The sequence below is a fragment of the Mustela erminea genome, chromosome 4 (assembly GCF_009829155.1).
Source record: "Mustela erminea isolate mMusErm1 chromosome 4, mMusErm1.Pri, whole genome shotgun sequence".
Classification (NCBI taxonomy): Eukaryota; Metazoa; Chordata; class Mammalia; order Carnivora; family Mustelidae; genus Mustela; species Mustela erminea.
Window position 1 is genome coordinate 67489671 of NC_045617.1, and position 576716 is coordinate 68066386.

The 576716-nt window shown below is 37.3% G+C and overlaps 1 protein-coding gene and 1 long non-coding RNA gene across 10 annotated transcripts; both read right to left on the minus strand.

Annotated features, from left to right (window-relative positions):
- Nucleotides 1-158908: 158908 nt before the first annotated feature.
- On the minus strand, nucleotides 158909-432323 carry EYA4 (EYA transcriptional coactivator and phosphatase 4). 9 transcript variants are annotated; one of them, XM_032339474.1, is made up of 20 exons: nucleotides 432215-432323; nucleotides 403672-403771; nucleotides 290465-290514; nucleotides 228498-228622; nucleotides 227034-227102; nucleotides 218454-218531; nucleotides 213951-214017; nucleotides 212677-212819; nucleotides 212387-212530; nucleotides 210478-210557; nucleotides 206719-206884; nucleotides 197750-197886; nucleotides 196215-196298; nucleotides 180935-181024; nucleotides 174972-175030; nucleotides 174704-174864; nucleotides 172039-172153; nucleotides 168061-168182; nucleotides 165957-166057; nucleotides 158909-162391 (listed from the first exon to the last, which is right to left on the minus strand). In XM_032339474.1, exons 2-20 carry the CDS (start codon nucleotides 403702-403704, stop codon nucleotides 162311-162313), a joined length of 1905 nt encoding a protein of 634 aa, XP_032195365.1. In that variant the 5' UTR covers nucleotides 403705-403771; nucleotides 432215-432323; the 3' UTR covers nucleotides 158909-162310. The 9 variants fall into 9 exon arrangements, with proteins under 9 accessions (XP_032195365.1, XP_032195363.1, XP_032195364.1 ...); XM_032339472.1 differs by having other exon boundaries at nucleotides 218454-218546; XM_032339473.1 differs by lacking the exon at nucleotides 165957-166057 and adding an exon at nucleotides 166096-166196 and having other exon boundaries at nucleotides 218454-218546.
- Nucleotides 432324-555966: 123643 nt separating this feature from the next.
- On the minus strand, nucleotides 555967-569032 carry LOC116587773. Its single transcript, XR_004284636.1, has 3 exons — nucleotides 568944-569032; nucleotides 557878-557969; nucleotides 555967-556131 (listed from the first exon to the last, which is right to left on the minus strand). It is a non-coding gene; the product is annotated as an uncharacterized LOC116587773 (long non-coding RNA).
- Nucleotides 569033-576716: the final 7684 nt, after the last annotated feature.

Here is a 576716-nt window from a genome sequence, read left to right on the forward strand (position 1 = left end):
CATTTTTAGAAAGGTGACAGGTTATACATATCACTATATATTTTTAATTTCATAATTCAGAATTACTTGACTCCTTAGAAAATAGACTGAGAGTTTTTCCTTTAAAAAAACATGTGAGGTTAGTAGAGCTTTTAGCCATTTGCCCTGTCTATTACATCTTTGTGCCATTTTGTAATAATAAACTGCCTCAGCCTGTGTGAGGGTCCTAGACTCATGTTTAGATTTGTAAGGTAATAAGTTCAAGGAAAACTTAGCTGAGGTCTTTATACTCAAACCACTCTTCCTCGATGTTTATACTTTATGCTAAACATGTCTATAATATTATACATTTTATACTTTTACATTTTTACAAAGTTTTGATGACAAGGAATGTCACATCTGTACATCTGAAAGTGGCCCTTACTTCCTCACATATAGATAAGAAGTCTTTTTATGACCTCTTCATGTATTTAATTAGTTTTGCCACATCAGAATTCATCCTTCTTAATTGAACATGTAAATATTTGTAGACTATGGGTTGAATAGTGATTCTAATTCTAGTATCTTTGTGATAAAAACCCTTCCAACAGGAATAAGTGAATGTCAAATTCAGTTTATAAGCCAGGTAAATATTAACTGCTATCGGTCTGTAATGTTTCAAAACATTATGGTTATATTAGAAAGAGCAATATTGCATACTGCATATTTATTTTAAATTTAAAGTTCTCCATATCAGCATTGGCTTTCTTCTTTACCTTATTCTTATGTAACTTAAGTAGAGATTACGTCAACATTTCATGCTTTTATGAACAAAATATTTCTGCTTACCTATAAGAATATGGTTCCTTTCCTAGAATATTTCTTTCTAAATAAACTAGGACAAATCCCATTCTGGGCTTATTGTCATAAATGAGTCCTTATGAAGGTAGCCTCCACTTAAGGCTAAAACTCCGTGAAGAGTTTGCCAGGGCACTGCCTCTCAGTTTCTCAATGCTGGACCCTTCAAGTTCTTCTGTGCTGCCCTACTTGTCACCTGCCATGCCATCAGACCTTGGGAGATTCTTTTTTTGCTAGATAGAACTGTCTTGCACAGGTGACCATTGTTGTTACCAACACTTATGGGGGAGTATGGGACAAAAAATGGCTCTTTTTTTTTTTTTAAAGAGTATTGTATAGTTCATTATCTCAGGTATCTATGTTTAGTGTGGCTGAGTGAGTTCCTAATGAGTGAGTTCCTAATGGATCCTGTCCTCCTACAGGTAACAATTATAAACTCTGAATAAACTACATTTAACAATGAGAATAACTTTTATCTCCCACAGGCTTCCAGTTAAGGAATGATGTCATGAGGATAAAAGCTACAGCATAGGGAATATAGTCAATGATATTGTAATAGCTTTGTTTGTAACAGCTATGTGCTACACCTGCTTTTGTGGTGAGCAGACCTTAATGTATAGACTTGTAGAATCACCATGCTGTATACCTGAAACTAATGTAGCATTGTGCGTCAATTATATCTCAATTAGAAAGTAAGAAAGGAAGGAAGAAAGAAAGAAAGAAAGAAAGAAAGAAAGAAAGAAAGAAACAACAAGAAAGAAAGAAAGAAAGAACAGCAACCCAAAGACACTGATGATTGAAAGAAAGCAAGCTGATTTGGGGTAGGAGTGGATACCAGGAAGGAGGGAAAAACATGGGGTAAGTTGCCCACTCTGTATGGCTTTTAGCCTGAAAGCAGACCAAAGTTAGTGTTGTACTGGATGGCTAAAATTCCAATAGATATATAAAACCAAAATTTTTTTTAATTTTTTATTTTTTATAAACATATATTTTTATCCCCAGGGGTACAAGTCTGTGAATCGCCAGGTAAAACCAAATTTTTTTTGCAGAAGAAAGAAAACTAACAGAGTGAAAAGGCAATCTATAGAATATGGATTCTATATCTATACTAGATGGAGAGAAAATATTTGCAAACCATGTATCTGATAAAGTGTTAATTTCCAAAATATAGATGGAACCCCTACAACTCAATAGTACAAAAAACAAAAAACAAAAAAAAAAGCAAAAAACTTGATTTAAGAAGGGACAATAAAACTTGAATAGAGAAAAAAATGGACAAAAGGTATATAAAAAGGTGTTGAATATCACTAATCATCATGGAAATGGAAATCAAAACTACAGTGAGATACTATCACATACCTGTTAGGATAACTGTCATTAAAAAAAAAATGTTGGGGAGAATGGGGAGAAACTGGAATTCCTGTACACTGTAGTAGGAATGAAAAATGGTGCAATCACTACAAAAGCAGTATAGTAGTTCTTGTTCATTGGTTTTTCTTTCCTTTTCCAAAGTGGTCAACACAATGTTTTTTAAAGATCTATCCAAATGTCATATATACATGTAGTGATGTAATTTCTAATTGCTGTATATCATCACACAGTATGTGTGCAGTTACCATATTTACTTCCAATTTTCCTTGTTATAAACACTTAGGATGCCCCTAAACAGCCCTATGATGAATATTCTTGTTCCTTAGACATATACCCAAGAGTGGGATTCTTGGGTCATCAAAGGAATAGAAATTGGTCCCTAAGTAGGTTCTCACCAGAAGTGTATGAAATGTCTCATTTACAAGTTTCTATGTTTTATAGTCAGTTAACATAAAGTGGTGTCTCATTATTATTTTGACTTATTTTTCTCTGATATCAAGAGAAGCTAAGAAGCTAAGAATTTCTACATATTATTGAATGTTTATATTTTCCCTTTTGTGACTTGCCAATTTATATCATTTATTTATTTTTCTTGTGCATATCTTGCTTTTTCCTTTTTTTTTTTTTTTTGGTAGCTGTTCCTTGCATATCCTGGATACTAATCTCTTGTTAGTTTTAGATATTTGCAAATATTTTCTACTAATCTGTCATTCACATATTAAAACTTTGTATGTGATAGGTTGCTGAATTAAAAACTTAATTACCATGAGTTTGATAAATATATTTTTTTTCAACCTACAGTCTATGCTTTTGGGTTTTTTTTAAAGTTCTTCCCAATACAGAGGTTACAAGGATATTCATTTTTTTTTTTAAAGTTAAATAGATTTGGCTTTCACATTTAGGTAGTCAATTTATCTTGAATTCCTATTTGCAATATGGTATGAGATTAAAATCTCACTTTCCTTTTGCTCCAAAAAGCAAAGCTAACTTCCCAACTCCTTAACTATGCAACCCATTTTTCCTCACTGATTTATAGTACAGTCTTTAATATAGAAAGAGTGTTCATAAATATGAGTCTGTTAGTGAGCATTTTGTTCTTTCCCACTGATCTGTTTATCAATTCCTATACTGTTTTTATTATTATGGCTTTCTAGTGCATACAAACTTCTCACAGGCGGAGTCCCTCCTATTTGCTATTCTTATTCAAGTTCACTCAGCTCTTTCTGGATTGTCATTCTTAAATAATTATTAGTACATATATGACAGATTCCTCATAATATTAAGATCAAATTTTGATTGGGATTGTAAAGAACTTATAGATTGGTTTTGGGTGTAAAATCAATATTTTAAAGGTTTAAGTCACACCAACCATAAACAAAATATCTTTTCTTCATTTATTGACACTTTCTTCTATGGCCTCAAGTTAAGTTGTAAACATTCTCTATAAAATTCTTGCACATTCTTTTCAGATTCGTTTCTGAAGTCTTTTGGTTTGTTTTTAGTATTATAGTGAATGGTTTCTGCAGTAGCTTGCAGTGTCAACTTAGTCAAATTCAAACTGTTTCTGATAATTATTTTCCCTGCGTATTTCTAGGTTGGCTCACATTGGTAAAATATGTATATGATTTGGAAGGCTGATGTGAGGAGCAGACATTACTTTCTAAAGATAATTGTGGTTACATGCAGTGACAGACAGAGTTGTTGGGTTCAGGCTTAGTTTCAGTCTTGTCTGCTTTAAGTCTAGCTCTTCACAACTGCTGACCCTGTTGACTAAATGAAATCTCCTGTCCATGACTGGATTTTTGACAACAGATAGACAGACATGGGAGCAACACACAGACATAGCTTCTCATAGACCTCAGGGATCTTTCCTTCACAGTCTGATTTAGGAACATGCTAGGCTTTTCACACAGATTGGTTGGTGACTCCTTTGGTCTTCCAACTTCCCTCTCAGACCCTTGCTTCCCTATCTCCTCCCATAATGGTGTAAGATCTAATTCCTATAATAATAGATCCTTGCAATTTCATCATACAGAGACAATAAACATAAATAATTGGACAAATTTAGACAATAATATAATCATTAGGAATTGAATTTTGTGTAACTATTATCTTTTAAATAAGCATAACTGATTTAATTATATTATCTAATTTAATTTTTAATGATGGTGTATTGACAGTACACCTGGGTGGCTCAGTTGGTTAAGTGTCTGCCTTTGGCTCAGGTTATGATCCTGGGGTCCTGGGATCAAGTCCCCACATCAGGCTCCCTGCTTGTTGGGAAGTCTGCTTCTCCCTTCTCCTCTGCCTGCTGCTCTACTTGTGTTCTCTATCTTGCTGTCATATAAATAAGTAAAATCTTCTAAAAAATGGTGTATCAAAATTTTTTTTGTGCAAAATTCCTGAAAATTTAAAAATCAGCCCTTATGAGCTTGTAACCATACACTACCGGATAGACCCATCCAGTCATGGATCTATTATCCTTGCGAAGAAATGGGCAGATGTGACTAGATATTTTTCCAAAGACATCCAGATGGCTAACAGACACATGAGAAGATGCTCAATATCACTCATCATCAGGGAAATACAAATGAAAACCATAATGAGGTGCCACCTCTCACCTGTCACAATGGCTAAGATTAACACAAGAAACAACAGGTACTGGCAAGGATGTGAAGAAAGGTGAACTCTATTCCACTGTTGGTGGGAATGCAAGCTGGTGCAGCCACTCTGGAAAACAGTATGGAGGGTCCTCAAAAAGTTAAAAATAGAACTACCTATGACCCAGCAATTGCACTACTCGGTAATTTCCCAAGGATACAAAAATACAGATTCAAAAAGATACATGTTTGTAGTAGCAGTATTATCAATAATAGCCAAATTATGGAAAGGGCCCAAGGTCCATTGAATGATGAATGGATGAAGAAAATGTGGGGGGTGTGTGTGTGTGTGTGTATGTGTGTGTATTACTCAGCCATCAAAAAGAATGAAATCTTGTCATTTGCAAAGATGTGGATAGAACTAGAGTATATTATGCTAAGCAAAATAAGTCAGGCAGAGAAAGACAAATACCATATGATTTTACTCATGTGGAATTTAGTAAACAAAACAGATGAACATATGTGAAGGGAAAAAACAAAAGAGAGAACAAACTGAGGGTTGGAGAGAAATGGGTTGGGGATGGGCTAAATGGGTGATAGGTATTAAGGAGGGCATGTGATGAGCACTGGGTGTTGTATGTAAGTGATGAATCGTGAAATTCTACTCCTGAAACCAATACTACACTATATGTTAACTAACTAGAATTTAAATGAAAATTTGGAGGAAAAAACCTTTATTATTAAAACTTAAAAAAAATAAAACCTGCTAAAAAAGAATAAAGTATTGTTGGATTCACTTTTCTGTTTTGTTAAGAATTTTTTATCTAAATTTATGGGAAATACTCATTTGGAGTTTTATATAGTTTTGATTGGGGTTATAAAGAATAGTTTTATATAGGTATAATTTGTTTTATAGTTTTCTTTTTATTTTGATGAATTTATATAGTCTTCTTCTTAGAGTAACACCTCACAAAGTGAGTTTGGAAGTGTGTTCTCCTCTATATTTTGACGGAGTTTGTGAAGTTTGTATTTAATAAAATTAGGGAGTGAAGCTATTTATGATCCAGGATTTTCTTTGTGGGAAGCTATTTTTTATTATGAAATCAATTTATATAATGGTACAGAAATAATCAGGTAATTTGTATATTTCAAGAAATTTGTCCATCTTATCTAAGCTGCCAAATTGATGGGCATGAATTTTATTATTATTTTAATATCTTCAGGGTATCATTATTGTTTTAATTATTATTTTAATATCTTATTGTTTTAATATATTCAGGGCAAAAGTGAATGTCTCATGAAACAAATGAGGGTTGCTCAGGTGTGGGGATGTAGGGATAGGGTGGCTGGGTTATGGACATTGGAGAGAGTATGGGCTATCGTGAGTGTTGTGAAATGTGTAAACCTGATGATTTACACACTTGTACCCCTGGGGCAAATAAGACATTACATGTTACTTTAAAAAAAAAAGTGAATCTCTTTTTAAATTGTTTATATTGGTAATTTGTGTTTTTATTCTTCTTTCTGGATTTAGCTAGAGCAATTTTATTGATTTTCTTCAGAGAGCCAGATTTCTATTTCTCTGGATTACCCTATTTTTGTTTATTTTCTGATTTCTGATTTTATCTTTAGTATTTCCTTCATACTATCACTTTAATTTCCTTGTTTTTTTCTTGTTTCCTTTTTTTTTTTGTTTTGTTCTGTTTTTTTTTGTTTGTTTGATTTTTTTTTCTTTTTCTTATTTCTTAATGTGTAAGTGTAGATTACTGATTTTAGGCCTTTTTAATATAATATAAGCATACTTAAATTTATAATATGCAATATAAAAACTACTTAGCCATATCCCACAATTTTGGTATGTGTGTAAGATATATTTTCTAATGTATCTTGTGATTTATTTTTTGACCTCTGGATAATTTAGTATGATTTAATTTTCCTTTTTTTGGTATTTTTCTAGATATCATTCTCTTATTGATTTCTAGTTTAATTCCCTTGTGGTCAGAGAAGATATTCTGTATAATTTCCCTTTTCTAAGTTTATTGAGAGTAGTTTTATGGCCCAGAATGTCGTCTATTTTAGATGAATTTTCCATGTGTGTCTTTTTTTTTTTTTAATTTTACTTGTAGAAGACTGAATCATAACCCCAGAGATATTACATCCTAATTTCTAGGACCAGCAAGTTACCTTATTTGGCATAAAGATATTAAGATGGAGAGATTATCTTGGATTATGCTGATGGACGTAATGTAATCATAAGAGTCCTCATAAAGGAAAGAGAGAGGCAGGAGAATCAGAGAAGCATATGTGACTACAGAAGCAGAGATTAGAAGGATCTGCTTGATAGTTTTAAAGATGGAAGAGGGCCATCAGTAGAGGAATGTAGGCAGGCTTTAGGAGCTGGAAAAAGCAGGAAATAGATTCTTTTGATCCTCCAGAAGGAGTAATGCTTTGTTAGTATCTTGATCTTGGTTCAGTGAGAATTTTGACCTCCGGAACTGTAAGGTAATAAATTTGTCTTTATATATGTAATATGGAAGTATATAAAAGTTTGTGGCAATTTGTTACAACAGCAATCAGAAACTGATACATTGGTTATGTGATTGGTTTTTTAACAAGTTATCATTCTCACTCCCTCTTTCTGAATTACCAAAAAGAGGTTAATAATCTTGAGAATTAAGGGGAATAATAAATAAATTTAAATCCACAGCTCAATTCCTGCTGCAAAGTAAGCATTCTGCAAATATTAATCCCTTTTGCTTTCTTCACTTGTTGGAAAGTACAGCATCATTATGGAGTTTTAATCAGGGTGAATGACACAATTGAACAACACTTAACAATGATAAAACTTGCAGAGCCACAAAGGATGAGCAACCAGAGGCTGCTTCAATGATCTCTGTATGATTAATGAGATCCTGGACTAGAGGGCTGAACAATGAGAACAGAAAGGAAAGAAAAAGTCCAAGAGATATTTCAGAAAAGATAATAAAATATTTAGTATGGAGACAAGGAGAGGCAAGAACCAAAGATAAGCTAGCAATTGTGTTTCTGCTGAGTGAAATTCAAAAGGATTCTAAACCTTTGGGATCTCAGAAGTATATTAGTATCAGTAAAGCGCATTGTTATGTCTGATTCTGAGCTAATGTGAGAAGGCCCTTCACCTGGTGCTCTGGACTACAATCTTCTAAATTGCTCCATTCTTCTCTGATAAACTCTTGACTGTGTCAAAGAATGTTAGATATAGCCTGAAGCAGTAAATACCAAATTGTAGTCCATAACCCATTAGTTGTCATGAAATCAATTTGGTCATAGAGACACAGCATTTTAAAAAATGTAATCGGACAAGATAGAATGGAGAAAACATGTACACTTCATATATAGTAATGGTAGAAATTCTTTTCTCCCTTGTGTGTGTGCATGTGTGTGCTGGATTTCGATGCAAAGTGTATTTCTTGTAGATCACTGTCAAAAATATTTGAAAAATATAGTATAAAAGGTATCAACATATCCATGCCCTTTTTAAACCAGGGAGTTCAGACTCCTGGGAATGTGGAGACCAGAGGTTCCTTCCATTCTTTAGTGCCAGGGTTTGATTTCAGGCTAGAAAAATAATAATAATCATTTGAATTCTCTATTGATGGATCTTTATAAGGCAAATCCACGAAGACTATGTGCTTATGAGGTATGTCCTCAGATAACCTATAAATCACTTCAATAACAAGCATTTATTTAATACATATATGAGAGATGCACACTTTCATGGGAAATTTGGTTAGTTCTTTGTTGGTACTGTCCTAAGACTTTCTTGTACCTCTTTATATTACTATAACTTCCCAAATTAACTAATTTTACTAGCATCCAAACTTCAGACATAGCTTTAAGATGGGTAGTTTAGAATTTTACAATAAATTTCGAAAAGACCCCCGTAGACAAAATCACATGAATTTTGGTAAGACTTTTACTTCATCAAAGGGTGGAAAATTTATTTAAGCCTTTAGGAATTAACCCCCAAAGTAGGTATTGCAAATATAAGATATTGGGGTGCCTGGATGGTGCAGACATTCAGCATCTACCTATGGCTCAGGTCATGATTCCAGGGTCCTCAGATCAAGCTCAGTGTTGGGCTCCCTGCTCAGCAGGAAGCCTGCTTCTCTCTCTCCCACCCACCCTGCTTGTTTTCCCACTCTTGCTATCTATCTCTGTCAAATAAATAAAATCTTAAAAAAAATTTTAAAAATAAAAGTAAAAAAAAAACAAATATAAAATATTTATAAAATATGCTAAATTTCAGGCTGCTTATTATCTTTTCATAAATCTTTGATTCTTTATGGAAAAATGAAAAGTTTGAAATTAACAATTTAGGATAAATTTGAAATCAACAATTTAGGATACTAGTCACAATCACTTGAGAAATTAGTAATAGCATAAATCTTTCCTTTATAAATGGAGGCAAAATAATATAATAAAATTGAAATTGAAATGAATACCTGATAAAATGCTATTTAAATAAGGATTGGAATACTCTGGGGACTCTCACAAACAAAATGATTGATGTAGTGTTAAATTCAGTTTTTAAAACAGCAAGATAAATCTTAATGAGATAAAATAAGAGCTCAATTTTAAAATTAGTCATTACTTTTTCAACAAACTATCAGCAATCTTGGCATTAAAGCAATGCTAGGTGATCCCCTAATCAACTTTTATTTATTTCACATTCATATTCCTAAATAGGATGTAAGAGGTAATTTGTTACTTTATAAATTACATTTACCCAGAGGGAATTTTTCTATGGAAGACAGGGGTAGATTATTGGTCATGCATGTTGTGGGTTTGCTCTCATTTCGTGGGAGTTAGAGTTACCAGTCTCTTACTTTTTAGTTTTGAACAGATTTCAAAATAAATCTACAGACACATTGAGACATTGGTTATTTTGGGCTAGTGTGGGGTAAATGAATATTCTAGGAGATTCTGACACTGTGCCAAATATCTTTTAGTCTAAGTTATAGAATCATTTTTTTTATGAAACTTTGAGATTTGCCAACAAATCCTTTTTTTATTGTTACTCTACATTCAAAAGACTTGTCTACAGAGAGGTTGATAGAGGGCAGTCAAGTCTTTTGCACTGCATAAATTATATCATTAGGTGTCTGAATATGGATTGACTTGTTCTCAAGACCTAAAAACTAAACACAGCTGAGAGCTAAATCCCTTGACAAATGAAAGTTCTGTGCAAAGATAACAGACAGCATATTGCAAATGGAATTTCTAAAAACCACACTATCCTCTAATATACACCTGACAAATGGTCATCTAAAACTGTAATTTGGAAAAAAGGTAATTTAATGTTGCTGCTTCGGGATAGCAAGGGTCAAAGAAAAAATGTAGCATACACATTAGAAGCAGAAAAGATTAATGCATTCAATTTAGTGTTCAATGTAAAGAAATTGGAGGGAGGGGAATAAATGTAAAGCTAGATTAAAGTTAATGCATTAGGCTGTTGCTCCTGAGATTCTTGTTGAAAAAAAATTTGTAGTATATGAGATTACATATTTAATGCTGCCTTTAAGGTAAGAGTAAGTATTTATGGATTAAAAGTGGCAAAGTCCAGTTGTAGTGTTCCTTTAGTTACCCCCCCCGAAAGGTTCTTGTAATTAATTATATTTTAAAAATAACTTACATTATTATAAATAATAATGTATATTATTGAATAATAATAATTTGTATTATACAAATAGTATATTAATTAAGATTTATATTTTGTTTGTAGTTTTTGCTATTGTTATTTGCTTTTTTAGTTTTATTACAGTCGGGATGACATAGTCATTTTCCATGGAATTAAGAACCTGCTAAATCGTATAATGGCATGACAAAATTTATATTTAATCTGAATTATGTATTCTTTTAAAAATAAATTTGATATACAGCACTGTTTAAGTTTAGAGTGTATAGTGTATTACTTTGATATATTTATACATTGTAATATAATTGCCAATGTAGCCATATTTATCACATTACATGAATACAGTGTAATATTATTGTCTATATTCATTATACTGTGCATTAGGTCTTCATGGATTATTTACTACGTGTTATAAAATTCTATCCTTAAATACCATTATCCACTCCCCAGATCCTGTGATAACACCACTTACTCTCTGTCTTTTTTGTAGGTTTAATTTTTTTTTTCTTTTTTTTTTTTTTTGAGAGAGGGAGGGAGAGAGAGAGAGAGACAGGGAGCCTGCGAGCTTGGGGGAGGAGTAGAGAATTTCAAGCAGGCTTCACACTGAGCAGGGCTCAATCTCACAATGCTGAGATCATGACCTGAGCCAAAATCAAGAATGGGATGCTTAACTGACTGAGTATCCCAGGTGCCCCAGATTTAACTTTTTTAGATTCCACATATAAGTGAAATCATACAGGACTTGTCTTTCTCTGACTTTTGTCTCTCTAAACATATTGCCCCCAAGGTCCATCCATGCTGTAGCAAATAGGAGGATATCTTCCCTCCGCATGGCTAAATAATATGTACTACATCTTTTTAATCCATTCATTCATTGTTGGATACTTGAGTTGGTTCCATATCTTGGTTATTGTGAATAAAACTATGATAAACATAGAGGTGCATATATTTCATTGAAATCCTGTTTTCATTTCCTTTGGGTATATACCTAGAACTGGAATTGGTGAATTGTATGTAGATCTATTTTTAATTTTTTGAGGAATCTCCATATTGTTTTCCATAGCTGTTGGACCAATTTATATTTTCATCAACACTGTATAAATGTATCTTTTTCACCACAATCTCACCAGCACCTGTTGTCTCTAACTCCTGGATTATAGTCATTCTCACAGACGTGAGGTGATATATTTTGTGGTATGGGTTTGCATTTTCCTGGTGATTAGAGATGTGGGACATCTTTTCATGTATCTTTTGATGTCTTTTTTGGGAAAATGTCTATTTAATACTTCTGCCAATTTTTAAATCAAATTGTTTGGTTTTTGTTATTGAATTGACTGAGTTATTTATAATATTTTAGATATTAATCCTTTCTCTGACATGTGGTTTGAAAAATTGTTTTTTTTTTTGGTAAAGATTTTATTTATTTATTCGACAGAGAGAGACACAGTGAGAGAGGGAATAAAAGCAGGGGGAGTGGGAAAGGGAGAAGCAGGTTTCCTGTTGAGCAGGGAACCCAACAAGGAGCTTGATCCTAGGACCCTGGGATCATGACCTGAGCTGAGCCTTGCCCAATCTCTCTAGCTAGGACTTTCAACAGTGTATTGTACAGATGTGATGAGGGTGGGCATTCTTGTCTAGTTCCTGATCTTGGGGGAAACTCTTTTAATTTCTTTCCACTAAGTATAATGTTAGCTGTGGATTGTCATATATGACCTTTATTATGTTGAGGTACGTTCCTCCTATACCCTATCTGTGGAGGGTTTTTCTTATCAAAAGATGTATGTTGTCAAATGTTTTTTATCTGTCTGTTATGATCATGGGGTTTTAATCCTTCATTTTATTGAGGTAAAATATTACATTTACTGAAACATTACATTCATTGTGTTAAATCATCTTTGCATTACAAGGATAAATCCTACTTGATCGTGGTATAAAATACATGAATTCAGTTTGCTAGCATTTTGTTGAGAATTTTTGAATGTATATTCATCATGGATATGGCCTGTGGCAATTCTTTTCCTATGATATCTTTATCTGGTTTTGGTATAAGTAATGGTAGCCTTGTAAAATGAGTTTGGATGTACTCTTTCCTCTTCAACATTTTGGAAGAGTTTGAGGAGGATTGGTATTAATTCTTCTATAAAGATTTGGAAGAATTTTCCAGTGAAACTGTCTGGTCCTGGAGTTTTCTATTTTGGGAGTTTTTTGATTACTGAATTAATCTCTTTACTCCTTATGTTTGTTCAGATTTTCTGTTTCTCCCTGAGCTAGTCTTAGGAGGCTGTGCATGTCTAGAAACATATTTATTTCTTCTAGGCTATGGAATTTGTTGGCATGTAATTGTTCAAAGTAGTCTCAGGATTTTATATATTTTTGTAATATTATTTGTGATGTTTCCTCTTTCATTTCTAATTTTATTTATATGAGTCTCTCTTTTTTGCAATTGACAAACCTTCATCTAATTAATTTAATTTAGCTGAAGGTTTGTCAATTGTGTTTCTTTTTGAAGAACAAGTTCTTAGATTTCTTCACCCTTTCTATTGATTTCCTTGTCTCTATTTCATTTATTTTCATTCTGATTCTTTAAAGTTCCTTTCTTCTGCTAACTTTGAGCTTAATTTCTTCTTCTTCGGTTTTTTTTTTTTTTTTAAGATTTTTATTTATTTATTTATTTATTTTGACAGACAAAGATCACAAGTAGGCAGAGAGGCAGGCAGAGAGAGAGGAGGAAACAGGCTCCCTGCTGAGCCGAGAGCCCCATGCAATGCAGGGCTCCATCCCAGGACCCTGAGATCATGACCTGAGCCAATGGCAGAGACCTTAACCCACTGAGCCACACAGGCGCCCCTAAATTTATTATTCTTTTTCTAGTTTCTTGAGAAAGGATGGGTTGGGTTGTTTATTTGAAGTCTTTATAATTTCTTAATATATGTATTTGTTGCAATAAACTTTCCTCTCAGAATACTTTCGCTGCATAACACAATATTTGATATGTTGTATTTTCATTTTCATTTGTTTTGAAATACTTTTTAAATTTCCCCTTTGATTTCCCCTTTGTCCCAAAGGCTGTTTGAAAGTGTGTATATAGTTTCCATGTATTTGTGGATCTTCACACTTTCCTCATGTTGTAGATTTCGAGTTTCACACATTGTGGTCAGAGAAAATAGATTTCAATTCTAAATTTGCTAAAATTTATTTTGTGGCCTATGATATGTATCCTGGAGAATGTCCTATGTGCACTTGAGAAGAAGGTTATTCTGTTGCTGTTGGTTAGAATCTTCTGTATACATCTATTAAGTCTATTTGTTCTAAAGGGGTTCAATTCCCAACTTTCCTTGTTGATTTTTCTGTCTGGACAATCTATCCATTGCTGAAGGTGGAATATTGAAGTCTCCTACAATTATTATATTGTTGTCGATAGCTCCCTTAAAATCTGTTATTAATGGCTCAGTATACATATATGCTCACACTCTGGGAGTATATATATTCATGATTATTGTATCTCATAGATGATTGACTCCTTTTGTATTATATAATTATCTTTTTTATCTCTTGTCACATTTTTTGGCTTAAAGTTTATTTTGTCTGATATAGGTATGACTATGCTTACTTTTTTTCTTCATTTCTGTTTCCTGGAAATATCTTCTCCCGTCTTTTTTATTTTGAGCCTATATATGCCTGTAAAGCTGAAATGAGTCCCTGTAGGCAGCGTAGAGTTAAGTCTTATTTTTGTAATCCATCCAGCCATGGTGTGCTTTTGACTGGTGAGCTTGATCCATTTACATTTAGGGTGGTTATTGGTATGCAGGGATTTACTCGTGCCACATTATCTTTTGACTTCTGGTTCCTTTGACTCTCCATTGTTTCTTTTTCCTTCTGTTTCTGTCTCTGTTTATAAGAGACATTGTGATCTCCTCAGTCTCCTCCTTTTTGTTATGTTTTGTGTCTCTGGTTTAGATTTTATTTTGTGGTTACCATAAGGCATATATAAAATATCTCACAGATAAAATAGTCCTTTTTGCTGATAGCTAATTATCTTCACTCACCAATAAAGTTTCCAATTTTTATTCTTCCCCTTTTATATTTTAGTGTCAAAAGTTATCTTTTTTTTTACTGTGATTTTGTTGCCAAGTTGTAATAACAATATTTATTTTTAATGTTTTCTTTCCTTTAACTTTTATGCTATAGTTAAGTGTTTCATATACTATTCTAAAAGGGAGTTACTGAATTTTAATTCTGATAGACTACTTACCACCTTAATTAGAGTTTGTGTACTTTTGTCTTTTGGTTTCAGCTTGAAGAGCTCCTTTCAACATTTCCTGTAAGCAAGTCAAGCAGTAGCGAATTCCCTAAGATTTTGTTTGTCTAGGAAAGCTTTTATTTTTTCCTTCATATATTCATACCCATGTCTTTGGGTTTGGCTGCTGGAAAATTGTAATTTCCTCTTTGTGATATTGTATTACCATGATTTTTCATGGCGTTCCATGGGAAATGCTTCTGCCAGTGCTTGTAATTGCATTTGAAAGGGCAAACGTCTTTCTTATTTAAGCAAGGCTATGTTTATTTTGATACTAACAGTTCAACAGGTTGGTATCCAGGCACCTTCCTTTTTTTGTTTTTGTTTTTGTTTTTTTGTTTTCTTTTCTTCTAGAAGCTGGTGCTATAGTACAAGTTTTTGATCTCCCTTACCAGACCTGATTTCACTGCTAAGGTTGGGAACATATGCATAGAAAACAAACAAACGAAAAAGCAAAGGGTGGTGGTGGCGGGGGTGCAGTGGGGGTGTTGTGTAGTTAGCTCCTGGGGCTTTGGTGTGCCCACACAGGTAGGGGGATTTTGTAGGCTGTTCCAGAGGTTTGTGATTGACCTTCTTACTTCTGGTGCAGGCAAGAGACACTTTCAGTTAGTTCTCTTCACTTACCTACTTTTCTTCCCCTAAATGATTGTAATCTCTTCATAGAGAAACTGGTCCTTCCAGCTGCAGCACATATGCCTGGGCAGTGCCCCTCTCACCACGTTCAGATCCTACATCCTCTGCCAGAAAGGCAGTGCTGGCTCATTGCCTGACTGATCACTGCTTTCTTTGTCAGCACTGCCTCTGCTGGCCCTGGCTCCCCTGATACTTTCCTTTCTCTGCTGCCTCCTCTATAGTCCAATCCACTGACTTCTGGGCACAGAGATGGTGGATCTTTCAGGCTTCCTCATATGCTGTGCAGAGGCCCCCTTTTTTTCCTCTTTGGTTATGGATATCCAATTGTAAATCAAAAGGGACAGAATGAAAAGTGTCTCATGCTGCCATGATGCTGACATCACTCTCCTCTTTTCAGACACTGGTTGCTGATGGTGGCACAAATCAGCATAATTGGAGAAAACATCTAAGATTTATATTTTTGAGAAGTAATTTAAATCAGACTTACTGGTCAAATTTTAAAGAATTATCATTATTACTAATTTCTTTTTTTTTCATTATGACTAATTTCTAAAAATAATTTACATCAAATCGGTACTCCGCCTGACTTGGTATTATCAGTATTATTAGGCAGTCCATTAGTATACTGTATATTTCACTCTAATTCTTTCTCAGATCTTTCAGTGCTTAGACATGTTTTCAATTTCTGGTGGAGAAAACATACAAATTAATTTGGAATCATGGTATAAGGTAACTGAATTGAGATTAAAGACCAAATATGTGCCCAGAATTTGGATTATATTTTATATCATTAAATAAAATTTTAGTTATATATGTAAAAATTGTTACTCTATTATGCCTTCTTATTTTATACTTTATACTGATTGACTTATTTGTCTTGATCAGTTCATTTAATAGATATTCATTATCACTCTATGCCAGACTTTGTACAAACTACTACAGATACAATAAAGAACAAGAGTGAAGAAGCTTCTTCCCTTTTTCCCCTTTCATCTATTTTTTTACATTATTCTATTTCCCATTCTAGTGTGTAAGCTTTATAATAGGCTATGCATCTTTTACTTAAAAAAAATCTTATCATAATGCTTAGTATAGAATCTGTATAGTAGATGCTCAATGAATCTGTAAGTAAGAAAAGTAAAAAATAAATTGACAATTAAAAGCAGTTTGGAAATATGCAGTCTAATGTACTTCTATAGATGACAAGGCAGGTAGCCTTACTCAAGATCCACAGTTTTGACATAAGCAGCCCTAGACTTCAAGTGTCAAATTCAGTTTCAGGGCTCTTTTCACTGCCATGCTCTGCCACTTCTAGGAAGATGATTATCATAGAAAATGTCAAGGTGTAAATGAAATCCATGAATTAAATCAGAAATAATATTATAAATAGATTAAAATATGTACATTTCACATAACTAATTAGAAAAGAATACAGTGAGCAAACTATAGCGGTGGTGAGTTAAGGAAAGTAGGATGATGCTGAAGATAATGAAAAAGTCTGATTATGTGTAAAATATTTCAAAGATTAAGGTAGTTTTGTTATAAATCTTATAGAGAATCAATGAAAAAATTAGTATAGAAATTTGAGAAAATCATAAAGAAGAGATGGATAATGTATGGATTATATGCCTCAGATAGAAATGGAATAGTTGAGAAAGGAGAAAGGTTTGAAATGGACTTTTTGGGTTTATATCTACATTACAGAATTTAAATTGGAAGCTGGAAGATATTGTAAATTTTTTTTTGTAAACAGAAATCAGTGGTATATTTAAATCTATAGAATTTTGATTATGGTAACTGTAATTGAATTTTATCAGAGCAATATTTCTCCAGAAGATGATATTAATTTTATTAAGGAATTGAATTAGAATAAGAGATGACTATAATACTTAAAATGAAGGAAAATAAGAGAAATAGTTATTCTAAACTCACAAATGTAGGAGGTCAATATGGAAAGAATTTGAGCCTTTAGTCTTTTTATCATTTTTCTCAGTTTTATGGTTTTAATCCTCATTATGTGGAATGACTGCTTAATGAACCTTAAGGACTGCATTGTGTATCTCCAAAATTCGTATGTTGAAACCTTAACTCCCAATGTGACTATATTTGGAGATAGGGTTTCAGGAGACAATTAAGCTTAAAAGAGGTCATAAGGGTAGTGTCCTAATATGTTAGGACTGCTGGTCTTATAAGAAGAGAGAGATCTTATTCTCTCCTTCCCTTTTTCTTCCTTCCCTCCTCCATGTGTGCACAAAGAAGAGGTCCTATGAGCACAGAGTAGAATGGTGGCAGACAAAAACCAGGAGAAGGGATCGCACAGTAAAACCTAACTTGCTGGCATCTTGATCTTGGCCTTCCCAGCCTTCAGAACTATGAGAAATAAATTTCTGTTGTTTAAGCCACCCAGCCTATTGCATTTTGTATGGCAACCTAAACAGAATAAGAATGAATTAAGTGAGGGGCGCCTGGGTGGCTCAGTGGGTTAAAGCCTCTGCCTTCAGTTCAGGTCATGATTTCAGGGTCCTGGGATCGAGCTCCACATCAGGCTCTCTGCTCTGTGGGGAGCCTCCTTCCTCCTCTCTCTTCCTGCCTCTCTGCCTACTTGTGATCTCTCTCTCTCTGTCAAATAAATAAAATCTTAAAAAAAAAAAGAATGAATTAAGTGAGAATTTTGCTATTATCTACATTTAACAGCTAAGATACATGATGTGAAGAGTGGTGTTTTTGACTCATGCTTTTATAATTGCAAGTTTGACACATGCAATCAGCTTGCCTTATTTTATGTCCATTTTTCATTTTCTTGGTTTATCCCTAATTAATCATATTGAAGTAATCTCATTCGGTTACTTTACTCAATATTTTAAGTCAGAGATTGATCAGTAATACAGATACCACTTCAGTACTGCCAGCAGTAATCAACGTAATATAATATTAGTTGCTTGGGAGTGTCATAGTAGAAATCGCAGGAAACCACAGCTAAGATTTCAACTCCGCACACCATCAGGGAGTAAATAATAAACTGACAAAGCTAGAATGTTGAGGCGCCTGGGTGGCTGAGTGGGTTAAAGCCTCTGCCTTCAGCTCAGGTCATGATCCCAGGGTCCTGGGATCGATCCCCGCATCGGGATCTCTGCTCAGCAGGGAGCCTGCTTCCCTCCTTTCTCTCTCTGTCTACTTCTGAGCTCTCTCTGTCAAATAAATAAATAAAATCTATAGTATCACCTCCTCATAAGAAGACTCATTCTAAAACAGGTCTTTGCAAAAGAAAAATGATTAGAGTATATAAATCTCTTTCAAATTCCACTCTGACTAGATTTTCTTGTTCCGTTATTTACATGTGTTTTCTTTAGGAACATCTTTTCTGAAAGATGTCTTTTCTGAAAGTGTCTTAAATATTAACATAAGTATTATGAATACGTTTAAATACTCTTATCATTTTGGTATCTATACCAGCTATTCGCATAACTCAATGAAAATCAGGCTAGATCAAAGATTAAAATCACAATTCACTTTAAACGTCAAACATTACTGAGATGCCTGGGTGGCTCAGTCAGTTAAGTATCTGCTTTCAGCTCAGGTCATGATCGTTGGGTCCTGGGATTGAGTCCCACATCAGGCTCCCTGCTCAGTGGGGAGTCTGATTCTCCCTCTGCCTGCTGATTCCTCTGCTTGTGCTCTGTCTCTTCCTTCCTCCGATTAATAAATAAAGTCTTAAAAAAATAAACTTCAGACATTATTACTGAATTTATATATAACTTGGTTCCACTTTACATATCTCTAGAATATTAATTCTCAATAGGGTCACAAATTGTCCTTCAAATAATATTTTGAAAACAGGAAGATAATTATTTTATTTCTACCTCATGGTAAGGCGTATTTCCCCAAAATGGCCCTGGCATCATCCCTCAATCTATATTTCTTCTTACAATGTGACTATGGCACTCATCCCATCAAGAGGTGGAATCTAGGTTCTCTCCCCTTGGACCTAAGTGAGCTTGTGCCTTATGTGACTTCAAAGGTTGGGTTGTAAAAGGTGATGCAGTGTCTACTTAGCTCTTTTGTAATGGTCTATGGTCTAATGAACCTAGCCACCATGCCATGAGGAAGTGCAAGCAGTCACATGGAGAGGACACTTGCATGTGGTCTGCCCAGTAGTTCCAACTGAAGTCTCACCTTATAACCAAAATCCAGAGTTGGATGTGTGTACATGAACATTTGGATGATTCTAGTCCCAGTTACTGAGTCACCCTTAGCTCTCAAGTCTTTCTAATTGAGGCTTCAGATGTTGTGGTGCTGAGATACATTGTCACAGCTTTGCTCTTTCTGAATTCTTAATACCCAGAATTTTTGAGTCTAATAAAATTGTTTTTATTTTTATGTTACTAAACTTTGTGTTGTTTGTTATGCAGCAATAGTGACTGGGATGCTTCTTGAACATTTATATATTGAATTTGACATAATTTTAATATAAATTGCTTTGTTTTAATTTACTTTATTGATATAAAATATTATGTATCTAGGTATCCATATTAGTCAGCATTCTCCAGAAAAACAGAAGAAATAAGATACACATCTATATAAAATTTCTATCTATATCTGCTTCTGTATCTGTATAGGAAATGGCTCACATGATTATGAGGGCTAGCAAGTCTGATATCCACAGGCAGACCCAAGGAAGAGCACTTATTGTAGTCTTGAGCTCAAAGAGACAGAAATCCTTCTTCTGAAGACCTCACTCTTTTGGCTTAAGGCTTTCAACTATTTAGAAAAGGTCCACCACATTATGGAGAGAACTCTGCTTTATTCAACATCTACTTATTTAAATGTCATCACATCTGAAAAGGAATAAAGTCCCTGCAAGCTGGAGAGGATCAGGAAGATCTCTATTTTTCTTTCTTTTTTCATTCTGGGATCTGCCTCAAGGCCAGTCACAGGTGTTGACTATACAGTCTCAGTACCAGGCATGTGAATCTCCAACAGAAAATCTTTTCCTGAATAAAAATACCTTCCAAAGAGTCCTTTGTTCTCATCCTAAAATTTACATGGAAAGGGGAAGGAACTAGAAGAGCCAAAATAATTTTGAAGAAGAAAGAAATGAGAGAACTCCGAATCCCTGCTTTTAAGATTTACTGTTAAGTAACAGGAAGCAAGGCAGTATGGTATTTGTGAAAGAATATCCACATGACTCAGTGGAGCAGAATAAAAGAGTCAGAAATAACCTACATAAATATTTTCCCTGCATTTAAAATAAAAAATAAATTATAAAGCCAAGAAGTTACAGAATACAGCAATTTTTTTATACGGTGTAATCTGATATATTAAATGCTGATTCAGCCAAATATTGTGATATGACTATATTGGAAGAATAAAAGAAAGGGGCATGTCTATGTGGCAGTAAGGGTTAAATGTTGGCCATCTACTGTAGGTAGTCAGTAGATGGTTCCCAATGTTAAAACATTAAGAAACATGTTACAGGAAAGAAATAGTTAGGAGTTGAAAGTGGTTAAAAAAAGCAAAACAAAACAAACCAAAAAAAAAAGAGTTGAAAGTGGTTGTTTCTGTGTGATGGGGCTCTGAGGTAGGGAGCCGGGCAAGAACTCTTGTTTGATAATGTACTACATGGATAACTTGGGCATAGTTACGTCTCTTTGTTCTTAATATATAGTAGAAAATAAATGGGATAAATGGGATTTTAAAGGGTAGGAACCATTCTGGGTGAGGGAAAGAGTGAGAGCAAAGATTAGCTCTTTCAAACCAGGAGTTCTTAACCTGTAGATAATCATGAGTCTGCTGGGTTCAGGGGACTATAAAAGAAATGAGCTGTCTAGAGTAAGGGGGTGTGTTCAAGAACAGTAGAACAAGGGGCGCCTGGGTGGTTAAGTGTCTGCTTTCAGGTCAGGTCATGCTCTTAGGGTCCTGGGATCAAGCCCTGTGTGATCGCCTGGCTCCCTGTTCAGCAGGAAGTCTGCTCATCCCTCTAATTATCCCTCTTTCAACTACCCACCCCCACTTGTGTGCTCTCTCTCTCTCTCTCTCTCTCTCTCTCTTCTCTTAAATGAATAAATAAAATCTAAAAAAACAAAGAGTAGGACAAGTGATTGGGTCAATCTTGAATGCCAGGCTGGGAGGCATGGACTTGCAAGTCTGGAGGTTTTGAGTCCAGATTAGAACTGACTTGACCATGTGATATAGATATAGAATATATAGGTATAGAATATCAACTGTAATAGAATAAAACATGAATGTACACAAGCCTACACAACTTTCCATTCCATTTCAGAGGACCCCTGGGCTTCCCTTGCAGCACATTTATGGATTACAGGTTGAAAACCTCTAATAGACTAAAGTTTGATGTTAGAGTAAATGTGTAAGGCAAATATGATTTTGCCAGAATAATTTAGATTGGTTCTAGAACACGAGCTATACAACTTTGGTTTCATGTTGCCAAGTGAAAAAATTCTTTGGTGGAAATCATATTCCTGGACTAGATGACCTTTAAGAATCCCTTCAAACCTAACTTTGTGTTATTCTATGAATCATTCTTATTGGCTAGTTAGACAGTTCTGATTTCATTGCTCTGTTGCACCACCCTTACTTCACAGGAATTATATCCAACTGGCCTCGTGTTTATTCCCCAGAAACTATAGTCATAAATTTATCTTCCAGTTTCCTTTGCTTAATTTGGAAAATGTCTAGTGAATTAAAAAGTCTATTTCCAGGGACTAAAAAGCAGTGGCAAATAGCCTATTTATTATACACATGCATACTTCTGATGACAAGGAACAAGAGAGGAAGTGTTTTTTGGCTAAAGCCTTGCATTTTTACAATTCAGAATTTTTTTAAGCTAGTAAATTTCATCATTCTTTATTGCACCATTTTTCCATTTGAAGAAGATTTTCATTAGGAAGAAGAAGGAGAGGAAGAGGGAGAAGGAGGAGGAGAATGAGAAGGAGAGGGAGAAGGTCGAGGAAAAGAAGCAGCAGGAGGAGGAGGAGGAAGAGGACAAAGAAGAGGAAGAGGAGGAGGAGGAAGGAAAGAAGAGAGAGAAGGGGAAGCGGGACAGCAAAGGAAGGGGAAAGAAGTAGAAGATGACGACATCCAAGTGTACATCCCAGATGAACAAGGTCTTCTCTGTTTGGGAAGGGTTACCATGCCAGAAACCAGCACACACAGACATTTTCAGAAATGGCAAGAACAAATTGTGACTTTGAACATATAATGTATTTTCCAAAACTTTAGGAAAAACTCGGAGGCAGATGATTCACCAAACGTCAGATTTGTATTTATGTAACATGAAACAGCCAGCTGATCACTATGAAATGCAGTCCTAAATGTGGATTTCTTAAATATAGAAATGTTCAATATTAGAAAAGAAAAAGTTCAGACTTTTTTTTTTTTTTTTATTATTTCAGGGTTTGTTGTAGAGAGAGAACTCAAATCTCTGGAGAGGGTAAGACGTAGAATTCCTAGGTTTGCCGGGAGGAAAACTGAATTCATATAAATAAATAATAATCATGATTCTCTCCCTAAATTCTCTTGGAGTGAAATTTGGTTTAGCCCTTATCTGAAATTTAAGCCAACTAACTGGCATGCCGTTATCTTTCCAGTTGTCTTTCTGCCTTGTCCTCTTCCTTACCTAGCTTAAAATTCTTGCCAATGTGAAATTCCTGGTGAAATGCTTCTGTGTAACCTAGATTAGAATGCTAGCCCTCTCCTGTTAGTGCAGAATAGATATAGTCTATACTCATTAATAGTGCATTAGCGAGTTCACCTTGTTTCTGAGGGTAATGCATACATTAACATTAATAAGAAGGGGCAATGAAGTCTATATCCTTGCCTCTCCCTTTCCACACACACCCAATCCTCTTCCTGCAAAAAGCAAACCTGAATGCTTCCAAATTGTGGGATTAGGTGCATCCAGCCCAGAGCTACTTTCAAAACCTGAGCAGTGGGGATGCCCAGGATAGACTGGTGATGCCTTAAGTCTTTTCTGTCAGTGGTGTAAGAATGAGGGGCCCCCAAAATTGCTGTCTTTCTTCCACAAGGTAGGGAGCGCTGGGATGGTACACGAGAGAAGTACATGTTTTCTCTCTGGTGGTCTCTGAAGGTTGTTGCCAGGCCCTACTCCTAAGCAATGAATGAATAAAATACTTAAAAAAAAAAAAAAAAAGGAGTCATGTACTCAAAAGTGCAAGCATGGTAGAGAGGAGCATCTTTCTCAATCTGAATGGGATTAATTAGCCTATCCTCTCAAATTAGGGAAAATTCCCTCTCCCTCACAAATCTTCTGCAAAATCAACTCTACCAAATATTAAGAGAATGTGGATCAATGGGAACTCATAGATGCTGATAAAGTAGAACAATTGTTTGGGAAAACAATTTGACCTAACATGTGGTGTGAAACAACCAAACAACCAGCAAATCCCTTCCAAGGCGATCACACTAGATGAGGAGTGGCAGGAGTGCTCTGGGAGCCACGGGCAAGGAAGTTCAGAGGAGCCCCATTCAGACTTCTAAAAGCCAGAAACAGACTTCTAAAAGCCAGAAACAACCCAAATATCAACAAGGAAGACAAATAATTGCACTCTAGGCTAGTATACCATATATGATCTCTACTCTACAGAATAGAATGGATGAACTTTAGAAACATGTCAGTAAGTGGGGAAAAAAGCAAGTTCTGGAAATCTGTAATAGTATGGTATTCTATCTATAAAATTCAGAGACTAAACCCTATGTTGTTTAGGCTTACAGACATAGGTGATTGGTAGGATCATTTTTAAAAACAAGGGAATGATAAACATAAAATTCCAGATACTGCATAACTCAAAATGGGGTCCAGAAAGCAGAGGTGTAGGGCTAGGAGAGAGTAATCTCAATAGAGGCCAATTATTGGAAGAGTTGCTTTTCCTAGATTGCAGACACTATAAATTACAGAGACAAAGAAGAAAGGAAGAACTAAAGGACTATCCACTTTCATTTATTTCTGCCCCTAACCAAGGAAAAATAAATAAATTGCTGAGACTTCCAGAGAAAGTCTGGTTGTGGGAGAAGTTGTAGTTGAGTCCCTCCTAGAACCTCTTTTCTGTCTTCAACATATAGGAAGGATCCAGGGCAACGCTCACTATCAACTCCAAATATGAAACCTGCGTCCAAAGGCACATGGGAGGCTTTTTGGCTGCTAGAAGCTGCCCCCGGAGAATCCACTCATTCTATGTGCTTGTCGACTGTGTCATAGCTCAGTTTGAGTCTCAACAAGATAAGCTCAACAAGGCAGAACATTTCCAGCTGTTGTGGTCAGACAGCAGCAGGTTCTTATCTGAGGACAGCAGGGCCATGTGGCACACCGCAGCCGGGGCAGTGTCAGGGGAAGCATGTGGTCTCTGTACACAGTAGCAGGTCCAATAGACAGCAATTAGCACCAGGAGAATGAAGATGAACGGGACATATACATAACCTTCATAAAAATGTCACAGGGAAAAGACTCACAAACCATATGGATCCGTGCCGGGGCTCTCCCAAGGATGACCTTTTATATTACGCTAGTCCAAGTGATGGCTTTTTAAAAGAGATGTCTGTTCATTGCTGCATCTTTCTGGCTAGACCTACGGAGAGAAGTAAAGGAATAGCCTGCCTCTGTGGGGTTTGTGGAAACATGAAGAACCCTTGGGCTTTGACATGTTTTGGCTTTCTCAGCTCCGAGTTTTTGGGCTAGGTTGTCTAATCTGCATATGTTGATGGTTAATGAACTGGGTCCCCTCACCTTGTAGTATTTTTCTCCTTTACTTTTAATGATATTTTTCTGAATCTATAAGTATTTCAAATATATCCTTATCTGTTTTCAAAAGCACCCATGTTGTGTCTTCTTTCTTCATGAACAAAAATTGTTTTTCAAAAGGACTTTATCCCCCTTACAAGATCACTGACCGAGATGGCTGCAGAATCAGTCCATGAAACAAGCAGGCACCAAGGAAAAAGACTGAGCAGAAACCGTAGCCAAAATCCACCCACAGCTGATGGCTGTGAGGTCAAGGCTGACACTGCCAGAGACCACAGGACCACAGGGTTTTTTTGTTGTTCCGGATTTTTTAAGATTTATTTATTTAGTTAAGAGAGAGAGAGAGAAAGTGTGAGTGAGTGGGAGGAGGGGCAGAGGGAGAGGGAGAGAGGGAATCCTTAAGCAGACTCCCCATTGAACACAGAGTCCAATGATGATGTGAGTCTCAATCCCAGAATTCGAGATCATGACCTGAGCTGAAACCAAGAGTCAGCTGCCTACCTAGCTGAGCCACCCAGGCATTCCTGGATGTGCTGATTTTACTGCTCCTGGATGCTCCTCCTGGGAAGGTAAGGGTAGGGTCATCACAGCCAGAATGAAAAATCATTTTGACTTTTCTTCTTTGAGATTTCAATTCCTGATTCAAAATCCAGAGATCATCATTCAATTAATATATACTGAGCTCCTAAAATATGTGTGGCTCTAATCTTGGAGCTTAAGATACATCACTGAAGGAACAAATGAATGCTTCTATCCTCTTGGAATTTATATTCTAGTGGGCTAAGGGGCAAGCAGGGCTTTAGGAGATAGGCCATAAACAAAAAGAGTAAGTTATATAAAGTGATGGTAGGTGATAAGTGCTTTAGGAAAAAAGAAAGCAGAGTAATGAGGATAAGGAAGGTGGATGTATGGGCAGGTGTTGATTACAGGTAAAATTTTTAAATGGAGTGGCCTGGGAGTTCTCATGGGAAGAGTGACATTCCAGCAAAGATTACCGAAACATAGGGATGGGAGATCTTGTGGCCACTGTAGAAAATACAATCAGGCACTTGAACCATGAATTTCAGAGGACACAGGGAAATAGCTTGTGGGATTGGCGATGGTAGGAGAGCAGCAGTGTAGGAAGTGTGTTGAACCTTATGGGGAATCAAGGGAGATAAAAGGTTTACTTGGGAGCCAGGGCTTTTTGTGATGATTTATAAAAACAGGAATAACAAGCTAAATGTGAGTATTTCCTGGAAGAATTTAAGGCAGAGAATGTGTTAGGGGATTGGGAAGGCAGTGGTATTTGCTGTTCTCTATTAATAGGGGTAAGGAAATATGGGGTAGTTGGTTGTAGGCCTTTTCTGACCCTTAAAAGTGGTGTTGAAAAGGATGGGGGGAGCAGTGGCCACAGACCCAGTACATTTCCTGAAGGAGATTGAGGCTTATATTAGGTGTTTGGGTTCTGTCTTGAGACCTGCTACTGGAGTTGTTATGAACTGAATGTTTGTATACCCCTGATATTTTCAAGTTAAATCTTAATGCCCAATGTGATGATAATCTGAAGGTGGTACCTTTGGGAGGTGACTAAGTTATGAAGATAGGGTCCTCATGAATGGGTTTAGTGCCCTAATGAAAGAAGCCTTAGAGAGATGGTTGTCTATGGGCCAGGAGACAAGCTCTCATCAGACACTGAATCTGTCAGTACCCTGATCTTGGACTTCCGGCCTCCAAAATTATGAAAAGTATTTATAGTTTATAAGCCATGGCATTTTGTTAAAGCAGCCTAAGTAGACTAAGACAGGAATTGAGATTTTTGGAGAAGTCAGTAGTGGGGACCCTTTCTTGGCTCTTGATGATGGGGTAGAAAGTCTAGGTAATCTCTGTGGGGTCATCTGATTGGCTGCAGCTAGGATGGGTGCCTAGCCCTAGTCACAAAGGAGGCTGGTGAAGAGAATATCTGACCATATCTGACCCAGATGATGGGAAATCCTCAGATATTACACAAGGATTTCAATGCTGGACCATCAAAAAAGAGAAGGAAGATATTCACATTTTTTAGTCTTGCTTTAAAATATATATATAATGAAATTTTGATGTTCTTTAACGTATACACTCCTCTTGCATCACTTTCTTTTCTTTACAATTTATTTGCTGAAGAGCCCAGGACATTTGCCCTGTAATTAATAGTCTGGGGTTTGCTGATTGCACACTCTTAATGCTGTTCAACGAGTTCCTCCAGGCTCTGTATTTCCTGAAAATTGGAGCTGAATCCAGAGCTGTGATCTGACTTCACTTCTTTCCTTTATGCAAGATTGCATGGAGCATTTTTCATTAGGAAGTACATGATGCCTAGTTATCTCCTTATTTGGGACTTACTGGCTACTACTAATGCTAAATGACCTAGCTCAATTAATTCATTCAGGTTGAAAAGTTATTTTTAAAATTCCACAAATTATTTTTACTTTATTAGTTTTGAACTACTTTTTTTTTTTAAGGAAACTTCAGATTTTAGTATAGTGTTAGATTTACAAAAAAAAAATGAGCAGTTAGTACTTAGTGTAATATGTATGGTACATTTGTTATAATTAATAGACCAATATTAGAGTCCATACTTTATTCAGGTTTCCTGAGTTTGTACTTGATATTCTTCATGAATGCCCCTCCCCTAACCAGATCCCATATAGGATACTATAGTACATTAACTCATCATGTCTCCTTAGGCTCCTTTTTGGCCATGACAATTTCTTATTTTCCTTGTTTTTGATGATCCTGAGAGCTTTATTTTTTTTAAGGATTTTATTTATTTATTTGACAGACAGAGATCACAAGTAGGCAGAGAGGCAGGCAGAGAGAGAGAGAGGAGGAAGCAGGCTCCCTGGTGAGAAGAGAGCTTGATGTGGACCTCGATCCCAAGACCCTGGGATCATGACCTGAGCTGAAGGCAGAGGCTTTAACCCGCTGAGCCACTCAGGCACCCATCCTGACAGCTTTAAAGAGCATTGGTCAGGTATTTTATAAAGTGTCCACCTACTGGGATGGCTCTAAGGTATTTCTTATGATTAAGCTGGGGTTATAGGTTTGGGGGAGAAGATCACTTTTCCCCTCTACCTGCCAGAGTGTGGACAAAACATTACCTCACAGCTTCACCATGAGAACATATCAGGCTTTCTGGAGGTAGGACCCATGAAAGTGTAGAGCCCCCCAGTGTTGTGGTCCCAGGAGTTTCTGCCTTTTGATCTAATCCAAACTCAGCTACCAGCAACCTGTCAAAATTACCATGTAAGTGTTCCCACTAGTTTGCAGCTGTAGTGGATCCACCACCCGGTAAATAGAATTTGGCTATGACAGTGTAAATTCGCTTATCTCCCCAGATTTCTTATGACTTCATTTCCAAAAACTAATAAATAGGAATTACCCAAGACTTCTAACTTCATCCCTGATATATAAGGAGCTTGGAAATTATCATGCTTGTTTTTACAACAAGAAAAAAGCTAAAGAAAAATCAATTTGATTTTCAGCTTCTTTAGTTTTTTCTTTTATAGAAACAAGTTCCTTATACATCAGGGATGAAATGAGAAGTCTTGGGTAATTCCCATTTATTAGTTTTTACCTTTTAAGGAGATTTGATTACCCTACAGTAGTATAGTTCATAAAAATGGAAGGTAAATACTTTATTCTTTCTACTTACTTTTACTAAAGTTAATGAATTGGTCACCTCTTTCTCTGAAAGTGACCAGTTAGCTTCTTTATACCTACAAACTCATAGACTAAATAAAATACAGTTGATAGATTTCAATCCTTTGCAATTATTATCCTTATTAAAGCTCAAGTTCCACTTTTGGATGATAAGATCCTCTTCAGCTTAGCTCCTCAGTCCTTTTGACATGACCCTAGTGTTTCCTAGCTATTGGTTATTATAGGATGATTCTGTGTCATGTTGAACATTTTCTGCCCTAGACCTGAATCAGCCATGGATTCTTTCAATGGGAAATGGTATTTAAAGACCGTAATCTGAGCACTAGAGATTTTTATTCTTACCGTGTTAACCAGTGCTTTTAAGAGTTTTCAGTGTAGGGGCGCCTGGGTGGCTCAGTGGGTTAAGTCACTGCCTTCGGCTCAGGTCATGATCTCAGGGTCCTGGGATCGAGTCCCGCATCGGGTTCTCTGCTCCGCGGGGAGCCTGCTTCCTCCTCTCTCTCTCTCTGCCTGCCTCTCTGCCTACTTGTGATCTCTCTGTGTCAAATGAATAAATAAAATCTTTAAAAAAAAAAAAAAAAGAGTTTTCAGTGTAGAAGGGTCCATACACATATATGCATACAAATATTATAAGTCATAATTTCATAATGCTATTTCCAATTAAAATTCAGTATTACAAGGATTACATTTAGCCCTTTAATAATACATGTGCATGTCCTTTCTTTTATACCACATATCGCAGTGCTTAAGCTGTCCTATCAAGTTTATAGAGAAATGGTTTTAACATAAAAATCTAGGAGATTCTGGATTTGTTGGCTCTTTTTGAGGAATTTAATATAGTGATGACTTGGGAAATCAAGGCAAAACAATGGATGGTGAGTATTTTCAAGTAATTAATGTATAGCTAAGATGGAAACAAAAGCAAAGATGACAGTGGGAGACTAAGGATATTGTGATATGAATAGATGACTCACAAGAAAGATATAAGAATGGCTCTCAAACATATTTTCAAATGTTCTACCTCACTCACAGAGAAGTGGAAATTGAAACAACATTAAGATACCATTTGTCACCTATGAGGCTGACAAAAATAAAAACATGATGACACATTCTGTTGGTGAGGCTATGCAGAAGCTGGCACTCCCACACTGCTGGTGGGAATGCAAGATACAACCCCTTTACAAGGAAATTTGGCAACACCTAACAAAATTATACATTCACCTACCTTTTGACCTAGCGGTCATACCTCTAAAAGGAGGCAACTACCTATACCTATGTTGTTCGCTGCAGAGTTGTTTGCACTTGCAACATACTGAAAAGAAACTAATGCCTACACATAGGAAGTGGTTGAATAAATAATGATGAATCTGGAAAATGAAGACCTTTGAGAAGAGGGAGAAATGACAGCAGGTTAGTAGGGTGAGAGGGAGCAACACTCCTCCAAATACACTTTTTTGTATATTTTTGCCTCTTAGAAACATAGTAACAGTTTTTAAATGTGACCTCCCCCCAATAAATAAATAATTCAAAGCAATCAGGATGTGGAGAGATTCAAAATGGAATAGAAACACCAACAGTCCAACTTAACTGCATTACAAATGATGAACATAATCACACCACAGAAGATGGAGAAGAAAAGAATATACCTAACTTTGGATAACAGTATTTTGACTAGCTACTGTAAAGCTAAAGATGAAAATAATTGTTCAAAAACACTATGCTTTAGATAGTACACTGTTCCTTACAGGGGTTTGGGTGAGCAACTTTGTAACTATTTTATATATAGAATAAGTAACTAGATAATGAGAGCCAGGATTCTCAGTATGGGAGAAATAAGCTTAAAAATAAAATGAAAGGGAAATCTGGAATGAAACTTCAGGTTTGGGGTTGTAATCAGAGGTACTCATGAATTTGGGGCTTTTAACATATACACAGATAAATATAGAATTAACTATAGATGTGTGTTCATGAATGGGTCCATGCACACCCATATATTCCCCAGGAGCAGTGACATCTCAGCAGGGTGAGCACATCTTACACCAAGTTATTGTTTTCTAAATACTATTCTCCAAAAGCAATGACCCAGTGCCTGATTCCAGGAGTGAGACAGCAAAAATACAAGATAAACCTGGGGCTAAAAAGTAGAGAAGTACTCAAAAAGGACGGGGACATGTCAAAGGGCACAGGAAGGAGTTTCCCACCACCAAAGGGAAACAATTTGAGCAACAAGCAAATGATTGTATTGATAATAGCTTATGGACTAAAATATTCATGAGAACATGCAGACACAAATAATTGAATAAATAAATAGATTGAGAAAAAGTGATCTAGCCACCTTACACTATAAACCTATTTAAAAATACAGAAAGAAAGAGGGAAAAATACTCACCATTTGGCAATCACCGCAGTAATAATTTTTGCATGCAAGATGCACTGATGGAACACCGGGAAGTTTGAGGAGAAATGGGATATTTACATAGGTTTCAAGTATCTCTCCCAAGATATTTATCAATCAAAAAGGGGAAAATAGTAACTACAGTGGAGAATCTCAGCAGATGCCACTTAACCAAACATTGAAGCTTAACATTGCCAGTAGAAGGACATACTGACAACATGTGCCCCTTTGTAAGATGCATTGAGGACAAAGCATTATTTCTGCAGTATTCTAGCCAAAAGCTGCATAACTTCAGTATAATTATTAGAAAACATTGAACAAGCCAAACAAGAGATATTCTTCAAAATAACTCACCAGTGCTCATCAAAATTGTCAAGGTCATGAAAGAAAAGAGAAAAAAAATGTGGAGCTTCCACAGATTGGAGATTAAGAACACACAATAACTAAATGCAATGTGGTATCCAGAACGAAATCTCAAAACAAGCAAACAAAATGTCAGAAAAAAGCTGATGAAATTAGAATAAGGTTTGTAGTTTGGTTAGTAGTGTTGTACCAACATTAATTTCCTGGCATTGATAATTGTATTTTGGTTATATGAGCTATTAACATAAGAAATTGTACATGAATTATCTGTACTATTTGTGCAATTTTTCTCTAGGGTTCAAAATTGTTTCCAAATAAAAATTTGGAAAAAAGAAGAAAATACATAATGAAAAGGCATGACACAATGTAATAGAAAATAATTGCAACACATATGAAGATCAAAAGACTTGTATCCAGAGTAAACCACAAATCAATGAGAAAAAGACAGATAACCCAATGAAAAAGTAGGCAAGAGACCTGCAGATACTTTACAAAAGAGGACGCCAAAAATTCCAATGAACTTGCTCAGTTTATGAATCATCAAAGCAATACAAATTAATATCACAATGGACAATATATTAGTTCGCCAGAATGACTAATATTAAAAAGATAATAAAGTCAAGTATTGGTTAGAATGCAGAGCAACTGGGACTCTGAATAGGCAGAATATAAATAGGAACAATCACCGAAAAACTATTTGACCTTATTTGCTAGAGTTTAACATACATATAAACTTTGATCCAGCAATTCCACTTCTAGATATATAGCCATTAGAAATGAGACCATGTGTTCACCAGAAGGTATGCCATAGCCAAAAACTAGGATTTATTTAAATGTTTATCAACAGTAGGATGGATAAAGTATGGCAATCATAAAATAGGTTATTATAAAGCCATGAAAGTTAATAGTACACAGAATAACCTGAATGAATCTCACAAGCATAAAATTGAACAAAAAAGGCCAGACCCACAAAAAAGTATATTATGGGGGTGCCTGGGTGGCTCAGATGGTTAAGCATCTGCCTTCAGCTCAGGTCATGAACCCAGGGTCCTGGGGTTGAGCCCTGATTTGGGCTCCCTGCTCAGCAGGGAGTCTGCTTCTTCCTCTCCTTCTGCCTTTTTGCCCTACTCATGCTCTCTCTTTCTCAAATGAATAAATTAAAAAAATATGATTTTAAAAAAGTATACCCTGAGGTTATTCATGTGGAAGTAAAAACAGGCAAAACTAAACTATGATTTTAAAATTCACAATAGTGATTAATGTTTGGAGAGGAGAGTAGGAGTAGTAATTGGAATGTATGGGTTGAAGATCTGGGGGATTTGGTTACATTCTGTTTCTTGATTATAGCATCAAGTTGTACGTTCAGTATTTTTACACTTTGATGTACATTTTGTGGACATCAATACAAATATTTTTAAGCCTCTGATAGAAAAGATTGCTAGTGAGCCTCTGGGTTGTTCAGTTGGCTGGGTGTCTGCCTTCAGCTCAGGTCATGATACCAGGGTCCTAGGATCAAGTCTGTATCAGGCTCCCTGCTCAGCGGAGAGTCTGTTTCTCACTCTACTCCTCCTCTTGCTCATGCTTGTTTCTCTCTCTCTCTGAAAAATAAATAAAATCTTAAAAAAAAAGACTCTTAGCTATTCAGGAATAGATATAAGGTTATATGTAGATATCCTTTATTCCTTTCTGTGTAGGATGAGATTATACGTATTCTTTCCAATTTCTATCCACTTCTGTCTCTGATTTTTATTTAGAAGAAATTCTGTGACTCTTTTTTATTTCCTTTCTTCTGATTATTTTCTTTCGTATGCTTCAAACTGATACTAATGTGGAGCATAGGTTAACTTCCTTGATTTCTCTCCAAAATACTCACAGTGTGGGTCCCAGATTTTACTTATGAAATTTGGGACAAATGGGGCCAAGTAAGAGACTCTTGCACAAGATCATATGGTTTAAATATAAAGTTCTAAACTTAAAGGTCTTTCTTGTTATCCTTATCCTCTCCCCCTACACAATCTCCTGCAGGAAAAATGTCAGTTTATCTCCTTTTCTTGGATTCCCAAACCCCATCATGTTTCTTTTCTTCACCAATGGCATGGTTTTTCTTCTCCTCCCTAGCTAGCTTGTTGAAATCTCTCATATACTTTTTTAAAAACCACTTTATTTCATGCATAGGTTATACTGGCCATACTCTGAAAGCTAATTTTCCATATCAAAGATGTCTCATTAGTTAATTAACCCCAAATAGTCCTCCCCACTAAGATAAGGGTTTTCTACTCTCCTCTAGTAGAATTCCGCTTCTGGTCTTAATCTGACAGTCTATCCACTCTCTTTGAGCTCTACACTGTATTTATTCACACATGTTTTTCTTGGTGAAAACCAAATGAATTTCTAAAAGTTTTAGAAGCTTATCGTATTGATGAAAATTTTATGGCTCAGCTGTCGGATGTACTGGAACAACCCTTCTGAGGCAAAAGACAACTTCCTATTCATTGCAGCTCTTCTCACTAAAAAGGAAGCTCAATGCTTTGTGAACCTCTGAATTTTGAAGCAGTATATACATTCTTGGGAATTATGCTCTGAATCAGGGTTAGGTGGCTCAAAGGGCTACCAGTTTTGAGTGGTAGACAGACTAAAGAATTGTGCACCAGATTCAGACTCAGTGAGAACAGCCTGAAACTTGGACTATTAGTTTCAACATGAGAGTGCTAGAAGTTTCCATAGTGGTTAAGTATACAGGATAGAATGTCTACTAAGCTCTACCAAAAGAATCACAGTTCAGACTCCCAGAATTCTAGGGCAAGATCATTCTTGTTTTCACAGAGAACCAACTCCTTGCTCTTCAAAAATAGTTCCTAGTGGGTGCTTATATGCCTATAGATACTGAGGGTCTGACCTTGGGACTCCAGTAACTATTATCCAAAGAAGAGCTAGTTGAAACTCTGGATGTGGCACATTCCCTTGAGAAACCAGACAGTTATCTGGTGACAGATCTGGTGACATTACACCAGACCCCTTCAACCCTATAAGGGACTTGGGGCTGAATTTGACTTAACGGGATCAATGAATGGAGGGCACAAGAAGATCCAAAAGGCACAGAAGGTAGACTATATCATATACTACTTTTTACTATTTCATATCCTCTGAAGATCTCCACTAGCTTTGCTCAGTTGCTTTTTGACACGACCTCATTCTGAACTGTGTCACATAGTTCTCACTTCCTACCCCAGAATATCTCTGATGTTGAAATATAAGATGTTTGCATGAACACACTTGGCCTTCATAGATGCACAAACCAGGACTGCAGAGAAGTTAGTATCTCTGAGGCCATCTTTGACTAATGGGGAAATGGAGCCAATTAATAAATACCCCTCTCTTTGTGTCCTGTGGTTGGACAATCTTAGACATATTCCATGAGGCTCCTGAGAAGTTCCTTGCGTGATGTAGTACCAGCCCACATCATGATGGCCAATTGAGTATGCACCCTTAGATTAACTTTCCCTTCCTCCCTCTCTTACTCCTCATGTCCTTCTTCCTTTATCCCTGAGGTCAATCCCCAAATAAACTATCTTCATGCAAGGCTTTGTCATAGAGGCTCCTTTTTGAGAAAACTAGATTAAAATAGGTTAGAGAAGCGATTAAAGCTGGAGAATAAAGCTGATTAAAATTTTATTTCATTGACTCTGAAGGGATTGTAATAAAGAATTTTCATGGGCTTTGCTATCACACACTTCTTATTGTGAAACCCTAGAAATGAAGCTAGAGAAGCTTAGCCATCTGAAGAAAATGACACCATTATTATTCTCCAGTTTATTAAGAATACAGTGAGGTTCCAGTGGCCTGTATCAATTCAGCTCACCCCTCAGATAACCCTCAAGAAACTGTCTATAGCCAAATTAAATTCTATGCTCACCTTATCAACATTATAAAACAGTTTCCCCTGTATTTGACAAGTATAGTAGCAATAAATCAATTTTAGTGTTTTAACATTAAAACCTTATCTTTTTTTTTGATTGGGTCTGAAAATGATAACACTTCATTTGTAATGAGTCTGAACCAAGAATGCCCTCTTATAAAAGTCCTCAGTTTGTTTTTTCTCCATAGAACAATATCCATATAAACTGCAGGGAATCCATTGTTAAAACATAGAAACTCTCTTTGATGATTTTAACTATACTATGTAATAAGTTAATTTTGATTCAAATGCAAAAGAAAACTCTACACCCTTATTTTATTTCTGTCTTATTAAAGAAAGGTCTAAGTATTAATTTAGGATATTGTCAACTTTAAATGATAAAGGAAATGGTTGTTTAGGTACCAATAATTCACAAATTTATCTTGAATATGTCAGCATTTGATAAGAAAAAGAATAATGAAGCTCATAATAATTCTGTTTTGCTGTTACCAAAAATTGTTTTCAACTGGGGCAGTGTGTCTGGGTTTAATTTAAATCAGTCTAAGAGAAAGAGAGACTATTACAAATAATTAGAAAATACAATTGAATAATCTTGATTCTGTTATCTCTCTACAGCACATCTAGGTCGGCCCTTCAAAACTGTAAAGGTGCTTTTCTGGTTCACTTTCCTTTTCCCAAGTTCACCTAGAAAAGATGTGAAGACCCAAGCAAGACCTCAGTTTTACCATATGCATTCAATTCCAAGAACTTGCTTCACTTAAAAATTCAACCTAGTCTAATGTGATGAGATTGTTATTTTTTTTCCAGTTACAAAAATGTGACTCACATTTTCTAACTGATAACTGATTATGGTAGAGCAATTAGAATTAGTCCAAAACATTTTTGGATGAAATGGGAAGAAGTTTTGAAAGTATAGGAGGATAAGAACCATGAAAATTATGTAATATGATTGTTGCAAAGATTGATTGTTCAAAGATGCAAGCTTTGAATCCTGCATTAATTAAGTGACAACACATAAGCCAACTACATTGTCTCTATGAAAAATCAAGATGATGATTTTTATATCAGTTCTATATATGAGAGGTAGTCCAAAAGACATTAGTATCCTTTAAACACATTAATAATTCAGAGAGAATAGGAAGAGTAATTTATATTAAAACTATCTAAAAAATCCACACCAAATGGTCATTGCACTTAAAAAGAAAGTTTTAGTCACCATTAGTAACTTTTTAAAATATACAAAAAACACAAACACTAAAATAATGACATCTAAAACTAAGTATTTATTAATATTTTGCCATATTTGATATATCTGTATAATTTCCATGCATATGCTGTATTTTCACTACCTGTGTATTTAGTCACAATAATACATCTTATTATTTGTTTTTAAAATGTTAAACAAGAGACATTGTGTATGTTTTCTTTCTGCAATGTTTTTTCAGCATTAAGTTCTTAAGATTTTTCCATTTTGAAATCTACTGTTAATGGCTGTGAAGTTTCTACGGACTGTTGTTTTTACTTTTGTTTAGTTTAGTTTGTTTGGTTTTTGTTTTAACAACCAGTGCTGCAATAAGCCTCCCAGGATATGTTTCTTTTTGCATGTGTGCTAGAGTAGCTGGTTATAGATTATACATTTTTCATCTTATTAGGTGTAGAGAAGCAGTGCATGATACAGTAGGTATGTGGTTTATGTGAGCTCAGGGCTTGACTTCGTCATTCACTCTGTGGGTAACTTTACCTCTTTGACTCTGTTTTCAGATCTCTAAAATAATGATAGTAGTAATTGCCTATGGCAGAGTGCTCGTTGTACTCCAACATCCTTTCTCCCTTCTGTCCATTTGAGAGTTTCAGGTGCATTCATGGCTCTCCAGATACAGGTTACATTTCTCAACACACTCTCAGCAGGATGTGGCCATGTGGCCACATTATGGTTAATGGGATTTATGTGGAAGTGATATACATCCCTGTGCATGTTTGTCTGCCTTTTGCCCCTTCCTGCTCTCTAGGTAATGCTGAAAGACAGAACAGCTGTTCCTAGAGATGGAATCTCCATATTGAACCTGATGGAGTTGCCTTGTTAGCCATCTACTGCTGGACTATTATAGGAAAAATAAATAGACTTCTTTCTTACTTAACTATTGGATTTTGACTAGTCTCTCATTTCACATAGCCTATTTGCCACATACATAGCCACATATATAGCCCTTTCACACCCTAAAAAAATACAACTTGTAATATTGTCAAATGAAATGACAACTCTTGGAAGAGTGCTTAATAAGTATCAATTATTTTTTATCATTACAACAATCGTGAAATTGCTTTTGAAGATGGTTCACTATAAACTTCCCAGCAATCCCCAAATCTTCCACTTCATTGCATTTTTTGTATTTTGGCCATCTGATGGGTGTAAATTTATTTTTATTAACTCATATTTTCTTATTAAGTGTTTCAAAAATGAAGAACAAACATTTAGAAAAGTACACAAATCATCAGTATATAGCTTAATGAGTATTTACTAAGTGATAATACTAACTGTTTTATCAGAAGCCAGAACTCTAGAGCTCCTCATGCCTGTTTGCAGTCATTATTACCACCACCCTCCCTAAAGGTAAGCATTGTACTGAATTTAAGTGATAGATATGGTTATGGGCTGAACCAAAGTCCCAAGACACATCACCTAAGAATACGACCGTATTTGGATATGGGGTCTTAGCGATGTAATTAAGTTAAAGTGAAGTCATATGGGTGAGCCCTAATTCAATGCAAGTGGTATTCTTATAAGAGGAGATTAGGACACAGACACATATAGAGGGAAGACCACGTGAAGACACAGAGCATCTAGAGCCAAGAAGAGAAGCCTCAGGAGGAACTAATCCTTCTGACACCTTGGTCTTACATTCTTAGCCTTCAGAAATGTGAGAAAATAACTATCCATTGTCTAAGCCACCCAATGTATGATACTTTGTTATGGCAGTCTGCCAAAATGAATACAGTAGTTAAGTTTTAGCAAGAATGATTAGTGTTAAAATCAATATCAGATTCAGAATCTTTTGTGTTAGATCTGTTCGCTCAACATTATGTTTTGAGATTTACTATATTCTTGAACATGGTTGTAGTTAGCCCATCTTGTTGCTTCACAAAATTCTTTTTTTTTTTTTAAGATTTTATTTATTTATTTGACAGAGAGATCACAAGTAGGCAGGGAGGCAGGCAGAGAGAGAGGGGAAGCAGTCTCCCAAAGAACCCAATGTGCGGCTCAATCCCAGGACCCTGAGATCATGACCTGAGCCAAAGGCAGAGGCTTAACCCACTGAGCCACCTAGGGGGCCCTGCTTCACAACATTCTATTATGTGTGTATATGAAAATTTAGTTATCCATTTAATGTGGATAAACATTTGAGTCATTTTCAGTGTGTGGTTCTGAAGATTCTCATATATCTTTTGGAGAACATATATTTTCATTTCTCTTGGGTATTGACATAGGAATGGAATTGCTGTATCATAGTATGTATATATATACATATATATACTTATATTTTATACATATATACATATTTGTATATTATATCATGTATATTATATATATTATATTTTATACATATATATGTATATATATATGTTCCATTACAGGAGGTTCAGCCAAAAATTTTCTAAAGTAGTCATACCAACCTACACTTCTAAGGGTAGTATATTCCAGTTGCTCCACATTCCTTTCAGCAAGAGATATATTCTTTTATTTTTCATTTTGGCCATTCTGATGTGTAACAATGGAATTTCAAAGTGACTTTAAAGATTTATTTATTTATTTAAAGAGGAAGAGAGAGAGAGAGTACACCAGCAAGAGGAGGGGCAGGCAGACTCCACCTGCGTGTGGGGCCCCTAGCAGAGTTTCATCCCAAGACCCTGAGAGCATGACCTGAGCTGAAATCAAGAATTGGAGGATTGACCAACTAAGCCACCCAGTGGCTTTTAATTTGTATTTTTGTAATTTGTCATTTTAATTTGTATATTCCTAATTACTGACAAGACTGAACACTTGCTATATGAACTAGCATATGGTGATTTTTCACAAATATTTCAAGTATACTTGAAAAGAATGTGTATTCTATTACAGTTTGTGTATTTCAAGTATACCTAAAAAGAATGTGTGTTCTATTACAGTTTGTGTAGTGTTGTATATTATTTCCATTCAGCCAAACTGGTTATGTTTCTGAAATTCTCTATATCCCTACAAATTTTCATAATATAATTTCCCAATGATTCTGCATCTGTCCATTTCTTCTTAAGATTCTGTCATTTATTAGTTTATACATTTTAATACTTTATAAATTGTTATAAATGCCTAGGAGATTAGAACATTTTTTTTAGATTAGAAGTTTTTTTTTATTATTCTATTCTTAACCTCCTAGTACTTTGTAATTCATTATTTTACTACTCTTTTACTGGTTATCCTAAAGATTAAAACATGAACCCCTGATTTATTATATTTAAATATAAGCTATTACTTTTACTACTTTTCAACAATACATATACTCCTTTCTTACCTATTGTTATTTTGTATTTTACTTCTTCAAATATTTTAATATTTTATTTTTTAAAGATTTGTTTATTCATTTGAGAGAGAGAGAGAGCACAAGCATGGGGGGAGGGCAGAGGGAGAAGAAGAGAATTCTCAAGCAGACACCCCACTGAGCATAGAGCCTGACATGGGGCTTGATCCCAGGACCCCAAGATCATGACTCGATCCAAAATCAAGAGTCATTCTCCCAACCAACTGAGCCACACAGGTTCCCCAACTTTTTCCAGTATTTTAAAACACACAGTGTATTGAGCAATTTATTAGGCATTCATTCAGGTGTATTTAAATATTTATCCTTTTCTGTATTCTTTATTTCTTCCCATATTTCTATGCAGGCTTACTTTTTTTCTGCTTAAAGAATGTAATAATTTTTAATTAGTAAATCTGCAGGTGACCAACTCTGTTTTTATATATCTGAAAATGTTTATATTATGTTAAATTTTGATAGATATTGTTGTTGTATGTGTAAAATCCTAGACTATTGGTTATTTTCTTTCAGCATTTAAAAAAAAAGTGCCATGCCATTTTCTTCTGGTTTCTTAATGTTTGTGTTGAGGGGTTAACCATTAGTCTTTTCCTTGCTTTTTGAAAATAACTTATTTTCTTTCTGGATGCATTTGCTATTTTCTTTGTATCTGTATCTTTGGATCTTTGTTGTGTCAGTAGTTTTATTGTGATGTATATCTTTGCAGACTTTCTTCATATTTATCTCTCTAAATTGTGGTTCATAAAGGTTTTTAAGTCTGCAATTTGATATATTTTATAAATTCATGGAAGTTCATAGTCATATTTCTTCAAATATTGTTTCTGTCCCATTTTATCTCTTTTCTCCTTTTACACACATTACAATTAATATACACATTCATCTTCTTTATACATGCAAAACATTTTCATTATGTCCAATATACTTTTCTTTTTTTTTTTTTAAGATTTTATTTATTTATTTGACAGAGATCACAAGTATGCAGAGAGGCAGGCAGAAAGAGAGGAGGAAGCAGGCTCCTGGCTGAGCAGAGAGCCCGATGCGGGGCTCAATCCCAGGGCCCTGGGATAGTGACCTGAGCCAAAGGCAAAAGCTTTAACCCACTGAGCCACCCAGGTGCCCCAATGCCCAATATACTTTTTACAATACATTCTGTGCTCTCTTTCTTTATTTTCTTCCTGTACTTCATTCAAGCTCTTTCCTATCAATCTATCTTTCAGTTTACTGAGTCTCTATTTAGCAGTGTCCAATATCCTGATACATCAACTCATTGAGTTCTTAATATTTGTTACCATTTATTTTAAAACTGGAATTTTTATTTAATTCTTTTCTATGGATTCTGATTCTCTACTAAAAGTCTCTGTCTTGCTATGTATTTTTCTGGAACATATTAATCACAACTCTTTTAAAATCTTCTTTGAGACCTTTAATATTTGAATTTTCTATTGATCTGTTTCTATTTTCCCACCTTTTTTTCTCTTTGTTTTAAATAATTTGATTCTGTTTCTGGTATAACCAGTCATTTTCACTGGATGTCAGGCACTGTATATGAAAGGTTTAAAGAAAATCTGAGACTCATTATAATGTTAATTTCCTGCAGAAAGAACTAACTTTTGCTTCTAATAGGCAGAAATTAGAATAGATGTAGGTCATCTTAACCTACCTTGTGTTAAACTAATTCCAGATGTTTTTCAGTAATAGTGATAAATAAACTTATTTGCAACCTCCCTAGTCTCAAGGTATAACTCTTTTGGGGTCTCAATTGAATGCCCAGAGGACTTTACCAGGATCTTCTCCTGATGAGGCCTCTTTGTCCCTCCAGACCTTGTGACTATTGAAAATTTTGAAAAGTTTCTTAATCTCATAGTCACTAGTTTTTGTTTGGCTTTTATCTCTTTGTTGAAAATAGCAAATTGGCAACTATTTTATAAGGCAGGCAAGAGTGAATGTTGAACTTACATCTTTATTCTTCCTTTTACTTTGGAATTGGCTCCTCGAGTCTTAACTATTTTGATTACTCTTTGAAGTCTAAAACAGATTTTTAAATTTTTCCAGATTTGTTTTGTTTCGTGTTAAAAGATTTACTCTCATGCAAAGTTAGTCAGCTGTAGCTGGAAGTACACATCCTTGGATTCCTATTTTAATTTGCATGTCCATTTATTGTCATGAAGTTGAGGATACTTTTATATATATTTACTGATGATTCTGTTTTCTTGTCTGTGAATCCTTTGCTCACATTTTATTGGGTTGTCTTTTGGTTTATAATGCATAAAGAATTCCAGATATTATTTTGGGGAAAGGAGAATTTAATATGTCTGCAAATATCTTCCTCTACTTTGTGATTTGTCTTAATTTTTTAATGTTATATTTTATCACACAGGAATTTTAAATTTTAATAGATACATTTCAAACATTTTTTCCTTTATAGTTTGTGCATTTTGTGTCTGATTTAATAAATTCTTCTGTTTCCTGGTGTCAAAAAGATATCTTCCTAGATTTTCTCCCAATAGTTTTGCAATTTTAATTTTCATTTGAGGTATTTAATTTACCAGGAATTTACCTTTTCTGGATTGTATGATGTAGGGATAACCAAATGTTCTAGCATCATGTATCAAAATGACAAATATTTCCTAACTGTTTGGTAACGCCATTGTCAATGTTTTCTCTTTAAAACTTTAGTGTTTTTATGTGTTAACATTATTAATAACATTTTTATGTTTACATAACATTTTAAGAACTGTGATCACATCTTATTGTTTTTTGACTCCATCAAACTCCTTAATGTTCATAAAAATTAAGTTCAAGAAAATATTTTTAATAGGTATATTGACCTAGATGGATTGATTCTGTGTATTGGCAAAAAAACAGCACTTTCTACTTATCACAAATTCACATTCATGATTTCTATCAGGTCTTGCAAAAATTTTTGGACATGTGCAACAAAATATTCACTTCTGGTTGTCCTAAAATGAAGCTCTAAAAAACAATATTATTAGTACTAAGATTTATTGATTACCTATTATGTGCTTGGGAATGCTCTAGAATCTTTGTGTATGTGTTAACTCATTTATTAAAAAAACTACTATATGGTGACTAACATAACATAACAAAAAAGCAAAAAAAAAGTCAAATTATTACTAATGTCAACATATTTCATATGAAAACTCCACATTGAAGTTTTACTTATGTTTATAAGATAAGCAATGCAGAGCCACTTTATTTAAATCCACTTCATTTTAATTAATATAAAAAATGAAGTTATAATACAACTTTCAGGTGAACATTGAAATATAAATATATCTGTAAATAAATTTATAATTTTTTTGTTGTATGTCCACATTTATATTTCAGTTTACAAATACTGTTATCATAATCATCAATAATAATTTATTGGAAGCTAAACAGGTTTGTGGTATCGAAAAGGTGTTAAAATTAACTATAATTTTCTTGAATCTATGGAAAACATTTGTTAGTCTGACTTTCACTAGTCTTTCCTTGATAATGACTGCATTTCAAGGAATAATGCACTTTACATGCTTCTCTGGTGCTTAAAAACACATTTCACATAAATGGAGTAAAGGGCATTTAATGAACTGAGCTCTATGCATGTGAAAGCCAACAGCAATATTAGAAATGGTGTTTATTTTATGGCCCAGAAACTGCATTTTAAATGCTAGTATATGTTTATATGACAGTTCTATTAAATATAAAAGAGTCCCATTACAAGGGAAGTCCTTTACACGGGCCTTTTATATGGTCTAAATAGCATACCCAGCCCTGCAACTCCTCATATGAGACATTTTTAGAACCTTATTTATGTTAAAGCCATAACAAACTAGCAACTAGAAAACTATAATGGGCACAAACGGCTAATAAAAATGAGATTGTTGAAAATACTTCTTAATAGCAACTAAGGAAGAATCCTGATAAAACAAAGTCAAGCCTTGGTGTCTCTGGAAGCCTGCCACCCCAGTAACAACAGACCACAGGTACTCCCCCTTTTCCATCTTTGTTGCTTTCTTGGCTGGAAACTAAACAGCCAATGCACTTTAAGATTGGTATTTGCCCTATTTTTCATTCTAGTGCCTACTAAACTGATGTGCTCTGGGAAAAATCCTAGGATTGTTCCTTCTCTCTCTACTGATGATTTACTGAGTAGATCAGGAGAGTTATGGCAAATGTTGCAAAACTGGTCAAAGGGGAAAGAACGCCAGGATGGGTATGTAGACGAGTCTGCATATGTGTGTAAATGTGTGCATGTGTATTATATAGGTAAGGCCCAGACATGTGAAATCTGGATCACTTCTCAGCTGAACTGCTATGTTTAGACAAGCTAGCTAAAATGAACAGGTCAAATCCTTTATTTATAGAGTAAAAACTATTTGATCTGGGGTAGATATCAGCCCTACAGTCAAACATGTGGGCCAAAGTCATTTTTATTGCTACATCTTGCAGAATTCTGAAATGGTTCATGTGGCCATCCATGTGAGCAGAGGAAAAATTCCCACAGAAGAGTAAGCCATTCAAGTATGAAATGTTGCTCGAATCACCAAAAAAAAAAAAAAAAAAAACCCAAAACCAAACCAAACCAAAACCAAAACAAAAACCGTACATGTTTGTATAATTCAGAGTGAAAAACAATGGAGAAAGGAATGACTTTACGTTCTGAACTAGAAGAATTCTCCTAATTCTCCTTACCCAGGCCCTGGTAGCACTTTACTAAGGTGGCAGCTGAGACAGACACCAAAATAATCTCTTTCTATGCTTGGGGATACTAGAACCCTGTGAAATATAGTTTGAAAATGACATATAATGTAGTTATTTATGCTATGACAAATGGTTCAAAACCCATACATTTTTGGAGTTGAATGTCAACTTTAAAATCAGTGATATTTGCCTCTCACCTAATGTGGAAATTTGCTCCTCCACATCCATGATGAAGGTCCTCCAGTCCGCTTGTGAGCTCAGTGTTGGGAAGCTCGTGACCTTAAAATTGTCCATATTTACATGTTAGAAAATTCTTTACAAGACCGTTCCCAACACATAGATGGTTAATTTATAAAAGACTGTCATTTGAAATAAAAATGACGACCCCAAAATAGTTGGCTCATCTCATATGCTTGCCACTGCCATTTTTGGAATCTCCTTTTATGACAGAGAAAAATATTTAGTCTAAATCTATATCTATGTGTGTGTGTGTGTGTGTAATGTATTTTCAGCCTGTGTCATCCTGTTGATCTCCTGAGACCGTTGTGTTGAGTAAAAAAGAGAACCGGGAGAAGTAAGGTCTCCCAGGAGGCTGTAGATTTGTTTACATTGGAAAGGCAAGAAAGCCTTGGTGGTAAACTGGAAAAGATCTAGAAACCAAGAGACAGTAGCAAGAAAGAGCTATCATAAGCAGAATTTTAGGGAAAAGTTTTGTAAGAAATTTCTAGCACATAGCTCTGTTTTTACACAAATATATATATAAACAAGTTTTTAAATGATATCATATTAACTCATTAATCTATAATCTGTATTTTCCCATTTTACATATTATGGACAGCTCCCCATGTTTTCCCTTGAAGTCATTTTTTAATAAATCAAGTATTCCATTTTATCGATTTTCTATTATTTATTTAATTAGCAATTAAGGAACTTTCATATTATTACCATTAGTTTTCCCCTATAAACAATGCTTCCACATTCTTGTATAATAATCTTTTTTCTTCTATAGGAAAAATCCCAAATGTGGGGTTATTGGATCAAAGGTTATATACTGTTTATATTTTAATGATATTTTCAGATTCTTTTCTTGAAATACTTCCTAAACCAACCCGCAAATGTACTAACTTCTTATCATTGCAATCAAACTGAATGTTATCTATCATTTTTAAAAAACGATTAATTTTAGAGAAAGAGAATAAACACTGGGGGTGGGATGTGGGAGGGGCAAAGTGAGAGGGAAAGGGAGTCCCAGGCAGACTCTGAGCTGAGTACAGAGCCTGAGGCTGGGCTGCAAGCCATGAGTCCACGATCATGATCCTGAGATCACGACCCCAGCTGAAACCAAGAGTGGGATGCTCAACTGACTGCATCATGTAGGCACCCCATATTATTATCTTTTAAATTTTCTTTATAATGACACTTTAAGTTACATTTTCTTCAACTGCAGTAAATCCCTTGCCCATTTTTCTATTGGATAATTTTATTTTTTATTCATTTGTAGATTTTTAAAAATATTTTTGTATTTGTTGTAGTTTCCTCTCCCTTTCCTTCCTCCATCCTCCCTTCCCCTCTGTCTCTTTCTCTTCTTTTTTCTTTTCTTTCTTTCCTTTTTACCCCCAGTCTATTTTTTTCATCTGATCTTGTTCATGGTATTTTTTTTTAATCATATCTCAAAGTTTTTGAGTGGCAAAACAAATACACCTGTCTATTCTCACATTTCTCCTGAGTCTCCATCTTGTTTAAAAAAAGTCTTCACTTTATCACAATTTGGGGAATTCATTAATCCAATGTTCACAATTTTAGTCTTCTATCATACTCTACTATGATGAAGGCACGCAGCTGGAGATATAGCAGAAGGCTTGTCCTCTGGTTTATTGCTACTCCAACATAGCATGTGGAGAAAGTTATTTCTAAAAAATATACAAAATATAAAAAAAATTTTTAAAATATAAAGAATTATTTAATGTTACAGTCTGGAGTATTTCTAACAATTGGTTGACTAATTGTTTCTTTTAATTTTAATTTCAGTAGAGTAAACATACAATATTATATTAGTTTTAGGTGTACAGTATGATTCAATAATTCTATACACTACTCAGTATTCATTGTGATAAGCGTACTCTTAACCCCCATCACTTATTTCATCCATTTCCCCCATCTACCTCCCCTCTGGTAACCATCAGTTCTTTATAGTTAAGAGTCTGTTTTTTAGTTTGTCTCTTTTTTCCTTCTTCATTGTTTTGTTTCTCAAATTCCAAATATAAGTGAATTCATATATTATTTCTCTGACTGACTTATTTCATTTAACATTAGTCTCTCTAGATCTATCCATGCTGTTGCAAAAGGCAAGATTTCATTCCTTTTTATGGCTGAATAATATTCTGTTGCATAGGTAAACACACCACATATTCTTTATCCATTCATCAATCTATGGGCACTTGGGCTGCTTCCATATCTTGGCTGTGGTAAACAATGCTAGTGTAAACATCAGGGTGCATGTATCCTCAGTTGTTGGAACATAGGGTAGATATATTTTTAACTTTTGAAGAAACTTTGTAATGTCTTCCACAGTTGGCTGCACCAGTTTGCATTCCCACCAACAGTGCACAAGGGTTCCTCTTTTCCACATCCTCACCAATAACTGTTGCTTCTTCTGTTGTTTTTAGCAATTCTGACAGGTGTGGAATGATCTCTTTGTCGTTTTTGATTTGCATTTCCTTGATGGTTAGTGATTGTTATGCATCTTTTCATGTGAATTGACTATCTTAACCTTTGACATCTTTTTCTATCTGCACAATAATACATTTTGGGTTAAGCTCTGATACTTTGTTTTCTTTCTACACTTTCATGACTTTTAAAATTGTACTACCTGTGCCTTAAACACAACATCTCCAAGTTATTTTAAGACTCTGAATATAATACTTTGAACTTGGAATACGAAAAAAAAATTAAAATGTTCTCTATTTTCTTATTCTCCATCTTAAGTTTTCATTCCCTTCTAACCAAGCTGATTCTTCCTGTTTAGAGACTTTCTCCCTGGTTCTTACAACAATATAGTTTCTAATTATGGAATAGAAAGACTCTGAAATATCAATAATATCAATTTGTATTATTTTAGTTCCTTTTAAATCTGATTTCTGATTAAGGGTGCTAGCATCATGATTTGGGGAAGAAATGTTAGTTTTTAACATCTATAAGTTTTAAGATCCCCGAGCGTACTAAAAGAGTTAAAACAACTTTGAAAATAAAAGGTGAAGTTAGAGGACTAACATTTATGATTTTAAGACATATGATAAGCTACAGAAATCAAGACAGTGTGATACAAGTGCTAAGACAGAGAAATGGAAAACCGGAACAAAATAGTTTAAAAAGTGATTTATATGTAATGAACAACTGATTTTTAACAAGGGTGTGAAGGTAATTCAAATGGGTAAAAAGATCATCTTTTCAACAAAAGGTGCTGCAACAACTGAACATCCATTTGCCAAATGAAAGAATAAATAAACAAATTTTTTATCCATACTTCACACTATATGTAAAAACTAATTCAAAATAAGTCATAAGCTTAAGTGCAAGACCAAAACCTACGCAATGTCTAGAAGAAAACATAGGAGAAGACCTTTATGACCTTGAGTTAGGCAAAGATTTCTTAGAGGCAATCCCAAGAGCATAATTCATAAAAGAAAAAAATTAATCAGTTGGACCTTATTAAAAATAAAAATTGTTCCTCTTTGAAACCACTGTTAAAGAAAGAAAAGGCAAACCAAAACTGGGAGAAAATCTTTGCCAAGTATACATTTGATAAAAAACTAGTATCTAGAACATATAAAAAGCTCTCATAACTCAATAATATGAAAACAAAGAATCCACTTTTTTAAAATGAATGAAAGTTTTGAACATGTAATTCACCTGAGAAATTAAGTGAATAACTAATAAGCACCAGAATAGATCTTCAATATTAGATAAATGCAAATTAAGACTACAATGCTAGGAAAGAGATTCATCATAACATCTTATTTCAATAGTCCCACAATCCCAGTTCTAGCCTAGCTAGCCAACCCCTCAAAGCTAGTGTTCCAACACTTCCTCACAGATCCTTTGGACAGTCTCCAGGCCCCTGATGTCTGCTGTGATGACCAGCCTCCCTCGCATGTGTATCTGAACTACCACCAGGACTCAGAGGTCACCATCAATCACCAAAATGACCCAGAGATCTACATCACCTGTATCTACCTGTCCATGTCTTACTACTTTGACTGTGATGATGTGATTTTGAAGAACCAAAGAAAACTCTTCACTAATTCCATGAGAAGAGGGAGAAGAGGGAACATGTTAAAAATTGATGAAGCTGTAGAACTTGGATGACCACTGTAACCAACTTGTGTAAGATGGGAGCCCTGGGTCCTGACATTTCAGAGACTATCTTTGACAAGCACATCCTGGGAGAGAGTGACACTGATAGGTAAGTCTTAGGTTGGCTTCTCCATAGCCATGTGGATAACTTCTGTCACCAAAAGGCTGTACATGCATTTGGGTTTATCTTTTCCTTCCCTGTAAGTTGTACCAAAATATCAACGTAAGTTCTTTCATTTGTACAATTCTTTCAAATAAAGCAATATTGTTATGCTCCTCCAAAAAGAAAAAAAAAAACCTACAATGAAATAATACTTCACTGCATACCTATTAGAATAGCTAAAAATTTAAAGAGCTGACCATACCAAGTGTTAGCAAGGAACTAGAGCTCTATACATTACTGGTGGGGATGTAAAATGGTGCAGCCACTTTGGAAAAAAGTTGGTTTCTTAAAAAGTTAAACATATACGTATCATATGACCTAGCACTTCCCAGCAGATACTTTCCTAAAAGAAATGAAAGTATATGTCCATATAAAGACCTATACACAAATGCTCATTTATTTATAATAGCTTAAAAGTGGAAACAATTTCAAATTCCCATAAAAAAGGGAATGTGGGGGCGCCAGGGTGGCTCAGTGGGTTAAAGCCTCTGCCTTCGGCTCAGGTCATGATCCCAGGTCTTGGGATCAAGCCCCACATCAGGCTCTCTATTCAGCAGGGATCCTGCTTCCCCCTTTCTCTCTTCCTGCCTCTCTGCCTACTTGTGATTCTCTCTCTCTGTCAAACAAACAAATAAATAAATAAATCTTTTTAAAAAAGTGAATGTGTACATTAAGTATGATACATCCATTCAATGGACTCAGTAGTAAAAATGGATGAAATATTTGTGAATGCTACAACATGAATGAATCTCAGAATAATTATACCAACTGAAAAAAGCAAGGAAATAAAAGAACACATCCTGTATGATTTCATTTTCATAAAGTTCTAAAAATGCTAGCTAATGTATTCTGACAGAAAGCAGATCAGAAGTTGCTTAGAGGAAGCAGGTGAGGATGTACTATAGGTAAGGATTACAGAGTGGTGCAAAGAAACTTTTAAGGGTAATGAATATATTTATTATCTTGCAGGAGTGGCTCAAATATGCATTCTAAATATGTGCAGTTTATATGTGTCAACTGAGCCTAGATAAAGCTGTTCAAAAAAAAATCTCTGTGTGGCATAAGCTTATGCCACATACACTCATAGGTTTATCTTAAATACATCTTTTAAATGCTACTTTGGAAATGACTTTGAAATGTTGGGTCTAGCACAGGGGTGAGAGCACAGGGAGCAGCAGTGACTGCTCCTTTCATTTGCTTGGGTTCTAGCCACCATCTCTCTGGCATCTTGCTGCTCTCTCTGGCTTTCAGGTCCAAGTTCATGCAGGGTCACTGCTGTTACTGCTTGCTCTTTTCCTGCTTATCTTTTTCTCCCTGACATTTTTCTAGGGGCTTAGATTCTCAGTGAGGTCTTTTAGAAAAAGATATGTGCAAAACTTAGAAACACCCCTCTTCCCTTTCGTCCTGAAAAAAACATACTGGTTCTTAATATAAGTGACACTGTTTGGGGGGGTTCGTTTTTGGTTTATTTTTGGTTAAAGTATTAACTTTAGCCTTCTATCTGACATGTTAAAGTGAGAGAATTAGGGGTGCCTGAGAGGCTTGGTCATTAAGCATTTGCCTTCAGCTTGGGTTATGATCCCATCCCAAGCCCCACATAGGGCTCCTTGCTCAGCAGGAATCCTGTTTCTCCCTCTCCCACTCCCCCTGCTTGTATTCCCTCTCTTGCTGTCGCTCTGTGTCAAATAAATAAAATCTTTTTAAAAAATTAAAAAAAAAAAATGAATTAGGATAAGCTATCCTTTTTCTTGTTTCCCTTTGTAATTAATTAATTAATTATCTTATGGAAGTATTGTTGGTATACAATATTATATTAGTTTCAGGTGTACAACATAGTGATTTGACAATTCTATATCTTCTATATTGCTCACCATAGAAAGTGTAGTATTATTGACTATATTCCCTATGCTGTACGTTTCATCTCTGTGACTTATTTTATAGCTAAACCTTTGTGCCTCTTAATGCCCGTCACCCATTTCACCCATCCCTCCGTCCACCTCCCCTCTAGTCTGTTCTCCATATCTATGAGTCTGTTCCTCTTTTTGGTTTGTTTAGTTTTTATATCCCTCACTTAGCGTAATACCCTCTAGATCCATGTTGTCATGAGTGACAAGATTTCGTTCTTTTTTTACAGCTGAGTAATAGTCCATTGTACGTGTATACCACATTTTCTTTATCCATTCGTCTATCAGTGGACACTCAGGTTGCTTCCATATCTTTTCTATGGTAAATAATGTTGCACTAAACTTAAGGGGGCATATATCTTTTCAAATTAGTGTTCTGGGCTTTTTTTTTTTGGATAAATATCAACAGTGTAATTACTGGACTGCGTAGTACTTCTATTTTTAATTTTTTAGAGGAACCTCCATTGGTTGGCATAGTTTCTAGTGAAAACTGGTATAAGTAGATCTATTTTTTATTAATTTGGCTAAGAAAATTAAAAAGTGTGAGGGCTGTCTCCTAGATCTTATCTTGTTCTTGACTTAATTTCAACCTACCATTAAGCAGCTTATGTGACAAGCTGTTTTTTCCTTCTGTGGAAAGCATTCACTATCTTCATGGGTTTCAAGCAACAAAAACTCACAGACCACAGGATTAAGGTACTGCTCTGTGAAAATCTGTCCTGCCTGTTGCTGTGTTAAAGGCTGTGTCTCTCCCTTCCTAGGGCCCCTTCCTTTATCTCTTTCTACGTAACTGTGTGTGGTCTCCTTGCATGTCTATTTTTCCTCCCTCTTCTTTAGCTCTCTTAACTATATCTTAAAGTTAGAATTGTTTCATTGTTTTATTTATTGAATGGAATGTTTGAATTGTCTTCCTTAAACATAGATAGGTGGCATATTTTATTTCTTTCAAAAAACCACTCCAATTAGAACGAAACAAATTAAATCTAGTTGCTGTATACTTTTACATGTATGGCCTTTAGTTTGCTTTTCTCTGGGCTAATGATGCTGCTCTCCTCACCTCTCTCCCTGCCAGCTCCAATTAACATGTAACAATGTAGCGAATTATGATAGTTCATAGGCTTACTTATAGATGGTGTCATAAAGTGCATTACCATGGAGTTGACAGTGTATGTATTTGTTATTTTTCTCTTTGAGACTTTTTTTTTTGCCTATTTTAATTGCTAATAAAAATAGGATTAAAGTAAATCTACTTAGGTATATGTATTTCTAAAAACTTGCTTATTTTACAAAATTGTCATCCTCCAAGAAAGGACTTGGTAAATTCATTTTGATTATGAAATCAGTAGCGGTCAATGAGAAATGTCAATTATTTTATATTGGCATTGGCTACTTTTCTTATCTTTGGATAAGAAGGCAATTGTGACCATACCATTTATACTCACAGAATATCAAGGACACTGGTTTTAGATATTCAGTTTCCACAGTATAAGACCCTTGAACTTCTCAGAAAATTTACTTCCTAAACTATTGCTAATCATCTGTGAGTCTGGTATTCTATCAAATAAAACATAAAGCCATGGACTACCAACAAGTAAAGTGCAATATGCAATAATAATAGAGCGAGGCAAATGAGACAGCTTATAAAAAAGTTTTGGAAACTTTAAGCAAAAATTATTATGAATTGATTCAGTCAATTCTGCAAGGAGCTTTGGGGAAAAAAAAAAAAAACAACCTGCTTAAAAATCCAGTACCTCTGATTTTGTATTACATTTTAGTATTTTAATCACAGAGAATAAACAGCACAAGACAGGCGAATTTTTTTTTAAATACAAGCTGAAGAGAACTTCTTTTGCAGCTTCTTTATTATATTACCATCTCTTTCCACTCCTGCTCTTACTCTGTGACTTCCTGATAAAGAACCGTTATAAAATTTCCAGAATTGCCCCCACCTGCAGCAGCAAGATGGTAAGATGGGAGTATTTCCAGAAGGAGAGTTCAACCACATTCCCACTGACCTCCGGGGGTATAAAGCAGCCTCAGAGTGACAAGGAGAAGTGAGGCTCTTTGACAATAGATACCTATTTAGAAGATGCTCTTCCCTGCAACCCCCACCCTGGCCCATGGGCTTTCTGTCCTTTGAGAAAACAATGATGTCTGAGCAATTAATGCTCCCGTATGGACAGCCCAAGAGGCTGATAGAATGTTACACTGAATCTGGAATAAGAAGTGACTATCACCAAGACAAGAAGAAATCACAAGAGCCGCTCAAATTAGAACAGATGTCAGCCTTGGGTATTTCCATACTGCAAAGAACACATACTCTTCTTGGAAAAGAGCAGCCAGCAGGCCTAGCAAGCTTTACCCAAAAGGCTGAGGGTCTCAGGGTGAGACTGATTCCTCAATCCTGCCTGGGAAGGAGAATTGGAGGCTGCAGCTTTCCCTGATTTTTTTTTTTTAATATTTTACTTATTTATTTGACAGAGATACACAGCAAAAGAGGGAACGCAATCGGGAGGAGTGGGAAAGGGAGAAGGAGGCTTCCTGCCAAGTAGGCAGCCCAGTGCAGGGCTCGATCCCAGAACCCTGGGATCACAACCTGAGCCAAGGCCGACACTTCATGACTCAGCCACCCAGGTGCCCCTTTCCCTGGGATTCTTAAAAGACAACGAACTTCTGGTAGCAAGGGCTGATGTTTATCTCCTCTTTTGCTGCCTAAAGTCAACACTAGACTGAGACCAGGGCAGCAGTATCCAGACCTTGGTTTCTTGAGTTGAGATCAGTCCCAGAATTCCTTACTCTGTGGCCTCATTTGCCTTCTTAAAAAAAGGGAATATTCTTGCCAACCCTATGCCCTGGGGATGGTCTGAGCTCAGAGATATTTGCCATGTCAAATGGGCACCAATCTAGGAAGAGGCAGATTTCAGATTACCTGGGAGGAAGAGCTGGTATTAGGAGTAATAATTGATTTAAATGAGGTGGATCAAGTTGGGGATAAAGATGACTAGGTTCAAGGCTGTTGTGACATCACTGAGTGATCAAGAATTCATCAGCGCCTGCTCAGGCTTAAAGGATTATCCAAGACTAAAGCAAGGAGGACTCAAAGCTAGGGACCTCTAATATTATATTAGTAATAGTTATTAGTTGGAGTTTTTCTATATTCCATATTAGCTAAATAGTTGGTAGATATCTGTTTATCCTCAATAACTATTGAGAACCATTTTAGGTGGATGTCAACAAATATTTATAAAGAACTTATTTTGTGCTGGATTAAATGCTTAATTATGTGGACACTCAGATTGCTTCCATATCTTGTCTATGGTAAATAATGCTGCACTAAACTTAAGGGGGCATATATCTTTTCAAATTAGTGTTCCGGGCTTTTTTTGGATAAATACCAGCAGTGTAATTACTGGACAGTATAGTACTTCTATTTTTAATTTTTTAGAGGAACCTCCATTGGTTGGCATACTTTCTAGTGAAAATTGGTATAAGTAGATGTATTTTTTATTAATTTGGCTAAGAAAATTCTAGAACTCATTTGGCTTGTTCCTCATTGATGTGCACTGGAGAACTTCCATTCTCTAACTGAGGAGGACTCTTCAATGTAGCTTCTTTATTTAGTTCAGTTGTGTTCAGTTGTGTTCAGTTGTGGCCTTTCTGTTTCAGTTTCTATCTGAGTCATAAAGGCCTCTTCTGATGGACACAGCAGTCTTGAGCACAGAGATACAGGTACAGGATTCACAGCATTCTTACCTTATATGATAAAATTGGATATTTGAGGTGTGTTTACATTTGCTTGGAAAGACACTTAAAAACTAATCTTTTTTCTAGAGTCATAGTTCTCTCTCACCTAAACAGAACTTTAAAGATATATATATTAGAAATATATATTTATATAAATATATGTAATATATATAGAAAATATATATATATATATATATCTTTCTCCAAATGTGATTTGGTATAGAGAAAGTCCCTTCTTACATAACAAAGAAGAGGAGGAAACTGTTACATATGCACTTATTGGTTCATATTCTAACAGAAGTGGTCACAGTGTTAACAAAACCATGTTGAAATGTTTTTAGGTAGGACAACACTGCATCAGTCAGGTTTTGGTAAAGGATTAAGAAACCAGTGTAGGCAGTTCAAATACATGGTATCGGACACAGGGAGCTAGATGTCTTTAAAAATCAATGGAAAAACTAGAGGAGCAGAAGTGGAGGCTGCAAACTGGACATTTACATTCAAGGTCACACCATTGCAACAAGGATCTACAGGCCAGGAGACTGCTGCCACCCCACCCACCCCACACCCAGAATCTGGAGAGAGACCAGGGAACACTGAGTCTGGCTGCTGTATACCCACGGTCTATCCAGCACGACCACAGGAAGATGGCCTGTCCCACCCTTCCGCCTTCTAAATCTCTTGGGAGTGCTTCTCACTGGTGGAAACTAAATCATGTCCAAGATGCAAAATCAATCCCTGGTTGCAAAAAAAGCTTCAGAAATGTAGTGTTTGCCTTTCTACATCTAAAGGAGGTAGGGGAGGTTGTAGAGGGCAAAAACTATCTAGTCTACATCTGCTGTCATGTTATACTAAAAATATAGGAAACGTTGCTATTATCTTCCATGAGCATAGAATCTCTGGCAAAGTTAATGTGTTACCAACAGATTGGAGACTTCAAGGGTCCAAAACTACAGGCAATACTTACCGGGATAATTAAGTTATATAACAATTTTTTTTTGGTAAATTCAAGTATGCTCTTCATAAGAAATGATATGATTGTGCCATTTTAAATTCTCACCTCTATGATGCTTATGGATTAAGTATTTTTGACATTTTTGCATATAAATAGCTTGAAATTTTTGAGTAAAATGAACCACTAATTGAACAAAATAATTTAGATTTTCATTAACAAGAAATCTTAGAGTTGTAATCAACCTAATAAAGATCACATTGATAATTATGTTTGTGTTGATTTTTACTTTTTTATGAATAAAATGAACAATGCTAATAATGCTAATTTTAGTGTATTAAATTTTCCTGTGGTTCAGTTTTCTTTTCCTTCTTCTGTGACTAGATTTGGGACCTAACATATATCAGAATGTTATTTTCTGGTATGAAACACACAAAAGAATATTAAAGTGTTGAATAATATTAACTGAAAAATGGAGAAATTTTTCTAGTCTTCAACTCGTTCAGGAAACAGACTGTGAGGCAGGAATTTGCCTGTAGGCGGTTAATTGGTGAGTGTTCTTGAAAGAAACATCCATGAGGGCTGAGGGACACAAGCTTGGGCAGAGAGAGTAGCTGAGCTAATCAGAGGCCTCAGAGGATCCTTCGGAGTTGTGATAACCCTTTAGACTTGTCCTGAGTCAAGGCAAGAAGGCTGACTCTTTGTATACCTGTCTTGACCATCCTGGATGTGGACAATGTCCAGGGAATAGGTGTCACCTTGGGTGAGAGAGTATCTTTCTAAAAAAGGAAATGTGTAGAGAGGAACTCATCTATTAGTAGTCAACACCCTTGCATCTGGAAGTGTCCTAGCTCTTAAGGAGGATCTGGCTGGCAAACCACAACATAGACCACACCTCTGATATACACCACATTAAAGACACTCTAAAAGAGCCTTAATTTTCAATGCTGCCTTATTTAAGGAAAGCATTATTTACTTGGACATGTTGATGCATTATGTATCAAAAATATAGTGTATGTCCTGTTAAGTTTTAAATTCTGGAAAACATTGAGCTTAGCCTGTACCTAGATGCACAGACTATAGTATCTTTCTATGTCAGAAGACAGTTTCAGTTTATTTTATAACTACTTTGAGAAAGTCAACTTTGATTCTGTGTTGTATGAATTATAACTACTGTGAATGTTCTCTTATTAATCTAGCCTAATGGATACAGGTATATGGGTAGCCTATTTTCCAGACAACTTTAGATATCTTGCATGAGAAAATATTTTGTTTTTAATCTGATGTATCATGTTATAAAAAAATGAATCTTGAACCTTTAAGAATCAATCCAGTTTTATTTCCATTATTAAACTAATACTTCAGATCCTTCAATGAATAAGTTTCAATTTTATGAATTATAGGGTACAATACTGTCTGGCTAGTTAAAATTAAAGGAAAGGATACATAATTTCTAGTTATATTTGTTTTACACTATCTTATATTGGAAGTCAAGTAATCTATAAAGCTGTACAAACAAGAAGGCATGTAACAGAGACATGAAGTTGATCTTGTGGAACATCCAACAGATATCATGTACTTAATTAAAGGAAGTTACTTCAGAACGATAATATATGTGGGGTGGCTCAGTTGGTTGAGTGACTGACTTTTGATTTTGGCTCAGGTCATGATCTCAGGGTTGTGGGATTGAGTCCAATGTTGGGTTCCAGGCTCAGCATGGAGTCTGCTTGGAATTCTCTCTCCCCCTCTCCCTGTGCCCTTCCCCATGCTAGCCTCACTCCAAATAAATAAATAAATAAATAAAATATTTTTAAAAATGATAATGTATGTGACATATATAATTATAGAAACATAGACATGCAAAAGTTGTTACTGAGTTTGGCTCAGGAGCCAGGTGATCACTCTGTGTTACAGAAAAGAAAAATTTTACTATTAATCAGCAGTGATCAGCAAAGAAAGAAAATTAGAGGGAGTTTTAAAAAGAGAAAAATAAGGAGAAACTTTCAAGTGAAGAAATTGGAAGCAAACCTTGGGAAATACAATTGATACAAAAAATCAGTCATGGTTGAAGATAAATCATATTATGATTGCTGTATTAACCACCATAGGAATGACAACTATTTTTCTAGAGAATATTAATATTCTAGTATTTTCTGGTATTCACTAGACCTTGCTTCTTCTGCCAAATTTATTTTCTTAAAATATATCTTTTCTTCAGAGAGATTGCTATTACTGATCTTTCAAAAGCTCATGGGAATAGTTTTCTCCTTTCTTTTAGTTGCATTTAAATCATTCTGAGACTTTTCTAATCAGACACACATTTGGCTGCTGAACAAAGAACTGGCTCACCAGTCACTTAATTACCTGAGGCTGTAACAATGATTCATTTACACTAAGATGATTAAGGAATGCTTATGTTCTAGCTGAAAGCCAAGAATCCAATGGTGAACATCAATGACTTTTTATGAATCTGGGGGATATTCTACCCCAAATTTCTCTTATCATCAAGTAAAAAACAAACAAAACAAAATACAAAAAAAAAAAAACTCAAAAAACAAAAAAATAAGAACACTGGAATTACCTTGCAAAATTAACTTTGGAAGTTGGAATATCCATTATATAGATCAATTTTATGTATTATAGCCTCTTTCTTGGCTGTCAGTTGTTTTGTAGTGACCGAATGAGACTCACCACATAAAACCAAGGTATCATAACAAGGGACAAGAGAGAAATAGCATTATCACTAAAGACACCTATCTTCCAAAACACCATGATTTCTCCAGACTGAGCACTGAATCTATTTGACCTGATATGCTCAGTGTTTCCCAGCACACCATGGACCTCTGGTTTCCCGTATCAGCATCCCCACAGTCAACCTGACTTTAGCTGCACTACACAGTTCCAGGCAACCTTGGGCTCACCTTAGCTGACAGCATCCTACCTCCAGGCCCATGTTCTCTGCGATGGCCTTCCTGCACTTAAAAGTAGCCCACATGTTGGAGCAAGTTTTAATGTCCTGATGTAATCCTCACGGAGGAGGGATAGAAACTGCTAGTTAAATACCCCATCTTCCTCCCCTTCTTCAGAGGACAGTTCTAATTGGCATTCTGTACATTTCCCAAGCAGTCCCAGAGGAACTGAGCCCGTTGTGCAAAGCAGCAACCTCAGTGATGCACCTAGAGGCTGGATGTTCCTCCTTCCTTGCCTCACTTCTCTCCCCATCACTTCTCCCAGGGACCGCCTCCCAAATAAGAAGCCTTAATCTAAAAACCAAGTTCTTAAAAAAATAAATAAATAATAAAAACCAAGTTCTTCTCTTGGCTTGCCTTTTAGGGGAGCCCTGATTAACACACTTCTGATTATTGTTATCATCATCATCATTAATAATTATCATTTCATCTCAAAAATGAATAATATCAAATCCTCCCTGATTAAATTTGGTAAATGTTAAGTTTATGTATGTACTTGGGTCTCTCTTTTTGGACTGTTTCGTTCCATTGATAAATTTATATATGGCTTGGAATTATGTCTACATTATAATACATTAGTATATATTAACTTATGCTTGCCTTTAATTTTTTCTCCTTTTCAAGATATTTGCAGCTTTTCTCAGTGATTTATTTTCATAAGAATTTTAATATAACTTTATCCATTTCCAAGATTATTCATATTCATAATTACAGTAAATGATTTCTGAAATTGCATCAAACTTATATGTGAATTTGGAAAAATTGCATTTTCAATATTATGTTGCTTCATTCAGAGAGAAGATGTATTTTCCCAAGCATCTTAGTCCTTTTGAGCTACTTATAAAAAAAATACCACAGACTGGGTGGCTTATAAACTGCAGATATTTTTTCTTCACAGTTTTGGAGGCTGGGAATTCCAAGATCAAGGAGGCAGCAGGTTCTGTTTGGTGAGGGCCCACTTTTTGGTTCAGAAGTGGTCATCTTCCTCTTGTAACCTTACCTTGTGCAAGGAGCAAGAGGGCTCTCTAGGGCTTCTTTTATAAGGGCACTAATTTTCTTCATGAAGTCTTCACCCTCATGATGTAATCACCTCCCAATGGCCCTACCTCCTAATACCATCACATTAGGGGGTAGTTTTCAATACAATTTTGGGGGAATACAAACATTCAATCTATAGCACTGAGCATTCAGATATTACTATTATATTTTCTTTAAGTCCTGTGTTTTTCTTACAAAACTCTTCCTAAGGATTTTTTGTTTGTTTGTTTGGTTTGCTATTATTGACTGATTCTTGTTTTTCAGTTTGGATCTTTAACTGGTGGCTAATACAAAGAAAGTCTTTTTTTGTTATTTTTTTTTTCTTTTATCTGGTAACTTCACTAAATTTCTTTATCATCGGTTTTGTATTCATCTCATAAGGATGTATGAGCAACTTTTCCTCCTCTTCTTTAATATGGGTTAATTGTATTTGTTTTCTCATGGCATTTATTAAAGCCTCCCAAGTGTTGCTGAATTATAGGAGTGTTCGCAGGTATCTTTCACATTGTTATGGTTTTTAGCTGAAATTATCTCAGTGGGTTATCTGCGTGGAAATATCTAACTATTTCATACACTAGAGTTTAGGTTACTAGGGTTTATCAACTTAAATAGTTTTCCTCTGCTTCCATTTTATGTAGAGATTTTATTATGAGGTTTAACATAATTTTAGGAATTGAGGGGGTGGAATGGATTGAGAGGAGAATGTCTCATGATTATGTACGGAGAGAAAGAAGCCAGTAAGTCCAAGAGTTTGATGAAAATAAAAGAAACAAATTATTTAGCAAGGTTGTGAATGGGGAGGGTTTCATCGGAAGTTTATAGGTGGAGAGAGATGGGCGTGAGAAGGAGGGGGAACCCTTCTCTGGCAAAGGGGGGAAAAGGGAAGACAAGGTGCTTGGAGCCCCAGAGAAACTCTGACTTGAAGAAGGGAACTGTTTCTTTCTTTGCGAATGACCTCATCTCCTTTCATGAAAGAGACTGGTTGTAAAATGGACAGAAAAACAGGACTTATCTGAGGTTTGAGATTGACCGGTGTGAATGACAGATTGTGTCACAAGGCTATAGGACTCAGATTGGTCAACATGAACTGGGGCACAGGAAAACTTAAGGAATTTAAACAAGTGTTGATTGGTGATAGTGAATTCAAGGGGGCTGACGGATGTAAAGAGGCTACTATGGTCAGAGGGGGTGATGTCAAGATTCCACATGAAAGAGTGTCCCACATGCTGAAGGTGGATGTAATGGTTTAGCAGAGTAGTGATGAGTGCACTTAAAATCAGAGCACTCCAAGGCAAGAGTTTTGAAAGTGCCATGAGCATGGAGGCTGAAGGAAATTTAAATTGATAGTAGAGTTTGGAAAGAAAGAACAAAAACAAACCAGGGCTGAGCCACTGAAAAAGCTCAGATCTGACGATGGCATTAATGAGGTGAGATTCTGGGGGTTAGAAGGAGAATTTAATCGGCTGACAGATGTACACCTAGATGGGAAGGTATGCTGGGCAAGAGAGGAACATGTGTTCATGAGTCTGTAGATGGGCGAGGCAAGTGAGCATAAAAAGGCATATGAAGCAGGAAATCACAAATTAGTTTGGAATCTATGTGCTATTTGCATCTGAGTTTGGTGATTATGCTGTATCTTATTAATGGAGAGCTATGTAAAACATCCAGATCCAAAGATTCAACTAGAACTTGATGGTGGGTGGCTTTGCAAAACCTTGTTTTACAGGAGCTCAGAGAAGTTAAGAGATGTGTCCAAGAATATGTAGCTAATAAATGATGGAAGAAGAATCCAAATAAGGGGGCGCCTGGGTGGCTCAGTGGGTTAAAGCCTCTGCCTTCAGCTCAGGTCATGATCCCGGTGTCCTGGGGTCAAGCCCCGCATCGGGCTCTCTGCTCAGTGGGGAGCCTGCTTCCTCCTGAGCCTGCTTCCTCCTCTCTCTCTGCCTGCCTCTCTGCCTACTTGTGATCTCTCTCTGTTAAATGAATGAAGTGAATCTTTGGGGAAAAAAAAAAAAAAGAAAAAAGAAAAGTTAAAAAAAAAAAAAAGAATCCAAATAAGTTCTCAGCTCCAAAGCCCATTTTTGCCCCACTTCACAATGGTTCTATTTGAAGTTTGGTTAGCTTTACAAGTTTACGCAGCTAGGAAATGAGAGATGGAGGATTCAAACTTAGGTCTGACTTCTAAGTTCATGAAAATTAGCATTTAATAAGACTAATTAGACCATTTAAAAAACTTTTATGTCCATAGCAGGTCCAAAAAAGCACCACATATCTTTCATTCATAAATTTCAATAATTCGTGTGTATGTGTGCTTGATTTGGTGAATGCATGTAGCAAGTTGCCTTAAGAAAGATGTTAAGAAGGGCTCTCTGCTCCGCAGGGAGCCTGCTTCCTCCTCTCTGTCTGCCTGCCTCTCTGCCTACTTATAATCTCTATCTGTCAAATAAATAAATAAAATCTTTAAAAAAGAAAGAAAGAAAGAAAGAAAGATGTTAAGAAGACTTGAAGTGTGACCTACCACTAGCTTGCTCCTTTCCCCAAGCCTTAGTGCTAAAATTGGGTGAACCTAGGTGTTTGACTATAACTACTTTATTCACACAGCAATGGGGATTATGCTGATGCCATCCCTCCAATGACAGATGTCATGCAACTAGAGCTCAGACAGAATCCTGGTGCATTTCTTGAGCAGCGGAAAGCATCAGAATTCAGATATACAGAAGAAGTATTGGATACTTTCCTTAGAAGATAGAACAGGGGGTAGGTGGGAGTCTTTTACGGGTATGAAAGATTAGAAAACACTTAACTCCTAGTTTTATCTTCGCAGCTAATTCTCTGTGGGACTTTGGAAAGACTGCTTAACCTCTGTCTAGATGGGGCTGGCCATACCTTACCATCTAGCTGTGCATCCATCAGCTCATTAGATTCTCGTTCTAACCCCCCAGAATCCCCAAAGTATTCCACTGTCTTTGTGTTCATTTACCTCTTGCATTTCCTAATATTGTGACTTATTTTTCTGTATTTTGTTTTCATCTGTTAAAAAGTAAATTCCCTTGTAATGGACTGATGGCTAGGATAGAATTCCTCTCGATAGCACAATCAGGGTAGACGTGGAAAAATGATATAGCAGGTAAACTGACCTTTTAAAAAGTGTTAATTAATTAACATACAGTATATTATTAGTTTCAGATGACAGTTTAGTGTTCCCTACTTCTTATATGTCCTCCAAACTTGTCTCTTCTGGACCTCATCCTGGATCTCACACAGAGACAATGCACACTATGATTCTACCCCTGGGCCAAGATCATCTGGGTTTTAATCTTGGGTTCATCATCTCTCAGCTGTGTGACACAGGGAAAAATACTTCACAGTTCTGTGCTCCAGTTTTCTCATCTGGGGAGATGATGGTTCCCACCTTATTAACACATTGTGCTCATTAAATGTTTTAATGTAGAAAAGTTTAGCATAGTGCATGGCATACAGTAAATGAACAATACATGTTGTATAAAAGATAGGGTTAGATGTTTCTGGGTGACTTATGTAACCAATTAGTTGTACATATGAACTCATGGATGGCTATGATTATGACTATACATTTTTTTCTATCCTTGAACATGAATGTGCATTTTCCCATTTTTGTATATTAATGATATGAATGGAATTCCCAGCAATGGCTTACTATGGAGGCAGACATTTTGGGTAAGAACCCTTCCCGGGTTCTCAGATCACACCATATAATCTCCCTTTGAATCATGGAGCTGGTTCTGTGAATGCGCAGTTTGACAGCATTGTGCCGAAGGCTGTCTACACTTGCTAACACCCCTGACAAGAGTGAACAAAACTTACTGCAAGAATCACCAGAGTCGCATTTCTTATTGCTCCCCTTAAATGGTGTTGCTGTAGCAACTATATGTGTTTACAGTTCCCGCTAGGCTCCTGTCTAAAAGAACCATGAAAGCATCATAGGGCATCTCTAAATGCAATTATTTCCCTCTGTGCCAATCTTCAATATCTCTCTACCTATGGGATCCTATGCTGCAGGTCCTGCTTCTATTGACTTCGAATGGGAGAGAAAAGACTATGGATTGGTATAATCTCTTGTCTTGAAATAATAGTCTATATTTTAGAAGTTGGTAACTATTCAATGTGTGAGCAGAAAGCCTTTTTCAATTGTTATACACTTCCTTTTAGTAAAATTTTAGGACCATTTTTTCTCCTTTTCTGGTTAGGACCAGAAAATCATAGAGAATGTAAGTAAACTAAACAGAAAAACAAATCAGAAGGAATCTCTCTTTTACCAATGTCATGCTTTGCTTCATTAGTTGAGTTTGACATTTAGAAATTTATGAAAGGTTTGCCAATATGGGTATGAGGACTTTTCCACATGGCATAGGCATTTTCTATTGAGTCCATTTGGCAATTTTAAGTGTCAAGTGCTAAAGTAATTAAACTCAGGCATCTAAGTGGTTTGCTTGAATAACCAATGGGGCTCTTTATTATAAAACCCAACCTGGTCAGGGATTGGTTTAAAAAAAAAAAAAAAAGAAACCATGTAATTTGTTAATTAGTATTTTTTTAATAAAAAAGTTACAGTAAGTATTTTGGAAAGCAAAATGAAAAGGACATATGAAATATTTCTGTCTGAACCAGAAGAATATTCAGAATCTAGAGCAGAGCTCCAAAAGCTAAATATCCAACTGAAATTATCAAGAACAGCTGCAATGTGTAATGGCTTGGGAATAATGATGGGAGCTATCTGGGATTGTTTTCCTTTATAAGATTGGTATTTTTGTCTTCTATTCTTTACCATACTCCAAAGTGTCCTGACTAATAAAGATTATTCTGTGAATGAAATGAATGACTAAAACAACCTCTATAAACCTCCAAGGGGCTACTAATCGTGTCCATGGCCATGTGTCTTCTACTAGAGGAAAAAGTCTCACATTATTTAGACATATTCACGAGGTACTTCTCCATTCAGTTTTCAAACATATTTTGTTTTGCACTTTTTACTTACAATAACTATCTCTTTCATTGAAGGAACATTTAAACAACTTCAGGGGAGAAGAAGCACAAGGTAAGATATCTATATTTGAAAAGAGATATTAAAATATCAAAAAGCATGGGGGAGAAAACACTCATGTTTCCCATTTCTTTTCCAAAACAAAGGAAGTAAGAAATTCTTTCATGGTTTTTATTTGTTTTTCAAATCACATCGTCCTCAACTTTTAAAATAATAATCTTCCTTGACAGTCATTTAATAATTGTGAGTGATCTATGACTTCATTATAAAGTATTCATCTAATGATCTATTTCCTCTACCCCAGGGGCCAAGTACAAAGCTAGGGAATTATCTTGGTGATACTTTTAATAACTTCCTGTGGGATTGCGAACCTCAACCGAAGCTGACTCTGCAAAGGAGTTAATCATGTAATTTCACAGATTAGACACCACAGGGTTACTAATGAGAAACTTCAGTTTGGTGATAAACTTTTTTTTTCCAGGAATATTTTGAGAGGCCCGTAACCTTTGGCTGACACCCAGCAAGGCTATTAGTTTAACCATGGGATGCACTACCAAATGCATGAGAGTCAGCGGAACTTCTTTTCTGAAAGTTGATTTGTAAGAAAAGTTTGGTTAAAGAGACCACAGAAACAGATGGAATGGTTGAAAGGGGACAAAAAGACAAGCATCAAGAAACTTGACTTCCGTTGGTTGGCATAACTGCAGCTTCTAGTGTCTTTTCAACCATATGTTCAAGATGGAAACTGCAGCTCACATTTAAATGTCACGCTGCCCTTGGTTCCATAAACATGTATCATCCATCACTAAATATTTAGATCTGAATTGTTGAAGCTGAGTTCTGTGCCAGGGGTAGGGGGATTAATTCCTCTCAAGGTCCTCACATGATGGATTTTCCACTGAAGTAAACATCCGAGAAGAGCTCACACTAAAGCCATAAAATATATAAATAAAGTTTAAAGTTTAATTAAGTCAACATTATTTAAAGTGGTTGTCATATTTTACGGTGAACTTTCCATGTTTATTTTGTATAACTCCTAATAAATAGCCCCTCCTGATCAGACAAAAGGCACAGCTAGGTTAAAGTCAAGGGCTCTAAACTTAGGACCGGAAGAAGAATATTCCTGAGTTGGGGATAAGACAACTTTTTTCCATTCTGTTTTTGTTTCAGAAACTAGCCTGTTAGCCAGACACTGAGTCAGTATCTTGAACAGACAAAATGTTTGAAAATCCTTCAAGGATTTATCAGTTGGATTATGGGAAAACATACCCACACAGATCAGAAATAAAGAATAAAAAAGAATAAAGAAGAATAGCCCAAGTGATAGAATGAATTTCATTTTTAAAAATTTCTTATAAAAATAGAAAGCATAAGAAGAAAAATAGCTGGTTCAAGTTAAATTCATACTGGGTTATTGACTTTTTGAAATGTTTTCTTAAAAGCTGGATCATTTTAATGCACATAGCCCTCTCTCCCCTAAAAATAAAACGGTAATCTAGGGTACTTGGTTTTCTCCCTTAATCAATAATCACATACTTTTTCTTGTTTGATGGATATAGTATTGAAGGAGAGAGAAAGCAGAGGACACAGATCCTCTAAAGTGAATGTTTTTCTCCTTAGTGTTCAATCAGAGCTGCCGCCCAGTATGGACTTTCTCTTTAAAGCAAAAACTCCGTCAGTGTGATGGTGAGAGCCTTAGTTCTTCCTACAGAAGAAATTTCTGTCCAGAGAAGTATTTAAACTGGTAAGGAAACTTTCGGAGTTGGACTCACCCTCTAGCTATCTTGTCCAACCCTGATGTTTTGTGAGAAAACCAAAGCTGGGAGAAGTTAATTGTCATAGTTCACATAGCTAACTGGTGGCAAAGTCATCCAATGCCCATCTTACTGGTTTCTCTGCAGAGTACTGATATCACAATGTGGATATCTGCTGAGGAGATGCACGGTAGGTATAGTTGATGGTCTTGGAGAAGATGAAAAGTATAATACCTTCATTGGTTCTTAGGTTACATATGTTCAGAAACCAGGTGATTTGATGCAAAAGGCTAATTACTAAGATTCTGTTGCCTTGTGTGTAAAACACAGCTACTGTGAGATACTGATTAGAGATACTATTTGTCACGTGTATCCTCCATATACTCAGTAAACACCGTATCAATGGTATCAGTTACCATCGGTTTCGTGTCCACATTTTAGAAGCTACATATGAAGGGCAGTGTGTCTTTTCAAATTACCAAGTTCCAGGTATGACTGAGGAAGATCTCACTTCTTTTCATAGGTTGGGGCTTACATTTAATTTAGACAAGCTCTGATCTTTTTTTATTAAAAAAAAAAAAAAGAATCTAGTTGTATTTGTTTTCTGGAGTAAAATATGTATCAAATGAAAGGATACATGCTATCAAAATGGTTTATTATCACTTGGACTAGAGTTTGAGGTTTTAATGAACTGAAAAAAATTTTAAAACATGATGGAAATTTGACAAGAAAAACACAAAATTCATTTCATTCTTTTCTCCTGAGAAAATGTCTCTTTACGTCCTCACACTTAGCATTTTGAAATGTGACAATTAATCATACAGCAAATGATTAGGAAATAAGCAATATTCAGTAATATCTGTATATTTTAGCCCAATCCTCAAAGAAGATTACAGGGGAAAAAACACTACCTACAGAAAATAACAAAACTATGATCATTTCAAGGACTTATATTACTACCTACAAACTCTCTATCATTTTAATTTTATTAGTTTTTCTCAACTCCTTACATCATTCTTATGTGAATTTTGGTTCCAGCTTATTTTCTCTCCTTACTTCTACATAGTTCTCTTTGTCACAGTGAAACAACTGTATTTTCTACATGAATATATCACAGTCTGCTAAATCTCTCCATATTTATATAAATCATGGACTTATGATTTATATGTAGCTTCTAAAATGTGGACATGAAACCAATGGTAACTGATACCATTGATGTGTTTATGGAGTGTATGCGGGACATACCTGACAAATAGTAATCCTCTGCAGATTACATGTTTCATGAAATAAACATGTGATTAAAGGGAAAATAAATGGAAATGAAAGTATCCTTTTACACTAAAAGAGAATTGATTAAGATTGTTATTACAGAACACAAAAACATTATGCCAAATACAGTCCATTTTGCGCAAACTTACAAGGAAGTAATAACTCTAATTAAATAGCTCATGGTTTCAACATCTAACAGATCTATTAAAAGATCTCTAAAGTTTACTAAAGCAAAAACAGGGAAGCATAACCTCTACATGCCTGATGGTTGCCATGATGCTTATCTCATATAAAATTATATCACTGGATAATTCTAATGGTTAAAAGTTCTTTATTATTTTGCATATTCCAAAATCACATTTTAATTTTTCTATAATAGACATGTCCAGACTTATACCTACATATATCCAGGCTGAGGAAACTTTTATTATTTATTTCCTATAGATGTGTTAAAGAAATCAGCTCGGATAAGAGAAATTTGCATTTATTTATTTATTTATTTAGTATTTTCTGTACATGGTTGTCCAAACTAATAGATCTTTTAATGAATATTTATAAAATGTCATCCACAAAATTCTGCTTCCTTTTCTAGTATGTTGCTTGCCGAGAAAACCTCTTCTCTTGATTCACACCTAACCTCATCCAACTAGCCTTTCAGGAGAGCAGTTTTTGATGCTCATAAACCAGCGACCTGGAAGGTTCCCTGGGGCACAAGTTAATTTCATTAATGCACTCTCAGGGTAAGCACATGGGCAGCTAGGATTTCCAAATTATTTATTTTGTCTAAACATTTTCCCTCCCTGAGTTATTTATATATTATGCAATAGAAGTGGAGTGGGTGCTAAAGGTGGGCCAGATGAAAATCTTTCTAGGTTTAGCTCACTGGTAGTAAATCTGGGGCTTTTCTCAAGGGAACTTCGGCAAATAGAAATGTTCATGCAGAAGCACAGGCTTTTAGACAGAACAAGTTAGGTAATGAAGACATAGACACTTTTTAAAAAATTTTATTTATTTTTATTATTTTCAGTTAGCCAAATACAGTACATCATTAGTTTTTGGTGTAGTGTTCAATGATTCATTAGTTGTGTATGATACTCTTAAGCTTTAGCTATTTATTTTCCCAAATATTTATTATGAATACATCAGTTTGTTCCACTGTATTTGCTGAGAGCCTTTTCTACGTTGTTGACTATCTCCTGATATCTCAGTTAATGAGATTTAATGAAAAGTAAGCTTTCTCCACCGTCACCTTGGGATGAAAAATTCCTTTAGATTCTGCACACACACTCAAAAATATAGGACTGTGTAAATATATATGTACATATTTGGTTTTAATATTTTATGTTAATTATGTATTTTTAAAAATTCAATTTAATTTTATTTTTTTCAGTGTTCCAAAATTCGTTGTTTAAGTACCACACCCAGTGCTCCAGGCAACACGTGTCCTCCTTAATACCCACCACCAGACTGGCCCATCCCCTCACCCCCCTCCTCTCCAAAACCCTCAGTTTGTTTCTCAGAGTCCATATGCTATCTGCATAAACACATTATCATTCCATACTTTTTGGCATTATTCTATCTGCTGACAAAAAAGGGGGGAGTGAAATTAAATTCATTAAACCTAATCAGTCCAGAAATGTCATTGACTTTCCAAGTTTCCAAATTCTAAGTAAATACAGGGTTTTCATTGTAAATCAGGCTGCATAAATGAGGGTACTAACTGGCTACCTTTCTTTAACTGGAATGACAAGATATAAGGTAGTGATATGAAGGTAGAAATTTTGTCTTTTAGGAAACTTGAAAGAGGAAGTAAGTCCTTTATTTAAAATATGAAACCATAAGATGAAAACGTTAGAAAATAACTTGAGGTAATAAGTCATTAATATTATTAAACAAACTGTGGTCAGACATATGAATGGGAGAAATAAAACTTTAAATTATGATAGTATGACATTACGGTGTGATTGGTTAGCTTTGATTATAAAACCTTCCAATAAAGCTATATTAGTTCTTGGAAGACATCCCCATCCTACTTCAGAGCTGGCTGCACATGACCAATGGAAGTAACATAACCAGGATATATACGATCATTACATACATAAAATTCAAGAAAGCACATGAAAAACAAAGATAAAGTTAAACAGTGGAAAGTTTATTTGTGCACAGAACTGACTTCACAGTTATTTGTTGATTTTATTTCAATTAGCAATTTACCAGACGTAACCAGTGTTATCCCAATGGTAAGAACCATTAGATACCTACCCATGCTTGGTAAACTCCATACCTCTTGCTCATTCTCCAATGGCCATGTGTAGGAGGCTCATTATCTCTATTGCGAAGAGGAGGTAAGCAATGCTCAGAATGAACAACCGACTTCCACAGGGTACACAGAAAGTGACAAAGCTGTGGTATAAACCCAGACTGGTCTGGTATATAATCATTCTTGTTTATTACACTATGCTGTAAACACTGAAAATATAATATAAAATGTGATTTTTAAAGGAAATATGGGGCTTGTTTCAAATGTCTCTTCATTCCTTCTCCTCTCCTGAAGCCGGACTAAACTTTGGCTTAAACTGTAAAAACAGTCATGTGAACACAAGAAAATTCAAAATTTCTTGTGAACACAAGAAAATTCAAAAACAAGTCATGTGAACACAAGAAAATTAAAGCCTCTGCCTTCAACTCAGGTCATGATCCCAGGGTCTTGGAATCAAGCCCCGCATCGGGCTTTCTGCTCAGCAGGGAGCCTGCTTCCTCCTCTCTCTCTGCCTGCCTCTCTGCCTACTTGTGATTTCTGCCTGTCAAATAAATAAACAAAATCTTAAAAAAAAAAATTCAAGAAGGAGGTGACATGGCAGAAGGATTGGTATGAAGATTTGGAAGAAAGAGGAATGGGAGACTGCAAAAGATGACCATAGATTATTCCCATCCCTGTATGCTAAGGGACTTTGCAGTTACTCCCATCTAAAAGTAAAGTCTGTTTCTCTATCTTTTGAAGCTTGTCTTGAATACACGTCTTGCTTTGGCCCATGGACTTGGTAAGTGTGACAGAAGCAGAGTTTGCTTCTATCAGGACATGAGACCAGTCTACCCAGCAGAAGAGGCCACGTTGGGCAGGACCCAGGTGCCCTGACCAGAAGCCTATCAACTGCCAGCCTGTGAGTGAAGCTTCCTGTCCCAGGCAAGGTGCCAGATGACCGCAAGGAACCCGGAGGAGAACTGTCCTGTCGTTGTTCAATTCCTGACCCACAGAATTTCAAACCACAGAATTCCATTGTGGTTTGTTAGCATTGTAAACATTGCAATAAGTTAATTTTTTAAAGCACCTGTGGGCGCCTTGGTGGCTCAGTAAGTTGAACCTCTGCCTTCAGCTCAGGTCATGATCCTGGGGTCCTGGGATCAAGTCCTACACTGGACTCTCTACTCAGCCAGGAGCCTGCTTCTCCTTCTGCCTGCCTGCTACTCCCCCTGCTTATACTCTATCTCTCTGTCACATAAATAAATAAAATCTTTAAAAGAAATAATAAAGTACAGGGAATTTCTAGTCATTCTCCCCAGTAGTGACAGAGTTTGCATTGAGCCATGTAATTTTTGCTATATCCAATCTCACTTTGTGATCAAGTAATGCATTTGGTAGACGGCTTGGTTGCTATGGAATATTTTTTCTCTGAAGCAACTAAATTTCTTAGGAATTCTCTGAAGTAACTGAATTCTTTAGGAATGAAACCCAAGATCTTGGCTTCATGAGCATCCTGCTTCTGGAACTGAGAGTCTTGGCTCACTTACTGTCTTCAGATGGGTCTCTACAACCATCTGAATGGAGCACAGACATGCTGGCCACCATATGACTTTTAGGAGCCTTTATCCCATTTGCCTTTGTGGGCGGCATCCCTCATAAAAAATATTAATGACTCTAATTTGTAACTGCATGGATATAAAAATGAATATATTAATATTACATATTAAAATATTTCCTACAAGTCAAAGGTTCTTCTTTTTTTTTTTTTTTTTTTTTTTGCTTCTAATTTTAAAAGAAATTTAAACACTTTTGTGGGCTCCTCAAAGTATTGTAAGCCTGGGCCCTGACCCTATCTTGTCTAATGAATATGTTAGCCTAGCTAGACATTATAAATAATAAACTAACTGGCTTTCTTCTTCCTTCTAGCTCTTCAGAACTGCATTTATTTATTTATTTTTGTTAGAGATTTTATTTATTGATTTATTGAGAGAGAGACAGTGAGAGATCACAAATGAAGGAAGGGGCAGAAGGAAAGTGAGAAGCAGACTCCTTTCCAAGAAGGGAGCCCAGTAGGGATCTCGATCCCAGGACCCCAAGATCATGACCCGCGCTGAAGGCAGGCATTCGACTGACTGAGCCACATAGGCACCCCTAGAACTGCTTTTATAACCAGGATCACAAAGTCGTGTGTGTGTGTGTGTGCGCACGCGTGTGTGTGTGCGTGGGCACACACGTATGTGTGAACATTTAACCTCCTTTCGTAACTGCTATAGGAAGCTACCCCTCCACCCTCTCCCGTGTCCTGTGTCCCAAGACAGGGGCAGCCTTCGAAGAGGAAACTACATAGGGATTACAGAGGCTATAGCCATTCATATCCTGCAGTGACCAAAAAAGAAAAAAAAGGGGGGGGAAAGAAAGAAAACCAACACTAGGGAATCTTCAATATAAACATTAATAGTTTCCCACATCTTTGTTTAGAGAATAGCCTGAGGATTTCTAAACTTTTAGATCTTATTCATTCCAGAAGAACTGTTTCGCTTATGGCCACATAAATCTTGGCCCTTCAGAAAGTTCCAAGATTAAGACTGCGGAAAGTAGAGTCACAGAGGACTCACAGGTGACCTATGTAGAGCAAATCTGATTCGGGCCAGTCAGAAGACATAACATTTGCTGAGATATTTGACATCAGTTACAGAGACAAGAGACTTGGTAAGAGAACACAGACAGGAAAGTTGGGTAGCAATTACTGTATTGTTTTTTAAACAGATTGTACTTTTTTTTTTTTTTTTGAGTACAAAAGACAGACAAATTCAATAAAGAAGAATCTAAAGAATTTTTTTTTTAAATAAAAAATAAACACCATGAAAAGCTGTAGTAAGGGTTGTCAGGTCAGATGTGACTGAGAATTTAGGGGTTTATATATATTTTTACCTCTAGCTACAAGCATGTTTCACTGATACTTCATTTTTTTAAATTTATGTCATTTTGAATTTAGTCATGTGAAAGGCTCTGCCCACCACCAGGTTCCAAAGAAGTAAATGTTCTGAAGAGAGTTAAAATGAGAGTCCAGGAGCCCATGGCCTACATTCCCTCTGTAAGGTTTAGATCCTCATATCCTCTCCCGTTCCCACAGTGTTTCCCGTCACCTCACCTTCCCCCAAACAAGGGTTGCTGGGGGAGGGGTGCATAAATGTGGCTCTGACATGCAAGCTGAGAGGCTAGAACGAGAGTTGAGGCCAGGACCACTTTTGACCTTCTTTCTTCCCTCTCTCCTTCTCTGGAGTCCTTGGGAAAATCCCATAAACACACAAAAGCAGGGGAGGCCTAATTTCCTATATTGTGTCCTGTTGCCCCTAAAGCTACAAAAATGTCCTAGAAATTAAATACATATTTATAGTCAAACTCTATCTTCGAGGCTTCCCCTTCCGCTCTGGAGTGGCTCAAGCTCCAACTTTGGGTTCGGAAGTGTCACTGAAGTCTGAGACACAGACAGGCATTCATGTGGTCTTCAGGAACAGAGGCGTTCTTCCTGGCTGCTTTGGAAGTGCTTTCCAGCTGCCATAGCATGGCAGGACCAAATGGATAATAGGGAGAACAGCGTCACTGTAATGCTCACAGCTCATGCTCAAGAATTTCACTTACTTCATTCCATTGTCTTCACATCTTCTGAGGTCTCCTATGTAGGTCACCTCAAGAGCTGATAAAAGGCATCCATCCTCATTTTTTTCCAGGCAGGTGCTGCTGGCTTGGCAGTTAGACAAGGTGAAGCAGCAAGAAAGGACGGCTTGTGGCTGTGGTTCTCAGTTTTGGATAATGCTGTGAACTTGGTTCTGAGCCCGAGGTAGTGTTCGTCCCCTGAGTCCCTGACTCTCTGTCCCCACAGCACTTTACACTCTGTTGGAACTGACTTACCAGACTTATTAGCAGTTTTATTTCTCATTCCCAGATTCAGACTGAATTCTGGTAGCCATGTTAATTTTACACTCCTCACAACATAATTCATTAAAACTCTATTTCCTTAACCATCCTTGATTGCCTGCCTTCTTTTTTACTAATACTGATAGTTGCGAGGAATTCATTATTTCTCATCTAGATCACAGCAATGACCTCCCAACTGCTTCTCCTGTCACTAGTCTCAGTTTCCCAAACCATAAGACATATTGTTTCCAGGCTATTTTTCTAAATAAAAAAAAAAAAATCCCATTATGCAACAGTCTTGCTTAAATTAATGCAATGATTTCTTACTTACCTATAACAAACATTTACAGATGGGAAGATCCTGGAGGAGCATGATTGTCTTGAATTTATTTGAAGGTAAAAAAATTCAAGGAATATTAAAATTAGAATGGGTTATAAAATTCACACTTGTTTTTAAACATGGGACCTCAAAGAATCTTAACACAAGCAACACCCATTTTAGGCTATACTACTACATCATTGGAGGTAAACAATTCTTGTTTGCTTTTGGGGTTATTTGTAAGAACGATAGAAGTAAAAAGGAGAATTAATGCATAAAATTCAAATATCTTAGTATAGTCCATAAAGCTTGCTATGAGCTGGCCCTCTTTATCTCTTTAGCCCTACCATGTGTCTCTTTTGGCCTCATTCAGGCACTGCGCCTAACTTTCCAACTTGTCCTCAGGTTTCAGGCATGGCCACATCAGAAAATCTTCCTTGTGTCTCCTCCTACCCAGTCTGAGTTTGGATTTGTATGCTTTACAATTTCCCAATATCTTGTGCATGCCTGTATCATAGTGTCTTACTACACTGCCTTTGCTGTTTTCATGTGTGACTCCTTTGTTAGACTCTAAGTACCTTAAGTGTAGGATACATTTAGTTTGGAATGTTGGGTGCCTAATAGAGTGCCAAGCACGTCATAAGTGCTCAATGAATGCTTGTGATTGGTTGAATAGTAATTTTCTTCAGAGCACAGAATAGGTAGTCAATAAATGTTTAATTTAACAAATAATCAGAAAATGGACATTTCTCATTGATTATTTCCCTTTACATGTGAGCATTCATAATGTTCCACCTCTGAATTCTTAAAATCCAATATCCCGTCCTCTGATCACAACTTTCTGTGTTCCTGCTGGGCTGGGAGCAGGGGGCTGCTGAGGGCAGTCAGAATGCAGGTTTGTAGCTGGAAATTGATCCTTCTCGGTCCCAGCTGGGACAACTTTGTCACTTAGCAACCTTTTAAATTGTTCTTTTCCGTCGGTGGATGTTTCAAATATTGCCTACTATTATGGATTCCATGATCGTCTCAGCATCAAATCCCATGTCCTAATTCACAGGCTAGCCATAAATGTCTGCCCCCCTTTAAAACACTGGCAACTGCATCTTCATCCATATCTTCTCTCTTCTTCTTCTCCCTTGAGAAAAATGTTATCCCTTCTCTTCAAAAGCCTTCCTCCTGGGCTCTAGGTCCTGATAATCTAACAGTTAAATTTTATAAATGCTTTTCATTACGTTATCTGTGGGGTCACTCTGTGGCACTTGACAAGATGAGTGATTTCTTCTTACTGGAAACTCTTCTCCCTTGGTTTGGGTGGTTGATCTTTCCTCTCCTTCTGACTGCTCTCCTTTGTGTACCTCCACTATCTGTGTTTTCTAGGGTTCCTTCTTCCACTAATCTTCTCTCATTAAGCACATTCCGTCAACATCTAAAGGATGTAAGTGCCACAATGTACTCAGATCTATATACTCTGACATATAGCTCCCTAGGCATCTTAACCTGGAAGTGTCACAGAGATTTTGAACTCAACAAGACACAACTTACTATCTTTATAGCATCTCCTCTCCTCTAATTCCTCTAAGTTGCCCCTTTTCCTGTGTTTCCTCTCTGGGTTCACTGGTGGCATCATTGATTTGCCCAAGTCAGGAAAGGGGACATCAACTCATGATGTCCCTTCTCCTTAATGGCAACTGGTTAGTAAAAAGGTCTTGAAAACTCTTCCTCCAAGCCTAATCTCAGTTCATCCCTCCCTCTCTAACACAACTGTCAATGCTCTTATTCTGGCCTTCATCAATTTGCACATGCTCTGTTACAACAGGCCCTGAATGTTCTCCTTTTGGACCTCTCTTTCTCCCAACCTACCTTTCTCACAGCTGCCAGAGCTGGTTCTTTGAGCCAGCCAGACATCACTTCCTGGAGAACCAATGACCCCATCAGATAGAGATGGCTGACTTGTCATGTGTGTACCTATAGCCTTGCACAGCATGAAGTCCTGCTATGGTTCTTGTACTCTAGGGCACTCATTCATTTTCTGTTTTCCTCCCTTTTTCTCTCTTCTGCCAAATTGTAATTTCTTTGATTATAGGAGCTGTGTCTTCTTGAACAACTCAGTAAATATTGTCTTTCCAGCTCAATAAATATTTATTGGATAAAATGTTTATTGAATAAATTCTTCTAATTCTTTACCCTTTTCCACTTCATTTTGCTGTTATTGGTTTTTATTTAGAGGTAGCAGAGCACAGTGTTTAAAAGTGCAGGTTCTGAACTAAAACGGCTCGAGTTCAAATCCCAGATTTACCACTAAGAAACTGTACTAATTTTGCAAGCTGTTTCACTTTTCTGTGCCCAGATTCCTGATCTAAAAATGGAGAATGTAATAGTACCTATTTCTAGGATAATATGAAGACTAAATGAGTTAATCTGCAAATATTTAGATCTACACTATTACCTGACATGCACTAAGCACTTAATAAATGTCAGCCTTGTTCTGTCATTTTTGTTTTTCTTTCCTTCTCTTTCTTTCTTTTCTTTTTTATTCTTTGTTGTTTGTTTGTTTGGGATCCAATTTTCTCCTTTCCTTCTCTATTAGTTTTATATTTACTAACAACTCATAATGTTTCAGCCACAGAGAAGGCCTTGCTCTGAGAAGTCACACAAACAAATACCTCCTCTCTAAGGTCATGTTGATGTGACATTTCAAGAAGGAGTAAACAGTTGCATTGTGGCTCTGGAATTTGGCTGCAACACAGCCCTCTATAGCATGGAATGCAGAATAATGATTTCAAGAATCCTACCCAAAGAGGTTAGAACATTTCTAGGGTATCATTTGTGTTATGGTTTTGAGCATGACACTGTGGCAGGCTTCAGGATAGTTTCTTCAGGGTCAGTATCATCTGATGGAGAGACCTATTTCTGAACCTGGTTCAGAATCTGACCTACTCTTTCCGCTGGAGCAAAGACCACTCCAGGTTAGGTTTGGGTACTATGCGATTTTAACTCTCAAAGTTAGGTTTCTCTGGAAATTTGCTACCCTTTCTTCCAATACTTTGAGAAGGATAAAAGTGGGAAGACTAAACCACTAGCTGTCATGCAAATGTTTGACTACTTATGGTATCGTTCTGATCTACCATTCAGAGTAGAGGCTAACAGAGGTCAGATGATCATTGGAGTTTTAGCTGGAGGTGGTCTCATGCTGGATCCCTGAACCTGTCTTGTGGTTATTTGGTGGGTTCCAGAATAGATAACTGGAATGGACATACTCAGCAACTGGCAGAGTCCCCACATTTGTTCTGTGACTGTGGAGAGATCAGGAAAGGTAGGAGGAAATGCATGGTAGAAGCCACTAGAACTGCTTCTATGTAAAAAAATTGTAAACCAAAAGCATTACTGCATTCTTGGAGGGATTGTAGAGTTCAGTGGCACTATCAAGGATTTGAAAATTGCAGGGATGGTGATTTCCACCACATTCCCTTTCAGCTCATTTATTAGGCCTGTGCAGAAAACAGATGAATTTGGAGATAACAGTGAATTATCATACACCTAATCAGAATCACTCATCATACTAAATGTGTATCAGTCAGAGTTCAGCTGGAGAAACAGAACTAGACAGTCCTCACAGCATACCGTCATCATACCACATCATTGCCACATGACACCATTACCTCCTGACATGTGTGGCTCCATTATGACACCACATTATCATCACACCAAACCATCATCATGCTATACCCTCATCATACTAAACTGTGACAAACCCACACTGCGTTCACACCACAGCCTCATCTTCCCACATCATCATCGCTGTACACCAACTTCACCGAGAGCAGCAGCATCCTCATCACCACAGTTTTTGCTACCAAATTAGATTAATAGATTCACATGAAAGCATAATCAATCATGTGTTTGCCTGTGTTTGCCTGAAACAGTAAATTTCTGGATGAGAAAGTAAAAATCAATTCATATGGATATATGATCACCAGTCCCACATAGCTCTTATCATTCCCATTAGTACTACCATCATCTATTGAAGTACTACAGGCTCTCAATATTTCATATATATCATCTAATGCGATCTTTGCAACAATCTTCCAAGATATTTATTATTACCTCCATGTAGTAAGTGAGGAAACTGTGCCTTACCTATCTGGTAAATTGCAGATCTAAGACTTGAAATGATGCCTGCCTATTTCTAAATCTTGTGCTTCTTACCTTCCACCATGCTGTCAACTCTGGAAATACACATTATTTACAACAGCTTTGAACAAATACATATCTTTTATTTTTATTTTTTTATATCTACGTAACCTATTGACACAGATAGGAAAAATCATACATCAAATAAGTTTATCTCTATAGCTAAATTATGTGAGACAAAACTAAAAGTGCTAATTCTAGTATACAAATAGTTTAAAATGTTCTCCAAAATATTAGAATAGTTGAATGATACAGTCCCTTGTTTGATTTTCTTTGGCATAGGACAAAATGTCACATAATAACTGCATCTTGATAAGGTAAGTTTGTTTCTCTCAACATGCATATAACAACACAGTCCATGAAAACAAGTGGCATAGAGCTCATCAGAAATTCTGAGAATAGTATTGTCCAGAACACCATAATGATCTAGAAGGCAAATGACAAATGACATCATATTTTAATTGAACTTTCAGTAGGAAAGTAATGGAAACAAAAATTAAACCAGTCAGTTCACCAGAGAAAAAGAATTTTAAATGAGGGTAAGTAAAGTGCAATGAAATAATCTGGAAAATAACTACAGAACTTTTAAAACTAATAATAAATAAATGTTATCTGAATTGAACTGACAGTTTTTAATGGGCCATATGTAATTCATTTGTGTCCTGATGAGGCTGTAATTTTCTCCAAAGATCATCTCCATTTTTTTCTTCTTTATAATGAAGAAAAAGTAACACACATACCAAAAATCATTTGAAAGATGTTATAATTTAATCCAAAAAGATAGTGAAGGCCCATGTCAGTTTGGGGGGAGCTTGTATTTTATTGCATAACATGGTTTACAGCATAAAGTTGGCTCTGGAATTGCGGTTTATTCCATAAGCAGCCAATGCATTTGCTAAAACCTTAGTTCTTTCTGTCTTAATCATATTGCAATCTTTTGGGACTATTTCAATAATAATAATTTCAACAATAAATAATATGTAAATTTAAAAAACTTATGACAGAGCTGCACAGTTATGTTTTATAGAAATTTTATGAGCTATGTGTTCTACATTTTGATCTTTTTCATGCAAAAGGGTTTACTTTCTTGATATGCTGCCTAAACAATTTGTGGGTGGTATTTGAAGACTCTGGTCAAAAGGGGATAATATTTAAGTTTCAAATACAAATCTTGCCAAATGCAGAGGAAAGGAAAATCATAGAAGATGAGGGAACAGTTTAATTCCTACAATATACACTTCACCAGAATGGACCCATTTGTGACTACACAAGCTGTTAATAGATGAGCTAAACTCCCATTACAATGTGTTACATCTCTAGATGATTTGTGGCATCTTATTTTTATAAATAGACTTTGGTCTTTTAGTCTTAAGATTCTATACACTGAAGAATCTAATGTATGAATCCTGGAACCTTTAGGCAAATGGTATTTCTTTTGCCTTTTTGTTGGACGAATGTTAGCGTGCTAATAAAATTAATGTCATTATTTCATTAAACAAGTATTCATATAAGAGGCTTTTTCAGACACTTAAACATTAAAGATCAATCAGACACAGATCTTGGAATCAAGGAACTTGTTATATTGTAGAAAAGATAGATGTTTAAATAAATAAACATAACATAGTGTGAACAGTGCTAAAATTGAGGTTCATGCAGTGTAACGTTACTGAACAAGAGAATGATAAACTCCAGAGGGAGAATGGAAATGAAGAGTTCTCTGTGGAGAGCTTCCTTGAACTGGGACTAAAAGGATGTGTGTGGTCCCCAGATAAATTAGAGAGAACAAGTATTTCCAGGCAAAGGAAAAAGTTGGAGCTAAGAAGGGAAACTTCTTATTTTATGGCATCCTTTCATCCCTCTTACAAATGGTTTGGTCTATAATGGGAGAGAGAGAGAGTGTGTGTGAGCAAGGGGGGAGGGAGAGGGGGAGAGGAAGAGAGATAATCTTAAGCAGGTTCCATGCCCAGTGTGGAGCCTGACATGGGGTTGGATCTCACAACCCTGAGATCATGATCTGAGCCCAAATCAAGAGTTGGGCGCTTAACCAACTGACCCAACCAGGTGCCCCAGGAAACCTTGTTTCTATATTCTCCAATACTGTCCATAGCTAATAATTCGTATAACATTCTACAACACTATTCATGTCTGTTTATGATACCAGATAGTCAAATAAATAAATGATAAAACTAAGTGGAAGTTCAACAATGAAAATATCTTCAAAATAAAGACAAAGCCCAGAGGAGGGAGAATGATTACTTTTGGTTTAAGGGGTCCAAAGAAAGATTTCTTGGAAGAGATGATATTAAAGCTGTGTTTCACTAGATGAGAGACTAGACACAGCTACCTAGGGGAGAGGGAAACAGTGGATAAGGTGGCACAGCAGAGGATATACAAAGGCATGAGGTTCATGAAAAACTATAGTATGCTAGATGAAATATAAGCACTTTGGCACTGTTGGGGCATAAAGTTTCATAAAAAGGACAAAGGTGGAAGATGGGTATGTAGGTTAGGTTACATTCTACAACAATAGTAGAGAACCCAAATTAACCTAACAAATAGGGGTTCATTTCTCTCATATAAATCTGGAAGTTTTGTTTTATCCTCATGGTCATAGGGTAGCTGCTATAGCTCTAGGCATCTTGTCTTTGTGAAGGGCAGGAAAATAAACGAAGGGAAAAGTGGAAGGCACTAGGATATCTGTTCCCTCTTTCTAAGAAGAACAAAACCTTCTGAGAAGTTTCTTCACTGATTTTATGTGCAACCCTCTCTTTGGCAGTCTGTGACATATGACAATCCAAAAGGAGTTTGGGAAATTGATAGTTTAGCTTTTCAGGTTCTACCAAATTGGGTTAAGGGAGAACAGTGGAGAATGAATATTAGATTGGCTAACAAATGTATCTGTTACAATGAGTTTGAGAGGGAAATTAACTATATCGTTAGTTTCCCTCTCAAACTCATTGTAGCAGATGAAGATTATTTTTAAATGAAGGGTTAAGGAGCTTTAATTTTACCCTATAGGAAAAAGAGTTTTGGTGAACAATTTTTGAAAGGTGCAATCAAACTTGTATATTAGAATAAATAGTTGCTTAATGGCTTGATAGCAGAGGTATATTATCTCTTCCTTTTAAATGTGAATATAGATTGAAAAAAAGTTAATATTAACAAACCATTGTTCAAAATTTGGTTTTTCTGACTCTAGACACACATAGCATCAAAAATACTATATTTGAATATGAAGGATATAATCACAGGCACATGTGATCACAGACAGACACGTCACATACATACACTTCTTGTGCCTGTTACATAGGTAGATCTTCAAATTACTTTTGTTCAACATGATAACTAGATTACTATGCTCCTTCATTTTTTCTAAATAGTTAATTTGATCAATTTCCAAGTGGGCAAACACCATGCTTTACAGTGGCTGAGTCCATTTTTATTCGATTCCTTTGGAAGAAACCTTTGATTATTGTATGATTTAGAAATAAACTCTTAAAAACACTCAAAACCTCCTCAGTTCTCTGGTTCGAGATAGTACAAACTAATCGCTATCTTTTTCCATTCCTATGTTTATAATAGGATAAGAATATCCATAACAATCACATACAGGCCTCCTGAAATGAGTAGTATTTCCTTCATCCCATGACCAGTGAGGAAACTGGTAAGAATAAAAAGTATTCTGGCATAAAGTCTGAGAAAAATGAATTTTCTGAGAACACTCCCATTTTTTAAAAATAGCCATTTCTCGGACTTGGTCTCCGAAGTGAAAATAGTCATTCCACTTTCTAAAATATGGAGGCGCACCGATGAGTTTAAATAGCAGAGCTGAACATTGCTACACTTATTAATTAAGTGTAGAGGAAGAATAACAGAAAGAAAGAAAAAAAAAAGATAAATGTAATTGCTTCGATTTCAAATAGAGTTGAAGAGTCTTTGGAAAGTCAGGAGAATGCCAAAAAGGGAGAACTGAGTACTGGGAGCTGGGCAAATTAACTGGCCACTTCTCCTTCCCAGTGGGTGTTTCCAGAAGCAGCCCTGCAGTGGGAGGAGCCTGGCATCTCCACAGGCAGACTCTTTCCACAAAAAGTATAAGCAGAATGTGAAGCAAACTGCCAAACTGAACAATGGGTCAAGAGGGAGCTGGACTGAGCTTTGGAAACAGAAAATGCACAGCTGCTCTCAAGATTTTTAAGTTGAGGATGAGGAGTTACTGTGCAAATGAACTGGTATTTCCTGGGCACATCTGTACTGAGTTTCTGTCTTCTTCAGGTTCCAAGTGCTTTACTATTTTTTCTTGAACTCTCAAGTCTGCATAAATCTCATGTCTTCATCTCTTGTATCTAGCAGCTGGTGAGAGCAAATCTTGATATTATTCAAATTTCCACTTCATTTCTTGGCTTTGTTTTCTGTCCTCCTGGCCCTGGTCAACCCTTGTAGGATTCTGAATTATAGTCTAGAAATGGAGGGGAAAGGAAATTTACTTTTACTGATAGCATAGACCTATATCTATATCTGAATCTGTATTTTACTCTCAAAACAAGAACCATCATCATCATCATTTGCATTTAAAATGATGAAATGGGATGCGGAGAGGTTAAGTAACCTCACCAAAGTCAGGGGCAAGTCTGCATAAGAATAGATATTCCTGCTTAGGAGCCAGGCTCTGTGCTAAGGGGGCATGACTGAGAACTGCCACTCTTTATCATTCTGTAATCAGGAAAATCCTGCATATGGATCTCTAATAACTTGGAAAGGGTACATGGGACTTCATTAAACCAGTGTTTACGAGTTCTTACTGTATGTGCTGGACATCGTTATCAAAAGCTGAGGGAAGAATCAAAAGTAAAAAGATCGTGGAGCCCCTTCCACCTAATAGCTTAAATTATAAATAATGTATATAAATATATTTCAATAACAAAAGACAAAAGATGCAGTATTATTTGCTGTAATGCTAAAGGACTGCCTGTGCCTCTGGGTGCTGAGGAAAGATCATCGACTGATGCTATGTTGTCAAATTCATCAGATTATGTCCTTTTGGAGAACTGACCCCTTTGTCATTATGTAATGCCTCTCTATCTTTGATCTCTTTCCTTGGTCTAAAGTCTGTTGTGTCTGAAATTAATATCATTTCTGCTTTTTTTTTTTTTTGTCTAGTGGTCAGATAGCATATCTACCTCCATACTTCACCACCTTGAAAATACATTTGACCAGCAATACGCTTAAGATCACATTGATTTCATAAGGTATCTGTTTTTTATTTAGAGAAGTTTTTCTAGACATTTCTAAAATCATCTAGGCAGCTTGGCATCCAGTTTTGGACATTTGTTTATTAATTCATTCTGCAAATATTTATGATACATCTCTTTTCCCATACATGCTTAATACTAGTCCCAGTGATATAATAGTAGATAAGATAGACATTTGTCCTGGGGTCATTTTTCAAAAAGACTAAAATATAAACAATTTTCTTTCCATTCTCAATCATTACAAGATATTTAACTTTTAATAACTTAGCTAATTTGTGGTTCAGTATATATGAAAAAAATGTTGTGGATGGGGTTAATTCTGTGATTGGATACTTACTCCATCTTTTTAGTACTTCAGGAGACATATAAAAACAAAAACAAAGGAAACCACAATGCTTGCTCTCTAACTTGTGAATGCCCATTAAAAACAAAATCTCTCTTTACCGAAGTGTATTTGAGAAGCCTAAAAGGATCTTGACTCAGTCCTAAGTAGAACTCAGACAGAAAAAACAGAGTTCGATCTGTAATTAAAAATAAACAGCAATAAACCTTTGTAAAGCTAATGAAGAAGGAATGGGCCTACAAGGCAATCTGCTAACCATGTGGGTTGAAAAGTAATAGGTAATAGGTATAACTTCTAAGACCATTTTTGAAGCTGTGCCACAGATGGAATTATCATAGAGAAGCAATGTACTATTGCTTTTACAAGGAGTACTGAGACAAGAACATAAAAGTACATTGAAGAAACATTTTCAGAATTAGAAATGAGGGTAAAAAGATAAAGCATGTGGTTTTCTCACTGCACTCCAGTAAGGGGCCTTTTGCATACAACAAAAAGCTATAGCCCTCCTCTATTTCTGGATAAAACTTTTGTACTCTATAATGTTTTGTCTTACAATCACCAATGCCTGCCCTCCAGCTGTATGGTTCATAAGCCATAATTACCACTTATTCCAGACAAGTTCCCTGTGAATTGGTAGGGTAAAGCTTAATCTTTGGGTGTTTCAAATGTTCACTGTGGTTTTCTTATCCTTCATTTCAGAAATGTGAGACAAATCAATTCCTACATGTATTTTTTTCCAAATTTTTATTTAAATTCTAGTTAGTTAACATACAGTGCAATATTGGTTTCAGGAGTAGAATTTAATGACCCATCACTTACATACAGCACTCAGTGCTCGTCATAACAAGTACCCTCCTTAATACCTATCCCCCATCCCCCACCCACTTCACTCCATCAACTCTCTGTGTTCTCTATTGTTAAGAGTCTCTTCCAGTTTCTTTCCCTCTTTTTTCTTTCTCCCTCCACCCATATGTTCATCGGTTTTCTTTCTCCTTGTGGTTTTGATTTGTATTTCCCTGATGATGAGTGATGTTGAGCATCTTTTCATGGGTCTGTTAGGTATCTGGACGTCTTCCTTAGAAAAGTGTCTATTCATGTCTATTCCCCAGTTCTTAACTTGAATATTTGTTTTTTGGGTGTTGAGATTGATAAATTCTTTATAGATTTGGGATACTCGTCCTTTATCAGATATGTTATTTGCAAATATCTTTTCCCATTCTGTATGTTGCCTTTTAGTTTTGTTGACTGCTTCCTCTGTTGCACAGACGCTTTTATCTTGATGAAGTCCCAATAGTTAATATTTGTTTCTGTTTCCCTTGCCTCTGGAGACATGGATGATAAGAAGCTGCTGTGGCCAAGGTTGCTGTCTGTGTTCTCCTCTAGGATTTCCGTGGTTTCCTGTCTCACATTTAGGTCTTTCATCCATTTTGAGTTTATTTTTGTGTATTGTGTAAGAAAGTGGTCCACTTTCATTCTTCTGCATATTGCTGTCCCATTTCCCAATACCATTTGTTGAAGCATCTTACATGTATTCTTAAGCTTATGCTGGGAGATACCTTTTATCCTTTCAAAGTGTAAGGACTCAAGCTAAGTACAAATGGATAAAATTCCCATAATGTCATATGCGATTTATGGGAACCAAACTCTATCTATTTCAAGTGGGGAAAAAATAAAACTTCTGTCATGTATCTACCCCAATGCCTTAAATGACAATTTTTTAAAAAATATTTTATTTATTTGACACACAGAGATCACAAGTAGGCAGAGAAGCAGGCAGAGAGAGAGGGAGAAGCAGGCTCCCCGCTGAGCAGAGAGCCCGACTCCGGGCTCGATCCCAGAACCCTGAGATCACGACCTGAGCCAGACAGAGGCTTAACCCACTGAGCCACCCAGGCTCCCCTGCATTAAATGACAATTTTATATTATTAGATATGACACAGATATACTTTCCAGCAAAAGCTGCCTGCCATTTCTGGGACTAGATAATATATTTTTATTTGTTTCTATCTTTCCCCTTTCCTTTCTTTTCACCTTACAGAATATCAGCTCAGGGGGAGACTTGTGACCTGGTACAAGGAAGAACCATTTTCTGGCTTGTGTTTCCAAGAGCCTAAGAGCATCAAAACACGTTCAGGGCTTGCAGAGGAGGGAGAGGGTTGCAGTAGAGAGAATAATGGTTAGGACCATGTGGTGAAGTGGGGCTCCAGCATGGGACAGAACAGAACCCTTGCCTCAGGAAAGTGCATCAGCAGAATCCAGCCATCTCCATGAGAACAGGACACAGAATACACCTGTAGTTCAGATGCCTGCTCATCTGTAGTCAGAGAAAAGGGAAAACAATCTAAGGCTCCCTAAAGGCATACTTAATTGGTGCTGCTGCTGTTGTTGTTGTTTTAAAGATTTATTTATTTGAGGGAGAGTGAGTGCAAGTGGAGTGAGGGGCAGAGAGGGAGGATGTGGGTGAGAGAGTCCTCAAGCAGACTTCTGGGCTCCATCTCAGAACCCTGAGATCATAACCTGATCCAAAGTCAAGAGTCAGACTCTCAACTGACTAAGCCACCCAGGAGTCCCTTTATTGTTTTTCATCCAAAGGCGATTAGAAGCTGGTATGAACAAAAGCATAGAGGCAAGAGAAAAAATCTTGTTGGAGATGTCAAAATACACCCAAACTTACTGGACAGGAGAGAGAATGAGGTTGCTGAGCAAAGAGATTAGCATGAAGGGGAGGAGCTAGTCGTTAATTAGGCTGGAAATCATGGGAAGGGTTGGGTAAAAACTGAGGCAATGGAAACTCTTCCAAGCCAAGGACTACATCTGCTGCATTTGGATGAAATCAAAGGAGAAGGTTGTGGAGAGGAAATAACCACAGTAATTCAGGTGCGGGCAGAGGGCCCTGGGTCATGGCGAACAGAGTGGGATTTTGTATATGAGATGGCAGCCTTCCCTGATGATGGACTGGGGGTGTGGACAAAAGAGTAAAAAATGTTTAAAATGCCTCAACAACCGGGATTCTGGTGCCTGGGGTAATCTCAGTGCTACAGAAAGTAACAGAACATTTGTAAGAGAGGGAGGGGGAGAGGGTGATAAGATATTGAAGGAGGGAACAAACTAGGGTGAAAAATGAAGACTTAATTCTACCGCTTATCTTATAAACAAAATAATTAGGTACAATATTTTTATAATGGGAACATCCCGTGCCTTAATAATCATTTAAACCTTATCTCATTGATGAAGAAATGAGACCCAGGGAGAATATGGCTGCTTGGCCCAAGACTGTCCAGCTGGCTTTTGGACAATGGGCAAGAGAAGTGGGTGTCCTGACTCTGTCCATTAGGACCTTTGCTTTTGGCAGCACTGTAGCTCCTGGCTCCACCCTACTGCCCATGCTGCCTTTCCTTCCTGCTTTTATTGAACACATTCTTTTCCCTACAGAACCAAACTTTGTGTTATGGTTCTCTAGTGCATGCAAGAAAGGCCAGCTCTAAGATCCTACAGTATTTAGGCCCCTTCCTTCCTGCCTCCTTTAAACTATTTATTTATTTATTTATTTGAGAGAGAGAGAGAGAGAGAGAGAGAGTTCATGATGGTGGGAGAGGGAGTTGCAGAGGGAGAGGCAGAAACAGACTCCCCACTGGACAGGGAGCCCCACCTGTGGCTCAGTCTCAGGGCCCTGGGATGATGACCTGAGCCGAAGGCAGACACTTGACCAACTGAGCCACCCAGGCACTCCAATTTAGGCCTTTTTCTAAACTCTACGTTCACTATTTCCTCATTTCCAAAATATTCTTTGAGCATCTACTTTGTGCCAGGCAGTGCTTTAGGAGACCAGAGAACACGATAGTCCCAAACCAGTGGAGCTCACTTCTAGTGGGAAGAGGGAGACAGGAAACAGTAAACCAAATTTGTCAGGTGATGATGAGTGCTATGGCAAAAAGAAGCAGGCAAATGAATAAAGAATGACTAGGGGGTGATCAGGGAAAGCATTCTAATAAGGTGATGTGAATAAGAAGCTTAAATGAAGAAGAGACAGCCTTGTGCAGGTAGCTGGGAGAACATGGGAGCAGCTAGTAGCGCAAATGCAAAGGTCCTGAAGGGCAGATGTGCTCAGTGCATTTGAGGAGCAGAAGGAGGCTGGCAGGACTGTAGCAGGTTGAGCAAGAGGGGAGCGGAAATGAGGTCTGAGGATTGGCATGGATGCAGACCACCTAAGGCTTGGAGGCCGTGGCCTCTGGCATCCATGATGAGTGAAAAGAGAAGCCCTTGAAAGGTTTAAAGTAGAAGAGTAACATAATCTACTTTGCACTTTGGTTCACTCTGCTTACCATGTGGGGAGGAGGCCATAAGTCTGTGTGAGTGAAAGCAGGGAGACCAACAAGAAAGGCCTTTGCAGTAGTCTAAGTGAGAACTTTCTGGAGCTTGATCTAGGATAATGGGCATGAGAAATGGTCAGGATTGAGACATAGATTGAAGAAAGCCTCAGCAGAATTTGCTGAAGAATTCGATGGCAAGCAGGGGAATCATGAAGGACTTTAGCAGGATAATTTATGTCATTGCTTACTGTTGAAGAAGACTTAGGAGGCCCAGATTTAGTAGGAAGCAGGAAGGGGGATAAATCCTGAATTGTGTTTTATATAATTCAAGTCTGAGTTGCCCATAAGAAAAGAGAAAAGCAGCCCCTGGCATTTGGGGAGCTGGCCGGGAACTACACAGCTAGGCCTTGGGGTGTGTTGCTGGTGATCTTTGGCTGGAGGGCTTTGACCCTGTAGACACCCAGGTTGGAAAGTTGAGAAGGTAAGGGTAGACCATAGAGGAGGCCGGGGCTAGAGACGTAAATTCAGTGTTCATCCTTATAGTGTCTTCAAAGCTGTGACACTGTGTAAAATCCACTGGCGGAAGGTAAAGATAAAAAGGGGTTGAAGGACTAATTCTCTGTTTGGAGGCTGGGGGGAAGATGAGAAAGGTCAAGCAAAGGTAACTAACAAACAATGGTGACTGAAGGAGGAAGAAAACAGAGAGAAAACAGAATCTAAGAGAAGCCAAGTGAAGAAAAGCACTTTGAGATGGAGAAAGCGAGGAACTGTGTCAAAGGTGGGAGTTTAAGTAGTCTAAGGATGGGGACATGACCATTTTACTTGAAATGTGGAGGTCCCTGGTGACTGTAGGAGCACTGTGTTGGTTGTGTAGTTGACAGGAAAGCCGGATTAGGGTGGCTTCAATAAGGAGACGGTGAGCATGCGAACTGTGTGGTAAAAGGAAGTGGGGAGAAATGGGGCAATCTCTAGAGAAATTACAAGGATTTGAGGTAAAAGAACCTTTTTTTTTTTTTTTTTTTTGGATGGTGACTCTAACACATTTGTGTGCTAATGGAAGTGACACAATAGAGTGATTAATTAGTGAAGCAGGAGAAAAGACACACCTGAGTGTCTCATTCAGGCACAAATTCATCTGCCACAGAGGGAAAAACGGAGTGTGAGGTACAGCCAAGAAGCCTGATGGATGTGCTGGTCTGAGCATGTGGGTGTTCACTTCTAATCCTCTGGCAGCTGCTAGGAGTCTTTCTGAAGGAAATAAAGAAGGTCATCTGCTAAATGAGGACAAGAAGGACAGTACTGGAGGTTTGAGAAGGGAGAGGAGGTTGCAAAATACACTGTGGGGGAGTGGAAGAGTACTCAGTAATCTTCCTGCTCTTTGTGTTCCCCATTTTAACAAGGACCTCAGAATAGACACAGTCTTATAATCTGTCTTTATAACAAAATTCCATGTGCCTATATACATAGGTATAATTTTGTAACATTTTAATCATATGTTGTATGTATACGTACAGAAATATAAAACTTGGTCTATTCAACATGGTACTAATTAATTGAAAAAAAAATGTTGAGCATGGTACTAATTAATTGAAAAAAAATATAAAATACCCGCTCCCGCCCAATTTTTGGAAACTCATGATCTTTTTTGGTGGTACGGTATCTTTACATATCGATTTTCAGATTAAAAATCACTGACAACTTTTTTTTCTTTTATCAAGAGAACTCTGAAAAGTGCATCATCTAGAAGAGTGGCTCTTAAACTTGAGCATGCCTCAGAATCAGACAGCTTGTTAAAGCACAGATTGCTGGGTTGCACTCCCAGAAGTCATGACTTAGTCTGACTGAGGTTGGACTTGAGCATGTGCATTTCTAAGATGTTTTCAGGTGATACTGATTGCTGCTGGCCTAGGGACCACCCTTTATGAAATGCTGTGTTAGAGTCACAAGGTCTTGGTCTTCTTGTAAGGACCAAAAGGGATCTGGGGAGAGAGATTAAGTAGATGGATTGGTCCAAGCAGGAGACAGGAGAGAAAAGAATATTATCTGGCTGGAGACCCAGATTTGAATAGCCTTCCATCTTGCTTTGTTCTTGTCACTTCACTTTCAATCCTTCTTGGAAGAAATCCCTAATTAGAGTAGACCCTGAAGACAACATAGGATTTCATTCTTCTAGAAAGTTCTAAACTCCCATCATAATCATGACCGACTTTTCTTTTGCTATTTCCAAGAGAGTTGCTAGCATTTGTGAATGTACAGACTAAAATAGAAAATGCTGTACTGAGAGAGGAGTGAGCCATCGTCTTAGCAGCTCACACCAGCTGCCACCTTGCATATGACCCCAATTCCAGCTTGCTTATAGGGACGCAGGCTGTGGCCTTAAATTCCCTCACTACCTACTCTTCTCTCCTTGCTCCTGCTTGCCAACTGAGGCTTAAGAGGTCCCTCAGGGCTGTCCAGATCCATTTGTCAGGAGTCCATGTGGTAAACCTGCCACTGATCGCAGCCATTAGGGGAGCCCCTGCCAAAAAGCCATCATCCAGGCAGTTCCTCAGTCTTCTCCTTTCATTTCGGCTCCCTCTGCAGCTTTATGCTTTGTTTAGTTAAGTATACAGTTCTCACATAATAAATGTTGATGAATAACTTGACCAATGTCTGCAGTAACACAAAGAGGAATGTTTCGTAATTTCAACAGAGAAAGTAGGAACGGAGCAAGGTAAACTATTTTGTAAACATCAGGTGTCTATAATGTAGACTGAATCATATGGTAGCTTATTTGGTACGTATCTTACGTGACAAAAATTCTTAAAGATAACAAATGTTCATTGTTCTTATCAGAGCAAAAAGACAAAGGTTGAAGTTCCTGTAATGCCATCACCCATAAATAACCTCAGCTATGATTCTGGTGACTACATTTTCCAATACAGGCCCACGTGTGTATGCTTACATATCCTTGCACACATATGCACACAGGTACATACCTGTGTGATAAAACTAGACCTGCTTTTTGTTACCTTCTATTTTTCCTTTATTTTACTTAATGTATTTTGGTTTTGTCCTTTACTTAATTTATTGTGAACCACTTTCCACATTTTAAAGAAAACAGCTTTATTTTCAATTACTGTTTAGGTATTCTTTCCCCTGGATACGCTATAGTTTGTCTATTACTTAACTGGTCCCTCTGTTGCTGGTCATTGCCCCTGATCCCTCATTTTTATAATCATGTCACACTTAACCATATTGGGTAAACTGTTAAGTCCATCTTTAGTAATTGCTTTAAGATAAATTCCTAGAATGATCGTGTTAAAGATACTAATGCATATTACCAGGTTGCCTCCCAGGAATCCTATACACAATTTATTTCCTACAGCAATGAAATCACCCATTTCTCTAATGCTTTTGTAAACTATAGGTATCATCAATTTTCCAACACTTTGGTTTTAATTTTCATTTCCTTTTTAGCTAAGTGACACTAAGGTGTTTTTTTTTCCTTTACCAAATATTTGTCAGTCATTCATATATTTTCTTGTGTAATTTCTTACTGTCATTCTTTATTTTTTTACTTTTTTTTCTTATTTTGGAAGCATAGTTCTAATATATTAATATCTCTTTGCTGTACATGTTACCATGTTTTTCTGGTTTTCCCTTTGCATTTCAGTTCTGTTTATGGATTGTTTTAAACCTTCAGATGTTTAAAATATTTAGATCTGTACTTAGATCTATCAATATTTTCCTTTATTGTTTTTATTTGTGGGGCATAATGCCAAAAAAATATTTCATAACATAAGATTTTTCCCAAAATAAAAATCTAAAAATATTTTGATTATTCTAAATAGACTTCTGTTATGTTTTGCCCTTTACTAATTAGATGATTCTCACTTCACAATAGAATTCCTCCTCAGCTATGGATTGTTCTTTGAGATGACCCCAATCCTTCCAATGGACATGTGGGAACCTTAAAAAAATAGGTTTCCTTTATCAGAGATTATATAAAATAGAGATTAACAATTCAAATTTTGAAGCCAGACAGACTAATTTCAAAAGCTGATTCCTATTGCTAACTGACATTGGGTGAATTAACAATATTGCTTATTTCACAGGATTGTGGTTAATATTAAAATAAAGATTCAGATAAAACACTTTACATGTTTGGTGTGTAGTAAATGGGAAGTAAATTATTCCAGAAGTTATTCCCAAATTTCAGGTGTCTTAAACATAGATGGATCAATCAACTGTTGCCATGGTATTACACAGAATGTTGAACAAAGTGGTGGTCATTTCCAACATTTGAGTCCGAACTCTGAAAACAGGTACTTGGCATGTCATTAGTATCTGTTTTGCCAGCACCTCTTACAGGGACTAACACATATAATTTAAGTTTTAAGTTCAACTATCTAAAATATTCATTTATGTTTTCTTCATGAATCATGAATGAAATATTCTGACTAAACATATATCATCTTACCATTAAGAAGGCTGTAACAGTTTGAATGGAATAACTGAACCTATTATTTTGGTAATGAGTTGTGAGATCATGGAGCATTCCATAAAGAAAAATTGAGCTGAGATCACTTCACTCACCTACCACTGGGGAGTACAAGCAGACTGAATAAGAGCACATTTTGGGGAACTCTGTCTTGTGGATAGTATATATTGGAGATAAACTGATTGCAGCATGGATTAATAACTTTTTTGGTGACAAAATGTGCAGCTTTAAGAATACCATGATTTTATTTTTATAAGCTTCCGTCTCCTTCGTAAGAATTTCATCTATGGTAAAATGGATTTCTGTATCACCTAATATTTCAAAATCTCTCTCGATTTACAATTGCTTCGTATTAGTGCCTTTATGTTATATAGAGACACAAGTTAATAGATATTTCTCCTTCCACTGTGTGTCCAAAGTGATCGATATACAATTTATATGACTCAACAGAATAGACAGATCAAAGTAAATGAACTTAGATGAGAACAGTTGGTAAGAATGGAGCAAATATGAAGTTACACAAGACTAGGAGCCCAAAAAGGTCTGCCATGCTGAATAATAATAGGAAGTCAGGATAGGGACAAAGATTAATTACTTCCCTGCTCAACACTCATCAAAACAAGACTGAGGTCAAGGCACTCAACTGAACCCTGTTGTAACATAATGTAAATGTTACCAAAAATAGGCTTCTGCACCCAAAGGACTTACAAGCCAGTAGACAATAAAACCTTTGTATTAGATCGTGAAGCATTTTGTCATAAAATTTGTCTATCGATCCTTACAATACCCTTGTAACTTGAGTATGGTAGGTACTATTAGGTACACAATGCAGAAAGATAAAAATGAACTGAAGTTCAGAGAGGATTTTCTTAAATCACATAACTTATTTCCAAGTTTCAAAACTAGGATGTTTTAATTAAATTCTTGTTCAACTGTGCTTTGCTGATCTCTTATGGTTGTAGGTGTTTGGGTTAAAAACAAATTAGTGTGCATGAAAATTGAATTAATTCCTCTGCCACAGATATTTTAAGTAAGATCATGGTGACAGGGGCGCCTGGGTGGCTCAGTGGGTTAAGCTGCTGCCTTCGGCTCGGGTCATGATCTCAGTCAGGGTCCTGGGATAAAGTCCTGCATCGGGCTCTCTGCTCAGCAGGGAGCCTGCTTCCCTCTCTCTCTCTCTCTGCCTGCCTCTCTGTCTACTTGTGATTTCTCTCTGTCAAATAAATAAATAAAACCTTTAAAAAAAAAAAGATCATGGTGACAGGGAGGCACGGTGGGGCAGATTTTTCTGTATCTTTTAACACCTTCATTTATGTTTTGGGATGAAAACTGCATTTGCCTTTGGAAATCACTGTCATTGGAGGCTCCCCCTTAATACTTTTTTCAATAACTCCTGTACTTGCAGTGGAATCCTTGAGAAGTTATAAGAGTAAAGCATTGTGGGACAGTCAGCTTCAGCAGAAGAGAATGCTTGGTTTGGCTTCTATCTGCTACCCTCTAAACACAGCAAGGACCCAAGACAATGGAACCTGAGAGAACCAATACTTAAGAAGCCATGAGACATAGGATATTCTTGCTGGATGCAGAGGCTTATGGCAGGATGGAGCTAGGATCCTGGGGTGGGGTGGGGGGAATGAAATAGTAAACTAGAGACATAATCCAATAGGGAGAAGAGTTCTGGTACCCAAAGGAAAAAGTTTCCTTTGGATCAAAAAGGACCATAGAAAAAGAGTAACTGGATGTTTGCAAAACCCTTCTGTCATGTTTGCAAAACCCTCTTGCCTCGAGGTATATTTGTAATGGGTGGCAAGTAAGATTTTGTTTTCTGTGGGGTGGATTAATGGAGCCTGCTCAGCTTTTCTTGTGTAGTAAGTATATTCTCAGTGTTAATTCACCAAAAGTTACTTAAATGTTTTTATCTAAACATTAAACATTTAGGTACTTTTAAAGATTTTTTTTAAATTAAAACGTTGATAAAATGAATTAAAAATTACAGAAAATACCATTTTAGCTCTCTGCCTAGCTTATGTTGACCCTTTTTTAAAGAAACCTTCTCTATAGTCAAGGGTAGGCTCCCTATAACCATGTTTTTGTGTGTGTTTGTGTTCCCCTGGCTAGAATTACTAGACATGGGTATACACCCGTTTCTCAGTGTGGGCCAGAGAATCTTCACCATCTGCCTTTTGGTGAAATTTGGGATTGTGATTCAGTGATAGATGCTTTTTCTCAGGATATGAATAAACTGAGGGTTTTCAAATGAGAGTTTATTCAGCTATCATCTTCTACCTACCCAAGTGTAGATAAAGATTTCAGAGAGGAGCAGAAAATAACAGAGGGGACAGCCTGTTACCATTCTTGTATTCAGAGTCATAATACTACATCAAACAACTATAGGAATGGGTAGAAATAATACAGTAATAATACATGTTAAATGCAATTAAATAGAACACGAGATGTAAAAGTCAGAGAAAGCTGAAAAGAATAAGAGATGATTGGCTAACTAAGAGCCACAGTTAAATCATGAAAGCATCTTTTGGACATAAAACCAGCTATTTCTGGTCCACTGCTCCTTCCTCCCAGGTTCCTGGACTTCTCTAGTCTCTTTCATCCCAAGTTACTTACTTCTGGAATAATCTAGAAATTACCTATGTATATAAAAGCATTTTTATTCATTCACTAAATATTGTTAAATATCTACTATGTGCTAAAGAGGATGAAGTCAGAAAAAAAAAATTCTCAAATAATTTACTACCTAAAAACAGGAGAAGGAAAATAAAGTGCTGAAAATAACCAAGAAAATCAGGAGATAGTGGTAAACACTGTGGAGAATTAAAATAGGAAGATGTGATATTGATGAGATATTGATGCTTTATTGTGGCTGGCCTGGGGAAGGTTGCTCTGAGAAGTTCACTTTTTAGCTAAGCCCTGGCTCAGCTGGTGGAAGACAAAAATTGGTGGAAGAGAATATTCCTGTTTAGTAGCGAATTTGAGTCTAGTACAGTGGTTTTCAAATGTGGTTTTAAGACTTCCAAGACATTTTACAAGGTTCACAAAGTCAAAACTATTATCATAGTAGATCAAAAATAATAAGATTATTTATCTTTGTCAGTGTGTTGACAATGACACTGATGTTGCAAAAACAAAATTGGGCAAAACTGTGAAACCCTAGCGGGGATCAACTCAGTGGTAAAAATTGTACTAGTAATCATAGTATTTTTTTTTAAACATTAAATACACACAATTTTTGAAACATTAATTTCATTTAACAATCTCTTCATTGAAACAGGACAATGATTAATTTTATTGTATTATATCCCTACAGTACACATCTTTTAATATTCTGTGTGATAAAATGGGATAAACAAATGAATCATTTCTGCTGCATACCAATGTCAAATAATTGTCTTAAGGCAAAGCCCCTAACTGACTATAATTTTAAAAGATATATTTTTATGAAAAAACTACAGCTACCAAATAAATCAGTAATGATAAAATCAGAAAAACACTACTTTACCGTTACTGATAAATCAATGGATTTAGGCATTGATCATTATTGGCTACTAACCACCTCCCCCGCACACACAAAAAATCAAACAGATCTTTTATGCATCCTGAGGGACGGACACACCTCAACCTACAAGGCAGCTTTGCCAAAAAAATAAAATAAAATAAACCTTAATCTGATCAAGTATCTAGTTCAAACAACCAAAATACAGGAACTACAGGCAACAGGGGACACATTAAATGATACCATGGAGATGTAATTACCAAAACCCAGGCTGGGGGATACTCTGTAAGACAAATAATCTAATTTCTTTGATAAAAAATTTGCAACAACAACAACAAAAAAATAGAAAGAAAGAAAGGTGAAGGATGAACCTATAAATTAAAAGAGGCAAGAAATATTAGCTGAGAGGTTCCTGGGTGGCTCAGCCAGTTAAGTGTCTGCCTTTGACTCAGGTCATGATCTCAGGCTCCTGGGATCTAGCCCTGCATGGGGCCCCCTGCTTGTGGGGAGCCTGCTTCCCCTCTCCCTCTGATGCTTCCCCTGCTTGTGCTCTCTCTGTGTCAAATAAATAGATAAAATCTTAAAAAAAATCAGACATATAACATTAAAAAAAGAAATATCAACTGATTGCAATATGTGGATCCTTTTGGATACTGATTTAAAAATTGTTTATGATGTTTATAAGACAAGTGGAATCAGTTTACTGGATAGTAATATTATTAAGGAATTATTATTTCATTATTAAATGTGCTTAGTATTATGGGTGGTTAGATCTTTGAAAAATATCCTTTTAATAGGTACATACTAAAACTTCTTTGAATTGAACAAAACAAAAAATAAATAAATAAATGATTAAATAAATAAATAAAACTTGCATCAGGCTTAATGGTGAGAATCTCTACTTAATCAGGAAAAAAGCAAATATGCCCACAATCGCATCATCATTTAATATTATTTTGGAAGTGCTAGATACTCACTTTAAGCAAGAGAACTAAGAGGAAGTGAATAGTCACAGCAGAGAAAGCAGCGTGATCATATACTACCAAAAATATTTATAGAGCTGGAACTAGAAACTTATTAGATATATTTTTAAAAATCAGCAAAAGTACTGGTTATAATATGAATGCAAAAAGCATTAACTTTCCCTAATGCAAACATCGCAAAGCTATGATATATAATATTGGGCAAGATCTCAGTCAAAATGGCAAAAGAAATGCAAGATAACTGAAGCACCTGTGTAACAAGAAGTATGAGAGACTGTATGAAGAAATTTCTGAAAATTTTATGAAACACATGAAGAGTACAAAGAGAAATGGACTTTAAAAGGATATCCAATGGTGGGTGGGGGAATGGGGTAACTGGGTGATGGGCATTAAGGAGGGCACGTGATGTGATAAGCAAAGGGTGTTCAATGCAACTGATGAATTATTGAACACTACATCTAAAACTAATGATGTACTATGTGTCGGTTAATTGGATTTAAAAAAAATGAAAGGATATCCGCTGTCTGCATATTCTATGCATTCCCAAAACAGGACCCATTGTGATTTGGGGTGGAGAACATGTTTGAAAAAATATGCTAACTTTCTTTTCACCAATCAACAGGTAAGTATCAGTAGGGAAATGTTGATTTTTGAGTCCCCTTTTGCCACTCTTTTATTTTTTGAAAAGGAAGGAAAGCAAAAGACATCCCCGGATGACCGTCTGCGCTGGGCTCTCTGGTAGGGGCTTTGTATACGGCAGCCCCATGGGACCCATCTGAGCAGGAGAGGACGACGTCAGCAGCTGTGAGCCCTCACACAACATCTCACTTAAAATGTCATGTGTGCTACTTGGTTTAAATTGTCACCCCTCCAGCAACCACAAACAATGCAGACACAGCAGATGTATTTTCTATTTAGAATTAAACAGTTTATCTCAACCACTGTCATTGTTATAGGGAAAAAATAAATAAATATCCATCTTAATGTAAACTTCAAAAGGTACTTTCTGGCAACAGGAGATATTTTCAAATCCAAATCCTCTGAGAAAACTAGGATTTGACTACAGATTTTTTTTTCAAATCGGGATGCTGGCAGCTCCAAGAGTAGTAAAACGCAGCCTGGTCAAAAGATTTTTGGCCAGATATTACATACAATAACTCACGTCATTGATGCTTAATGGTCCAAAGCATTAAGTAAACATCATAAATGTCTTTTGTTATTAAACGTTCCATTCAAACATTTTGTTTAACACTTGTGTAATAGATAGAAAATAAGAAAGCTGTAGTAGAAATTGGCCCTCAAGACTATGGTTGATTCACCTTTCAGAGATTGTTTTTTTCTTTTAATGCCATCCTTGAAATTACAGAAAGGAAATAGCATTTCTGTCCTGTGGTGTATGCATTCTAACTCTGGAAGTTAGGCTACTTGTGAGTGTGACTTTGTTAGGTCAAGTTCAATTTACCACCCATGTATTCAGAAGACTGTTCCTTTGTTCTCTCTAAAGTCAGGAAGTCAGCCTTCCTCTCTGGTAACTAAAGAAATATGGGTGTTTTCTTAATGCGAAGTTACCAAGACCAGGAAAATGCTATTTTTCAAAGATTATTTTGTAAAAATAATAATTGCTATAGTAAAAAAAAAAATTGTCTTGTAAAACTGGCTTATCAAGACAGTGATCACCTTGTGTAGTCTACCCCACCCCAACATATCTTGACATAAATGCATTTCTGTTGCATTTTGAAGGTTCCATTTCATCATCAAAACCTGACTCCTATTATCCTGCATCTAATCTCAGCTTTTCTCTTGCAGTGTTTGTTGTTTTGTTTTGTTTCAAGTTTTTATTTAAATTCCAGATAGTTAGCGTATAGTGTAATACTAGTTTCAGGAGTAGAATTTAGTGATTCTTCACTTACATATCACATCCAGGGCTCATCACAAGTGTCCTCCTTACTACCCATCACCCATTTAACCTGTCCCCCTGCCAGCTTCCCTTTTGAATCCATCACTAAAACATCCGTGAAAAGCCCTGCAGTTACATTATGTTAGTATTTTTCCATGGAGCTGCTTTTAGTCTAATTTAAGTAAAACTCAGCTACTCTATTGACCCAAAATGCCAAAGAATTATTAGGATACTTTATAGTTCTATTAGGGAGGAAAATACCCAAACAACACAAACCAAACGACCATTCAATTATATTTTATAATTCTTATGTAAAGAAAAATCTAAAATTACATTTGTTACAGTGTATCCCATTTCGGTTGATTCTGTCTGTGTTGCATCACATGCAGGAAACCTTACACTCTTTGGAAAGAAGGGAACAAGTACTGTTCTTTGCCATAGGATTCTCTAACTGAAACTACTAAAACTGCATTTTCATAGTATACCTATGATTTGTTTGCTTATTCATTCATTCACTCAGTGTTTTATCTGACAATTATTTATTAAGCTTCTACTATGCTATCAATGAACAAACCCTGTCCTTTCTCCTTCATGAAATTGCTAGTTAAACTCTAGCTTGTTTGCATATTTCATAGTTGCCAGAACTAACAGACTTTTCTCTTATATAAAATCCATTCAGAATTCTTTACAACAATCATCCTCTGCAACTATTGTGGAATGACTGAAGTCAATACGTTACCTTCTGAACTATACTTATATAGCATCTAGAACCATAAATTTTTTCAAATGAATGATGTGAAAAATAGCGGGGCTGCCTATTTTATAATAAGAGCAGTAACAGGAAAGGAAATGTAACAACAAAGATGCTTCTGTTTCTCCTGAGCTTAGAAAAAAATGAATAGTCAATTATTACAAAGTATTTGTATTCCAACTGGCTCCAAGGTCTAATACCTGGACAAGTAATTATAGAGATATTTTTGAAATAAGCAAACATATAATGAAGGAAATTAATGAGTTTTTTTCTTTATCAAAACACCCTTAAAATTTTGACTATCAATCTTTTACCTGAGAAAAGTGATACTTCACAGCTCAACTGTCTACACCTTGCTATATTCTGGAGGCATCAACAAGTGTGGCTGGACTGACATTTGAAATCAAATGATGGAAAACTATTTCAGATGCCACTCATCCTGATACATATTTCTCTCTGAGGGGAATGGAAAGAAAATGGTATGTAAATAACAAAAATGGACTTCTTGACTCTTTCTTTTCTGTTTTTATCACAACAAAAGCTTCACTGGAGTTTTTGGAAAAGAAAAGATTTTAGTAAATGAAGCTCATCAACCAATACCTTAAAAAAATTACTTTTCAATTAAAAAATTAGAAAGCTGGATGGGGGGGAAAAACTGTGAACTTTGTCTAAAGAGATCAGTAAATTTGATCAGATATATCACCATTTTATTCTTCCTTTTTCACTGCATTAAATGAGATCACAGATTGAGTGAAATTTATGCATCAGCTTTATTAAAACACCAAAGAACATTTCTGTATTTTCTTTGGTTAAGGAAAATTTAAAAATAGTATTATCCTGAAAAATCCCTCTAATGTTAATGGCTATAAAGCCATTAAAGCCTAAAGTACTCCTTTAGTGACTTTCTCAAGGCAGTTATAAAGCCTGGGACTCCTTAATGTTGTATGAAATTCTCCAATCTACGTCTATTAAAAAAGTACAAGGCCTTTCTCTGACTGACTTATTTTCGCATAACATTACCCTCTCTAGCTCCATCCATGTCATTGCAAATGGCAAGATTTCATTCTTTTTTATGGCAGAGTAATATTCCATTCCAATACTCATGTATACACACACACACACGCACGCACGCACGCATGTCTTCTATTTTATTTTTATTTTTTCCAGATATTTTATTTTTTCTGGATCAGGACCAATAAGCCAGAGAAAGACAAATCCCATACAATTTAAATTATATGTGTCCTTCAAGAAACAAAAAATGAACAAAGAGAATAGAAAAAGAGGCAAACCAAGAAATACACTCTTAACTATGGAGAATGAACTGATGGTTACCAGAGAGGAGGCAGGTGGGGAGATAGGTGAAACAGGTGATGGGGATGAAGGAGGGAACTTGCTGTGATGAACACTGGGTGATGGATGGAAGTGTGGAATCACTACATTGCACAACTGAAGCCAATATTACACTGTATATTAACTAACGGAAACTTAAATAAGAACTTTAAAAAAAATAGAAAAATTAAAAAATAAAAAAGCACAAGATTACTCCTTTTTAGGCTTGTTAATCATAGTTGCTTCATTCACTTAGCTGGATATATGCTTTGAAACAAACTCTGAGAAATTTTTGTGTTTATGTAAAAATGTTCTTCAAAAACAGGAAAGCAATACAGAAGAGAATAAGAACTATGAGTTAGAAACAAGGCTGCATATATTCAAGCCTTCAGCTGGAGGCAGCATGGTGATCAAGGTCCAGGGATGACTTGTTCTACTTTCGTTTCCTTCTTTGAGGACTTAAGAGCTTCCCTCACTTAAGAAGGATGGTTGGCACTTAGAAAATGTGAAATACGTGAAAAATTTTCATTACATTCTAGAAAGGAAAAGTATAATTAAAGAAGTCCTAAGTGATGAGACTAATTATTATTTCTTCTTAGTAGCACAAAGGAATCAAACATAATGGGATTCAAGAGCAATGCAATATTGAGACTTGTTTTGAAATATTGATAAACATATCATTAAACTAATAATGAAACATAGCATTTAAGACTCAGTAGAACACAAGGAGCCCAAGCAGTACTTTCATTTTAAATGGAAAGAGTAGTGGCTATCTTAAGAGTAGTTGGTTCATAAATTGACTAAAGGTATTTCTTCTAGCTTTTAGTGAACAATTTTTTTAGGTATTCAGAGATAGGAAATTCTCCCTGGCTCAAGTGGTCCTGTGATTACAGGAGAATTTTACTGTTTACATATTATGAAGGATGGGAAGAGCATGAGGTGGTGGAGAATACTAAACCCTCATCCTCATTACCATTTTCTTTCTTTCTTTCTTTCTTTCTTTCTTTCTTTCTTTCTTTCTTTCTTTCTTTCTTTCTTTTTTTTTTCTCAAGAAATCTCTCTCAATAGTTTTAATGGCTAAATCTTTGTAGATAGTGGATTGCCTAGAGCTGTTTTGGTTTGCAAGTGACATAAATCTGAATGAATTTGAGTTCATGTACCCAAACCAGGAAGGGTAGGGGTGGAGTTGAGCACTCTGACAACTCACCCTAGGTTCTGAATTTTATCAGTTAATATCTCTGTCTCTGTCTCCTCTGTGTGTGTATGTGCCTATCTCTGCATGTGTGTTTCTCTCTCCATCTCTCCCTTTGCGTCTCTCTCCCCATTTCTCCCTGTGATCTCATCTCTATCTTTATATCTCTGTCTTCATCTCTATCTCTCTAATGTTCTAACCACTGTCTTAGACATTGTGGATAGAGAAGTGAAGAAACACAGAAAGCAGGGGCGCCGGGGTGGCTCAGTGGGTTAAGCCGCTGCCTTCGGCTCAGGTCATGATCTCAGGGTCCTGGGATCGAGTCCCGCATCGGGCTCTCTGCTGAGAGGGGAGCCTGCTTCCCTCTCTCTCTCTGCCTGCCTCTCCATCTACTTGTGATTTCTCTCTGTCAAATAAATACATAAAATCTTAAAAAAAAAAAAGAAACACAGAAAGCAGAGTTTTCTACCTTTATGAGCTTGTATCACTTCATAATCCTTTATGCATGAGTTGGATATAATCACACAGAGATGGGGGAAAGGCATCCTTGGAATAAAAGAAAGCATGAGCAAATGTATTAAGTCGGGGGTGGGGGGGTTCATGTGATGGAACATGCCAGTAATAGCCAAAGATGGCTGAAGCACAGATTACACACAGGTGTGAATAAGGAGATGCATGCTAAGATAGAGCCAAATGCCACAAAGTTAACTGTTTGGAAACAGATAATAGGTGAGAAAAAGAAAGAATTGTCAAAGTGGAGTGTAAAATTTCTAATTCTAGAAATATGAAAGTCCATTCCTATCCCCTTCACTCACTTTCATATACAGCCATACCAAGTTACAATCTGTCAGTGTATTAGTCAGGGTTCTCCAGAGAAACCAGATCAACAGGATGTATATTTATATAGGAAGAGATGTATTATAAGAAATTGGTTCATGGGATCATGGTGGCCAAGAAGTCCCAAGATCTGTAGTAGGCAAATTGGAGGCCTACGAGAGCTGATGGTGGAGTTCCACTCTGAGTTCAAAGACCGGAGAACCAGGAGAGGGGATGCCATAAATTGTGGTCCATAAGCCTGCAGGCTCAAGAAGAGCCGATGTTTCAGTCTGAGTTTAAAGGCAGGAGAACACTGACATCCCAGCTCAGCCGCCATGCAGGAGAAGTTTCCTCCTACTTGCAGGAAGGTGAGGCTTTTTCTTTTATATAGACCTTCAGCAGATTGAATGATGTCCACCCTAGTGGAAAGTTGAATCTGCTTTACTCAGCCTACAGATTCAGGTGTTAATCACATCAAAAATTTCCATCACAGGGGCACTTGGGTGGCTCAGTGGGTTAAGCCACTGCCTTCGGCTCAGGTCATGATCTCACTGGGATCGAGTCCCGCGTCAGGCTCTCTGCTCGGCAGGGAGCCTGCTTCCTCCTCTCTATCTCTCTCTGCCTGTCTCTCTGCCTACTTGTGATCTCTCTCTGTCAAATAAATAAATAAAATCTTTAAAAAAAAAAAATTTCCATCACAGATACTCCCAAAACAGTGTTTGAAGAAATACCTGGGCACCTTGTAGTACATTCAATTTGACACAAAATTAACCAACACATTTTGGATCAGGCACATTTTCAAGCCTTTATTCATGGAAATTCCTCTGTTTGCAATGCTTTTCCCACCCTTCTGACCCTCTTCACCCTCATTCCTATTAGTCACCACCATTAGCCTTGAGAATATCTCATCATCCTTTAAAAATTTTCCCAAATGTCATTTTTGAAGTCTTCCTTAAAGCCCTGCATCCCGCTTTAAGGAATATCAGAAATACTGTAGTTCACATAGCACCTTGCACATGCTACCAATATAGCATATATCCTATTACTTTATCAGTTCAAATCCCTGTCATTTCATATTAACATCCGGGTCCCCCAAAGACACATACAATTTTTTTAATGACTATTCTATTGTGTTAAAAATATAAGTAAACATACTTGTGTTCCAGTATTCACAGCAGCTTTATTCACAATAGCCTAAAGATGAAAACTACTCAAGGGCCTATCAAAAGATGAATGAATAAACAAAATGTGGTCTTTTGATATAATGGAATATTATTCAGCCATAGAAAAGACAAGTTCTGATATGTATATAACAAGGAGGACCCTTGAAAACATGGGAACTGAAACAAGTGTGTCATGTTTTACTCACTCTTGGACATTCACCACTTCACATGGCTCCTGGCACATGCCTAACAAGTGATTTCTGAGGCCAGAAATAGGTTTGGGGCCAGAGTTCCTAAGCTGAAATCTTGGAAACTTCATTTTCTAGTTGTTTGGTTTGGACAAGTTATTTCACCTCTTATGCCTCATTGTCCTTATTTGAAAAGTGGGGGTAGTAATGGTCCATCTTTCGTAGGGTCACTCTGAGGATTAAGTGAGTTAATTTGCAGGGATCTTAAAAAACATCTGAAACACTGTAAGCACTAACAAGTGTTCATTCCTATCATCATTATTATTTATGTTATCATTTAATGGATTTATGGATAATGTGCAAGTTGGGGAAAGAGTTCTTAATATTTGAGGGATACAGTCTTTAGGAAAGAACTGTTAAAACTAAGAAGACTGATATTGCTTTAAAGGTATTTTTTGTGCCATTATCACAGAGAGTAGAAAGAAATGGGCACTGAAATTGAGCTGTCCAAACATGAATCATGGCTTAACCATGTACTATCTGTGTGGCCTTGGGCAAATTGCTAACTGTTGAGCCTCAACTTTTGTTTTCTAAAATGGGGTTAGTAAGGGTTGTTATGAAAACTAAATGAAATAATGCATGTAAAGTGCTAAGCATTGTCCTGGGCACAAATGAAGTACTTAATAAGTGCAAGTTACTATTAACTGTGTTAAATGAGATAGTGCTCATTGGTTTCTTGGATTTCTTTGACCAAAAACATTAGTCTGTGATTTAAAATATTCTATCCAGTTGACCTCACCCACAACCTCAAGTCAAAGACAGCCTACTTAACATTGGCAGTGGGTTTTAACGAGTTTACCAGAATGCCTACATATGCAATAATAAACATGACATTCCTCTGAAATTGACCTCAATCATTCACTACTGCCTAGACAGTGAGGAGCAAAATTCTTCAGCTTTGTGTAATGTCAAGTTCAGTGCATGTCCTGGTTTTTAAAATAAGACAATTATGCAGATGGAGAGAACAGATGGATTAGATCGGTGAGTGTTTATCATTTTTTAATATTTTGAAACCAGATGTGCTACGTACACATTGCTGGTTGCCTTCTAAAGAAGCTTCATTGGTGGGTTACTAATCTTTAATAAGAAGTACAACATTTTCATCCAGCTTAAATCAACTATTTTTAATATACAATTGGACAACCACTGCAGCAATCCTTAAGAAAATAGAAAACAGATGCTTAATACAAGGAATACTATCAGCCAAGAAATTCCTGGTGATCTTTTTATAGAATGTAAACTTACATATTTTATGGGTCTTTTAATGAACTGCTATAGAACAACTTCAGCAGTCAAAACATTTCGTGAAAATAGACGTGAACAATTTGTCACTTGTTACCATATTCACAGAAGATCCTTCAGTGGCACTCCTGGGGAAATGGGCATGTTAGTGGCTCTACTATGTTATTAACGACATCTGTTATTTACCACAGATCTGATTGGATACATTGGAGAAAGACGAAGTTAGAATAAACAAACAGAAATGTTTCTACTTTTCTTTGTGTTTCTGGGAGACCAGACTTAAGATCCCTTGCTAGGTATGAATACTTCTATGTTAATTGTGCTCACTGGGGAATGGCGCAACAGAGTAAGGCCAGAATAGTGTATTGTTTCAGGGATGTCTTTCAGAGAAAAGTCCGGTAGAAATTTGGACCTTTGAGAAGGATTATGGATTAGGAGAACCTAAAGGGGCCTACCATTTGCCCATTAGGACAACATACTAACCAAACTCTGACTGGCTCAGTCCAACTGTGACACTGGAAAGGAGGTAGTAAGCGATGGTCACCCAGTTCTATTTCTGGATTCACTTCTGTTGGATGGTCCCTGAACCTCCGTAAGTTGGGACACAGAAGCCATGGTTAAGAGAGTGGGACTTTACCTCTCCTATATCTCTACCCCATCATCTATGCTTATCGCATACACCCTTCATCATCCTTTGTGATGTTTAATGTTGGTTTAGAGTATGAAAGAGTGGGGTGAAGAAAGGGAAAAGTAGGAGAAGAGACGTAGAAAATTTTAATAGTATTTATTTATTCTTATATTTTCTAAAGATTTGATTTATTTATTTGACAGAGAGAGAGAGCACAAGCAGGGGGAAGAGGGAGAAGCAGGCTCCCCACTGAGCAGGGACCTTGACATGGAACTTGATCTTAGGACACTGGGATCATGACCTGAACTGAAGGCAGACGCTTAACCAACTGAGCCACCCAGGTATCCCTTAAGAAGCATTTAAATGATGTACATGGCATCTTCCCAAAAGAAGAGGATAGCTTTTTTTTTTAACAAAACAAAATATAATGATGTAGCATCTTATCCACACCATCTCACCAGTATCCACAGGAAAAGATAAAGGCTGGGTGTGTGATGGTGCTGAAGTCATCCAATTTAGAACAGAAAGATATGGAGATATGGTCTTCTCCCCTGCAATTATACAATACTATTTGACCCTTGTAAGAAAATACAGCAATCTTAAGAAAATACAGCATAAAATACAACATTTAGAACATAAGGACAGTGTTACTATGAAAAGACACTTACAGTGCCCTGCAGGTAGCAGGAAATGGGTAAGCTTTATCTACTACCCCCATGGTCCTCATGTACAGTTCAAATGAGTTAATATTGATTAGTTCATTCATTTAACAAATATTTTTGAGTGTCCTATAGGTGAAAATTTCAGTACTATATACTATTCATGATGCAAAGTATAATTAACATGCTCTTAAGGAACTTAAAGTCTTCAAGAGGTGATAAAAACGAATATAAAGAGTGGCAAAGACTGCTATTTTCTATTCGATATCTCTTTACCCTTCAACCAAATGGCTACATACCCCTTATAAGGAAGTGTTACTTACAATTAGATTCTGGGTAATAAAATGTAAACAGAATGCTGTTTGGGGTTTCTGGGAATGCTTCCTACATGCAGCTGAGAGATGGACCCTTTGCCCCTTCCCTTGTGAAACTTCCACCATCCTGTTTCTTGGAATACATACAGCTTGAGCTTTAGCGGTTATCTTGAGCAATCAGATGACCTCAGGATGGAAGTAGCAGACTGGACAAATTAGAAGTTCAAACAAGACCGGGTCTTTTTGGACAAAGAGTCTTCCTACTAGATCCAAACTGGGTATACCATATTGCTTTTATATTAGAAAACAGTTAACTTCTGTCTTAAGCCTAACATTAACTGATACATTAAATTACTATAATTAATTCTAGGAAGTGGTCTATATAGGCATAAATAAAATGCCATGAGACTAGAGGAGGGGAATGGTGATGATCAGAGGGGATTTGATCATAGGAAGAAATGTTTGTTAGTGCCTTGTACTGCCACACTGAGTGGCTTAAACAACAGAAACTTATTTTATTACAGATCAGGAGGCAAAAACTCCATGATCAAGATGTTATCAGAATTGATATCTGGTGAAAGCCCTCTTCCTGGCTGTATCCTCATATGGCTTTTCCTCTGGGTTTGCTGAGAAAAAGAGACATCTCTGGTGTCTCTTCCTGTATGAGGCCACCACTCCTATAGGATTAGTGTCTCACCCTTATAACCTCATTTAATCTTAATGACCTCCTTAAAGGCCCTTTCTCCAAAGGAAGTCACTCTCTAGACTCAGCCTTTGAAAGGGGACACAGTTCAATCTATAACAGGTACTATGTAAACTAGGCCTATAAAGTTAGCTAGAACTTAAATATACGAAGACGTCCAGTGTTGGGAACAAGGAGGGTAAATACATAGAGGTAGGAATATCCAAGATACACATATAAAGAAGTAATAGTTCCAGCTGACCAGACACTAATGGCCATAAAGAACTATCAGGACCATAAAATGGAAGGCAGAATGTGAAAGCTAGTTTGGAAATTAAATGCCCCACTCAAGTTTGGACTTTTGTTCAAAGAATGAGGAGTCTGAAGGTTTATGAGCTGAGGAATGACACAATCAGAATTGAGCTTCAGAAAGATAATTTGAGAGTTGAGTGTATGAGAGATTGCAGTGAGTGAAAACTGGAAGCGAAAGAACAGTAAAAACGCTATTGCAATAGTTCGAGGAAAAGATAATAGCTTGGAAAATTATATCTAATTAAAAATGACCATTGTTTTGCTTTTAAAGTGGAATTCTTCAGAGGGGGAGACAAACCATGAGAGACTGTGGACTCTGAGAAACAAACTGAGGGGTTTGGAGGAGATGGGTGGTAGGGTTGGGTAAGCCTGGCGGTGGGTATTAAGGAGGGCACATATTGCATGGAACACTGGGTGTGGTGCATAAACAATGAATCTTGGAACACTGAAAAAAATAAAATAAAATTAGCAAAAAAAAAAAAAAGTGGAATTCTTAATATGTTTCTTATCTCTATTTTTCCATTTGGTTTTTGGCCTTCGCATCCTGCAGCTTTTGTCTTGGCATTTTGTGTTGTGAAGACTTAATCCCACTATTGAGAAAGTCTTACAGGCAAGTACATAGAATTGACACCCAGTGATTAAAGAATTCTGGGGAAATTTTAAGAGCAGAATAAATCACCTATCAGAGACCCATAATACCCACAACACAATTGGATCCACCTGCACATAGGAGACTTTACGGTTTTGCTTGTCAACATTTTAAGTATTTCACAGCTAAAAGCATAAACTGTCTATGGAAAATGCTAAACGGTATATTTACATTTTATCTTCTATTTAATATGCAGATGGACTACTAAGTGAGCATTCACCATGTTATCCATACCATTCAAAATAAACTTCAGTGTTTATTATGTGAATGGGCACTGAAAAGAAATTCTCAGCAAAACCTCTTGTGTAGCAAAAACAGCATATTTTGCTTGCATTCTAGCTACCAAGTTGTTTAGCTTTTCATGTTGTTTTTTCAAAACAACCTCATTTCTTCTCATGGAATTCAGCCCATAGTTCTATTCACGATAACCAGAATCCTAGCCCATTTGGCATTGACCCAGCTGATTTTTAGCCAAAATAATTCAGTTATTGTTTCCAAATAGACCCTCTAATTTAGTCATTATTTTCTTTCCCAGCCTGGAGGCTCAGAGGTTTACAGCACATTCTTGCAGCTGTTCCCCAATGCCAGGATCAGAGTCCACTCCCTTAGTTGGTAGAGCAAGAAAGTAGATCATTCATCAATAAATGGCTACTGACTTACCATCGTCAGCAAGGCAGCCGGCTAGGCACTGTTGGTAATACAAATGGAATCCCTGTTCACTGACTCATAAGCTTTAGTTCCAAATTTATAAAAACATCTTTCCAGACTCTCTCCAACTAGAGAAGTGCAGGAGCATTGGTCCATTTGAAATTTCTCTGGGGTAGCCTGGGCTGCCCTAGCCAAGAGGTCATGCAGTGAAGCATGCACAGAATCAGACACAGACACAGAGGTATCTGTGTTTAAGTATTAAAATGAATAGTATAATGATCCTACATTTCTAGAATAAACTTCACTTGGCTATTATGCATTATCCTTTCAGATATTATTGGATTTAACTTGTTAATTTTTGTTTCTTATGAGGTTCTTATTGGGTTTTGATATTAGAATGATGCTGACATCATAAACTGAGTTATGAAAGGTTTTTTCCTACTCTAGCTTTTGAAAAGGTTTTGTGTAACATGAGGATTTCTCAAATGTTTCAATGAACTAACCAGAAAATCCAGCTTAGTGTAGAATTTTCTTTGTGGAAAAGTTTTTGATTATAATTAAAGCTTTTAAGAAATAGAGGCCTATTTAGATTTTCTGTAGATACAGGTATGGAAATTTTGTCTTTCTAAGAATTTGTTCATTATATCTAATTAAACTGATAGATGTAAAATTGCTCATAATATTATTTTATTGCATTTAAAATTAACATTTTATTAGATACAATACCTTGTTTTTTCAATTAATGTGTTTATTTTCAGATAATTAAACTCACATGTTATTATAAGAAATTATACAGAGAGCCCCAGAACGCTCTATCTAATTTCCCCCAATGGTAGAATCTTGGATAATATCACAACCAGGATATTGATATTGATAGAGTCAAGACACAGAGCATTTCCATCGCCTCAAGGATCGCTCATGTTGCTCTTCAGTACACACACCTACCTAGCTCTTCCCAAGCACTCTCCCTCTGTCAACCACTAAACTGTTCTCCATTTCAATAGTTTTGTCATTTCAAGAATGTTAGATAAATGGAATTATACCTATGTAATCTTTTGGGATTGATTTTTCCACTGTATTTTTTATTTTTAAAATTTCCATAGGGGTCTTCCTTATATTTTCTATTTCTCTGCTTACACCTTTGATTTCTTTGCTGATACTTTGTTTTTTTTCACTTGTTTCAAGCACGTTTATAATTGCTCACTGGAGCATTTTTATGATGGCTGTTTTAGTCTTTGCCAGATAACTTTAGTTGGCATATACAGATTGTATTTTTCATTCTACTTGAGATTCTCCTTGTCATACCAAGAGCTAGTTCTTGGTATAACAAGGAGCTTTTTATTGAAAATCTCTAAGGGAGATTTTAGTTATTATATTACGAGACTGAACCTTATTTAAATTTCCTCTGACACCTCTCAGGGGATAAGGCAGTGGATATCCCCTAATTACTGCCAGGTGGGATAGACTTTCAGGTTCCCTACTCAGCCTCTCTTGACACTCAACATGTGTGTGTTGGGGGGAGGGGGTTCTTGTTACTGCTAAGTGGGATCAGAGTTCCTGCTCCCCTCTAGGATTCTATGATCCCTTCGATCTTGAGTGCGTTGTCACTGCCCCTCACAAGGCTGACACACCAGGAGGTGGAGGGTTTCATCTGGATGCAGTCACTTCTCCATTAGGTCCCCTCTGTCACCACCATAGTGGGACATAATGGGCACTTTATGACTGCCTTTGAGAGATGGAAGTTCCTGCTCCTCAAGCAGTCTCCAGTGACATGGCAGTGAGGGGAGGCTTTATTACTGCCCAGCAAGGATAAAACTTCCAGCTCCCTACTCAGCCTCTGATGCCACATCAGTGGGGAGTTGGGATGCGTTGTTGCAGCTGGCAAGGGTGGGAAATACGGATTCACCCCTCAGCCATGGCTGTCACATATATGTGTTTAGATAAAGTAGGACAGTTACTTTCTAAAATACTTTTGTCTTGCTAGGCAGTCCCTTACCTGGACCTTGGACTAAGGAGAGTTGGCTACATTAGAGCTTTATTTGAATTTGTATCCATTGGCATCTCCAGCTTCTCCGGCACCCAGTCTGGGGACTAACAGGCAAAAAGAAGGTCAGCAAAAGCACCCACAGGTCATTCTTCAAAGTCCTGAGGTCTGTAACTGATCTATACCTTCTTCTTTCGGAATATTCTAATGTTTACTTTATATATAACTTTCAGGGTTTTTAGTTCTACTTAGTGGGAGAAATCGGGAAATGTACAACTACTCCACCTTCCTGGAAGGGAAAGTCTTAACCTCTCAATTTTTAGTGGGTCCACACAGATGTCTGTTCTTTCATTCCTAATAGAGGTCATTTTCTTGCTAGGACTTAATTTATTTTACTCATTTTTCAAAAACATACTTTTGGTTTCGTTAATTTTCTCTGTTGCTTGTTTTCTATTTCATTGATTTCTGCTCTTTATTATTCCCTTCCTCTACTAACTTTGGGTTTCATTTTTCTTCTTTTTTCTAGGTTCTTGAGGTAAAAGCTTAGATAATTGATTTTAGACTTTTTTCCCTCTAGTGTAAGCCTGTAACATAAACATCACATTTTATATATATTACAAATTTTCATACATTATCCTTTTGTTATTTAATATATCCTTTTGTTATTTAATTTTTAATATAAAAATATAATATATAATATAAAATATAAAATATATATATTTGTTAATATATAAACAAATATATATGTTATTAAATATAAATATAAAAATTAAAATATATTTAATTTCCTAATTTTTCTGTAATTTTTTTCCCCTCAAGTTATTTTAGAAGGGTGTTGCTTTGCTGGCAAGTAGTTCACTCTTTCCTCCTGTTCACTCACAGAGAATCTTTTCATCCCTAACCTGTGGTCTTGAAAGTGTGACTCAGAGCATCATTTTCAGAGTTCTCAGAAATTTCCTTTTAGGAATGAAGTAGTGATGAAGTCTGGCTTTGACAAAACTCTCGTGCCCCATTCCCCATCATTCCCACCGCTTTCCCACTCACACTGCATTGTCTGGTTACTGACCTAGTGTTCTGATGATTTGCTCTGTGGTTCTATTCATAACCAAAGGAGAGGTATTCTAAATACTCTAAGGTTATTGTTTTAAACAATAACAACCTATACTCATGACTTAGACTTGTATATTTCACTGACTTATCAAATTTACTTCACATTTCTTCACTATATCCTTTAAACAAGATTCTCTTGTTACCTCAACAAACTACAGCTTTCTAGACTCTTAGGAATAAATTTCTGTACTACTATGACTCCTTCTTTAAATCTACAAAAGAACAAGTTCTAAAAACATAGATCATAGTATTAAATCTGGCACACAACAATAAAAATCCCTTTATGAGAGCACACTAACCAGGGCATACATAACCATAATAAAATATAGAAGAAAATAAATTTGATTTTATTAAACACAAGCTCAGAACAATTTGCTCTGAACACATAGAGTTATTTATTAAACTTAATTTAATAATCTAGATCTGGCAGCTTGCTTTCTCCGAATTGTGATATTTCTTGAGAACTTTATCTGATTGATGGATATTATCTGATTAAAGATTAGGGAATAATATTATAGAATAATAATTATAGTTTGAAGAATGATAATAATGATAATAATATTTGCAACAATTTTCTGGGTACTGATTTAAAAGATACTAGTCTTCTAATTTACAAAGAGATGGGTTCAAAGAGAAGTGACTTTCAAGAAAGAACTTCCAGTAATGGCCAAGTGAGGACTAAAACTAAAGTTTTATCGTTTCTTGTTTTATATTAGATCTATGATTCATTGGGGCACCTGTGTGGCTCAGTCGGTTAAGCTCACCTTGATCTCAGCTCAGCTCTTGATCTCATGGTTGTGAGTTCAAGCCCTACATGGGGCTCTATGCTGGGTGTGCAGACTACTTTAAAAAAAAGAAAGATAAATATTGATGTTTGAGTCATTATGCATTATTTTGTGCATAAATGTGAAGCTAAGTTACAAATCCTGGAAGGGATTGTGAAAAATTGATGTATTTTTTTTTTCATAAATGAAAGAATCTACCAATCAAACCATCCAGGTCAGAAGATGTCTTTTTCAGAAAGGTTTTGACTTTAGTTCAATTTAATAGTAGTAGGGTTATCCAAGTGATAAGTGGGTTGAGTTTTGGTAGTTACTATGAAATTGGTGTCCTTTCTCTAAGTTGTTGAATTTACGTATTGTTAAAAGAAGATTTAGAGAATTTTGTTTTTGTTATTAATAATTTATTAAGCAAAAAATAAATTATTTATAGACACCTTGGTGGCTCAGATGGTTAAATGTCTGCCTTCAGCTCAGTTCATCATCCCAGGGTCCTGGGATCAAGTCCTCCATTGGGCTCCCCACTCAGTGGGGAACCTGCTGTTCCCCCTGCTTGTGGTCTCTCTCCCCCTGATAAATAAATAAATAAAATCTTAAAAAAAAGAAAGGAAGAAAGAAAGAAAGAAATCATTTGTGATCAGAGATACTTCAAATCCAAAACTGTCATAAATCTTAGAAGCTTGATTATATACGTGGTGGTTTGTAAAGTGAAAAATGAGGAAGGTGTTTAAACTTTACAGTGTTTGGTTATTATGATGGGGGTTTCCAGATGTCAGGGGATTGCTTAATAGTCATTATTTTATATCATTTTAGTATCATGACTTAAGTTTCTTTTATAATTATCAGAGACAGTACAAGAAATAATCTAAAGTAAATTGCTCTTATGTTCATGAAATATGCTAGATTCAGTTTTGCTTATATGGCTTATATGGTTTTGTGTGCTCCAGGGATTTTCAAGCCTGGTTTCTATTTTATTTTATTTTAATGGTACATAGGGTTGTTGGTAACATATCTTTTTAATCCCTTTATTAACCACAGTGTCTGTAGGGACACATCCTTTTTCACTGTGGATGTGGGAAATTTGTGTTTTCTATTTTTCCCCCTTGTCAGTTTAGTGAGATGTTTATCAATCTTGTTGATCTTTTGAAGGAAAAAATTTTTACTTCACTGATTTTCTTAATTGATTTCTTGTCATATCTACTGAATAGAGAGCGTATATAGGAATAACATCTATTCGTATTTCATGCAATATTAATATATTTGGATTTATACCTATCATTTAATTATTTGGATTTATATCTAGTATTTTATTATTTGAAAATCACATATCTACAAATGACTTAACCAGTGTATTAAAAAATTCTCAAAATTAAAAAAAAAAAAAAGAAACAAACCAACTGAATAGTCAGCAAAGACAGGAATGATACTTTGTAAAAAGAAGCAATTAAAGGGGCCCCTGGGTGGTTCAGTGGGTTAAGCCTCTGCCTTCGGCTCAGGTCATGATCTCAAAGTCCTTCTCTCTTCTCAGCAGAGAACATGCTTCCCCCTCTCTCTCTGCCTGCTGATCTGTCGACTTGTGATCTCTCTCTCTGTCAAATAAATAAATAAAATCTTTTTAAAAAGAGGCAATTAAAATGGCAGTGGGCTTATGAAAATACGTTATATACATCATTAACCATTAGGGAAATACAAATTAAAGCACAATGAAATAACATTACACATCTATTGGAATGACTAAAATAAGAAATATGGACACTATCAAGCTCTGGTGAGTTAGCCTTGCATATGAGTGGACAAACGATGATCATTCCAGAAGTGTTGTAGAAGGGAAATGTAGAAATGTTGTAAAAGGGAAATAAACTAAAATCATCTCTCTCTTTCTCTTTCTCTCTCTCTCTCTCTTTCACACACAATTGCAGGCATATTAAAGATCTAATGGTAAAGGAAAAAAATGAAGCTTTCAAAGCAAATACATGAGAGTTAGATGAGAATGTGTTTACAATTATCAGATGTAAATGTTTTTCTAGATAAAACACAATAAACACAAACTATAACAAAAAGGTAAAATTAATTGTATCAACATTTAATTTTTTGTTATTATACCAGACCCTATAAATAGAGAAAAAAGAAACTGCAAGAAGAAAAATGATTTGCTTTTAATTAACATATAATGTACTATTTGTCCCAGGGGTACAGGTCTGTGAATCATCAGGCTTACACATTTCACAACACTCACCATAACACATACCCTTCCTAATGTCCATAACCCAGCAAATATATCCCTACTCCCCACCTCCCAGCAACCCTCAGTTTGTTTCAAAAGATTAAGAGTCTCTTATGATTTGTCTCCCTCCTGATCCCATCTTACTTCATTTTTCCCTCCCAACCCCCACAACCCTCCACCCTCCTCTCATACCAGATAGATCATATAATTGTCTTTCTCTGATTGACTTATTTCACTTAACATAATACCATCTAGTTCTATCCACATCATTGCAAATGGCAAGATTTCATTTCTTTTGATGGTTGTATAGTATTCCATTGTGTGTGTGTGTGTGTGTGTGTGTGTGTGTGTGTGTGTGTGTGTGTGTACTCTGCATCTTCTCTATCCATTCATCTGTTGATGGACATCTAGGTTCTTTCCATAGTTTGGCTATTGTGGATATTGTTGCTATAAACATTCGGGTGCACATGCTCCTTCAGAGCACCACATTTGTATCTTTTTTTTTTTTTAAGATTTATTTATTTATTTATTCGACAGACAGATATTACAAGTAGGCAGAGAGGCAGGCAGAGAGGGAGAGAGGAAGAAGAAGTTTCGCCACCGAGCAGAGAGCCAGATGTGGGGCTTGATCCCAGGACCCTGAGCTCATGACCTAAGCTGAAGGCAAAGGCTTTAAATCACTGAGCCACCCAGGCACCCCACTACATTTGTATCTTTAAGGTAAATACCTAGTAGTGTGATTGCTGGATCATAGGGCAGCTCTATTTTCAACTTTTTGAGGAACCTCCATATTGTTTTCCAGAGTGGCTGTACCAGTTTGCATTCCCACCAACAGTATAGGAGTGTTCCCCTTTCTCTGCATCCTCACCAACATCTGTCCTTTCCTGACTTGTTAATTTTAGCCATTCTGACTGGTGTTAGGTAATATCTCTTTGTGGGTTTGATTTGTAATTCCCTGATGCTAAGTGATGTGGAGCACTTTTTTTCATGTGTCTGTTGGCTTTCTAGATGTCTTCTGTTCATGTCCTCTGTCCATTTCTTGATTGGATTATTTGTTCTTTGGGTGTTGCATTTGATAAGTTCTTTATAGATTTTGGATACTAGCCCTTTATCAGATATGTCATTTGTGAATATCTTCTCCCATTCTGTCAGTTGTCTTTTGGTTTTGTTTACTGTTTCCTTTGCTGTGCAAAAGCTTTTGATCTTAATGAAGTCCCAATAGTTCATTTTTGCCCTTGCTTTTCTTGCCTTTGATGATGTTTCTTGGAAGAAGTTGTTGTGGCTGAAGTTGAAAGGTTGCTGCCTGTGTTCTCCTCAAGGATTTTGAGGGATTCCTATCTCACATTGAGGTCTTTCATCCATTTTGAGTCTATTTTCTTGTGTGGTGTTAGGAAATGGTCCAATTTCATTATTCTGCAGGTGACTGTCCAGTTTTCCCAACACCATTTGTTGAAGAGACTGTCTTTTCCATTGGACATTCTTTCTTGCTTTGTCGAAGATTAATTGACCATAGAGTTGAGGGTCTATTTCTGGGCTCTCTTTTCTGTTCCATTGATCTACATGTCTGTTAAAAAGATATTTTTAATGCATTTATACAACAAGGGATTTGTAAACAAAACACATAAGTAACTCTTAAAAATCGACCAACAAAAGACAATCTGATAGACAAGTGAAATACATCTATTTATGATAGACAACATAAATATGACCTGGAACATTGAAAGAAGAGGGCAGTAAATGGCTAATAAACCAATGAAAAGATATTCACTGGGAAACCGGGATACATTAAAAAAAAAAATCAACAGGATATACAATTGCATAGTCATTAGATTGGGAAAAACACCTGAATACTTATTGTCATGAAATATCCAGAACAACAGATAAAACTTTTTGGTAGAGATTTGGCAAAATACATGTACTTTAGGACTCAGAAACCCCATGTGTACCTATGATCTCAGAAAAACTCTGATTCATGTACATATAGAAAATACAAATTTCAAGACAGTGATGTTTGTATTAAAAGGAAATGGGAAACATATTATGAACACCTTATGAACAACATAAGAATGAATAAAAATTGAGATATACATTTAATGGTTTACCATATAGCAGTGAAAATGAATGAATGAATGAACTTCAAAAATATAATGTTAAGTGAAAATCATGAGTCGCAGAGGAATACGTCTAACATAGTACTACTATAAAGTGTAAAAACACACAAAACCTGTATCATGTAGGTGTATATACTCTAGTTAGTAAAAGTTTTAGGAAATGGTTGGAAATGATAAACCTCAAATTAAGGGTAGCAATTATCATTGAGAAACAGGAAAATTCAATCAAGTAGAGGTATATGAGGGCTTCATTTCTAATGTCAAATTTGTATCCTTATGCTAGGTGGTAGCCACATATTTTTATATTTGTTTATATGCCTGAAATATTACAGAAATTCTTTGAAATTGAAAATAATTTACATATTAACAGATTAAAAAGACAAAGTATCACACAATGGTTTCAGAAGCTAGAAAAACTCTTGTTATAACACAAACTTCATCCATTACCAAACATCTCATGAAAAAGGAGTGAAAGGCAACTTCCATATGATCTTATCATAACAGAAAGCTCAGCAAACAGCACACAACTTGGTAAAATATTTAAAGTGTCCACTTTAAATTTACATGAAGGCAAAAAATTGCCTATTTCTCTTCAACGTTATATGGTGGATCCAACAAGTCAAGGACAAGACATAAAAATATGATCGGAAAGGGGGAATCCAACTGCTTCCTGCATTCTTGGTTCTCCTTTTCCCTCTTCCAGGTGTATGTCTCAGCCTGCTTATCTCTCCTTTTTAGTGCTGTGCTGGGGGTTCCTCTCCCTGCCAGCCCAGCTGCCTAGTGGGACACAACTCTCCACTTCCTTGGTAAAATTTACAGCCTAAATTGGTTACTGCCATTTTCACAGAGAAAAAGAAGTAACAAAACAAACAAAATATAGGGGGGGGAAAAAAACTTTTATCATCTCTTGAATTGAAATGCCCATCTCCCTTTCTCAAATGATGGCAATTGGGGTGGGCAGCTCCAACATGTCCCCCCCTTGCATACGCCCTTCTAATTTCAGATGTTCTGTCTTGGCAGGAGCACTATCTGCAAATGGCTTCCTTGTGTGTCTCGGTTCGCATGTTGTACTATGTGTGATGTGTGTGGATCATCCTGGGCCACCATCTCCCACTGCTTACCCTTCCCATGATGTAAGGGCTTGCTTTATCAGTTATTCCTTAAGTCTGTTTTGAAAACAATAAACCAATGGCATCTACACATTCTTTTGGGGAAGTCAATCTTTTTTTTTCTTTTTTTATTAACATATAATGTATTGTTTGTTTCAGGGGCAGGGGTCTGTGATTCATCAGTCTTACAGAATTCACAGCACTCACCGTAGCACATACCCTCCCCAATGCCCATAACCCAGCCACGCTAGCCCTCCCCCGCCACCCCCTAGCAACCCTCAGTTTGTTTCCTGAGATTAGAGTGTTTTATGGTTGAAGTCAATCTTTCTTACTCATAAAGAGAAAGAACAGAAGGAAGAGTTTCCCAAATTAAAAATCTTATTCAACCAATCTGCTCAGTGTAAACAAGGAGGAAAAAAAGGTAATTCAAGGAACTGTGCATTATAATAATAAAATCCTGTATTTACAAAGTAATTACAGGTGTCAAAGTATTTTTACATCTATTAACTTGGATTTTCAAATTCATTTTACCCCAGAATATTAAGTACAGGTATAATAGAAAAATACGAGATATAAAGTATGCTTAGATAAACATAAGTAGCAAAAAAAATGATCTCATAGCTTTAATCATTTCCAAAAAATAATTAAAATATAAATTTTTAAAAACTATACAGAACTCTTATGAAATATAGTTTGGGAAACATGAGATTTTTAGAAGAGTCGTGTGAGACAGGTATAGAAAGTTCCATGATGTCAAGATATTATTTATCTCAGTTATTAATGCTTTCAAATTACTATATAAAAGCATTATAATAAAAATGATGGAGAATACAATATAAAACACTGAATTCATCTAATTCTCTCATTCTAATGTTTCTTTCTAGACTTTATCCAGAAATACTTATTTTTATACGCATGGCATATTATCAATTCCTATTTTTTTATTATTTTTATTTTATTTTTAAAAATATTTTTGTTTATTTATTTGACAGACAGAGATCACAAGTAGGCAGAGCGGCAGGCAGAGAGAGAGGAGGAAGCTCTCAGCAGAGAGCCCGATCCAGGGCTTGATCCCAGGACCCTGGGATCATGACCTGAGCTGAAAGCAGAGGCTTTAATCCACTGAGCCACCCAGGCACGCCCAATTCTTATTTTTTATTCACAATATTATGTCAAGTGTTTATGTAATTGCTTTTATCTATAATTCTCATTTTAGTGGTGATATAGTTTTACAAGATATTGGTAAGCTGAAGTTTATTATCCACTTTTTATTTTTTGGACATTTAGATTATGTTTAGAGAATATGTATGTGCATACAGTGTTTCCTTCAATTTAAAATAATATCAGACAGCAAGCAACATGAGGACAAGTCTAGTGTGTAACGGTAGGCTGGCCATTGACTTCCAGCCAGCTCCTGGACCAGGGTTTTGGAAGTACTTAGTATTTACATTTTTAATTTTTTGAATGAACAAATTGACTTTTGAAACATATTGCCAAATTGCTTTTCAAAATTACCACCTTAACATTTACTAAAGTAGCAATACGTGAATACACTGGTTTCATCACGTTCTAATTAAAACTGGGTATTTCATTGATTTTAAAATACTCCAATATTTTGAATGTTTTCTACATGATTATGTAGTCATTTACATTTCTCTGGTTGAAGTTGAATATATCTTCATGTTGGTTATTAAATAATATTTGCTTTTTCTAATTGTTGGTTCAGATTTGGAAAATGAGGTTCAGGGAAACAGAACAATAAGCAAGAAATATGGGGGCTCCTGGGTGGTTCAGTGGGTTAAGCCTCCGCCTTTGGCTCAAGTCATCATCTCAGGATCCTGGAATCAAACCCCACATCGGGCTCTCTGCTCAGCGGGGAGCCTGCTTCCCCCTCCCTCTCTGCCTGCCTCTCTGCCTACTTGTCATGACTCTCTTTCTGTCAAATAAGTAAATAAATAAATACATAAATAAATAAAAATCTTAAAAAAAATAAGCAAGAAATATCTCCTGGAATAGAAATTAGGCAAGTATGAAATATTTCTAATCTAAACTTTCTTTTTTTATTTAATTTTTTTCAGTGTTCCAAAATTCATTGTTTATGCTTATCAAAACTTTCTGATTAAAACTTTCTGTTACATTAAAATATAGTCTCTACCATAACACCCCAAATGCAGTTAATTTTTGAAGCTGAAATTTTGATTTATTTAGCTTGCAGAGTATTATATAGGCATACCTCATTTTATTATGCTTCGCTTTATTGAAGTCTTTTTATTCCTTTTTTCTTTTTTTTACAAGTTGAAGGTTTGTAGCAATCCCGTTATCAACTAAGTCTATTGAAGCCATTTTTCCAAGAGCTTTTGGTCAGTTTGTGTCTCTGTATCACATTTTGGTGATTCTCACAATTTTTCAGCCATTATTATTATTATTATATTTTTATGGTAATCTGTAATCAATGATCTTTGATGTTACTATAGTTGTGGGGCACCACGAACTGTGCCTACATAGAGAAACAAACTTGATCAATAGATCTTATGTGTGTCTGACTGCTTCACCCCAATCTCTCTCCTCATGCCACCCTATTCCCTGAGACACAACAATATTGAAATTAAGTCAATTAATAGCCCTGCAAGAGCCTCTAAGTGTTCAGGTGAAAGGAAGAGTCACACATCTCACTTTAACTCAAAAGCTAGAAGTGATTAAGATTAGTGAGGAAGGTGTGTCAAAAGCCAAAATAGTCTGACTTCTTGCATCAAACAGCCAAGTTGTGAATGCAAAGGGAAAGTATTTTTTTTTTTAATTTTATTTATTTATGTGACAGAGAGAAAGAAAGAGAACAAGCAGGGGGAGCAGCAGGCAGAAGGAAAGGGAGAAGCAGGCGTCCCACTGGGCAGGGAGCCAGATATTGGATCCAATCCTAGGACTCTGGGATCAGGACCTGAACCAAAGGTAGATGCTTAACTGACTGAGCCACCCAGGCGCCCCACAAAGGGAAAGTTCTTGAATGAAATTGAAAGTGTTACACCAGTGAACACACTGGTGATGAGAAAGTGAAACAGCCTTAATGCTCATACAGAGAAAGTCTGAGTGGTCTGGTTAGAAGATCAAAGCAGCCACAAGATTCCCTTCAGCCAAAGCCAAATCCAGAGCAAGGCCCTAAGTCTCTTCAATTTACAAAGGCTGAAAGAGGTGAGGAAGCTGCAGAAGGAAGTCTGAAGCTTGTAGAGGTCAGTGCATGGGGTCTAAGGGAAGACACCGTCTCCATGACAGAGAAGTGCAGGGTGAAGCAGCAGGTGCTGGTGGAGAAGCTCAAAGTGCTCCCCGGAAGATCCGGCTGACCTCACTCATGAGGCTGGCCGCACTGTACAACAGATTTTAAATATAGATAAAACAGCTTTCGATTGAAGAAAATGCCATCTAAGGCTTTCATAACTAGAGAGAAGTCCATGGCTGGCTCCAAAGCTTCAAGGGGCAGGCTGGCTCTCTAGTTAGGGGCCAGCACAGCTGGTGACATACATTTGAAGCCAATGTCCATTTACCATTTGGAAAATCGTCAGGCCCTTAAGAATGATGCTAAATCTACTCTGTCCATGGAACTACAGTCTGGGTGACAGCACAGCTGTTGTCGACATGATTCCCTGAGCATGTAAGGCCCACCATTGACACCTACTGCTCAGAAAAAGAAAATCAGAAAAAAGATTCCTTTCAAAGTATTACTGCTCACTTGACGATGTCCCTTACTTGACGAAGAGCTCTGATGGAGACGTCCGATGAGAATAACGTTTTCCTGCCTGCTAACAGCCCTTCTGCAGCCCATGGATCAAGGAGTCATTTTAACTTTCATGTCTTATTATTTATTTAAGAAATATGTTTCATAAGGCTAGAGCTGCCATAAATAGTGATTCCTCTAATGGATCTGGGAAAAATACATCAAAAGTCTTCTAGAAAGAATTTACCATTCACGATGCCATTAAGAACATCTGTGATTGGTGGGAAAAGGTCAAAATATCCACATGAACAGGAGTTGGGAAGATGTTGATTCCAACCTTCATGGATGACGGTGAGGGTTCAGGATTTCACTGAAGGAAATAATTGCAGACGTGGTGGGAATAGCCCGGGAACTAGAATTAGCCATGGAGCCCAAAGGTGGGACGGAATTGCTGCAACCTCCTGATCAAACCGGAATGGGTGAGGAGTCGCTTCTTATGGATGAGCAAAGAAAGTGATTTTTTGAGATGGTAGCTACCCATGGTGAAGATGTAAAGATTGTTGAAATGACAACAAAGGATTTGGAATATGACATACACTTAGTTGATAAAGCAGCAGTAGGATTTGAGAAGATCGACTCCAATTTTGAATGAAGTTCTCCTGTGGGTACGATGCTATCAAAAAGGATCACACGCCACATAGAATTTGTCTATGAAAGCATGAGTCAAACAATATGACCAACTTTATTGTTGTTTTATTTTTTAAAATTACCACAGCCACCCACCCTCCAGCAACCATAGGCATGGGGGCAAAACCCTCCACCAGCAAAAAGATTGTAACTCACTGATAGCTCATATTATGCCAACCTTTTCCTTAGCAATAAAGTATTTTTTACATAAGTGTGCACATTTTTAGACATATTTTTATCACACTTAATAGACTATGGTATAGCATAAACATAACTTTTGTATGCACTGGGAAACCAAAAAATTATTATTGCATTACTTTATTGAGGTGATCTGGAACCAAATTCACAGTGCATCTGATGGATACCTGAATATTGATGTGATTATCTCTAGGTATCACACCTGTGTCTTGGCATCTGTAGAAAGAATACAGTATTCCCAGCCCCAGATTTTTGTAGGTTTGATTTAGTTGAACTTCCAATGATTTTGCTAATATTCCTAATAACCGAATCACTGGCTATTTGAATTTAATAAGTTATTTTCTGAATTTTTAAAATGTTTTAAAATTACTTAAAATGTTTTGGGGATTAACAGGACTTTAATCACACATTAAAAATCCCTTCAACTACTTGTGTATATTGAGTCCGTTTTATTTTGCACATTCCCTTGACATTATTATATGACAAGCCACAGAATAATTTCTGAATATTAAATGTGACTTCACAGAAAATAGAACTTTGGCATCTGGTGAGGAAGATAACCGTCTTAGCTTATCTTTCAGAGAGGTTTTAAGGAATTCAGGGTGTTACCTTCTGTAAGGAGATTAAAAGAGGTCTAGGTTTGAAAATAAATAAATAAGTAAATTAATACTCCATTAATCTAATCAGTCTTTTTTTTCTTAAATAGATCACTGTTGAGATATTAGAGGGAAATATATACTCTCAGTAACTAACTGGGTGTTTGCCTTCAACGACTCTATTCCTGGTACTTTTGGACAAAATTTCATTTATATGAGGCATCCATAAATCAGATGTGCAGGACTTAGGCCCATCCGGCCAGGTTTTACAGCTGAAGGGAAAGCTGAGATTGCCACTTGAAAAGGGTGGGTCTGAGGTACTTTGCTCGGGACAGCCAGGGCCCCACGACGCACGTGACACACGCTGCAGGTGCAGCGAGAAGAGGCTAAGATTTCAGTCGCCAAAACTCTCATCCTCACTTCCCAGCACAACTGCTATAAATCAGTAGTCAAGGAATGATGAAATAGTACCTATAACATCAATATTCGAGTTTTTGAAGAGCTCAAAACGTGTATAAATAGACACACGTGTACACATACCCATATATACATACGTATGGGGGCAGATATATACATATGTACACTTGTTTTGTGTTTGTTTGTTTTTTTTTTAAGATTTTATTTATTTATTTGACAGAGATCACAAGTAGGTAGAGAGGCAGGCAGAGAGAGAAAGGAGGAAGCAGGCTCCCTGCCAAGCAGAGAGCCTGATGCGGGGCTCTATCCCAAGACCCTGAGATCATGACCTGAGCGGAAGGCAGAGGCTTAACCCACTGAGCCACCCAGGCGCCCTGTACACTTGTTTTTATGTGGCAACATACATGCTTCCTGTAATTTCTTTCCCCGAGACTTATCGCTTCTGCTAGATGTCTGTAAGGATACCACGCTTCTCAGGTCGGAAGTTGCAGAAAAGAAGCCTATCCCCAGCAGGGAGCTACCACAGTGTGAAGCAAACCACTGTTTTCTACAGCTTTAAACGCTCTTCAGGATGTTGTGTTTTACTTCGATTTAGAATAATCCTCGTATTTGTGCACTTTGCACAAATTCATTGTAAAAAGATATAATCACGTTGAAGGGTGTAATTCATTACCCTTCAAGGTATGCTCCTAACTTTGTTTCCTTGGACTAGGTCTTAGATGAACCCATCTGTGAGATTTGGTACTCTTGAGAGATGGGATTTTAAAGGGATTCCAAACAGTTGAGATGGAGCGCCCTCTCGTGTTCATTACAAGTATTGCCAGTTGGAAGTTTGTTGTTTTGTTTTGTTTTAAGCTTCAGTATTACTGAAGAGGAGGAAAAGTAAAGTTATTCAGTTTTCTCCTTTGACTGAATCAATTTTCATAATAATTGGGGTACGTCTGGGGAAGTACCTGGTGAGTTATTCTTGTGAACCCATCAAGGAACCTCTTTATTTTTATCTCACTCCTTAGGCTTGCAGATAAACATAGAATCAGTTTCCTCTTTCTCCTTGGGGATTCCAGTCACTCTCAAATTCTTCTCCCACATTTCTGGGAATCTTCGAAGTGGTCTCAAACGTACTTGAGAATTATTCTTTTAGAGATGACTGAACTTTCTCAGAAGAAATTGACTTTTGGGAGGATGAGTCATTCATTTGTATGGGGATAAAAAATTGTGAGCTCCTGGCTGGCTCAGTCTGGGGAGCATGTGACACTTGATCTCAGGATCGTGGGTTCAAGCTCCATGTTGGATGTAAGGATTACTTAAATAAATAAAGTTTTAAAAATAGGGAAGGAAGTTGAAAAGCTGTGGAACATTGGGCACTGCTAAGAAAATGTTGGTTTTAAAGAATGATTAATTGGGTGAGGCAGGGAGCAAGGAAGCATCCTGAGGACAGTGGACGCTTGTAACAGGAATGAGCCCATGCGAAATGTAGACCGAGAAATGCACTGGAAAAGGTGTATTAAGGCCAAAGGTAAACTCTGACTATAATTCAGTCTGTGGCCTAGAGAGAGGAGACAGTGACACTGCCATACCTTCGTGTGTCCCTGTTCTTCCACAAGTGATAGAAGACCAGTGGAGTCTGGCGAGCAGCTTCCCCAGGCCTGCTCTTGGCTAACAGTTGGAGTAGAGATCCTAGAGGTAATTATCAGACGCGGCATCCTGGGGGTTTAGCTAGCCCTAAAGAAGGTAGTCCAGGACTGGACTGGATTATAAAATCCCCAAACAGAAAAACAAAGTAGGGTCAGGGACTGAAAGAGAGGCTGAGAAATGCAGATATGGAAGAAATTTGTGGGGCCAAGGTTCTACATCTCCCATGTTTTATGTTTGTTTATGTTTTGTCTTCTCAGAATCCTATGCCAGAGTCTTTGGGAACCGATGTGCAGCAAACCAAAATCCTATCACTAATTCAAGTTCAAAGCCTGAAAATGCCCAGGATTTTGGGTTGGATGATGGAGTAAAGTCCTTTGAAAATTAGTTTGCTTTTTTTCACTTATATATCCTCTCCCTCTTTGTACCCTGCTTATTGATAAGCAGGACCATACAATTTCAGTCCTGAAATTGTTGTTTTAATTAATTTGAGATGAAGTGAGGTCACAAAGCATTCTCATCATGTTCTCTGAAACCACATCTTTTCCTATCTCTGCTGTAGCACTTGGCCGTTGGAGTTGTGTTTATTGTTTTCATGTCTACATATACCATTTGTATTAGAGTGCCTGAAAAGCAGAGACTATAACTTATTCCCCTTTGTATTTTTAGCATCTAGCATAAGAAGGGCTTGTTGAAAAAGAAAAAGGGGGGCGCCTGGGTGGCTCAGTGGGTTAAGCCGCTGCCTTCGGCTCAGGTCATGATCTCAGGGTCCTGGGATCGAGTCCCGCATCGGGCTCTCTGCTCAGCGGGGAGCCTGCTTCCTCCTCTCTCTCTCTGCCTGCCTCTCTGCCTACTGTGATCTCTGTCTGTCAAATAAATAAATAAAATCTTTAAAAAAAAAAAAAAAGAAAAAGGGACGTGATTTATAAGTACTTTTCCGAAGAAATGAATGAAGGAAGGAAGGAAGGAATTGTAGAGGTACATTCTAATAAATGGAATATAAATAAACTGAGACCAGGTCAGCCATTTATATTTGGATAGTCATCTATCACGCCTTTAAGTTTCTGTTTTATATTGGGCTGTCAGAAGGTTGAACAAATGAAAATAAGAAATAAAAAAGAAAAAGCGTAATAGAATGTTCCATATTGTTTATTATATAAAGTGGAATTCAAAAGAGGCCCCATAGCATCTTATAAAATTTCAATCATACTATAAATCTATTTTCTCCATAAATCTCAAATGTGGCCCATTTTGTGAGAGGATTTGTGTTTGGTGGTCAGCGCTGAGGATGATGGCTGATTTCTAGTGGTGGGTTACCTGCGTTAATAATGGGGTAAATGAAATGGAAAATCAAAAACCCTACTTTATTTCTTTCTGAGAGACTCATCTTTCTCATCTTTATTAAAATACTAATTGTCCTGAAATTTGTAGACCTCAGGATATCTTTCTGAGTGAGCACAAGTAATAATTGTAATCTAGTCAAGTTCAATTTTAAAAAGCTGCTGGGTTTTTTTTTTTCTTTTCCTTTTTGACCTCCAGCAAAGTCGTATAAACATTTTTAATTGCTTGACCATGAGATGGCCTCCCATCTTGGCAAATCTGTGGATCCTGCTGATCAGTGGCTCTGATAATTTAAGCGTCAATGTCAGTTTGTCAAATGGGCAATATGTAACTTCCAGAGATTTTAGACCATTTGCTTATTGGCAATTTGTTATCATTTGAAGCTGGTTTTCTTCTTTAAAAAATTATAATCCTGGGTTTCTGAGATTAATATTCTACCTGAGGAATAAAAGAGATTCCCATTCAGCTCTTCCACAATGATGGTTTTTATCATTCATGATATTCTTTAGGGAAAAGGTCACCTTTTTGCAATGTTTGACTCTATGCCTGGACATCGACTGTGGGCAAGGTATAGGAGTGAAATACAGATTCTTGGTACGTTGACTACTGGGCGGTGGACCTGGTATTACTCCGGAAGTCACCAACAGGTGAAAAAGGCATCCTGAGACCTGAGATTAGGCTTTTAAAAAACATAAAATTAAATGTTTTTCTCCTTTCATGAGTTTCTTAAAAAAGTATTTATTCTATTGTTATCTAGTTTAATAGTTATTAGGATTTGAGTATGACTCAGTTAATTTTTTTAATATCAGTGAAAAATTGCAAATATTCACTGAAGTAGAGTAGATAATAGTACAAGGGAACTGCTATATAACCTCACTCAGATTTGACAATTATCAATATTTTGCTACTTTTGCTTGATTATTCCTTTTCCTTTCCTTTTTTCTTTGCTGAAATATTCTAAAGCAAATCCTACATTTTAGCAATAGATGTGTGTATCTCAAAAAGAACCTTTTTTTAAAAAGCTAATGAATTTAAATTAAAAAAAATATTTTAACCAAAATGCCATTATCAGATCTAACAAAATTAAAAATGTTTCTTGGTATCAAATGATATTCAGCTCATAATTAATTTCCCAGATTGTATCAAAGCATGTTTTTACTGTTGTTTCCTTGAGGATGCAACACTCAATGTTTAAAATGTACTTGAATCCCCACATGAGACCCATTATTAAGAACATAATGACAAATCACCTACATGCACTTGGAAACACTTTTGAACGGGGCTATATTTTATTAGTCTCCATATTGTCTACATATTCTTGGAAAATGATAGTGCATATGTGTGAGACATTTTCAGGCTACAGAAAATGCTTGATGATCACAAATATTTGTAGCATTTGTAATAATTTGTAATTCCTCCTCAGGCTCTGAATCCTTAGTCTAGACTACATTCGTTAAATGGTAAAAGATAATTTTAACTTAGACCAAAGTTTTTATTTTATTATTGTAATTATTATGTTTATTTTATTTAATTTGTTTTGTTTTGTTGCTGTTGTTGTTATCAAAAAATTATGATCTGATCTCCATTGTAGGAATTTTTCTTGTAATCCTGGATTATTATTCTAATGGTTTTCTAGGCCTTCATACCAGGGAGTACTTAATAAGTGAGATAATTTTAGACCCTTTTGATTTGCTAAAATCTGAGCTTCCTTATTTGATTCCTTACTTGATTCTGGTGTACTCCATTTTAATACTATTTATCATTTATTCATATATTTCCCAATATGAATTCTGTATCATTTAAAGTTATTTTTAATTGAAATGATATGAATTAAATTCTAAAAATGATCATGTCAGAGAAGTGAAATATATTCATTGTAAGAAATTATAGAGCTATAAAAAAATGAAAGGAAAAAAATAACTCATAATCTGTGACCTAGAGAGAACCTCTGGTAGGTAATATTTTGACATATAGTCTTCCAATTTTTTCTATAAAAAGTTGGCTCTTTCTGCATGTATAATTTAGTATTCTACTTCTCCACATTGTGTTGTGAATATTTCCGTTTTTCATCATGCTTATAAATGTGGTTTTTACAAGTTTCCATAATATATCACAATATGGATATACCATAACTCACTTAAACATTGTGTGTTTGCTGAGCCTAGAAATATAGATGAATATACATGTACATACACATATACATATACACAAAACATTGTTCTAGATTTCTTCTGATGATTTCTTTTTAAAGTAATTTAAAACTATTTAGTAATTAATTAGTGATAGACCCTTTAAACTAATTGTTCCATGAAACACCGGAGACAATGTCCTTGTTTGCTTTGATCCTCAAATCTCTAGGTTGTGCTTTGTATTTCTCAAGTTCCCCAACACTTGGCATCTGCTGGCTCCTTGGCACCACCCCTTCCATCCTGTTGATTACTTCCTGCCATATTACTCAAAGAAGCCCTAAATTCCTCTCATTCAATCACAAAAAGATTTCCAAATCTTAGTCTCTAACAGAAATGCAGGCCCACCATTGGTGTATCTTGAACACAGCAAAGCTCTGAGCAAAACACAATGGGCCTTCAATAATGACAATCTAAACTTAAAGAGTAGTTAGGGTTATGGAGGCAAATTTTCTTCCATTAAGGAACCAATCTTTTGCTTTGAAATTTTTCCAAGAATAGTTGGGGCAGTAGCTAAGAGGTAAGGCCAGGAAATATGTGTCAAGTACTTAGCACAATGCTTGGCACCTGGGAAATGTTTAATAAAAGTTAATTGTTGATGATAAAGACAATGGATACATCTCTTTATGAATACATTTGTTTACACCTTGTGAAACTGGCATTTTCATTGGCCAATGGTACACAGACTGGTATTCTATATAAGGTGTTAATATACGTTTAACACATTTTGGAAAAGCTTTTGGGTTGAAGAAATGAAATTTGAAAAAATACATTCCAATGAGAAAGCACTGCGGGTGATAGCGATAATTCTACTACTAACATTACTACTACTAATTGTTGGTAGTATTATATTTGTATTCCTTTTCTCCACCTGCAAATCTTGAGTCTAGGATACATAAATCTCCCCCACTGTGGATAATTTGGAAAAACAACAACAACAACAACAACAACAACCAGGAACTGAATGATTAACATTTTTTAAAGAGGGGAAATAAAATAAAAGACAAAGCAGGAACAGAAAAAAAAAAAAGTATGACAAGATAAACCCAGTTCTTTTTCAGAATGACAACTGAGCAGCTTTCAAAGCAACTAAAGGTTTTGACATAAAGTTTATGGGCTGAAACAAGGCTATATAATTACATACATTGGGGGAAGGATTTGAGAAATGCCTAAGAGCTATACAGAATAATCTCAAGAGAGGTTAACAATGTATATTCTTTCTTCAGCATTCTCTTTTTTTGCATCTCTTTGAATACAATAGGATCTGAAGGCATGAATCTATGGGGTCTACATGACAAAAATCCTAAAATATTGTTTGTTTATAGGGGTGCTCCCTAGTATTCAATGATCTACATAAAAGCAAAATTAGTTAAAACATGTGTCATTTAAATCTCAGAGGAGGGATGGCCTAAGAATGTTCTAGCAAGTAAAAGATGGTAATTGTGCCCTGGGACACTCTGCATTTTAGTAGAGTAATATATATAAAATGTAATTTGATGGGAGAGACTTTTGCCTTCATTTTAAAGTTTATAACAAACCTATAAGAGTTTGCTCAAGTTCACCTAAGATACCGGATATCACTCTTTCTCTCAAATCTGAAGTTAAGTAGAAATTGCTTTACCACAGACCGTTTCAGCAGCTTCATCTTCCTGGTTGGACATGACATAAGTTCCCTTTTATTAAATTAACAACCACCCTAAAAGTTAGTGACTTTAAACAATGACCACTGATGTATCGCACACGTCCTCAGATTGGCCGTCTCTGCTGGTCTAAGCTGGGCAATCTCTCTGGTCCGGGCCAGCTCTGGCTGGTGTGCCTGGAGCTTCTCCACACACGAATGCTCATTCCTCACAGGCAGTCTTGGGCTTGTTCACATGGCAGCGTCATTCCAAGAGTATCAAGCCAGCAGGTCCCATCGCCTCAGTACTTTCCAAGTTTTTGCTTGAGTTACACTGGTGACTGTCTCTTTGGTCAAAGCAAGTTGTAGGATCAGTTCAAATAAAAGAGCTGAAGAAAAATTTTGACTGGAGGAGTTTCAAAGTTACTATGGATCTGGGGCAGGAAAGAATTTGTGACCATTTAAAAAATTTACCATAGAGATGAATCTACTATAGATTTATAGACTGCCTAATTTATTTGCTACATATTCCCATTTTATAAATGAAGACCTAATTTTCAAAAAAAATTAAAGTGTCCAAGTTCTCAAAAGATGACAAATAATGGCATGAAAATTTGAACCCTTTCAACCTGACCTTGCTGGTCCTACCATTAGACCATGCTAATTACCGAGGGGCTCTGGAGGACTAACACATTTGCATTAGATTACAAAAATCCATAAGAAATAACAGTATACAACAGAGTCAGAAGTTTGCCTTTATTATTGAAGAGGTGTGTAGGTGTGTATATGTGTTTGTGTGTGACATTTTTAGCAGTTTTTCCTCTAAGGCTTTGGATTATTTGCAACAGGTTTCTGTAGTCTCAGAGTAAATCCATACACAATTTTTTTAAAAATTCTTTTTTTGTAAAGATTTTATTTATTTATTTGACAGAGAGAGAGATCACAAGTAGGCAGAGAGGCAGGCAGAGAGTGAGGGAGAAGCAGACTCCCCTCTGAGCAGAGAGCCCAATGCGGGGCTTGATCCCAGGACCCTGAGATCATGACCTGAGCCAAAGGCAGAGGCTTAACCCACTAAGCCACCCAAGTACCCCTTTTATTTATTTATTTTTTTCAATCCATACACAATGAGGATTTCAAATTGGGGAATATAGTGCTGTAGAATAAAATGTAGTTAAAACTTCAAATGTTATAATGACTTGAATCTGTCCCAAAGTCAGATGAGATTCCACACTGGTTCACTTATAACTATAAACGTAGATGATTCCTGCAACAATCAGAGCAGAATTAGAACCAACAAAATTTGCATTTCCTTTTCCTCAAAAGAACAGCGTGAGAGTATGCAAGCAACTGTATAAGACAGCAAGAAATGGAGAAAGGCGAGAACTAGAAGAAAAGTGAAAAGGAAAACCATGGGGAACAAGAACCAGGGGAAGCAAGAGATTCATTCACCTGCAGTGGGAGGCACGGTTGCTTAAACTGTTAGAAAGTATAGTTGACCCTTGAATGATGGAAGGGTTTGGAGCACTGACCTCCCGCATAGTTGAAAATCCAAGTGTAACTTCTGACTTCCCCAAAGCTTTACTAATATCCTACTGTTGACTGGAAACCTTACCAATAACATAAACATCTGATTAGCACATATTTTGTATGTTATGTTATGTTATATTATATCTATATATATAATATATATATAGAAATAATATAACATAACATGTTAGATAACATAACATACATATATATATATGTATGTTATGTTATATTATTTCTTCTTTTAAAATATTTTATTTATTTATTTATTTAAGAGATATGCAAGTGTGAGCACGGTGAGGCGGGGAGGAACAGAAGAGGAGGGAGAGGGAGGGGAAAGAATCTCAAGCAGTCTCCACATTGAGTGCAGAGCTGGGCAGGCCAAAAACAAGAGTTAGATGTTTAACCAACTGAGCCACACAGGCACCCTCCCATATACTGTATTCTTAAAGTAAGCTCAAGGAAAGAAAATGTCATTAGAAAAATCCTAAGAAAGAGGGATGCCTGGGTAGCTCAGTTAAGTGTCTTCCTTTGGCTCAGATCATGGTCTCAGGGTCCTGGGATCAAACCCCTCACCAGGCTCCCTGCTCAGGGGGTGTCTGCTTCTCCCTCTCCCACTCCTCCTGCTTGTGCACTCTCTCTGTCTCTCTCTCTCTGTCAAACAAATAAATAAAATCTTCAAAAAAAAGAAAAGAAAACCTTAAGAAAGACAAAAACACACTTACAGTACTATACATATATTTATTGAAAAAACAATCCTCAAATAAATGGACCCACACAGTTCAAACCTATGTCGTTCAAGGGTCAGCTAGGGCAATATTTTTGCTGACTTAGAAGAATGGCAATTATTTTGTTTTTCCCAGACACAATGGGATCTCATTGAATGTGCTCTGATTTAATAGTATGTATTTGAGGTCATTTGTTAAAACAATGTTTTATTTTGAGATCACTACAGACTCAGAGGCAGTTGTTAGGAATAATACAGAAAAATACAATTATTCTTTACCCACTTTCTCCAATCATTATATTTGTCAGGTCATTTTGAAGGGAAAAAAGTAACTAAAGCATTTCAGTTAAAAAATTATTAAAGCCCTGGAGTCAAAGAATTTTCACCATAATTAAAATTACTCAAGGTAATACCTCACATTAACAGAATGAAGCACAAAACCACACAACATCTCAATTAATTCAGAAAAAGCATTTGACAAATTTAACATTGTTTTATGATAAAAACTCATAATAAATTAGGAATAAAAAGCATACACCTTAACATAATACATATCATATATGAAAAGCCCACAGATAACATCTACATAAGTGTAGAAAACTCCAAAGATTACATTAAAAAAAAATACTGTTAAAAACTAATAAAGTTAGAAAAGTTGTATGATTCTCACCTAATCCAAGAGATGAAAGATTATACATTGAAAACTATTAAATATTGTTGCAAGAAATTTTAGAATATACAAATAAATGGAAAGACATTTCATGTTCATGGACTGGAAGACAATATTGGTAAGATGTCCATCCTACCCAAAGCAATCTACAGAATCAGTGTAATCAAAATTCCAATGTTATTTTTGCAGAAAAAGAAAAATCTGTCGTATAGAAAAAAAGTTCGTATAGAATCTTAAGGGACCCAGAATAGCTAAAACAACTTTGAAAAAGATTAAAGTGGGAGGGCTCACATTTTCTGATTTCAAAATATATTGTAAAGCTACAATACTCAAAACATTGTGGTACTGGTATAAAGACAAACACTGGCATAGAAAAGAATAAGAATAGAGAACAAAGAATAGAATAGGAAGTCCATAAATAAACTTTCACATATATGATCAAATGATTTCTTAAAATATTTTATTTATTTGAGAAAGAGAAGGAGAGAAAGAATGGGGGAGGGGCACGAGGAGAGGGAGAGAATCTCAAGCAGACTCCCTGCTGGGTGTGCAGCCCCATCCCAGGACCCCAAGATCATGACCTGCACAGAAACCAAGAGTTGGGTGCATAACTGACTGAGCGACCCAGGCACCCTGATCAAACGATTTTTAACAAAAGTGCTGAGACCATTCAATGGGGAGAAGACAGTCTCTTTAACAAATGGTATTGAGGAAATTAAGTATCCACGTGCAAAAAATGAAGCTGGACCCTTATCTCATTTTCTACAAGAATTAAATTGAAATGGATTAAGGACATAAAAGAAAGACCTCAAATGATGGAACACTCAGAAGAAAATATAGGGGAAACAATTAATGACATTGGATCTGGCAATGATTTCTTGAATATGACACAAACTATGGAAGCAAAAATACACAAATGACACTACATCAAACTTAAAAACTTGCATCAAAGGATACAATCAACTAAGTGAAAGTGCAACCTATAGACGGGGAGAAAATATTTGCAAATTATATATCTGATAAGGGTTAACATCCAGAATATATAAAGAACTACATGTCAACAACAAAAAATCAAATAACTCAATTTTAAAAAGGCTAAAGAACTTGAGTAAACATTTCTCCAAATGGCCAACAAGCATACAAGAAGCTCATCAATCACTTATCATAAGAGGAAATCAAATAAAAGCCTCAATGAATATCACCTCATATGCATTAGCATGACTGCTACAAAGTAACCAGAAAAGAAAACAAAACAAAAGTTATTGGCAACAAATGGTATCAGTGATGATGTAGAGAAATTGAAATCCCTCTACATTGTTAGTGGAAATGTAAAAGGGTATAACCATATGAAAAACAGTATGGAGTCTCCTCTAAAAATCATTTAAATTATCTTATGGTTCACCAATCCCACTTCTGGGTACATACCCAAAAGAATTTAAAGCAGAGTCCTAAAGAGATATTTGTACATCCATATTCATTGTGAAATTATTCACAATAACAAAGAGGTCGAAGAAACAAATCTGTCTATCATCAGATGAAGAAGTAAAGAAAATATGGATATACCTATAATGAATGTTATGCAGCCTTAACAAAGGAGGAAATGTCCAATGCTATGACATGTGATAGGTAGAGGTACATGGGTAAACCTCAAGGGAATTATACTAAGTGAAATAAGCCAGTCACAGAAAGACATATGATGTACTCATATGAAATAACAAAAGTAGTCAAAATCATAGAAAAAGAAATTAGAAAAGTGGTTGCCAAAAGTCGAAGGGATGATGGGGGGGAATTAGCGTTCGATGGGTCACATTTTCAGTTTTACAAGATGAAAAAGTTCTAGAGAGCTGGTGTACAACAGTATGACTATGCTTAGCACAGCTGAGCCATACACTTAAAAATGGTTAAGATGGTAAATTTAATGTGACTTTTTTTTTTTTAACCACAGTTAAAAAAAAAAAAAATAGTTGTTAAGACACATTCCTCCTCTTCTCATCAGTTTCCAAAGTTCAAAAGCAGAGCTTTGCTCAGTGAGTTATTTAATCAATGAAATCTCCCGTTTTACTGAAAACATTGGTGATGACAAAAAGGAGAGCACTTAATACCACCAAAATTTCACACTCCTGGCCATCTGCTCTTTGGGGTGAGGGAATCTTGAAGACAAATTAACATGTGGCATATGAAAGAAAGGCAGAGAAGTTGGGACTCTGCCCAGACTTTCAAAGACCAGCACTATCCATTTGGTTTGAAAGCAGTTTTCTTACATATGGGTGGGTCCTTTGCATTCCCCGCCAAGCTATTTCTTTATATAAACAATCGCCTGTAGTCCAGTTCATCCCACGATCTTCTGTTGTAATCATTCAACTTCAAGCACAGCTATCCACACACCTGGTTAATTGCACCTCTGATCACACTCCTTCAGATCCAGCTTTCACACCCAAATTAGCCTTCCTATGTGGGGTATAGAATAAGGTCAAACAAGCAGTAAAATGCAAATCTTTGCAAAGCCCTAGAAGTGGACTTCTTTTGTCAGGAAACCTTTAGGCAAGCAACCAAGGGCAATTTTGATATTTTTAAATAGACCCGCAGCTGGACGGGCAGTGGCAGCAGCGGCCCCTGGAAACTTGTCAGAAATGCAGACTTTCCAGCCCCACCCAGACCTACTGAATCAAAACCCCCTGGGGATGGGTTTCAAAACCCTCTGGGTGATTCTGATGCCAGCTGAAATTTGGGAGCCACTGCTCCAGATTGTCTACCTCAATGTGACCAGGCCAAATCCGCTCCATTTCAGAGCGAATGTGGGAAAAGTGACAGCAGGGGGCAGTGTTTGACTATTTCTGCCTTTTTCATTAACTTGTACTCACCATAGACAACCAAGTTGCCCAGCCTGAATATTTAGCTCACTTAGTAAAAAATAAATTTCATGGTTATTTTTCTTTCCAAAAAGAAGACAAAACTATTTCCTTGAAAATATAGAACCAACATCTAAAAATAAAATAGGTGGGTTTTTTTCATTATTGTTTTTGTTGTTGTTTTTTGTTTTTTTTTCCTTTTGGGAACTTAGGGAAATTTAACTTGGAGAAAGCTTTTAAATTGTATTACATCAAGATACAAATGTGGCTGTGCTGGAAACTATTAAGTATATTCTCATAAGTCAACAGAATGTTCATTCCTGCTCCTCAGCAACCCTGTACTGTACTGTTTTGTTTTGTTTTCTATTCTATGCAGCCATGACTTTGGACTGTCCAATCTACATACGTGTCTCTGGTGTGAACAGTAAGCTTTAGGCTAGTTTATATTTTGAAAAGGGTTCACTGCAGTACAAGTCAGAGTTTTAATCATAGCAAATGGGATGAAGTTGGAAAAGAGTTATCACTGCCCTAAAAGATGGTGCGACATATATGTGATTTCATGGTGAGAGAGTCAGGCTTTGCCAAGGGAAATGATTCGTTTTCCCATTACAGGATCCAACACTGCCCGCTTTCTGATCACCAGTGGCTACAGGAATTCAGCCCTGATTTGCTTGGAGCCTTCTAGAAGCCTGCCCTCTCAGTGACCCTTCCTAGATCACAGCGATTCTGGCCCACAGCACGGGGCTTGCTCATGAGAAGGAGCACAGAGAAGGCGTTGAGGTCTAGCTGTAGCCTAGTCCCATTCACCACACCCTGGAAGCACAAATGGTTTTTAGTTTTAACACTATTGTACCCTGAAGGGCTTTGCTTGATAAATGGCCCTTGAATGGTGTGTGTAAGAGCACACAGTGCCTTCTCCAAATGGCTGCTGCCAATGATGGTAAGCATGGTCAGAGCTACTGCTTGCTGCATGCTACTGAAGCTTTGTTTTCTGATGTTCTTTAATCTGGAACATATATTTGTTCCTGTCAGCAATCATAAGCTATGGCGGTGGGATTCCATACATAGAAGATGAGGCTTGATCTCCTCTACCAACGACCGGTTAGCTAGATCTTCACGATGCCCTATTACATTGACCGCTGTGCTGCGCCGGTGGGGGTCGGGGGAGAAATACATCAGTGCCTCTCCAGGTCAGTATCCCATCTTGTCTTGAGATCACGTTTCATTGTTCCCCAAGCCAAGAACGCATGGGGTCTGATCCCCGGCCAGATAATGTGATTCTGGGACATAGATCGGGATTACTGAAGATAAAGTGGCCTGGCCATGAGGCATACTGTAAGAACACATGTGCTTATCGGATTGCATCCCGTGTCTGTGGCGGCGGCCCTCCTGCCAAGTCGGAGCGCCACTAAGCTCATCCCTCCCTCCGCTCCCACGCGAGTCACAGGTTTGCTTTCACTCCAAAAGCAAAACATAACAGTGAGAGAGGCCCAGTCCGGCTCAAGATCTACAAGCTGTCAGTTCGTGTGGGGACAGAGGCTGCCTTCCAGCTGAGGCAGCACCCCAATAATGCCAAGAGGCTCCTTTGGCACCCTCCCGGGTGCAAGCTGTTTCTTCCTGAATGAATCGCTGATTCTCTGGGTTCTTCATGTGGCACTGTTGCTTGCATCGTAAATGCACCCAGGCTGTAAAGCCTCACTTTGGTTCAAGCACCTAAAAGCAGGTTTTTAGCCTCTGCTTGTCTCGCTCCTTACATGGTAACAGCTGAGCTCTGAATCACGGACAGAGCAGGGCCCTATCGTTGAAAGGAACTTGGAAATCAAAGGCAGTATCAATAATTGAAGACGTCGAGTTGCTTTTTTTATGTACCTGATAAAAACATATTTTAGTTGGGATACCTGGGTGGCTCATTTGGTTAAGCATCTGCCTTTGGCTCAAGTCATGATCCCAGGGTCCTGGGATCAAGTCCCATGTCCAGCTCTCTGCTCAGAAGGAAGTCTGCTTCTCTCTTTTCATCTGTCTCCTTCCCCACTGCTCATGCTCTGTCTCTGTCTTTCTCTCAAATAAATAAAATATTTTTAAAAAATAAAATCAAATAAAAAACATATTTAAGTCAACTACTATTTGAATGGAGTTACATGTCTGGACCCCCAAGGAGGAAGTCATTAGCCTAGAAGCATTTCAACATTTGTGATGGAAAACCACTGGGTTATAAGTGAAAAATAAAGGAGGTAGAAGTAGTTCTTTTGTAATTATATTCTTCCATTTATAATCTCCCTTATATAAAGGGTGGGGGAGAATCTCCTTGTTTCTTAAGGCGTAGGGGACAGACCATCTCTACCAATGATGTCTGGAGTGCTTCCTACATATGTATTCCCAGCCCCACCAAAGATCAGAATCACTGAGTTTGGGGAATCAGGGAATCCGTATTTTTTTTTTTTTAAAGATTTTATTTATTTATTTATTTGACAGGTAGAGATCACAAGTAGGCAGAGAGGCAGGCAGAGAGAGAGAGAGAGAGGGAAGCAGGCTCCCCACTGAGCAGAGAGCCCGATGTGGGGCTCGATCCCAGGACCCCAAGATCATGACCCGAGCCAAAGGCAGCGGCCTAACCCACTGAGCCACCCAGGCGCCCTGGGAATCCGTATTTTAATGAGATTTCCGGATACCTCTTTTTGGACACTGAAATTTGAGAACCATTTATCCAGCATCTTAAGAGACTCTCGGATTTCTAATAACGATGGAATCCTCTAAAGCGTGCTATGGGCTCCTGTGGTGCCTTCGACTAACCCCCCTTGCAGAACTGCCCAAAGCTAGGTGCTTGTTCTTACTATGTACGTATCATCCCCCACCATGCAGATCTCTCAAGGGCAATAATCAGGCCTTGCATGCCTCCATTTTCAGCAGTGACAATGACCCTGGTGCTCTAAGTAGACAAGATGGTCACGAATGACTAGATAAGATGCAAAATAAAAAAAAAAGGCAGAAAAAGTATTTGCATTTATTGCATTATATTTAAAGGAACATCCCACTGGGATTCAGTCAAGATAAGTCTTCCCTGACTGTCTAATTCCATGAAGCCCACAGGACATAGCAAGGTTGGGGAGAAGGCTTCACTGGTCATTGGCAAAATTATGTTAAGAGGATGGTGCTTACAAACTGGGTTGAAACCTGGGGTGACCCCAAAGAGATCCTAGTGCTCGATAAGTTCCTGGCATACAGTGGGTGGGTGGTCAATAAATATTTGTGGCATGGAAATAAACATTGTGATTACAGCACTTCTCCTGTTGCTCTGATTCACAGCCTCCTCTACTTCCTGTCCCGTGATTTTATTCTCCCTACCCTACATATCTGCCCTATCGAGCAGAGGCTACTAAATAGTAATAATACTTAATTTGAAAACATCCAGTGGTCTCAGTGAAGAGGAGTGGTCTCGGACATTCCATCAGACATTATTTACTACCATTTGGACAACTTCAAGCATTAGATACAAGCAGAAACTCTTAAGGTGATTCAGGTTTGGCAGCAATCAAAATGCCCTAGTTTCTAGGAAGTTGTGTCCTGAGTGTCTTTGTCATTTCATTTTTCTACTCGTGAAAACTGCCTTAAACATGTTACTTGGAAAAGAATGTTTCACACGTGTTATTACACGCAGGTCTAATGCCTCCCTCTAGATGAAAGCTTAGAGAAGACAGGAACTAAAAATATACTTAACACTCCTTATAGGCACAAAGAGGTTCCAGAGTTTCAGCAGCTTGCTGGCAGTTCATAAATACTGTCATAGCAGAATGAATGGCCACCAGGATCCTGGCAAAAACAAGGAGTCACAAAAAAGGACTCAAGCCAAGAAGGGGCTGCTGGGTGGTAAGGGGGATGCCTGAGGGAGAAACCAATGGTAAGTTCTTGCTCAAAAAAGAGATTCCAAGCCAAATGCTTACTTACTCTCAAGGAGTAGCCTGACTCTGGACATGCTGTTGTTGGTTGGAGAGCCAGGAGGGAAGAGGAAAGAGAAAGAAAGAAAGAGAAGAAAAAAAAAAAAAAAAAAAGCAAAATTCGAAATGGAAGCAAACAAACTTGAGGTAAAAGTATTTGCACACGTTCATCTAGCCTCTTAGCCTCTCCACTGTGCCTGCTGCCGGTGAATGACCCCCTCCCATCCTTCCCATTGGGAAACAGGTGTCTCCTGCCAATTAGGCTTTAAAAATCAACAGGGGCTTCTTGAGAGAATGATGACAAGTCTAATTGCAAGGAGCAGCTGTAGAGCCCTGGGCTGCACTGGGGCGGAGTCTATTAATCCCCGTTTTGCTGGGTGCCTGGCACAGAGCTGGGTTCAGCTCCCCTGTCACAGGGCTGAGGCTGTAAAATGTAGGGCGAGTATTTAATGGCCTGAGCTCAGCAGGAGGGATTAGAGCTCTCTGCACTGATACTGTGAGTCCAGCGTGTAAAAGTCAAGTGGACATAAAGGCACTGTCAGCAAGCGACATCAGCCCAAAGGGCTGCCACCACGGGAGAACGTGCCCAGCATGTTTACCCAAGGCGGTGGGACTCATTCAGTCTCACCATGTTTACCGCCTATTGTCAGGACCCCACCCCTCATCCAGGCTAAGAACCTGGAGGTTCTCAGAAGCGTGGCCTTGGTGTGGTTCCTGACGTTGGCCTCTGCAATGTGCTTAGATTAATTACATAAGCGTTCATTGGAAGAAACCAAGGGGAGTATGCTAGCGTAGTACTTTGTAGGTATGAGACTGGCAAAGCCAAGCCACCAATAAGCAAACGAAAAAGTGTGCGTCTGAAGGGCCCGTGTAAACACATTTTTTAAATAAATTACGATTATTAACTTGAAAGAGCTTTCTAAGATTTCCTACCAGGGGAGCATCATTAGATTCTCCAGGGCCCTTCTCTGGGTGTGTTTTCCAGACAGCACGTATGTGGACACAGGCTCATACGCACATGCTTATAGGCTCAGACATCACCTCTTAGGGAAGTCCCTCTCAGTTCTTCTCTGTGCTTCCTCTACACATTCTTCAGGCCTGCACACCAGCTCTTCTTTGAAAGTGACTTTACACTCTAAGTGAGTATGCATTCATTAGTATAGCGCAAACTTCTTTTCAGGGGAGGTTGTGTTTTCGTTGACTTTGTATCCTTATCATCCAGCCTTGTACCTCTGCTGTAGTAAGAGCTCCATAAATGTTTCTTTAAACTCCCACCTCCCAAACGAGGAGGTGTGGAATCTATCTGCCAAAACATTGGTAGCAATTGCCAAGGCAAACATTCTGCAATCGTGCTGTTCTGTTGCCATCTAAGAAGTCATTCCTTTAAAATGCCAGCGAAGACAGGAAAGTCCAAGAAACATTCCTCCGGAAACACATGCAAACATTCATTCTGGAATGCCTTGGCATTCTCTCATAAGAATAGCTCAGGGAGAGTCCAGCAGAGAGAAAAATGAAACCAGAGAATAACATTTGCTCACAGAAACTTATAGACCTTAACATAGGCAGTGCTGAGAGGTCAAGGTCAAATGCACTAACAGGATGCAGAGTTTTCAGTAGGAAAATTCTGCAAGTCCCATAAACACATTAAAGTTTGCAGTAGAAACTAGCCCATATAGCAATGAAATCCTTTTTAACTAACATTTCCTGGAATCTTACTCGATACTACCTTTTGTTCTGACTAATAGAACCCAAAGAGCAATACAATTTTGGCATTGTCTTAAGCTGCTTCTGGAAGGGGAGTGAAGTACTATACCATGAGTGTGAACAAATGGATTGTAACACAGAGAAGTGGTCTCAGTCTGAGCAGAATTTATCAACCTGAGATACAGGATATCATCATGTTCAGAAGACAAAAAGGGGTTTTAAAAAGAGGAATTAATTAGTATGAGCAATGAGAGTACAAGGTGTGTAAGAAGAGTGAATGAGATCCATGTGAAACCCAGGACGAGAATGGGCTGAGAGGAGAGAGAATGGAGTAGTGTTGATGCCCCAGCTCCGGGATGTGGAGTCTCCCCTTGGTCTCTCAAGAGATCCTAGAGTCTAGCAAAGAATCTGCTCTTTGAAAGAGCAGAGAGACAAGCTGAGTTCTCCTCTTTATTACCCACAGTGAGCTGGCTCACAGGGGATGTATTAGAATGGTGGGAAGCAGCCAGATGATTAATGCTGTTAATCATCTTGGCAAAAAGGAGTTGAAATCTTCGGTTAGGGATGGGGCCAAAGGGATGGGGTGAGGACAGAGATTTAAAGAACATTTCAGAAATGGTATGGATAAGACCAGAGAGGGAAGGCAGAGCAGGGGGTCAATATAAAGCCCAAGGTTTGTAGTTTGGGGAACAAGGTAGATAGTTGTGGCATCTAAGATGCCATTCTCCAAAGATGGAGAATCCAAGCTGAGTTATGGGAAGATTAAATGCAGAATTTGTAAGTAAAAGACAAACTTGTAAAGAAGCAGAGAGAATTTACATAGGGGTCTGAATCAATACTTAATAAAGAGTGTTTCATAAAGAAGATGTTCTAACATAAACAGTCAGTATGTAGGAAAATAAGTCTGCATGAACTGATACATAAATTTAAAGATTCATCTTATAATCTCAAATAATGTGTATATAGTATAGAAAAATGAAAGTGGCCAAAACATTAGATCCCCAAAACACAAAGTTGAATTAATTGTTTGCCTAAGTAAGGGAGAATTTATCTAGTTTTACTGACAAGATCTTACAAAGGGTTTGGGGAAGAACATGGTTTGGGTGGTGATGGTCACCAAGGCAAGAGGTCATGGCCACTGTCTTGGAAGCAGGGTTTTGCCTTGGTGACAGAGGCAGGAGTGGATGGATTTCAGCCTTACAAGCTTGTTTACTAGTATGTGTATGACACCCAATGACTGGCCTTGAAAATGTAAGGCTGCCACTGATCGGTTGGTTTTCAGTCATATGCTCCTGGAAAAACCAGCTTTAACTAATTAGGCAAGTTGAAAATCAGCTTTGGTGTTTGCTTGCATTTGCCTTTTAACTGAAATTTATTGATTAAAGGGTTCAAAACTAGTTTCTCTGCTTAGTGGTTAGCAAAGCTCTAGAACTTTCAAGCTCTTCTTTTCATTTTTCTTTAATTATTCTCAATAGGTAGGAAACCTATGCAGTAAGGGCCAAATCATCCATTTCACTGTGTTGCTATTCTGGAAATCTAAAAGTAAAAAGCATCTTCATTTTCGAACTTCTCATAACAATAGAAGAATACGACAACCAAAGATTTCCAATATTGCCAAGTATTTTGAATTTGTGTGATCTTAACAATGAATCTTCCCCAATTTGGCTAATGCCTAATGGATCTTTTCATCTTGCTTATTTTCATGGTGTGACGCATGGTCTCTCATTCTATGAAGAAGATTTCAAATCCAGTACTGAATTGAGATAGCTGAAATCCAGAATGGTTCCTTACTGAACTTAGGAGCTATGAATGTGTGCTGTGGCGTTTCTTTTGTAAATTATTGGTTGCGCCTGTCAAACTGTTTAGATACTTTGAATTCTAAGGTAATTTTTGGTAAGGCACCATTTGGTTCCCTTACAGCTGATGTCTGCGGCTATATGTGCTTCAGCTGTGGTGCTGGTCCTGACAGGCTGACAGAATGCTTACTAAGTGGTTGTCTAAACAGATGTCTTAGTACATATGCCTTCTCTGCACCGAATTGACAGAAGGCCTGCATTTTTGGGAATCCACTACATTGTTTATATTGTGATGTAAGATTTGGAAGCTGTTTTAATTTTTTTGTTTAAAGCATCTGAAAAGGGGTTCTGCTTCAAAAATTATTAAAATGAAAATAGTATTCAACTCCAAATACCATGCCATAGAGCCCCCATTATAGCACTTATCCCAGGCAATGTAGTTGTCTGTGTGGCTAACCATGTCCTTCCCCAGTCTCTGAACACCCTGGGGGATCAGGCCTCCTTCCTTTGCTATTTTGGCCCAGTGCCTACTGGAGGGCTTGACACATAATAGGTACTCAGTAAATTTTCACTGAATAAATAAATCAGTAAGATTTTAATGTCAAATGCCAAAATATTTCTAAAACACGAACAGAAGTAACATATTCATTTTATTATGCTCATTTCTAAGTTCCATTCAACTATAAATACTCAGAATCCCCAAACAGGAAGAAATGTTGGAACCAATAATTTCCAATCCCTTTATTTTACTTTATAAGGGTTCCTGAAAATACTTTTTGGTGAAACTTGAGGGGATTATGGCAAGTGAAATAAGTCAGACAGAGAAAGACAAACACTATAACTTCACTTATATGTGAAATCTAAAGTAAAACCAACAAAAACCCGAAATCACAGTTACAGAGAACAATTAATTGGTGGTTGCCAGAGGCAAGGAGTGAGGGGTGGGCAAAACAGGTGAAAGTGGTCAAAAGATACAAATTTCCAGGTATGAAATTACAAGTCCTGGGGATGTAATGTATAGCATAATGACTATAGTGAACAATACTGTCTTGAAAATTTGGAAGTTGCTAAGAGAGTAGGTCTTAAAAGTTCTTATCACAGGGAAAAAAAAAATTGTAACTCTGTGGTGCTGAACGTTAACTAGAATTATTGTCATGATTATTTCACAATATATACAAATCACAAATCATTACCCTGTGCACCTGAAACTAACATAATACTATATGTCAGTGACATCTCAATAAAAAAGAACCAGGGGTGCCTGGGTGGTTCAGTCGGTCAAGCTCCTGACTCTTGATTTTGGCTCAGGTCATGATCTCCGGGTCATTACAAGAAGTCGTGACAACAAGTATTGGGCTCCGCACTGGGCATGGAGCCTTCTTAAGATTCTCTCCCTCTGCCCCTTCCCATAGTCCCCTCTCTCCCTCTCTAAAAAGCAAAAACAAAAACAAAACCAAAAACACCTAAAAACCAAGATCAGGAAATAGGTCTCTTGATTCGTAATCCAGTGCTTTTCCTATCATCCAATACTGGTTTTTCTAAACATATATTTTTAAATTTTTCTTATCAGTGCAAAACAGTTTCTAAACATCATTTTTATTGACTTCATCAGACTATTTTACTTTCTTATTTTCACTAAATCAGATTGAGAGAGCAGAGATCTTGTAATCAGTTCTTTGCCAGTACTAAACCACTAAGATGTTTTCACAATGATTTTCACTTCATTTTCAAGCTACTACCCTCAGCCTTCTTCTTACGTGGATATCACAGGAAAAAAATGTCTGCAAAGAAAGACAAAGGGAAGAAGAAGACAAAAGATAAATCTAATTTAAATTAGATTTCAGGCTTGATTAAATATCAAAACATGTGGTCAACCCTTGGTCTGATATGCAAACTTCTGGTTTTCCTTGACTAGTTACAATCTTGTGTGTTCAAATCATTCATTCCTTTCTTATTCAGGCCTTTCTTATTCTTGATCTTAGGGAACTCATGTCTTGAGGGGCAAAGAAAGGAAGCATACCTTGAGTGAGAAGGAAGTAAGCTAGAATACACTGACATACATGGCTTTTGTGAGGTCATTTGTGAACTGAACCACACTTTATAGAAACTGAAGTTTCTGGGGCACCTGGGTGGCTCAGTGGGCTAAGCCTCTGCCTTTGGCTCAGGTCATGGTCCCAGAGTGCTGCGATGGAGCCTTGCGTAGGGCTCTCTACTCAGCGGGGAGCCTGCTTCCCCCTCCCACTCTGCCTGCCTCTCTGCCTACTAATGATTTCTCTCTCTCTTGTCAAATAAAAAAATAAAATCTTTTAAAAAAGAAAGAAAGAAAGAAACAAAGAAACAAAGAAACAAAGAGAGAAAGAAAGAAAGAGAGAGAGAAACTGAAGTTTCTGCTGTAAGGAATCTTGGGAAAAGTCTTCTGTTAAGTGGAAAAAAAACCCCAAAACATTTCAAGTACAAATACAAAAATGCCCACAATGTCTCTGTCAAAGGCAAACACTTGACTGCCAATATAAAACCAAACAACAGGCCCATGACCTCTATTTTTCTCTGGATATGAGACACCCACCTGATTGGGAAGATCTATAGGACATCCATATTCCATTGATCTAAAAAAAAATCCAAATAACTGAAAGTTGGTCGTAGTACTTATGTGTAGACACTAGAAAAAAACCAAGATGCCTTTAGTGAAAATCAGGGAGGTCTTCTGAAAGATATTTAATGAACTGTGTAAATGCAAACATTTCATCATGTGTTCTCCAGAGAGCAATCTCTAGGCAGAAACTTAGCATGTTTCCTATAGTCAGATGTCTGAGATTTCTGGGTCAAATGGCAATAGCCCAAGGAGAGTAAAGGAGGTGTTCATACACGTGGGTATTTAAATGGGGCCCAAGTGTATCCTTTGACAATGTTCTTTCCTGCTTTTCAACCACAGAATGAGATAATCTATCTAGAAAAATGATTGATTACAATAGTCCCTTAATATTCCTGGGCAGGAACAGCCAGTTTTTCACCCTGGAAGCATGTAGAAGTGACAGACATTGGTTCTATGAAGGAGGGTGTGGCAAGCTACCTGAAGTTGATAATGTGCTCTTGCTCAGATGGACCTCTTACAGAAAATCAGGCATTCCTTGGAAATATAAAAGATAGGATTTGATAGGATTTGTTGACCCTGACTATACAGAAATACCTAGAGAAGTAAAAAACAAAAACAAAAACAAAACAAAAAAAAAGAAACAAACAAAAAACAATTGTCTAGGTCCTGCATCAAATCATTTCAATTAGAATCGATGGGAGAGAGAATTTAGTCTTTTTTTAAAAACCTGTGTAGTTCAAATGTACAGCTAAGGGTTTCAAAAATTTCTTACACCCTTTAAAATATGTGTCCTAAAGACTAGATGCTCCACCACCAACTCCTGCCCTCAGAAACGATGACACTGCCTCTCTTGCTTTTGTCTCAGTCTCTGGTCCCTATCATGCCCTTCTATTTCAGCACAGCCACCAGCATGATCTTACCTACAATTAAATCTGATCATGTTATTCCCTAGCTGAAAACCCACTAGCTCTCCAGCACATGTCTAATATTGGTGAAGTTCAAACTCCTCAACTTGGGCTCCAAAATCTTCCCTATTCTTACTGTTGCCTTCTTCTACTGCTCCATGCAAATTCATTGTTCTTTTCAGGATATGGCTGCTAGATAAAGAATATAGGACATTCAGCTAAACTGGAATTTTAGAGAAACAATAAATAATGAAATATTTAGAATACGTTTATATTAAAACATTATTTTTTTTTCTCTGAAATTCAAAATTAGCTGAGTGTTCTCCTGCATTTCTTTTTGCCAAGTCTGGCAACTCACTCCAGGAGGAATCCTGGGGAACTGTATCACCCCCTTCTCTGCCCCGGCTGTGCATGCGGCTCTGGTCTTCTCCAGCTGGCACTCGTTTGCTTGATTGCCAAGAGCGGGTTGAGGATCTGCCTGTTCTTTCCCAGGCAGTCAGGTCCTCTTCCTCTGAACACAATGCTTTCTTCGAACTTACAGCTAAAGGTTAGAATTGTCTTGTTGCCTGTCTCCAATTTGATGTCAGGAACTGAGTCTTAATTGTTTTTGTAAGCCTAGCTCCAAGCTGTGCCTAGAGCATGGGTGCTTAATAAATGTTTGGAAAATGACCGAACAGCACTCCTGGGAAACCCTGGCCAATATAGTGATAAGAAGCTCTACCTTAGTTTTGAATACTATAAGCTTTACTCTTTCTGGAACATTATCAGCACTCTCAAATCACCTGTGGTATACCATGCCTGAGGACACTGAACCTTCCAGATACTGTGGCATGCCTTCTTTGAGTTTCTTTCTCTACCTTACGGAAAAAAATTTTTTTTTGTTTTTGTTTTTCGTTGTTAATTTCCTTTAGAGGAAGCTCCACAGGAAAGCTCTTTAAATATCTATATCATTTAATTGTCACAACAACTGTATGATATGGGTTAAGGATTAGAGATGGGAAGGTGAAGGCTCAGTGAGGTATGTAATTACTATAAAGTAGCAAGAAGCACTCTAGGATCTGTAACCAGGTATGTCTTACTCTTAACTGTTCTCTTTTGAATTGCCTATGCTGATGTACTTCACTTTGTAGCTTGTTCTTAAATATCATTGACATCTCATCCAAGAGTGAGGTAGCCAGGATTCAAGATGGCTGCCCAGTGATCCCCACTTCCTGGTGTTGATACCATATGTAGGGTCTTCTCACATTTTCTCATGGTTGATCTGTGTGTCTAATAGCACAATGTATGCCACTTCTGAGATCAGTATAAAATACTGCAGCTTCCACTTGGGGCACAGTCTTGCTAGCTCAATCAATCTCTTCCTCTTGGATCTCTCATTATGAGGCAAGCAAGCTGCCATGTTGTGACTAGTCTTACAGTGAGGTCCATGTGGCAAGGAACCGAAGACTGAAGCCAGCACTCAGGAAAGAACTGATTCTGGCTAATGATCATTTAAGTGAGCTTGAAAGAAGATTCTCCAACCAGTCAAGCTTTGAGATGACTAGTCCTGGCTGACAACTTCACTGTAATCTTGTGAGAGACTCTGAGCCAGAACCACTCAGCTCTGCTGCTCTTAGATTACTGATACTCCAACACTATATGAGGTAATAAATCCTGAATGTTTTAATCTGCTGAGTTTTAGAGTAATTTGTTACAGAGCAACACCGAACTAATACACAGGGTATATGAGTCCTTCTTTCTTTATCAGATTTTCTGTTAGAGTTGAGTAAAGGAAGGCTTGGTGCCCAATATCACACCATTTAATCTACTGTCTGCCTCAGTTTACACAACGGAAGATAAAGACCTTCTTTTAGGTGAGAGTGCAAGTGTCCAAGCTTCTAGGATATCAAATATGAAGAGAAAGTAGACCAACAGGTCTCTTTTTCATAATTTAGCAACTGGGGAGCAAACAATCCCCCTTAAGCTCTTGACTCTTCCCAAGATTCTGGTGGGTGATTATTTATAGCTGATTCTGAGTTATTGCTGCATAACAGTTTGCACAGTATTTATTGAGCAGCCTTTAATGATGAATAGAGTGAGAAACACCAGGCAAAGAATATGGTAATAACAGCACATAAATTTTATTTTCATTTAGCATGAAAACACCTGATTTCCTTCAACATTGTAAACACGTCACACTATTAGGCAGTGAAAGGCTGATGAATTTAGACGTTTATTTAGACATTGTTTTGAATGGAAAATGTACTTTAATTCCACTTGCCTCCACTATTACAGACCATTTTACATTTATTTATTTTATTTCACTTTGGTTAGTTTTAATTAAAATAAAAATCCCAAGGAGAGAAAGCAACTGGGAAGTTTTCTCAGAATAGGATTTTTTTTTTTAAAGACATTTCTCTTCTTATTCTCCTGTGAACAGAGAGGCAGCCTCAGGATAGAACATCTTATGGTCAGATTTGGGAAATAGTTCATGTTTTATAGTTAATAAACACAATTAGAATTAAGTGATTAGAAAGAAACTCTGCTAGACCATTTTTTTAACAAAATGCAAAAAGTATATTCATTAATTATATACAATTCTGTCGTTAGCTAAAGAAGGAGATTTCAGGGGCACCTGGGTGGCTCAGTTGGTTAAAGTCTCTGCCTTTGGTTCAGGTCATGATCTCAGGGTCCTGGGATTGAGCCCTGCGCTGGGCTTTCTGCTCGCAGGAAGCCTGCTTCCCTCTCTCTTTCTGCCTGCCTCTCTGCCTACTTGTGTTCTCTCTCTTCTCTGTCAAATAAATAAATAAAATCTTAAAAATAAACAAACAAATAAAAAAGAAGGAGATTTCAGGCTAGGAAGGCATCTTATCCCTTCCCTTCATGTTAAGGGAGTAAGTACCTGCAAACTTCAATTATTGCCCAGTAAAACAATGGCCTCATTACTGTCAAACCAATGATTTGCTGTTTCACTATCATGATGTGTTTTGTGGCACTGAGATTCTGTCAGTAGGTGTAATAGAAACTCCTATGTCTAGGGTTTATCATTCAACTGTTAAAAAAAAAAAAAAAGGTCTGGTTGGCCAAAAAATTAAGTAAGGCTGCTTTGGAGCTATATGAGAAATAAGAAAAAAGAAGAAACCTAACTACCTCCTAACTACCAGGCTAATTTTGGTCATACAGAGTGTTGAAGCTTGGAGCCATTATGTGACTCAGCGGTGCTCTTTCTACTGACCATATTGTATGACTAAGGGTGGGATAGTAATGAGCGTGATAGGCCAAATTTTTTTTCCAAAGGAAAAAAAGTTAAAGAGTCACAAATCTAGCATCCGATGGGCTAAATGGGCTAAATGCCATTTTATAGATAATTAGGTGATGTGGTCCCAGTTGTGGGGAGAGGAGGGCAAAGCAGATGGAACACTGAGATTCTAGGCCTAGAAATTGAGGTTCCCAGGGTGTATGGGCAATTTGTAGGGCGACATAAAGTAAAGTGTAGCGTTTATCTAGAGCACTGTAATTTAGAGGGAGTAATAATTGAAAGTAACAATAAGCACAGGATAAGATGTTTGACATCACTAATCATTAAGGAAATGCAAAGCAAAACCACAGTGAGGTACCACCTCAAAACATTAGAATGGCAACAGTCCAAACACATCATGATGACAATAATGGAGATGTGGAGAAACTGGAAGCCCTGCGTGTTATTAGTGAGAAAATAAAATGGTGCCACTGTTATGGAAAAGTGTGTCAGTTCCTCAAAGATTTAAAAATAAAATTACTACATGATCTAGCTATTTCACTTCTGGGCATATACTCCAAAGAATTGAAAGCAGGGACTCAAGGAGGTATTTGTAGATCCATGTTCATCACACTGTTAGTTGCAGGAGCTAAAAGGTGGACCCAAACCAAGTGTTTATCTGTAGATGAAAGGATAAACGAAATGTGGTGTCTCCATACAAGGGAATATCGTTCAGCCTCAGAAAGGAAGGAAATTCTGACACACGCTATGGCATGGATGAACCTTGAGGACCAGAAACTACATGAAATACCCCTGCTATTAAAGGATGATTACTGTGTAGTTAGTCTATATGCTTATAGGAGGTACATAAAGTAGTCAAATTCATTGACAGAAAGTGGAACAGTGGTTGCCAGGGGCTGGAGGGACAGGGAAGAGGGGATAATTGTTCAGTGGGAACAGTTTTGCAAAGCAAGCAGTTCTGTGGTGGGTGGGTAGACAGTAGCACAATAGAGTGGATGTACTTTGTACCATTGACTCTACCCTTAAAAACATGGTTAAGATAGTAAATTTTGAATGTGTTTTACTGCAATTTAAAAAAAGGCATGTCCACTATAGAATTTTTTTTTTTTAAAGATTTTATTTATTTATTTGACAGAGAACACAAGTAGCAGAGAGGCAGGCAGAGAGAGAGAGAAGCAGGGGCTGCACTGAGCAGACAGCCCGATGCGGGGCTCGATCCCAGGACCCTGGGATCATGACCTGGGCCGAAGGCAGAGGCTTTAACCCGCTGAGCCACCCAGGCGCCCCCCACTATAGAATTTTTAAAAGAGAAGCAAAGTTGGCCCAATTGTTTCTAAAAACTTTTCTCCATTTATCCCTTAGAGACTTTCTTCTGGACATTTGTTATGCAGATACTCCTGAAATCCTGCTGAATCCTTCCTGCTCCCCCCCGATTTGTTTTCCTGATACTTAGTAGCTCTAGAAACTCCGTAATTCCCCACTCTTGTCAGAAGCCTCCTCAGGCCCATGCTTTAGTTCACGATGTGTGTAAGTCAGTTGTGCCAAAAGCTGTTGATATATGCGTTATCTCCAGGAAAGGTGTTTTGAAGAGGGAGCATCTGGAGAATGTGTTTTTGCTTAAATGTAAACCAATTCAGCAGCTTCCATTGGGTAGTTATCTCTTGGGTTTCCATACAGAACTGCATATAATTGTAATCCCTAAGCCAGACCTGTTGAGGGCCCTTTGTACCTCTTCTCTGCAGAAGTACTATTTTTACCGCACAAGGATCATTTGTCACATAGGCAACACAGGATGGTATGTGCAATGGCATTTATGCCCCCAGGAAGAGAAAAGAATTATGGTAATTCCATTGCTTGCAATATCACATGCTCTGGGTTGCACTTTTCCTCAGATCATAATTCTATAAGTTCTGAGCAACTCGACTGCAGTAAGTGGATAGCCAGATACAATGGAACAAACCTAACATTGTAGTCCAGACAGTCCACTTGCTGGACCCAAGTTCAAATTCTATTTGTGTCACCCACCATCACAGGACTTTAGGGGTCACTTGAACTATATAACGGAACTAATGATACCATTTCTCAGGGATGTGATAACTAAATGAGGTAAGATACCATAAGTTCATTAAGTCTCTTCAAATGTTAGTTTCCTTCCTTTTTCTCCTTCTGCATGCTCACTTCAGAGCTGCCTCCAAAACTACTCATTAAATCAAAGCCTGCCTCCCCCACCCCCAGCATAATCCCACTCCTCACCTTCCTTCAATGGTACCAGCTGTCTCCATGTGGGTCTGTCCCTGCTGAAGTCGGAAGAGTAAAACCACAACAACAATAATACAGACTTCAAAGAGATAGAAGGAGGTGCATGAATGAATATCCCTGTTTTGGATAGACAGAACAATGTTTTGCTTTCTTAAGAACCAGTTTAGTTCTTGAGCCAAGCATGCTGACAACGTATACTGCTAGAAGTGATCATAATCTGTGATAGCAGATTTTATTTAGGAAAGCAGCCTGTCCTCAACATTTGGAAAATACACTGGTCATTTGTAAAACTTTAAATGCAAGTTTAAAAAATGATGTGTTATACCACCTTTTTTCTTGAGCCTCTCTAATGTTTCCTCCACCTCACCCCCTGCCGTTTCCATAATTGATGTAGATGTAATTTCACAAGCTAAATAAGATGGTTTTATAGCTGTGCGTTTGGCATTAATTTTAATTTCTATTCACATACACATAATTACTGGCCACTTCCATGCGAATAGTTTATCCCACCATAACATATAATTTAATGAAAGCCGTATTTTGTTGGAGTTACATGAATCTGTCGAAGAAGGACTCAATCATTTGTCTTTCTGGTGTAGAGCTCCTTCTCTATCAGGTCTTCATTGTTTGGCAAATAAATTAAAATGTCATGTTTGTTTCCAAGTAGACATTAGCTGGTGATGACTTGTACAAGAGACTGATGAAAAGTTCACAGAGGCATTTGAATTACTTCAGGGTTGTAAATCCAGATACAGTATTACTTTATCTTCGTAGAAAACTGGGGTAAGGCATGAGATAGGAAAGCAAGATGATAAGTCAAGTGGTAACCCCAAATAATTTTCCATGGTGTACACTGTACATACACATTCTATATTTCTGCCATCATTTCTAGTTTTCACTAATGCTATCTCAAGGTAGCACAAATGACAAAATCTTGTTTAAATAACGAATTGATTTGAAATGATGAAATGATTTAGGATTTCACCGAATGCTTGCAAATTCTGTTATGATGCAACAAGGTGTTTAATGACCAACCAGGAAGTCACTACAAGTTCACCATCCCACTGGACAACTCTACTTTGTGGTCCATGACCATCTCCCAAGTAACACTTCCAATCACTGCACTCAGTATCTTTTTCTAATAACTAACATCACGAACAGCAATGGAAATGGCTAGGAGAATCCTTTTTTCTTTTATGTTTCTGATCTCTGTGAATGGCCCTACATCTACATCTTGGGCACTGGATCTACCAAATTTCCCAAACCAGAAACCCAAAGGTAAGGCTAGATTTGCTTGAGGGCATGAGGAGAAGCAGGAACAATTGCTAAAAGCTAATTATTCTTAGCATCTTAATCTCTTTAAATCTGTGTCCTTGTCTCCACATTCATGACCATCACCTAACTGAGGAATCTATCAGTAACTCTCTGGGACCCTGTACTAGCCTCACAGATCTTCCATTCTCCACTGTGGGGGTGGAGTAACTGTTACCCCGTGCAAATCTGGACACCTGCATCCTCTGTTTACTAGCCTTTCATTCGACACCTACTGATCCCATGATAAAATCAAAACTTGTATTGAAAATAAAATCAAATGGTATATTGAAATCCTTATGATCTGACCCTTGCGTATTTTCCAGTCTCACTTCTTACTATACCTTCTCTTGACCCTGTGTTTCAGATATAGTAATTATTTTCAGTGGTTCCCTGGTCATTTTTCTCTCTTACCTTTACTTTCTTTACTCTCTTACATACTTTTTATTTTACAGGTCTTACATACTTTTTTTTTACATGTCATTACTCTCTTACATACTTTCTACTTTGTCTAGATGGTTTTTTTTTTTTTTTTTTACATGTCTTACATACTTTTTTTTATATGTCTTTACTCTCTTACATACTTTCTACTTTGTCTAGATGGTTCCAATCCCTGGCCTTCTCCATTTTGTCCTTAAATTTCTAGCTTGGGAATCATTTTCTCCAGGAATCTTTCCTTCGAGGGTGGGCTAAGTGCCTGTGCAAACTACTCACCATGCCCCATGTGATGCCCATGGTAGCCGCCTTCACACACTCTCTTCAGAGTCACCCTATCTAATGCCCAAGAGCTTGAAGTTCAAGAGTGTGATGAGTTCAGAATCAGCGGTAACAGTGGTTCTATGGAGACTGATTTACTTGATGGCTCCTTGACACCCTCCAACACACACTTTCATTCAATTCTGTGTATTTTCACTGAAGGCTTCACAGAGAACTAGACTGACATCATCACTGCAGCCAATGGACACAGAAATCTAAGATTTTATGAAAACAAAACAACACGGTATCCTTTAGGCACTGAGACAGTGTTCTGACAAACCCCAATGAAAAAGTATTTAATTGGGGTGGGGAACCTGGGTAGCTCAGTCACTTCAGCATCCAGTACTTGATTTCAGCTCAGGTTATGATCTCAGGGTCATGAGATGGAGCCTTGTGTCAGGCATAGAACCTGCCTAAGGCTTTTTCTCTCTTCCTCTCCCTCTCCATCTGCCCCTCCCCTTGGCATAGTCTCTCTCTCTCTCTCAAAAAAAGCATTTTATGGGGGGAGAAGATAATATTCTGGCTTGTATAGAGTTACCTGCTTTGTCAGATATTAATTATGTTTGGACATTTTTCAAATTGTGGCTAACACAATTCTGGAAGGTTCTCTGGATGAGGGACAGGCATTTAAAATCAGAACTTGGAAAGTTTTCCCCTTGGTGCTGTGAGAAAGCATCTAGTTTACTAGAGTAGATCCGCAGAATTGACTTTGGCCCAATCAGATTTGAGAGGTTGTTGAGTAGTGACCCATGAGTGAGAATATATGTTCTTTTATACTGCAATATTCAATAACTAATTTTTTTTAAAAATGAATATTATGAACAGATGTGAAACAGCAGTTATCTTTTGATAGCTAAGGGAAATTACACATTCCCCTTTCTTTTTTTTGTCCCTGGATCTCAGAATCACAAACCACAGACTTTGCAGATAGATCTAATTTTTAAGTGATATTTTGTGGCTTTAAGTAATTTAAATAAAAGAAAGCTACTGATGTTGCATTTTATTATTATTTAATAAAAGTACTGGGGGCCGAGGAAGCAATTACTAATTTATCACAAACTTATTTTTTCTTTTCATATTATTCTCAGTTCACATGTAACTCTTTTCTCAAATATGTCTTTACTTAGGGCCAGCCTTGTTCTTTATTTTTATACATTTTTAGGCAAGCAGACACTCCAGCTAAGTTGTAAAAATTTACATTAATTCTATCCAACTTACTCTCACATTTTCTTTTTAAAAAAAAATCTAGTGCTACCTTTTAAAATCTCTTTAATTCCAGACCATAATCATACAAATGTTTTCCTATGGTTTTTACATTCCTTCAGCAAATATTTTTTGGGGTGTCCATTACATGACAGATATTTTCCTAGATAGTAGTTAAATAGAAGTGAACAGAACAAAATAAGACAAAAATCCCTGCCCTCACAGAGCACACATTCTAATGGGGAGTCATCCAATACAAAGGATAAACAAAATTTTGTGCCATGTTGGGTAAGTTGAGGGAGTATTATTTAATAGTAAAGCAGTGAAATGATAGAAGTCCTGGGCGAACTTGTGGGACATACTTGATTTAGAGGTGAACCTTTTAAAAAGTTGTGAATGAGGATGTCTGAAATCTCCTTTTGGTTTGCATTTGAAGAGCAGATTTGCAAATAAATCAATACCATACACAAGGTGATAAAGCTGTTAAAAGCTATTTAAGACAATGGACTATTACTCAGCCGTCAAAAACAATGAAATCTTGCCATTTGCAACAACATGGATGGAACTAGAGAGTTTTATGCTAAGTAAAATAAGTCAGAGAAACACACATACCAGAGGATTTCACTCTATGTGCAATTTAAGAAACAAAACAAATGAACATAAGGGAAGGGAAGGAAAAATAAGATGAAAATAGAGAGGGAGACAAACCATAAGAGACCCTGAACTCTATAAACAAACTGGGGGCGGCTGGAGGGGAGGGGCGTGGGGAGATGGGGTAACTGTGATGGGCATGAAGGTGGGCACATGATGGAATGAGCACTGGGTGTTACGTGCAACTGGTGAATGACTAAATTCTACCCTAAAGTGAGTAATGCACTATGTGTTAACTAACTTGAATTTCGATAAGTAAAAAAGCTATTTAAGAACAACTCTGGGGGCACCTGGGTGGCTCAGTGGGTTAAAGCCTCTGCCTTCAGCTCAGGTCATGATCCCAAGGTCCTGGGATCAAGCCCCACATCGGGCTCTCTGCTCTGCGGAGGGCCTGCTTCCTCCTCTCTCTCTCTCTCTAACTCTCTGCCTACTTGTGAACTTTGTCTGTCAAATGAATAAATAAAATCTTAAAAAAAAAAAAAAAAGAACAACTCTGCTGGGCACCTGGGTGGCTCAGTTGGTTAAGCAACTGCCTTCGGCTCTGTTGGAGTCCCAGGATCCTGGAGTCCCAGGATCAAGTCCCACATCAGGCCCTCTGCTCCTCAGGAAGCCGGCTTCTCCCTCTGCCCCTCGTCCCTTTCATGTTTGCTCTCTCTCTCTCTCATTCTCTCTCAAATAAATAAAATCTTAAAAAAAAAAAAAAAAAAAAAGAACAACTCTACTTTTATCATTCTTGGAGCTACTTAGAAACTGGGTCCCATATTCATTTAAAAAACCCTGCTTTCAATATTCTAAAAGGTGTTATGTTGTCATTAATGAACTGCAACTCCTTTCTGCATTACACTTGAATGTGACTGCTTCTATGTAAAACAAACAAGCAAAAAACAAACAAACAAACAAACAAAAAACAAAGCAACTTGCATCCTTTTGGCACACCAGCCTGCTTTTTAGTCTTGATGAGTGACATTCTGTCATGTTACCTCTCAGCTTGCCTTAACTGCAAAAGACATCACAGAGACGTAAGCAAGGGAAGAAAAAAATACATCAGAAAGCCTAAATATACATTTCACATTATTTAGAATTGAGCTAAGTCCACACAACAAAAACTCTACAACATAGGAGGGTGAAGAAAATGAAAACATTTCCAAAGGTATTTATTGAGAAATAGTAAAGATGTACATATTTTTACAAGCTTTTAATATTAATTTACATTTCTTTAAATTATGTCGGCCCCGATAATCTATACTTTACTAATACATAACAGAAACCCTTGACTTTGACTGTGAGATTTCCAAAATGCTACCATAGTTGGGAGTCAAAATGCAACTTTGGCTCATGATGCTTTAATTTGTATTTGAAAGAAATACTAAATGCCATATTCACTGAGAACATAGGCTCGTCATAAACAAATCCACTTAAAAGAAAAAACCTTCAAACTGGAGTATGCTGTTGACATTATCTTGAATCTTTACTCACAAGACTAAGGAAAAAATATTTTTAGAGTTATTCACTTTTTTGTGCACCAACTGCATGATTCTAATTTTTTTTTTTTTTTTGGTCTCTGAATTTGACTTACAAACTTTTGTAGGGATATAGTGACTTTATCTTGTAAGCTATAAAATTGTAGCCAGGCCACCTGCTTCGATATTTCTCAAGTGTGACACGAGGTGGTTACCTTTCCTAGTGATGGACCATGTTCGTATGTGTATTAGTCGAAAACTCAGTGACAGAACGTTTTCTGAACTGGTTAATAACAAGGCACAACAGTCGATGTCAAAAGCAAGTGGGAGTTGCCAAAGAGGTTGTTCCTTTTGCTTGTTGGCTTATTTTTGTTTGTTTGTTTGTTTGTTTTTGTTTTTGTTTTGTTTTTGATCAGAAAGGAAGAGGACCTCTGTTCCTAGCACAGGAAAGGCAGAGTTCTAGTCTGAGCATGCTCCAAGCTGCATGACAGGCTGCGAGGTGAGCCATATTGCGCCGTTGTTTTGGATGAGCTCTTTGTGAACAGCTTGGGCTTTATGCCAGCAGCCTCTTCTGAACACACAAACAGGGGAGAAAATGGATGTGAGAAACAGCACTGGGTGATGTCATCGGTGACCCTTCCTTTGCCTGTGAACCACTGTTCCTTTATGGCCCTGCAGGGTTAGCAGCATTAAAATCCTTGCTTGTTTGATATGAAAAATAATTAAGAGTCTAGATGCAGTGCCACAATTCTATCATTTAAAGAAACTGGCTAGAAAGAGAATATTGTTTCATTCACAGTAATAAATATATAAGGTTTTAGTGCACAAAACAGAATTGATAATCAGCGCAGCTCTTTGATTTTTTTTAAACTGCCATTTTCAAGCTATGTGCCAATAGAAGTGTGAGATGATGATGATCATCATCATTATTATTAAAATTATTGCAAGCTTAATTTGTCTGCAGCAGTGCTTGGGGCAGAAAGAGCCAAAAGTTACAAAATTTAAAGAATAAGTTTAAAGTTTGTGTGATGAAATCGGAGTCTTAAAATCTACAAACTTGGATCTCTAGCTGTTTCTGCCTGGTGTAAATATGGCCTTAGCATTCAGTAAAGAAATATAGGTTTACAACCTAGGAAATTAAACCTCACTTCCATAGTGAATGTTGGGATCAGTGTCCAAAAGCACTGATCTCACAGGAGCCACCGAAGCCTCAGATGATGAGCTATCACAGACCACCCTCTGATTAGGGGGGCTGCCTATTAGCTGGACTCCTGCTTCCACATTAGGACAGTTTAAACACAGAGCTGCAGGTGCAGACACCATTAAAACACTCCTAGATCTTGAGGTCTTAAATTTCCACAAGGGAAATCATGTCATGCAAAATGACAGGAGAACTTGTATCGTGTTCTTAACATGGGCTACACACCGAGAAAAAAAAAACACACATGCACACACACCGATGACAGGTTCTCCTTGAGATGAATGCAAGCCATTGTGCAGGAACAGGGCAGGCAGAAATGAAGGTGCATGGGTCTCTAAGGGAAAGAAACTGGACTGACGCATTCAGACAGAGAACCAGATACTATTTCGCTGTTGTAATTTTAGTATTGCTGCCAAGATCTGGCTCGCTTGCCAATTTATTTTAGGATGATACATTCTAGGTGAAATTTTCATTGACTCACCCTTTCTTCAGAGGGCATTTGGGCATTCGCCTTCCAACACTGATGACATTTCGTTTTTGCAAAGGCATTGGGAATGAACGCACTTAGCTTTTATTTTAAGCCATGTTCACTCGATGTGAATTTCAAGCCATGTTCATGGCGTAGCCAAAGAAAGTTTGGGTGATATTTGTTCATGAATTTAATGAGACTATTTTTCTCTACACAATTTACACATATCAAAAAGTCAAACTCAAAATAGTGTAAGTAGTCTTGAATATGGCTCTTAGTTTTCTCCAGAAGAACTGTAAAAAGGGGTACTCGAGACTTCAACATACATTTCACTTTCTAAGTAAAGGTCCCACAGTCTTTCCTAAACCTTCTGCTTATGGTTGGATGCATAAATAGTTGCCTCATATAATTATTGGAATTATTAAGAACCCAAATAAAATACAAGCTTTCCTTTATTATCATTGTTTTCTTATTGCAACAAATACTCAGTTTCTTGGTGATGCAGTATTAAACTTTGATAGCTTGAATTTTAAATTTGGTCATCTTAAGAATGATCACAAAGGTTTTTTTTTTGTTGTTGTTTTTGTTTTTCATTATCTACAGAGATTTTAACCAAAGTTACACCGTAACACACAAACGCTGTCTTGTCTTTAAGGCACAACACATCAGTATGAACATTCTGTTTGCCAAACTTTTAAAAAAGAGACATTATTAGACTCCCATTGCCCACCCCCTTCCCTCCCCCAAAAATGAAAGAAAAATTGCATCCACTTGCAAAGTCAGCTGCTAATAAAGTCACAGTAAATTATTTTCATCAATAATTTACACAAATTACAGGTCTAGATAGGATTGTCCTTATACAGTCTGAGTGCATTCCAATTCAGATTTTCTGGGCTAGGTAGGCTAAAGTCAGATTCAAACCTCAGGACTGAGAGTAACTCCCATTTTGAGGAATGTTGTTGAACACCACCTTGTCGGACGGAGCCTGTGTTGGCGTTCTGCCAGGGTCAGCGTTCTTTGCTAAAGCTGTTAATTCCAGTGAGGACTCACTCGGTGTGTACCAGCAACCTCCACAGATTTTTTTTTTTTTTTAAACCATTAAAGTGTTGTAAATATAAGACCATAGAGCTTCCTTTCTGTAGCGCTAAAGTTTAATTCCATTCAGCAATCTGAATTCTTCATTCTGGAATTTTCTTTCCAAATATGATTTCATCCTTTAAGACAATTTATATGTGTAAAGCCAGAGGCATTGAATCACACATAAAAATTCAGTGTACTTTGAAATTAAAAAAAAAAAAATGGATCTCCAGCTAGAGAACACAGTTACAAATACTCTAATTCCAGTGCTTGATGAAGAGCCAAGAGGTCTGAGTGACTTGATATCCTCCAAAAGGGCATGTTGTGCTGTGTTTTGACAGAGGCAGGGACAGAGGAGAGAAGGGGAAGGAATGGAGAGAAATCATGACTATCGTCTCAATAAAGCAGCAATAAACACCAAGACGTGTGGTTCACCCATATTCAAGGGAGGGAACTCAAAGGAGGCAGGATCGTATTTGAAGCCTTGGTAGCATCCATATTATAGTGTCAAAATACTAGAGAAATAGATCTGAACTGGATTTTAGTGTTTATAAAAGCAAATACTCAGATTTCTTAGGTAGTTTAGTATTTATTCTGGAAAAGCATGACCAACATCAGCATCTGGGGAAGCAAGTTGAGCATGAAAAGCCTCCATGACTGATAGAAAGCAATTTTTAACCACAACACTCCTTAGAGTTAGAAACAATATTTTTTAAAAATGATAAACTTCCTATGTCTAAGGCTTTTTTGTCTATATGAGAGGAAGAAGGTGAATTTCTATGTAAAAAATAATTTGAAGCTGGACTGTAGAAGGTAGAAAACAATGTAGGGATGATCGACCTTGTTCCTTGTCTGGCGTAAGTAATAAGCCAGTAGCATTGACTTATTTCACTGGTATGGGACTCAAAGGAAGCACTCCAGCATCCATTCACCATAGGGATGATATATATTAAAGGGGACAGAAACGACCTCTTGTGGGGAAATATTCTTAGACATTACAATGGTTTGAGCCCCTCCAAAGATATACCAGGATATAGTATTTGTGTGTAAGTTTCGTGAAAAATTGTGATTCCAAAAAACTGTCTAAAACTACTCCATTATGGACAATAATGAAAAAAAGAAATAATGCATGGTAGCAATTAAAACCAAAGCATTATTTGTAATTTTTGCTGATGGTATCTTGTAGAATATATATGTATAGAATACATATACATATAAATGTATTATACATATATATAATGGAGATATATATATATATGTATGTATAACATGGAAAATGTATTATAAAGGTTAAACATTAAAATAATAATCACTATTGTTATGATTCTTTGCTGTCCAATATGGTAGCCAGTAGCCCCATATATCTGTTGAGTACTTGAACTGTGACAAGTCCTGTTCTAAATGCATACTGAAGTTCAGAGACTTAGAATGTAAACATCACATTAGTAACTAGTGTATTTATTAGGTGTTGAGACAGTAACATTTTAACATACTGGGTTAAAGTATATTACTAAAATCAATTCTCCCTCTTATTTTTTTTAATGCAACTTCCAGAAAACTTGCAATTATAATAATGGCTCACATTATATATTTCTATAGGGGGCTGTGGTTATACATTAGTTCTTAACCTTTGAAATCTCTTCTTAAATTTGCAAGAGAAAACATGTTTCTAGGTCCATTTAAAACACAGAAATTCACCTAGAAGTAACCTTTTTTTTTCTCATTCAGCTCAGATCTATTTATAATAACAAAATAGTACATTGTATTTCTGCGCATGCGATTATAGCCACATCCAAAGGAAAGCATGCATTCTGGATACCAGAGGAACCAGCCACCTGTGTTTCCAAACAGAACCCATAAGCTTTCACCATCACCAAAACTGTACCTACATAAACAACCATTTGGAAATAGCATTCTAACAAGGTTCTCTTCCAATTGGAGTCATGACTTTTTCTCCTGAAGTTTCAGGTATAAAGCAGAGGGTGTAACAACTGAAGAGCCAAGTCCTGTTTTCACATGGTGGATAAGTGGTGTAGACTTTATAGACTTTATAGATTTTCAGTTTCAGGCATATAATGTTTCTGGTTTGGAAAAGTGAATTTATATTGCCCTGACCTAGGTATGTGTGAATTTCACATAGTCTACAAGACATGCAAAATGTTTTGCTGCGTTTGTGCTTTGACTACTTGTTGTGGGTCATGATGGTGCCAATATGAAAAACAGCAGGACTCTAGACATGGACAAACTCCAAAAGATACTTCGACTGTGTGCCACTGGAAGGCTTTTTAGAAGCAGTTGGCAATGAAAGTTGGGTTTCTTGAGGCTGCATCTCTGGCCTTATACAGAATGTCCTAGGGGTCAGTGTGCTGTCTTGTGTCACTGATGCTGCCAACAATTACAACCAAGAGCTCTATGGGAGTCAAAGCCTATGCCAGTTCTCTTAGTGTTAATGGAAAAGCATGGAATTTTTCAATTATGGCTTCCAATACTTCACTAAACCTTCTAAAACAGAAGCTCATTCTCTTTCTTCACTTTGCTTGATTTGAATGATCTAGAAACCAAAGTCATTTCTTTCAGCTTTCTAGTATAGCTAAACTTTTCTTATAATTTCTTTATTTATTTAGGAAAACAGAAATCAGGTAAACCCTTGAGCACACTGCAAGTGGTTAGTGAAGGCTTCATTGGATGATTTGAGATCTCCTTAGGATAAGGACAACATTCTTTCTATGTATGACAATATAAGCTGATATGTCTCTGTTTAAAAATAGCAAGCATCAGGGCGCCTGGGTGGCTCAGTGGGTTAAGCCTCTGCCTTCCGCTCAGGTCATGATCTCGGGGTCCTGGGATCGAGCCCTGCATTGGGCTCTCTGCTCAGCAGGCAGCCTGCTTCCCCCTCTCTCTCTGCCTGCCTCTCTGCCTACTTGTGATCTCTGTCCGTCAAATAAATAAATAAAATCTTTAAAAAAATAGCAATCATTGTTTTGCTTTATTTTACAAATTATATGATTTTTTATCCTGGCTGGATGATATTTTGGGACCATTCAGTAAAGGAAGCATTCGATCTCAGTGTTGTGTCAACTGATAGTTTGGTTCCTAGGACCAATCCCCGGTATCATTCCTCTTTTGATCTTGGGCCAACCATTTAACGGTTTTTAACTACCTTAATTTCTTCTTCAGAAATATGGACCAGATGAAAAGCCTTATTTAAATACCTAGGGCCTACGAGATTTTCTGAATAGGTTCAATGCCAGCTGCTTGGCTTCAGTCAAATGCTAGCAGCTAGCTGAAACAGACAACACCCTTCTAGAAGACATAAGGCGTACTGCCTCTAAGTCTCTATGACAAGTTGGCACCAAAGGACCTGGATAATACGTCATTCCGATAGCATTTACTAAATTCTCTAGCAACAGTGTTTTCCTTCAGCTACTAAATCTTTCCTTATCATTGATCACCATGGAACACACTTACTACAAGGCACTCACAAGGACCATTGGCATAAAGATGGGTGAGCAAGAGGCTAAGAACAGAGCCACTTATATGATTTCTATGGAGCTCATTAAAGCTATCAGGTTAAGCTTCATGTGTTTAAAAATGGTTATTTTCCCCCACCTTTCTCAAAAATCACCATATCTGTGTGCATTATACTTACACACACACGCACGCACAAATAAATCTGACTAAATTTTTGTACATTTCCTTTCAAATTTCAGGCAAAAAGTGCTAGACTCCAAATGGTTTCTTTGAATGTAAGTATTAACCTTCTCATGCTCTTACAGCTTTGCAGCTACACATTTAAGTCATTTGTCAAGCTGCCATTGGGCCAAACTACAGGAATGCAAACACAAAAGCTTGCATCAGAAGTATCACACCAACATTGTTTGAGACAGGTTACCTTTTTTGCTGCCTGTTCTTCTTCTACACCATCCCCAATTACAACATATACTACTTTTCTGCCAAACCTTTGCATTATTCGTTCAAAGCAACTTTCTTTTCCTGGAAGATAAACAAGATAAAGTTCAGAGTGAAGTTACCTGGTTAGCGGCATGCTCCTCATCTCGGCCATCTCCAATCACAACATAAGTTATGTTAGTGCCAAATCTGGACACTATACGCTCAAAACAGCTTTCCTTGCCTGAAAAACAATGCACTGCTTATTCTTCCAGCCATTGCATTCATTAACCTAAAGATTCATAAAGTGTTAGGTTAATTTTTCTTGAACATCCATCACTTAGACTAGCTTGTAACCTCTGGCTTTATGAAATCAACAAATAGGTTTGAAAAATATAAGTCTTTACTTGAGACAGAGTATTAGGCAAACGTGCTTCACACTCCAAAAAAGCCAGTAGGGTTAAACATTGACCCAGAGAAAATGTTAGCATCTTTTACACCACCAAAAGAATGCTGGAACAACTTTACAAGCAACCGTGAGTTTTAACATTTTTTTGTTTAATTCTGTGTATCCATTTTATCTAGTTGAAGTAGTATAGACAAGTCAGCTAGCAATATTATTGTAAAAAAACTGAAGGTTCGTCCGTAAGGAAAGAGGAAATACTAAGATGTGTATTTACCTTGATAAACAACTCCTTTCTTCAAGTGGCTGGGAGCTAGTCTGCTCAGATTAATTGTACTAAGGGAGTTGTTTGGCTCACAGAACTGCTGGCACCTGTCTCCTCTGACTGCACTACGGAAATAACATGGTGGAATTTCTACATGTTCTTTGTTTTAGAATACTGGCATAATTCTCTGAATTTCACTCCCACAATGTTCATGCGGTCATGGCTATTTTTGCATTTTTTTTTTCTAATCTGATAGTTCAGAACTCCAAAAAAAAAAAAAATACTAGCTTAAAGGGAAAAATAAAAATGATTGTTTTTTCAGATTAAATATAAGGAACAATTTGGCCAGTAAAAAAAAAAAATAATCTCGTCCCAGCTAGAAGAAACATTTATGCTGGTGTGAAATGATTTGACCTGTCAAAATGCAAAATAAAGTGAGCTAGGTTAAGCCTGCTAGCATGAATACATACATTTCTGTAACGAATGAGTGGGCCTGGCATCAGGGCTCTGAGCTGCGGTGCGTATGACAATGTGGAATTTACATTACGAAAGCTTATAAAGGCTCTCTTTAACTCTACTCCTCAAACAGCTGCAACCAGGGGCTCTTTTTAGCTGGTGCCAATACAGAAACTCTGCGAGACCCAGCACAAGTTATTTTTGGTTGGGGATTTTGGGATTCTGAGCTCTTGTCAAGGTGCCAGCACCTAAGTTTGCTGACCTGCGGGGTACATTATACAACCTACTTCCCCAGGCATTTCCTTGACAAGACAGTGCCATACGGACACTGTTTTCTTTTAACTCTTTCAGGACGGCGGAGGTTAGGAAGCTCAGCTTTTGAAAGATGATTAGAGACATAGTCTCTTTAAATCAAAGATGGCTCCAAAGACAGATAGTAAGCAAATAAACAAGGCCGTAGTTCTCTGATTACTGTGGAACATTGTTGAAAATGTGGATTTCCAGCCATTCGTGAGTTATAATTTGTGAGATATTTTTTTCCTGGAATTAAGGATGTTATTTCCATCCACCTGGCACTTCCCTGTAATGCCAGCATCGTATTTTTATCTTAGATCTAGATTACTGTATCTGCAAAGATGAAATACCATATACCATCCTAACTAAGATATTCAGTACCAAGGCCAAAGACACTCTGTTATTTAGAAAACAGGGGCTGCAATGAAAGACAAATATAAAGACATAAATAAGTATACAGAACTGTCCTAATATTGACTTCAGAATTTCACTAGGGAACAGTTTTCATACAATTTGCACGTGTACAATGGGTCACAGGCTGCTTTATTATCTGAGCTCTGCTCAAATTTGCTTGATATTTTTGTAGCAAAACCGATAAAAGAGGGAATCATGCAGAGAGACATACCGAGAACAGCCTCCAAGACACAGAAGTGAACACATTTCATACAGAGTTAGAAAGGATTTTCTTACCTATTTTAGTTGCACTGTAAATATTCTCAATGGGGAAAGCACCTCCTAAACTATAGAGGAGAACCTTCGCAAGTGCTGGGATCAGTTGGGTTGTCGTGACCAAGACATTTACGCAGTTACTCCTAAGACAGGGAGGAAATAGGCAGACTTGTTTTCTAATTCTAAATAATTTCTAATGGTGCAGGTTGTAAATGGTCACTGTTGTCTTTCAATTCCATGATAAATGAGCCCTGATAACCTAACCTTTAAACGTCAACAGTTACTTACAGACTGTCTGCTACCCGGCAGGCACCATGACAGGGGCTAGGAATACATCCCAAAATGGAGGACGTGGAGGAAGACAGGCAAAAAGGGGTCACGCGTGGATGACATTTTGTCCCCGCCCCCCCTCCAGATCACAAGAGAGATAGGAGAGAGGGAAGGAAATAAGACACCTGCAATATGAAATGTGTTCTATAATAATGATCTCCTCCGGCTTCTGTGGGACCTCAGAGAAGTACACCTGCCTCAGCCAGTGGCAATTACGGGAAGGTTAACAGAGGGAGAGTATAGCTCTAAGCTTCACAGGTACCAGACGAAGTGTTTTTTAGGGTAAGAGTCTATGTCCCGGGCTTAGAAGAAAAGTAGTAGACATGGGCAGAAAGAAGGGGATAGGATGGGTAAAAGGTGTTTTTGGATTTTGTGCGAGAAACAGTCCAGCGTTCTAAATCAAGGGGCTGAGAGATGGGGATCCTGAATAAGTAAGAATGGAGAGGACCCTTATTTAATCCAGAAAAGGTGAATCCCCGAATCTCCTTCTTAACAACAACAAAGAGCAAACTGCATTTAATGGGCCCAGTTTTAATCCATCTACAAAGGCTCTACTCTCTGAGAGTGACAGTGTCCCAATTTGTAACTTACAGCTGTTTCTTTCATGGTAATATTTCAGGGAGATAAAGGAAACATTAAGAGAGTAGGAACTGTGAGGCAGAGATCTGAAAAGAATGGATTGTGGTCCTTCCTTCTGGATTATGTAGAAATTGAGCCTTCCTGCCTTGAGGGGCTCAAACCACACACATCAAATTGGGACTCAGGAGGCATGCAGGGGTGGGGCTTTCTCTTTTGGTATTTTGTAGCATGAGCCTTTAATACAGATTAGTGAGAACCCCCAAAATATTCTCGAGAAGTCTCTAGATTGATTTTCAGAAGCTTGGTTAGAATTTAGAAGACAGAAGACCAAGTTGGGTGCCAACATTTCATGGTATGTATATGCTTATCCCCCAGTACACTTAATATTATGTTTATATTCTTTAGACATATCCTGTGTAAAGAAAAACTGCAATTTGTCCCAAGAACAATTATAAAACCTGTATAATTACAGGTTTTTAAAACATTTTCATTTCTAAATTATTTCCATAGATAACCTGATTTTATAATGGGAGCTCTGACTTCTGGAAGCATGTGATGAGGTTCTCACTTATATGGGATGAAGAAACAAAGCCTTCCAGAGGTAGAAGTTTAATAAGTATCACCAATGGAAACCTTAATGCTGCCAATAAGGCATTAGAGACCTAGAAAGTGATTTGCCTGTTATTGGACAGAAACTATCCAAATAATAGCAGATTATTTAGCATAATACATAAACACATAACTGTACTGAAGTAATGTTTTGGAATCTAGCTTTGCCACTGAGACAGTGATATTTGGAGTTATTTCTTTTCCAAGTTACAAACCTCATATATACTTGTAAATTATAGACTTTAAAATTGCAAACATTGCATTTATCTAATATTCAATTTATAATGCAATTGTAACTTTTAATTACAAACATTGCATATATTTATAGGTTGCATGTATATACATTTGTGAAATATGGGAAAACATCAAGAACATGAAACGCATCAATTATTTAGCTATCCAGAGAGCAGAGGGTAACTGCTCTCACCATTTTGTGTATTTACTTTCAAGATTTGTTTGCATATAGAGTTTCTCATTAGTACCATACTATATATATAATTTCTTCTACATTTTTTGCTTATTTGTATCATGAGCCTATTTACTTATGTCATACTCTCTATTAGTCCTCCTTTCCCAACAAAATATAATGTGTGAAAACCACTTGTAGTTGTGGGGTCATTTTTTTTTTTTAAGTTAGCTCACTGAAGATGATTTGCTTTCTAAACATTATATTAAAATGTCTTACATAGAAAAACTTCCTACACATTTGGTTATGACCTTTGACTATATTCACAGGAGAAGAATTAGAGCTGGAAGATGCACACTTAGCTAAAGGCTCAGAAACGTAATTCAGCCATGTTTTCTATAAGCTTCCGTTCTGACATCTTGGACATTTTATAAGGACCAGTAGGGTCCTACATGTGGATGACTTTGCAAATTTCACAGCACTTAAGTCTCTAATGTGTAATGACTTATTTTTCCCCTTCTTCTCTTTGTTATATTTTTATTTCTTAAAAGTCACATACCCATGTAGTTGCTTTAAAACCATGTGTATAATAATAATAATCTCTTTCTATTATGGGTAACACATATATGATCTACATAACACTGTAAGAACCTTTGGTTTTTAAGCATCTAAGAGAACTCTTTTAAAAAGAGTGAAGCTGCTGACTTCCTCCTCAGAGAAATGCACATTCTACTACATTTTATGCACAATTTCAGACACTCAGGAGTCCTCTCATCCTAGCTTCCTTGACCTTTTGTCTCCATATCCCTAGTTACAGATCACAAGCCAGCAAGTCCCATTTTAAAACAGCTTCAGTTGTGAGACAGTTCTTCCTCCCATAGAGCCAGAACATTCCTTCCTAGGCTTCCCACTCATCCATCCTAATTTTCTCCTTTACAGATCAGAGGGAAACATAATTTATTTTCAGTCTAACATCTCAAACAATTGAAATTGGTCATCTTGTCCCACATGGGACACTCCTTCAGATGAAACTCCTTGGTTCCTCCCTCCAACTGCCCCTTTCATGTGGTATCCTCAGCCTGAAACCCTTCTGGCCACTTTGTTGGACAAAAGATGTGTCAAATATGCCACAGCCCCCATTGGAATGTGGTGCCCAGAACAAGCCAAGTACTCTGGTCTGGCTTCCCCATCCTGACCCAGGAAACCTGCCACTTCCTACCCACCTCCATCCACCCACTCACAGTTTTTGACATCAGTGTAGTTGCTGGTCACGTGGCAGCTGGACGTCACATGCAGGATGGGACATATACATGCTAACTTCCATATTCTATTCCTGGATTCTCCTTTTACCCCACCAAGATTTCTGTAGCCCAGTTCAATCAGTCCAAATATGACCTCTTCTTCTGAATTTGTGCTACCACAGCTTGGCTATGCATGCTTTATCCGCCCTAACTAGCGATTGCTTTCTGGATTTATATTACTTCATGAACTAGCATTTAGGCACATGGCGTTCAACTAATTGTAAGTCTATTCAGTTCTATTATCTATGCTACTAAGGCATTATTTCACTATTTAGTTCAAATGGTGCAAAGATTACAAGTTTTTCTAAGAGCTTCCACTAGCAACTTTCTTGCATTTAAATTATTCATATTATCTATAGTGGGTCCAAACACTTTAAACATGCAGTCTGTATGTAAACTACTGTTTTATTTTTTTTTCATCATCTCCTGTACTTTGCCACCAACAGGGTGCTGTCTTTTTTGTTGTTTTTCTTTCTTTCTTTTTTTTTTTTTTTATTACTAGTCCCATGACCTTCCTGTGGAGATTATCAGTAGTTATGTAGAATGGAGGGTAAAGACAAGGGATCTCCTGGTTATTCTGGGAAGCAGCAACTCCCATCTTCTGCCCCCCAAACACCTCCCCCAACACACATTGAAAATCACTTGCTTCAGTGAATTGTTAGGTCCCTAGAAATTCCAAAATACTCTAGTAATTAATCAATCTGTATATGTGTTGTACTATTACAACCACATATTCAATACAATAAATACAGAAACTGAAATAATACCACTTACCTAGTACTAATAATTGATAAAGATTTAAGTGCGTTTGTTAGCCAGGAGTCTGTGAGACCTTCGATCTCTGCCCTTAACTGTAACCATGCATCTCTCTTGGCAGGGCCAAGGAGTCCTGCAACCAAAAACCAAGGCAGAATCAAGAGATGAAAAACTTTAGGAATACCTAGTTTGCTCCTCCTTCTGTCTAGTAGAGATCATATCAGAAACAGGGAGAGACTGATTTGTATCAATAGTGATCTTTCACTTAGGAACTGGTGATCCATTCATTCATTCAAACATTCACTGAACAGCTTCTAGATTTCTGGTCCTGGGCCAAACAGTGGGGATGTAACAGTGAAAGAATGGGTCCTAGCCTCTGCTCTCACTGAACCCAGAATGTGGCACCGTGGACACGATCACCTGAGGGGCTTCGACCACACCTGTGCCGGGGTCCCACCTGGAAAGATGGGATATAGATAGGTCTGAGGAAGAAACCGGGGTCGACCTGCCGAGGGATACGAACCTCAAACACTCTGGCTGTGTCTGAAAATGTTTTACTTCTTAACAACCACAATCTTTACCACTTTCCATGGGCGTTATCATACGTAGCTACGAGCACCAAAGCTATCACTAATACTGTGCGTTTGAAAAAGAATTGTGTTTAAAATTCTGAAGCATGTGATACAAGTTATAAACAATGGTTAAAACTGCACTGATGTTGGGCTAAGAAAACAAGAAGGCATACTAATTGTTTTATTTAAAAAGCCCTTGCTTATGGGGCGTCTGGGTGGCTTAGTCCGTTGAGCGTCCGACTCTTGAACCCAGCTCAGATCCTTATCTCAGGGTTGTGAGATTGAGCCCCACGTCAGGCTCCACACTTGACATGGAGCTTAGTGAATAATAAGTAAATAAATAAATAACCCTTGTTTTATGATAGAACAAGATCATGCAAATCTGCTAAAAAGAAGTTTCTGATTTAAGTCGTATTTTAGAAAATTAGGAGCACATATACAGATGGATGATTTATCATAATGTATAATTTCTGGCAACTCTCATTTGTCCTTACTTCAAAAAAGGGATGCTAACAGAGCATAGAAAATGGACTTGCATGTCAGCACTTCAACTTTTAAAGCTATAATATTATTTATTAGTAATCTTAGTTTTTACATAACTTTAATACCCTTCATGAGGGAAACAATGCCTATCTAAATAAAAATTACTTCAGATTTCTCAAGGGGACATTTATTGTAAAATTAAACGTGTTACCCACAATGGAATTTAAACAGAATATCCGTTTGTCTGATTTTTGTGACGTCTCATCTACAGCAGTAGAGTGTATTTGGAAACTGGAGTTGTCTGTCCTGCAGGAGCCTATTTCTCCTTTGGAAATGAAGATTTCTCAGATCCCTTTTTGGTTCTAACAACCATAGTAATAACATTGCTATTGTTATGGTTCTACATTGTTTTCAATGATTTTATTTATTCATTTGAGAGAGAAAGAGTGTGTGTGCACACAAGAAGAGGGAGAAGAAGGAGACTTCCCACTGAGCAGTGAGTGCAACTCGGGGCTTGATGCCAGGACCCTGGGGTCATGACCTGAGCGGAAGGCAGACACTTAACTGACTGAGCCACCCATGTACCCCTTTATGTTTTTTGTTCTTTTGAGCTACAGAGTGTCTACTGAGTATCTATGATGTGCCTTAAGGGTTATTAGACACTGAGAATACAAGATGAACAGACACACAGCCCCCCCATATGTAATATATATATACCATAGATGAAAACATTACTTACTATACTATGTTCTATGTATATTTATGTACATATGTATTGTATGCATAAGTATATTTAACTTATCATTCAATTTTAGATTCTGATTTTAAGCTCCTCATTCCTCCTTTAAAAAGAGAGAGAGAGAGAGAAACAAACAGAAAACCCTGAGAGAAAAATGTTATGTGACTTCATAGCTAATTTTAGGATCTTGCTGACCTAAAACTGATCCTAATAATAGAAACAGCCAAGGTTTATTTTATCAAGAAACGTATCCAGGATTTTAGTTTTGATGTCACAGGTTATGATACCACCTGTAACAAATGGATGAAGGTAAAACAGCTTAGATAAAACCTACAGAGTATCCGAACATTTGAAAACCATGATAATCACAGTTAATACTCTACATGGCAAAGACATATTGCCAGATAACCTGCAATTTTTAAAAAAATAAAATAGACTTAAGTCATTGAAATAACATAAATCACTGCTTATGTTTATTTTGGAAAGTGTTCCAGAAAGGTAATGAGGACTAACCACTTCACTTTAATGACTGGGATCTTTGCTTTCAGACAGGTTTCCCCGCTGCCTCAAGGAGCTCCCCTGTCAGGTTTACATGAATAGTGTCTGTACAAGAGGGGTACACTTTCCATGTCCTGCTGTGAATCTTGACCAAACATTTGGGTACAAAAAATTCCCAACTCCTTTGGCCAGAGCCGCCTGTTTTATTTTGTGATTACGTGTTTTCCCCCCACCAACGAAGACACTTAAAATTCCGACTCAGTGTAGTTCAGCAGGGGCTCTTGCTAATTTCTTTTCTAGTAGAGTAGTCTCTAACATGGAACACGGAACTACAGTTCAGTGTCTACCTCTCTCTGCAGTATCTTTATTAGATTTAACGAGCCACACATACCTCCAACATTGTTCTTGTAGGTGTTATATAATTCTTTTACTCTTCTGTAACGAAAAGCCAACTTCCTCATCCAGTCAACCCCTCCTCTTACACCTGTTGGCAAACAAAGGTTTGCACTACTTGCAGCTGCATGGAAGCCATCAGTTGCAAAACTGTAGGTACTGCAACACCCAAAATACATTAAAAAGAAATAAAAGAAATAATTACAGGTGCAAAACTCCATAGCTGAATTTCTGTAGGAAAGAGCATACTGAAAGGCCTGGCTTACCTTAAGTCCTGCCCATTATCATCAGACGAAACATCATCTATATGAACTTGATCACATTCCTGTTAAAAACATTGGAAAAGTTATTTGTTTTTCAAACGATGCCTGTGTGATATTTGGTTTTTCTGTCTTTCCATTTGATCAGGTCATGGCCAGAAGGTGGCAGCATTTGCCCATCTATCCTATTGCCAAGCGGGGGACAAGGCAGCATTTCTGTTTTAAATCCAGGAGAGTACCATAAAAAGGGGTCTGAAAACATATGGCATGTGGATTTCTTTAGAGCAGCTTAAAATTGTTTATTCTGAAAATTACGGATAATAAATGATTTTCTGAATTTTTATAAGAATGACTGGTGTTCACTTTCAGCCCTTTCTGTTGTGTATACAGTATAGAAACCAAGCTAATCTGAAGACATACAGAACTGTGTGGTTGAACCTCAGGTGATTACTCTTATTTGCCATTTGTTGAGCAACTATGGATGGACCCGATGATTATGGTGTCCTTTGAGATCTCTGGACTTCCTGCATTTTGCTGGGCCAGGGGTACCATGAAAAGACCATGCTGATGTTATTCTAAAAGTCCTGTTCTTTTAACACAGAAAAAAGCTAGATAACCATGGGAGTTGGTATCTTTTATTCCTTTTGTTCAAGTTTTGGAATCCTGACGCTGGAAAAGATACTTATGAATAAAAGGGAAATAATGAAGGTTTACTGTCTCCAATGTGCTACAAACTCAGAGGAGAATAAACTTTAGGTACATATACACATACATTTGCCCTGACGGAAGTCACAGTGTTCTCAAATGGTCACTTTTCTAGATAAAAAGTAAACTCTTCTTTGTTGTTCTAAGGATCTTGTTACATCTTCAAATAATCTGTAAAGTTCTAGGAAATCGTATGTGATCTGAAGGGGGAATTTGGCTAGGGCATTTAAAATACCTAGTACTTCATAACTTCAGGATAAGTATGTTTTAGCCTTTTGGACCTCGTTTTCTCTCCTCAAATTATTTCAGATACTCACAGATCCTGACTGTGTAACATAATGCTTACTTTTCAAAATCACTTTTTAAAAAATTATTAACTTTGACATGAAGGTGCCTTACTAAACAAGGGCTCTTCAGCTACTGTTTATATTCATTATAGGACCTGGAAAGTATCTGGTGGTGAAGTATTTCATATCTCATTTCCAGCTTTCCGCGTCGAGTATATTACACCCTCTAATAGTCTGAGGGTGAACTAGCTGAGTTGGGCTTCTTTCAAAATGTAAAATAAAAAAGTAGCCCAGTCAATATAATTTTGAAACTTGAAAATCCAAGTAAATTAAAGGTTCATATGATTTACATAAATCACACATAAATTAGTGATTTTTTTTTTCAGATTTTATTTATTTATTTGACAGAGAGAGATCACAAGTAGACAGAGAGGCAGGCAGAGAGAGAGAGGGAAGCAGGCTCCCTGCCGAGCAGAGAGCCCGATGTGGGACTCCATCCCAGGACCCCGAGATCATGACCTGAGCTGAAGGCAGTGGCTCAGCCCACTGAGCCAACCACGCGCCCCTAAATTAGTGATTTTAACATAAATGTCTACCAACACTCATAGGTAAGGAAGGGCTCCAAAAAGTTGATTTGACTGAAAGCTCCCTGAAGGGGGTGTTGGGCCACCTCCATATTACTCCCCACTCCCAGCCAAGGCACAATCTGGCACATGGTAATCTCTCATCAATTCTTTGTTGACTAAATGGCAGCTATCTAAACAAATGACAGTTCTTGACAAAATTACCACAATCATTTAAATTTTCTAATAAAAGTTGCAATTATATTAAAAATAGTACTCTACATGGTAAGAACCATAAGAAGTTATTTTCATCAAGAGTGGAGGGGAGTTGGGGGAGAATGGGGTATCGGCCAAGGCTACAGGAGTCCGGGCGGGGCATGCATTTGGAAAGGGTTTACCCCATTTTTGACTAAGCATGGGTGGAATGGAGTCCAGCCTGAACTTTAACCAAAGGAAGCACTAGGCTTCCAGAAAAAATCTCAGGGAAAAGTACGGCAAGCAACGGTAGTGGCTACTGGATTGGGCTCTAAAGGAAAGGGTGGAGAGATTTAATCATTAGCATGAAAACTGGAAATAAACTTCTCCCAGAATAGGGAGGCAGCAAAGGGGTTCTAGACAAAAAGACTTATATCTTATTTAGAGATGGTGACCTTCTCAGTAAGCATGAAGATGGAAGTAAATCACTATCAAAATGGCATCATGTGGGGGCACCCGGGTGGCTCAGTCATTAAGTGTCTGCCTTCAGCTCAGGTCATGATCCTGGAGTACTGGGATCTAGTCCCACATCAGTTCCCTGCTTGTCAGCGAGTCCGCTTCTCCTGCTGACCTCTCTCCTCACATGCTCTCACTCTCTCATTCTCTCTCTCAAATAATAAAGGGGAAAAAAATGGCATCATGTGAAGTTGTTCATTCCACTGAAGTTCTGAAATCTTTCATTATGTAAATAGTTTCCATCTCTCTTTTATTATAAACTACAATAAATAAAGAAATATCCAAAAAAAGTGGGGAGAAATTCCTACAAACGACTCTGGTAATTAGAAGTTATTTCTAGATTTCATACCTTCTCATTCTAATTTGTAGAGAAATTCCTCTGACAGTTCAAGTATTAACTCACATGATTAATTTGTACGTTTTGCCCCTAAATTTATTTTTTACTCCTGAGGACATCAGTATATCAAACTTACTGGAGCATGAGCTCCATATTTGAAGTTATGTTTGAGATTTTTCCAAATGGAACTTCTCTTTAAATTTATGCCTAGTTAACTATGCTTGTTGACTCTGGACTCTGGCCTGAGGATTACAGTCCAGTGAAAGAAACCTGAACTTCAATCACTTACATTTTTAGAAGATTCAAAATAATTGTTCTTCAATTAGTTTTCACTCAGAGGAATTCTGCAAGTATTATTTTTGACCAAAACCTGAACTACTAAAAACAGTGTGATGCTTGGCTTCAACAAATTTCAGTATAAGGACTCAAATATTTGGACTAATTCTGTTACTAATCTTAAATTCTTTAATTTTGTCTTGCAAGGTGACCATAAAGTTGTCACTGATCTTTATCAGTTATAATCCACACAGCAGTCTTCTCTCACTTTCGTGAACCTGAACTCCCCAGTGCCTCCTTTTCTGGAAGTTATTCTAACTGAAACAACATTTTATTTCAACAGAGAGCATTCTCTTCTTCCGAGGAGTAGTGTCAGCATTTGCTTTCTCTGCAGTTGGGCAGGATGGGGGGAAGTGTCTATCAGGATTTAAATTTGTATCTTTTAAGGAATTATGTGAGAGCAGCTGCTACTACATATGTTACAGTATCTATTGAAGGATTTGAGTCTCAAATTAGATTTCTGGGTTAAGAAAAGGAACCCTGAGTGATTAAATACAGAAGAAAAAAATAGTAATAGGCTAACGCTGGAGTTACTCTCTTGAGGAATTTGCCTCTTTGTTTGCAGAAGCAGAAATAGCTCAATACCAGTTCTGCAGCCCATGAAAATCTGCTTACCAGAGGTTTACTGAAATAAAAAATGGGGAGAAAGTCAAGTTGACTTTCAAAATCAGATGTAGCAGGATCGTGGATATAGACGTAACAGCACTGAATGACCCTGGAAGCTACTGTTTAGATTTTATTTTCATGCCTGTTTATCTCACTGAAGGCAATAATAAGACTTTGAGTTTCCTTGGGCACTTCATCTGGACTTAACGTGTGCCTATGTCTTAACGTCTATGGATTTAACGTGCACATGCGTGTGCCGCACAGACGAGCATTCAGTCAATTTATAAGCAGATACTCAATCATTTCATTGATAAGATACTGTTGGATACTAAGTTGTAGTGCTTGAGTCAAATGGAATTTTTAATCACATTTTAAAACATAACTAAAAAGCTATAATCAGAAGAGAAAGTCAATACCAATATTTTCTCAGTTACTATTTTTACCAGAGACCCTGTTGGGCATTTTAAAAATATATTTTATATAGTACATAATCGAAGATAAAAATTCTTAAAGCCTCATAACTGACCACATGCTTCTGATATGCCAATATTCATGCCAAACTTGCTAAATGTATTTGCAAATTCACCATACGCTACTTTCACTTCCTCACTTTACCATTCTGTAAAAAGTTGGGTGGTAAATTTATTCCATCTGGCTTCTAATGTGCCACTATAAAGATAAAAGGTCATTTATTCCATTTATTTCTAGTAAAAAATAATTAATGAAATGAAATAAAGCCTCTAAAATCTAAATAAAACCACTTAAGTTTTTTTTTTTTTTTTGGTCCTTTACAGGTTTAAAAGGATGAGTGATCTTATTATTTTCTTTAGAAAAATGAGACTCTTCCATTTTAACCAACAGAAAAACCAACCTAAAAGTTATTGCCATATATAAAAATTCAAGCTCCAAAAAAGATTAAAATGTGTTTTCTATTATAATGTATATACAAAGTCATTCTGTATGCTACACTACTAATAAGTAGCAGGATTAATTTAAATCAGGTTTTAGAGAGGTGATTATTTTTTCTTATTATCTGAAACTGGAAAACTTGCTGAGGAATACTGATCTTTCATATTGGCCATTAAAGAAAACAAATAAAACCTCTTTAAGCAGACAGTAATTTTATTATCCAGTAAAAACAGTGACTCACTGCAGAGAAAACACCACTACCAAAAAAAAAAAAAAGACATTACCCAGATTTCCAGCACATACATTTATGGGATATACTAAAAAAACAGAATTTTTACTCATGTCTCAAGTGCAGCTGAAACTGGTTTTAAGACCTTGTCAATTTTTAAAACTTATTCAAGACACTGACTAATTTGGCTTTTCTTGCTCACACCCTTCTGTTAATTTCAGCATGGTCTGGGGGCGAAGTATGAGCTCTGGAGCCAGAGAGACTCCAGAGTTTCAAATCCCAGTGTTGCCACTTAGCTACCAGGTAACCTTAGACACGATTTTTATGCTTGTGGACCCTACAGTTTCTCCTCTACAAAAATAATGTGATAAATAAATTTATTTCAAAGGTTAGTATTCAATTAATGGGAAATCCAATATAAAATGTTCTGCACAAGGTGGGATTTCTGCAATAATAATCTCCCTCTCCATTTATAATATGATTACAGATAAACACTTTTATTTCATTGTGAAACCATTGGGTAAAAGATAAATGTAAACATATCACTTAAAAAGTATTTCACTACAGCGGCTCTGGATTGAGAAGTACGTCTGCTCAGTGCCTAGCTACTCAATTACTTCAAACTTAACCATCTGAATGCCTGATCACCCAGATCATTAGAAGCCAGATCATATATACCTTATTACAGTATTTATTCAGTGGTCTTGAGACTATTGGGGGAGGGGGAGTTCTTTCATTTTGTTACTGTTTTTAACTTTCCCTTTGAGGTTAGAAATGAAATGATAAATGATTATAAAAGAAAATAAATGCAATGCAACCAGTCAGATATGCTATGTCAAATGGCTCTAACAAGGTGCAGAGGAAATAAGGAATGATAATGTTGTTTAAAATGAGGCTTCAGATTATCTACAAACCTTAAGGACCCATGCCAGCACCATGAATAGTACCCAGTGATTTAACCTAAATAATACCCTGATTAGTAACCTGGAAAAGCTAATGTTGATTCCAAAGATGCCAAAGGGGTTATCCAGTATGGGACAGCAAAGCAGACCTTCTCCTCTTCTGAGGTACTTCTGTTTCAAACAGGTGCCTGTATACAGGCAGACTTTATTATCTCAAGTTAGCTTTCGTTTGTATTTGCATATACACTTTTCCCCTTGACAGAAACTTTCCTATCCTCTTGAGCGAAATATTTTTCAGATTCTTGAGGTTATCTGTCTAGTTAGAAACCATCTAAGCATTGTAATATTTGGGATACGACTATTCCTTTCTTTTTCAATTCTTACCTCTAAATCATTAAAAAATAAATGTGTATCAGCAAGATTAAAAATCATTTCTTCCATTCGGAGTCCCAGGGTTACAGCCATGGGGGGATCCTGAAATGAAAATACACAAGGAAAGAGGTAAAATTTCAGTAACCACTTATTAAGAATATTTTAAGTGCCTATTGTTATGGGAAGTGGGGGTGGGTAGACTGTATGGATTTTTACCTAGGATCCAAAAGATTTCCCAATCATCTAAAAAGCTGCCTTTCCAAAAAGTAATCTAAACCATCTAAATATAGGGCTACATCTTTGAATGTATAGGAATTTATACACACATCAAGACAACTTAGAACACATTTCCACATCATCTGTATGTTCCTGAGGAGGAAGAAGGAAGCAAGCTAGTTCACAGAACCCCGTTTATGCATACCCCATGGAAAGTCCTTTGGAGAAATATATTTGGTTGGGCTACTGAAGAATGGAGCAGACTTAAGAGATGGCGGAACACAGTAAAACCACCACTCAATTATTAATTGCATTTTGATCAACAGGCAGTATTTATTTGAATATGCATATAAGTTGGTCTAACCTACGTTTGACTAGAGCTTTGACTAGAGAGGGTAGGGTTGAGGATAACTGAAGGAACATTAGTTCAGTAAAAGTAATCTGAGTAGAAAATATATACGTTTGAAGTTTAATGAATGTAAGGGAATTAGTAAGGAGGCAAGTGATTGATTCTTGTCTACAGAAACCAAGATATTATCTAGCAGCAATGAGCTGAGAACCAAGACCAAAGCTGGTACTTGACCATGATTATCCAGAGCTGAAAACCTGACAACAGAGGTGTAAGACTTTGACAAGTAGGGATAGTTTAGGGATAGGGCTGGGGAAGTAATTCAGGCACAAATATTGTGCTTGAAATGATGGGAGATTGAAATGATCTTGAAAGAAGAATGCAATAGGTATACCTCTGGAGATACAGAAACTAGAAAACCTGGAAGGGACAAAGCCTCATAATTTGAGACCAGAATGGGTATTAGCAGGGAGAAGAATATGGTTTTGAATAAAGCTGACAAGTCTAGAAGGATACTGTTGGTTTTGGCTGAGAAGTTATTTTGGAAGACTTTAGAGGGTGATTTGGGTTGAGTGGCTGGGCCAGGAGCCAGACTGTAGGGATTTGAGGAGAGAGAACCAAACTTGTGTTTTCAATGTTCTAAAAAATGGCATTTCAAAAAAACGTATTTAAACTTGGAGAAATTAATGTTAACTTTACTTCAGTTCATGATAAGGATATGCAACCCAACAGGCCAATCTATGTCAGTATATAACCCTGACCTCATTCCACTTAGCAGGAGAAGCCCTTCCTTTTCTCATTCCCACACAGCAACAACAGATTTTCTGCCTATACTCCCTTCCATAATGCTTTAAGGAGGAAACCCTAGAGTAAACATATTTGCAGTGAGTGTCAGTTTCATAGTCCATAGTGATTAAAACCTAGAGAGTAGGAATTGAGTGCTAAGAAAGAAAGAGGTCACTGAGGTGTGCTGAGCCCAGTGAAGACCTGATGTGGGAGAAGATGAAGACAGGGCAGTAACAACACGCTGGATGTCGACACGGTTTTCTAATTGTTTGCATCACTTCCTTAGAGATTTCTGTGGATTTCATAGTCAGAGACTCTCTTTCCAAAAACAGATGTCCACTGTTCACATACTTGATGGCATCCTGGTATCCTGTCCTGCAGTCGCTCAGACATGTCTGCTGGATTCGTTTGTCTTGCACTGACAGGATCACTTGGAGCAACACATGCAAAGACCAGATAAATTCCATTTTCTCCAACAAATATTCAAGAACCAAACAGAAACAGGGAGTGCCTCATTTGTGTCTCAGAGGGATCTCATGCTGTTACCTTCAAGTATGAAATTCTTTTTCCTTACTTCTTTTGTTGTTGTTCATATTTTCATTGCTGTTGAAAGAATATCCCTGAAGGCTGAATAATTTTGTCTCAAACTCTACATTTGTCTTTTTCTGTTCAGGAATTCCTATTTCTAGTCTCTGTCTCTCTTTTTTGGGGTGGGGTGCTGAGGCTGAGGATGGAAAACTTGTAAATATTCTGTCTAGTCATGGGGCCATGAACAAAAAGTCTATAGAAATATCAGGAAAAATCAAATGTAATTATAGCATGAAAACATATAATTCCATTAGTGACGCTCTCTGCTTTTGAGGAATGTTCACTGATGCAAGACAATAAAACCGAGCTCTACACTACTCCGTTATGTTTCTGATGATTACTGCCCTAAAGATATATATTTCAGATGGGGATTCAGAAACGTCCTATTTAAAAGGTTTTCCTTCTGGAGACTTTCCTTCAGTTGGTTGAGTTCTCCTATAATGTGCCAAATTTTCTTTTTTAAGTTTTAAATAAAATTACTGAATTTCTTATATTCATGTCTCACATTCTTTGCATTTATAGATCAGATTTACGAGGCTGGGAGAAAACATACTGTTCCTCTTTGATTGTTACTTTCATTGATTCCACGCTTCTGAAGTCCATAACTCTCTATGCTACCCATGATAGGCAAATCCATGAAGAATGCATTTTGTGTATCTGATAAGCATGCAAATACAATTTAAAAAAATGTATTTTTTTAACATGAATTCTCTAACAAGTAAGTACAACGTATGGTATGATGAAAACTGTATTCGAGTGCTCCACAGGAATGCAAACCCATGGCACTAGAAGGGGTCGTTTGTTGGTTTTTCAGGCAATGGCGATTCCACATCACCCTCTCCTCAGAGCCAGGACTTAGTAAGCATTCTGGCAAAATATCATTTGTTAACCGGGAAAGTTTAGGTTTGAGGTTTGTCAGAGTGTGAACTAGCTGTATTTTACTGAGGTTTCCAGAGAACAAGGCCTGTTGAAAGGGAGGGGTTGCATCAGCCATGCCAAAGGCTTGGCACAGATGGGCTAGGGATAGTCATGTCCAAGCCAAGGAAAACCATGTCTGTAAGAAGTGGTGATCCTGTTTCTAAGAGAATGTTTAGTGAGGGCTTACTTTCAAATACTGAGTTCCCCCTTTTCCCCCAGCAGCTTACTAAGTCACTGGGACAGCTAAATCTAAGTGGGTTACAATACCACATTTTTCTAGCTGAAGAACCCACAGATGTTAAGACTCCAAGAAAGGTGACCAGCAAATTGGTGGAGGTGGCCTTTGTGAGGATCTGTAATGGTGGGTACCCTTTGCTTGGCCAGACTCCTACGAAGGAGCTACCAGAGCCAGCAACCCCATGGTTTTATCAGGCATCTGAGAGTTAAACATACTTCTGGATTGAACCCAAGTTTTATACAGAGATGTTTGCTCATTTTCATGAGATGTTTGTAGAATTATGGGCACCTTATGAATCAAGAGTAACTGCCCTTTTTAAGTTTAACTGTAGTGCGTGTTGAGTTTAGGGTCTGAAATGAAGTGATGGTGAAATCTTGGATGGGGGTGAGTTGGATACTAAGGGCACCAACGGGGTTTTGTGGAAGCTCTGATACATATTATACATATATAACAGTACCAGTAGGTTCCAAGTGTCTACAGCAGAGTTTAACATAGCGCAAACTGAACTTCTGCCAATTTGCTCTGTGTACCGCTCTATTAAAATACTTCAACTATTCCCAAGACATTTTAAGGGAGGGAGCGGGAGACAGAGAGAGAAGGGAAGAGAGAGAGAGAGAGAGAGAGAGAGGATGGATGAAGAAAATGAATAAGTCTTGGCCATTAAATGTGTGATTCTAAGCCAGATGTTACCAGTTTTTAACCAAGTTAGAATCAAGTACGGCACTTCTCTATATCAAAATACTAACGCCTATTAGCCATGTTAGCACAGAACGTAAATTGGAGCCAGACTGTCTGTCTATGGGCCTCTGGCCTGCACTGGGCCATCAGCTGGAATTCCTCCTCTAGAGACACAATGTAAAAATATCTCAGGAGAGGCAGCAGTTACAGATTTTAAAAGAAAGAAGGAACTTTTTTTCCCCGGAAAAAGAACTAAAGCTCTTGGAACAGTTACTCCTTTGGGACCGGAAGCACATTTGTTGACTTGTGGGCACAGACTCAGAAGATGTGCAAATTTATTACAGAAGGAGGAAGACAACAGCATTATGAACTCGGGTGGGAAGAGCTAGCGGGTTTGTGAGAGTACATGAACTGTTCTCATCAGTGATGGCGGGTGAAGCGAAACTCAGTCAGGAATCAGAGGGGCAATTTTACAACTGATGTGTTTCTTTGTGATGGACAGGCAAAGGGCTTCAGGCTTCTTGGGGAAACTGGAGAAGGTCTCAGGAATACCCATTCCATTAGTGTGTAGTCAGTGAGTATCTATGATGTGTTAGACGTGTTCAAATTCTAGGCAGAGAGCAGAGAATCCAATAAGCAAAGTCTTTCCCCTATGGGATTAATATTATTACCAGATGAGATACCTGATACATAAGTGGACAAAAATCCATGTAAATATATAGTATGTCAGGGAGAGGAAAAAAAAATCAGAGTTGACAGATACAGAAGACCATGGGAATAGGTGGTGATGGCTCATTTAAACAAAGTTCAGGGAAGGCCTTTCTCAGGAGGTGACAGTTGAGCTAAGAGCCTGAACAGGGTAAGGACATAGCCATGCAGAGAAGAGGGGGCAGAGAGCACGTGTAGAGGCAAGAGGGAGTCCATGTGTGTGGACTGGTGTGAGGCATGCGTGACCCCAGTCAGAGAAGGGCAGCGGAGCGAGAACTTAGAGAAAGATGGAGTGCGCAGCTGGTTCAGACACACGTGAGAGGCCCCAGCAAAATAAGGCAGGCATTTGGCAAGCAGGTCATTCCTCAGACTTGAAGGCACAGGCAGAGAATGAGAGCTACAATGGGAAAACGGGCTCCAGAGGCTTTTCTGGTGATTGGGCCATTATAGCATGAAATATGGCCTAAAGAATAATCCAGGAGAGTGGGGAGCCAGGGATGTAGGCAAGAAAAAGGTCATTTCCAGAGTCAGTTTATTGGGTAAGTACAAGGGCCTAGATACAGGACATGGATGGAGGTGCAAAGCACAGGCAGAGAACATGGTTATGTTGTGAAGATAAAGGATTTTTTTCAGTTTTTCAGTTTGGGTTTTTGTTTGTTTGTTTTTTCTTCTAGTGAAGAGGAGTTTTGTGCAAAATTGAGAAGAAGCTATGAAGGTCTGAGGGGAGAGAAGGTTTCAAATAGTCAGCTGAAGAATGAATGAACTCAAACATGCTGTACCCACTGGGCCCAATCAGCTGTTGAGAAACAGGTAGAGAGTCAGGTGGGGTTTTCTGCAATATGAGTCTGATGCCAAAAGAGCAGGATAAGGACAGTGAGGCTTTATGGGAAAGTGGGGCTGCAGGGACATCCAGGGCTTCAGGGATGATGTCTAATGCAGAGCCTGTCAAACCTGACCACACATGAGAAACTGGAGAGTGTTTAAAAATCCCACTGCTTACCCCCACCCCACACCAGTGACCTCAGATTTTCTGAGGCAGGAGCTATGCATCAATAATTTCAAAGCTCTCCAGTGATTCCAATGTATAAGTAAGACAAAATCGACAGATCAGTGCCTTGCTACTCAGTGTGGTTCACAGACCAGCAGCCTTGACATCACTGGCAGACCCTACCCCAGACCTACCCAAGCAGAATATGCAGGTTAATAAGATCATCAGGTGATTCATAGGCATGTTGATATTTGCAAAGTATTAGTGAAGAGCTCTCATGAAGTTCTGGGACAGTAGGGAACAGCGGAGCTGGTATGACCTTCTGGTTTCCCAAGAGGTAAGCCTCTAGGTTGCTTCCGAAGGACTCTAAGACTTGATCCATCTGATCACTGAGCAGAATCCTGGTTCAGTAGAATTCCTTAGGAACTAGGATTCCCTAATAATAGTTTAAAGTTGTGAGTAAGCATGCACTGCCCCATCTTCACCTCCATAAAGACTACCTGTGGACTTAACTTCAGTGACCAAATGACCCACACAGATACCTGCTGGAGAGCTGGCAAAGGTGGAAAACTAGCTAATTTTTGCTCAAGATTAAGAGCATTCATCCCAAATCTAAGTGTTCAGTGTAAGCCACATATTTGCAATTAAATAGTAGTCAGTATTGAGTAATCAGAAACCTTGATGGAGGCATCATACAACTTACCACACCAACTTCTGTTTCAATCAGAAGAGAGTCCAATGAATACAACTCATCCAAATTTATTAAACTAAGGACAGAACATATATAATTCAAGGGGAATTACAGTAGTAGTAATAAGCTAGACTTACAGTTGCTATGCTGTACCACTGCTAGTGTGGAGACTCCAGATCCATGAGACTTGTTCAATTTTTATTATTTTTTGGTCCTTCTAACCTATCATATGCCATATATATTTTTAAACTTAAAAAACAAAATAATATGGAGGACATGGGGACTTAGAGTGGAGAAGGGAGTTGGGGGAAATTGGAAGGGGAGGTGAACCATGAGAGACTATGGACTCTGAAAAACAATCTGAGGGTTTTGAAGGGACGGGGGGTGGGAGGTTGGGGTACCAGGTGGTGGGTATTATAGAGGACACGGATTGCATGGAGCACGGGGTGTGGTGCAAAAATAATGAATACTGTTATGCTGGAAAAAAAAAAAAAAACAAAAACAAAATAACACTATGTTTACACTATAGCTTTGCAACTGGTTGTGAAGGACAGTTTGGGGAGAACAGCCATGGACTAATGAGCTGGAAAGCCCAAGACTGAGAGAGGAGAGATGGGGCAGAGACCACTGAACACACCTATTGGGTTGGCCATGGGACTTGGTGGAGGGGGGGAGCATGAGATGAGTGGTACATGAGAGGAAAGCTGTGGAAAAGAGAGGTGAGACATTACCGAGAAAATGGACAGTTGATGATTTAAGGAAATTTAAGGGACATTGATAATCAAATCTGTCCTGTTCGCCTGCTCAAGATGGGAGATGGAACAAGTTTATAAACTGAGATCATAAACAGGGACTGAAATTTCAAGGGAGGTCATAGAGGTCTCCTCTAGAAGTTCATGTTTTTAAGAAATGGATTACCACTCACCTTTCTGGTATATTAGCTTCAAGCTAATAAATGTGAGATCCCTTCAAGATCTTTCCCTTTTCTCATCTACTCCCAGCAATAATTTGGTGAGGCTGGGCTTCAATAAAAGTGAGCACGATGTTTGGTTATTTATGGTATCACCTAGCGCCACTCAATCTCTGAAAGGAACAGATACTCAACAGAAAAGGAACACAGAGCTCTGCAAGAGGAGTCCCTATGACAGAGTTTGAGAAACGTTACTGTCTTTGACTTAGCTTTACTCATACATACCTACGCACTGTAATTATGTAAACACCATTCATGTACACATATGTGCACACAAACACACATATTATACACAACAACTTAACACCACAACATTTGTGAAGCCTACAAATTCTGCTCTCACTCGTTTGTATGGACCACACACTGTCTTGTCACCCTCTAATTCCCTACAACAGTGAGCCGAGTATCTGACATCTGAGATAAAACAGCAGATATAAACATATGCACATTTCTTTAGGAAGCATTTGGTTTTCCCAAAATTCAGTTTCCCAACATTCAGATTTCCTTGAAACCGCATAAAGTACGTTAAACTTACTGAATGTTTATTCTGTGGTAAGTAATGTGTCGAATTTTAATGCCTTAGCTCATTTAACCCTCCTAATCATGTGATTAATTTTATCATCCCTCCTTTTTTTTATACAGAAGGTAACTGAGGCTCACAAAGTTTAAAGATTTATTTATTTATTTGACAGAGAGAGATCACAAGTAGGCAGAGAGGCAGGCAGAGAGAGAGAGGAGGAAGCAGGCTCCCCGCTGAGCAGAGAGCACTACCGAGGTCAGAGGTAGAGCTAGAATTTAAACTCAGGTCTATTCTCCCTTCAATGCCAGAATGCTTTATTCATTATGCTTAGAGGGGAGGTGACCTGCACTGGTGTTAACGTTGCCACTGGGGTGGCCTCTCGTCCATGGTTCTAACCCTTAATTAATTCTAATCACTTCCTTTTAAACCATATTGCTTTTCCTTAGTTGGCCAGCCCCTAAGTCAGTACTTATCTTCATAACTAACCCAAAACTTAAAATCTAGCTGGTGCCATTTCAGAAATCTTTCTATGTAAGCGTGTATACACTTTTAATATAAAAGTAATCAATGGGCTTATGCTGATGGACATCTATTTCTCCAGCTCCGCTCTTACATAAGATGTTGTCTAAAACGAGTAAGTAGTTTGGGGAGCTTGAAGTTCAATTTCTCAGTACAAAGTAACTAACCCACTGTTCACTTTTCCTTCAATCTTTTCCCTGACTCGGGCTATCTCCTTAGCTTCCTCACCCATACTATGGAATAACTTTAGAGAATCACGGCTTCACAGCACATGGCATATTAATGCTCCCAAATGGATCAAATCCCTAAAGCACAATTTATTTAGTTCCTTTCATCCCTCCTTCAAAAAAGAGGAATTACTACAACTTATCAAATATAATAATACATATACATAATCAGGGGATAGGAAGAGTCTTCACAAACTCTAACTGATGATGGTTGAGGTGATTCCTCATCTATGTCCTGCCCAATTTACAAACTCCTATTCTGGAGTTCTACACGGCTGAAAACTATACGTGCCCACAGGTGCTCTGCTGTAAAGCGCATCATCAGCTTCATAAGCCTCAAGGCTCAAACACCCACAGAGCTCACTTGCCATTATGGTAAACATTCAGAAACTGTTCTGCTTGGGAAAAGAGCATGTTGTGTGGACAACAGAACAGAGTGTAAGAGTTTTAAGCTTATAGGAAGATTCTTGGAATATTCACAGTATCATTTACTTGTAAGCGGAGCTAGGGTTTTCCAGAAGTTTCTTTTCTAAATTAAAATGAAAAAGTTGGGCACCTGGGTGGCTCAGTTGGTTGAGCGACTGCCTTCAGCTCAGGTCATGATCCCAGAGTCCTGGGATCGGGTCCCGCATCAGGCTCCCTGCTCTGTGGGGAGTCTGCTTCTACCTCTGATCTTCTCCCTTCTCATGCTCTCTCTCACTGTCTCTGTATCAAATAAATAAATAAATAAATAAATAAATAAATAGAAATAAATAAATAAAATGAAATGAAAAAGTTTGTTACACAGGGCTATTTATGACTGATGTGGCATCCCTAAATTATTATGTTCCATGCATTTTATTTTTATAGAAACCACGAGACCAAAAGAATGCAGAGATTAAGAGCATGTCAAAGAAATGTGGGTTCTGACTGACCATAGCACTTACGAGCTGTGTGAGATACTACCAACCACACAGGGCGGTGATTAAAGTTATGGAGATAATGCCTTGAACAGGACACTGGGCAAAATGTCAGGCCCATAGCAAGAACTCCAAATGGTGCTTATTTTTTCTCAGTGAGAGAAAGGAAGATAAATAGAGAGGTAAGTAGGCATGGTTCTCAGGACATGACTTTGTATCTCTGGTACTTATATTTCTGTCTCCCAGCTCATTAAATATCAGGCCACTATGATACCACTTCATACAAACACTGACCTTCTATGGGTCCAGAAATAACTGCCATTAGCCATTTCTCATTTAGGGAAAATAATGTGTATTTTTGTAAGCTTCTCTGGCCTGGGATGTGGATGATAGTTTTCAGAGCAGAGTGCTACTTTTTATACATCTACATTACCTCATTTAATCCATCCAGTAACCCCAAGTAGGAAACTGATTATACCCATTTTTTTTTAATTTTTTATTTTGATTATACCCATTTTGAGATGAGACAGGCTCAGAGATTAAAAGAGTTGCCTGAGGCACATCCAGGCACAGGATTTCCCTCTACCTTCTAGCTCAGTGCTCCTTCAGCTGGGTAACTGCTTTAAAAACTGTGCTCTGAGCAGCACCCAGGACTCAAGAAACCCTCTTAGGGTGACTGAGAACTGTGGGAAGAGATCGCTACATGAGGGAGGGAAGTGTGTTATCTCTAGTCCCTTAGCATCTCCATTTCACCCAGAGTACCTCCACGCTTGGATGTTTTACATAAAGAGCCTCAGCGTGACAGAGTAAATGTGCACGAGCGTTCTCGGGCTAGAAGGAAAGAACTGAAAAAATCACTATGTTACACAAAAATGTTAGGCTTTAAAAACGCATGTGGTACAACCAAGACTCACTGAACAAATGAAAACAACTGAAGACATTAACAATTGCACACTGAGGCGAACTTTAAGTAGCGTAAGAGTTGTCTTTTCCTCTGGATAGAATGGCCCTGGTCACTTTTGTTATTAGCAAAGTCCTTCTAAATTGTCAACTAGACACCAGAATGACCTCACTTCAAGCAGTCCTCAAGGTCATTACTGAAGACACTAAGGAACTGAGTAATTAAACATGGTTACAAAGGATTCTCAGCTGTTAAAACCTCTCAAGACCTCTAACATGATAATGTGCACTGAATGGCCATAAAATATAAGTAGTCTCTAAGTCTCTTTGGCCATGAGCCTTTCCACAAAGACTATCAACTAACATGTTCCAGAACTCATTTTTTTCAAGAAGAAAACATTGGGGAACTACTCTATTCTAGTGGTTCTTAAAGCATGTTTCATCAGCTTAATTGGGTTTTATTCCAAATACAAAATCTCAGGCCCCACCCAGACCTACAGAATCTGAAACTCTGCAGTTGGGACGCAGCATCTGTGTTTCATAAGCCCTGCAGGTTATGGTGACTCACGTGGGAGTTCGAGAAACACTGTTCCAGTCTAAACTGCTATCGCTTCTTCCTTACTGCATAGCAGCCTGCGAGTCTCCACAGAGCACCCGATTATAAACCATCATGACCCCACTTAGCCAAAACCCCTACAACACACTGCAGCTTGAATAAACCCCAAGTGCCTTATGGGAGATACCCTAGTGGATGTGGCCCCCCACTCACCACTCCATTCTTACCCTGAATTATTCTCTCCCTTGTTTACAAGCTTCCAGAGACACTACTCCTTTATATTCCTGGAACACAGGAAGGCTGTTCCTGGTCCAGGGGCCTCCTGTGCCCTCGGCCCAGAACAGTCCTCCATGCTCTCCCCTTCCCCCCACATCAGCATGGCTAGCTCCTTCTGTAATCCAGGTCTCAGTATCAATGTCACCTCCACGCTCAGTCCCCTGTGATGCTCTACAGGATGTACTTTCACTGTCTTCACAGGGGTTACGACTATCTGCTCTGATTTTGTTTGCTTGTAAGCTCCATGAGAGCAAGAAACGGGTCTTGCATTAAAAAATAGTTGCCAGATGAATATAGTCTGTCTACAGAGCTCTGTTTCACCATTTTTACTTGGGGTTTGTGGTCAAGTGAAAGCTGCACAACGCCCTCTTGGCCCCACTGAATGACCTCTGAGCTGCATGTGGTCTCCAGCTTCAAAAGATGGGGACATAGCATCCCTTATTTAGCTCTTTCCCAATATGCCAAATAGTAATGTCTTACTGGAGAAAAGACTATGCCAACTTCCTTTTGGACATTAAGAAACTTGTCAAGAATCAAATGACTTTTAGAAAAATGTAAGTAATAATTCAATAAATTGTCATCTTAGGTGTTTTTCATGGATTTCAAGAAGGGTGTTTTCATTCTGATTAGAAAAAAAAGGAGCCTAAACAAATTTTTTACTTTAATTTCCTTAAACTGCCCCAAGTAAAACATTATTCAATATGGTGAATTCCAACAGGCTTCCCTCCTGTTAGAATCGTATCAAGTACAAGGAATTGTTATGAGATGGGTCAAATGTACCAGCATTTAGCATTTTTGTGACCTTGGTCATGTTTCTCAGCTTCTCATAACCCTGGGCTTCTGCATCTACCGAACTTGGATCACCAGAAGTTATAGCAGAGTAATTAAGAGAATTAAGGGGGATGACATTTGTGAAAGTTTTTTGAATGTTAATTCATGCCAGCTGTTCTGAAAAGCCCGTTATCCCTTTCATTCTTATTTACTACAGGTACTATTATTTCCATTTTACAGAAATTGAAGCCCAGAGATTAAGGACTTTGCCCGAGGTCACAGAGCGGCAAACACTGGCTCAGTGGCTGGGTTTTCAAAGTGAAGTTTTTCTAACTGAAAGCTTCTTGTCCTTAATCATCATCCCTACTGCTTGTGAAAAGGCAAACGCCGGCTCCATCTGCCCCCCAGCAGGTGTTCTACAGATGTCAGTTTACCTTCCCCAGACTATCAGCCGTGCCCCTGGTTCTCTTCCCGTGCTAGACCGCCATGAGGCAGTAACATCTGTCTGCCACAATCCATTTCACAAGGTTTATCTCTTGATGGAAAAGTATTCCAGTCTTCTGAGAGAAGACCATTCAAATCCTTTCAGCCCACAGAGGACTCCCATAATGGCCTACACAGTTCCTCACTGCCTGTCTACTCTTTCTAGGCTAGGTCCCATACTGTGCTCATGGCGCATTGAAGGTCTATGCTGTGTGATGCGCTGTAGCAGAGACGAGACGGGCTCTGGGGTCCGAGTCCAAGGCTCCATGACTCATCTCTGCCATGGACTAGCCTGATGACTCTGCACACATTTTATTCCCTGAGTATGTTTCCTCCGCTAGAGATGGAGAGAAAATCCTGTCTTACAACCGCTGCGACACTTCACGCCTGGCACGCTGCGGGCACTCAGCAACATTAGTTCCCTCCTTCCCCTCAGTTTGCCCCACTCTTTTGATAAGCTCTCCTGTTTTAGGCATTGACAATGGCTCTTTTGTATTCCAAAAAAGCTTTCTGACAGTACTTTAAGAGAATGGGACTTGTCTGTGAAATGAATGCTGCATGTCCAGGTGGCCATCTGGGGAGGTGACAGGTCCCTTTTGATGATACATCACTGTTGAGGGAAGCATGAGAACTTTGCTATTAAATCACTCTTGGAACCAGTCTGAGTCACTCAAGAAAGATGACTTGTTATTCAGGTTTTTTTATAGTTCACCACCCACGCCCCCTGACTCCTTAACACTTTACTGGTGCCCCTTGTTATCACAAAAGGTCTATGCTCAGTTCTGGGAAGAGTGCAACTTTATGGTATTTTTGCCAAAAAGAAAAATATATATATATATATATATGACAACCATGCTCCTTATTTATCACCTTGGGTTCAAATGATCTTACTATTTCTAACAATTAAAACCACCACAAAAAGATGAAGTTCTGAAGTGAGGAAACACTCCAAAAATCTAAAGGTAATTCCAAAAGATGACTTCCACCACTGATCTGACACAATGGAAACCACATGGATATTTAGGTATAGCCTCTGATGGAGCCTATTTTGAAGGGAACTTCATTTCGATTCATATGTTCAAGTTAGATTATCTTAAATAGTGAAGTAATATGAAACTTAGCTGTATAAAAATACTGCGGTCAGCTCAAGCAGGATTTATTGTGTATTCCTCATCAGCCAAAACTATTCCAGAAGAAATGCTTTAGATTGTTATCTGGAAAGTTTTTAGACTGTATACTCCACCAGTCATTGAATTTTGAATGTGCACCCCAAAATTATGTATGGTTACTTAATTTATATGTTATATGCATATTCTTTATATTATAACAATATGCATGTATTTGTAAAGTAAGTGCATTATAAAACATAAAAAATACAAATTGTAGGACAAAATGTGTGTGTATATGTGTGTATGTGCACAAGTGTGTATACACATTATCTTTTTTCCTTATCTCTGTGGAGCATTTTGTATATCTGCACATAGTCATATATCCTACTTTGGAGACTGTGGTCTTAAATGACAATGACTGTGATAAAGGGGCAAAGGCCCATTTTTTCTAAATAGCTGTTTTTTATGCTTTTTTTTTTTTTAAACATTGTATTTATTTATTTAACAGACAGAGATCACAAGTAGGCAGAACAGCAGGCAGAGAGAGAGGGGGGAAGCAGGCTCCCTGCTAAGCAGAGAGCCTGATGTGGGGCTCCATCCTAGGACTCTGGAAATCATGACCTGAGCTGAAGGCAGAGGCTTTAACCCACTGAGCCACCCAGGCGCCCCAAAATAGCTATTAAGCAAATCTGTTACCTTCCATATTTGTTTAGTTACGTATATTACTTAAACCAAAAATCAAATACAGGGCAGATTCACCAAGAGCACATCCCATGAATATTTCAAGGAGGAAATACTTGAGTGCAACTCATCATTTCTGGTCTAGAAGACAAAACTTAACAAAACTGCTAAACACGGCATGCTGGGCTGTCATGAGACCCTCATAAATAATGAAACACTATAGAAACACAGGGAAGGCACTTCTATCAGCGTAATATGTAAAGGAGCCAAGTCAGATGTAACTCTGAATACGGTAATTGAAGGCAGACCAAACATATTCTGAGTTGACTCTAGTCAGATTATGAATCCTACAGAGTCAAAGATTCAGACAGGAATGGCCTACACACTGTGGACCTGACAACTGCTTTCCCTGACAAGGAGTTTGGCACTTACACACTGTACACCAACACAGTCATAAGAAGCTAGCTAACCACAAAGAAGATGGCAAGAAAGAAAGGAAGAGGAGTCACCAGACCATCGGTCTCTGAATTTGTGTGTGTGCGGGGGTGTTATCCCCACTTGCTGCTCAAATTCTTATTCGAAGTTATATAAAAAAAAAAAATACTTAGTTTCATAAATCCAAAGGATCTCTCAGACAAAAGATTATCTCCTTATTTCAACTGGCATTCAATAGCAACACTTGGTGCAATAAGTGATTTCAAACAATTTCTTAAAATTTCCTTATTAGAGGATAACATAGATTTTATAATGTTGCAAGTCCATTTTGATTTACCAAATAATTTTTTCTAAAGTGATTATATCATAGTAATAATCTTGCTTTTGAGACAGAAAATTCAAAGGCATTCTGAAAAAAGAATTCAATGTCGAATTATTTTGGTAAAATTTGCTGGTTCTCATTAAAGAACAATGAGCCACTGAAAATTAATTACAAACAGATCTGACAGCCTACGATAAAAACACTTAAATGTATTTAAATTGCTCTGGATTTTTTAAAAAAGATTTATTTATTTGAGAGAGAGAGAGCGCGAGCACATGAGAGTGTGCGCTGGGGGAGGGGCAGCAGGAGAGAGAGAATTTCAAGCAGACTCCCTGCTGAGCGCAGAGCCCAACACAGGGCTCAATCTCTTGACCCTGGGATCATGACTTGAAATTGCTCTGGATTTTTGAACAAAATAAAATTCCAACAAGGTGCCTTGCGGTAAAATGTCTTGATCTTCTTACCTTGCCATACTTCTGGGCATAAGACCCTGTGAGCAGGGAGTGGAAAACAATGATGGTTTCATCCAAGTCCCAGACAAACACACGCTGAAGAAAAATACAAGTATCAAAGAATTATCAAGTTCTAAGGAAACAGAAATTTCTTTGTTGAAAACATCTGACTTTGTCGTTGGGCATAATCTCAATACCATTTTATAGAAAACTACTCTACTCCATTCATTTTTTTTTCCAAGTTTGCCAGATGTCACTGTGATAAAACCAGAGGGGGAAGAGTGATTAAAAAATAAAGTCATAATAAGCTTAAATATCAGATGTCCTAATTTGAATGAATTTCTCTAAATATTTACTTACAGTTAATACCCAAAAAGACACATCTGAACTTAGGATATAAGTGTGCTTAAAAGCTTATTTTAAAATCTCTCACCTCATGGATTCATGAGGTTTTGCAATTTGTGTAAAAATATTTTTAAAAAATCATTGAGCAATCCCTAGACAGAAATTGCAAACTGTAGAACTTTGGGTTAGATTAGGCCTTCAGAGGGGTTGTTTAGTTTGCACAGTGTTTAGAAAGATTTCAAATTATTGATCAACATTTCAGGATTAGAAGATTTCACACAAACATCAGGGTTCTGAGCACAGCAGGGAAACAGGAAGATATAACAATGCTCACTGACATTCCATGTGGCAGTGATTTGTGGGCCCTCTTCAACTAGGCCAATCGTCCCTGCTCCCCACATTCTGCTGCTGGCTCCCTGGCCCTGTTCACTCATTTCTGTCACCTTCTGGGTTCCTGAAGGCGCTGGAATGTGCTACTGTCCTTCAGATGAAAGGAATGATGTTTTACAAAGAGGCACAATGACTATCATTTGATTTTATCAAGTCTGGAAACTTGGGTATTTTTCTTAATTGAAGGATGCAGTTGTGTAAGAAGTAACATAGTATGGTTAAGATAGTTTCCCTGATGTTTTAGAATAAAAATCAACCTGCTTGGCATGAACATATCTCAAAAGAGCTTTCAACCAGAGGAATGGGATGCATAGAAGTTTTTATACAGATAAAAATGTTACCATGTTATCAAATGATCGGAATTTTTCCCATTTTCAGAAGACAACTTTTCTTTTCCATACAGATTAATTTCACCTTTTTTTCAAATTTTGACTCCCCCAAATTTTATTCACCCATATAAACATTCTTCATTACCTTACTACGACCAAACAGAGTGTCTCTCAGAAGATTATCCCACTAACAGTGACTTTATTTTGTAAATTTCTGTTTGTGTCAATTAGGACCAAAAGATGCAATTATCTCAGACCTGGAATTTATAAAGTTCCATCGTTTTGAAGTTTTTAATTTTGCCATTACAATGGATGAAATCTCAAATTTTAGAGTTATGAAGTCCCTACACGATGAGATCCACTCATTTCATGATACTTCCTTCTTTTTTTTTAAGGTTGAAACCTTATGGAACCATAAGGTGTAGAATATCATTCAGTAAAATAAAACATCAGATTCCACTCCTTACGGATAAGTCAGCATACCTCCAGGTCACTGTCAGGAGGCGGGGAGGGATTGTTTTTCCGGCCTCTTCCTCGGGATTTTGACCCAGAACTCCTGCACGTTCTCTCATCAAGATCTTTGATAGGTGTGGAAGGGCTCTGCACGGTATCAAACTCTCCTAGAAACAACGTGATGTGTGTCAAGAAAAGCTCTTCATTTTTAGATCAGGTATGAGTCTTTGTTGTGAATTATCTTAACAAATCTTTATACAATAGAAAGCTCCTCCTGACAAAAAAGATTTATCATCCCAAATACACAAAATCCCCATTCAATTAAAAATTTTGCAGGTCACACAAATTCCCCATAGTTTCAACCTACATGATCTATTAAACCTGAATGTGTTTTAGACTCTATGTGTCTTCACCTTCCTTGTCTCTACTGTCCCCTATACATCGATCCAGATTTAGCTCTGTTCCCCTCTTTTTTTTTTTAAAGATTTTATTTATTTATTTGACAGAGAGAGATCACAAGTAGGCAGAGAGAGAGGAGGAAGCAGGCTCCCTGCTGAGCAGAGAGCCCGATGCAGGACTCGATCCCAGGACCCTGAGATCATGACCTGAGCCGAAGGCAGCAGCTTAAGCCACTGAGCCACCCAGGCGCCCTGTTCCCCTCTTTTTAGGTCAGAGCTCAAAGGAGGGGATGTCTTCTTCTGGATCAATCCCATCCCTCACCTATAAACTTGACTCCCAACCTCACCCTCTAAGGGAATCGTGCTCCATTAGTTAAACCCTTTCTTAACTTTCTTCCCACCTCTTGCTTTTCTGTGGGCCACAAACAAGTTTAAAAGTCCTTCCCTTGACCTTGCATTTTCACTGAGAAGTTATCTGCTTGCTATCTTCTCTTTTTTAAGGGATACTCCTTAAAAGAGTAGTACATTACATGACAGCGTTGTCCAAAAGAAATATGATGTGAGCCACAAATATAACCACATATATAATTTAAAATTTTCTAAAAGCCACAATAAAAAATGTAAAGAAACATGTAGAATTAATTTTACTTGTATATACTCATTGAGCCAATATAAACACAATATTATCATTTCAGCATGTAACCAACGTGAAAATTTTCAACAACATGTTTTCATCTCCTTTTCATTCTAAGTCTTTGAACTCCTGTGTGTATTTTACACTTACAGCAGACCTCCAACTGTACTAGCCCCGCTACAGGTGCTCGACGGCCACTCGTGGCCAATGACGACAGCAGTGGACAGCCCATGTGTCTCCACTTCCGGACATCTGATTTGTCATGATCGCTTCACCAAAATCCTAATAAAACTATTCTTACTCAGAGTCCTGTTAACCACCTAACCAACAGATGTAATAAACAGACGCAGTCCTTATCCTTATCCTAGATGCCTGAGCTGTGTTTGATCCTCTTAAACACCACATCCTTAGAGCCATTATTTGGCTTGTGGTCTCCTAGCTCTGGAAGTTCTCTCACCAGGCCTTCTCTGTCTAGGAGACACGCACTCCTTTTCCTCCTCCCACTCCTTGTATGCTAGTATTTAAGAGTTCCAACCCTCCGTCACTGTCTTCCTTATTCCACACCATCTGGACGATCTAACCCTCTCATGGGTTAATCACCTTCTCGGAGATGACCCATACATAAACCCATACTTCCAATGAGGCCGCATCCTACAGAAGATTCAGACTTTGTATCTAACTGACCTCTGCATGTTCCCTAGGTACCTGAATGCCTGACATGTCTACAGCTGAGGGTGGGGTAACTTATAAGGAAAGTGTACTGAGCTGTGGCAAATCTGTGGGAGTGGGTTGGCACAAACCAAAATGACAGTGAGGTCCTCACAAGTAACAAGGGTCAGACGCACTGTAGGACTTGAAGCATTTCACTCAATCTCTCTGAATCTCTTTCTTTGTATATTAAAGCACGGGCAAGAACAGCTGCTTTCTGAATTACTGAGGTAAAAATGATTTATGTTTAATTTGATGTGAATTATATATGTAAACATTTCTAGGAGAGTCTGAGGGTAAGCTACATTTAAAATTAAATTTAAATTACTACGTTTAATTTAAATATAAAGAATTTAACGATTATGCTTTGTCATAAAATTAAGGAAAAATAATTATGAGGACAGCCAAGTAGTTATTAATCTAATTAAACAAATCTGAACAGGCTAGACAGTATCTAGGTCATATTTCTTCCTAGATGTTCTAAATGAACAGTCATTTTTACATACCTCACTTGTAATTATTTCCAATGGTTATAACATTTTCTTTGGGAAACACTGTGCATGTCAGGACGGCATCAAAAGAAACCACGTGTCTGTGTTTCAAATATCATTTGCTCTTAAAACACTGTTAGCGTTGTTCCTATGATAGGTCTCTGCTAGTGACTGTGTTAGAGAGGTCAGTGTAATAAAGGCTTCATAGTTTTCAGCTGAATATTGATTGTCCCATCTTAGAGTAAATTGTGTTTCAGCTTGCACAAGTATTAAATGAGAGCTTTAGGTATTTAAATACATGCCAACTTAAAAAAAAATCACACAAAAATTCTCTATTTTTAGTAATTTTTTTAAACAGAATTTTCATAAGGTTACTATGCCCTCCAAGCCAAATGTTCTCGTTCTGATAAAATGCTGATTCAAATTAAGCCCCATTTATTAAGTAAGCTTATAATTTTTTGGATGGCCTTCCTCAAAAACTTATCTTTCTACTCATGATAGATCGATTTTCAGCTGTTAACTATCATGAGGCACCTTTGCTCTTGCAAAAATGCAAGAGCTGAAAGGTTGAAAACTTGCAAAATTGCAAAGCCATTGTGATCAGTTATGGGTGGCTGATTGTCAGCTGGATCCAGAAAGAAAGAGTTTGGCAGAACAACTCAGCTATTAAATGAGCTGGAGAGCTGGCTGCTGAAGAGCAGGAGGAGGAAGAAGGGAAAAGACTGGTCATAGGCAGTGTCCGCGTTTCAGTAAAAGTAGGATTTGGTATCACTGATTCTGGCCAAGTTCCGGAAAGATCTTAAAAGGGCTCTAAGAATCCGTGGACAAAAATAGACCCACGTGGGGCGCCTGGGTGGCTCAGTGGGTTAAGCCTCTGCTGTCAGCTCAGGTCATGATCTCAGGGTCCTGGGATCGAGCCCCGCATCGGGCTCTCTACTCAGCAGGGAGCCTGCTTCCCCCTCTCTCTCTGCCTGCCTCTCTGCCTACCTGTGATCTTTCTGTCAAATGAATAAATAAATAAATAAATCTTAAAAAAAAAAATGGACCCACGTATTTTGAGGAAAGTAAAGGCATATCCTTTTAAGAAAACGATGAAGAGTAGCTCCACATTTATCCTTAGTATGTGTAACCCGCTGCCTTCTTTCTTAAAAAATGTACTGAAATATGTGTTTGGCTCCATTCATTCATTCTGAGTCTCCTCATGTCTGTGAGATTCTTGCATTTTGTAACCTGGAGCAGTTTCTTGCTTTTTCCTTCATGTGGCTAGAACTTCCTTAAATATGTATACTATGCTTTATTTGACTTTTGTGAATGAACATTAGGTTATTTACAGTTTTAGGCAATTACAAATAAAGCTGCTATAAACATGCTTGTTCAGCTCTTGTGGACATAAGCTCCTATTCCACCAGGGTAGATTTTTAGCGGTGGGACTGCTGGGTCAGAGGAAGATGTATATTCATCTTCAGTAGACACTGACCACCGTTTTCTAGTGTGGTTGTATTAATTCACTCTCTGATTAGCAATGAGATTTTTAGTTGCTCTGCATCCTTGCCAATACTTGGCTTTGCTAGCCTTTTATGAGCTATTGTGGGGCTATGTTGGTCCCACTGTAGTTTTAATTAGCATCTTCTTGTTGAATAATGATGTAAAACACTTTTTTTCTTTTTTTTTTTTTTTTTGCCCATTTGGTATCTTTATGACATAACTGTTTAAATCTTTTGCCCATTAAAAAAAAAAAAATGGTCTGGTCCCTAGGTGGCTCAGTTGGTTAAGCTTCTGCCTCCATCTCAGGTAAAATCCCAGGATTCTGGGATAAAAGTCCTGCATCGGACTCCTTGCTTGTCTCCTTGCTTCTTCCTCTGCCCCTCCTCCCACTGGTTCTTTCAATCCCTCTCTCTCTCTCTCTCTTCTCTCAAAAAAAAAAAAAATTGTTATCTTTTTCTTATTGATTTGTCAGAGCTCTTTATTGTAAAACATTCTTTACATATATATGTCTGACTTAAACTTTAACCCAGTGAATTTGGTCCTTCATTATCCTCTTTTAATAATGGGAGAACCAGAGGCACATGAGATTTTAAATTAACTTACCAAGATGAAATAGCTTGTATGCAGAATGCTGGTATGATTGCAAAATTCCTGCTTTAACTACTTGGTTATCCTTTCTCTCCCAAACAGCAACAGATCCTTCAGGTTTCCAGGTAACAAAGAGGTCAAACTTAAATCTGTTTCTACCCATCAAAAGAGTCTACAGACCTCTTATAATTTTGTGAGGGCCAGTGAATTCTCAAAAGATCTCCACAGCACAAGAGTAGGTCCTGATGAGTGCACGCGTGGCATCTGGGTCCCTAGAGCATCCACCCAGGGGAACGGCTCTGTCCTCTGTATCTTTGCATGGTGCTATATTTTCTTCTGATAAACAGCAAAACCAGGAACTTAAACTCAGCTGGTCATTAAATATTTGTTGACTTTTTTTTTTTTTTTAAGAGAAAGCTGTTAATTCCAGTGTCTCTGCCAAATTTCACTAGGGTACATTAATGCTGCAGGTAGGAGGAAAGTAAATTGGCAGAGAAGTTAAATGTGGTCAGTCCTTTCTATCTAAATCCCCTTATTAGCTTCACTTAAATGAAGGAGCACTTTGCCTGCCTTCCTGTCCTTGTGTGAAATGCCATGAAGCTACGGAAATTCTACTGAGTTCTGCCAAAGAAACCGGTTTCTTTTCAAAGAGTGAAGTGATCTTATTATATCCTTTACATTTCTGAAGTATCTGTAAAGTTTAATTAGGTAATGTATTGTAATGCTTGCCAAGGTCTCAGAGTAGAGGATGATACGGTTACAAATTACTGATTATTTTTCATTTTCAAGATGTTTAAAATACTGAAAGAGCGGGAGCTACAAAAATTTGTAATGTTCATCAAACTTTTTCAACGCAAATCAAAAATATAATATGCCTGAGATAATCTTTGTTAAAGGCAAAAAGAGATCTTTATAAAGGTAATATAAACTCAAATATCTGTTCTTAATCAGTATGCTAATGTTTCTTTAAATATATTGTCAAATTGCCTAATAAGGTAAAGTCAAGAACTGAATGCTATTTGCAATTTCCAAATAACATAAGTCATTACCAATTGCCCTAGGCTTTTCTTGGGCCAACATTATATGTGATTGAATAATTCTCCTTTAATTAGTACAGTAATGAATAAGTATACCTTCTAAGCTTTGGCTATTTAGATGCAACTTAATTTCCAAGTCTAAGTCAGAAGAACCCCCAGCTGTCTCTTATAGAACATAAAGTATGTTTCTATTTTAAAAACGAAAGCTATGAATAGTTAATGATTTATGAAGAACTAAGAATTTAATTGTTAAGTCTCTGTGTTCAGTCCAAAAGGCAGAGCTGGTCAATGGGAAATACTTTTCATACCCTTGAACTAAGTACCTCAAAATTCATCAATAACAAAGAAAAACCCCACAGTTATAAACTAGTTGGTTTAGATACATGCCAGATCTAGAAAAACAAAATCAAACTTAAAACTACCTTGCCTGAAGTGCTGGGGTCACAGAATTCCCTAAAAATCCAGATATGTTACTGTTATAATATATAACAGTTACAAGTAATATATAAAATATATAACAGTTATAAGTAAAAATGGTTTCTTCTTTAAAATTCAACATAAAGTCTGATAAGACCTGAAAATTTTATAAAACTCTATTTGTTGGCATTAGGAATCAATGGAAAGCTAAAGAAATTGCATTCTAATAGTACTATGAGAATGTTACACATGGATGTGTCACATCCAAAGTCATACATTCAGAATACCTACGTGCCTGCATTTAGTATTTTTAATGTAAGCAAAATAGCTATTCTGAATATTTATTATTCTTTAATTAATGGAAAGTGCCCATCTGTGTCTTTCCGGCAGAGAAACTTTTGTGATCACACTGAAATTAGAGCAAAATACACAACAGCAAATTCCAAGTGTTATCCAACGGGTATTATATTTGAAAACCAAGTGGTTTTCACTCATGGTAGTTCTACTCTAGTGCACTCAAATACTATCTGCTGCTCCTGGTCCTGTTACTCAGTCTCCAGTACCTTGGTGATCAAATACTTGTGTGATTTTGTTTTTAATACAGTCATCCTACCCTGTTTCCCTTTGCATTTACTACGGAGAAAAATCTTTCACAGTGTGATAAGACATCCCCTTATCTAAAGTATCTCTAGTATCCATTAAGCAAGTATTCTAAAATCATATTTTCTTCTTTCGTCTTTCTTTCTCACCTTCTTTCTCTCTTTCTCTCTCTCTCTTTCCCTTCCTTCCTTTCCCTCCCCCATCCTTGCCTCCTTCTAGATTCATGCACAGCGTCGCGGGGAGCGGCAGCAGGAGAGGGAGAAAATCTACAGCAGACTTCCTGCTGAGCTAGGAGACCAATATGGGGCTTGATCCCATGACCCTGAGATCATAATTTGAGCCAAAACCAAGAGCCTGACCCTTAATCAACTGAGCCACCTAGGCACCCCATACATTCTTTCACTTAAGATAATATTTTTGATGAAATGTAACTACTGGCTCAAAGAGGATCAGGACAGATTTAGCACATGTGATTTAAGCTGAAATGAGGTTAAGGCAAGTGAGGTACAAAGGGTGTGAAATTTAAGGGCCTTGAGAATGAATGCCTCCCTCAATTTTGTACCCTGTCCTTCCCTGGCCTTACTTAGTCCCAGCCCTGCTATGATACAACCACTCAGAGAGGATGGGGCTAGATGAAAAGACTTAACAGAAGCCTTAAGGAGACAAGGACCGGAAACTCAAGAGGGCTGTGTGGTCATAGAAGGGAGGCTCTAAAGGGAAGATAAGGAGAAAGAAACTGAAATGTAGGACCACCAAAGACAAAGTCTAGTAGAATACTAGACAGTTTTTCCTTGGAGCCACAATTAGAAACCATATTCTGAAGAGGGAACCAAAAAGAAATACCATTATTTCATCAATTAATGATCTGAGCATATTTTGGCTATTACTTGAAGTGTTAGCTTCATTTTACTTCTTTAGGTTCAAATTAGTTTCTTGCTAACATTCTTGTGTTATCTAGCATTTTCCCTTTCCAACACTCATACAGTTCTAATTATTTGCTTGAGATTTGTCTTGTTTGTCAAATGGAAGCTAAATGTATGCAGAGATCTTATTCACTACTGGAATATTGGCAGTACCTGCGACCTATTAGGTACTCATAAATAATAGTTAAATGGCCTTAAATCTTCTTGGAATCACTGGTCCACTTAGAATTTATAGTGTTGTTACCATGTTTCTTCATCTTCTTGTCCTTCCAACTGGACAAAAAAAGATAAGTTTGGATCTTGCAAATAACTGAAGTCAGAAAAAAAGAGCTTGAACATACTAATGGTGACTATGAAAATTCTTAACTTCATTTTTCTTATTGAATCTTGGTAATACTTTATATAGTCTAGATGCAAGCCCTTTATCAGATATATGTTTTCCAACTATTTCCTCCAAATCTGTGGCTTGTGTTTTTATTCTTGTGACAGTGTCCTTCAAGGAACAGAAGTTCTTGATTTTACGAAGGCTTATTTCCTTTCTTTTAGAGATTGTGTTTTTTAATGTCATACTATGAAATCTTTATGTAACCACAGCTGCAAAAATTTCCACCATGTTTTCTTCTAGAAGGTTTATAGTTTTAGTTTTTATTCATATGGTATGTGGTGTGAGTTATAAGTCAAGATTCTGTCTCAGGATTTGTTTTTTGTTTGTGCTATTATTGTTGTTATTTTTGCATATGGATGTCTAATTGTTCCAGTACCATTAAAAAAACAAACAAACAAAAAACCCTTTATTCTCCAACGATTTCACACCTTTGTCAAAGTTCCATTTTTGAGTGTATGCTTACAGGTCTATTTCTGGACTTTCTATTCTACTCCATTGTTCTATGTATCTATCCTTTTGTCAATACCACACATTTTTGATAACTGGACTTCATAATAAGCCTTGAAATCAGGCAATGTCAGTCACCAAACTTTGTTCTTATTTTTCAAAATTATTTCAGCTAATCTAGTTCCTTTGCTTTTCCGTTTAATTTTAGGATCATCTTGATGACTTCTCCAAAAAGTCCTGCTGGAATTTTAAATAAGATCACAATGAATCTTTATTAAATTTGCATTTAGCTTGAAATACTTCAGCTGTGTCAGCAAATTCAAGTCCAGTGGCACTGCAGATAAGCTTCTGACAACAAAGAATACAACGGGTCTTAAGTAAGTGCTAATCAGAGAAAGATATTAAACTACCTACCAATGATCCTACACATCCTAGGAGTGTAGGAAATGTTCACTGCCCAGAGCTACTGAGGATTCACAAAGATGAAAGAGCTACACAGGCTCTCAAGCTTAAAGGAAATACTATCAGTTATACCCAAAGAAAATAATATTACTACAGCCTTTCCATATTGTCATGATCTTTACAAAAGAAAGGATTAGTCAGGCAAAAGTTCCACTGACCTTTTTATACCCATATGCATGCATGCATGCATATATATATATATATATATAATCACTTGAAATTAAAATCTCTTAACCATCCACATCTAAAAGAAGGGTTTTTTGAAATGCTGAAGAAAAGCCTCATCTTACATGGCGGTATTGGCCCAGATGAAATATCAGCATCATTAGATGAGAACTTTGAGCCTGGTCTCCAAAATGTCTTTTCCCCCATGTAGTAGACCCAGCAAAACATCAAAGTATTTCATCTGGATGAAGATCTGTACCTGGTTGGCTGGTCAGTCCTGGGAGAGATTCCTGCAACTGATAAGTTGAGGTGGACGACGATGTGCCATCAGCCGTGTTATTTGATGTCATATATGCCCCGTACGTGGAGGCTGAGTAATACTGTGCATACTGGTTTTGGCCAAAGGCTGTGTAGGATGGGTAATCCTGAAAGAAGAATTGAGATGTATGTGTTCTTGGAAAAGGAATTACTTCTGGTCCAAAGAAATCACTATGGTAACTGAAAGGTTAGTATTTGGTTCCATTTGTTTTAGAGTCCTCAGTTTTGAGGTGATCCTAGCGAGTTCACACAATTATGAACTACCCTGCTGGCTTCACCAACCAGGTCCAGCACATAACTCTCCAACTGCCTAAAGGCTGCACATGCCTCACGTAACCACAATTACTTATCTGGGGATGTACGTCCTAAGGTCTTAGGTGAGAGAGTAAATAAAAGAAAATAGAATAATAGAGTTTTTTACCCACACTTCCATAGGCCATGTGTCATCTAAAGTCTTGACTTAAAGTGCCTAGTGAGGTTTTTAAATATTGAGTTTGCCTCATTTGCTAGAGAAAGAAGAAAGCATTGAGTCAACTCCTCTGTCCTGCCTTTTATTAAAAAATTCTAAGAACCTTAAAATAATCTAAGTAATCCTTCAAAATCCTCTACATATTAAGATAACAAAAAATAATTTGTTGTAATAATTTGTGTTTAATGTATCTAGCATGTTTTAGCCCAAATTATTATCAGTGATGATAAAACTTAGTCAGGATTAAGATTCCCCAATACATGTTCCTAAGGAAACAAAGATACACATTTGATGTGGTTTTCAAAAAAGGAAAATCTTTATGTTAAGTAAATATCTGTATAAGCAAATATGTGTATTATCAGAAAGGATTAAGTAGAGATGACCCTTGACTAACATGGGTTTGATTGCATGGGTCCACTTATATGCAGATTTTTTTCAATAAATATAGAATATAGTACGGTAATGTATTTTCTCTTCCTTATGATTTTCTTAATAACATTTTTTTCTAGCTAACTTTATTGTAAGAATACAATATATAACACCTATAACATATAAAGTCTATGTTAATTGGCTGTTTAAGTCATCAGTAAGGCTCCCTGTCAACAGTGGGCTATTTCAGTTAACTTTTAGAAGAGTCAAATGTTATACCTGGCATTTTGACTGCATGGGACAACACCCATGTTGTCTAGTTCAACTCTAGTATGGCAGGAAATGAAAATTCTGTTTGTCTGCTAATTTCAAGATCTGATATTCCCCATCACCACCTGTAAGCTAAGGAAAACACCTCTCAGCAATACTTGGACAAAGGTCCTAGCAACCTATCTTTGTCAGAGTAAGACACTTACACAGGCAGTGTTCAAAGGTGTTAAGTGGATTCACCCATTTAATCCTCACACCCTCCTATGTGCTATTGTTACCCCATTTTTCACTGACGGGGACAAAGGCACAGTGTGATGAAGTGATCTGTGTGCTCGAGGTCAGACAGCTAGCAAGTTTCAGGCTGGAACTGGTCCCCAGAGAGGCTGACTCCGACGTCTGTGTGCTGAAGCTCTCCCTGAGGCTACTAACGTCCTTACGGGAAGTTGAAGTGACTTAGAGGAAAGGTCCACACTACTAGCTACTGGTGACTAAAACATCTTTTGGTACTCAAACATAGCTCAGAGATCTTCCTCCCACTACTATCACCCTAGTCCAAGCTACCTTCACTTCCTGTTGGAGCCAGTGGACCAGTTTTCCAATTTGTCTCATTTCCAGGTTTAGTTTTCTCCAGAATGATATTTTCAAAACAGAGACTGTATGACACCATGCTCCTGCTTTGAATCCCCTAATAGCTTCCCACTGGGCTTGTGTAACCCTCACAGAGGGATACACATACAGAGCCCTGCCTATCTTTATAAATATGCTTCCCCCTCTGCCCTCCTGCACAAACTAAACCCTCCCCTTCTTGGAATTCACTGGTGTACCAAGGGTTTCACTTCTCAGAGGTGAACCCTTTCTATGCCCGAAACACCCTGGCCCTCCTTCTTCACCAGTCTTAGGAGACGTCCCAAATGTCACTTCTACAGACAAGCCTTCCACAAAATCTTCCCTACTCAAAATTAGATGTCTATTAATATTTTTAATAGACTCCATTCTGACTCTTCGTGCTTTCCAATTCTATATTTATTCATGCATTTACTGGTTCATTGTCTGCTTCTCTTGGCAGTTGGTGATATCCAGGAGGCCAGAACCAGGTCCTATCCACTCCAGTCCTCACTTACATGTCCCCAGCATACAGACCAGGTCCTAATACATAATAACTACTCAATAAGTGTTAGCTAAACTAATAGACTGACATTCCGACCATGGTCCAAGACACAGGTTGTGAGTCATATTGGAGCCACTCTATTTAAATGTTTAGATAGTATTAGATCTGTTTTATGCTATAAATCTTTCTTCTACTTTATGAATCTTTTATAAATCCTCCCAAGTAGAACAAAGTAGTCTTTCTTTTATGCTATACACCACTCTGCCTAGTGTTTATTTCTACTATTATATTCATTATATCCTACCCTCTATTCATATTATTTTCCTATCTGTTTCGTTAGAATTGCTTCCTTCCAGACAGCAGAAAATAATGACATTATTTTTGAATTTCAATGCCTGGTCAAAAGTCTAATGAATAATAAGAGCTCAATAAATGTTTCCTGTATCAACAAAAAAGTAAGTAAAATGAAGCTACCTGGATTATCAAAAATTCTCAATATTTTTCAATATAAAATAGACATACCAGCTTTGAGGTTTAATATTTTAAGAAACCATTTTTTCTAACTAATGCCAAATTACACGATTTAATTCTATGAAAAATGGTATTTTTCCACACTAATAATCACAATTTCTTTTTTGCCTTTTGTTACATTAATAAACATTAAAAGAAGGCAATTTATATAATCCCTTCAATAAATCCAAAGAGCGTACTTGTGCAAAAACTTAGATTTTAGAGTATATAAAGTCTAACAACTATGTTAAAGTAAAATAGTGTATTTTCCAGCAAGGAAATCAACTACCCTTCTATCTCAATGACTCTGAACTTGACAGAACTAGGAAATAAGCAAAAAAGATTCTGAAGTGTTAGTATATTCACCCATCGCTAACGTTCATTCTCGCTCCACACACAATTCTAACAAACTAGATTTTAGAACTCACAAAAATACTAAGAAAGCATAATTAAGAGGAGGACTAAGGACTACTAGAGGCAAGCACCCTGACAAAAGCAAAAATTACAGCTATCAGGAAAGTAGGAATCAAACATTTATTAAAATGAACCACAGAACTAAAAGAAAAAAAAAATCCAGGAGGCATTTGGTTTAGTAGGAAATATTCTGTACTATCAATGTCATAACCTACTTATTGGTTGTAGTTCAATTTCTTAATTAATTTTCATAATAACTTGTCAAAAATGAAATTATATTTAGTAAACAGTTTAAAATAATATGAAAGTACACAATATATTTTGTAGTTCTGTGCCAAATGATTAAAATAAAAATCATGCCTTAAATGTTTAAAGGACAAACAACCAGAAAACCTAAAATGCCCAGAATAACACAGATCCCAAGAATTGTGGAAAGCTAATTTTTTACCACCTGAAAAAACCTTTTTCTAGGAGAGTATACACTTACATGATAACCCAAAACTATTCTTCAAAGATCTGAAATAGACACAAAAAGCCTAAATACAAAAAAGCTACTTTACCTGTTGTGAACCGCTAAAATTTGTTGAATTGGAGACTGAATTATTTGCATAAATAGTAGATGATGGTGCAAAACTAGAACCTAGAAATAAAGAAAAAAAATTGCACTTAAAAAGTATTTTTTTGCAAAATTATAAAAACATTTCACTTTGCAGAATCCAACGAGAGAAGTATATTTTTAATTTTGTTAAGGCAACAAAACATGAAATTTGAAGTTGAGAGATTTATAAGGAAATGAGTGCTTATCTCTGTCCTTGTGACAACAGATAAAGTCTTTGCTGTAGATGTCTGTTGGACTAAACAGGAGCACAGAGGAACAGTCTTAAGGACAGCAGTTAACCTTTGAAGGTTAAATGCCTAGAAGAGCAGGGGTTTTCAAAGAATAAAATGTTATGCAGACAGAGTACTCCTAGGAAGCTACTGGAACTTTCAAATGGTCATACAAGCTGCATATGCACACAGAAACCATTTGAGCTAAACACGTGGATGGGGTTAGCTTAGGAAACACAGAACCAACTTAGAACTGATGCTTGCAGCACCCTGTCTTTTCTTTCCTCCTCTGTCCTTTCCTTGGAGCCAAGAAAGATGTGAAGTGGGAGTCAGACTAAGTATAGTACAGTCACCTAGGGCTTGAGAGCCTTCAAAGATCTGACTACAAAGTTAGAAATTTAATCAGTTTTTAAATTATTTTTTCAATTAAAAACAAGTGAGATATCAATGTAAAGATCATTTTTAAACATATCTTCCATGGAATGGACTTATGAAGAAGTAAAATGAAAAACTACTGACACAGCTGATTACTTGTTTTATCAATGTGTTTAGAATTGCAATAATATTATATAGTTAACACAAACTGATCTGGCCCAGAATATCCAACATGAAGTATTGCGGGGGAATCAATGAAAATGTACTCATGGTTGCTTTCATACTCCTAACTGATGATGTGTGGCCCACTGTGACTTTAACATTTATGTAACTATATTTCTATATATACTACTATATATCTACAGTTTAGATAAAAAGAGACCTGACCTTTCAGCCAAAAAGGTCTAGGTAATTATTTCACTTTAGTTGATAGACTACAATTTCAACACTGGGTTGATTAAAGAAGTATGATTTACATAACCCCAAATGTATGACAGAACAGACAGAATGACAGAAAGCTTTTAATGCATTTACTATGTCACTAAAATTCTTTCTGCAACTACTACCTAATGACCAAATGTAGAAGCAAAATTAAATACTCAGATGCAGAGGATTGTTGCGGGGGGGAGTACAAATTCTATAAATATTTCTAGTATTAGAAATATTTGTATTTCTAATTATATATTAGAATTATATATTGAATTGATTATATAATGACTATATTGAATATATAGAATTTTATTAGTAATTATATAAATATTTCTAGTAAGAAATAAAGTATTAATAGAGGAGAGGTATTTGAGGAATGAACAGAAAATCCAAAATAGTTAAATGGTAAACAGGACTTAGAAAGGTATTAACTCAATTTTAAATATAATTAAAGCAGCATTATACACTTAAGGAATATGGACAAGAAAACGCACATGAATCTTTGAACCTCACTTAAACAGATGCCTGTGTATGACTGACATGGCTCAGAGGTTATCTTGTTTGGACTTAGTGTCCTGCCAATTTCATACAACTTCAACTTAAGTACTGAAATTTGGTATAGGTTACCACGTTTCCTGATGTATATTCAATTCTTTCCACCATGTTTTTTTCTGTTTTGTTTTTGTTTTTCCTCTTCTCTAGCTATTTGTCTTTCCGAATGCAAACAGCAGTAACAATTAAAACCATTTTCGTGAAGGCATATCCCTATTCTGAAGCCAAGGAGTCTCATCCAGAGAATTCCTCCTTGCGTAACATGCTTCCTGTGCGGTGGCTTACCTGGCATCTGGTAAGAATATGGCGTCTGGCCTGGCTGTGGGGTGGAAAACCCTGGGCTGTAACTGAGGCACCCGCTCTGTAATGGGGATGGGGTCTGTGAAAGTCCACTCTCCGTCTTGATGCCTGGCAACATCACGCCCAGATCTGTTTGGGAAATGCAGAGCGCAGACCCTCGCATTAGTAGAATGACCTTGCTCCTGAATTGTCACTTGTGCTAGAATATCTAAGCACTAGGCATCAGGATTACCCGCTCATAAGCAAAGAAGCAGAGAAAAAAAGAAAAGCAATACCGTAAGTGGGCAGGCTGTAGGGCTGTCCTGTCTGTGAGTAGGCTGTGTAGACCGCTGGCTGCTGCATCCCCGAATACTGAGTCTGGCCTGCGTAGGCAGACATCGTTTGAGCTGCTGGTGTAGAAAGAATGTGTGGATAGGGCCTAAATATCAGAAAAATAGCATTACTGTGGCAACAAAGACTGCACATTACTTCAGACAGCTTAGATTCATCGAAACCTTATCATAGCCAGGAAGTAACCCTCTTCTTCATCCACAATACAATTCTAACAACAGGGAAAGGACAAGAGTCCAAACGTCCCAGGCTCTGCTACCAGTCAGTATAGCAACTTGGGACAAATGGTTTAAACTCCTTAAAGACTTACATCTCACCTATATCATGAGACATCTGGATCAGAAAGTCTTCTGTTTACAGTACTTGTTGACCTCTGAAATAGTATCTCAATTAATGTGCAGACCAGGGAAGTGGAGCCCAGGCCAGTTAGCATAATCATGAGCTTACCTGCAGTTTCTACCTACAGTCTCCCCTGCTGCTATACCACAGATACACAAGTCATGAAAAGTCCTACCAATTCTCTGCCAAGAACAGGACATTTAAAAAAAAAAGAAAAGAAAGGAAAAAGGTAGGCAGCTGCTTCCTGAAAAGAAATGGAATGCCACCCCTTTTATTGTGCCACATTTTACAGAATGTTCCCGAATGGATATCCAAATCTGTCTGTACTTAAGGGCAGAGACTGTAGCTGCTCCAGAGAATAACATTTAAATGTGTGTGGATCATGACTCCAAAACCTTAACACATCTGGCTGCTTGTAACCAAATTCAGATATATACCTAATATTGTTAAATTTGAAATTTCTACCTCTGCCTTCAATAAGTTGACTTTGTTTGTTATAAAAACAATGGAGCACATTATTCTAAAATATGTGCCTGAGAACTTGAAATCCCATGAAAATGATGTTATATGGAACAAATTATGAAGGGTTAACATTTGAATAAGATGTAATCTTTTCAGATTTTCCTTAAGCTAGTCAGCATTTTTGAATTTCCATTCAGAAATCAGTGTTTTCTGGTTTGAGCTTGACGCCTTCCTCGAGGTATACAAAAATCCAGAATTAAAGGGACAGTCTGGACAAACAGGAGTCTATCTCTGTTCCTGGATTTGTATAGGGTATTTGTCCGTACGTCTAACCCACCCAACTGCTCTGTGCAAGCATCCATCTATTCAACTATCTATGACACACTTACATACACAAAGGAATCTACGGAGCACTTACTTGGAAGGATATAGCTGTGGGGAATATTGATGTGCTGATCTGGGGCTGTAGCCACTACTTGTTATTACTGTAAGACACAAAAAAACCAGTGCAAAAAAAGTTGCTTCATGAATATGTTTCACTAGAATGACAAAGCCAGTTTGAAGAAATTATCATGTTCAAGAGATGTTTCTACAAATTCACTCATTTTCTAAACAGAAAAAAAAAATCATTTTCTAAACAGAAACAGATGCCTAAATATTTTTTTCTAATGGTACTGCGTCAAGTTTGGCCTAAGAGCATAAAATAAAATCCCCTCACAATCCTTTCTCTCTGTCGTTCTTTCGCGTTCTCACATCAGTAGCATATTCTGACGTACGATTAAGTAGGAATAAATATCCTTGATTCCAGACCATTATGATTTCATGACAAAGTAAATTTTTAAATATTTTCAGACTTTAGGTTTTATGTTTTAAATTCCAACTAGGACAGCAACATACTGCTCTTCCTCTGTATCTATTCTACTAAAAATACAACAAACTTTCAAGAAAAATGCGAGTTTCCAACTGCACTTTGAAATTGTAAAATGCTATCATTTATGGCCTCTAATTTTTACCAATCAGATGAGCAGTTAAAAATGCAGAGTCCAAGATATCTGAGTACTAAGTAGAGTATACATAGAAAGCAGGAGTGGTAACACACCATGTCTTATGAAACACCATTGCATAATGCCCTAGCGATCATATTTATAAATATATTCTGAACTATCAGAGACAGCGCTTTCTTGAGGAGAACTCAAAGGTGAAAGTCAGGTCCTGTTAACATTTTGTCCTAACATGCAGCCCCAAACTGGACTACATTCAGAAGTCTGGAAGTTTCTCTTAACCAACTGCCTTGACTAAGACAGATGTATTGCATGTACATGGACTCCATAGTGTTGAGGCAGTCCCTTCAGAGCCAATCCATACTGGGCAAGCACACAGAGTGTCTTTATTAGGCCATCTGCTGTTCATTCACTTTTCAAAAAGATTAAAGTAGTACACAATGCAGTGCTGGAATTAGTTTAGTCTAATCAATCATAGTTATACTTCAAAGTACTGTGTCCTTCCTAAGTTGTTCATAATAATTCTTGAGCTAAACTTTGAGAATTGTAAAAGTGACAAATAGGTTTAGGTTGCTAACTATTTTATGAAACATGATATATTCCTACATCCAAATGCTATTAAGTACCCTTGTGATCTGTCATTTTGTAAACACATAGAATTTAGTGTATTTAAAATGCTATTTGGCCTGTAAGCTCTGAGTATGGAAAGTATATTATGGTTTTTCATAGCAATAGTGCAGAAAGTATGTTTTCAAAGATATTATGAATCAGTTTTGAGAATCACTGAATATGACGAGAGGTGTCAGGTTCTAAATGTTTTAACTAAACAAAATTGAAGTGAAATTGCTATTTAAATTTGCAAATCAATTGACCAATGAACCATTAGTTTTCTACTGATTTATTAAAAGCTTAATGTTAAAACTTTCAAATCACTTTAACGAGAATATGCTTTTCCTACCACACCACAGATGCTAAGCGTATATTACATAACAGCAATAGTGTTATTCCCCAGGAAATTAAGTCTGTTTCATTAACTCACAATAGTGAGCAAAAATATAGTTAAATGAGGCATAACTCCATGTGTTGTCACTTATTTATAAAATGTCATTTTATAGTAATCAATTCTTCTCAAGATTGCAAATCACAAAACTGTTCCAAAGTGACATCAGAAAATGAAAAGAACCATCCACCAGAGCAACTTTTATTTAAAAAAAAAAAAAAAAAAAAAGCCAAAGAGCAAAATTACTTCAGAGAAAAAGCCCCATATACCTGAATGGAAATCTGAATATAGGATTTTCCTCCCGCTAATGAATTAATCTAGACAATATTAAAATAATGTATCCATAACAGTACCAAGGCTCAACATTTAAAATTTTTATTAATGTCTGAATGTTCACTTGCTAAATAGAATGCAAATCCTCTAGCTCGGAAAACTAAGATGTTCATACAAAACTTGCTTCTACACTAAAATGTATGTATTTATTCTAATTCATGAGTCTTTAGGTAAGAGAAAACAACAAAATTTCACTAAGGTGGGTTGAGATTCCGCCGACCAGAGTGAAGTCTGTTTCTACACAGGGCAGCCTAATCTTCGGTATGGTTTCTGGACTACTGTGTACAGATTTCAGAGACGTTCCTCTCATTCCCCATTGTCATTTCAGTAAACAAGAGTTATTACCCAACATGCTCAACTCATTCTATTCCATCATCTCTGCAAATAAAAGTAAACAAACTGCTTGTTTTCAAAATGTCCTGAAAGTTAATTAAAGCAAATGTCTATATAGTATTACAAGATTCTCAGAGGGTGATGCAAACGATTTTAAGGTTTTAGTCTAATTACTGGGACACCTTAGATCAGAGATTCTCAGTGGGGCAGGAGATGGGAAGTGAGGGAGCTGGGCAGGTAGGATTTTTACCTACAAGGGGACATTTAAAATGTCTGGAGGCATTTTGGGTTATCATGACTGGGGAGTATTACTGTCCTGCTAGGACAGACAATAGGGATGCTGCTAAACCCCTTCCAATGCAGAGGACAGATCCTCCACTACAAACAAAAAAAGAAAAAAGTTAGCCAAATTTTTAATAGTGCTACTGTTGGGAATCCCTGACTTTGAACACTTTGTCTAAAGGAACCTGGTCCATGGTACTAGAAATGTTCTATATCTGAGCTGTTCAACACCATAGTCACAAAAAGACCACAGGCAGCTCTTAAACACTTGAAATGTGACTGCTGTGATGAGAGACAACATTTTTACTTTTACCCAATTTTAAATAATTTAGACTTAAATAGCCACATATGTCTAGTGACTATGGGACAGCACAGCCTTAGATAATTCATAAAAGAAAACTGGTTAACTATTTATAAAGATAAAGATAATATGCATGAATTTTAGAGAGGATGACTGCTCACAACTATTTCTTTTTCCAATTTTGTATTTTCCAATGGACTATTATAGAAGGGACTGCCAGACTTATCAGAACACGACTCTGTACTCATTCATACCAGTGACCAGCTGTGAGACCTGGACCGTCTGGCCTTCACCACCTTTAACTTATCTGCACCTCTGTGCTCCTGCCTATAAATCAGATCAGAGACCTCTGAAATTCCTTGTGGGACTAACGTTCTACAATGCTGTCATTTAGTTTTCAGTGAACTTGTAGTATGGTATTTAAGTATGCCAGCAATTACTGAGTATTTCCACTTCTTTCCCTAAAAATGTGTTCCCTAAGCATTTACTCTGCAGAAAGTTTTACAAGAGTAATGGTAGACGAGCAGTAAAGACTGCTCGAGTAAGTTGGTACCTATTTATCTCGCGGGAGGCAAGTGAATTGCTAGAAAGGATATGAATTAGCACATGGGAGTCTCAAGGCAGAGTGTATGAATTATTACCTCTTTCTGTCTGAAATACCAATATTTATGTGAATATACAACAACTGCTCCCAATCAGTGTGAATTAACGAGGGGGGATCATCTATCTCTATGAAAATGCAATGTATGCTTCAATATTATATTCAAGGACGTACTTCTGTTCTTTATACCAGAGGCATACACACGTAAAACCTTTGTGTGTGAGAATATGGATGAAACGTAAGAAATATCGTAGTAGACCAACAGAACTACAATGTAAATTACCACAAAAATTTCTCTAGATTTACTGTTCATCTTTGTGCTATTCAAATTCCTTCTCAGGTTAAAAAAAAAAAAAAAAAAAAAAAGCCTTTCACCAGATAATAAACTAAAAACTGTAGCTTAAATTCTTTAACGAAGTCAACTTAATGCGTGTCCTTTGTGCCCACCTGGGAGTTATCAGGTATTTATATTTAAAAGGATTGCTGTTTAAAGATACGCTATTGTTCTCTTTGAAGCACTAGGTGAAAGTAGTGCTCTCAGGCTGGGTCCTAATGCAACCAGCATGTGTCCTCCAGCAGCCCATTAACCTTTAATACTTGTCACTCAGCTGCTTACACAGGAGGATTTTTTTAAACCCAGAGAGGAAACAAGGTTATTTAGAAGGAATCAAATGGATAGTTTTACATCTCGAATGTTGGGAGAGAAGGGAGTTTTTTATGCCATTTAAATGGACAAGTTAAGGGAACAAAGCCAACGATTACGACCTAATGATTAAATTAAACACTGTATAAAATCATTACAAAGGAAGCCAGCCCCGCTTCTTTCTAACAAGGAGGTCAGAGGACAGTTTTGCTGTCAACTGCAAATCCAGTAAAAATGATTCCAAATACAATTTTAAAAAAATACACACTTCTGTCACCATTAGTTCTCAAAAAAACCCACGTCAGACGCTAAAGTGATAAAAACCCGCATTCTCGAAACTTCGTTTTGGTATTTATGCTGCTTATTCGTCAGGAAGATGATGTGTACCCCAATACGTAGGTAGCAACGCATGAGCTTGAGGCTTTACCTGACCCAGTAAAAGTGTCAAGGGCTCCATCTCCAGTGGTGGTTGCCGCTTCACTGCTGTTCAAAGGCTCTGTTTTGACTGCAAGGAGAGACACTATGTAGAAGAATAAGGACATGTGAGTTTTATTTCTAAATGTTTATCAAAGATGCTGACTGTTCCACTAGTGGCTTTTCCAACTACCATGGGCATGCAAGAGAACACTTGAGAGATCCATGAGGAAAGTTGTGTTAATGGAGTTTCTAAAAAATGGACATGCACTTCTAGAGGATTTAAAATAAAAACCCTCTGATTAAGCTAGTTCTCTCAGATCTGGTTTTAAAGGCAGTGTCAACCTTATAAGGAAAAGAGCAGTACACATGTTTGCATTTGTAACTCACCTAAGCACCCTCTGACATTAGAGTCAAAAGACAGAAAAAAGGAATCACAGTTGGTCCTTAGCCCATTTAATACAAATCATAACAAAGAGATTTACTAGTTTATATTTTATTCTTCCCAAGGAGACAATTTAAAAAAAAACACATGATAGATTGCATAAAAGTACAATGGAAGCATATGCAAATACAGAAACCATGGGCCTGTTCCTGAGATGGATGGACAAAGAGGCACACAATAAATTTCTGTTTTTAAATATACTAAACAGTATATTTTAAATATTTATATTAATGTATTTAATGGTATAACAATTTTTAATGCATTATAGAGATAAGCAGAGAGAAAGATCATTTCTACAGTAGTTCTGAAAACTCTTTAAAAGGTTATTTCTACTCTGAAGTTCTATATTTTGCTAAAATTCTCACTTGGGAATGATGTCGGCAGGCACACATCATTATTGTCATTATTAGATGCAGTGAGTGGGGGAAGGGGGCCGTGGAAAAGCCTCGACCTGTTTTTGTCACACCATATTTTCCCTTTGTGGGCAAAACTCTGCTACATACATCACAGCAGCAAGGGGATTAACTAAATTATTTTCTACTGAACACCTCTTGTGTTTCCTGGTTATGAATGGAATGATACAGTTAAATAACTTAGAAGCAAGCAGAAAACTATGAAGAAGGAAGCTGAAGACTAGCCAACCATGAGCAAACATGGCAAAAAGAATCGTGCGGTCAGAGTGTCCCCATCAACCAAGCAAGTCAGTAATGTTACTCTGTTAGAAGGGCAATTAACTAGCTGATAGAGAACCATGCAGTAATGATTATGCTCCCTTTCCACACAAACAGAATTGACCAGAACCACCCCCCCCAACCCTCCTCCTGCCCCGCAGTGAGCCCTAGAGTTAAGTTAGCATTCATGACTTAAGAATGTCCTGAAGAGGGGCACCTGGGTGGCTCAGTGGGTTAAGCCTCTGCCTTTGGCTCAGGTCGTGATCTCAGGGTCCTGGGATGAAGCCCCGCATCAGGCTCTCTGCTAAGCAGGGAGCCTGCTTCCCCTCTCTCTCTGTCTGCCTCTCTGCCTACTTGTGATCTCTGTCTCTGTCAAATAGATAAATAAAATCTTAAAAAAAAAAAAAAGAATGTCGTGAAGATTTGCCCAAAGATTCAGAGGAGTACTGTAAATGTTGGAAAGCAGTAGTGAAGAAATTTGGATTACTTACCCTAGCAAAAGGGAAGTTTGAGCTTGCCCTATTTTTCAATAACAACAATAATCTGAGGCATAGGGTCTAGTTATTATATAATGATAAATAATGACTTGGTGGTGAAAACTTTACGGTAGTAATTTATATAGTAGTCTATTACATAGTGATGCATTTATAGTTATACCTGACTGCTAATTACATTTCCCACTACAAAATTATTAACTACTACAAAACTATTTATCAGGAGCTTACTATGTGATAGACCACTGACATGGAACTGATCGTTAAAACAACTCTGATATATAGGAACCACTGTCTCCATTTTATATAACAGAAAGCTGAAGGGTGGGCTAAGGAGTTTGCATTCGTTCCTTTGCAGAAGATGAAGAAACTATGATCAGAACTCAGGTCTTTAGCTCTCCATCCACAATCTCTCCATCATCATAGCCTGCCTTCGGGTATAAAAATGGCTATGTTCACCACAGGGACTCCTCACAAAGGCTCAGAGATGGATAAGAATGGCCTTATCCTCCAGAGAGTGTATTTAAGAAAAAAAAAGTCAGAAATGAGAACTGCAAATATGAGAACAGGCTACTACAGTACATTTTCCATGTCTTCTCATGAAATTTCTTAAAAGGAGCAAGTGTGAAAGCAGATAATAACAACACACACTTAAAAGATATTTAATATGTGCCAGGGGCTGCTGCCGTGCTTTCCAAATATGAACTCATTTCCTCCTCATGACGATCTTATGAGGTAGATAATATTATCATCTTACTCTTCAAATGACTAAGCTGAAGCACAAAGTAGCTAAATAACTTGCCTGTAGTCACATAGCTAGGAAGAACTAGAATTTGAGACCAGGTGGTATGGGTTCAGAATCCAAATTCTAAACCACACTGCCTCTCAGGAAGCACGAATTATTCAAGAATTCCTTTCATCTATATGAAGATGATCCAGAGTGTGGCCAGGACGGATGTAAAGCTCTCTCTCTGATGTAATGTCCACGTTCGACTTCTGACAAAAAAGCACCGCCCAAAGCCTTCGGCAACACTACTACAGTGTACGGTCTCTTGAAACTGCCAAATTCTAATGCTGGCTAAATTCTTATGTACATGGGCCTAAATCTATAAACAATACTTGTAAAATCGTTGTAAAAAAAATTCCATATTTTGCTTGTGAATTGAGGAGGAAGGATCAGAATGTGAACTGGGTCTAAAAAACTAGTCTAGAAGCCAGACATGAGGATTAGTTTTGTTACTTTGGATCCCAACTTTGTATTGATGTTGATTATAATCTCAATTTTCATGTTTCAGGTGGTCAAAAGGAGGAGGAAGAAAAGGGAGACAAAGAGTCTGTCGTTGCATTCACTATACTGGAAACGGTGCTCATTAAAATTTTAAAGGTCTGAATTCAGTCAACGACAGAAAAAGAAGTTTCATTTTACCAAGAAGAGGCATCTGTAAAAAGCATATGAAGAGAATCATAGATGTCAAGAAGCGTTCAGTGTACTAACATGCATGGATTTTAAAGTAATTCAACAAATGGATTTGGGGAAAAACTGCACATTAATGCTAATTTATTTTTCACATGCAGGTAAGAACAAAAAGGAAAAGAGGGAAATTTGATTATGTTGCTACAGAAAGTAAATTATTCTCACATTAGGTCAACATCAAGAAACATCTCTTGAGCTCCAAGTAAAATGCAAAATAATTTGGTTTGATTTTGTGAACAACAAAACAAAAATAACATTAGCTAATAGTAAATAATTTGATCCTCCAGGGGCAGAAAACCAAGAGAAGTGAAATGGACATTCCATATATGATTAGTTGATTAAAAAGACAGAATACAAATGAGTATCTTAATATTTATAAAACAGGTTACTAGGACAAAGGAAATACTATTTTAATTATAAAGTTTTGAAAAATGTTAAGTCATTTTCAATAAAGGCCCACATATATTTGAAATGTATTCTGATTTCTTTTGTCTTGGTTTTGCTTCTGTACTTTAAATTAAATATGCCATATACTTTTCTAGTGGCAGGCAACTTTGTTTTTAGTTAAATATGTGCAGGGCATTACTGGAAAGATATTCGCCAATGAAACATCTTACTATTTTCTAAAACTTATAAAAATCTTCATTCCAAATGATTATCAGTGTATATTCATGGTCACATTCAAATGTATTTTTTTCTCACTTTTCTTGAATTAACACAGGTTCAGCAGGGTTTTTAACCTAATTAGGACAGTGTCCAGAATCATTACATGCTATAAAATGGAAAGGACAATCTTCTATAAAAGAGAAACATCATATTTTTCAACAAAATGAAACTTATAGACAAATGTTTGGATTTCAAAAGTAACAATCATATTTTAAAATCCAAAGAGTATTGTGGTTTTACTCCTCTATATATTCAAAATAAGTAATTCAGAGTTCAGGGTTAATTCAGTAATTCAGGGTTTCTCTAAAAGTGAGAAGAGAAACTATATATAGTACTTTGTACAGAACTTACTATTTAAGAAATATAAGCATTTCTTGTTATATAGTTGTAATTTGGATGTTTTTCACAGAGAAAGATGAAAAAAGAAGTAAAAATATTTTTAATATATTGATTATAATATATTGGTATAATTGGATTTTTTTTTTACCTTTAAAAATAATTGATACCTATGGGCTAAATCAAAATTGTACAGGATTATTGTCCGGGGTCAGCTGTGCCTCAACCTTCATCCATACCTCCTACACATATTTTCAGAGCAAATTTAATCTTGTCTGTTCAGATTATCTTTGGAACTCAAGTACAAAGTTAATGGATATTAATGATTTGTGAAGAAAGTCTGTTTATTGTAATAATTCCAAGCTCATGTTCATTAGTTGCACTAGCAAAGTTAATCCTTGAAAGAGAAGGTGACCCAAGTAATTTACATTTTACATTTCATCCTCCAAAATCTGTGATTAAACTGTTATACACTTAAAAGACATACATATGCTAATTCTAAATATACTTCTTTCTGAACCACAAAATCACCCGTAGCTCCTTCTGACAGCACAGGTGTTGCAAAGCATTTCAGGAGGAGTTAGATCAGGAAGGACACAATTTATAACACTGCAGGGGAGCATGCGGTATGGCCTACCGCTTTTTAATAATTAGTATAGTCTATGATTTAGTTTCTCTGAATCAATATGTTCACTCTATCTATGAGCATCAAGTGTCTTTCACTCCTAAATATCCAGAAATAAAATAATTTTATAAAGCAGCTACGGCTTTCATTTAAAAAAGAAAAAGACTCTAAAAAGAATAGAGGCATGATAGTAGATGGTTCTACTTCATGAACATGTAACATTCAGAAATAAACCCCTTGCATAAGAAAAATCATGTGTATAATAAACATAATAAAAATTCTGGAAGACTCTTTTCTATGATATATAGATTTTAAATACAGAAAATATTGTAAATCTGATCAGAATGTCTGATTTAGGTTCCCTCAAACCTTCTCTCTAAAGCATTTTCTTAATCTCCATGTAGAATCAAATATTCCCTCCCTCTGCTATGCACTCACCTTGAACACATTATGCACTCATTACTTTCTTGTCTGTTTCCCTCTGCTAGACTTTTGGTCCCTTGATGGCCAGTATCATATTCTATAGGTCACTGGGTTCCCATTTCCTAGCACAGAGCCTGGCATATAACAGGAACTTGATACATTTTAATTGAGAAAGTGAAAATCCACTTTTAGATCCTATCCTAAGCAATTCCAACAGATGTCTTTCTGTAAAGTACAGCTAATCGTGAATCTTGACACCATTAAGCAAATAAAAAGCTTATGTATTTCTGCAACTTTTCATATGATTGGCATGCATTTATATGCATAAGTATGCATATACATGAAGGAAACAAAGCATACATATAGCTCATCTCGGGGGTCAGCAAATTACATCCCACAAGCCAAATCTTCCCCATGGCCTGTTTCTGGATAGCCTGTGAGCTATGAATGACTTTTAAATTTTTCAACAGTTGAAGAATATCTAAAGAAGGATATTTGTGACATGTGAAAATTCTGTTAATTTCAAATTTCAGTGTTCGCAGATCCAGTTTTATTTGAACACAGCCAAGCTCATTGTCTATTGTTGCTTTTGTGGAACAACAGCAGAGCTGAATACCTAAAACAGAGACCTTATAATCTGCAAAGCCTAAAATATTTATTATCTCACTCTTTGCAGAAAAAATTTGTTAACCACTGATCTATATTCTCGGGTATGATTGAATATATTCTACTTTTATTGACAGTTCTACATTTTAACAATTTTACAAGCAATAAAAATTTGAAAGAAAAATTAGTTTCCAATATAAATCTGCAGTTGTAATTATATAATTAGCTCTAAGGTGTTGAAACAGTTTAAATCACTTCAAAGAATAATGTAATATATTTAAGAGTACCAATGTAATATGGTAAGATATTAAGGGGACACTATCAACTTATTCATATTAGTAAAAACTATATAATTCAAGTCCTTTTTAAAAATCTCAAAGCTAAAGGAAAGGTTTTCAAAAGCCACTTAATTAGCTTTTGCTTTATTTCTTTTATTATAATAATTTTATAAAGGGATCCAATTCCCACAATAAAACCCAAGATTAAAGATAAAACAGTTTATTGTCAATGGGAGAGATATGCACCAAATCCTTGTTTGTGCTATAATACCCAACATACACTCATACAATAAACTCTCCAAAGTCATTAAAATTCATAAATTCATGAATTTCATGTCAGTAAGCCACCAAGACTACATCGTTAACAATTAAAGTATACCTACCATTTTATTACTAAAAGCTTGCCTTCTTCTTTGGCCAGTTTACGCATTTTAAATGCAGAAAAATATATTTTATGACCAAATATTAGAAAACCTTTTAACAATGCTAAAATTGTTTTCATTTTCTTTTATAAGAAATGTATGTTGTCGTTTTCTTTTAAAACTATTGCCTAGTCATTATTGAATTGTTAATTCAATAAGAAAGAAAGAGAAACATACTGGTTTTTACTGGCAAGCAATGTGTATACACTAGTATACAATTTAACACAAAAGCTTTGGCAGGGAAATATTATTTTCCTCCTTTTATAGAAAGAGATTAAAGCTCAGAGAGGTTAAGTGACTTGTCCAAGGTAACACAGCTAGTAAGTGTGCTCCTCCTGACAGACAATTCTTAGTTCTTCCCACATGGCCACACAACTCTTAACATTAACACTAAAAACTAGGAAAATCTGATACTTAACACTTAGAAAAATGTATCTGGTTGAGATTCATCTAAATTACTAAACACTGTACATATTCACTATGGTAAAGCTGCCCATGTTACATGAATATCTGAAAACAGAACAATAGCCAGCGAGGTAAGAATGTTTTTCACAAATGAAATATTTTTTTAAAAAAAGATCAAAACTAGAATTTTTCGTGTTGTGATAACTATGAAATTTAAATACTGGGTTTTATTGGAACCTGATGAATCTCATTCATTTATGCATTGACTATGGCTGCTTTTGAGTTAAGGTGGCAGGGTGGAGTAGATGAGACAGACATGGTATGTTCTATAAAGACTAAAACACTTACTAGCCAGCTCTCTATAGAAAAAGACCCCCGAGTTAGAATTAAGAGAAACTAAATTCTTGCAACAGATTTTTAAGTATAAAATGTGTATTTCAAGGTGGAACTGGAAAACATTTCAAGTTAAAATTATTTTTAAAAAATAAATAATGGATATAATGGAATTATTTTTCACTCACTGGTCATATATTTTAATTTAATCAGATACAGCGAGATCTGGCCAAACTGCCTATCCTAACTACTCTATTGTAATGCACATTTCCAACAGGCAGGGAGGTCTTCTTTTTAATTTTACTATTGGGTGATTCCATGTTAGTGTTATAGTCTTGTTCTTATTTTTGATTTTGGTAGTATATTAGCTTTTGATTTAGAATAAGAAAAATATTATGGGTACCTGGGTGGCTCATTCATTGAGTGTGTGCCTCTTGGTTTCAGCTCAGGTCACGATTTAAGGGTCCTGGGATTGAGCCTCATGTCAGGCTCTGTGCTTAACAAAGAGTCTTCTTGAAGAATCTCTCTTTCCCTCTCCTGCCCCTCCCCACACTCTCTTTCTAATAAATATATAGCTCTTTTAAAAAAAGAAAGTTTGGGGGCACCTGAGTGGCTCGGTGGGTTAAAGTCTCTGCCTTCGGCTCAGGTCATGATCTCAGGGTCCTGGGATCGAGCCCCACGTCTGGCTCTCTGCTCAGTGGGGAGCCTGCTTCCCTTTCTCTCTCTGTGCCTGCCTCTCTGCCTACTTGTGATCTCTCTCTCTGTCAAATAAATAAAAATCTTAAAAAAAAAAAGTTTGTTTACACTTCTATATATTTTATGTATATGAATGCAGTAATTATAGTTCAAAGTATTTTAAGGGTTAATACTGATTTATAATTTTAAATGTGTAGCTTTCACACGGATAATTCTTTAAATGATGGAATTTCAAGTGTTTATGTTACTTTAGACACTTTAACTGGATTATTTATTGATGTCCTTAAAACCATAGATATCTTTTTGCCATGTTAAGAATTTTAATGAAGACAGTCTGTAGTCACAGGGATGACCAAGTTTGTATGTCTGTGCAATCTGGTTCACCCGCTCTTAGAGCCAGGCCTGCTGTGCTCTATTAGGCACTTAGATGATACGTAGTTAGAAAAACAAAAGATGCATCTGTTGGCGCAACATTATAAACCAATGTAAGAAAAAATACCATTGGTTTAAGGAATCTAAGATTAGAATGCTAGTTGGTAAGGAAAAAAACATAGTCAACTATTATCTATAAGCAGCAAAAAGTCATGTTTATTTCTCCTTTTTTGTTACAAGTACTTTACACAGAAAAGGAAATGCAAACAGAAAGAGCCACAGAAAGCAAACCAGAAGGGCAATACCAGCACACCCAAACACATGCAGTGTACCATCATCTCTCATACTTGTTGCGGAAGAGGGGGTGTTGCAACTCAGCAACCAGTCTGCAGTGTTTAAAACAGTCATGTTGTCCCCTGAGAACAGGAACAGTATAAGGGTTCATTGTCCGAATGCCTGCTCAGTGTGCAGGAATAGTCTTCAATGCCCGCACTGGTGCCTGACCTTTTAGCTAAAATCATAACTGCACTGTATGATTTTTACCCTTTATTTTATCAGATCTGTTTTAGTTCTGTTAAATACATATACATGATGATTAGTGAAACTCCAAGGCTTGATTCCAAAGGTTTTAAAAATCTTATTACATGTATCTAAGTTAAAGTTTACATCTAAATGTCCTTGCACCAGAAATCATCACTAAACAATCTTATAAATTTGCACTCCCATAATTAAACAGCTAAAATTATAGATGCATGTTTAGAGACAAATAAACATCATAAACAAGGAAATGTTAATCTACAGAGGGTTTGGTATAAAACATTATTAAATACAGGCAAATTGCAATGCACACAATTTTACAGAAAAAAGTTTAGACTGCACAGTTATTTTAAAATAAATGGGAAGAGGTGTGTCAATTTCATAAATACTTACTGAAATTTTAAAAGAAAATATGATGTGGCAAATGCTGTTATCTAGTAATATGATTAGTTTATAAATTAAAACAAATGCATATAATTTTTCTCTAATGACTAAAATAGATAAAACTTCAAAATGATGAATAATTTAAAAAGTAGTTTACACATGTGTATATACATATCATATATATAGATATGTGATACATATATATATTCTGATGCAAAAATCAGACCATATCTTTTGATGGCTGAATACATATTATAAAATCAGTACGGCAGAATATTTGAAATAACTGTTATTGTTACCATATGTTATGGCATGATTATAGGCTAATCAAATGAGAAAATATCTGAAAAAACTTAAATTCCCACCTTAAATACATCAGGTATTAATCTCCTTGAAAAGAGAGTGCAGCAGACATAAATATTTTTCTATTCTCAAACCTCTTAAGAAAAAAGGTTTTTAAGAAAAATTTGGGGTACCTTTCTCCTGCAATTCAAAATAAAACCAAAAACTAGCATAATCTCTCTCTCTCTCTCTCTCTCTCTCTCTCTCAGACATACACACAAGATCAGAGTATAAATCATTTTGGCCACATTTTCTACATTTTTGTTTTGAAATATTTCCTAGGGCAAATACAAAAAGGAAGCTTTGCTAAAAGTCTTTAAAATATTGTTCAGGGATATCTACTTTTTCTGATTTTTTCCAGCTACAAAGGAGGTGCAAAAGTCTCAAGAAAATCAGCAGAATAACAGTCTATTAGCCATATCGTCCCCAGACATAATGCTGATTATGTTATTGCTGATAAGGATTTATTTATTAGTAGATTCCTAACATATGAAATTATAGAAAACATTGAAATGTGATTCTGGGTGCCTCTGGGGTGGTACACTTACCTCCTGTTCCATTTGTGGTGACAGATGTGCTGCTGAGATTAGCCTTCTCCAGTTTGGAGCTACCAGGAGTATCACCACTTCCAACAAGAGGATGAGGACTTGCAAGGTCCTGCATTTCCATAGACCTGTTAGAGCAGGAATAGCAGAGCAAAAGCTGAAATCTCAGCAATGATTTCTTAAAAAACGACATATTTTTTTTTACTGAGCACACATGTGATCTCACAGTAAGAATGGAGACCAAAAGCTAAGACTTCTTCATTAGCTAGATGAACACGACAGTCCATTAAAGATTAATAAATAAATACAGCTTCCATGGTAGTTGAGCTTCATAATTTATTTGTAATCCTATAAATATTCTGTATAATAAAGTACAGAAGAAATATTCTGTCATCTTAGCTGTTTAAGTTGACAGGGATACCCTCCCTCCTACATTGACCATCTCTATTATAAACATGTAGAAATGCTGGAAATATTTAACCCCTAAAATTTGATGTCCTCAGCCACCAGTGACAAAGAAATCAACAGCTAGAAGTAAAGTACAAACAAAGTCAGAACAGAAACTTCCAGCTAACCTTGTGGATCCAGGGCTGAAAACTGACTTTAAGGGCTGAGGGCTAGAGTTGTTACACCTTTAATGTCTACTTAGGAATAGACAGTTTGACATAAGGGAATGTGCTGGAATTGAGACCCTAAATAAAACTGAGACTCTTGAAAGATTGACCGTCTTTGGAAACAGAAACTTAAAAAAGCAGAATTTTACAGTAGTCCAAAGAAGTCATACATGCTTCAGTGAAAGAAGGAAAACACATGAAATAAATAAAAATAGAGAGAACTTATCACCAATAAGCTATCCTATAAAAATAATACTGAAAGAAGACCTTCTGTTAAAAGTAAGGTTACCAGATAAAAACTCGGAACTAGGGGGAGGAATGAAGAATGACAGAAATGTAAATATATAGGTATATACAAAGATTACCTCTCTCTTTCTTCATGAAAGACTGCCAAATGAAGAAAAAAAAAAAAAAGCAAGCAAACAAACAAACAAAAATCCCACAACATTGCATTATGTGATTTATAATATAACACAGGAGCAAAATATATATCAATATCACAAAGATAGTGGGATAAAATTATATTCTTTTAATGTTGTTCATTTGGCATGTGATGTTATGTTATGCTTGGAGAAGACATTTAGGATTCTTCAAGTAATAACTAACTTTAAATATTAATAAGAAAAAATATTGACTAGATATAATAAAAAGTCAATAGAAAAATTAAAGTAAAACATTTAAAAGGATTGATTAACCCCAAAAACCAGGAATAGAGAAAGTAAGGAAGAACATATGTGAAAAACAGAAAACATGTAGCAAGATAGCACACTCAAACCTAACCATATCAATGTTTACACTAAATATCAATGGACTAAACACTTCAATGAAGAGACAGAGATTGCCAGATTGTATTAAAAAAACACAGCCCAACGATTAGGGATCTACAAGAGAGTATTTTAAATACAGACACACTGTGATACTATGGCATACTGCTCAGAAAAATTCATTCCTATAGCTGCTGGTAGTGCTACCAACTAGCAGTTCTCAACTAAATTCCTTTCCAAGAAATGTCTCAACTAAAGAGGGTCATTTTGCCCTAAATCACACCCTTTCTGGACGTACCCTCACCTACTGACTGACCATGAAGGGGTATAAATGTATTACCCTCACCCAGGATGTCACTTGAGCCTAGAGCCACCATAAGATCAGCTAGGAACTTTGTTGCAATTGCACTGAAGATCAAAATCTCTCAGTCTAATCATGTTTCCATCATTCCCCTCAACATATTACCACTGGAAGCACAGCCCAATAAACTCCTGGTACATAAATCCCTATGTTAGAGTTTGCTTTCTGGGAACTTGAGCAGTGATAAGGCACAACTAGGTTCAGAATAAAGCATGGAAAATAATATGACATGTAAATAATAAATGTTAGATAAATGTCTGGGCTATTATAATATCACAAAATGGTCCTCAAAATGAAGAATATTACCAGATACAAAGAGATTAATTAAGAAAATGAAAGAAATGATAAATTCTTCACAACCTTAGATGTGCATGTACTTACTAACTGAGCTTAAAAATATATAAAGGAAAAACTAAGCAGAATTAAAGGAAAAAACTGACTAGCAGTCCATGGTCATATTTGGAGATTTTATAACATTCCTTACACAATAACCAATTGCAAAAGGAGACACTGTGATCAATATGCTGTAGTTGACAGAGTATACTAACACCAAATAATTATAGATTACACATTATTTTCAAGTGTACATGGAATGGCTACCAGGATGACTGTAAGGTAGGGGATAAAGTAAGTATCATTTTATTTTAAATTAAACCTACAGAGTATAGTATCTGGCCATAATTAATTAAATTAGAAAGCAAAGATAGTAAAATATATGAAATAATCATTAATACTTGAAAATTAAACAACACAATTCTAAATAACCTATGAGTCAAAGTAGAAATCACCAATGAATTTAGAAAGTACTTAGGACAAAATACTAATGGAAACACTTCAAATCACCCCACATGTAGTCAACTGATCTTTGGCAAAGTAACAAACAGTATACAGTACAGCAAAGGCAGTTTCTCTAACAAATGGTGCTGGAAAAACTAGTCACACACAAACACACAAAATATAAGTCTAGACACAGACCCTATACCCTTCACAAAAACTAATTCAAAATTGATCATAGATTGACATAAAATGCAAAACTGTAAGTTTTGAATACAACACCAAAGACTGAACCCTTGAAAAATAAATACTGGTAAGCCGGGCTTCATTAAAATTAAAAACTTCTCTTCAAAATTCAATGTCAAAAGAATTCAAAGACAAACCACAGACTGAAAGAAAATGTCTGCAAAAGACACATCTGATTAAGGACTGTTATCCAAAATACATAAAGAACTCTTAAAATTCAACAAGAGAAAAACAACCTGCTTAAAAATGGCCAAACACTTCAACAGACACCTCATCAAAGAAGATGTATAGATGACAAAATAAATAAATAAATAAATAAATAAAAAGATAGTCCACATCACATGTTATCAAGGAAATGCAAGTTAAAACAATAAGATAACACTTTACTATTTACTAGAATGGCCCAAAGCTGGAATACTGACAACAGCAAATTCTGGCAAGGATATGGAGCAACAGGAACTCCCATACACTGCTGCAATTCTGGTGGGAACGCAAAAGAACACAACCACTTTGGAAGACATTCTGGCAGTTACATATAAAACTAAACATAATCTTACCATATGATCCAGTAGTCACATTCCTTGATATTTATGTAAAGGAGTTGAAAATATATGTCCACACAAAAATCTACACACAGATGTTTATTGTAGCTTCATTCATAATCATCAAAACTTGGAAACAATTAAGATGTTTTTCACTAGGTGAATGGATAAATTCTAATATAGAGAGTCAATGGGTCATTATTCAGTATTAAAAGAAAACGAGCTTTCCAGCCATGAAAAGACATGAAGGAATCTTCACTGCATATTACTAAGTGAATATCCAATCTGAAAAGCCATATGTACTGTATGATTCCAATTATATGATATTCTAGAAAAGCAAAACTATCTAGGGTAGAGAGGAGGGAGGGATAAATCAGAGTAAACAAAATTTTTAGGGCTGTGAACATATTCTGTATGATATTATAATTAAAGTTATGTGTCATTATAAACTGTTCAAACCCATTGCATATACAATACCAAGATTTAACCCTAAAGTAAACTATGGACTTACAGATAGGATGATGAGTCAGTGTAGGTTCATTCTTGGTAACAAGTGCACCATTCTGGTGAGTAATAATAATAGAAGAGTCTATACATGCACTGAAACAGAGGGTATATAGGAAATCTCTGTACCTTCCTCTCAGCTGTGTTATGAACTTTAACTGACCAAAATATAAAGCCCTTAAAACAATAAAAAAAAATGACTTCAAATCAGAATTTGTGATATACGAATAAAGCAGTGGCTAATGAGAATTTATATCTTAAAAAGATTATTTTAGAAAAGGAGAGGGTTTGAAATCTGTGATCTAAATTTCTACCCTAATAAACTAAAGAGAAAAATTTTAAATCCCAAGTAAATAAAAGGAAGAAAACAAAAAAGAGCCTAAATCATTGAAAGAGAAAAATCTATCATAAAGACAATTTACAAATCCAAAAGATTAACCATTAGAGACACTAAAAATATTTAAAAAGATAATAAGAAAATATTATGAACAACCTTATGACAAAGCATTCACTAATTTATTTATTTATTAAAATATTTTATTTATTTATTTGACAGACAGAGATCACAAGTAGGCAGAGAGGCAGGCAGAGACAGAGAGAGGGAAGCAGGGTCCCTGCTGAGCAGAGAGCACGATGCAGGGCTCGATCCTAGGACCCTGGGATCATGACCTGAGCCGAACGCAGAGGCTTAACCCACTGAGCCACCCAGGCACCCCAGCATTCACTAATTTAGATAAAATCAGCAAAATTCTTAAAAGACACAACCTATAAAACCAATCCAATAAAAAATAGGAAATCTCAAGAGTTCTATATCAAATTAAAGAAACTGAATTAGTAATTAAACACTCCCCTCTCAAAAAAAAACCACAACAAACAAACAAACAACAACAACAACAATTCCAGGATCATATAGTTTTCTTAGTGAATTCTAATAAAAAAAGAAAAAGAAAGTTTTTATGAATTTTTTTTAAAAAGTAGGAGGAAACACATTTTACTCCATTGTATGAGAAAAGGATTACTCTCATCTAAAACCTGACAAAGACAATTAAAAAAAAAAAAGCTCTGGATCTATACTTCTCATGAGCATAGATGAAAAATTTAACAAAATATTATTAAGTGAAATGCAGCAATAAAATAACCACTGTATCATGACGAAGTGTGCTTTATCCCAAAAATGCAAAGTTTATTTAACATTTGAAAATTTTTTTAAAAATTTGAAAATCAAACAGTGCAATTCAATATATTAACAGAATATTATTTCAATGAGAAAAAAAAAATTAATAATATTCATCATCCATTCATGATGGAAACTCTCAGCCAGTTAGAAAAGCAGTATATCCCTCATATCTGATAAAGATCATTCTCAAAAAATATATAGCTTATACCATATTTAATGATGAAATGCTGAATTACTTCTCCCTAAGATCAGAACCAAGGTAAGGATATCTGTTTTTCCCATTTTAATATATTTTACTGGTAATCTTAGCCAATACAAGAGGACGAAAATAAATAAATAAATAAAAGGGGTAAGTTTAGAAAGAAAAAATTCTGTTAATTCACAGGTAACATAATTATTTACACAGAAAAAAAACAGAGAAATCCATAAAAACAAAACAACAAGAAATACTAGAATGAATGAGTGAATTTACCAAGTTATATGTACAAGAGCCTTGCCAGTACTAAATCAAAACATGGACCAAAAATATCTGAAACTTCAGTCCATACTGTTCCAATTCAAAAACTGAAATATAAAAATGATTGTTGTTCAGTAATTGGAAGTTCCCCTCTTGCTCAACTCTTAAGAGGAATCTGAATGCTCAGACCCTCACCTTAACTGCTAGGCAGAGAAAAGGATTTAGACTTTTCAGGAAATAAACACAACAAAACAAATAGTGTGCTTCAGGCTCTACTGATTTTTTTGTATGTAACACGTTCAAAATATCATAAATATTTTGATTCCTAATAAAAAGCTCCAGTAAAGAGAAAACACAGTAAACAGAAGCAGACCTGTATATGACCCAGGTTTGAGAATTATTAGACAAGGATTTAAAAATTATTGTGAATATATGAAATAACTTAAAGGAAAAGATATATGCCCACAGAAGTTGTGTTTGTGTGTGTCACATATATACATACATATGTGTCATATATATTTATATATATATGTGTACATATTATATACATAAGTGTATATAATATATACATACATATAATACACATATGTATATAATACATATATTATTTATATGTATTACATATAGAAAAGAAACAGAAACAAAAAATGAAAATTCTAGAACAAAAATTACAATATATTAAATAAAAATGTTCTTTGTATGGATTTAGCAGCAGATTAAACACTGCAAAAGACAGAATCAGTAAGTCTGAAGCTGGGCCATTAGAAACTACTCAAACTGAGTGGTGATGCAACATGGGGGCTTAAGTAGGTAGGAGAAGAATAAATGAAACAAGATGGGATTGGGAGGGAGACAAACCATAAGTGACTCTTAATCTCACAAAACAAACTGAGGGTTGCTGGGGGGAGGGGGTTTGGGACAAGGGGGTGGGATTATGGACATTGGGGAGGGTATGTGCTTTGGTGAGTGCTGTGAAGTGTGTAAACCTGGTGATTCACAGACCTGTACCCCTGGGGATAAAAACATATGTTTATAAAAAATAAAAAATTAAAAAAAAAAATACTGTAAAAAAAAAAAAAGAAACTACTCAAACTGGAAGAGCAAGACAAAAACAGGAGGTGGGGAAATTAAATTGAGTATAAGTAACTTGTGTAATATTATCAGGAAGCAAAAGAGTAAGACAGAATAATATTGAAATAAGTAATAGCACATATTTTTCCAAATGTGATGAAACACCAACACACAGATCTTGAAATACAATGAACAACAAATGAGAAAAGGGAAAAGAAAATCATACCTAGGCACATTTTAGCCAAATTCCAAAAATAGCAAAAAGTAGAAAAACTTTATAGCAACCAGAATAAAAAAGATGGAAATAGTAGTATCCCCCCCGCAAAACAAAACAAAACAAAAAAACGAACAAACGATTATCTGTAGCACACTCCTGGTAACAAGCTGAATTATAGTAAGTAATGAATGCTCATAACTTTATTATCTCCCACTGGACCTGCCCAAAATATTTTTAATGTAATCGATCAAAGAATAATGATTGCTTATTACATGCAAAGTACTGTCACAGTTGCTAGGATTCCTGAGTGAAGAAAACATGGTCCTACTCTCCAGGAGTTTAGGATCCAAATGAGAAGGCAGATCTTGGGCAAAGAAAATTAAAAGTACATTAGATGTTCACTGAATGAAACAGACAGAAATCAGTGTGAACTCAGAATATGGCAACTTTTCTCAGAAACTATTAACTGGATTTTGATGATTTCAAAGGAATTCTGGAGGAAGCATTTAGTAGTAATACCACTAAAGCTGCAAGGTAGTATATGGGCTCAGTCAGTTTAAACCACCTACAAGATGAAGAAGCAAGGAAAATTAGTCAGGAATGAAAACATGGAGCATACGCTGAAGAAAGGAGTGAAACCATGTTCCTCATGCAAAACAAAACAAAAACAGCCTTGGTATTTTACATTCCAATTTCCAGGAAACCAAAATGTAATGATCTGAATCTTTACTGTAAGTCCCCTTTGCTTGAATTCACTTCAGTGGGCTGATCTTTCTTAAAATTTTAAAAGAGCCTTTTGAGAATAGACACGCATTACTACCACAAAGTATTCAGCAAGAATATTCCTGTAATTCCTTCTGACATGTTCTGTAATTAATTGAATTCTGAAACTTCAGATTCTTTTTAAGTCTACTTTATACAAGAAAGAATATACGAGATACAAAATTTACCATAGAATTCAACAGCAGAAAATGATTAATGGTACCAGTTTTCACTGCGAACACATAGTCTGACACATTCTATACCTGGTACTTCATACAGATTCTATGAATATGTTACTGAATATAATTCATATATTCAGTAACACACTTATATGCATATTACTTTTTATAGTTTATAGGTGAAGTGACTGAGGCTTACAGAGGATACACAGCATGCCCAAGACCACATGGGTAGAAAGAAGCAGCAGCAGAATTTGAACTCATGTCTTTCTGAGGGCAGAGTCCAGGTTCTTTCTGTCGCACATTGTATGTTTCCCATTTTTTAAAGTGACTTTAATTCTGTCACACTGTGAAAACACAATCAGGAACGCAGAATCCTGCAATAAAACATTTTGTATAGTATTCAAAAAATTCCTAAAGTCAGTATAAGCATCTACTCTGCCAAATCTATACTAGTTATTACCATACTTAAAGGTGACCCCCTTTTTTACCCAAGAATCCCGTTTCAACCCCCTTTTAATGCTCCTTATGTCAAAAGACCACATGAATACTAGCATTAGTTGGGGAAATATAAAAAATGAACTCACCCATAAGCACAAAAACTCACTTAAAAATTAAGAATTGCAGGCCACATGCAACTAGTTTCTTGGTTCTTTTCTGGAAATCTTCTGTAGCATAGATGGGAGTTTATTTCTAACTGACTAAAAAAAATCCTCTTGAAACCCAAGAGCAAAGTTTGTATCTGTGTATTTCAAAGTCTTCTCTAACTCAGAAAGCATAATTCCTTCTGCACGGATCCTGGTAATGGGTCACAGCTTTTGCACGTACTGGCTGAGATTCCATCAATCCTTCATGACCCAAAAATGCAAAAGCATCCAATACTTTCCAGGACATTCACTCTCACAGCAGCTTCTTCTCTTTGCAGAAAGTGGACAGCATGTGCATATGGCTCTATGTCTCTCGCTGTCAGAGTCAATCTTCATTTTAGCCCCCAGAAAGAGTTTAAGGAAAGAGTTTAGGTTTTGCTTTACGTATCACTCCTTTTCCTAATACAAGTCTTAATTCCCCTTTGCTGCAAAGTAGGAATAACAACATTAGCTTCCACTTCAATAATGAGTCTCAGCTCTGTTAGGACAGGGATTATGTTCATTATTCATTGTTTTTAGTCACTATACTTACAACTGTGCAGGCTACTTGGTAAGCGCTAATGAATTAACAATAAATAGGAACAGGAAAAATGTAGATGAAGGGATCTGAGGTAATCAAGTGTAGTCTAGTTCAGAAGACACTGCTTGAACATCTATTATGTTCTGGAGATAGTTCTAGGAACACACATGGTATCTTCAGCGAGCTTGCAGGCTAGCGGAGAGCAAGAGGACAGGTGAAGCGTAACAGGGATCAGTTCTCTGATGTGAGTGTGTGTGCAAGTTTTCACATCTGTATGTGCAGTGTTAGATCTCCCAAATGAGTAGAAGGTTTTGTGTGTGTGTGTACATGCATATGTTGGGGGTGAAGGGAAGGACGTGTGCCTGTGTACAGAAAGCCACTGTGGAAGAAAGAAGAAAATAAAGCAACTTGGTCAACCTAGATCAGAGGAAAGTCATGGCATGTCACTATAGAGTACCAGTTCCCACGGTCTGGAAAAAGCCAGCAGGTAACAATGACAGGCCATCTTAAACATTTCAGTTTAGAATCCAAGAAATCACTGTCATAGCTGTAAATCTAAGCCAGTTTCTCCTCTGGGTGTAAGGCTGGGAGGTACGGATCACTCCAGTGGTTCTAGATCCATTATATCCCTGAACAGACGGTCTTAAAAAGGAGACCCTCCTTCACCCATTTTACCAGACATGGTCAGAACCAGGTTCCACCAGAGAGAAGTGGAAATGGAGGAGGAAGAAGACCCCTAGCAACCAGTATCAAGAAAATGGGCCATGCATAATGGGAGGTGTTCTTGCACTTTGCCAGTGACCTCATGCCTGTCCCTGGGGCCAGCATGAATGCTTGCAGTACAAGTGACCTGTCTGCCAGGGTGACCTCAGGCCCCGGAGTAACAGCAAATAAAGCCATGAACACACTGTTCTCTGGACACTTCCACAGTCTTCCCTTTCCAGGTCTTGTAGCTCTACACTTGAGATCTGCAACTCTGGCCCCTTCTTCACTATGATCATAACAAATTATCCAGATAAAACATGGTTCCCCCACCAAAGAAGTTCGAGTAAGTATTTTTCAAAAAACAACAGAAGCATATCTTTAAATGCCAATTTTCAAAGCCCCACCCCCCGACTTAATCTGTCAACAAAGAAAAAAAAATTCCCAAGCATTATTTGAATGGTACAGGACTCAAATTTCTGTTAGATCAGTTAAAAACCATGGTTAATGAAGCAGGAAATTATTTCCCTCCAGTAAGCGGTAAAGCCGAAGACCACAATCAAAACAGCCAATGCCATCAATTATACCCAGAAACACATCAACTCCTTTTTCTGAGAAAGACTGGATGAATGAATGTATAAAATAAAGATGACCCCCCTGGAAAAAAAAGATGGTCCCCTACTAAAATCATGGAATTTCAGGGTCCAAAGGACATTCAATGTCCTCAGATGGAAAAATATCATTTTATGCTCGAGGCTGTGAATGCAGTGTTAAAAGCCTACACAGTAGATTCAGACCTGGGTTTTAAACCCTGTCTTACCCATTTACCAGTCACGGGACCTCGGGCTCAAAAATGAAGATAATAATATCCATTGGAAGGCTACTGTGTAAATTAAATAAGATGATACACACGCACACACGCATGCGCGCGTGCACACACACACACACACACTCTGCATGGAATCTGGCAAACAGGAGATCTTAATAAATGTTAGCTATTACTACAATCAATTTCATGACACTGTCAATAAATGCCTGATTTGTCTGTTTGAAAACTTGAGTTGACACGAAAATTATTTTCTTAAGAGGCAGCTCAGTTCATTTTCAGATCACTCTTACTATTAGAAAGTTTTCCATACATGGTTTCCATGGAATTTTGGTCTTAGAAGAAATTGAACCCACTGACATGGGTCAAGCTGAAAACTTCTTCTCCATAACTGCTCTTCAAACTCCAAAGAGGGCTACCCTGAACTAGAGCCTTTACAGGCACAAAATACAGCAGAGGCAGTGCAACTCACCATGGACCATCACCCTAGCCTAAGAGTACATGAGTTTTGCTACCACACTTCAAAGTACTAATACATGCTGAAACCAACAAACAAAACCCTTAAGCCTTTGTCCCATGTCAGGATTTACAGTCCTGTTTTCGCTCAGTCACTACACATGCAGTTGGCATTTGGAACCCAAGTAAAAAGCTTTTCGTGTGTTCCTCCTAAATGCCATCTTGTTGGAGCAAGTCCATTGTTTCAGCTTGTCCCGTTACATTCTGATTCTGCCGCTCAACCTACTTTTCAGTTGTGTGATGTTCTTAGCATGCCTTCAATACCGAATCACAGTAAAAATGTTAAAGGGCCAATGTCAAACAGATCTTGAAGAGGACACTAGAGGTGGAACTCCAGATTTATATGAGGTCCTCGGGAATAATTATTGAGCTACTGGTAGTCCTCACCTTCTGTCTGTATTTTTCTATCATTACCCCACCTTCATAAATATATCAACAGCCTCTGACACACCCCTTGTTGAATTCCATACATACTTTGTATAACGCATTTCTTTGTTCCTCTTTTCTGGTACTGCTGTCACAAAAGACTGAGGTTATCCCGCCTGCCTTCTGCTTAGAGAAGTCCTAGTAGATACCTGTGACCACAGCTCTTACTAATTATTTACAGTTAATTACTTAAGAATGTAATTTTAGAGTCAACAGTTCACAAGAATTTTACTGTCCATAGTTTATGTCCTAGGAAGAAACAATGAAAAATGATTTCTCGTAGGCAATGTGATGATAAAATACACATAAGGTATGCATTGTATTAGATAAAAATACGGACTGGGAATCAGGAACATGAATATAAGTCTATGATCTACTACTTAGGAAAAGTTAATGGGTGTATGTGTAGACGGTTTTCTGAATATCTTCTCAGGTTTATAGGACTCTCTAAATAACCCCGAAATAGACAGGCATTCCGTACTCTCTTGCTTTTTACGCCAAGACATTCTGTATCTTTATGAGGTTACTCAACCCATTCACTTTGAACGCAAGGAAGTTAGCACCTGCCACGAAGGATCAGAATGTGAAAGATGATGAGGGAGCCCTGTGATAAGTGCCTGACCTTTGCAAACAAAAATAAAACCCCCAAGAAAAAGAAGAAAATACAGCAATACGCAAATCAGAGGACTGTGTGGCCCTGAAGAGAAGCAATTAAAGTGCCACTTCGTAGTAAACAGTAGTTGAGTGTCTGATTCAAGGAACAGGAATGCCAGGAGACGTCAGGGAACTCCCTCACTGCCCCATCCTTATGACACTATAACATGATAGTCTCCATTAAAAAAAAAAAAAAAAAAAAGTCAACCAGCCATCTTAGTGATAGGAACCGGGGCCCATTTCTCATCTGACATAATACTTCACGGAGCAGGTCCAAAAACAATGCAGGGCCCTTGAAATCAGCAGGAGCTCAGCACTCTGACCCATGCCAAAGAGCAAGATGAGAAATGGGGCTGGTATAAATATTCATTGGGAAGTTACGGCCAACCTCCTTGCGCTGTGTGTTTAGTGCAACTCAAAACTGTTCCACCTGGTCCCTTCTGGCTCCCTCATGTCTACCAAGGGCTGGCAGCTGGAAAGCAGGCTGAGCCTTAGAGATCTTTTAATTTGTAAAGCACCAGAGGGGCAGGCAGGAGAGATGACAATGCATATGCTAGGTTTCAATTACAGGGCTGTCTTTTTCCCAGGTGGAAGGCAACACTGACAGCAGGGAATTCAATGTCTCCTCTATTAAGGTCCCTCAGGAAATGTTGGGTCCTTTGCAAATGCTGGGGGTGGGGAATAATGCTCTTGACAAAAATCTTGGCAGAATGTATCAAGCATATTGAATATTTTGTTGAGCTCACGTGCCATCTTGACTCTTGTCTCATTTTCCAAGGTAAAATCTTTCTGTAATGTCTGCCTGGAAAAAAATGGATGGCTGCCTCCAAGTTCAGAAATAAGTTGCTGTTTAGCCTATAAAATGTAGGATGAGAGAGGCTTTGAGATCGCTATCCCCTGAATCTCACTGCCAAAACGGTTTTTAAATATTGCATAAACTTAGATATGTTCCAACCATTCACATTTAAGGGGAGCACACAATGTTCTAAATTTGAAGCACTTGCCCAGTTCCTAAAAGTTTGACAAAAATACACTACGATGTAATTATTTCTTTACAATAAAAGTGTCTTAATGCCATTAATTTCTAGGACACTCACCTCAGTAATCTGTTGCAATCTGTCAGCGATGGGGGGAGGGTGTGCCTCCTATTCTACTTGCTATGAAGCAAGGTTTACCAAATACAAACAAATACACGAAGAAGGGTTAATTACGGTTTACCAGGTTGTTTCTACCAAAGGGTTAACGAGGGTCTACTTGGTTGTTTCTATATGAGTACTTACTGTGCTCATAATTACAAATTGATCTTTAAAAAAAAAAAGATTTTATTTATTTATTTGATGGAGAGAGAGAGATCACAAGTAGGCAGGGAGGCAGGCAGATGGAGAGGGGGAAGCAGGCTCCCTGCTGAGCAGAGAGCCCGATGCAGGGCTTGATCCCAGGACCCTCAGATCCTGTCCTGAGCCGAAGGCAGAGGCTTTAACTCACTGAGCCACCCAGGCGCCCCTACAAATTGATCTTGCCTATTTGCAAGAGTAGATCTGTCAGTTCTATTACTTGCATAAATTTCCAAGGTGCATCAGTTTATTTTTATTATGTATTAAAAAGGAAAAAAAAAAAGTTACCTTTGTTTTTAACTCTCTCAGTTTCATATTTGCCCCAGAATAGCTTGATTTCCCATGGCAGTTAGGGCTTTGCAATAACCACCTCAAACTTTTTAAAACCTTCTAATTACCACCCCACAGTTCATTTTTTTTTTTTTTTAACATTTTAAAAATTTACTCATGTGAGAGAAAGAGCAGGTGATGGGGCAGAAGGAGAGGGAGAGAGAAAGAATCTCAAGTAGATTACCTACTGAGTGCAGAGCCCAGTCCCAGGGCTCGATCTCACCACCCCAAGATCATGACCAGAGCCAAAATCAACAATCAGATGATCCACGGACGGAGCCACCCAGGTGTCCCATATACTTCATCCCTCTTAGAGGGTTCACAAATTCCTCACCTGGCCCTAAGGCCTCCTTCCTCACATGACAGATACTCCAATTCCCCATCTCTCTGACCTTGGCTCCCAATGATTCCCCTCACTCACGAAGCTCCTCTGGCCCATCTACCCAACCCAGACCGCTGACCTTCAAACATGCCCAACAGGTCTCACAGAGCAGGGCCTCAGCACTGGATATTTCCTTTACCTAGAATAGAGCTCCCCAGCCATCCTCCTTGTCCTGTTTCTCTGCTCAAACTTTTCCTGTTCAGAGAGGATTTCCTGTTCTCCTTAGAAAACAGCAACACCACCGCACCCAATGTTGCCTACTACCCCGTGAATGTTGCTTTATTCTACTTCAAGGCAATTACCTCCCCTGACACAGAATATATTAATTTATCTGTTTGGTTGTTTTTTTTTTTTTAAGATTTTATTTACTTATTTGAGAGACAGAAAGTGAGAACAGGAGCAGGATGAAGGGCAGAGGGAGAAGCAGGCTGCCCGCTGAGCAGGCAGCCCGACTCAGGGCTCCATCCCAGGACTGGGGGATCATAACCTGAGCCGAAGGCAGATGCTTAACGAACTGAGCCTCCCAGATGCTCCTGTCTGTTAATTCTCTCTCCGTTTGCAGTGTATGCTCCATGAGAGCAGAGAGATTTTGTTCATTGCTGTATCTACAGCATGAGAAATGTATAAGGTACATAGGGATGGTTCAGTTAATCACTGCATGTGAATGTGTGACTAAATCACTCACTAATTTCACCTGACTGACCTAGTTAATCCTAGTTACTTAGGTTTTATTGTACTGTTCAATATTATTAGTTTTCTGTGGCATCGTTTTAGTGGTTTTTGAGAATCATGTATCTAATAATTTAAAAATATGTTTCAAGTATAAAGAATTTGATAGTTTGACAGAATCTCCCAATTTTTGTCCTTAAATTTGAAGTATAGATAATTAATAATTACTTAATGAGTACATAGCATGCAAGAGGCATTACTTTCTATAATTTTAATAAAGAATAGAATTTTCCCAGACATTAAACATTTTCTTGCATTCTTTGCAAAATACAAATTTTAGCTTAAAACCAAGTGTCTTGGTATGTTCAGGCTGCTATAACAAAATACTACAGGCTGGGTTGCTGATAAACAACAGAAATTTATTGCTCACAGTTTTGGAGGCTGGGAAGTCCAAGATCAAGATGCCAGCAGGCTTGAGTTCCCTGGTGAAGACTCTCTTCTTGGCTCATAGCTAACAGTTTTCCACTGTGCCCTTTCATGGTAGAAGGGCCAGGGATCTCTCGGGAGCCTCTTTTTTAAGGACACTAACCCCATTCATAAGGACTCTACCCTCATGACTTAAGAACCTTTCAAAGGCACCGCACCCTAAGACTTTAATCTTTGGGCATTAGGATTTCAACATGTGCATTTTAGGGGGACACCAACATTGAGACCACAGCACCAAGCATGGAGGTAAAAAGTAAAAATATTCCATTTTTAGACTCCAAATAAAACCTTTTGATGCCTCATTGCAGTATAACGTTTATAATCTCTCCTAAACATAAGCATTTCCGCAAAATAGAAATAACACTCTTTCTTTAAATCATTTCTGAAATTCACCAACTCTGGGATTCAAAAAACAAAAGAGCTTTCTTTTTCTCTCTCTAAAGTGATGAGAGCTCTAGGACTTGACAAATTAACAAAATTCATGCAACTGGCACTGGAAGAGAGCATCAGAACCTCATCAGGAGCCATGGACTAGACTTTATCAGATTTAATTGATGATTCGGAAAAAAAAAAAGCAAACAAAACAAACAAACAAAACAAACCCAAAACATTCCTGTTACTATTTTTCCCCTCCGGTTGCTTTCTTATCCTTACTCTTCCTTGCAAAACCCAGAGTCTTCACACTAGCCTCAGTGCTTCCTATCCCCTCCTCACCTCAATGGCCCTCTGTCTACTTCAGCCAGTATCCATAGTCTATGTAGTCATTAGTGTCACCTCCTAATTACTAATCCAACGGGCTTTTGTGTTTTTTTTTTTTTCCATCAACTCTCACTTTGATCCTTCTTGGCTTTTCATGATGTTCAAAACTTCTCCTCAAACTTTCTTCCTCCTAGGCTTCCTTCATACTTGCAGCGTGGTCCTGTTGCCTGGTTATGGCTTCTCCATTTGCCATTTCCTTTTACCTAAAAAAAAATTCTCCATTTGTGTTCTGGTATCCATTCCTCACCAACAAAGAGTAGTGCCTTGGAGAAAGCTAAAACCACACTCAGCTCCAGGAGATGGCAGTCTAATTCTTTTCCCAAGTTAATGGCTCTTTTAGGAATCCTAAGTCAGGTAACCATATTTGTGCTGTCAAGAGTTCAGAAGGAGCCAAAGTAAAAGCCAATGAATCACTGAAGTAGTAAACTAAGACGCACAAGAAAGACAGTCTGCAAACTGGGAGCACCCAAACCAATACCTGAAGTAAGGCTGAGGGGTGTATTGTTACAAAGAAGCGTATCTAGTGAGAAAGCAGCGACTGTGTGTTCTTCACAGTGATTGGTGACAATATTAGAATTCTCTTCAATGGTAGGGAATTGATCGGCAGTCACCTCACTTCAACCTTGGGAAACGGTTCAAGTGTTGCTTATGATTTCCAGAGGCATAATCAAGAAATGACCCAGGTCAAGTTAGCCTTGCAGAATAAGCTAAATTAAGCTTTGTTGTATGAATAAACTGGTTTTGTCTGCTCAGGGAACTTTCAAGGCGGGTCTCCATTTGTTTTTGATTTTAACAGTGCCCAGGGGATACACGGAGCACATTTGCTGGAGACTTGCGGGAAGATCCTCTTCACTCTTTTAGGAGAGCTTCCAGATGCAAACTGCTTCTTCAGCTGGGTGTGAATGAGGGACACGTAGCCCTGATGTCTACAACCCATCATTCTATCACCAGAGGAGAAACAGACAGAGCAAATCCAAGACTGGATGGTGGAGTGAAAGAAGACAAAAGAAACTGGTTTCTTGATGAAATTATTGAGTGCCTGGATCAACCGCGCCCAAGGCCGTTTTACCTTTGGAATTCTAGTTATGTGATCCAATAAATTACCTTATTGTTTCGAGCTAGGTGAGTCAGCTTCTCTATTACCTGCACTTGAAACCATTTTCACTGAGACAACTACCCTTTCCTGGTTTCTTGACGTCAGTTCTGGCCATGAGTTTCCAGTCTTCTTTGTGGGTCATTTTTGTGTCCTCTTAACCTTTTGATGTCCATAATCGTCCAGCCTCAGCCCACATCTCATCGCACTCAGGCAAAGCCCCTTCTGGGAATTTTCACATGTATTTGTGTCTTCAACAACTTTTTGTTGTTGTTGATTAATTCAAAATCCATCCAGCCTCAGCCCACATATCCCTTCTAAGCACCAGATCTTCTTTTCAATTTTAAACTCTTTTCTCCACAGGGATTTACAAAGACTTTCCTAATAGAATATGACCACAGCTCAACTCATCATTTCCTTTACACCTACTTAAATTCTTACCTCAAACTATACTATTAGACTAGTCCTTCAAGTCAGAAACCCAAGGTGAGAGACTCGAGCCTTCGGTCTTTATAGAGTTCACCAAACACCCTCAGGGTTTCTGTCTAAATAGATACAAAGATATTTACTCCTTTTTATCCTAATCACTTCTTAAGTTAGGTTTTCATAATTCTTCATCTAAACTTTTTCTATAAGCTATACTTATCACACAGAATCTTGGCATTTCACTCATTCTTTGGTGCATACCAAGTAGTAGGAGTTCTATGACCTTTCCTTCATTAGTGAATGAACAAACAGCTGCCCGGTTTTTCTGTTCTATTTTTTTGTTTCTCCAAATCATCCTCCAGACAATCATCAGATTATTTTTTTCAAATACAAAATACAACTATAACTATGTCAGTTCCCTTCTTAAATACCCTTCCCACTGGCAAAAACAAAATAAAACAAAATCTCCAGTGGCTTGAATTCAAATATTTAAAAAATGTCTACTATATGTTAGATTTTGGGTTAAGGAGTTTGAAAGAGTGAGTTATGCTTTTCTTATTTTAAAGATCTTTTTATTTATTTATTTGCAAGAGAGAGAGAGGGAACACAATCAGAAGGAGTGGGAGACGGAGAAATAGGCACCTCACTGAGCAGGTAGCCTGATGCAGGGCTGGATCCCAGGACCCTGGGATCATGACCTGAGCCGAAGGCAGATGCTCAGCGGCTGAGCCACCCAGGCACCCCTACTTTTCTTATTTTAAAAAATCACATACAATTCAGGAAAAATCGGTAAATGACCTTAGCCATGGCAAAACCTAGGTGTCCTCACACTACTCTCTGAATCAAGAACCAGCATCTATTTTTATTCCAGTGGACTATTTTCATACCATTTTTATGCTCCATCTATCCAGATCTGAACTAGAATTATCCTGAGTTAATTTCAACTTGTATTGAGGCATAAAAATTCTAGAAAATATGATTGACTAATCGAACTCTAGTGTACAGAAATCAGTACTTTTTAGAAGCTGCCTTAAAATTCAGAATTTCAATACTACATTTTATATAAATGAATATAGTGATTTGCTGGTTTGTGATTTCACTCAAGAAATTAGTTCTAAAGTATCACATTCTTTAAAATTCAGAAATCACTCAAATTTGTTCATATTTTCTTCAAAGTTTTTTTTTTTTCTGAAGAAAGATTATTTAAATTCCACCATTTGGCACACAATTTCATACCTTCATTTATTTATTTGACAAATACTTGGGTGCCTAGGCCCTCTGTTTTCCTTTATGAACAAACTTGACTTTTGTGGAGCTCCCATTCTGGAGTGGGGTAGGGGAGAAGAGTAAACACTCCCTTATGTAGCAATTGCTAGTCACTTGGAAATCTTTGCAATGGGTTATTTCATCTATTTATGAGACTCTCTATCATCCAGTGAGAGTGTCAGTGGGCTATACAGCAGAAATACCTAGAGAGTCCATAGGAGATGTGGCTTGGTCACAAAGGTTCAACTTCAGTAGGACAGATTATTAACAGAATTCTGACCGATGGAGGCATGGGGACAGGGTATTCTGGCCAGAAGATAGAGTTGAGCTCTAGAGCACAAGCTGGCACAGGGCAGTGGGGAGAATAGACTAAATAAAATGGGGAATGAATGTTGGAGAATAAAGAGGAGTTAGATTACTGGATTCGCTAAGGCTGCGGAAGGTCAGGCACAGGCTTCTGACCAGAGAGTGCTGTGACCGGGGCAGTCACCGCAGGAGATGAGTCTGGTTCACATGCATGAGTGAGGTACAGACAAGAGGTAGAACTTAAACTGACACAGGCTGGAAACTAACGCAACAATTCAGGTAGGAATTTAAACAATTTTTGACTGAACTGGTGAAAACAGGATTGAAAATGATGTAAAAGACCTTAAGAATATTTTGGCTGGGAAAATACAACTTGATAATCAGACATGTAAATCCGACATTCATCTATTCGTATGTATTAAGCACCACAATGTGAGTCACTCACATGGATCTAGCATCCCACATATTTATTGAGCATCTACTAGACATCCGCCATCGTACCAGTTAGAAGATTCAACAGTGGTAAAAATGCCACAGTCTCCACACTCTATGACGACAGTCACAGTCTAGGAAGGGAGATAGAGCAACAGAACAGTTCAGGGCAGTCCTGTGGACACGGGCAGTCTGGATGAGACAGGATTCACTTCCTGGGCTTTGTGGGAAGGCACACGCACGTGCACGTAGAGATAAAAGAAGGCGTCAAAACGGAGTTCTGAGGTTATTCAAAGTTAGTGAGGGATTCCGGAAGGTGGGAGGATAGGCTGACTCAAAGGTATGGAGGTGGGAAAAGGCATAGCGTGTACAGGGAAAAGGCATAGTGTGTGCTGCAAGGCAGTAAAATGTTTCTGCATCACCGTGATCAGGGGGCGGGTGGCAAAAAGCACAGAGCTCCCTGAGGTTACTGTTGAGGACTGAAGTGCAGTCTGCAGGCGGAGAAGAGCAGCTTGCGGGTGGGGAGGCAACAAGGCAGCATGGACAAAATAACACATTAGAGAGACGTAAGGACCACGTGGAGGCTGACTCTGGGAGGCAAAAACAAGTCCAGGAGACAAGAGGGGAGCCTGCAGGCGTGCTGAGGTGGGAGATGGGTAGACACTACACAAAAGAGCAGGACAGGACAATGCACTGATGGTTATTTAAAGGTCTGATTATCAGGCGCCTGGGTGGCTCAGTGGGTTAAAGCCTCTGACTTCAGCTCAGAGTCCTGGGATGGAGCCCCGCAAAAGGCTCTCTGCTCAGCAGGGAGCCTGCTTCTCTGTCTCTCTCTGCCTGCATCTCTGCCTACTTGTGATCTCTGTCTGTCAAATAAATAAAATCTTGAAAAAAAAAAAAAAAGGTCTGATTATCAAGTGGTAAACAAAAGAAGGAAACCTGAGTGGGAAGCTAAATTCCTAGAACCTGGACACGAATCAGCCACGAAGAGAGGGACACAGAGGTAACGAAGGTTTTGAACTCAGAGGCTGGGAAAAGGATGGAACAAAATCGGAACAAAAGGAAGAGACTGTTTGCAACAAAGAAGGAGTGATGGAAGGCTTTGAGGGAAAGGAAAGACTTCTAAGTAGCAGGGCAGGACCCCTGGCATTTGGGTAAAAGAGGCATATGACGGGTTTCAGTTTAGTTCAATTACTCCATGCACTCTCACTTCTGAAGTTTGCTTGCTTTGTTTTCCCAATTAGCATTTAGATTTGCCTAAAGATATCTACTTCTTTTACCACATGATTACTGAATACCATACATGCCAGACACTGTCCCAGACTCTGATTAATCACAGGTATTATTTCGTGTTTAATGTTTAGCTTATGAGAAAATATATGGGTGTATATATATGTATACATACATACATATACATAGTAGAGTTTTAAATATATATATATTTATATTATATTTTAAATATACATTAAATATATTAAATATATACATATATATTTAAAACTCTACAAAATATAAAATGGCTAATCGATTTAATAACTGGAAACAACACAAATATCCACTAAGAGGTGAACGGATGGACAAGCTGTGGTATCAGCCCCCAGGAGAATACTGCTCAGTAATACAAAGGAACGACCTGACCCAGGGACAGATGCTCACGACATGGAGGAATCTGAAAATATTATGAAAGGACATCTGTGGTTGCCAGGAGATGGGAGGTAAGGGAGAAGGAGAATAGGAGAAAAAATAAATGAAGAGGCAGGACTAGACTTTTGGGATGATGGGTACATTAATGATCTTGGCTGTGGTGATGAATTCACTGGCATGTGTGTATGTGAAAACATCAAGCTGAACACCTTACATGTACCTGTTAAATGTACCTCAGTAAAGCTGTTTTTGTTTTGTTTTTTAAAGATTTTATTTATTTATTGACAGAGAGAGAGATCGCAAGTCGGCAGAGAGGGAGGCAGAGAGAGAGGGGGAAGCAGGCTCCCTGCTGAGCAGAGAGCCCAATGCGGGAGGGTGGGGGGTAGATCCCAGGACCTGAGCCAAAGGCAGAGGCTTAACCCACTAAACCACCCAGGCACCCCAATAAAGCTGTTTTTTAAAAATAAAATAATAGGTATATTTGTGTGGTGGGTTATGGGTTAATTTTAGTTTTCTTCTTTTTTTTTTTTTTTACATTTTATACACGAATATAAAACCCTATGACCTTTATAATAAAATTCATTTTAAAAATTACAGAAAGTGCACTGGCCAGGTACTCAACTAATCCTAGTAATCAGGGAACTGCAACTTAAAACAACAGTGAAATACCGTATTAAGCCCATCAGACTAGCAAAATTACAAAATCAGATGAGGTCAAATGTCAGCTAGAATGTGGTAAAGTAGGTCATTCTCATACTTCCGGTGGGAATACAAATTGGTACAGCTAATTTGGAAAGAAATGCTGCAATATCTAGCACAGTTGAAGCTGTGTTTAGACTAATGGCCGCAGAACCAGTTTCCAATTTTCCATGATTCTAATAACCGGTACAATTGTGAAGTATGGATACACATTTGTTGCGTGTATTCTGTGTGAGTATTGAGATTTCAGAATGTCACAGTTTAGATCACTCCTCTCTACAGCATCTCTCCTTCTCCTTTCCCTGGTAGCTCTCCATCCTGTCAGCTGGGGGCAAACCCTCCAGTCACTTTACCCACCCCAACACCTGCTGAAATCCCTTACCTTTTAAAAGCGACTTTCTCTTCCCCATCCCAACCCCCGCCCCACCCCATGCCCTGTATTCCCCTCTCGCTTCCCCCCCCCCCAAAAAAAAAATACTGAGCAGGGATCAGAAGTTCCATGGGAAGAAGACACATCTGTCCTCTGAAATGTGGACAGTCCAACAGTGGACAAGATAGGCAGGGAAAAGCCATGGCATCAAGTAAAAATAGCAGAAAGGTACTGAAGCCTTTATAGGGCCAGTCATGGCAGGAAACTCAATCCTATGGGCTTTCTGACTAGAGGTAACGAAACACCCAGAAAGTAGCAGAGCAAGAAGGGTGGTATTATAACTTTATAATTTGTAGCTATTATTTTTTATGGAGATGTTTAAGGTATTCATGAATGTCACAAAATGTTTTCATTGATGTGTATGCTGATATTCTAAAATTCTGTTATTAATGTTTGTATTAGAAGATAAATACTGAAGTGCTTAGCTGTCAGTGGCTGTGGTACAGTCAACACTATGTACTAAGTCCCCTAATTCCTCTATTTCGACTCCAGAAAAATTATCCCATAACATTGTTTGTTTGTAAGAGTAAACGATTAGAAACAACTTAAATGTCTATCTAGAAAGGAATGCATAGGGGCGCCTGGCTGGCTCGTGGGTTAAGCCTCTGCCTTGGGTCATGATCTCAGGGTTCTGGGATCAAGCCTGGCATCCTGCTCTCTGCTCAGTAGGGAGACTGCCCCCTGCCCACCGCCCCCCCCACCTGCTGCTCTACTTGTGATCTCTCTGTCAAATAAAAAAAATAAAGTCTTAAAAAAAAAGAAAACAAAGCATAATTTGGATTATATAAGTACTATAGAATAGTACACAATGTTTACAATAAATGAGACAGAGCTACATTCATTAATATGGATAAAGAATACAAGCTTAGGGAAAAAAATAAGCCACAGAACTGTGTGTATTGTTTTATATTCATAGGGATTTTACCACTTGACCAACATAAACATATTGTCTCTAAATTTATAAATATGTAGTGAGACACAATGCATTCATGATAGTGAAAGCTTCTACATTCAGGACAGTCCTTTCTCAAGGACAGAGAATACACAAGAATCTTCAGCACTGTCTTGTGTTTATTTTTAAGATCCAAAGTGAATGTAAACAGATGTTAAAATCTCCTAGAGATAGGGGGTGGGGACAGATGTTTACATGTGGGTAAAAAAAATAGTTTTATTCCCTTTCACACCAAAAGGATTTGTACCAAAACATTACTTTAAAAAAAAAAAGTGTAAAGACAAAAAAAAGAGCTTGGAGACAAAGGATACCTTTAAAATGCTAATATCCGGTTGCTTGGGGGAGGTGGGTTGGGAGAAGGGGGGTGGGGTTATGGACATTGGGGAGGGTATGTGCTATGGTGAGTGCTGTGAATTGTGTAAACCTGGTGATTCACAGACCTGTACCCCTGGGGATAAAAATATATGTTTATAAAAAATAAAAAATTTAAAAAATAATAAATTTTAAAAAATATGTTAAAAAAAATAAAATAAAATGCCATTATCATGCAAACAGTGAACTGTTCAGTTGTAACAGTAATTCCAGCTGACAAGATTTCTGAATTCACACCCATCTATGAATTTCTGAACACGAGGAAAGAGTCCTGGTTAAACTGATTATTTACCTGGTTCAGCTCTTGACAATGTGGATGTTCTCGAAGGAAAACATCTACAACCAAGCTGCTCTTGCTCGAATATAGCTTTAAGCAAAACAACAGATAAGCACGGTTCCGATCCCTTCCCACAATGCCCTGCCCCATGTCAGAAATCTCCGCATTTTGCAGTTCCATTTCTCTGTGTCCCCTCTCAAAGTGAGGGAGAGCTTCGCGGACACCCAGGGAAATAGTGCCTAAATACAGAGACATTAAAATGAAGACCTTGGAGGTCACTCTTGAGAACCCATGCTAAATAAAACCTATTGTAACCAAATTTTAGGCATGTGGAGTAAATTCCAAACATTGTGGCTTGCCACAAGCTCAGTATATTAAACCTTATCCCAAATGAGATGTTACTTGATTTATTTAGACTCCTTGGCATGTTTGGATTAATGTGCTGGCAGTCTGAGCAGCTCTGCTTCCTGGGTTCTTTCAAGAATTCTTGGATAGACGAGCTAAGCTAATTTGAACGACATTTATATGGGAATACGACTCCAGGTGCAATTATCATCAGCGTGCGGTAGGAACAGCGGTGGATCTTTCTGCTGAGTGCATCTGCCCAGAGGAAAAAGTAGAGGCTCCCTCTGACCTGCCTCTTGCAGGGCTGCCCTGGATGGAGCCTTGGGTTCACCGTAGAGGAGGACCAGTCTACCTACCAGTGAGCCAAATGGAGGGAAGAAGCAGGGAAGGGGGATTTATTATTATTTTTTATTATTTTATTTTTTTCCCCCCTAAAGCATCTCCATCTGGTTTCTACAGGGAAACTTGACTTGGGGGACAGGCTGCAGTAACAAGTGATAGGTGAGAAGAAAAGCGAGCCAGAGGAAAGGCCATACAGAGCAGCCTATTCGGTATAAAGTTTGCAGCTACTTCTAACACTACAGCAGGCCCTGCTCAGTCTGCATCAAATGGGGCGTCGGGAGTCAGAGACCTGCTGGTCAGGTTTCACAGGCTCACAACACCACTAGCCTTATCCCCGGCAGCCCTTTGCACACAACTCAACACGCAGTCCTGCCACACGGATAGCCTCCCGGCATGCAGTCACCTTGGCACACTGCCAGCTTGGCCCAGCTCGTTTCTCTCATGCTTACAGAAGTGCTGAAGTTCTCAATGTCGTCAAGGTCGTCCCTTCTTCAAACATTGTTTCGGTGGGGCACCTGGGTGGCTCAGTGGGTTAAGTCTCTGCCTGAGGCCCAGGTCATGATCCTCCCAGGGTCCTGGGATGGAGCCCTCCATTGGGCTCTCTGCTCAGCAGGGAGACTACTCCCCCATCCCCGCACCTGCCTCTCTGCCTACTTGTGATCTCTGTCAAATAAACAAATAAAATCTTAAAAAAAAACAAATCAAACCATTGTTTCAGTGAATTATAAAGTCAAGCCCCTACTTGTGGGGTTCTATTTTAAAAGTCTAAGTGGCCTGGGACGTCTGCAGGGCTGGAACTCTAGTCCCGCACCACTCTCTCCTCAAGGAGTGCCATTCCTTAGGTTCTTAACACCTCCATTTCCTATTGTATGGAACCAGGAGAACAGCCTTTGTCTTGCCTCCCAAGGAAGATGGAATACAAACAGTAGGGCCCCTGTTGGGGAAGATGCTTTTAAAACCCTAAGTTGGGGGTGCCTGGGTGGCTCAGTGGGTTAAGCTTCTGCCTTCGGACCAGGTCATGATCTCAGGGTCCTGTGATTGAGCCCCACATCAGGCTCTCTGCTTGGCAGGGAGCCTGCTTCCCCCTTTCTCTCTGCCTGCCTCTCTGACTACTTGTGAGCTTTCTGTCAAATAAATAAATAAAATCTTATAAAACCCTTAGTTCTACAAAGCTGGAGGTATCACAACTTCAGGTTTTAAATTATACAACCAACCTGTACTCATCAAAACAGTATGGTACTGGCATAAAAACAGACACGTAGGTCAACAGAACAGAATAGAGTTCTGTTGCTGAAACAAACCCAGGATTATATGGTCAGTTAATCTTTGACTAAAGAGGCAAGAATATGTAGTGAGAAAAAGACAGTCTTTTCAGCAAATGGAATTGGGAAAACTGGATAGCTATGAAACTGGACCACTTTCTTATATAACTGACAAAAACATACTCAAAATGGATTAAAGACTTAATTGTGAGACCTGAAACCATAAAAATCCTAAAAGAGAGAATAGGCAGTAATTTTTCTGACACTGGTCAAGGCAACATTTTTCTAGATGGGTCTTTTGAGGCAACGGAAATCAAAGCAAAAGTAAACTACTGGGACTACATAAAAATAAAAACTTCTTCACAGCAAAGGTAACAATCAACAAAACTAAAAGCCTCTGAATGGGAGAAGATATTTGCAAATGATATATCTAATAAAGGATTAGTATTCAAAATATGTAAAGAATTTACACAACTCAACACACACAAAAAACAAATAATCCAATTAAAAAATAGGCAGAAGACATGAACAAACATTTCTCCAAAGAAGACATCCAGACGGCCAATAGATACATGAAAAGATGGCCAGTTTCACTCATCATCAGGGAAATGCAAATCAAAACCACAATGAGATAGCCCCTGACACCTGACTTGGAGGACAGGCTGCAGTAACAAGTGATAGGATGGCTGGAATCAAAAACACAAGAAATAACAGTGTTGGAGAAGATATGGGAAGACAGGAACTACTGTGCCCTGTTGGGGGGAATTTAAATTGTTACAGCCACTGTGGAAACAGTATGGAGGTTCCTCAAAAAATAGAACTATCCTATGATCCAGAAATGGCACTACTGGGCATTTACCCCAAAGAATACAAAAATACTAAACACATACACACACACACACATACACACACACACACACACACACACACAAATATTACTCAGCCATAAAAAAAGTGAAATCTTGCCATTTGCAACAAGACAAAGGAGAGTAGAGAATAATGCTAAGCGGGGAAAGACAAATACCATATGATCTCATTCCGATGTAGAATTTAAGAAACAAAACAAATGAACAAAGATTCTTTAAAGAGAGAGAGAGAGAGAGATAAACCAAGAAACAGACTCTTAACTACAGAGCACAAACAGACAGTTGCCAGTGTGGGGGGGGTGGGGAATGGATGAAATAGGTGATGAGGATTAAAGAGTACACTTACTATGACGAGCACTGAATAATCCACAGAATGGTTGAGTCACTACATTGCACACCTGAAACTAATAACACTGTATGTTAACTATGCTGGAATTAAAATAAAAATCTTAATAAAATTAAAAAACTAAGTTGTAAGCAAATGCAAGATATTATTTGAAATAATGGCAAAAATAATAATCAGAAAAGATACCTCATAATTGTAAAGTACCCCTTCTTTCTGCAGTCTTTACCTGATGCTGGGATGTTTATCAATATGCTATCGGCTCTTCCCACTATGGCTGTTGAATGGGCTTTATTACTGAAAATGAAAGATGCACGAAGTTATGGCTTTCCCCCAAAAGAATGCTTCTTAAATTATGAGAAATTCCTACATCCTAAGTTATGAGGTTTTCTTCTTTTATTTTTGTTGTTGTTGCTGTTTTAGTGATTCTCCAGAGACTAAAACTGCAGATGTCATCAGAACCCTCATGAGCAGAGTCATTTGCCTAAGTATATGCCCACGGCTCCTTTACTGTGGCGGGTCACCTCAGAAATGCTCTTTCCACATTTACCCCACATACATACTCAACAGACGGAGCATCTCTTCTGATTTTTCAGATATGAGACATTTCAGTCAGTCATTCAGGGGTGCCTGCATGGACCAGTCAGTTAAGTGTCTGCCTTCAGCTCAGGTCCTAAGACCAGGGTCCTGGGATCAAGGTCCGCTTCAGGCTCCCTGCTCAGCTGGAAGCCTGCTTCATCCTCTCCCTCTGCAGCTCCCCCTACTTGTGCTCTCTCTCTCTCGTTCTGTCAAATAAATAAGTAAATAAATAAAATCTTAAAAAAAAAAAAAAAAAAGTCTGTCTTTGGGACGCCTGAGTGGCTCGGTGGGTTAAAGCCTCTGCCTTCAGCTCGGGTCATGATCCTAGGGTCCTGGGATCAAGCCCCACATCGGGCTCTCTGCTCAGGGGGGAGCCTGCTTCCTTCTTTTCTTTCTGCCTGTCTCTCTGCCTACTTATGATCTCTGTCTGTCATATAAATAAATAAAATCTTAAAAAAAAAAAAAGTCTGTCTTTGACACCCACCGTGTTCCTGGCACTATGTGAGGCATTGTACACACAAGATGAAGAAGCTGGTGTTTGTACTGCATAAGGAGATCACACCCACTCAGACTGTCATGGCTGGTATACTGTTAGACCGAACTGCACTACTTTTTAAATTCAGGGAAGGAAATAGTATTTGTGGTGTATGTGCATGATTATTTTTATACAGGACAAAATCATCTCATTCATTCACAAATACATACCTGAAATCTACTTCCTCTGAAATCTACTTCCACGTTGACAGGTTATTAAGTTTTGTAAACTAGAATTCACTTTCTGTAAGAATTCATAGTTTGATCATGAAGACACACCCTACCAATCACACACGAGAAGAGGTTTCTAAGCGGTATCTATCAAGAAGGCCTAATGATGATGCAAAGATGTGTTCTGAGGAGCCCGAAGACACAGGACCACTGCCGTCTCGTAAAGGAAAGGGCTATATCCAAAAGGAGGAACTTCGATGGAACACAAATGATGGACAATGGGAGGATTATCTGTGTGCAAACCAGCTATTCCATTTTGATATAAGACCAACAATGTTGGTCCCTATCACAGTGTAGACCTGGCTGGCACACTGATTCACGAGTTTACGGAAGTGGAAACCATGCTACTGGGTGTTTCTCTCTGACTCTATCCCTTCTCTCTTATTTGTCAGGTTGTCAAAGTCTGCACTCATTGAAACCACATTAGGAATTAAAGAATTGGAGGAAGCACAAAGGAATATTGAAATACTATTGCACAATTCCGCCCTCTATACCAAGAAGAAAAGGCCATCCCATGTTCTCATGAGTGCATACAGTCTGACAGTGTGACAGTGGCCAAGGGACAAGAGAGAGAAAGCAGAAAATTACTCTATTTGCACATACCCACAAAAGGAGCTGTATGTCATGGCAGTATGTCTTCAGCAATTTAGAAATTATTGTTCTCACTCAGCTCCTTTCTCTATCTTTGTACAACAAAGAAAGAAGTACTCAAAATTCTAAGTTGAAAATGTCAAAATTGTAAACTTTATAAAATCACAATTTATCTTTAGATCCCTGGTTATATTTATTTGGTTAATCTGTTTATAGTTATCTTGGTTATTGTATTAATATTTCTCCAACTAATTTAAAATAGAAAGTCCTCATTTTTTAAAAGATTTTCTTTATTTGAGAGAGAGCATAAGCAGGGTAAGCAAAGGGAGAAGCAGACTCGAGAGGGGTCAGGGGCAGAGAGAGAGGGAGACGCAGACTCCCCACTGAGCAGGGAGCCTGCCAGTCTTGGGTCTCGATCCCAGGACTCTGGGTTCACGACCCGAGATGAAGACAGATGCTTAACTGACTGAGCCACCCAGGTGCCCCAGAAAGTACTCATTTTGAAAAGCCTTAAGTTCACGTGTCATACTTCATACAATTCATCAGTGTACTGTCTTACCCATTATGTGTTTCAAATATACTGAAAGTAAGCATGTGTGTTTATACATATCCCATATATGTATATGCATGTTAAAGGTCTCTGAATCATTCTAATTTCAGTATATGTGCTGCTGAAGCAAGCTCAATATGTTAAATATCATAGACAAAGTCCACAGAATAATGACAATAATAACTTTTATTATATATGCATCCAACAAGTATCCTTGAGCAACTAGTATCTGTAAGGTACTGTGCTGGGCACTGTATGGAGAAAAATTCAGAAGACATCTAAGAGTCAAGCATCTAAGGAGAAAAATTCATAAGACATCTAAGAGTTGAGCATCTAGGGAGAAAAATTCACGAGACATCTAACAGTCAGCCATCTAGGTAACGCAATCCAAAGACCCGCCACAGCGATTCTCTCCATACTGTGAAAAGTGCAAGCACGTGTTCAGACAGCAGCCCAAAGAGTCAGGCCATCGTGAACACACCCCAGAATGCAGTCAACCAGTGCACAGACTTCCCGGGTTTTTGCTAGGTGGTACTCAGATTAGGAATGCATGTTGTTTTCCCCCAACTGTTAAAGGAGAAAAGGCTCAAGTGGGAAAGCTCCTGGTCACCAGCAAAATGAATGTCACAATGCACGAGTACATCCTCAAGCAACATAGAGTTAGCTGTCAAACATGGGGGAAAGCCAGAAAGGTGAAACAAAACTGGAAAATCAGAGAAGAGGGGTGGGGTATTTATTTTCGGAACAGGAATACTGTGCACTGAATACAATAAAGGGACAGAATGACACATTGGATTTAAGAATCAGCCATGACGGGAAAACAATAAAAACAACAACAACAGAAATATTCTCTATATGATTTGGATAATTAAAAAGCCTCCTGTGGAGGGCACATATTGCATGGAGCTCTGAGTATGGTACATAAAAAATGAATTTTGGAACATTGAAAAAAAATTAAATTAAATTAAAAATTAAAAAAAAAAAGACTCCTGTAGAAAGAATCAGATTTTAAAATTAAGAAATATGTCCTCAAATCCCAGCTAAGCTCCTCATACTAATTTGTGATTTTAGGCAAACCTTGAACCTCCCAGAGCCTTATTCCTATCTATATAGTGGGGACAGTAACTTAGGGTGCTATTATATGGATTAAAGAAATAAATCATTTTAGAAGTTTTTTAAATACTAATAACATGCCTGGTTATGAACGTCCAGTATAGAATGCACCTGTGAAATGCATGAGGGCTGTGTATATGTGTATGTATACGTAAGTATCACACAAAGACATACTCCTTCACTCATTCAACATTCCACAAACTATATATTCTATCCCATGCAAAGCCTACAGATTAACCAACTCATCACAAGTCCTGTGAATTACCCTGACAACAGGTCTCATATTCATCTTTTTAGTTCTTGTTCCCACTTACTCCAGCCTAGTCCAGCGCCCCTCTGTTTTATGTCTGAATCACCACACTCCTATCCAGACCTTCTTGCTTCAGCATGTATTCCTGTTTTACCAATAGACGCACCTTCCTAAAAGATGATTTTCCTTCCCCTGTGTAGGTACTGCACAGTTTGCACAGTGAAGTGGAAAGGGAGTAAATTATGAGCCAAGAAATTAAAGGTCTATTCTTGCTTCTGCTTCAAGCTTAACCCAATTATGGGGCAAGTTCCTTAACCTCTCTGATCTTCAGTTTCCCCTCTATAAACTGAGTACACTTAATCTAAATGATTCCTGGGTTTCCAACCAAATATTCTTAATTTTAAATTTAATTTCAAATGACACATCAAAAATATCATTGTAAAAACCGATAGTCAAGACAACAGTCCTAAAGGAAACAATGATCAAGAGACAAATAACTGCAACATATTGTTGTGCACTGGACCCCACTGCACACAAGCTGGATGTATTAAGCAAGCCACCAAGCCCACCTGTGTGCCCATATGGCATAGCTACCGAGGGCTGTGGACCACCCCAATTTCCACTCATTTCTGTGAATTTAGGTTGGAAGCTATATGGAGGTGGCGTTTACCCTACTCTCCCATTCATGTGTGACCCATGGTATGTAAGCTGTTGAGGAACCCAGAGAGAAAATACAATTTCACCTCAGGGAATGTGGTTCTACTACTTTTTTTTTTTTCTTTTTTTTTTTTAACCAAGAAGCTAGAGTAGTCAGATTTGGGGTATTGATTCTCAATGCAAAAATCCAAGTTCTTAATGCAAAAATACAGTTGTATAAATACTTACACATGTATATACCTATACATGTGTAGCTTTGCTTATCTATGATATATTAATGTAATACACAATATTCATGATGCTCTATCTGTTCTAAGTTATGTTGAGATTCTATCTGAAGCCCAGTTTATGGATGTGTAAGTCCCTCACTCACATTCTCCTCATCATCCACTTCAAATAGGTAAAACGCATGATGTAACTTTTGCTTTTAATGAAGGCAGGGTATCAGGGAGCTCATTAAGCCTTTCACCTAAAACAACTCAAAAACAAACAAAAAAGGGGTGCCAGGTGGCTCAGTGGGTTAAGCTTCTGCCTTCAGCTCAGGTCATGATTTCAGGGTCCTAGGATGGAGCCTCTAAGCTCTCTGCTCAGCAGGGAGTCTGCTTCCCCCTCCCCCTCTGCCTGCCTCTCTGCTTACTTGTAATCGCTCTCTCTTTCCCTCTCTGTATGAAATAAATAAATAAATAAATCTTTGAAAACAAACAAACAAACAAGAAATATGAAACAATGGTTCTCAAGACATTGAACATCATCCAATGGACAACAGCGATCTGAGAAGGATGAAAGACAAAGTCAGGTGAGGCCTCCAGCTTGGTCTCTAGAGAAAATTTCCAAGCCACGATCAGAGGAACACAGGCAGAGCCCAGTGAATGGAGGAGAGACAGCCTAGCTGCGCCAATGTTGCTTCTCACGATGCTTTTAACATCATCCACAGATGGAGTGGAGGACAAAGAGTTTCTGTCCTCAAGAAGCTCAGAGTCTAGTAGGCATACGGACAAATAGATTTAAAAAATTACAATACGGTTCTCCAAATTCTCTACCATCAGTGCAGGCACATAATCATTGGGGGAAAATATGAGAAGGATTTCCAGCAGCCCTGGAGGAAACAGATCAGAGGAAGGTTCTTTGCAGAGAAATCAAGAAGCTATGTACTAAAATCTAAATAAGAGCTAAAGGAAGGAAGGGAGGGTAATCCAAGCAGAGTGGGAACATAGGCAAAAGCCCAAACACGGCAATGAGCATAGAGAGTACAGACATACAAAGAGCTGGGAATGAAGAAGTGGTGCGGAGGTCAGCAGCCTTCAGACCCTGAAGGGCCCTATCCATCTGGCTAAGAAAAGTGGATTAGTTCTGCAGGCAGTGGGGAGCCACCTATGGTTTAAATAGGAAATTACCTAATTTATTTGTTATTTTGTATAAATCATTCTTGCTAACACGTAGAAAGTGGACTGGAGAGGAGAAAACCAGATGTGTGGAAATTATTAAGAGACTCTGATATTTAAGTGACAGATAACAGGTATGAGTTCAAAACTCAGTAGATTCTAAAAAGTCCAGGGAGATGGATTTTTCTAATAAATTATGATTGATTAAGTATGAGAAAAGCATCAAGGATGGATGTCCAGATTTCTGTGACAGGAAAGGCACCATGATGCACTGAGATAGAAAGGGAAGAAATTTTGGAGAATGATGTGAGTTCAATTTTGGACACAGAGGGATTAAGGTGTCCAAGGGACATGCAAAGAGAGATATCCAGTGTTAACAGAAGTGTGAGGGAGAGGCCTGTGCTGGAGATAGCATTGAGGTTCATCCACACTATGGAGTGTCCACAACGTCTGGGTATGGAACATGTTCCCCGTACAATGGTAGGCAGAAAGAAGATAAACATGATAGGATCCTGGAAAGGACTGTTCCTTAAGGGATAGGCATCAAAGGAGAATACAGAAGAGACAACAGAAAAGAAAGAATCAAAAGATGGCAAGAAAGCCAGGAGGGTATGATCTATAGGAGAGTTAAAATAATGCACTGGATTAGCACCAGAAATCAGGGATAACCTCAAAATGGTGGGGAATCCTGAACATATATGGAAAGAATTGGCCTTTGACAAGACAGCAGTTCTTTGTGTTAGAATAACAAGGTAAAAGGCAAAGAAAGATGTAGCCAGATGCAGATTAAGGGAGGAAATAAAAGAAATCCCTTGCCTATAGTTCTAATTTATCTGGGAGGTGCTCGGCAAACTCTTCGCATGTGGGAATATGAAGGGAAGATGAAGTGGAGTCAGTTTAAGGAGAGTGAGTTTCAAATAAACATACTACTAGAAATGAGAAAGAGAATTTTAGGTAAAAACTTAAGAGTATTACTATGCAGGATAGAGGGCCTCGTTGAAACCCAAGAATGAATTGGTAGGGTTTTCTAGCATGCTTCTGGGTTGCCCCCAGTATCTGGGGATTTCCTTCTTCCTTCACTAAAAAAAATAGGATTTTAGTTGTGTTCATAGCCACCCAGCCATAATCCTGCATTTCACAACCTTTTCACAGGTAGATTTGTACACATGAAGACATTCTCTCTAATAAGAGTGAATTTCAGAGACATGTGTCTTTCCAGTTGGGTTTGTCCTCCTTATCCTTAACCCTTCTAGCTGCAGGGAAATGGTGCAAAGTAGAGCAACCACTGTGGACCCGTCAGCACCAGTCAAGTGGTGAGGGGGAGCAGAAGCCAAACCAGCCCTGGGTCGCCACTGACCTCTGCCCTGTGATGTGAAAGAAGAACATCAATCTTATTTAATCTGGGCACTTCTAGATTTCTTTGTTACTCTGCAGTCTAGCTAATACACACAGTAATTTTGAAAACACTCAGAGGCCTTGGGAGCATAAGCAGAGAGGATAGGCAGTCTTGATTTTGCAAAGGGGTATGATAAAGAGAAAAGGGGATAGGAAATTAAGATCACTAGAAAGTGACTAGTTGAAACGGTGAGCCATGGGACCTACGCCCAAGCCAGCAGGCAAAGAAGATCATTCAGAGGTGACAGACTGTGACAAAAGATGAGGAGACTTAATGAAGTCTCAGGCAACATTAGGGTCACTTAACAGAATGCATGCAGACAGACAGGATCAATGGAGACTAAAATATACAACCACACCAAGAAATAACGATGACTTTTATAAAGAAGTTAAGCAAAAGAAGCGGTACACACATACAGCACATATAATTCCACTAATACAGAATAAAAACCAGGTAACATTAAACTGTAACATTACAAGTCAAAAACCACCCCCAAAAACAAACAAACAAACAAACAAAAAGGATTGTGGCTGGAGAGTGATCACAGTGGGCTGGTAGAAGCTGGTTATGTTCCCGATCTTCCCTGGGTGCTGATGACATGGCTGTTTCCGGTTTTATGAAAATTCAGAAAATAGCACATATAATTTATAATATGTATGCACTTCCATATGTATACTGTAAAATTACCCAACTGGAGAAATAAATACCATTTTTACTTATCCAAATAGCAGAAGTTGTAGTTTTTAAAAAAACATGGTACTTCTCAATGTTCTCAAGAATGTCATTCTCAAGAATGACACACAAGCTCCTATGCCCTCGTTCTCTGACTTTAAAATGGCATCATCTGGGTGGAAAGCTCTCTGGCAAAAGGTTTCAAGAGCTTTAAAATATGCATGACCTTCGACCTAGAGTTCCATTTCTAGAAGTTCATTTTAAGAAAATTAGAAATATGAGAAGACTTATGCATAAATATATTCAATGAATTATTTATAAGAGGGTAAACTTTAAAAGGAACAGAAGTGTCCCCAAAAGGGGAAAATGATTACATAAACTGTTAAATCCTGTGATGTGATAATTATGCAAAAAATTTTCAATTACATAGTGAAATGTTCATCATGTAAAGTTTTTTAAAAAGCAAAATAGAAAAAGTGAGGATAAAGTATTATTCCAAATATCCATAAAAATATGTACCAAAGTGCAGTTATCTCTGGTAGAATGATTTTGTTTTCTTTTCATAAATTCTGTATATCCTACATTTTCTTTAAAAAGTATGCAATACTTTGTTGATTACAGATAAAAAAAGCATGCCTATGTTGCATTTTTATTTGCTCTTCTCATAGTTTCCTGTTTTTATAGAAACATCAGTAACAACTGTGTTCTGCTCCATAAGAATTGTCTTAACAGTTTGACTCAGCTTTTTTTACTCATCGTAACTTTCTCTCATAACACCTTGTAGAGAACGGAGTCTGCTCTCTAAAAACACTGCATCAGGGTTGCCTGGCGGCTCAGTTGGTTAGGTGTCTGGCTTGGGCTCAGGTCATGATCTCAGGGTCCTGGGATCGAAACCCAAGCTGGGCTCCCTGTTCAATGGGGCATCTGCTTCTCCCTGTCCTTCCACCCTTCCCTGCTTATGCTCTCTCTCTCTCGTGCTCTCTCTCTCTCAAATAAATAAAATCTTGAAAAATAAAATAAAATAAATATTTTAATATTTAATAAATAAATAATAATTTTATAGAATAAAATTTTTTTATAAAATAAATAAATAAAAATAAATAAAAAATAAAAATACTGAATCAAACATTGAGCCCTCATCTGTTATTTTTATTTCTATAATTGTACTATACAATTAAGTAAACAGCATGCAATATTAGCCTTTTCGCTGCTTATATTCGGAAGTAAACATACTTCCAGCTGCACCGCTGATGGCTGAGCCACACATTGCACTCCGTCTTCTGATTAGGCTCAGAAGGGGCTGAAGGTCCAGGCACGGTGGGGTTGGATCTGGAGAGGCAAAAGACAGGGCTGAGGGGTTCAACCCCAGTTCCAAGGCTCCAAGTAGAGAACTGAGACTTTGATCTTCTTCCAAGTCCCTTTCCCTTCCCCCATGACTCAAGGTTGAAGGAGGTAAAATCCAACAAAGCCAAGGGTGAATCAACACCTGGGGGTAATCATTTAACTGGCCCACTGGGGAACCTGAGCCCCGTTTGAAGTGGACTGCAGGGAGCCCACAGGAGGGGAGGAAAACCAGGTCAACAGGAGGGACTTTGAGCTGCTTAAGAGAGTAGGGAGCCTTCAAGGGGAAAAGGAAGGCTCATGATTGATAGAAGGAATTACAAACTTAATTCGACAAAAAAATACAGAGAATTTTTTCTAGAAGGAGCTCCCTCATAGTCAAATTATAATCACTACCTTTGGAAGAAATTGCTAATTTTTATGGTAAGTGGTCATTTTTTGAAAAATTGTGACCAGAATATTAATTATCCAATGTCCTTAATTAAGCTGGATTTATACACTGACTTAAATAATACTTTCTCAAAATGTCTATTCTCTCTCACCTAGTCTTCACACACTGATGTTCACTATAAAAGTTTAAATCCCACTTGGAGCAAAAGCAGCACATAATTTATATTTAAGAAACACCAGTAACACAATCTTATCTTTTAGAAATATCTTTTGCATGAGCATTTTACTCATATCACATTTGACAGGAAGTGTTCTAGGATGTTAATTTCTCTGTTCACGTATGCAACTTCTAGTATATGCCACTATCATCTCACTAAACTAATGAAATAAATTTAATCAACAAATATAGCACATAGGACACTAAGGCCTGGTCTGGCTTTGCAAATATTAGTGAATCTGCCATGTTAAACTTTTAATAGATAGGCATCAGTTGTAGTTGTGTTTGCAGTGTCTCAAAAGCTTCATAGTTCTCTCTTTTTTTTTTTTAAGTCCATTAAGATGACCCCAGAAGAACTGAATATAAATTTTAATGCTTTAATTTTGGTGGAGAGCAGTAGATGCTTCCACATTATCTTGCCAATCCAACCTCAGATGTCTTTTGTCCATCAGGCCACAGGCCTTTCCCATGTAACATGGCAGCTACAGACCTAGGACCCAAGGACCACAGACAGACTCACCTACTTCATTTTCACTTATAATAAAATCCAGATTGGATCAGGGGTTGTGTAAGATCAAAGTCTAGTTAGTGGAAGGTGAACTCTTTTTTCACGACTTAAAAAGGAACCGAAGTTACTCTCCACTAGAAATGACCACGCATCTCCCTGAGCCCCATCAAAAATTTAAAAAATAGCATTAAACCACTTGACACTTAAAGCTGAATTTAACCCATACAAGCAAGAACATACTCCAGTCCTAAGAATACCATGGATAGACTGAGTGCCAGGTGTGTGCCAGACACTATCCCTAGCACCTTTGGGAAGTAAACTCTTTTAACCTTCACAGAAACCTATGAAGTAGGCACTGTCCCGATCACCTCACGCTTAGGTGGAGAAATGGAGGCACTAAGAGGTTAAAAAACTTATCTGAGGCCTCGCTGTCAGCCAGTGGTAAATCCGGGTTTCAAATTGTGTTGTTTCAAATTAAGTCAATCTGGCTCCAGAATTTATGTTCTCTAACTATTATACTTGAAACTCAATTGTCCTCAGAACAACTTTTTATAAAATTTTTCTCTTGCTGAGATTCATTCAATCTAGATTCTAGAAACCAAAGATTTTTTTTTTCCTTTTCACCTCTACACCAATCATTCAGGAGGACAAGACTATGCAGACAGTCCATCTGTAATGTAACCACATAAAAGACTTCCTGGCAAATTTGAGCCCATTAACAAAAGTGCACATGGGATCTGCCCAGGAGCCAGATGCTGCCCTCCCTCAGGGCAGGAGTACCTTTCCTGAGCTTGTCACCCAGAACTTGAGGTGGGCACTCACTGAGAAAAAACAGAAAAGGGATGGTCGTGTTGCACACATAAAACATACGACACACTTAGTAAGAAGCATGGGATGTTTCGTATATAACAAAATATTCTTTTAGCAAAACCCAAACAGCGGCACCAACAATAAAAGAAACCCTCTACAGGTATGCATTATAGTTCTGGGAGAGTTTGCATACTAAAGCGTGTCCTAATCCCTTTCCAGGTATAGTTCTTATTATAGGTCAGTGTTTTCTTCCCCTCTACTTCAAATCCTCCAAAGAATGCTAGAGAAAATCAGACAACCCAAACAATCAGCTTTTGAGTTCTGGCACTCTACCATTTGGAAAAGAGACTTGAACTGCATGATAGATAGTGGTCTAGGAATTTAAGAAATATGAGTTTGGTTTCAATAAGAAATACCTTTACAAGGAAGCTGAAAAATGGAAAACAGCAGCGGTGTTTTTCTTTTTTTTTTTTTTTTTCCTCCCCCAGAAAATCAGTAACAAACATAGGAGCCCTAAATTGAATTTGAATCTACATAGAGTTCACTATTTGATTTACAAATTCCTACTAGGCTCAACTTAATTGAATTCAGGAGACTAAAATCACTGGAGCTGAGAAGATTTATTATTGCATTTTATCCATGGCACAGGGGGTCCTGGGATTACTGGAGTCAGGGGAGCTGGCACCCAGTGAGCTGCTTCTGTTAAGCCTGCTGTAATGTGACGCCATGGGGGGGGGGGTACGGGGCGGGGGCGGGGCGCGGGGGAGCGGGCTTGGAGAGCAGGAAGAGAGAGAACAAGAACAAACGTCCTGGTGATGTGGGAGAGTCTGGGCTTGGAGGGGATCACTATTTTCCCACCCCCACAGGCCCCCATTCAACATCTAGTCCAATCTTCTCTTAAGTCTAAGAAATGCAAACTCCCAACAAGACTAAAAATACAGAATGATCTAAATAAAGCTCTTGAGATGAATACCTTTCCTGCAATTAAAAAAATGCCTAGATGCTGTTATTTAACAGTGTAGTTTGATAAAACCCTTGGATAACCTGTGGTTGATAGCACTGAGTAATCACATGAACACTTAAGTGTTTTAATTAATCCTTTCCCTAACAACAACAACAAAATGTGACAGCAAAGGTTATTTTCCCTTTCTTTCTAAATTCAAAGCTACAGTGTGTATGTATGTATGTGTATATATATATGTATGTATATATATATGTATATACATATGTATACATATATATATACATACATATATATATCTATCTCAACAGCTGTATGCAAAATCTACTAAAGAGAAACACAGATACGATACATCCAAAAGTTGGAAGTCCAATAAGTGATTTATCTTCCAACTTCTGGAAAGACCAATGCTCTTAGATATGTTATTTCTCTAATCAGCTTTTCTCTGTCATCATAAAGAAGCTTATTTATGTTCTGCATTTCTTCCTAACTTACTCTGTTAAGATAATTATAAGGAGGAGTGACATGAATAAATTTCACTTTAATTTTGGCCAAAAACATTCTAGAATTAGAAAGTCATAGTTTTGTACACTTGGAAATTATATAGTTTGTTAAAGTATTAAAAACACCTTTATACAACTTGTTAACAGCTTTCAACTTGAACTTATTTGAGGGCTATGCAGTTTGACGGATACTGGCAAAGCAAACATACCCACACATATTGGCATTTAGTTGAGGACAACATTGGATTCTGAAGGCCAAGGCACTGAACATCCTGAAATCTTAGGACATTGTTAATGAAGAGAATTCAGAAAATATACACTTTTTCAAAGGCTTTCCAAAGTAAAATATTCCTTCCCAATCTTAGCTTCCCTGCTGTTTTCACAGATAATAGAGTAGGAGTCCCCCACAAGCAAGGTCATATTCATGCCACTGCCCAGGAGGTTCTGTCTATGTGAAACTCTCCTGAGGCACAGCTAGAAGTCATGTCTTCCAAGCCCTGACTTCGCTCACTTTCCCTCTCCCACCAACCAGCAGTTGTTTCTTTATGACAGTCTATCATAAAGAAATGTAGTCTATCACTACTCACCGATGTGTCTTATCTCTCCTATTATTTTGCAAACCTGTTTAAGGTAAGAACTACATCTAATAGTTTTTAATACCTTCCAATATCTAGGACAGAGCTTGACCCACGCTTAAGTGCTGAATAACCACCTGTTAAATTAATGAATGGAAATATTAATGAAGTTTGACAATCTACATTCTATAGACAAGGTAATACCTGATATAGATAGCAACTTGGGTTTTCCTTCAGTCTTTCCTCTAGATCTGTGTTGTCTGATACAGTAAATACTAGCTACATGTGGCTGTTTAAATATAAATCAACTGAAATTAAAAACTCACTCACTCGCTCGCACTAGCCACATTTCAAGCACTCAACAGCCATATGTAACTAGTAGCTATTACGGTGGACAGCACAGATTATAGAACATTTCCATCACAGACAGTTATAGCACTACTCTACAGAGAAATCAAAGCGATCCTATTAAAAACAAAGTCCAATTGTTCATCCTCAGATCCCAGCTTTCCAATGACTTTCTAGCTCATTCGAGCAAAAGATAAAAGCCCTATAATGAGCTTAAATGAGGTGCCTTGATTCTCAACCCCAGGCTGCATCACATCATCTATCCCTCAATTCCATTCTCATTGCTCTCCTGCCGGACACAATGATCCTAAAACATAATAACATGCTGTCACCTCAGGACCTTTGCACATGCATTTCCATCTGCCTGTAACTCTTCTCCCAGATATCTGCATGGCTAACCCCCTCATTTCCTCTGTCTAATGCTTGAAGGCCTTTCCTGGCCATACAATATAAAATTATCACCACCTGTCCCCACATATTCTTGTTCTTCTTTTCTTGCTCTTTTTCCATATTACCCACTACCACATAATATGCTCTTATTTTATATATTAATCTGGCTTATTGTTTGCCTCCCTCTACTAGAATGTAAGCCCCAATAGGGAAACTTGAGTCTGTTTTGTACCCTGCCATACCTTCATCTAAAGTAGTGCCTGGCATATTATTTGCATTCAATAAATATTTGTTGAATTAATTTGTTGAATTGATGAAGAGTATTTATAATCTATAGATGGGTAGAATATAAAATATTGAGGATGATTTTTTATGATTCTTGTGCAAATCAGTCACTTCACTGTGACAAATGGAAGAATAAATTTAAAAAGTTACTAGACAACCTTAAGGTTTTCAGCTCAATGGTGCTTTCTGCCATCAAGATACGCTTCATATTCAGTTAGAAACATTGAGACTGTTGGAAGTATATTTCATTCTGATTTTTATTGCAGAAGAGAGATGCTGCAAAATGATGCTGATCCATTCACTCATTCTCATATTTGCTAGATATTCCACGACACCCACACTTCCATATGCCAGCACATGGCTAAGATCCTTTGGAACACAGATACGAAAACACAGTCCCTACCAACCGAAGGCCAGTTAGGGTGGCAGGGAGTCAGACAATATTCTAGCACAGTGTGTTATGGCCATGGCAGTGGTGTGCCTGGGGAACAAAGGGACAGACAGAAAAGGCACCTCGAATCTATGACCCCAGGAAATGACTTTCTGGAACTGGGTTTCACAAGGCAAGAGTTATCCACAAGAAGGACCAAGGAAGTACGTTTAAACAGAAATAATAGCATAACTAAAGGTAACTAAACATGGTGAGCAGGTACTGTCAGAGGGAAATTTTAAAATAGAATGTAATAATAGATGTTGAATCAAGTGAATAGGACATCCAGGTTTCCCATTTCTCTGACCTCACAGGAAGAGCCAAGGGGACTAGAGGCTGGATATAAGCAAACCACTTCATGGCGGCTGATGAAGCAGGGCCACCTATAAGCCGAAAGTACATTCCAAAACTCAGTTAAAATGCCTTCTATTACTTATAGGTTCATATTTGCTAATTAAGTGCACAGCAGATGATTAGTCTCAAATTTATATTAGGAAAAGCCTTTAATATTCAAGACAACAACCAGACTTGCTCTCATCACTAGACCTTAGAAACTGGAAATAGAGAGGATTTGTTTTATTTAGTGTGACTGCATGTATTTATTTTATCTAAAGGATCTATATTGTATTATATTTCTAATATGAAAGAACACAGTTGTGAAAGTTTTAAGAAAAATACTGAACTAAGAGCTGCTACTGTGAAACCTATCGAGAGTGTGGACTGTCTTTTCAGGAAAAGCACAGTGACTGGGACCAACACAGGTCTTCATGTGTCACTGGCTAAATGGAGGTGAATGAATTAATGGAATAAAGTCATTCATCGCTTCAGTAAGTAGGGATGTTAACTGCTCTCTCCTTGTCACTAAATAGCATTGGGATTAGAAAAGAGACCGTGTGCTTTAGATTTCCCATCTACTCTACCGTTTTCTGGCAACCCTCACTTTGAATCTGAAAAACTAAAGAAAGAAAGTGGTCCAAAGGGGGAGTTCAAATTCCCAGACACTTTTATTGGACATAAAGGAAAGGAAAAGATGTCTTCCAGATCTGAGGTATGCGTTTGTGGAAGCAGCCTCCTTTCTTTATAAAACACAGACTAAAATTTGAAGGTACATAAAGGAAACTATAATCACTCAGATTTGAATAGATTATTTTAAGGAGATAAACTCAATCATGAAAAATACATATGGAAAGGAAAATCCTTGAAATTAAAAAGTAGTCTTTCTTAAACACTTTCATCAAACTATCATTTTTATATGGCACTAACATTGTACAATAACTATACATACTCTCCTTGACAAATATACCAGGGGGTGCCGGGGTGGCACAGTCAGTTAAGTGTCTGACTCTTGGTTTCAGCTCAGGGCAGGATCTCAGGGTTGTGAGATCGAGCCCTGCGTCTGGGCTCACATTTAGCACAGAGTGCTTGACTCATTCTCTCTGCCCCTCTACCCCTCCCTCCAGCACTCTCTTTTTCTCACTGAATAAATGAATCTTCAGGGGAAAAAAAAAAAAAAAAGGAACAAAGTCTTATTTTTTTTTCCCCTTTCAGGAAAACACAGTCTAAAGTCAAATGCCATAAAGAAGGCATTTGGCGGGAAAGTGAACTAGGACTTATTTTATAGGACTTTGCCCTCTAAGACTCCAATACTTGGGCAGGTCTTTTCAGAGTTAAACAAAGCTTGTGGAAAATTATCACTAAAGTAAGGCAGCTACAACATAGTTTTCATTCTCTCTCAGGTCAATTTCTGTCTTTCTGTAAAAACAAAGGAAGAGGGTTAGAAAGGACATTTTTTGGTCCTTTTCTGTTTTGTGATCCCAGACTCCTGTTTATTTTCAGGTGCGCTACAACCACAACAATTCTTATTTAGCCTAACACAATTTTACTCAGTTTTGCTACTTGGCCTATATAATATTAATGCTTCCTATTATACAGACACATAAGCACAGAAATAACAAATAGTAAACAGTAAATAATAGCAACAGAAATTTTAAAAATAGCATGTAGTGCCATTCTAAGTGCTTTCGTTCCACAAAGGTAAGCCCTGCAACAACTCAGAAGAGCAGACACAGTCAGGATCCCCAGGACAGAAGTGCCAAAACAGAGACACCAGAAGGTTAAGAGAAGGGCGCAGGTTGTGGAGCAGAGGCCACGATCTTTGTCTGTCTCCAGAGCCCAGGTGCTTCCCCACAGCACAGTGCCATTTCTTAAGCACCCAGTCAAAGGTATTTATGTGTAATAGTCTTTTCACAATGAAAAAAGGTATCAAATAATTAACAGTTCTACAACCCCATCTCCTCCCTAATTCTATTGACCCTGTCACTTGCTACCCTTCCTCTTATCTCTTTATAACCATGACATTTTATTATATTTTCAATATAATATATATTATCCTTGCTTTGAATTCAAACATAATCCTAATTATTATTAATTGAGTTAGTATATAAAGACTGTACTTAGTGATGGCTCATAATTTTTATATAAGGAATTACGATGGCGCAACATCTCCCGCTAGGCACGCCTTGATGATGACATCTTTATTGCGCTGCTCCCTGAATCATGACAGCAAAGAGGCAAGCATCTGATTCCTAATTATGGCTAAATATTCCCATAGCGCTTCATCAAAATAAATTTGCAAAGGGAAAAAATGGACTAGGCCATTTCAGTACACATTTTGACATTTGTGCTGATAAGTAATAGTGTGAATTTAAGCTTCCAGATACTTAAGTAGATTCTCACTTTGGAATGTTTTTATAAGACTGTGTTATTTCATGAATGCTACCTTTTTAGAAATCTGAAGGGAATAAAAAGGGCAAGTGTTCTATTCAGAGAGCTAATTACTAACTAATAAGTAATTAATTTAATAATGATAAGACAACCTAAGAAGAGCTTGCCAATCAACAGTTTAACAGATGCACCAAAGTACTTTTGCCTAATAAGGTATTCTGGAGAAGTATTAAGAACTATCATTGGATATCCTTCTGTGTCCTTATGCCGTCTGAGGAAGGTGTGCATATTAGGTCCGCAGATAGACAATAGTGTGAACAAGATCTGTGTGTGTGCGTGTACATGCCCATACGCAAATCCCCTCTCCCAAGAATATACTCCCCCTCCCAAAAATATGAATAATTTTGAAAAAAAAAAAAGTTTTCAGCTAAAATTTTGCAAAAAAGTATAAATGAATATCTTCTCATAGCCGGTGGAGATGGCTCGTCACAATGTGACAGCCAGTGAGCTCTGGATCTTCTCTCTGCTTCCTGTACTGCCCCATGATTACTCCTTTAAGGTCAGCAAGAGCAGTACAGTCCTTGCTGTTCCCACCCCCCACACATACCGTGGCACTGCGGCTGCCTGTGTCTGCTAAAATATCAGGTTTCTTTTATGAGAGATGCTGGAACAGACTCTCCAACCAAGCTGCTTATTCCTAGGAAGACTGAGCCCTGGATTCTGCCACATTTCAATCTGGTCAGGTCATAAATCCCCAGGGTCAGTTGTGGACACTGGGAAGATAACAGCCACCTCCCACGGAATGTTTTCTATGGTGTCAAACACTGAACATAATATCATCTAATTTATTCTTCATGACAACACAAGAGGAAGGCACCAGTTCTCTAGGGTAAGAGAGGATATGAAACCTAGAGGTTGATAAGTAAGGGAATGTTATTTGAACTCAAGTCTTTTTGTGTCTAGAGTCTGTTGACTATTTGATATTATTGCCTAAGAAGAGAGTGTTAGAATTAGAACAAAGCAGGAGATCTTGTGCCGTATCCCTCAGTTGAATTCCAAAACCAAACCTGACCACATGAACCACTGCAAGTTTTTTATTTTGGTTCTTACACAAGATTAGAAGGGATTAGAATGCATGCCTGCTAAATAAGAAAAAGTCTACAATTTAACATAAAAGGGGCAGAGGCAAACAGAAGTGGGTTTGAACCCAAATCACAATTTAGAACATCTCCAAAGCATTTTTAAAATAACACTGTTGAAAGGTAAGGTAACAAACAGTACTTTGTACACTGTACTACTATCCGTGACTCAACTGTGATCCAGCTTTCAACATGACGTCTGGGGCACAAACTATTTTCAGGGATTTTGCTAAATTCAAATCCTTATATTAGCAGAGACCATTTATGCAAGTGGGCTTGTGCGCAGGTGTCCAGCCAGTGTCTGGATCGGTTTATATTTCAGTAATGATGTTTTATACATAATATGGATTAGACATGTTTCACTGTTACAGGAAACTTGTAAATAGAGAATATACAAGCACAAGAAAACTTAGAAATAAGTAGGGTAAGTACATTGATATTTGATAATAAACTCAGAAACATAAAAATCAAATAATGTCAGAGAATGAGGTGAGGAATCCTGATGAATATGATGAAATTTGGAAATACTAGTCCCTGTTTTTTCAGATCCAATCACCTAATTTTTCCTTCTATGTTTCCCAGTAATCATACAAATGCCTCCTCTTTTTATTTTCTCTGACATAATTTGTTCGAACTACAGCAGAACTTTATATACTGATGTTAAACAATTATCTTCCCATCAAAATTATTTTAAGAAACCTACTCTGGAAATCACAAGGGCAGGTTGCCAATCGATCCATGTAATGTGAAGGAGAAAAAACACCGTCAACATTTTTTAAAGTCAGGAAACTATTTTTCAAGTCAGAAAAATACAAAAGTATTGTCATTTAATGGGAACTTTGTTACTTGTCACAGCATAGACTCCTGCCAAAATTCTAGGCTATATAACTACTTATATTTTGATTTTCAGCAGATGTAGTAAAAGTTGACAACATTCTTTTGTGAACCATTAGAAAATACTTTCACTGAAAACATATTCTTGATTTAAAACATAAGTGGCCTCATTTGACTTTTTTTTTTTTTTTCTCTATAGCTTCTATCAACCTGTTTTTAACTCCCTAACTTTCTTCACCTTTGCACACCACACATCAACATCTTGATCTGGTGAACTAACCAGATAATGAATAATACTGAGTATCAGTTTCTCATAGATATCGTCTACTTGAAAGAGGTAGAAAAACATACTAAAGTACTAGCTGAACAAATAATTTCCTTCTGTCCCCACTGCTTCATTAGAGATAATTTATATGTGTTCCAAATTATAATCATAAAGAATAAATCATGACATAAATATACTTGGTCTGACACTGTAAAGAACTGAGCATGTATAAATTATGCCCAGAAAATCCACTAGCAAAGCAAATGGATTCCCTGGGATACTGACCTGGATTTAGCATGACCTGGTGAAGCCATGGGCTTTCCAGGTCTGCCACTCTCTCAACAGAACAGCAAATGACTATAGACCTTGGAAGGCACACTTTTGGCCAAAAGATAAATAACCGTGTAGTTAGCTGTTTTATACCTTATACTTACTTAATTAACTATCACCCATGTGCTTTGTGATTCATCTTTAAACAAATCCAATGCTGCTTCATCATATACCAGTCTCATCCGCTAAAATAACCACGTGCAGGCTTCTTGTCATTGCCTGCTATTCACCAATTGCTATAGGGGACAAGATTTTACAAAATCTTTTTTTAAACTGCAAACTGTGGTGTTTTTGTTTTGTTTTGTTTTTTTCTCCTTTTTTCTCTAAGAAGCCATATCAGAACTTTCTTCAGGAAATGGATTTTTCTCATTCTATAGTGTGGAAAATTTACCTACCCCTCTCCCCAAAAAAAGACCTCACTTACACTGAAATTCTGGACTTCACTGATTTAAAATCTTCCCAAAGTTCCTGAACAAACCTTCTACAGCATACATGCAAAAGGAGCAATATTAAGACAGAACTTTGAAATAAGAAACACATGTCAGTCGGAGAAGTTCTAACTCTTACTATTGACAATATCAAAAGAAAGGCCAACTGGGTAAAAGTAACATGAAGAAAAAAAGTAGCAGCTGAATAAATCAGACTCCCGAAATACGAAGAAATGGAAACATGTCCTAATAGTTGCTCAGAGAGAGTTCAAACAACTGATCCAGCTTCAATGTGGATATGAAAATTGAATTTAATGAAGGTCTACTGTATAAAATTTCTGTTCCCTTAAGAAAAGGAATAAGACTATTTAGAGAGGTTAAAAAAAAAAAAAAACATTCAAAATACCCCCAAATAAACTAGTCTCAGCAACCTCTTCACCCTTACCATACACAAGAATCAATTCACATGCTTTGTAAAACCAGTTTGGTCACTCCTGGCATTACAGAGATGGGAAACAGGCATTCCTTTGCAATTCTTCTGATTCTTAACCTGAAGACAAGGCCTACATTTTACACTGGACTCTCTTTTTTTCGTATTTTATTTATCAGCCACCTAGTCACTTTAATTAAATGGACCTCAATGCATGACCATAGGGGAAAGGACACACGAAAGTATGCAGGGTGACAGATCTGGGAGCACACCATCTACATCAGCAAAATAAATAAATTCTAAAGGCTTTCCAACTCCTGTACAAAGTAATGGTCAGTGATAAATTAAGAAGAGGATATCAATATTTTAAAGCCAACTGCTTCTAAGATTCCTCAATGATCACTTATTTTTATTGCATGAAGGAAAAAAAAAACTTTTCCATGAAGGAAAATTCAATTTCATAAAAATTCATATGCTCAAATATCAAGAATTTGGTCAATGGAATGCAATGGGTAGACTGGAAATGGAATGGAAAGAGTAAAAAGACACTGAACATATAAGAATTTTGGAAATAATTCTGAAACCTCACGCTGCTCATGCTCCATTGTCAGGAATGTTCCCTGAAATCTGGCTGTAGCGATTATTGACTCTGTCTAAGCAGCATCAACAACTCAAATGATGTTATTGGGATACTGACCTTGAGTTGTTTTTCTAAGGTATTGACAGGTTATTCTTTGCTGTCTATACTCTCACATGGATGTCCTTGTCCCAATGTCAAGTGTCTGTGAGAGCCATGCTGGGGTTAAATGTCAGAAGCTATAGATGAGAGCTCTTTTTCCAGCAAAGTCGAGTGACTCATTCTGGGCCCTGGGAGGCAGCTTCACTGGCACCAATTTCTAAGCCTTGTATTTCTTAAAACTTTTCTTAGTCCACCAGACTTACGATCTTTTAGGTTACACCGTAGCCTCCTCTGACCATAATCAGGCATCCACAGGGTACCTGGAGAATGTCTGAAACCATGTCAGGAAGTGTTGGGATTCTCACTTCAACTGGGGCTGCTACTTAGATGTGGAAGAAGCCAGGTTAGGACAGTTGAGTAGTGCGGGGCAGGGGGCAGTCCTGCTTAACAAAGGATTGTCTCTTCCAAATCCTCTTTGGAGAAACGCTGGTGGGTCCCCCACACTTCCAGTCACATGGTACCAGTGCACTTCATGCTTCTTCCCCATCATGGTCACCATCAGTGCATCTCTTGACAAGGAAACCTAGGAGAGTTATACCCCAAGAGCACATATGGAACATTATGTTTAAGAATACATCGAGTCAGTGTTGTGTGAGCTACAGTGGCCTATTTAGACTCCTGCTGTGCAGGACACCATGCTCCCTTCCACCGCCAGGAGCCTTCAGGATAACAGCTGCTCATGGAGGGCAGCATAGACAAACCACACTCATCATCTCTTTACGAGGCACTTGCATGACCCCTAACATCCCCATTAGCTGGCATTCTGGATCTCCCATCAGAAGAATAATACAATACGAGACAAGAGGCCATGTAGGGGAGATAAATAAATAAGGGTCACATCACTTCATGTAATAAGACTGTGTACATTCTTGAAAAATTAGTATTACTTTGCAGAGGCATGGCCTCTCTACCAACTTATCCCATGACAGAATGCAACAGAGGAGCTAGCTATTTAAGTCAAGCCTATAAAAACAGAACAATTATTTCCCAGTGACCTTTTGTTTCAAGAAGCATCTTCATATATGGTGTTGCTTTAGAAACAAAAGTGCAATGCCCCTAATAAAAACCATCCTAAGGAAGGAAAGAGAGGAAGATAGAAAGAAAGGGAAAGCAGAGAAGGAGGAAAGGATGGGACAGGAGAGAGGCATTGTTACACTTCTACTTTAGAAAGTCTGATAATGGCATGAGCATTTAGTTAGAGTGACTAAAAAACTTACCATGCAAACTAAGATTTTCTTGAAAGTAGAGCATCTCTAACCAGCTCCAGAGGGGACACTGGAACAGTGATGTAAAATGGGACCATACTTGGGCCAACCTAGGATGGAGAAGCCCCCTACCTGCTACAGAAAGCTAAGAGGTCTCTCTGAGTTTCTACCTTATGTTTACAAATGGCATTTGAGGTGTATTCGTTATCATGTCGCATATGGTACTGAGAATAACTCAGGACCAGACATAAAGAATCTTTCACATAAGAAAATGTAATAACTTAGCTACTTATTCATTCATTCATTCATGTATATACCAAATATTTGTTGCTTTCCTACTATGTGCCAGGTACAATATGCTAGGAATCAAGTGGTTTGGGGGGAAAAAAAAAAATCCTAAATGATCCTGATATTGAGTTGCTCCTATTAATGTGAAAGAGAAATATTTCTACAAAACTTCAGCTATCTAGGACCTTCAAGAAAGGGTCATTAGGGTTTAGTCAAATCATTTGGGTGGCTGCTATATGCATAATTTTAGCAATGGCACAGTCAATATGGAACTTTCTGTAGAGAAATAATTCCCCAATGTGTTAAGATGCTAAACGTAACTTTTCCTTAGAGAGCCAAGGTGATCAGACCTGATGAGAATGATTATACAGTACTAAGACATGCAAATGCCCTGGGGAATTGCTAAAGAATGCAGGGTTTCTAGTATTAATCACAAAACAGCCTACATGACTCAGCATTTTACATTCTTGTATTTTTATTTCATTATTTTTGTCTCCTTCCGATAGTTCAACTGTCATTTGTCAGTATTTTAGAGATAATGTACCTATTAGGACAATATGACATTATCTCCACTTTACAGACGGGAAACTCTGAGACACAGAGAAGTTAAGCAGTTTGCTTAAGCTCAAACACCTGGGAGTCCAACGCAGGCAATCCACCACATTTGCCTACCCTGCCATGTAAGCAATGCCGCATCTACCTTAATAAGCCATGAACTTGGAAACTTTAGACTATTTTAAGAGAAAATATGCATCTGAGAAACGTAAGCCTGTGAGTTTGGGGAAATCAAATCTATGACACCTATATTTGTCATAAGGCGTTTTTCTTGCTCTGTAATTCACAAATATGCTTGTGTAAGTGAAGTCTGTTGCATAACTCAGTTTGCCAAGTTCACTGAGCCTAGGAAATTAATTACAATTAAAATGAAAACATTTTTACAATATAATCTCATATATATTTTGTCCAATTATTCTCAGGTTGGATATTTTCTCAGGAGAAATTTAGATTTTTAGAAAAAGTAAAGTTTAATTTTAGTTACATGAATTTAAATAAAAAGGCATTTCTTTGATAGAGTAACAGGCCAGGAAGACATTGAGTATCAGGTGATAGAAATTTAGAAAACAAATGAACAAAGAGCCCATTCAACTATTGGCTTATTGAAAAGCAAATGAGAACACTGTATGGGTTGCTAAGACAACAGAGATGAGATGATTAACTGTAAGATAATGAGCAGAATCTTTGTGTCTTTATGAATCAAAATTCTGGAATCTAATGCCTCCTCTGTATATATAACTAAAATTTTAAGAGTATTACTTTAAAAAAAAATGTCTTCAGGATTTTGAGGTTTGCTGGTGAAGAAGCTTACAGCCTTCTGATCAGCCAGAACCCTTGTCTTGGAGGATCTTCACCCTGTGGCAGAAAGAGGTGTTTCTGGCAAGGAATCAAGTCAGTCTGGGGGCTGCGGGCAGTGATGGATGAGCTGCCTGTCAGAGATTATTACCCATAGGTCGGGGAAAAATTATTTGCAATGGATTTATCAAAACTGTAAATCAATGTTTTCGAAATACAGTGATTAACAGAACCAGCAGCTTTTTCTAGAATGTCACTACTTCAAATTTGAAACTCTGGGCTCACTCCCTCTGAGCCACCAGACCCTCCTCACTGGTGCTGCAATACGCCAGGTGGGCAGGGCTCCCACTGAAGGTCTGCGCAGTGGCCAGTGGCTCAAGCCCAAGGGAGTGAACTTCTCCCAGCCCTACTCTGGCTGTACTACCAGCTCCTTCAAGTTTTTGCTTAAATATCGCCCAATTTAAAACCAGAACCCACTCCTTCCCAATATTCTTCATACTTCGCTCTGTTTCCGGGCATTGATCATCTTCTGAAATAAGCCGTCATCACACACACTCCTGTTTCGTTCACTGAAATATCCCAAGCACCCATTCCAGTGCCTGATACACAGAAGACGCTCGTAAACAGTCACTTTAAGGGCAAGAATTAGTGTTCCTCTAAATGAACTACTGAGAAGAAAACTGTAAGATCTTGTTTCTTTCCACCTTAGGTTGGCCCAACACACTGACGGCCCTCCAAAGTTTCTGTTTTCTGCTCAGTCAAGTCTAGAACTTTGTGCTAAAGATACCCCAAGTCCAGAATAACCATACGGATTTATGTAGCCCAGTAACTCCTAAGCAGAACCTCAGCCACCATGCTAAACACTCAGAGACCTTCACTACCCCCAACCGTAGTAATTTAGATTATCATTCTGATGCAAAGTAGAATCTCCTCTCAGCTCCTGGGGTCCTCTGGATAAAAGTCACTAAACAAAGGCGACTTTATGTGATGTGTGACTCTGACCAAATTAATTCAAAGCAGCTAACAGTCTCCAGGAAGACTGTTTTGTATTACGAACCATAAAGATTTCAGAAGAACTCAGTTTACTGCAAGAGAGGCTGAACCAGGACCACAGCCATTCTCTGGAACTCATCACTAATAACATGTGGGGAAATCAAATATTTTCTCGTCTTTAGAGAATAATGCAGGCGGTCAGGAAGAAGCCGCCAGATCCCTCCCACTGCCACCATCCTATTTCAAGCTGAATCTATTATTTCATGCTTTATAATATGTTTATTGGTTCTTAAGACAAATAAATAATACACGATGTAGAAAATTTAGAAAACATGTTTGAACTATGAAAAAAAAACATAGCATCAAATGTCACCTCAAAATAACCCCAGTTTGCTCACTGTCTCTCAGGCCTTTTAAGTAAGTCTCAGAGCTAGCTTCCCTGCCTCCAGGCCCCTAGGTCAAGTTGCTTCATCATCAGGACTACGGTTTAATCAGGTTATCACCCACTCAGCAATCCACCGGTAACCTCCCAATACCTGGAAAGGTGGGCTGCCAAAACTTCAAATTTGGACTCTAGGTTATTGGTCACTGGTTTTATTTCTTTGAATGCATTTGACAGCTTTTGTTTTGTTTTGTTTTGTTTACCTAAGTCCAAACCTATATACTCAATTTGACAAGATTATCTTCAGAAAGACAAGTAATTTCAACCAGTACATGAAGTGCATTCATCAGACAGTCACATAACAACTGGAGGAAGTGGAGAAAGTAATTTACATTTGCCATGGCGTCTGACAGCAGAGGACAAGGACTGGGCCCACTGAAGAGCAGCTGGTCATCCTGGGAACTGGGACAGCAGGGGCAAACTGCAAGAAAGGTTTTCAGCAAGGGGTGAAAAGAAAGAATGCCTCTTTCTTTGAAGTATGGCCTCCACTTGGCGTAAAGCTCTCTCACACCATCTCCTCTTTGTTGACTGAAGCTTGTAGATGTCAGACCTATGAAATCAAGCTCCAGGTCTCTGTGCAAGCAAAAGTGATAACCACTGAGTCATATGTGATGAGGGAAGGCTAGAAAGCAATAAATCTGGATTATGTAAAATGAAGGACTTGGGGAAGGGTCGATGGAGAAAACAGTCTTGGACAAAGCTAGAAAGTAGAGGGTACTTGTTGGGTTATCTGTTCAGCAGTCTTTTCTTGGAAGTTCTTTTCACCCCTGCTTCCTGTGCTCCCAGGGGTGGCTCCTGAAAGCCAAGTTTCTGCTTTGTGAACCCGTCCCACTAATGCCATCCCCTGCCCCAGAAATTTGGAGCTGAGATAAGGAAAAAGAGAGAGATTCTCGGCTAGAGGTTTCACCTACAGAAGTATAAATTATAAAATCAGAGGCAGTAACACGTGGGCATTTTCCTCGTACTGTGAGACCTTGGGAGAATATAAGCCCAATCAGTCGGTCTTCATCAGGAGGTAAGACATGAAAGTGGCCAAGCAGCCAGGACCCGTGTGAACAAGAAGCGAGCAGGAAGGTGAGCCCTGTTCGCACATCTTACAAAATCTTTCAAATCCTTTCCTCTCAGGTTCCCTAAGACACCACATTCTAGTTTAATACTGAAACAATAAAGTGACAAATAAATAAGCAAAACTCCTCTTTTCTGCCTAAACTGCTTCATAGTGGCAGCTTCAACCAGTGAATGCTAATAAAAACAAACAAACAACAAAAAACAAAACATTAGAAATCCAAGCCGGCAACATTTTGAGTTAATTTACCTATTTTCCAATCTCACTGACCATCTTCCCATATGAATCAAGTAGAACCACATGAGGTGACTATTAAAAAAAATCCCATCAGGGGCACCTGGGTGCTCAGATGGTTAAGTGACTGCCTTGGGCTCAGGTCATGATCCCAGAGATCTGGGATCTGAGCCCCTCATCTGCGAGGAGCCTGCTTCTCCCTTTTCCTCTGCCTAGTGCTACCTTTCTCTGTAAAATAAATAAATAAAATCTTTTAAAAAAAAAAAAAAGATCCCCATCAGTTTCGGTTTCTTGCACCCACTGGGGTTCTCTTTTCCCCATTTCTTCAAATCTTATCTATTCTCTGACATTCAGCCACAGCCCTAAGTCTTCCCTGCAAGCCGTCCCCAATGCTCCAGCCTCACAGTGCTCAGGGTCCAAGCTGCACTCCAGTGGCACTGTCTTTCAACTGTCTAGTGAAATGAGCTCCTCTGTAGAACTACCAAGCAAGTATTGCCCTAAAACGGATGCTTTCAGGAAGCCACACAACATCCAAATCTTATTTGACTCTATGGTCTATATAGGGAATGAGGGAAGAAGGAAAAAAAAATGAAAATCAGAGTACATATGTCACTGGTATATCTTCACCTTGAACGTACTTTCCGAGATGTGTAGTAGAGTCACCTATTCTTACGCTGGTTTCCAACTGGAGGAAGAATACGAAATCGGACGACTAAATGAATAGCTAACGGATTGGCATAAGGACAATAGGGCAGTAGATAACTCGTAGCCCAAAGAGTCCCTGGCCTCTTCCAGACAGCAAGTAGGTAAAAGCATGTGTGTCCTTATTTTTTACCTCATGCACACAATTCTATTTTTAAGATTATTTATTCATTCTTCTGTGTATATTCTAAATGACTGCCGGATACTTTTTCTGATCAATGAACAGGGTAGCCCCATATGGAAAGTGTCATTAACAAAGGCTCATCTGACAGCCTGGCAGAACAGAAAGGCAAGATCTGTAGGGAGCCAAGGGAGCCACTCGAAAATTCGTTGTATTAATTCAGAGGTAAGGTGAGGACAGCTTCAGCTTTCACAGAGGCAGTGGGAAGGGCAGGATAAAGAGATTCCAAACGTAGCTGAGGACAATTAAATACGACTTGATGACCAACAGGACTTGGGAAAGGAAAGAGAGAAAGAGGTCAGAGATTACTCTCGAGACCTGACATAGGACACAACTGAGAGAATTATCACTGGAAAGAAAAGATCCTGGGGGAGAGAGTGTAGTCATCATATTTTTTTACAAGAGGAGTTTGAGATGGCAGGGTGAAATCCCTAATAAAATTGTATTAGGGATTTGTGGTTACATGAGCTGTCCCAGGAGAGATTACAAGCTAGATTTGTGTATCTGGAAGTTACCGTTCACTAAACTGGTATGTACTGAGGGACCTGGTACATGCTAGGCACTGTGCTCTCTACTCGTGATACAATAGGAACCAGAAAGAAGCAGATGCCACCCTCACCTCGTGGAGCTTACAGTGTAGTGAATGAAGCCAATGTTAAGCAAATGAGGTGCTTCTCAAGGAGCAACATGGGGGGCCAGGCAGCCAGAGGACAGTGGGGCTGGACCACTGGGCTCACCAGGGAAGAGCAGAGATCCAAGGAGGGATGTACTGAAATGAAGTTGGTGAGCAAAGTGGGTGAGCAAATCAGGGTCGGGGAACACAGCACAAATGGAGAAGGAGCAGTCCAGCCTCTGAAGGACAATGGCCTCTGTGAGTGCAGACCCTTTCACCAGGGGAGGCCTGACTGAAACCGAAGCTAGAGGAAGAGCAGTGCCTAGAGAATGCTAGGCATTGTGGGCCACGGCAAGACTGGTGGACAGAGGGGCAGCGAAGTGGCCTCATCACTCAAACATCTCATTCTTGACTTGGACTCAGGTCATGATCTCAGGGTACGGAGATCAAACCCCACATAGGACCTCCTACTGAGCAGGGAGGCTGCGCTCCCTCTCCCTCTCCCCCTGAGAGCATGCTCTCTCTAATAAGTAAATAAATAAATCTTTTTTTTTTTTTAAGTTATGAACTGAAATTATATGTGAAAAACATGAAGTGGGAAGCAAGCAAAAAGATCAAGAGCCAAACCTAGGGATCTGAAGTCATAAAGCAAAAGCTAAAAACACGTATGTGTTATGTGAATTAAGTACCGATGATGGGGGTGCCTGGGTGGCTCAGTGAGTTAAAGCCTCTGCCTTCGGCTCAGGTCATGATCTCAGGGTCCTGGAATCGAGCCCCGCATCAGGCTCTCTCCTCAGCGGGGAGCCTGCTTCCCCCTCTCTTTCTGCCTGCTACTCTGCCTACTTGTGATCTCTGTCAAATAAATAAATAAAATTTAAAAAATAAAAAGTACCAATGATGAGGCTCTTCTTCCCTTTAGCTACAGCCCATCCTTCTCCACTATTGGGTTTAAGATGTCTTGTTCAATTTTGAACACATAAGAAACTATTCTGTGAGGACCAGTGTGTGTAAGGGCCTTTCACATGTATTATTTTACTCTCATTTAATCTTGGAAGATAATTAAATTTGGAGAGGAAATACTTCCCAAAATTGACAAATATAGAGATAACACTGAGTTGTGTTGGCCAATAAAGATATGTCACCAGGAAGCCCCAGTGAACTATAGGGAAGGGCTGATCACAAACCTGTATGACAAGACACTTAGAAAACAACAATCTAAGTTTTAAGATTGATCTTTAAATCTTCAAGTAACACTAATTGATATCAGGGATTAGCAGATACCTCAGACAAACATCTGAGGAAACCAGCTCAATATGCTACCATGCCCCAAAGGGTCAAGATATCCCAGATACTGCGGATACAATGAACAGCAACACGGAACACATTCTTCATTCTTGTTCAGAATCCCAGCTCTTTCCACACCTGCATATCTGTCAACACACATCAGAGAGGGCAAAGTGGATTCAGAAACTTCCAGAAAATGCTAGCCAAAATGATGAAGAGAACAGAGAGGCATCCTCATGAGGCCAGACTTTGAAATGAGATAAAATGCTTGCACAACTGGAAAGAAAAGGATGAAACTGGTAGGACTCAGGTGAACTAAACCATTTTATAATCTAGACTGAGTTCCCAGATTGAGTTCTTTCTCTTCCATTCCTCAAACACGAGAATTAAATCACACTCTTAGAATATTTATCCATCATTTATCGTTTTCAGGGCAGGCTGAAAGAGGCAGTTTTAAACAACTAGAAGGAATGAATAATTACTTTGTATTGTGATTAGTAATTTTCTGGGTCTAGAATACTATAGTCTAGAATACTATAGTCTATAATATGCTAGTACGTAGCTAAGTCAGAGAAATGACTACATACACATGGACTGGGACAGCTAGACTATGTTACTGACAGAATCTGTTTATTGGTACTACATTCTGAAATTTGCAAGTTTAAGAACACGCAATCTGGTAGTAATGAATTTTCATGCTTTTAGAGACAGAATATTGGGCCAGATGGGCTTCTGATTTGACACAGTGAAATACAAATGTGTGTTTTCACAAAGGGGCCCTCACTTTTCACTGCTATGAAAAAATACACCATTTAAATTTTTGATAGGAAATTCTGTATCAACAAACATTTCAAACTTCTGGAATCATTACGATAATTATTTTACTAGCAAATAAATATGTATAGCTTAATGCCTTAAATATTAACACTGTTAAATCATAATTATTTACATAATATGAATCAGTGGCATTTTCAAAGGTTTTATACGGAGACCTGGAATACATCAAATTCCTGAGGGTCACTGAAATAGATATTACACTGAGATTCATTCTGGTGCTTCTTTAAAAGCTGGAGAGTCATTTCTCTTGATAACTGTAAAGTCAATATAGACTAGGGCAAGTCACAGCACACAACCAAGCCTTTGCTGGTTTCAGGAAACCCCATTTCTCAGCAAACAAAATTTCTCAACCTATGAAGCAGGGAAGAAAGGTCCACCCTCACCATTACCCACCCAATCATTGTGTTTAATCTTCACATGGAAAAAACCATCATTTTAGCTCATAGGTACTGTGAGTACTTCCCATATTTGAACACGCTTCCTTAGATTCCCCTACTATAATCTGCTGGTGCTTGGTACAGTGGCCAGGCTGAGAGAAAAAGAACAGATCTATTTCCTAGGAGTCACTTCACACAGCCAATTTCACCAAAATGTGTATTTCCAGAATTAACAGAAGAAGTAGGAAACAAAATTTCTGGATTTGAGTTTTATTTCCTTTCTGTGTTCTTGAGGTCTTCTTGGTGAAAATGCTGTATGAGTTTGTGACCCAAACAGGAAAAAAGTGAAGGGAAACCAAATCCCACCAAAGAGATCATTCAGGTTATCATGAGGACTATTTTGACATACAGCCATATTTGCATACAAGATATATGCTACAAATGCAATTACAGAATGAAATAAAAATTATTTCCTCACCTCTTATCAGAAAGAACTAAGAAGTAGTAAAGTTAAAAATATGTGAGACTTATAGAAATTTCTATTAGCTTCACTTTTCCATAATCTATTCATTACAGTATAGTTAAACAAGATGCATGTATTTTCAGAGAAGACTCAAAGGAGGCACAAATCTACACAAATAAATTCACCATCTATACAGGGGAAAAATCAACATAAAATTGATATTTCCGTTCATGTTTTGGGGTCATCTATCTAGTAACAGACAATTTTAGGATAAGAGAAAATGTGTAAAAAATATGGATTTTAGTTTTCTCTCTTACCCATTTTATAGTCAATATTAGTTTTAGGAACAAAGGCCAACAATCCTATCACATGAATCACAACAGGAGGAAAGCAAAAAAAAAAAAAAAAAAAAAAAAAAAGTCAATTTTGCTATGAAGCACATTATATCCCTTGCCATATGACATCAAGTTCAATATAGTTTTAGGAGTCTGAGAAAATATAGTCCCTAATATCTGACTTCTAGTGTATACATATAATATTATTTCTTAGAAGACATTTTTACCTTCCTGACATAGGTTGCTAAAGTCTCTTTTTCCCAATCTACGAGTCACATCTGCAGCCCAAACATTTCTTTCCAAAAGAGGAATTAAAGCCAAGCAAGACAAAGAATTTGCTGATACACATATGTCACCCTAAGAATTTTCCTTACCAAGTCTCCACACCCAATTTAATTACTTCCCTACTGTAAAAACACTTTCCATCTACATTTATTCTAATCTTTTCAAATCCAAAACCAACACACTATAAAGCTAGCCAAATAAATGAATTATATTAGCTTTAGGTTCCAAGTGAGGCAGCACTTTATAAGGCCATGGGTCTCTAGCTTTCATGCATTTTATGCTGATGCAGTGTTTCATTTGGAGCTCTACTCTTTATTTTAGATTTGTTTAGAATAGAATTATCTAGCCCCAGGCTTTAAATCTCAATCTGAATCGATCAATCTCTTTCTCCTTTTTTCTCTATCCCAGCGCTCTCTCTCTTTCCCTCTCTCTCTTGCTCTCTCACACACAGGGGAAGGGAGGGAGGGAAGGAAGGAAAGGGAGGGAAAGAGAATACAGGAAGGTTTGTGGTTACAATGAGCACCAAAGAATGTACCCATGTACATATATTGCTAAAGCAATGCTACCTGGTGTCCATAATAAAAGCATTTTGGGGTGTCTGTGTTTATGTGTGTGTTTAATAGGTGATAAAACTGAACCTCAGTATACGCATACAATAAATACTATTTTTGGCATTCTTGGATGCTTTGACTATTCAGTAAGTTATTGTATCATTTTTGTGTAAAATGGTATTTTGCACAATGCAAATATTTTGTGCAAAATGATTTGTGCAAAATGATATTCCATCATTGCTTTAAGTAAGTGCAAGTTTTAGCACTCTAATACCTACTAGCTATGAGTAAACAGAGAAGCCAAGAATAGTCATGCCTTTATGTTACTGACACTTTCAGAGTGGGGAGACTGTCCCTTGCACCAGAAGTTAGAAGAGGAGACCAGCCAAGACCAGACCAACCATCTCTTGGTTTCCAGGAAATAAAGGCAGTTTTCAATTAATATATATATTATACATTATATATTAATATAAAAATATAGTCTATATTATAAAATAAAATATATTTTAAATAGTCTCTTAAAAATAACCACAGTTTACCTTAGAAACAAAATTATACTTTTAAGGTCATATAAGCTGGGATTTGCTAGATAAAAGAGAATGATCTAATTCTGGTTTAAATACACTGAGTTCAAAATTCTCTGTTTTTCCTCTAAGTTACTGATATCAATTGTGAACACAACCAGTTTGGTGGCTTTTTGCTTGTTTAAAATTTATTTAAGCATAACACCATGTCCAAAAATCCTGAGTGGACTTAAGGGAAAAATTTTTGATATAAAATATCAATAAGGATGATGATATTGCCTCTTAAAAAAAAAAAACTAATCTTCAAGATCAGCTTTGCAAAAATTACCTAATTACTTAAATAACAAATCATAGGTAGGTCACTCAGAAAGGTCAGCAAAATGATTAGGAAGGAAATGCCCACAAGGATTAGAGCTTAGACCTTTCTTTCTCTCCATGCATCCTGGAATTACTCTGCTTTGTAGGAAAACCTTTAATGGTTCATCCATTTCCTAATGCTCTGATAAGCTACTTGTTTATATTTTGATATCCAATTATAAAGGACAAAGATCAAAATGTCAAAGAACAAATGTCAAAAGTCTTGTATCATATTTGTATACTCTTTTTTTTTTGTTGTTCTTACATTTATTTATTTATTATTTTTTTTATATTTAATTTATTTATTATTATTTTTTTTATTTGTATACTCTTGATGAGCCAAAAGAAAAGACCATTTACAATCATTTTAATATAAGATGTATCAGAATTAACTATAGGAAAATCATACTGCATAAAGTGAGAAAAGAGTTATTCAAACTGTCAATGCTGGCACAAAATATATACTTGTTCTCCAAAAAAAAATATATGGTGGCCATAAACATTTCCCTTACATGTTGTATTGCTGTATTACATCAAGAGAATCACTTCTTACATCATACACTGGAGCAAGGAGGGAGGACAAAAAAAACTAAGACCCATCTCACCATTAATTACAAATGTGTAATAAGCTAAGTTATAACATTGGTATTATATCCTGGTTATGTTTATTATTGTAATGGTATTTATAATACTTCTTAAAATTCAAGCCTGGATTTTGAAATAAAAATCTGTAGTCCTGAAAATATCTCTGGGGCATTCAATCTAAGTACAAAAAACGAAATGGCATGAAGTTCCTGTATGTGGTTGTCTGACCACCTTACGGGATCATTTCTACTTGCTCCAAATAACCCAAAAGTCAAGTCAATTTTGATTTTTCCAATTTGACAGCATTCTCAAAATCTAGCAATGTTTTATTAAAAAAAAATAGAAATTCTATAGTTTTATGGTAAACAGAGATTTGAAAGTTATTCAGTTTCTGGAACAATTTCAGATGTGAATACATTATAAGAAAAGATTAGAAAGCAAAATGTAGCTGAGCTCATAGAGTAAATGGAAAGGGAAGAAGCTTTCAAGTATTTCTAGAAGATGTCTATTATCATTCTTTAAAGCTGACTTCAATTGGAATCCTCTTTATTCATACTATGGCTAACAGTCCTGTAGCTAACATGCAGTTTTCATGAAGAAAAAGTTCTTAAAGAACCTCAACGTTTCAAATCACGGTTGTATCTGGAGTATGACATCTTACTAGTTAGTTCTCCACAATTGCCATTTTCCTTAGTGGAGTCCCGGCCTCCATTTTACAGTACCTGGAATTCTGAGCTTCTGAAACGTCTGGGTCTGGGCACGTTTTCTTTACCTGTAAGAAAAGAGGCCTAGTTATTCTCATATGAAAACGCAACTTCCTCACTCAGGTTGACACACTTGATGAAGCAGATACAGCTCTGCTCACCGAGATCTCCAGAAAATAATCCCCACACTTCTCAGCGGCAGCATGCAGGGCTCAACAGCAGATTTCATTATCCCAAGATCAACGGCCACAGGCACTTCCCTAGACGCCATCAGTATGTAAAATGTTCGGCTGAAATGGCTTGGGACTAGCTTAACTAGGAACAAAGAAACCAAAGAACCAGGTTTCCCACTTAGGAACAAGAAAGCCATACTGTTCTCAATTCACGAAGAAATGTTTTTCCAATTGATACTGCTTCTGTCCCCTACCACAGTGCACAATAATAAACACCAGGTTCTGGGGGCAAAGCAGCGTGTGAGCTAAAACATTCACATATTAATTTTCATTTTCTCAATCCGGTGGCTGTATGCTTTATATATTTCTCAGCATATCAATTAAGTCTCAGCAGGGCTCACAGACTTCTCACATATATTTTGCAGACTGTATTTCCACTTTGTGGTTTTGGGCCCACAAAAGGTAAGGAATGAAAGTAACTTGTGCTTCTAGGACTTCTAGGACTAAACATTTCTGGACAACAGTGTGTGATACATTCTCTGAAAGAAGGTAAAGCACTAATCTACTTTCGCAATTTAACTTCAAGCACAGATAACTTTATCTGATCACTATGGGCTTAATGGTATATGATACGCAGACTCAATTTTAAAAATTCCTTAGTTAATATGGAGCATGAACAATACACATTTACAAGTCCACTGTTAGACACTCTCAGTGTTAAAATCATGAGGGTCCATCTATGCAACCTACAGAATCCAAGGCATTTTAAATTCTAATGCGAAGCTTAGAGGTGAAAAATAAGTCTACTGGATATACACCCTGGGCACACAAATGACATCTCTTAAGAATAAGTTTTGAGGGGCACCTGGGTGGCTCAGTTGGTTAAGTGTCTGACTCTGGCTCAGGTCATGATCTCAGGGTCCTAGGATCAAGCCCTGCATCAGGGTCCCGACTCAGTGTAGAATCTGTCTGCTCTTCTCCCTCTGCCCCTTCACCCCCACCTCCGCTCATGCTCTCTCTCTTCCTTTCTAATAAATAAATAAAATCTTAAAAAAAAAAAAAGGAGTAAGTTTTGAATTTTAAGGATCTAGCATTGTCTTTCCAGCTCATAAAGTAATTCTCTCCTCCTCTGACTCAGAAGAACACTTAAAAAAAACAAAACAAAAACTCCTATGCTTTCAAATACCTATGTGTTTTGCTTTAATTTCTAAGCCTAGACATTTTCATCATCTGGGAAATCAATTATTTTGCTTGATTAACCTCACTCTCTGCTGTATCCCGTGTATACATTTATACAATAGGAAAATAAAACTGATGAGCAAAGAGATTATTGTCCCTGTCTAATCATGGAGCAGCGTCTATGCTCTTGACACGGAATTCAGCACCATGAGATGAAGGGTGAAGAAATATCTTCAAGAGGAATTAGTTAAAAGAAAAAAAAGTTTAAAAAATGAATAATTTTCTTAAAATATAAACAAAATTTCCTACAAAACCCAAAAAAGTCATATGCCCACTAAAAATTGTCCAAAAAGAAAAAAAAAAAAAAAGCTATAAGGGTAGTATACTAAAACAAAACCTTTATTTCCCACCAGGTTATTTTATATGATTCATCACCAGAAACTACATGAACTGTCCAATGAATATGCACAATCACCTCAAAGTCAATGTTACTTTCCTCAAGACTATGATGACTAGATTTTGGGATTGGCTGAAGAAGCCCCAGACCACACTGCAAACTCCAAAGCAAGAGTCAGAACCAGATAAGCTTCCTGTGGCTTAAAAAACAAAGGATTAAAAAAAAAAAAATACTCATGGCTTTTATAAAGCACCGTTCTTTAAATAATTAACCAGAAAGTTCTGATTATTTTAATTTAGTCTCAGAATAGTAATTATGATGGCAAAGAATATATCTACTGATTACTCACTGTCTACTACCCACTGAGTCTCAGTTTCATAGCTCAAGCTATGATGAAAGACTGAAGTAGATATAGATATTCTTTATCCACATAAATTGCTAGAGCTATAAATTCGATAAAGTGATCTTTTTTAGGGTTTCATCCATTTATCCATGGTCCAATGAGGGAAAAATAACATTTGGAATACCATAACTGCTACAGGAAAGGTGGTGCCGTGTTATGGACGCTTAGAGGAAAATCTAGCCCAGTCAAAGGACCATGGGGAGAGCAACAAAGGAAGTGACTTCTCAAATGAGTCTTTAAAAAGAGAAAGTCTTCAAAGACTAAATCTGGAGAAAAGTTATTTTAATATCATGGGATGTGCCAGAGGAATCCTATTATGAAGAAGACCTTACACATGACAAAGAATTCAGAATTTATCTTTGGGCACTTAAGACCATTGACGAGTTTTAATAGACAACCTCGGGAGAGATGATGTAGAAGATAGTGTAGAAGCGGGGCAAAGTGAAGGCTGTAGAGACTAATGCAATAGGAGAGAGAGCTTCAGCTCCACAAGAGCAGAGATGGCATTGGTCTTGCCCATTATTATACCCCTAGCCTTGAGAAGAAGCTCACTGTTACGGTCTGAATGTTTGTGTCCTCCCAGAATGCATATGCTGGAATCCCAACCCCTGGAGATTATGAAGTGGGGCCTCTGGGAGGTGCTTAGGCCATCAGGCTGGAGCCTTTGTTAATGAGATTGATGCTTTTGTGAAAGATACCCCACAGGGCTCCCTACCCTACCCACATGACCACGCTAGTAGCACGATCTTGGACTTCCAGCATTCAGAACCACCAGAAATAAATTCCTGCTGTTTCTAAGCCGCCCAGTCTGTGGTGTTTTGATATGGCAGCTCAAAGGGACTCAGACACTCCCCAAATACGAGTTTAATAAGAGAAACACATTTCAAGCCATTGGTGAGAGATAGTGACAACCCAAAGTAAGACAAGAGCTATGAGGACAGAGGTGAGAAGATGTTTTTGACAGATACTTCTGAGACAACTGACAGAATATTATTACTGATTAAAGCAAAGTACCAAGATGAATATAACTTGATCTTCTAATCTGTCCTTGAAAAGAAATTTTGATAATACCAAAGACCAAAAAAGATGTTAACTTATAACTTCTTTAAAATACTTCAAAAACCCCTGTCTTGTTTCTGAACTGATTGGGAAAAGTGAAATGAATCATTAGGAAACTTATATGTTGATTGTGTCTTGATCATGGAACTAGAAGGCAAATGGATAGTTTAAATTTGAACACACCCTCCCATCTGAGAGATCAGCAACACCTCAGTGAATGTGGTTACTGAAGTAGGTATGCTACTGGAGAATGAATATCCTCACAAAATATATAGAACCTTCTGTTTTCAGAGATCACCAATTAAGTTTTCAATTTGTTTTTGGAAAAAGTAGAAACAAGCAGGCAAAGAAGTGAGGAAGAATTTCATGCCCGTAATTTAAATCAAGGCCTAATTTTCATAAGATACACAAGGAGGTGAGCAAACAATATGCCAAAAGGAAAAAGACAAAGAACATTAATAAATGCATTTAATAGGGTGCATTAATGTGAAATTTTTATCCTACTTAACGTTATAAAAGTACAGGCAAAATCAAAGCAAAATAAAAAACAATTACAAGTCTATTTTAAGGAAATAACTATTCAGTATGTAATCAACAGAAAAATATCAAAACACCAAATTTTTGGAATGAATGAATGAATGATAGCTAAAAGTTTTAAGTGTTTATTATATGCCAGTCCTAATGCTTAGGTAGAAACTACTTTTTCCCAATTCATAGATGAGAATACTGAGAATCAGGAAGATTAATCTGGAGGCAAGTTGTGTAGGAAAATTCAATTCCAGATTTATAAAGGCATTTTAACCAGTACATTAAGAACCTAAAATTCGGGGCGCCTGGGTGGCTCAGTGGGTTAAGCCGCTGCCTTCAGCTTGGGTCATGATCTCAGGGTCCTGGGATCGAGCCCCGCATCAGGCTCTCTCCTCAGCAGGGTGCCTGCTTCCTCCTCTCTCTCTCTGCTGCCTCTCTGCCTGCTTATGATCTCTGTCTGTCAAATAAATAAATAAAATCTTAAAAAAAAAAAGAACCTAAAATTCATAAACACACTACTTACATGTTTAAAATGAAGATCAAAAATGTCTTACTCTTTATAAGTAGAATTTTTACTACATCATAACAACAACAATTGCTGTCATTTATTAAGCAATTACTTTTTCCACTCACTGTGTTGGACTATGTATATATGCAATCTCATTTAATCTATGAAGAAGGGTGTGATGGATGAAATCTTCCTTTTACAAAAGAGAAGACTAGAGCTCAACAAGGTTAAACAACTTGTCCAGTGTTCCACAGCTAGCACTAAAAGGGATGGATTTAGAATTGAATACTATGCATCAAACCTTTCTTTCTCTCCTGTGCTAGATGTGCTGTTTGCTATTAGTAGGTTTTTTAAAACTAAGAGTTGAAATTAACATCCCATGGAAAAATTTGTAAAGAACCTACTAGTTATTTCCTACAATACATCAACCATTAAAGGAATCTTTTAAACTGGGCTACTGAAGTACCCTGTCTTTATCAAGCACTGGTAACATTTAAAGTCCACATAAGCAAAGTGAAATGGAGCTTTAAAGAAATTTTCCAAAAACCTCTAGCATCCAGTGCCCCTACCAACACCGCAACAACTGCAGAAAAGGTCCTGTGTGCTTCTGTTGGTGTTTTACATCTGAGATATCAGAAGTGGCTAACTCAACAGCACTTTAACTGAAAGCACTGGGGTGTACTAGGTACCATTCTGGGCATGGAGATGGACCAGAGCTGAGGAGTCCAGCAAAGTAACCTCTAACCACCTTTCACTATTTAGTGCAGCTAGTCTACACTGAGATACGCTGGAAGGGTAAAAGGTGCACAGGATTTCAAAGAGTTAATGTGAAAAAAATGTAAAGTATCTCAGTATTTTTTATATTGAGAAATGAAATATTTTAGAGATACTGGGTTTATAAAATAATTTCCCGTTTCTTTTTATTTTTCTAAGGCAGCTACTAAAAAAATGGAAAATACATATGTGGCATACACACTCTTTCTGTGGACAAAACTGACTCAGACCCACAAAAAACCTGCTTGTGTGGGTCATGCGTTCTAGGGGAGACAACATGTAATGAATCTGAGAACAGGTAAACAAAGAATATGTCAGTGGTAAGTCCCAAGAGAAAGCAGGATAAAGGGTAGAGAATATTACAATAGCTAGACAATTATAATACTATCACCCTTCCAGTTTTTCAGGCTGTATGTATATAAGGAATGTAAACTGTACTTTTCAAATGAATTGTAAAGAATGTAAGATTTGGTATTGAGAGTCATCAACAGTTTCAATGTCTGCAAAATAAATGCAGAACATTTCATCTCTAGAAGTTTTTCATTATGACTATTATATTCAAGAATAAAAAACACCTTCAAATTCTTCCTATTTTCTAACCACTTACACCCTTTGAGAAGCTTATAGTCTTCTCAGGAAAAACAGAATTAACTCATTTTAAAAAATTGCAAAGAAGAACAAATTTCTTTTATCCCATCTACCATCTTCTTAAAAAGCTGGAGCCAATTATCCCAATTATTTTCTACTTAATCTTGCTGTTTATAAATCCTGAAACATTAATGATAATAAAAAAAGGATGGAATAATAGATGATGACATTTTAAAAAGACCTCTTTTGTAACTTCATTTTGTTTTGAAATGAATTTTAATGATTGAGTCTCAGAATATACAATACAGTGATAATAAAGGATCAACTCTACAATTATAAATCCAAGATAAAAACTTCAGAGATGAAAGTCTGCTGATGCAATGAATAGATCATTATACATATTTTTATGGATGGTGTGTTAGACAATCTTTATTTCTCCACTGAACTGTATAGGAAATATCATAAATTAGATTTCAATGAAGCATGTTTAAGGAAAAAAAAAGACAAAAAGATGCATAAAAATAAAATCTATTCTCCAAATTCAAATTTTATTATAGATTATTGTTTGGAAAAATCTTTGTAAATACAGAAAGTGATGCAGAGTTATTGTCAACAACAAAAATTTAGGTTGTCAACTATGGTTGTATTTCAAATGTGAATGAACTCTAAATATGACTTAATAAACAGTATTTATACAAATATCGTAAGTCAGTGCCCAGTGTCTTATATCAGTGTATATGTTATAAAATGTATTTTATGACTGGATTGGATAAAGTTGTAAATAATTGCCCAATAAAGCAGAATAGGTATCTAACTTCAGTTACCTTTAGGTTCTGACTTAGTGAAAATAAGAGACTGCTTGAAATATCAATTGTTTTGACATTTCTCATATTTTCTAATACTTAGAAAGTTGGTTATATATGAACTGCAAATTATATAATGGAATGAAAAAGTATTTTCTTGTAATTATTCCAGCTGTATTCTAGGAATATAACTTATACTCTCATTAAATACATTTTAATTAGATGACCCTTTTAAAAACATTTAATTTTTTACAGTTGAACCAGCTGATACTTTTATGGGCTTCCTCAGATCATCTTGTTCTCAGGTTAGTAGAATTAAATACATATGAATTAAATTTTTTTTTTTTTACTTCAGAATGTATATAATAACATAACTAAGAAAATATAAAAGTACGTGTCAGCTAATTTTTAAAAACTGAGCCAAAATAATAATAGTTGGAATGTTCAACAAAATACATAATTTTTACTATGGAGGCTTTTGCCAAAAATTATTCTAATACTTACTTGGAATAGTCAAATAGAATATGTGCATTTTATAAATATGATATTTACAAGTGAACACTACTCCAGAACTTAGCATTGGATGCATACTTTAATGAGGTAATCTGTGATTATTTGTACAACCAAGTTTATAATTTATGTTTAGAAGATCAGCATAGAATTGCTCTTCTGCTAGTAGTCCCATACAAATGAAACTTAGACACTATCTAAACTGGCTTCAACTGAAATGTCCCCACATTTCTCAACAAGACTTATTTTACATTTTTCTATATGTTACAATTCATTTCTTCACTTCTAAAAACTTAAGACATAAAAACATCTTTGGAACACAGAAGTTGTTATGTAAGTTTTTAAAATTATATCACTGTTTTAATATGCCCACACAAACTGAGATGCTTCTTAAATAAAATAAAGTAAAATAAAAATAAAATAAATAAATAACACCCTTCTCCACTCTAAGTACCAGGTGGTGGGTATTATAGAGGGCACGGATTGCATGGAGCACGGGGTGTGGTGCAAAAATAATGAATACTGTTATGCTGGAAATAAAAAAAAAATAAAAATAAAAATAAAAATAAAAATAAAAAATAAATAAATAAATAAATAAATAAATAAATAACATAAAATAAAATTCCATTTTGCCAGATGGTCATCAAAAAATTAAGTCTTAGGGACAGACTTCATAAAAATCTAATTTCTAATAAACTAAATCTACTTTTATAAGGTGTCACTCTTTCTTAGAAACAAAAATCCCGCGGTTCTAAAATGTGTACATTTCTAAAATCCTTCTCATGGAGTTCGGAACATTTCTTTACTCTTCCCTTTACTTAGCATATCTCTTTTCAAGCTCTTTAACATTGCTTCCCCAAGCTTCTCCCCTGCCACACCAAGTATCATTTTCCCAAAGCCCAAAGCTTTTTATTTTCCCAAAGCTATTTATTTATTTATTATAAAAGTGAGGGAACTCTACAACATAACTGGAAATCTTACATCCACTTCAGTTCAAAGAAAAATTGCCATATTCTTTTTTTAACCGCTATACATATATAAAATACAAAGATACAATTGAATGCTCTGTTTTTAACTGCAACACTAAACAAAATAATCATATCTACTAAGAACAATAGGGTTAGAGCGTTAATAAGTAAAAATCCACAACCAAAAACCTGAAGTAGAAATTATTGTACCCCTCTGGTATTGGACTGTCATGGGCAAGATCTTACTTGATTTCTGGTCTTGAAAGCAGGGGGCCTTCCAGGACCCAGGTTGGAGGGAGGGAAGTTATACAAAATCACCCACTGGGGAGGAATTATATTTTAAAAGTAAAAAATCCTATAGGCTATAACTCTTCATCAACTTCAACTGTCACAATAGCGTTTGCATTATTTGAGAGTTCATTGCAAGGTTGGATATATTTAAAACGCAACTTAGTAACAATGACTCAGGGAAGCAAAACGTAATTATATATGTACAGCATACAAGTATTAAATCAAATGTCAGACCTCATAAGCTTTTAGAATTTGGAAGCACATTCTCTCCTTAATTATGCCAGTGTTCTTTGTCACCTGCCATAAACTCCACATACACTGTATGAAATATCCAGGAAAATTTCAAACTCCTTCTAATGGTATGTTTTTTCATTATTACCCAACAGGGACTATATCAAAGGTAACATAGTACTTAAAATGCCACAAAAGGAACCATAAGATGCCTTAACGTATCATGTTACAGCACATATGAATGGTTTTTTTTTCCCCCCTTCCAAGTTTGGAAGCAAGACTAGATTGTTCAACCATGATACTCTGTCTAAATATGATAGATAAGTCTTAAAAGGGTTTGGTTGTTGTTTTTTTTTTCCCCTCTCACAAATGTGTACTATAAACACCTAAGAGATATTTACCCATAGATCTTGGTCTCATTTATACATCATATTTACATGTTTCTCTGCAGTCCTGGATGTCACAAAGCAGATAGTATTAAAACAAGAAAAAAAAGTGGAATATTCAATTCTAAACCAAGAACTAGCACTTAAGGAGCATAATGTTAATTTGGTAGAAGCCGCTGAGTTAAATTTAAATTGCTGACTTTACTATATATTTCCTTTATGTACCAAGAAGGAATAATTCCACCTACATTAAATATAAACATCTTTTAGCCTTAGATTTCCCCCATTCAAGCGAAGATTTATGAATTCACACAAATAATGCTTTAAAAATAATCTTAAGAGTTGATCTTATTTTCCCTACATAGAGAAGTCTTGCTAATGTTTTTGGCAATGTCTTCTGTGTCTTTCTGGGGTTCCCCCCGCCTTTTTTTTAGATATTGGAATGTTTTGGCCACAAGGTTAAGAAAAACTTCCCCATTTATCATGACCTGCCACGCACAACAGGCCCCCAGACAACGCAGCCTTCTACCACTTAACAAATTCGGCTCATCTCAGCCATGAAACTTCAAAAGAATTTGGCCACAGGCATAGATTAGCTATCATTTGTTTTGCAGCATAAATATCAATCATTCTGTAACATACTCTAGTATACCGAACATCATTTGTCTAATAGGTATAACTGATCGCTAACCTTTTCAATTTGAATAATAATAATAAAGAGATAATCTGGTTTATTAATATATAATTGTAGAGTTTATGTGTAATAATTTTAGTAAAAGCTTCTGTTAAAATCTCTTAGTTTGAACCAAATATATAAACTCTAAATGATATATTCAATTAATATATAAAAACTCTCTTAATGTTTCCAAAGGTATCACAGTAACTTAAGGAAAACTGAAAAATCCTTTGACTTTAAAAAATTGATGGAGAGAACATAAATAATAAAATGTTAAAGGCAATTTTAAATTGACTGGCATATATCTGTAGATTAATCTGAAGATTCATTTACCTATAATGTACATATTTCTGGCACTTTTATATTGGCTTTTATAAAAGTTGTCATTTTAATGGGAGATCAAGAATTTAAAATTTACAGGATTTGGAAATACAACTCTTTGTTTATAAAAGTAAACAAAGAGTTGTATTTCCAAATCCTGTAAATTTTAAATTCTTGATCTCCCATTAAAATGACAACTTTTTTAAAGAGAAAATCCCAGGGTGGTGCCATCAAGTTTTTTATTTTTTAACTGAACTATATATAAGAAGAAAAAATATATTTGTAGCATTATCCATTTTAATGATTTTTTAAAAATAATTTTAGCAACATTTTAAAACCTAACCTAACATTTAAAACCTAATGTAGTTTTATATTAAATCCATTTTGCAAAGCATTGTTATAAAAAGCTAATAAATCACCTTTCCTTAAGTTTTAATCCTAAAATGAAAATCCTCATTAGCAGAGTTAATAAAACACAGACTGTGACATAATTTACACATTAAAAAAAATTTATAAGATTGCTGTCTGAGATTTTCTATCAAATTAAATTAACATTTTGCACTACAGTTTCACGTGAAACATTTCACACATACAAATATGTGATAAGAAGAAATATTCCTATTAACTGTGCAAGTTCAAGTAAAAACTAAGCAATTTATTTTAAGCCTTTTTGAAATATAGAAGTTGATTCCTTACATGGAAGTAAGAATTTAGTCAGGTAATCTCACAATTTTTCTGACCCTAAATATTTATCTGTCATAAGGAATGGAGCACCCTTTGCAGTTTCAAAGTAAAATGGATCTACACAGTGGTTAAACACAAGGGTTAAAGAGTAAAGGAATTATAGATTAGGTCTATCTGTAGGGAAGGTCTCATTCTAGGTAAACCTAATAAATAATTGAAATATACTTACGATTTTTTCCTCTTTGACCTCAATTAAAATGACTTTGTGAGAGCAGGTTCTAAGGACAATTTATCCTGGTTTCCTCAATACACACTTATGAAGTCATCTGGCTTTTGTATTTCTTCAACAGCTGCACTACCTTCAAAATTGGCTTGCACCATTTCCCCAAAGCAAAATGTAAGACTGCCCCCAGACACACACAACCACCTTCCTTCTGCAGGAGGGCTGCGTGCTGCAAAAGTGAGATCCTACGATTTTGAAAATTCTAACAGCAGTAATTTTTAAGAACTTGGAGGAAGAAAGAGAAAAATCAAAGGAGAGATTTTAAAAACGGACTTTTCTCTGTTTTCCTTTTCCTCCTTCCCCCTCCCTCCTCTTCTCTCTCTCTCCCTCTCCCTCTCTCTCTCTCTCTCCCTCTCCCTCTCTCTCTCTCTCTCCCCCCCTTCCTCTTCCCAAGTTCTAACACAAAACATTATAGTTTATTGGTATCTGCTTCTGTCACCATTTTTGATTAAGGAATATTCTTGTAGTTTAGAAAACTTCTGGTGAAAAAACAAACACTCAAAAAGCAAACGAAGGTAGTGCATCATTGTTCAATTAGACAGGATTTCAGAAAATCATAACTGCAATCAAGGAAAGGAGCAGGAAACCGGATAGTGCTGACTGATGTTCAGTAGACCCTGGAAACCAAACTGGAAAACTTATTGGCTGTGATAATTCATCCTCTCTCTCTTCAAACAGGTTCCCTAAACAATCTAACTCTGGCAGTAAATCAGTGGTCACAGACACTTAGAATTAGAGAATATTTTCTCCTCCTGAATTGTGTTTTTCTCACAAGAATAATAAAACAGTACTAACAGAGCAAAACTTTCCTCAGTTGTCTTGAATAAAAGAAATCTTTTAGATACTGAAGTTATTCTGACAATTTACTACATCTTAGCCCCTTGATGCAGCAAAACAGCAATTCACACTCTTTCTTCATGAGATTCAAAGAGACAAACCTATATTCAAATAATCTAAACCAAAGCATATCAAAGGCTTCTACATCAAGGTTCTAAATCAAAGTCCCACTCAACGGCACAATCAACTGAAGGTAAAACCAACTAGAAAGTTAAGATTTTTTAAAGAAGTTAAACTTGATTTTACTATTAGAATTTTAGGTGAAAAATCCCATAAGAAGAGGGAAACATTTGTTCTCTTAAAAAAATGTAAACACTTATCTTTGAGAAGAATGCATTTGAAATCTAAAGAAAAATCCAAATTTGGCACAAACTTTCAAAACAAAAAGTATCCAGAAAAGAAAGTTTTTCATTTAAATAGATGGCATTATGTTTTTTAAAATCCTACAGCATGCAGCTATCAGGGAAAACTCCTTGAAATACACTATTAGTATTTTTTAATGAAATGTAATCTACTTACTATCAATTATTGTTTCACCTGCAGTTCTCCTAGCATTAACATAATGTTATTACATTTTATGAAGGAAAAACAAAATGCTCTTAACATCTTAGCATGGGTGCATTGGACATTTTCTCTATACTGACCCACTTCCTCCATTTTATGTATATATTTCTTCTATTATCCTTGGGCTAAAACTGAGAAAAATCCAAACAAATTATTTTAATTAACATTCTTCTCTGAGAAAGAACTGCTTATATTTAAATGTATGACTTACCATACCATATAATAGTCATTATAATGTCTCAATCAAAAGTTAAATACAACTTACCTCATTTCAAGTCCAAAAACCTGAAACTAATTCCAGTTTTATTTGGAAGTAAGTTTTGTGTGTGCATGAGTGTGTGTGTGTGTGTGTGTGTGTGTGTGTGTGTGTGAAGTTCAACAGCCAATAAATTTCACTCTCCAGTATGAGTAGAATGAAACCTGGTTCGAGGATTACACAATACTCTGAAAGGTTTATAGTCTCTAACCAACATCCAGGTAGCCTTAAAAACACCTTGCTCTGGCATGAATCTTCTGGCTCCAGAAGCAGTGTAGCTATTTAGGTTAACTGGGAGGACACCTGGAGAGTAAACACTCTTGGCTCCAGCCAATGGCTTTCCACGCCCTTCTGTTTATAGTAAGATGACTTGCCACCAGAGGTCACCCCCATCAACAGCACCTGTCTTTCAGTGGGCATACAGGAAACAGATCGCCTTTACCCTGACTTCTAGGCTACTAACCTGCTGTCCTCACAACGCACTGGTATAGTTACTCGAAGAGTTAAATCCCTGCATTAAGTTTTCTAAAATCAAATGTTACTTTAATTTCTTTTAAAGCAAAACATTTCTGTAGAAGAAATACGTCTTGGCAAGTGAAGGACTGGTACTCACTTAAGCAAGGATTACATGAGGATTGTTATTCAATGTCCAAACTAGCATTTTGGTTTTTGTTCCTTTCAGGGTTTTTATTTTATTTCATTTGTTTTGGTTGGGGAAGAAGTCCTGTAAAATTTTACTTTCATTATTACATTTCTGCATTAAGTACAACATTTTCTTCTTCCCTTGAGCACACAGATATGTTTGCTGACAAAGTGGAAAGTTAATTGCAGGCATTTTTATTTAATTCATTTTTTTTGTATTTTTATTTGAGGTAGAGGACGGGATGATCACAACTATAAATTTTTGCACAGAGGTCATCATTTCATGTAAAATGTTTTCTAAAACAAAGCCTTTTATGTTTACCAAGGAAGAAAAGAATTATGTTGAATTCTAATGAAAACAAAGAGCTAAATACAAGAGATAAGGATAACGCAGATTAAGCCCCTTCTCTGGCACTGAAGTTTCCCTTCTTTCTAATTTATTAAAAAAAACAAAAAAGTTTCCTTTAGAGAAAACGATATTATGAAACTTTCATCCCTTCGCCGTTTAAAAACATGCCCGTGGATCTCCAAAAACTAAGCTCATTGGCTAAGTCCCTCCTACAATATTTCAATTCAGCCTTTACAGGCATTATGGGAATTACTGCCTCCAATTTAGTCTACATAATTCTGGGATGATTTCTTCCACTTTTCCTCATCTTTATACAGTGTGACTCTAAATACCAGTGAGGCCAACCTTTCAAAATAAAGACCGATACCCAAGGGGTAAAGAGCTCAATGGGGCTGACTGGTGGTATGGGAACTGAGAAGCCACCCCCTGCTTCGGGCCTGCGAGGCGCTCCAGAAAGCCCGGTGCTCTCGGCACCTGAAGAGGGCGCTGTCTTCCCGTGGGGCTGGCTGCTGGCAGCCGTCCCTGAGGCTGGGAAACTGGGTAACTGTAAACCAACTGAACCATTCACCTGCAGCCCCCGTTCAGGCCAGGTCTGGATGCCGCTGCAATTCTTTCTGGACAGAGAGCTGCCTGGCTCTGTCAGAGTTAATAAAATGTGCTGATCAATTATTTTAGAGACCTCGTTTGGGCAGATCCAGTGCTTTGTTGCAAGCATGGCTGGATCACTAGTGTCAGCTGTGCAGCCAAAGCTTAAGTAGTTAGAGCTTCATAGGGACTATGGTAGACATTAGAGTTTTTAATTTCAACAGAATAGGCTTCTGAAATGACTACTTCCTTTAAGGAGTGGAAGTCGTTCGGTATTTCCTAAATGCGGAAGAGCTCAAGAAACAGTCATTGAAGCAAAATGTATGTCAATTCCTGCTCCATTAGAGACCCAGAGAACTGTACCTATACCTCTGAGAAGCACAAAATAAGTTCTTCATGAATTAAAGAAGGCTGGCTAGATGGTAATCTTCTTCCCCAGTCTGGGCATGGGGGCCCATGAGGAAGAGGGTCAGTGAGCAACATGGGATGAAAACTTTATGAATAAGGCAACTATGAACATGAAAACAAATGTCATTTGTAATTACAACCCTTTGAGAGAACAAATAACTACAATCTTTCTGATGAAAAATATAATCTTTAACTCAGCTTATATTAGGTTATCAAAGTGTTCCTAATTGGTGTACCATTACTTTACATTGTTTAAAGCAGAAAATTACATTATTGATTTTTTTTAAGATTATTTATTTATTTATTTGACAGACAGAGATCACAAGTAGGCAGAGAGGCAGGCAAAGAGAGAGGAAGGGAAGCAGGCTCCCTGCTGAGCAGGGATGTGGGCTGAAGGCAGAGGCTTTAACCCGCTGAGCCACCCAGGCGCCCATATTATTGATTTTTTTAACAATATTTACTAACTGCTCTTGCAGTCCCAATGTACTGCTACCAACTAATTACATGAACTGGAACAAACAGATAAACCGTTCTTCCTTTTTTTAAGATTTATTCGTTAGAGAGAGAGAGCGTGCATGCACACAGGGGATGGGGAGAGGCAGAAGGAGAGGATGAGAATTTCAGGCAGATTTCCTGCTGAACATTAAAGCCTGATGAACGGCTCAATCCAAGGACCCCGAGATCATGACCCAAGCCAAAATCAAGAGTCAGATGCTCCATGGACTGAGCCCCCCAGGGGCCCCAATAAACTTCGAAGTATCCCTTTTTCCTCCTATGAAACAAAAGTTTCCGTCTCAGAGTGTCAATAGTACAGTATTTATTTTTTCAATGCAAACCACATATTTTTGAGACGTTATCTATCAAATATACTTCATTTAGCAATAATTGTTTCCATTACCCACACTTAAAATTAAGCAGGTAGCTGTCAATCAATGCTAATTATTATGAAGTAGCCTGTAGGTACTACTGAGTTAATAAAATAACTAAAATCAAAGGAACTACATATCTTTAAAAGCCAGGAGAGCCGTATTATGGGTAGAGGCTTGGTTTCCCTTTTATTTTAAAATGTTGAAAATAACACTTTGACTTCCAAAAACTACCTGTCAGTGACTTAAGTGCGGTCAGTGAGGACCTGCCCCACATGCTGACACAGGAATGAAGCTATTATGAACTGCTGACAGTTGACATGTCCCAGCAGTGTCTTACAGAGTTCTGCAGCTGCACTAGTTGTTAAATGCATGAATATCCTTCAAAATAACACGTGAACTGAGATGAGTTTAGTCAATCATAACAACTCAAAGGTTTAGTGTAAATCACATAATTTTTTAAAAGATTTATTTATTTACTAGAGAGAGAGAGAGAGATTGGGGAAGGCAGGGGAAAGGACAGAAGAGGAGGGGGCAAGAGAGAATCTCCAGCAGACTCCCTGCCCAGGGCATAGCGGAAGCAGGGCTCAATCCGCTGACCCTGAGATCATGACCTGAGCTGAAATCAAGAACTAGATGCTCAGTCTACTGAGCCAGCCAGGTGGCCCTCACATACTTTTTTAAATCAAGAAAATAAATCAGGTACTACAGTTTTACAAGTATGTCCTTCACATTGGCCCTGCTGACTCTCCATAAAGTCTGAGCACAAGGTCGGTGCTTTGGGTCTCCCCAGTCTTCCGTTCTTCTCCACCCCATAACATCATTTTTTGTACGTTGTCTAGTAATCTGTCAAGCATCCACCTTCTCCAAAGCTATAAAATACCTCAAGGTTCTTTTATAGCGTTTCTTGCCACTCTTCATTAATGTCTGATTCAATGTTAAGACAGCTTTGTAAGCAGAGCAAAGGAATGATATTAAAAATCAAGAGATAAAATGGCACCAACGTGGGAGACCAAAGGAACACCAAAAGTACAATCACCGAATTCTGACAACAGCCCAAAAATCATTGAGAAGGGAGAGAAAAACAGTTTAAAATGTCTCTAGGTACAATAAACTCCCAAATTGTTAGTTTGGAAAAGCCATATGGAATCAAAACTAAACAGCCGCCACAAACTATAACCACCTCCTTAGCTAAGTTACTGATGTGGCATTTATATTAGAATACAAAATTCAATACCTAAGAACCTATTTTAAAATAAACATTTAGCGAACTATGTCCATGCCATGGTAGAATGCCATATAGTAATCAATGCAGTAATTATATTTGCCATTTGATTAATCTCCCTTCTTTTTCCGGTAAGGCTGTCAAACTCAAGTATATTTGGGGGCCAAGTGGGTAATTTGAAGGAGTGAAGGTGGTGAAGAGGAAGTGGGGCTATTGGCAAAATGCTTGATTTTCCCTGAACCTCTCAAATTCTGTACTACTTTCCTAGAAAATTCATGTATTTTCAAGTCTTAAATGCCATCCATATGCTGTAGATTCCTAAATTTTCATCACCTCCTGAGATCCATCATCTGGGTTTCAAACTCTCACAATCTTCTAATTTATATCTCTATATAAATGTCTCACAGCCATATCAAACTTTAATATGTCCAGTGCTAGGCTCTTTACTACTCCAACAATCCTATCTTTACTGTCCAATATTTTCCACATAAGTAAAGCCAGAAACTAGAGTCACTGGGTCCTCCTTTTCCTCAAACTCTGTATCTAAATTAAACTATGCAGTAGAATTAGACCAACCTGAAGAATTAACCTCAACACTGGCCCCCAGAGTACTAGCCCAAATCAGCTGAACAAATCTCATAAACCATTAAAGTTAGCCTTCAGAAAGCCAACTGACTTTATTCTTAAGTTTCTGTATTGACCTTTCCACCCAGTCTTCACGTATCAGTGAGCCCCACGAGAGGAACGTTCAGGCAATTCTGAACATCCTCAACAACCCTGGCCGGTGATTAGAGCCTGGGCTGAAAACTACCAGGTTCGAGGTGGTATTACTGATCACTTCAACTAAAATCAGGAATAGATTTCATACCACCTTTTCTAACTAGAGACAGGGATTACTGTCCACAGGCACACATAAATAATGAGTCAGTTACTCCTCCATAAAACTTTCCTGAGTGACCAAGGGTAGCTTCATTTTGGAAGGAGTTCCACATTTGGCAAGTGTATGATCTACAGTATTTAAATACTTGAAAGTCTCTTACAACATCTCTAACATAAAAGTCTTCTAAAAAACAAGTACAGTTCTAAGATACACATAAAGCCCTCAGAAAGAAAGGGTTTTTTTAGAGCATTTAGGGCCCCACAAGCAGATCACCACCAGCTAGGGAGGTACATGAGGATGGTGCCTCCAATGTGGCTTCGAGGTCAGTTAGTAGGCCTTAAGATTCCCAGTTCAGCTCCAGTAACTAAGTCTAGTCTTGGGGATGAGTCAGTTCAATCTCTGTGTGTCCACACCACTAACTAGTGGCATTTATTTGTCATGTGGAATGAATAATAGTCACGGAAATCATGGGGAAGACATCTAAATGTGTTCATGTGATTTTTGCTGAGAGGCGGAGGAGTTAAGCCAACTTCTGCTGTTGTCAATAGACTCCTTTGTCAGGTAAGGGGAAATGGTGCTCAAACCATGGCAGAGCTGTCTAGCAGGAGATACTAGAGCTAAAAGTCACTTAAATTTAAGGTGCTTCTAACAGTGGGAGAGCTGCACTAGGACAGTTTGCTTCAAGAAGAACGTTCCAAGGGACACCTGGGTGACTCAGTCGGTTAAGCCACTGCCTTCAGCTCAGGTCATGATCCCAGGGTCCTGGGATCGAGTCCCACATCGGGCTCCTCGGTGGGGAGCCTGCTTCTCTCTCTGCCTCTGCCTGCTTGTGCACTGTCTCTCTCTAACAAATAAATAAATAAATAAAATATTAAAAAAAAAAAAAGAAGAAGAAGAAAAAGGTTCCAAGAATGGCTAGGAAAGACCAAAAACATCATTGTTTACTGGATCAATGCAGCTCCCAGATCTCAAGTTTTCTATCCACGCATTCAGTCATTGCCTTTCCCCTATCACCACAAAATCATGTCATATTCTAGTAGCTACTACTTCAACTTCTTCTAATCATCCCCTTATTACACACACCTTCATCCATAAAGGTCAGTGCAAGAGGACCACAGCTCTTTTTATAAAACTTATTCAGACTATCAAGGGAGATATCAATATCTGGGAAGAATCAGCAAGCAGTTTATTAATCAAATGATCAATATCATTATGATTTAGAACAATTCAATCTAACAAGAAACTTTACGTGGCTGAACCAATATAAGTTTGAATCTTCTCTTCCCCCTTTTGACCAAGCTGACAGCCAGAGAACATACCAAACAGGATGATGAGGGGAATTAGACTCATCACATCTAGGAATGGTCAGGATGATATCCCAAATTTTCAAAATATAAAGTATGGTAGAACCCTCACCCTTTCCATCCTTCTCATAACTCAGGAAGTGGTCAAAAAAATGACTCGAAACTGGGGCCAGCTGGATTCAGTAACCAAGGTGTTTTACTAATGTATGTGAACCAGAGGAGTTCAGAGAGGCAGAGTTATAAATCTTTTGAGTTGATTTTAAGGAGACTGTTTCAATGGTCAGCCATGTAAAATGCTTCTGGATGACAGGAAGCACAGAAGGGCCACTGAAATTGCTTATCTGCCCTGGCTTCTGTGACAGAAGCTGAACCACAGTCAGACTTATATAGATTAATTTCATGGACCACAATGGTGTGACTGGCGTTGGTTAACTGGAATAGACCAGCAAAACCATAACTTGGAAAACTGTCAACATTAGTGAGGTCCCGTCGACATCCCAAGAGGTGACCCAATGCAGTCAATTTTTATGGAATGGCATGAATAAACCACTGGAAAATATGTCCCCCCTTCACTGAGACAAAGAGGTCAGCTGTTAGCATGAGTCATCAGGTTTCCAAGCCAGTCCCTCCTCTTGGAAACAAAGTGCCTCACCTCCTGCTGCTCAGTCTTGGACTGTGGGTCTGCTGCATGTCCAGTTCAGTAATGAATCCAGGTAGTAATGGCAGAAGTCTGGTTGTACACTAAACCAGCAGCTTGAATCCAGTTGGTTCTTATCAGAGAACAAGCCCTTACCATAAAAGGCTTCATGAATGACCCTGACAGCTTAACCATTTCCATAGCTTGTGCCCCCACAGGGACATTTTTTTTTTTTAAAGATTTTATTTATTTATTTGACAGAGAGAGAGAGAGAGAGAGAGAGCAGGAACACAAGCAGGGGGAGTGGGGAAGGGAGAAGCAGGATTCCCGCTGAGCAGGGAGCCCGATGTGGGGCTCGATCCCAGGACCCTGGGATCCTGACGTGAGCTGAAGACAGATGCCCAATGACTGAGCCACCCAGGTGCCCCCAGAGGGACAATTTTAATCTGCCAGTTGGTAGTTTTTCAAGTGGCAAACCAAACAAATACATCATGGCAGACAGTAAATATGTAACAAGATTCATCAGAGGGAGTACTGACCAGCCCCGTATGGACTACCTCAAATGCTACACAGACAATATGCAGAGACAATAGGCATTTTCTGCACAGCTGATGCTGAGCCTGAAAAGTCACAGCAGCCTCTCTTCACTAAATTAGGCTTCAATTTAACCAATCCATCAATGAGCAGGGCCCAGGCATTTAAAAAAACCTCCTGTGAGTCAGGAGATAAAGTTTCCCTAAGGGAAGAGCTGACACTTTTTCATGTGAAGTTAAGATGCTGCTGGTGTCAGGCTGCTTGCATTCCTGACCATGTCATTTCCATTTGGCCACTGAGGCTTGTCAGGCCCTTCCTACCCCATTACTCTCTGTATATGAACTGATAAACTTCGAAGTATAAATATCAGACTGAAGAGTCACATGGGCCAAACACTCAGTTTGACTCAAAAGGGTACCTAGCATCCATATCAGGGATGTGGCGGGACCAGAAATGGTACCACCCTATGAAGGTTGTTTCCTTTTGCCAGAGGCTCCAAAGAGCAAAGTCATAGAGACCTGAAGCTCAAAAGGGGTCATTAGGGTTGTGAGGCCCCAAACATCCTAATGCCTCTGCACATGCAGCTCTTCAAGATCAGAAGAATTCCCTGTGGATTTTGTAAGCATTCACGGTATAATAAGGAATTCAGTAACAGAACCCACAATTAGAAGACACTGGAGTGGCCAATGGGATCTACCACCAAAGTCTATTAGTTTCCTTCCTCTATTGCAAACCCTCCTTAAGCCACCTTAGCTGAATTCAGGTATCCCTTTTCTCCATGGATGGGTAAGTTGGTAAATTGAGCACCTGTATCTAACATGTCCATAAAAGTTTATGTTCCACCCTTCCCCATAGTTTCCTAGCATGTTATGTATTTTTTACCAACATTTGTATGGGTAACAATCGGGTCCTCTATGATAGAGAACTCAGCCTCATCACTGTCTTTTTAATTCAAGAAGCTGAAGTTGGGGTAGAGGAGTAGGGAAAGATCTAGCGTCATAGAGAAGAATAACCCATGTTAGTAAATGAGGTACATTTAATTTCATTTTTGATTGGCGGCAAGCTCAGGACTCAATCAAATGAACATTTAATGTGTTCAGTTCATGCACTGATCTGTATTAAGCAGCAAGATCACCATCACTGACATTATCTATTTTAGTTTGAGAATCCCTAGACTTAGCAGCCATAATCTGTGGCTTGGCATTTGCTCCCTTTGGTAGACTCAGACTTTATTTGCATAGGAGAAATTGTTTTAGAGTCTCTTTTCACTGAAGGCATTTACCACCCTACGATAACACCTCTAAAGTGCTATTCCTGTTTTGCATAATAATGATGAGACTTTTCCAAGGCAAAGGTGATGACTGGAACAATGTGTCTAGATTTCTTTGGGTAGTTTATTTTCCAATAGATCATCTTCATCAGCACTCCAGGACAACAAGAGCCCTAGTACTAGTCAATACACATCCCTGATACCCACAGGGGCTTTTTGTTTCTGGGAAATCTCCACAAAGGGGACAAACTTCCCTTATAGCAGCCCAGACCCACTGCAAGAACTCTTAAGACCTTTCACTGTTTTCTGATGGATTTAAGATTGATATGACAGACTTCAGAAGGGATGAGCCATAAAAATGGACCAGGTTTTGCCATTTTAAACAATGACTATACATCCCCCGGCCAATTCTCATGAGCGTTCTGCCCAAACCGATCCCATATCTTCATCTTTCAGGTGAACCACCAAAGCTCTAGTCTTTTGCTTGGCTATTACCCATATGGTTTCAAACTTCCCCCATTTCATGCTTAGCCCATGAAATTATAAACATTGTCTGGAGCAGGCCAGAAGCCTCCTCCAGACCAGGATCGGCCTTTGTACTACTTGTCACCTTGGAGTGGATCTGAAGCTGACCCTGAGATAGATGAGGAAGTCCCCATGCCTAGAATAGGATTAGATATAACCAGGGTACCTCTCAGCAACTGACTTTGAACCTACTTCCAGGTACTTGGATTACAACCCCCTCACTAATTCATCCTCATTAACTCTCAATAAAACTGATGACCATTTTTTCCCAATTGACCAAACAAGCTGGTCAATATGTTCACTAATAATGTCCATGGATTTCCTTCAAATCCCTTTGATTACCCATGAAGTCCTTATCCTTTCTCTTATAAAGCCATGTCTCTATCAGTATCCCCACCTCATCACTAAAACTGCCAAAAATTGTGACGGGTCTGGGGTTTTACTCTATTGACAAGCTAATAAGTTAAGCTGTCACAACTGCACAGAGGCTGACAGAATATACAAGACTTCTGGGTCAGATTCTAAGGACTGTACACTCACAGCAATAGCAGAAGCCAAAATATCATCATTTTCTTATGACAGTTCCCGAGTTCCAATTTCTACAGGGCAACATGATATCAGGACATGGAATGGGTTGCATTACAGCAAAACAACCGGGCTTAGGGAGCCCAAATCTTTTATAATGGGCAGTAAACATGCTACCTTTCACTACAGAGGAAAGTGTTTTATTTTATAGGCAAGTATTTCCAAGGTAAAATCAACTCAGCAATTAGGAATAATTATGTATCACTGCCTGGTCTATTGAGGCAACTAAATGTTGGGAGATAAACAGTTTCACTCCCAAACACCTGCCTCAACTATCTAATATTGAAACCTCACAACTTCTTCTATCAGGTAAAGACCTAAACAAGGGCAGGGCCAAACAAAACTCAGACTTTGCTTCCTAAAAGATATCAAACTGTATACACCTGCGTTCATGGACTCTATTAATAAGACAGTCCAACGGACTCTTACTCAGAGACTATTAAATATTACTTTACACATGCCTAAGAAACTAAATATGCTAATTTCTTTATTTCAGCTCCTCAAAGAAAAAGGAAAAAGAATAGCTGACATCAAGTGAGAGAGTAACCCAACAGTAGAGAAAACAGAAAACTATGATTCCAATATAAGAATCCAAGACATTTATGTAAGAACAACTGTCCTTCCACACACTCCGATTACCTCTTAGGGTTTCAGTTCATTAACAAATTGCACAATGATAACCTTGGGCATCAGGAATATTCAAAAATGTTCAGCCAGGAGATTTTCACAGCAGAAAGAGCCCAGGACTAGGTGTCAGAGGCTGGAGATCTCATCTTACCTACTGGCAAGGTAACCTTGGGCAAGTCATCCTCCTTAACCCAAAGTATCTATATTTGTCAAACAAAAAACCCAAAGCCTTAGGTATCTCAGCTGGTTGCCTTTCTATAATGTGCTTTGTAAACTATACAATTTTCTAAATCTAAGGTCAGACAATTCTTCTCCATGACACTATATTCCAGCTACCACGGATTTCTGTCCAGTTTCTTGAAAACGAAAAAGATCCTTTCTCCTACCAAGGCCTCTCATTCACATTTCCAGTGCCTAGAAAGCTCTCCCCCATTCTCTAAGGATTGGCTGCCTCTCACCCTTCAGATCTCAGCTTACACTTCACTCTCTCAGAGACTTTTCTCCACCACTCACTCTAAAGCAATTTTGCCCTGTCCTTTCTGGTAGTGCTCACATTTTCCTCTTTACCACTAATCACAACTGGCACTTCAAATGCGTAAAAACTAAGATATCTGAAAAAAAAAAAAAAAAGAAAATGGATGACTTCTTTCTGCTGTTTTATTTAGAAGTACGCCTCTACAGATGCATTTTCCAGCCTACCAAAAAAAAAAAAAAAAAAAGACAGTGTTTTTTAGAGTCACCTACACATGTTCTTCTTTGATCCTGTGAGACAGTTAATATTTCAATTGCACAGAGAAAAATAATTGAAAATTCAGATATTTAACAGCTTTCTCGTAGCCACCATAATAATACTCAAATTCAAATTCAGGTCCTTTGATACAAGTCCAGTACCCTCCAGTGTACTATGCTACTTCTACTTTCAAGAGAAGGCTCTGATCAAAGGATTAAGTACAAACATTTTGGTTTCTTACTATCAAATTAGTTTCAGACGAGCGACTTTTTGCTGTGTTAAAGCAAGAACTTCAATAAAATTACCAGTAAATCAACAGAAGATATGAAGTTATCAGTGGGGTTCACCTCAAGGTTTGTTTTACCTTTAACATCTGCTTTAATTCAAACCATATTGAGAGGAAAATATTACATAGTAGCAAGACCCAGTAATACTTCAGGCAAACTGGGCCTAATGTTATATATGTAAAATATATATAATTATGTCTATATACGAACACATGTCCATGTAATTATTGGTTCTAATATAATAAATAAATAAAAACATGACAAATATAAATTATATGAATATGACATACACACATTATTGTTCCCCAAATAACAATAAGCTGCGCCATGGTATGAAATCTGTGGCCCAGGCAAAATTATCAGAAAGACCCCTTTACTCTTGCCTTCATTATAAAACAAACAACCCCAGTGATAAAGAGCCCCATTTTGGGGCACCTGGATGGCTCAGTAGGTTAAAGCCTCTGCCTTCAGGTCAGGTCATGATCCCAGAGTCCTGGGATCGAGCCCATCGGGCCCCACATCGGCCTCTCTGCTCAGCAGGGAGCCTGCGTTTCTGCATCTCTCTCTGCCTGCCTCTCTGCCAACTTGTGATCTCTGCCTGTCAAATAAATAAATTAAATCTTTAAAAAAAAAAAAAAGCCCCATTTTGAGTGAATGCATTCTTAGAGAAATAAGTGTTAATGAGAAAACAGCTGATTCTGTATAACCGGGTTCCATGCCTTTGAAAACAACTCAAAACAGTTTAGATTTTTTGGCATGACATGGACAGGGAGGGTACCTGGATTTATGTCACTTCTGAAATGTATGGGCTAAGACATGGTGAGAGACATTTTAAAAAGTTTTCTGAATGATTTCTTCAGTTCAACAATTATCTTAGAGTTACATCAGGTACTATCATTTAATCAGGATGGAAAGAAGTTACTTCTATAAAATTCATTTTCCTATTTTAAAATTCAAATATTTCTGCAAAATAGATTTTTTGAAAATACTAAAGTCCTCCCTTTTCTTCAGTAGGAAATGAAAATGGTAGAAAAACATAAATAAATATAGAACTAGTTCATTTTTTCTGCTCTTCCATATAGGAAATTAAAAAAGTAGGATTACCTCCACTCAGAAAGGCTCAGTTTAACCCAAAGATAAAAAATGAGAAGTAAGACTACTTAAAAGCTACTGAACAGGAACATTATGGGGCACCTGTGTGGCTCAGTTAGTTAAGCATCTGCCTTTGGCTCAGGTTAAGATCCCAGGGTTCTAGGATTGAGGAGTCCCTCTTCCTACCCCTATCAGGCTCCCTGCTCTTCTCCCTCTTCTGTTCCCCCTGCTTGTGCACACTCTCTCTAACAAATAAATAAAATCTTCTAAAAAGTGGGGCATTACCTGTAATTATAAATATACAGGATAAAAATTAACTGTGTAAAAAAATTTTACTTTCAAGATAATTATTCTTAACCAAGTTGATCACGAATTATAAATGAAAATAACAGTTTCACCTCAATTCATGGTTTTAAAAAAATGACAATTTGATTGACAGAGAAATTGCCTGAGTCTAACTGAATGTTTGGAATTAATTTCTCCAAAACTACTCCACTATACATTAGTTCTAAGAATTGATATTTAAGGTGGTTACTATCTAGGTATTTACTATATTCTTATACATACATTTTCCTATTAGTTACTATGATGCTATAAGATGATAGCAGCTCTTATGTTTAAAAAAAAAATTCACTGCATTAACTGATGTTCATCACTCTCTTTTTTTAAAAATTTTTAAAACTTTTTATTTAAATCCTAGTTAGTTACCATACAGTGTAATATTGGTTTCAGGAGTAGAATTTAGTGATTCACCTCTTATGTACAATACTCAATGCTCTTCACAAGTGCTCTCCTTAATCCCCATCATCCATTATCCCAACCCCTCCCTTCCCCACTAGCCATCATCACTCTTCTGGATTATGCTCTGACAATTCGAATGCTAATGGATAGTAGACTAGTCTTCAGTAAACTCATTCTCAAAACTCTTTCATATTCATTACACCATTTGGTCTTCATAATGTCAAAATAGTTGACTTTGTAACAATAGCCACCACTTCTGAACCTGAAACTGAGCAGCTACCACTCTGACCTCAGCAACAGTCAACTCCTACTATCTTCTGTACAACTTGCAGGGCAACAGCCATGAACAGTAAATAATAAACTCAGAAATAAAAACATTTTAGGAAAACTTCTATATGGTCAAACACTGATTTCCCTAACATCACCATCACCACCATCAAAATATATATCCACACAACTTGAGTCAAACTTTTAATAATATGCATGTATAATTCCATTCCATTCCATGTATTATTCCATATTCCATTCCAATAATACCCATTTATCATTCCTTTTGAGTAAAAACTGCAAATAGGTGGTATGATTCTTGGCTTTAAGGTTGACAACATGTGTTATCAACTGAATGTTTGCAAATTCACATGCTGAAGCCCTAATCTCCAATGTGATGGAGTCTTCGGGAGGTTAGTAGGGTTAAATGAAATCATAAGGGTTAATAGGGGATTCATGCCCTTACAAAAGCAGAGACCAGCAAGTTTGCAGTCTATTCCTCCACCATGGGAGAACATAGGGAGAAGGTAGCTATCTACAAGCCAGGAAGAGAGCTCTCACCGGCAACCAACAATGCTGGTACCTTGATCCTGGACTTCCTACCCTGTAAGACTGTGAGATATAAATTACTGTTGTTTAACCAACCTGTTCTATAATATTTTTGTTATGGCAACTCCAGCTAAGACAAAATGAAACTAGATAATGTAATCATACTGATCATTATTTTACTAATAATGGCATGCCATTTGTTTATTTTTTATTTACTTATTTCTTTGGTTTTTACATTCAGGAACCTGGATTCTTATAATACATAATATATACAACTCAATATAAGAAGCTTAATCTTTGGGGAGCCTGGGTGGCTCAGTGGGTTAAAGCCTCTGCTTTTGGCTCAGGTCATGATCCCAGGGTCCTGGGATTGAGCCCTGCATCGGGCTCCCTGCTCCACAGAGGAGCCTGCTTTCCTTCCTCTCTCTCTGCCTGCATCTCTGCCTACTTGTGATCTTTGTCTGTCAAATAAATTAAAAAAAAAAAAAAGAAAGAAGCTTAATCTTTGAGCTTAAATAATGACACAAAGCAATTTAGAGACCTTACCAAATTACTTATATAGTAATCACTGAAGAAAAACCATCATAAGTAAGTTTACTATTGGGTTCATTGCTAGGAAACAGTAATCATTAAAGAAGATTTTCTTAAAATGATCTGCCTGAAAGTCTATTAGGCTGTCCGTGGATTCAAAAATAGATTTTGTATTCTACTCTCCAAAAGCTACAGCCATAGTCTTAATGAGAAACTGGCCATATGCTGGGGAAAATCTAGGTTCTACAGACAGCCCCTATTTCTGTGATTTCCCATAAGTTTCCATGTAGAAACAAAACAAAACAAAAACTACATTAACCTTTCTTCAGTGATCTGGGTAATATCTTCGTACAGAAGCTGAATGCCTCATAAATAGAAAAAAAAATTTTCTAACATTTTTTTATTCTTGGTACATCTTTTAATAAACTGAAGAACTCTAGGTCCTTTCTTTCCTGGAAGCTACTCATTTACTATCAAGTATTCTTGTTCCAGAAGCCCTACCAGAAATAAGTCTAAAAATCTTATTTTTTAGACTTATAAAAGATTTGACAGAATCCTTATTAAAAGATTTGACAGAAAAAGAAGCAGTATAAGGTGGTGAGAATGAATTAATGCTTTGAAATCAGGAAGTAGAGACTCTCTGTCCCGTCCCTGCTTTCACCAATCATGTGAGATTCTTCATTAGAAAAACTGAGATAAAATAACAGTACTTGAGTCATTCTGCTGAATAAATATGGTGATAAGCCTGACACATATAGTACAGAATAAACACTTAGGAAAGAATAGTTTGTCTTTATCTTCTTCCTCTATTATGACTATTACCAATGCTATGACTTTTTAATCCACCACTACTACTATTACCTGTAACAATAACAATTGTTATTATTACTGATGGAACGTTTAGTCCTGTAGTTAACATTACAACTTCGCCTCTGGAACTTTATATAAAGTTCATTCAAAGATTCAGGTGATATTTTGTTACCGGAGCAGTAACCAAGAATTTACAAAGCATATGTAACTATACCTTTAATATTGTCAGTATCATAAAGTTATGATGGCTGCAATTTTCCTTAAAATACTGTAACATATAGAAAATAGTATTGTATGTGGGTTGCTTAGATTAAGCTATGATTTATGTGTTGCAAGTACTCTATGAAAAAAATGTAACAGAGGGGTGACTTTCTCATCAGGAAACCTACATTCTGAAACTATTAAGTCTCCTGGTATCTATATTCATCAACAACTAACATTCTGAAAATGAGAATATTTAATGTGAGAAATGGGTTTTCACTGATGGAACAGCAGCCTCTTGACTAGGACTGTGAATGTGAACAATGAGCTCACACAGATGAGAATAAAACAAATCAAGGTAAGTGTTCGCTAAAATATTTTAGCAACAACTCCCATCCTCTTGTATAAATTGAGTAAAAGAATCAGAGACACCTGCAGCCTTCACTTTTAAGATGTCTTTGGCTTAACTCTGAGCAATCCTAAACTAAATCATGAACCACAGAAGACTCTGATTGCCTGATCCTAGCCAAGAAGGTGAGAGAATCCTGATTTAGGAATTTTGACATTTGTAACAGCTGAAGCTTCCATGCAAGGTAGTGGTCACAACACCAAAAAAACAAAAACAAACAAACAAAAAACCAAAACAACAACAACAATAAAAAAACAGAGAGCTAGAACTTCTCTGAGCCTACAGAACAAGCTATAGGAGTGTGTGAGTGTGTGTGTGTGTGTGTGTGTGTGTGTGTGTTTCCTAAGAAACATTCAATACCTTTTTTTAAAGATTTTATTTATTTATTTGAGAGAGAGAGACTGAGAGACAGCATGAGAGGGGAAAAGGTCAGAGTGAGAAGCAGACTCCCCATGGAGCCGGGAACCTGATGCAGGACTCAATCCCTAGAATCTGGGATCATGACCTGAGCCAAAGGCAGTTGCTTAACCAACTGAGCCACCCAGGCACCCCATTCAATACATTTTTATATCGAAGATAGAATCTGGCTAAGACTTCATTCATTTTTTTACCCAGGAGCAAGGTTTGGAAGGAAGGGTGGATAACCTTCACTCATTTCAACATTAACTATGTAACAGAAGTGAAGAATTGTAATTTCATAATGTACACAACATGGGAGGGCAGGCATAGTCACACATCAGTGTGTCCTTGGCAACATGTTAGAAATAGAAACCTGATTAACAGATATTTGAGAAATTTTATGTAAACTTGAAATAGAGGAATGACTCAATAATAATAATAACAACAACAACAACATCAGGAAAATCTCTCCATTGTTACAGAAAAAAGCATTCTCAGTATAACATATGGTCATGATTTTTTTAATCCATGTGGAATTTATTCAGAGTAGAGAAAATACTATCAACAGTGAGGTTGGTATTATAATACATGCTTGCTTTAACTGGTAATAAACTATGAACTTACTATCATTTGAACTTGTACATGCATGTCTCAAATATCTTTAGTGTTGGGACAGCAAGATTATCAACTTTCCACAATTACCAACCATGATATTTTATGCTAAGACATGTGGAGCTTTGTTAGCAGTATTAAATTTGTTGGTTTAGCTATGGGTGATTGATTTCCCAACTTTCATTCTGTCCTATAAGATTCTTCCTTTTATTAAACATGGATTCAACTTTTTCTATCTTTCTTTCTCCTTTCAGTGCAGCTGCAATTCTGGTCCCATGATCATGTTTTGTAAATTAAGTCAACTAGTTATGTTCATTAATTATAGGTCTCCAAATGTTTTATTTTCCATTTATTTTCATTTCTGTTTATTGATGAAACAGTATTAAAATTTTAAAAGAAAAAATATTCCCATTATTCCCTCAGAAGAATGATTGATGTTATGCAATGTTTTTCTATTTTAAAATATCTTCCACATTATCTATGCTATGTTACTTTCATATGTATATATGACATTTTAAACCATTCAACAAAAGATGCAAAGTAAATACTACAAATTATAATATACATGAACATACTGCATAGTTTCCTTCATTTAATATTAAGTATTATTTTAAATATTTTTATGTCGTTTCATTCCTACCTTTTCACAGGTAGGAATTACAGACTTACAATAAGTAAAAATTCTCAATACAAACTTCCTTGAATAAGAGATGATGGGTCATTCCCATGGCAGCCACTGGATTGTGAGATTATTTTGTTTTAATTTTAGCCAAATTAGAACACATTTCGTACACAAAGCAATGTTTCGAGTACATAAACTATTGAAACTATAGAGCTAATTGCAATTATTTTTAGCAATAAAAATGTAGATACAAATCAAATGTACATTTAGAAAGTATTTGGCTTTGGGTGAGAATGCTGTGTCAGTGAAGATTTGTCACTTTTTATCAAATGTGTCACTGTGATGTGGATAATGGGGGAGGCTGTGCATATGTAAGGACAGGAAGAATACGAGAACTTTCTCTATATGCCCCTCAGTTGGGCTGTGAACCTACTCTAAAAAATAAACTACAGAGACTCTAAAAAAAATTAAGTTTATTAATTAAAAAAATATTTGGCAGCCTTTAAAAAGATTAAACTGTAAGGTTTCTGAGATTAAAAAAACTTAGACCTTAGTTCAGGAACAAATACTGAGTAATAAAGTACAGATTCGATAAACACTATTTTCTCTTCTCTTATAGCTGTCTTTCATATAGCATTAAGTCTTGCCATTTCTTACATTAAATTCTTCCTCATGATTGGTCTAAAGAATAATCTAAGATGGGTGAGGGTACTAGGCAGAAGGTATAAACAGAAAAATTTGGTTTTCTATTGTTAACTATTAAAGATGGATGATGGGCATAAGAATTGATTAGGATCCTTTCTCTACTTTTGTATATGTTTGAAATTTTCCATAAAAATATTATTTAAGAAAAATATTTCAGGGCACCTGGATGGCTTGGTGGGTTAAGTCTCTGCCTTCAGCTCAGGTCATGATCTCAGGGTCCTGGGATTGAGCCCTGCATCAGACTCTCTGCTCAGCAGGGAGCCTGCTTCCCCCCCACCCCTCTCTGCCTGCCTCTTTGCCTACTTGTGATCTCCCTCTATCAAATAAATAAAATCTTTTAAAAAATTTTAGAAAAAGTTTTTGCAGGGACATCCATTCCTGACCATGTTAAAGAACTTGTATCAGACTTTCCCCACCTCCCCATAATGAAACTAAGAAATCCAGATAAAATATATAAAATGGTTAGTTTTAGACATTAGACAGAGTTAGCAGAGTAATACAGCAAAGAAGGGAAATAAAAAAAAGTGAGCACTACAATGGTAACAGTTTTCTCTCTAGTGTCACTTCCTGGATTTTGAAGCAGAGAGGGATACCTTAGATAAACAATTAGCCATCAGAGTTCTGGAAGGTTAAAAAACTTGAAATTTTGGGGGTCTAGTACTGGGGATAACAGAGCTATGCAGACAGAGAGCTCTTGAAATCTACATGGGGCCCCTTTATGTAGTACACACATGAGGTTGAAACTCCACATGACAGGTTAAACAAATAAAAATGACCAATGAGCTCTAGTCTTTAAAAGATGCAGAGTTTACAAAGAACTAGAAGACACTTGTACTCCATCTAGCTGGCGTGGAAAGACCTTAGTGAGTGTCTGGGACAATATGATGAGACCCTGAAAGTTTTTGCCTTAATGGTAAGGCAAAACTCATATTAGATTAGGTCTACAGTGGACTCACTTAACAACACTTTAAAACAAGCTTTAAAATTCAAATTGACTTATAAGTTAATTAATGGCTTTCTATAACAGATTTTAACACTTTTAACACTCCATACAGGAAGACAACAAAATCGGGATACTCAGCAACATAATATTCATTATGTTCAGCATTCTATAAAATGTTAACAGCTGTGCAAAGAAAATATAACCAGGAGAAAAAAATCAGTCAATAGAAATACAGATATAAGTACTGAAGGCAATATAACTTGGAGAAGCTGATATTAAAACTATTATAATTATGTTTGAGAATTCAAATAAAAAGATGAAGTGTATAAAAAATAATGAAATGGAACTTCTCGAGCTAAAAACAGAGTATTTAAAGTGAAAATAAAGTCACTGGATTAGAATCACAGGAGATTTGCACTGAAATAGAAAAAAAAATCAACAAAGTTTGGGACACAGCAAACTAGACACAGAAAGAAAAAAAAAAAGAAAAAGAAAAAGCAAACAAGCAAGCAAGCTCGAGCTACATTGGCTTGTGGGAGGATATTAAGCAATCAGACACATGTATAATTGAGGTGGGATGGAGCAAGAAAATGTTTGCATAAGAATGTCAAAATTTTCCAAATTTGGTGGAAAAAAAAGATTTTAGAAGTAACAGCTCTTTAAATGATACCAATGCATGCATTTGATGAAAGACTTGCCTCCAGAATGTGTAAAGAATTCTTACCACCCCAAAATAAGAAGTCCAATAATAAATGGACAAAGAAGCTAACCAGACACTTCACACACACACAAAATGTATACAATGGTCAATGCCATGTGAAATGATGCTCAACATCATTACCACCACCAGGGAAATGCTAATGAAAAATACAGGGAGCTATTACTACATACCCGCCAGCAAAGTTAAAATTCGCAAGACAGTATCAGTGTAGGTGAGAAGGTGGGACATGTGGAACTTTTAGACTTTGATGATAAGAATATAAGATGGTAAAACCATTTTGGAAAATAGTCTGACAGATTTGTGTAAGTGCAGATTGACGTTTACCATATTACTTAACAATTCTACTTTTAAGTATTTACCCAAGAAAAATAAAACCTCACAAAGACTTGTATATGAGTGTTCACAGCTTATCCATAATAGCCCCCAAACCTGCAAACAACCTAAATGTTCACCAGCTGCTGAATGAATAAACACTGTGGTAGGCCACACAACTGGATATTATGCTAGCAATGAAAAGAACAAATGACTGATGCCCACAAGAATTTGGTGAAACTCCAAAGCATCATGCTAAGAGAAAGAAGTCAAACAAAAAGATATCACATTGTCTGAATGCATTCCAATGAAATTCTAGAAAAGGTACAACTAATGTATAGTTACAAAAAGATCAATGGTTGCCTGGGCCTGAGGATGGGGGATTTACTGATTGCAAAGAGGAATAAGGAACTTCTTGGAATGAAAGAAGGGTTCCAGATCTTGATTATGGTGGCAGTTACACAGCTGTACACATTTGTTACAACATACTAAACATTATATTTAAAATGCATGCACTTTACTGTAGGTAACATATATCTCACTAAATTGGATTTTTTTTTAAATGTCCTTCAGATTCAGTCCTTCTCCATTACACTTCTCTCCACCTGCACAATGACAGCTGTAGTCTAGGACAGTATAATTTGTCTTCTTTGATGTTTCAGGAGCCTTCACCATGCTCTCTCTTTTTTTGAGCAGAAAGGGAGACGGGTTTAAAACCCTGTTCTTCAAACTGCAGAATGTAACTCTTTACTGGGTCATAAAATTGAAACCAGAATTGTTTTATGCAATGGAAGTGAAATATCAGAATTTCCTATGCACAATAAAGTATGTTTTCATAAAACTTAAGAGTGTGTGTGTGTGTGTGTGTGTGTGTGTGTTGGGTAGCTATGCAAAATATTTCTATGCGTCTAAACTGAAAAAAAAAATACAAAAAAAATGCTCCAAATACAAAGTAGATTATGCTTAAAACTATCCAATGCCTTTCTACATCACATAAAAGCCAAACTCTACATTGTGGGATCTAAGGTCACCTTTATAATTACATTATAACAAACATGGTCCCTGCCTTCTTCCCCAGCCTGGCCTTGCTCGGCTTTCCCCTTCACTCATAGCACTCCAGCCTGTCATCCTGTTTGCTGTTCCCCAGACACAGGAAGATCCTTTCTGCTTTCCAGTTTCTTCATTTATAGCCCATTGTATAAAAGTCCTGCCCCAGCTTTCTGAATGTTTCCTTTTCTTGTCAGTTTGGTCTCTGCTCAGACATCACCATCTCAAAGACACCTTCATGAGCTACTCTGTGAATTAGCTGCCACTGCTAGGCTAGCATTTTGTTTTATATCTTTATAGTGCTTAGGTCTATGGAAAATTAGCTTCTTCATAGTTAATCTGATGACTGTCACCCTATTCTCTTGAAAGGGACTGAAATTTCATATGAAGATGTACTTTCTTGACCTTCTGGTTGGATATAACCCCCACAACTCAGTACTGTTTTTCATCCAAAGCATTTCACATGTTGACATTATTGCCTGGGCCTCACGGCACCTTGTTTTGGCATACACTCATAAGTCCTAGCTATCAGAATAAGGGACTATCACTAATTTTTAATTATTACCAAATGAAGATACAAGTTCCTAATAAAATGGAAACACATTCATTCACTCATTCATTCATTCACCCATTCATACACAGTAGCCCAGGAAATGTTTATTGAGTGCCTAATATGTGTCTCCCTTAAAAGGGATAAGGAAGTAGGTCATGGAAATATTTGACCCGTAAGTTTCTAGGCAGGGAATAAAGTACAAAGGTCCTGAGAGTGGCGTCCTGGTGTATTCAAAGACCACAGCCTGCTAACCTAGCTAGAGTACAGTACCAAGGAAAACAGAAGTAGGAGGTCATAAAAAAGTGGCAACCAATAGCCTGGTCAATCATACAGAGACTTCTAGGCCACTGTATGACTAAGACTTTGATGCTGAGTCAGTTTGGCAACCAGTGGAAGGTTTAAGTCAAGGACTGACCTGATCTGACTTAAGTTTTAAAATGTTCGCATTGGGCTGTGAAAGAATATGCCCTAGAAAGACAAAAGAGGAGGGTACCACAATCCTACAGATGGATCTGAAGCTCCCTGGGTCAAGCCCCATAGAAATAAAAATATTAGAAGTTGATCTCATTCTGGTTATATTTTAAGAATAGAGATAACAGTAGTGCTAAAGGATTGAGGTCTGCAGAGCAGGGGAAAGGTGAAAGCTGGAGATTTAAAAAAAAAATGTGTGAATCTTTATCATCAGAATAGTATTTAAAAATACAGGAACTGGATAAATCAACCACAAAGGAAATATCCAAAGTGGAAAGATAAGAGAGATGAGGAGAAGTGCGTCCATCACATACATCTGAAGGTTTCCATTTCTATCATGTGGAAGCAAGAGTGATACTAGAGCAACCTGGTATCATTGATTATTACAAGTGGAAGACACTGAAGATATCCCCTGCCAAATGATGAAGCTCAGTGCTAGAGAAAGAAGTGACTTTGTAAAAGACACACAGCTACTTACAGCAGAGCCCGGATGTGACAGGGCCCACCCAACCATCTGAGCTGTTAACGCCTATATGATAGGCCTCTCATGGTAACTTTTAAACACCATCATCATACAGAGAAAGAAGACTGTAACCTGCAGTAGGGAATCCACACTGAATATTTGTTGAATGAAAACAAAGTTATGACCAGTCCATAAAGTACAGATTTCTCTCAAAGCCCCCATGAAAAACAGCACAGAGTTTCTACAATCAGATGTCCTCAGTTCACTATGTAGGCACATGACTTTGGACAAGTTCTTTAACTCTTTGTCTCAGTGTCATCATCTCTAAAATGAGCATAACAATCATTACCTAGGTATCAAGTTGTGGCCATTAAATAGAATAATCTATGAAAAGTGCTGACAACAAGGCTTAGGGTAGAGTAATTCACAATAAGGGTCAACAGTGATTACTTCTCTACCTTGTGCCAAATCTGGGCAGCTGACTTGCCCTTTGCTGTTAGATATGATAGCTATAAAATAGGGGATGGGGAGATGTACATAATCACCATTTCACATGACACTGCCACTCTAAGTCTCCATTTTAAACATATAATTTACACATTTTACACTCACAAGTTAGAAAGGGAAAGAGTTGAATATAATTACATTTTGAGGAAAAAAATTTTAAAATAGAATCATCACTATCTTTCCTCAAGAATGTCATAAAGTAAAATACACATTTTAAATACTCACAAAGAGAAACTGAAAAGCATATGACAACCAACTACAATGGAAGTGCAGAGAAATGTATAGGATTTATTTATTTATTTATTTGTTTGTTTATTTATTTATTTATTGGCATACATACCATGAGCAGATATTCATGTGAATGGTGATATATAGAAAGAATATCATAAAATCCTGAACAAAGTTGACAGGAGAAGGTCATACAAAGGAGTAGAGAATTTTGTTCCCACTTCTCTCAAGTGTCTGGTCTTCTTCAAAGCCCTCTTCATGTCAGACTTGCCACTTTCTTCTTTGACCCTTGTAATAACACACTGTGATTATTTGTTCAACTATCTTCAAGTAACCATGTGCTCCTTAGAGGAAGGACTGGATCTTCACCCTTAGAATACCTTATCAATTACCAAAGACTTCATAAATATATTTTGGTCATACCTCATCACTAAAACAATGCTTGTACATCCAGAATCCTTCAGTTGTAGAGATAGGAAAAGTCCTCCTTCATCATATGCAGTCCTGACCAGAGTATGGTGTGGGGGTTAAGACTCAGAGCTTGGAGTCAGTCTGACAAGATAAAAACCCACACTCAGCCATTCTTGAGCTATGTGATGGGGGCGGGGGGGGGGCAAACTAATGTCCCATCACTGTAAAATGGGCATGCCTGACAGATAAAGTGGATAGAAGACAGAATAAAATCAGTTATGTAGAGGATTTAGTTTCTAGTCACATAGGAATCATCCAATGAATGTTAGCCATTATTCTGAGAAAATGATAGTTAAGGAACTGTACAAATAAGCAGGAAAGAGATAATTCTAGAATATCGTATCATTTTGAGTACACAAGGTTTCTAACAATGAGGTTTTTAAAATTTTATCAATTGTAATTAACCTGAGTAAACGTTCCTCTAATACTAATTCCAGTTACTTTTTCCTACTCTTTAAAAAGCCCAAACTGTACATTCTCTAATTATATGTTAAAAATGACTATGCAACTACCCCTTGGGGGGGTAATCTATATTCAATTTTTGTGCACAGTCGGACCAAAATTAAAAATGTTTAAACCTGTAATTTGAAAAAATAATAAACTTCATACCTCTGGAGCACATTAGAAACATGACTGAGAAGGCTCACTAGATGAACAGATGAATAAATCATTTCAATCCTATCAAGCAATCATTTCCCTAAAACAGTTTCCTCTCCAAATTATGAAGCCTGACAGAGTCCCCACAGATGGGCTTCAGTGAGTGCACTCAATTGAAGAAGGAAGAAGCAAGGAAAGTGTCTGCCAGCCAGGCAATCTATACCTCAATCTCTTTGGGGGTCTGTATACTACCACACCTTTCATTGAAGGTAGCTAGGATTGGAGTAACTCTGAATTAGAAATACTTTTTCTCTAAAGATGTCCTTATCTTCTCTTATCCATTAAAGATGGCAAATAGTAAATAGTAAAAGTAAAACACATTTCAGAATGCCCTAAAAATGGAGGGACAATACGACAGATAGACTACTTTTATTACAGAATCACTTTTCTTATAATTTAACTGGACATATTCATATTTTACTTACAATTATCCTCAATTTTAAGTTTTAAAGATACAAGTAAAATATGATTTAAAATCAGCATACTGTCACTTGTTACTAAAACATAGGATGAAATAGAAAAGCCTAGTCAATCGACTCTTTACATATGCTGTTTGCCTTCCATTTTCAGTTGTTTTATAAAAACTTAAATAGTGGGGCACCTGGGTGGCTCAGTTGGTCATGATCCTGGGGTCCTGGGATGGAGTCCCATGTCAGGCTCCCTGCTCAGAGAGAAGACTACTTCTCCCTCTCCTGCTTCCCCTGCTTGATTTCCCCCTCTCTCTGTCTCTCTCTCTGTCAAAGAAATAAATAAAATCTTATAAAAAAATAAAAATAAAAACCTAAATAGTATAAAAATTTTAAGGCATTTATATAATTTTACCCCCAATATCAATATCATCAGAACTGAGAAACTTACTGGTTTACCTCCTAAAAATACCACTAATGGATAATAAGACTGATAATTGGCAAAGTTGACATAACTTTGGAAGTTAAAAGTTGTATACACAGGTTTTGGACTTACATTTTTTAATCAAAAATACTTGCATAATGGGGCGCTTGGGTGGCTTAGTCAGTTAATCATCTCATCTGACTCTTGGTTTTGGCTCAAGTCATGATCTCCAGTGTTGTGGGATCAGATTGAGCCCCGCAGTTGCACTAGGGCTCAGTGAGGAGTCTTCTAGTCCCTCTCCCTCTGCTCCTCTCCCTGCCTCTTTCTCTCTCTTTTTCTGCCTCTCAAATAAATATATGAAAATCTTAAAAAAAATACTTTAGTAGATCTTCGTTTGCATGTGTGTCTCTGCAAAGTATATCATATACGTAATACTTGGTATCCATGTTCCTCATAAGACTGTGGGAAAGTTTAGTTTGTTAAAAAAGAGATGACCAAATAATCTATGGTACACAATATAGTTTTTCATAAGACCCAAGTGGCAAGGTCTACTTCTTATTTTTGACACTCATTTCTGTGTAATAGCTGCAGTAAACTATAAGCAAACCATATGGAGAAGTCAGGCTTAATGATTTTTTTTCTTTCACAAAATAACTTTATACATCTTTTCTTTTAAGCTATTAAATCTATTATTCATTTTTAAAAGCTAGATTAGATCATAGTTCCATATATACACATACCTATGAAAACAGTGGGTTAAGAACTAACAATCTTATCTAATTAAAGAAACTTGGAGGAATATCCAGTCATTTTTCAGAAGACCCTTTTTTCCAAAACGGAAGCCATCTATTTAATCAGATTAAATAGAAAGGAGAAAAACCCAAAAAAGGAATTTGTGGTATTTTTTGGACATAAGCCAATAAGTTTCTCAGTTCAGGTGATACTGACATATGGCATAGTATTACATAAATGCCTTAGAAGTTTTACATCATTCATGTGTTACAAAAGAAGTGAAAATGCATGACTAAAGGAAGAGATGCCACTTTGATATGATTAAAAAACACTGATCAAAAGCCATAATGGGTTATTCATATATTCACATTTATATGTAATACTATATTGAAATATATTTCATTTATATAATTATATAGTATATAAATATATATATATATGATATTTAACAAATACCACCTCATTTAAATACCAACTTCGTGTAAAGGCAGTTTTCTTCCTTCAATTGGTTTACTACCTAAAATTGATCAAAGTATAGATGGAATCAAATCAGACTGTAAAACTAACCCCAAACCTTGACCAATCAGATAAGACTGATACAAGTTTATACAGTCATAAGGAAAATCAAACTTCTTAAAAGACAGAAACATAGCTTTAAATCTTTCAAACTGTTTTTTAAAAATCAAAAAACATCAGAAACATTTTCAAAAGTAAAAAGGACATGGACACCCCTTATCACACATACTTGAAATCACAAGATCCCCGATCTACTCCAGGAACCCAAGATAAATCAGATGGGTCATGTAATCACGGGCCTGGGTCTCCTGACTTCCAGCCCAATGCCCTTGGCATATAACTGTGCCTAACATTAATCAATGGTCAACCAATGCTTATAACTGTGCCTAACATTAATCAATGGTCAACCAATGCTTATGTCTTTTCCTGTAATGTTCTGCTTCACTACCTTCATCTGTACCCATAATGTCTATTCTCATTGCCAGAACAGCAGGTCACTTTATATCAGAGTATGACAAACAAGGCTAAAATAATGATTTCTTTAGTTGTGAATAAAACTCATTGATAAATGGTTATCAAATTGTAAGATTTGGGGAACAACAGTTTTTCTGATAAGAAAATAAACTTTGTAAATATGAGTCCATAATATATGATTTCCTATCCTGTAATAAAAAAAATTTATAAAATGTGGACACTTTCTTACTATATGTAAATATATATAATAATTTATGAAAAATATAGCTCTACTTTAAATACCACATTCTTGGGGCACCTGGGTGGCTCAGTGGGTTAAAGCCTCTGCTTTCGGCTCGGGTCATGATCCCAGAGTCCTGGGATCGAGCCCCGCATCGGGCTCTCTGCTCAGCAGTGAGCCTGCTTCCTCCTCTCTCTCTGCCTGCCTCTTTGCCTACTTATGATCTCTATCTGTCAAATAAATAAATTTTTAAAAAATACCACATTCTTCCTTTTTTATTTTGAAATAGCAACCACTATCCCAAATTTAAAAATAAATATATAAATAATTTGTAAATGGCAAAATGTTTTATGCTATTTGTTATCATTAGTCTTTGTTAAGTCTGTATTAAAGCAAAGGCATCAGCATACAATTAAACAATGTGTGTATGGTAGTGGATGGGGGTGGGTGGGGGTGGTTGGAGTGGGTGGGGTTGGGATGGGGTGGAAGGTTTAAGGGTTGGTGGTAGAGCTAGTTGCTAGGGAATGAGACCAATACCGACCTGGATACCTACTGAAACCGAGTCCCACTATAGGATCAAGGTCTAGGTGAGAAAACCAAAATGGGGAATGAGGGCTAAGACCCAAGGAGGGCAGAGTAGGAACAGGAAATGAAAACACCAACAGATGTAAAGTGGAAGACTAGTCACAGACCCATCCTGGTAAATTCAGTTCAACTGAGGAGTCATATGCAGGAACAATATCTGCTAATGTGTGCAGTTTTGTTTTCATGGATCTCTTCATAACTGAGCTTTTGTTGCGTTAGCCTAAGGTCAAGCTCTCCTTAAAGTGGCCACTTCTTCATTCCCCAGGGCATCTGCACATAATCTAGAACGCTCCATGAAACATTTCAAAGATCAATTTACTCTCTACATCCTGAGAAGAAACTTATAAAACCAATAAATCAAAGAACTCAAAATAGCCATTGATCTGTAATCAGTCATTTTTTATGGCTACTGCTCATTCCTCTATAATTTATAAAATAAGTGACACACAAATTCATTCTATCAAAATCATAAAGATCAATAAGCCCAATACAGATAATAGTGTTCAGAATACAGAACTATTAGTATAGTGCACAACTAGGAATCAAGTCTGTACCATATTAAAGTTATACTGGCATTGAACTGTATGAATTTTCACCATTAAAACAAATCAGAGTTGTTTAGTTTATATCAACACCTCCTTAATGATTCAGATATACTGAATAAAGATTTCAGGAATTCCAAATTCTCCTGTCAATACCAATTTACCCCAGCCAGACCCAGATATAAAAATGCCAAGGAATTATAGTAAGAAATATAAATTCAACGTATGCCTTAAGTCAAGTTCAGAAATCTATTAGAAACCACATGTGTAATGATGGGTACCTTAAAATGGAGAGCAGCAATGTATTTTGTTTTCACATAATCCTGGGTAATAAAGGACCTAAATTTAGATGCTTATGACAAAATATTCATTCCCTGCCCCTTGATTTGCCTGCTGAATTCTATTTGTCTGCCTTTGTCCCGATGGGTCCTTAAAATTGTCTTGAAATTCGGCACATTTGGCCGGATGACGAAAATGTGTCTAGGCTTCATGCCGCCCTTCTGGGGACTGGAACTGCCTCTGTTCCTTACTTACCAGTTGGCTAGAATTCATGCTTAGATGTTTATCAGCCCAGATCCAAGATGGCTTCATGGTACCACCCACCTGACTCTACCCAGCCACAGAAAAACGCACAGGTGTTGGTTCCAATCCAGGCTGGTCTCAATTTCAACTTGTTTGCTGAGATTTTAGGATCTGAATTTGGAGCTCAAGTCTTACAGTCAGTAAATTGCCCCTAAGCCCTGACCATTGTGAGTTAATGCCCCTGATCAGTCAGCCCATTTAGGGTCCCAGCATGTTTCAAATGATCCCTTGAGATATTTTTAAGAAAATTCAGTAGCATTAAACCACAGACTCTCATATAATTAACCCCGATTTTGACTATGAGAAGACATGTTACACAAAAGTAAACAGGTTGAAAAAAATGTATTCAGTCACTTGGGGAGACAGCTGAAAATCAAATTTCAGCAGATGCTATCCATTCCACACTAACTATTCACTTGTTGAATGGTAAGCTTTTTTTTCCCCCTTAAGTGGTAGTTGGCTTAAAGCCACCATCCCCATTAGCCACATAGTTGGTGAGAAACAGTGGAAATTTTTTTTTGTCCTGCTTATCTAGAAATCCTGCTCTCCCTTAGCTAGTCATTTGTGAGTCAATGTTTTTTGTTTTTTGTTTTTTGGTTTTTTTACTCACCTATTGCCAAAGCCCTTTGTTTCAATGACAGAAGAGAATTTTCTAAATTCTGTTCAATGCTATACCCCCAAACCAGAATTTATTAGACTATTTATATTTGGAAGTTCATAAAGCCAAATGCAGCTGGAATTTAAAGTTTTAACATTATACCTGACTCTACAAAGGGTTCCACTGTTAATGTTTGTCCACATCTCCCAGGAAGGGATCCAGATTAAGTCACATGGTAATACAGAAAGAATAATGGCTTTGACCAAAATGTGGCCTGAGGATGAATAACAGCTTCACCACTTAACTTTATAATTTAAACTACCATCTAGGCTAAATTCATCCACAAGTCCATCCAATCATTTATTCATTCAGCTAACACTGAATGGATATTGACCACATTTGAAGTACTTTGTAGGCACTCGGGGATAAAGCATGAACAAAAGAGACAAAAATCTCTGCTTTGTTGACATTTGTATTCTAGTGGAATTGAATGGACAAGTAAGTAAAAAATGCAATGTGTCAGATGGTGATAAAGTCTATGAGAAAATGTAGCTGGAAAAGAGATTAGAGAGGATTGGGGTGGCTGATAAGATAATAAAATGATACTTAAATGCAGAGACCTCACAGACATGGGAGAAGGAAATCTAAGTATAAATGGGAGACAAACCTTCCAGGGGGTGGATGTGTATGACTCCCGAAACAGAACTGTGCTTTGAGGGACTGCAGAGGAGTGAGAGAGAGGGAAGGAATCCAAGCTGAGGTCCACGTGGGTGGTGATCCTAATGGCATTGAGCCCCGTGAGCCAATAAAGACAGGCTTCACTGAAAGTCACACGGGAAGTCAATGGAAGGTTGGAGAGGAAGAGTGGCGTGACCCATGTAAATTTTCAAAAAACCACTCTGGCTGCTATGTGAAGAAAGAAATGTAAAGAGACAAGTGAACACAAAGGACGATTTCTTCAAGCCTGTGCCACTCATCAGCATGAAATTAGAGAAGGTGGTGAGCAGTGGTTAAAGCATGGATGTATTTTGAAGATTCGGCCAAAGCTATTTGTTGGTGTGCTGGATTTTAAATGGAAGTCACTTATGATGGAGCCAAAAACTTAGAAAATGATAAAGCACAATTCCTCCTACATTTCCACATGCTTGTTGTGTATACCCTGGCCAACTATCCTGGATCTGAGTACCCTAACACACATTTTAACAGGTCTTTTAAGGAAGATTATGCAAAATGACCCATAGACAAACACAATGAACTGGTGTCTGGGTTGCCTGAAGGACCCTACGTTATGGGAATGTGAAGAGAGGAATTAGGGTGACCTTGAAACCATGCCAGGTCAAAGACGCCCATGCCCTTCCAAATGGTACCAGTCATGAGTGAAAGATGTGTATGTTTGAGGGGTAAAGGCAGAAGCAGCAGCATTCTTGTATCCAGAGGAGTGGTCCAAAACCCAGTTGGCCAAAAAAATAAAAATAAAAAAAAGATATGAAAGTCTACAAACTGCTGCTTTGCTTTTAAATTCTGTTTGTATCTATAACCACAATCCCTCCAGTAAACAGAAAGGGTACGGAATGAACTTTTGCCCACACTTTAGCCCAGTAAGCATATATATACTCTTAACAGTGGTGACATTTTCTTTAACCAACTTCAATGGATATGACAAATTCTGGTACTGTGACTTAACATTCCCTTCTCTTTTAAGTCTTTCCTACCACCTTATACTAACCTCTAACCATATTGGTTGCTAAATTTTACCAATCCCACAATCAATCTTCCAAACTTCTTGCTGGTTTCAGCAACTATTTTACATACCTCTGTAATCCACTCTTGGCCATCATCCCTGATGATTCAACATCATGTTACTAGGCTTTTTTGCCCTCTGAAAGCAGTCCTTCAATGCCTCCAGGTCAATGACCTCCCACATTCATCTCCACTTTAGCTACTTATAAACACCTACGTGGACCTTGTCAAACTGGTTATTAATCAACCCATCCAAGCTTAAACTCTTAGTAGACCCTCTCTAAATACAAGACCTTATTTTTATCACTTCAGAATCCACATTTCCACTGAACATTCTGCCCGAACTGTAGGCTACAGGCCCCTTCTGATTGTCATGTTTCATTAGACAGCCAGGAATCCATGATCATCCTTTCAGAGGATAATTTTATCAATAAGATAAATTTCTCTTGCATATTTCCATTTCCTCTCCAGGGATGGTCTTTGCTTTGCAGACACACATAATCATATTTCCCCAATCCTAAAAACAAACAAATTTAATATTCTTCCACTGATGGCTCCATACCACCTCTGGCCATTTAAACTAACCTGACCTAACTGCAACCATCATACACCTGCTGGTCTCTGAAGGCGGCCAGCAAACACACTAGTGTTTACAGCAACTGCTTAGATACTCAGAAGCTACAGCTCCACTCATTCCCATGAGCAATTTGGACTTTGTATCTGAACTTGTCTCCTTAATTTGGTTAATAAAACCAAACTAGGTCTCTTCTGATGGACCTCACTACCTTGTGCTGCTTTAGCAGAAGTCCAAAAAGCAGTCCCTTTTCCTGACCACGTAGCCAGTTGCCTTTACAGGCTATACAACCTTTCACCAAATGATGAGTTCATCAATGATAATTTGTGCAAATTCATATGACAGGTCCGTGGCCTAGTTTAAAATGAACCCAGTCTCCTGATATCCAGCCCAACACTTTCCTTACCATATCCTGCATTCCCAACACTGATTTCAGCACCTAATAAGGTCTTCTGATAGTGATAAAAAGGCCTATGACAATCAATGCATAGAAGAAACTAGTATATAATGGATCTCCCTGTTTCTGAGATGACAGAAAAAGACAAGTAATTGGTGATCAATTTCTAAATGTTATTATGTGTGTGTGTTTGTGTGTGTGTGTGTGTGTGTGTGTTTGTGTATGCACATAGACAATGCTGTGTGATTTTGGAAAGAACTAACATTGTCACCTCTTTTATAATTATCATGCCATATTTAAGTTAACCACCACAAGAATGCCTGCTGTGATGTTTCCTAAGAAATCATTTTAAGGCACAAATGCGGCAGTGAGTAAAAGAAAAACACAATGAGTGTTGTATCAAAGGCTATGGTCTTATATTAAACTATCATTTATTTAAAGATACAGCTGTAAGAAAACTCAATGGTCGTGACATCTATTGAACTTCTAGAGGTAAAAATGAAAGGTTTACTTTTTATGAATTGCCATCAGTGTAAATTAAGGAGAGACCTTCCTGAAAGAACCACTCTAGAAAATAAATACATGTTCAGTTGAAGTGAAACAAACCATCCAGTTACCTCTTGTTGAATAAATATGGCAAAATTTACATGGATAGTACCAAAGGGATAAATTCACTTGCTACATATTAGGCACATACATAATTTGAGTTTAAAATGAGCATAAGTTATCAGTACTGGCGTGGGTAAAATTACAAATTACTTTTTTTCTCAGAATTTTTCTAATGTTTCTAACGTAACTATAACTTGTAGTAGTAATGCTTAGGTAATTTTTTTTGACTAATGATTAGACAGCCCACAAAGTAAGTTCTAATGTAGGTATTTTTTTTTAAGACTTATTTATTTATTTGGTAGGGGTCAGAGATGAGGGAAGAGGATTGAGGGAGACAAAAATCCTGAAGTCTACTCCCCTCCAAGCATGGAACGTAACCGGTGCCGGGCTGGATCTCATGACCCCAAGATCACAACCTGAGCCAAAATCAAGAGCTGGTCGCTTAACCTACGGAGCCACCCAGGCACCCTAGGTTCTGGCTTTTTCTAACCCCAACAGAGAATTGATGTTAGGTTTTATATTTGGGGAAATTCTGAAAAAAAAAAAAAAGTAGATAGTATTTTTACACAGAACAGCTTCATAGAGAATAAAAAGTACAGAAAAGTGCTTTTTCAAAGATTAAAATTAGAAGGAACTCATCATTTAATCGTCTGGAAATTACTGCAAACAAGAGCAATTAGGGAGTACACGAAACTAGTGCTATTTTGTACGAAAGAAATGCACTACAATACTTTCTAAAAGTCTGTTTTACAGCCAAACTATATTTAACTACCCAATAAAATCAAATGATATGTTTCCACCTTATTTTCTCAAAATATCTTAAACCCACTATGTCTAAAACCAATTCTTGGATCTTTCTTCCCAAACTTGCCAGCATTCGGAGTTCTGACTCTCCATGCATGACTCCAACATTCTTCTTGTCACACAAGGTAGACACCTACGAGCTGTCCGTTATAACCCCCTCTGCCTTACACCCCGTTAACAACAGAACATTGAATGTCGTCACTTTTTACCTCTAAATTTTATCTTTCTCTCACACCTTACACTTTTCTCTCTCATCACCACCATCCTAGTACAAAGCTATCATATCCTTGACCGTCAGGTAAACTGCAGGAGCCTCCTGATCCGTATTCCACAACTGTGTTAAGTCGAGCACATTCTATTTGTGGCAGGCACAGAGCGATCTTGAAGTCCCTCCCTCTCAGTGGAAGGATACAGGGTTTGAGACTCATACCACTAAACACACATTTACACTCCTGATGTGATTTCACTCTAAGTGTTCAAAACCTGGAAGACTTGGCAGATTTGGGGGTGTAGATGTTAGTATGACTTTCTGAATTGGTGGAGGATCATCTCACCAGCTCTAATTCGTTAAGTACTAGAAATCCTGGAACCAGATGCACAGGCTGAGTCAAGTAACTACCCAGCTTTCTATCCATCGACTCTCTCTCTCCAAATTTTTACAATGAAAATTTCACACAGACCAAAAAAGAAAAAAAAAAATTGAAAGAATAGTGCACAACTCAGGTGTTCTCATAAGTTCCATGATTCTTTCAATGTTTACTTATCTTTATTTCTAACTATGTTGTATTTATAATTGCTGTTAAATCACCTGGAAGTAGGCGGACATCTCAGCTTTCCCCTTCTCATGCCATCTCCTAAGAACACTTTGCTTATCACTGACGATACTAACAATACCATAAAATCCTCTAATATACCCAATGTCCCCAAGAAAGTCTCTTTTTTTTAGTTTTTTTTAAACCAATATAATGAAGTTTTGTTTTTTTAAAGATTTTATTTATTTATTTGACAAAGAGAGAGATCACAAGTGTAGAGCAGGAGGCAGAGAGAGAGGGGGAAGAAGGCTCCTGGCTGAGCAGAGAGCCCGACGTAGGGCTTGATCCCAGGACCCTGAGATCATGACCCAAGCGGAAGGAAGAGGCTTAACCCACTGAGCCACCCAGGTGCCCCATGAAGATTTTTTTAATAAGATGTTTTGCTGTTAAATCTCTTTAATCTATTTTAATATTAAACAAACTTATCATCTTTTTAACCCATGCTGACCAAATTCCTAAAACATCTAGGCCAGGAGTCTTGTAGAATATCCTACCTTATGCTGTTATTTAACTGGTCCTCCATTCTTACCTTCTCCACAAACTCAGAGTGAGATCTAGAGGCTTGATTATAGTCAGGTTCAACTTTTTTTTTTCCTTTTGCATAAATCCTGCACAGGTGGGGCTAGGAACTTTGTATCACATCACATGCAAAGCCTCCAATATTAGGTTATAGTCACACGATAAGTAAAACTAAGTTTAATCCCTTGGTTGGAAGGGTAATCCTCCATTAGGAAGTTACAATTTCTTCTGTAATTAACACTTGGTGCCTAGTGATATCGCTTTGGTTCCATACAAATATACTATTCCTCAGCTGATGTTCATGCAATGGTTTTAGCACCCATTAACAATATTCCAATCAGTTATTAAATCAAGAATTAAGGAAATGATAACTCTCTGTCATTCCTTCTCCTTTTTTTTTTTTTTTTTTTCTATAAAGAAGAGCTTTTCTCCACATCATTCTTACCCAAGCGTCACTATGGATTCATGGGTTTTAACTTCTTCCATTTGGGTTACAAGAAGTCATAATCATTACTCTGTATCCTTTATGCCTCCATCCCACGATCTATAGAGCAGCCAAAGGCATATTTCCCAAAAGCAAATCTTCTTCTCAACCTCTCTTTATATCTCTCTTTCACACACAAACATGCACACACATTTTAACACCTGAAGAGTTTCCCAGGACTCTCAGGATAAAGGAAAACAACAACAACAATAATGACCTTAACTTAGCCTACAAAGACCTGTGCTTTGGCCCCTGCTCACCTGGACAGCTTTGCTCCACTGAAAGCTCGCTTTGCTCCCAGGCCCCATCTATAGCACACCACGTTCCCCCCTCCCACAATGTGCATGCTACTGCCCCACCTGAATTTTCACTCCTCGCACCTCTGCCTGCTTATCTCCGGACATCAGTATTAGTCTTCAATTAATCCCTTTCTCAGAGAAATATTTTAACTACTTATCTGACCTGGCAAAACCTAAAACAGATTTTATACTTACTTGCATGGTTATTTGCTTTATCCCTCTTCGACCAACTTGACTATAAGCAATATGAGGGCAGGAACAGAATCTATTTTTTTTAACCAGGCACAATGCCTAGAACATAGAGGCTCAAGAAATACCCGTTGAATAAATGAGTAACTCAACCTGAAGCATGGTGTTACTAATTATGTTTTACGCCTTTGGAACTCTTTTGAGACAGAATGGAAGTCCCTGTAAAAGTGTCTAAACTAGCAATCAAAGATTCCAAAAATTATTGTTGAATCCATCTATAATTCACTAAAAAAAAAAAAGTAAAGCAAAGCCATAAGCATACAAGGGCATACTGCTGAACCACTGCTGTAGTTCTTCATAAAAAAAAATAATAATAATTTATTTTTTTAAAAGATTTTATTTGTTTACTTGACAGACAGAGATCACAAGTAGACAGAGAGGCAGGCAGAGAGAGAGAGAGGGAAGCAGCCTCCCTGCTGAGCAGAGAGCCCGATGCAGGACTCGATCCCAGGACCCTGAGATCATGACCTGAGCCGAAGGCAGCAGCTTAACCCACTGAGCCACCCAGGCGCCCAATAATAATAAGTTAGTAATCTGGAATCCATGGGCTACAACTTGAAAAACAGAAATGCAGAAAGACCTCTACCAGATCATAAGTCATGACTAAAAATAACTTTCTTTTCTTTTGTGGCATACAGAATTCCTTCTTAGAACAAATACATTGTGTCATAGCAAAAGCAGTATAAAATGGTCAATTAGAGCTTTGATGACATTCTTAATCTTAAACTTAGCTGAAGTATATTCTTTATTGGGTAGATCTGTATAGAGTTCTACTGCTGGCTGGATTTTGAAATTTCAGCAAAGCAAATTTCTTGATAAAAGATAAATGGATGCTAAAATATTCTTTCCATAGGTATTATTGTAACATGAATGCTAATACTCTTTATCCAGCGAAGAACGTAATAGAGCCTTAATGAAAGGAGCCTTAATAAAGCAGACTATGTCATAAAGAATTTGGTGGAGGTCACTAAGCTTGTTTTCTTTTTTTCTTGCCGAGAGTGATCAGACAGATTGGCAAATGCACACACCAGTAGGAAAACTACTGAAACACAATACAGCTTCTAGTTGGTGCTAAAATGTTCGGTCGTGGTGACATACGCCAACTAGACACACGGCAGCAGGAGAATATATCCAGGCAGAGTCTGCTAATCACAATTACTAATACAATTTCCAGATACCACTCAAGAATCAAGAAAAAAAAAATACCCTGCTCTGACACCCTTTCTATTACTACCAGACTGCAAGCAAACACAGTATGTTGAAAGAAGTGTTCCATTCTGGACTGGACTATTTTAAATCTCTGGTTGCAAAACACAGAAGGCTTGAATCTCTTCTCTTAGACACAAGAAGTGTGAAGAAATACTTCCATGAATTCTGTCCCTTTGTGCCTTTGAGGCACGCCAGAGACAAGTCAGGCTTATAAAACAGGGATAACAGCAACAACAACAACACAACAAAGGTGTTTTGCTTTTAACATCTGCGTCTGTTAATATAAATTTCTGTCATGTTATAAGTTGAAGGCTATTACACAGGGTAGGAAATATCCTTCCTAAAGACAGACTCATTGTCACTGAGCAGAACAGCAAACTAGGCTAGAACTGTGTGGAGGGAGGCTCAACGTTTCTCCTGTTCTCTCTTTGTAATTACACTTAGTGGCCAAGATTGAGTGATAGCTGAGAGCAGTGGAATTTTACCAATTAGAAAGAAAGATCTCTTTATTGTGTGTGTGTGTGTACGTGTGTATATTATATTATATATACATATTATATATTATACATACCCCACCAGTAAATTTCCTAATCATACAGGAATTTCTTTCAGAAGGCAAGATAATTTTATTCTCTGCAAAAGTTTTGTTATTACCTATTAATGAAACCCAAATGCAAAGTACAATCTAATCAGATTATAGAATGTGATACTACTCACTATAATTATCATGTTATTTAATTTTCCTTTCCCATTATTCATTACTATTCTACTTTAATAAAAAAGGTGTTCTTGTGAACACAACTGGTTGAAAACAAAGGGAAAAGCATCTCGGGGATAATCTGGGTTAGACACCATTAGGGCTACAACACTGAGCCAGCAGTCTCCACTTTCACTCCCACATGTTCAATAAACACTGAAAGAAGAAATCAGAAAAACGTTCTATGTATAGTGAATAAATACTGAGAGACTATCACCAAGAATCGAAAATCTCTTGGTTAATTAGTAAGTAATTGATTCTTGGTTATTTCCTCGAAGTTAAAACCACCACCGCACAGAATTACAGGAAAATTGTATGGTCACTGGTTTCTATTTCCTTTCTGATGCCTAAATCCCCTATTTGTTGGCAAACTCTAACAGAGTTGTCTATCCTTTTTAAAATTTCCACCGGTGGAAAGTGCACTGCCTTTTAAGGAAGTCCATCTAGCATCTGATAGATTAAATCATTAAGAAGTTCTCATCTCTGTTGTTCTCATGTATCAAGTAGTCATTAAAGGAATATTCTGTACTAGATACTAGGCCAGGGTTTCAACATGTTCCTGGCCTTCTTGAGGCTTCTAGTCTAGTAGGACAGGTAAATAAATAATCATAGAAATTGACTACATAAGTACAAATTTTGGTAGGTTATCTGAAGGAAAGCAAAAGCTGCACGGCACATGGTAAGTCCAAAATAATTTAACACAGTATTGAATGAATCAGTGGAGATGTGAGGAAAGGCTGTAACAAACCAGAGGAGAAATCATTTAAATCAGGAGATCTTCCACTTCTTGGAAGAAGTGGCATTTAAGCTAAGACCTACAGGATGACTAGGAGCACACAGTGACAAGATCCAGGAGAAGGCCATAGGAACTGCATAATGAAACCCTCAAAGTAGGAAAAATCGTGGCATCTTCCATCTCCTAAAATAATATTACAGGTTCAACAGCAGAAGGGGGGGTGGCATAGCTTGTCTGAAAGAAAGATGAAGAAGTTGCACGTGCCTTGTGGTCATATTAAGGTTATTAAATTTTAGTCTAAATGACATTAGCAATCTACTGAAGAGTTTCAGTCAAGGGGATGAGATGATCCAAGTTTGGTTTTGTTTGCTTGAAAACCGTTCAGTCTGCTTTCTTGTAAATGGGGCCCTCCCCCTGGTGTCTAGGGCTGGAGAGCAAAGGTCTCATTCCTCTTTTTTATGACTCTCCTTCAGGCAACCAAAAAAAAAATATATAGAGAGAGAGAGAAGCTATAAGATCTGAGCAAATACAGCCAGGGTCTCAGGGAAGGTTTCCCTGTGGTGACCACACAGATACCCAGTTCTCTGGGGGCACTGCTGAGTTCCCACTGAATTGTGGTTCAGTCTATAGATCCTCCTGTCCCATGGGTACATATGAAAGCCTCTCTGGAGGCCAGGACCCCACATGGATAGACTGCCAGGAACTGACAGACCAGTCGTAAGAGAACACAATGCCTAGAGTTACATCAAAGTGTGACTGGGATAACAATTTTTAGCCATTAAAGGTGACATTTTCCAAAGGACATAAACTTATCAGACAAGTAAGTCCTGGAGATCTAACATATGGCATGGTGACTATAGTTAACGATATGGTATTATATACTTTAAAGAAAATGAATGTTAAGAGTGTTCTCACCAACACCACAAAAAATTGTAACTAGGTCAGGTGATAGATGTGTTAACTAAACTTACCAGAGTAATCACTTTGCAAAGTAAACATCTATCAATTCCTCAAGCTATCTACCACAAGCATACACCACATTTTATGTCAACCATAATTTAATAAAGTCGGGGGAAAATGGTGACATTATTGTGCATGAATTAGGAACTGAACTCCAACTACTTGTTCTATCTTTGACTTCCTCGAAATACTTTAAAAAAATAAAAACTACTTCAGCCAAAAATCACTAGTGCACACTGGAAATGCATAGATTTGGAATCCAAATCTGAAAGTATTGAGCAGTTATCCTCTCTCTAGGTTCTGAAAGAGAAATCAAGCCAGCTTCTTGGCTGATCACATTGCGAGGACTCAGCACAGCTGCATAAAAAGCACTGTTGCAGTAAAGTAGGTCCTTTCTTAGAAATGGAACAGACAAAGCCTCTCATTTATTATTCATGGTGTCTTGTGCCCATGTCAACTCCTGATTAATAATTAAAATTAATCTCATTACAGAAGATTTCATTACAGGATAATTTAATTAAATGATGAATTGACTCCCAGATGTTACCTTCTCTGCCATCTTTTAAATAATGCTGATGATGACACAGGGATTCGCTAGGTATCAGTCGGGTCTTAGGAAAGTGAATTATTCATAGGGCTCTGCAATTCTGCCAATAATACATTATATTGATCACACATATGCATTATCCTTCTCTAAAGCCACATTTTCCCAAGATTTCTGATGTTTTCACAAAGTTTATGAAGTCCATTGAAAATGTAGGACCGCCATTTTGTCAGTCAGGAGAATGTACCCATTTGGTAAAACGCTAATCCACAAAATTTATTCATTTTATAGGATAAGTATATAACGAGGTCTCAGAATTGCAAATCAGAAATATCAACTTCAAGATAACAATGAGGAAGAATGTATTAATCATTACAAATGCAAAAAAGAGTTTGATTATAGAAAATAATCAAACATATTAGGAATGAGACTTCATTTTTTTTATTTCTTTATATAAAGTAACCAGTAAAAAGAGCCTTACAAAGTCAATGTTTTTTTAATTTGCCACGCACCAACATTAATCACAATTTTTATACACTTCCAGTTACCACATATGTCACTGTTATAAACACTCCTCTCACTGCACTTTGCACAAGATACACATCCTGCCAAATAAACATAAGAAAAAAAAGAAATCCACTAACACCGACTTTTAGGGGATGAAAACATTTAAGAGCCACTTCTTCATTTACTTGAGAAAAATCTAGGTTTTTATGAATACCACAGTATATGACAAAATATAGGTCATCCCAACTGTTATCAGCAAAACATACAGGTTTTAATTATTCTACTTGGTTTATTTTAACAATTCTAATAAAAAAAGAAATACCTGTAAAATCTCAGTCTAATACTGCGGTTTTTATTTCTATTATCTCTAGTGGAGGTCAGATTTTTTTTTTTTAAGATTTTATTTATTTATTTGACAGAGAGAGAGTGAGAGATCACAAGTAGGCAGAGAGGCAAGCAGAGAGTGAAGGGGAAGCAGGCTCCCTGCTGAGCAGGGATTCCCAGTGCAGGGCTCTATCCCAGGACCCTGAGATCATGACCTGAGCTGAAGGCAGAGGCTTAACCTACTGAGCCATTCAGGTGCCCTGAGGTCATATTTTTCTTAACTTGGGATTTAGAAAATTGAGCTAGAAATGGTATATAATCTTCCCTCATAAAAGAACTCTATTGCTTTGGTACTTTAAAAACAACAACAACAACAAAACCTTCATGGCAGTGAACTCATGGTATAATACTGAGTTATAATTACAAAGTGATCAAATGTGTTACCATGTCTTTTGTATACTATGTTCACTGATCAGCAATATAAATAATAGAATCACAACATGTTGGACGTCACAGTCTATCTTGGAAGACATCTAGTCTATCTTCTATCCAATGTATGAATTCCTTAATCATCGAACAAGGAGATACACTTGATGTATCTGTATAAGGGCAATGCATAAATTTTTTAGGCAGCTTCTTTCATTTTCAATCAGCTGGTAGGGCTAGAAAATCCTTAAAGAAGTCTTCTCTGAATCACTTGAGATTTTCCACTCTCTTTCTTCCTTTTCTCTCTCCTGCCCACTCCACATTGTTCATTAAATGGGCAGGTTTCCAGCTCTGATCCCACTGACCCACCTTCCCCAAATAGCTCTTCCTCACTCCCTTGCATTCCAGGTATCTCCTCTGCCAACTCCCGTGTCTTTTCTCTGTTAGAGCTGATCCCAAACACATCACTCTGGGATTCTTTGACATCATGTCACCATTCACTTCCACAAAGAATCTTGAATAGCCCTTAATGTGGTTTGAACCGTGCAATTCATATACAGGTATACACTGCACTACAATGGCAGGTGTTAAGCAAATAAGACAGAGAGAGTTTGTGGGAAAACACCAGGCCTTCTGAGAAATACCAGCTACTTAATTCTACCAATATGAACTAGGAACAGTTTTACAAGAAACCATTATGACTACAAATGCAACATAAAATCCATTACGAGCAGACACAGTTCCCACAAAAATAATTAAGTAACAACTCAACCAAGACTGGGTGTTTCTGAGACTTTTCTATTGATGGATCTCTGTGACTTGTTCTTTCATAGTTGACAGGCTAAGATTTTCCAAAACTATAATTTTTTTTTAGTTGGGAAAATAATTATCATTTGACTTCAAATTCCTCAGCTAGAATTTCAGCTCATTCCTGAGTTGGTCACGTGGCCATTTTTTGTATTCCTTGTTAGTTGCCTGTAAAAATTTTGTAGTTACTCAATAGGTGTGGGCTCTAGACTGGGAAGGGGTTTGCTAACACATAATAAGACTCTTAGGGTACATAATATTTATACTGGGAGAACAGACATGGGGGGAAAATAAGCACAGGAAAGTTTTAAAACTTTGGAAAGTTTGGATGGTATAAAAATAGACCTAATCATCAAATCACAATATAGCAGAATTAATTGTCACCACTCCAAGAACTAGGAGGGGTTGCTGTTTAAAAGTATTTTGAATCATAGAATACAACATCAAAAACTATGGTGACTAACATAACCCAATAAAAAAAAAGTATTTTTAAAAATGTAGACAAATAAGTGAAAGACACTTTGAAAACAGACTGAATGGAGAACTTTCCTTGTACTTGAGCAGTGCTCTATTTGTTGAACTGATTGAAATATCCAAGTTTTTGTATTTTGTATCTGATGAGACTTGAACATAAACATTCATTTTTATGAGCTAAGTGCTTACCCATAATGGTCTAGTGTCTTCTATAAACCTATAGATTTATCAAAGCAATCTACTTTTAAGATCTTAAAATTCGTCAGTATTAGGTCTTAAGAAACAATTCTTGCTTTTTGTTTTGTTTTTGAGAAATAAAGAGAGAGCCTGGAAGGGTAGGAGCCAGAGGGAGAGAGGAAAATAATTTTTTTTTTAAGATTTTACATATTTATTTGAGAGAGAGAGAGACCACATGTGTGAGCATGAGCAAGAGAGCATGGGGGGAGGGGCAGAGGGAGAGGGAGAAGCAGGCTCCCCACTGAGCAGGGAGCCCCATGCAGGGCTCCATTCCAGGACCCTGGGGTGAAGGCAGATGCTTAACCAACTGAGCCACCCAGGTGCCCTGGGAAAGAGAGAATCTTAAGCAAGCTCCATGCTTAATATGGAGCCTAACACAGAGCTCAATCTCACAACCCTGAGATCAGGACCTGAGCCCAAATCAAAAGTTGGACTTTCAACCAACTGAGCCACCCAAGCCCCTCAAGAAAAAATTCTTTGTGTGTATGTGTGTGTGCTTGTACATATACAAATATATGTACATATACATATATATACATATACACACATCTGGTATTTCTTACCTATATCTCAATCCATACAAAATACTACACTGTCTTTAATTAATGACTACATTTTTAACATATTTATCAGTGGAGGAATCCTATAAACTAATTTTAAATAAGTGACATATAGAAGATAGATTTTATTTCCATACATTTAAAAAATTTTTTTTCTCCTTAAAAAACAGCTTACTTAAGCCAGGTATTTCTTTTCTCTTTATAGAATGCTGATGGGTGGGGCACTTGGGCGGCTCAGTCAATTAAGCCTCTGCCTTCAGTTTGGGTCATGATCCCAGGATCCTGGGAATCATGAACCCACACTGGGCTTCTTGATCAGCGGGGAGATGCTTCTCCCTCTAATTGCTGCTCTCCCTGCTTGTGCTTTCTCTCTCTTTCTCTCTCACAAATAAATAAAAAACTCTTAAAAAAAAAAGAATGCTGATGGGTGCTACCATTTACTGAGCATCTGCTATGTGTTAGATTGCCTACAACTTCTCTGAATAAATCCCTACAGCCATTCTATGAAATAGAAATTCTATGAAATAGGTAATATTACCCTCATAATAAAGATAAAGACCTGTAAACAAAGATGATGTAATTAATTTGCCCACAGTCATACAGCTAGTAATAGTGGAGTAGAGATTGAAGTCCATGTCTATCTGACTCCAAATATTAATAAAAACATTTTTTAGGGGCACCTGGGTGACTCAGTGGGTTAAGCCTCTGCCTTCAGCTCAGGTCATGATCCCAGGGTCCTGGGATGGAGCCCTGCATCGGGCTCTCTGCTCAGCAAGGAGCCTACTTCCCCTTCTCTCTCTGCTGCCACTGCCTACTTGTGATCTCTGTCTGCCAAATAAATAATTAAAATATTTAAAAATAATAATAATAATGTTTTTAAAGGTTCTAAGTACCTTGCATGTACTAATTTTATTTAATCCTTACATAACCAACCCTATGGAATTGGTTACTCTTAATTCCACTATTTTAAGAATGAGAAAACTAGGCAGAGAGAGATAAAATAACCTCCTACTACCAAGATACAAAACTGGGCTATAACCCAGTCTACCAGTTTGAACCACAAGAAGGTAACAGTAACCAGGAGGAAGTATCTAGGAATTCTTCCTATTTTCCATCCCATCCAGTCTATCACCTGGACAATGCCCTTCTAGCTGGTCTTTAGGCACCTCGTTTTTCTCTAGTCTACACATATATGAAACATTATCTAAAGACTGATTTTGTAATAAAAGAATTACTATGACTCAGTATTTTCCCTAGAAATTTTCTGAAATACAATGTAAAGAATTATTAGTCTCTTGTAGATATCTCCTAACTGGGCTGTATCAAATACTCTGACCCCTAGAATTATAAAAGACAATATAGAAGCAGAACACCCCTGTACATCCCTGTGACTGAGGGGGGTGGTAAAGCTTGTTTTTATCTCCTGTAAATATCAAATTGCTCCCCATGTTGCTCCCTATGTAACAAGGCCAACACAGAAGCCCACTGATCTTTTCTCTGATTTTAATTTATAATATCTTTGAGCACCAATTTTAAGTTTCCTTGAAAAATGCCTCTTAAAATCAATATTAACATAAGTTTGACTTATATTTCATTAACTATAACTTTAAAATATAAGGATTTGAACAAAAAATTCAATTTGATATCATTACACTGAAAATAAAGCCACATAATCTCTACTTTGACAGAACTCACTCAGAGCCAACAGTGAGGTTGAGGTTGTGAGTCTTTGGCAAAATCAAGAAACAGGGAAGATGGGAGCCAACAAAAATGCCAAAGAAGCCTGGTTCAGGCAGGCACTGAGAGCCCACAAAGGCTGTGCAATAGAACCAGACAGAAACACAGGAGACCAGGATGCCTCCAGTTCTTAAAAGACAAAGGGAGTCAACTGAGGGCTAACCACCCACTAAGAGCAGCCCTTCAGGCATAACAAAGGCATGAGGAAGATAATCCAGAGCTTTGAAGAAGAGTGAATCACCCTGTCCAGTCAAGCAGACTATGACCTGGTCTCAGCAGAGCAAGAGTCCTGTGAACATGAAGAAGACCCAGTCTCACAACTATACAGTCCTGCCTAGTGTTTACTCAGCCCTACCAGACATCAGTTGCAGAAGTAGAACTCATCACATACGAGCCAGCTTAAGGGGTTGAGGTCCCCAGCCTATGTCAAGCTCTAGTCAAGACTGGCTCTGGAATTACGCAGCTCTGAGCATGACTGCCTCCACAGGCGAGGGAACAGGAAAGAAAGGCCTAGGCTGCATACCTCTTCCCAATCTGAACCTATAAAGAAGGGTGGAAGTCTCCTCGGGGTCTTCCGAGAAGGGAGTCTACAAAGCATAAGAGGCAAATAAACACCAGGCAGAAGCTTGTAGATACAGGCTTACACCAGAACTAAGCACAAGACAGTGGGTAATGACAGAGGAGGTCACGAAATCCCATGTGAGGAGCTAATGGCTCTGAGAGGGAGAGTTTGGATTGAAAGTGTGAGGTCAACAAACTCAGTTCTCCCCTCCAGTTCTCCTACAGCTGAGCTAACAAAGGGAACACCCACACTCATTCGTTGCTTTACCCATTGCCTGTGGCTGCTTCCTTGCTGCAGTGCTAGAGCTGAGTACTCACAACCGGGGCCACATGGTCACAAAGCCTAAAACACTTACTATCTGGCCCTTGATACAAAAAGTCTGTGATTCCGGCCTTAGAGAAGTATCAGTCTTCCCAGATGCAACTTTATACATGGAAATAAGTGTAAACAATGAAAATTGAGAATTGTAAGATTTGAAGAACAGAACATAAAAATATCATGCAGCTAACTCATAGCTAACTCACACTAGCCAGATGAATCACACAGACGTGGATATAAATGATCAGAATTCTGATACTAACAAAATTGTCCACATCAGTAAACTAGGATATTTCAGTTCTATCTTCCTCTCTACGTGTGTTTCTTTTTTCTCCACTTTATCAACAGGTTTACCTTCCACAAGATTATATTAATTTTTTCTTCTTAGGTTCACAACTATCTCCCCATACAGATCCCACTCATTGTGGCCTCAATGTACATGATAAAGTGATCACATTCTGCCCATTTTATGAATGGATGCCTGGTTGCCACAGTGAATAGTTTAGCTGGTGAGCTAACCTGGCATCCTAGAAATGTGCCATCACCTTTCAGAGATTAGACTACCTCTGTCAAAATAATTACTGAAATATTCTCTATAACTTTCCAGAAAAAACTAATAAAACTTGAAAGAAGGGACTGGATTTATTAATATTTTAATGTTAGCTTATTTGCTAATGAAAACATTTCTTTAATTTATTATCATTATTAGGATCCACATTCAAGAAAGCTCATGCAACCTTTCATTCAACAAATATTTACTGAAGACCACTATGTGCCCTGAGCTGTCCTGGGGACCAGTCTGAACCAGAGAAATAATCCTGGGCTGGTTTTCTACCTTTTCCCTTTCACAGAGCCTCTTTATTTTCCCAACACTTCAGACACATCGTGAAAGGATTTTTCACTTATTTTACATAAAAAGAAATAACAATTCATTAAACAAAAACAGTGAGCACCACTACACATTCTGTAAGAAACAATTCTACAATTAAATACTTGAAAACAGAAAAGTGTGAACAAAGTATTATATGACACCAGTCTCACACCTACAAAGACAACCCACAGAATTTTAAAGTCTTCCAAGTTTTAAAATTTATCCTGTTTCCTTCAAAATTACAGAAGCTGAAATGTTATTGTAAATAAAATATCTAATTACAGATACTGTTCAAAATTATTTTGGGATGGCAGAATATAGTATAAATTCTCAGTCATATAAAGAGATACACTGTATAATAATTAACAGGCTTTCCAAATTTAAGACTTCTAATAATATTTCTCATCCAAAGCCACAGAAAGATGGTTTTGACAGCAACGGAGAGGCTATATGCATTATATATGAACCGGTATCCAGTTTTCAAGTTGTCCTTCAAAACTTGAAGTGTTGATTTTCAAAAGAAGCAGCAATGAGATTAAAAAATATTTGAACTTGTACAAATGGAGGTGACAATTTAAAAAAATGGAGGATGAGTTTAATATCAGGAAGTTCTTGTATTGTCTGAGAAATAAGAGTAGTCACTCACATACCCAGATATTACATCATGTAGCTTCTTATGGACCTTTAATAAGAACCCCCGTGTATGTGCCACCTCTAAGTTTATAACCTGAGAGGAGACTATGAAGCATTTGTAATGTTACAGAAATTAACGTGGTGATTCATTTATTATTTCTATATTACTGCATAAAAAAATTTCATTACTGAAAAACAAAATTTTGAAGGTACTGACCCTTTAATACATTCACTTTTATTCTCCCTTCCTCCCCATCTCTCTCTGTCTCTCAGCCATATGTTCATGAGCACACATGCGCATACATACACACACATACACACACACACACAACTTGCTTCCTTAAGAACCACATTATCAACTGTTGTTACACACATGCAAAAACATACACTTATACTAAGCTCTTTGGTGATACCAATATTCTAATTTTAACATAAAATAAAGGCACTGTGTTTGGATTTTATAACTGTTCCTATTAACCAAATTTTACATACTATCTCAGTTCTTTAACACAGATAAAGATATTAACAAATTGCATTTTATGCATAATTTGAAACAACCAGTAGTGGGACCTTTACACTTTTGTTGAAATTCAAACTTAGAAACCGAGGCAACACTGTAGTTCAGAGTCTCTGAGCTCCTCTTGGAGGCACTTTAATTCTTAATGTCTTAATTACTTGCACTTATTAAATAATTGAAACTCTCTAACAAACAAAAGATGAGATGCCTCTCCTGCTATCTGACCAATATGATGGCATGAGCTTGCTCTAAAAAAAGAAATACAGAATTATATTGAGAAACTATGTTGAGAAATTTTTGAAGCCTGTATTTGTCATGAGTTTTTGATCTTTACACACACATACACACAGACACACAGGTTTTGTACTGATATATATGCAGAGATGCAGATTTATAAAACAAAAATGAATATTGTTCTGAGAAACAAATAGTATTCATATTTAGAAACAATCACTAGAACCACAGACCCTCGAAGATAATGATTAGAAATCATTTTGTCACCATAAGTGACTCTTAATCTCACAAAACAAATTGAAGGTTGCTGGGGGGAGGGGGTTGGGAGAAAGGGGGTGGGGTTATGGACACTGGGAAGGGTATATGCTATAGTGAGTGCTGTGAAGTGTGTAAACCTGGCGATTCACAGACCTGTACCCCTGGGGATAAAAATATATTATATGTTTATAATAAATAAATAAATAAATAAAATATGAAAAAAAAATCGTTTTGTCCAACCTACCTACCCAGTAGCAAAAACACTGTAGTATATAAGTAAATTTTATAAGCACAGAAAATTTTTAAAAAATCATATTTTTATGCTGCTAGCTTTAGTTAACATTCTGGATACTGGTTCATTCTGTATTTGCAGTGCATACAGCTTCTGAATTTCTCATATATATATAAATATAAATATATATCTCTCTATATATACACACATACACACACACAAGATTCACTGGCAATTATAATAGTCAAGATACAGTCTTATTTTGTAATGTGTCCAAAAGTGAGTGTACCTCAGAATCACTCCTAATAATGACATTCCTGCATTCGTTCCTTGGAAAATTACTCAACTGTCATGAGATGCAATATTATATACTTATTAAAGAGAGAACTGTAAATATTTGTTTACTAAATTAATGAATAAAATTAACTTCGGATTTATTCATGCACTATATTTTCATCTCAAAAACACTGTACTCCGGGGCGCCTGGGTGGCTCAGTGGGTTAAGCCGCTGCCTTCGGCTCAGGTCATGATCTCAGGGTCCTGGGATCGAGCCCCGCATCGGGCTCTTTGCTCAGCGGGAGCCTGCTTCTCTCTCTCTCTCTGCCTGACTCTCCGCCGACTTGTGATCTCTCTCTCTGTCAAATAAATAAATAAAATCTTTAAAAAAAAAAAAAAAAAAAAAAAAAAAAAAACACTGTACTCCAAGATTTTAAAATCTGGCCTTTATATTTATATACTAATCATGTGGGTCTTGTAGCAAAATTCATTTTGTTATTCTGGGTAGATTATACACATCAGAGGAAAGATGGTCTATGATACTGAGTCACAAATATTTATATACAAAAATTAAAGGATAATAGTCTTTTATAGCACAAGATTATACATTTCTGTTTTCCTGTGGTGGCCTTGATTTACTTCCTGGCCTATATAACTACTGCTAGTGCCTTCTTTCACTCTCAAAGCTGTCTCAGTTTAAATAATAAATTATATAGCTGCTTGATCTAAATAACTAATGCTCACCTTTTTCTTTTACTCAGTAATTATTACCCAACTCTAGTCTCAACTTCCAATCAAGATTCTTCCACACATTCATGATTTACCCCCAGTGGCTCAAAACCCACAGCAATGATAAATATAATATAAAATATAAAATCAGAAAGCTATCACTGAGATTTTTAAAAATATGGTTAGAATCTTTAGGTAAGAAATGGAAAATCTGTAAGGAAAGCAAAAGCCATAGACTTACTGGCCATTGTGTCCAGGTAGGAATTTGGCTTCTGAGAAACACACGCTTAGAAGGGGGAAACCCTTTCACTGAAAGTCTGATTCAAAATAAGGCTACGTACCAAAATTGCAGAACACATTTTTAAACACAACTAATATGAACATTAATTGTTTCTCTATATGAAATTACTTTTATGGAAATAAGTTTAGAACTTTCAAATAAATAAGGGAGAAAATTCTTTTCATCCTCTCTCAAAAATAAAACATTTGCAAACCACAAATGACAGAAATTTTAAAGAAGAAGAGATGTAAAAGTAACAAATTTAAAATATTGAAAAGGAAATTAAAAAGTTTAAATAAGTGGAAACTGAAGAGCAACTGAGAGTATGCCATCTATTTCATAGGAGTGGTTGAAAATAAGAGGTTATAAGTATCTTTTATAGATAAAGATATCTACATTACAAATAAAGATAGAGATTACAGATAAGAAATATTTGGAGATACGAACATTAAGAATTTTCATAAAGTTATATAATTCCTCACCTCAATAATGTACTCTGAATACCATGTAGGATCCATACCAAGTACAACACAGTAAAACTCAAAACAAAATAGCAAGTATCAAAAGCCACTAAAGAGAAAATAACAAATTAGTAACAAAGGAACAACCATTAGATTGATGGGAGGTTCTTATCAGCAATAAGAGATGTCATTCATTTATTCAAAATATATCTTTGATTAGTGTGTTCCAGGCAAAAGACAATAGGACAACATCTTTAAAGTGCTGAGGAAGGGAAAAAACATGTTATTTTAGAATTTTATACCTAGCTAAAGTATTACTGAAAATGAAATTACAAATAAAGCCAATCAAAGATCATCATCGGGCGCCTGGGTGGCTCAGTGGGTTAAGCCGCTGCCTTCGGCTCAGGTCATGATCTCAGGGTCCTGGGATCGAGGCCCGCATCGGGCTCTCTGCTCAGCAGGGAGCCTGCTTCCTCCTCTCTATCTCTCTGCCTGCCTCTCTGCCTGCTTGTGATCTCTCTCTGTCAAATAAATAAATAAATAAATCTTTAAAAAAAAAAAAAAAAAAAGATCATCATCAAATCATTTAAGGATATACTTCAGTAAAAACAAATCATATTGTATCAAAAAATAAAACCAAAACTTTAGTCAATATTAACAATGAGAATTACTCACTGGATATTTATACCATTCTAAGGCATATTCACGAAGAAGAAAATACAGATAATTGTCAGACTTTAAAATGTATAATAATTTCTATACATTGAAAAAGTAAAAGCAATCTCTACAGAAACAGAACTATAATGTACAGCTTTCACATAAGCAGAGAAAAATAAAATGAAATACAGAATACTTTAATAATCCAGTAGAAAGCAGGATGGGGGCCAAAGGGAGCAAAACAAAAAACTCAAAAGAAGACAATACATAAATATGAATATACCTGCAAACATAATAAACATAAATAATAAACTCCCTATTCAAAGACAAGATTAAATCAGAGCTATCTAAAAATAAAAAAGCCAGGCTTAATCTGCTTGGGAAAGACATCCCTAAAACAAAACCAGCAAAACAATTCCTCTAAAAATGAGAACTTGGGGATTGAAAGAGTATTCAACAAATACTAACCAAAAAAGAGCTGATACAGCAATGTTGATATGAAAAAACAAACTATAAGTCAACAAAGCATTAATTGGAGTAAAAAGGAACATTGTCAAAGAACAACAACAACAAAAATTCACAAAGAAGAAAGTATATTGATGAACTTGTATACACCAGGAGCATCATCTCAAAATATACAATGTAAAAACCGACATGATTCACTCTACTATGTCCCTGAAACTAACAGAACATATGTTAACTATACTGGAATTACAATTAAAAAGTAATTTTAAAAAATTATATAACATGAAGAAAGAACCTGACAGAGTTGCAATGTAAAAAAGAGTAACAAATAACAAATGCATAATCTTAAAGGGAGATTTTTACTCATCCAGTTTCATGGCAACTGACTATCTAAATTCGGGCTGCTAAACCTAAGCACAGAATCACAATCCTCTACTTGTTTCTCGCTCTGCATTTACCCATCTCTTAAAAGACGGCCAAGTGGATACGTTCAAAGATGAAAACCAAGCCCTGAGGATGAAGAATTCCCAACCACTACCAGAAAGAGCTGGGAAGAGGGGTTCCAAGGTCTAACACTGGTAGGGAAGATGGGAGAGAGAAGGAGGGGCTGGGGTTTATTAAGCACTGGACTTCCTCAGAAGGAGGGCTGACTAGACGGCACAGCCTCTAAGCTGCTCCTCCAAGTGTGACAGGTGAGAAAGCTGTACATGAGTCCTCCTGTCATCGGTGCTCTGCTTGGATACTGCTGTGCAGATTCATATGGCCTTCAGAGAAACAGTATTTTATTTAGGCTCAGAGGGTCACATTAAGACAGTGTTGACTACATAAATAGGAAAAGTGCCAAAGGAAGCGAGAAAAGAAAATAGAAAACACTGTCCAGTACTTTATAGGGAAACCCAAATTTAGAAGCATTTAGATAAAATGAGAGTTACAAGGTCAGAATCAGCATGAGCGACATCTATCAGTGTATTGATTATGGTACAGAGTGGGTGTAGGTATGCGGGGTGTTCAAAAGGGCAGTTAAAGAAGCTAAAGTAACTAAATTAGTTCAGGAGACTCTGAATGTTACTTTTGGAACTGGAAAAATATGGACAGTCGAATAAAAAGAGCATCTGGAAATAGAATAAGTGCAAGTTTTATCAGGTGGGAAAACAGAGAAGGCACTAAGATGAACATGGAGGCACCACAGGAGCTAATGTATGAAAAGAACTAGTAGACCAATGAGAATGTGAGAGCTTCCTCCACAGACAAACCAGTCTTCTTGAACAGTTTATTGACTGCCAAAAAAATCTGTACATTAAACTCAAAACCCTGACCACCTGGCTCTAAAATTCTGTTTTTAAATTTGTGATAATTCCTCTCAGATGTTTTCCCTTTAGTTCTGTCCTCAGTGGAGCCAGCAAACAATAACCAGTCACTCCCACTGAAGGGCCCAGTGCCTACACCACAATTCAGTGACTTAAATTGTTCACAAATTGTCATGCTTCAGAAAAAACTATTCAGTTGAATAAGCACATGCTTAGAAATAAAGCTCTGGTACATCATCTTTCTGAACTGCAGATCAACAACAAATATAAGTAAGTTCTACAAACATATATTTAACTTCAAAACTTCAGGAAAAAAAAGCAAGTTTCATTACAAGGTAAATACTATGGTAACATTTATATGAGATGACTGATATACAGATGGATGGGTGGATGATGGAGGATGAGACTGGGAATGGTTACATAAGAATTCAGATGGATACACACCATATTATTATGTGGTCATCACCAAAGATACTATTCTCTTTTATTTCATATACTTAAGAACACTGAATACATCCTAATTTATAATTACTGTTTATGTCTATTAATCTGAGCACATTTATCCCAAATAGCACAAAATAAATATAAACTTAGAATTCTATTGTTAGAACAATTCCAACATAAAACCAAAGAAAGAGAACAGAAATACATTGCTATTATTAGTACATATACAAGTTGCTAATATTAAAATCATAATTACTTTGGCCCCAATGCTTGCCCAGAACTGGAAACTGGAATTGCTACACTAAACTCAATTTGGACACTGCTTACCTGGAAGCTAAATTGACCCCCAGCCATCTACTTGTGTGGGTAACAATAACAACATTGCTCAAGCAAAGCTGAGCTTCCTTGGCACATCATGAAGTTCTGTAGAAACTTCTTATTTGGTAGTGACAGGTGAATGCCATTAGCTATTGAAATGAGCTTCCTAGAAGTACCTACTTCTTAAATTCCTCGGGCCTTTGACCTTTTGATACGTCAAGAGGATGAATGGAGCTATAAGGTTTTGAGCAGCTGCTTGATGGTGGTGACATTCATTCACCTAGTAGAGCCTCTGTCCCTCTAATCTCCACTTCTCTCTTTGACACGTTGTTTCTTGTTCCGAACTGAACAAGGAATTCAGATGAGGCCCCAATGGTCCAAAATGAATAAAGTAAGCCTAGACTTCTATGGAAGCCAAAAGGAAAAAGTTGGTATGAAACCAGGAGGACACAGGGGAGGTACCAGGAGCCCTGAATGTTCTGTAGATAGCAAGGTCATCAACAGGCAGTTAGAAGTGGTCAGAACTTTAGCTCCCTCTAACAGGTACCTTGAACTAACATGTTCAAGACAGAGAAACAGTGCCAGCCCAATCAAAATAGTGAACTGAGAGGAAAATACTGAGACAGATACTCTGAGTGAGAGATAAAGCACAGCATTAGTGAATAGCTATATATATATAAGTAAGGAGGGGCCAAAGAAGGGTAGAGTCAAAAATCAATGGAAAGTAACTACAGAAGAATATGGCAGCTTCTTGAACCATGTATCTCAATTAAAATTTACTTAACATAACAATTTTACAGACATTAATCAAAAGCTAATATTATACATGATTTTTATTTTGAATTTTACTTCATCATCCTTAACTATTAAAACATTTTAATTTTTTAATGACTTATTTATTTATTTTAGAAAGAGAGAGAGAAAGAGAGCATGAATTAGGGAGGGGCAGAGAAAGAGGGAGAGAATCTCAAGCAGACCCCCCACAGAGCATGAAGCCCCACTTGTGGCTTGATCTCACCACCCTGACATCATGACCTGAGCCAAAATCAAGAGTCGGATGCTTTAACTGACTGAGACACTCAGGCACCCCAGAAACATTTTTAGTCCATAAAATATTTTCTATGGTAAAAAAAAAAAAAAAGTAATATATAGGTCTCTCCCTTGAGTTTGTGATGGCAACTGCAAATCAATAGGAATATCTAAGTGAAATCAGAATCTGTTTGAACCAGTATCAGAAGTCACTCTGTTTTCTCTCCTTATCTAATACAGGTGTGTAGTTTGGGTGGGGGCTGATTTTCTAGTATGTGTCCAGAAGAACATTCTTTGTAAGCCTTTGTTTTTCCCAGCAAGTCTCAGTGAAAAGGACATGTCTAAACTGAGGGGTAATCCACATGCTTAGAAAGGATGAGACATGGTTAAAGTAGTATCTTCAGCAATGAAGATCTGTGGTTACCAAAATGGTACAGAATTTCAGTTTTCAGATCACTGAATCACACTTAGGCAGCACAGCTGTATGGCTGTGGGAGGCCGCAGATATTACTCAGGACAGCAAACACAAAATCAAGTTTTTTTTTAAAATGTGTTATTATCCCAGTGCTTTTGGAAACCCATCAAGTGTTAAAACTAAGTGTTTTCTGAGAAAGTTAAAGACTCTTCTTTTATGGTGATTTCAACCTTAACATGATTTCTTTACTCATAAGTAAACTACATTTTTTTACTTGAGAAAATTATATTAAAATGATTTTGTGGGAAATTATTGAGCCCGAGGGAAAAGTCTGTCTTGGAGGTTTGGTTAGCCAGTATTCTTAAATTGAGGAAATTTGTTGATAATTTTCTTAAAAATGGTAAAGAAGTTTGATGGAAGACAAATGTCACTGATAGACAATTGGAAAGGTAATAAATGTTAGTAATGGAAGTGATTAGGGTGACTGAAGCAAAGTCTTAGGGCCTTTAAATAGAAGTCAAAATTTAAACTATGTCTTAACACACAAAGGAAGCTCATGGAATTGAATTTTGGTGAAAAAACGTATTCTACAATAATGACTGGGAACTATATTGATTCTTATTTTAATTCATCTAAAAAGTATTTTCCTTTCTTCCACTGCTAAGATTTCTATTACTGAAGAGGCATTTTGCCTTTCTGAATAGAAGTTCACAGTGGGAAAAAGTGGCAGCCGTAGTGTGATAATTTCTAAACATGGGGGAGATGCAATGTAAAAAGGGCAACAGTGGAGTGTTTTTCCAAAAATGTCAGCGGAAAGGTCTGGCTTATTGGAACAGGCCATGAGACCAGGTGGCACACGTTGTGGATGGGTTCTGCTTTCCCACAGGGCCCCTGCAAACCCTGCCAGCACTTGGGAGCTTTTGTTAACATGTGGGCTGCATGTGATTTGTATTCAGATGGTAAAGAGGCTCTCTCTAATTCTTGACTTAGTGAACTGAAAACTCCCTAATTCTTTCAAAAGCCTAGCAGAAGACAGGAACAGACACTTCTCCAAAGAAGACCTACAAATGGCTAACAGACACATGAAGAAATGTTCATCATTAGCCATCAGGGAAATTCAAATGAAAACCACAACGAGGGCGCCTGGGTGGCTCAGTGGGTTAAGCCGCTGCCTTCGGCTCAGGTCATGATCTCAGGGTCCTGGGATCGAGTCCCGCATCAGGCTCTCTACTCAGCAGGGAGCCTGCTTCCTCCTCTCTCTCTGCCTGCCTCTCTGCCTACTTGTAATCTCTCTCTGTCAAATAAATAAATAAATCTTTAAAAAAAAAAAAAAAAGAAAACCACAACGAGATACCACTTTACACCAGTTAGAATGGCCAAAATCAACGAAACAGTAAACAACGTGTGTTGGAGAGGATGTGGAGAAAGGGGAACCCTCTTACACTGTTGGTGGGAATACAAGTTGGTGCAACCACTTTGGAAAACAGTGTGGAGATTCCTTAAGAAATTAAAAATAGAGCTTCTCTAAGACCCTGCAATTGCACTACTAGGTATTTACCCCAAAGATACAGGTGTGGTGAAAAGAAGGGCCATCTGTACCCCAATGTTCATAGTAGCAATGGCCACAGTCACCAAACTGGGAGGAACCAAGATGCCCTTCAACAGATGAATGGATAAAGAAGATGTGGTCCATATATACTATGGAGTATTACTCAGCCATCAGAAAGAATGAATAACTATCATTTTCATCAACATGAATGGGACTGGAGAAGATTATGCTGAGTGAAATAAGTCAAGCAGAGAGAGTCAGTTATCACATGCTTTCACTTAGTTGTGGAGCATAAGGAATAATACAGAGGACACTGGGAAATGGAGAGGAGAAGTGAGTTGGGGAAAATCTTAGGGGGAGACTAACGATAAGAGACTGTGGACTCTGAGAAACAAACTGAGGGTTTTGGAGGGGAGGGGTGGGGAGATGGGAGGGCCTGGTGGTGGGTATTATGGAGGGCACATATTGCATGGAGCACTGGGTGTGGTGCATAAACAATGAATCTTGAACACTGAAAAAAATAATAAAATAAAATGACAAAAAACAATGCCTAGCAGATTTCTTTTTTTTTTTTCCTCACAAAGTAGTTCATATTCATGAAGGCTAAAATGTAGTTTACTTATGAGTAAAGAAATCATGTTAAGGTTGAAATCACCATAAAAGAAGAGTCTTTAACTTTCTCAGAAAACACTTAGTTTTAACACTTGATGGGTTTCCAAAAGCACTGGGATAATAACACATTTTAAAAAAAAACTTGATTTTGTGTTTGCTGTCCTGAGTAATATCTGCGGCCTCCCACAGCCATACAGCTGTGCTGCCTAAGTGTGATTCAGTGATCTGAAAACTGAAATTCTGTACCATTTTGGTAACCACAGATCTTCATTGCTGAAGATACTACTTTAACCATGTCTCATCCTTTCTAAGCATGTGGATTACCCCTCAGTTTAGACATGTCCTTTTCACTGAGACTTGCTGGGAAAAACAAAGGCTTACAAAGAATGTTCTTCTGGACACATACTAGAAAATCAGCCCCCACCCAAACTACACACCTGTATTAGATAAGGAGAGAAAACAGAGTGACTTCTGATACTGGTTCAAACAGATTCTGATTTCACTTAGATATTCCTATTGATTTGCAGTTGCCATCACAAACTCAAGGGAGAGACCTATATATTACTTTTTTTTTTTTTTACCATAGAAAATATTTTATGGACTAAAAATGTTTCTGGGGTGCCTGAGTGTCTCAGTCAGTTAAAGCATCCGACTCTTGATTTTGGCTCAGGTCATGATGTCAGGGTGGTGAGATCAAGCCACAAGTGGGGCTTCATGCTCTGTGGGGGGTCTGCTTGAGATTCTCTCCCTCTTTCTCTGCCCCTCCCTAATTCATGCTCTCTTTCTCTCTCTCTTTCTAAAATAAATAAATAAGTCATTAAAAAATTAAAATGTTTTAATAGTTAAGGATGATGAAGTAAAATTCAAAATAAAAATCATGTATAATATTAGCTTTTGATTAATGTCTGTAAAATTGCTATGTTAAGTAAATTTTAATTGAGATATATGGTTCAAGAAGCTGAAATATTTTCTTGCAGAATGCAAGTTGTATCCACATGCTTGGAAGAAAAACACTGCTTGAACAAAACAAAACAAAAAATAGTGGTTTAATACCATGTAAAAGAATCCATTTAATAAAGTAGAATAATAAAAATAAATATGTATGTACATGTATATTTTCACACAATTCACACCCAGAATAATTTCATCATTCATACTAAGGGAAATGAGCCATGCATTGCTAATCTTAAAACAAAAATATTTAACTGTGAGATGTTTCTGATTATTTTTCTATAAATTAAAATTTATCTTTAGGTTTCATTTAAATACTTTTTTTAAAGAATTTTTATTCATTTGAAGAGAGAAAGAGAGCGGGGGATAGACAGAGGGAGAGAAAGAAGCAGACTCCCTGCTGAGTAGGGAGCCAAATGTGGGACTGGATCCCAGGACCCTGAGATCATGACCTGAGCTGAAGGCAGATGCTTAACTGACTGACCCACCCAGGGGCCCCATTTAAGTACATATTTAAATAGTCTTTCTAAATTTAAAAAAAAAGGAAATTATGGTGAAAGCTGAAAATGGTAAAATAATATATGCTTTGCAGAAGTTAACAGGTTTTGTAATACATAAATTTCTATATACAACATATAGCCACACATAGGCACATACTGTGCTACTTGATGTTCTCACCTATGTTTTGGAATGACATTAATGTAATGACACCTATGTAACGGAATGACATTAATTGGTAAAGCTCGACTTAATCTTCCTATTTTTGAAGTACAACTGGAGACTCATAAGTAATTTGTATCAGATGAATGATTTGGTTACATTTACACTCTCATGTTTCTTATAACCACATATGTCTCATGGGATAGCTTTATTCAGATACTAACAAAGAAACTACAAATTTTAAAACTCATGGGATACCTTTATTCAGATACTAACAAAGAAACTACAAATTTTAAAACTTAAGTTTTTTTTTCTTTAAACAGCTTTATTTTGGGGGTTGGACATTTTTAATTCTATAAAAGTCATTTTGAAAGAAGAAAAGTTAGCATTGTAATCAAAGTCAACACGCAGCCTCCCTCAGAAAAATAAGACATCAGAAAGATTTCAATACAAGGCACCTGGGTGGCTCAGTAGGTTAAGCATTCCACTCTTGGTTTCAGCTCAGGTCATGATCTCAGGGTCATGGGATAGAGCCCTGCATCAGGATCCACTCTTACTACAGTCTGCTTGAGATTCTTTCCCACTCCTCTTCCTCCCCTTCTGCTCCTTCTCCTGCTCTCTCTCTCTCTAAAATAGATAAAATCTTTTTAAAAAATGAGAGATACTCAAGGGGCGCCTTGGTGGCTCAGTTGGTTAAGTGTCTGCCTTCAGCTCAGGTCATGATCCCAGGGTCCTGGGATGGAGCTCTGCCTCAGGCTCCCTGCTCAGCAGGAAGCCTGCTTCTCCCTCTCCCACTCCCCCTGCTTGTGTTCCCCCCGTCTCTGTCAATCAAATAAATATATAAAACCTTTTAAAAAAATCAAGATACTCAAAAAAGGAGAGATCATTCATATACATTCTCTAACATGATTTCTCAATAGTTGGCTTAAAAATAACAAAATGAATGAAAGTGACAAAAAACAAAGTCCCAATCTAACAACTGTATAAAAAGGAGCCAGAGGATTATTGCAGATATTTGTGTAACAAAGAATTAAAAGGGGAATTTACAAAAATAAAAATAAAGTTATTTAAGTTATGTAGAATCAAATGTAGCTGTATAGCTGGATCTTGATTGCCACATTTCAACAATAAACAGATAAATAAGTAAAATAAATAAATTTCTTTCTTGGAATAGCAACAATTAACCTCACATAGATTTTATATTTCACTAAATTGACTTAATCATCAATTAAGTCTATAATCTCCTAGAAAATATACAGTAGATCAACTGTGGTAGGGAGAAAAAGTTAAAACGGGAAGGTTCTTTTTTTTTTAACATCTTAATTTTATTTTTTTTTCATTGCTCCAAGATAAAAAGGGAAGTTTCTTCAAGCTATATAATTATTTTTCCAAAACAAAGATAATAAATGTTAAATATGAATGAGAGTAAGAAGCACATAATGTGCATAGATCTTCCATTTCCACCTATCTGTTAACTTTTTTCTGGGCAATCTGGACAGCAGACACAAGCAGAGAGCTATTCCTCACTCGCCAGGAAGGAGATATGCCTGGCTTAAGAAAACCTTCCCTTCTTCAAAGGAAGAGAGACAATGTCCTCCAACCCTAGAAGAAAGGAAGCATCTCCTTCTCCCTAAAACAAAATGGAACAAGTGGAGTTTTCCCACACCCATATTCATAAATACTGCACACACTTAAATATACAATAAATCTAATATATAACTTCTATCTTTTAAGAAGTAATGTAATTAATGTTATAGACATGAGATTTGAGAGAGGTTTTAAATCAGGAAAACCTAGCTTATTAAAAAAATGAAAATAAATATAAAGAAATATGAATGGTCTCAAAAAGATTAGCTATCTCTATACTTAATCTTAAACCACTTGTCCCATTAAGGAATAGAAGTAAACACAGGAAAGCATATTTATAAGCTCGGTGCTGCAGAGGAATGGAAGAAAGTCATATTCTGAAAGTAATATAGATAGCCCAAGGTGGGAGGAATAGAAAAATGCAATGCAATGCAAGGCAATGAAATGAAATGAAAAAAAATTTAAAAAATAAAAATAGGGATGCCTGGATGGTTCAGTCCATAAAGGAGCATCCAACTCTTGATCTCAGCCCGGGTCTCAGTCTCAGGGTTGTGGGCTCAAGTCCCACGCTGGGCTCCACACTGGGTATAGAGCCTACTTAAAAATATATGTATTAATTTTTTTTAAAGACAAAAGAAATGAGGTGGATGACAGAAAAGAAATAAAGGAAGAATGATGTAATAAAGGCAGGAAAGAGGGAAACAAAGGAGGAGGATGAGCTGCAGAGGCAGAGTCTGCTCTGAGTGAAGAGGAAGGTGTAAGCAAAGACTACCAGCATGTGAGAAAGAATAAGTGACACCAGGCTAGAGAATGGCTGGAAACGAATGTTGAGGAATACAAGGAGCTATCTGGGTTAACAGTAACACCAGTGATCTGTATATAAATAGATAGGTAGATAGACACAGATATAAGTGGATTTATAAACATAAATTGATATATGTATCAATTTATAGTTTGTAAAGTTCTCTCACTATTTCATTTGATTCTCACCACAATGAGTTTATGAGTTTAAGTATTTTTGTTATGTCTTTTATACAAATAAGATAAGGTATCCGCAATTTAGAAGATTAAGTGAGTTGCCTAAGGTAGGTTGGTGTCTGTCTATTCACCCCCACTCCCACACATACAGTAAGTAAATGGAACAACCAAGACTTGAACCTAAGTCTCCAAATGTTTAATTATGTTTGCCAATACCCACCCAAGCATTTAACAAAAAACAGATTAATCCTCCCTTTTCCTCATCCTCCCTACATTTAATCCATTAGAAAATCCTTAACTAAGACCCACCACAATTTGCAGAAATGGTCATTTCTTTTTTTTTTTTTCCAAGAATTATTTCTTTATTTTAGAGGGAGGGTAAGATAGGCAGAGGGAGAGTCTTCCAAGCAGACTCCGTGCTGAGCACAGAGCCTAATCTGAGGCTTGATCCCATGAACCTGAGATCACAACCTTAGCCAAAACCAAAAGTCAGATGCTCAACTGACTGCATCACCCAAGTGTCCCAGAAATAGTCACTTCTTAGGTCCTCCAGCCATGGTCAACCTCTGCCACCACAGGCTTTTGGCATATTCTTCTTCTTCTTTTTTTTTTTTTTTTTCTGGAAAACTCTTCCCCTGGACCTCTTTACTCCTCCTCCCTCACACAAACATCCCCCATCCTGCCACTCAGCATAATTAACTACTGCTCATAACCTCAATCATGGCTTTCCCAGAAAGACTTCATTATTACATGCTTTTGTACAATCATGAACCCATGTTCCATAATATTTCATCAGTGTTATACCTCTATGGGTTTTTTTTTTTTAAGATTTTATTTATTTGACAGACAGAGATCACAAGTAGATGGAGAGGCAGGCAGAGAGAGAGAGAGAGAGAGAGAAGCAGGCTCCCTGCTGAGCAGAGAGGCCGATGCGGGACTCGATCCCAGGACCCTGAGATCATGACCTGAGCCGAAGGCAGAGGCTTAACCCACTGAGCCACCCAGGCGCCCCCCTCTATGGGGTTTTTTGCATGTGATTATTTGATTAGTATTTATGCTACCACTAGACGGTAAGTTCCATGCATACGGGTGCCACATGTTATCTTTTTTTTTTCTCCTCTCACGTTTTTATTTATTTATCAACTGATAGCCAACTACATCTCTAGTACCCAGCACAGTGCCTGCCTTGTACACGAGTTTTATAAATGTTTCCTGAATGAGGAAGAGTGTCGCCATTGGTTTATATTCTAGAGGCAGATTGTACAAGGCTCATACAAGATCATACAAGGGCATGATGACACAAAATCATGCAAGATCATACACGGCCCTGGTAAGGAGTTTGGAATTTTAGCAGCGTGCCATGGGAAGTGATGAAAGAACTTTGGAGGTAAGGGGGATATGATCTAAAATTTTTTAAATTTTACTCCTTCCGTTGTATAAAGAATACACAAACACAGGAAAGAGTGGAAGGAAAGAGGGGAAAGGAAGGTATACTTGTTAGAAGCGACTGCAATTGTCCAGAAGAAACATCATCACAGCCTGTCAGGGGCAAATATGCAAGTAGTAGAGCTAGAAAGATAGAACAGACTGAGCACGTAATGGTGATAAAATGGCGAGACCTTGAAAATGTTAAAAATGAGCTGCACATGGGAATGAGCAAGAAGAAAATAGGAAAACTTAGTTTTAGGTTTGAGGTACTAAAAAGACAAATAATAAAACTTCAAATTTGAGTATAGAATAAAAAGAAGTCTGAGTTCTTCTGAAAGAGTCATCAAAAGAAAGATTCTGGGGCGCCTGGGTGGCTCAGTGGTTAAGCCGCTGCCTTCGGCTTGGGTCATGATCCCAGGGTCCTGGGATCCTCCCCGCATCGGGCTCTCTGCTCAGCGGGGAGCCTGCTTCCTCCTCTCTCTCTCTGCCTGCCTCTCTGCCTACTTGGGATCTCTGTCTGTCAAATAAATAAATAAAATCTTTAAAAAAAAGAAAGAAAGAAAGAAAGAAAGATTCTAAAGGGGCACCTGAGTGGCTCAGTCAGTTAAGCATCTGATTCTTGATCTCAGCTCAAGTCATGATCTCAGGGTCATGAATTCAAACCTTTTGTTGGGCTCCACACTAGGTGTGAAGTGGAAGGACAGACGGAAGGAAGATAGGTTGGATCTAAGAAATGGAAATTTGGGGGACGCCAGGGTGGCTCAGTTGGTTAAGCATCTGCCTTCGGCTCAGGTAATGATTCCAGAGTCCTGGGATTGAGTCGCACATTGGGCTCCCTGCTCAGCGGGAAGCCTGCTTTCCCTCTGCCTGCTGCTTTCTCACTCTCTCTCTCTCTCTCTCTGACAAATAAAAAAATAAAATCTTTTAAAAAATGCAAATTTTGAAATACATGATCTTATATGATCTCCTAAGAATCTAACATAAAGGAGATTTTTTTTTTTAAGATTTTATTTATTTATTTGACAGACAGAGATCACAAGTAGGCAGAGAGGCAGGCAGAGAGAGAGGAGGAAGCTCAGCAGAGAGCCTGATGCGGGGCTCAATCCCAGGACCCTGAGATCATGACCTGAGCCAAAGGCAGCGGCTTTGGCTTTAACCCACTGAGCCACCCAGGCGCCCCAAACATAAAGGAGATTTTAAAGATAAAAATTGCAGTTGCTCCCCACAAAATTAAGGTTAGCCACTGGATTTTTTAATCATCCTAACATGTTCATATTCAAGAATCTATTTTTGAATTTTGAATTTGGCTAAACACTAGACATCTAAATCATAAGACTTTGTTATATGAGATGTTTCACATCTCTTTTCAGTGTGCTTCCCACTTATTTTTCCTTAGAACTCCTCTAAATATATTTTAGAGTCACTAAATCTTGAAATCAATGAAAAAACTGTTAGCCAAATCTCAGTGCCACAGCTAAGTTCATGAGTCCTGAAAAAAAAAAAAATCAAGAAGTATGGGATAACCATTTTCCATGTCAACAATAAGCTATGTTTTTGCCTTACAATGGCAATTAATGGTTCACTCAATCAAAGTTGGAAAAAAATATGAAAATTCAAACCAACTAATTTATTTCCTATCATACTGTATTAAAATCATGTTTAACAACCAAAGGATTGGGGAAGGGAGCTGGAGATCCACAATGCAGTAAAGTACTGATGGAGATAAATGAAGAACTCTCCAGAAATACAAGTATTTACTCACATAAAGTTAAATTGTTTTCAAGTCAGAAACAGACAAGAAATAAAGAGTTGAGAAATAACAAGGCGCTACAAAACTTACTCGCCAGTTAATATTCTGCTACCAACAAAAAGTTCTTTCCCTTCTAGAAGTGGAAATTATTGAAGGTTCTACAAAGCAGAAATTATCAAAACACAGCCTTATGTTTTCACACAGGCTTCCACTTTAAATCACCAAATAAGTAAAATACACTCTACACTTTCCGAGCTGTGTGGCCTCTGAGGCTCCCTTATTCCTTATCATAAAACCTCACCCTGAAGAAAGATTTTCTACTTAAGACTTGCTAATTGTCAGCAAATCACAGAGGCTTTCCCAGACACACCATTTTTTTTCTCCTTTCCAAAAAAATCCCCCAAACCTTCTTCCTGTTACTTTCCTCATGGAGAAAGGATACGGTATCATAACCAAAAGAATAAGAGGAAGCTCTCACCACAGAGGCCCACGTATTACCACGGGGTTTGACTGTGTAGACTTCTTCCTACAGGCTAACCTCACTTGGCTTCCTAGTGCCAGAGAACCCTAAGATGGACAAGTTTCAAACCAGAAAAAGGTATCTGGTTTCAAAAAAAATAGGCATGTTAGTGTGTTATCTTACTGTGGTACATGGTTTTACTACTCTTGTATTATGGAAAGGACACGAGAATGGTTAAGATTAATAGCAAATTAATGAAAACCAGTCCTAAGTATTCTGGAGTGGTACTACCTTAATCAGAATGGGGAACAAAGGTTTGTTTCAAAATGTCTGCAGGGCTTTAAAACAAAATTTTTATGAAAAGAAAAGTATGTTTTCAGTCACATCTGCGTAATTATCTAATAAGTTAAATTTGAATATTTTAAGAATATTTATTATTGCAATGTCACTGCCTTGTTTAAAATCTCATAAAACTTCAAGGCTCTGGCCTGAAATTACTGCAATTCTGGATCATCCTATAATCATTATCACACTCACTTAAACTCTAATATACTGAAATTTATTTCCTAAAAGCAAGTATAGTCTCTCCATTAAATCTCAATTTAAGTATCTTGGATTTCCACAGTTTGGTGCTTTATTTTCATCACCCATAAAAGAACATTATATTGTTTTAATAAAAGGAAAATATATATATTTTAGCATAAATACTAAAGGAACATATACTATACTGGAAACTCTAAGAAAACTACATTTATGTCTCTTCAAACAATACCTAAAATCTTTTTGTGAGTGTGTGTTTTGTTGCCTTTTGTTTAAGGGTGCCTGTTTCCAGTACAACAAGAAAGTTTAGTAGCTATGGAAAATCTGTAATTATAATCTTATATCATCTCCAATTTGACTTAGATAAAAAATTCTAGGGTGCCTGGGTGGCTCAGTGGGTTAAGCCACTGCCTTCAGCCCAGGTCATGATCTCAGGGTCCTGGGATTGAGCCCCACATCGGGCTCTCTGCTCAGCAGGGAGCCTGCTTCCCCCTCTCTCTCTGGCTGCTGCTCTGCCTATCTGTGATCTCTCTCTCTCTCTCTGTCAAATAATTAAATAAATAATTCTTTAAAAAAAATTCTAAAAAACCTCTCTGAATAAATTTTACAGTAAACTTAAGTTATACAGTAAACTTATTTTAAATAATTTACATGTGTATTCAAGTTTGTATGCACAAAAGTATCAAGTTATTGAAAGTGAGACAACATGTTTTTGTCTAAAATTCCTGGACTGGGAATCAGAAGCCCCATATCCAACTCCTGCTTTCTCTGGGTATTAGATCGATGATTTGGGAGAGCCACTCAACTCTCTGCATCCTAGTTATATCATCTGGAAAAACAGAAACTGCGCTTGTAGTGTCCTGAGGGCTGCTTTAGGAGGCTAGCACTTACGGGCCACATAACTTTGGGCAAGTGACAGTTATGTGGGTCCTCAGCTCCCTCATAAGTCACATAACGGCAAATATAAATATATCTACCTCATAAGACTGCTCTCATGAATAAATGTGACCATTTAGTTAAAGGAGTGAAGACCATGCTCGGGACATAGTAAGAATCCGATAACTATCACTATTTGTGCTGTTGTCCTTATGTGGGATAAATGCCACAAATTCCGAAAGGAAAATGCCCAGGCAGGCTAGAAAGCCTGGCTGGGCAGAAGCAGAATGCATGGCCAGTATTCCGGGGTGCAATGCCTCCAACCCACAGCACTTAGTGGGGGAGTCCCTGATTAAGTACCTAGCATTACTATGGCAGCAGGTTCTCCGTTCAGGTAGGTCAAGTCTAAAAACAAGACTGCGCTTTCCCAACTGTCAAATCCCCGTAAGACTTTTTCTCATCAGAGGGGGCTTTCTGCCGAAGCTTTGAAGACACAAACTTGAGATCTCTCTCTCTCTAGACTAAAAAGAAATCTGAACACAGTAACGTTTAACTTCACTGATTTAGTTCTTTATGAGGCCAGGAAAAAAAAAAAAAAAGTCATGATCTATTAAAAACACCCGAACCTCTGGGAGCTAGGCCGGATGTTGGAATCCTTTCAACCGTGGAAGAAGTGATTCAGGACACAGAGCCGTGCTAGGAGGCTTCTAATGAAACCCGGCTCACATTCATCATGGGCTGGATCCTGGAACAGCTTTTGCTTTGTCCCATATGGTAGTTTAAATACATTTCAAACTATTGTTGGTTTATATAGTACATGACAGAAGATAATTTATACACAATGTCCCAACTGTATATTTGTTTTGGTTATAACACTTACTGTGTATGCAATAAATGCCCCACTACAAAAATAATAAAAAATGCTTTTCTTCCACATAAATCATCCCTTGCTTTGTTGCAGTTAAAGTGTGGATTAAATACATGTGATGCTTTTTTCTTTTTTAACTTCCTACTGAGGATCTTTGTCCAGTTCAGCTCTTTTATGATTTAAATTTATGTATGTTATAAATAAGGCATATTTTCTCCTTTATATTCGATTCACAAAAATAACTACTTAAACATGGTGACAGTATCAGTTTTTAAAATGTTAAATATTATAAACTAATAGGCAAAAAAACGAGAGATGCTGAACATGCCAGTTTTCAGCATAACTCAACATAACAACAAAACGGAAAGAAAGGAACCTGGATTTCAAATTAAAGATTCCGTTTGTAATAAATGTCCGCAATAAAACAAATTTGCTCAGAAATTTTGAGAGTATAAAAGAAGTATTCGTTTTTCCCCTGGGAGAATATACTTTTCACCTGGAGCATCAGCTAATCAAGTTAAAATGGTGTAGGGTACTGGAAGACGGAGGCACCGATGACAAGACAGTCCCGCCCAGCAACTGGCTTCAGCAAGTCATTCCACGATCAGAAGCCACTTTCTTTACACATAAGATGAGGACCTCTGTCTCTGGGTCCCTTCTAATGCCGTACACCTATGGCTATGCCTTCTGGTGCTCTACTCCATAGGAACAATCTGTTCTACCCCATCTGGAGCCCATCCGTCCAGTCCTAATCTAAAATCTGCCACTTACCTAAGCAAGTGTCTTCACCAAGGCATTTAACCTCTCCTTGGCCTGGTCTCCTTGCTTTTGTAATTTGTGATAACAGTCATGCAATATTCATATACTGCCTTACCTGGCAGAGAAAAGGACCTAAAAACATGGAATTTTACATCATTACAACCACCAGGCCAAGGGTTTCTGTTTGGCCCAGTGTTTACTGAGATTATATTGGACACACCACCTACAAGAATAAATACACACACATGCTCACACACACATAATAACATTTAGTGAGCACATAATCATCACTGAGAGTTATGAATAATGGCAAAAATAGGGACATGTCCTCCCTATTTTTATTTATGTACATGTTTGACTCTTCTGTATAACCTACTTGAAATACTGAACAGATAGGAGGCAATCTAACCTAGTTCAAAAAGATAGACCTGGTTTGCAAACCCAAGTCTGCCACTTACCAGTACTCTGGTCTTGAATAGGACGCTCAGCTTCCTCAACAGTCTAACGGAAGCACAGATACTGCAGTAACAATAGCGGCCGTGTTAGGTTACTGGGAGAATGAAGGCAGAAACACACTGAATGAGCCCACACAACACCAGCTCACGGTGGGTGCCCCCCAGACCATAGAAGGTACCTTCTTGGTCTGCTTAGACCCTCTGCGAAAATCCCCCCATCAGTTGCTCACAGATCAGGCTGCCATGTCTCAGCTGCTAATGGAGTACATTTTCTCACTCAAAACTTCAAAAAGGACCTGTTCATTATGCTCATCCACTCATGGAGGGCAGGGTGCTCAGCACTGGAAAGTCAAAGAAAACTACGCATTCAACCTCCTTTGCTGAACGTCATTACAAGTTTTAACAACTAACTAGTAGCTAGCATTCATTACTTGCTCACCCTGTGCCAGGCACTATTTGAAGTGAGTTTTAAGTTGTTTAATGCTTATAAGGCCACTTTTCACCACCCCTTTCTTAACACACCGGCCACTCGACTGGTCTTCCTTCTTCTGACCTTGTTGTACTTGGTGTATTCTCAAAAATGGCAGCCAATGTGTTCTACCATTTACCACACCATCTCTTTTACTTATACTATTTGTTGTCTATCTCCCCCTCACCACTGCATCCAGAATATAAACTTAGGGACAGGAATTTTTGTTTATCCATTTAATGCTGTATTCCCAGTGCCTAGAAAGTCTTGGAACACAGGAAGGGTTAAATTAATTGTTGAATTAATGAACAAACCCTAAAAGATAGATCAATTATATCCCTACTTTACAGGTGAGAAAAATGGAGGGTATCTGAACTCTGGTAAGATGCAGAAGCAGGATTAAAACTCGCACTCTAGAATGCACCTTGAACACTATGCTCTTCTCCCTCTCAAGATAAAGTTCATGGCCCCCTATCGTGATGTACACAACCCTCCATAATCTGGCTTGGCCTAGTTCTCCAAACCCAGCTCCCAGCCCACTCACAACACAGAGCTGCTCGTGGTGCCCAGGGCAGGCCACAATATGTCACCCACCTCCGCCTTTGCAACAGTTAGCTCTTCAGCCTAAATGTTCTTCCTTTCTTCTTCCCGCTCTTTCCCTAACTTGCCTACACTCACATCTCAGGATCTAGCTGGGAATTAAAGAGAAGGAAAGGATCTCTATCTTGCACCAGGAGATTCTTGAGTAGAGTGCCCCTCTCTGGACTACCACAGAACCCGGCACATGTTCCCTGAGGGGCTCGTGCCACATTTTTTAAAATAATATTGGGGCACCTGGGGGGCTCGGTGGGTTAAGCCTCTGCCTTCAGCTCAGGTCATGATCCCAGGGTCCTGGGATCAAGCCCCACATCAGGCTCTCTGCTTGGCAGGGAGCCTGCTTCCCGCTCTCTCTGCCTGCCTCTCTGCCCACTTGTGATCTCTGTCTTTCTCTGTAAAGTAAATAAATAAATCTTTTAAAATATATATATATATTAATGTGTACCTTCCCCACTAGAAAATTAACTAATTAACCAGCTAATTGATTAATGAATCCATAGAATCCTAAGTAAGACATAACACAGGATTAATGCTCAATTACGTCTGAACTGAACGGTGGCCACAGAAACTCACTAGGAAGTTTATGTGTTCAAGGTGTGAGAGGGTTATCACTGCTACCAACAATATCATGTATTGATATTGCTCCTAACCTGACCCCAGGATTCCCTATCCTCCTTGTTCCTGCAAGGAGAATATGTATTTATTCACTCATTCAGCCAACACATTTACCTGAACCTTCTATATGAGCTATTGTGTTAGGACTCCATGGACCCCATGAAGACGAAGGAGAGAAGTCTTCCCTACCTAAGCCCTGCACCCTCTCCACTCCACCTCTAACTAGGATATAATGATCTCATACTTAATTTAGTACCACATAAATTTCAAATGAGTGATATGAACAAAATACTACCAGAGCTGTGACACATGAGAGATTACTTCAGGATGCAGTGATAAGGAAAGACAACATGAAGGAAGTCATATTTAGTTGAGCCTGAAAGAATGAGTTGTATCATAACATCTTTATTTTATATTAAATGAAAAGAAAACTCCTCCTAAGCCAGATCCTAAAAGTGAATAAAGTGAAATATCCTCTTTTCTATTCAATTACAGAGACTCAAATAATTTACCATTTCTAAGCAAAAATTTGATCATAGCCTGGTAAACACTCAAAATTTCTATAACTGACCCCAGGAATGGGGAAAGGCAGAAAGGATAGAAAAAATGGAGCCCAGTCACAGTTACCATCTTGGAAGCAGTAGAAAGGGAGCCTATAAACATTGGCCTCTCCAGTCATATAACACTGGCTGGAAAACACTGATCTAGCTTTGGCACCCACCTCCAACTTGGACTTTTGATGGAAATGGACCATCTCTGTTTAAGTGAGTATCTGAAATAATTAAACTCAACAAGCCATCATCAAATTACCACAAAGAACTGCTTCACTGGCTCCAAACAAAGGAGCACACACACAAAAAATGAAAAAATTAATGTATCTAGTTCTACCAAATATAAAACTGATCTATGTTGCTAAGAAAAAAAATCACTGAAAAAACACTGAATGCCAATATGCTTACACTAAGCACGTACTAGGACCAAATGCAACACCATGCAACACAACCCTGCATCTTGTAACAGAATTAAGAATCTAAAGCAAACATATAAGCAAACAAAACTATAGAGTGGCAGTCTGCAAACTATGCCTTGTGGGCCCAATCTGTCCTGCCTCTTGTTTTTGTAAAATAAAGTTTTGTTGGGGGCGCCTGGGTGGCTCAGTAGATTAGGTGTCTGCCTCCAGCTCAGGTCATGATGCCAGGGTCCTGGGATTGAGTCCCACATTGAGTCCCACACTGAGCACTGCATCAGGCTACCTTCTCAGCAGGGAGTCTTCTTCTCTCTCTGCCCCTCCCCCCTGCTTGTGTACACACTATAGTTAAAAAAAAAAAAAAAGCTTTGTTGGAATATAGCCATATTCATTCATTTACATATTGGTTATGACTGCTTCCACCCCATACCAGCACAGTGAATTTAGCTGCAACATAGAATGTCTGGCCCACAAAGCCAGAAATATTTACTAACCAGCCCCTTTTAGAAAGAGTCTGCAGATCCCTGGATCAAGATAATAATGTAAATCTTTTATCTGTGACTGGTATTGCTGATACAATACTTGACTATAGAAGACTTTTAATTCTACAAACTGTCATAAAGCTTTTTATTTGGTAAGTATAAACTTATTATCATATGGTGATAGTGTGGTCATCTATTCAGAAAGATTTAAGATCTTGGTTTTTAAAGTCTATAGCTATTTGGAATTTACTATAAACAAATAAATAGCAAGTTGCTGTGTAAAGGTATGCATTTGTGTGTACGGTGTGTATATGTTCTTAAAAGTTTCAACTTCATTGCGGCAGCTAGCAGCCAGGCTAAAACAAGCACAACTGACAATTTTTAATGAACAACTTGTTTCTAAAATGTCAAGATTTTTGGTTGAATAAAGTCCACATTCATTCAGTTGTGAAACAATTATTTAATGAGTAAGCTGTAAAATATGTTACAAATTTTGGTGCATGAGAATATGTGGTCTTGACTCCAAAAATCAACTCAATGCACTACAACTCTAGAATTAAACTAAAATCTCAGGAGCTCAGATAGTTTTATTTCTGCCCTGTTCCCAGAAGGACAAACTCCTTTACCAGTCATCCAGACTCCTCCAAACTTTGGCCTCTAAGTCATTTGCAAAACCACCATTCTTCACATGTCCTCAGTTTCCGGAATACCTTCCTCCCCTCCTATGCCAGCTAAGTCATAGTATTTCTCCTCCAAGAAGTTAACCTGATGCCTCCCCTGTCCTCCTACATAGCTGATTTGGTCATGTTCTTCTGTATTCCCACAGTTCCCTACACTCAGAGCTCCATGAATGCACACAGGGCTGCAACCCAGTGGATTGCATGCTCCTTCAGAGCAACAGATGTGTCCTGATCATCTCTCTGGAAGTCCAGCCATTTCTCACCCGATGTGCAAACTGGCCAAAAACCTGCTGCACAAATGGATGTATCGATAGTAACCAACACAGTAAGTCAAGTAGAACACAGAGCATAGCAACTTGATTTCTGAAAGCAGGTCCAGATCCCAGCTTTACTTTACTTACTGGCTTTTAGGTTATTAAAAACACCTCCAAGTTCAGTTTCCTTCATCCATACAACAGAGATAAAAAGAGCATCTACTTTATATGGTTGTATTAAGGTTAAATAAAAGAATGCAAACAGAATATTTAACATGGGGCCTGCTATGCAGTAAGATAGCTATTATTATCTTATGTACAACTATTTTCATTCCCCTTATATTAGGATATTGCCCTTTTCACCAAATTAAACACTGAAGGCATCTAGGAACAAAAAACACACTGAAGGCATCTAGGAATCCACTACAATCTTGATAATCATAAAAGTCATACTGGTGCACTAAGGGAAAACCTGGAAATTCAGAATGTACACAAAGGGAAAAACTCACCAGCCAAAGACAATGGTGGTTAACGTTTTCATCATATGTTATTAATACAATAGTATAATGTTTAAAAGATAAACATTAATTCATCGTGTTTTCCTTAAGGAATTTCTCTCTGAAGAGTTCTTTAATGAACAGTTTACATATTTAAAGTTTCTTATCAAGATGGTTTAATAGAGTCTTACGATTGTAATAACTGCACATGTTCCAGACCCCTCCTACAGACCATAAACACAAACACACAATCCTATTCATCAGCAGCACCCACATGGCTATGCCAGCCAGGCTCATTACTGGCAAACGTGTGCAAAATATGAAACATATGGTAAGAGAAGTCAAGACCCAGCAAGAGATGGCCTTCAGTAAGATGAAGGTTCTTAGAAATCTGCAAAAACTTTGCTTTTAATTTTACAAGCACTGAAAAAAGTAACTGCACATCCAGAATACAAAAGGCAAACAGAGCAGTGTGGTCACAATCTGTTGTGTTCATTGGAAGTTTTAAAAGGCTATTTTGTGAGGATGTACAGATGACACTCCTCCACTCTGGCATTTCCACCAATTAAAGCGTGTCCAAAAATGAAGCAGCCAGTACAAGAATGTGTCACTCCTAAAAGAAACCAATTTATGTTTTGTACAAGTATTTGTGATTAATACTGAGATCAACCAAATATTGGCCAGCAAAAGACACTCCTTCCTAAAGATCATCAGGTACCTTCAGCCAACATGTTTGTACTCTCACTGTTATTATCATTACATTAACATTGAATAAGAGATGAGAAGAGAGCTAAGAATAAACTTAATATTACTATTCATCATCTAAATTTCTCTTTGCAGTGCTGTTGTGAAGTGATGAGGGAGTAGGAGGCTGGCTGAGGACAGAGCAAAAGCTGGCGCCTTGAACTCCCTCTCCACCCACTCCCCTCCGTAATATGTGTAGCATTCCTCAGGCACCCCTGACTGCCATAAAACGATAAATAGTTAACTTGCAGGGATCACAATCCTGCAGAACAGGAATCTCCTTTGCTCTACAGATGTCCTAGAGATCTACAAACAGGGAGGTTACCTTATCAATAGCACAAAGTTCCAGAGGCAAATAACTCTCAGTTCCTGAAGCCCTAATGTCTCCCTCCCCACCATAAACAGGAGGAGACTGAGGTAGAAGGGAATGTAAATGATAGCAGGATCATAACACCCCACCAAGAAACTCCCAACTATCTTGATGTTAATGGCTGATGTAAAGACGACATTGATCAAGCCACAAGGGCAAGGCCTCCCCTCGGCACCTTGCAGGCCCTCTTTAACATATGAAAACTCCGTTGAAACCTCCCATTCCTTCACCACCACCCCCAACCGCAATAACCTGCCATCCCTCTCAACCCGGGGCAGCAGCTCTTCCTGCCCATGGGTCCTGTCCCCGTGCTTTAATAAACCACCATTCTGGACCAAAGATGTCTCAAGAATTCTTTCTTGGTCATCGGCTCCGGAACTCAGTCCACCAAACCTCACCTAGGTTCTAGTACTTCATCAGAAGGATAACTTTGTGTGAGCTTGATGTTAATTGCACCATCTCAATAATAAAAATATCACTATGGGATCGGACTTGTGTCACCTGTGAGAGGTGGAATGAAAAATTTTTTGAAAAGTCAACACAAGAATAAGTAGGATTCTAATGCATATATTTATTTTAATGATATTACAGAAATGGGTTAATGATTATTAGAATTTTTTGTTTGCATAATTGCATATATTACTGTACTTATGTGGTTTATTTTTAAAAATTTACTCCCTGAGGGTATCCCACAGGAATTGCCACCTTCAGTTTGGGATCTCCGATCTAAAAATCCCAAACTTGTTATTCTCTAGTCTTCCAGATGTTGCCACTTGCCCTCCAACTCATGCTGATAACCCAGCAAGAGTCCTGCCCCACTCTCCCACTACACAGAAAGCACTGTTGAGAAACCTCGTTTATAGCTCTATGGCTTATCTCTCAAGTCATACAGGGTAGGGACTCTTGTCCTTATCCTAAGTGTCTACTGCAGAGGCTGGTGCCTGATCCCCAATAGGATACATTTATTAGGTTGAATCACATGAAATTATCAATTTGTAGGTCAAAAATGATCAAATAGTGTTAGTTCTATAAAGTCCAACATACTATTTTTTGCAAATGGTTAATTACCAAGTGCATACTTGAAGGCCAGAACAGTTCTAAGTAATTTACATATATTAATTAACACACTTTCCACAAACACTTCCTATTGCAGATACTTTTATTATTTTGATTTTGTAAATGTGCAATCTAAGAAAGACACAGTATAGTTAAATAAATCGCCCAAGGTCAAACAGCTAGTACATTTCACATGGGGATTATTAACCACTCTGCTACAGTTCCGGACATCTATTTTTTTTTTTTTTTGAGCAAATAAACAGTATATGCTGAGAGTATCAGCATAAACTTAAGATATTAAAAATTATATTTTCTAGTTGTTTCCACCAAAAGGTCCTAAACACAGTGACATTCCAGTAGCAATGAGCACATCTAGAACTCTGATTTTGTTTATAAATGCCTTTTCCCACCAAAAGAAGCAGAGGTCCCTGGGAAAACTGGCTGGTTCCAGATCTAGTTGAAGGGGTAAAACTAAGCAAGCCTGGGATATCTCACTCTGAAAGTAAAGATGGACTCAAAACTTTAAGTGGGGTATGTCAAAAGGGCACCGGAATTGGCTTGAGAGGTACCTACTTAGCAAATTCAGGACAGTTGCAGTATCAAAAATAATGACTATAAAGTATTAAAACATGCTTAATCAGAAATAGTCCACGAGACCACAATAAGAGAAAAAGGTAGATAGGTCAGAGAAGAAAGCTCTTCTTGACAAAAAACTGGCAAATAATACATGCAGAAGAAAAAACAGATCTTAAAAACCATTATTTTGTGGTCCTCAGGGTAACTGTTAATTCAGGCACTAATCGCTAGTGGAGGCAAAACCCCCGAGTGAAACGCTGTCGGATCTTCATGCAGCCTGAAGGTATCACCCCCACAGCAGGTGAGCAGACACCTGGGTTGGGCTTGGCCTCAACCCCTCCTTTCTTTACAACTTGATGCGCCAGCAAGAACTTCTATGGACTAGATGTTTAGAGAAACGCTTTCTAGTAAGGCAGATATAAAAATGCTGCATTAAAAATTAAGTATATTTTAAAGCATGGCTGAAATGGCAGGAAAGTCAGGGAATTCCTCAGATGACGACAATGAAGACTGGAAGATTTGGAAGGGTTAATGAGCACAGGCTGGGATTTGCCTTGGAGTCCGTCAATCCCCAGTGGACTCAAACATGGGTTTAAATGAGGCAAAGCTAGGAGTTCAAACAGAATGAGATATTAAAATCTGGGACATTCACATCAAGGTGGGATCCTTGAACGGCTGCCTCAGTGATGTAATAGGAAAAGCCCCATCTTGCAGAGGGCAATGATGGGGCCACAGGCCTATCCTGACCTTGACTTAGATGGGAAAAGTAGAGAAAACTTTCCTGAGAACTCCTAACCACAAGCTCACAATCACTCAATTTGAGAATCAAAACTCATGCTACAGGGGTTGCCAAAAAGCCTAAATCAAAATTTAGTTTAAATTAGCCCCAGATGATAGAGCTTCTAGGCATCTGGCAAGAGCAAATTCTAATTCTGTGAAGGAACATATTTTAAATTCAGGTCCCACAGGATTCTCACAGATAAAGTTCAAAACAGCATGAGCTCAAAAACAGGAACACAAACACTAACCAAAAGAAAGCTGGTTGTAACTAGACTAGGAAAACTAAATAGACCTTAGGGCAAAAGGCATTTGATAAAGATATTAACATGTACTGACAAATGTTAATTTGCCAGAAAGAATTAGCAATTCTAAATATGCATGGACCCAGTAAAATAACTTAAACATGCAAGCAGCCAAAATAGAATTGTAAGATAAACTGACAAATCCAGCATCACAATGAGAGATTTAAACACAACTATCTCAGTACTTAACAGAGTCAATGACACACATAAACACCCACTTGCCAAAAAATTTGATAGGTTAATCAATAAAACCCAGTAATATGGAAGCTTCAAACAATGTAATTATGTCTACGTTAATGGACATTCATGGATATATATTAGATTACAAATGAAAAAAAGGAAAGCCAATCAACGCGCTGAGAATGGTTAGCCACCTAGGGGAGGAATAAAACCTACCCTGTATAATGTAAACATTGGAGTCCATTTCCTTCCAAACTTTCCTCTTGAAGATTTTCTTATTTTAGTGCTTGGGTCACGAAACTTGCAGTCATCACTGACCCTCTCTTTTCCTCCCACCCCACACCCTATCCATTAGCTTATCTTATGGGCTCGATGCTTGAAATAGGTTTAGAATCCCACCACTTACCGTCACTTCCACAGTTACTACCCCAGTCCAAGCCACCATCATCTCCTGTCTGACTGACTGTAATACTCTCCTAACTTTCCTGTTGTCCTATGGTCTATTCTCCATCTAAAATATACATCATACCATGTCAAAGGCATATGCTCAAATCTTTCCAAGGACTCCCCATCTTCCTCAGCATAAAAACAAAGTCATGACCAAGGCCTACAGATTTCTGGCCCCACACCACCTCTCTGATACCACATCTGACCTCCTCCCTGTACTCATTCTGCTTCAGGCACAATGGCCTCATTGTGTTCTACGATCATGCCAAGCAAGTGTCCATCTTCAGAGCACTGCACATGCTGTTCTCTCAGTTCGAGGGTGTTCTAGCATATACCATGACTCATCCTTTCACTTCCATTGGACCTCTGCTCAGTTTTACAAAAAGAGACTTCTTTGATCATCAACCTATGGGCAAATGTACGCACACCTCTTTTTCCATCACTTTTTCTCCTATTGCACATCCTTGCTCTTTTCCAATAGCATGCAGCACCGTAGGACACACGTATATATTTTGTTTCTTTCTTTGTAACAGTGCCGAGCACATAGTAAGTACTCAGTTAATCTTTGTTCAATCAGTCCATCAGTAAATAATAAATGCAATATAGCAGAATAAACAAAAACCTAGGTTCAGTCACACTTGGATTTGGATCCCGTCTTTGCCACTTGCCATGTGAATCTGGGCAAAATCTTAACCTCACTAAGACTCCACTGTGTCATCTTTAAAAGGGGAATGTAGATACCTAAAATGAAGGTGCAACTTTTTCAAAGATAAAAACTGCATGTATATATAAATATTTAATGTGTATGAAAAACTAAATATCATATATAAAGCCCTGTGATTTATAATTAGTAAATGCTCAATAAGCAAACACTAATTTTGCATAACTTGGAAAAAATATTTTGATCATAAGTTTTACCACGCACAGCATACTACAACTTGAAATATTAACTTTGACTTAACAATAAAGAAACAAACAAGTAGATTACAAAAGAGACCAAAAATCTCAACAGACACCTTACCAAAGAAGCAATACATATGGCAAATGAGGATAGGTCATCAGGGAAATGGAAATCAAAATGAGATGGCACTACATGCTGCTAGAATGGCCAAAATTTTGCAACCCCAAAATCAAATCTCCTAACCTCAAATGCCTGGTGAGGATGTGGATCTGCTGTGGATCGACAGGAACTTCCTCACTCACCCTTAGTGAGAACGCAGAATGGTGCAGCCACTTCGGAAGACAGGATGACAGTTTTGTACAAAACTAAACATATTCTTACCACACATTCCAGCAGTCATGCCCCTTGGTATTGACCCAAAGGAGATGAAAACTTGGGTCCACACAGAAACTTGCATTTAGATGTTCACAGCAGCTTTATTCATAATCGCCAAACTTGGCGGCAACCAAGATGTCCTTTAGTAGGTGAATAGAGAATTATACTGCATACAAGCAGATAATAAAATATTATTCATAGCTACAAAGAAAGGAACTATCAAGCCATGAAAAAACATGAAGGAACCTTGAATGCAACTACTAAGTGAAAGAAACCAATCTGAAAAGCCTACATATTACGTGATTCCCATTACAGGACATTCTGGATAAACACAAAAGTATGGTAAAAAATCAGTGATCGCCTTGCCAGGAGCTGGGAGCAGGAGGAGGAAATGGACAAACAGGTAGGGCACAGAGGACTTTTAGGGCAGGGACAATACTCTGTATGATATTATGAAGCATACATGCCATTAGACATTTGTTCAAAACTGCAGAATGTACCACCCCAAGAGTGAACCATAGTGACTCCGAACTATGGATTTGCCGATGTGGGTTCATCAGTGGAAGAAATGTATCCTCTGGGGAGGGACCGACCCTGTGATGGAAAGAGGTTATGCACATGCCAGGGTAGACGGTATGTGGATAATCACTGTACTTTCTCCTCAATTTTGCTGTGAACTTAACACTCAAAAAAATAAGTTTTTTAATAAGAAAAAAATGTTAAAATATTAACTTTGAAACCATTAAAAACCCTTCAATATATACAGAATTATACTTACTATCTGGTGGAGGATGAGAAATGTTTACTCACACTGTTTCAGAGTCCAGCTATATTACACAAGAGCAGAAAAAAATTTACTCTGGATATTCAAATAAGCTAGAAAGTTTAGAAATGTTTAATCAACACAGTGTTGAGCAGTCTTTTTTAAATGGCAAGGTTGACCTCTTTTTTAATAAGAGGCAATTTATTTCAGTGCTGAATGATAATACAAAATGCAAGTGACCAAAAATATCCTCTTTTTATTCTTCAGTGGATGGAAGCATAGTCTGGGTCCCACATTGCTAATTCAAGTTCAGGTAAGTCACTTGCAAGGATTAGCTTGCGAATGACCTACCTATGCATATTCTATGGGAAAATAGGACCTTTCTAGTTTAGATGATGACGATGATAAAGGTGATCCCACAATGCCATAACACTTATATCTACAGAAAAGTTTATGGCTTAGAAAGCACTGTCTCTAGAAAGCACTGTCTCTGCCCCCCTTGGTGCAGGCAGGGACAAAGGTTACAGGTGAAGAAGGAGGCTCAGGGGAGTCAGGGTGCTACAGGCAAAGTGACAGGTTAACTGGAAGACTGAGATGAGGGGTAGGAACCATTTTGCCAACCATTTTGCCAGTGTCCTTCCTAAAACACTGTTGCCTTTTCTTGTTCTTTCATAAATTATAACCACAGTATTCCATCATCAAACATTTCTGAGACATTCTTTTTTAAAAAGCTTATTTTTAAAAAATATATTTCTGAAGATTGTTATTTATTTATTTATTTGTGAGAGAGAGAGAGAGCACGAGCGCACAAGCAGGGGAAGCCGCAGGCAGAGAGAGAAGCAGACTCCCTGCTGAGCAGGGAGCCCGATGTGGGACTCCATCCCAGAATCCTGGGATCATGACCCAAGCTGAAGGTGGACACCTACCTGACTGAGCCACCCAGGCATCCCTCTGAGAGATTCTTGATAACAGAGAATTTATCTATTTCTCACATATTTTACATATTAAAAAATGGAAAATAAACTCTATGAAATGCATGTACGTATATTATATATAGCCTGCTAAGTCCATATGCATATTTATATGTGGATTATAACAGAAAGAAAAAAATAGTGCTACAGGTGATATGGTTTCATAAAAGATGGTATCATTCACTTTCAAGGCATATGTTTTTTAAATAAGTAAAAACCTTGATATCTTTTCATGGACTTTTGGATTAAAAAATACCATAATTCTCTGATCACAGATTAGAAGCTGAGGCCATGAGAAAGACAAAACTGAATTTCTACAAAACGAAGTGAGAGAACTTGAGGACCTGTAGACAAACAGAAATTCAGTATACCTGGAGAAGATGTGGAGATACAAAAGGGCTAAGAGAGAGTCCATGGGAATCTGGAGCAAGACAGAAACCTCCAGGGAGAGATGGCCAGTGACTACGGATGACTTCTGAATTTCTATAAACTGGGTTGTGTGAGAGAAAGTCCCAATTATTTCACTGTACTCACTCTAAAATCTTCTGACACAGTAACTGTCTTATGTTCCTTGGAATAGGGCAGCAGTAACTCAAAAAAGTTGTGGGCACTGTGAGGCAAAGCAGTGTGGGAGAGAACAGTGTCCTCCTGGTCTAAGAGCCATGCTAAAGATCCAGGAAAGTAGGCAGCTGTGGGGACTGACTCTTAGGCACAGTAGCTCCGACCCACTGACCTTGGAAAGTTGGAAGGTTCAGAGGAATAAAAGGTATTGAAGCTGCAGACATCTGGGGTACCACTCCATTGTCTCATCCACCCCATTCTGACAGACTGAACAGAATCTATGTTTCTCAGACCCTAAGACCTTTGAGAATATGATCTGCAGAGTCTAATTTGAGAAAATTTAAGTAATTAGGTAAACTAGATAAATGTTGACACTTGTGTGATCAGTGGGCACCAATAAAATATAATTTAAAATCACAAACCACTGGACTAAAATTTCATAGAGATACTTGGTTATAAGGTCATGAGTCATTCATAGGACCCAAAATTGTTTGCTCAAATATATAATACTTTATAAGTTTTTATAAAGAACTTGAGGCCCACTCCCTCAAATAATATACTTACATACCCCTGGGTACACAGATTGCATCATGAGAAAGTCCGGTCTGGATCATTTCTCAGTCATAACAGACACAGAGTCGTTTCCATTTCAGGAAGCATCTCCTGTCCTCCAATCCAACCATGACCCGAAACTCATACACTTCTATTTCTTCTAACCTGTTTTTTTATCCTAATCATTTTAATATAATCACATTCTTACTTATTTCCAGTGATCGCTATCTATGCAAGTCAAGTAAGTACTCGTGAAACTGTCATTTTATAAATTCTACAGAAGGCAGCATCCTACAGGCTGTGGTTGATAGAGAGTAAGGCATGGGTCTGCCTTAAAGAAACATAATTTGGGTGTGGAGGCCTAAGGTTAACAAATTAATACACAGCCTACCATATAACTCAGTACAATGTTCTGCAACTTGCACTCATTTCTACATTGTTTTGCATTTTTAGGATATTGTTTACAAAGACTTATATTTTATGATGTTACCTTGCTTCTCAAATTAGGGTTTAAGAAACATGCTCAAAAACCACAGGATTAAATACAGCACCTCCTCCTGGAGCATGAGTTTCACTTACGTTTAGGGTTAGGGGAGAGGCTGTGCTCGAGAATGTAACTATTTTAAAATTTTACTCTATATTTTTGCCTATAAAGATATAATTGCAGAGGAGAATGCAAAATGTGAATGATATTTTTCAAAATCAATCACAAGCTTTCCATGAGGTTTCATTTACAATTTTCAAAGGACTCACAGATTCCACCTTCAACTTACTGTGAAGACCGATAAGTGGTCTACGTTCTCTGCTGCTATCAATACTGTACTAGAGGTCCTAGCCACTGCAATGAGGTGAAAAATAAAAGGCATTTTGATTCAGGAATAAAAAAGTAAGACTATTTACAGACAATATGACTGTCTACACAGAAAACCCAATACATTGGAACCAAAAACTATTTGGCAAGGTTGCATAAGAAAAGATCCATATACAAAGATCAACCTATTTCCATACATAAAAGATAAGCAATCAGAAGTTGAAATAAAAAATTTTCACAACAGCATCAAAAATATGATAGAGTGAGACACGAATCTGAGTAGCTGGGCAAGACCTGTATGCTGAAAACAAGTCAGACATCGGTGAGAGCAGTTAAGACACATAAAGGGGTCAGAAGACTCAGCATTCATTGTGAAGATGTCAATTCTCCTCAAATAATATACAGATTCAATTCAATGTTAATAAAAGGGTTTTTTTTTCTTTTTTTAATTAACAAACTAAGACCATGAAAATTCAGGACACAGACTGGAAAAAAATACCTGCAAAGTACATATTTAGAAGATTTGCATCCAGAATACACACACCCTTACATACACACTTACACATTCACACAGAGAGTTTGCTATAGATAAAATATACCTCAATAAAAACTTAAAAATCAAAACAAAATAAATAAGACAATCTCTAGTTTTAGAAAGATTTTCATCTCCCTTAAAAAATCATTTTTGACCATGAGAGACTATGGACTCTGAAAAACAATCTGAGGGTTTTGAAGGGGCGGGAGGTGGGAGGTTGGGGTACCAGGTGGTGGGTATTATAGAGAGCATGGATTGCATGGAGCACTGGGTGTGGTGAAAAAATAATGAATACTGTTATGCTGAAAATTTTTAAAAAATCAGTTTTGAGAAGCATGAGATTATGTGATCCTTAAGGTCAGGAATTAAAACTTCTATTTTTTTCTTTCCTTTCCACCAGGGACTGAAACCACACACACAAGGCTTAACAAATATAACCAAATAACTCAATTCAGAAATATAATTATCTCACAAGCAAGCAGCCTGGAAGGAAGATGTGTCAGGCTTGGCAGCTCAATAATTTCCTGAAGGATATAAGTTCTCTCTGTCCTTCTGCTTGGCCATCTTTAACATTTTGGCTTTTCATTCTTAGGCTTATCACCTCATTGTCAGAGAATGGCTAACGCATCACATTCTCCTACAACAGCCTCCAGAGGAGTAAGCGACACAAGATGAGAGAAAGGAGTCCTCCTTGCTGTGCCTTTCTATTTAGATGAAATAAGATCTTTCCCAGAAGTCCCTTGGGTCACTTGCCCAGGAGCAGACCAATCCCTGTCAGAGAACACTAAGATTCCCATAAATCTGGCTTCGACCAGTTAGACATCTAGGACAGTGAATGGCCCTCAACAAAATCGGATTCACTTACAAAGAAGAAAAGAGGTAAATGACTGGTCAGCAACTGAAAATGTCTGCTACAATTGTTGACTAGTAAATAGAAATCCTGAACAGCTTTTTATATTACTTAACTCTCTATTCTTCATATTCTACTGAAGAAGCATGAATATGAATGTTTGCCTCATTTACAGAGTGTCCCCTCCTCTCAGAACAAGCATTTCTGGTGGTTTATAATACAATTTATGCTTTCAAATTAGTGTAAATAACCTAAGCCAAATTGAAAGAAAAAGAGAGTGAAGATAATTGGGAAGTGTGCCAGAACCCGGCACCTGAATACCCACCGCTGCCACTGAGCACATAATGATTTCTGAATCTTAAAGAAATAAAAGTGGAAAAGAAAACATGCTTAATCAAATAGGTCTTGATGTAGACAATACAGAATATGACACAGTCACTTTCATTACAATGCTTATATCATTGCTCAAGATCATTTTCCTTTTTACTAGTGACATTTTCTTCAGAAACAACTAAAATTAGTTCACACTTTCTGTGCCATAAGGCCCTATAGTTGGGGTTAGTGTAAAAAGCCTCAGATATATTTTATGGAGAATGAGATGCCCTAGGACTAACCATTTTCTATGTATTATAAAATACTGGAAATTTAATACAGCAGAGATTCATGTAGACTCAAACAGTCTGAACTTTTTAGTAAAGGTTTCTCCTGTATGACTTCAAAAAAAATTCACCAATAAAAGTTCCCTACGCTTAAAAGTTCAACAATGTTGTATCTGAAAGCTCTGGGACATGAAAAAATCAAATATGCTGAAACACAGCCTGGGATTTAAAAACCTAGCTTGAATCATCACTGCACCACCAACCAGCTATGGGATCCTGAACAACCTCTTCAAATGCTGTTTGTCCTTAGCTTACTCTGATTACACCCATGAAATAATAGAGTCAAGACAATTTGGTCTCTGCGGTCTAGTGAAGCTTTATCTGCCAAAGGGGCAACATTTCGAAGAAGGACAAAACTATTTAAATAAATATACTTAAATTCCTAAGGACTTTTTAATACATATCCAGACATCAAAGGATATTTTAGAATAATGTTTCAGAGTTGAAAAAAAATTTAACAACACAGAAATCTTCCTTTTCTCTCAATTCCTAAATTTATGACTTGTCCCAGAGACAGAAAAAACCAGGCACTGGGAGTACACTCCCCCTCCAGTTCCTTGCATAGAGGTTGATACACACAACCTAACAGAATCTAACAGCAAAACAAATTCCACTAAGATTCCAACATTAACAATCAACCCATGTTCATGTAACAAATACCAATAACCCAAAGTCCTTTCATTAATTCCTTTATATCTCAAGCTTGACATTAAGGGTTCAAAAATGAAAATAACCTACATACAATTCCAATGACAGTGCAATAAACAATAGATGAAGGGAAAAAAAATCTGTCTAGCATCCAAATATTAAACCTATTAAACCAGGAATGTTCAGTGTAGAGTTTACTCCCTTGAAGACTAGCAAATTCCTCCAACATTCTTAAATAATTATGCATAACCTGAAATTATCATTAATGATTCCTGATCTACTTCTGCACAGTAACTTAGGCACAACAGAATGTGTCTGAATCAACCCAAAAGTGAGCAGATACCATTATGCTAAGTCCCATACAAATGTGCAGCTGATGGGCATTCCAGAACACTGATGACAAGTTACTTAAATATTAAATGCCTCTTCTGGTTTTTCACAAAGGTTTTCAAATCACAAATTATTTTCCTAGGATAATATGCAAGTTCTTTAATTCTGAATGATTTTCAAAATCTGAGATATTGAACCAACCAAATGAGAAAACGAAAAAGAAAAAAAATCAGTCTATATGGGATCCCAGCCAATGAAAACTAAATTTCATGGAAAAAAATAAGAGTTCACAATCTCACAATGAGGTCACCATAAGCATGGATCAGTGCAGATATTATTACACAAATTAGAGTACTGAAAAAGGGAGTAGTCCGTCTTGGGGTGACTGGAAGAGTCCCATGAAAGATACACAGCTGGGCCACACAGAGTAAATAATACCTTGACAATATTTGTCTCTTCATCTTAGGCAAATGCTTTCAAAACTGAAGTTGTGAAGGCTTTTTATTTTACTTTTAACTTTACTTTATGGACATTCAAGCTCACTTCCCTTAGTACTGATGTCCAAATCATTGTTACAGCCTGTGACATTTACTCTGTATTTTTCATTAGTGAATGCCATAACTAAACTACGGCTATATACAGTTAAGCAATATATAAAAACATATAGTGATATAATGTCTATTGACCTGTCAAAGTTCCCCATTTAAAAACCACTGATCATATATATGCTGCTTACCCAATACCTATTTTATATTTTATAAATCTGGTGAATAAGAAAATTTTGAGGTAGACAAGAGTTAGCTAAAATAAAGTATAAAGCCATAAAGTATAAAGACATCCTCAGTGACATGAAAAACAACCATAATACATTTTTCAAAGTTTGTTGAACAAATATTTTAACTTCCTGCGCACAACTTTAATCTATTGTTTAATTCCGGGTCAAAAGGAAGTAACCCAAATATGCACTCTGTTATATAAAAGGCCCAGAGGATGAAATTACATCTCTCTCTAATAAGGGCCTTTGAAATCCTATGCTAAAGTAACTTCGCAGCCAAATTATTTTTCTTCTGTTAATGCTGATTGAGCAGTAAATAATAACTAGGAAAAAAAACAAACATGTAAAATAAAGTGTTTCACACCTTTGCTTGAGCTTTCTTAAGTGACACGCCTCTACCAACTTCAATATAGGCTCAAAGGAAAGCAATTATTTCCTCAGCCTCTAAATGAAGCAATAATTCAACTGCAGTTTTCAGGGGGCAGACTTCAATTTCAACACATTAAGAAGCTGTTTAGGGAAATATGCAAATTTTAGTGTTGAGGTTGAAACAAACCAAAAATTCTCATTTTGCAACACAGTGCTGCTGTGATAGCTTTGGCTTGATAAGGTGCTCAAGCTTCTTGGCCTTCACTTTTGCATCTGTAAAATAAAGGATTCAACCAGTGTAACCTCTAAAGGTCCCACCACTTGTAGAACAAGCCCTCAGTCTTCCCTATCAAACATGTTAATATGAAAAGGAGATAGAGCAGCCAGGACACTTAATGCAAGACAAATGTGATCATGTAAAAAATCAGCAGAGACCCCTAAATCCACCTAAGCCATTTTTTAATGAAAAATAACTGACATACAATATTATGTTTGCTTCAGGTATACAACTCAGTGATTTGATATTTATCTGCATTATGAAAGAGTCACCACAATAAGTCTAGTTACCACCTGTCACCATACAAGGTTGTCACAGCCCCTTTTTTTTTTTTTTTAAAGATTTTATTTATTCATTTGACACAGAGAGATCACAAGTAGGCAGAGAGGCAGGCAGAGAGAGAGAGAGGAGGAAGCAGGCTCCCCGCGGAGCAGAGAACCCGATGCGGGACTCGATCCCAGGACCCTGAGATCATGACCTGAGCCGAAGGCAGCGGCTTAACCCACTGAGCCACCCAGGCGCCCTCACAGCCCCTTTTTAAATCAGTAGATTGAAAAATAAATACCATCTATGTTACCAACTTCAGTCTACCCCTTCATATTATTTCTGATGTGACAGACTTTTGAATTAAAAAAAAAGATATTTAAAAAAAATAAAAGACCAATTTTTTTTCTTCTTATGTATGAAAATTTAACGAAATTTTAAAATTTTCTTGTTGTTGAAGGCAAGGGTCAGGGTGGAAAACTAAAAAATATAGAGCATTTTCCCACCTTACAGCTTATATTGCAGGCTCAGGAGCCAGACTGCCCAGTTAAAATCCTGCCCCCCCGCCACCTGCGAGCTGTGTGACCCCTCCCCTATAAACTGGCAGATAATAATAGTGCCCACCTCAGCAAGAGAGCTAATTGAGTTAATATACATAAAGCACTTAGAAAGCCAAAGTGAGGACTACGTAGCTGTGAGCATCTGGTGTTCACAATCCAGTTATAATTCACTGGCCTTGTGTGTCCACTGTAGCACTTTGGGCAAAATAACGGAAGCTAAGGAAAGTAAGTAGTCAGTGTTTGTCCTTCCTTTTAACTCCGCTTTGTTGTTTTTGCAGAGCTTCTACCCTGCTATCCTGGTTCCTGCCAAGAAAGCTGACGTGAACTTCACATACTAACTCTTGTAGGGGTATTCACATTCTACAGAAGTCTGGGCAGAGAAATCAGTCCTCAACCCAAGAAGATATGAAACGATAGAATTTCATGTACTTTGAGACAAGTGCTTTTTCAGTCTGACTCTTGTCAAATTTGACACGATCACATCCAAATAATAGGCTCTTCTTTTCATTGGAAATACTGATATCCAAAGAAAACACAGCAAACAATTTCTTCCAGAGATGAGAGGCATTTTCATTAACCACAAAAGTGTTTGTTTTCTCTTGTCTCTTTGTAATGGTTTCAATGTTAAAAAAAAAATAAACTTCCAATGCTAACACAAGGTCTTTAGTCTTAGTCAATGTGACATACTTTGCTAAAGAAAACTGAAAATATCTCAACAATCTATGTATTGAGATCTAAGAGATCCTCTATCATTTTTTAAAGTAATAGCTATTGCTAATCTTTTTTATACCACTTAAGTCTTTAATCCTACCATGCTTCCATCCATTTCCTGATCTTGTCTGAACAAATGTACTTCCCTCCTGTTACTAAAAAAAAAAAAACTGAATGCCAACAAGGGAGAACACCCTGAAATATTCAAAACTACAGGCATTCCCTACCATTTTCAGAGTCAGAGTGTGCTATCCCTCCCTCGTCCCAATGTTATCTTCTTCATTCTGACCTCTACTGGGCTCCGCTATCGCTTCTGCAACAACGGGAGCCCACTGTGCCTTCCTCCCCTGTCATCAACCACACACAAGCCTCCTCTTGTTTGAAAGAAGTGCTCCCTTCAATTACTGCTCTGTTTCTCTTTAAACACACAAGCTTCCTCTTACTTCCTCCTCTTCTCTATACTGAGCCTCCGAGATGTCTCTTCTTACCAGAACTCAAGTGAGACTGCTTTCCAAAGTACCACCAATGACCTTCTAGTCAACCAATGAGACAGCCTTTTTCTCAGTCCCCATTCTGCTTGACCCCTCGAAATGTCAGATAGTGATGACCAGTTCCTCCTGAAAACTGTCTTGGTTCTTAGCTCTGAAAACAGTATTTTCCTGATCTTCGTTCTGTTACCCTATCTCTTCTCTCTCCTGATCCATCTTCCTCCTTCCACCTCAGAAACATGGTATTCTCCCGGGTTTATATACATAAACCAGACATCATTTCCTCCTATATACAGAGCCTCAAGGAAGATACTGCTCTGCTCGACAAGGTCAGCCCAGACATCTCTTCCATGTACAACAGAGATTCACCAGCTGCTTGTTTGACACGTTCTCTACAGTTCTAAATTCAAACACAACTTTCTCTTTCCTCAAGTCACTGACACTTACTCTTGAACCTTTGTACTAGTATCCCCTAACCTTGAAACTCCAGGATAATCCTTGCCTTTTCCTTCACCAACATCTACCACCCGCAATTCCTCCTATTCACTCTGTTTGAATGGTTACAAGTTCAGCAAAATTTTCTCTTCAAGTTCTCTTCCTTGATTCTTTCCTTGATTTCTTTCCACTGTCACATCATTAGTTTACACCAGAAGTTGGTCAAGTATGGGCCACAGCCTGCCACATGCTGATGTAAATAAAGTTTTATTAGAACACAGACATGACCATCCATGTATGCATTGTTTATGGCTGCTCTCACACTCCACTAGTAGAAGTAAGTAAGCTGTATGAAGACTTTATGGCCAGAAAATCCCAAATTATTTCTTGTCCTACCTTTCACCAAAAAAAAGGTCTGTTCACCTGGTTTATGCCCTTTTCAGCTCACATGTCAACTGCTTCAAGATCTCCCAAACCATCTTCCATGCCCAGTTTCACACCTTGACTAATCTTCACACCATCTGGTTAATTTTCCTAAAATATCATTTAAAAAATATTACTCTATTGCTCAAAAATTATGTAACTTTCCATTATGTCCAAGATAAAAGTCCCAAAAGACAACACAGTATCTTGCAAATCTCTATAATTCATGTAGTGACAAACATCATGCTAGACATGAAGCAACATATAAATATCTAACCTTGACTTCAAAGATCTTTTTCAGTCTGGTCTCAGGATTTTTCAGCTGGTTTTCCCACCACCCTCCACCTTCATTCCCACAAAGCTCTGATTCAGAAATTCTAATTCATTCGCATTTTTTGTACAGAACTTATTGTCCTCTATTTTATGCTTCTTAGACTTCACTCCGACTATCTGCCAGGCCAGGATAGACCTTCTTGTGTCCAATTTTCTCATCTTTCAAGATCCAGTTAAGGTATGATTTAGCCTATCTATAATTCTTTTCTTGACCTTTTTTAAGCTGCATAGTACTTATTATTCTCCACTGCTAACTTGGCAATATTGTTTTGCTTTCTTACCTCTATATGAGACTGTGTTTGCCTTTTCATCCCAGTTCCCTCCACAATTTAGTATAGCATATCACAGTAAATGTTCAGATAAACCTCCTCAAATATTTTGTAGGGAATACATACATAAGCAAATAGCTCACTGAAAGCAGACATAACAAAGACCAGTGATTCTTGCCTCTACCCAGAAGACCTCCATCCACATCTGTAGCCATTTTCAATTGTCACAGAAGAAAGTTGGGGAGGGAAATGAATGCTACTGACACCTAGTGGTAGATACCAGAAATGCTTCTGTACATTATAGAAGGCGCAGGACATGCCCCCACTGCAAGAAACCATCTGGCCCAAATTGTCGATAATGCCGAAACTGAGAAGCCCTGAGGAAGGTCAATTCTTTGCTAATTTGTAATGCCTAGAAACCTCACATCTACAAACACAGCAATCAGAGACCAATAAATATTTGTTGACTGATTTCTAAATATTTATGGTTTTGTTATCTGGATCGAAATGCAGAGAAGTGAATAACATCTCAATTCTTATTTAGCTGTATCTCTTCCTTGAGAGAGTCCAACCCAGTAACCAGTAATGCAGATATAATATGTGATTTTTGGAAAATTTGGAAGAAAGCATATTGAAAGAAAACTTACTGATTATGGTAACATACAGTATGGCATAATTTAGTATTTATAGGTATCATGGTATCAAGCAACCACCTTAAGTAAACTGTTGCCTCCTTAAGCTCTAAATGTGTGTGCCCCAGAATTCAGTCCTTTTAATTTGTCTCTATTTAGGTTTACTCTCTCGGTGATCTCAACCCAATACTCTTTCTTTAAGTAGTGCAGATATACTAAAGCTTTCCAAATTTATATTTTGAGTCCAACCTTCTCTCCTGAGTTCCAAATGGTTACATCTAACTGACTTCCTAACATTTCTACTCAAATGTCTAATATTAGGTCAAACTTAATATGTCTGTATGAACTCAGTTGCTTAATACTCTCCTAGAAATCTGTCCTCCCCACAGTGTCTCGGCTACCCAGCATCACTTGATCTTAGGGTTCTGTCATCTTGACCTGAAGCCTCCTCCTCATTCTTCATCTTAGAAGAACATATAGACCAAAGAATCACGCAGCAGTCTCTCACTGCTTCCACCTGGAAATGATATGTACAGCACTTCCCTTTGTATTTCATTGGCCAAAACTAGTCCTATTGTCCTATCTAAATGCAAGGAGGCTAGAAAATGTATTTCCCAATGCACCAGAAAAGAGGAGTATGAAACAGCATTGGTGAAAACACAATAATGTCTCTGCTCCCATGTCTAAAACTGAACTCCTGGATCTCCACCCTCAATGTGTTCCTTATAAGTTAACCTGACTCAATAAATGCCATGCCATCCTTCCCACTGCTCAAGATGAAAACCTTGAAGCCATCTTTGACTCCTTTCTCTCACTACTGACCCCCAACCCATCAGCAAGTCTTCTGGCTCTACCTTCAAAACATATCCTGAATCCAGTCGCTTTGCACCCCCCACGCCACTGTTACCTTGTCCATTTCACATCTGGGTACTGCAACAACGCAGTTTCTACTCTTGTCATCATAACTGTCATTTTTAATAAGGAGACAGGGTGGTTTTTTAAAAACTTCAGTCACATTATGTCGCTCCTAAGCTCAAAACCCTCCAACTGCTTCCCAAGTCGCTGAAGCTAAAGCCAAAGCTCTTAAAATGGCCCCCAAACCCCTACATATTCCACCTCCACCTCACACTTCCAACCTGATTACTTGTTATCTCCACCTTGTTTTCTCCACCACAGCCACCAATACTGGCCTCTTTCTATCCTCTGAACATATGAGCTGTGCCACCAGCTCAATTTCATAGTTGCTATCCTCTCTAACTAAGCCCACGTTCCCCAGATACCCATAGGGCTCACTCCTTTACCTTCCTCAAGTCTTTGCACAAATGCCATTTTCTCAGTAAGATCCTGACTCCTCTTCCAAAACTGGAGCCTTCCCTTCCCACCTACCTTGGGATTCTACCCAGAATTTCCTAGCCTCCTCTCTACTTTACCTGGTTTTCCACCTTACACTTATTATCATCAACATACTCTACGTATTTACTGTTCATCTCCCCCAACAAGAATATAAACTCCATGGGAATAATAGTATTTGTCCATTTTGTCCACCATGGATTACTAACATCTAACACCATGCTTCAAATACAGCACTTCTTCACAAATATTCACTAAAGAAATCAGTTGCCACTGTCCAAAACTCATTTTAAGATAAATTTAGAACTCACGGGGCTGGGTGACTCAGTCAGTTTAGCGTCTGACTCTCGGTTTCGGCTTGGGTCACGATCTCATGGGTTGTGAGATTGAAGCTCAGAGCTCAGCGTGGACATTGCTTGGAGAGTCTCTCCCTCTGTCCTCCACACACTTGCACGCCCACGTGCATGCGCTCTCTCTCTCTCAAATAAATAAATCTTTAAACACAAATAAAATAAAATAGGGGCACCTGGGTGACTCAGTGGGTTAAATCTCTGCCTTTGGCTCAGATCATGATTCCAGGGTCCTGGGATCGAGCCCTGCATCAGGCTCTCTGCTTGGCAGGGAAACTGTCCCCACCCCACCCTCCCCCCACCCACCGCCCTCTGCCTACCTCTCTGCGTACTTGTGATCTCTGTCAAATAAATAAATAAAATCTTTTAAAAAATAAAATAAAATAACTTTAGAAGTTGAAATAACACCTTACAGTCTTATATGAAACAAAAATTGGGGGGGTGGACAAAAATGATGTTACATTTATCTTTTAATCCTCAGTTTAACAAAGTTCCTGAAAGAGAACATGGACTCTTTAAATATTTCTTTAACTGAATTTGTTGAATTGTCATTCAATTTTCATACATTCTGCTATCTTATGATTGTCTGCTCAAAATATTTAGTAATGAACTTTACACAGTGGGTTTGTAATGATGGGAAAATAACTTCTATTTCTCACCAAGACCCAGGATATTTAAACATTTGCTCTTTATTTGAATAAGCTGAGATCAAGTTGAGTTTTAATGCATACTTAAAGACATCAAGTGTATTGAAGGGTCTGAAAACCATTTAAGTTGATCAAAGCAGGTAAGATAATACATTTACCAGTATAGGTTCTGGAAGGGGAGTATGTAAGCCCACATCCGTCAGTGCAACATTCTAGCTGTGACAACCCTGAATAAGATCTCCAAGATCAGCTTCAGCCTGCCCTGTGGGGCAGTTTAATGGGATGAGTCACATAAAGCACTATCAAGGAATGCAAGCTCTTTTCATCAGCCAACATTTTCCGTTTGCTGTATACCTTACAGCAAAAGTTCCATTACATTAATTTTCCCATTTCTCAGAATTATTAAAGCAAGAAAGAAATATATTACATTTATATTATAAACAGTTATTTTCATTTTAATTGTTAAGACAGAATTATTGGACAATCAAAAGACCATATGTAAGTTGCAAATTCAGATAAGAGACTTTTGGTACCTGAAGATATTATGGCTCTTATTTGCATCTATACTCTCCAAGCCAAGTGCTCAGAGCTTCTGACAACTGTCCAGCCCCAGATCAGCAGGTGTGAGCCTCTCTGTCACTCCCACTCCTGACCAAGTCCATGGCAGGTTGCACTAAGATCATAATGTTTCTCTTCCACTGAGCCAGGAGGAAGCTTTAAGATCCTTCTCAACAGGGACAGCTGCTACCAGCTGATCACAGGTGACAGAAGAAAAGCCTAACATTTAATCTCCAGATTACAGCAAATGATATACAGTCACAATCCATATTCTGTACTCTGTGGGGCTTTCCCTGTCTCCAAGTGTATTCTAAAATTTGTAGAGAGGTTTTAATAAAATTAAGTCATAATTTTAGAAGGTCATAAAAGATGATTCATTGAATCTTTTTATGAATCTTTAACAGCCCCTGGGTGGCTCAGTGGGTTAAGCCACTGCCTTCGGCTCAGGTCATGATCTCAGAGTCCTGGGATCGAGTCCCGCATCGGGCTCCTGCTCAGCAGGAGCCTGCTTCCTCCTCTCTCTCTCTCTGCCTGCCTCTCTGCCTACTCATGATCTCTCTCTGTCAAATAAATAAATAAAATCTTAAAAAAAAACCACAAAAACAAAACAAAACAAAACAAAACAAAAAACATAGAGATTCAGAGTTAAAAAATTGTGCAAAATGAAAGAGTAAGACTTAGTGACTAATAAAAATTAAAATTTAAATTCACTGTACCTACTTTTTAGATACTCTATTATATAATTGCAAAGTAAAGATATCACTGGCAATTGGGAGTTATAACAGTTTTGAAAGTAATTTACCTTTAGCCAAAATTCCAATGAACTCTGAAATATACTGTCCCACTGAGTGGTGCAAAAACACCTGTTGTGAACATGATTCTTCTGACTAGTTTAAAGGTCGAGTTCTTCCTAACAGATTTGCAGCCACAAAAATAATTTTAGTTAGATCGAAATAAAATACATTACATGATGATGCTCAAATTGATTTAGAGTATCTAAGACAAAAAGCAATAAAATAATGGGATTCCAGGATTTGGACAATGCCACATTATCAAAGATAAAAAATCAATTTAAATTGAAGATAATCAAAATAATTATTTTATAGCAAGGTGTTGAAACATTGACAAACTGTTGATTCTGAAGCTGTACGTCTAAAGGGTGATTTGGCTGGCATGTCAATTCCATACAACAGCTAAAAACTGTCCAAATCACTCAGAAAAGAGCACAGGTTTTTAAAGATGGGTTAGTGGCTATAATCAAAATGATCCATAGACTCTCTAAGAACAAAGAACTGGGGAATAAGTTAAAGTCATTTAGGATCCTAAGGGAAACAAACTGAGACAGAAAAGAGATTAATTTATTAAACTAACTTTAGAATTTTAATTTGCATTATTAAGTTAGTAAATTTGATGTAAAAAATACTATTAGTATCTACAAATATACATAAGTTTCTAAAAACACTGCTGCAATATATATATAAAATGGATCTAATGGATGTGAATTTACACCTCTATAAAGGAAATACATCATCCATAACAAGTAAAGTGCTTCAAGTTAAGAGTAACAATGTTGACATATATAGGAAGTCAGGCCCTTAATGTCTAATAGTAGGGAATGCCACCCTAGAGTAAAAACTTTATTCTCCCTCAGTCTACTTGGTAATCATTAATGCTTTACTCCATAACCCACCAGTACTTAAAATTCACAAGCAATATTTTTTTCCCCAAACTTCTAGTTTGATGATAAATTTAGGCAATACCCCCTCTCACTTTGATATGAATGAATAAGATGAGGAAAAAAGTCTATGGCCCATCATTCATATAGGACCTCAATATATCTCAATGTGTAAAGATAGTATAGAAGCTATAAAAACAATAAATATTGCTCAGTCTTTATTTGAATACAGGGAATATAACATATTTCATAGTATCAAAGGAACTTCTTATTACTAATATAGTTACTGCTATGCATAATCTAGATTCATATTTATTTCTATTAATGATAGTTAGTTAAAAACCAGTCAGCTATAACTGGATATAAAACTGTTTCTAAATAATTAGAAAGTTCTAATATAGAATTTCAGACAAATATGAAAACTAAACCTTACTTTAATTGGTGACCTCCTAAAATTCCCTAGATGTTCTCAGCCAGACTGTAAAGTAAGATCCAGATATAATACAAAAAAAAAATTAAGAACCACACTTTGTTTTGATTACATGCTGCTGTGTGTATTATATGTTATGTGTAATTTTTTTTAAAAAATGTAAATGAAACATGAAATCATGAGTCAGTAATCCATTTTGAGAATAACATTTTGACTTTCTAAAATTCATCAGGCTATTCAATAACATACCTTAGTATGTAACAGTATATAGAAGCTTTTGAAGAAAACATTCATTAAATGACAGCAAGAATTGTGCTAAGAAGCAAGGATACAAGATGAACAAGACTTGCAATGACTCTTAAGTAGTTTATAATCCAGTAGAAAGGTAAATAAACAGATAAGATTTCAGTTCTGTGGGGTAAGTCCCAGGATGGAGGTAAATGCCATTGGCAGCACATTGTAGAGGCCCCTGACAGTCTGGAGAAGAAAGAGGCCATCTCAGAGGGACAGAAGCCCATCTCAGAGGGACAGAAGATCTGGAGTCTTCCAGATCTACTAGTTACCTGCGTGGAGCAGAGGCCCACCTGGGAAGAGGCTACATACAGCACTAGGAAAGACACAGAAACCTCAGAGGACCTGTAAGATTCCAGGAACCAAAAGAAGCCAGAAAGAATACCAGAGAGCTAGAGGTAAGCTTCACTGAACGCTTGGGACTTTCTCTTATGCAAGAAAGGGCCTGTGAAGGATGTTAAATAGAACAGCCACATGATCAGGTATGTACTTCAGAAAGACCACTCTAGAAGCAACTGAAAGCAAAAAAAGACAGTCAGGAGATAAAATAGAGATCCAAATGAGAGCTGTAGCAGAGTGAACACTTTGAGAGAGCTGAAAAATTAAGATAAGACAAGAGTTTGAAATGGAGATGAGGAGAGTAGGATGAGTCCCTGCTTTCTGACCTAATCTACCCCAGGGCTGAGGATGCCATCCCTGGAGATGAGAAGAACCAGAACAAAAAAGAGGGGTAGAAAAGTTGGGAAAGGAGAGCTTGTGAGTTCAGTTGTCATATGCTGAGTTTTTAAACCTATGCACCTCCAGGCAGGGCTGTCGCCAGAAGGTAATTGGATATGCAAGAATGAATGCATATTCTTTAAAGACCACCTGAATATGTCAGGTAATTGTAATAACAGCTAACATTTACCATGTTTCTACTTTAAGCGGGGCATATGTTAAGCCTTTCATATAGCTTCTTTTTATTATCCTCCCCATGCTACACATGAAGAAGAGTTTAAGTAATTCCCTTATGGTTACAGAGTATTGAAGTGTCAGGGATTTCTGATTTCAAGCTCAAGTACTTACCCACTATACTATGCTGTGTCTGCAAAATCCATTATAGGTTTTAGGACCAGATAAACATGGGTTCAGTTCTAATCTCTGCTACTTAACAGCCAAGTGACCCTGACACTCTCCAAGCCATAGTTTCTCCACCTGTAAAGCAGTGACCATAACAATTACATCACAAGACGATTCCATGGAAAGGAAATATGGAAATGCCAGACTCAGTCTATATGTGCAATAACTGGTACCCACTGCTATGCCTATGCCTAAAGAAGAAATTCTTCTGTGATCTGAGCAAATTTCCTTTCATCTTATTATGAATTTTCTTTTCATTCTACTCTATTTTTCTGTATCTTAATAAAGACTATGTATCGTTTTTCAAAATATTTGAAACATATTCTATAAAATTTAATGTTATTTAAAGATTTCACTCAAATAGAAATCATTTCAATGTAAAGGGGTTGATTCAATTTTTTTGACATTTCTTGTAATGATGAATGTCAAAATAAGAAAACCCCAAAACCATAAGTCGTGCTGATGTTCTGGAAAGAGCTTTGGACTTGGAGTCAGAAGACCTGTGTGAAGTCCCAACTCAGCCGTTTACTAGCCATGGTATCATGGGTATGTCATTAACAGTCCCAACGGTCCCTCTGCGCATGTCTGTTCTTCCAAGTCTAAGGATGCTGAGGGAGAAAGGCTTTACAAGCTTTATAAAACCAAGACCCTTAAGTCATCAACACTTGACACAAACTTCAAGTTTCCTGTGTTTTAACCCCAAAGTGCCCACTCTTTGATGGCCCGTCAAACCACTCCACAGAGCAGGAGCTCCCCGTTTGACTCTGACCAGATGATACCCCTCAGGTGGAGGGTTCCATGTAAAGTGTGGGGGGAGGTGGGAAGTGGGCAGGGGATGGGAGTGGAGAGCATTCTTTCTTTTTCTCAAAATCACCCCCATTCTCACCACAAATTCAGTAGCTAAGTTTGAGTCAAGAAGCCAGAAAACCACACCAGATTTCCGATTTTCAAACCTGGCTGCACATTAGCAACACCAGGAACTTTAAAAAAAAAAAATTTGTTTTTAAACATTGAGCTCCATAGTCCTAAAATAATGCCAGAGGAAACTATGATTTACAAATGCTGGGTTTCACTTTGTAAAACGTCGTATGAAGTATCTTGCATAATAACCTCATTCTAATGTTAAACATAAAAACATATTCCCTTTTCACCTACACTACATTGAAAATAAATATTCCTTCTCGAGGATACACACGCAATGAGATCCGCCATCCCTGTCTGCCAGGACTGCACCCGCATTAGTTTCATGTCCCGGGCTATCCCAGGGTCTCAGGAAAACAGCAACAGTTGGTCAATCTCTCTCTCTCTCTCTCTCTCTCTCTCTCACACACACACACACACACACACACACAGACACACGTACACATGCATGTGCACAAACCTTTAAGTAACCCTCAGTGTGTCAGAACAAAGTACAGATCAACAGTGGCCCTCTCCTGAAGCAGCACCACTAAAATGACATTATTCACTCAGGTACGTATATGGTCTCGCTTACAGACCTCTGACACCACTGGGATCCATAAATCCATAAACAAGCAATGGTGTGGGTGACATCATGCTATCATCCATTTTGTTGGAGTCCACACTTCGATAACAAGCATTTAAAAAAATAACTACTTGGAAGCCCCCACCTCCTAACTGCTATTTGTCTAGTCAGGAAATTTTTGAAGAGTAATATCTCTACCATTTGACAGATCTTTTTTAAACTTTTATGGTTTTGTATTTTTTTGTTGTTGTTGCATTGTGATGCCATGTAAAATTAAATAATTTTACTTTATTTAAGATAATATACCATGAAATTATGCAATGGTTGTGTCTGCTTGTAAATTAAAGACTTGGTTATCACCTTTTCTTTTAAATGAAGTATTTTTAGAATCAGATTAACTTGAAAATGGCACACAATACACCAGAACATAGATTCATTTGTATTTCAAAACCAAGCTGGTCACAGAAGTATTTTCCAGAACCACATGATGATACACAAATGCACTCTTCTGTTCCTCATAGAAACATGAGACTCTAAGATCCAGTCGTGATCATACAAAGAACAAGGTCATAAAGAACATAAAGAACAAGGTCAATCTGCATAATACACACTTGGTAGGTTCCCATATCTCCTCACTTGTGACACGGCTAGTGGTCTGTGGGAGCAACAGCTTGAGGCACAGTTGGCAGTAGTGTAGGAGTGTGAGGGAAGACCTCCCCCCCACTTCTGTTCCACACACTAACGTATCAGTGCCATGGAGACACAAATAGTGAGTTAGGAGCAAAGGCCACATAAACTCTTTCGCTTTGAGAAAGCAGAATCTCAGAGTGACTGCCACCAATCTTGTGCATTCTTCACTCTGCAAAGAACTAGCAACATAAGGCAGTCTGAGAAAGCACAGGACGACTGTGGCTGCCATCCCCGAAATGAACAAGAGGTATGCTGCTAACACACCTTCTCCTGTTATGCTTCTGACATTCAACACTATATGCACCACCTAAGCATTTCTGGGATAAAATGAAATAAAGACGGTTTGCAAAATTGTTTAGATTGTTGAAAATACTTGGCATGATTTAAATGCCCTAGTCTTTCTACCACTAGCTTTCCAAACAATTGATAGAGACCTCAAAATGTGACCTCATTAAGCAGGAATGGAATAATATTTCCAAAGAAGAGAATTCAAAATTTTATATATATGTATTTTACAAAACTCTTTGATTTTTATAATATATTGCTTTTAGTATGATTTTGAGTGGTTCTGTCACAACTTTTTTCAGCAAACTGGAGACTGAATGAGACTTACTGATTGCTCATTTAAGTCCTGGGAGTCTTCCATGTGGTTTTCTCACTTCTCCAGCCACCCCCAAACAGAAGCAGCTTCCTTCAATTAAAAAGTGGACTATCTAAAACAAAGAGATGGAAACAAAGAGGAATAATGAAAAGATTTCTTTATTTATTTGCAAATTACCAAAGCACACTATGATTTATGCAATAATGGATAATCCACAGGAGCATTATTTTCAAAGAACAATACTCATTAATATTATCCATATCTTATAGACCCAATGACCTTGAAAATCACACCATGGAAAATGGGAATATGTGAACAGCTACTCAGGACAATTTTGGAGACACAGTCTGTAATAAACACTTAGAATACTGTTTCGCTGAAAGAAAAATCGGTCGTTAAGCTATTGACAGATTAAAAATTAAGAGTCTGCATCAATTGTTCACTTTCTGAAGTGTATGAATTAAGAAAATGCAGTATGGGGGCCCCTGGGTGGCTCAGTAGTTTAAAGCCTCTGCCTTCTGCTCTGGTCATGATCCCAGAGTGCTGGGATCTAGCCCCACATCAGGCTCTCTGCTCAGCAGGGAGCCTGCTTCCTCCTCTCTCTCTGCCTCCTTCTCTGCATACTTGTGATCTCTGTCTGTCAAATAAATAAATAAAATATTTAAAAAAAAATACAGTACGTATCTTAATATGACAGCTTGCTGTAAAGGAAAATTTGTCTAAATTACCAGATGATCATCATCCAGTGTTGAAAAATAGAGTATCATAAAATACATGCTCAATTTTAAATATAGATTAAAAATAACACTATTACAATAAAGAAGGCATTACAGACATACATGGGAAGGACAATTCACTAATTAACCTTAGTGAGACAGTCAGTTAATTATTCAAAAAAGCTCATCTTTACTCCATACCATATATTTAAAAATTTCCAGGCAAACTGAAGTGTAAAATAGCTCTAAGAAAAATAGGCAAAATTTCTTTCAATACCCAGATGGAGAAGGATTCTGTAACAGAAACAATGAAATACAAAACAAAAAAGCCAAACAGCCTCTTGAATCCCCTCACACCTACAACAAAAAAATCATAAAAATTAAAAGATAAGTGAAAATACAAAAAGAAATACTGTACAAATATCAAACACAATAATAGGCTAATATCTTTAACATATAAAGAACTCTTAAATGGAAACAGAAATGCTCACACATCCCTACAGGAAAATGGTCCAGCATCACAAAACAATGCTCAAACTCATAAATAAATACAATGCCATTTAAAATAGTGATGATGCATTTGTGGTCCTTCAAATCCTAATTTTAAAAATAAGAAGAATATAAATTTTTAAAAATTATGTAAAAAAATGGTGTTTCTCATGAACATCAATTAGATATAAACTGCTACACTCAAGGACTATTTAGTGGCATCAAAATTCTCTGAAGATACAACTTAAGTGAAAGATTAGTATTCCAATAAGTGTTCTGCAGAAACAACTCGGTTTATTTCCCCAGTTTATTGAAATACAACATACACAGGTGTTTTGCTCCATTTTACAAACATCCATTCATACACTCCCTACTACAAGCAGGCAGATGTGGCTTTAATTTCTTCCCTTTTCCACGTTGCACTATTTTCTACAAAAACAAATCTAGGACTTTCCTTATTAGAATACAAGACGTTCTAAAAATTACAAAGGAAATTTAAAATGTATCTTGTAAATTGTTTTATGCCTAAAAGACCCAGAGATACAGATTAAAGATTTTTTTTAATCTGAAGAGTTAAAAGTCATAAAAATAGGAACGTAACTTGTATGTATGTAAATTGACAGTGTCCATGCGACACTGATTAAGTATACTCGCGAACCAGGAAAGCATCCCTTTCAAGAACAACACAGTTTTACAGCGTATACGATATGTAGGAGGAAGGGTAAGTATGAAGCACACTGAGAGGTATGGCAGCATGCATTTGGACTCAGAAAGACGAGCAGGCAGGGAGTTCAAGATGTACAGATGTTATTTTCTGTGTTGGGGGTGGACGTGAGAAACGGTGAATGGACAGCCTGGGCTCTGCTCTTCCCTCCTACCTCCTTCCTCTTTCACCTCCCACTCTTCCCGTCTCCTTAAGGACGGTTCAGGGCATCTGATCTGGGTCATTCAGCCTCATTCTTACGGATCTCTTGCTTGCTCCTCCTGTCCTTGAAGTCCTCCATCTGAATCCTCAGCCTGTATACTCTTCCCTACCCTCGTGACCAAGACCATTCAGGCAGGTTCACCTTGGGTCTGGGCACAGCACAGTCATTGCAGGCCACTAATCCGCTGATGCTGACCTTGCTAAGACTGACACCTGCCCGCCTCAGGAGCCCTTCCTCCATCCTCCCAGAGGGCAACTGTGGCGGATCATCTCCTTTAGTGGCATTTTCTCCTCACTACCTGGATAATAGACTGGCCAAATACTCCTAAGGCTGTTATTTTAAAGAAGTACCACAAACCACATATCTCTGACCAATAGAAATTTATACTCTCATAGTTCTGACAGCAAGAGGTCCTAAATTAAGGTGCTGGAAAGTCCATGCTCCTTCTCTAGACTCCAGAAAAGGTTCATTCCTTGTCTTTTTCTTGTTTCTAGTGTTGCCCACAATCCTTGGCATCCTTTGGCTTGTAGATGCATCACTCCAATCTCTGCTTCCATAGTCAATGGTATTCTCCCCACCCATCTCTCCACTTGGCCTTCTTCCGTGTGTGTGCATCTGTATCCAAATTTTCCTATTCCTAAAGGTACACCAGTCACTGGTTTAGAACCTACCCTACTCCAGTAAAGCCTCATTCTAACTTGATTCCTTCTGCAAAGACACTACTTCCACAGGTGAGGGCATCAGAATTTGAACATATGTTTTAGGGGATCCAAATTCAACCCACGATATAGCTATAGTTACCACACTAAAATGATTTTTAAGATGTCATCAAGGTTTAAGTGTAGTATTTTCAGAAAGGATATCTAACAATTAAAATAAGGATATGGATCATTAGGAAAGAAGTTACTGTTTTCTAGAAAGGACCACCATCTCAGGACAATGGTAATAACTCAAGAGAAATTAAAAATTAAGGCTTCAGAAGAGATGTTGAAACATAAAAGAATTAAGCAAAAGCCAGTCTTTTTTTTTTTCTTTTTGTTAACCCCCCACTGAGAATCTACTTAATGTTCCAGTTGGGAAGCTATTTGCATTAATGTTCCATGTTACAACATAATACTTTGCTTTATGTTTCCTTAAAATTGAGATTGTTACTTAGTTTAACTTCTTTATGGTAACATGAATTTCTTTTTTTGCCAAACACACTAAGGTACTAAAATATTATGAGCCCAGTGATTTTATATTCTTGAACCAAATAAAACTACCTAGGTTAATTGCAGACACAGTATTATTTTACATCATAATTTAGCATTGGTTGTTATGCTAAATCTTTTAACATTTCATTTTCACAAATATATGAGAAAAAGACAAGAATGCTCTTCAAATCAAGTAAAAGAAGTATTACTTCATAATAAAGATATAAAATTAAGGAATAACAATAACCTCGTGCTGTTTTATGAGGTAATAATCTAGTTCCCAGCTCTCTTTCAAGGCCATTCTCCCAGAAAAAGGTGAATTTAAAAAGGAATAATAACAACCCCACCCATTCCATGTTAGATTTTTTTTTCTCCTGCAGTCAGTTTCTCAATACATAGTAAATGGATGATATCCTTTTCTCCAACTCTGCTTTAGAGAAAGTGAGCTATAAACTCCTGTGTCTTAGAAAATTAGAATTAAAAAAACCAACATCTCCCATAGTTTAAATACATAAGGAGATTCTGATATCCAGTTATACGACAATTCTCAGAAACAGAACAGGGCGGACGCCTGGTCCAGGTGGGGGAGACAGCAAAGAGAAAAAGAAGATGTTGAGCAATGTTTGAGAAGTTTGTAGACTTCATGATCCAGTTCTCACCCTTTTGACTGATCTTTCTAACCAAACCCTCAGTGAAAAGGAGATTGTCCCAGCACGCTTTGGCAAATAAACATGAACGTGGAGGGGATGGCTTTCTGCACCAGGGCTGGCACGGGACAGGGACAGAGGCTGCACACGGGAATACTATATCTCTGGATGGCACACACATGGCGCAGCCTCCCACGGGTCATTAACGCCAGACCCCTGGGCTTTGTCACGGACTCCTTGCCCACTCCTTTCCAATTCCAGAAGTGACCAAGTGCTCTCAGTACTTCATAGCGTTCATTCAAATCTCTCCACGTTTCTCTCATGGCTGCCATAGAAGTTCAAGCCATCAATGGCCCTCGTCCAGATGGGAGCAAGCGCCTCCTGGGGGTGTCCTTCCTCCAGAGCGGCTCCCTGGACTTGACTTCTCTTTCTTTTTTTTTCCTAGATTTTAAAAAAATTTATTTATTTTTGAGAGGGAAAGAGAGACAGCACAAGTAGGCAGAACAGTAGGCAGATGGAGAGGGAGAAGCAAGCTCCCCCCTGAGCAGGGAGCCCAATGCAGGACTCGATCCCAGGATTCTGGGATCACAACCTGAGCCAAAGACAGACACTTAACCGACTGAATCACCCAGGCGCCCCACAGACTTGACTTTTTGCAGTGCAGCCAGAGTAATACTTCAGAGTAGAGATCTAATTGGATTCTCTTAAAACAAAGTAGATCTTGACCCTTCCTTTAGGATGAGCCAGAAATTCTTCAGTCAGTCCTACTTGAAGCTGGGGCAGCGTCTAACAGAATCCATGCAGGACAAGCACTAGTTTGCTGCCTTTGCTCCCTGGGGCCACTACCTGTCCCAGGAGGGAGTTCTGAGGGAGAGCGCCACCTTCCTCCTTCTCCTGGCTGCACACCATTCCCTCATCCCACCACCACGGGCACACTCACCACAGCGCCTTGCAGCCGACAGAGAGGACTACAGCAGAGTCTCCTGGGAGGACGTGTGCACAGTACCGGCTCTGCGATAGTATAAAGGAAGACGGAGTGGGGAAAAGACTACAGCCCCCACCCACGTGCCCAATGCCTACAGTATCCTGAGGGAAAGTGGAAGACACCCATGTACATGGCCGTCCGAACCAGTTCCAACCCCAATACAGACGCCCGACAAGCGGAGGGAGGCCTATGGAGAGTCCCACCCATAACCACAGATAAGGCCCCCTTTAAACTTAGATGGGGCTTTGAAGAATCTATGTACATGGGCAGAATTTCCTGGGCCAGGAGAGGGTGTCCTTCCATTACATTCTGTCATCCAGAAAAGCTAATCTATTGTTTGACTTACAGGTTTTCAAAGGGCAGGTACATTTTTGCAAATGTACTGTGTACAAAATGGCTCTTTGCCCACATGAGGCTATCGTATAAATATACTGATCCACAGCCAATATTTCGCACCTAACCCGCTAGACTGCACAGTTCCTTCCAAGTCATACCAGATTACTTGTATCAAACGATGCATCACAATCCCTTCTTACTGCTTAGGATAGGTGTGTGGGAAAGGATCAGGCTAGTCCTCCCTCAGTGGCAAAATCTCTGGGGCATTAAACTGGGGCATGCTTGGGGTGTCTGGGTGGCTCAGTTGGTTAAGGCTCTGACTCTCGGTTTCGGTTCCTGTCAAGATCTTGGGGTCGTGGGATATGATCCCCATGTTGGGCTCCATGCTCAGTGTGGAGTCTGCTTGAGATTCTCCCTTTCCCTCTCCCTCTGTCCCTCTGCCTTCTCATGCTCTAAATAAATAAATAAATAAATAAATAAATAAATAAGATCTTAAAAGGGGAAAAAAAAAAACCACTTTGGCATTCTTTACAGACATGTGAACAAACTTGGGTCTGCTAGGGAGAGACAGAAGAGAGGTGACCCAGAAAGAGTAGTAGCAAAAGAGAAGATGGCAAGAAAGTCCTGGCAGAATTTAAGGACCTGGATCTTATTACTCCTGAAGTCTCCACTGTTTCTGTGCCCTTCCTGCTGCTTGGCTGTTCAATTCTTCCTTGGATTCCCTGAGCCATCCTCAAGAGCCTTCAATTAAATTCCCTCCCTTACTGAGTATACTGCCTGACATAAAACTAAAATTGTAGAGGAAGTCAAACAACTTACATTATCGTTACATTACTCAGATATTATAGCTGGACTCCAACTGTCAAGAGGGCATCGCTTTCACATCCTGCACATCAAGTCACCTACACTGCCCTCAAAATTTTACAAATGGGTCTGGGAAGCTAAGACAGGCACCAGCTGGTTCCAACAGGTCAAGCAGCATGCCAAAGAGGGAAGCCAACAGCACCAAGGGCACCTAGCTCCAATTCTACAGCCCACTGTTCAGAGGAGGACATGGACATTCTTTGACCATGCATGTGACACCCGTCCCTACCTGTGCAAAAGGAAAACAGCAAAGGTGTCCAAGAGACAGATCAGGGTAAGCAGTAATGAGGACTGTGCCTTGTTTCCATCTCCTGAACTGAAACCAAACTAAAAACCAGACGCCAAGCTCCTCTGACCCGCTTTGTAGAGCATGAACTTCGCAAAATAGTCCATATAAAGCAAAATGTTTAGAAGAATGGGGTTAATTTCTCATGCTAAAATTATAACCATCTCAATCTCATGCTAATCACCTGGGTCATTAGTGATAGGTTCATTTTGGGGGGCAATCATCTTCCTGGAATTATAAACTATGATCCCTTATTTTTGACAAGCAAGGCCTGCCAAGTTTGTTTTATGTTGTTTGTGTTTGTACATTGTTGCTGGTGGGCTAGTTATCCTAGAAAATGCCGACCCAGTTCTATAACTGGACAGTCCCAGAGGAACCTCTGAAGGGATTCTGGGCTTGAGCAACTTCTGTTACCCTCCAGATACTCAGGCAGACTCTGCAGGCTCACGGGCTGCGTCCGTCGCTCCTCCCAACCTGGATGTCACAATTACCCTGTCGAGCTTTCTGTGTACCCTGGAATGGTTCATCTAGCTCTGCTTGTCCTGCAACCTGGCAGGAAAAACCATTTGAGCCCTTTCTCAGAAATAGTCTGTTTTTTTGGCCATAAGCCTCTCTTTCATACCTGCGAAACATTTTTGATGAAGAATATATTGACCCTATGTATTACTTAACACACGTCTGATGACTTTATGCCTCTCTTGAGGAAAATCTGTTGCACTTTGAGAGAATTTAAAAATATATCTCCTAAATTTAGTATTCCCCTCTTGAAACCTGAGAGGTAGAAAAGATAGTTTTGCTAGAGAGAATATAAATTTAGTGATTCCGAATACTTCTGGATAAAGCAGTTCTGCATGTGAGTCCTTGCTTCCTCACTGGATAATGGTATGGCTTTGTGATAGTTCATGATTGTCTCTAAATATCATTCTCTTCATACATAAAATAGGAATAATAATGATACCTATTTTGTGTTATGTTGAGATTAAATGAAACCATGTATTTTTTTTTTAAGATTTTATTTATTTATTTGACAGACAGAGATCACAAGTAGAGAGGCAGGCAGAGAGAGAAGGGAAGCAGGCTCCCCGCTGAGCAGAGAGCCCGACGTGGGGCTCGATCCCAGGACCCTGGGATCATGACCTGAGCCGAAGGCAGAGGCTTCAACCCACTGAGCCACCCAGGTGCCCCGAAACCATGTATTTCAAAAATACACCCCATTCGATTATTCGTGACAGAGTGGACAAAGATCTCTGCTTCTTTACTTTGCTTCCTATATAATCAATTAAAACATTTTAATATTTTTACTGTACAGTAAAGTATTATCTATGCAATTTCTTATGGAAATGTAAGGATTTTAAATTCTGCTCTACTAAGAATATTGTATTAATCAGTGATCTCCAGAAAGTGCATTAACTGCCTATGTTTAGAGAGTAGCCAAAAGTTACCAGTCTTTGGCCAATTCTCTGAACTTAACATAAGTTTGTTAAAATGAACAACATCTTAATTACATTATTACCATTTACCCTTTTTAGTTTTTCATTCTGTATAACACCAAAGTTGTGGCTGGTTTCTTTAGTGTTGAGAGACTGATGCTGTCAGTAACAGAATTATACATCCATGTGTGAAAGAGAAGGGAAAATATTTTCAGAAAAGAAGTTTTGAATTGGTAAAAGCAAGGGTGAGGAGCTAGACATTAGTAATAGCAATGCTATTACTATATTTTGGTCACTAACATGCAAACAAAGGATGACATATATCATAAAATTGCAGCAACACATCTATCTACTCTGGATTTCTGAAAAACAAGATGAATAGTAATGAAAATTAAGGAGCAACATGAAGACTGTTGTAGTGATCTAGATAAGAAATCAAGGGAATCTAGACTGATGTGATGGCTGAAAGACACCTGGAAAAAAGGTGGTTATGTGGGATAACATAAAGACAAATCAAAAGGATATAAAAAAATATGTGAATATAACTCCTAAGGCAAATATGATTTGCAGGTATCACATGGTGCTGAAAATGTATCATACAGAAAAGTTGAAAGGAAAAGGTATTTTTTCTTTGTGTGTTATTGTTTTAGTTGTCATTAATTTCACTTATGGAGATGGGCAGGAAACAAAGGCAAAAGGCAATGTATAAAAAGAAAGTCTGAGAATTCTGTCTCTTTTACTGAAGGAGGGCTAGAAAACTCAGCCCACCATCTGACTCAGCAAGGAAGCTTGTTGTATGATGGAGCCATTGGGAAGAAATAATAATTACTTATTATAAAGTAAATAATTACTTGAGATAAATCAAAACCTCAGTCTTACTCAAATGTAAATTTTAAGTTGTTACTGCCTCTCTGGTATGGAAACCTCAAACCAAAAAACTAAAAATCAAGACTGATCCAGAGGCCTGAAATCCCCAGACTCCAGGGGAAGTAGATGCAAAATTATCCCACAGGACAGGAAGGATTCTGAGAGAGAAATCCATCAAAAATGATAAACTAGGGACGCCTGGGTGGCTCAGTGGGTTAAGGCTTCTGCCTTCGGCTCAGGTCATGATCCCGGGGTCCTGGGATCGAGTCCCGCATGGGGCTCTCTGCTCGGCAGGGAGCCTGCTTCCTCCTTCTCTCTGCCTGCTTCTCTGCCTGCTTGTGATCTCTGTCTGTCAAATAAATAAATAAATAAAATCTTTTAAAAAAAACAAAACAATAAACTACATAAGAAAACAAAATGCCGCAGAAACAGCAATTGCAACAACAGAGAAACTAGGATCCAAAATCTGAGATTATAGGACCATCTGAAAAAGAGAAGTATGCTTAAAACAAAGAGATAGAAGGAATACAAACAATATTGAAGGAAACCCCCACTATGAAAAATAAATACATAAATCTGGGAAAGAACTATAAAAAAATGTTTTCTTAAAACTATATGCACTGAAATCTTATAAAAGAAATGAATGAGTTAAATAGCAAATTAGATTTAGCTAAAGAAACAATTTGCAAAGTAGAAAGATAGAAACTAATAAATAAACAAAAATTCTCAGGAAGTACGTAGCCCCTTGAGTGAAATTAATGGTAACAAAAAACAGTAACAATGCAAACATGTATTTTTCTCTCATATCTTGCATATCACCAATTTCTCAGGAATCAAAGTGTGACAACTGAGAGTCATCTTTTGTGGAGGGGGGCGGGGGTCGTGCAGAATCCAATATATAACAAAGTAAACATGAGAGATACAAAATATGACAATAAATTTGACTTACCTAAAGCCAAATTACTTGCTTGAATTCTGTCTATAATGAATATTAGTTGGGGGTATAATTATATATGATGCTATCTGCCTTCCTAAAATTTGGGACACTTGAAATTTTTACCTAGAGTTTTAATTAAGGCTGGATCCAAAGTTTGAATACATTCTTCCCTCTCAATAAATCCCCCTCTGGCGTCAGGGAATAAAGGCATTCCACTGACTTCATAACTGCATTCAAAATAGAATCACATTAACAAAAAACTGCATTATAGCTTCTAAAAACCCAAGAACTTCTTAAGGGCTAAAGATATAAGAATTCAGAAAATAATATCTTGAATAAATTTGGTGTGTTTTAATTCTATATTGTGCTTCCTTGTATGTTCTGACTTCAAGAGAAACTTAGAATATGAATGGAATCTATAGGGTCTTATTTCTTTGTCTCAGGATCATAAGGAATATAGAAATAAGTGGGGTTTATTTACAGAGTGATCATATGTGTCTGTAGATAGAATATTTGAAGCTTCTTAGCTCCAGGGAAATGAACCACTTCCTTCTTCTCTTTCCTTCTTTCAGTGTTTCCTTACATATTAGTTCATAGATCTACCTTTCAGAATTTCCACTCTAGTCTACCCACCAGAACCATAAAGCATAAGCTAAATCCTGCTTTAATATGTATGGCAGGCTGTTAGATATTAAGAGAGTGCAATCATTCATGTCACCCCTAAATCTTTTTTCCTCAAGTTAAGTACCCCTAGTTAATAAGACTACATCTTTAATAAAAAAAAAAAAGTCCTTGTTTCCCAAAAGGGATTATGGGAGAATTCACTCAGCCACAGTTGCGGGGAATGCATAATTGCCTAGGAAATGCATTAAATGGAAGATAGATATGAACTAGGTCATAGTGCATCATTATTTTTAGACCATTCAATTATAAATTGACTTTAAATTATTACAGATCAGCATTAATGTATAGCAAATAGCAAATATCATATTCATACCCAGCCAAAAACGAAAAGGAAACCCAGTTGGTTGAAATGAAAATTAGTGGCAATAAATTTTCAAGGCAATGAGAATGAACAACCTTAGGATTTTGTTTGTTTGCTGGTTTGCTGAAAACCAAATTATTCTCCAGGAAAATTTAAAAAGAGAAAAGACTAACGTTTAAGCTGCTGGGAAGTTTGGTTTGCCCAGAACTTGGACGTGCCTGGGCTTGTTTGTAGAATCGATGGCTTAGGCTCCCAAGTGCTCTTGGGCCTGAGGAGCCTCCTGGGAAAAAACTCTTCCCAGGAAAGAGCTGGTGAGCCATAAAGCTGGAGCTAAGTGTGAGTCCTAAGTCTCAGGGCTGCAAGCAAAGAACAAGAAAACAAACAAACCAACCCCCAAAAACTGCCCACTAAATTCTGTAGAAGAGGTCGAGGGCAGATGGCACCCCTGTATTATCTCGATTCTCTCTTATAGGGTACTGTGCTGGGGGAAGGGACTGGAGACTTTCTCCTTTGAAGTCACTTGCGGCAGCTGTTCAAGGAGAAGTGAGATCTGACCCAGAGAAATAATATTTCCTGTAAATAGGACTCTCACAGTTTGGAGGAAAAAAGAGTGAAGAAAGCTGGGGGAAAAAACTGGTTAAACTAGTAAGTTAAACTAGTAAGAGAAAGATCACAATAAATAAGAATTAAAAATGTGAGACGTGAAACTCCAGAAAATGACAGAGAAGCAGAATAATTTTCCCCCTCTTGATCAAACCAAATGATCAATGAGATTGTAAAGATGTGAACACCCTGATGGGTAGTGTGGTTTCTTCTGGCCAGCGTTCGGCACTCCAGGCCCACCTAGGGCTGCAGTCAAGTTCTAGTTCAAGTCCTGAACAAACTATATTAGCTCTTAAAGAAACTTCAGTGCTTCCCATAGATACTTCTGTGGCTCACACCTGGACAATCCAATTTATTGTTTAATGCCTTAATTTCTCTTTCATGGTCATGAAAAAATATAGATAGTAAGTTTCTTGTAAAAAAAAATTTAAGATTTATAAATTCAAACATTATTCACACTCCCTACGTCAAGACTCTATCTTGCAAAACCATGGATTCTTATATAATGTATAAATCAATGAGTGAATGGACAAGCAAATGAACAAATAAGTAAATAAGGAAACATGCCTAAGGCCCATGTCAGGAAACAGATAACTTCAATTTCATGAAGTTGCAGGTTGAATCAGGCAAACAGAATCGTAGATTTCCATGCCTGCCATGACTCAATGCACGGCTTTGGGAAAATCTTGTAATTTCTCCATACTTCAGTTTCTCACCCTATAAAAGTAGTATATTGCTTGAAATTCAATTCCCTCACTGCAGTGAAGGTTTTGATTCAACATTTATAAAATGCTTTTTAGCTTCCCTGATTAATAGGCAAAATACTGTGGTAGTTGCATAATACGCTTTCCAAAAAGTATAAAGGTAACTAGTCAAATCTAATGTAAAATGATACTTGAGAAATAAATACCAGTTATATTTATTACTTCTCCATTCCATTTGCTAAGTCATAAAAATTACTTCTAACAGAAGAAGTATCAAATTAATATTCAAGCCAGCTGAAGTGTTATCATCATAGGTTTACCTATATTGGGGGGGGTTGTTTTGTTTTTCCAGGCTGCCCCACATGTTTATATGGTACAGTCAGGAATGTTGGGCACGGTTTTGAAGGCCTCTAGCGTATTCGTTGGTTTCTGGCATTCTAATGCACTCTACTCTTATAACCATAAAAGTACTCTTGAGTGCTTCTGGAAATATATAACAAATCCTTAATCAATTTAAGAGTGTTTTAACTGCATACATGAAATTTCTTGGGAGGAAAATGTTAGCTATTCTACACACATATAGTACTTAAGTTAGCAAGAGAGTTCCTTCTCAAAGGCACAAAGCAGTTTCCCCATAGTAATATAATTTTCAGTTTTATGTGCATAAGTCCTATTGAATCCCTTAGAATAACAGGAAATTCTGCAGGAAAAAAACCCACAAAAATTGATAGCCATACTTATCCAATGCTAGAGGAATAAGTTAGCTGTTTTGAGTTGGATTACTCTTAAGGCAATAGATAACCATTAAAGGTTAACCAGAACCTTAATTAACCAGAAACTGTAAGACCTGAATATTCTAGAGACAGAATTTTCTACTACATAGAAAACTCTAACAATAAAGTCAACGGATTAATACACTTCATTTTAACATTATTCTAGACAGTTCTTGAATAGCTATTCTCTAGATTTTGATACATTAAATTTCACGTTAAACAGATTATAACATTTCACAGATGTAAAAATTAGTACATTGATAAGGCAGCCAGTATTTTGATCTACCTTAATAATTATCAACATATATTCAGACTGGAGTGATCTCTTTTATAATAACCGTACAATGTCTATACCTTTTACCTACATTTTAAAAAACTATAGTAATACATGTAAGGTGCTTAGAATTGTGTCTGGCACATAGTTAGCTTTTAATAGAATAATAATACATAATTCCTCATAAATTCTCATCAACAATATCTGAGAGCCATTTCTCTTAGTAATTCCTATAAATATTTTATGATATTATATGAAAACATGTCACAAATATGACATACACTGTTTTTTTTCTTTCCTACCAATTAGTTTAAGAACTATGAATATATAAAATAATTATTCTTTTAACTCGATTCTAACAACTCTTAAATGAGATATTAACTATATATAACATAGATTTGATATATATGAGGTTAATAAATTATTCACTCTCATCAGTGAACTCTTCCAGTTAGTGTATGAGTCTCAAGGAATTTTACTTTAAGCCTTATTATGAATCAAAGCACAAATAATTATCATGTTCAATTGAGCATAAAATTTCGCCTGTGGCTTTTACGAGAAACATGCAAGCATCGTCATAGGGATGCAAGGGGTTATAACTTTTTTGAAAAATAATTTGGCACAATCTATGCAATATACACATATTCTTTCACCTATTAATTTGATGTCTAAAGCTTTATGCATAGGAATTTTGGAAAAATAGAGAGTTATATAAAAATCATCACTGCAACATTCCTTGTAATAGTAAAAAACTGCAAGCAACCCAGAAATACACCAAGAAGGGAACAGTTAAATTATAAAACATATGCATAAATTAAATAGGAGTATCCAAAATTATATGTACTGATGTGGGAAAGCATTTAAGACAGCGTAACAAAATAAAAACAAATGTAAAATAAAAATAAATTACACCCTCACATAGTTCTTACATTCATACATACACAGAAACAAGAATCTGAAAGGAAGTGCACTGAAGTATAACGAATAACTCTGATTTGTGGAATATGGATAAAATGAATAAAGTGAGGGACATCCACTTTTTACTTAAAATACATCTAGGTTTTTTATCTTTTTATTACTGTAAGACATACACACATACACAAATCAAAAGTAGACTGCTCATAAATACTAAATAAGCACCCCCACATCACCAATCAGACCAAGATATATGCTATTATCAGCATTCTAGAAGCTTCTCTCCTTCCCTCTTCCAATCACAGCTTTCAAGTTAAATTCTATCATATCTGTTTTAATGTGTTACACACTATATAAATTACTTTTTCTTTTAAAAAGATGATTAAAAAAAATCTTGCTTCAGCAGCAGGAAGGCTTCTTTTTTGAGTATTAAATACACTCAGCAGGTTCTTCAAAGAAATCAATTTAAAATATATTCTGGGTATTTTCAGTGTCTTCCCTACATGAACTGAACTATTCCCTACAACTCCACGAGGCAAGAGGCAAGAATTATTATTACTCCCCATGTCCACATCCGGAGTTATGGCCTATAGCAGCTCAGTCAGAAAGTGCCCCAAGGTTCCCCTGCCGGAGGAACGGGCTGCAGGGCCCAGACACACAGAGATAGAGTCCGATTCCGGCATCTGCAACTCCTTTAGACACAAACAAAGGAAAATAAAGGCAACAAGGTAGAGAGGTAGGAGCACTAGGGTGTCTCCAAGATGAGGTCCTCTTTTCAGCTTCCTTCTTTTGAATACGTCACTTAAGATCTCTAATCCAGCCCCCAGCTGCAAACTGAAAAGGTAAATTCCTCTTCTGATCTGATTTTCTGGTAAATAATGTGACCTACCAAACTACAGAGCAAGTATGTTTCCTTATGCTGGAGTGCAATCACATACTGCGTTCAAAAGTGACTCATACAAGGAAATAAAACCACAATTTTTGAAACTATTGGAAACAATAATTTTAATTTAATGTTATTTTTGGACAACGGAGGGATTTTTTTTCCCCCTAAATAAGCAAGTTGGTGGTTTTGAAGGCTCTTGCTCATCTTTTTGTGGAAAATGCCTAAAAACAAACCACTAAAAACTAAACAAAAAATTTTCCTTCCTCAATTGTGCCTGAAAAAAGACCTAATTTCTCTCACCAAAAGGCCACACATACTTTAACAGACACATCTGGGATTTCTGGCCCCTGTATTTTGAAACATTGACATAGACGAATACAGAACATGCTTCTTCTCAGATGAAATCCGTAATTCTGAGAGTTAAAAATTCTTCAAAATAACATGAAGTGTATCTCCGCAGAAAGCAACCAGAGAGGCCAAAGTTTGTTTCGGAAGAAAAGTAGAAGTACGAAGACTATAAACCTCAACTAGAATCTTTTAATTTGGTTATTCAAAATGCCAGTTCATGCTGGACAAATCTTTTTTTCTTCTAGAAAACCAAGAATATCTTGGTACAAAGGAAGCTGTAAGTAAATTTGAATAAAAAATAACTGATAAACTTGCTTCCGTGACCATAAGGAAACGAGAATCAGTTCCTAAACTGTAAACAGGATTTTCTTTGTAATTGTCTGGCTTTGGATGTGTATCCTTTGAAGACATGCATGGAACAGAGCAGTTAGTGAATTTCCATCGATATGCCCAGGCACTGGGACTACAGTGGGGGAAAGATAGGATCTCTACCTTCAATGAGTTCAAGTCTCTCTGGAAGACAGATTCACATATAATTAGCCTCAGCACAATGTGCTTTTATATTAATAGCCTCAAAAAAGGTGCTATGGTATTACAGAGAGAAAAGAATGAATTCTGCCTGAGCCTTAGGGAAGGCTTCCCAGAGGAGGTGACATCTGAGCTAAGCCTTGAAAGGTAAGTAGATTTTTTGTGCAGGTAAGCAGCTAAAGAGTAAGAGGCAAATAGGTTAACGGAGCTGGAGCACTGGAAGACAAAGGTGGTGAGAGTATCTCAGGGAGAAAAAAAGGAAGTGCCTAATTGTACTTTATAACACAGAGCGTTCATAAAAATAGCTAAGTCTTACATTAAGACCCACTATACAAAGAATGAACCTGAGAAAGTAGTATGTGTCCTGAATTCTTGGAGGAGGACAGTTTCCTAATTTATGAACCCAAGAAGTGTTCCTTCAGAAAAACAGAACCTCTGGTTTGCTGGCTGTTCTCCAATGAACAGGCTTCCTGTTCAACATCAGGCATAAAGTATCTGGAGGAACTTGAGTTTTGCTCTGCCTTCTTTGGACTTCTTGTCAATGCATGGAACAGAACTCTACTCCATGGTCTGAAAACTCATGATGTAGGCCTCTGACTTACAACCCCCCTCCACTCCTCTGGAATGGCTACCACCTGTCACAGGGTTGCCCAGAACCTTCATCTCTCTTCTAACAAGTAGCTGTGCAAGGTTCATCTCCTCTTAGAAAACAGTAAGACACTTTGATCACAAACGATAGGCTACATTTGTAGCCAATTTCCCCTCTTAAAAGTACATTTCAAAAATTAAAGCATAAGCCAAAGGCGAGGCAGGAGAGAAAGAGACAGACACACAGAGTCTGTCATTTAGTACTTCTGCCCTGCCTTCTTAAGCATCAATTAGTAAATGATGCAAAATCCCTAGGTCAGCTGACTGCTTCCAGGTAACATGATGACCTGCCTAATATAACTAAAGTAAAACCACTAAATCAGACAATATGTAGGTGTGGAATTTCAAGTATCTTTGCAGTTCCTAATGAGATGACAAAAAAACTTTATACTGTTTAGACCTCAGATGAGTATTAGCACAATCATATATCTATAATACCAATTGTTTCATACCTCAAAATAACTTTCACATTCAACCCAAAACTCATGTAGGTCACGTTATCCTCTATCACTTTAAGTTAACATTATATGTTCCCATTTTGTTTCTTCAAACATCTTTCATATAGGCTTAAACTAGGTGGAGGTCAGAGGTGGTACTCAGACCAGTCACGTTTACTTACAGTCAATTACAGATCAAGTCGTAGATAAAATGTCTTCAAAATTAAACCTCAAGAATTAGAACCTAAGTTTGAATTTGGTAATTCATCACAGGAGTGCTTACATGGGATATCCTTATTTTTATTTTCTTCAGATTATACCACTGGTACTGAACTCAAGATCCTGAAATTGTGGTACAGACTGAAAACTAGGACATATTTCATCTGAAAATTTCTCATCACAAATGAACAAATGAGAAAGTTTCTCAACTCAGTATTTTCATCTTAGGCAGTTGAGATTATAAGTAACTTTACCTTTTGTGACACTAAAGATTATAAATAAAAGTCTCTTATTACTGAATTATTTATCTATGGAAAAAATAAGTAATTGTCATTTAAAATATATCAAAAATAACAGTAAAAAATAGAAAAAAATATATATTAAAGAGAGTCAAACAAATATCCACTTCTTATACACTTTCCTAGGTCTTCTGCTCTCCCCACTCATATATTATTCTTAGGGTAAAAAAATGCTGAAAGTTGTCAGTCTGTATAAAGCGTATCTGTAAATCCCCTGTATGTAAAGTTTATCTATCAACACAGACCAATGAGAGTTGTTTGATTTTGTATTTAAACTTAGGAGGAAGGTATGAAGATTCTCCACACTTGACTGAAAATAGAACAATTCTCTCAGGCAGATGCCTGGGAATCTTTTTTTTCCTCTATCAAGTGGTCTTAAGATGTGCTTTGGTCATGGGTTCTCAACCGGGGGCAATTTTGCTTCCAGGGGATGTCTGGCAATGTGTGGAGACAGCCATTACTTGGGAGAGGGTGCTACTGGCATCTAGTGGGTGCAGACCAGGATGTTATTTCACTCTCTACAATACACCAGACAGACAGACACACACACACACACACACACCCCGACAGAGAATTGCTGAGCCCAGGGCACCTGGCGGGGGGAGGGGGGGGCGCAGTCAGTTATGTATTTTCTTTCAGCTCAGGTCATGATTTGGGGGTCCTGGGATCCACATTGGGCTCCCTGCTCAGCAGGGAGTCTGCCTGCCCCTCTCCTTCTGTCTCCCTTCCAGTCTCGTACTCTATCACCCTCTCTCACTCTCTCTTTCTAATAGATAAAATCTTAAAAAAAAAATTATTGAGCCCAAAATATCAATAGTAAGAGCTTGAAACTACCTGAGACTAATGCAACACTGTGTGTCAACAACAGTTAATACTGGTCTATATATACTGTGGGATTCAAGCGCACCATCAATACCAGTATAATTTTTTTTTATTACAGGTGCATCTGACAGTTCCTGGCAAGCCATAAAAATGGGACCTATTATTTTAACTTCCATTCCTCCCTCAGCCCCACTCTGCTATACAGTCATTACATCTGAATCCAAGGACTGAGTGATATATTCTAGAAATAGGGAAGCTTATAACCCCCTATTGTCTCTGCAGAGATAAGAATCATAGGAATATTTAAAGTTGTCTTGTTACATTTACATTAAACCCATTGAGCTCACTGTCAATTGAAAAGTATAGAAATTCTTATAATTGGTACCTTCAGTCTGAGAAAAGCAACCAAGGATTATAAAATAAGGGTACCCTTATAGAACATGCTTAAAATTGCTGAGGAAAGTTGAGGACCACCCTAAATCAAAGCCTTAAAAAAAATTCTAGATTATTGAATGTGGAAGTATTTGTTAAAAGAAATTCCATGTAACATAGATGGCCAAAGCTCAGTTTGGAGCACCTCTGATGTCTTCTCCAGATACAGTCTCAGATTTGCCAAGATCACCCAAGAATGCCAAACTTATACTTGGACCACTGGGGACTCCATTGCTAGTCCTCAGTCTGTGGTCCCAAAAAATGACTTCCAGCTCTAAAAATCTGTGAACATTTTTGGCCAACTAATGGAGACTAACAATTATCATCATACTAGCTAATACTCAATTCAGACACTATTCTAAATACTTCACATATGTTGACTTATTGAATTCTAAAAAAAAGCCTCATAAAGTATGTTCTATGATATGTGAGAAAACTGAAACAAAACCAGTTTAAGTAACATGCTTATCATTACAGAGTCTTTAGTGTCAGAGCGGGGGTTTGAATACAATCCGCCTGGCTCCATGTTCTTTGTGCTTAACCACTATAAAAAGAATCTGGTCCCTTAGATTTCAAGTGCTATGAAATACTTGTGTCTTCAGAGATCTTCAGGATCCTTGGGGCTTATCCACTGGGTCACCGACTTCCCATGGTCATATGAGAAATAAATACACTTCTATATACATCTACACATACATATAAGCTGGCCCTAGATTCAGAGCTGCGATTCTACTGAGTTAATACAAAAATCCCTGAGGTTTTCTCAAGGATGTCCTGCAGTCGATCGGTCACGGCTATCCCCTTTGCTCCCAATCTCATGGCAGAGAATATCCAAGGCCATCATCACTACCCTTGCCCTCCTTTTCTTTATTCATTTACTCAACAGAAACTTACTGAGACCAACTCACTGGAGATATGGAGATGATAAATGTCAATAATCATGTCAGTAAATTCTCAGCCTAGAGCAGGATTTAAATTCACATAATTTATTATGTGTCAATGTGGCAAGTACTGTGCTGAAGGTAGAAACTGGGTGCTTTGGCAGCAAAAAGGAAAGAAACATCCAACTCAGCCTCTGGAGGACAGATGAGCTTACTAGAAGAGGTTACATTTTGTCGGCAATCTTGAAAAAGAGGTCAAAAAGAAAGTTTCAGGGGCAGAAGAGATGTGCACAATGAAATGCGGTGGAAGCGATGAGGGTGTATTTGTTTGAGAACCATAATTCTCCATACAGCTAGAGATTCTTGTGACCAGGTATGAGAGGTAAGAACAGCAACCTTGGCAAGGTTCTCAGCATGGAAGGCCCTATGGTCCTGCTAAAAATCCTGGAATTGTCCTAGAGGCCAGAGAACATTTTTTGAAGAATTTTAAGTCAAAGAGGGAACTGATAAAAATTGTGAATAAATGTGATTGGACATTTCTGGGATGGGGAGGAGAGATTTAGAGACAGTTCCAGTATAGTCCAGGGTGGTCCCACAGGACTAAACCAAAGACCATATGACCTATTGTGTACAAGACACATGTCCACCCAAAGCTAATATGATAATCTGAGAATTAAACCCATGATCTTGGTTATCATGGATAACTCACTTATTATTAAACCATTGCTTGTGAATGGTATATACTAAGAAAAAGTAAAATTTTTTTTTAATTTTTTTTTATTTTTTTTTTTAAAGATTTTATTTATTTTTCAGAGACAGAGGGAGAGAGCACGAGCGAGCACAGGCAGACAGAGAGGCAGGCAGAGGCAGAGGGAGAAGCAGGCTCCCTGCCAAGCAAGGAGCCCGATGTGGGACTCGATCCCAGGACCCTGGGATCATGACCTGAGCCGAAGGCAGCTGCTTAACCAACTGAGCCACCCAGGCGTCCCGAAAAAGTAAAATTTATTGTAAGAGACTACATGCCCCTAAAGTCTTCAAAATTAACACAGAGAAGTGAAACCCTATTCATGTCACTCTAACTTTTGCATGTCCTTAGTAACACTGAATAGAAAAAGCATTTAAAAAGCATGTTTTGTGTACCCAGAATTTTGCTAGTTCTCTTCATGAATGAAGCCTGGAAAATCTAATCCAAAGACAATGTTTAAGGAGAGGAAACAAAACTAAATTAAAATTCTTCTTGGGTCAACTAAGAAAAATAAGAAAGAGTAGCCTCATTTGAACACCTGGAAGTTCTGTAAAAAATTTAATAGCGCTGCTGTTCTTGACAGAATTTTTGAGGTTTGCCTTCTTAAGTTACCTACTAGAAGCAAACTTTTAGATTAGAGAAAACCTGCCAAAGGGAATCTGAACATGACTCACCCACTTGTGATTAAATTTGGCGAGAATTACCTGAGTCGTAATCATACATGACTATACATTTGCATTTAAATATAAACTTCTAAGTGAAAAGCATTAGCTAATTCAGAGACCTGTTGACTCCCCAAGTCATCATCACTTTCAGCACACTGGACACATTAGGTTGGAAATGCTCAATCTCTGAGTCAGAACCTTTAGGTCTTTTCAAATCCTTAAACATTGGGGAGTTCAGAGCCAGAGGCGAACTGTAATGAATAGATCACCCCGCGGGGTATATGCAGAGGTCTGTGAATTGTGTGTATGACCTTCTGGAGAATAAGCTCTCCCAGTACGTGGTACATCTATTTGATTAAGTATAGAATTTCAAATCAAATGCTATTGCTTTTGTGAGTAGAATTAAACTTAATGGCATAAGAACGTAAATTTTTATGATTTCATTGTAACCTTCACTAGAAATGTCCCTTTCATTTTAGAAAGAAAAGAGGAAAGAATCACAGAAATAGAAAATTTATATGAAAAAAAGAATTTATATGAAAATCTAAAATCTAAGATCATGTCCATTTAGGCCACTGCTGATGTTTCTTCATAAAGTCCTTAAGAAGAAAAAGATACTCTTATAAAACAAGCCTTTGCCTGTAAAAATGGGGTGGGTCTCATTCAGACCTGTATCTCTATGCAGGAAACATACTGACTACTTCTGTTTTCTAAGCACGAAATTGAAATAAAGTTGCAGATTGGTTAACAAGAATACTCAAGTCATACTAGGGTGAGCAGACATACCTTGTGCCCACATATTACAATGGAGATATTTCAAGGTATTTGAGAGTTGTTTTTGTTTTGTTTTTTAGTGGAAGGCATGCTAACATACTACCGCAGTTACTGTGAATGGACCCCCTTCTCCGAGGACCCTTTTGCTCTGATTTTTGCACACTGGAAGACCCTGAACAGAGACTCTGGGGGCCAGCAATGGTCGGAGGGCAGAACTGGTGAGTGATTCATGGGCCACCCATGTTCTGCTTCATGCAGGACAGTGAATATTTCTCCAGTGGGCACAGGGTCAGTTTTCACTAGGATAAAGGGGTCTGTGGCTCAATACATAAATAAAAGATGAAAACCACTGTCCAAGCGAAAAAAATGCACTCAAGTTATAAAACGGATGATCAGCAGCAAAACAAAAGTGTTCACCTACAGAAAACCTTAAAAAATGTAAAGTCTGATAGGATAATCCATGCAGACTGAGAGGGTTTCCAAAATATGGGTGACCCCATTATAATTTACACTTGCCTCTAGAAATGCGTTATGCAGTCCTTATCAGCTGGTCCAACATAAATGTATAGATTTGAGATTCATAACCACCATTCAGGCTTAAAACAACAGCAACAGTAGCAACAGCAACCAAAACCCTATAAAATCAATAGTTTCTAACCGATGGATAAGGCCTGGAAAGCGAAGGAAAATTCTACATAGAAGTTAACTGCTAAAAAGTTCGGTCATAAGTTCCTGACATTTGGGAAGCATTCTAGAGTAACAGTTTCTCCAAATTCAGTCATCTGCCACCAACCTTCCCGATTTTAGCTATTTTAGCCAAGCGTTTCCTCAATGTTACTTCATCTGCTTCCTCAAATAGGCGCTTTCTAAAATTTAATTTGTTTTACTTCAGTACTTTTTTTTGGACTTCCTGTAAACAATAGTATCTGTGAAATTGTAGGTTTAATATGAAATTTTATGTATTTTTCCAATATCCTTAGAAATAAATGCATCACCAATAATATAAAAATAAAATGTTGTTCAGAGAACACCTGCAATGAACTTCTATCTGGCTGGTGGGAGTAAGGGCCTCGTGCAACCCTTAAGGATAAGGAGTCTGAGGTCAGAGCACAGAGTTGGAATCCTGTCCCCATTCCACTGCGTAAGTGCTCTCAGTTTCCTCACCTGAAAAACGGGAAGGATCAAAGTAACTAACTTATGGCATAGTTGAAAAGATAAAATTAGTGAATCCACATGAACTCCTTAACGTGTTTTGCATAAAGCCAAGCCTCAGGAAACATCAGCTGTGCTGTAATGATGATGGTAATGACTGATGACGACAATGGTGATGATTTACACGGACATAAAAATTACGACTGTAAAAAAAAAAATCTGACAGGGACGCCTGGGTGGCTCAGTTGGTTAAGCAGCTGCCTTCGGCTCAGGTCATGATCCCGGCGTCCTGGGATCGAGTCCCACATCAGGCTCCTTGCTCCGCGGGGAGCCTGCTTCTCCCTCTGACTCTGCCTGCCACTCTGTCTGCCTGTGCTCACTCTCGCTCTCTCTCTCTGACTAAATAAATAAAATCTTAAAAAAAAAAAATTAAACTTTCAAAAAAAAATCTGACAATTTCTATTTTAAAATATACTTTGAGATATAAACACAATTAAGAAAATATGCTTTAGGTGTCAAGTCTCAAGACGGCTATTCAATATTGGGGGTTTACTTTGGGGTTTGGGGGGGAGGTTTAAAGATTTATTTGCCGGAGAGCATGCACAAGCAGGGGGAGTGACAGCCAGAGAGAGAGGGAGAAGCAGGCTCCTCACTGAGCAGGAATCCCAATATCCAGCTCAATCTGAGGACCCTGGGGGATCATGGTTTGAGCTGAAGTCGGTTGCTTAACTGACTGAGCCACCCAGATGCCCCTTCAATATTGGTTTAATGCAACTTCACTTTAAAAGTATTCCAATGTGATCAGAGCAATCAAACTTGGCCTAGTATCTTCAATATAAAAATATCTACCTGTGAAAAAATAATATTAAAAAATCCATGGGGATTCTGAGTGACTCAGTCAGTAAAACATCTGCCTTTGGCTCATATCATGATCTCAGGACCCTGGGATCAAGTCCTGAATGGAATCAGGCTCTCTGCTCGGTGGGAAACCTGCTTCTCCCTCTCCCTCTGCCTGCTGCTCTGCTCTGCCTACTTGTGCACTCGTGCTCTCTGCCCCTCTCCCTGTCAAATAAATAAATAAAATCTTTTTAAGAAAAAATCCTAACATGGTAATACAGGTCTTTATCCCATGGCCCAAAAGTACACCAAAATAAATGTTCTTAATGTATATAAATAAAAGTTTTAAAGATATGAGCATGTTGTATTAAAATGTTTCATATGGAGGAAAAAAATAGAATTCCTGACATTTTAATATGGTGTTATTCATCAGCCATGGACTGAAATCTCAGGGTGAGAAAAGGGCCAGGCGAATGCTGAAAGGTTTCAAATATCAAACTATACTATTATGTCAGTGACCTAAGATCAATTAGCACCTTTCAATGACAGAAAAGGTTACAGTGAGACTCAGAGGTGCACTCTCTGAAACTATTTTAAACCACCATAAAAATGTGGTATTGATAACTCAAAATGGTTTCTATTTTTACATTAATCTATTTCATCTCTTTTTCTGAAAGACAGAAAAGGAGTTAGGGCAGTAAGGGTAGTGGTATTCATTTTCAGTACCTCTCAACTAGTAGAAACATAGCTGGATACACGAAAGAATCACAAAGTTCAAGAGGAAAATGGCATATCACCAAGGCATATACTAATGTGCAGTGCTGGGGGCAACAGTAGATGACAGTGACGTTTACAAAGTCTTCAGACCCTTAAAAATGATCAAAACTGCTTGTACTGCATTTGAATATGTGATTCTTGTTTGTTTTCTTCCATTCAAGTTCAAACTAAAGGATGCCAGGTTTGGCTCTATGTACAATTTAATGAATATTCAGTGCCCCCCCATGTTAAAACACATCTAACGGATACAGTATTACATAGACCACGATTAAATACAGTGCTGCATCTCACCCATCTCGACAACAAATGCCTGAAAGATCATGTCATTTCTTATCGACAACAAATGCCTGAAAGATCATGTCATTTCTTAGTCCACTGGGAAAAATTCACCAGAGAGGCAGGTACATTGCAATGTCATCCATGCGCTCTCCTGTTGATTTCATGCACCTAGTAACCATTGTAACAAAATCCCCCAACTACATTTCTGAACACAGTTTAAGATACTCTATAGGAAGACACATTATAAGAGCTTAGAATGTGTAAAAATAATATTCATTTAAAAAAGAAACTATCGTGGTTATATTTTCACTGAAAAAAATAAGGTGTTTGATAGACGTTTGTTCAGTACTTCAATGAAAAGATTCGAAACAACTTCTGCTTTTGATACGACGCTTTTCTGTTTGTTTCTTAAATGAGTGATCTGAAATATTTACAACCAGACAGTACCTAATTTTAGGTTTTAAGTGCTTTAACAGCTCCGTGAAACATGATCAGCAGCTGCAATACAGAACTAGGGTGAATAAAGTCCTTATAAAGGGGGCCTGTTTTTACTGAATGTTCAGTGTTCCTGCATTTACCTAATAGGAAAAAGAAAAAAAAAGATAATGAAAAAACATAATAAATACCTGTGCTCTTAAATTACTTAACACTTCAGTAAGTCTTAAAAGGATTATCTCCCCTCTTCTTGAATTCTCTATAAAAATGTGAGGTTTCCTTTGGTAAAATAAGTTAATTTTATTATTTGAAAGTTAGAGTGTAAAAAGTTCCCAACATCCTAACTCTTCATGACAATAATAATGGCTTTTCTACCATTCTGCTTTTTAAAACTCCTGGAAAAATTAATTTCAGTGCATAGATTTTTTTAAATGAAATACCAAGCCACATAAATATATTTTTAGACATGGCATCAGTCATTTAGAGCTTGCAACAGAGATTGAAAACATGAAACTGGACACTCTATTTCCCGTGGGTATGTAAAATTTATTTACACCCCAAATCACAACATAAATAAAAAGGAAACTCTTAGAAATGGAAAACTGAGTTTTCTTTTTTCTTCTAATTCAAAGAGATTTTTTAGAAGAAAAAAAATAAATTACAGCAAAATGACAAACTACTCATCTGCCAGCCTCTCTTCAAAAAAGAAACTTTTATGCAAAGGCAAATTTTTTTTCAGTTAGCTTCTACAGATCCTCTAGAATATAGCATCTGCATTTCCTAATATAAGAATAATGATTGTTCCTGAACCAATTTCTTTTTACACAAATCCTAGGGTTTACTTTTTAATTTTAAATTTGAATACATGATTTAAATATTACCTATGAATATATGCATAAAGATTTCCATTTTGTATAAGAGAAATTAACTTTCTAACATCCAATGAAATGAATACTTCCTAGTAAAAAAATAAACAAATATTTTTATTTCAGTTATAATTGTGAAACAAGCACTGTGATGGCCTTAAAATGTTGAAGGGTACTCTTGTCAGGTAACTGACAAAGGAAAACAGGATTTTGAAAGCCACATTGATTTTAAACTTTCACTTGTTATGAAAGACAAGATATGTCCCTAACGATTAAAAAAAGGACAGTTTACACATAATCTAATTATGTTACTTTCAGAGTTGTAACTGTCAAAAGTCTTAACTTTCTTTCTTGTACAGTCATTTCTAAAAATTGGTTTAACTCTGAATGACTTACAACTTTTAATCGGGTGGAACAAACTATTTTTATGGTTTATAATAACAATAAAAATGGATGCGGTTATATCTGCCTTTGGTATTGTTGCCATAAAAATCAGATTCTGGCAGTCTAGCTCCACACAAAACAGTCTGTCTCTTGTTACTACTGCTACTTATTTCTTGGGATAATGTTATTTAACCCCCCCCCACACACACACACAAATGCCTTTGGGTGCAGTCTCCTAAAACGCACCACACCACGTATCAAATATTTTGTTTTAGGAATCTCTCCCCGCCCCCTTTCCTCATTTTTTGGTTCTCCAGCTACAAGATGGCCAGAAACGTTATAAAAGAAGAGGAAGAAGAAGAAAAGGAAACATTTCTACTTAAAACCAAGTTCTGCCCAGGAAAGATTACCAAGTGCAATTCCTGTCCTGATGGGGTTTTAAAAATAAAAACAAAAACAACCTACCCAACAAAAAACCATCATTGACTTTCAATACTGCCAGTCACCTATGTGTAAATGAAACTTCAGAAGCTGCTAAAGGGGAGTCTGAGGTTGTTAAAGGCTCCTAAGACTCCCACCTACGTCCCGAAGGAGCCTGCACAGAAACTGACAAACGCAGGAGGGTGCAAAACGTGGCCGCTGAGGAGAAGGGCAACAAAATGCCATATTCCAGAAGATATGTTTCGCTACATCAATTACGTTGATCCCAGGGTGCCAAGCCAAAAGGGGTAAGGGAGAAAGAAAACTGTTAAGTATGAGCTCTTAATGTGAAACCTAACCTGTTGGTTCTCTTAGGTATCAGATTTTGGAAGTGTCTGTAATGACAGCCAGGAAAGCAAATTAATGGCCAACGGCCCACTGGGTTTGAACACGAGACTCCTGTTACCTCCTCACAGATCAGGTACACAACACGCACACACACACACACGCACACAGAGATGCTCCACGTGGAACTGCTCCGAAACCAAAACACACGCCCCATCGCTATTCTGCACCTTGGCAGATAGGGCCCGGGGACCTGCGCCTTCCTCCACTGCCCTCAGGTTGGGATTCATGAATGACTGCCCGCTCCGGAGTGCTGCGGAGAGAGGCGCGCGGGAAGAGAGGGGAGAGGAGACTGTCTCCAGACCCTCCCCTCCCACCCACCCACCCACACACTCACCCAGAGCACAGACCTCACTAACCTTCAAGGGAAGGAGCGAGAGAGGTGGCGGGGGCTGACCCTGCCATACCAACGAGGGACTGATGGCTCTCTGGTTTCGCTAGCGCCCCGCCAGAGGACTCAGTCCGCAAATTTCCTTACAGTTACAAGCTGTTCAGATAAATGCTTACAAAGAAAGAGACCTCTTTAAAGTGTTACTAAAGGAAAGTTCTGGCTGCTGTGTGGCGCACAATAAAACAAGCCCACACGCGGTCTCCTTCCGAATCCGGCTTAACCACGCGAAAACAGCCGTTTCCAGTGCCTCCACCAACCCCAGACCTAACAAACTTTGAAAGGAGAGAAAACCTGCTCTCCGCAGCCAGGTCCCTCCGTTTGGAGAAGTTATAATCCCTCCATGGCATCCGCGTCCCGAGCCAATGAACGCGACTCCTCTGACAAGCCGCCTCTAATTTCACGGACCCTGGCAAGCGGCAGGAAACATTCGGTCCACGCCGCATGAAAACTATTAAAGTGGGATGGCCGCAGTTTAAAAGGCCGGTTCGTGCCTCGAGATTAGAGCACATGCAGGGTACGTACACACGCATGCAGCATCGTGAACATGCCAGGAGCCTGGGCCCTCCACGGGACCCGGTCAGCATCTCTGCGTCAGGCTTATCTGGGGGGTCATCAAAGTAATAAACAGCACTGGAAGGATGTGGGGGAGACCTCGGGCGCGCGCCCTCGAGAGCCAGGCAGCCTGAGTACAGGTGGGGATCCATCCCGCCGCCCTGCAGCAGCCCCGCAGGCTTGGAGAAGACCCACGGGACGCCGGGTGTCCTCCAAGGCAGAAAGCACCACTGCAGCCCGGTGGCCTGGGCCTCGGGCGGGCGAACTGCACTCCGCCTCTGGGAGCCCGCGGGGAATCGGGGTGCACACCCCGTCCTGCCCCACGTTCCCTGTCCCCGGGGCTCCGCGTCCCCGGCGGAGCCGCGCGCACTTCCCCGGAGAGAGTTCACAGTCTCCCCGCAAGTCGGACCCCGCGGGAGGGGACGGGGAGAAGGGACACTCACCTCCCCGAAGCCCGGATCGCTTCGGGATCTGAAGTTCAAGTGTCTGTCCCAGCCGCGGACCCGTGCGTCTGTATTTAGGTATTTACTCTCGTTCCTTCCAATGTCTGAGCTTCCCCTTCGCGTTGTGCCTCTGGTGAAAACAGGACATCCCCTTCGGCCACCCCCCGACAAATAGCGTACACTAGTGGGGGAGCAACGGGGCGGGGGGAGAAGCCGGCTCCGAGGGGGAGGAGGAAAGGAGAGGAGCCAAAACTCTGGACTAAGACAGGGGTGGGGAAAAAGTGGAAGAAAAGAAAAAGAGAGCGCGCGCACAGCCACCGCTGTCGCCACTGCCCCGCTTCACCCTAAGCTCTTTCCCCCTCTGAACCCGAGCGACAACTTCACGTGGACAGGCTCGAAGTTTTGCGCGGAAGCCGGGAGCGGCGGAGCGTGCGCCGCGCGGCGGGCAGCCTTGCACTTGCGCGCGGGATTGGGGGCGGGGGACGCCGCCGCCGTCTCCCGCGGCCACTGGAGGCCGCCGGGGGGGCCCCGGGGCGGGCGGCGCGCAGGGACCAGCTCGTTTTTATTCGACCTCGCTGACTGCCTGTTGTCATCGTTCGAGGTCCCGCGTGGGGACCGCTCGGGACCCTTGGCGTCCCCGGTGGCACCGCAGTAATCTCCGCGTCCTCCGCGCCGCCCCCACCCCGCCCCCACGGGCCTGGCGCCGGCCGCTGCCACCCGCGTTTGAGGGGAGGGACCCGCAACCGCACTCCTCTCCCCCGGCGAGGGCACCGCTGTCTGCCCCCACCTGCTTCTGCGGGACAGCCCAGGGGTTGCCTCCCACTCCGCCGCTACCCAGTCTCCCCGGGTGTAGGCCACTTCGGGCCCCCTGCCGGATTCCTTTCCACTTACCCCAGGAGAGAAGACAGAAGGGACTTCGCCTGCTTGCAAAGACGTAAAAGAAAAAGCAACCCTCGCCAGTCGGAGGGGACGAAATACCCTTTTGCGTGAAGATGTATGCTAGCATGGAGTAAGCAGTCTGGGGGTAGGCTTGCTGGGAAGGGCCTGGGCCCCTTCCAGCGCTGGGCACAGGTATAGGCATCCCTTCCAGACGCCCAAAGGTCAGGCAGCGTCAGAGCTTCCCCAGGCACATTGCTGAAGTGACATTTCAGAGCCTAAGCCTTATGTGCCTGCTTTAGGCACCCACATAAGATTTAGTATTCTATAACGAGCATATGTGTATGCCACAACCAGAGGCCACGGCAAAATAGACAATTAAAAAAAAAAACATAAATTTTGCATCTATTTAATCATATCTCCCTGAAACCTATTGTCTATTCTTCTTTAATTGTCACATCCATTTAAAGTGCGTTAATTTATTGAGAATATATGTCAGTCATTACACTGGTCCCTTTTGGTAGGTGTATGCTCATTTAATTTTCACAACTCTAAGGTGGTTATTGTATAGTGGTTATTTAAGCCCTTACAAGAGATAAGGAGACTAGGCCCAAAGAAACCTAAGTAACTTCACCGAAGACAACCAAATGGTCTCTAATCACAAAGCCTATGATTCAACAAGCAGCTCCTCACATGGCCTTAGATGTGGCGGTACAGATTACAAGGCAACTAGTAGAATTTACTCCTGTTCAAAGAAAATGTAGTTTTAATGTTTTGTCAACTTACATTATTTTCCGTAAAAAGTTCAGAAAAATATTTCCTCCTTTATTTCAGCTTGGTCTTTTCCAACTGCCACAAGGACTCTCGGGTTTAAAAACAAAAACCAGTATTGAATTGTTACCCTTACAGCTTATTTTTTTAATTAGTGAACACAATTATGAACAAGCAATGGAAAAGGTGAGGTTGTAAATTTAAACTGATAAAGGCACTCTCTGATACTCTCACCATTCCGTGGGTGTCCATCTTGTCTGCAGATTTATTTTGAAGGCCTAGACCTGCCGAGAATCGTTCTCCTTTTTCTGCGTCTTGAGGCGGAAAGGGTTCTGGTGGCGGATTTGGTGCAAAAAGCATTTGGAGCATGATCCGCAGCACGCCGTGGCATGAAGAAGATGTCGGTTAATATACACATAAGACAGACATATCAATGAGGGGGCGCCTGGGTGGCTCAGTGAGCTAAGCCTCTGCTTTCGGCTCAGGTCATGATCTCAGGAGTCTGCTTCCCCCCTCTCTTTCTGCCTGCCTCTCTGCCTACTTTGTGATCTCTGTCAAATAAATTTTTTTTTAAAAAGTATCAATAGGTAGAGTTCATTAACTTTGCAGATCTTATTTTCCCCCATTTTACAGGTGAGAAAATTAAGGGCTCAAAATTTGGAGCAGCTTCCTAATAAATGGCAGACCTAAAATTCAAACCAGCCTCTGTGCAACCCCAAAGACCACTGTCAGCCACTGTGATGCTATTATTATTCACAGAGTAGTCAGAAAAATAATAAGTATTTTTAGGACACTGTGTATGTTTCAATGACTGTACCAAATACATAAAAAGTAAGTGCAAATGCTGAATTTGATTCTCTCCTCTTAAGGCCACAATTTTTACATTTCATTTTGGTATGAAACATTACTTCTAAATAAAGTTGGGGAGATGCACAATCTGGATACAGTAAAATTTCATACTCTAGCATATTGTTCATACAGATATAATTTTTTTCATGGTTTTTCACTCCCTTCTAAAATCAGATTTTTTACCAAGACTGACCTTGCTTTCAATTTACTTTGTTCCCATCTGATTTTTTATATACCTTTATAAAAATATATTTAGAGAAGTTATTTTTAAAAACCTAAAATTATATCACAGCACTAGTATTCAACTTCTTATCACTATCTTCAAGTACATCTAGTCTTAAATGTACATCTATTACATGGACACTAACAGGAGTGATATAAAATTGTCATATATCAGTCCAAGTTTGAAATAAATTGAGCATAGGAAACAAAGAATTTTGAGGTTGTATAGGCAAAATGTATTGCTTGTTTAAATAAGCATTATTTCCAGCATTTCTATTGAGTATCACTTTTATAACTATTGCTATATCCTCTGTAATAATTTAACTTAATACTTTTCTTTAAACTATTTGTATTAAAAGTTTATCCGACAAAGGAAACTTCTTATCATCATCATAAGTGGAAAAAAATCAATATTATTTACCATAAATAGAAAACAATATTGCAAGTGAAACTGTATTATGTAAATAAAAATTATTTATTCTAAGCCACCTAAAATTATTTCACCCACAAGTTTGAGAAACACTGGTTTAAAGAATTACATTCCTCATGTCCCTCAGGCTCTCCAAAACATATTTTCAAGCCTTTCCTTTCCTTTACTGTAGAGAAACATTGAGTCCAAGATGCTTTGAGGTGTTACCTTTAAACCTCTGTTTTAATTCAATTATTGATTTCCTTGCCTAAAATATACACTTCTGAAGTTGAGGTGTCTTTTTAAAGTTAATTTATTTTTTATTGTTTTTCTTAGCATCTTACTTGTCGTCAAATTCGAACAACTCCTAAGTATACAATTAAAAACCAAATTAGTCTCTAGAGAGACTATACCAGTTACCCCTCACTCTCCCCTTCCACCTGACCTCTCAAAACTTCATCATAGGCCTTAACCTCTGTCAGAGAAACTCCAACTGTTAACCTCGTGAAGTGGCGGCATCTATTGGCCTCATCTGGTACTGCAACAAAGTTCTGCAAGGCGAGGCAGGGGAGAGGAAAAAGTACAAGACAAGGAGAAGGCGGTCAAAGAGCTTGAAAAGACAGATGGGAAAGTCTGAAATCGTCTGGAAAATTCGGGAAGTGATTCAGAAATACTAACAGACCCTACATGACACGAATCAGGTCATCAGAACATCCATAAATGTCTTAATAATCTGAGAAAAGACATGTATTGGGGAACAAAAAACTAATGTGACTTTATGTGAAAATCAGGGGAAACAGAAGATTCCCTTATTAGTAATTCCTTTAGCCAACTGCTCCAGGGCGGGATGCTTCTACGGTTCTCGTCTACTATTTGTTTATTTTTCAAGTGTGCATAGTACTGTTTGGCATTGGGTTTTATAGAAGACAAATTAAACAAACAAGGCCCTCTAGGAGCTCAGAATCCAAAACATAATTTTTATTTTAATTTCATTTAAAAGGAACCTTAAGGGAAGATCATCCTATCATTTAGTAAGAACAAAATTTAGGCTAAAAAATTTTAATAAGACACTGCCTTTACCAACAAAAGAAAGCAGAAGACGGGATGCTTATAGAAATAATCCCAAAATAGATCTTTTGAGTTATTCCATTGGTGGACCTTTGAACTCCAGCTGGAAGTATACTCAGTTCTTAAAAAAAAAAAAAAAGAAAGAAAAGAAAAAGAAAGTCATTCAATTGTTTCTTAGTAAGTTCTAAGCAAACCCTTTGAGCTTTGGGAGAACGGCCTTTCAGAGGCCAGAATCCATACCAAGTAGGTTTAACACTGTTTTACTCAGCTACTCTACCAATGACAGATTATGGGAACAAATGAAGATAAGACACAATTGCCCAGGAATCTAAAGTGCTATGCTGCTGAATTACGAAAATCTGTGAATAAACACACATTCTAAGTAATTTTGCGCAAACAGATCAAACTTAAAAAGGTTTCTACTGGTTTATGAAAGTGAAGAAATCGGATCTGCAAGGGACCTGTTGGGTCATTCTCTTCTGCTGGGCTCTCTGCTAAACTTCCTCATTCTTGGCAGAGTCTCTAAAGAAAAGGAAATAAATGCATACTCTCTGGGAGACAGCTTCATTATATTTACTTTTAAATTCTCTCTTGAAATTTTTTCTCCAGTTAAATCCTTTTAGTACCATATTATGCAATTCTACTCTATCTTTCATGTTTACACCCAACCTTCAGATGTTTATAAACAGATATCATGCCCACTTTTAGTCATCTGTGAGCCACGTTAAACAAATGTAAGGCCTTTTAATCTTGTTTCAGCTCAGTCTCTCCAAGCCCTTAATCATTCTTATTGCTTGTCTCTGAACTATTTCCAGGTTCCTAGATGTTCATTTTTTGTTAGACGGATCCCACACTGAATGCATTGTTCCAGGTGTGGTCTCATTAGCATACTAGAAGGAGTTTCCCTTTTTTTTTTTTCTTTTTCTTCCGTGGCCTTATGTTTTGGCTTCATTACAAACTCCCACCAACTCCTGCTACTTTACATATTCTCACAAACTTATATGTAAGTTTTTTCTCTATTTTCACTTCAACAGAGTTTCTTCTAGCATACTGAAACAATCTGGATTTCGCAAGTACTATACATGCATAGTTCTAAGTGATAATAAGAGTCAACATATGAACAAATGTTTCAAATAAGGAAAGATCTAACTAACCTCTTTTTTAATGCAACTCTTAATTATATATCCATTTACTTATAAAAGATATCCACTGATTACAATGTCAAAATCCACCAATGGTAATTCCCAAGTGCCCAAATTATGAAGGGCAAATAAATCGATTTGACAATTTTAAGATAATGTATTTGGCTTCGTTAACTTCATTACCTATTTACACTATAAAAGCTCAAAGTTAGGAAGACTGCTGTATTGCAGCTATCCATTTAGACTGAATATTTTTTAATGAAAATATTTTACTATAACTGAAAATTTAAAGGAAACTTTCTAATGTCCATTCTTTTCACTATGTCTTAGAGCACAAATGTTTAGAAACCACGTCTTTATACATTTTTAAAATTTTCGCTGTATATTCTCACCCCCACCCCAACACACATTAAAATGACTTTCCTGTTCACCTAATTCTTTTATTTGGACACCAACCATCTCAGAATAAGTTGTCAGTCCTCTATGCGGCTACTTCTCCACCCTGTTAAATCCTAGAAACCTGACTTCTTTCTCTTTTCTTTACAGAGACTGCTCTCTTTAAAATCATCAGTGGTGGGGCACCTGGGTGGCTCAGCCAGTTAAGCGTCTGCCTTCAGCTCAGGTCATGATCTCAGGGTCCTGGAATGGAGCCCCACATCCTGCTTCCTGATCAGCAGGAAGCCTGCTTCTCCCTTTCCCACTGCCCCTGCTTGTGTTCCCTCTCTCACTGTGTCTCTCTCTGTCAAATAAATAAATAAAATCTTAAAAAAAAAAAAATCATCAGTGCTCATTCTAATGGTCATTTCTTCATCACCCTTGACTTCCGGGAAGCATTTGGTATTTTCAACAGCCTTCTGCTAACTTCCAGCAGACTTCTCCTTTTTCAATTTCCATGATTCTGTGTTTATCCCCTGATTGTACTTCTCTAGTTCCTATGGTACCACTTTCACAGAGGCCCAACCTTTAGAATTTGTCCTCACTCTTTCTGACCTTTCCTAAACAAGGAGTCAACAGGACAAGCTTATTTTGCACAGGCAGTGTCTCCTTGTCTGTCCTTGCATTTCTTTCTCACTGTTGTTTCCCCAGGCCAGATTTGCAGAACTGCCATCCTCCTCCTCTAGGCTCTCTTCAGCTAACACATGACACAGAGATAAGAGTTTGTCTTTCTCTAAAGTTCAGTTCTTATCTCAGTGAAAATACACCGTAGGTCCCAAATGTCAGTTTAATAAAGTGCAAACATCTAATCCAGCAGTGAAATGCCCTGAGCAGACATGGCAAACCAGAACCTTCCATCCTTCTTATCCTCTTATGCACAGTCCCTTGTAGCTAGCAGGGGATCGATATTTACTTACATAAGTTAATCAGTTGAAATGAGGTACTTAAATGAAGGCTGACCAAACACTTCAGTTGATGACCTGCTCGCGATAGAGCAGACAATAGTCAGTATGATGGGAATCCTCCTTCGTGTTTAATTCGTTTGTAGGTAAAGCCGATTCATGGAGGATCCCCTTTGCACAATTTGATACCCTTCATGCCCCAAACAACTTCCCTCTTTTGTATTCTACTTTTTACTGTTTCCCATTAGCAGAGATAAAGTGTTCTGTATGTGTCCTACAATCCAGGATCTGTGATGAATCATCCCAGCTTCATGACCTGGTTTCCAAAGTAGTCTATGAACTCAAGAAAACAGAGACTGGGATACATGGCTCAGGAGGGGAATTTGAGGACAGGGGAGGAGGGCTGGGGCAGAGAAAGCAAGAGGAGAGGGACTCAGGAGGACTGACTTTTTTCCTTCTGTTAGCAGACCTCATGCAGTGCTGGGGATCAAAGATGGACTCATTATTATTGTACTCATTAAAAGAACTCCCTTGGGGTGTCTGGGTGGCTCAGTTGCTTAAGCATCTGCCTTAGGCTTGGGTCGTGATCTCGGGGTCCTGGGACAGAGCTCCGCATGGGGCTCCCTGCTCAGCGGGGAATCTGCTTCTCCCTCTCCCACTGCCCCTTCCCCTTGTTCATGCCCCCAATAGATAAATGAAGTTTTTTTTTTTTTTAAGATTTTATTTATTTATTTGATAGAGAGAGATCACAAGTAGATGGAGAGGCAGACGGAGAGAGAGAGAGAGATGGAAGCAGGCTCCCTGCTGAGCAGATAGCCCGACGCGGGACTCGATCCCAGGACCCTGAGATCACGACCCGAGCCGAAGGCAGCGGCCCAACCCACTGAGCCACCCAGGCGCCCATAAATGAAGTTTTTAAAAAATTAAAAATAAAAGAACTTACTTGGCTTCAGACTCCCTGCTAACTTGATATTAACTAAAAGTGCACCGTAGTTTCCTATCTGCAATAAAAGGATGAGCCCGCGCTCCTTTGTTTCAAGACGAAATGAGTCAGTGCAAGTGAAAAAACTTTGTAGTTTCCAGGGTGCTATATACCCATGTATGACAAAGCCTTGGGAGGCATTCATGCTGTTGCCCCTTGTCTCTGCCTCTTTGGAACAGTTGAGTGTTTAAAATGCTGTAGCCTTTTTCTCTTTAACCTTTAGATAAGAGGCAATCTAAATAATAACAATGGATCTCCCAGCCCCTCCCCCCAATTGAATCAATGAAGCTATTTTAAAGGAAAGAAACCTATAAACATTTACAATTCCTCTCCCAAATTGGCTCATTGCCAAAAAATTATTCCTAATAGCCAGAACTGAAACCACCTAAGACATCAGTCCTGAGGAACCCAAGAGCCTAGTGTCACAGCCTGGTTTTCACCCTGGGTTTTAGGATATCAAATTCGAAAGCCCCTCTTCTTTCACTGTCAGATCCTTTCCCTAGTCCTCTGATTCCCAGAGCTGCTCTTTGGTGAGTGGCCCCCCCACTGACAAGCTCCCCATGGGAACTTTCTTTTCCTTGGCTTCTGTGGTTCAGCTCCAGCCTTGGTCACCTCCAGCCCTCTGGCCCCTCCTTTATCCTTGTCTTGAATCCATTCTGGCCATTTAAATGTGGATGTCCCTTAGCACCTGCTCTTAGCATTCAAGTATGCTTGGTCAATGTAAGGAGGTACAGAGATGAGCCAGAGCTGCCACCATCCTCCAGAAAACTTCAGTCTAGAGCAGAAAATAAGGCATTTAAAAATAGTTACTACATGAGAGAGAAAGTGTTCAGCTTTGGAGAAACATTGACAAGCATACTGCTTTAGTTCAGAACAGCGAGAGTTTGCTTCCACCTGAGGGAAGAAAGGAGGTGGCATTTGGAGCTGGCGTTTAGATCATGAAGAGTGTTATGCCTAGGAATATGTGTAATTCCAAATAAGAAAAACAGAAGCCATTGTCCCGCCATTCCAGCCTCCTCCAGAACAAGATACTCTTCTCCCCGTGTTCCCTTACCTATTAATGGCACCAATAACCTCGCAGCCACCCGGAGGTACAAATGAGTCCTTTCATTCCTTAGCCCCCGTCATCCAATCAGTTGCTGAATCCTAGAGGTCTCACTTCTGTGATAAGCTTTGCTTTATCCCTTCCTCCGTGTTTTTTAATGCTAACTTAATCTCTGCTTCAGTCGCTTTCACAAAGAGTATTTAAATAGCCATACAATTGGTTTTCCCATTTCTAATGCCTTTCCCCACTTCTATCAGATTACTCATTTTACAACACAGTTCTGTTCATGCCACTACTTTATTTGGGGGAGAGGGAAATCAGCCTTTAAGCTCACATTCCAGAGCTCCCACTCTCTTGTCCCATCCAGTCTTTCCAACACAGATTTGCCTGGCTCTCGGTCCCTCTGCCACCCCACCACAGACGATCTTGGCTCTTCTGTGAGCTCCTCCACAGTTGTCTGTTAGGTGTAGATAATTGTCTACCTAGGATGATGGTTACTTATGACATTTTATTACCTTTGTATCCTCTGGAGTGCTTAATGTAGAATTTTATACTTGGTAGGCACGACAGAAAAATGGGCTGAATAAATCAATGATAATTATTTAATAAACATACTGAGTATACATACTGTCTGAGCCTCCATGTACTGTCTGGGTCCCAGTGAAATATACCTTTGTGTTAATTGGTATAGGTATAATTTTTTAAAAAAAGAAAGAGAGAGAGAGAAAAGAAATCCTAGGGTGCCTGGGTGGCTCAGTGGGTTAAGCCGCTGCCTTCGGCTCAGGTCATGATCTCAGGGTCCTGGGATCGAGTCCCGCATCGGGCTCTCTGCTCAGCAGGGAGCCTGCTTCCCTTCCTCTCTCTCTGCCTGCCTCTCTGCCTACTTGTGATCTCTCTCTGTCAAATAAATAAATAAAATCTTTAAAAAAAAAAAAAAAAAAAGAAAAGAAAAGAAATCCTAAAAGTGATAATAGGTCCGTGGAAGGAGTTAGTCCATCTACTTCGTAGACTGTTGTAGAGAAGTAATTCATGATATCATATGCTGGTTTTGTGCGTGTGTGTGTGTGTGTGTGTGTGTGTAGACAAAGTCTTAGTTTCATCAGAATTATAGGCTATTTATATATAGAAGGCACTGAGAATTGTGTAACTAATAAGTTTCTCTTTTTGATTTCCTTCTAGAAAATTTAAAGCCCCTTTGTTCTTCCCCCCAACCCAGCAAGGGCACAGGTTGCTATGGTATGTCTTTTTGTATTAGTCTTGTCCCCTATACCGTTTAAGGCCTCATCTTATCTTCCCTCTTTCTTACCTGATTTTAAGTTGTTTTTAATTGTGTTTTATCCATATAAGCCTCCCACATTTAAATAGCTATTGAAAATGTTCATACTATTTTGAATGATCATGTATCAAAAAATGGGACAAAAGTACTTTCAGAGGGTGCCTGGGTGGCTCAGTGGGTTAAGCCACTGCCTTCAGCTCAGGTCATGATCTCAGGGTCCTGGGATCGAGTCCCGCATCGGGCTCTCTGCTCAGCAGGGAGTCTGCTTCCTCCTCTCTCTCTCTCTGCCTGCCTCTCTGCCTACTTGTGATCTCTCTCTGTCAAATAAATAAATAAAATCTTAAAAAAAAAAAAGTACTTTCAGAGCCAGAATTTTAGGATCTTGCATTTTAAAAAATACATCATTCATTTTTACGAATTCCTTCTACTATTTCTTTAACTTGCCTATCCCACCCTTATCAGCAACCCACCAAAAAGTTCCAGGTAGTAGATTTCTTTTCTTTTTTTGGTAACAGTACAATAATACTCGTCACAGAATAACTGCTTTTATAAACCTATAAATAAGTTTGGTCATAATGTGGTCCAATAAGGGCACCTGAGTGGTTCAGTAAGTTAAGTGACTGCCTTTGGCTCAGGTCAGTGTGGGGCTTGATCCTGGAGTCCTGGGATCGAGCCCCACTTTGGGCTCCCTGTTCAGTGCAGAGCCTGCCTCTCCCTCTGCCTGCTGCTCCCCCTGCTTGTGCACTCTTTCTCACTCTCTCCCTGTTTCTCGATCTCAAATAAATACACAAAACCTTAAAAAAATAATAATAATGTGGCCCAATCTTCTCATACTCTAGCTATGAAGCTCTAGGTGCAGAGGGTTAAGTGATTTGTTTGCTCATTAAATGTGGGGAAATGGAAGTAGAATAGAGGTCTCTCAAGTCTTCCCACACGGATTCACTGAGGATAACATCTGTGCATTATTGTGCCTGCGGACAACACATTTTTAACAGGAACGCGAAATATATTAGTTTTATAAAATATACAACTAATGGAGAAGTAACATAACTGACAAGTCTCACTTTCTTTATGGCTCCCCCACCCCCACTTTCTTTCCAACTCTTTCAGATCAATTCTTTGCCGCACCCTATATTTTTCCGGATAAAATTGAAAACTCATAAAACGATTTTTGGTATAGGTTTCCTAGAGCATATAATTCAAAATATTACTACAAAGGTGGAATGATTAGATCCATTTACCATTGTTATCAAATTTCAGGAATCAAGAGAGTCACTTACCCTTTTTACTAATAATGTTACCTGTCGAGGTTGGATATTAATTCAGCAGCAAGTTGCAACTGGCAAATAAGAACAAACCAGAACTGTTATTGTGTATATAACACTGTTTTTTAATTTAAAATTTATATTATTTTTGAGGTCAAGCTTGACTTGAATTTACAGTTTCATTTTTAGTATCAAAACATAACTCAAAGATGTTTATGTTTGATAATGTGACTCCTTTATCAATCTTATATAAATGTTAACAATATTTACATTATTTCTATGTATATTACATTTATTTAATATGTTACTGAACTATAGTTTATAACTTAATTATATTTTATGATTTAATACTATTACTTATCTATATATATTAAATCACAAAACAATGCTAATACATTTTGAACACATTGCTGTGATTCTCAACTTAAAAAACTACCAAACTGAAAATAAAGCATGATACATGTACAACACACAAGGACAAGTAATGTAAATTGAGGACACAACTGTTCATGGCTTTAGCAACCCACTGCCAACAACTGAAAATATTTAATTTGTACCTTTGACATCAGAGTATTTAAAAATATTTTTAATAGGTATCTTTTCATAAAACTTCATAACTTACAACATATAATCTTTAATCACTCTTTGTGCTATCATTTAAGTTCTCCCTGAGAAAAATATCAAACTTCAAGCTAATTTGAGAAGCCTCCATATTTTATGTTTGTATCAATCCTCAGATGAATATGTAAAATTAAAAAGTAGTTTTCCATTTCCAAAGAGCAAACATCACAGCTCATCAAGACTTAAATTCATTTCACAAATTAAACCCACCACGCATTGTTTATGCATTTAGTTCAATGTGCAAACAATGCCTCATTGAGGGTTGTATTTCAAAACAAGTAAAAACTGGCTTTAGTTCCTTTTTCATGTCATTGTAGCTTTGAAGTGTATGCTTATGTGAAATAGCTTCTCATGGCCATCAGTGGTGGTCTGTATATGGTAACTAGCTAGATTAACTCCTAGCTTAGTTTTACCGCTTGTTAGGGAGTCTACGAACTGTACCTTGGTGCCATTCTTGATCAAACATAAAAGAATATGTTTTGTTTCTTCAATTTTGCAATCTGTATTTCATTTAGATCCCTCAAATCATTAAACAGCATATCTGTTATTTTAATGTCATTAGCATTTCTGTTAAAGTAGTGGTGATGAATAATTTTTCATATTAAAACTCATAAAGGATTACTCAACTCAGTAGCTATGGAATTATACTTTCTAAAATGGTATACCAGTTTAAAAATGAATGTCTGTGGCTCTTTCCTTTTTTTTTTTTTTTTAAATATTTTATTTATTTATTTGTCAGGAAGAGAGCAAAGGCAGGCAGAGTGGCAGGCAGAGGAAGAAGCAGGCTCCCTGCTGAACAAGGAGCCTAATGTGGGACTCCACCCCAAGACCCTGAGATCATGACCTGAGCCAAAGGCAGCCGCTTAACTGACTGAGCCACCCAGGCATCCGTCTTTTCTTGTTTTTAAAATTTATGTAATAACCTAAGATTTGAGATAGCTTACCAAAAAAAGTCATTTTTACCTATTAACATGACCCCAAAAATCCAGGTATTAATAACTCATTATTATATATGAGTTAGTCTACACTTTAATTTAAAAAACCCTTTCTTGCAAAGACTGTTCCCTTTTTAAAAATATTCTTAAATGCTTTTTCATAATTTCATGACTTGATGAAGTTCTATTAAGAAGCCTCTAGAATCTTCTTGTGAAGAAACTGAGGAGCCCAGTCATTTTATAAAATGAAGAAAAGAACACAGAACTCAACCAGAGTTGGTATAGATCGCCTTTTCTATAGACTTCCCAAATCTCATCAGATTTATCATGGAGTATAGCCACCAAAACTGCAATCCCATTCCCGCCAATGCAGATGAACCATAATTTTGGGCAAAGGTAAAACAGCCATTTCTCTTGCATTTCTAATATATTTCTAAACAATATCAAGAATATAACAAAATACTTTGTGATAATTTCACCAGGATGTGGGGCTGTTTCTTAAAAAATAATCTGATTATAATTATCCCTCTGGGTCTGTAAACTACAATCTAGAAGTCATCATCTCAAAGTATTGGTAGTGGTACTTCTTTCTAAGACTTCTTTCTAAGCCTTGCAACTGACATCCTGAAATTCACCTCCATAAACTCTTCAGGCACACAGCCTTAAAACATCCATCTGAATGTTTACTTGACATTTTACAAACAGGAATGGCTTAGTATCATCTAAAAGATGAGATATTTAACTGAAAATTTCTCCCTCTAGATCATTTTCAAAAATATTATATGTCTCTTCTCGATTTAGTACCCTGTTTGATACTAAAGCTCAAAAGGCCATTTATCCTATTCAGTTTTCTAGCAGAAAGTCAGTTTTTCACTATGTCAAAATAAAACACATTAGTTGTAATGAAACCTTTGACATAGAAATAATTTAGTTCCTAAAATAAATAAAACACAAAAACAGTAGTAAAAAGGGTATTTTTCCAAAATAACTCATATTTCAACATGTATAATCCAACCAACAAATAAAAAATTAAAATTAAATTAAAAATAATAAAAATAAAATATAATATTATTATAATATAATATAATAAAAATATGATATAATATAATATATTTATAAAAATAAAAATAATTTTATATGTTATTTATGTCATTTTTGCTTATGTAATAAGAAATTAGATTCATCAGTCTACTTCAGATTAGAGTGCCCTTCTGGAAACTTGAAAATTTGGGAATCCTGTTGGAAATCCGGATATCCAGTGCCTTAACTCTTTGTTCTGATAGATCATGTATTGTGCCTGACAAATTATACAATTTCATTATTAAGTTTCTTTAAATCTCTCTAATCAGTTTGATATGGTCCTGATAACTTATTCTAAAGGGTGAACATCAAGGGAAGAATGAGTTAGACAAGAGGTTGCCTAACTAGTAGGAAGTAGAGGGGAAGGAGGTAAGGTTAGATAAAGGAGTTATGTATTGATTCGAGTTGCTATCACAATTAAAGGTGTCTGCTTCCCACTCGCAGCAAGAATTCCTTTGACATCATCCATAACACATAGTCTCATGGCATCATTTTAGGACCTGGCAAATAGTAGGTAGCTATAAATGTTTGTTGAATAAGTAAATTAATCCAGTCTTGAATTTAGAGCTTAATACTAATGAGATATATATATACACACACACACACACACACACACATACATATATATATAAATATATATACACATATATGTGTGTATGTATATATTATATATAGACATATATCATATTATATATATAAATATATATAATATATAAAATAAATATTATATAATATTATATATAAATTATAAATTAAATATAATATATGGTATATAAATTATAAATAAAATATATAATAAATATAATATATATATAGATAATGTATATATGTGTGTGTGTATACCTTATAGATGTTTCTCTAAAACCACCTTTCCTGAGATTTTGGGCAGTCATGGCTGTGAGAGTTTTGAGAATTCTACATCGCAGGACAAGAACATTGCTTTGTTATATTTCAATCTGAATGGCAATGTATCTTGTTCTCTCTTTCTCTCTTAATATCTCTCTCTCTCTCTCTAGCTCTTCTGTTACTTTAAAGCAAGTTTTAAATTTAAGTAATATCCCTTAATTGATCTCACACAGATAATGAGAAAACAAGGACCAGGATGATTGTGGAAGACACAAAAAGTAGTCAAAGCCTTAATGATACTTCCAGTTTTTCATTCAAACATACTATTTTGAATGTGTTGATTTGGCAAAGAATGACCTTTGGCTTGGAAGATCATTTTTCTTTGTAATGTTAAATGAGTGTCAAGAAATTAACCCTCCCACCACACTTATAGAAACAATAATAGTATGAGTTGGTTATGAGCTGCTTTGATAGGGTACTGTAAAGCCCTTTAGTCTTTAAAGAGTCCTGGCATTAGGTAACTCTAATTGTTGGTTTCAGATGTCAGTCTCCATCAGGAACACAGCTGGAGACTGATAGGTGTCACTTGGGAATTAGCATTTTGGATTACTTTGAAGTCAATTGGACTGAACATGAAAATTTTATAGTTAGTGGCAGATTTCTTTTTAAGATATATTTAAGTAAAGTATCACTTAAACCAATTACATTAAAAACTATCCAGAATAAGAAACCTCAAAGGAAAATTCTTCTCAGTGGCAAAGTGTTAATCAAATAAACCAAGAAAACATTTTCCCCAAACCCATAATTTCCATGCTTTGGGTTGTTCTCATTTGGATGTAGCCCATTTTAACTCTTTCATTTCACTCCTAAGGATCTTCCATTTTGACATGGTCATTTTTTAAAAGTCATAGAAATGGTAGCACACACAGGACCAGGGCGAGTGGTGTAATGGTTAGGCACAGGAAGGAGCACTTTGGGAGTTCCATCTGTGCCTGGCTGTGATCAATCCCTCATGTTTTTACTAAGCCTCCCTAGACGATGCAATACCAACACCTCCTGGTCCTCAGAGTTGTCTTTGTTTACCGAGAGAGAAGTTAGGAGTGACTCATTTACTCTCCAACAGGTGCTAGAGGACAAGGGTATTTTCCCTCAATGATCAGAATGTTTCAATTCTGTTTCCTACTAGAAAACTTCCATAAATCAGTTTTCTTTTTTTTTTTTTTAAAGATTTTATCTATTTATTTGACAGACAGAGATCACAAGTAGGCAGAGATGCAGGCAGAGATAGAGGAGAAAGCAGGCTCCCTGTGGAGCAGAGAGCCTGATGTGGGGCTCGATCCCAGGACTCTGGGATCATGACCTGAGTCGAAGGCAGAGGCTTTAACCCACTGAGCCACCCAGGCGCCCCCATAAATCAGTTTTCAATTGAGTTGTGATTTATGGAAGAATCTTCATGCCCTTGAAGTCAAAATGAAAAACAATTTAATATTAGAGTCCATGGATTGCAAATCAGGGAGCGGGTAGGAGTCAATACGGGCCATATTACCTGTTGTGTACTGGTGTCAGCCAATGAATCCTTACTTTAAAAAAAAGCAGAATAGAGAAAAGTTTTTAAAAAGAAATTATATGTACCATATAAATTGGTAGACTTCAATGATTTATACAAACTTCTTTCCACTGTGCTCTCCAGTTTGCCAGCTTTTAACTCTTATTTCAGTACAAATAAACTCATATCAAGGCCAGACCAATCACTTCATGCTTTATTCCCTCAATTTTCTCATTCTTGGCATCTCCTAGAACATTATTAGACAGTGGCTTCAATTCTTTGCTTGAATTGCTGGAAAAATTGATTCTGGACACTTCTTGTATTGTAGTGTCACTGGCACACATAGCAATCAGAGTGACTGTATGTCATGACCCTTTTATGGGACTCTCTGCCATCACAGGACATTTAGGTTCATCCCCTTGCCCAGTTGTTGAGCCAGCAGTGAACAAATGAATTTGTGCTTCTTTCTAGAACTAGAGATATGATTAAATGCATCTCTGAGAACTCTGTAAGAATGGAAGCTATCATAAACACAGTCACAGAGTCAGAGAATGAAATGTATTTTAAGGTGTCTATTAACAAGTGGGATATGCTCTTCCGAACAATGGGTGGTCAAACTTTATAGGTTTCTGCACCATGCTGTGTTTTATGCCTGAGCTTTTCCTTTGGACGCATAGACCAGAAATCATAGCAGAAGAAAAACTGCACAGGAATCCAGAGTCCTGGGTACCAGGGGCATGTCTGCCTCTGTTTGTTGACCATTTAACCTCTCTGTTCAGTTTCCTAATCTGCAGAAAAAGGGGATCCAGCTCAATGGTTATCCCTAAAAGCTTCTTCAGCTGGAGCATTCATTCTGCTGCTCCTCCTGCCTTGTTCGCCAGCCAATGAATAAGCATTTAATTGTTGCCTAATATGTACGTAGGTTGGATGAATTTCTTAGTGACTAAATAAATCTGTTTCCCAACTGAGGCCAGGTCTATAAATGGTAAGTAAATTAAACCAATAGCATAAGGACTGCTCTACTCATATTTCTGCAGATTTTCTGTTAAGAGTAACTGAGGGTCAGGGAGCAACTGCGTACATGGGTCTGGCTGCTAATTTAGCATCAGAGGACCTGTGTTAATCCAGGATAATTACTTTCCAGGTCCAGCTTATCATGGGTGTGTGAATATGGCTGTTATTCAGATGGTGTCCTGTAACAACTTTCAAGTGATGGGAGGAGGGGAAGAAGTGAGTCATGTTAGTAGACATAATTACACATAGTGAAAGTACTGGGAAAATTCAATTAAACCCATCCATATATATATACATAAGTGGATGTGTTTAATTAGAATTAGGGTTGCCCACAGGGCTATATAGTCATTACGTAGTGTTGACTATGATAGCAAAGTAGGTCATACTTTAATTGTGTCACGCAGTAAAAATGTTTTGATATGGGCTAGGGAGATACAGTGTTTGAATGGCTGGGGAAGTAGAGGTCTGCGCAAAATGTCACAGTAGAGATAAATTGGAACCAGAATGGGTCAAGAGGGGAACCTCAGACCCCAAGGGAAGAAAGCCAACAAAAGGAGAAACAGGAGAATCACAAAAGATACGCTTAGTCAACTTCTTGCTCTATTTAAAGTCTATTGCTGGTTTATGTTTACCTCTTGGTTATTTTTGATAAATATGATGCTTCCGATTCTTAATACTAAAAGCATTATCTTTACACTTATACGACTGTCGAACTTCTGTGAGGTCAAGTTTTCTTGTTAATTCTGTGCACTTATAAAATAGAATAGCCACAGTTAAATTGATTTCTCCAAATCTAACGTAAGGATAAAAAGTCACTTTTCCTAATCTCTGATTCTACAAAGCTCAATGGCTAAAGGACAGGTAGGGAAAAAAGAATCACCACCAAAATACCAACAAGGTTAGAACTACTACAGAGAAATACACAGTAAAGACTTATGTAGTAATCTTTATGTTGTAAAGTAGGCAGTAATATTAACCGACTTCATTTTGCGCTTACAAGATGTTTTATGTGGATAATCTCCCTTAATCCTGACAACTCTAAAAGGTAGCTACTATTTTTAGCCCATTCTACAGATGAGAAAATGAAGGGTTAGAGAGGTCAAGTCACTTAGTCAAACTCACTCTGCTAAACAAGGAGCATAGCGTTGACTCAAAACCAGGTTAAGGAGGCTATGGAAATGAAGGTTTAAACAACTCTGGCAGATAGCTCACTGTAGTCGAAGGGCGTTGGCTGGCACATAACATTGGTGAAAAGAAAACAAAGAGACCAAAACGAGAACAGAAGATAGTTACCCGCTGTGACATTTGTGGAATCATGGTAATATATTCTAAAAATATAAATAAATAATTTTTAAAAAAATTTTAAAAATTGCTGAACTGCAATTATCAGTAACCAGCATTTGTGTGTAACTTTTCAAGCAGACTGATGGGCTAAACGTTATACAAATTAAATTAAACCAACATTGCCAAACCTGGGAATTTGTAATAGACCTGTGACTAAGTCAGAAATTTCAGAGAAATTGGAAAATACAGCTGACGGTATCAGTAATTCAGCATTGTTGTTATTCTCTGCATTGCTGCTTGTGTTCTCTTAGGAGGAGCGCTGATGGGAAAATTCTCCAGGCTGGTTCAAATACTGTGGGCTAGTTAATTCTGGGTGTCTTTCAGTGATGCTGTCCTTTTGGTTACTGTGACCACATGTGTGGGATAACACTACCGCAGTCCCTACCGCAGTGGCATCCGTGGCCAAGAGATACACAGCTAAGGCTAAGATGTTTATTCCATCCCACCCTCACTAGTTCTCATTCTCTGCAATTTTCCCCATTGGGGTTTTGATATTTGATGTCAACTCAGCAGAATATTGACTTCAAACTGGGTTTTTCTCAGCCTCAATTTAAGATGAAAAATAACATAAATTGTAACTTGAATGGTAAATGTCATCCATTTTCTAAGGTAGGTTGTTGTTTCACATGGTTATGTGGCTAAAGACAAGAGCTGTATTTCTGTGTTACCTAGAAAGTTATACTCAAGCACTGAGACAAATAGAAACAATGCAGTGTATAAGCATCTTGCCCATGCTTTCTACACTTCCCTTACATTCATGCTCCAATGATTAGAACTCCTTTCTCAAATACAATTTTTTTCGATAAATCAACAAGAAAAAGACAATCCTTGAAAACCAGACCGAAGGCCTTCATATCCTTCACAGAAGATGGTATAGAGAAAAACCAATCAATACCCGAGAAGAGGCTCAATGTCATTATCACGAACATGATGCAAATTAAAATCATGGCGAGACCTTATTATATAGGCACAGAAGAATAATGAAAAGGAAAAAGCAAACGATAACAAGGGTTGGAGAAGATTTGGGGGGAAAACAGACACACTCTGCTACAGAGAGTATTATCTTGGTTAACCATTTGGATAACCTTTTTAGGAGTCTCTACTAAGGCTGAACGTATGTGTACTCTATGACCCAGCAATTCCACCCCTAGTAGATATCCACCAGAAACACAAAGCTATGTCCACCAAATAAATAAATAAACATGTGAGGAATATTCATAGCACTATTCATAATCTCCAAACTGGACACTACCCCAAATGCCATCAACCATCAACAGTAGAATGAATAAATTGTGGTGCCTTCACACAATAGGATTATATATACAATGAAAATGATTCACAAACACAGGCAACAGTACACATGAAGTTCCCAGGCATAATGTTGAGGGAAAGAAGCCAGACACAAAAGAGTACATACAGTATGATTCGATTCAAGTAGAATACAAAATACACAATATTGATGCTAATATTTATTGGAAGTGGAATAGAGCAGATGCGGGGATATAGTGCTTGGTAAAGCGGTTTGGGGCTGTTGGTGATGTTCTATTTTTTGATCTGGGTACTCATTACATGGGTGTGTTCGCCTTCATTGAGTTGCACCCTTATGACTAGTGTACTTTTTCTGAATTTGCATTATTTCATATTTTTCAAAAAGAGATGAAGGAAGACCTGTGCTATAATACATTAATCTAAATATCACAGCAGTGAGGTTGCATTTATCAGATTAGTTAACAATCTCCTTGAAAAGCAGACAGTAGAGACTCGACAGGATGAAACCGAGGTCAAGAAAGTTTTAGTAAGGATGGGAAGGTAGCAGAGAATCTGAAAGAGTTATGAGCACAATAGACACAGATGGAGAGTTAGTGTGGGTCCAGCTGCCTTTAGGAGGCAGCTGTGGATACCTCAAGGGCCTGGATCAGGGCAGGTGTGAGCAGGCAACAGAAGAGAGAAAGAAATTCTGGAATATAAAATGGAAAGATGGAGGGTAGGACCTGAAAACAAACTTCTCTTATTTCACATTTCCCCGGGGTTAGACCTAATCAAAAATAATGTTGATGTTATTCCAAGTGACATAGAATTTAATTAAACTTTCCCTAATAATTCAGAACAGTATACTTTTCTCCCTGCAAGCCTTGGTGGTCTTATACAGTATTTCTTTCTTAGTTCTTCATTTACAATTCACTAGAAGAAAGCTGAAAATGGGGGTAAGGAAGTGGGATTAAACCCACATAGAACATTCATTCTGCACGGATTTCAGCGGTAAAGATTTACCAATAAGATCACGTGATAGTATGCATGAATTACAATCCAGAATTGCCCCAATACTAAATACAAGGATTTCAATTAATAACATTATTTCAAAGATAAATTTTACTTAGGGAAAATAATTTTCTGTTCACTCATTCATTCACTTATTCAGTAAATACCTGATGAATTCTCATCATATGCCATTATTTGTTACTTCTCTTCAAATCTATAAGAACACGTACTATAGAAACAGTCCCGAATATAAATGCCTCAAAGAATTTGAAATTGTGACCAAAGAATAAATCATAAAAATTGGAAATAAAAGAGATGGCATTCACCCCAAATAGAATGTGTTCTTTAGAAATCCTGCTGATAAGTTAAAAAACATGGTAGAGAATTGAGAAATAAATAAAATAGTATAAAACATCCTGCACTTGAAATTCTATTGAATGTTTCTAATACCAGTTTAAAATGTTAACTTTCTCCTGTATGTTTAACAGTATTACCATGTGAATACTGAGCCCTTGTAATGGTATACTTATGTTGTTTATTTTTGTCTACATGTTGAAATGGCACTATTTCTATGGGGAGAACATGTATTAAAGAAGCCACTTGTTTTCATCTTATTTTCTCGGACCTATTACTCTCTTGGGTTGCAATAAAGACCACCATTCCCACAGTAGTTTTCAGTCTCAGGGGATTGCTTTCTTTCTTTCAGTCAAGGATAGCAAAGAAGGCCTCAAACCAAAATCTACAAAGTCAACCGGCCTTATTCAACTTCTTTCCTTTCTGAATGATCGGTTCCTCTTGGCAGTGAAAACTTTGCTTTTGCCTTTCAACAAAATTTTGCTTAATTTCCATTGGATTTCAATCCTATGATTCCTTTTTCCTTCCTACAGCTAATTTCCTCATTTTTAAAAGAAGATACCTGGCTCCTCATTGTTTGAAATACAACACATATCCTTAAATCAACAGGCTGTTTTGAATTTGGGAAGGGAAGTCTGATCAGCTGGTGTGTGTTTATGGACTTCTTATTACTTAGGAAAGGGCTGCTATGCCTTTCCTAGGCTTAGCTGGCCCTGAGTCTTAACATTCTTCTGGAACACCCCTGACCCCAGAGAACTCTAGGTATTGCAGTTGCAATTAATGGAGCTCTGGAACAGAGTTCTAAGTGAGATGTAAAATTATTCTTTGAAAATCATACATTTTGGGTTCTGGTTTTCAAGGCATTTTTTTCCTTTTGAGACTTGTTTTAACCTTCCTCATAAGGCAACCCTCATCTTCTCCATCACAAATCACAGAGGGCTCATAGATAAATAATTTCAGTGCTAATTGAATGCTGAAATTCTGCCTCGTGACACTTTGTGTGATGTTACAATACTGTGTAAATCTATATTCATGAAGAGATCTCGGTGCCACTTATATCTATATCCAGTGTCTTCAGAAGGTTACTTAACCCTTGTTTTTTTCTTTATCAATAAAATTAAAATAATTCTTCATTATGTTATTTGGACAGTGCTTCAAACGACTGAAATATTAATGGGAAAATCATGCAAAATTAACATTTTCCAAGAATTTTCTCTTTCCCTGAAATTTGGTAATATAAATGTTGTTGTTGTTGTTGTTGTTTAAGAATTACAGCATTGATAAGGAGCTTAAAATTTCCCTAACTTACAGATGGACAAAACAGATTTGAGAAAATCTGCCACTTTTGATGTCACCAAGAACTCAGTCAGGTACTTATTAATCATTGTTCCCCCAAAGGAGATATTCCTCACATATTCTAGGATGAACAACCATTGTGGATTTCTAAAATGGCACAAGTGAACAAAGAAATTGATAAACATGCAGATTAGCCTACATCAGAGGTAGTTCTAGTAAATTACAGCTTCTTCCTCTTAATATTAAAGAACAAAAGGAAAGCAATCATGAAATATATTAAAGACTGTACTTACCAGTTCAACTAGAATGGAACACAACATGCAAGTAATTTATCATTCAAGAAATATTTACAATAACCAGGCTCTGGCATCAGTGTACTGGAGGCAGGAGGTGGGGGATGGAATATGAGATTTATGGGGATGCCTGCTAATGTCCCTAAAGCCTCAGTTATCTCATCTAAAAAATGGAGTTGGGGTGCCTGGGTCACTTAGTTGGTTAAGCATCTGCCTTTGGCTTAGGTCATGATCCTGAGGTCCTAGGATCCAGACCCTCCTCCCTCATTGAGCTTCCTGCTCAGCAGGGAGTCTGCTTCTCCCTCTGTCTGCCATCTGCCCCTCCCCTACTCCTCCTCTCTCTTGCTCTCTCTCCCTCAGATAAATAAATAAAATCTTTAAAAATAAATAAATAAATAAATAATTGAGTCATTATGATACCTACCTCATGAATTACATGAGATAGTGGGGATTAAACAAATTAATTCCAGTAAATTATTTAGCACAATACCTGGAACATAGTTGACACTCATTAAATATGAGCTATTTTTATAACTGTCATTAGTATCATTTTACATACAGAGGATTATTGTTATTCATGATAGTTATATTCTAAAAAGTCCCTTTAAACATTTATTTAACAAATACTGAATCATTACCCCTAGGGAAAATACAGGGTTAGGCTTCTACAAACCTGGTCACAATATTCTCATCCACTGAATAATATATAACACAATTTTATGTGTGCTTCCTTTTGAAGACACCTTCTTCAATATGTATTATTGATTCATTATTATTGAACTCAGCCAACAACACTGCCTCCACACAGCTTATCTAACTAACGTATGTATCTTCTCCATTAAGTCCCATCACAGCCTTCTTGCTCTGAGAGACACTACACAGTACTTTAGTACTACAATTGACAGCCATTTTATATAGCAAAATCATCACCACAAAGCACAAAATGTGAAAAAAAAATCACAAGAAATAGACTGTGAAAAGAACAATTGTTCAACTTCAACTGAGAGTGTAGACTTCTGGTGACTCAAATTTTTTGCTGCTGTGTGTACATGCATGTCTGCAAATGACTGCAAGAACACTGTGAGGACTGATTTTGGAGTTACAAATACATGTTAGCCCGTAAGTGAATTCACAAATACAGAATCCACAAAGAATGAGGAGCAACCGTATTGAGCATTTGAAAAACTAAAATAAATTCTATTTGCCTAGACAAGAGTTTCAGGAGGGAAGCGGCAGGACAAGAAATTTGGAGATTTATACTCATGCTAGGAAAGGCAGAATCTGGTAAGCCCTATTAAGAAGTTACTCCTTTTTCTAATAATCAGTCCTTATCACTAAAACTTTCAAATGAAAGAATATCATAATTAGATTTGTGTTTTATAAAGAGCACTGGCTTATAATGAACACTAGAATAGAAGCAACCCCAAGAATGGTGCCTCATAGATGGTGCACACTCAATATTTACTGAGTAAATTCCATATTCACCGAATGCAATATAAAGATTAGTTTTGCTGGGGCCGGACATAAGGCAGGAGGTAGGGAAACTTCAAGATGCTACTGCTATTCAGTGTTGAAGTTGAGGTTCTGGCCAGAGCAATTAGGGGGAAAAAATGAAACCAAAGGCATTCAGATTGGAAAAGAAGTAAAACTATGTCTATTTGAAGATGACATGATAGTATACATAGAACTTCCTAAATATTTCACTAAAAACTATCAGAATAACTAATTTCAGCAAGGTTTTAGGATACAAGATTTGCATACAAAACCAATTGTTTTTCTATACAACAGCAATGAGCAAACCAAAAATAAAAGAAAGAAAAAACACTATTTATAACAGAATAAAAAATAAAATGCTCAGGTGTAAACTTAACCGAAAAGCACAAAATGTATACACTGAAAAGTATAAAACTGTTAAAAAAAATTGAAGACTTAAATACACCAAAAGACAACATATTCTTAGATTAAAGACAATATTGTTAAGATTGCAATCGTCCCCAAATTGATCTGCAGATTCCACATAATCCCTGTGAAAATTGTGGCTGTTTGTTGTTGTTGTTGTGAAATTGACAAGCTGATGCTACAATTCATATGAAAATTTTTTGACCCAGAATAGCCCAAACAATCTTGAGGAAGATCAAAGTTGGAGGGCACACAGTTCTTGGTTTGAAAACTTATTGTCAAGCTACAATAACCAAGACAGTGTGGTATTGGCATAAATACAGACATAAAGACCAAAGGAATAGAATTGAGAGTCCAGAAATAGACCCTAACATTTTTGGCTGGTTGATTTTCAACAAAAGTGCCAAAACATTTCAATGGGGAAAGAGTAGTCTTTTCAACAAGTTGCTGGGACAACTAGAAGCCTCATCCAAAAGAACAAATATATAAGCCTCACTTGTGCCATAAACAAAAATCAACTCAAAATTGATGAAAGAGCCAAATGCAAGTTTTATAAAACTACAAACTCTTAGAAGAAAAGAGGTGTAAATCTTTCCGACACTGAATTTGTCAATGGCTTCTTATCTACGATGCCAAAAACTGGGATAAGAGCAGCACCAACTAAAGATAAACTGGGTATCAGCAAATTTAAAACTTTTGTGCTTCAAGTGATACCATCAAGAAAGTGAAAAGACTACACGTAGAATGGGTGAAAACTTGCAAATTATACATCCGATAAAGGGCGTGCATCTAGAATATACACATAACAATTATAACCCACCTAAAAATAGACAAAGGATCTGAATAGACGGTTCTCCAAAGAAGATATACAAAAAGCCAATGAGCACACAAAAAGATGCTCAAATATCATGAGCCATCAGGGAAATGCAAATCAAAGCCACAGTGAAATACCACTTCACACCCACTTGTATAGTTGTAATAAAAAAGACAGACAGTAACAAGTGTTGACACGGATGTGGGGAAACTGGACCCTGGTACTGTGGTGGGAATATAAAGTGGTGTAGCTTCTTTGGAAAGCAGTCTGGAAGTTTCTCAAAAAGTTAAATCAAGCAATGCTATTTGACCAAGCAATTCTCCTCCTAGGGTAGCTACCTGAGAACAATGAAAATATACACCCACACAAAACATCTACTTGAATGTTGACGGTAGCATTATTCATGAGAGTTAAAAAGTGGAAACAGCCCCAAGGACCATCAACTAACAAATAAATAATGTGATATATCCATACAATGAATTATTATTAACAATAAAAAGTAATGTAGTACTGATAGATGCTGTGGCACAGATTAATCTTGACAACGTTATGCTAAATGAAAGAGGCCAATCACAAAAAACTGCATAGTGTATGGTTTCACTTAAATGAAAAATCTAGAAGAGGCAAATCCGTAGAGACAAAAAGTATATATTAGCAGTTTCCAGGAACTAAGGGGACAGAATGATGGTCAATGACTGCTAATGTATGTGAGGTTTTTTTAGGAGAGTGCTGAAAATGCTTTGGGATTAGGTAGTGGTTATGGTTCCCTAACTTTGTGAAAATACTAAAAACCTCTGCAATATATGCTTTAAAAGGGTTGGTTTTATGACATGTGTATTTTATCTAAAACTATTTTTTAAGAATTCTGTAGGATTTCTAATTCTGATCATGATAGAGTAACTGCTAAGAGAAATATCCTCCCGTTGTTAATCAGTACAAACATGGATAAAACTTAGACTTTTAAAGCTTTAGGCAGCAAGTGGCAAACAACTGTCACTTCAGAGAATGGAAAACATGAGATGACACTTACGTTTTCTGAACTTGAGCACACAAAAGTGGAGCCCAAGTAGAAAGAGTAATTTGGTGTAGCTGAGGAGGCAATTGCCTGATTTCAGAGGTGTTGAAGAAGGTGAAATTTGAGGGAATTACTCAGATGAGTGGGGATAAGGAAGCATGGAGGTTTCCAACACTTCCTTGCCCATGGCTTAGACTCTGCAAGCAGCAGAGAACAGCTCCTGTGAGGCAGAGCAGTAATGAAGATTTCAAAGTTTTCTCTGTGTTAGTTGGGTGGGAGGGAAGGAGGAAGAGAAGGAGGAAAATGCGGTGAAGAATAGAACATACAGACATATTTATTACATAGCCACAGGGACCATAACCATGGCAAGCTTTGATTTTTCAAGTGATTGAACAAAACTGAAAATAAATAATAAATAAATAAATAAATATAAATAATAAAAAATAAATATTTAATCATTTAAATAATTATTAAGTATTATTGACAATGTCCACCCATAAAAATTTAAGAATAAAAATAGAACCTGTTACATAAACATCGCTAAGTTGTGTATCCAAAAGACCTATTAATTGCAAAGAGTATCTGTAGAGTGAGGATAATAAGAAAGGTAAAATCTAAGAATTTAGTGGAATTTATTTAATTTGACACGTTCTTTTTTTGGTGGGATGATGGGTTGCAAGAGCAAGAGTGGTAGGGAGAAGGGGGAGAAATTCTAAGATAATTTATACACAATAAATAATTTCTAAAAGAGAATTCTTTCAGAAATATGTTTTTCCAACAAGATCACCCCCATTGGTCCACCCAGGTAGGTGGAATCCTTGGCTTAGAGTCAAAGTAAGTACAATTATACTAATGCACTATTCAATTTTAAAATAAGGGATTAATATCCACAACGGGGTGAATCAATCTTTTCCTGTTAATATCTGGCACTTGTGTCCTTTTCATTTGAGTAAAGATTACATCTGTCAGTTGCAAACGTTTAGTCACCTATTGGCTAGGCTGGACAAAAAAAGCCAATTGAAAACGAGGCTAGGAATAACATGAGCCTAGTCTTATCACATTAACAAGTGATTTTAAAAATTGTTTTAACCTTGTAGTACGTGGTTAGTCATCACCATGTGCAGCACTAACTCAAGCTAGATACTTGTTCTTTTGCCAAATAATGTCACTTTAAATGTGTGCAAATATCAATATCACAGTGAAATTTAGGACCTAACTTCTGACAAGGTGTGACCACATGCATGGTAATGAAATTTCATCTGTTCTCTTAAAATTTCTCCTCTAAGGATGCTTTATTTTAGGAGAAATAGAACCCATTTAAGTTTAAAATATCCATTCAAGGCAGCTATGAAAAAATAAACGGTACTGAAAAAAATCCTAGCTCTAAGTATATATATATGGATTTGTTATTCACTGTAACTCATTGGTAATGTTTTCTAAGGGACTAAATTTTTAATACATTATGTATGAGAAAGCAAAGTTTCGCTGTGTTGTATATTAAGTTAAACCCCTTAAAATAAATACTAGACAGTGAAATTCATCACAATATGCCTTCATTTAACATTTTCCTGCAGCTAATGTTCATTTTTTAAAAGGCTGGCTAAGGGCCCAAAGAGGATCATGTAACGCTGGAAAAAAAAAAAAAAAATCCCAGATCCCTGGAAAACATTATAGAGACATTCCAGTATATTTAATTTTTAAAAAATGATATTTGTCAAATTGTTAGCCATCTATTAGATGGTGTACTCTATGAATATACCACCATTTTAGAGTGTTGATAATACATCTTATTGGACTTCCCACTAGCCAAGAGTTCCTGGTAAAATATTTTCCTACCACATAAGCCACTAGTCATCAACCATGTCAAACAACATTTTCAATTTGGATAATGAAATTCTAAGTTGACTGTACTCAATAAATAACAGAGATACATAATGTTAACTATATAATATTTTAAGCATATTTAAATTAAGCTATATAACATACAGGAATATAAGGCAAAACATTTATATTAATCTCACATACATAAATCAATTAACTACTGTCTTTTACAAATGTCTTTTTAACCCAGTCTTCTCTAGAATGGAATTTAATTGCATATATGGTATACACATATTTAAAAACTAGGAGCAGGAATCTGCTTTAAAAATATCAAATAAATTAACATAAGCTCTCTTCTTTTTGATAGATAGATAAACGGAGAAAATATACAAGATATAAAATTAACCATTTCATCGTTTAAAGCGTACAGTTCAGTGGTGTGAAGCACATTCACATTGTGTAAACATGGCCACCATCCATCTTCAAAATCTTTATCTTCCTAAACTGAAACTCTATACCCATCAACAAATACATCTTCATTACCTGTCCCTGCCAATACCAGCAAGTACATTCCACTTTCTGTCTCTATGAATTTGATGAATCTAGATACAGCCGATAAGAAGAATCATATGCTATTGGTCCTTTAGTGACTGGTAGATTGGACTTCATATGATGTTTTCAGGGTTCACTCATGTTGTACATGTGTAGAAATTTTCTTCTTTTTTAAGCTTGAATGATGCCCCATTATATGTATCTACTGTCAATGGACACTTTATTTAACCATCCATCAGTGGATGCTTGGGACGCTTCTACCTTTTAGCTATTGTGAATATGCTGCTGTCAATATGGGTGAACAAATATCTCTTCAAATCCCTGCTTGCAATTCTTTTGGTTATATACCTGAAAGTGGAATTTCTCGGTTCTTTGCATATATTTTTAATAAGTTCTCAGATCTACCCATGGGCTTGTTTCATATTTTAAAGGTGACTGGTGCTCTTTTGAGGGACTCAGTATCACCAAATCCCTCCCCTTCAAGGCTTCACGATCAACATATCCTTCTTGCTGGAAAGCCTTGATAAGATCTCCTATGAAACAATGGAAAGAGGTTTCTTAAGATGGTCTACCATTCTCGATATATTTATAAATTCTGAATATTTGTTTTGCTTAGGGAAACTTTAGTGTTTGCTTTTGAAGTACCAAAGCTGGGAGAAACTTGGGGAAAAAACCCATAAGACATGGCATCCATTCCCCAGTCTTCGTGTACAGTCTCATCCTGATTCAATAAAACTCTCTTTTATTGACGTCCTCTATAAAACAAAATTCAAAATCTTCCTTACCAATTTCTTCCTATGTTCAAATCCTTTTCAAAAGAAGTTTTTCCATATCTAAATAAAATCTAACTGATCTTCGGAAATTCAGTGTTAACTTTATTCTCTTCTTGGAAGTCCTTCCTGTTCTTCCAGGATGATTTTAGTTTCCTTGTCTGAAAAAATGGAGGGAAGAATACCTTTCTTTCATTGATTTGTTGTGAGAACTCGATGTAAAAAAAGATATACTTAAGCATTATCTAACACTCATGGTAAGTTTTTAATAAATATTGGCTGTTGTTACCAATGAAAACAACATTTAATAAAGGATGAGAAATATTTGCTTCCTATCATTATATTAAATTTTTCTACACGTAGAAATCATTATTACTTTACCATTCAGCCAAACCATCTTTTTGTTTTCTTTTCTACTATCTTCTTTTCTTACCTTTTACCTATCCTAATCTTTCTTCCCTAAATCTTCACTAAATTATTCTCATCTACTTCAGCTTCACAGTCTTAACCTAGAAATTTCCAAGTCTGGGAATGAAAAATGTCAAATACAACTGGAGATGGGGAAAGGAGATATAATAACTTAATATTTTATAATGTGCTGGCACAATATTATGCTCTTAGCTTTTTGGGCCCACAGACCTCCCCTTGCAAATATGATGAAAACTATGGATTGTTGCTCGCCTCCTAAAAAATACAGACTCACAATTTTACATTAAAATTCTGGAGGTGTATGAACCCCCCTGAATGTTCCAGGAGTGTCCATAGATCTCAGATCAATACCGGGAATTGTATAATATAAACATAAAAATCTCAATTTTTCCATTTTCTTCTGAAATACATCTCAGGTTACTTGCCCCAATATTTTATTCCATTCTACCACTTGCTGTCTACATGTCTTTGTTAATTGCCAGTGGTTAAATCAAGGCTGGTTTAGCCAAATGCTCCAGATACTGCAGAGAGTGATTGAGGGAACAAGATAAGGGATTATGTCTATGTATAGAAAACATCATTATCTCTTTTCTTTGCACGTGTATGTACACTGGTTAGTGTTAGGAGATTCCTTTTCAGGTGCAAAAGTAACATAGTAAAGAAATATTAAATTCTTTAATGTATTGGAAAATCCTAAAACACAAAACCTCCTAAAGTTTCTGAATTCTCATAGTCACTCAGAAAATGTACTTCAATCCAGTTTCCTTCTAAAAACAGTTTTCACCAGACTACACAAAACTTTGAACTATCCTGGTAGATTTTGTAATGTTTTTGTGAGGTATTAAAATAAACTGGACAGTGATCTCATTAAGATAGACTAAACTTAATTCATCCAAGGGCTTTTACACCAGGGAGTAAGATGTCTTTCTAGTTTTGTAATATTCTTATACATATATTTGTGGGTAACCTGTCTCATTTCATAACACAAAGTGTTACCACTAAGAACAGGAGAAACACATAGGACAAACTTCCCCCTCATTATGAGCAAAACAATTTAATTCTAAACCAAATACAGCAGGTATCAAAAAAGGTCTTAACACTGTCTTCCTCCAGTACTTGAATTTTAAACTTGGTCTATACTAAATGCAACGTTAGCTTCATTTTGGTCATAATTTACCTATTACATGATGTTTGATTGGCTATCCCTTATTCTTTAATAGTTGAAGGAGTACGTGCAAATGTACTTATTTGTCTACTTGTGTAGATTCAGCAGTTTTAAATTCTGCTCTGCTGAGTATAAGCAGCAACCAGTCAGATGACACCACTAGCCCTGAGTAATGGACACAGAGAATGGTGAGGGACTTGGGGTTTCAGTGAGTAGGAGCTCGACGATATGGGTGAGAATTTAAGGCAATTGCTTCCAGTCAAGCTGTAGAATAATTGATGAGCAGAGGGAAGGAAGAAAAAGAATGATTGAACAGCAAATGCTGAGAGATCATCTAATTTTTCCTACATTTTCTATAAATGAAACATGAAGTAATTGATTATTCTTAAATTAGGACTGGGGACATGGGTTTAAGGGGAAAAATTAGTCATCTGAGATTCAAGAAACCTGAATTCCAGACTTAAATTTGCCATTAATATGAGGCAAGATAGTTTTTCTGTGTCTCAGTTGCCACAAATATTAAATGAGAGGATGGGGTTAGAATTCCAGGATGCTAATCTTTAACGAGGCTGTTTCCATTCCCAGGCTAATTCTATTTCATTTGAACATTCACATTCTAAGTATGAGCACAGTAAGTGATGGTGGTTACCATCAATTTAGCATCAGGAAGTCCTCGTTAGAATAATAGTTATAATCATTACTCAATATTAGCTATTACAAGATGGATAATATATCTTTTAAAGTATGTTAAAGTTCTACTTTTTAAAGTTATTAAGCAAATTTTTTAACTATAGACATAATTATCTCCCCCCCTTTTTTTTAAATAGATGAAGCTTTTACCGAGTATCACTTGCATTTCTCAGTCCTGGAGATAGAGCAGTAAGCAATTTAGAAAAGGAGCCTGTCCTCAAGGACAGAGAACTAGTATTTAGATATAATCTCAAGATAATCTCAGAGAGTGATTAATCTCTTCTAAAGAAAAAAAGACAGTCACATGATTGTGACTAGGGGAGGTGGGAAGATGTTGCTATCAATTGGATGGTCACTTCTAAAAGGGAGAAATTTGGGCTAAGGCATGCATCATGAGAATAAACATTTTCTGCTGAGAGGCACAGAGATAGGAAGGTACAAAAGCCATGTAGAAAGAACGACTTTGCCTTTCCAGGAACAGCAAGAAGGCCTGTGTGGCCGTGTATGGGATAACATCCGAGAGACAGGCAAGAGCCAGCTTGGAAAACAAGTTAAAAGTTTCCATTGAAATATTATATATCTATAACAACTAAGAGCTTTTAAATATTTTTCTCCAAGACTTTATTTATTTATTTGACAGAGAGAAGAGAGCATCAGTAGAGGGAGCAGCCAGCAGATGGAGAGGGAGAGAGAGAAGCTGAGCAGGGACCCCAATGTGGAACCCGATCCCAGGACCCCCTCCTGGGATCATAGCCTGAACCAAAAGCAGCTGTTTAACCTGAGTCACCCAGGTGGCCAAGAGCTTCTAAATATCAATATAAATGAATTCAAGGTGAATTTTTGCCTAAAACCCAAGCTGACTATAGATAAGTTTGCCTTCTGTGGAATGGGAATATGGGGAGAGTGGTATGTACTCACGTGTGTGAGTGTGTGTGTGCGTGTGCATACATGTGTGTGACTTGGACCTGGATATTTCTTAAAAGAGTAGAGTAAAGCACATCTGTGCATCTCACTTCCCTGTACAGAGACTGGCCAAGGACAGAGAATGGGTAGTATCTGATGTGGAAGTTTAGAAGCACACTTAGCGAGCGAGTCCTTATACATGACTGGGGAACTTAGAACTGAGTTTGGAGTTGGTTAGAGAAAGTGGAATCATCCTAAAAAGGAGAAGAGTGTCTGGTCCTGGTGATCCATGGCTACAGGCCAACATACTTTTAAGTAGAAAAGTTACCAATATCCAAAATTTTGTTTCATGGCTAAGTAAACAACTTCAGTCTTGCCAAGCTTTCATAAAGTCAAGGATGTGGACTTTTTGTTAGAATTGCTTTTTTTGAGGAAATCAAAGAGAACTAGGTTCCATGTTTGAACTGATGCAGAGCAGTATGGATGGAAGTGATGTAGGAGTGAGACTCGGAATCCCATGAACTCTTGAGGCCGGAAGAGACCATGAAAACACAAGTCCCCCTGAAATCAGCATGGCTTGAGCTGGCTGTAAGTTGCAGAAGCGTTCATTAGTGCATTCATTTTCAGAATCTCACTGCTGTGGAGACTCTTAAAGAAAAAGAAAGTAATCGGAAGAGGAAGGGAAAGAGAGAGAGAGAGATGGCGCACCTTCTTTCTTAGAAACTAAGCATCCACAACGCCAAAACATCAGTTTGGTGATAAAAACAAGTCAAGCGAGTCATTGAATACAGAGTACTCAAAACAATTGGCTGATTGACTAAGTTTTCACTTCCCAGCAGCTTGCTTTGTCATAAAATAGAACTCAAATGTAAATATTTAAGAGTAGAAATGCATCCATTTTATTCCCAATTCTGAGACATTCATAAACATGTTTCAGTTTTATCAGCAAGAATCCATGTGAATGACTTGTCCCATTTGCTCTGGGATTCTGGAGTTTTAAGTGGGCCAGGGTATTTGAAGTGTTGAAAGATATTATAAAGCACTTACAAGTATTCAGCTAGTCAGACCGCTCAATTAGCTGAACATTTATAACCTCAAAATTTTGACAGAGCATGATTCATGTAGCAAGGACCCCTCGGACAACAGATGGCTTTATTGTAGGTATGGTTGAGAGAAAGCACACAAAGCAATGTGATCTGAAGGAGTAAAAATGGAACGTATATAGAGAAAGTAAAATTGAACTTAGAAGCATGGATTGTACTTTTTAATAAAGAAATTGTTGAAAAATTTAGCTTATATATATTTAAAGATAGGGTGTTTTTTAAATGTTTTATTTGAGAGTGTTTGAGACACTCATTCATGGGACATGCCACAAAAACAAAATAGACCCAAATCAATATCTAGTTACTATCTAGGCAACCCATCCTAACTCAGATTATAAATCTAAATTAAGTATTTAGAAAACAGTAACAGGGTTGGGGAGTAAGAACTATCATGTCAACCAAAAACCTAGATCCACAGCATTTTAATTTCTTGTTCTTTCTTTCTTTCTTTCTTTCTTTCTTTCTTTCTTTCTTTCTTTTCTGTAGTTGTCAGATGCTTATATTCTGGAAAGTATTCTAAAGAAGCATTAATTCAAAGGCATATTTTAGGATAATATTTTTACCACTAAAATATATCAAGTTTTGAATAAGAGGGTTTTATCAGTTTTTAAAGGAGAATCAATGGTGATATAAATAAAAACATATACTTTCAAGTATCTTCAGTTTTCCTTAAAACTGAAGTTAGTACCATGTAGAAATTCACTTCAGAGAAAGAAACATCAGATCCCCCAAAAAACTTGACACGAATCCATAGAACAAATGCAAAATGTTCCTCTCATTTGGAGCCTCTCTCATTTGGAGCCTATTCTGGTACACATTGACTGGTATAACTCTCCTTTCCTTTCCCTTCTCTTCTTAACTTCCTAAGAGCACAAAACTACTCACATTACCATTAAAAAAAAAATTCATGGAACAAGAAGCAATAAACAATTTCTCCCAAGGTCTCAAAAAAAAAAAAAAAAAAAAAAGTAACTCCAATGAGAAAAAAACAGAAAACAGAAAAACCATCAGGGATCAGGGAGGAGAACAGAACACAGGACACCCATAACCCTGCTTGTACTCATTGCAGACATGTCCTGACCCTCAGAAGAGTGTGCGCGCTTGTGATTCAGGAGAGCCAGGAGTAGCCATATGTAAGTGATTAGACTTTCCACACTTACTGCTCCATTTTATAGATGGACCATTAGAACCACTATGGGACAGTATGAGGACTGCTCTCTGACTCTACCAACTTAGCAATAGGGAAAAACAATGCAGTCCTTAAATTCAACACTCCTTACCTACGCACAACTGCTGCTTATTTATTAAAGTCATAATAAAGTAGGATATAATATATAAATAAATATAAAAAATTCCAATGAAAAGTCAGTAAAGACAAAAAAATGTGTTAGCTTATACATTTTTTCCCTTTACTTAGTCATTTCTCCCCTTAACACTATTAAGCAAGAAGCATTGATGGAATAGAATGCTCATTCTCGACTAATTGTTCATACAAACTGTAATGTACACTTTAATATCCTCATGCTTCTTTGGTCCTCATTACAACTCTCTAGGCCAGGTTATTATTTTTCCTATCCTCATTTTATAGAGGAACCTGACGTTTAAAGAAAATAATTTATCAAAAATCAAAGAGCTGGTACAGACTATAGTCAATATCAAATAAAGAACTTCTGCCTATAAATTATATTCTACATCCTTTTATCGTGCACCTATAACCATCATGACTCCAAATCAATTTTCTTCTAAAAAACATTTTGTTATAAGACCTGCTATCCACCCAACAGGGACACATACTAAAAGTATAATTCTTAAGCAATTTTCAGGGCAATCTTGTAAGAATGTATCATTGCTCTGAAGATCATGTCTATTCGTGCAAAATATTTGTTCAATGTTCCTAATTTGAATCACCCAACAAATCAGAAAAAGATCCTACTTCAGCATCTCATTCACTATTAATTCCTCAAACCTTTTATTATATATTCTTTTTATTTTTCTAGTTTGAAGACTAAGAAAATCTATTAGGAAATTTAGCTGTTACAAGTAAAACCAAATTAAAAGAAGAAGAAATCAGGAGCAAGAGAGAGAGAGAGATCTAATGATGATGCTAGGTTTTGGGGGCAGAGTGGGTATTAGTATTAGCTGAGGAACAAAATGAAACACTGTCCTTTGTGGACACACATAGCATTCCTGTATACAAGAATGATTTAAAATTGACATTGGCTTTAAATACTGTCCATGAATGAACTTTTAAAATTAAAAACAAAGACAAATGCAACACACATAATTACTGATAGAAAATAACAATGTAAATGCAGAACGGCTAATTAGCAGGCATGGAATATTCCACAAATTACTTACAAGGACAAGCTAAGCCCTATTGAGGCTTCTGTGGTCTGCTTCTATGTGAGATACCCGTTGTCACTGTATAGATCTTTTGCCTGTCTGCTAAACATTCCATGACATTCTTGGCAAGACTGAATGTAAGTTATTCTTACAAAGTACCAGAACTGTTCATAATTACGATTTTTAGTATTATCCAAATTAATTACAACTTCCAGCAGTGACACGGACTAAAATAGCAAGAGCTGCTGGTGATCTAAAACTACTCTCAGCATGTCCCAGCGAGTACTTGGCCAGGAGCACATGTCGCTTAAAAAAAGCATGTAACCCTTTAGACCCGACTGTCAATTAAGGCTTTGGTAGAAATGTCAGCCATAAGAATGAAAAGACCTTTCAATTATTTATATACAATTTTCCTTTAATTAGTGAGAACTGATTTTAATTTTTTTCCCCTTCTTTCCTCAAACAGGACCATATGGGATCAAGTTTAGAAGGGCAGCTGCTCCATTAGAGACAGAGAGAAAATGAGAGCAAGAGCGAGAGCCAGGAGAGAGAGAGAGAGGTAGTTTTTCTTGTCAGTCAGACCTCATGATTCTTATAGAGACAGGGTCAGTGAATGCCTATGAGCTGTCTTTAAAGATTTGTAGGGAACTTTGCTAGGGACCATGCTGATGTTGTAAAACAATAAGACATTTTCAAAAATGCCTGACAAAGAAAATACAAAAATAATCAGCAGACTGTAGTGTCCCAAGCTCCTGGTGTCTCTGTGTTACAAAAGAGATTTACTATGGTACTTTGATTTGGAAGTTGTATGGCTTGCCAAATAACTGTACATATACATAAAAAACGTATATGTAATGATTTAAATGTGGTATATTCAAAATCACATCTTAAAATTACTTTTGTAAGGCAATTTTGAAAAGACTTTTTGCAATATTTGAGTAGAATTGACTGTGGAATAATTGTGACTACCATCCAATTTCTTATATCAGTTTGGAGTTGCCATATCTTTGGAGACATGATTTGGGAAAACCTTTGTAAAATACATGCATTTCATTTTTTATTCTATGGAATGGACAATTACAATAAGATTTCCTTTTGCTGATGTTTTTATTTTATTTCTAGATTTCAGAACGTCTACCTCTGGAGGAAAGAATGTTCTGAGTCTTTCTAATTACATTACTTCTTTAATATAACTTTTTAAAGTGTTTTTAGGTCATTGGCTTAAGAAGAGAGACTTAGTCATATTTATACTTTTAAAAGTAGAATTGAAAAACACATTACTTTCCAGAGCTTGATTTATTTGTATTTATTTGTTTCCAAAAGTTAACTTGGAAATTCCACATGGGAATTTCCAAATGAGGTAGCAGGCATATGATATTTCTCTAGCAGGTTTTACACAACGCTGACAGTAAGAAAGATTGACATAAGAGAAAACATTAAGCTTTCACAGTTTTGTTTGCATTTATCCTGACATTGTTATTTAAGACAAACTCCCTAAACTTTCTTAAAATCCAAATGTACGCACAGGAACTGGTAGTGCTCTCAGCCACACATGGCTTTAATTCAAATAAGAAGTAATTTCACCATCTGACTACAGGTTAACTATCCCCAGAAAATCCCCCTGTATTCCCTGTACTACTATATGAAGATAGGCCCAAACCAAACCCAGAACATTCGAAACTGAACTGAAGACACCCAAGTAAAGTCAGAATTGATATGGAGCAGCTTCTGCCAACTAATAGGATTCCTTTTGTGCTAACAGGATGGGACAAAAAATTCAGTTGGCCCAATAGTCTGGGCAGGGAAGTAAGCTCTCAAGAACCTAGGAGTATGTGTAGATGTTGTTGAGAATGGTAATGGCTCCTCCTACTTTCTCCCTTCTTTAGACTGAGCCCTCATGGAGAAATATGAAAGTATCGTAGAACTCAATCTAGAGTTCTGGGGCAGAGAGAGGATGGCCTTGGAAAACTTCTATCCTAAGGGATTCTTGGTATTTTTCACTACAATAGGCTCCAAAGCCACCCCCAAGCTTTTGTAACTTCCAGAAGGGCCATAGCAGCCAGCTGAATTTACGGAGCTCAAATCTATTGGCCCAAACATTCTTTTCTCTCAAGCTCCTGGAAGAGTGACCTGCCTTCTGTCAACTGCCTTCTGTCCCTTTTCTGCCATGAGTCACTTCTAGTTAGAAGAAAGTTTTCCCTAGTTCTGAAGCTGTTGACTAACGAATTCATGACTCTCCTTTCCCTCACGTATCAGTAAAATCAAAGAATCATAGTGTCATTCAAAGTTAGAGTCTTGGGCAACTGTTATTTTTCAATGGGCTGTGTGAGAATGGTTTCTTTTTAACTTGTTTCTATGATTTATTCCAGATTCTGCCAATTTAAGTCTATGTTATATGGCAGAAGGATTTTTCTAAAATGAAACATTTGCTATTTTTCTTATTTTCTTTACTAGTTTAAATCTTCTGTGGCTCCTCACTACCTGTATTTATAACAGTAATTTCAAACACAGCATATGCTCCAAAAACATCATAATATACCCTTCACCTTCAACATGGTAGACTTGGTATTTCTAAAACACATCCCCAAAAAAGTCTGCTAGAGTGGGGATCTTTCTCTCAAACCACTCCAATCTATTTTTTTTGTAGATAGAGATGGACTAAAAGATCACCAACCAGTATAAGAAAATCCTGGTTCTGGGGTATAGAGCAGAAATAAAAAATAAAAATAACAAAAAGAAAGAGTCATGGAAATGAGGAAGAAAAGAGAAGGCAGGATTTCTTTGCCAATTCTGAGGAGATGGCCTAGTAGGTGTCAGTACCAGTGTGGGCTAATCAGGAGGTCGCAGTGGGAGGGATTAACAAGATGGCCACTGTACAAGACTGGCTTCCTGGGCATGTCATCTGTGCTAGTGCAATCCCAGAAGGGCCTCACACATGGTTCATGTTCTGTTTTCTCCATCTTGATATTCTAAATTTTATTTTTGAACTTGTGTTTTACAACTGAAATCTAATGAGACAACTGAGCATTCAAGAGTAGAGATATGCTCAGTATGTCTGTCTGCTGTTCCTTGCTTCCCCATAAGCACAGAATTCTGGTAGCCTCCCAGTGTGGGAGTTCATTGACATGTGAGTATAAGCTAAATATGTTACATCTACAACTGAGTGAGCAGGGTGTTGACAGCTCCAAGAGGCCATACTTTCCCTGAGAACCAGACCATACTTCAAACACAGAATAACACAATGATGTTCTAAGAAACACAATGACTGAAGAACCCTCTCACATACTTTCTTTCTTGTGCTCCTTCCCTGAATTGGCCAACCACTTCAGCTAAAAATAATGGCATAGATGGAAAGAGAGAAAGAGAGCATCCCATAAGTCCTTTTCCTTCCAGTGTCTCCTTATCCATCAATAGGCCAAAGGCAAAGACTGGTGGTAACAACATGCGCATGTAGACAAATGATACAGTTGTGTTTTGTGCAGCACCTCTGCTGTTCTAGTAAGAATGAAATACATAGGCACATACAGGTTATGAAATGTGCATTTTGCAATTTTAGTGATTTCACATACGAGTCAAATGATCTTAGGTTTGCATTTAAAACTGGCACTGTAGCATATACAGATGAATGGCAAAATTCATGTCAATTTCAAGTTTTAATATTTCTTTACTTAGAACAATAAAAGCAAATAAAAAAAAACATGGCAAACTGAGAGAAAGATCACAGAAGAAGGAAAAAACTTTATATTTTAGGAATTTTAACACCACTTTTCCTTACTCTCAAAAGAAGGACCCTGCATTTTCATTTTGCATTGGGCCCTACAAATGATGTACTTGGCCCTCCCACTTCATTACCTCCAATTCTCATTTTGGGTCCCATAATTGGATTGAGTTTATTATTCAAATCACAAGTAAAAGACTACTTGATAGACTCTTCTCTATCTTATGGCTTGACAAATTAATTCTAGGGCCACTTGAGGTACGGATTAAATGCTCCTTTTGCCATGATTTGGACAATGTCAGAATCGTGGCTGGGGGTGGGAGGGAGCAGAAACAGTGGTTCAATCCTGGAGAAAAATTCTAATATATCATGTTTTCAACAATTTTTAAAGGTAATATATTCACATGGGGGTTGTTAGAACCTTGGGGGAAAGTCATCCAAGGACCACTCCCCCCCATGAAAAATTCAATTAAAATATCAATTTTGAGACTATGATGTCTATGGATGCTGGGCTGGGCTTACTTCCTTCACAGGCAGTTTCTTGAGTGCAAAGATGCCAGCACAGTGACCAAGGGGAATAAACACACCAAGGAGCATGTGGAAAACAAATCCTGGGTTTCCCTTGGTTCCACAGTTTATGGCAGATATAGCTATGAAAATAATGCCTTCCTCACTTAGTTTGATCTAATTTTTTTATTCCCTGATAACAAAAATGAAGAAAAATAGGTAAAACAATGGTTATGTAGATAAATAATAAGAGAAAAAAAATTACCTTCTTTTAAATTTGGGACCTCTTGCTTTACCTTGTTAAGAAACAGGAGTGATTGTGGAGAATTTCTCTGCAAGACTGAAGAAATGGGGCAGAGAGTTGGGGGAGGGGGTGGAGTGGAGGGGAGAGGAGGGTGGAGAGACTGAGCAGCTACAGTAGGCAAGGGGAGAGGGGGAGACACCACACACCCCCCACCTCACCCATCCCCCTACCCCCCACACCCCCCACTCCCCCGCAGCTCAGGAGGTAGTGACATTGGAGGAATGTCTAAAGGGGATATTTCAATGATAAAATTCTCTCTTGCTTCATCTTAAAATGAAATCTACAATGTCTTGCTCATGTTTTGATGGAAGTGGATTTGCATATGTGAAGAAGGCTGGTGCTGGGATAAGGATTGGAATGGGAGTTGGGTTGAAAGGAAGCTCCAAGAAGAGTACTGGGGAGGAGGTAACACCTATTTTTTAGTTATACAGATTTTAGAAGATTGTCTTTAGCATTTAAGAGAAGGGGAAATTAGTTCATTTCCCATTTAATATTCTCAGCCTTCCTGATAACTTTTGGCTGTTCACATTGACTTATTTCTGGGAACATATTCAATTTCCCTCGTTCCTTCGTCCTCTCCAAAGGAAAGAACTAATTCCAGTGCCTCCAGTTTTACCATCTAACATTTTGCCTAGCAAATGGACTCCTTGGAAAGATGATGAAAGAGAAATGTCAGTAGAGATTTGTGGCAAAGACAGAGAATATTTTCATTGTAAAGGGAAAGCCTGTTTCCCTGGCTACCTTCAATGACCTATTTCCTGGGCTCTAAATATAGAGCACCAGGGCTTTCCTCACACCTGACCCTGATGCTGCCAGTTGGGAGATTGGGTCTCTATTCCAATATAAACCCTACCATGTAAACAATGTCTCAGCCACTTTTTCAATATAGGCATTTTTTTTTCTTAAAACATATGCTAATGATACATCGTTAAAGTGAAATATTTGCTGCTCTTGATAAGTTTCTAGCTTTAAGCTACAATTTCTATTATTAATAAGTTAAGAAAAAAAAGTATTCTTGGGCTGCCTCTGTATTTTGAACACAAGATAGAGCGTCTCAGGTTTGAGAACCTTATTTTCTGGACTGAGCAGCCACTAGCAGTCACTTGCCTCACAAAGAGATGAATCACTATGGCTCTAAATGGAAATTGTAGGCAATCACTCACAATACTTGCCTTAAGTTGATTCATGTTACTTTGGCCCTTCAGCCCCAGGGGCCTCACCTGTCCCTGTGGCCTGAAGAAACCATTTGTGGTTTTGATCACATGTGATTTTCTTCTCCCTCTCGCTTCCTCTTTCTGGTCAATCCATCATCCCCAGACAAAGTCAGCTTTCTACAACACAAATTATACTGTGTTATTCCCTGCTCAGAAGCCTTCCAAGACTCCCCACTGATTTTAGAAGACTCCAAACCTCTTAGCATAGCAACCAAAACCCTTCACAATCAGAACTCAGTCTTCCCATCTAGTACCTTCTTTCTCTGTCCCCCTCCTCTTTCCTGTCTTCCCAGCCCTTTCTATAAATACATTCTTAAATACTCCAGTAATTCTAGTTAGCAGTTACTCATGGAATCACGGATGTTCATTGACTCTTTCATTTAACATTAGACATTAAACCATACTTTTCTTTTCCATGTGTACAATACAGTGATTCAACAATTCCATACATCAGCCAGTTAAGCCTTACTTCTTTTTCTTGTACTGATATAAGGAGAAAGTATGGTTGAATAATACCTATTCAGCCAAATGTTGTTCATCTAATTTTTATTTGAGACATTTGATGAAAATGCAGATTTTTCAGCACTACCTTAGACCTAAATCAAAATCTTTGGAAATGAGATATGAAATCTGAAGGTTAAGCAAGTTTTTCATGTCTATTTAATACCCTAGAGTTTGGATACTCCTTGGATTTGATAGTAAAAGCAATAGCATTTGCTTTAATAGTATCTTTTTTATTTTAATCATCCCTATGTCACTCAAACCGACACTGTTGTTGAAGGAAAAGAGATATAGAAAGAATTTGCTGAATCAACCTTCCAAGGAGGCTACACTATCTCTGGGTCTTTTCTTACATGAACTAATTATTTTTTTATTTTTACTGATGCAAAATACATCTTAAGTGATATACATATATAACAATTTTTACACACCTCATTTGATCCTCAATAACCTTCTTCAAGATGAATATTCTCTGCTAATAAAAATACACAAGAAAAAGCTTAAAAGTGAAGAAAATATCAGAAAATTTTTACCAAAGCCCAACCAGGAGGTTTGGGGATTTCGAAATATGTAGAATGGAAGCAAAATAACTGTCACAGAGTGCCATCTCTTGTGTGCTGATTATTATGATAAGCATTTCACAGATTATCTAATTTAGTTTTTGTAACAATGCTAGAAGTTTATTTTTATCCTTATTTTACAAATGAGTAAACTGAAAGCCAGAGAGAGTATTAAGGAATTTACCCCAGGTCACAATCTGCAGCAAATATTTCAAATTCAGATTTCTGGTCAGCACATTCTATGCCCTTTCTACTTTGTCACAAACTACTTCTTGTGAGAAAGCATCTCCTGTGAGTAAGGTCTCATAGAGGAGTAGTCATCAGCACTCAGTAACGTAAGAATTTAAGTGAAAGAACATTTGAGGAGGATGTGTGAGTCCTTGTAACTGGAACAACAGTGTGAAAACAATGATACATTGAGAATAAAGCTGTGATAAAGGATAACCAAATGATGTTTGCGGGAATTTCAAAGACAGAATTACGGGATATATTAGCATATTGCCCAGGAATCAGAAATGAATCTTTGGAGAAGTCCAGTGAGGGAGGTGAGAATAGGAGGACACAGCAAAATAAAAGAAAATTAAAGGAATGAGAAAACCTGGCTCAACTATAGACAAAATCATATGCTAGATGCCTGAAAGAAGACTTTAGGAAAAATATGAAGAAAGCCTGTCTAATGAAAAATGAGCAAATTCATTATTATACTTTGGACTCTCAGACTCAAGATGAAGATTGGTAAATGGTTGAGCCAGGTTTGCCTGCCTATTAATTCAAGCAAAAAATAGTGCTGGGAAAATACAGCAAAATTCAGAAGTTAACAGAAATTAGATCTCCAATTCCTCCACATCCTGATACAATAAGTTTCCTGTTGTTTGGAGGGGAAGAGAATGTGGGAGGGAACTTATTGGGTGCCTGTTTAGAGGTAGACTCTAATAAGAACTTCACACACAATTTTTGGCCCACCATGTTGCATGGATGTCAGAATAAAGCTCCACTATAAAAGCTGTAGAGATGTGATGGACACTTAATCCTCACAATAACCATGTGGGATTATTGTGTTAGCTTCTGTTTTACGATCGAAGAAGAGAGGCTCAGAAAGATTAAGTTAGTAGCCATAGATTATGGGATGAAATCAGGATTGGAACATAGGTTTTCATAACTCCAAAGCTATGTTTATACACTTCTTGTAGACCTTTCAACCACATTTTATTTAAAATAGTCCTTCCATGAGAAAAAAAAAAATAAAGTGAATGATTGAGAAGCAATAAATAATACCATATATTTTTTCACAAGAGGAGATTTATTTAGTTTAGTCACCGTACTCTTATAGTACCTTCTAACTAGTGTTCACAAAAACAACAGCATATGGACTTTATCAGCTTTTGTAGAGTGATCAAGATTGAATTTATCTTTCTATCTTAAACAACTAGAAAATTAGATGACATCTACATCTTTAAAACTATGGTTTTTCAGACACTAGGTAGCAGGCAATATAGGTCAGTGACTCCTGAAAGAAGGGAAACAAATGTGGTGAGCTTTGCTAGGAGAGAGGGCCAGACCATAGTTGAGGGTGAGTGAACCCAAACAGAGCTTATTGGTCTTGTTGAGTTGAGAAAACAGAGTTGGGAGTTTGGGGATGCTAAGGTAGCTGGAATTTGAGTGATGGAATCAGAGAAAATGATCTGGACAGAAAGAGAACTCCCTTTCTGAGGAGGTGTTCCCTTAAATTTTCAGCTGATTAATATGGATGTATGAGAAGAAAACACCTGAATTCAGAGAAAGAACTACTATAAGGAAATATCTGGAAAAATCTACCCAAGCATTATATAGGACTGGGAATAAGTTGTATTCTCAGCAGTAATTCAAACACCTAGTCCATGGGGCATATTATCCTTAGAAAGTATTGCCTTAGTAATGAAGAGAATTACCCTGAGACTAGAGGCTGGTCTGTACCCATGCTAACAAAGCTTAAAAGCAAATGTTAAAACTGATTTAAAAAAAAAATCTATATGCTGTAATAAAGACTAAAAAAAAAATAAATTTAAAAAAAATCTGACACCAGAAAAACAAAATTTATAATATCTGACATCTAATCAAAATTTACTAGGCAGACAAAGAACCTGGGTAATACAATCTATAGTGAAGAGAAAAGTCAATCAATAAAAACAGACCCTGCAATGACAAAGATGATAGAATTAGCACAGAAGGACATTCAAATAGCTGTACTTAATCAAAACAACAGAGTACCAGTGAATGAGGGACAAAGGCAAGTAGAACAACCTATTTGTAATTGGAGGACAATTTCAACAATGCAAAACTAAATCCATTTTATGAATCACTAATTATGTTTGGTACAGTTTCAATTTAAAGTACAATGGATGTAAATAATGATCACTTACTTTAAGTCAAATACCATAATAATTCATGTAAGAAATGAAGAGTAAGGTATCTAATATACATGCTCTAAGGAATTTAACAATCCCTTCAGGTGCGTAAGGCAAGTAGAAGTTTAGCTATTTGTCTGGTACAAGACCACATAAAGAAGAATAAAATTTAAGAGCCAGGCTTCAAGAAATGCTTTGTGTAGGTGGGACAGTTCAGCTGGAGATTCAAGAATGAATAGAAATATGAGTCATAATTATGGGGCACAGAAAATATATTCTAGTTGTAAGAAATTATTAAGAATAAATTTAAGGATGCAAGAGAATTAGACACATGTTTAAAGAGTGGTTAAGTGCTATAATGTCTTACATTAATTCAAGAAGGAGATATATCAGTTCAGAATGTCAGAAAGGGAGTTAATGTAGGTGTAATCCTGTTACCTCCCTGTTAATTTTTACTACCTTTACCAATTATTATAGAAAATTTAGGAAGAACATTAGAAATGTAGTCTTTATGTTGTACTGATGAGTTTATTTGTTTGCTAGAGCTGCCATTACAAAATACTACAACCTAGGTGGCTTAAACAATAGAAATTCATTGCCTCTGTTTTGGAGGCTGGAAGTCCAAGATACAGATGTTGACAGGGTTGTTTCCTCTTGAAAACTGCAAGGGAGAATCTGTTCTATGCCTCTCTTCCAGGTTCTGGTGGTTTTCTAGCAATTCTTGTTTTTCCTTGGCTTGTAGATGCAGTGTCTGTTTTCATCTTGACGTGGTATTCTCCTTTTTGTAAACACAGTCATATTGGATGACGGTCCCAGTCTTTTCTAGTATGACCTCATCCTAAGTAATTGTATCTATAACTACCCAATTTCCAAATCAGGTCATATTCTGAGGTACTGGGGGTAAAGTCTTCAACATATGAATTTTAGAGGGGCACAATTCAACCTAGAATGGTGGGGAAATGTTGAGGCTTAAGAGAGGGTCATAGTAGAGGTTCTTGAACAGAATTGCCTGTCAGCAAGAGTGATCTGGCAGCTGTGTGTGAACTGGCCTTTGAAGGCCTAGTCATTCCTTCCCCCTTTGCTCCATATCCAAATACACACACACACTGTAACCAAACAGCATCTACATTCACCACACATTTTCATCTGTCTCTGCCCTTGCCTTTGCTATTCACACTCCTGGAATTTGTTTACCCCATTATGACTAACTCCTACTCTTCTTTCAATACTTACCTCAAATGTTTTACTCATGTCCATAATAATATATAGATATGTCTATATATCTATATATTAGATAAGAAGCCTTCCCTAAACATGCTACTCCCCTTCCGAATGATGTTTATAATCCCATTGTCATAACCATTAAAAAAAAAAGTGACATCATGTGTTATCATATGTATAATACTTTTTTATGAAACCACAACACACTTTAGGTTGCATACAGTGTCTAACTTGTCTCAAATCTCTTACAACTAGCTCAGGGGCTCAGTGTTTGGTGTTAAATAAAAAGACTAGAAGTAAGGATGCCGCTAATTCCACCTGTTCTTCAAGGCTTATTCTTAGATTCGTAGTGTTTAGGATTATAAAACAAAAAACAACAAAAACAAAACAAAACAAAACAAACAAACAAAATACCCATCTACATTGTGCTTGTATGCCTGGCAGAGTTTTAAGTGCTTAATATACATTAACTCATTTAATCTTCAGAAAACCATGGTAAGTTGAGTACTACTATTGCCGCATTTTATAGATGATGACTCTGAGGCACAGAGAGACTCAGACTCAGACTCTTGCCTGGAATTACATAGCAATGGAGTGACTGATGTTACAATCTCCTCCTTAACCATTTGTCACACTGCTTCTCAAAAACATTTGCCCTCTTTGTCACAAGTCTTCATTCTGAAGCCATGTCCACTCCTGCTCCTAATTGGCTACATGATTTTGAGCAAGTTATTTAACTTCTCTATACTTAATTTTTTTCAGTTTTGAAATGAAAATAATGGTAGTACATCCTCATAGAATTAATATGTGTAAAGCATTTTTAAAAGTACCCAGCACCGAGTAAAGCACACCACACACACACACACACACACACACACACCCCATTGAATAACTGAGAATTTATTGTACACTATGTAGCTAATTGAAGCCATACTGCCTCCTGCTGATGATTAATGGTGTCTGGCTTCTGAAGAAGGATGGTATTGGCAGATTTTTTTTTTTCCTTTTTATGAAGGATGGGACTGGGCTGTCACTTTCTATGAAAATGAGAAAGAGGAGGTCAGAGGTGTTTTTGATAGCAACACAATGGACCTTTATAAAGCTTAAAAAAAACATGGCAGTGTTAGGAGTCTGAGAATCTGGACTTCCACTGGCTTATAGCAGTCATATTGACCTCTCCCCTCTGCTTGTAAGGGGCAATAGAAGGGCACTAGGGGAAGTAGGAAGAAAATTTTAGAAAATATTTCAGAAAATACAACCTTGAAAGGAAATGAAAAAAATCAGAATTCTGCACAATAAGAAAATTCTGTTCACTGAGCCGGTTGAACAGTTATCAACAATTCTTTAGAAAATTCTAGCAGTTTACATGTGGAGTCAGTTGCTTTCTAATTGCTACAGCAGGCTACCACTGGGAAGAACAAAGGAAATATTTAGCACATCGTAAATTCTTCTGCAGCCCTGTGGAGTGGCTGGAGTTCAGATTACACATTTATAACTAGCATTTGAGAGCAATTTCTACTTCACTTTTGAGAAAGCTGTTGGAGAAGCAGTTCAGCACTGTTCTTCCTATGATTTTAGAGAAATACAGACTGAGCATTTAAATTTAATAATCCAGTTCATTTGTGTCAGGATTTAATGAAGCTTGGAAAGTTGTAACAAGGAAATCCATCTTCTCCTCCAGAGTTTGCTTTTTCGTGGGGAAGTAGGTTTTTCAGTGAGTGGGAGAGTATACCTCAGATACACTGGTGGGGTGCCTTGACTCACCCTAACCTGGACAGTGGTCTTCTCATAGGCCAAGACGGAGACATTCTGAAGAATAGGCAGGACCTAAAAATAGATTCAGCTCACACGGCCAAGGAGGACAGACAAGCAAGAGAGCAGTAAACATGTTTCATGTCACCAAGGATGCAATGAAGGCATTGCACCACATCACTAGGGAAGAAACCATCACAGTCCATTCAGGGCACCAAGAAGCCACTTGGATATGAAAAGTCAGAGGTCAGCCTAACTCTTAAGATGGCTCTTGTAGCTATTGTATTTGTGTTATGATTGATGAATGAGTAGGTCTGCAGGGCCTGATTTATTTTTGACTTTGGGAAAGATGATTCAATTCTCTACCAATTTTAAGGGGCACATTTGCTTAGCAAATAGAAACACATTGTGGAATAATTGGCTGATAGTTTATGATTTATGAGTTGTCTCTGGCTTTAGGTCCTTGGGCTGGACACAGCCATAAGGACTACCTTGTCATTCTTTACCTTGACGATTGGTAAAATATGGGAGGTCATTTCTCCCCATGATATTAAATGAATGTCTTACTCCAAGCCTGAGGGAGAAGAGGCTAAGATTCGAGTCTTTCCAATAAATGAAAAATGAATGCCTTTCTGAACTTATGGTAACTAAATTTCTCCTCCTTCTGCTAAAATAATTGATAATCTTCTCACTAGTTTGCCCAAACTTTTAATTGTATATTGGCTAATGTTTGGAGAAAATTTCCAAGGGGGGTGGGGGGAAGAAGAAGAAGAAGAAGAAAGAAAGAAAAAAATCTAGTTGGGTTTCCTACTTCCTAAGACTAGTTCCAACATAAATTTTCTATAGACATAAACTACAGAACAAATCCTGTCTCTCTTTCTGAATCAACATAAACTGTTTCCTCACTATTTTCTCTCTGGCCAAATTTAGGATTGCAGTGACTTTCTATTTTAAGAGTAAAACAGTTAATTCCCACTTTAGGTTTTGGTTTTGCTGCACAAGTAGATAACATGATTAAATTGAAAAAAAAAAACAGTCATTTAGTTGTAACATTTGTCAAATTAATAATTACAGTATCTCTTCCAACATCACATAATTTTATGCAACTATTGGCTGACAATCCTGAATTTCTCTGTTAGGTTGTGTATATCATCTATATTTCCAAAGGGAAAAAAATAATCTCTTTAGCTACTCAGCATATATTCTGAATATAATCTGGTTAGGCAGTAAAGTTTTGTTCCATTTTTTTTTTTTTTTTTAATCTAGCATGATTTTTAAAAGTGCTAAATGCAGGGTGCCTGGGTGGCTCAGTCTGTTAAGTGTCTTCCTTTGGCTCAGGTTATGATCTCAGAGTCCTGGGACGAAGTTCCGCATGGCGCTCCCTGCTCAGAGGGGAGCCTGCTTCTCCCTTTACCTGCCACTCCCCCGACTTGTGCTAGCTTACTCTCTCTCTGTCTCTGACAAATGAATAAATAAAATCTTAAAAAAAGGTGCTAAAGGAAACCGAAAAATGGCTTAAAACCATAAAATATCTGATTTGTCTTCATCAGTATGATGCCCACATAAATTGCAAGAATTTATATCATGTACATTCTGTTCTTTGACAACAAAAACAAGACTAACCTATCTATATTAAAAAGCATATGTGTTTTAAATATATTTTTATATATTTGAAAAAAGTGAATAGAAAAAGGATGACTTGTATGAAGTAAGGAATCAAATGAGAATATTAGCTAAAACCTTGTGAGCATTATTTATGAATGTACACTGTCAATTGATTCTCACAACAAATTAAAATCTCTATACAATCAAAAAGTTTCTAAGCTCCAGCCAGTGATTTCCTTATTTCAAGCAACATTTGATACAAATAAAATCCAGTACAGCCATTCCCTTGGATTTCATTTTGATTGGATTTATTCTCTGTTCACCGATATAAATGTTGGTCTAGAACAACTGATGTCTTGGAAATTTTAGTGAATAATTAACCAATTCATTGTTATTTTTAACCACAGATTCTCACTGACATTTTAGTAACTTACACAAATGCAAGTATTTAAAAAAAAAAAAAAAACAAGCATGATGTAAGAAGAACCCTAATGAACATAATTCTAAGAGGGAATCTTTTATTGTTGTGAAGCTTATGAAATTGAAGGTCTCATGTTTTAAGAAGATGAAAAAGGAATTCTTTCTCTGCTGTGGCATAAATGGACTATCTCACCCATGAATAATGATTAACGTTCTTTCACTCAGAGAAAAGGCTTGTAGGTGTTCACACCTGCAGCATTCATGAATTATAGGCCCCATTGCCTTGAAAGAAACTTAATAATCACTATTCACAGGTGAAGTGTGCTTCAGTTGGATATAAAAAGTTGAGATAAAACCAGTCAGCTTTGTTTCCAGCGCGGTTACTTTCCCAGCATTCCATCCCCTCCGGTCACTGCAAAAATACTTGAGCAGCTTTAAAATTATCCAAAGGTGGTGTTGTAAATACCTTTTCTTCTCAGCTTAGCTCTGTGTTTATCAGAGATTCAGAGGTGGCTTTAAAGGTCAGAAAAACAAGCCGCCTGCAAACTTGGATTCAAACCCAAGTAATAAGGCCGGCATTTTTACAACTGTGCTCTTCTCCATGCCATCCGGGTCTAAACCGAACTGAACGTTTCCGCATTCTGAGCCCTAACCTGCAGACGCTGCCATGTAAATAGGAATACAAATGTAAACATATGGATCCACTTAAGTAAAAGTTTAAATATACATATAGTATAGTTTTATGTACAAGATGGAGTATAAATTTAAATATAAATATAAGCAAATGTAAATAAAACTATACATACACATGTAATTTTCCAATATGGTAGGAAGGTTTTTGATTCTTTCCCTTGTCATTTTAATTCAATAAAATGTTTATGGCACTTTTTCTTTTCTGCCTAAAGACAGTGAATTGCCACTTTCCTAGGGCTGATTCACATGTTTTCTTGGTTCACAGGGGGTTTTTAAAAAATATTGAACCACAGGGGCACCTTATTAGTACAATCCTTAAGCCTCTGACTCTTGGTTGCTGTTCAGGTCATGATCTCAGGTCCTGAGATCAAGCCCCAGCATGCATGTCATGGAATCTGGTTCAGTTTCTCTCTCCCCCTTCCCCATTTCTCTCTCTCTTTCTCTAAAGTACATGAATAAATCTTATTTTAAAAATATATTGAGCCTTAACTTAAAACATGACCCATTCCACATTAAAAATATCTAAATTTGTCAATTACTTGAAAAGTTTCAAGCTCTCGCAACACTGTAGCTCCATTCCCTCATAGTACAAACTGGCAGGTACCGAACACTGGGTCAGCATGCAGACCTGGCTTATACGTGACTCAAGTTACCGTTTTGTGCCTGCACCTTGACTGCACAATCCTAGCATGACTAAACTGTCATTCTTTTATCAGCCCTCATGTCTCTTCACGAAGTGAACCAACCAACACTGCTCCAGCATCTGACCTTGCAAGTACTTGGTCTTTGGGTAGAAAGTGGAGTTAACTATGCATTCTCTGCCTTTGAATCCTAGGCAAGCCTTTCATGAAACACTGGGGCTGCAATGCTACCTTCTAGATTACAATTTAATTGGAGACAAAGAAATACATGTTAAACGGATAAATAAAACTTGCAAGTGTGATGATACAGGTGCCCGTGGGAGAATCAGAGCCTGCAGGGAAATGCTTCCTGATCTAGGTGGGATGGGTGCGGAAGGTGTGGCTGGGTTGAGGGGAGAAAGGGCATTTCTCAGATCTGGGCAGAGAAGGCTTTTCTCATGGACTTTAGAGATTATGAAGAAGTTAGGGCAGCCAAAGGTTGGGCAGGGGACAGTATGGGATAAGCCACTGATTTGGTTTTTTTCCTACTGTGTCTTGCCTTTATTTATAACCACTCTTAACTTCTACTCTGACTTTCTCTAGCTCTGAATTCAGCATTACATCTAATGTTACAATTCTTTTATAAACATGGCTCACGAACAAACTTCATCACTGTTAAGCCATATATTTTCCAAATATATATTCATCTCCCTCTCAGAAATAATCCTTAGATTTTCATCCATGACTAAATCCGAGGCTATTTGATAAAGCAAATGGAAAAAAACATACAAAGCTGTTCAATAAAATGGGAGCCCATTATATATACATACAGAAGCCTTACATAGAAACATCCTTACATAGAAACATAGTATGTTAGGAGCTAATACTATTAGCCACTGTTGAAATTGACCAAAATAATCCTCAGCCACCAAAATGAAGCAGGGACACTTTTTTCAAGTGTTGAGAAAAAGTTTTAATATTTGATCAGATCCAAGATTTTGGTTTGATAGAACCAAATCATTCATTAGTATTTCAAGTTTTAAAACTCCAATGAATTACACTCATGATTATAAAAAACAAGGATACATAGAAAATAAAAGCAGGAAAATGTTCTGATTTAACCACAAGGCCTAGAATGATTTCATAAATAGCCATCTGTAAAATGAAATGTTGTTTCTGATTTAAAATAAAACATTTCTTTTAATTAAGTAGCATTCTTGTGGGCATTGGCACAAGTTGAAGGATAGAGATGATCGTCTCACATAAGAGAAATATAAATTTGGTAAAGAATGAAAAATGTTACCAAGATGTGTTGTTAGGGGACACTATCTTTTCTTTGAAGAGTCATACTCGAGTCAGCAAGCACAATCAAAAGTGTTTCAGACTTTTTGCACATCCACTCCCTTCCAGTGAAATCACGTCAGTCATCCGAAGACATTTCAAGTATGATCCCTGCAGTCACAATGAACCAGGTAAGTTCATGTTGGCAGTTCTCAGAGTCCCTCAGCCTTCAACGTATTACCAGCTCTCGTAGCTTTGTTAGCTGAAGCAGTGGGCCTGCCAGGTTTTTTTCTTCCAAAAGCTTATAAAATTCATAGTTAAGAAAGGTCTATGAAAACTTAAAAACAAAGGAGATAGATTCAAAAGCAGCTGCTTATACAGTTTGATCGCAGTATTTCACTGCAAGTCACGATGTCTTCGCAGCGGCTTCATACTTAAAAGATTTTGAAAGTTGATTGATTGTTCCCAAACTGCTACATAGTTTTATTTGATTAACCACGTATATTTTTTTTGCCAATATGTCTGGCTACCTATTTAAAGTTAGTGCGTTGCTGGCAGTATTAGAAAAACAGATTTTAAGGATTGGAATCAGATTTGGCAGGAAAGGATTCGGTTCCAAACTCAGAGGTGATCTTAAAATTTCATTTGACATAAAAAGAAAAACCTTTGCAGTCAGAAACAAAAGGCTGTACTTGCACTGAAAAAAGCGTTTTGGCTGCCAAACAGGTTTATTTCCTTTGTTTTCACTCTATCACTGGTCCCTTTGAAGAATGGCCGTCAAGTGATATTATTTAAAAATATAAGAGCGCACACACATTTAATCAAGATCTTTATTTAGATGTGAAGTAAAATCTTACTCCTTTCAAGTAAAAAAAAAAAAAAACACAGACATATTTTCAAAAGTTCATTGCAATAAAAGAATCTTTTGTCCTTCCTCTTGGCATTTTAAGGTTTTAACGAGTTGTTTATATATCGCAATGGCTTGAAAAGACAGATGTATTTTATGTAATCTTCCATGTAAGCTTTTTTCATTTCCCTTATAAATTACTTTTCCATATTTTAAAATGTAGTTATGTTTTCAGGGAAAAATGGCCAAAAAATATGAGCCGTTATTTGTTGGCCACCATGAACCTTTAGATAAAGTAGGTATAAATCACAGTAAGCAATAAAATTCCATCTTAAAAATAAACCACAACTTTATTGAAGAACTATCTATTAAAACTGTGTTGTCTCATTTTTGTTTTACCTGAACATTAACGTATGAGTTTCATTTGAGAGCCAATAGTTAACAACCCATGTTTCATATTCTAATTAACATAAAAGAGATCCGTTTCAATTAAAGAAAGCAAACTTCCTAAAGATTCAGTGATGAATGACTTTTATATTCTGGGAGCTACGGTCATAAATTACATATAACACAATGCGGGGGAAAAAAAGGAGTACAGAACAAAGATGCCAACCCCTGAAATACATAATTGAGCAATAATAATTTAAGTACACACGTCAGCTTGTGTGTGTAGCAGATTCAACCCACAGAAGCACAGACCTAACGAAATGGTTTCTTGCTTTGTAATCTCTATAAACCTTTCCTGCTGCTTTTAACTCTTATAGGTTTGAATACAAATCATATGTAAACCTTAACTTCATCTGGAGCTGGAGTCCAGAAGACAAACAGAAACAAAACAACTTCTGCAATGGGTTACAGGCACTAACAAACGCGTGCTTTGAAGGATGATGAAAAAGCTCTCGGAGTTAAAGGGGCATAGCTGAGTGGATTGCTGCGGTGGGTAATGAGATTCCTCTGGTTCAGAAGTACCTGATTGTAATGAAATAATCCAGCCCAATGTTTGCAATTAAGGTAATGTAAATTCTATTATTTGTGGGATATATTAAAAAGGCAATGTGAGAGCTCCCCCTATTGACTCACAATAATGCACAGTGTACCCTGAAATATACTTCCAACCATTCACCATCAATATAAAATTTCAGATGTTTAAGTGATATCAAAAATCATCAAATTTGACTACCTAATTTTATACTCATAGGTACTAACACCTAAAGACCTTTACTGTGATGGAATAAATTAACTGCAGAGTTGAGACTGGAACCCAGAGCCTCTGTCTCTAAGCCCCATTTTCTCTGCACTAAGGCATGGTGTCCAGCAGGTGATAACAATTCAAAAGTGAGGAAGAACTAGAGAGACCCAAGGGATCTAACTCCAACTTCCTTTGATCAAGGAAGACCCACAGAAACTAAGAGACCTGTGTGAATCACACAGCTTCTTACTAATAAATTCTTTCTAATAGAATGAAATCCTAGTTATGCGCTCTATTATTTCTACTCTGACAGAGCGTTCTGTGTTGTTTTGGACTGCAAATCTTTTGTTCTTTTACAATTTAAAAATAATTGTTTTCAAAATATATATTTGTCTTCAAAAAATAGAAATTTAGGTTTCTGGAAGACATGAAGACATTAACTTTTTGGTGATACATATTTTCTGTGAATTAACTAGAACATGTATATTAATATGGTTATATTTACTTTCATATCTCCTACTCAAAATATTTATAAGATGACATGTGCAACTGTGCAGAATGGTATGCTATTCTTAAATTGCAAAAAGAAAAAAATGTTATTTCTCTAATTTGTTCCCTGGTGAAAATATTTGTGATTAATTGGCTAACCTTGATATTATTGTTATTGTTCTATAATTTGTGAGATACTGATGAGATGTTGATTCCATTTAAGGCAAGAGCAGAGTTTCCCTACCACCCACCCCCAAACCTGAAGATATATGGAGATAGATTTGCAAATTGCACTCTGTTAACGCCTAGAGGACAAGGATTGGGTTTTAGACATTTATTTTTATGCATCTATCTTTTCAGTGAACACAGTTGGAATGAACGCAGGGATTTGAATAAAAGCTTTTGATTTACCATTGCTTGATGCGGCTTCTACTAAAATGTGCTCAAAGGTGCCAGTACTGATTGCTGGACTCTAGGGGGATGCTTTTCAGAATCCCAGCACCCTAATGTTTTATTTGCTACATGTCACTTTCAAAATGCTGAGGTACAGGACTTGTTACCAAATTACCTTTCTTTGTCCTAGAGGCTTAGTTAGCCTCTATGACTGTTGAAACAGGGCGTGTGAAGAGAAATTAAATGAAATTCTCATTAAACTAGATATTGTGCTTGGTGATCTGAAGCGAAATTTTGTGTTCTCAAATAATTTGGTGCTAGAAGAGAATCACTTTCTCTCCTTGAAATGTTGACCCTAAGCCATGTAGTCTTCATATGTCTGTGATTGAAAATGTAAAGGTGACAGAAACGGGGCTATTTGTTTATCAACAGGAAATTTGTACATGGCTTTCCCCCACCCCTGGAGTTTCCTGTGTATTTTAAATTGTTCAGCTATCTGTTACCTTTATGATCTTTCCCCCCCAAATCCCACCCTACCCTGGCCTAATCCCCACCCTACCAGACAGAAACAGTCTCTAGAAGCTCAGTACAGGCAAAGAAAATTTATATATTTTATCAAGTTTGAGAATCAGATTATTGCATTCCACTCAAATTAGAAATCAGGTAGTTATATATCAGTTCCCTTTTTAATTTTGCCTTTCAAAGAAAGTTAAATAATTATGGTTAGAAAGTGCTTTTATTCACTTTCTCATAGACACAAATATTTTTTAACAGGTGCATGGAATGTCTTCCAACCTTGATGAACATGATGGGGGCAATGAAACATTACTTTTGCCTGCCACAGGTCTAACATCTTTAAGTTTGATATTTAATTTACCGCTTATGCTCTGCCTTTTATTTACCTGAACAAACGTTTTTGGAACAAACTTTTTTAGTCCACTATTTTGTGGACCTTGAGTACTTCAGTTACTGGCTTCAACTTCAGGATTTCTGCAACTCTACTTGGAATTTCAACTTGGAAGTTGAAAATATGTCATATTAAGATAACTTTGATGATGGAACTCTTAGAATTAGGGGGGAAGAACTAATGGATGTTAGCACTTCTTCGTACCATGATATGGTAAGAATGAACAATCTCTTATGTGATCAAGAGGGTCAGGTCTGATGGCAGTTAGAGATGAAGGAGAAGCAAGAAAAAAGGTAGGTAGTGGTCAAAAATATAAGAAATAAAAAGGGAAAGGAGACTTCCGTCAGTCATTTGCATAGTTATCCGGTCTTCATTGGGAAAAGCAATTGGCTTCACCCGTATTTCTTCCCTGTGGCTACAGATATCCTTGTATGAGTGAGTATATGAGAGGGAGGACTTTGGTGGGGGGGGGCATGCACCACAGGCCCAGTAAGAAGTTTGGCCACTGAGAAGTAAGTTCTTTCATGGGACCCCATGTCCTAATTCCCAAACTTCAAGATAATTGTATTCAACTTCCAGGGTGGTTGTGAGAATTAAACAAGATAAGGCACATAAAATAACAAACAGGCAATACACTTTAACTATCATTTTCAGAAAAAATCGAACTAAGAATGAGTACCAGAAAAAGTTTAAGGGACTGACTAGGTTCTAAAAGAGAGTGAAGCACAATCTAACAGTGATGGTTTCAATTTAGAGTACAGTGATGGTTTCAATTTAGATAACCATTTCTAAAATGCCTCAGAGTAGGAACTCAAAGGGAGAAGCTACATGATAGTTTTCATAAATTTTCAAAAACACATTTGATAACATTTTACATTCATTTTGGATGAAAAATAAACTTTGATAAATTAGGATTAAAAAGATGCTTTAAATGTAGTTAAAATTTATAATTTATTGGTGAAATGAAGTATTGTCATTAATTTAGAAACATAACAGGAAGTGTTAATATCTCTGATATTTTTCCAGATTTATTGAGATATAATTAACATTGTGTAAGTATAACATGGTGTAAGTTTAAAGTGTACAAGTGATGATCTGATACATTTTTTATATTGTGAAGTGATTACACAGTAAAGTTAATTAACGCATCTATCAACCCACATCTCACATTATTTAATACTACTCTTGAGGAGTTATTAATCCAGTTGGGCCAGATTATAAACTATTACGAATAATTTGCCTATATATTATAGATATATAATTCTACATATATATAAAATTATGTATACAAGGTATATATGATACAAATCTGGAAAATCCAAGATAGTCTACTAAAAAATTAGTTATGATTAAAAAACCACAATGCCATTTTTTAAAAACTGAAGCATAGTTGACATACACTATTACAAACTGATGTATAACATAGGAATTCCACAATTATATACATTACAAAATGCTCACCATAAGGATAGCTATTGGTGACCAAAGTTATTAAATAGGATATTGACTATATTATTTATGCTGTACTTTTCATCCTTGAGAGTTCTTTATTTTATAACTGGAAGTCTGTGCCTCTGAATCCCCTTCCTCCATTTTGGCCACTCCTCCACCCCCCCTCTTCTGGCGACCACCATTTGTTCCCTGTATTTGAATTTGTTTCTGTTTTCTCTTTCTTTGTTTGTTTGTTTTGGCTCTTTAGATTCCACATATAAGTGAAATCATATGGTATTTGTCTTTCTCTGCCTGACTTGTTTCACTTAGCATAATACCCTCTAGGTCTATCAATGTTGTCTTGAATGACGGACTTCATTCTTTTTATGGCTCAGTAATATTCCTTGTATACCTGTATCACAACTTCCTTATTCATTTCTCTATCCATGGACACTTGTTGTTTCCATATCTTGGCTATTGTAAATAATGTTGCAGTAACATAGAGGTCTACATATCTTTTCAAATTAGTGTTTTCATTTGCTTTAGGTAAATATCTAGAAGTGGAATTACTGGGTTGTACAGTACTCTATTTTTAATTTTTTGAGGAAACTCCACACTGTTTTTTGTCATGGCTATACCACCTGATAATTAGTAATGCAGATTACCTTTTCATGTGTCTATGGCTATCTGTATGTTTTCTTTGGAAAAATGTCTATTTAAGTCTCTGCCCATCTCAAATTAGATTATTTGTTTTTGATGTTGAGTTGTAGAAGTTCTTTATATATTTTGAATACTAACTCCTTATTGATTATATCATTGGAAAATGTGTTTGCCTATTTAGCAGGATTCCTTTTTGTTTTGTTATGGTTTCCTTTCCTGTGCAAAAGCTTTAGAATTTGATGTAGTTCCAGTTGTTTATTTTTAGTTTTGATTCCCTTGTCCATGCGAGATAGATCCAGAAAAATACTGATAAGACTGATGTCCAAGAGTTTACTGCCTATGTTATCTTTTAGGAGTTTTATGGTTTTAGGCCTTATATTTAGGTCTTTAGTCCATTTTGAGTTTATTTTTGTGTATGGTGTAAGAAAGTGGTCCAGTTTCATTCTTGTGCATATAGCTGCACATTTGTTGAAGAGACTGTCTTTTCCCTGCTATGTATTCTTGCCTGCTATGTCATAGATTAATTGACCATTTAAGTGTGGATTTACATCTGGGCTCTCTCTTCTGTTCCACCATGTGTCTATTTTGGGGCCAATACCATACTATTGATTACTGTAGCTTTATAGTATAATTTGAAATCTGGAATTGGGATGCCTTCAGCTTTGTTCTTCTGTTTTTAAGACTGCTTTGGCTGTTCAGGTCTTTTGTGCTTCCATACAAATTTTTGGTTTATTTTTTCTATTTATGTGAAAAATACAAATGACATTTTGATAAGGATTGCAGTGAATATGTAGATTGTTTTGGGTAGTATAGACATTTCGACAATATTAATTCTTCTAGTCCATGAGTGCAGTATATCTTTCTATTTATTTGTGACATCTTCAATTTCTTTCAACAATGTCTTATAGTTTTTAGAATACAGGTCCTTCCAGCCAAAATCATAAAAATGAAATATTATAAAATGTATATTTCCATCTTTGGAAGATTAAACTAGCATTTAGGTAGCTTCCTGAAGAAATAACAAAATCTAGTAAAAATGATTCTAAATTCGTAGGTAAAAGTAACTGCACACCATACTTAAACCCCTTAGATCAGATAACTGGAAAATTGGCATATTATAAAAATGGAAAAAATAAAACTTAGATGAGAAAAAGTCATCTTCGTATTCTCCACTACTCTATCTTTTCAACTATATCCCTATTCTTGATCCTAAACTTTGGGAAATATTTTCATTCAGATAACCTCATTATTTTTATTTTGTTTTGTTTTGTTTTTGTTTTCTTAAAAAACACATTCAACTCTGATTCATTGTATAGAGTGGGGTATACAATGATAATACATGAATTCTTTGATATTGGAAATTCCTCTGAAAGACAATTACAAGTTGAGTAGTACAAGTACAAGTAGAGTTGCAATGGAAGTTATAATTTATGCCAAGAGATAGTGAATGTTTTATTCCTACTCAAAAGTTTAAGAATAATGGTCTTAGGGAGATTTTAAATCTGTAGCTTTGAATAGATGTTGATTATTAACTGCTGCAATTGCCCCCAACCCTGTCACCCTTCCATCAGATTTCCCACTACCTACACACAAAATTTAGGCTGAAAGATAAAAATCCTCAAGAGTAGATGGAAAAATGCCTTGGTTTTTGTGATAAGGTGATACATTCTTATAAATTATGTGGAAGTCAGAACATGTAATAGACTTCATTTTGAGTTCCAGATATACTTCTAAAAAAGCAAATTCATAGTTGAACATAAGAAAAATATTTACAGTAAAATGAACCTTAGACATGGAAAAACTATGCCTTCATATTTATGATTTAAACAACATAGCACAAGTAAAAACTTGATTTAGCAAACTTTTTCTTATCTCTTGAAATATTAATATAAAACTGCCTCTAGATGTTTTTAAGAATAAATAGAGCCTTATTAAATTATTTGCATGGATAGTTTCTGGACTTTCATTTCTGACAATAAGCAGATCAGATATCCTCAAACTCACACATACACGCACACACCAAACTTCCTTATACAAAAATTCTAAAAATGCTGGATAAAATTTAACAAAACCCATCTTTTTAAATGCTTAACTATTCTGGCAAGAAATAAAGGAGGCAGATTCATAGAAGCCAAAAAGAACAACCAAGCATAAATCCAGAGATCTATTATAGCACTAAATTGGACAGTTGCCCACGGGGACATCTGCCAGGCCCTGGTCCCCCAAAGCTTTCTTTAAATGAACCACTTGAACAGGGCTATAGGTGGTAAGGCCTAAGGACTAATCAAGATAGGAAGTTTAATTATAATCATCCTCATGTTACCAGAACCTTCCAAAGGTAACATCTTTAGTAAAGAATAAACTATAAAAAGTACCACAACAAAAGAAAAAAACTAGAAAATTTGGCTGCAGATAGAAGGGGAAGAAAAGCTTTTCTTGAGAATTTATAACCACAGGCAAGGCATTATGTGGGTTTTGGGCCAGGAATCATTCTATTTGTGTGGTCTAAACACTCCAAGATAAAAATTTGGTATAAACTGATCCTGGGTTGCTAGTGCCTCTAGCCTCCTAGAGAAAGCAAACAGTTATTTTCTTTGGGGAAGTGCATGTTTATCTGGGCCACAAAAAGTACCCCCATAAAGTGTTACAAATATGAGGTCTCAATTCAAAAACTAAAAAGTGGACCAAGTCTACATATGTACTTATTATGAAATAGGTAAGCTCAATGCATTTGAAAAAAAGAAAGGTAGAAATAGTATAACAAAGGAATAGCAGACAATCCCAAATATTCAGGAATACTTGGGGTAAAAACAACTAATAGAATCTCTATAAATGAAAAATAAAATAATTTATCATGAGAACACAACCTAAATAAAATGTGTGACATAGCTGAAGCGAGTTGTCACAGATGGGAAGATGCATAAGAAATAATCCAATTTGTAGAACACAGATAGGAAATATTAACAGCAAGTTAAGAAAAAAACATGTAAGGTCCAGTAAGAATGTGGAACACATAACTATGGAGCTCTAGAATGAGACAGTGGGGAACATATGGGAAAGGCAATATGTAAAGAGACAGAACTTTCCAGGATTGATTTTTAAAAATTCCGATTGAGACAATTCAGTAAATCCCAAGAAGGATGTATAAAAAAGAATCCACAGTTGGCCAAATTCTAGTAAAATTATAGACCTGCAAGACAAAAAGTACTGAGAAGAAAGAGATTACTTTTGAAGGAATGCAAACTAGGCTGATTTCTCAATAGGAAGTAAAATATCTAAATACTGCATTATCTTTGAAAAGAGCCAGAAAAATATTTTACATCCAAACTAAGGAAACTTACTACCAACCAGTGCTCTCTAAAGGAACATCTAAAGAACAAACTTCAAGAAGAACAAAAATGTTTCCAAAAGAAAAGTTTGTGGGGCAAATAGGAATGGTGAGCAAAGAAAATGATAAATGTGAGGGTGAGCTATACAGAATTTGATTATATATAATAATTGTAACATCCATGAGGTTAAAAAACATAGAACTAAAATAATAACGGTAAAGAATGACATGTAAATTGGATAAAAGGGGTTTAGAATGCGTTCTAAATTTTTAGAATGCTTGGAAGGAGTAAATCACATGGTTTAAATGTGGACTTTATTAAGGCAAGTATTAATTTTAAAATTTTTCAAGTAAACACTAATAGGATAAAAAAAGAGCATAGAATGTCTGAACTACTAGACAGAAGATACATATATGCATGCAAGAATATACAAACAAATAAACCAAAAAAGACTTACAGCAAGGTTAGGAACTAAAGGGGCACCTGGGTGGCTCAGTGGGTTAAAGCCTCTGCCTTCAGCTCAGGTCATGATCTCAGGGTCCTGGGATCAAGCCTCGCATCAGGCTCCCTGCAGGGAGCCTGCTTCCTCCCTTCTGCCTCTCTGCCTACTTCTGATCTGTCTGTCAAATAAATAAATAAAATCTTTAAAAAAATTAAAAAACTAAAAACCTATTAAAAAAAGTTAGGAACTAAAAAAGGATTTAACTTACAGTACAGATTAAAAAGCTAAGAGTATTTTGCCAGTGAGTTTGAATACTTCATTGAAATTTCTGGTGAATTTATATAATTAGCTAAAACTGTGTATATTTTTAAATGCCTCTAATGAGTCCTATTGTATAAGAAAATTAACGTCATTTAAAATCTTCCCAGTAGAGGGTTGCCTGGGTGGCTTGGTTGGTTAAGTATCTGCCTTCTGCTCAGATCGTGACCGCAAGTCCCCTTGTCAGGCTCCCTGCTTGTCAGGGAGTCTTGCTTCTCCTTCTCCCTCTGCCCCTTCTACAGTTCCTGCTCTCTTATAATCTCTCTAAAATAAACGAATAACATCTTTAAAAAAAATTCTTCCCGGTGGAAAAAAACCCGGTACAGTGTCATTTTAATCATGAGTTTTATCAAATATTCAAAGGAGAGAGTTATTTCTACCAACTCTTCAGAGACCAAATTGAGAGAACACTCCCTACACTCCCTAACTTGTTTTGTAAGGAACTGACTTGATCCAAAAAAGCAGAAAAGGAAGTAAGGGAAAATTATAGGACATTGCCAATGGTGACCATAGAGGGGAAAATAAAAACAAAAAATTAGCATATGAAGTTTATAATGTATAGTCTCTATTACGACCAATTGGATTTATCTCAGCAAAGCAATGTTAATATGGTAGAAAATTATTTAATGTAATTTATCACTTCAATGGATTAAAAAAATTTGTTTCTCTCTCACAATTAGAAACAACATTCAACAAAATTCTGTATCATTCCTATTTTAAGATAAAAGATAAACTAAAATCTCTTCATACACTTTCTCAAACTGATAAATATAATATCTAAAAATATTCTATATTAAACATCACTAAAGATGACATGCTAAACAATCTAATTTAACATCAAGAGCAAAATAAGGGGCAACTGGATGGCATAGTCAGGTGAGCCTCTGACTTGATTTCAGCCCTGGTCATGATCTCATGGTCCCGAGATGAAGGGCACCCCCTTACCTTTGGTTGGGCTCTGGGTTCCCTGCTCAGCAAAGGTGGGGATGGGGGAGTGTCTGCTTGAGATTCTCTCTCTCCATCTCCCCATCTCCCTCTGCCTCTCTCCTCAGTGCTCTCTTACGTGCTCTCTCTCTAAAATAAGTAAATAAATCTTTTTAAAAAAAGAGCAAAATAAGAATGCTTGCTGTGATCACTTTTAGTCAACACTGGATTTTAAGACCTCATAAATATAATTAGGTGAGAAAAATAAATAAAATACCAGAGTTGGAAAATAAATAGTAAATTCTCATTATTGTCATATAATATGATCATCTACTAGAAAATCCTAAATAATTTACAGAATTAACTTTTGCTGACATAAGAGCAGTAATTCAATTTAATTTTATTTCTATATACCAGCAACAAAATAGGATGAAATTTTAAAGATAATATTAGTTATCATAAAATATAATGTACTTAAGAACCAATGAAAAATATGTAGAACCATTATGGAGAAAATGATAAACTTTAATATAAGACTTTAAAGAAAAGGTTAATAGACATACTATACTTATTGGGAGGAAGACTAAATATTTTGAAGAATATCAATTCTCACCAAACAATCTAGATAATTAAGTTAATTCCAATTAAAGTCCCAAGGTGACTTAAAAATATATGTGGAGGAGCAAAAGACAAGTATAGTCTAGATTGTCCTCATGAAGGATTAATAGATATCATTACTTACAGTAAAGGATGTATAATTTAATTGTGATGTCATGTAAGGATAAACACAGTGCCATATGGCAAAGGACAGACCCCTCCCTGGACTTGTGTGTACTTGGGAACTTCACATGCGACTAAGATTGGACAGCAGATTGGCTGAGGAAAAGGCTTAACCAGTGGAACAAGTCCAGTGGGTTATCCATATGTAAGAAAAACTAAATAAGATTCTTGACTTATGACATAAATAAAAGCAGATCCCAGATGATTATAAATATATAGTTAATGAAATACAAAGTTTTGAAGATAACTTTTAGGAGATAATATTAGTGAAAATCATTGTAATGTTGAAACAAGGGAGAATTCCTTAAATAAGACACATAAAGCACAAACTAAAAAGGAAAAGATTAGCAAATTAAATAGTGTTAAAACTGGATATTCTATTATCAAAACACATCAAAAAGAAAGTGGGAAGACAAGACACAAATTAAATAAAAATTCACAATATTTTTATTTGCCAAAAGTTGGGTACCCAGAATATACATAGAATTCCTACATATTGATATTTATTTATTTATTTATTTAGAATGGCGGGGAGGGACAGAGGGAGAAGGATGGAGAGAATCTTAAGCAGGTTCCACACCCATCAAGGTGCCCCATCCAGGGCTCAATCTCACAAACATGAGATCACACGCTGACCTGAAATCAAGAGTCTGACACTTAACCAAGATAACCACCCAGGCACCCCCAGACTGACTTTTTAGAAAGGCAAATAACCAGGTAGCACCAAGAGGAAAGACTTGAACAAATACTTTGTAAGCAAACAAAATCAGGACAATAAACATAGGAAAAGATGCTCATCTCATTAGTATTCAGGCAATCCTATTGAGAATAATGGCAAAATTTTATACCCATTAGAATGGGTGTAAAATTTTCAAGTGTCAGACAATACTAAGGCATAGTGAGCACTGAGAACTCTTATAAATTGCTGATGGGAAAATAAATGCAACAACCTTAGAAGTCTGGCATTTAGTAATGGAATTTAAAATGTGCATACTCGGGGTGCCTGGATGGCTCAGGGGGTTAATGCCTCTGCCTTCGGCTCAGGTCATGGTCCCAGGGTCCTGGGATTGAGCCCCACATCGGGCTCTCTGCTCAGTGGGGAGCCTGCTTCCCCCTCTCTCTCTCTGCCTGCCTCTCTGTGTACTTGTAATCTCTGTCAAATAAATAAATAAAATCTTTAAAAATAAAATAAAATAAAATAAAATAAAATAAAATAAAATGTGCATACTCTGGGAGCATTTTTGCTGACGTATAAACACTTTTACATGTACACAGAAGTCATGTACACAAAATTCTTATCATCATTGGTTATAGTTCTAAAAACCTGAAAACCACCCAAATGCTATTAAAAGAGAGATAAATATAAAAAACACCAAACAATATTTTTGGGGAGGATCCATACATATGTGATAAAACCATAAAAGAGCACAAGGGTGATAGTTTTAAAATGCAGAGAATTACAGTGAAATCTTTCAGGAGTATCTGTGGAACTTCAAAGTGGTAGTGATATTCTACTTCCCAAGAAGGGTGGCAGATTTTAACATCTGCATATACTTCATATGTAATTTTCCTATGTAAAAATTTTATAATAGCTTTTTTGAGAAAAACTCTGAGCATCTGTCGGCTTTCACAAAAAGTAGCAACACATGGTTTCTAAAAGCTTAACTCTACATGTGGGAGGGTGGCTAAATAAATCCTTGCAAAAGTAGCATATCTTACATTGTAAAGTGGAATTGAAATTATTTTACATATGCCTATGATTTGAAAAGATTTACATTCATCATTTTTGGTAAAAGTACTAGTAGATCTATTGCCTTACTCTTTAAAAAAAATCAAATAGAACCATGGATTTTCTTGTGTATGTACGACAGACATTTGGAAGCAGTCCCTGATTCTAAAGATGATGAACCGCACAGCATGGATATTGTCTGATTACTCACACAGGGTCTCTAACCCAGCATTGCATCCTGCCTCTGGGGACAAAAGTTGGGGTTGACCCATGGCAACACTATTCTGTGTTGATTTTGTGTTTCTACAGGTATTTCTCTTACTGAAATTCAATACATAGAAAGTGGAAACTGCATTGTCATAATGATATGTTTCTATCATTGTTACTCTGATAGAGAGGTTTTGGTGGGGGGGGGGTTTGAACGGTAAGAATAATGTCACAAAGTAATTGGTTTTCACTTACACACAATGGAATGTAGGTACAACTTTATTGTTTAATCGAATAGGTGGAAAGTTGATAGCTCTTATTCAGGCTTAAACAAGGACTCCCGTTCAATGCACTAAGCTAGTTTGGCTGTTAACATAGGCAAACAAAGAAGGAGAATGTGACTAGGGCATTGGATCTCCAATAAACTAAAGCACATCTAGCAAAAACCCTCTCCATAGGGATTTTAAAACTTCTGGTACATGCTGAGGTAGGACCAGGCTCCTTCCCCTGGCAGTCTGTGAGTGTCTTGAAAAACAAAATGTCCATGATAAGTAACCAGATACATCATTATACACCTGTTCGAACAAAAAGTACTGTATGCTGACTGTCAGAAAGAGTAGGAAGTAGGGACTGGATGTTTCAAGAGATTGGGTAATAATGAAGAAAAAGGCATCCTTTCAGCTCAGAGGACAGTAGCTGATTTTATTCCAGACAATGCTGGGAGATGCTGGAACTGGAACTCATTCATACCTGATGACTAACAAGGGCCTTATACAGGCCATCAGATGGTATCTGTATCAGTTTAGAATCTGATGGAAAGCTGTCCGCACAAAGTTGGTATGAAGTATCATGATACATGGTAACCAGCCTCAGTTCAGAAATCTCTGCTCCTCTCCAAAATCAGAAATTAGTCCAGATCTCAATTTTGCTCCAGCTGAAAGAAAAACACATTATCAATTTCATTTCTATTTTGAGTTGCCAGATCTACCAAATAAAAATTTGAATTTGAATTTCAGAAAAACAAAGAGTATGTTTAAAGTATAAGGATGTCCTGTGAAATATTGAGAACATACTTATACTAAACAATTATATATTTTTATTTTGGGATCTTGTATTTTAGCTGGTAACCTTTACCCCAATTTCTTCCTAAAGTTCCAAATTTTTTGCAACAGTTCATCTATAGTGAATTTTTAAAGAAATCAATATGGGGATTGATGACTCTGAGTTTAGCTCGGACCTGAGGAATTCTAAATATCTAAAAGAATCAGATCATGCAGGTTTAATTGTTATGGGTCAGGGCTATTCATTCTAAGAGAAAAGAAGTCTCTAGGTTAGCCAACTTGGCTAGTGAATGTTTGGATCTTTGCCTGGTGGTGCCTCATTGATTCTTCTTGGCTTGATTTGCATAGGAATAAAGAAGTCAGAGGAAATGGTGAAAGGCAATAAGCTTTGTGAGATACTTAGATTCTGTTTTACCCCGTGTGATTAAAAGAAGCTGGTCTTCCTGAAAAAGACACTCTTTTTTTGTTGTTTGTTTTTTAGGGAAAGCCAACATCAAGAGGTGAATGCCAAGTGTTGAAGCTGCCCTAAGAAACTGCTCGAGCAAAATATCTGGTCCACCTGTTCCCTCTGCCCGGAACACTGCTCCTCCAGATATCCATGCTGTTCACTCATTTACTTCAAGTTTTCACCCACTTTCCATCTTCTGTACCAGGCTCTCCCTGCCCACCCTGTTGAAAACTCCAAACCATCATTCTTCCTCACCCTCCTCCCTACCACAGGACGACCAACACCCTTCATGCTGTTGAACAAACTTTTTTTATAGCTCTTATCACCTTTTAACACGCATGTAATTTCCTTATTTATCATGTTCTGCTGTCTCCCTCACTCCACCAGAAGGTAAGTCTCAGAGGTCATGGACCTTAGTTTATTATGTTCTAAATATCTGTCATGAGCACATAGAAGAGTACCTGGGAGTTAGCCCTCAAAAATATGTTCTGGATGAATGGATCTATTTATAAAGGGAACAATCTTTTATAAATCAGATTTTTGGAATCAAAACTTTCTGTAACCTAAATCTGTAAACATCATTATGACTTTGCCTATTAAAATGGACGGGGTGCCTGGGTGGCTCAGTGGGTTAAAGCCTCTGCCTTTCGCTCAGGTCATGATCCCAGGGTCCTGGGATCAAGCCCTGCATCAGGCTCTGTGCTCAGCAGGGAGCCTTCCTCCTCCTCCTCTCTCTCTCTCTCTCTGCCTGCCTTTCTGCCTACTTGTGATCTCTGTCTGTCAAATAAATAAAGAAAATATTAAAAAAATAAATAAATAAAATGGACTAAAAGGGGTGCGTGGGTGGCTTAGTCGATTAAGCATCTGCCTTTGGCTCAGGTCATGATCTTAGGGTCCTGGGATTGAGTCCTGCTGAACAGGGAGCCTGCTACTCCCTCTCCCTCTTCTGCTCCCCCTGCTTGTGCTTTCTCTCTCTCTGTCAAATAAATAAACACAATCTTTTTAAAATAAAATAAAATAAAATGGACTGAAAAACAAAAGCTCTAAGTCAGCAATAGGTGTATGATTCTAATCATAATACAGATATCACAGTAATACATTCTTAAAAGTGGATCAGAACAGATTCTTCTGATTGTGTTCTCAACAAGATCCACATATAATAAAACTATAACTCTTTGGGATCATTGTGAAATGAAACATTCTAGTGATAGATAACAATGTTTGACCTTAAAATATTTGTAATATATGTTACCATATATTCATAAATGCTATAATCTTGAATATTAATGATTTTTGGACAAATACATATTTTAGAATTTCTCAGAGTTGAATAGCAAATAATTCTCTTGCTATGACTGTAAAAGTAGATAAAGGAAATATAGAAATTAAGGATAAATGCAAATTGTCCAAGTATAACAACCATGAAAGTCAGATTTGGGAGCACTCTAAAACTCTTCTTTCAATTTGTTTTTTTCTCCTAAAAGCAATTTAAAGAAAACGAATGAATTAATTAAGGATGGCAGTTTGAATCAAAGTTTAATAAAGATCTTATTGTGAAATAAATTTTATTTTTTTCCTCTTTTGTCACTATTCTATTTACTTTAAAGTTTTGTTTTTCCCTTGATCTGTGTATAAATTTTTGCTTGTTTTTACCTGATTAGCATTTTGGCACCTCATCATCCTTCCAAGACTAAGAAAAATGAAAGATAAAACAATGTAGTTGATGTTCCACCAGGCCTAATGGTAGGCACTGAGCAGGACTAGTGAGAGTGAGGCCACAGTGATGGGCAGAAAGAGGCCGCAACAATGGGCTGCCACCTATGTAAATCAGAACTCCGAGAAGTCTTGTCCTGTGAGGATTATATTGGAATGGGATTACTTTCAGCTCTCCTGGGAGTATAGTTTATAGAGTCCACTCCCACAATTGTTGACCAAGAGGAACAAATCCCATTACAATACAGTTATTAAGTTCTACCCTGACAACATTCCAGAGCCTTGAGCAGCTGCAATAGTGACTCCCAGGTCTTTTAAGGACTAAGGACACCATGCTTGCATATCCATTCCTCTGCTCACATTTTCTCTTGATTCAACTGTTTTGTACTTATTTGTACTGAGAATGACTCCGGGAGCGAGGCTTGACTCGCTAAGACTCCCCTCAGTGTGCCTGGATGGCTCATTCTGTTAAAATATTTGACTTTGGCTTTGGGTAATGATCCCAGGGTCCTGGGATCTGGTCCCACATCAGGTTTGTCAAGGGACCCCATGCTCAGTGTTGTCTGCTTGTCCCTCTCCCTCTGCCCCTCCCCCACTCATGCTCGTGCACGCCTACGCACTTGAGTGTGGGCTTGCTCTCTGTCTCTCAAATAAATAAATGAAAAAGAAAAAGAAGGCAAGACTCCTCTCCACCTTAAGTCTGACCCAACAGAGATTCACTTTTCCTTTATTGAGGTATAATTGACATATAACATCATGTTAGTTTCAGATGCAAAACATAATGATTCGATATTTGCATATATTACAAAATGATCACCTCAATTAAGTCTGCTTAACATTTGTTACCATTCGTCATGCAGAACTCGTTTTTCCTTGTGACAAGAAATTTTAAGATTTACTCCTAGCAACTTTCAAATATGCAATACAAGATTATTCACTACAGTCCACATGCTGTATGTGTTTGTGACTTACTTATTTTATAACTGAAACTTTGTAACTTTTGACACCCTTCACCTATTTTGCCCACTCCCTAACAACCAGTAGTATGTTACCTGTATCTATAAGTGTGTTTTGGTTTTGTTCTTGTTTTAGATTCCACAAATAAGTAAGATCAAACAATATTTGTCTTTGCCTGACATTTCACTTAGCATAATACCTTCAAGGTCCACCCATGTTATTGCAAATGACAACATTTCGTCTTTTTTATGGTTGAATAATATTCACCTGCATCTCACATTTTCTTTACCCATTCATCCATGATAGACACATATGTTGCTTCCATATCTTGGCCATTGAAATTATGTTGCAATGAACATATAGGCTGCATATATCTTTTCAAGTTAGGTTTGTTGTTTTGTTGTTGTTGTTGTTTTTCTTTTCAGATGAATACACAAAAGTGCAATTACTGGCTCATATGGTAGTTTTATTTTTAATTTTTTGAGGAACTTCCATACTATTATCCCTAGTGGCTGCACCAATTTACATTCCTGCCAGCTGGGTACAAACATTCCCTTTTCTGCACATCCTCACAAACACTTGTTATTTCTTGTCTTCTCTCTCTCTCTCTCTCTCTTTCTCTAATAGTCATTCTAGCAAGGGTGAGGTGATATTTCATTGTGGTTTTGATTTGTTTCCTTCATTATTAGTGGTGTTGAACATCTTTTCATGTACTTGTTGGCCATGTATATATTTTTCTTTACAGAAGTGTGTATTCAGATCCTCTGCCCATTTTTTAATCAGATTGTTTGTATTTTGCTATTAAGTTCTTGTATAGGTTCTTTATATATTTTAGCTATTATCCCCTTATCAGATATATGATTTGCAAATATTTTCTCTCATTCAGTAGGTTGCTTTTTTCTTTCTTTATTGATGGTGCAATTCACTTTTTACGTAAGCATTTCTCTATTTCTTTTTAGATTTTTTTTTTTTTAGATTTTATTTATTTATTTGACAGAGAGAGACACAGCTAGAGAGGGAACACAGCAAGGCGAGTGGGGGAGGGAGAAGCAGGCTTCCCGCTGATATGGGGCATGATCCCAGGACTGTGGGATCATGACCTGAGTCGAAAGCAGACACTTAAAGATTAAGCACCCAGGTGCCCTTGTGTAAGCATTTCTAATCATGTTTATAGATATGAACATTTTCTAATACTCTTATGCCCTGATGTACATCCAAACACTTGTGGAACATGTATCCGTATGAAAAGAACCCACCCTGGGTGTGTTCATATAGCGCACACACATATATGTGTCAGAACTTATCTTGCTATATGTTCTTATCTTGAGGTATCTCATTTCTATTAGACCCAAACTCCAGAAGGGCACATGACTTAATAATATTTCCATTTACAATACTTGACCTATGGTAGAAACTTAATAAATATTTGTTGAGTAAGTGAGTGAAAGTCTCAGTTAATTATTTAAATACACTATTTTCTAGGGTATAAAATTGTAATTCAATTTCTAGCTTCTGTTTTAAAATCATAACTAGAAAGCAAGAATCTCTTCACCATTGTCAAGTATAATGTAGTATTAGAATGCATATAAGATTAATATAAGGTACTTTAAAATGAGAGAAAAACTGGAAATTAGAAAACAGTTTTTTGGTAGAATAATTCTTATTTGTATTCATGATCTGAATTTCTCACAACTCAAACTAAAACTAAGTGCATGCAAATATTATATGCACTTGGAGGTTTACTGTATATAAATTGCAAAGTTTCATATGTATTTAGTATATAACATATAGTGCATAAGATGTAACTATTCTAAATCTACGAAAAATATTTCAATCTGGTTAGCTTTTTAATATAGCTGGCTTTTGAATTGTGTTTGATATACTCACCAGAATTTCAGACTCTACATGGATGCTAGATATCTTTGCTAAAATAGTTTACCAAGTGAGCTAGTTTGTTATAATTAAAGAAAATGGCCAATATAAGGGAAGATAAATTGCCAAGATTATATACTGTGGCTTTGTTCATCTTTAATTTCTCAGGCTAATAGTTTAGTAAAACCTCTACTATACTGATAATTGAGCCAATGATACTGTATTTGAGTCTGTATTTCTCACATTTTTTGGATATTTTTTGCATATATATTTATTCTTATAAATCACATTCTCAAATGCTTAAAGTCTTTCCTATTTGTAGAAACTTACATGAATACATAAAACTTCTAAAGCATGGAATCTGCAATGTCAAAGTTTCTTATTTATTACTTTTGCTAGCTACAGATTTTAGGTCACTAACAAACCTAAAGGCATGATTCCAGCTATTGGATATCAGATATTTCAAAAATGCCTCAGTGAGAGTCCTCATTTCAGTAAGTCTCTTTAATGGATTTGTTTCATCAATAGTAGTAGAAAATCTTGCTTTTATGTTTCATAATTTCAGTATAAGATCTGTTCTAAATCTATTTTTAAAAATTAGCATAGATAATATATTTATTCTTTTTCTACTGTTTTAGTATCCTATTTATAGCTTATGAGGAAAAATTTAGTCCCACTAACAAGCTAGAACTACCCTAAATTCCTGGTGTGTGTGTGTTCTTTAAATTATTATTGGGAAGAATGTTTCCAATCCAAAATACGAATCAAACCCCAAAATTATTTGGATTGATGTAAATGGACAGACGTTTATGTGGGCTTTTTTGGTTATGGCAACAGACTGTCAGTGACAGATGAGGTGCGAAGCCCATGACCGATTCCTTCCAATGCCCACACAGCGTGTGGTCTACTCACTGTCCGCACTGTGTAGACCAACAGCCTTTTGCTAGTGGCTTATCCAGTAAGAGTATTTCCTACATTTTTCCTTCAGAAGGCTGTCTAGTGGCCTCCTAAAATACCGATGAGATCTTTCTTACACAAGCTGGTTTATTTTCTATATTAGCGGATGCCTAGCTGTGGTCAAAAACTCCAATGGGCCAGAAAGCTATTATGGAGACAGTCTACAAACGCATTTTCCAATAAAGTCAAACATTTGCTATTAAATGGATGAATAATACATTTTGTACATTTATGTAATGTCAATTTTACATATAAGGAATTTCTCTTGTGATTATCAAAATAGTAACAATTAAAAACACCGCTGAATCCATTCATGTCTTTCCCTTATGTACGTTTCAAATCAAGGTATAGTGTTTCATGAATAATACTGTGAAATAATAATATTTATAAAATAAATATTATATAATGATGTGAAAGTTGATGGAACCTTTGACATTGCATGTAAGACCTTGATACAACAAAAGTTTGACACTCTAGGCCTTAAATCATTTTTTTTCTTTTAACTTAAATAGTCAATACATTAACAAGAACAAATGTGAAGCATTGTGACATTAATGTGAAAGCAATAACTTTTGCTTTTTATTTTTTTAATTGTGAATGTATATTTATTTTTTTATTTAAATTAGCCACCATATAGAACATCATTCATTTCAGATGTCGAGTTCAGTTGCATAGAACCCCCAGCACTCATCACCTTGTCTGCCCTCCTATCACCCTATTCCCATCACCCAGTTACCCCATCCCCCCTGACCTCCCCTCCAGCAACCCTCCATTTGTTTCCTACAGTTAAGAGTCTCTCACGGTTTGTCTCTCTCTCTGATTTCTTCCCATAAAGCCATAACTTTTAATTATAATCATTCTTATTGAAAAACTCTTTAAATAAGATATCTTTCAAAAATAATACTTGTTGTTTTTTATTCATAGTCCCTTGAAAAAAGAACATCAATGCCAGCATCACATAATGGATTTCACTTTATAAAATCACAGGTTCATAAAAATCAACTGCTAATTTTACTCAAGATGAGAGAACAAAATCACCTGCAAAGTATTCCCTGACAAAATGATTTGGATTTTTCAGACATAACACATGGTTAGAACCTTGTACATGACAGTACAGCTTGAGAGGAAAATGACTTGCCAACGTCCCACTAGCATCCTCCCAGTCCCTCTCCATGACAGGTCCAGCACTGAACATAACATATTGTTGAGGTGATCTTTGTTTTTTTTTTTTTTTTTAAAAGGTTTTATTTATTTATTTGACAGAGATCACAAGTAGGCAGAGAGGCAGGCAGAGAGAGAGAGAGGAGGAAGCAGGCTCCCCGCCGAGCGGAGAGCCCGACGCGGGGCTCGATCCCAGGACCCTGGGACCATGACCCGAGCCGAAGGCAGAGGCTTTAACTTACTGAGCCACCCAGGCGCCCCAAGGTGATCTTTCTTAACCTGTAGTTATCTGTTACCCACAGAGCACCAGTGACTTCCTTGCTATTCTCCTGAGAACTAATCTCTCTAGTAATAAAAGCTTAGAACTAAACTCAACAAGATGTGTAAATAAACTGTTCTTTAGAAACTCTTGCCCATTTCTTTGTAATCATCAAGTTATTAGTCAACAACTACTATCCAGTGCATCCCACCTGACATTATCTATGATAAACTGACAACAACTAGAGGGGCCATCAGATAGAAGTGCGTCCTAAAGACTTTGTCCACTCCCCTTGCCTCTAGGGACATATCTAGTAAGAAGTTACTACAGTCAATGTCAAAGAGGATGTTGCCTGTGTTCTCCTCTAGGATTTTGACGGTATCCTGTCTCACATTTAGGTCTTACACCCATTTTTTAAAAGATTTTTACTCATTTATTTGAGAGACAAAGAGAGCGAGAGAGCAGGAATGGGGTTGGGGAAGGGCCAGAGGGAGGGGCAGAAGTGAACTCCCAGCTGAGCAGGGAACCTAATGGGGGATTTGATCTGGGACTCTAGGATCATGACCTGAGCCAAAGGCAAGCACTTAACAGACTGAATCACCCAGGCACCCCTCTTTCATCCATTTTGAATCTATCCTTGTGTCTGGCATAAGAAAGTGGTCCAGTTTCATTCTGCATGTGGCTGTCCAGTTTTCCCAACACCATTTGTTGATGAGTCTTTTTCCATTATATATCTTTCCCTGCTTTATCAAAGATTAGTTCACCATAAATTTTGGGGTCCATTTCTGGATTTTCTATTCTGTTCTTTTGAGTTAAATATCTTTTTTTTTTTTTTTTTTTTTTGCCAGTACTATACTACCTTGATGACTATAGCTTTGTAATATCACTTTGCTTTGCTTTTTCAGGATTGCAACGATGTGGATGGAGCTAGAGTTTATTATTTTGGTGAAATAAGTCTGTCAGAGAATGACAAATACCATATGATTTCACTCATATATGGAATTTAGGAAAACAAAACAGATGAATGTGTGTGTCAGGGGGAAGAGAAACAAAGAGGGAGAGGCAAACCATAAAGGACTCTTAAAGGATAGAGAAAATACTGAGGGTTGATGGAGGGATGTGGATAGGGGACGGGCTAAATGGGTGATGGGTATCAAGAGGGCACGTGGTGTTATATGTAAGTGATGAATCACCAAATTTTACTCCTGAAACCAATATTATATTATATATTAACTAATTAGAATTTAAATAAAAATTTAGAAGAGAAAAATTTAAAAATATTTTTAAAAGACTTTGTGCATTCCCAACTGTTCTGTGTATTTCTTGTTCACTGTACCAAGAGCATAATGAAGTAAATAGACCCTTCCTCATTCATATGTTTCAGAAAGAAAAGGTTCAAATCCATTTGTCCTGAGGTGTCTTGAACATAATGTTGGTAACCAACTGATCTTTGCTGAGTTATCCTGCATGTTGTTATGGTGTTTTAGAGATTCACTTACTCATTCATCATATACTTATTAAGAGCCATAATATTCAAGGCTCTGTGACGTAGATGAATTGAGCTGGAGATAAAAAGGACTCAAGAGCAAGGATTTTTAGGACAATGAGAATATTCCGTATGATATCATAATGAAAGATACATGTTATTATCTATTTGTCCAAAGCCATAGCCTGGGTAGCATCAGCAGTGTACCCTGGTGTAAACAATGGACTCTGGGTGATTATGATGTGTCAAGCAGGTTCATCGGTTGCAACAAACGTTGCTACTAGGAGAGATATTTGATAAAGGAGAAGGCTGTGCATGTGTGGGAGCAGAAGTTATATGGGAAACCTTTGTGCTGTTCTCTTAATTTTGCTGTGCACCTAAAACTGGCCTAAGAAAATACAATCTTTTTAAAATGAAAGACTCAAGAGACAGAAGAATACTGCTGAACTCTGTTCACTCTCAGGGCATTAAAAATACACTTATTTTCGTACAGTTACTGATGTGTAGAAATAAAGAGATTCAGAATTTGAGAGAGGGACCCTGAGCACTTCCCCTACAGCTGAGGGAAAGTGTAAAGTACAAATAGACTATTTGTTCTTCTTTTCTGGCGTTTGAAAATAAACTCGATGTGGGAAGCTCTGGGAGAGCTTCTTGCTATTCTGCAGGGCTGTTTTGCATAGATTCCTCAGCTATGGGAACAGCCAAGTTCCCCCAGAGAGAAAGGGGAAATCAGGCTCATTGTGTTCTGTCGAGTAAAAGAGGAAAATCCATGTTTGAATCAGCCTGAAGGTTAATAGAGAAAAGATTCATATAAATGCATTCCTTTTCCCCAAGGCTAGGCTACTGTCAGCAGAAGATGATTGAGTTAGCAAAGGCATTTCCCCCTTTTTTTTTCTAAAATTTTCAGCATCATGAATTCCACCCATGCGTACTGCCCTCACTCCTCACCCCCCCCACCCTTGACACATACTTTAAATAAAGAGAGCATCTAAGTCTGCCAACTATGTAAACCTCCCCAGTGACCTATGCCAGATTTCTCATCACAAACACATAGCTTGAGAGGGGAAATAGCTGAAATTGGTTTAAATGGTATAAAATAGCCATTCCATTATACTGGTGAAGAAGGAAAATGGGAAATGCAAACAGACCAAGTAATTATGCTCTATTTGCATCTATAAAAATGGTGCTGACAACTTATGCAGACTTTAGTTTTTATTGGTCCATTTTAGTATTCTCAAAACAATCGCTCTGTATCCCTTATAGTTGGTGAAGAGTGCAAGGGGGCTACAGAAGAAAGTACGTCTTTAAAGGAATGAATGACTACACTATATATGCCAAATGCTTGAATTTTGTTTACTGGCCCAAGAATTCATATATAATATTAATACTATAGATTTATTTTATTACTTTTCAGTACTTAGTGATTATGCCATCCTGTATTTTGAAACATTTAGATTTATTTCTGTAACAGGTCTAAAAAAAAAAAGAAATGACTATTTTTGTATGGATGACTTTGTAATAAAGACCTCATTGTCTTAGAATTCTTTTTTCCCCTACTCTTCCATTTAAAAACACCGTACTAATTTTCTACCCTCTATCACTGGCCCGAAGAGTGTTAGAACTTCTATTACATCCTTAATGTTCTATCTCATTATTACTTTTTGCCCCATTACTAATACTCACAAATAGGATTTTAACACGTGCAAAAACCATCTGGTATGCTCCAGACCATGAGATCCAGGAGACCCGTGCTACCTGAAAAGGACTTGATTCATTTAGCATTGCTCATTTAAAATATTTTCTTTGGTTGGTCTAGTGCTTGTTTTAAATACTTGAGTGCTCCAGTTTAAGATTTATTATGCCCATTAGTATTGCTTTGTTGAAACTGTAGTATGCATTCTAACAAGTATTTACAATTTATGATGGTAAGTTCAAAGTTGTATAATTATTGTAGTAATTTCCAACTCATTCACTTGTCATTTCTTATTTCTAGACCTTCCCACAAAAATTTTCAAAATTAAAAAGGCTCTTGTCCAACTTGGTCTTTGTTCAAAAGTTAATTTTAGCTTTTGTTGAAGTCTGCCTTAAAATATATCAGCCATTTTTTCCTACTTAGTATGTTAAGGATGGGCCATCCAACCTCAGAAAAACTAGAAAAATTACTAAAATACTGAAATGGCTGATTCCTGGAGATCATTTTTCCAAAATGTAATCTTTTAGATTAATGTTTAGATTCAATGGATAAAACTGTAGGAAGCTTCCTTCCAAGATGTTCTTGAAATCCCAGTTGCAAATACCTTGCCAGATCACACAGAGAAATAAAGTGCAGACTTTCTTCTTCCTCTGATTCATCCTCTCCTGTAGAGAAAGCCACTGCAGTTAAGACGTGCTATTTGAGCAACATTGCTATAAATGTAGTGTATAGGTATTCTCGTCCTCTACCATTGTCTATGATAAAAACTGCATTCCTTGACCATTTTATAGCCAGTTCTGTTGACTTTATGAGATGCCCATATAATGGTTGTTAGTTTCAGGAGAGCAATTGGTCTGACCATCTTAAAGATAAGCCTCTTCCTAAGTAATGAAATTGTCACTTACTGAATAGAACAAAAAAAGTTGTGATCAACTGACAATTGGAATATGCATGGATATCTTCAAGAAATTATTTGATTTTTGCCATAGCAAATGCTTAGATTAAAAAAAAAAAAGGATTGTTTTCCTAAAACAGTTGAGTTGAAAACTTTCATGAAAGTGGTTTGTCTTTAGGTAGTTCTTATATCTATTTTTCAAATTTTCCAAATTTTCCTTAGCAGTGGAGTTCTTCATCCAAATGAAACATTATTACATATCATCCCAATATATAAAAAGACAAAGTGGAGTTGCTGATTAGAGTGGAGGTAAAGATTGAGAGCCCTATCATCTCAGCACTTCTGATGTTCAAGATAGTTACTGAGGAAGCTCCAACGTTCTGAAAAGCAAAGTTTGAAAATCATTTTTCAAAGGCTTTCATTTTCAGTTTTTAGCTATAGATGTTATGAGTTGATAGGCATATAATCTAAATCAACATCAAGTGGGGGAGGTAACATCCACATTTTTCACTCTAGACTTAACCTGATAGACATCTCTAAATCCAAATCTCAAACAAATTGTCTTGCTTTTTCAAGCTTCAGTTTCCTTTTCCATATATCAAGATTAATCATCTACCTTGCACCAATGTTGCTGAGATAAAATGTAATAACATAGGAAGGCCCTCAGTAAATGTGGGCACCATTCCTTTCTCTACTTTGATAATTAGGTTTTCAAACAACTATTTTGCAGATCATGTCTAAAGCTCTTGTTATTGGGTATACTCAATTCACTGCCTCTCACTGCACCATGATTTCTCATCTGAATCTGAGAATTATTACCATGATGTAGCCTTTATGGTGAAATATGCACCTTCTTTTTTAAAAATATGTTATTTGCTTATTTGACAGAGATCACAAGTAGGCAGAGAGGCAGGCAGAGAGAGAGGAGGAAGCAGGCTCCCCGAGGAGCAGAGAGCCCAATGCAGGGCTCTATCCCAGGACCCTGGGATCATGACCTGAGCCGAAGGCAGGGGCTTTAACCCACCAAGCCACCCAGGCATTCCGAAATATCTACCTTCTTTCCCTTAAATGTCTAGGATAATGTTTAGGGTCATCTTCAGCATCTTGTTGATCCATTTTCATCTTCTGCAGGCTTTAGGATTGTAACCTTGCTGTCCTCTTAGAGCCACCACCATCTCATTTCCATTTGGTGTTCTTATCCCACAAAGCAGGATAGTCTGTTTGTTATTTTCTCTACAGCAACCACTCAGATCCTCTCAACTTATAATAACCAAAAATAATCAGAGCTTCCCTAACTACAACAAATAGGAAAATTGCTGAGGTATTAGAAATTTGTTTGGAGGCATTTCCCAAAGATATGTGAAATTACTTACTGCTGCCATTGTCGTCTCCAACATATTTTGTAAATTGGTTGCACCTTTATGGAATCTCAGCTGTGGAACCACAGAGTCATCCAAAGGTCATCTTCCCGGTGCTGAGAAATCAGTAACAACACCCTTCCAGTTGAGTTAATTGTTTGATGCAATAATTTGTTTGATTTGTTTAAGACATTGAAGAGACTAACATGATGAGGGGCCAAGGTGGAAGTACCCTGACATCTGAGGTTTCAAACCCCATTTTACAAAATCGCTCATACACCGCCCTAAAGCACCCTGCAGTGTGATTTTTTAGCGACCAAGTCCCCATTTGGTGCTATTGAGCAAGAAATAGACCCAGAAGAGTGTCTACCTAGATCCAGTTATCAAACCTGAGAGTAAAGCAGCATAAGACCTTAAGACTCATACTTAACATTAGTACTGGTTTTCATATCCACTCTGCCAGCCCAACACATTTTTAGAAGCACTAATAATACTTGTTTCAGTTCATTAATATGCAAAGGGCTCCCTTGTTTACTTTGGTTCCAATTTGGGAGTAGGATATATTCAGCCTTATCTTAGTTGAATACGGAATGAAAATACATGGCCTGTAGCAATAGGTAGATTGAGGGACAACTTGACTCTCAAATCTGAAGAATTTTCAGAAACTCATTTCTAAAACTGTTCTTCAGGTTTGGGCCCTAGGATTCATTCCTCTGGCCACTCAACTGAGCTCCAACAATTATGTTGTTCTAGCTTTTCTGCATCCTATCTGTAGTTCTTGCTTTCTTAGATGAGGTGGAAACTTCCTTCTGTGACTCTCCCCAAAGATTCCTCCCCAGGCTCTGGAGCATCTTAATCATCTTTTTCAAGATTCGTCATTCTTCTTCAGTGATCACAATATTCTAGCTTCTTCCCTTCACTTTTTTAAATTTAATTTTCTTTTCCTGAAGTCATAATGTCTTCCTTTAAGTGGGTGCAACTTGGTTTATGTTCTAAGCCAAAGTCTGCATCCAGCCTGAGCACTGTCATCCCAAAGCGTGCTGCTTCTGTCACATTGTTTCTCTCTCTGACCACATCTAACTGCTACCTACTTTTGTTACTTTTTCTGCACATTCCACTATGTTCTTATTTCTAGTCTGAAAGCCACCTAGATGACACATTTATATCACATCGCAGGACATATCCTAAATCCAATAACTATTCACCCCTCAAGTTCTTGATTTCATCAGTTTCCCCTTGATTCTTCCTGCTAATCAAATTCAAGTGTCTTTCAGGAATGTGGTCTCCTGAAACTTAAAATAATCACGATTTTATAATACTAAAATATCTCAAGAAAACAATGAAGAAAGGTCACTACAATTTCCTAATAGAGAAAAAAAAAAAAAAAAACAAAGCTTTTCTATTAAAACCTTATCCTAAGCTAGCATTTCTGAAAATGTTTGATTCTGGATAAAAGTTTGTTATCCTAACATTCTGGAAAGCAATAAAGACAAGACAAGATTTATTTGCTTTTTGTTCAGTTTGGTGGCATTGGAGATGCATGCCACATCATTATTAATTTCATCAGTGATGTATATTCAGTATAATAATGCTGTTTTTAGATCCTGAGCTTGTTTTTATCTGGGTAAAAATGTATAAAATACCACATAGGCATCAAAGACGATTATTACTGAGGCAAATATAATCAGACACTTTTTCTTGGACTATGATAGTGAAGGAATATTCTAAAGTCAGATCCAGCTTGTCGCTGATGGACTCCTTTATATTAGTGATCCTATATTTCTGAACTTGGTTATTTGGGAGAATACAGAGCTACACAGGCTTAAGTGTTAGATTTTTTTCAGAGATTAATAACAAAGAATATTTTTTGGTTTTGCATTTTCATATCTGTTATCAGCTGTGATCTACTGGCCAGAAAAACAAAACAAAACAGCAATTAAACTAACTTGTCTGTCCTGTCAGAGCTGAGTCTTTGTGTTCTGGGAGGGAGAAGTGAGGAATGAAGATGGAAGAGAAAAAACAGGTTTAGTTTCTTCAACAGAGGGTTAAATTCAAACACAGCTGAGTGGATTAATTGTTTTATTACCTGCCACTTTTGACCTCTTCTAGAGTAAGTGCTTATGGTCATTCTGACTTGAATTTCATGTGCACCATTGCTCCAAGTTGGGAGGCAAGCCTGTGTGGAGTTTGTTATTTCTCTTTTGAGAAACCTTTTCTGTGTATGAGCCCATCTTTCCTCCTCATAGGACCTATTGTAGATATTTAGGTGGAAGTGTTTATGAAAAAGGAAGAGGAGTTATGTGTTGAATATAAATATGGGGTCTAAAGGATTTTGATGTCATAAAAATCAATTGGAGTTACTTGGTTGTGTTTTCTAGGGGATCTTAAAGTTTCAGCTCTGTATCCAATATGATAGAATAAATATCAAAGAAAAATATGAGTTGAAATTCCAAAGATAAGTATGCTGTTCTTAGGAAAACTTCTGTAGTCAATGATAGGCAATAAGATAATTTATCATCAGCTCTGTCTTTCCTAGCAGGAAATCTTGTGGTGATTGTAAGATGACTTAAGTTACATTTTTTATATCAAAATATTAAAGAAGCAGCTTTTCAAATGAATATTGTCCATATCATGTACTTAGGAATCTATGTCCAGGGGACTCAGTAAGAAAGGGCTTAGACATCACTAACTCCAGCTTCTGGTGGCAGAAAACCCAATCAGTGCACTGATTACTGACTCAAGTCTCAATATAGATTTTATAAGAGGAAGAACGAGCGGAACAGAATAGTGTTCATAATCTCTCAAGCTGAAACCCAGGGGTGACTCCTAATATCTGGCAACTAATAGTTATGATTACTCACCTGCTAGTGATGTCCAGAAATTGTATATTGGTCAGATGTTTCAAGGATATATTGGACTACTCTTATATTTACTATTATATTTACATAATGATTTTAAATTGGAAGTCACCAAATTATTATTGGGCCCTTCCTGCTTGTAAAACTCCAGGTAGGTGGCTGCGATGGTAAAATTAAATATATGAGTCCATTTCCAGAAGATACCATATTTTGATTAAGGAGTCAAAAGTAAAAGATTTCAAGAAGTCTTCTATGGTTTCCATAAAACAAGAAAATAGAGTTTAAAAAAAAAAGAAATGGGAAAATGGGGACTTCTGGTGCCTTCATTGTATTCCTGCATGGGACAGTTCTCTTTAAAGAAAGTCTCCATGCTCATCCCTGAAGTCTCCTTCATTGGTTCTGTCTCTTGTTTGTGGTCTTGACCATACAATCTTGCTGTACAATCTTACCTCTGCAAAGTTTTGAGTTGTTGCCTGGTGTGCCCATCTTCCCTTCAGAAGTGATGCTTTGGACAGTTCTTTGGTTTGCATGTGCCACAGCCAGTCACCGTTCCAGTCCAATCCTATACCGAGCTCCAGAATTTTCATGCAGACTATACCTGTATTCTCAGCCTCCCTGCTTGCATGGGAAGTTAATTGAATGACTGTTTGCAATTCACACATTCCTAGTGTTCAACAACTGGTTATTAGCAAAAGGGATGAATATGATACTATGTAAATCTTATGGCATTCCCACTCCAGATTTAACCAACTTCATGTCCTCCTGAATTTCCTGAATTTCTACAATGTTTCATTTAACATTTTGCTTTTGTTTAAGAATTCACACACTGTAAAATGACTTCTCACCTCATGGGAAAAGATGATTATGCATATAAGGGTGGATGCTAAAAAGTTTTTGCTAGTAAAGACTCTAGACTTTGAGTCTAGAGTGTCTGATGGCTCTGAAGCCAAATTGTTGACTACACAGACCATTTTCCTTCAGACTTTGAGTAGAAATGTTGTTGCTCTGACTCTCTGGCCCTGTCAGTTCTTAGTTTTCCTTGTGCTGTTCATATTAGATGTTCTCTGGGTACCTAATCTCAAACTAACACTATCATGTGATTTACCACATTGGGTCTCAGCTTGGTTCATGTCTTGCATGCAGGGTGGAGGGCAGAGGTAGTGAGGCTTTATGCTTGTAACTAGACGTCATCAGCTGTGTGAATGAGACTGCATACAGAAAATTGGAAGGAACTGATTTTGGCTTACTCCTTATGTAACTCCATTTTTTTTTTCATGTCTTTATATGTTTTAAATATATTGAAAGCTTATAGCACATGATAACAATGCACAGTGGTTTTTCTGGCAGTCTCAGGTTAATCATTTAACTTCTTCAGTGTATCAGCAAGAACAAAAAGTTGCTCTTTCTTCCCAGAAACTGAATAGTAACAAATTATTCCCTATACACATAAAACTGGATTGTATTCAATTTCTCTCATATCCTACAGATGTGGAGGACTTTTTATTTTTATGTTAATTCAAAGTATATTGAGTAAGATCACAGTCTCCTAAATTCTGAGGTTGAAAGTCAACTAATATCTATGCTTATCATTTTAAAAAAATTACTTGAATCCAACATTATACTTTTTTTAAAAAACTTCCTGTCTATCCTTTAATGCACAAACAAGGTATATTTCAGGGACTTTTGGCTCTGACAGAATTTTATGGTGAATAACATTGGCCACGTACTGTTGAAATGAATATTTTTCCCATTGGTACATTATGTAATAAGCTGCAATCTCAGAGCGAACATCTGTACTACGGAAACAGCATGTGTAGAATTTTGAGGTCAAGTTATGTTAAATCTATGTTCTCCAAAGTCATAGTCTCTTTCATAATAAATGACATGCAAATGTCAACTTTATTACATACCTAACAGCTATACATCTATTATTATTTTGACTGTATACTAAGACTTCCTCATGACGATGACATTATTTTAAATGTATAATATATCCAGTATGCTGAGGGTCAAAGAGAGGCCGTTTCTTTTGTTTTCTCATTCCCAGCATTTTGTGGTCAATTATTACCTTCCTTCTGCTACTTTTGAGTTTGATTTTTCTTCTTTTCCTGTCTCTTATCATGTAAAGTTAGATTATTGATTTGAGATCTATTTTTCTAATATAGGCATTTACAGCTATCATTTTCCCTCTGATCACTGCTTTTGCTGCATCACATAAGTTTTGGTATGTTTTTATTTTCCTTCATCTCCAAACATTTCCTAAACTCCCTTGGGATTTCTTCTTTGACCCATTGGTTGTTTAAGAGTATGTTGTTTAATTTCCACATATTTGTAAATTTTCCAGATTTCCTTCTGTTATTGATTTCTAGTTTCATTCCATTGTAGTCAGAGAATCTTCTTTGTATGATTTAAATCTTTATAAATTTACCGGCATGTGTATTGTGGCCTAACATATGGTCTACTATGAAGAATGTTCCATGTGTATTTGAGAAGAATGCATGTTATACTGCTGGTAGTTGGAGTGTTTTATATATGTTGGAGAGTTGGAATATTGATTTTTGCAATAGGCACAAAAGCAATTCAGTGGAGAGGGGAAAATATCTTCAGCAAATGGTGCAGGTAAATTGGATATCCATGTGCAAAAACAAAAAAGACTTTTATCCACACCTGGCACAACATACAAAAATGAACTCAAGGGGTGCCTGGGTGGCTCAGTGGGTTAAAGTCTCTGCCTTCGGCTTAGGTCATGATCCCAGGGTCCTGGGATTGAGCCCTCCATCGCATTGGGCTCTCTGCTCAGCAGGGATCCTGCTTCCTCCTCTCTCTTTCTCTCTCTCTGCCTGTCTCTCTGCCTACTTGTGGTCTCTGCCTGTCAAATAAATAAATAAAATCTTTTTTAAAAAATGAACTCAAAAACACACATAGAAGTGTAAAACCTAAAACTATAAACTTCTAAAAGAAAGTAGAAGAAAATTTTTGTCACCTTAGGATAGGCAAAGATTTCTTAGAAATAACAAAAGCATGATTCATAAAAAGACAAATTGATAAACTGAACTTCATCAAAGTCAAATACATTAATCCTTCACAAAACAAGCCTGGGAGAAAAATACTGGAGAAAATATTTGAAAATTATATCTGTTGAAAGGCTTATATCCAGAATATCTAAGGAACTCTAAAAATATAAAAATAAGGAAACTGAAAAGTCCCATAAAAAAACATGCAAAAGATTTGGATGCCTAAAGAAGATAATTTATCAAAGAAGGTAGCAAATAAGCACATGAAAAGATGCTCGGTATCAATAGTCATTAGGGAAATGCATGTTTAAACTACATGTATAACACTATACACCTCTTATAATTGCAAATATTGAAAAGTCTGACCACACCAAATATTGGTGAGGATGCAGAGAGATTGGAACTTTCATGCACTATTTTTTTTTCTTTTTTTAAATTTTTATTTATTTTTTTAATTTTCAGCATAACAGTATTCGTTGTTTTTGCACCACAGCCAGTGCTCCATGCAATCCGTGCCCTCTATAATACCCACCACCTGGTTCCTCCAACCTCCCACCCACTGCCACTTCAAACCCCTCGGATTGTTTTTCAGAGTCCATAGTCTCTCAGGGTTTACCTCCCCTTCCAATTTCCCTCAACTCCCTTCTCCTTTCTAACTCCCCATGTCCTCCATGTTATTTGTTATGCTCCACAAATAAGTGAAACCATATAATACTTGACTCTCTCCTCTTGACTTATTTCACTCAGCATAATCTCTTCTAGTCCCATCCATGTTGCTACAAAAGTTGGGTATTCATCCTTTCTGATGGAGGTATAATACTCCATAGTGTATATGGACCACATCTTCCTTATCCATTCGTCTGATGAAGGACATCTTTGTTCTTTCCACAGTTTGGTGACCGTGGCCATTGTTGCTATAAACATTGGGGTACAGATGGCCCTTCTTTTCACTACATCTGTATCTTTGGAGTAAATACCCAGGAGTGCAATTGCAGGGTCATAGGGAAGTTCTATTTTTAATTTCTTGAGGAATCCCCACACTGTTCTCCAAAGAGGCTGCACCAACTTGCATTCCCACCAACAGTGTAAGAGGGTTCCCCTTTCTCCACATGCACTATTGACATAAAAATAAAATGGTACAATCACTTTGGAAAACTACTATAAACTATTTAATTAGACTATTAATTAAAATTTTTTAAAAAGTTAAACATGACCTATCATATGATATAGCCATTGCATTTCTAGGTATTTACTCAAGACAATGAAAGCATATGTCCTTACAAAGACCTATGCATGAATATCCATAGCTTTATTCATAACAGCCCCAAATTGGAAACAACCCACATGTTTGTCAATAGGCAATGGATAAAACAAACAAACAAACAAACAAAAGAACCCTGTAGTATGTCCATATAATGGGCTACTACTCAGCAATAAAAAAGAATAAACCATTGATACATATGATGTTAGCAAATCTCAAAATAATTACACTGAATGAAAGAAGCCAGATATATGAGTGCATGCTATCTGATTCTATTCATGTGAAATTCTAGGAAGTGTTCATTTATAGTGACAGAACATCAGTGGCTCATTGGTCTCCTGGGTTTTATTGTGAAAGAAGAGGTAAGGATGACAAAAGAGCCCAAGGAAACTTTGGGAATGATGTATATATGTGTTCGTTACTTTGATTATGGTTATGGATATATGGATATACATATAATTGCATACAAAAAAATGGTTTATTTTCTGTCAATAAAAATCTCAGCAAGACCATTTAAAAATGATAACATACACAGGATCATATCACTTCCCTGGTTAAAATTCAGAGCCTGCATAGCCTAATAGAAGCCAATCCCCTGGCAGGACACATATTGTTTCTTAAAATATGATCTCCTATAATTCCTCTACCCACAACTTGTGTTCCTACTATTCAATAACTTGAAGTTCCCTCAAGAAACTGTATTTTTTTTGAAGCTCCTCACTTGGAAAACACTGTCTTTTGCCTTGGTTTAAAGTCTCTTTCTCTCTTACAGGTCAAGCAGATATCTGCTTATCTTTTTGACATTCAGTTCAAATCACTTCCGCTATATTTTTCTCCCCAATTCACCAGAGAACTAGGCCCTGCCTCTTCTGTAACCCATAGCAACCCGTTCAAGCTACAAGGATGATACTCTCCATGGGTTGAAATTATGCATTTATCTTGTAACCTTTTTTCCATTAGATGGTAAACTTGTGGGGGACTCCACTTTATTCGACTATCTCCTAAAGAAGCAGCAGAATTCAATAAATTTTGGCTAAATAAATGTATGATCTCAAGACCAGTAAGGCAAACTCATAAATTGCTTATATAAAATGCAGGTTCACAAGAGCCAACTATTGTTACTGTTCTAAGTATGTCCTGGGGGTAAAAATTATCACAAGAATCACCCAAGCATCTCTCACAGAAAGGAGAAACAGGTTTACATCATACTTTCCATCAATAAATTATTCCACAGTCTCCATCATCTAGATTTGTATCTCTCTTTGAGCCCAGTGAGATGATGTTTATACATCTCAAGTATCCTAGTTCTCACATTATGGAATTTAAAATAAATTTACTTGATTATAATATTGTCAGTGTTTGTAAGTGGAAAAAAAATCTGTAAAACTGTGAATAAGAAATAAAACTAACCTAAAAGCACCTCTGTCTAGCAGTAATAGTATAATTAAATTTTAATTCATTTTGTCATATTTTCTTTAGGTAATCTTAAAACAACACAGTGCTTTAAAAATATTTCCTGCTTCCTGGTTTTTCCACTTTGATTTTGTATAATGGTTGCTCTTTCTTAATTAAAAAGGCTGCTGGAGGATAAAGGGGTGGTAATACAATCTGACCAAACTTTTTCAAATTTCCTTCTTTATTGCTTTCAACCTTAATGAAAACATTCTCACACTAAGCCATGGCAATATAAAGAACACAGCATTGCATTTAGCATTAAAACATAAATAAAAGAAAACAATTTTGTTACCCTCTAAGGAATCTGAAAGCAAGATATGTCTATAATTATAACATTTGGATTTGACACTGAAATATCATTTTTATAATTAAATTTGCTGTTAATTGCATTGTAATTATGTTCACCTACTGAATCGTGTGCAAGTCACCTTCTTTGCAATTGAGCCCTGAAAGGCCAGATGACTGGTGACTGAGAAAATTCAGGAGGGACAGACTTTACAAAACTAGCTTCAGAAGAGAGACTCCTAATCCAATTGATTATGCCTCAGAGAGTCTGTGAGCGCCTTTTCCATAGCTGAGCAATTCTTGTCTGCTCGGCTTTAAATAACTATGAAATCCAGGCTGGTGGAACTATTCCAATCTGCGGACAGTGTGATTAATTCAGAGAGCTTTGGCATGGTAACAAAGTCAAGTGTTTCTCACTGTGAGAAATTCTCAACTTTTTTCATGGATAAGATTGAAAGGATTTGGAAGTACACTTCTATGGGAATAGCATTAGGGAGTGATCCATGGTAAAGGAGGGGCTGCAAAAAGCCCTATCTTTGCTGGTGGTTCCTTATAAGAGTTTCACCAAGAGTTCTGAAGTCTGTGGAAATTGTAGCCAACCCATGAAGGACAAAGCCTTGAGGTGCAGTACACTTAGGAGAAGTGATCTTATTAACCGAGCATCAATGTGGAGTCAGTTATTCACTCTACATAAGCACATAGGGTACCCCTGGATGCATGGAGTGGAGGGAGCAAGACACAGATTTCTGGGCAGAGAGAATGTTTCTTGAGGTGTGATTCTAGAATAACCTACAGCGGAGCTGCCTTATGTATATCTCCATACCCCGAGCAATATCCAGGTTGTTTAATAAGAATTTTGGATCATTTGGCCTGGAAATATATAGTTTAACTTTCTTCTAAGAAATTTTTGTATATTCTAAAGTGTAAGAACAGCTATTCTTAAGCTTCCACTCAATGAAAAAATAAAATAAATAAATAGGCTACTGTGATATATGGCATAATTTGGTTTATGTAATGGGAAAGTTGAAAAGGACTATTTAGATTTATTAAAGGGAAAAAAATTATGCCTGGAAAATAGCACCTGAAAATGCCTAAGGAAGGCATGTTTGAGATAGGCTTCCTAGGACAATATGTAGTATTTCTATAGTTGACATTTGGAGGAGTCATATTCTAGATGAAGGAAAAACCAGAGTGTGTTTATGAAATACTGAATTTTCGTTAGTAATATTCTTGACTTTTGCATTATAAGCCCTGGAAAGATTTTTAAAATGTTGATGCTCAGGCTTATCCCTGAAAATTCTTGTTTCAGTTGTCTCCTGCAGTGGCTTTCATATCCATTTTTAAAAATTATTAAATTGTGTTATTTTCATTATTATTTTAAGTATTTTAAAAAAAAAAAGGAAGATCAAGAAGATGAGGGGGGAAGGATGATAGGTTTGGTGAGCAAAGAAATGATAAGTTTTAGTTGGAAAAGTTGTTAAAATATCCAGGTGGTTACTTCCATCTGGTTGTAGGAAATGAAAATTGGAGCTCTGTAAAGAAGCTGTTGTCATGGAAGATGTTGATGTTGACATGGAAGGGGATTTGTATAGCTTGGAGTGTGGATGAGGAGAGAGATGCAATTAGGATTTGAGGAGGCAAGAGAAGCAATAGATGTGGAGTTATTTAGAAAAATAGCAGAAGAACCAAGATATAAGTATCAAAGTGAAGGGTAGAAAGAGTTTGGGGAGAGTTCAGGTGATGGTTATTGTGAACAGCCACTGTAGTAGTTCTCAACATCAGTTTCATGTTAGAATTATCTAATGTGAGGACCACCAGCTATAGAAAAGGTGAGAAGGATGGACATAAAAGAAAGTCCTCAGAATTTAGTCATAAAGAGATTCCTGGTGATTTTTAAGAGAATAGTTCCAACCTAGTATTTGGGATTCAAAGCCAAATAACAAAGCAGTTGAAGAATGAGACATAGAGAAGAAGAAACTCTGGTTAGAACATACTGCTTTAGGAAAACATCCCCAAACTTAACAAAGCCATTTTTTATACTTCCTCAAAACTATTTTTAGAGAAAATAGTTGTATTTGCAAGATAGTGTTGAAACAAATCAAACCAGTCCATGATCAACTAGGTTTCTACGACCCTAATTATCATAGGGGGCAGGGCAAATATACAGCTAGAAACTTATGATGATATGTCAAATTTGGGGAATGCCATTGGATGGAAATGGTTAGTGAAAATAGTTCAGACATATCCTCGTGGAGATTCTCCACTTTCTTCCTTCTGCATAGTCTTTTCTCCTTTTTATTTTCTCATTTTATTGCCTTGTTGTTCTCTCACATGAGAGAGTGAAGTGATTGAGTTAGCTGGGGAATCTAAGGCCGAGAAGTAATTTAATTTGAAATATTTTCTACCACTAATTTTGTCCTTGATGGAATCAGATCATTTTTATTTCAAAGAAATTTTTATTTTGATGGGAAATGAGAATGACATTAAAATTTATCTTTATTTTCTGACAAATGTTTCCATAAAATATATACTTGAGGTTTGATAGCCATGCGTATTTCAGTGTATTAGGGTCACACCATTGATTTTTCTTCTTTTGTTTTGTCCTTTTATGCTTAGATTTAGAACACAAGTAAAAAAATAATATTTAAATAATAATAATAATATTTAATAATTCAAGAATAGTGATTCTTGAATTTATATGAAAGTGTTATTGGCGTAATCTATGAAAGCTTTATGACTGCTGTTGCTTCTGGTATTTAATGGCCATAAATTCTGAATTTACATCACAGAGCTTTCTTCTTCTGGTTTTCCCAGATAGCTTTTCTTTTCTTCTTCTTCCCTTCTCCTACTCCTCCTTCTTTTTTAACTTGCTGCTATATGCCTCTGAAACTTTACAATTATATGTCTCTCAATCTCCACTGTTGCTTGTTCTGATACTCCATGATGAGTATTTGATATTCAATGATTATTTAAAGAGACACACAGAACTACATCTATCCTTTTTTTTTTTTTTAAAGAACCACCCCATACCATTTTCCATAGCAACTGCGCCATTTTACATCCCACCAATGGTGGACAAGGGATCTAATTTCTTCACATATTCTCCAACACTTGTTATTATTATTTTTTATAATCACCATCTTATCAGATGTGAGGTCATATTTCACTGTGAATTTGATTTGTGTTTTACTGCTGATGAGTGATGTTGAGCATCTTTTCATATACCTCTAGGTCATTTGTATGTCTTCTTTGAATGTCTATTCAAGTGTTTCAAGTCTATTTCAAGTGTTTTGAATGTCTATTCAAGTGTTTTCCCTATTTGTAAATCAGGTTATTTGTCAAAAAATCAATAAAACTACCATATGATCTAGCAATCTCACTTCTGGGTATATATATCCAAAAGAATTGAAGTCAGGATCTTGGAGCAATATCTGCACTCCCTTATTTACTGCAGCATTATTCACAATAGCTGAGATATGAAAATCTAAATATCTACTGGCAGATGAATGGATAAAGAAAATGTGGTATATATTTATAATGGCATATCACTCAGTCTTACCAAAGAAACAAATCATGTCCTATGTGAGACCATGGATGAACCTGGAGGACATTATGCTAAGTGAAGTCAGGCCAAGTGCAGAAGCATGATTCTGTTGACTGGAGTATCGAAAATGGCCAACCTTAGAGAGGGTGAATGGTTGTGAAGAGTGAGGAGAAGGGAAAGTAGGAAGCTGTTGTTTAACAGGCATAAGGTTTCAGTTACATGAGATAAATAAGTTCTAGAGATGTACTGTAAAACACTCAGCCTATAATTAACACTGTATTTTGGACTTTAACATTTTAAAGGGTTGGTCTTGTGTTAAGTGTTCTCACCACATTAACAACAAAAACCTCAGCAGAATGAGGAAAATAGCAACCAGATCTTATTCAAAATTATATTTTAACTTACAGTTTTATTCTAAACTCATGAAAAATTTGTTGTAGAAAGAGCAAATATATCTTTCCAGAACAATCTTTTTAGACTTTATGGCCACCCAGTAGAGCTAGGAGTGAGGGTATAATCTAATTCGATTCTCTTTGTTTATCCCTCTCCTACGCCCAGTGTAGGTAAGAAAGCACCTATCCTTGAAATTATGGTGAGCCAGCAAAAGTATGAAGTGGGCACATGGAAGAGAAAACACAAAAATAACCACGCTTCCTCTGGAATTGCTTTAGTCACATGAGCAAACAAGTACCCTTTAATTTTTTAGGCCAGTCTTAGTTAAATTTATATTAAATGTAACCAAAACGTTCTTCTAGTATAGAAGAAAAATCAATGGGTTAAGAGTCCAGAGGTCAAGTGCAGTGTGTATCACAAAGTAGAACTAGGAAACTATTAGCTGAATGAAGAGAATGAAGTTTACATTGTTTCCCTACATAAACTTGGGCAAATCCCATCATTTTAAAAAGTCTCTGATTACAAAATAAAATGTTAATGAACATTTTCTAAGATCACTTCCCACTAGAAGTAACTATATGCTTTCTATGATGGTAAGAGTAAATACTAGTTGTTCTTATTAACATCAATTTATTTACAACTTTTTCTTTTACAACTGTTTCTTTACAAGTCTTGATATCAATGCAAGTTTCATTTTTCAATTTTTTTCTCATTGTTTCATTGAGCTTCACCTTTTTCAGCAAATTATAATAAAAGTAACAAGCATTATATTTGTCAAGAAATATATTCACTCCATTTTTAATATTCTCTTCTAGCCTTAAAATGCAATATATTTACTATAAAATAGCTAAACAAAACACATCTAATATGAAATTACAATAAAGATCTTATTGCTTTACTATGTACTTAAAACAAGAGATCATTGTTTTCTGCAAGTGCTTCAATATATTGCAACATGCGACTATTAGGCCAGATGTACAAACATCTACCTGTCAGTAGCATTTGACTTCCAGGCTGGTTGAAACAGTGGAAGTATTTTTTATTGTACAGTGCTTTATTTCTCTTCTTTTTCTTATATTACAGAAAATTAGTTATACTGAAATGGTAAAGTTTGGTGTAATTGTTGTGTTGTTTACCTAACCAAGGTTAAAACTGAAAAATTCTACTTCTAAGCTTTTGTATGGAAGGTGGATAATTAGGGGCACCGGTTGCCAGTTGAGGCAGAGAGAAGAGAGGCCTGACTTGAATGAGAAGAACTCAGCAACAATTCATAAAATTGCAGCCACACAGGGATTTCTACAAACGTCACAAACAAATTTGTGTTGGGTGATGTTGAGAATGTATGACAATCTGACAGAGTTTGTAGTATTTGATACCAGTTGTAAGTTGGAAATTGGCTGAACTCTCTAATGTGGTTGAAGAGGACATGGCTTAAATGAGATGGAAAACCTTCCTTCCTAAACTCTTACTGCTTTAAAGATTTCAGGACCCTCCCTACAAGAGTGACATCAAATCTTAATATCTGCTCCAATTTTATCTGAACTTTGTCATCCCCCCCCCCCCCTTCAGAATGATGACTCTGGTCCAGTTCTTAAATACTGTAATTTGTGGCATTCAAACAAAGACTGTGAGTGACCCCAAGCCAACTCTGAGCTTTTCCCCTTTGTGTTGCTAGCAGGCTTCCAAAGTAAGATTATATTCAGAGCCAAAACACTAATAATATTTGCCAGGGAATGAAAGAACCACAATAAAGAAGCAATTACCATCATTCTGGAGTCAAATTTAGTAAGATGGAAGTGGACTATAAATGTATGAGTATAAAATGGATGTTTAGAATCATCGCTAGCCCCTGATACTTAGAATTTTAGTATGAAAATCCCTTCCTATTTCCCCAAATATTAAGAGAAGAGATTCAACAACTATAGAGAATATAGAATATTGCTTTTACGTAATTTTTATTTTTTTAGAGAGGGAGAGAGAGCAGGGAGAGGCAGAGGGAAGGGAGAGAGACAGACTCGAAGCAGGCCCCATCTGGCGTGGAGCCTGATGTGGGGCTCAGTGTGGGGCTTGATGTGAGGCTTGATCTGATGAGCCTGAGACTGTGACCTGAAGTCTAGAGTCGGCTGCTTGACCACTGAGCCACGCAGGTGGCCTGGGAATATCAGTTTTAAAAGACACAATAGGGAAGCCATGGCTTTAACTGAAGGCCACGGCCATGTGATGTGCTCTTTATATTGCTTGCTCTTACAGAACCTGTTCTCAGTTGCTCTAAGTAATAATTTTTTGATTATAACATAATGATGTATTCCATTCAGTGATCTTTTTGTTTTATCATCTAAGTCCCTAAAGGGAAGGAAAGAGCATTTAGTAGACAACCTAGAGTTTAGGTTTCTTAAGATTTTTTTTTTTAAGATTTTTTTTTTATTGGGACGCCTAGGTGGCACAGTTGTTAAGTGTCTACCTTTGACTCAGGTCATGATCCCAGGATCCTGCGATCAAGGCCCGCATCAGGCTCCCTGCTCAGCAGGAAGCCTACTTCTCCCTCTCCCACTCCCCCTGCTTGTGTTCTCTCTCTCTCGCTGTGTCTCTCTCTATCAAATAATAAATAAAATATTTAATAAATAAATAAATAAATTTTTTTAAAAAGGTTTTATTTATTTATTTGAGAGAGAGTGAGAGAGAGCCAGTGCACCAGCAGGGGTGAGGCGCAGAGGAAGAGGGAGAAGCAGGCTCCCCACTGAGTGGAGCCATGTCAGAAATTAGACCCTGGGATCATGACCTGAGCCGAAGGCAGATGCTTAACCAACAGAGCCAGCCAGCCACCCCTGGGGTTCTCTGAGGTGTTACTCTTTTTTTCTTTTTTTTTCGATTTAAACTTGCTAGGTATCCAATGCAACTTATATAACATTTCATTGAGAAACAGTATTAAGACACTAACAATATTACAGGCTCTTAAAAATTTATTTCACTGGCTACTGTGGATTAAGAGGCATGTGCATAGTTGTTTTAAAGACAGGTTTATCCCAGAGCTCTGAAATAGATGAGCCACCCATTTTGGTAGAACACACGCTGAAAAGAGATCTCATCTGGACTCCCACCGGAGTAGACTCCCTTTGCCACCCAGAGCACCAACTGAACACAGTCTGAAGAGCGAAGGGGAAGAAAATTAACCTACGGTGATGGGGGCCAGAGTGGGGGGTCATTTTCTGTCAAGGGCGGTGCCTGGGATAGAGCTTGCAAGAGGCTTAGGGGTCCAGGTCATGCTCCATAACACGATTCAGGTGAGAGTTACGTAAGTGTGTTCACTTTGTAAAAATTCACAGAACAGTTCGCTTAGGATTTGTGTACCTCGTTGTCTGTTATATTTCAGTAACAAAGTTAACCAAAAATATGAAGGGGCAGTGTAAAAGACAACTGACCCAGAGTCTTAAAAAAAAAAAAAATCATCACAAACACAAAACAAAACATAACAAGCCAAAACTAACCCCCCCCCCCCCCCCGCCGTGCCACTCACGAATCTTGACTGAACTTTGTGGAGTAGGGAAAAAATAGCTACAAAAATCTATTGTGGACAACGGGTGATATATGAATATGGAATGGATGGTAGATTATATCCTGAAATTATTATGAATTTTCTGAAGTGTGATAAGGTATTGTTACATGGTTTTTAGGAAATGCGCTGATATACTTAGAAACATTGAGTCAGGATGTTTGCGACTCACTTTCAGATGATTCAGAGAGCACTGGGTGAGTGTGTGTACAAGAGAGTGTGAGTGTGGTTTTGCATATGAGTGTGTGCGTTTATGATTTTTTATGGGAGCATGGCTGACACGCAGTGTCACGTTAGTTTCAGCAGTGTGCCAAAGTGATTCGGTAAGAGCGGACTTTGTGCGAGGCTCACCACGAGTGTAGCTACCGTTTGTGAGCGAGTGTTTGTGCGAGCTTATCGAGGCCGTGTGTGCAAGAATAGAACAGGGAGAGAGCAAGCCATTGACAGCAAATGCGATGCAAACTAAACCAGCTCTAAATCCCAGGAAAGAGTGTATTAACACTTTCTCTCAACATTTTCGGAGTTAATTTTTTTTTTTCAGATAAAAATGGGGTGGACTTCAAAGGCAGATAAAGAAAATGATGATCTCTTGACCCAAATCTTAAGTCTTGAGATTCCTGCCGAAGTATTCTGAAACCAGAGGAAGCGGCCAGGGCTGTGGAAGAATGTGGGAATAATGGACCCCGAGACCTGGGATGAGTTATATACTTACATACAAAGCTCCTGAACACTCACCGTCCTAAATTTTATTTTTATATGGCACACATTTAGAAAATTTAGGAGTGTCCTGGAAAGTTGTAACAGCTGGTCTGCGAGTGCTGGGCCCCGGGGCTGGGGGCGGTTGGATGTCTGAGGAATTCCAAGGCCTGTGAGAGAAGTGTGTTTCAGAGCAAGGCCCCAAACAGCCCGGGAGCCCACAGTGTGAGAAACAAGCCACTGGACGGGCCCTGACAGATGTTATGAAAGGGTGGTGTTAAGTGCCTTTTTCAGGATATTAAACCAGCGTCCTAACTGGCAAAAAAATGAATTGTCACTGACATTATGTCGGCCCATTGGAGACCCTCTCTGCTACTTTCCGTGATCTGGGAACCATTATACACGGGAGAGCGATATGCTCCTGGGCAGGAATTTAAATAATGATTTCTAATAAAACCTATTTTAGACTGCTCGGGCCAGAGGATAGAGACAAGTCACAAAACATAATGGGTTTAAAGCGGCTCTCCCTCCCTCTCTCTCTTTTTTAAAGACCTGAATAATGGAAGAGAGATCTGGCGATAAGGCCCCAAAAAGGCCTTTCGGTCCTGGCCAATCTGCTTAGCTAATGGCTGTAAACTGACACCCCTAATGAAATAAAAATGTCTCAGTTCAAGTGCATAGCGGCACAATTGTTAACAACCCTGAACTCTGGCTGCGATCCTGGTGATGGGTACTAAGTAATGCACTGACAATTTCCCATGACTTCCTTCCTCTCTGCCCCTTCCCAGTGAAAAGCAAATAAAAGAATCCTGCATGAAATGAAAGGATGGTAGCATCTGGGGATGTAGGCCACGGAACAGGGCAGGGGTGCCATCCCTTAGATCTCTTTCATCTACTTGTGAAGGTGCACTGCTTGGGTTGCATGTCAAGTTCCTGAGCCTGTGATGGGTAATTGACAGTGCTGGGTGGTGGTGGAAAGGGGGGCACTTTTTAAAAAGGGAAAGCCCGAGAGGGCGTGTGCCTCCAGCCGGAGCCTGTGCAGGCCCCTGACTCTGCCCTTGGCCTCTGAGTGCCTCCGAGCTCCACGCTGCAGACAGCAGGCAGGACGAGGAAAAGCCCCATCCAAGTGTGCTAAGACTGGATGGCTGTGGTTAAAATGGTTTCCCCTGGCTCTCCTTCACAGCTTGCAGTTGTCTGATTTCAATCACTGGCAGTTCCCCCCACATGTCCAGCCATCAATCTTCTGCCGCCCCTTGGATGAGTGTGTCACAGCACAGGGCGTGTTCCAGTTACAAAATAGCCTTTGCCGCAGCTTTCCCTCCGCAGCCACTGATAAGTATGTCTTCAATATTTTTATTAAAAAAGAAAGAAAACACATCGGAAAATATGTTTTATTTCTCCCAGCACAGACCAAAGCCCCTGAGGTTGAGGAGGATGGGAGTCTTTTGAGAGGAAATCCAAGGTGGGGGGCTGGGAGAGGGGCTGAGTTCTACTTTTGAGATTCCCGAGTTTTGCCAGGTGGGAAAGGCCCTCTCCCAAACAACCAGAGTTTTGCTATCCCTCCAAGGGTATCCTCAGCACCCCACCACCCCCCAACCCCCGTGAAGGGGATGGGCCTGCCTCAGCATTGTTCACAAAGCAATAAGCCAATAACACAACCCTCCTCCAATGAGGAACACACGTTGTCGCGAGAAACAGGATTTGGAAGGGATTGGAAGAGAAATGGTGGGTTCCTCCCCTTCCCCGCCGATGGCTGACTGTGGCACCTGGGATGGACTGGTCCTGTCTCCTGCCTCACTCCGCACTCTGCGGCAGGAAGGAGGCCCCGTGTGGGAGGCTGGGAAGTGTCACTCCCCCGGCAGGGCTCTGCTGGCGGGCCTCCAGGAGATGCCTGCCCACTTAGTCACCTCCAGGAGACTACACAGTAAACATTCAGTAGCCAGGTTCCCGGCGCCTATTTTAAAATAGGCTGTTCCCATCTATTTATCATCAGGGGTCCACCTACCTTCCTGGCAGAGTCATTAGAAAACCCTCTGGGGTTGAGCAGACCCAATCCCCAATCCTTCACCCCTCCAGCCTTTTGTTCTGTCCTGAGGCTAAGGAGTAACCATCCTGGGTGAAGCTTATTTCAATTAGGTTTTTGGTTTGTTTGTTTGTTTGTTTTAAGATTTTATTTGTTTGACACAGAGAGAGATCACAAGTAGGTAAAGAGACAGACAGAGAGAGGGTGAGGAAGCAGGCTCCCAGCTGAGCAGAGAGCCTGATGCAGGGCTCCATCCCAGGACCCTGAGATCATGACCTGAGCGGAAGGCAGAGGCTTAACCCACTGAACCACCCAGGCGCCCCTCAATTAGGTTTTTAAATGAGGTCAGTTGTCCACTGCTGGGAAGGACTTTCAAGTTACCAAGCCTTGTACCTGGCAACATAAACAGGGAATTTAAAGTAAAAGAGGAATTTTCTGTAGCCCACCCTCTCAAGACTAATACTCTTTTTGGAGTTTGGAAAATCATCTACCTTCCTTATAGGCATAGGACATCTACTGGTGGCTCAAGAGCCTGAGAACCTGTGTAGAAACCCTGGGGAAGGGGCGGGGGAAGGAGGGTTTCCTAACATGGAAAGGAGGAGTGACCTAACATGGTAACTTGAGCTGAATAAATCTGTAAGTTCAGGAACAATTCTTAGAAAATCTAAGAATTAGAAATAACAGTAAAGACTCTGGGGACCTGAGGAAGGGTCCAGAACTTGTTTTAGGTATCTGGTACTGACTGGGCTTGAAATAAAGGTTCGAGGGTAGGGTGAGCCTTCTGCCCTGGGCAGAACTAGAGACAATTTTTATGAAAGGTAGTATCCCCATCTGAAAGAACTAATTCATCTTAGAAGAGGAAGATGACTCATAACAGTTCCGAAAGGACATGAAGGAAAGCGATCTCTTCATCGAGTACCACTTAAAGAGTTTATCCATCTGGTTAAGCATTTCATTATGGATTGACTGAATTCAGTGACTTCCCCATTTCCTGGTTTGCCATAGTCCATAAAATTTTACTGGTTCTGAAATTTTTATCCTTGAACGAATGAATGAATAAAATTGCTGTTTGTGTTGGTTCAGATGATTATGATGTTTAAAGACTAGATCAGAATTTTTTAAAAAATCATCCATTCACTCAACAAATATCTTTTGAGGGTCTAATGTGTGTTAGGCACTGTTCCTGGAGGTGGAGATACACCAAGAAAGAAGATAATGTCCTTGGTGGATATATATGCCAGAGGAAGAGGCATACAATAAATAATTAAATGGAAGAATAAAAGACATAATATCAGATACTGATAAATGCTACCAATAATGATGCAGGAGTTAGTGGTGACCTTTCTGAAAAGACTTACTGGAATAGACAACTGAATGATGAGGAGGAGAGAGCTGGAGAAGAGTGTTCCATGCAGAGAAGCCAACCTGCATGGGTGAAAAAAGGAAACAAGTCCTTAGTAAGGTGACCATCTGGCCCAGTTCTCTGGGAATGGAGGGGGTTCTCAGGACATATGACATATGACTTTCAGTGCTAAGACAGAGTGGGAAGTGCTAGCTGCCCTTTGAGTTCTCAGACACAGAAATGAGAAACTGTCACAGAGAATGGGTTTGGATAGTTAGGCAGGGATGGGGGCCCCTTGAGGTATGGTCTGGAGTGATTTTATTCTGAGTTTAATGAGAAGCTGTGTAGGATACCGTGGATCCCAGATTCCAATTCCATAACGGTGTTGACATTTGGATGATTTAGTATGTAGTATTGAATATATATGGGATTAGATTAGCAGTGTACCTCGGTGTGCTTTTCATCCTGTGGAATTTTGAAAAAGTGAAAAATATAAGAGGCTCAGAGCTGAAATGATCTGGTATAGTCATTTGCTAAAGTTGCTACAAAGGCTTCCGTGACAGAAAGGGAAGAACAGGCAGTGGGAGGCCTTGGTATGAAGACTTGAATAGTACAGACCTTCATTTCTCCATGGGATTGAGGGAGGGAAGATTCATTTTGGGAGGATTACATATATTTGTGGGAAAAGGGGGGTTTGATTCATTGTATAGGTGCTTTATCTGTGAGAGTTTGATAACGAGAGGAATTGCACTATTAAATTGGATAAGGTGGCAGGAAACATCAGACACTTGAGGTTAGCATATCGCTACTGGGCTATGTTATACTCTGGTGCTCATTGTTTAGCTGTTTGTGGTAAACTGGGGCAGAATTAGAGTGGAGCACAAATCAAGGTGAAAACAGAATGGAAGGGAGCAACTGTATTACTGTAAATGGTTCCTTGAAGGACTATTTGTATCAGATGTTGAGCTCAATCAGAAGCTTCTGGACACAACAATAAATAGGTTTTTATAAAATACTGGCCAAAGACTAGGGACACAGCCCCACAGTGAAGCTGGTGAGACATCTCTTACATCTCTGCTAAATTTGCCTCTCAAGGGAGACAGCACCACCTCTAGTTGAATGTTGGATGCTAGTCCACAGCCCTTTATTTATTTATTTATCTGTCTGAGGGGGGTGCATGCAAGTGAGGGGTGGGAGAGAGGTGTGGAGGTAGAAGGAGAAAGAGAATCCTAAGTAGGCTCCATGCCCAGCATGGAGTCCAACTCAGGGCTCAATCTCACAACCCTGAGATCACGACCTGAGCCAAAATCGGGAGTCAGGCTCTTAAGGGACTGAGCCACCCATCCCCCAACATTCCCCCATTCCCCATCCCCCCCTGCCCCGCCCCACCCCACCATTGTCTTTCAATGAACTTAGTATCTCCCTCCTTATTGATCTCCCAAATCTCATTCTATCCTCCCAGAATCTATACTGGGCAGAACAGTCAGAGGATCCTTTTTTTTTTTTTTTTTCTTTTCAATGTAACAGAATTCATTGTTTTTGCACCACACCCAGTGCTCCATGCAATATGTGCCCTCCTTAATACCCACCACCTGACTCCCCCAACCTCCCACCCACCGCCCCTTCAAAACCCTCAGATTGTTTTTCAGAGTCCGTAGTCTCTTATGGTTCATCTCCCCTTTCAATTTCCCTCAACTCCCTTCTCCTCTCCATCTCCATATGTCCTCCATGTTATTTGTTATGCTCCACAAATAAGTGAAACCATATGATAATTGACTCTTTCTGCTTGACTTATTTCACTCAGCATAATCTCTTCCAGTCCCATCTATGTTGATACAAAAGTTGGGTATTCATCCTTTCTGATGGAGGCGTAATACTCCATAGTGTATATGGACCACATCTTCCTTATCCATTTGTCATTGAAGGGCATCTTGATTCCTTCCACAGTTTGGCAACCGTGGCCATTGCTGTTATAAGCATTGGGGTACAGATGGCCCTTCTTTTCACATCTGTATCTTTGGGATAAATATCCAGTAGTGCAGTTGCAGGGTCATAGGGAAGCTCTATTTTTAATTTCTTGAGGAATCTCCAAACTGTTCTCCAAAGTGTCTGCACCAACTTGCATTCCCACCAACAGTGTAAGAGGGTTCCCCTTTCTCCATATCCTTTCCAACACACTTTGTTTACAGTCTTGCTAACTCGGGCCATTCTAACTGGTGTAAGGTGGTATCTCAATGTGGTTTTAATTTGAATCTCCCTGATGGCTAGTGATGATGGACATTTTTTCAAGTGTCTGATAGCCATTTGTATGTCTTCATTGGAGAAGTGTCTGTTCATATCTTCTGCCCATTTTTTGATATGATTATCTGTTTTGTATGTGTTGAGTTTGAGAAGTTCTCTATAGATCCTGGATATCAACCTTTTGTCTGTACTGTCATTTGCAAATATCCTCTCCCATTCCGTGGGTTGCCTCTTTGTTTTGCTGACTGTTTCCTTTGCTGTACAGAAGCTTTTGATCTTGATGAAGTCCCAAAAGTTCACTTTTGCTTTTGTTTCCTTTGCCTTTGGAGACATATCTTGAAAGAAGTTGCTGTGGCTGATATCGAAGAGGTTACTGCCTATGTTCTCCTCTAGGATTCTGATGGATTCCTGTCTCACGTTGAGGTCTTTCTCAATTGATGCAGAAAAAACATTTGACAAAATCCAGCATCTGTTCCTGATTAAAACGCTTCAAAGTATAGGGATAGAGGGAACATTCCTGAACTTCATAAAATCTATCTTATGAAAGACCCACAGCAAATATCATCCTCAATGGGAAAAAGCTTGCAGCCTTCCCGTTGAGATCAGGAACATGACAAGGATGCCCATTCTCACCACTCTTGTTCAACATAGTATTAGAAGTCCTAGCAACAGCAATCAGACAGCAAAGAGAAATAGAAGATATCCAAATTGGCAATGAAGAAGTCAAACTCTCTCTATTTGCAGATGACATGGTACTTTATATGGAAAACCCAAAAGACTCCACCCCCAAACTACTAGAACTCATATAGCAATTCAGTAACATGGCAGGATACAAAGTCAATGTACAGAAATCAGTGACTTTCTTATACACTAACAATGAAAATACAGAAAGGGAAATTAGATAATCAATTCCATTTACTATAGCACCAAGAACCATAAGATACCTGGGAATAAACCTAACCAAAGAGGTAAAGGATCTGTACTCGAAGAACTACAGAACACTCATGAAAGAAGTTGAAGAAGACACAGAAAGATGGAAGACCATTCCATGCTCTTGGATCGGAAGAATAAACATTGTTAAAATGTCTATACTGCCTAGAGCACTCTATACTTTTAATGCCATTCTGATCAAAATTCCACCGGTATTTTTCAAAGGGTTGGAGCAAATAATCCTAAAATTTGTATGGAATTAGAAGAGACCCTGAATTGCTAAGGAAATGTTGAGGAATGAAAAACAAAACTGGGGGCATCACGTTACCTGATTTCAAAGCTGTGATCACCAAGACAGCATGGTACTGGCATAAAAACAGACACATAGACCAGTGGAACAGAGTAGAGAGCCCAGATATGGACCCTCAACTCTATGGTCAAATAATATTTGACAAAGCAGGAAAAAATATACAGTGGAAAAAAGTTTCTTCAATAAATGGTTCTGGGAAAATTGAACAGCTATATGTAGAAGAATGAAACTTGAACATTCTCTTACACCATACACAAAGATAAACTAAAAATGGATAAAAGACCTCAACATGAGACAGAGGATCTTTTAAAAACAAGTTCCCATTATACCCTGCTTAAAAGTCTGCCAACAGCTGCCTATTATAATAATAAAATTCAAGCTCTTTGGCATGGTCTGCAGGCCCTGTATCTAGCCCCTGCTTTCCTCCCCGGCTCATCTTCTAGCACTCTCTCCTCCCTCAGGCCCCTCCAACCACACTGGACTTGTGGCTCCTCCAGTAACACTGCAGCCTTTATACTCAGTAGTCCCACTTCCTGGAATATTCTTCTCCACATGTTTGCTGAGTTCCTCTTTCATATGAGTTAGGTATCTACTTAAATGCCACTTCCTTTGAGACTCCCCTTCTGTCTAAAACAGTCACCACTACCCTGGCACTTTCTCTATCCTTAGACTGCTTTATTTTCCTCATAGCATTGGGCAGCCATCTATTTCATTTATTCAACTAGATTGATAAGAAATCCAGTACTTCTCTAACCAGCTCGGTCCACATTCAATCCTTTCTCTTAGGAACAGTTATTCTTTTATGGGTCAGTCAAGCTTAGGGCTGCTGTCCTTGTCCAAGAAGTTCTCTTTTAGTTACTCTCTCTCCCTCTCCCCTGGGTCTGATGGATGTACTTTGGATTTATCTCTTCCTACTTTGCAGTGATAAGGTCTTTGTCTTGGGTCTGGTCTTCAGAGTTGAAATAGACAAAACTCACATTTGAACAGCATTCTTTTTAATCATCTTGGGACTATCTATACTAAAGAGAAAAAGACTAGGTATTAACTTACTGAAGTTCTGCATTAGACTATTAAGCCAGCTAATAGGAAGAAGCATTAATTCTTGCCTTGGTTAGTCATTATCTTGCACATTATCTCTCCCAGTGACCTCCCATGAAGAGGTAGTTGGTCTGGCAGATGATTCAAACATTCCTAGGTCCTCTTCCCAAAACAATATTAATATCATCTCTTCAAAATACTCCATCGTGTCATTCCTAACATTTAGGCTTGCCAGAAATACCTGGAATACCATTAACACCAACAAGAAACTTTTTTTCTTAACCAGAGCAAAGGAAAAATATCTAATTATCTTAAAATACATTTAAAGTAGTACATATCATTTTCAACTTGCTGGCTCCTGATCCTTTCAGTGTTGAAATGACCAATGACACAATGATGATCAAAATGAACATCTCCCCCAGAGAAGATTGTGTGGAGTTAAAGACAAGTTTATTTTTGTTTTCATGTTAGAAATTTACATTAAACAAATGAAGATAAGTTTAGCAAAAGCTTAATTTCTATGTTGAAACTCTCATCTTACACTATATTAATTTGGCTAGGTATGTGATCACTAAAGTTAATAAGAAACACTTTGCATATTGCTTTAAGATGATTTTTAGGTTTTGTGTTTATTTACCATGGAAGCCATTTTTGTGCTGGGTTCCAACCAAATCTTGGAGTGGACATGAGTTTGACCTCTCTGGAAATATTGCATGGCTTAGTTTCTCAGTTTGATTTGATGGGCTTTGAATCACTTATATTTGAAATTCACTGTCAATTAAGTGTGTGAAAGATAATGCTTTTAATCTTCTGCACCTTCCCTGTTCACTTTTGCTCCCTCTGAGATTGCCTCTGTGCTAATACCTTCAAATTCATTGCAGAAGGGTGGAGGGCTGTTGGAGGGGGGCAATAGAGAGAGAGGGAAAGAGTAGCAAGAGAGAGGCAGAGAGCAAGAGAACGAGAAAATGGAAAGAGAATTTTTTCAGTTTTCACTTTTCAGTTCCTTCTCAGTAATACTTTCTTCTTCTCTGATACCTTGTCTTATTTTTAGAGGTTAACTCTTCTCTTCCTTTCTCAAATATTGTTTAATTTCTTCTCCTCAAAACACTTTCAATAGGTGAGAGAATCAGACACCATGTAGTAGAAAGTAGAAAGCAGGGAGCCTAGAGGGCTCAGTGGGTTAAAGCCTCTGCCTTTAGCACAGGTCATGATCTCAGGGTCCTGGGGTCAAGTCCCACATGGGGAAAAATCTCTGCTCAGCAGGGAACCTTGCTTCCCTCTCACTCTCTCTGCCAGCCTCTCTGCCTACTTGTGATCTCTGTCTGTCGAATAAATAAAATCTTAGAAAAAAAAAAAAAGTAGGAAGCAGTGGTTAAAAGCCAGCTCTCTGAAGCCAAACTCCCTGGCTTTGAGTTCCCAGTACAAAAATGGCTTCCATAGTAAATAAGCACAAAACCTGAGGGCATAGTTAGATCCAGGCACACGGGTGACGTTTTCAAGAATTGTCTTTTCTTCCTCTATTTCTTCATTCTCAGGCAAACCTTTCCTCGGTGAAGAAGAGATGACCACAAGTAGCTCGTTAGCTAACTACTTACTAGCTACTTTACTAGTGTGAAGATGGGTAATTTGTTTTAGCTCTCAGTTACTTCCTCTGTAAAATGGGAAGAAGATCAGTGCTCATCTTACATAATTATGGTATTTTAATATAATGCATTAGTAGATGTAAAGTGCTAGCAACAGTGCCTGGCAGTTAGTAAGCACCCAATAAACATTTTCTCTTATTATAATCTTCCATCCAAATCCTGAGTCATGCTTATCATTATCCAAAAATGTTACACAAGACAAACCTTGAGTCATGCTACTGCTCCAGTGTATGGCCTATGCTTTCTTGCCCCATCATGTTTATCAATTCAAATCAGTTTAACAACACTGTGGACAGCTGAGAAGGAGAAATTAATCATGATAAGGGTATCTACAGTGTGTCCGGAGGAAGGGGGAAGGCATGTACACCCATTTGTCTTGAATATGGGAAAGGAAGTATAGCTATAGAATGGTGGTTGGGAGACTGGAGCTCCCTTTCCCCACAGTAAGTTTCTCCTGAGACATAGCTCAAGCCCAAAAGCCCAGACTCCTCAGGCTGTAGGACCCAGGACACCATTCTAATTTGGGGAACATGTGGGAAAATTTAATTTAGCATCACTACCAGGTCTGTTTTTTATTTAGGTAAGGTGTAATGTAAATTTGTAATAATTAATTTTTATTTATATTAGTGAAAAACAGGATTTCTTCATTAAAAGTAGATAATTGATCTGCTTCTATGATTATTTATTTTAGCATTGCATATTCCTAAAGAATAAAACATTTACACTTATATACATATTTGTATACTATATTATTAATTTTTTTAAATGATGATATCTTTAAGGACTACTATCTGATATAGTAGGGGAGTTTAGGCATATAATCTGCACCAAGCAATTTTTATATTATAGATTAGTCAAATTCTATTTCATTTTAGACATAATTTTTATTAAAATATGTACAAATCATGTAAAATCAGTGTGTTTATCAGGGAGTCAATTTTCCATGGAAAGGCAATTTTTTACTAGTAGGGTACCTTGTGATGACAGTGGAAATAACATTAATCTGAGATGTATCTGATTTTGAAGTACAAGCTTGTTTGCCTTGGCCATAGAAAAGTCCTTGCTTAATGACCAAATGTCAGATGTATTCATTGTAAATCTTGTTTTTTCAGTAAGGAACATTACTCCCATGCAAGTCTCTTTTCATTCTCAAATCCTGAAAATGGGCACTTTCCACCAAATAGTCATTAGACCTTCAGAATTCCCAGTTGTCCAGGCATTTTGTGGCACAGAGAGTTGCAAATATTTTCATCTCACTCTAACATCACAGGAAAGTAACCACTGGTCTGGCATCATGCAACTACGAAAGGCAAGTTTGTTTCCTAGGAAATCAAGACTGTATAATATTCTTCTTTCTGTAAGTAATGAAGTCACCTAGCTATGTTTTAATTAATAGCAAATTATTTAACATACATCCTGAAAATCAGAGCTACATCTGAAGGAACACATTAAAAAAGCCAAAAGTAGTGGGTAGACTATTTGAAATTCTCACAAAAATCTCACATATATTTGTAGTTTTAACATAGCAAATACCTAGTAATAGTTAATGTTGTGGAAATAAAAGAATGATTTTTAAGTATGCAATAAGAGAAAATAAATTTTGAAATAAAGTTGAACACCCATGAAAATATAATTTAATTAGACATTCAAATCTCTTTGGTACCACATTCATGAGTCAAAATTATGGGAAAATATTTTGAATTTTAGAAATAAATTAATAAAATTTAGAATAAATAAATAATAAATCTAGAAAACTTAAAGATCCTAGAATCAGCCATGACTGCTTGGGTTGCTAGAGGTAAAATTTCAATTCAAATTCATTCAAACAGCAGAAAGAACTTACTGGGTCATAAAACAATAAAAGAAACTATCCAGGCATAGTTGGATCCAGGCACTCAGGTTTTCAGGAATTGTCTTTTCTTCCTCTATTTCTTCATTTTCAGACAAGCTTTTTCTCATGTGAAGAAAAGATGACCACAAGGAGCACTAAGCCTGTAGGATTTGTATAGCTTGAAACATGAAAAGATGAAAGCTCATTTCCCCACTCTCTTAAATAATCTCCCCAAAGAGCTCTGATTGATGCTGCTTGGGTCATGTGCCTAAGCTGGTCTAAGTACTTTACCTACAGGGCTAAAGTCACGTGCCTATCCTTGAATCCAGGAAGTATAGCAATGAAATTGATGGCCCCATCATAATCACAGTATGAGGGAGTGGAAGGAGGATAGAAAAAATAAAAAATAAATAAAACCAGATGTTTGCCATAATACAGTAAATATATAGTTACTCTGTTAAGGTGATGTAACTTCACTAGAGGTTGCTGGTCAGAATTGCTCAAGGAGCATTTATTGACTTCTGGTGTGGATGTGGCAATGTATATTCAAGGTTCTCTTCTTTTCTTGTGTACAATTGAAAATCAAAAACAAAGTTACAAATTCCATTTTTTAACAACACTTAGAGTCACAAAATGTCTAAAGTGTGCCACGGGTGATAGAGTTTATGCAGAAACTGCGTGGAAAGGGATGGAGAACAGTGGAGAGTAAGAACACGACACTGGCAGATTTCTGAATAACCAAAATACATTTCACAAAGGGGAGAACTATATCTGAGGGTCAAAATATTTGTCTGAATCTTTAAAAGAGGATGCAGAAACAGGAGTGAGCTAGTTGAAGGCAGAAGTCACTATTCTTTACCTCTAACCAAATAGAATGATTAAGTCAAAAAGAGAGTAGAGAAGAATTTACAATATATATATATATATATATATGTGTGTGTATATGTGTGTATATATATATGTATATATATACATATATATATATATACAAAAGCCATATTTGCATGAAGCTGCTTAAATTTGTGATAGCTGAGGATAAGGCAGGGTCTATGTTACCAAGAAAACAAAAACAAAAAGCAGCTACTCGAGAGCCCTATCTAGTTCCATCCCACTTACAGGAAACTCCTCTTATAATAGGTCCACAAACCTTCGGTTCATAATAATAAACCATAAGCAGGAATTGGCACACATGTCTGCAGAGAAGCCATAAGCATAAAGGCAGAAACAAACAGCAACATTTATTAACAAAACCATGTACTAAGTTAAAAAAAAATGTTGCCATAGAAGAGACTAAATTTTAAACAAATATGTTACTATAACTTTTTTTTAAGTAAATGCAGCAATGGTCTCTGTGAAAGAGAGTTAATCTATTAAACAAAAGTTTAATTTCTCTTCACAAAAGAGAAAACCAAGACCTTAGAGAAGAGATGGAGAGACCACACTAGTAGGTAACCAGCATAACTCAATAAAGATGTAGGGAAAAGCAAAACAGCAAAAAGTGAAGAAGGAATCAGAAGGAGCTCAAAAGTAAATAAACATTGGGAAAAAGCAGCAATGGACACAGATGAGAAAAATGACAAAAATACAGTTGGAATGGATAGTTAAAAAGAAGTAGAAAGGAAATGTTGGCAATAGGAAAAGGAGATACACCATATGCATAATTGGAGTGAAAGAGGGAAAATGGAATAGATAAAATATTTAAAGGTACAATTCAAGAAAACATTCCTAAAATAAAAAGCACTTAGATCTAAATATAAAAAGCAGGACATATGTTATACAATGTTCAACACCTGCACATATTTAATAAAGTTATGAGACTTATAAAATACACTAAGTCCTTTGAGCAGTTGGGAAAAAATACCACTTACATAAGAGAAAAAATTAGTCTTCTCTTATATATCTTCACAATAATATTTAATGTCAGACATCAAATGGTAATCCATAAGAAAAAAGACAAGAATCATAGGATCATTTCAATAGATGCAGAAAAAGCATTTGACAATACAACATCCATTCATGATTAAAAAAAACCCTCAGCAAAATAGATTTAGAGATTTATCTCAACATAATAAAGGTCATATATGAAAAACCCACAGTGAATACCTTAATAGAGAAAAACTAAGAGGTTTCCCCCAGGTCAGGAACAAGACAAAGATGTTGACTCTCACCACTTTCATTCAACATAGTACTGAAAGTCCTAGCCATGGCAATGAAATAACATAAATAAATAAATGGCACCCAAATTGGTAAGGAAAAAGTAAAACTTTCACTATTTGCAGTGATACTAAATATTAAAAAAAAAAAAACCTGAAAGACTCCACCAAAATTTACTAGAGTTGAAGCATAAATTTAGCAAAGTCACAGGATACAAAATCAGTCTACCGAAGTCTGTTGCATTTCTATATACCAGTAATGAAGCAGCAGAAAGAGAAATTAAGAGAACAATCCCATTTACAATTGCCCCCAAAATAATAAGATACCTAGAAATAAAGCTAAACGAAGAAATGAAAGACCTGTACTCTGAAAACTGTAAAACACTGATGAAGGATATTGAAGACAACACAAAGAAATAGAAAGACATTCCATGCTCATGGATTGGAAGAACAAATATTGTTAAAATGTCTATATTACCCAAAGCAATCTACACATTTAATGTAATTCCTATCAAAATACCACCAGCATTTTTCCTAAGATAAGAGTAAACAATTGTAAAATTTATATGGAACCTCAAAAGACCCCAAATAGCCAAAATAGTTTTTAAAAATAAAAGCAAAAGTGAAGGCAACACAATTCCAGACTTAAAAGTTACAAATCTGTACTAAAAAACAAAACAACAACAACAAAAAAACCCCACAAGATGGTACTGACACAAAAATAGACACATAGATCAATGGAACAGAAAAGAAAACCCAGAAATAAACCCACAACTATATGGTCAATTAATCTTCAACAAAGCAGGAAAAGATATCCATAGAAAAAGGTAGCCTTTTCAAAAGGTGTTGGGAAAACTGGACAACAACATGAATGAAATTGGACAACTTTGTTACACAATACAAAAAAATAAACTAAAAATGAAATAATACCTAAATGTGAGATCTGAAACCGTAAAAAAACTAGAAGAGAACATAAGCAATAACTTCTCTGAATTTGACCAACACAACTTTTTTCCAGCTAAGTTTCCTGAGGCAAGGGAAACAAAAGCAAAAATAAACTACTGGGACTACATCAAAATAAAAAACTTCTGCCCAGCAAAGTAAACAATAGAAAAAGTGAAAGGCAACCTACAGAGTTGGAGAAGATAGTTGCAAATGACATATTCAATAAAGTATCCAAAATATATAAGGAACTTATAAAATTCAAAACCCAAAAAACAAATAATCCTATTACAGTATGGGCAGAAGACATGAACAGACACTTCTTCTAAGGAGATATCCAACTGGCCAATAGACACATGAAAAGATGCTCACCATCACTTATTATCAGGGAAATGCAAATCAAAACTACAATGACATATCACCTCATACTTGTCAGAATGGCTAATACCAAAACACAGGAAATAGCAGGCATTGATGAAGATGTATGAACAAATGAAACCCTTGTGCACTGTTGTTGGCAATGCAAACTGGTGCAGCCACCGTGGAAAATAGTATGGAGGTTCCTCAAAAAGTTAAAAATAGAACTACCCTATGATCTAGTACTCACACTACTGCATATTTACCCAAAGATTACAAAAGCACTAACCTAAAGGGATACATTCACCCCTATATTTATAGCAGCACTATTTACAATAGCCAAGATAGAGAAGCAGCCCAAGTGCCCACTGATAGATGAAGGATAAAGATGTGGTATGTAAATACAATGGAATACGATTCAGCCATAAAAAAATAATGAAATCTTGCTATTTGCAAAGACAGCGTGGAGCTAGAGAGTATAATGCTGAGCGAAATAAGTGAGCCAGGAAAAGACAAATGCCATATGATTTCATTCATATGTGGAATTTAAGAAATAAAACAAATGAGCAAAGGGAAAAGAGGGAGAGAGATAAACCAAGAAACAGACTCTTAAATATAAAGAACAAATTGCTGATGGGGATGGGCAGGAGGGAATGGGTTAAATAGGTGATGGGGCTTAAGGAGTGCACTTGTTTGATGAACACTGGGTCTGGTATGGAAGTGTTGAATCACTATATTGTACACCTGAAACTAATATAACATTCTATATTAACTATACTGGAAATTAAAACAAAAACTTTTAAAAATGAGATAGAGGGACGCCTGGGTGGCTCAGTTGGTTAAGCAGCTGCCTTCGGCTCAGGTCATGATCCCAGCGTCCTGGGATCGAGTCCCACATCGGGCTCCTTGCTCAGCAGGGAGCCTGCTTCTCCCTCTGCCTCTGCCTGCCATTCTGTCTGCCTGTGCTCGCTCTCTCCCCCTCTCTCTCTCTGATAAATAAATAAAATCTAAAAATAAATAAAAAAATAAAAATGAGATGGAAATCAAAGGCTAAATATCAAGTACTGAACCATGAAAATTAAAAAAAATATATCTTATTTTCAAGTGTTCAAAATCTTTCATATATATCAATCATACTGGGGGAGAAAGAAAATCTAAGTATACTCCCAAAAGTAAAATTAATACAGGAGATATCCTCTGTTCATAATGCAGTAAAACCAGAGATTAACAAAAGCAACAATAAATTGCCCCCAGTTTCTAGAAATTAGAAAGTCCTAAAACAACTCACTCAAAAAGAATATTTAATCTCAAATTGTAAAATGCCTTAAAAATTATAATTAAAATGCCTTATATTAAAATTTATGAAATATACCTACTATGAAATATAGTATTCAGAGAACATATTGTTATCTTAAATATTTTATCAATAAGCAACAAAGACTAAAAAATGGAATATACATATATCATAAAGTGTGAGAAAAAGAATAAAAAATGCACACTATAAAGGATTAATAGAGATGACATTAATTGGAAAATAAATAAACCAATGAATAAATAATGGTAAGCCATAAATAAATCTAAGAGCTGATTTTGTTGGAAAAAATTAAATTAAGGTTTTACTGACCTAGTTTTTTCAAAGTTCAGAAGTGAAAAAAATTAAGAGAATTATGACAGTATTTTCCCCAGTTCCATATCAACAAATGAAGAAGTCTAGACAAAAAGGGAATTTTTATTAGAAAATATAACTTACCAAAACTGACTCCAGAAGAAATAGAAAAATCTAATTACAAAAAGGAAACAAAGGAAACTGTCAAATAACTTTTTTTCCAAAATGCACCAAGTGAAAATAGATTAGCAGAGGATTTACACCAAACTTTTGGAAGATAATGTTATTTAATCAGTTTCAGAGTACAAATAAAGAAGAAAAGTTTCCAAATATTTTCCAGAAAATATAGGGAATCTTGAGACCAAAAACTGATATTGTCCCTGTATTTTTTTCTGTGTTGCATAATACATTATCACAAATTTAGCAGTCTAAAGCTATACACATTTATGATCTCATATTTTCCATGGGTCAGGAGTCCAAACATAGCTAAGCTTGGTCCTCTGCCATAAACATATCAGCTGGGCTGCATTCCTATCTGGTTGCCTGATAAGAGAAGAACCTGTTTCCAAGCTCACTTAAGTTGTTGGCAGAATTAATTTCTTTGTGACTGTGGAATTCACGGAAGTTTGTATTTTCAAAACCACCAATGGAGTGGGAGACTCCAGAAAAAGTTTACAAGGAAGATAGAGATTTATATAAAGTAATGTAAATATGGAAGTTATATCCCATCACAGTTGCCATATTGTATTGGTTGGGTCCATGACTTGCTTTTACTCAAGGGAAGTCAATTAAACAAGGGTGTAAACACCACCAGGACACCTTAAGAGTTTATCCACAGCAATCCTTGACAGAAAACTACATGGACCTCTCATTTATAAATATCAACATAAAACTTTTGTATGAAAATATTGGCAAGAAGAATATAGCTGCACCTTAAAAGAATACAATGTTACAATCTAGTGTAGATAACTCTAGAAATGCAAGGATGGTTCAATATTATAAGTATATTATTATTATCCATTGTATGCATAGATCAAAAAGAAAAAAATCCAATCTTTTCCATTAATGCTGAAAAAGCATTTAACACAATTTAACAACTATTCTTAATTTTAAAAACACGGCATAAACAATTAAATTGCTCTTTAATATAATAAAGTATGTTTTATCTCAATAGCTGGATGATTCCCTCTAAGTTAGGAACAAGAAAGATACCCAGTATCCCAGGTATTATTTAAGATTCTATGGAAATACCAACCAATGCATTTAAAATAGAGAAAGAAAATATTGAGACACAAAAAATTGGAAAGAAAGGAGTAAAATTATTTCTTTTTGTAAATGGCATATGTACCTGGAGCACCTTAAACAGTTGATTAAAAACTCTTAAAAACTATAATAGAGGGCGCCTGGGTGGCTCAGTGGGTTAAGCCGCTGCCTTCGGCTTAGGTCATGATCTCGGGGTCCTGGGATCGAGTCCCACATCGGGCTCTCTGCTCAGCAGGGAGCCTGTTTCCCTCTCTCTCTCTCTCTGCCTACCTCTCCATCTACTTGTGATTTCTCTCTGTCAAATAAATAAATAAAATCTTTTTTTAAAAAAAACTATAATAGAATCCAGTTAGTTAACCCAGTAGAAAATAAATATAAACCAAGATCAAGCTCAATTCCTACATAAATAGGATGACTATAGCCCCTTGCTCTTGTTGGGATGAGAGACTCAAGCTACCAGCATTCCACCCTGTCAAGGCACCAGCCCCTTAATCTTACTCAATGACTTTGAAGACTTTAGTTTGATTTCCCACACTCAACGTTAGCTGCCATAATGCTGCATGTGTGAAACCACACTGTTTATGACACCATATCTCTGTTCTCTCAACAAGGCCTGCAATTCAATTCCCTGAGGAAGACATCTCTGATTAGACTCAGCGCATTCTCTGCATGCCATTACTCTGTATGCCCTTAGCACTTAGGGCAACAGTTTGTCTTGTCCTAATTTGTGTTTCCTTATACATTGCTTACTAAGTAAGTGTTAAGTAGTGTATGTCTTGTTTACCCAAATAAAGATTTTGAGAACCTGTCTTTTCTATACCTCCCATCCATAATGCCTAGCTAGAATAGTCCATGACCAAGTATGCAACAAATGCTTCTCTTAATTTTTTAATGAATTTGTAATATAGGGAACATATTTCAATAGTTCATTTAAAAAGTTATAATGGCTTATACTGAAGAGTCTTTCTCCCATCCTATTCCCCGTCTTCTCCATCCCCATCACTCAGATAATCTTATTGTTATTTTCTTATTTATTCTTCCAGAAAAAAATTATTCCTGCATAAGCTAATATAGTTACAGTTTCTCTTTTTTCTTATCCTTTTTATATAAAGGGTAAGGTATCCATTTCTATAAACCTTAACAATATATCTCAAATAGCTTTCCATTAATAAATAAAGAGTTCCTCTAATTTTTATTTTATTTTATTTTACTTTATTTTATTTTATTTATTGTTTCTTCAGAGAGAAAGAGACAGAGACAGCTTGTGAACATGCGTGAGAGAGAATGGGGTGGGGAGGGGTAGAGGGAGAGACTCTAAAGCAGGCTCTACTGAGCCACACAGGCATCCCTCCTCCAATTTTTAAGTCTCACATTTGATTATAAGTACATGCTATCATTTATTTAACCAGGGCACTACTAATAGGCATTCATGTTGATTTTGATCTTTTGCTATTATAACTAGTGCCTTCCAATTGGCATATTAGATAGATATAGATAGATCTGCATTAAAATTATACATAGATAGATTCATTTACAATGAAATTATATACTGATGGTCCAGAACTACCCTGGTCTTCTAGATAACTTTTTATATTTATGTTCTAATTCATGATGTGTTCTTAGAAAAAGTCTCATTCAAGGCCATCTACCATATTCTCCATCTCTGCTTGCATTGTAATTGTGAAAGGAAGCCAATTATTTCCAACAAGGACAGGAAACACTCAAGAAAAGGACTAGCCGTACTCCCTTAATACAGGATTGTGAAAGTGGATTAAAGTGGCTGATATTATCTCTTTTTATAAGAATTTGTTTAGTAAGAATGATACTCCTGGACACATAGGCAGATGATTCATGTGTACCGAGGCAGTCAAAATAACTACAGTTGTCAACCATTTATCACCACATTGGTTAAGAACTTGAGCTTTGAAACCAGACTACTTCTCCCTGTGACTTTGGGCAACTTATTACCATATTTGTGTCGCAAATGAGAGCATCTGTAAATTGTGGATACTAATAGTTCCTCCTTAGTGTCCAATGAGTAACACTATGGAACAGTTATTATTACTTTTTTACATAAGCATAACAAATATGTACTCATCACTCATAATAAAGCAAAATGCTTGCATTCTTCCTTCAGTCCCACAGAAGACACAGTTGAAGTGAACATGCTTGAAGTGAACATGTTTCTTGACTCTTCTTGGGTGCCATATTCCCATCAGGTGTGGCCTTGGACCCAAGAGCTGGCCAATGAAATGAGAGCCTCAAGTGGGGGCACCCCTCCAGTCTGGCTCTTAGCAACTTCCCAAAGCTGATTCTCTTTTCATTCCCCACCAACCAGCAGGTTGGAGCAGGCTTCTAGGGGAGGGCTCAGCCCATAGTAGAGGAAGTATGTGTTCTTGGTCAGCTCTGGAGTAGAGACCCTCTATGCCTACTTCATTTGCCCATGCAAACCTCACTGTCATGGGAAAGGTAAGATTTTTTTTTTTTTTTTTGGTAAGATTTTATTGTAAGAAGACACTGAAATATTGGGATTGCTACAACAGTTAGCCTCTATAATTAGTGCATGGTCCTTGAACACAGAAAATATATTCTCTAACTTTTGCTTTTTCCATGGTGCCAAACACATCTATGGAGAGAACAGACAATCAATAAATGCCTACTTTATGAAGGAAAGAAAAAAAAAGGGTGAGGATAAATGTATTTAAATAAAGATAATTTAAAATCAGATCACAGAGGAGTTCCGCTCTAACACTTCGTAGTGATCATTATGTCACATATGTTTGAATGAGAAAAATGCACTAGCCTTCCAGACTGTGCTGGCTCTTACAGTTGAGGGAAAAAGTTAATATAGCACAGAGATGAAAAACGTAGATGTTCAAACCACTTTGTGACTTCCTAGCTGGTTACCTTGAAAAAGACACTCAAAAGCTTGGGCTTTTGGTTTCTTCATCCATTCATTTCATTTAGGGATGATAATCATAGCATAATTAGGTCATAGGGCTGTTGTGTGTGTTCCATGATCCCACACGTGTAGAGTACTGTAAAGAGTGTTTGGATTGTGTTTGTCAGTGTGGAAGATAAAAATATAGAAAATATCCTGGCTTTTCCTGTCTTTGGCAATGAAGCCTTGTTTGATTGTGTTTCTTATTTCCTACACTCTGTCCTCCTACACTGATTTTGCTTTGACTGCTATCAATTCCTTTGTATAGAACTCTATAGAGGAAAAAACTACCATTTTTCCACGTGTGTAAGGAAAAACCCAGTTTTACCTTTCTGAGTTTCTCTCCTGTGAATCTCTTTTCTAACCACACAGAACACTTCTAACACTTCCAGTCACCAATGTGTAGGGGTTTTCTGCCTCAACAAGCAATTCTCTGTGATGCCAGCAAGGTGTCCTACACTTTAACTCAATTCTATCCCTGTCTGGAGATACTGTCAGATCCACACCTGAAAGGCTCAGTCCTGCAAAACTATCCACCCTCCATTTCAGATGACAGTCTCAAACACAGACTATTACCCCTGCTTCTGACCAACTGGGTATAGATCAGAGGCTTCCCCCCTCCTTGTTTTCAATTAATTTGCTAGAACAACTCACAGAACTCGGGGAAATATTTAACAACCACGAGTCTATAAAAGGATATGATAAAGGATACAGATGAACAGCCAGGGGAAGAGATACATAGAGCAAGGCCAGGCAGGGTCCCAAGGGCAGTATCTGCTGTCTCCGTGTGCTGAAGGATATTATCCTCCCAGTGTGGATGTATTCACCAATCTGGAAGCTCTCCAAACCCCCTACTATAGAAGTATTATGGAGGCTTCCTCATGTAGGTTTGACCAATTATTAACTTCATTTCTAGTCCCTTTCCCCTCTCTGAAGGACAAAGGTAGGGCTGAAAATTCCAAGCTTCCTGGCATGGCTTGGTCTTCGTGCTGACAAGCCCCATCCAGGAGCCCATTCAGAATCAATAGAACAAAAGATGCTCCAAGTGCTCTTGCCCCATAGAAAACCATGAGGATTTTAGTAGCTCTGTGCCAGGAGCTGGGGACTGAGATCAATATATACATTTTTTTAATCTTATAAACTCATAGAAAAATTTGGGCTATTTCCCCATCTTTACGAGTTTCTGGATTATTTCTGAGTCCTTGATTTGCTTCCATATTGGTTTATTATCTCAAATGTCTCAGTCTTATCTTCTTACTACATTAATGTCCCAGTTAACAATAAAAACTATTTTTCTTCCTCAACAGCTTTAAAATTTGCTTAGTCAGGTTTTTTTTCAAGTGTGATTTTTAAGGACCTCATGGAAATATTTAAGAAACTTTGGGTTTTATAACCTCAGTCTAGTGCCACAAATCCTTCTTTCCATTTGTATTTTGTTCTGTGATGTACAGCTTCTCTCTCTGGTCCCTGCTACTCTTTCTCTTAGTTACATTCTCTGATAGGCAGTGTCCATAACCTATTTGCCCACTGGCACATTCTTCCCCGTGCTCCTAGTTTTCTGACCCCCTTAAGTGCCTCTGGATGGCCAATTCACTGACTTTTAATGTCATTCATTTCCTCTGTTCTTCGTTCTGTGCATCCCCCCTGCCACACACACAGCTGATTTCCTTTCTCCTGTCACACCACCTTTCTTGCTGATATCAACCATATGTGCTCAATGACTCTTGCATATTTCCTCCAAAAGAACTTTGCTGTGTGATGTTTGTCTTTTGTCACTACAACAGACAGCACTCATAATATGCTGTTTTTAATTTGTGCTACAGATCTCAAATGCATATGGTCCTCTCTGAATTAAAGATGAAGAACAGGTCTACTACTCCTTATGGTGACAATATTCAAATAAGCATCACTTCTTCCCCCAACTATCTCCCCCGCCACACCACACACACACACCCAGTATAGTCCTATCAACTCCCAAAGCCAGTGTAGGGAGAAACTTCAAGATGATGGCATGCTTTTGATAGTTTGTTTTTCTTTCTTATCTTTGAAATAGGGTGATAGGCACATAAGACCCTACAGCCAAATGTTGTGGCCTTCTCCTTGGATTGGGAAGAACATTTAGTTGATTTTTTTCATTATTTATTCCTGAATTGAAAAGCAAACGAAAGGATAGCTCATGATGTGGAGGGCAATATTAAGTGTCTTATCTGCAAGATACTTGGCAGAGCTACAAGGTCAACCTTTTACAAGTTACCAGTGCTTTCTAAAAGTGTGTATATACCAGAAGAGCATTTGTTAAATGTGTCTGTATCTCTTGCACTAGCTTGGTGCTCCCTTCAAGGGCCCTAGTGTCTGGTCATAGCAGAGGGAGTTGGGCCACAAAGAGCATAGAGGGTTGGGCAAGAGTAAACCCACAGAGACACTGTCAAGGGCTTTTTTGTGGTATCTGTGTTTATTATGGTTACCTTCAATGGAACAAACTGGGCCCCACACCAGGGCCATTGTGCAGATGACTCTGACATCTGAAACATTCTAAGAACACTGCAGTTTTTGTTTGTTTGTTTGTTTGTTTGTTTTTTCACATCTCTCCCTGTCACCCCTTTCACAAAGTCCTTTTTCTATCTTGGCATTCCCTGATGCTCCCCTGCTTCCACTGGCCAGCCAGCAACACTGTCTTGCTTGGTCTTCAAGACCACAGGCTTTAAGCTTTCTGCCCTCACTTCCTCCATGCCACACATCACACTTTTTCTCAGTCTCTTACTTAATTATCAGTTCTTTGAAAGACTGGGCTACATTTAATTATATTTTCATTATAGCATATAGAATAGAAATATCATACAGAGATATAGCACAGAACAGAGGTTCAATGTATGTGTGTTGAAAGGATGAATATTGACCCTATTCCCCAAGATCTTACTGGCTTACAGTGACTGATAAATTGCTCATGGGTCAAAGTGTAATGCTCTAGCTTTTTGAGAAAATATTTAAATATTTTCATTATGAAGGTAAACATGCTCCTTCTAAAAATTTTGGCAAAGCAGAAGTATATGAAGTGGAGGTCTTCTTTACTTTTTTACCCTCTAGCACCCTGTCCAGAGATCCATTATCGCTATGTGTCCTCCTGATCGTTTTCTATGCAGATACAATCACACAAAAACATTTATAATATATAAGTTGATTTATAATAAAGATATATATACGAAATATATCTTGAACACCTGTGAAAAAATGCATGACCATCTTACCCATGTTCTTCAACAATGAGTAGTAAAGTTGATGTTTCCTTATGACTTAGGTGTACCTACAATAACACCTATCATTATACAATAACAATTTAGAACCTACTACTTCCTAAAATTCTGTGATGCTCTCCCAAACTGTTTGGTTGGTAAAAGTTTTTCTTCTACTAATGATAGCACTATTTTGTTTTGTTCTGTTTGGGGTTTTTTTTTTGTTTGTTTGTTTGTTTTTTGGTTCCCTAATGGCTGGTTTTAACATGTCCAAACCCCCTCCTTAGCTGTCAGTTAGTACATTTTGCTACTATCCATTTGTTTCTTTCCTCCTAATTTGCCACCTCTAATTTGTTATATGTTAACAAATTAGATTACCAGGCTTGCTGGGGATCTGCATAAATTGAGGGGAAACGTCTAAGAGAGGTCTTCAGAGGCTCTCCTCTTAAATGAGGTATGTGTACCTTTGGTCATGGGCTCTGTGATTTGAGAGTTTCCTTGCCAAAAAGCTCCATGACAGGTTGCTGACAGGTGAGACCAGCCAACATGACCAAGACGGTGTCTTAGTGAGTGTCCCTAGTATAAGGCTTGGTTCCAAATTGGGGAGTATCTGTGCTTGGCTGAGACTCAAATAATTCAACACTGATCTAAAAAAAAAACTTACAAAAACAACAACAAAAATAAACTGTCTAACAGCTACAGGGTTGCTTAAATGTTGAAGTCATGTGGATTGTGAAAGTAACTAAGAACCATTGACTTCAACATTCAGACATATTAAAGGCAAAAGAAAATAAAGGGGTGGGGGTAGGGGGAGAAAGCCCTGTCTGTAACTTTGAGCTGCCTCCTTTTTTTAAATGGAAAAATTGTTACAAATGGGTTCTTCAGCATATGTTATTAATTTCATTATCCTGGCTTTTTGCCAGCTAAGCATCAAGCCCTGGTTTTTGTGATTTCAGTTGCAACTACTAAAACTCATGTGGGCATTAACAGAAACAGACAAGAGAACTTTTTTCCCCCCCCAAATCAGCTCCAAGTGACTATATGAAAGGCTTTTATTTCATAAAACTAGTTAGAACATTTGTTTTTGTTGATGAGAAGAATTATGCCTTTCTAAAATATAGTATTCCCAGCCTACATCAACCTTATTTGAAGGACTTTGAGTGAATTATTTGTACTGACAGATAAAACACATTTAAGTAATAATTTAAAATGTCTAATATTTTGTAAATGTTTCTATAATTTTTACTTCTTATTTTTTAATGCACTACATAGTTTAAAAAAAAATAAAAGACTATGGCCAAAAAAAGCTTTTCTTCTAAATGAAGAAATGGTGATAAAACTCAGCAAACAGAATGGCAAATTTAGCATTACAAATGTTTCATGAAGTATTCTTTATTAAACCTTTAGAGATAGTATAATTCTGTTATGAAAAGTCATTGTCCAAGTCACAAAAAATAGTCCAGAATTAGTATCCTCCTTCCTCTTCAAGCTGACATTTACTGAAGCTAATTATAAGCCAGGCACATTAATAATACCATTTGCTGTTTATTTAGCACTCATGATGTACCTTGAAATGTTTTAAGTATTTTCTACATGCACCTTTTAAAGAGATCCCTATAAATTTTTGACCCAGGTATTTCCATTCCCAATTACAAATGTTTACAAATGAGAAACTGAAATCAGAGAGAGTAAGTATGTCTTGCTCAAGGTCATATTGCTAATAAATGTGAATGGAGAATTCAAATTCATGAGAGCATCTGACTCTTAAAAACCATGGTGACCAACTGTCCCAGTTTGCCTGTGACTAAGGGCTACATGGGAGGAACGATTTGGGGTCCTACAACTGGAAAATTCCTAGATGATCAGAGGTGATTTAGCCCAATTAGATCTTGCTGTTTTACCTATTCTGCTAGCCCCTTACCTTGTTCTGCCCTTCCCCTAGAGCTCTCTTGCTTCAAAGCCCATCCATTGCCTGAATTTTGCATTCTTTATTTCTTTTTTCAGTCATAAGCAATAGTCCCTATAGTACTTTATATTTTTAATTTTTAAAATCCTCCTAAGGGATCCAGACATTTGGAATTGATACATTCATTTCACAGAGGCATTCATTTATCTATTCAGCAATGTTTACTGAATGTCCTCCAGGTACCAGGTCCAGGAGTGACAATGCTAAATAAGACAAAGTCTCATTGTTGCAGAGCTTACACAGACATGAAAGGGGACAGAGAAGAAACAAATAAGTACACTGTACAACTGCTGATGATAGAACGTTGTGAATCCAGGCAAGGAAAGTAGGGGGTGGTCATGTTTTGTTGTTTCCTACCTTGTAGTCAGGAAAGTATGAGCAGTGTTGAGACAGGAGGGAACTTGAGATGAAGGTCATGGGCTACAGCTGAGAAAGTGAAGGGAGCGGTCCATCAGGTAAGACCTCTAAGGAGGTGCTAAATAAAATTGTTGGAGGGGCTGTTGGGTATGAATGTGAGCTTCCTCATTTTTTTTTTTCCTTTCCCTTCCTCTGTACTGAAAGCATAAAAGCAGACCACACAATTTTGAAAATTCTTCATGAAATCTACTTTGTAATTTGGCTCTGGTGCCAAGGGCCATCAGGGAGGGTTAAGACTGGGTACAGAGAAGGAACTATCAGGTGATGCAAAGAATTACACCCTAAGTTTCATGTTGCCAATTTTTATCCTGATTCACAGTATACAGCCTGGGATCGGCAAAACACAAACATTCAAGTTGAAGATTCTAGACCAGCCAAATTAAATTCATCATGTATTGGTGCTAAGTTCTCTCAGGTTTTTTGGGTCTATGGTCTTAGTCGAGCGGAGGTAAAAACAATAATGACAAGGACCATGTGAATGTCTTACCTTTGAACGATGACCGAAAGATCTCAGTGCCCTTTCCTTAGCTCTATCACTTATTCACAAAACACAGTGGGGAGGAAGGGAGATAACACCACTATTTTATATATAATGAGGATGGAGGTTCACACAACTAAAAATCAGGTGGTTTGTTGGAAGTCATATTTGCAGAAAGTGGTGGAGTCTGGACTAGAACACAGATTTTATTCTTAGGTCAGTGGTCTGCATATCACTTTGAAGGGATGACACTATTGGAAATGTACACTAAGGGAAGCACCTGTCTTTTTTTGGCAATATCAAGCACATCTCACTATAAAGCCAAAGTACCCAACCCATTCTTCTGCTTCAGAAGTTCTGTGCTCATTCTAGAAGTTCTTTTATTGGCCTGAGAAATGAAAGGACAAGTTTTTTATCTCACTGTGGACACCTTCCTTCTTGCCATCTTTAGATTCCCATTACTCTTTCTTCCAGAGTCTATTTAGTCTGTATGAAAGTCTATATGAAAGTCAATATGAAAATCTATATGAAAGTTCTAGCAACCATTTTTTCTCCCACTCTTGCATAGGAAAAATGTAAACTTAAATATTTCAAACACACTGATCTCAATTTAGAAAAGTATGTTACCCTCTGTTTTCCCCCAGTATTTCTCCCTTTATTCACATGCTCAAATCTCTCAATCTGTGTCATTCTAACCCCTCTTCAAATTACTTCTCAATTCGTCTGATTTTTACAGCCAAGTTTCTTTTTAAAATTTTATCCTCTATTTTCTTTCTTCCTCACCTGTTCTCCCTTTAATCGATCATTCAATATTGTTATGATTGCTGACACATTAATTTACTCCTCTCCATCCTTTGAGGAGGCCAGAATTGCAGCTCTCCACATCTCTTGCATTGAACTCAGCCCCCCAAGTGGTCACCAGTTTCTTTCTAATGCAATCTGTCCTCACATTGCTGCAGAGTGAGCTCCCCAGGCCAAACTGATGGTTACAGTCTCCGATGCAGAGAAGCCTCTGTTGACTTCTCATGACCTGTAATACGCACTCCAAATTCCTTAGCTCAGCACAGAAGACTCACCACAAGCTAATCCAAACCTCTTTTTTCTAGCTTTGTTTCCTGTTGTTCTTCCTTCTCTCATAGCTCCACACAGGTGTAAATGCTATTCCCTGTGCCTGGGAAATGCATCCATCCACTCACACCCCAGAGCAAAGGCCACCTTCTCCATCCCCCATGTGATTCCAAAGGACTTGGATTATACCCCCTTTCAGCAGTTCTTACCATATGGTGATACTGTTTTTCTCTTTATGCGTTTCTTCTCCCTGACTGTTTTCTTTGGCTCACTGCCTGGCACATAGTAGGCTCTTCATCAGCTTTTCAGTGAATATTGATACGAATAAAGAAATGAATGAATGGAGCCAGGGAATTGGGGAAATTTGCTACGTAAATATCCATACATCAACCCTTCTTTTAACCACAAGAATAAAGAAGTTCAACTTTACAATAACTAACCTACATGAAAGTGTGTGTGTGTGTGTGTACACATTTACCTTAGTAACTATTCCCTAAGTGTATTTCAACTACTGTAGTTTTAACAGCTGCCATATATGTAAATATTGCAATAAATTTAAGGTTGCAGTTTTATGGCATTGAAGTGAAAATGAAAAATTCCAGTGAAACACTAGACGGCAACAGTATCATAGAGGCTAAACATTACAGATCATATCACAAGATGTAAAACTATATGAAGCAGTGAACCTTTTTTGACCTCTGACAAAAATGCTCCACTAAGGGACTAATAACACATAGTTTTTATAATTAAAAGATAGAAATATATCACAAACTTTGGATTTTAGTAAATTCTCCATTAAAATAAAATCAGCAAAACTAAATATCCAGTAATAGGTGAATTTTATTACCCTCTATTCTTTTAACTTTCTAATTTGTCTATTATAGCCATATGTTATTTTAGTAATGGGAAAACAAAATAAAAAATAGAGTACTTACATAACTGCAGACTCCTTAGGTCAAAGAAAAGTTAATTAATGGCTAGATGTAATTTTAGCTACTTATATTTGATACTATAATTTTATCATTATTACATCTAATTTTTTATCTTCTTTTTAAAATAAGATAGTTCCTTCTGATTTTTAAAAAGTAAGCTTTGTTTCCAAAGCAGTTTTAGGTTTATAACAAAAGTAAGAAGAAGGTACAGAAATTTCATTTACATCATTCAGATTTTAATTAAAGCAGATTAAATTCCTTTATATGGGTGAACCTCATCCAATTAGTTGAAGGGCTTAAGAGAAAAGACTGAGGTCCTCAGAAGAGAAAAGAGTTTTGCTTCCAGACTGCCTCCATACTCAAGACTGCAACAACAACCCTTCCTTGGATTTTCAGTCTCCAGCCTGCCCTAAAGATGTTCAACTTGATAGCCTCACATGCATGTGAGCTAATTCCTTAGAAGGTCTATATCTATCTGTCAATCAATGACTTGATTAATAGGTAGATGGTTGATAGATCTCTATCCTACTGGTTCTCTTTGTCTGGACAACTTTAATACATCTCTTCTTCAGTAAGAACTTCCCTGGGGTGCCTGGGTGGCTTAGTGGGTTAAAGCCTTTGCCTTCAGCTCAGGTCATGATCCCAGGGTCCTGGGATCGAGAGCCCCGCATTGGGCTCTCTGCTCGGCAGGGAGCCTGCTTCCTCCTCTCTCTCTGCCTGCTTCTCTGCCTGCTTGTGATCTCCATCTGTCAAATAAATAAAATCTTAAAAAAAAAATAAATAAGAATTTCCCTGACAAACCCCTGATCACTATCAAATTTATTTTCTTCGCTCTATATATCACTTTCTAGAATAACTTGTCTGTTTATTTGTTCATATACATGTTTGTTTCTTATCTGTTCTCCTTCTGGTCCCATGAGAATATTAAGTCCTGTAAGAGCACACACCTGGCCTGCCTTGTTAAATACTCCATCACCACCTCCTAGTAAAACATTCAGCACAAAGGAGGCATTTTAAAAAAGGTTTGTTCAATGAGTAGTTCTTAGAAGTGTAATTAGGGATCAAAAAGATACATGTAAAGAATTTAAAACTCTTACTACCTTTAATGTCTTATAGAAAGCTTGTAGCAACTAAAGCTACCGATATCAGTATCAGACTGACTCTCAATATTTCTTCCTTTACATCATAAGTGTTTGTTTTGGAAAAGTTCTGATAACTTCTTAACCATCCTCTATTGCTTACAAGTCCATTACTAGAAAGAAAATCCTTAGATTAGAAAATGTGATGCACAGACATGGCCCACAGAATTATAAGAACACCCCTTTACTTTTCTCCTGAATGACCAACTGTGCATACAAAGGCTATTGCTGAAGGATTTTAGAAAACTATCCCTTTTCCATCATCTTAGTTTTTTGTTTTGTTTTTTTTGTTGTTGTTGTTGTTGTTGTTTCCTCTCCATCATAGTCTTGAGGTCAGGAAGGGATCCTACTCCAAAGAATCATGATCCTGCTGAACAAAGATGGGATGGAAAAAAATGATTCCTCCAGGCCAAGTATCACATTGAAACATCAACCTGGAATAAACTTGCTCATGTAAGATAGCACTTGCGCTGTTTCTTTCTTCTCCTTGACCAATTCTTCTATCATCCTTAGACTGGGAACTCACAAGGAAGTTTGTGTAACAAAAGCCCTCTAGTGAGGGATGGTCTAGGGGGAGGGTAGGTTATGCATGAAATCCCATTGTACTTTCTTTAACTCCTACCCCACTAGTCTGTGCGTCATTGTGTTATCTTATTTTAAGTTGATATATAGTGGAAATGTATTTGGCAGTGAGGGTAAACATGTGTTTTTTGTTTTTATTAGTCACATGTATATTCCTTGTCAATGAATTCTATCTACAAGCTTTAGTCCATTTTCCTATTGGCAAATTTTTTTTTCTCCCATAGTGGTTACTTCCTTTTTTTCTATAATCTGGGCTCAGATTACTATTTATATAAATTATTTCTTTTTGTAGTTTTATTTCTTGACATTTATAACATATCTGAAATTCATTTAGTTGTAATATTAAGACCTAGTTTATTTAACCCACTTGCACAGAATCATTCATTAAATTTCTTCCTGTGTGGTTTACTTTTTTAATTTTAGGGTTTTTTTTTTTTAACAATTTTATTTATTTATTTGACAGAGAGAAACACAGTGAGAGAGGGAACACAAGCAGGGGGAGCGTGAGGGGGTGAGGGAGAAGCAGGTTTCCACGGAGCAGAAAACCCAATGCAGGGATTGATCCCAGGAGCCTGGGATAATGACCTGAGCCTAAGGCAGACACTTAACGACTGAGTCACCCAAGTGCCCCTAATTTTAGTTTTATTAAATTATTTCATTTGGTTTGCTAACATTATTTTTGCTTATTTTTATTTGTGATAGAAACTATGCCATGTAGAGAATGCTTACAAGGAGAAAGGGGAACCCTCCTACACTGTTGGTGGGAATGCAAGCTGGTGCAACCACTCTGGAAAACAGAATGGAGGTTCCTCAAAAAGTTGAAAATAGAGCTACTCTGTGACCCAACAATTGCACTACTGGGTATTTACCCTAAAGATACAAATGTAGTGATCTGAAGGGGCACGTGCACCTGAATGTTTATAGCAGCAATGTCCACAATAGCCAAACTATGGAAAGAACCTAGATGTCCATCAACAGATGAATGGATAAAGAAGATGTGGTATGTATATACAATGGAGTACTATGCAGCCATCAAAATAAATGAAATCTTGCCATTTGCAACAATGTGGATGGAACTAGAGGGTATTATGCTTAGGTAAATAAGTCAGTCGGAGAAAGACAACTATCATATAATCTCCCAGATATGAGGAAATCGAGAACGAGCATGGGGGGATTGGGGGGTAGGAGAAGAATAAATGAAACAAGATGGGATTGGGAGGGAGACAAACCATAAGAGACTCTTAATCTCACAAATCAAACTGAGGGTTGCGGGGGTGGAGGGGGGTAGGGAGAGAGTGGTCGGGTTATGGACATTGGGGAAGGTATATGCTATAGTGAGTGCTGTGAAGTATAAACCTGGCGATTCACAGACCTGTACCCTGGGGCTAATTATACATTATATGTTAATAAAAAGAAAAAAGTTTAAAAAAAAAAAGAAAATGCTTACAATTATTGAGATTTGTTTCTAGATTTTTTTTTCTATATCTTTGATCTGCTTTTTGATTCTTGAACCTCTGTATTGTGTTTTTAGTAGCAAGCAGAGTATGTCCTCCAGCATTCTTCTTTTTCAAAAATGTCTTTAATTTCTTGCTTTTTTATTCTTATGGATGCTTATGAATTCAAGCAAATCTGACTAGGGTTTATGTTATTAATAATGCCATGACCATAACCTAAGTTGAGAAAAATTGCCATCTTTATAATACTAGGGCTCTCATCTATCAACAGCAGTAGAAAGATTACTACTCTTTATTAAAGTAATCATAGTAAAGAGGTTAAAAGACAAGGATGATCAGCTCAAAACTACTGAGAAAATATTAGATAAATGCCCACTTTCTAGATTCAAGGCCAAAATGCCAGTCTCGCCATTTCCCACCTGTATGCACCGTTGCATACGGGTGGGAAATGGGGAGACTTAGTGCACTCTTTGTGATGAGAAAGATTATACCTTCTTTCAAATCTTACATCTATACAATGTAGATTCAGATCACTTATGCAAACTCTCCACAGTATCCCTAACATTGTACTCCTGGAAAATGCATTTTAGCTTCCATTTGAAGGGCACAGAAAGCATCATATATTTTATAACATAGGCAGGAGATTATGAAAGGGAGAAGGAAAATGATCAAATTCAGCTAATTTTATGACTCTCTTCCTTATACAGAGGGTAAACTAAAGCTAAAAGCTCTCAGATTGTATGGGCCAATTCTCTCCCTGATCCTGGAGAGTTAAAGGTTGCATGTTCCCCCATGTAAGGCTTGCTTCATGAAGAAACCACAGTGAATCTGTTATGTGAGAGCTCTTATTTCAGGATGTTGCTGCAAGAATTCCTTAGAGTTTTTCCTCTAACCTTGAGCAATCCCTCTACATGTCATTTACCAGTCACACACAACAATACATAATCATACATTTCAAAAAGTTTTCTTTATCTTCAATTAGATTATGAAACAGTATTTTTCCAAAAATGTTCTTAGTAATTCTTCCCCCTAAGGTTTATAATTATTGCCTATATTTATGACTGATGGACAACCAGAATTCTTGTATTAAGTGAATATCTTAGTGGACTTCAGCTCTGGCCATTCTGTGCAAGTGCTAGCATGAATACCTGATTTTTATTTGATTACTTACAAAGGGCTGGACTGTGGGCCTGAGCTTCCCAGTGCATTTTTTCTTTTTTATTGGATGTTTTGGAAATATTAAAAGAAAAAAAGATAAAGCATAGAAATTAAGGAAAATGTGACAACTAATGAAAATATAGGAGTTTTAAATCTGACTATTCCCCAAATATTAATTTCTTATAACCAGTCTCCTACTCACTAAAGAAAAATTACTTCCTTGGCTCCTAGCAAAAGATTCAATATTAGGAAATGTTATATAGTGACGTAAGTACTGGACTTTTTCAGAATAACAAAATGTTTTTCTCAAATGGGATTAATGACTATAAAATTCATTGGATAATGACAATCCTTTTCCCTTCTACTCTTGAGATAGTATAGTAATCGCAACACTTTCAATCTAAGAAATGGCTATATCTACTTGTTTGATCATGTTTTGTGATTATACCACATAATTTCCATGCCTGCCTGTAAAGAACAGCATATTGAGTTGAGAATTATTAATTTTGAGAAAAGCAGTGTATACTATCGCTAGTTTTCCTTTCAAATATGAGATTAAAATCTTTAGAGCCTTCTAGAGGTAATTGTTATCAACAAGGAATTCTTACATTAGCATATAGGTACATTTATAATTTTGATAAATTAAGAACATCATAAAGTTCACGCTGTATACTAAATATATGAGTTGTGTTCTAAAGTCTCTTAATCGCAGGATCAAGTCAAGACTTCAAACATGAAAATTAATCTAGTACAAATTACTACTTGGGAGTTAGTATGTTATGGGATTCTACCACCATTCTCTGTGCTTTGACTGGAAGGCCCCTTAGGGGCCAAGGATAGGGCTAGGAGAACACTGCATAATAATTGGGTAAAGGATTAGAAAAGGTGGCATTTAGAATACACTCACACCCTATCTCTTTCAATTAAGTCAGGAATTTTAGGGCATTTTTAGAAACAGTAAATTTTACGTAAAATATTTAAATAATAGCAAATATTGAAGAAAAAACTATACATTCACGTTCTGAAAAAAAATAGTTCAAATCATGTTTAAAGTGCTTGTGTCCACACACAAAGATAAATAGATTTAAGACACTAAATATCATCAACTTTTTGTAAAGTGATTAGGTTCCACCTCTAATAAAGGGGAATAATTGGGAGAAGGGGGTGGGATTATGGACATTGGGGAGGGTATGTGTTTTGGTGAGTGCTGTGAAGTGTGTAAATCTGGTGATTCACAGACCTGTACCACTGGGGATAAAAACACATGTTTATAAAAAATAAAAAATTTAAAAAAAAGGGGGGGAATAAGGTCTCTGTGGCATTTTTTATATTTTTATTTTTATTTTTAAGATTGTTATTTGATTTATATGATAGAGAGACACAGAGAGAGAGGGAACACAGCAGGAGGAGTGGGAGAGGGAGAAGCAGACTCCCTGCTGAGCAGGGAGCCTGACGCAAGGCTCGATCCCAGCACCCCAAGATCATGACCCAAACTGAAGGCAGATGTCTAATGACTGACCACCCAGGTGCCCCTCTGTGGTATTTTTTAAGTGAACAAACCTATTTTTGTAAAACATGAAAAAAGTCTTTATAAGCAATAACAAGGGAATCTGGTATATATAACATCAACATTCATTTATTTGTTTTATTTTATTTATTTTATTTTTTATCTTATTTTATTGTAGTTATTTTTATTTTATTTATCTTATTTATCTTTATTACTAATACAATACATACCAGATAATGATTAAACAAAAAAAATGTCAGTGGTTCTTATTGCTTACTAGATCTGTGGTTCTCAACCATAGCTGCTTCACCTAGAAAACTTTTTAAAAATGATTGTACATGAACAGCTCCCCTGATTTACAATTAAATCAATATCTCTGGGAGGTGGAGCCCAGGTATTGGAGGCTTTTATGGAAGTTTCCCAGGTGAATCCAATGAGTGGCTAACTGAGATTAAGTGTCAGATGCCTATATCTGGCAATCAAGGCCTTAGCTGCTCAAGCCTTGACTCTTATTATTTTCCTCTACAACTTGTGTTTACTCAAAATGATGTAATAACTATAATTGCTTTGTATTTTCCATTCTTTCTACGTATCTTTGTTAATACTGTTCCTTCCTTAGACTCACATATCTCCTACCAAAGTCTAACCACTTTCAAGGTCCTTATATCAAACAAATAATTTTTGAGCACCTGCATGTTCAGCTTTACCATTCTATGATAGTATATTTACATTGCATGCAATAATGCACTTCACAGCCAAGTGGTAATGTGGGTAACTTAAAATGTAAGAATAAGATGGGGCTGGGATAACAGACACAGAAGTTATTATGAAAACACATTGTAAGAGCATCTTGTCCAGACTTAAGTAGTCCCAGAAAGCTTCCAAGAGGTTGAGCCTTAAGACATGAGTGGAAGTCAGCTAAAATAGGAAAAACAAGGTCCAGAAGAAGGAAAAACATGTGTAGTGTCTTGAAATTAAGAGAAAGCATGGAGTATGGAGTATGGGCTAGAGTATGGAGTGCGAGATGGGAAATAGTACACAAGTCTAGAGAGAAAACCAGAGGTCAGATTATTTGGAGTGTATCAGTATGTGTTAAGATCTTGGACCTCAATTCAAGAACAATGGTGAGCCAGGGAAAAACTTAGACAGTAGATGCAGTTTATAAAGATCAAGTTTGTGGAAGCAAAATGGATGGGGTGGGGGTAGACTGGAGACATGGAAACCAGTTAGAAGGTTATTGCAGTAATTCGAGATGGGAGATTCCAGTGTTTGGGCTGGGGTAGTTGGTAGATTGAGCTGAGGCGCTGTCTGGCACCCAGTTGGACATGCAGAGTTGCTCTTTGTAGGAAACTCTCTAGAAAGTGGAACATAAAGTTTTCAGAGTCTTCTGAATAGAGGTGGCAGTTGAAGTCATAGAAGAAGAAGAGTTTTCCAAACAGAAGTTGGAAGAGGGTTAAGAACAGAATCATAGGAAGCTCTGACTTATAAGGGAAGGATCAAGAAGAGGCATGAGATCAAAAGCAAAGTACTGAAGGGAACCAGGAATTGACAAAGACATCAAGTATCAATGTATTAAATAAGAAAATAAGACAAGCTTCCCAAAATTCTTGACAAACTTGCCTGCAAGTAGCAGAGGCATCTCTTCTTGTACTATATTGTATATTTATGTGAAATTGGAGAATTGGTTAACTTAATTTTGCATATTTCATCTTAAGCAGGTAGAAGTTGAGTTCAGTATAATTATACTGTACTGTATAATTAGAAAAAAAGGAAAATTTTGAATTTTAATATAATAACTACAAAAAGAGGATGTAGAAGGAGATAATGGCAAGAAAATAAAAGTGCGGTCTTAATCAATTGTCTTAACAATTGATTGAGATGAAGAACAGCAAACATATTCTCTAGTTTTTAAAGATGGCACTATAAGGTAAGAGCTATCCCTCTCCCAGCTAGGACAGATCACAGGTGCGCAGATACTGTATGATCTCCCCTCTACAAAGCTCTTCAAAATTGTAATTAAATGTAATTAGGTTATTAGTTAATTAAAGTCTGCCTCCTTCCCAGGCTGGAATATAAACATCTAAAAGTCAAGGACTGAGTCTGTATCTGCATTTGCCAGAAAGATATCTGGTATGTGAAACAAGCTTATTAAATAGTTACTGGCTACATGAAGGAGGAGACAGAAGTCTATAGGAAAGTGCTGAAAGAGAAAACTTAAGAGGAGGGGAGGAGAGATATGGGAAGTGTAGCCCAGCATGCAGGAATCAACATTGTTAAAATTCAAAAAAGCTAATCAGAGGGTGGACAGATGCTCTGGTTTGCCTAGGACCGTCTTAGTTGTCTGTTATCCTAGTGTAATGATTAAAACTCCCTCATTTCATTCTCAAAATGTGTCCATTCATATGACAAATAATATGAACACCTTAACTAGACATTTGGGTGGACTATTAGGTTAAAAAAATTACAATAAAATAAAATATACATTAAAATAATACAAGTCTCCTTATATTTCATTCAGGATAAAGGTTCATGGTAAGTAAATTATGACAAATAGAAATTAGCATAACCCACCAATTGTTTATAAAACTTAAGATGTGTTAGACTTCAATGATAATGTCTTCATTCGGCTAATGACTATCATCATTGGTTTATTGCAAGAATATAAAACTGCTCATAGAGTCCTGTTTTTATTTTCCCTTATCCTATTTTCCTCGTGACACAGTGGAATTTTTAGGACCCTAACTCTGCTTTCATTGGAAGACACCACCACAATGTAAGGCTACTTCAAACAGCTGTGTGTAAACTCCGTTCTTCAACATCAACCGCCTAAATCTGCAAAGCCTTTGGAATTCTTAAGATCAAAGCATCTTTTAACTGTACATTTCTATTATTAATCTGGATATGAATTTAAAAGTTGGCCTGGTGGGTAGAATTGAATTGCCCTGCTGATTTTATTAAGCTGATCAAACTTCACTAACTTGTTACAATTCTTTTCTATCTACTATTCAGGATAAACAGATGCTCAAGCTAATCCCGGAAAATACCAAGTAATAACTTTTCATTTCAGTGCGGGCCATGGCAGACACAGGTGAGGACAGTTAAGCAGTTGCAGGGTATCCCGCTGTTCAAAGCAGCCAGCAATCTCTCTAGAATTCCATTATTACTGCAGCTGATGCCCCAGTTGGGTGAATAGTTGGAATTTTTCCTTCCTGGGAGATGCTATAAATTTGTCTTATTCTTTTTATATCCGTAATATCTGGTACAAAGTAGCTGTTCACAATCCAATATTGAGTAATGATACATGGGCAAGATATTTGGCTCTGTTTTTGTGTGGTTTAGCAAGTTTTTTACACAGTGGAGCAAAATTTAGATAGCACACACAGATCATTTAAAAATATTTATTGAACTGTTAAGATTTTTATCCACCTAGTTCCCTGAAAAGAATTTGGGAGCTCTGGTAATGAAAGTTATTTCTCAGTTGTTTTAAGAAGTAAATGAGGCTATAATTTTTGAATATAGTTCTTGGTCTGACAAATTTTAATCATCATCATCATCATCATTGTTATCGTCGTCGTCACAGTAATTATTCCAACACTAAGAAATAAATGACCCCATAGTGAAGGAGTTGCATAGAGGTCATTGCAGCAATATAATAAAAAATAACTCTGTCCATTTTCAAATTGTTTGGCCAGACCTCAACCCTGGTATTATCCTGTTTACGGACTATCATGCCTTCAACCATTGTGTCTCGGTTAACTCAGTTCTGTTCCTGGTTCTATTAACTCACTACTTTTGTGAGTACAGAGAAGTCGCGCAATTTACTGAGCCTCATTTTTTTTAAATCCGTAAAATGTTACCATTGTCTGTTCCTCTGTGCTCCCATAAGACCTTATAGTTACCTCAGTTATTAGAACCTTACAGTTACCTCTGTTATTAGAGTTGTGTCAAGTGCTATTCTAATCTTCTTACTTCTATTAACTCATTTAATCTTTACAAATATGACGTAAGTTTTCCCCATTTCCCCTCTCCCTTCTTTCCTTCTTCCTTCTTTTCCTCACTTTGTTCATAGCAAATGTAAGCCCCTTTAGAAAGTCACACAGTTAGTAAGAAAGAGTCAGAATTTGAACTCAAGCAGTTTGGTGCCAGAATCTAAACTCTAATCACTATTTTCCACTTCATTTTATTTTACTTCATTTTAATTAAATGAGTACACATCTCTCTTCATCACTAGAATAAGAGCTCCTTATGGTCAACTACTGAAGTTTGTTAATTTTTTCTCTTCCTCATCCTCCAATATTTTGTTAGCTCCTAGCACATAGTGAAGGGGCCAAACACTTTTGGACAAACCCTTTTGTCAAATGCATGGATGAGAATTTGCCTTCCCATCTCAAAGGGATTTAACTCCTGTGATTAGGTTATGTTGAATTGCAAAGGTGAACGAATTTTGCAGATAAATTAAGGCACTTAATCAACTGGCTTTGAGTTCATCAAAAGAGAGATTACCTTAAGTGAGCCTGACTTCAGCAGATGAGCCCTTTGAAAGAGACTCAAAGCAGCGGTTGAGACTTCCTGTTGGCCTTAAAGGAGTAAACTACCATGATGTGCAAAGGAATCTCGTGACAGGAAATGGCAGATGGTCTCTAGGAGCTGAAGGCTTCTAGAATTCAGTGAATTCCAGAATTCACTGAATTCTGCCACCAACCATGATTTGGAAGAGAGCCCTGAGCCTTCGACAAAATTGGAGCCGTGACTGATGGTTTGAGATTAGCCCGGAGAGACCCTAGGCAAACGGCCTAGCTAAACCCATGGCCAGACTCTTGACCAGTGGAAACTGTGTGATAATGAATGTGTATTGCTTTCAGTTGCTGAATTTGCCATAATTTGTTGTGAACAAAAGGGAACTCACCCAGGGCACTCTAACATTAGAGTTTTGTTTTATTAAGCTGATCAAATTTCAAACTTGTTGAATCAAACTGATTCAAACTTGTTGAATTCCTAGAATTTGTAGGCTATAGTGGCTGGAACACAAAGCAGAAGATAGAAGGCAAGGGCTCAGAGTGATTTAGCTAGAATAAAACATGCTTGTTGGAAATCTGTTCATACTTCTCCTACCCCCAACTCTGCTTTGGACATCAAGCACTGGGAAATCAGTTATTCCTACTCCCCAGTACACGGCATCCATCATCATCGGTCTGCACATGTTTCCTTCTTGTTTTATTTTTCTCTTCTTATTTCAGATCCCTACCATTATTCCCCTACCCTCCACTGGCACCTTCTTTAATGTTTTCCTATATGTCCGTTGGCTGTATTTTGTAACGACTCTTATGTTATTGAGCTATTGTCTGTGTGTGCCCTTACTTTATATAACTGATGTTGTATAATAATTCTTACTCTATTTCTAATTTTATTCTATCATGTTTGTGATTTAAAAGATCTAGCCAGGAGCGCCTGGGTGGCTTAGTGGGTTAAAGCCTCCACCTTCCGCTCCAGTCATGGTCCGGGGGTCCTGGGATCGAGCCCCACATCGGGCTCTCTGCTCAGCAGGGAGCCTGCTCTCTCTCTCTGCCTGCCTCTCTGCCTACTTGTGATCTCTGTCTGTTAAATAAATAAATTTAAAATAAAATAAAATAAAAGATCTAGCCACAGTGGTACTATTAACTTGGTGTTTCTCACTGTTGCTGAATGTTGTGAACGTACCACTTATCGATTCCCCCAGTTTTTGAACCTCCAGACAGCTTCCAGCCCTCTTTTCCCACCCACAGTCCTGTGACAAACATCTTCAAACATGCCTGCATATGGGTATCTGCTAGAGAAATGCTTAAGAATGATATTGATGGATCCCAGGGAATGTACTTGGTTTCCTGAGTGCTATCGGCTTGTTCTCCAGAATAGCTAGTTTACATTCCAACTTGCAGTGCATGCGAATTCCTACTTTCCCTTAATCTTACATGTAAAGAGTATTACATGATTTTCTATTTTATTTAATCTGATGGGTGTAAAATCTTATCTCATTAACCATTTGAGTTTCCCGTCCTGTGACATGCCAGTTTATTTACTTGGCCTATTTTCCTCCCCCTCTCTTCTCCCCTTCCACTACCTTCTTTCTTTCCGTTTTATCTGATGTGCAGAAGTTTTTTACACATCAGGTATTTTTCAGTTCTTCTAGTTATTAAAATTATCTTCTTTAAACCTGTCATCTGCTTTATTCTTAAGATATACTGATTTTTTTTTTTTATGACTTTGAGGTCTTTTTTTGTAAAGTCTTCCTCACTGCAGTATCACGATTTTTTTCTTTCACATTTAGTTTTTTTATTCAGTTTGGAATTTATTTTGGTGCACATGGTGAAGAAGACACACAATTTTATTTTTCTCTCTGTAATGAACTGTCCTCAAAAACATTCAACTAGCAAGCTATGCTTACCCCACAAATTTGTGGTACCACTTTTTAACCATGTATCAACTATAATTAAATATAGACTAATTTCTTTTTTTTTTTAAGATTTTATTATTTATTTATCAGAGAGAGAGGGAGAGAGAGCGAGCACAGGCAGACAGAATGGCAGGCAGAGGGAGAAGCAGGCTCCCTGCCGAGCAAGGAGCCCGATGCGGGACTCGATCCCAGGATGCTGGGATCATGACCTGAGCCGAAGGCAGCTGCTTAACCAACTGAGCCACCCAGGCGTCCCTAGACTAATTTCTGAGCAAGATATTCTGCTTCATTGTTCTGTTTGTTTCTGTGCCAGTGTCGCTCTTGTTGTTGTTGTTGTTAATAATAATAATAATAATAATAAGTATGTAATATATGTTAAGTCTGGGTCCATAAGAAGCAGATGTCAAAATGAAGGGCCAGGAGACCCACCAAACCATAATGCCAATCTCACCTCAAGTGTAGAAGAGAGGTGAAGAAGCAAGCTCTTAATCTGCCTTATAGTTCTAAGGAGAGTTTGGCAAGGCTGTTCAAGAGTCCTGGAACCAAAGTTGACCATCAGAAGTGTTCTGTGTCTCCCAGTAATGGACTTGCTCCAGTATCCCTCATGTCTTACTCAGTTCAGGTTGTTATGACAAATATAACATAGACTGGGTGGCTTAAACAGCAAATATTTATTCTTCACAGTTCTGGAGGCTAGGAAGTCCAAGATCATGATACTAGCATATCAGGTGTCTGGTAAGAGCCTGCTTCCTGGTTTGAAGATGGCCATCTTCTCTTGTATCCTCAAATGGCAGAAACCAGAAAAAGAAGCAAGGTCTCTAGGGTCTCTTCTTTTAAGGTCACTAATCTCATTCATGAGGACTCCAGCTTCACGATCTAACCACCTCTCAAAAGTCCCTCCTCCAAATACCTTTACATCGGGGATTAGGTTTCAACCTATGAGTTTTGGGGGACACATTTAATCCAGAGCATCTGCCATGCTCAATACTTGATAGAGAGCAAGTGTGTCCTTGAGCTCAAACAAAGCAATGGATTTCAGAGTGAAGCAGCTGGGGGCTGGGTCAATTGATCAGACTTCTGGAAGGTGCATCCTTTTACGGCAAACTACAAGAGTGGATTCAAGAGTGAATCTTCTTTTCAAGACCGATTTAGCAATTCTCAAATCCATATTTTTTTCAAACTAATTTTAGAACTGTTTGCCAAGTTCTTAAAATAATTTAGTGGAATTTATATTGGAATTATACTGATCTTTTGGAAAATTTTGGGGAGAATATACATTTTTAAAATGTTAAGCTTTCCCATTCACAAACATATCATACCATTTATTTATTCAGGTGTTCTTCTAAGGAGTTTAGTAGGTTTTAACATTTTTTCCGTAAAAGCCTATGTATTCACTGTGGTTAAATGTTAAATAACTTAGAAGACTGATTGCTACTGCAAAGACTATTCATCATTTATCTGGTTTATTACATCTTAAAATATAACTTTTATGCATTTTTGTGTATTACAAATAAGAAACAATCCTTTTTTTTTTTTTGGCTTAAACTCAGTCCTTATGATTTCCATCTCTAACATTTAAGTGGACAAGTTTCTTTTTACAAAAGAGTTCTACCATTTCTTTTCTTTTCTTTTTATTAGTTTATTAACTTATTAGTTTATTAGTTAATTAATTTATACATATCAGTAAAATTACTTTAAGTAATTAGTTTATTAGTTAATTAATTTATACATATCAGTAAAATTACTTTAAAATATATATACCCACTAAACAACAAAAGCTTCCAACTCTAAGTCTCAATGTAAAAATTGACATTTTCTGGTTCCCTCTACTGTTAATTTGACATAGTACATCTGTTTTTATCATTGACTTTTGTTGTGTTTGTAGGTTCTGGAAATATTGAATTTTCATTTCCCCCTTAAAATTTCCCCAAGATTTTTAGGCCATCTATCGGCCACTTTCCTTTAGCTCAATAAAGACTTAAGAACAGTGTCTGCCTAATCCCCTATCACCATATAAATAAGCAATAAAGAATTTACAACGAGGTCAAATCTTATGGGGAAAATATTTAAAAGATCATTAAAGTAATTATTCCCTGGAAGCCAAGGTAATTGTTTTGAAATCAGATTTTTAGAATCGTGTAGCTATGGAATGAGCATGAAGTCCAGAGAGTTCAGCACAAGCACGTCTTCGGCACTACATTTAGCAGTCTTCCAAAAAGATGGTTTCGATTGCATTGTGAAATCACACAAATGAAATGGCATGCATCATGGTACTGGATTTACAATAGGGCTGAAGATAAAGATAAAAAGCTCTCCTCTGGTTCACCTGACCTTCTCTGAGTTGTTAATCATGTCAACATTCTTGACGGCTAGATTTTCCTGTTACGCTATACTTGTCACCCACTAAAGGATGCCTTAGGCAAGGAAAAAGGAACTCAACCTTACGCACTAGGGCTGTTCAGTAAATGTAAATGTAAAGGGAAATGTAAAATTCCCTCCCAAGTTGTATGTATACAAACTTTCAGAGAGCTCATTTGGGTCCTTGTTGGCCAGGCCTTTGGTGACAGCATGGATGGCCCCATATGCCACTCACCACTGCAAGGAGGCTCCCGTGCCGCAAACGAGAGAAGTCAGGCACCAAAGAACCACTAAGCAGCAACATCTTCAAGCGTTTACTATTTCTGTCCCAGGGTAAAGATTTAATGGATAAAGAATGTTGAATAAAGCACTTAGGAAATGCAGGAGAGCATGTAAGTGCCAAATTATCAGAAAGATTACTTATTGGCCAAATGTAAACATTAATACACAACCCCAGGATACGATAATTTATGTATTTATTTCTAACAAAAACATGACTGAAGACCTCGTGTTGACTGATTATATTATACTGGAGGGTATATTTGTTTTCTATTGCTCTCATAACAAATTACCACAAATTCAGTGGCTTAAAACAACATAGACTTAACTATGTTGCAGTTTGGTCAGTGAATCAAAAGTTTGAGTGGGCTTGACTGATTGCTCTGCTCTGGGTCTGAAAGGTTCAAAATCAAGGGATCCTCTAGCCTGGCTCTTACCTGGAGGCTCTTGTGAAGACTTTTCCAGACTCACTAGGGCTGTTAGCAGAATTTAGTGGCATGCAGTCTTTTGCTGACTGTTGGGGGTCATTCTCAGCTTCTCAAGGCTGCCCATGTTCATGGCCTCCTTCATTTTCAAAGCCAGCAGTCTCAGGAGTTCTTTTCACCCTTCAAACCTCTTTGATCTTCTCTTCTGCCTTATCAGCCCTATCTTCAGCTGGAAAATCTTCTCTGCTTTTGAGGACTCATAAAATTAGATTGAGCCCACCTGGATAATGAGGACACAGTCTATCCTTAATTACCTCCGGAAATCCTTCTTGCTATTGCACTTAACAGTCACAGGCTCCAGGCACTAGGGTACAGGGACCTTTGGAGGTCACTCTGCTGACCACAGAAGGTAATGCATAAGGGATAAGTCAATCCACTGGATCTGGTTTGTGTGCATCCACATTTTGGCATGTCTGGAAAGGGGCATTCTTTGGGGGAAGAAATTCGTTATATGATGTTTCCAGTGGATGGCCCATCTACAAATCACCTTCCAGTTGAGAACAGAATACAGTAGCCCTTGGAATATCTTTCTTCCCCAGGGACGTGTCTGAGATCAGGGTTCTTCAATCATGCATAAGACAAACTAGAAAATGTACTAAGTTAGTGGCTTTTGTAGTTTTTAGTTTCTGAAATGCCTCAGCAGTGTTATTCAAAATTCATTATCCCAATCTCTGTCTTTAGTGCCCACACTGATGTAAAATTATCTCCTTGAAATGAATTTTTAAAGTAGAATAGAAGTAGGCAGCTATCTGGGCAGAATTTTTAGCTTACTATATGACATTCGTGTAAACAGTGCTTTTTGGATTAGATCTTTTGTGCCTAGTGCCTCTTGGACTCAGAGTTACCAAAAAGCTTATGAAAATTTCTATTATTTAAAGTACCATGGGTGGGACACCTGGGTGGCTCAGTTGGTTAAGCGGCTGCCTTCGGCTTGGTCATGATCCCGGTGTCCTGGGATCGAGTCCCTCATAGGACTCGAAGCAGGGAGCCTGCTTCTCCCTCTGCCTCTGCCTGTCACTCCACCTGCCTGTGTGCTTTCTTGGACAAAAAAATAAATTAATTAAAAAAAAAAAAGTAGCATGGGGGCACTTGGGTAGCTCAGTTGGTTGAGCATGTGACTCCTGGTTTCAGTTTAGGTCATGATCTCAAGGTTGTGAGATCGAGCCCTGCATGGGGCTCCATGATCAGTGGAACATCTGCTTCAGAGTCTCTTCCTCTCCCTCTGTCCTTCCCCCTGCTCACGTGCATTCTCTCTCTTTTTCTCCCTCTCCCTCTCAAAAATAAATAAATAAATCTTTAAAAAAAAATAAAGAGGTTAGACAGTAAAAATGAGGGAATCACTAGAAAGAAAGCTCCCCAAGGACAAAGGTAAAGGAATTTATTCACTGATCTATTCTAAGCTTCTAGAGAGTTCCTGGCACAGAGTAAGCATTCAGGCAATATTTGTTAAACAAATCAATGATGAATGAAGGAAATGAATGCTATTATCACATGAAAATTAATCTAACTTGGACAATCTGCTGTGATTTTGTTTTTCTTTTTTTGTATGAAATTTGATCTGATGTCAAAATAAATACATATAAGGCAGTGTCTTTAGTGGAAGCCTCTGTATAGTTTTTAATTTTATTTATTTATTTATTTGTTTGTTTATTTTAAACATTTCTTTATTGAGCGTGCATACGCAGGGTTAAGGGCAAAGAGAGTCTTAAGTAGACTCTGCACTGAGCACAGAGCTGAATTGAGCTCAATCTCACAACCTGAGATCACATCCTGAGCCAAAACCAAGAGTCAGAGGCTTAACTGGCTCCAGCACCAAGGCAACCCTATATAGTTTTTTTAAATCATAGTTTATTATAGATCTACTATTATAATATGATGAGCTATCTTATAAACTCAGTTATCTCAGTGCAAAAATGAAAGAGTGTTTGATCATCCCTGAATTCTGAATCATACATACTAACAAGATGAAAAGGAAGGACTCAAAATTGACACTTACATAATGACAATACTTCAATGGGCTCATTATTTGAAATCTCTGTTTCTAAGACTATTGCTCCCATTTGTTACATATTTCAAAATTGCTCTTTTGAAAATGCATGGAGAGGCGCCTGGGTGGCTCAGTGGGTTAAAGCCTCTGCCTTCAGCTCAGATGATCCCAGGGTCCTGGGATCGAGCCCCACATCGGGCTCTCTGCTCAGCGGAGAGCTTGCTTCCTCCTCTCTCTCTCTCTGCCTGTCTCTCTGCCTACTTGTGATCTCTGTCTGTCAAAGAAATAAAATCTTTGAAAAAAAATGCATGGAAAATGAGAATAGAAAGTAATATGCTGCACTATTAATGGCACAAGACCCGGGATGATTATTTGTGCCTATAATTATAAATGAATACTAGGAGCACAGGAACACACTTGACTTTCATAGCCAGAACACCATACTGTCCATGAAGGAGCAAAGAACGAGTCTTGGTGCCTCCCCTGACCCCAGTGACACTGCTTCTTAATGGCCATTAAAGTGGTACAAGAGGCAAAAAGGAGGATTTTACGGATAACACAGAGCTAAGATGCAAACTATAAAAAGAAATAAATCAAGGTTTGATAAGCCAATCAATGTTTTTTAATAGCTTAGCCTTTCATCATAATTTTTATATTCACAATCGTCGTAAATCAGATGGAAATAAATATCAAACAAGGAATTAGTTAATGCTTCTAAGGACCTGTATGTCTTCGTT

Bases quoted from the DNA above. Each gene is read 5' to 3' on its own strand.
- EYA4 (XM_032339472.1), bottom strand. From the start codon at position 403,704: ATGGAAGACTCCCAGGACTTAAATGAGCAATCA. The intron at 290,515-403,671 runs GTAAGTCTCATT...CTTTTCTTACAG, and splicing joins AGGACTTAAATGAGCAATCA to GTAAAGAAAACGTGCCCAGA. The intron at 197,887-206,718 runs GTACAGATCTTC...CGTTGTTTCTAG, and splicing joins AGGACTGACCAGCCAACCAG to GAGAGTTTGATACCGTGCAG.